The sequence below is a fragment of the Phyllobates terribilis genome, unplaced genomic scaffold (assembly GCF_046119375.1).
Source record: "Phyllobates terribilis strain yellow unplaced genomic scaffold, ASM4611937v1 Scaffold_11__3_contigs__length_659146591, whole genome shotgun sequence".
NCBI classification, from domain to species: domain Eukaryota; kingdom Metazoa; phylum Chordata; class Amphibia; order Anura; family Dendrobatidae; genus Phyllobates; species Phyllobates terribilis.
Window position 1 is genome coordinate 439,954,179 of NW_027362771.1, and position 576,716 is coordinate 440,530,894.

The following is a 576,716-nucleotide window of genomic DNA, read 5'->3' on the forward strand; positions in this document are numbered from 1 at the left end:
AGAGAGGAAGAACTCTTGCCTAGGACGACCGCTCTGAGCGGTCCTAGACACTGGAGTTTCCCGGTCTCACAGGGCAGGAATGGATCAGATGCTCTATACTGCCACAGTAGAAGCAACTCCCTCAGCGCGGCATGTCTCCTGGCGAGACTTGACTATCTTGGCTTGGTCAATTTGCATTGGCTCTGGCGAAGATACCCGGGGATTGCTGGTTGCGAGACAAGCCTTTGGAAGGTTGGAGCGAGACGCGGAGGTCTTCTCTCCCGGGTCGTCTCCTTAGCACGTTCCAGAAAGCGGATGTCGATCCGGGTAGCTAAAGACACCAGGTCATCCAGGGTAGGAGGTATGTCTCGGCCGGCTAGCTCATCCTTGATCCATCCGGAAAGGCCCTCCCAAAAGGTGGACACCAGTGCCTCATTATTCCAGGCCAGTTCAGATGCGAGGGTGCGGAAATGCAATGCATACTGTCCCACAGAGTGACTCCCTTGACGGAGTCGGAGAAGTGAGGAGGCAGTAGAAGATCTTCGTCCAGGTTCATGGAACACCTTCCGGAAAGCCAAGAGGAAAGCCTGGAGATCGGACACCAGAGGATCCCCTCTCTCCCACAGAGGGTTAAGCCACGCCAACACCTCTCCGGTGAGGTGAGACATGTTGAATGCCACCTTGGCCCGGTCGGAGATGAACTGGTGTGCCAGAAGTTCAAAGTGCAGCGTGCACTGATTTATGAAGCCCCGACATAGGACTGGGTCACCATCGAAACATGGAGGCTCAGAAAGCCGGGCTCCAAAGCCGGGTGCCACAGCGCCACTGGGTTGAGGTACCGCCGGAGTGGGTGCAGCTTGATTAGAGACAGATACAGACGGAGTGGACAGCGTGTCCAGGTGGGAGTTGACTGTCCGCAAATAGGACAGAATAGTCTACTGTTGGGATTTCTGACGAGAGACCTCCTGGTACAAGCCAGAGAGCGAAGGAGCCTGGGAGCCACCGGATTCCATGGCCGTGCAAACTGTTACGGGTCCAGGTGGTGGAACCTCTGTGATTTTGTGGCGCCCCTGAGGGTTCGACCGCCACAGGGATGCTGCACTTCTCTAATGAAGTGTAGTGTTCCTCCTCTGAGGTAAGAACAGTGTGATAGTCGTGACCCAACCTTTGCATCCAACACCACATTTCTCCACCAGAGGGGGCTAGTATGCACTAGGTGCTGCTCCCCTGGTTACAGGGAGACTGGGGAACCAAGAGTTAGGGGAACCAGTTAGTGGGTGAGGGTGGAGGACTTACAAGTTAGTTACACTTTAAATTTCATATTTAATAAAAAGCCATCTTAGGTTTTGGTTCTTTGACTGCCTTCAATCGCTCTTTGACTGTCTCTATGCTGTCAATTGCTGAGTGGACTGTGATCTCCCACCCTAACGCGGATCCTGTGTGAGCCCGCATCGGATGGAGACACAGCCCTCGTGCCCCGGCCTTGGGACGAGGGGTAGGTTGTAGACAAGGAATGTCTCGACCCGGTCAAGGACCAGGACCAAGAAGGCCCGGAGCTTAAGAGTGTGGCTCCATAGCAAATGGATCCCAGGCAGGATGCAGACGGAGCGGTGTACGCCACCTGTCCTCGCCATGCTGATATATTCAGAGGGAGTCCGGCTGCAAGAGGAGTATCGGCCCCCGACACCTGACATTGCTACTCCATGTCCTGGTCGGGAAAGCCCGGTAGGCCCTGAGGATCCCACCGGGTATCGGACGGAGCGGAGCTGCCACCCGTGCCCTTGTTCTGAGAGGAGCTCAGAGCGAGACCCGGCCTATTCGCACACACACGGACAGGAAAGGATTCGGTCTGTAGTTCAGGAACACTCTAGTGTAGGGTCCCGATGGAACGCTGGACTTACTCGGAGGTTGTCGGACCCCCGTCCCTGGTGACCGCAGGACTCCACGGGGAGCAGGGAGTCGCCTTCTTTCTGCCATCTCTAAAGTGAGTAAAGCCTTGGAAGTTCACCCCTATGGCCTCCGGACTGTTTATTCTGCGCTACACCGCATGACGCGGCGCCCGTCTCCCTCTACTACTACCCCCTCCATCCTGTCCCTCTGCCCTGAGGCCTTGCTCCACCTGTGGGGAGTGGTAATAACTCTGGCTGCCATAACAGCATGCCTCAGCGGACTGCGGCGGCGCTGGTGGCCTTCACCAGGTGCCACAGGTGGCGTAGTCGTAAATCAGCCACTCAACCCGGATAAGCCCACACCATCCTTTTAATGTGACGGCCCTGAGCACGGGTCGGGTCCGGGCTACGGCTGCACCCCATCTCTCCATCACAGGACCCAACTCCGAGTCCCTCATCTCCCAGGGTAAAGAAAAGGGCTTTTCGAGTAGAGGCGTCACACTTTGATGCAAGGAGGGACCAGAGGGGCGTAACTAAGTGCCTACTCGGACTGACTCAGGTCACACGGCGGCTTAGTCGACTCCGTGAACCAAGACGGATCGGGCAGGTGAACCAGGTGCCACTCTTGGACCGACCTTGTGTGAGAGCAGGTGACTCCCACGGGTTAGATGACAGGAGCTGACCGGTACAGCGGATGAGCACGGCTGGTAGGCTGGCAGGTGATTCGGGTAGACAAGCAGGCGGGTACGGCGGATAGCCAGACTGGTACTCCGGGTAACCGAGCAGGCGGACATGGCCGGTAACTTGGCAGGTGCTCCGGGTAGGCAGGTAGGTGGGCACGGCAGGTAACTTGGCAGGTGCTCCGGGTTGGCAGGCTGGCGGGCACGGCTGGTAATCTGGCAGGTGCTCCGGGTAGGCAGGCTGGTGGACACGGCAGATAGGCAGACTGGCGGGCATGGCTGATAGACAGACTGGCGGGCAGGACTGTGAAGCAATGGCTGCCCAAAATTTGGAGGCACTCCAATGCTCTTGCAAGAGACGTAGAGGTCAGAGAGCCTCCTAAAAACAATGTTCCCATTATTAGGAAGTGGGTCTCCCATAGTGTTTGCCTATGCAGTGAAGGAACTGCTGCTAAAAATTTGGAGGAACTGCAATACCCCTTGCAAGAGACATAGAGGTCAGAGAGCCTTCTAAAAACAATGTTCCCATTATTAGGAAGTGGGTCTCCCATAGTGTTTGCCTATGCAGTGAAGCAACGGCTGCCAAAAATTTGGAAGAACTCCAATGCCCCTTGCAAGAGACGTAGATATGTTGACATGGTACATATGGTGGTGATATGGTGGTGGAGGATGAGGATGCGGAGAAGGAGGAGGTCAGGAGCAAACATACAAAATCAGGAAACCTATACCCATGTCTGGGTGTGAAGACAGAGGTGCATGGGAATAAAGTTTGACCTCCCAAAAAAAGACACTATATTTAAGTTTATGTTACGCTGCTATCAATCGGTGGTGTTGAGAAGTCTGGCCCAACTCAGCCCTTGTTCATTTTTATAAGAGTCAGCCTGTCAGCATTTTCAGTTGACAGGCGGATGCCCCTATCGGTTATAATTCCACCGGTGGCACTAAAAACCCACTCTGACAAAACGCTAACGACAGGGCAGGCCAGGACCTCTAAGGCATAGAGAGCCAGTACATGCCACGTGTCCAGGTTGGATACCCAATAATTATAAGGCACAGAGGAATCACGGAGGAAGGTACTCCCTCACCACCCTCCAAAACATTGCACTCCTTGTGAGAGTACCCCCCGCCTCAGGACCTGTGCAATGGGAGGGTCTGAGAAAACTGTCCCAGAACTTTGACAGTGTTCCCCTGCCTCTCCTGGATTGCATTTGTGGCTCTCTCGCCTCTAGTCCTTGGTTGTCCAACAAACTATGACCTCTGTAACCAGCGTTTTCAGAAGGGAATTTTTTCACTAATTCTGCAACAAGGGCCTTCTCGTACTGCCCCATTTTATTAGGCCTGTCCTGCAAAGGAATAAAGACATAAAGTTCTCCCTGTAGCGTGAGTCTAGAAGCATCACCAACCAGTAATGACTGTCACCCAAAATTTGGACAACACGAGGGTCACGGGAAAGGCAGCGTAACATAAACTCAGCCATGTGTGCCAGACTGCAAAGAGGCAAGACTTCCGTGTCCTCACCAAAAGGACTACTGACTATGCTCTCTTCCTCCTCCTCCTCCTCTTCCTCCTCCTCCCTGTCCTCAGGCCATCCATGCTGAACAGGCAGTATGGCAGTTGTGCAGGTAGTACCTTCTATAGCGCAGGAAACTAGCTCCTGTTTTTTGTCCTCCTCCTCTTCCTCATTGTCACCCAATCCACGTTTGGATGAGATGAGGCTGGGCATTGTGTAATCACCCTGTATGGTTCCTTGCTCCATCTCATCGTGCTCCGCCTGCAATGCATCCTCTTTAATTGAGAGCAGAAAGCATTTCAGAAGACAGAGAAGCGGGATGGTGATGCTAATTATGGCGTCATCGCCGCTCACCATCTTGGTGGAGTCCTCAAAATTTTGGAGGATAGTACATATGTCTGACATCCATGTCCACTCCTGAGGTTTTATGTGTGGAGTCTGACCTGAATACCGACGCCATTGTTGATGCTGGTAATCAACAACTGCACTCTTCTGCTCACAAATCCTTCCCAACATCTGCAATGTAGAGCTCCAATGTGTGGGGACATCTCAGATCAGTGGGTGAGCTGGAAGCGGCAAACGCTGCTGAAGCACGGCAAGAGCGGCGGAAGCTGTAGCTGACTTTCTAACATGGGCACACAGGCGGCGTACTTTGACAAGCAGATCCGACAGATGAGGGTAGGTTTTGAGAAACCGCTGAACAACGAGGTTAAGCACATGGGCCAGGCATGGTACGTCTGTGAGCTCGCCTCGCCTCAGAGTGATCTGCTTGATGATACTAGGCCTCCAATATTATGCTGGCATCATGGCTGGTCAATATGATCAAGACCACATGCTCATGGGTAATTGGGTCTATAGTAAGCCAAACTAGCTTATCTTTCAAAAAACAGCTGTCTCCTATGTTTCCCAAGTTTGATTTATTCAGGATACGCTCTTCTGTGCTGGTCGCTATTGAGTTCTTTCCTTTATCAAAAGTTTCTCAACACTTTACTATCTCTCTGAATCTGAGCCCAGTGAACTTTATCTGTCTGCAGGTTTAGCTCTGATTGTGCAGTTGGAGATATGATATCTCTTCTGGTTGTGAGAGCATTTTGGCTGGTGGCACACGAGTAGAAAGCAGGCATTTCCACTTCTTGCCAGTTGTGCTCTGTTCTGATAGTTTCGTCTTCAGGATGTAGTAGACACAGTGCAACTGCATTTGTGTTATATTTTCCAGTTCGGTACTTGATCATGAATTGGAAGTTAGCCAGATGGGATGCCCATCTTTGTTCCAGGGCACCCAACCTTGCAGTATTCAGATGAGCCAGTGGGTTATTGTTGGTAAAGACCACAAAGGAAGTAGCTGCCAGATAATCTTCAAATTTTTCAGTGACAGCCCACATCATATCTAGGAATTCCAGCTTGAGGGAACTGTAATTCTTGTCATTTCTCTCTGTTGGTTGGAGTGCTTGACTTGCATAGGCAATTACTTTTCCATCCTATAGTTGAGCAAGCACTGCTCCAAGTCTTATTAGGCTGGTATCAGTATAAAGAAAGGACTGTTGTAGTTGGGGTAGCCTAAAACTGGTGCTTCAGTCAGCATTAGTGATGAGCGAGCATGCTCGCTACTGCTCGATGTTCGCCCGAGCATCTCACTGCTCGAGATGCTCGGCGCTCGCCGAGTATTTCCGGGTTTGCTCGGCGGGTGCTCGGGTCTCCTCCCTGCATGTTTGGCACTCTTTACAGAGCCAATGAACATGCAGGGATTGCCTGCCACTCACTGTAATGCCGTAGCCATGGTGGTTGTGGCATTACTGTGATTGGCTGGCTGCATAGGGTCATCGGGTCTATATCAGACCTGGCGCCGCCATGCTCGTCACAGTCACTCTGGAATCAGACAGTGTAGGGAGAAGTGCTGCTGCGTCAGGGAGAGATTTGCTTGTGTATTAGGTAGTGTAGGGAGAAAAAACGTACATTACACATATCCATCTTAACAAACAGTCCTTTTGAGGACTAAGTATTCCATCTGCAGAGATATCTGGCAGGCAGTGTATATAGGCAGGCAGGCAGGGTATATAGCAGACTGCAGTGCATATAGCACAATAGGCTCCATTCCAATTCTGCCTTCTGCTGCTGTTAGATATTTCTATACAAAGGCCCAGGTCTCAGGGGCCAGGAATACTTTTCTTTGGATCTTAATCCTCATTATTTGCTTAAAAATCAATCCAGAAAACACAGTTTTTCTGTGCCATTTGCTTGTTGGCACTGCAGAATTCAGCCAGGTCCTTTTCATATTACAGCGCTAGAAATCCAGCTATTTAAAACGGTGTTTTCTCCGTCACACGGATCACATATACGTTGTCAGAAAATACTGCCATTTCTGGCCTCCATTAAAAATTTCCTTTAGTGTGTCAGTGAAGCAATTCAGAGCAGTTTGCTGGTCAAACTACTTATCTACAGGCCAGGTATTTAAAAATCTGTTTTCTCCATCACACGGATCACATATACGTTGTCAGAAAATACTGCCATTTCTGGCCTCCATTAAAAATTTCTTTCAGTATGTCAGTGAAGCAATTCGCAGCAGTTTGCTGTTCAAACTACTTACCTACAGGCCATCTATTTGAAACTCTGTTTTCTCCATCACACGGATCACATATAAGTTCGCTCCAAACTCAGTCACTTGTAGTGAGCGTGGAAGATACTGTCCTCCATTTAAAAAGGGCAAGGCACGTGGCAAGGGACGGGGAACTGGACGTGATGGTAATGGTGCATGCAGAGGCCGATGACAAGGCCGTGGGCAAGCTGAAATTGTGCCACAACAAACACCCACATCTTCTCGCCTGGCCTTCCTGTCCCAATTTCTAGGGGACCGCAGCACACCACTATTGAACCCAGAGCAGTGTCAAAAGGTTGTTGGTTGGATAGCGGATAATGCTTCCAGTCACTTAGCCACCACCACCACCACCCTGTCTTCCACTCGGGCAAGTCTCAGTAGCCGTGTGTTTGGACCACATATTCCTCACCCTGATCCTCCTTCCTCCCACCATGCCGAGTACCCAGAGACAACTGATCCCACACTTGGACACTCTGAAGAGCTGTTTACTTTTCCATTTATAGATTCGGGCCTCTCGCCTGGTCCACTTGAAGCGGGGCAAGAGGAGATCACGTTTAGCAATGCCCAATTATTTGAGCAGCCACGGTCACACGAAGGCGACGGTGGGAAAGTGTCACAAGAGGTGGACGATGATGAGACACAATTGACAGAAAGTCAGGAGGAGGACCAGGGTGCGGAAGTGGAAGACAAGGTAGTGGATGATATAGTAACTGACCCAACCTGGCAGGAGGACATGCAGAGCGAGGACAGCAGCACACAGGGGGAGGGAGGCAGAGCACCCCAACAGGCAGGAAGAAGCAGTGTGGTGGCCGCAGACGTAAGGCAGGCAACCGTTCCCCTAACACCAACACGAAGGAAGTTGCCAGTACAGCTGTTAGGTCTTCCCGAGTCTGGTTGTTTTTTAAAGACTCTGTCAATAACCCCAAAAAGGCCATTTGCACCACCTGCCAGGCTAGCATCAGCAGGGGTGGCAAAACTACCAGCCTGACCACCACCAGCATGATCAGGCACATGGCAGCAAAGCACCCGACTTAGTGGGCCGAACCCCAGGGTCCAGGATCAGTGTCTGCAGGTGGCACCATTGCTTCTTCCGCTGTTGTGCATGCAAGCCAATCCCCTGTCCATGGTGCATGCGAAGATGCCTCCTGCGTTGCACCTGTCATTGCACACTCTCAAGTAGCAGCATCAGGAAGCACATCCATGTCCTTGTCCCAGCGCAGTGTTCAGTTGTCCATACCCCAGTCCTTGGAACGCAAGCGCAAATATTCAGCCAACGCCCCACAGGCCACACTACTAAGTTCTCACATTTCACGACTGCTTGCACTCGAAATGTTGCCTTTTAGGCTCGTGGAGACGGAAGTATTCCGCAACCTGATGGCGGTGGCCATCCCATGGTACTCAGTCCCCAGCCGCCACTCTTTCTCCCGGTGTGCCGTCCCTGCATTACACAAGCACGTGTCCCAAAACATTAGCCATGCCCTCAACAATGCAGTTACCAGGAAAGTCCACCTAACCACGGACACGTGGACAAGTGCTTGTGGGCAGGGATAGTACATCTCGCTGACGGCACACTGGATTAACATAGTGGAAGCCGGGACCCAGTCGGACCTTGGGACGGAACACGTCCTCCCGACGCCAAGGATTGCGGGCCCTAGGTCAATCAGGGTTGCCCCCACAGTCTACAGCTCCTGCACCTCATCCTGCTCCTCCTCATCAGCCTCCATCTCCGAAATGACCACATCAGTCGCAAGCTGGAAGCACTGCTGCACTGCCTCGGCCAAGCGGCAACAGGCTGTGCTGAAGCTAATATGCTTAGGTGACAAACCAAACAATACTGAAGAATTGTGGACAGCTCTGAAAGAGCAGGCAGATCTGTGGCTCACACCGCTGAGCCTACAGCCGGGCATGGTCATGTGTGACAATGGCCGGAACCTGGTGGCGGCTCTGAAGCAAGGCGAGCTCACACACGTACCATGCCTGGCCCATGTGCTTAACCTCGTGGTTTAGCGGTTTCTCAAATCTTACCCGGAGCTTCCGGATCTGCTTGTTAAAGTACGTCGCCTGTGTGCCTATTTTAGAAAGTCAACTACAGCTTCCGCCGCCCTTGCTGTGTTTCAGCAGCGTTTGCAGCTTCCGGCTCACAGACCGGTGTGAGATGTCCCCACGCATTGGAACTCTACACTGCAGATGTTGGGAAGCATTTGTGAGCAGAAGAGGGCAGTTGTTGAGTACCAGCATCAACAATGCCATCGGTATTCAGTTCAGACTCCACACATAAGACCTCAGGAGTGGACATGGATGTCAGACATATGTACCATCCTCCAAAACTTTGAGGACTCCACCAAGATGGTGAGCGGCGATGACGCCATAATTAGGAAGAGGAGGAGGAGGAGGAAGGACAGGAGCTAGTTTCATGCACTATAGACGGTACTACCTGCACAGCTGTCATACCGTCTGTTCAGCGTGGATGGCCAGAGGACAGAGAGACTAGGAGGAGAGCATGGTCAGTCATCCTCTTGGTGAGGACACGGAAGTCTTGCCTGTTAGTAGTCTGGCACGCATGGCTGAGTTTATGTTACGATGCCTTTCCCATGACCGTCGCGTTCTCAAAATTTTGGGTGACTGTCATTACTGGTAGGTGACACTTCTAGACCCACACTACAAGGAGAACTTTATATCTCTTATTCCTGAGGCGGACAGGTCTACAAAAACGGGGCTGTACCAGAAGGCCCTTGTTGCGGAACTATTAAAAAAATTCCCATCTGAAAACGCTGGCAGCAGAGGGCACACTTCGTTGGACAACCAAGGAGTACAGGCGAGAGAGACACAACTTCAATCCAGCAGAGGCAGGGGAACACTGTCAAAGTTCTGGGAGAGTTTTCTCAGACCCTCCCATCGCAAAGGCCCTGAGGCGCGGGGTACTCTCACAAGGAGTGCAAAGTTTTGGAAGATGCTGAGGGATTACCTTGCCGACCGTACCAACGTCCACCGTGATACCTCTGTGCCTTATAATTATTGGGTATCCAAGCTGGATACGTAGAATGAACAGGCTCGCTATGCCTTCGAGGTCCTGGCCTGCCTGGCCATCAGCGTTTTATCAGAGCAAGTTTTTAGTGCCGCTGGTGGAATTATAACTGATAAGCGCATCCACCTGTCAACTGAAAATGCTGACAGGCAAACTCTTATATAAATGAACAAGGGCTGGATAGGGCCAGACTTCTCAACACCACCGAATGATAGCAGCGTAACATAAACTCAAATCCAGTGTCTTTTCTTGGGAGGTGTATTCCCATGCACCTTTTCACACCCACACATGGGTATACGCTTCCTGATTTTGGCTATTTGCTCTTGTCCTCCTCCTTCTCCTCATCCTCCACCACCATATCACAAGGGTGACCGTGGTCCGTGATGCAACTCCCACATAATTTTTTTAAAGGGTGTTTATGGTGCCAGTAAAAAAATTTTTTTATACAGAATGTTCATGTATACCCCCCAGGGGTAAATGTTTGTCAGCCTATACACTTGTGCATGGGCATTACAAGTATAGGAGGCCCGCTCCTTTCTAATGGTAACATTTTTTTATGAGGCCCTCCTCCACGTCTCTTCCAATGGTCATTGAAGTGCCTCCAAATTTTTGGCAGCCCTTGCATTCACTGCATAAGCCAACACTATGGGAGACTCTCTCCTTTCTAATGGGAATTTGTTGTTACTGTGGCCCTGCTCTATGTCTCTTTAAATTCTTAGTGGGGCTTTTCCTAAAATTGTTCAGCCGTTGGACTCACTGCACACCCTATAGCTGTATAGCAGACCCTCTCCTTTCTAATGGGAACATGTCGTACTTGTTACTGTGGCCCTGCTCTTTGTGTCTTTAAATTCTTAGTGGGGTTTTTCCTAAAATTGGTCAGCAGTTGGACTCACTGCATACCCTATAACTGTATAGCAAACTCTCCTTTCTAATGGGAATTTGTCACTACTGTGGCCCTGCTCTATGTGTCTTTAAATTCTTAGTGGGGTTTTTCCTAAAATTGGTCAGCCGTTGGACTCACTGCATACCCTATAACTGTATAGCAGACTCTCTCCTTTCTAATGGGAATTTGTCGTTACTGTGGCCCTGCTCTATGTGTCTTTAAATTCTTAGTGGGGTTTTTCTCAAATTTTGGCAGCCCTTGCAATCACAGCATGGGCATTATCACTATAGGAGACCCTTATATAATGGGAACATTTTTTTTCTGAGACCCTCCTCTATGTCTCTTCAAAGGGGTATTGGGTTGCGTCCAAATTTTTGGCAGCCCTTGCAGTCACTGGATACGCGATAACAGTATAGGAGACCCACTTGTTAATAATTGGAACAACAAAGCATAGCCGGCTGATGGCTCTCTAACAATAGCGAGGGCCGACTGCTGGCCTTTTTTAAAGAATAGTAAGGGCCATCAGATGGCCCTATAAAAATAGGCTTTATGACTTTCAGAGTCCCTCCATCATAAATAAAATAGGATGTGTCTGATGATATGTCATATACCACATTGGCAGATAAGGTTGTAAAATGTTAAAATGACATTTCCCAGTGAATGCATTTGTCTTAAAAAATAAATAAAAAAACAAAGAAAACAATAGGATCTTTCTTTAATATAAAAAACAGCGTCACCAATTTAACCTCAATGTAATCACATTGTTCAGCACCTGCACCTCCTCCTCCGTCTCCAAAATGACCACATCAGTCACAAGCTGACAGCACTGCAGCACTGCCTTGGCCAAGCGGCAACAGGCTGTGCTGAAGATAACATGCTTAATGCTTAATTGACAAACCGCCCAGCGCTGCAGAGTTGTTGAAAGCTGTAACACAGCAGCCTGATCTGTGGCTCTCACCGCTGAACATACAGCCAGGCATGGTCGTGTGTGACAATGGGCGGAACCTGGTGATGGAGAAATGACACCCAGGGTTGATACGGTTTCCCTCTATGCAAGTCCTTTCACCGAGCTAAATAGAGCTCTCATCAAAAAAAGCTGTGGACTGGCTCTGTACCGTCCCTGGCCACATTCACCTGTCCACGTGTTTGTGGTTAGGCAGTCCTTCCCCGTAAGTGCACTGGGGAGGGCACGGGTAATGTTGTGGGACCCGTGCTTGTGGAAGGCGGAGATGACACCGGGAGAAACAGTGGCGGCTAGGGACCGAGTATGGACACCTGGCCGCCGCCGGCATGAGGTTGTGAAAAGCTTCCGCCTCCACGAGCCTAAAAGGCCATATTTCAAGTGCAAGCAGCTGCCCACAAATCTGGCAGTTTAGTGTTGCGGCCTGTGGGTGGGTGGCTGGCTGGCTGCATACTTGCGCTTGCATTCCAAGTAACAGAAAACTAAGCAGATAGTGGCCTCTATCATCATCATGGCCTCACCTCGGCACTATGAACTCTCCTGAAGGAGAAGCCAGGGCCCACCGAAGGAGTCTCCGGTTCTCTGGTGGGCCCTTCCAACCCTGCCGAGAAGCAGCCATGGCTAAGAAAAGTGTGGGGGAAGGTTCCCAGACACTCTATGGCTGCTTTTTTAATGTGGATCGGACATGCTTATGCATGTTATTTCTTAAACCGCATTGCAGATCAGGCCATTGTCCAACTCTGTATTCATGAAATTAAATGCGCAAAGAAAGATGTTTGTGTGTCAAAGCACCACCAACAAGTGCGAGTTGATGTTGGACAGGCTGCCATTGCTTCTGCAACAAGCTGCATTAGAGGACTTCGTTGGAGAAATGACATCCAGGGTAGATACAGTTTCCTTCTGTGCCAGTCCTTTCACCGAGCAAAATACAACTCTCATCAAAAAAAGCTGTGGACTGGCTCGGTACCGTCCCTGGCCACATTCACCTGTCCACGTGTTTGTGGTTAGGCGGTCCTTCCCAGTAAGTGCACTGGGGAGGGCACAGGTAATGTTGTGGGACCCGTGCTTGTGGAAGGTGGAGACGATACCGGGAGAAATAGTGGCGGCTGGGGACCAAGTATGGACACCCGGCCGTGGCCGGCATGAGGTTATGAAAAGCTTCCACCTCCACAAGCCTAAAAGGCCACATTTCAAGTGCAAGCAGCTGTCAAAAAATTGGCAGTATAGTATTGCAGCCTGTGGGTGGGTGGGTGGCTGGCTGCATACTTGCGCTTGCATTCCAAGGAATGGGGTAGGGACAACTGAACGCTGCACTGGGACAAGGACGTGGACGGTGATTGTTGCAAGTCTGCAACGACAGGTGCATGGCGGGAGGCATCTTCACATTCGCCAAGGATCACTTATGATGGACACACTTTTAGGCAGTGACCTGGGAGTCAGAAATGCTTCCAGAGGTCTTCCCCATGCTGTTCCCATGTCTTTTCAGCACTGTATGCGTGTGTCTGATGATGTATCACACACCACATGGTCAGATAAGGTTGTAAAATGTTAAAATGACATTTCCCAGTGAATGCATTTGTCTTTGTTGAAAGCAATGCAAAAGTGCACAAACGCATCAAAAAGGCTATATGTGAACATAGCCCAAGGTGTGGAGGAGTATTTTTGGTTTTGGTTATTTATTTTGCCTTATATTCAAGTCATTACCCTGGAAAGGATGTTCCTTAATATATTTCCCAGAAAAATCCATTTTGGTTTTGTTTTTGTATGTTTTATTGTGAGTCCGTAAAAGTGGAGTAATACTCTGACAACGTTGTTGCCAGCAGTGACCTGGGAGTCAGAAATGCTTCCAGGGGTCTTCCCCATGCCGTTCCCATATCATTTGAGCACTGTTCCCATCGATTTGGGCAATTTTTAGGCCCTCTGCAGACCGCCGGGGGGAGCAGCCTGAAAAATGCTCGAGTTTCTCATAAACTTACATTGGGCTCGTTGCTCGGGTCGAGCACCCGAGTATTCCAATTTGCTCGACTCAAGCAACGAGTACCCGAGCAATTTAGTGCTCGCTCATCACTAGTCAGCATCTTCTTCAATTGAGTGAATGCAGCATCATGGGTCTCACTCCAGTAGATGGGTACATTCTTGGGTGATTTGCGACAAGGTTGACTCTGTAGTAACTCCTGTATAGGTGCTGCAATTTTGTCAAAGTCTTTAATGAAGCAGCGATAATATCACGCAAATCCAAGGAATCTTCACACTTACCAGATTGTAGTTGGAACTGGCCAATCCTTAACCACAGATACTTTTTTGGGATCAGGTATGATACCTTCAGCGCTTACCACATGACCGAGGTGCCGAGCTCTTGGCTTGATTGACATTTTGAGAGCTTTATCTTAAGACCATGTTTAATGAGGACGTCGAGTACTTCTCCCAGCTGTTTTAGGTGTTCTTTGTAGGTCTTGGAATAGATAATTATAATTAAATCGCTGTACTCCCGTGATATGGTGCTCAAGAAGGGACCGGGCCCTGAATCTAGTAAGAATAACCTTGGCACTCGAAAGTATGTTCAAATAGTGAAAATTTATTACAGTCCATTATATACAAAACGTTTCGGTCACTTTTGACTTTCTTCAGTTGACTGCAGAGAATGTAAAATACTGTGAGTAATTCATATAACAAAAATTTAACAAAAAAATTAACACAAAATAAACCAAAAATTCACAAAGCTGCAAATCAATTTGACAAAGGGGTCTAAAAGTGACCCTGGGAACTATAGACCAGTCAGCTTAACATCTGTTGTGGGTAAATTGTTTGAAGGATTTCTTAGAGATGCTATTGTAGAATATCTTAATGATAATAACTGTCTAACTCCATATCAACATGGATTCATGAGGGATCGCTCCTGCCAAACAAACCTGATCGCCTTCTACGAGGAGGTGAGCTCACAGCTGGACCGGGGAGAGTCAGTGGATGTTGTATACCTTGACTTCTCCAAAGCGTTTGATACTGTGCCACACAAAAGGTTGGTATATAAAATGAGAATGCTTGGTCTGGGGGATAATGTGTGCAAGTGGGTAAATAGCTGGCTGAGTGATAGAAAGTAGAGGGTGGTTATCAATGGAGTAAGCTCAGGGTGTGTCAGGGTTACTAGCGGGGTGCCTCAAGGGTCTGTCTTGGGCCCTATATTATTTAATATATTTATTAATGATCTAGTGGAAGGGTTGCATAGTAAAATAGCAATATTTGCCGATGATACTAAACTTTGTAAAGTAGTTAATACAGATGAGGATAGGGCACAGCTACAGGAGGATTTAGATAAATTGGGGAGTTGGGCCAAAAAATGGCAAATGGGGTTCAATGCCGATAAATGTAAGGTCATGCACATGGGAAAGAAAAACAGCAGTCACCCATACATATTAAATGGGAAACCATTGGGGAAATCTGACATGGAGAAGGACCTGGGCGTCTTGGTTAATAGCAAATTAAATTGGAGTGCCCAGTGTCAGGCAGCAGCTGCGAAGGCAAATAGAGTCATGGCATGCATCAGAAGAGGAATAGGGGCATATGATGAGAACATTGTTCTTCCTCTGTATAAAGCGCTGGTAAGGCCGCACTTAGAATATTGTGCACAGTTCTGGGCTCCGGTGCTCAGGAAAGACATATTGGAGCTAGAGAGGGTACAAAGGAGGGCGACTAAGGTAATAAAGGGAATGGAGGGACTAGAATACCCAGAGAGGTTGTCAAAATTAGGCCTATTTACATTGGAAAAGAGAAGGCTTAGGGGACACCTCATAAACATGTATAAATACATCAGGGGGCAGTACAGAGATCTCTCCCATGACCTGTTTATACCAAGGATGGTGACAAAGACGAGGGGGCACACTATGCGTCTGGAGGAAAGGAGGTTCCAGCACCAGCATAGAAGGGGATTCTTTACGGTCAGAGCCGTGAGACTCTGGAACTCTCTGGGAGAGGAAGTGGTGATGTCCAACTCACTTAATGAGTTCAAGAGAGGCCTGGACGCCTTTCTTGAGAACAATAAAATTACATCATATGCTTAGTTAATTAATCCAGGGATTTAATCTGACTGCCAGATTGGTGTCGGGAAGTGAATTTTTCCTCAATAATGAAAATTGGTCTATTCCGCATGGTATAGGAATAGCGGAATAGCTGCAGTGCACAAGAAATAGGCTGAACTGGATGGACGCTTGTCTTTTTTCGGCCTTATAAACTATGTAACTTATAAACTATGTATGTAACATAATGTCATTGTACATTTATGCAACATCTTTCATCAATGGGGTAACAGGAGCAAGGGAAGAGGACAAGGACATGAGGAATTTCATAATGTGAATAAAACTGTCTCTACCTATATGTGGGTATCAGGAGAAAAGTACCTACCAGTATATAGACTGGAGTAGGAATAGTGGAAAAAAGTAGGTATCTTAAGTGGGTCCATAAAGGACTGCCTGGGAGTAAGATAAGATAAGTATATGAGATTAGGCAGTGAAATATCCTATGTAATCAAAAGGTTCATTTACCTGATTGAAGTGTGATAGACAGTGACGGCGTCACAACGCGGTATCCACCGCAGGTTGTACAGGCTATCTGTCTAAGGGAGGGACCTTAAATAGGGGAAGTGATGGTTGGATAAGCCAATCATCGCTAGAATGCTTACAGCCCGGCCGTGCGAAAAACCGGAAGTGATGTACTGACGTCACCGGAAGTGACGTTTCCGGATCGCGTGTGCGTTCCAAGTGAGGGGAGCTTGCGTTCCAAGGTGCAGGAAGTGTCTGCGTTGGCTCTGTAACTAAGAGTGACGCTTCTTGGAGGTACATCTCCTGACTGTTTTTCTCTTTTGCTTCCAGATCTTTCCCATCACTTTGGTCCTTCCCCAAGTCCTCCGTTAGGGTCACAGAGCCACTGAGTGCATGAACCATTTTGAGGGATTCACTGCTGGCAGGGAATTCACAATCCCTTTCCACAAACATTCTGGTAGAGACTTTGCACACTGAATTTTCACACTTGCAAATTTATCTATCTCATTAAGGAGTACTGTACCTTTAACTGCTGTTCAGACCTGATGTTCTTTCTGCCAAGGCAATATTTCCTTTCTCTGTGATCCTGTAAGTTGCTTGCTGTGCTGGAGAGACAGGACTTCCCCTTCTTTGACACTGTGCTATGATCAGTTACAGAACGATGAAGAAGGTTGGGTTTCCTTCCGGGGCTGCACTCGATCTCACTGAGGCCATAAACACATTATACATGCACTTATATGGTTCAATAAAGTTCATCAGGCTCTACAGTCACTATTGGCTGGGATTTCTAGTTCACCTTTACTTCAGCATGATCCTGTTTGTGGCGCCAAAGTATAACATGTTGTGTACGGAAGTTACCACTGCCTCTGCTTCTTGGTAGTGTGATGTGATGTGGTGCACTCCAAATAGTCCAGAAAACAGAGTGAACACAGGGTCAATTGCAATTTCCATACAATTGCCGCAAACACAGTTCCTGTGAAGTGAGATGGCAGTTCTCAGGCAAGGTCCTACTGCAATTATATGTATCATAGGTGCACAGATTCCTTAGCTGTTCTTATCTGCATAAACTCTATGATCCTGGTCCATGCTGACTGCAGCTGAGACCTTGGTGCTTTATATAGAGGAGTTGTAGTCATGGCCAAACGTGTTGGCACCCTTGAAATTGTTCCAGAAAATGAAGTATTTCTCCCAGAAATTTATCCCAGTTTTGACACAGAATAGTCTGGATTGTTGATAAGCAGCCGCAATCAAGTTCCAAAGAAATTCAAGCTGTCCTGCAGGTGTCAAATTATGCCCAATTTGCCTTTTTTCTGTTTTTTTTTGTGTTGTTCCAATACATACAAAGGAAATTAACATGTATAATTACAATAATTTTCTGGGAGCAATACTTACTTTTCTGGAACAATTTCAAGGGTGTCAACACTTTTGGCCATGACTGTGTGTATGTATATATATATAGAGAGAGAGAGAGTACAGACCAAAAGTTTGGACACACCTTCTCATTTAAAGATTTTTCTGTATTTTCATGACTATGAAAATTGTACATTCACACTGAAGGCATCAAAACTATGAATTAACACATGTGGAATTATATACTTAACAAAAAAGTGTGAAACAACTGAAAATATGTCTTATATTCTAGGTTCTTCAAAGTAGCCACCTTTTGCTTTGATGACTGCTTTGCACACTCTTGGCATTCTCTTAATGAGCTTCAAGAGGTAGTCACCGGAAATGGTCTTCCCACAATCTTGAAGGAGTTCCCAGAGATGCTTAGCACTTGTTGGCCCTTTTGCCTTCACTCTGCGGTCCAGCTCACCCCAAACCATCTCGATTGGGTACAGGTCTGGTGACTGTGGAGGCCAGGTCATCTGGCGTAGCATCCCATCACTCACCTTCTTGGTTAAATAGCCCTTACACAGCCTGGAGGTGTGTTTGGCGTCATTGTCCTGTTGAAAAATAAATGATGGTCCAACTAAACGCAAACCGGATGGAATAGCATGCTGCTGCAAGATGCTGTGGTAGCCATGCTGGTTCAGTATGCCTTCAATTTTGAATAAATCCCCAACAGTGTCACCAGCAAAGCACCCCCACACCATCACACCTCCTCCTCCATGCTTCACGGTGGGAACCAGGCATGTAGAGTCCATCCGTTCACCTTTTCTGCGTCGCACAAAGACACGGTGGTTGGAACCAAAGATCTCAAATTTGGACTCATCAGACCAAAGCACACATTTCCACTGGTCTAATGTCCATTCCTTGTGTTCTTTAGCCCAAACAAGTCTCTTCTTCTTGTTGCCTTTCCTTAGCAGTGGTTTCCTAGCAGCTATTTTACCATGAAGGCCTGCTGCACAAAGTCTCCTCTTAACAGTTGTTGAAGAGATGTGTCTGCTGCTAGAACTCTGTGTGGCATTGACCTGGTCTCTAATCTGAGCTGCTGTTACCCTGCGATTTCTGACGCTGGTGACTCGGATAAACTTATCCTCAGAAGCAGAGGTGACTCTTGGTCTTCCTTTCCTGGGGCGGTCCTCATGTGAGCCAGTTTCTTTGTAGCGCTTGATTGTTTTTGCAACTGCACTTGGGGACACTTTCAAAATTTTCCCAATTTTTCGCACTGACTGACCTTCATTTCTTAAAGTAATGATGGCCACTCGTTTTTCTTTACTTAGCTGCTTTTTTCTTGCCATAATACAAATTCTAACAGTCTATTCAGTAGGACTATCGGCTGTGTATCCATCTGACTTCTGCACAACACAACTGATTGTCCCAACCCCATTTATAAGGCAAGGAATCCCACTTGTTAAACCTGACTGGGCACACCTGTGAAGTGAAAACCATTTCCGGTAACTACCTCTTGAAGCTCATCAAGAGAATGCCAAGAGTGTGCAAAGCAGTCATCAAAGCAAAAGGTGGCTACTTTGAAGAACCTAGAATATAAGACATATTTTCAGTTGTTTCACACTTTTTTGTTAAATATATAATTCCACGTGTTAATTCATAGTTTTGATGCCTTCAGTGTGAATGTACAATTTTCATAGTCATGAAAATACAGAAAAATCTTTAAATGAGAAGGTGTGTCCAAACTTTTGGTCTGTACTGTATATATCAGTGTTTGTGTGTGTTAGTGTGTATAAATATCAGTTTTATTGTGTATCAGTTTTTCTGTGTAATATAGGATGAGTATGCGTGCGCAAATATATTTGGGAATCAATATGTTTTGGTTGCATGTACAGTCGCTTGAAAGGAGTTTTCTTTTTTTCAGATATACCAATCCTTCCACTGGTCTAATGTTGCCTCTCATTACAGCTCCATTCTTAGCTGACAGGCTGCATCCATAATATTATGACTACAGCACACGTGACTGCTGCAGGTGATTACTAGACTAATAATTATATTGTATCATCATCTTTTTTACCAATATAGTGGTATCTAGATATCAATATGGAGGAGAATCTAGATGTAATACTTAGAACATGACACTGGAGTAATATCAAATATATTTATTCATGCTCTTGTGATACAGATGAATACATTCAAAAACTATCATTTCTTGCCAAGCACCATCTCTGGAGTGGAGACAGTTGTCACTGGGTGGTTGCTTTGTGATACGTTCAGGATGGAGCTGAACAACAGTAACTTTAGTCTGGACATTGATATGTTGTCACTAGAAAGAATATTGCACATTTATTCCTTGATAGGTGGCAGCATTGAGTAGAGGACCTTATATTTCATCAGGTGACAAAAAAATCTGCATGTAGATGAGTGTTAGTGGTATTGCAATATGTGCATTTATAAATCAGAAATCCTAAGAGTTAATGTGTAAGCTGATTTTACAAACTTTAGCCCTGCTTTCTATCTCAGCATTTATAGGTGCGTATTATTGACTAACGCTCCATTCACATGGGGCTCTGAGCTTCTCGGGATTGGTGGAGGTCCAAGCTGTCATACCCCCAGCAATTGAGAAGTTATCTCCATCACATGGATAGGGGATCATTTCCAAACTTCAGAACATCCCTTTAAATGAGTTATCCAATTTCAGGAAAAAATAACAAGAGCTGTAGATGTTATAAAATAAAAAAAATAACACTACATATTCCTCCCATTCCGCACTAGTGCAGGAAAGATGCCACAGTGGTCCCTACCAGAATGTGACCACTGCAGTCAACAGTAGCCTCAGTGGTCGCAGATGGCACTACTGGCTTCACCGTTCAGTGCTGGGTCATGATGACAGTAAGTACAGCTTGGCTGAGGCCAATTGGCTGCAGTGGTCATATGACTGACAGAAACCACCAAAGTATCTGCACTGGATTGTTAAGGGATTGAAGCAGTGAGGGTTTTTTATGATTTTATAACATTTGAAGCTCTTTCCAAAAATTTTAGAAAAGCTGGATAACTAATTTAACTTTGTAGCAATCTGCTACCAATTTCTTTGATACCCAAACACAGCAAACCTTTCACTACCCAAAAATATTGTGTTTTACTGTAGAAAACAGCTTTGTGTTGATTATGTTGGCTCCAATCCCATGCATTTGTATAGGTATAGATGACATTACAAGCCTCACTTTTCTTCTGTGAAAAAAAGTTAAAGTGGTTTACATACAAAATACATAAATCACCCATCCACAGGATTAAATGTCTGCCTGCTCTCCCTCCTCATTACCAGAATGTGAGTCCCAAATCAGATTGATCCTCACTGTGGTCATATAGAAATGGCGCATCCTGGTCGCACTTTTGTTTCATTCTTGTCTAGTGTCTACAAAGGTAGCTGGGTACAGCATTCCATTATATCAATGAGTGCCATAGATATCATATTGCTCCATTCAATTTAACCACAGTGAAAAGCATCAAGACCCCCAATCTAGTGATTGTCAGGGGTCCTAGAGGTGGGGTCTTAAATGATCATTTATCACATATTCTGTGGATATGTAAAAATGTGTTTCATGGTTACACCCTTTTAATGTCAGAAAATCAGGAGCAGACCCGCCGCCTTACAAATACATCACATTTAAACTTGACATTGCATCATAGACTTTTCGCATGTACCACTAGTTTACAATAACACTCTTTTACAAAATATCAACAATTGTAATTTACCTGTTACAGTCCATCTACCGTATTTAGTGTGTTACTACTTATAAAGTGTAGCAGGGACAGGCATATCATTGGTAAAACCTGAGTAGGGGCCATTTACATCTCCAAAGCAGGTGAAACATTGCATTATAAGGACCTGTAAAGGGCCCCTATAATGTTCTTGCACAGGGGCCCTCCTCTGTCTGTTTTTACCCGTGACGTGAAGGAATAGATATCATTTTCAAACGTCTGTATTTCAAGTAGAAAAATTAAATTATTACAAACCAGGTGTGATCACTCCTAGATTGCTTGTCTTTATACTATAGAAATGGGCACCAGTTTTAGTTTTATTGTGTTGTATATTTGGAAAAATACTTGTATGACATACTAAATAAAGACAGTGGTCTGATAAGTTGTAATTTCACTAATAGATATTTACTTTCAAATCCTTTTTTTTTAAACTTTTCTATTAATAAACACACTAAAATGCTATACCGTGTAATACCGTGCAGATGGCACAGATCTCTTCAGTCACACTGATATGAAGCTCACTATTTACCTTTTCACTTATTCATTTAGCAATTGTTTTCTTATTTTTTTTCTCATTTCCTCTTGTTTGCCATTTTGTTTTCTTCTTCCTCTCTGATAGGTTTCCCCTAATACAGACTACATTTCCCATGATGCCTGTGGCTTTGTAAAGGCGGTCTTATCACATTGCAGTTGCTCCTATTTTATGGCTAAGTGACATCGAATCGCTATCCTCTCTAGAGTCAAAAGAATTCATTAAACTGTCTAAGGCCAAGTGCACACGGCTTCTTTCAGACGGTGGGGCAGCCGGCAAGTTTTTCTTTGAAGTTATTAACCTGAAGTTACTTTGCGGGCGGTTTTGCCTTCATGCTTGCGGCAGCTCTGCCGCTGACGTCTTTTGACCTCTACTGTGAAGTATAGAGAACAAGTGGTTTCTTAGCGGAAACCGCCCAAAGAATGAATATGTTACTACTTTTAACCACTTCAGTGTTTACATACCCTGAAGTTGTTAAAAGGTGTGGCATAAGATGGAACATGTGCACAGCAATGTCGTTTTGACACTTTTTGCAGTGTTTTAGTCTGTGTTCACACAGTGCGTTTGCTTGTGTTTTTTTTTATTCTTTTTGCCATAATCATGAATAAAACTGCAATGATTTTGCAATGGTTTTTGAAAATTGTGGCAAAGTAATGAGTTTGAACGTGTACACAGAGCCTTAGTATATTGTATGTTTTGGAGCTTCAGAGTCCTCTGCCACCTGCTGAGGATAGGTTTCTGCCTGACAGCTGGTATGCATACAGGGGAACACGGAGGGTAAAGCTGCTTGGAGAGACGTCTGAAAGTTGCCAGTAGGCATTTAGTTGGTGATTATGTCATCCTGTATTTTAAAGGAATTCAGAGATTGACTTTCTGACTGCATTAGTACATGAACTAGACTAGTTATCAGACTGCAGATCACATGAAACAGTTGCCTATAATGCATATAATGCAGGGGGAAATGTATGAATGTAACTAAGCTGGGATTAAACAAATTACCAAGCTAGAACATTAAGAGTAAGCTTTATATGTGTAAAAAAGTTTTTTTGGGGTGCTACTTTAAAGGAAACCTGGTATGAGATGTATAGTCCACAGCTGGATTTTTAAGGTATGTTATTTCTCACAATATACCTTCTCTCTCTAAGGCCTCATTCAGACGATCTTTTGCACATACCTGTTCTATCTGTGTTGTTCATGGATAGAACATGCATCCATTACAATCTATGGTGCTATTCACATTTTGTTTCATCAATTGTGTGCTGGTGCCAAACTCACAGAGACATGCCCATTTTTTCCAGTATCACGTAGAACAAGTGCCAATATAAGTCTATGGGTCTGTGAAAAACAGGTACAGAACATGGATGGCGTCAGTGAACAGTATGTCATTCGTGTGTTGTCTGTATTTAACATTGTAATATGTAGGAGAAGCTAGGCAATTTATTTATTTATCCATCCATGAAAAACACTAATGACATACTGAAGGTAAAAATGGCCAAACAGACCAAACACCGATGAAACACTGATCCAAAACACTGATGACACCGGTACCATTTTTTTTGCATATGTGAAAAACACTGACGTCTGAATGAGACCTAAAGCAAACACAGATGCAATAATGCAGCCAGTGTCTGATTCAAGTAATGCGGGCAGCAAGAATCTTATGACAGGTTAATTTTAACTGAAGCAACTCATCCATCTTCAGAAACAACAATAATTAGACACACTAATGCGAAGTCCAACTTGGTCTGCAGAATTCACAAGATTTTACCAACAGTATATTGAAGGGGTGAAATCTGTGTTGAAAATAAATGACATTTTATCTACAGATTGCGCATGTTGCAGATTTAAACATTTACAGCATGCTTGTGTTTCTGTTACATATGGATGGCGCACGTAAAATGCTATTCATGTGTTAACTTCAATTTTCTGTGGATTTGTGGTGTGAAATGTACTCCACAAAATTACAGCAAATCCACCATGTTTGGACTAACCATAACAAAATCTATAACGATCAACTGCAAAAAAACTTGGTACAAAAACAAGGCACGGTTTGCATGATATGCTACTCCAGGATATTGACAAATGCATCAGTTTTCTTTGATTTCCCTCAGTTGTTCAGGTATATGAGTGACATAATGTTTGGTTACATCCAAGTCTTCATCTTCTTCTCCAGGAACCTATGGAGATAGAACAATAAAAATAATACTGAATCCCTAATTTAGTAACGTACTTGTCACAGGATTATGTGCAGTATCTAAAACCAGTGACTTAAAATTGAATTGATTGGTCTCATGAATAAATATTTATATTGTAAATGATAAAAAATGTGATCCCTTTTTTTTAGAATCATTACAAAAAATGTTCCTGTGTCTAGTAGATATTGCAGTTCTTTACGTATTTGTTTTCATTGTTTTATTTATTGAAGAAATAGACACAACAGATAAATAACATACACACATTTTTCAATCAGAATCAAATCGTATAAAGAAAAGTGTACAGCAAATTTTAAATATTTGAAATGTAGGTACACGGATTTGTCATGAAGATTGCAGCAAAACATAGTAATACAGATGATGCAATTTGAATATATGATCAATGTATAACATAAAAGAGAGACGTAATTGCCTCTATATATAAGTAATGACAATATAAGAAAAACAAGGATAAGGATGCGTAAAAAAGAAATAAGAGAATGAAAAAATCAACTGGGTAATGAGGAGAGAGAAAACTTGGATATAAAAGGGGGAACAGACAAGGTAAGAGGAAGAGAATGAGAGGGGAAAGTGAAGAGGGGGGAGGGGCGGGGGAAGGTCCAGTCACTGTATGAAGAGGTGTTAAAAATAAAAATAGCATATATTAAAATGTTGAGACGGTTTATGTGATAGAGGATAGGTAGGAGGTGGAGTTTCTAAATTTCTGCCAAGGAGTCCAAACCCAAGGAAAGGAGGTGAGATTTTGCATTGACAAGGCTGCCAGTTGTTCAGTTTGGAATAATTGGTCGATTTTAAGAAGCAATTGCTTCTTGCTTGGTAAATCAGGTGTACGCCAAAGAGGTGGTATGAGCAGCTTACCCGCCGATAGAACAAAAGAGACAAATTTAGATGGAAACTTTTTGTCCGATTTAATTGGGAGGTTTAAGAATGTGTTCAGAGGTTAAGGTCAGGCGTATGTGTAGTAATTCAAATAGGGTTTGAGCTATCATTTTCCAGAATCTTTGAATAACCGGGCAATTCCACCATAAGTGTAAGTATGATCCTTTATCTTTTTCACACCTCCAACAAAGGTCTGGGGTAGTAGAAAACCATTTATGTCTTTCTGCATTAAGTGATTTGGGTTTTCCTAAGCTTGGGGTGAGGAAGTCCAATGCTCGAGATAATGGAGATAGGAGGGGAGCTAAAGAGTCAGTGACTGTTAACCAACGTTTGACTGTCGTGTGGGTTAGTTAGTTGGTTGTGAAATGTAATTTTATGTGTTAAAATAAGGTTAGACAGTATTATTGAACACAGTGTTATAGGTGATATATGTTCTTCTATGGAGAGCCATAGCTTCTCCCCCGGTTTTCTGATCCAGTCCGTAGTTCTGGAGAGTATGGCGGCTTGGTAGTATTTATGGATATTGGGTACTCCCATACCGCCCGATCTCTTGGGGAGCGATAAACTTAGAGAGTTCAATCTTGGTCGGTGTTTGTTCCAAATGTAATCAAAAAAGAGTGAGTTAATTTTGGATAAGTATGTTTTGGACAGAGAAATGGGAAGCATTTGAAAAAGGTAAATGAATTTGGGTAAAATAACGCTTTTAATTAGGTTTTTTCTACAAAACCAAGAGAGATAAGGAGCCCTCCATTTCTTTATGTAGTCTGGGACTGTAACAAGAAGAGGTTTATAGTTAAGTTTAAATATTATTATTCTTTCTAAGATGCACTAATCTTGATGCCCAAATAAGTGATGTGACTTTCTGGCCATCTGAACCGGATTTGGGTTTTAAAGTGGTTTATGGTGTGTATTGGTATGTTTTTTCCCAGTGCTTTAGATTTGGAAAGATTTATTTTGAAGTTGGACAAGGAACCATATTTGTCTAGAATCTGCATAAGGGCCGGGATCCCTTTGTGGGGTTGTGTCATTGAGATGAGAAGGTCACCAGCGAAGGCCATGGTTTTATCGTGGATGCCATCGATATTGACCCCTACTATGTCCTCACATAAATTAATGCATTTAATCAAGGGTTCCATCACCATAATAAATAAAAGTGGTGAAAGGGGGCAAACTTGCCTTGCTCCATTATGAATGGTGAAAGGATTAGAGAGGGAATTGTTGATTTTAATTTTAGCTGAGGGATGAGAGTACATTTGGAGTATTGGCGATGTCACAACAGAAGGAAAATTAAAGCTATTAAGTGTCTCTTGTAAGAAGGTCCAGTCTACCCTGTCAAAAGCTTTCTCTGCATCGGTGCCTAAGAGCACCAGTGGAAGTTTATGGTGGATAGAGTACTGCCGCAAGTGGAGAACTCACCAGGCATTGTCCTTACCCTCCCTTCCCTTAATAAAACCAGTTTGATCTGGTGATATCAATTTTGGCAAAAATTCCGCTATACGTTTTGCCAGCATACTAGCATAAGTTTTGAAATCCACGTTTAATAAAGAAATCGGTCTGTAGTTACTACAACATTCCGGATCTTTACCTTCTTTATGTATGAGAGAGATGTGGGCTTCAAGCGTTTGGGGAGGAAAGGATTCACCCTGGAGTACTCCATTGCACATATTGAGAAGATGGGGTTCAAGTATCGAGGAGAAGGTCTTATAATATGTAATAGGGAGACCATCAGGGCCCGGGGCCTTCTCTTTGGGGCTATTTGACAGGATAGCCCTAACCTCCTTTATATCAAATGGCCTAGAAAGTGCTACTTGTTGGTCCTTAGTAATTTTTGGTAGTTTGAGTTTTGTTAAGAAGGATGGTATGTCTAAACGTTTCCTAGTTTTTTCTTGAGCAGATTTGTCAGCAAAAAGGTTATATAGATTTGAATAGTATTTTAAGAATTGTGATGTAATAATGTTGTGATCTGTTGTACGGTGGCCGCTGGAGGTTTTCAGAGTATGAATATAAGTTCGGGCTTGCCTAATTTTAATTAAGGACATCATCAATTTAGAAGCCTTATCACCATGTACAAACATCCGATTTTTCCAATTAAGGTATTGTTTAGCAGATTGCTTATTTGATAAGTCTTGTTGGCGTTTAGCTGTAATTGCTTCCAAAGTTTGATGTATCAGAGTTCTTTTGTGTTGTGTTTCTAGATCTGCTATTTACTTGTAAAGGGTTTGTGTATGTTTTTTGCGTTGTTTGTTTATGTAGGACGCCATGGAAATCAATTCTTCTCGGATCACTGATATCTGGACTTCCCATACGGTTGAGAATTTGATTTCTAGTGTTGCATTGATTTCGAAGAAATTGGTTAGGGTGGTTTGGATGCGCTTTTTATTGACGTCAGACAGTAAGATTGATTCGTTCAGTCTCCATGTGCGGTGGATAGAATGGGGTTTAGAGAGCGAGAAGCAAACCGAGACTACTGAATGGTCAGAATGAACCGAAGGAAGTATTTCTGATTTAAGGTTGGTGAAAGGAGAGACTTGGGTAGGAAAACATAGTCTATCCTATGATAGGAATTTTGAGAGAAAAAAGAATAGTCTGGCTCAGTGGGATGACAAAATCTCCATATGTCAATGAGTGAGAGTGTATGTAGTGATTTTTTTATCTTAGCTAGGTCCCTGAGGGAGATATGACTTTTTTTTGAAGAGGAGTCCAGAGAAGGCTCCAGAGGAGTGTTAAGGTCCCCTCCAATAATTGGAGTGCCTTCAATGAAGGCCCGAAATTTGTTTAATTTGGATAATATCTAGTGATGAGCGAGCATTAAAATGCTCGGGTACTCGTTGCTCGGCTTGAGCACATTGGAATACTCGGGTGCTCGACCCGAGCAACGAGCCCAATGTAAGTCTATGGGAAACTCGAGCATTTTTCAGGCGGCTCTCCCCGGCGGTCTGCAGAGGGCCTAAAAATTGCCCATATCAATGGGAACAGTGCTCAAATGACATGGGAACAGCATGGGGAAGACCCCTGGAAGCACCTCTGACTCCCAGATCACTGCTGTCAACAACGTTGTCAGAGTATTACGCCACTTTTACGGACTCACAATAAAACATACAAAAACGAAACCAAAATCGATTTTCCTGGGAAATATATTAAGGAACATCCTTTCCAGGGTAATGACTTGTATATAAGGCAAAATAAATAACCAAAAACAAAAATACTCCTCCACAAATTTTTGACAGCTGCTTGCACTTGAAATGTGGCCTTTTAGGCTCATGGAGGCGGAAGCTGTCCACAATCTTATGGCGGCGGTGACCGAGTATCCATACTCAGTCCCCAGCCACCACTATTTGTCCCGGTGTCGTCTCCGCCTTCCACAAGCACGGGTCCCACAACATTACCCGTGCCCTCCACAGTGCACTTACTGGGAAGGACCGCCTAGCAACAAACACGTGGACAGGTGAATGTGGCCAGGGACAGTACGGAGCCAGTCCACAGCTTTTTTTGCTGAGTTGTATTTCACCACAGCCATATTCTTTAGCTTGGTGATAGGACTTGGGAAACCATATCTACCCAGTTGTGATTTCTCCCAGGAAGTCTTCTAAACCTGCTTTCACTTGAAATGTGGCCTTTTAAGCTCGTGGAGGCAGAAGCTTTTCATAGCCTCATGCCGGCGGCGGCCGGGTGTCCATACTCGGTCCTCAGCTGCCACTGTTTCTCCCGGTGTTGTCTCCACCTTCCACAAGCACGGGTCCCACAACATTACCCGTGCCCTCCCCAGTGCACTTACTAGGAAGGACTACCTAACCACAAATACGTGGACAGGTGAATGTGGCCAGGGACGGTACGGAGCCAGTCCACAGCTTTTTTTGCTGAGAGTTCTCTTTCACCACAGCCATATTCTTTAGCTCGGTGAAAGAACTGGCACAGAGGGAAACCGTATCTTCTCTGGGTGTCATTTCTCCCAGGAAGTCCTCTAAAGCAGCTTGTTGCAGAAGCAATGGCAGCCCATCCAACATCAACTTGCACTTCTCGGTTGGGCAATGGCCTGATCTGCAATCCGGTTTGAGAAATAACATGCATAAGCACGTCTGATCCACATTAAAAAAACAGCCATAGAGTGTCCGAGAACCTTCCCCCACACTTTTCTTAGCCAGGGCTGCTTCTCGGCAGGGTTGGACGGACCCACCAGAAAACCGGAGACTCCTCCGGTGGGCCCTGGCTTCTCCTTCAGGAGAGTACATAGTGCCGAGGTGAGGCCATGATGATGATAGAGGCCACCATCTGCTTAGTTTTCTGTTACTTGGAATGCAAGCGCAAGTATGCAGCCAGCCACCTACCCACAGGCTGCAATACTAAACTGCCAGACTTCTGGGCAGCTGCTTGCACTTGCAATGTGGCCTTTTAGGCTCATGGAGGCGGAAGCTTTTCACAACTTCATGCCTCATGCGTGTCCATACTCTGTCACCAGCCGTCACTATTTCTTCCGGTGTTGTCTCCGCCTTCTACAAGCGCGGGTCCCTGAACACTACTGCTGGTACTTTTCTGTGGGAATTTGCTTGCCTCCTACCAGCCTCGAATATTTCCAGTAAACTATGGTACGACGCCGTGGAATTAGCACTGCAACCAGTAACAGTAGCGAAGCCACCCCCAATTTCCTTGTCAAGAATTTTATTTGGTAGACTGAGTGGCTGCCCAAACACATTAGTTTCTCACAAAGGAGCTGAAGGTAGAGTGGCAGTAGGTGCAAGTTTCTCCAGCCTGTTAGATATTAGAGGGTGAACGTCAGCACATTGGATCAGTAGTTAGCACTGAAACCTTGCAGCGCTAGGATCCTGGGTTCAAATCCCAGCAAGGACAACATCTGAAAGGACTTTGCATGTTCTCCCCATGTTTGCATGGGTTTCCACCTCAGTAAAAAAGCAGCCATAGAGTGTATGGGAATCTTCCCACACACTTTTCTTAGCCAGGACTGCTTCTCGGCAGGGTTGGACGGTCCCACCAGAGAATCACTGGCTTCTACATCAGGAGAGTTCATGATAGCGCTAACTTTGCAGCTGCTATGGGGCTCTTGAGCGGGGGAGAAAGGTGAGCCCTCAGAATCAAATCCTCTGGTGGGCACAATGTTTTTCAATCTGAAACAGCTTCACAGTGGGAGTTGTATTTCACCACAGCCATATTCTTTAGCTCGGTGAAAGGACTGGCATAGAGGGAAACCGTATCTACTCCGGCTGTCATTTCTCTGTCACCAGGTTCCACCCATTGTCACACACAACCATGCCTGGCTGTATGTTCAGCGGTGAGAGCCACAGATCATGCTGCTGTGTTACAGCTTTCAACAACTCTGCAGCTCTGGGCGGTTTGTCAATTAAGCATGTTATCTTCAGCACAGCCTGTTGCCGCTTGGCCAAGGCAGTGCTGCAGTGATTTCAGCTTGTAACTGATGGGGTCATTTCAGAGTGGAGGAGGAGGTGCATGAGCGGAACAATTTGATTACATTGTGGTTACATTGGCGACTCTGTTTTTATACTAAAGAAAGATCCTACTGTTTGTTTTTTTTTACGTTATTTTTTAAGGCAAATGCATTCACCGGGAAATGTAATTTTAACATTTTACAACCTTATCTGGCAATGTGGTGTGTGACACATCATTAGACACATCCTGTTTCATTGACGATGGAGGGACTCTGAAAGAGCAGGGCCACAGTAATGAGTACGACATGTTCCCATTAGAAAGGAGAGAGTCTGCTATACAGTTATAGGGTATGCAGTGAGTCCAACGGCTGACAAAATTTAGGAAAAAGCCCACTAAGAATTTAAAGGCACATAGAGCAGGGCCACAGTAACAAGTACGACATGTTCCCATTAGAAAGGAGAGGGTCTGCTATACAGTTATAGGGTATGCAGTGAGTCCAACGGCTGGCCAAATTTAGGAAAAAACCCACTAACAATTTAAAGAGACATAGAGCAGGGCCACAGTAACGACAAATTCCCATTAGAAAGGAGAGATTCTGCTATACAGTTATAGGGTATGCAGTGAGTCCAACGGCTGACCAAATTTAGGAAAAACTCCACTAAGAATTTAAAGAGACATAGAGCAGGGCCACAGTAACGACAAATTCCCATTAGAAAGGAGAGATTCTGCTATACAGTTATAGGGTATGCAGTGAGTCCAACGGCTGAGCAAATTTAGGAAAAACCCCACTAAGAATTTAAAGAGACATAGAGCAGGGCCACAGTAACGACAAATTCCCATTAGAAAGGAGAGAGTCTCCCATAGTGTTGGCCTATGCAGTGAATGCAAGGGCTGCCAAAAATTTGGAGGCACTTCAATGCCTCTTGGAAGAGACATGGAGGTCAGAGGGCCTCCTCAAAACAATGTTCCCATTATTAGGAAGTGGGCCTCCCATAGTGTTGGCCTATGCAGTGAATGCAAGGGTTGCCAAAAATTTGGATGCACTCCAATGACCCTTGGAAGAGACGTGGAGGAGGGCCTCATAAAAAAATGTTCCGATTAGAAAGGAGCGGGCCTCCTATACTTGTAATGCCCATGCACTAAGTGTATGGGCTGACAAACATTTACCTCTGGGGGGTATACATGAACATACTGTATACATTTTTTTTTTTTTACTGGCATCATAAACACCCTTTAAAAAAATTATGTGGGTGTTGCATCATGGACCACGGTCACCCTGGTGATATGGTGGTGGAGGATGAGGAGAAGGAGGAGGACAAGAGCAAATAGCCAAAATCAGGGAGCGTATACCCATGTCTGGGTGTGAAAAGATGCTTGGGAATACACCTCCCAAGAAAAGACACTGGATTTGAGTTTATGTTACGCTGCTATCATTCGGCGGTGTTGAGAAGTCGGTCCCAATCCAGCCCTTGTTCATTTTTATAAGAGTCAGCCTGTCAGCATTTTCAGTTGACAGGCGAATGCGCTTATCAGTTATAATTCCACCAGCGGCACTAAAAACCCGCTCTGATAAAACGCTGGTGGCAGGGGAGGCCAGGATCTCCAAGGCATAGAGAGCCTGTTCATTCTACGTATCCAGCTTGGATACCCAATAATTATAAGGCACAGAGGAATCACGGAGGACGTTGGTACGGTCGGCAATGTACTCCCTCAGCATCTTCCCAAACTTTGCACTCCTTGTGAGAGTACCCCGCGCCTCAGGGCCTGTGCGATGGGAGGGGCTGAGAAAACTCTCCCAGAACTTTGACAGTGTTCCCCTGCCTCTGCAGGATTGAAGTTGGGTCTCTCTCACCTGTACTCCTTGGTTGTCCAATGAAGTGTGCCCTCTGCCGCCAGCGTTTTCAGATGGGAATTTTTTTAATAGTTCCACAACAAGGGCCTTCTGGTACAGCCCCATTTTTATAGACCTGTCCGCCTCAGGAATAAGAGATATAAAGTTCTCCTTGTAGCGTGGGTCTAGAAGTGTCCACAACCAGTAATGACTGTTACCCAAAATTTTGAGAACGCGAGGGTCATGGGAAAGGCAGCGTAACTGCTAACAGGCAAGACTTCCGTGTCCTCACCAAGAGGATGACTGACCATGCTCTCTTCCTCCTCTCTGTCCTCTGGCCATCCACGCTGAACAGACGATATGACAGCTGTGCAGGTAGTACCGTCTATAGTGCATGAAACTAGCTCCTGTCCTTCCTCCGCCTCCTCCTCTTCCTCATTGTCACCCAATCCACGTTGGGATGAGATGAGGCTGGGCTGTGTGTAATCACCCTGTATGGTTCCTAGCTCCATCTCATCATGCTCTGCCTGCAATACATCCTCTTTGATTGTGAGCAGAGAGTGTTTCAGAAGACAGAGAAGCAGGATGGTGATGCTAATTATGGCGTCATCGCCGCTCACCATCTTGGTGGAGTCCTCAAAGTTTTGGAGGATGGCACATATGTCTGACATCAATGTCAGCCTCATAGTAGACACATCGCACAGGAAGTGGGAGGAGGCCTGACAGGAAGTGGTGGAGGCGGAGCCTGCCGCGTGCGGCAAGAGTTGTGCTGTGTGTGGAGAGAGCTCCTGGGAAGGGAGGAGAGCCAGGCGGAGGTGACCGAGCGGACCGGGAGGACCAGTAGGAGGCGACCGGAGGGACGAGCGCAAGAGAGCGCTGTGGCAGCGTGCAGTGCCGGCCAGCGGAGGGTGCCAGGTGGTGGTGACCAGGAGGTGATCAGGAGGACCGGTAAGAGGCGACCGGAGGGACAAGCGCGCTGTGATAGCGTGCAGCGTCCCTAGAGGAGGTGAGTGAGGGGCAGGAGGCCGCGATAAGCGGCCCTACTGAACCCAAGTGTGTACTGTACTGTATTGTATTTGTATCTGTATTGTAATTGTATTGTATTCCCTAGTCCATATTTAATTGATTTCCCCCCCATCCATATTTAATTGATCACCCCCGTCCATATTTAAATTGATTCCCCTGAACACCCCCATCCATATTTAACTGATCCCTCTGACCACATTAAATTGACCCCCCCGTCCTCATTTAATTGATCCCCGACCACCCCCCGTCCATATTAAAGTGATCCCCCTGACCACATTTAAATGATTGATCCCCCCAGCCCATAATTGATTGATCCCCCTTGTCCTATTTAATAGATTCCCCTTGTCCACTTTTACTCATCCCCAGTCCCTATCTATTTGCCTTATCCCCCACATTTAATTAACCCCTGTCCATAACTAATTGATTGATTCCCCAGACCACAATTAATTATTTCCCCAGTCCATATTTATTGATATTATTGATACTTATTGATCCCCAGTCCTTAGTTAATTGACCCACCGTCCATACCTATTTATTTGCTTTACCCCCCATCCTATTTAATTAAACCCCCTGTCCATAATTAATTGATTGATTCCCTAGTCCACAATTAATTATTTCCCCAGTCCATACTTATTGATCCCAGTCCATAGTTAATTGACACACCGTCCATACTTAATTAATCCACCTGACCCACTCAGCTGATCCCCCGTCCATACTTAATTGATACTTAATTGATCCACCGCCGATATCTAATCGATACACTTGCACATCCCTAATTGATCCCCGTCCATACACCTATATATAAATAATTGTGTTTTGTACTTGTATATATATACTGACTGTATCCCCATATTTAGAATGGCGTCCATGTTGGCCGGAGCCGTGCAGTGTACATCTTGCGCAATGTATGCATTCCCTGAGCTACCGCTCAGGGATCCATACTGCTGCGAGAGATGTGAGCATATCGTGCACTTGGAAGCCCAAATCCTGGATCTAAGTGCTCAGATAGCGGTACTGAGGAGCATCGACAACATGGAACGGAGTTTGCTGCTCACCGAGCAGACACTCAATGGGTCAACACTGGGGGTGGAGCTTAGTGGGGAAGCGCAGGCTGAACAGGCAGGGAGCTGGGTAACAGTTAGAAGGGATAGAGGGAAGAAGTATAGGAAGGCTGGTTCAGAACCGGCATTATTGGAGCACGACAGATCCTCTGACCGCCGGGGGAGTGTATGCTCCAGTAATGAGGGGGAGGGGGGAAGTGTAGGGCAGGCTAGACAGGTCCTGGTAGTGGGTGACTCTATTATTAGGGGGACAGACAGGGCAATCTGTCACAAAGACCGGGATCGCCGAACGGTGTGCTGCCTCCCTGGCGCTCGAGTCCGGCACATCGCGGATCGGGTTGACAGGTTACTGGGTGGGGCTGGCGAAGACCCAGCGGTCATGGTCCACATTGGCACCAATGACAAAGTGAGTGGTAGATAGAGGGTCCTTAAAAATGATTTCAGGGATCTAGGTAGGAAGCTTAGGGCAAGGACCTCCAAGGTAGTTTTCTCAGAAATACTACCAATCCCGCGAGCCACACAGGAGCGCCAACGGGAGGTTAGGGAGGTGAATAAGTGGCTAAAGAGTTGGTGCAAGGCAGAAGGGTTTGGGTTCATGGAGAACTGGGCCGACTTCGCTGTCGGCTGCAGGCTCTACCGTAGGGACGGGCTGCACCTCAATGGGGAGGGTGCAGCGGTGCTGGGGAAGAAGATGGCTAATAGGTTGGAGGAGTTTTTAAACTAGAGACGGGGGGGGGAACCAAGGAAATAGGTGGGATGTGAGGCAAGCAAGGGGGAAGGGGAGAAGTGAATATAATGAGGGTGGAGAGGGGGGTGGGGATAGTACAGTTAGATCGTTAGAGAAGAATAGGATGCTAAATAACCCCAAAGTTTTATCTTGCATGCTGACCAACGCAAGAAGCCTGACCAATAAGGCGGATGAGCTGCGGGCGCTTATATCGGAGGAGAGGTATGACATCGTAGGTATAACAGAGACTTGGCTAGACGATAGCTACGACTGGGCGGTAAATTTAACAGATTATAGTTTATTTAGAAGGGACCGGAAACAGGGGAAGGGCGGAGGAGTCTGCTTATATGTAAGGTCACGTCTAAAGCCCAGACTAAGGGAAGATATAGGAGAGAGAGAAGAGGGGGTCGAGTCCATGTGGGTAGAGATAGAGGGGGCAAAAAATAATAATAAAATATTACTGGGGGTCTGCTATAAGCCACCTAATATAACAGAGGAGAATGAGAAACTGCTATTAGGACAAATAGACAAAGTAGCAAAACATAATGAGGTGATTGTAATGGGGGACTTCAACTACCCGGATATTGACTGGGAAACAGAAACCTGTAGATCGCAGAAAGGAAAAAGGTTCTTGACAAATATCAAGGATAATTATCTCTCCCAACTAGTGCAGGAACCAACGAGAGGGAAGGCAGTGTTGGACTTAATATTGACTAATAGGCCTGATAGAATAACTGAGGTACAGATAGGGGGGCACCTAGGTAATAGCGATCATAATATTATCAATTTCAAAATGCCCTTCAGTAGGGTTATCAATAAGGGAACAACAAAAACATTAAACTTTAGGAGGGCGAAGTTTGATCAGCTGAAAGAAAACCTTCAACTTATAGACTGGGACAAAGTTCTTAATCAAGGAAATACGAATAGTAAATGGGAAACCTTCAAAAGAATTCTGAATACTCAGTGCGAGAGGTATATACCGTATGGGAATAAAAGGGCCAGAAATAAGAGGAAACCAATATGGTTGAATAAGAACGTAAAAGGGGCGTTAAATAGCAAAAAAGAGGCATTCAAGAGATTAAAACATGAAAACAGCAAGGAGGCACTAATGTGTTACAAGGAAAAAACGAGAACCTGCAAAAAACAAATAAAAATAGCAAAGGAGGAAACAGAGAGACGTATTGCTAGGGAAAGTAGATCAAATCCCAAACTGTTCTTTACGTATATAAATAGTAAAAGGATTAAATCGGATAATATTGGACCGATAAAAAGTGAGGAAGGCAAAATCATAGAGAAAGATGAGGATAAAGCTAATCTATTAAATAAATTTTTTTCGTCAACTTTCACAAAGGAAAAAGAACTAACAGGCGAAATGAGAAGTGACAAACTTAATCCTCCACTAAGTATGACAAATCTAACCCAAGCTGGGGTACAGAAATGCCTCAGTAACATTAAAATAAACAAATCACCAGGACCTGATGGCATACACCCACGGGTACTAAGGGAACTAAGTAATGTGATAGACAGACCGTTATATCCTATATTTAAGGACTCTGTTGAGACTGGGTCTGTACCACTTGATTGGCGACAGGCGAATGTAGTGCCAATATTCAAAAAGGGAGCAAAAAGTAACACCGGAAACTATCGGCCGGTGAGTCTGACGTCCGTTGTGGGCAAAATTTTTGAAGGCTTTATTAATGAGGCAATCATGGAGCATCTTGATGCTAATAATCTATTAACCCCGAACCAACATGGATTCATGAGGAATCGCTCCTGCCAAACAAACCTGATTGACTTCTACGAGGAGGTTAGCTCTCGAGTAGATCAGGGGGAACCAGTGGATGTCGTGTATCTCGACTTCTCAAAAGCGTTCGATAGCGTGCCACATAATAGGTTGGTATACAAAATGAGAATGATGGGGCTGGGGGAAAATGTCTGCAAGTGGGTAGCTAACTGGCTAAAGGATAGAAGGCAGAGGGTGGTTATAAATGGAATATACTCAGATTGGGTAAGCGTCACTAGTGGGGTACCACAGGGGTCTGTACTAGGCCCAATGTTATTTAATATCTTTATTAACGACATAGTCAACGGGATAAATAGTAAAATATCAATATTTGCAGATGACACAAAGTTATGTAAAACAATTAATACAAAAGAGGATAGTGAAGACCTACAGAGGGATTTGGATAAGCTGGGTAGGTGGAGCATTAAATGGCAAATGAGGTTTAACGAGGAGAAATGTAAGGTCATACATATGGGAAGGAAAAATGGAAGTCACCAGTACTCACTGAATGGGAAACCATTGGGGAATTCAGAGATGGAGAAGGACTTGGGCATCTTGATTGATAGCAAACTAAATTGGAGTGCCCAAAGTCAGGCCGCTGCTGTAAGGGCAAACAGGGTAATGGGATGTATCAGAAGAGGTATAGCTGCAAAGGATGAGAACATTGTTCTTCCACTGTACAAAGCACTGGTCAGACCACACTTGGAATACTGTGCTCAGTTATGGGCCCCAATATATAGAAAGGATATAAATGAGCTTGAAAAGGTACAAAGGAGGGCAACAAAATTAATAAAGGGAATGGAGGGACTGCAATACCCAGAGAGGTTGGCAAAACTAGGACTATTCAGCCTGGAAAAGAGAAGGTTGAGGGGGGACATAATAAATGTGTACAAATATGTTAGGGGACAGTATAGAGACCTTGCCCGGGATTTGTTCAAAAGGAGGGATATTACGGTAACAAGAGGGCACTCACTAAGACTGGAAGAGAAAAGGTTTCAGCACCAGCATAGGAAGGGGTTCTTTACGGTAAGAGCAGTGAGAATATGGAATTCACTGAGTGAGGAGACGGTAATGTCGGATTCACTAAACCAGTTCAAGCGGGGACTGGATGCATTTCTAGATACCAGGCAGATTTCAGCATATACTTAAAAATAGAATAAAATAGTAGGTTGATACAGGGATTTATTCTGACTACTGGTTTCAGAGTCGGGAGGGAATTTTTCCTCAGGTGAAGATTGGCTAAATCATTTGGGGTTTTTGCCCTCCTCTGGATCAACTTTAGCAATTACAGAACTAACAGGTCGAACTTGATGGACGCAAGTCTTTATTCGGCTTTACTAACTATGTAACTATGTAATGTCCACTCCCTAAGTCTTATGTGTGGAGTCTGAACTGAATACCGACAGCCTTGTTGATACTGGTACTCAACAACTGCCCTCTTCTGCTCACAAATCCTTCCCAACATCTGCAGTGTCGAGTTCCAATGCGTGGGGACATCACACATCAGTCTGAGAGCCGGAAGCTGCAAACGCTGCTGAAACACGGCAAGGGCGGCGGAAGCTGTAGCTGACTTTCTAAAATGGGCACACAGGCGGCGTACTTTAACAAGCAGATCCGGCAGCTCCGGGTAGGATTTGAGAAACCGCTGAACCACGAGGTTAAGCACATGGGCCAGGCATGGTACGTGTGTGCGCTTGCCTCGCCTCAGAGCCACCACCAGGTTCCGGCCATTGTCACACACGACCATGCCTGGCTGTAGGTTCAGCGGTGTGAGCCACAAATCTGCCTGCTCTTTCAGAGCTGTTCACAACTCTTCAGCACTGTGCGGTTTGTCACCTAAGCATATTAGCTTCAGCACAGCATGTTGTCGCTTGGCTGAGGCAGTGCTGCAGTGCTTCCAGCTTGTGACTGATGTGGTTATTTCGGAGATGGAGGCTGAAGAGGAGGAGGAGGCTGAGGAGGATGAGGTGAAGGTGCTGTAGACAGTGGGTGCAACCCTGATTGACCTAGGGCCCGCAATCCTAGCTCAACAAGAGAATGCCAAGAGTGTGCAAAGCAGTCATCAAAGCAAAAGGTGGCTACATTGAAGAACCTAGAATATAAGACATATTTTCAGTTGTTTCACACTTTTTTGTTAAGTATATAATTCCACATGTGTTAATTCATAGTTTTGATGCCTTCAGTGTGAATGTACAATTTTCAAAGTCAAGAAAATACAGAAAAATCTTTAAATGAGAAGGTGTGTCCAAAAGTTTGGTCTGTACTGTATATGTGATCCGTGTGACGGAGAAAACAGAGTTTTAAATACGTGGCCTGTAGGTAACTAGTTTGAACAGCAAACTGGTGTGAATTGCTTCACTGACACACTGAAAGAAATTTTTAATGGAGGCCAGAAATGGCAGTATTTTCTGACAACGTATATATGATCCGTGTGACGGAGAAAACAGAGTTTTAAATACCTGACCTGTAGGTAACTAGTTTGAACAGTAAACCGGTGTCAAAAACATCACTGACACAGTGAAAAAAAATTGGAATGGAGGCCAAAAATGGCAGTATTTTCTGAAAATGTATATGTGATCCGTGTGACAGAGAAAACACAGTTTTAAATAGCTGGATTTCTAGCGCTGTAATATAGAAAGGACCTGGCTGTATTCTGCAGTACCAACAAGCAAATGGCGCAGAAAAACTGTGTTCTCTGGATTGCTTTTTAAGCAAATAATGAGGATTAACATCCAAAAAACAGTATTCCTGGCCCCTGAGACCTGGGCCTTTGTATAGAAATATCTAACAGCAGCAGAAGGCAGAATTGGAATGGAGCCTCTTGTGCTATATGCACTGCAGTCTGCTATATATACTGCCTGCCTATATACCCAGCCTGCCTGATATCTCTGCAGATGGATTAGCTAGTCCTCAAAAGGACTGTTTGTTAAGATGGATATGTGTAATGTACGTTTTTTCTTCCTACACTACCTAATACACAAGCAAATCTCTCCCTAGCTCAGCAGCACCTCTCCCTACTCTGCCTGATTCCGGAGTGACTGTGACGAGCATGGCGGCCCAGGTCTGATATAGACCTGATGACGCTGTGCGGCAATCCAATCACTGTAATGCCACAACCACCATGGCTGCGGCATTACATTGAGTGGCAGGCAATCCCTGCATGTTGATTGGTGCTCTAAAGAGCGCCAAACATGCAAGCAGGGGACCCGAGCTCCCGCCGAGCAACCCCAGAAATACTCAGCGAGCACCGAGTATCTCGAGCAGTGAGATGCTCGGGCGAGCAGTAGCGAGCATGCTCGCTCATCACTAATAATATCTATCTGATCTGCTTCTTGTTTAGGGGCGTATAAATTACCAATCGTAACCAAAGATCCTGCTAAGAGGCCCTTCACAAATATAAAGCGTCCCTCAGGGTCAATTAATGATTTGCTTAGTAGAAAAGGCGTATCTTTTGCAAAAGCTATCGAAACACCCCTAGAACCTTTCTGGGGTGAAGTAGCATGGTGCCATTGGTTGAAATGAGCTTTTTCAAAGGAGGGTAGTTTCCCTGTTTGGAAATGGGTTTCTTGAAAGAAGAAGTATGTCAAAATTTTCTTTTCTGAACCTAGCTAATGTTTGGGATCTTGGAATAGGTGAGTTGAAACCATGTGTGTTGAAATTTGCTAATTTGAATGCTTCTTGTTCAGCTACCATGGTTAAAGGGGATGTGATGGAGAACAAATATACTTGTCAGTTGAGTTGGACCAAGGAGTGGGTTGAGTCATTGGGAGAAAGAGGAGGGGAAAAAAAGACAGTCATTAGAACAATGGGATTAGTGATAGAACAAAAAACAGTTGTAGTTACGTGTAACAGCAGCGTTAACCAGTAAAGCTAGAGGGGGAAAAAGGAGGTTTTAAGCATAAAGGGGAACATGATGGTGCCCCAGAGGTATGCTCTGTAGATCTTATGAAAAATCCGAGTCTCATTTGGGACTAACCGCACCACATCTCTTCAACGTGAAGGTAGCTATGGTGGTAACAAAAAGAGTCCCACAGGTGAGAGAGGTCTAATTAGTATGCTGAATTACAGAGTTAGGAATCGAACTAGGCAAATTACAAATAATTCAATATTTGTATCATAAAGTACAGTCTCAGAAACCCTTTCTGTTTGAATGGGTAAGAGAAAAAGAACAAATAGACAACAAATTTTTAGGTTAATACCAACAATTTTTTGAAAAAAGGTTGTAATACTAAAGGCATTTTAAATGATAGTAAAAGACCAGATCTGAAAAACCTTGGATCAGCCATATTCACCATCTTTAGGAGCAGACAGATGTTTAGCTGATTTGCGCCTCTGGAGCTGTGATTTAGAAGTTGGAATAGCGTTCCATGGTGGAGGAGGGGAAATGTGCTTTAGAGGAGCTGTATATTGGGATGCTTCTAAATCTGGATATTTTTCCAGAGTGATTCCCAGTTCGTTGCAGGCCTCCTTGATTTCTGTTGAAGATCTGACTTGGATACGTTTGTCTTTATTGGTAATTGCTATGCCAAAAGGATACAACCAGCGGTATTGGTATTGGTTTTGGCTATTTAAAGTTGAGGAGGCCAAGTCCTGAAAAATCTAAATAGATGAGTCTTCAAAAGATATATCAGTTGCTTCTCTTGTTCTTTTTAAAATTAAGTCTTTGGTGCGAAAATCCAAGAAACGGCAAATGACATCACGTGGGGGGGCCATTCGTTTTAGGTCTGGGTCTTAGTGCTCTATGGGCTCTCACTATTTCAATTTGTGGGGTATCTTCTGAATTCAGGATTTTGGAGAAGATCTCGAGAAGTGTTGGAGTGATTATTTCTGATGCTACACTCTCCGGGAGACCCTTTATGCGCAGATTGTTCCGTCTTTCTCTGTTTTCATGGTCCTCCAGGAAGGAATATATTTGGTTGATTTGGCTTCCATGAGACTGAGCACAGGTTACCATGGCATTAGTTTGTTGGATCATAGAGGACTGTGTGGATTCTAGAGAGTCAACTCTTTGGTCTATTTGTGATATTTCTTTTTTAATATCAGTCTTCTAAATCACTTTTCACGTCAGAGTCTGTCATGTGTTGAGAAGTGGTCTGTGGGTGGGGGTAATGTAGACTTTGATGTAGATTTTTATTCTGTTGTTTTTTAAGAAATTTGCCCATGTCTATTTGTGTGAGAGATGTAGACGATTTTAAAGTGGCCCTCAATTCTTTGTTGCCGATTTTGACCATTGTGAAGAAAAAAAAATTAGAATTGCCTTGAGTATATTGAAGTAGCACCTGTCACATTCCCCAAAACATGTTAGAGGTGGTAGAGGATTAATACATGTTCAAGATTTGTATTGCCACTCAATTACATCAGGAGAAAATTGTAAGTATGAAGAAACTATTGAATGGTCATGAAATACAGTTCTTTCCTTTTTCCACTAGATGGCAGCCACAGCCTAGTTATGAGATTTATCTCTCTTTGCTGTTTCACTTTAACTTGTAGTAGTGATCAGTATGTAGTTTTACACTGGTATCAAAGCTATTGGGATGAGGGGCGTGGGGGGTAGGTGCTGATGTTAGTTATCACCTTGCTTTGAGGATTGTATAAAAAATAAAGTGATATTGGTATCAAATGCTGAGCACCCTCATCATCCCACAGTCTCAAGGGTCTGGGTGGCTTAAATGTGTCTATGAATTCCCTTTACAAATAATAGGAGGGGGGAAGGGGGGAGTTGTAGCTGTAAGGAACTGGAGAGAGGAGCAAGTATTTCACTATGATGGAAGGGGATGGGGGGTACACACCAGGTCTCTTCGGGTGTCCCGCCGTCACACCCCACAGTCCCAGCTCCGCAACCATGCGTGGAGGGCCCCGGGAGCGTCCAAAAAATGGTCGTCACGTCCTCAGACCCAATCTCCCTGCCTTGCAGTGTCAGGGTCCACCGCCACTCACCGTGGTCCTGGAGGGTCTGCAGTCACACCACGTTTCCAGGGCAAGACAGTCTCTGGACTCCCCTTTCTCTCGCCGTCTCCAAGAGTCCAGCGGTCAGCAGTCCGGTGTGTGAGAGAGGCAGCGCAGCATGCAGCGCGAGGCCTTCAGGGAATTCTCGAATACCAGCATCAGCCGGCGCGTGAGGGAGAAGACCGCAGGAACCGGACCTCACCTCTCTGTTTTCTCCTCTCCGGTGACCCGGGACAAGCGATGCAGCGGCTCCGGCGGGCGGGTCCTGCAGTGCAAGGCTCCAGCTCAGGTGGGCGCTGTGTGGCGTTGGTCCGGTGTTCCGGTTTGCAGGATTTTCAAGACCGAGATGCTCCGGGTACGTTCTCAGGGCCCGGGTGGTCTCCGTGGCAAGATCCCTGCACTGGAAGGGCCGGGTGTGCGGTGGAGAAAAAATCTAGACCAAGGCTTCGGGCCTACATGTAGGCCCCGATTAGGCCTTGAGCTCAAATGAGACAAATTGGCTCCAGGGGAGAAAGTCTCAGAGTCATACAGTCTAGAAGATCCTTTTAAAAGGATATAGGATGCTGGATGATGAGTAAAACCCCATGATTTGGAGGGATTTTAAGCAGCAAGGTAGAGAGCTCACAGATATGTGTCTTGCTCCTTCAGTGCCTAGACACAGCCCCCCCGCAGTACCTCACTTATTAAGACGCCTTTTAAAACATTAACAAAGAAGACATTTTTATTAAATAGATACTCCTAGAATATTTAATTATTCAATTTAATTCATTAAATCCTGTTTAAAAATATGTTATGATTAGTGTTGAGCATTCCGATACTGAAATATCGGGTATCGGCCGATATTCGCGGTATCGGAATTCCGATACTTTTACAATATCGAATACTGGAATCGGAAGTTCCCATAATGCCTGCGCTCTGCCGTTTCTCTGAAGGGTGACAAGCTGGATGGCAGCGCTCAGTTGCGATCCAGCCTGTCATCAGAATGCCATCCCAGCGTGGGAGAATTCTCCTGATTGTTTAAAAGCCGGCGCGCGGTAAAAAGCCGCCGGCTTTTAAACAATCACACAACCCCATACTGCTTCCCCGCAGCCTCCCACCCCGATCCTCCGCTCCCCTCGCCACCTCCCATCCCGATCGTAAGTTAGGACCGGGCGGGGAGCGCAGCACCAAGGAGCGGGGAGCGAAGGACCCGGGCGGGGAAGCCGGCAGTGAAAAGACTTCACCGCCGGCTTTCCCGTTCTGTGCTGCGCTTTCCCGCCGGTTATTTCAAATGAACAGCTGCGGTATCAGGTGATGCCGATCAGCTGTTCATTTGAAGTCGCCGCGGTGCCCTCAGAGGGTTCATGTGAGTTCATGCTTGACTGCATTGCATGAACACACATGAACTTTCCCACGGTCGCACAGGTCAGCCTCACCTCCCAGACCCGTCATGATTGGTGTGTGTGGGTGTCTGTGCGGGTGTGTGCGGTGTCTGTGCGGTGTCTGCGGGTGTGTGCGGTGTCTGTGTGATGTGTGCGGGTGTGCGCGGTGTCTGTGTGATGTGTGCGGGTGTGCGCGGTGTCTGTGTGATGTGTGCGGGTGTGCGCGGTGTCTGTGTGATGTGTGCGGGTGTGTGCGTGCAGGCAGACATAGGCCGATGTGACACTACTACTCCCATCGGCCTATGTCTGTCCCCCGTCCACTCGTGCCAGCAGGATCAGCTCAATGGGAGCAGTAGTTCCCATCAGCCTGATCCTGCTATTTAAATTGCCCTACTGTGTCCCCAATAAATGTTAAATACATGTCATTGGTGGCCAGTGGTTACCTACAATAAATTAGTTCATACATTACCTGTCCCCGCCAATCGCCACCTAAAATAAAGTAAAACATAAAAAACTACACCTATACTCACCTAGACACCTAATTCCCCGAAGCCATCGATCTCCTGTAATAAAATATAAAATAAAAAACCACAACCTTATCCTTACCCCTCCGTAGTAGTCCACGAGTGTCCCACGAAGATCTCCAGTTCAGAGCAGCCACATAGAATGTGACCGCTCTGAACCGCTGCCGCCGCTAGAATGACGGGGCCGTGAAGCAGCCCCGTCATTGCATAAGCGGGTTCACCGGAGTTCAGGCAGCGCTGCTCCGGTCAACTCCTTTACGGCCCTGCTGTATCGTGAGAAATTCCCACGGTACAGCAGTGCCGTAAAGGAGGTCTCCGGAGCTGCGCTGCCTGAATGCACTCCGGTGACCTCAGTCAGTGGCTCCCGCTGCCGGGAGCGGACGTGTTCCCGGCAGCGTGAGCTTACAGCAGCCATGCACAGCTGTCACCATCTCCAGATGTGACAGCTGTGCATGGGAGATCAGCGCAGGAACGTGGACAGGTAACTATTTTTTTTTAGTAAACTAAGAATTTAATAAAATTGTGTGTTTTATTTCAAATAAATTATTTTTTTCTGGGTGTAGTGTGTTTTTCTTTTTAACACTTTGTAGGTTAGTAAAGGGGGTGTCTTATAGACGCCCATCATTACTAACCTGGGCTTCATAGCATCTGGCGCTGACATGAACCCCAACCCTATTACCCCCTGCCACCGCACCAGGGCAGTGTGGAAGAGCGAGGCTATGTGCCAGAATTGGCGCATCCTATGGATGCGCCATTTCTGGGGCGGCTGACGGCTGGTGTTTCTAGCCTGGGAGGGGGCCAATATTTATGGCACCCTTCCTGGGCTATTAATATCAGCCCCCAGCTGTCTGCCTAGCCTTTGCTAGCTATTAAAATAGGGGGGACCCCACGTCATTTTTTTGGGGGGGTTCCCCATTTTAATAGCTAGTAAAGGCTAGGTATTCAGCTGGGGGCTGATATTAGTAGTCTGGGAAGCTCCGTGGGTATTACCCCCTTCCCAGGCTTCAAACATCTTCCCCAGCCGTCTGCTTAACCTCCGCTAGAGACTAAAATTATGGGGGATCCCACGCCAATTTTTTTTTAAAATAAATCCTTTATTTTAACACTAAATGACATTTGAGGAGTTAATAAAGATGCAGTCCCTAAATTATTATTTATTTTTTAATTAATTTTTCCAAAAAATTGGACGTGGGCTTTGCTATATTTTTGTATGCCAGCCAGGTACAGCATCCAGCTTCTATGAACGCGCCATTTTCCGGGGTGGCTGCGGACTGCAATTTGCAGCGGGGGGGGGGGGGGGGGGGCAGAAATCTTGGGTCTCCCTGCGCTGCAGATTCCAGCCCCCAGCTGCCTAGTTGTACCTGGCTGGACACAAAAATAGGGCGAAGCTCCACGTATTTTTTTTTTAATTATTTCATGAAATTCATGAAATAATAAAGAAAAAAGGGCTTCCCTATATTGTTGTGTCCGGCCAGGTACAAATAGGCAGCTGGTGGTTGGGGGCAGCCCGTTCCTGCCTGCTGTACCTGGCTGGACACAAATATAGTGCAAAGCCCCACGTCAATTTTTTTTTAATTACTTGAGGAAATTCATGAAATAATTAAAAAAAAATTGATGTGGGGCTGCGTCCTATATTTGTGTCCAGCCAGGTACAGCAGGCAGGAACGGGCTGCCCCCAACCACCAGCTGCCTATTTGTACCTGGCCGGACACAACAATATAGGGAAGCCCTTTTTTTTAAAAATTATTTCATGAAATAATTAAAAAAAAATTGATGTGGCGCTTCGCACTATATTTGGGTCCAGCCAGGTACAGCAGGCAGGAACGGGCTGCCCCCAACCACGAGCTGCCTATTTGTACCTGGCCGGACACAACAATATAGGGAAGCCCTTTTTTTCTTAATTATTTCATGAATTTCATGAAATAATTAAAAAAAAAAAATACGTGGGGCTTCGCCCTATTTTTGTGTCCAGCCAGGTACAGCAGGCAGGAACGGGCTGCCCCCAACCACCAGCTGCCTATTTGTACCTGGCCGGACACAACAATATAGGGAAGCCCTTTTTTTCTTAATTATTTCATGAATTTCATGAAATAATTAAAAAAAAAAATACGTGGGGCTTCGCCCTATTTTTGTGTCCAGCCAGGTACAACTAGACAGCTGGGGGCTGGAATCTGCAGCGCAGGGAGGCCCAAGCTTTCTGGGCCCCACCCGCTGCAAATTGCAGTCCGCAGCCGCCCCGGAAAATGGCGCGTTCATAGAAGCGCCATCTTCTGGCGCTGTACCCAACTCATCCAGAGCCCTGGTGCGGTGGCTCACTGGGTAATAAAGGGGTTAAGGCCAGCTTGGCATTATCAGCTGGCCCTAAGCCCGAAATTCATGGGGTCACGCCAATATTAGACATGACCACCATGAATTTCTAGTAAAGTATTTAAAAAAAACACAACACCCAGAATAAAGTCCTTTAATTGAAATAAAGACACAATTCTTTATTGTTCTAAATTAAACTCTACTTACCATCACGCCCATTCCAGCTGAAGCCAACGATCTCCTGCAATAAAAGAAAAATAATAAACCAACCTCATCCTTACCTTCCCATGGATCCCACGACAGCTTCAGCTCTGCTACATCGAGATGACAGGCTGGACCGCAGCAGAACGCTGCCATCCAGCCTGTTATCCCGCAGACACTGAGAAGCGCAGGCATGCTTGCGCTCCTCAGTGTCTCTCTGTGACGGCATAAAGATGAGCCGAGTTCATGTCCAATGAACTCAGCTCACCTCATGCACGTCACTGACAGCGTGGGAAAATTCTCCTGCACTCAGCGCTTCAGCGTGAGAATTCTCCCACGCTGTCAGTGACGTACATGAAGTGAGCTGAGTTCATTGGACATGAGCTCACCTCATGCACGTCACTGACAGCGTGGGGAAATTCTCACGCTGAAGCGCTGAGTGCAGGAGAATTTTCCCACGCTGTCAGTGACGTGCATGAGGTGAGGTCATGTCCAATGAACTCGGCTCACCTCATGCACGTCACTGACAGCGTGGGAAAATTCTCCTGCACTCAGCGCTTCAGCGTGAGAATTCTCCCACGCTGTCAGTGACGTGCATGAGGTGAGCCGAGTTCATTGTCGGCTCATCTGGATGCCGTCACAGAGAGACACTGAGGAGCGCAAGCATGCCTGCGCTTCTCAGTGTCTGCGGGATGACAGGCTGGATGGCAGCGTTCTGCTGCGGTCCAGCCTGTCATCTCGATGTAGCAGAGCTGAAGCTGTCGTGGGATCCATGGGAAGGTAAGGATGAGGTTGCTTTATTATTTTTCTTTTATTGCAGGAGATCGTTGGCTTCAGCTGGAATGGGCGTGACGGTAAGTATGGTTTAATTTAGAACAATAAAGAATTGTGTGTTTATTTCAATTAAAGGACTTTATTCTGGGTGTTGTGTTTTTTTTTTAACTTTCACTATGGGGTTAGTAATGGGGGTGTCTTATAGACGCCTCTCCATTACTAACCTGGGCTTGATGTCAGCTGGCATTATAAGCTGACATCAACCCCAGCCCTATTACCCCACTGCCACCGCTACAGGGCAGTGGGAAGAGCGAGGCTAAGTGCCAGAATTGGCGCATCCTATGGATGCGCCATTTCTGGGGCGGCTGACGGCTGGTGTTTCTAGCCTGGGAGGGGGCCAATATTCATGGCTCCCTTCCTGGGCTATTATTATCAGCCCCCAGCTGTCTGCCTAGCCTTTGCTAGCTATTAAAATAGGGGGGACCCCACGTCATTTTTTTGGGGGGGTCCCCCATTTTAATAGCTAGTAAAGGCTAGGTATTCAGCTGGGGGCTGATATTAGCAGCCTGGGGAGCTCCGTGGGTATTACCCCCTTCCCAGGCTTCAAACATCTGCCCCAGCTGTCCGCTTAACCTCCGCTAGAGACTAAAATTAAGGGAAACCCCACGCCAATTTTTTTTAAATAAATCCTTTATTTTAACACTAAATGACAAGTACAGTAATCAACACTGTCACTGTACTTCATATATATGTGACTGACATGTTTCTATCTATCTAATCTATGTATGATTCTCTATTCCTTCTATTCTAAATTGTCGGGTACAGATGCTGAATTGCCGGCCGGCTTTCTTAAAGAGACGGTGCATGAAAACACTATTATTTTTTTATATAAATCCTTTACACTAAATGACAAGTACAGTAACCAACACTGTCACTGTACTTCATATATATGTGACTGACATGTTTCTATCTATCTAATCTATGTATGATGCTCTATTCTTTCTGTTATAAATTGTCGGATACCGCTGCTGAATTGCCGGCCGGCTTTTTTAAAGAGACGGTGCATGAAAACACTATTATTTTTTTAAATAAATCCTTTACACTAAATGACAAGTACAGTAAGCAACACTGTCACTGTACTTCATATATATGTGACTGACATGTTTCTATCTATCTAATCTATGTGTGAAGCTCTATTCTTTCTGTTGTAAATTGTCGGGTACCGGTGTATGCGCTGATGAATTGCCGGCTTTTCGCGTAATACATTCTACATTATTCTTAGTTGTTTTACTTCATGTAGAATTAACCTACAAGGAAAGAAAGGGTTTATTTTCATTCCGATATTAGTGTCCCATTGACTTGCATTGGTTTCCGGTATCGGAATCGGCGATATCCGATACTTTTTGAGTATCGGTCCGATCCAATCCGATACGATATTTCCTGATATCGGAAGGTATCGCTCAACACTAGTTATGATTTGTCTGATTTTATGGAGTAAATTAATAGTTATTTGTGGGGACTCTGCTTGGGTGGAAAGTTATAAATCCTCATATGAGGTAGAGGGATGTTTTCGATAACCCTTAGGTGCGAGTGTAACCTTTGTTCCCTCTATAGCTGCACCTCTGATTCCAACATGTGGACAGGTATTCATATTAGTCAGAAAAAAAAAATATATATATATATATATATATATATATATTTTTTTTTTTTTATCTCATAGTAAAGATATGTTAAAGGGAACTTGTCATCAGAAAATGACTTATTGCTTAAATCAGGACTCTGTTAAATGTATTTTTGTGCTATATAGATGTCTATATACAGTACAGACCAAAAGTTTGGACACACCTTCTCATTTAAAGATTTTTCTGTATTTTCATGACTTTTTGCTTTGATGACTGCTTTGCACACTCTTGGCATTCTCTTGATGAGCTTCAAGAGGTAGTCACCGGAAATGGTCTTCCAACAATCTTGAAGGAGTTCCCAGAGATGCTTAGCACTTGTTGGCCCTTTTGCCTTCACTCTGCGGTCCAGCTCACCCCAAACCATCTCGATTGGGTACAGGTCTGGTGACTGTGGAGGCCAGGTCATCAAGCATAGCACCCCATCACTCTCCTTCTCGGTTAAATAGCCCTTACACAGCCTGGAAGTGTGTTGGGGGTCATTGTCCTGTTGAAAAATAAATGATGGTCCAACTAAACGCAAACCAGATGGAATAGCATGCCGCTGCAAGATGCTGTGGTAGCCATGCTGATTCAGTATGCCTTCAATTTTGAATAAATCCCCAACAGTGTCACCAGCAAAGCACCCCCACAGCATCACACCTCCATGCTTCACGGTGGGAACCAGGCATGTAGAGTACATCTGTTCACCTTTTCTCCGTCGCACAAAGACACAGTGGTTGGAACCAAAGATCTCAAATTTGGACTCATCAGACCAAAACACAGATTTCCACTGGTCTAAGGTCCATTCCTTCTGTTCTTTAGCCCAAACAAGTCTCTTCTGCTTGTTGCCTGTCCTTAGCAGTGGTTTCCTAGCAGCTATTTTACCATGAAGGCCTGCTGCACAAAGTCTCCTCTTAACAGTTGTTGAAGAGATGTGTCTGCTGTTAGAACTCTGTGTGGTATTGACCTGGTCTCTAATCTGAGCTGCTGTTAACCTGCGATTTCTGAGGCTGGTGACTCAGATAAACTTATCCTCAGAAGCAGAGATGACTCTTGGTCTTCCTTTCCTGGGGCGGTCCTCATGTGAGCCAGTTTCTTTGTAGCGCTTGATGGTTTTTGCAACTGCACTTGGGGACACTTTCAAAGTTTGCCCAATTTTTCGGACTGACTGACCTTCATTTCTTAAAGTAATGATGGCCACTCGTTTTTCTTTACTTAGCTGCTTTTTTCTTGTAATAATACAAATTCTAACAGTCTATTCAGTATGACTTTGAGCTGTGTATCTACCTGACTTCTGCACAACACAACTGATGGTCCCAACCCCATTTATAAGGCAAGAAATCCCACTTATTAAACCTGACAGGCACACCTGTGAAGTGAAAACCATTTCCGGTGACTACCTCTTGAAGCTCATCAAGAGAATGCCAAGAGTGTGCAAAGCAGTCATCAAAGCAAAAGGTGGCTACTTTGAAGAACCTAGAATATAAGACATATTTTCAGTTGTTTCACACTTTTTTGTTAAGTATATAATTCCACATGTGTTAATTCATAGTTTTGATGCCTTCAGTGTGAATGTACAATTTTCATAGTCATGAAAATACAGAAAAATCTTTAAATGAGAAGGTGTGTCCAAACTTTTGGTCTGTTTTGTATATATCTCTTGCAATTTCAACACTGGCCCCTGGGGCATTTTTAGACTTTAACCTCTAATTGTTTCAGGAAACAACACATGTACTTAGCCACAACGGTTGGTTCCTGACCCTATATTTTGTATTGATGTATCAAATGAGCCTGTGCAAAAGTCATTGTGAAGGGTGGGGGAGCAGGGTCAGCTGTGACATCACCTACTGTGATTGGTGGTCCTGTGTTATCAGCTGTGTATAGAGGTGTTACCTGTCATCCTGCCTCTGATATAGAGCCTAGCTGTAAACTCTTCCTGAAGGAACAGGAAGTATGAGTCTACAAAAGCCCCATTGGCCAATGTGAAAATTGCAGGATTACTATTTTTCTTTTTAATAAAGATTGTGTTATGAAAAAAACTATTGCAAATTTAAATTAAATTAAAAAAATGCAACACAAAGATCTGATTCAAACAAGGTCATTTTCTGATTATACACTCCCTTTAAATCAAAGCAAGTTGTCTATTGCAACTTTTTTAGCTGTAACTAACCAACACGTTTTCCTTTTATTATTTGCATTTTTGGGTACACAATTATAATTTTCTAGAATTGATGGAAAATTAAAATCTTTAAATTCCATTATAACAATGGGTGGCAACAAATATCGATGCAAATACAGAATTGCAAACCATATTTCTACATAAATACAGAATTATAAGACTTATTTCCAGAATTTCTGTGATATTAATCACCGGGATATTAACATCAGTTTGTTTTGGTTTTCCTAAATTGCTTAAGTATATAGATGACATATAGATTATCTGTTGTTGCTGAATTTTAAAACTTATGCCATCAGATTAATATTATCATATTTATTTTTACAATGGTATTTGAAAATTATAGAGTGACAGTAAGCTTACCTCCCAGTACACAACATCATCAAAGCAGTTTTCATCTGATGGTTCCCCCCAAAATGGCAACTTCAAGAAGAATCCTACATGAGTTGAAAAAAGTAACAGTGATTAGATACATTTGTTGATTATGTGTGTCACTGAGCTACAGAGATTACTACCCATAGCACATCTTCAGTATTCATAGCTGACACAGACAGAAGAGTATATGGAGGGGTGGACACAGACAGAAGAGTATATAGAGGGGTGGACACAGGCAGAAGAGGATATGTAGGGGTGGACACAGAAGAGTATATGGAGGGATGGACACAGACGGAAGAGTATATGTTGGGGTGGACACAGACAGAAGAGTATAAGTAGGGGTGGACACTGACAGTACAGTATATGTAAGAGTGGACACAGACAGAAGAGTATATGGAGGGGTGGACACAGACAGAAGAGAATATGGAGGGGTGGACACAGCAGAAGAGTATATAGAGGGGCGGACACAGACAGAAGAGAATATGTAGGGGTGGACACAGACAGAAGAGTTTATGCAGGGGTGGAAACAGAAAGAATAGTATATGTAGGGGTGGACAGAGACAGAAGTGTATATTTACGAGTGGACACAGACAGGAGAGTGTATGTAGGGGTGGACATAGGCAGAAGAGTATATGTAGGGGTGGACACAGACAGAAGAGTATATATAGAGGTGGACACAGACAGAAGAGTATATGTAAGGGTGGACACAGACAGTACAGTATATCTAGGGGTGGACACTGACAGTACAGTATATGTAGGGGTAGACACAGAAGAGGATATGTAGGGGTGGACACTGAAAGTACAGTATATGTAGGGGTTGACACAGACAGAAGAGGATATGTAGGGGTGGACACAGACAGAAGAGTATATATAGAGATGGACACAGACAGAAGAGTATATGTAGGAGTGGACAAAGACAGTATAGTATATGTAGGGGTGGACACAGACAGAAGAGGACATGTAGGGGTGGACACTAACAGTACAGTATAAGTAGGGGTGGACACTCACAGTACAGTATATGTAGTGGTGGACACTGACAGTACAGTATATGTAGGGGGGGACACAGACAGAAGAGGGTATGTAGGGGTGGACACAAACAGAAGAGTCTATATAGAGGAGGACACAGACAGAAGAGTATATGTAGGGGTGGACACAGTACAGTATATGTAGGGGTGGACACAGGCAGAAGAGGGTATGTAAGGGTTGTGGACACAGACAGAAGAGTATATATAGAGGTGGACACAAACAGAAGAGTATATGTAGGGGTGGACACAGATAGAAGAGTTTATGCAGAGGTGGACACAGACAGAAGAGTATATGTAGGGGTGAACACAGACAGAAGAGTATATGTAGGGGTGGACACAGACAGAAGAGTATAAGTATGGGTGAACACAGACAAAAGTGTAAATGTAGGGGTCGACACAGACAGAAGAGGTTATGCTGGGGTGGACACAGACAGAAGAGGATATGTAGGGGTGGACACAGACAGAAGAGTATATGTAGGGGTGGACACAGACAGAAGAGTGTATGTAGAGGTGGCCACAGACAGAAGAGGATATGTAGGGGTGGACACAGACAGAAGAGGATATGTAGGGGTGGACACAGACAGTACAATACAAGTAGGGGTGCACACAGACAGAAGAGGAGGATATGTAGGGGTGGACACAGACAGAAGAGTATATGTAGAGGTGGACACAGACAGAAGACTATATGTAGAGGTGGACACAGACAGAAGAGAATATGTAGGGGTGGACACAGACCGAAGTGTATATGTAGAGGTGAATACAGAAAGAAGTGTATATGTAGAAGTTGACATAGAAAGAAGAGTATATGTAGGGGAGGACACAGACAGAAGAGGTTATGCAGGGGTGGACACAGACAGAAGAGGAGGATATGTATGGGTGGACACAGACAGAAGAGTATATATAGAGGTGGATACAGAAAGAAGTGTATATGTACAAGTTGACATAGAAAGAAGAGTATATGTAGCGGTGGACACAGACAGAAGAGTATATGTACGGGTGGACACAGACAGAAGAGTATATGTAGAGGTGGATACAGAAGGAAGTGTATATGTAGAAGTTGACATAGAAAGAAGAGTATATGTAAGTGTGGATACAGACAAAAGAGTATATGTAGGGGTGGACACAGACAGAAGAGTATATGTATGGGTGAACACAGACAGAAGAGTATATGTAGAGGTGGACACAGACGGTAGAGTATATGTAGAGGAGGAAATAGACAGAAGAGTATATGTAGGGGTGGACAAAGACAGAAGAGTGTATGTATGGGTGGACAAAGACAGAAGCGTATATATAGAGTTGGCTACAGACAGAAGTGTATATGTAGAGGTGGACACAGACAGTACAGTATATGTAGGGGTGGACACAGACAGAAGAGGAGGATATGTAGGGGTGGAAACAGACAGAAGAGTGTATGTATGGGTGAACAAAGACAGAAGTGTAAATGTAGCGGTGAACACAGACAGAAGAGGATATGCAGGGGTGGACACAGACAGAAGTGTATATGTAGGGTTGGACACAGACAGAAGAGTATATGTAGGGGTGGACACAGACAGAAGAGTATATGTAGAGGTGGACACAGAGAGAAGAGGATATGTAGGGGTGGACACAGACAGAAGAGGATATGCAGAGGTGGACACAGAGAGAAGAGGATATGTAGGGGTGGACACAGACAAAAGAGGATATGCAGAGGTGGACACACACAGAAGAGCATACGTAGAGGTGGACAAAGACAGAAGTCTATATGTAGGGGTGGACACAAACAGTATAGCATATGCAGAGGTGGACACAGACAAATGTATATGTAAGGGTGGACACAGACAGAAGAGGATATGTAGGGGTGGACACAGAAGAGTATGCATAGAGGTGGACACAGACAGAAGAGGATATGTAGGGGTGGACACAGACAGTACAGTATATGTAAGGGTGGACACAGACAGAAGAGGATATGTAAAGGTGGACACAGACAGAAGAGTATATATAGAGGTGGACACAGACAGAAGACTATATGTAGCAGTGGACACAGACAGTGTAGTATATGTAGGGATGGACATAGACAAAAGAGTATATGTAGGGGTGGACACTGACAGTACAGTATATGGAGGGGTGGACACAGACGGAAGAGTATATGGAGGGGTGAACACAGACAGAAGAGTATATGTAGCGGTGAACACAGACAGTATAGTATATGGAGGGGTGGACACAGACGGAAGAGTATATGGAGGGGTGGACACAGACTGAAGTGTATATGTAGAGGTGGACACAGACAGAAGAGTGTACGTATGGGTGGACACAGGCAGAAGAGTATATATAGAGGTGGCTACAGACAGAAGTGTATATTTAGAGGTGGACACAGACAGTACAGTATATATAGGGATGGAAACAGACAGAAGAGTATATGTATGAGTGAACACAGACAGAAGTGTAAATGTAGTGGTGGACACAGACAGAACAGTTTATGCAGGGGTGGACACAGACAGAAGAGGATATGCAGGGGTGGACACAGACAGAAGTGTATATGTAGGGGTGGACACAGACAGAAGAGTTTATGTAGGGGTGGAAACAGACAGAAGAGTATATGTAGAGGTGGACACAGAGAGAAGAGGATATGTAGGGGTGGACACAGACAGAAGAGGATATGCAGAGGTGGACACACACAGAACAGTATAGGTAGAGGTGGACACAGACAGAAGTGTATATGTAGGGGTGGACACAAACAGTAGAGTATATGCAGAGGTGGACACAGACAAGTGTATATATAGGGGTGGACCCAGACAGAAGAGGATATGTAGGGGTGGACACAGAAGAGTATGTATACAGGTTAACACAGACAGAAGAGGATATGTAGGGATGGACACAGACAGTACAGTATATGTAAGGGTGGACAAAGACAGAAGAGGATATGTAGGGCTGGACACAGACAGAAGAGTATATATAGAGGTGGACACAGGCAGAAGATTATATGTAGCGGTGGACACAGACAGGGTAGTATATGTAGGGGTGGACACAGACAGAAGAGTATATGTAGGTGTGGACACTGACAGTACAGTATATGGAGGGGTGGACACAGACGGAAGAGTATATGGAGGGGTGGACACAGACAGAAGAGTATATGTAGGGGTGGACACAGACAGTACAGTATATGGAGGGGTTGACACAGACAGAAGAGTATATGTAGGGTGGACACAGACAGAAAAGTATATGTAGAGCTGGACACAGACAGAAGAGTATATGTAGGGGTGGACACATACAGTACAGTATATGTAGGGGTGGACACAGACAAAAGAGTATATGTAGAGGTGGACACAGACAGTAGAGTATATGTAGAGGAGGACACAGACAGAAGAGTATATGTAGGGTTGGACACAGACAGAAGAGTGTATGTATGGGTGGACAAAGACAGAAGAGTATATATAGAGGTGGACACAGAGAGAAGAGGATATGTAGGGGTGGACACAGACAGAAGAGGATATGCAGAGGTGGACACAGAGAGAAGAGGATATGTAGGGGTGGACACAGACAAAAGAGGATATGCAGAGGTAGACATACACAGAAGAGTATAAGTAGAGGTGGACACAGACAGAAGTGTATATGTAGGGGTGGACACAAACAGTAGAGTATATGCAGAGGTGGACACAGACAAATGTATATGTAGGGGTGGACACAGACAGAAGAGGATATGTAGGGGTGGACACAGAAGAGTATGAATAGAGATGGACACAGACAGAAGAGGATATGTAGGGGTGGACACAGACAGTACAGTATATGTAAGGGTGGACACAGACAGAAGAGGATATGTAGGGGTGGACACAGACAGAAGAGTATATATAGAGGTGGACACAGACAGAAGAGTATATGTAGCAGTGGACACAGACACTGTAGTATATGTAGGGGTGGACATAGACAAAAGAGTATATGTAGGGGTGGACACTGACAGTACAGCATATGGAGGGGTGGACACAGATGGAAGAGTATATGGAGGGGTGAACACAGACAGAAGAGTATATGTAGGGGTGGACACAGACAGTATAGTATATGGAGGGGTGGACACAGACGGAAGAGTATATGGAGGGGTGGACACAGACAGAAGAGTATATGTAGGGGTGGACACAGACAGTACAGTATATGGAGGGGTTGACACAGACAGAAGAGTATATGTAGGGGTGGACACTGACAGTACAGTACATGAAGGGGTGGACACAGACAGAAGAGTACATGTAGGGGTGGACACAGACAGAAGAGTTTATGCAGAGCTGGACACAGACAGAAGAGTATATGTAGGGATGGACACAGACAGTACAGTATATATAGGGGTGGACGCAGACAGAAGAGGCGGATATGCAGGGGTGGACACAGAAGAGTATATATAGAGGTGGATACAGACAGAAGTGTATATGTAGAGGTGGACATAGAAAGAAGAGTATATGTAGAGGTGGAAACAGACAGAAGAGTATATGTAGGGGTGGACACTGACAAGTACAGTACATGAAGGGGTGGACACAGACAGAAGAGTATGTGTAGAGGTGGACACAGACAGAAGAGGATATGTAGGGGTGGACACAAACAGAAGTGTAAATGTAAGGGTGGACACAGACAGAAGAGGATATGTAGGGGTGGACACAGACAGAAGAGGATATGTAGGGGTGGACACTGACAGCACAGTATATGTAGGGGTGGACACAGACAGAAGAGTATATGTAGGGGTAGACACTGACAGTACAGTATATGTAGGGGCGAACACAGACAGGAGAGTAAATGTAGGGGTGGACACAGACTGAAGAGGATATGTAGGGGTGGACACAGACAGAAGAGTTTATGCAGGGGTGGACACAGACAGTAGAGTATATGCAGGGATGGACACACACAGTATAGTATATGGAGGGGTGGACACAGATAGAAGAGTTTATGCAGAGGTGGACACAGACAAAAGAGTATATGTAGGGGTGGACACAGACAGTACAGTATATGTAGGGGTGGACACAGACAGAAGAGTATATGGAGGGGTGGACACAGACAGAAGAGTATATGTAGGGGTGGACACAGACAGTACAGTATATGTAGGGGTGGACACAGACAGAAGAGTATATATAGAGGTGGATACAGAAAGAAGTGAATATGTAGAAGTTGACATAGAAAGAAGAGTATATGTAGGGGTGGACACAGACTGAAGAGTATATGTAGAGGTGGAGACAGAAAGAAGTGTATATGTAGAAGTTGACATAGAAAGAAGAGTATATGTAGGGGTGGACACAGACAGAAGAGTAGATGAAGGGGTGGACACAGACAGAAGAGTATATGTACGGGTGAACACCGACAGAAGAGTATATGTAGAGTTGGACACAGACAGAAGAGTATATGTAGGGGTGGACACAGACTGAAGTGTATATGTAGAGGTGGACACAGACAGAAGAGTGTATGTATGGGTGGACACAGACAGAAGAGTATATATAGTAGTGGATACAGACAGAAGTGTATATGTAGAGGTGGACACAGACAGTACAGTATATGTAGGGGTGGACAAAGACAGAAGAGGAGGATATGTAGGGGTAGAAACAGACAGAAGAGTATATGTATGGGTGAACACAGACCGAAGTGTAAATGTAGGGGTGGACACAGACGGAACAGTTTATGCAGGGGTGGACACAGACAGAAGAGGATATGCAAATGTGGACACAGACTGAAGAGTATATGTAGGGGTGGACACAGACAGAAGTGTATTTGTAGGGGTGGACACAGACAGAAGAGGATATGCAGAGGTGGACACAGACAGAAGAGTTTATGCAGGGGTGGACACAGACAGTAGAGTATATGCAGGGATGGACACAGACAGTATAGTATATGGAGGGGTGGACACAGATAGAAGAGTTTATGCAGAGGTGGACACAGACAAAAGAGTATACTTAGGGGTGGACACAGACAGTACAGTATATGTAGGGGTGGACACAGACAAAAGAGTATATATAGAGGTGGATACAGAAGGAAGTGTATATGTAGAAGTTGACATAGAAAGAAGAGTATATGTAGGGGTGCACACAGACAAAAGAGTATATGTAAGGGTGAACACAGACTGAAGAGTATATGTAGAGGTGGACACAGACAGAAGAGTATATGTAGAGGTGGACACAGACAGAAGAGTATATGTAGGGGTGGACACAGACAGAAGTGTATATGTAGAGGTGGATACAGAAAGAAGTGTATATGTAGAAGTTGACATAGAAAGAAGAGTATATGATATGTAGGGGTGGACACAGACAAGTGTATATGTAGGGGTGGACCCAGACAGAAGAGGATATGTAGGGGTGGACACAGAAGAGTATGTATAGAGGTGAACACAGACAGAAGAGTATATGTAGGGGTGGACACAGACAGAAGAGTATATATAGAGGTGGACACAGACAGAAGATTATATGTAGAGGTGGACACAGACAGGGTAGTATATGTAGGGGTGGACACAGACAGAAGAGTACATGTAGGTGTGGACACTGACAGTACAGTATATGGAGGAGTGGACACAGACGGAAGAGTATATGGAGGGGTGGACACAGACAGAAGAGTATATGTAGGGGTGGACACAGACAGTACAGTATATGGTGGGTTTGACACAGACAGAAGAGTATATGTAGGGGTGGACAGAGACAGAAAAGTATATGTAGAGCTGGACACACACAGAAGAGTATATGTAGGGGTGGACATAGACAGTACAGTATATGTAGGGGTGGACACAGACAGAAGTGTAAATGTAGGGGTGGACACAGACAGAAGAGGATATGTAGGGGTGGACACAGACAGAAGAGGATATGTAGGGGTGGACACTGACAGTACAGTATATGTAGGGGTGGACACAGACCGAAGAGTATATGTAGGGGTGGACACTGACAGTAAAGTATATGTAGGGGTGGACACAGACAGGAGAGTAAATGTAGGGGTGGACACAGACAGAAGAGGATATGCAGATGTGGACACAGACTGAAGAGTATATGTAGGGGTGGACACAGACAGAAGAGTATATGTAGGGGTGTACACAGACAGAAGAGTTAATGTAGGAGTGGACACAGACAGAAGAGGATATGCAGAGGTGGACACAGACAGAAGAGTTTATGCAGGGGTGGACAAAGACAGAAGAGTGTATGCAGGGATGAAGACAGACAGTATAGTATATGGAGGGGTGGATGCAGATAGAAGAGTTTATGCAGAGGTGGACACAGACAAAAGAGTATAAGTAGGGGTGGACATAGACAGTACAGTATATGTAGGGGTGGACACAGACAGAAGAGTATATATAGAGGTGGATACAGAAAGAAGTGTATATGTAGAAGTTGACATAGAAAGAAGAGTATATGTAGGGGTGGACACAGAAAGAAGAGTATATCTAAGGGTGAACACAGACTGAAGAGTATATGTAGAGGTGGACACAGACAGAAGAGTATATGTAGAGGTGGACACAGACAGAAGAGTATATATAGGGATGGACACAGACAGAAGTGTATATGTAGAAGTGGATACAGAAAGAAGTGTATATGTAGAAGTTGATATAGATAGAAGAGTATATGTACGGGTGAACAACGACAGAAGAGTATATGTAGAGGTGGACACAGACAGAAGAGTATATGTAGAGGTGGACACAGACAGAAGAGTATATGTAGAGGTGGACAAAGACAGAAGAGTATATGTAGGGGTGGACACAGACTGAAGTGTTTATGTAGAGGTGGACACAGAAAGAAGAGTATATATAGAGGTGAATACAGACAGAAGTGTATATGTAGAGGTGGACACAGACAGTACAGTATATGCAGGGGTGGACACAGACAGAAGAGGAGGATATGTAGGGGTGGAAACAGACAGAAGAGTATATGTATGGGTGAACACAGACAGAAGTGTAAATATAGGGGTGGACACAGACAGAACTGTCTGTGTCCACCCCTGCATAAACTGTTCTGTCTGTGTCCACCCCTGCATAAACTGAAGAGGATATGCAGGGGTGGACACAGAAAGAAGTGTATATGTAGGGGTGGAGAAAGACAGAAGAGTATATGTAGGGGTCGACACAGAAGAGTATGTATAGAGGTGGACACAGACAGAAGAGGATATGTAGGGGTGGACACAGACAGTACAGTATATGTAAGGGTGGACACAGACAGAAGAGGATATGTAGGGGTGGACACAGACAGAAAAGTATATATAGAGGTGGACACAGACAGAAGAGTATATGTAGGGGTGGACACTGTCAGTACATTATATGGAGAGGTGGACACAGACGCAAGAGTATATGGAGGGGTGGACACAGACAGAAGAGTACATGTAGCGGTGGACAAAGACAGTACAGTATATGGAGGGGTGGACACATACGGAGGAGTATATGGAGCGGTGGACACAGATAGAAGAGTATATGTAGGGGTGGACACAGACAGTACAGTATTTGTAGGGGTGGACACAGACAGAAGAGGAGGATATGCAGGGGTGGACACAGAAGAGTATATATAGAGGTGGATACAGAGAGAAGTGTTTATGTAGAGGTGGACATAGAAAGAAGAGTATATGGAGGGGTGGACACAGACAGAAGAGTATATGTAGGGGTGGACACTGACAGTACAGTATATGTAGGGGCGGACACAGACAGAAGAGTATATGTAGGTGTGGACACAGACAGAAGTGTATATGTAGAGGTGGATACAGAAAGAAGTGTATATGTAGAAGTTGACATAGAAAGAAGAGTATATATAGGGGTGGACACAGACAGAAGAGTAGATGAAGGAGTGGACACAGACAGAAGAGTATATGTACGGGTGAACACTGACAGAAGAGTATATGTGGAGGTGGACACAGACAGAAGAGTATATGTAGAGGTGGACACAGACAGAAAAGTATATGTAGAGGTGGACACAGACAGAAGAGTATATGCAGAGGAGGACACAGACAGAAGAGTATATGTATGGGTGGACACAGACAGAAAAGCATATATAGAGGTGGATACAGACAGAAGAGTATATGTAGAGGTGGACAAAGACAGAAGAGTATATGTAGGGGTGGACACAGACTGAAGTGTTTATGTAGAGGTGGACACAGAAAGAAGAGTGCATGTATGGGTGGACACAGACAGAAGAGTATATATAGAGGTTAATACAGACAGAAGTGTATATGTAGAGGTGGACACAGACAGAAGAGTATATGTAGAGGTAGACACAGACAGAAGAGTATATGTAGAGGTGGACAAAGACAGAAGAGTATATGTAGAGGTGGACAAAGACAGAAGAGTATATATAGAGGTGGATACAGACAGAAGTGTATATGTAGAGGTGGACATAGAAAGAAGAGTATATGTAGAGGTGTACACAGACAGAAGAGTATATGTAGAGGTGGACACAGACAGAAGAGTATATGTAGAGGTGGACACAGACAGAAGAGTATATGCAGAGGAGGACACAGACAGAAGAGTATATGTATGGGTGGACACAGACAAAAGCATATATAGAGGTGGATACAGACAGAAGAGTATATGTAGAGGTGGACAAAGACAGAAGAGTATATGTAGGGGTGGACACAGACTGAAGTGTTTATGTAGAGGTGGACACAGAAAGAAGAGTGCATGTATGGGTGGACACAGACAGAAGAATATATATAGAGGTGAACACAGACAGAAGTGTATATGTAGAGGTGGACACAGACAGTACAGCATATGCAGGGGTGGACACAGACAGAAGAGGAGGATATGTAGGGGTGGAAACAGACAGAAGAGTATATGTATGGGTGAACACAGACAGAAGTGTAAATATAGGGGTGGACACAGACAGAACAGTTTATGCTGGGGTGGACACAGACAGAAGAGGATATGCAGGGGTGGACACAGAAAGAAGTGTATATGACGCGCCCCCTTGGCCAGTGCTGTAGTGCGGCGCACGTGTGCGCGGGGGAATACCCGGAGCCGGATCCGATGGGGGTAGTAGTCTCCGAGTGGCGGGGACCCGGTCCGTGCCCAGGGTGGTCAAACTAAGTGTGTGGCAGTCTTTGTAGATGTTGTTTAAGTGTCGACTACGCCACCCGTTGATTTGCGGTCGCAAGGCCGCCGCTGCAGAACAGTCCGCTGAGGCCGGTGGTATGTGTGCAGCAATGGTGGTATAACCCCCAACGGGAGAGGTATGGCCTCAGGGCAGCTGGTGCGGGTGAAGGGAGTGATAGAAAGGGCGTCCCGGTACCTTTAGTGCTGGTAGTGCGATGGAACACAGACTGATTGCAGTTTTCAATGCTTTACTCACAGATGTTATCAGTGTCAGTCCTGCAGGTGATGACGACCCGAGCCGTGCTGCGTCCACCAGGTACGGGGCTCGACCAACCCCCAGGCAGTTCCAGAGTGTGACCTTGAACTCCTTTCTCCGTTCCTTTCTCTGGCCGTCCCCACTAGGGACCCACCCATGTCCAGCTTTCTCGGGCCTTCTGGTGGCGAAACCTATCTCCGGTTTCCCTGACCCTATGTGGCGTGCCTTCGTGGTGAGTGTAGTGAGTGGTCGCGCCAAGACGTGGCCACGACCTCCGGTTCCTGGCTGAGGATAAGTGGCCTCCACCAGTTCGGGATCCGGTACCCTGATCTGCCAACCCTTCACCCGCTGACTCCTAGCGTGTTCGGGTTCCCTCTTCCTTCATGTCTCTGGGCCTTTCTCCAGGTTCCATTCCTTCCTTGTTCCTTTCCTCTTGTCTTTCTCTCTCTTGCTCCCTTCAGGAGCAGCACCCAGACAGGGCTGCTGCTCCCTGTCACCACTCTTCTCCTTTTTTTCTGTCTGACTGAACTCCTAAGATGGTGCCCACCTTTTATACTCCCTCTGACACCCGAGCCCAGGTGACTAGCACCCAATGGGCTCCTTCCTATGCCCAGAGTCCCTCCCCTCTCTGCTCCTGCACCACTGGGATATTCCTCCCCCCCTCCCACTCCAGCCAGGGACAGACGCTGTCGTACCTGCACATCTATCTGGTGGGAGTACCGTTGATCTGTCCCCCGGAAATGGGATGTATGTGGTGCATGCAGCTAACTGAGTTCTAGTCCACACTCCATCCTTACCCGGGAGTGGAATACCACACCTCTGGTTCGAGGTGCAATACCCCTGTAGCAGCCGAGCCCTCGGGGTGCTACATATATGTAGGGGTGGAGAAAGACAGAAGAGTATATGTAGGGGTGGACACAGAAGAGTATGTATAGAGGTGGACACAGACAGAAGAGGATATGTAGGGGTGGACACAGACAGTACAGTATATGTAAGGGTGGACACAGACAGAAGAGGATATGTAGGGGTGGACACAGACAGAAAAGTATATATAGAGGTGGACACAGAAGAGTATATGTAGCGGTGGACACAGACAGTGTAGTATATGTAGGGGTGGACACAGACAGAAGAGTATATGTAGGGGTGGACACTGACAGTACAGTATATGAAGAGGTGGACACAGACGCAAGAGTATATGTAGGGGTGGACAAAGACAGTACAGTATATGGAGGGGTGGACACATACGGAGGAGTATATGGAGCGGTGGACATAGACAGAAGAGTATATGTAGGGGTGGACACAGACAGTACAGTATATGTAGGGGTGGACGCAGACAGAAGAGGAGGATATGCAGGGGTGGACACAGAAGAGTATATATAGAGGTGGATACAGAGAGAAGTGTTTAAGTAGAGGTGGACATAGAAAGAAGAGTATATGTAGGGGTGGACACAGACAGAAGAGGATATGGAGGGGTGGACACAGACAGAAGAGGATATGTAGGGGTGAACACTGACAGTACAGTATATGTAGGGGTGGACAAAGACAGAAGAGTATATGTAGGGGTGGACACTGACAGTACAGTATATGTAGGGGCGGACACAGACAGGAGAGTAAATGTAGGGGTGGACACAGACAGAAGAGGTTATGCAGATGTGGACACAAACTGAAGAGTATATGTAGCGATGGACACAGACAGAAGAGTATATATATGGGTGGACACAGACAGAAGAGTTAATGTAGGAGTGGACACAGACAGAAAAGGATATGCAGAGGTGGACACAGACAGTAGAGTATATGCAGGGATGGACACAGACAGTATAGTATATGGAGGGGTGGACACAGATAGAAGAGTTTATGCAGAGGTGGACACAGACAAAAGAGTATATGTAGGGGTGGACACAGACAGTACAGTATATGTAGGGTTGGACACAGACAGAAGAATATATGTATGTGTGAACACAGACAAAAGTGTAAATGTAGGGATGGACACAGACAGAAGAGGTTATGCAGGGGTGGACACAGACAGAAGTGTATATGAAGGGGTGGATAAAGACAGTGCAGTACATGGAGGGGTGGACACACACGGAAGAGTATATGTAGGGGTGGACACTGACAGTACAGTATATGAAGGGGTGGACACAGACAGAAGAGTATATGTAGGGGTGGACACAGACAGTACAGTATATGGAGGGGTGAACACAGACAGAAAAGTATATGTAGGGGTGGACACTGACAGTACAGTATATGAAGGGGTGGACACAGACAGAAGAGTATATGTAGGGGTGGACACAGACAGTACAGTATATGTAGGGGTGGACGCAGACAGAAGAGGAGGATATGTAGGGGTGGACACAGAAGAGTATATATAGAGGTGGATACAAACAGAAGTGTATATGTAGAGGTGGACACAGACAGTACAGTATATGGAGGGGTGAACACAGACAGAAGAGTATATGTAGGGGTGGACACAAACAGAAGAGTATATGTATGGGTGAACACAGACAGAAGTGTAAATGTAGGGGTGGACACAGATAGAAGAGGATATGTAGGGGTGGACACAGACAGAAGAGGATATGTAGGGGTGGACACTGACAGTACAGTATATGTAGGTGTGGACACAGACCGAAGAGTATATGTAGGGCTGGACACTGACAGTACAGTATATGTAAGGGCAGACACAGACAGTAGAGTAAATGTAGGGGTGGAAACAGACTGAAGACTATATGTAGGGGTGGACACAGACAGAAGAGTATATGTAGGTGTGGACACAGACAGAAGAGGATATGCAGAGGTGGAGACAGACAGAAGAGGTTATGCAGGGGTGGACACAGACGGAAGTGTATATGTAGGGGTGGACACAGACAGAAGAGTTAATGAAGGATTGGACACAGACAGAAGATAATATGCAGAGGTGGACACAGACAGAAGAGTATATGTAGGGATGGACACAGACAGCAGAGTATATGCAGGGATTGACACAGACAGTATAGTATATGGAGGGGTGGATACAGATAGAAGAGTTTATGCAGAGGTGGACACAAACAAAAGAGTATATGTAGGGGTGGACACAGACAGTACAGTATATGTAGGGGTGGACACAGACAGTACAGTATATGTAGGGGTGAACACAGACAGAAGAGGTTGTGCAGGGGTGGACACAGACAGAAGTGTATATGTAGTGGTGGACACAGACAGAAGAGTATATGTAGAAGAGGACACAGACAGAAGAGTATATGTAGGGGTGGACACAGACTGAAGTGTATATGTAGAGGTGGACACAGACAGAAGAGTGTATGTATGGGTGGACACAGACAGAAGAGTATATATAGAGGTGGATACAGACAGAAGTGTATATGTAGAGGTGGACACAGACAGTACAGTATATGTAGGGGTGGACACAGACAGAAGAGGAGGATATGTGGGGGTGGAAATAGACAGAAGAGTATATGAATGGGTGAACACAGACAGAAGTGTAAATGTAGGGGGGGACTCAGACAGAACAGTTTATGCAGGGGTGGACAAAGACAGAAGAGGATATGCAGGGGTGGACACAGACAGAAGTGTTTATGTAGGAGTGGACAAAGACAGAAGAGTATATGTAGGGGTGGACACAGAGAGTAGAGGATATGTAGGGGTGGACACAGACAGAAGAGGATATGCAGAGGTGGACACAGACAGTACAATATATATAGGGGTGGACACAGACAGAAGAGTATATGTAGGGGTGGACACAGACAGAAGAGTATATGGAGGGGTGGGCACAGACAGAAGAATATTTGTAGGGGTGAACACAGACAGAAGAGGATATGTAGGGGTGGACAGACAGAAGAGTATATGTAGGGGTGGACACAGACAAAAGAGTATATGTAGTGGTGGACACAGACAGTACAGTATATGTAGGGGTGGACACAGACAGAAGAGTATATGTATGGGTGAACACAGACAGAAGTGTAGATGTAGGCGTGGACACAGACAGAAGAGGTTATGCAGGGGTGGACACAGACAGAAGTGTATATGTAGGGGTGGACACGGACAGAAGAGTATATGTAGGGGTGGACACAGACAGAAATGTATATGTAGAGGTGGATACAGAAAGAAGTGTATATGTAGAAGTTGACATAGAAAGAAGGCTATATGTAGGGGTGGACACAGACAGTACAGTATATGTAGGGGTGGACACAGACAGAAGAGGAGGATATGTAGGGGTCGACACAGCCAGAATAGTATATATAGAGGTGGATACCAAAAGAAGTGTATATGTAGAAGTTGACATAGAAAGAAGGCTATATCTGTGGACACAGAGGGAAGAGTATATGGAGGGGTGGACACAGACAGAAGAGTATATGTAGGGGTGGACACAGACAGAAGAGTACATGTAGGGGTGGACACTGACAGTACAGTATATGAAGGGGTGGACACAGACAGAAGAGTACATGTAGGGGTGGACACTGACAGTACAGTATATGAAGGGGTGGACACAGACAGAAGAGTATATGAAGGGGTGGTGTCATGGTACATAGTTTTCACTGTCCTGCATTTCTGTATAAAATGTCATGATGTGATGTAAATACCCATGCTCTTTCCCAGATCTTTGTTCCTCAACCATAATTTAACTTGGGCTTGTGTCAACACTGCTAGAGGACTCCCCATTATTCTCTTAAGCAGGGGGAGAACTCACAGTACACATCTTTATAGACACATCGGAGCCATGCCATGGACTAAACAATCGACTAAGAGGGGAGAAACCTCTCCTCCCCTACCCTTGGGCTGTTCCCGGTAGCCCAAGACAATGGACTTATGCGTGACAAGTGTTGTGTTGGGAGATCTCTGGAGGAAGAAGTGTGGGGGCTCTTAGCTGCGGCAAGACCTCACGCCCGTCAGTGATTGTGGACTTATTATGAACCTTAGGAATAACATGGATTTTTGATTTAGTATGCTGCCTGCCTTAATAAATCCCGTTGGATCGTTCTTAGTCTGGTGGTCTCTTCTTGCTCTGCCACATACCCCGTCACAGGAGGACACAGACAGAAGAGTTTATGCAGATGTGGACACAGACAGAAGAGTATATGTAGGGGTGGACACAGACAGTACAGTATATGTAGGGGTGGACGCAGACAGAAGAGGAGGATATGTAGGGGTAGACACAGACAGAAGAGTATATATAGAGGTGGATACAGAAAGAAGTGTTTATGTAGAAGTTGACATAGGAAGAAGAGTATATGTAGGGGTCGACAAAGACAGAAGAGTATATGTAGGGGTGGACACAGATAGAAGAATATATATAAAGGTGGACACAGACAGAAGAGTATATGTGACGGTGGACACAGACAGTATAGTATATGTAGGGGTGGACACAGAAAGAAGAGTATATGTAAGGGTGGACACTGACAGTAAAGTATATGTAGGGGTGGACACAGACGGAAGAGTATATGGAGAGGTGGACACAAAGAGAAGAGTATATGTAGGGGTGGGCACTGACAGTACAGTATATGAAGGGGTGGACACAGACAAGAGTATATGTGGCGGTGGACACAGACAGTATAGTATATGTAGGGGTGGACACAGAAAGAAGAGTATATGTAAGGGTGGACACTGACAGTAAAGTATATGTAGGGGTGGTCACAGACAGAAGTGTATATGTAGAGGTGGACATAGAAAGAAGAGTATATGTAGGGGTGGACACAGACAGAAGAGTATATGTATGGGTGAACACAGACAGAAGTGTAAATGTAGGGGTGGACACAGACAGAAGTTTATATGTAGGGGTGGACACAGACAGATGTGTATATGTAGAAGTGGACACAGACAGAAGAGGATATGTAGGGGTGGACACAGACAGAAGAGGATATGTAGGGGAGGACACAGACAGAAGTGTATATGTAGGGGTGGACACAGACAGAAGAGGAGGATATGTATGGGTGAACACAGACAGAAGTGTAGATGTAGGGGTGGACACAGACAGAAGAGGTTATGCAGGGGTGGACACAGACAGTAGTGTATATGTAGGGGTGGACACAGACAGAAGAGTATATGTAGAGGTGGACACAGACAGAAGAGGATGTGTAGGAGTGGACACAGACAGAAGAGGATAAGTAGGGGTGGACACAGACAGTACAGTATATGTAGGGGTGGACACAGACAGAAAAGGAGGATATGTAGGGGTGGACACAGCCAGAAGAGTATATATAGAGGTGGATACAGAAAGAAGTGTATATGTAGAAGTTGACATAGAAAGAAGGCTATATGTAGGGGTGGACACAGACAGAAGTTATGTAGGGGTGGACACAGACAGAACAGTATATATATGGGTGAACACAGACAGAAGTGTATATGTAGAGGTGGACACAGACAGAAGAGTAAATGTAGAGGTGGACACAGACGAAGTGTATATGTAGAGGTGGATACAGAAAGAAGTGTATATGTAAAAGTTGACATAGACAGAAGAGTATATGTAGGGGTGGACACAGACAAAAGAGTATATGTAGGGGTGGACACAGACAGAAGAGTTTATGCAGGGGTGGACGCAGACAGAAGAGGAGGATATGTAGGGGTGGACACAGACAGAAGAGTGTATGTAGGGGTGGACACGGACAGTACAGTATATGGAGGGGTGGACACAGACGGAAGAGTATATGGAGGGGTGGACACAGACAGTACAGTATATGGAGGGATGGACACAGACAAAAGAGTATATGTAGGGGTGGACACTGACAGTACAGTATATGAAGGGGTGGACACAGACAGAAGAGTATATATAGGGGTGGACACAGACAGAAGAGTTTATGCAGATGTGGACACAGACAGAAGAGTATATGTAGGGGTGGAAACAGATAGAAGAGTATATGTAGGGGTGTTTACTGACAGTGCAGTATATATAGGGGTGGACACAGACAGGAGAGTAAATGTAGGGGTGCACACAGACAGAAGAGGATATGCAGATATGGACACAGACAGAAGAGTATTAGTAGGGGTGAACACAGACAGAAGAGGATATGTAGGGGTGGACACAGACAGAAAAGTATATGTAGGGGTGGACACAGACAGAAGAGTATATGTAGTGGTGGACACAGACAGTACAGTATATGTAGGGGTGAACACAGACAGAAGAGGATATGTAGGGGTGGACACAGACAGAAAAGTATATGTAGGGGTGGACACAGACAGAAGAGTATATGTAGGGGTGGACACAAACAGAAAAGTATATGTAGAGGTGGACACAGACAGAAGAGGATATGTAGGGGTGGACACAGACAGAAGAGGATATGTAGGGGTGGACACAGACAGTACAGTATATGTAGGGGTGGACACAGACAGAAGAGGAGGATATGTAGGGGTGGACACAGCCAGAAGAGTATATATAGAGGTGGATACAGAAAGAAGTGTATATGTAGAAGTTGACATAGAAGAAGGCTATATGTAGGGGTGGACATTGACAGAAGAGTTTATGTAGGGGTGGACACAGACAGAACAGTATAAATATGGGTGAACACAGACAGAAGAGTATATGTAGAGGTGGACACAGACAGAAGACTATATGTAGAGGTGGACACAGACAGAAGTGTATATGTAGAGGTGGATACAGAAAGAAGTGTATATGTAGAAGTTGACATAGAAAGAAGAGTATATGTAGGGGTGGACACAGACAGAAGAGTATATGTAGGGGTGGACACAGACAGAAGAGTTTATGCAGGGGTGGACACAGACAGAAGAGGAGGATATGTAGGGGTGGACACAGACAGAAGAGTATACATAGAGGTGGATATAGAAAGAAGTGTATATGTAGAAGTTGACACAGACAGAAGAGTATATGTAGGGGTGGACACAGACAGAAGAGGATATATAGAGGTGGACACAGACAGAAGAGTATATGTAGCGGTGGACACAGACAGTATAGTATATGTAGGGGTGGACACAGAAAGAAGAGTATATGTAGGGGTGGACACTGACAGTATAGTATATGGACGGGTGGACACAGACAGAAGAGTATATGCAGGGGTGGACACAGACAGTACAGTATATGGAGGGGTGGACACAGACGGAAGAGTATATGGAGGGGTGGACACAGACAGAAGAGTATATGTAGGGGTGGACACAGACAGTACAGTATATGGAGGGATGGACACAGACAGGAGAGTAAATGTAGGGGTGGACACAGACAGAAGAGGATATGCAGATGTGGACACAGACTGAAGAGTATATGTAGGGGTGGACACAGACAGAAGAGTTAATGTAGGAGTGGACACAGACAGAAGAGGATATGCAGGGGTGGACACAGACAGAAGTGTATATGTAGGGGTGGACACAGACAGTAAAGTATATGCAGGGATGGACACAGACAGTACAGTATTTATAGGGGTGGACACAGACAGAAGAGTTTATGTAGCGGTGGACACATACAGAAGAGTATATGGAGGGGTGGACACAGACAGAAGAGTATTAGTAGGAGTGAACACAGACAGAAGAGGATATGTAGGGGTGGAAACAGACAGAAGAGTTTATGTAGGGGTGGAAACAGACAGAAGAGTTTATGTAGGGGTGGACACAGACAGAAGAGTATATGTAGGGGTGGACACAGACAGAAGAGTTTATGTAGGGGTGGACACAGACAGAAGAGTATATGTTGGGGTGGACACAGACAGAAGAGGATATGCAGAGGTAGACACAGACAGAAGAGTAAATGTGGGAGTGGACACAGACAGAAGAGTATATGTAGGGGTGGACACAGACAGAAGAGTTTATGCAGGGGTGGACACAGACAGAAGTGTATATGTAGGGGTGGACACAGACAGAAGAGGATATGTAGGGGTGGACACAGACAGAAGAGTTTATGTAGGGGTGGACACAGACAGAAGAGTATATGTAGGGGTGGACACAGACAGAAGAGGATATGCAGAGGAAGACACAGACAGAAGAGTAAATGTGGGAGTGGACACAGACAGAAGAGTATATGTAGGGGTGGACACAGACAGAAGAGTTTATGCAGGGGTGGACACAGACAGAAGTGTAAATGTAGGGGTGGACACAGACAGAAGAGGATATGTAGGGGTGGACACAGACAGAAGGGTTTATGTAGGGGTGGACACAGACAGAAGAGTATATGTAGGGGTGGACACAGACAGAAGAGTTTATGTAGGGGGGACACAGACAGAAGAGGATATGCAGAGGTAGACACAGACAGAAGAGTAAATGTGGGAGTGGACACAGACAGAAGAGTGTATGTAGGGGTGGACACAGACAGAAGAGTATATGCAGGGGTAGACACAGACAGAAGAGTTTATGCAGGGGTGGACACAGACAGTACAGTATATGTAGAGGTGGACACAGACAGAAGAGTATATGTAGGGATCGACACAGACAGAAGAGTATATGTAGGGGTGGAGTAAATCATACAATATACACTGCTCAAAAAAATAAAGGAAACACTTAAACAACAGAATATAACTCCAAGTATATCAAACTTCTGTAAAATCAAACTGTCCACTTAGGAAGCAACACTGATTGACAATCAATTTCACATGCTGTTGTGCAAATGGAATAGACAATAGATGGAAATTATTGGCAATTATCAAGGCACCCTCAATAAAGGAGTGGTTCTGCAGGTGGGGACCACAGACCACATCTCAGTACCAATGCTTTGTGGCTGATGTTTTGCTTACTTTTGAATGTTGGTTGTGCTTTCACACTTGTGGTAGCATGAGACGGACTTTACAACCCACAGAAGTTGCTCAGGTAGTGCAGCTCATCCGGGATGGCAGATCAATGCGAGCTGTGGCAAGAAGGTTTGCTGTGTCTGCCAGTGTAGTGTCCAGAGACTGGAGGCGCTACCAGGAGACAGGCTGGTACACTGGCAGACGAGGAGGGGGATGTAGGAGGGCAACAATCCAGCAGCAGGACCACTACCTTCTCCTTTGTGCAAGGAGGAACAGGAGGAGCACTGCCAGAGCCCTGCAAAATGACCTCCCAGAAGCCACAAATGTGCATGTGTCTGCACAAACAGTTAGAAACCGACTCCATGAGGGTGGTATGAGGGCCCAACATCCACAGATGGGGGTTGTGCTCACAGCCCAACACCGTGCAGGACTCTTGGCATTTGCCACAGAACACCAGGATTGGCAAAGTCGCCACTGGCACCCTGTGCTCTTCACAGATGAAAGCAGGTTCACACTGAGCACATGTGACAGACGTGACAGAGTCTGGAGATGCTGTGGAGAGCGATCTGCTGCCTGCAACATCCTTCAGCATGACCGGTTTGGCATTGGGTCAGTAATGGTGTGGGGTGGCATTTCTTTGGAGGGCCACACAGCCCTCCATGTGCTTGCCAGCGGTAGCCTGACTGCCATTAGGTACCGAGATGAGATCCTCAGACCCCTTGTGAGACCATATGCTGGTGCGGTTGGCCCTGGGTTCCTCCTAATGCAGGACAATGCCAGACCTCATGTGGCTGGAGTGTGTTAGCAGTTCCTGCTAGATGAAGGCATTGAAGCTATGGACTGGCCCGCCCGTTCCCCAGACCTGAATCCGATTGAGCACATCTGGGACATCATGTCTCGCTCCATCCACCAACGTCACATTGCACCACAGACTGTCCAGGGGTTGGCGGATGCTTTAGTCCAAGTCTGGGAGGAGATCCCACAGGACACCATCCGCAACCTCATCAGGAGCATGCCCAGGCATTGTTGGGAGGTCATACAGGCACATGGAGGCCACACACAATATTGAGCCTCATTTTGACTTGTTTTAGGACGTTACATCAAAGTTGGATCAGCCTGTAGTGTGTTTTTCCACTTTAATTTTGGGGGTGACTCCAAATCCAGGCCTCCATTGGTTAATAAATTTGATTTCCATTGATGATTTTTGTGTGATTTTGTTGTCAGCACATTCAACTTTGTACAGAACAAAGTATTCAATGAGAAGATTTAATTCATTCAGATCTAGGATGTGTTATTTGACTGTTCCCTTTACTTTTTTGAGCAGTGTATTTCTCCACAGAAAGGAATAATAATAATATTTTCCAAGTGCAGATCGACTACGAAAAATGTTCAAAACCTTACGAACACAGCAGGAAATACTTCCTATACGAGAGTGAACTTTTCCTTACCTACTAAAGTACCTCCCACAAAGGCAAATGCCAGGGACACGGCGATACCGGCAGCCTGATACCCGCCTTGTATGCTGGGAGTTCTAGATTCATATTCTCCTTTAAATCCAAACATCTCTTTCAAACTAAAGGAAAAAATAGTTTCATTATATTGTGACCTTGTTGCACTATTGAGACAATCCCAATCGAAATAAAATGATACAATGTCATGCACATACCTTGACATACAACCTGTGCACACAACTCTGCACACAACTCTGCACACAGGTCATGCAGACTCTGCACTTGTGCATACACTCCAGCACCCACTCAAGTCACACACAGCGCACATATGTGCACACTCTAATAACACACATTCTGTACACCTGGACAGACACAAGCTGAACAAATGCAAAGCCTCTCGGTATTTGCTCACAATCATCATTTGTGCACCAACAGCACTTAAGAGTCATACATACATAACACAGTCACACAGTCATTGTGTGCAGAAAGTAAGATGGAGGGGCATCTGTAAGAAGGCGACAAGGGAGGGTTATACTCAAAAGACTGTGCATTATTTGTGACCAGCCACATCCTGATTTTCTGTGCACAGGGAAGCATCTAGTATACAAATGTATAGACAGAGCAGTATTCGTATTGGACACATGCTCTACAGCCACTGATCGCTTCTCTGTAGAGCAGGGGAAGCACTCACTAGACTGCATAGTATAACCCGCCGCTCACATTTAGGAGAATGCAGCATCTGCATGATCTATGAGTGTTAGTCAGCCTCAACACATGTGAGGATTCCCTAACAAACAAGCAATCCCTGCATGTGTTGAGGCTGACTAACAGCCATAAATTATGCAGACGCAGGGACTCGAACTTAATATATGAGCATGCCGAAGATACTCGGAATGCACCCGAGCATGCTCGGTGAAAGGGTTAAACGATCACTACTAGCTACCATAATGAAGACAGTAGCCCAGCAGAAGGAAAAAGTTCTCAGAACACAGCAGCTCATTTCTATCGTGGCCACGAACCAGTACTGCAAATTCAATGCTCTTTCAAATGAATAGGAGGTGGATCTGCATGAGCTGCTGTGTTCCAACAACATTTGAGAGCTCTGATCCAATGCCTGTAACAGCTGAGTAGTGGGTGTGTGACACCCGGTACCTCCGTCGATCGGCTGTTACTGACATCAGCAGCAGCTAGAAGTTCATCAAATGATTTGCGCCTTTTTCTCAAGTTGTCGTTTCTTGTTTAGTTTGTTTTTTTATTTTTACGCCATTGTAACTTTTCCAGATGTTTTAGACTGATTCATCAATTGTGACTTTTTAAAAAAGTCACAAAATTTGATACAACTCTACTACAGTCTCCCACGGAGTGATCTTCTGTACGCCAGTTATTTTGGCACTTTTTTTGACATTTTGTGAAACGTGTTACTTTTTTATAAAATATCTCTTTGAATTTGTTTTTCACTTTCTTGGGTTTCATGTAAAAAAAACTAATACTTACTGAACAGGAGTACTAAACATTAAAAATAACCTTCATCTATTTAATCCTCATCTATAATATCTTTCCAATAGAAAAAAAAAATTCTAATAAGAAAAAAAAAGGAACCAAACTGCAGTTTAAAGCGAGTCTGTCACACTCCCAAATGTAAATTCAGCTACTTAAAGATTTATATAGGTGACTTAGCCCCTATAAAAATTATACCAGTAATATGAATGACTTTCGGGGCACCTTTGGCACAGCCAATGGCTCAATGCACCGTTGTGCCCTCCGATTTGCATATCCAGAACTGTCCCTCATCTTGATTGACGGCTCTCGCTTTGTCACAGTGAGCGCTCACTAAACTAAAATCCCTGTTCCCTCATGTGCGCACCTACACTGGAGGAGCCAACGGTGAGCTTGTAGTGTCAGGGTGAGCATGCACTCAGTGTGGGTAAGGGCACCCTCTTATCTCAAGCTCCTTCCACCCTATGGCCACCGCTCGCTACACCCATCTTCAGAATGGAGCCAGGGAGCAGAGAATGGAGCAAGACAAGATTAGGACACTGAATTTACAATTATGTGGGCAACTTTTCCTAAAAATTGGGGTTGCTAGAAATCAGCATAGAATGACAAACACAGAGCTGTAATTAGTTCCTAGCCATAAATCCTGTTGTCAGGTCTCCTGTAAGAATTAAAAGATGACTGCTCAATAATATCTTCTTTATTCAAATTTATAACATGTCTCACCCTTCGGGGGTATAGACACTGGCACTAGCCGCCGCCGCTGTTACTGCTCCTACAATTCCTCCAATTATTCCTGGCATTCCATGGAGATTGTGTATTCCGCAGGTGTCATGGAGGTAAAGTTTGGATGACAAGAGGGGCTACAGAAGATGAGAAAAAAAAACTTTATTTTCCATGTTGCAAAATGTTAACACCAAAGAACAGTACTATCAATTCTTATAATAATGTCAGAGGTATCTCTGACCGCTGCTTACTCTCCTCTCCCCGTTCAGAACACAAAGTGTGCATAAGAAAGGGCAGGAATTAGGAGAAACTCCGGTCAGCCAGACGAGTGTTCAACAGGTGTATATAATGTGTGTAACCGCCTATGGTCGAATTCAGGCATCCGTGATATATGGTCCAAATACAAACCATGATGTCTGGACTTGCCAATGGTCTACAGACCCCAAATCAACAGCCTCATATATGCCCACAGCTGGTCCAGACATCATGGTCCATATTTTGCCCATGTTTCACCGATATCTGAATTCGGCCTAAGACTTAGAAAAACATTGTTTTCGTCCATAATGTAGACGCTGTTCTTATATCCAAACTCAAAGTGCCAAATCGTATATACTTACTGAAAGGTAGACATATCCAAGGGTGGAAACTATTCCACAAATAAATCCAACTATCAGAGATCCGTATGTTGTCAGAACCATTTCTGCTGCTGTTCCAACGGCTACCCCTCCGGCCAAGGTTGCATTCTGAATATGCACCTGTAAGGAAAGCATTTTAGTGCAATGTAATATATTGATACAAGAGATACTGTACAGAAGCATTCCATACAAACTGACAGAACTGCATAAAGATAGTACATCATCGGTGGCAATGCTGACTATAAAATAATACATTTCCTCCGGAAAAAATGGCATAGCCTAACAATGAGGATAATCACTCAACGGGTAATACTTACTCTTACTACTAGACACAGCTAAAACAATACCTACAGCAGCAACTAGGAGGAGCTCATTGCATGGAGGTTTCCACAGATTACATTGGATTCGATAGTAGTTGTATAAAGCTACATGCACAGAGCTCCTCCTAGTGGTTGGTGCAGGTGGCCAGAATTCTTTTATGTATTGTGTAAAGAAAAAGAGGGCATTTAAAGGGTTATTATCAATGCTGTTCTTCAGGAGCTCACTGATTCCGTGAGCCTACTTCCAGATTGCTCCTCTTTGATTGACAGTTCAGGCCAGCAGCATCATTACACCCATCATTAACCCTCACCCTGTCTTGTCTGAGTAGTATTATGCCAGAGTGTAAACAGTGTGGTAATACTTTATTGAACCAACAAACAGACAATGACATAGAGAACAGTCCCAGCAAATACCCAAGATGGTGCAAAATTACAGTCTCACCCTTTCGCTGGCCCACCAGGAATTGACCAACTGTGACCTTGGGACTTCCAGGGCCAACTACCTCAACTAGTGGCCCCCCACTTTAGGCGGGCACCCACAGAGAGGAGGTAGCGGCAATCTTAGGAAGCTGACAGTCCATTGAGGTATGTGGCCAGGAGACCCGAAGATCCCACCCTGGCTTTCTCTGAACATCTCCATGGATCCAGATCCAGATGACTGGATGATCCCAACCTGGATTTCTCCGGGTGTATCCATGGGTTCCAAGTGACCAGATGGTCCCAACCTGGCAACCTCAAACAACATATCCATGGGGCCAGGTAACCTCATCGTCCCAACCTGGTTTCCCCAAATGTATCCATGGGTTCTCTGATGGTCATTGGAGCAGATCTGAATCCTTCCAGTCAGGGCCATGTACCCTTAGGCTGGAATCCTGTAGAATCCAAATCTGTGCCTATCTGGATGGTGCCATGCTACCAATCTGCTGTCTTGAAGAGTCTCTCTGAATCTCCTAGCAGCACTATAGAAATCCCTATACCACACAAGGTGGTTTGCATGTTAATGACCAGGCCAATTTTTACAATTCTAACCACTGTCACTTTATGAGGTAATAACTCTGGAACGCTTCAACAAATCCCACTGATTCTGAGACTGTTTTTTTTGTGACATAAATTTTGAATTTTCATGCCCTTAAATCAGAGATATATGTCACAAAAAGAGTTAATAAATAACATTTCCCACATGTCTACTTTACATCAGCACAATTTTGGAACCAATTTTTTTTTTGTCAGGGAGTTATAAGGGTTAAAAGTTGACCAGCGATTTCTCATTTTTACAACAAAATTTACAAAACCATTTTTTTAGGGACCACATCACATTTGAAGTTACTTTGAAAATACCCAAAAGTGACACCATTATAAAAACGGCACCCCTCAAGGTGCTCAAAACCACATTCAATAAGAATTTTAACCCTTCAGGTGCTTCACAGGAATTTTTGGAATGTGGAAGAAAAAAATGAATATTTAACTTTTTTCACAAAAATGTTACTTTAGACCCCAATTTTTTTATTTTCGCAAGGGTATCAGGAAACAATGGACCCCAAAGTTTGTTATGCTATTCCTCCTGAGCACACCAATACCCCATGTGTGGGGGAAAAAAACTGTTTGGGCACACGGCAAAGTTCGGAAGGGAAGGAGCGCCATTTGACTTTTTGAATGTAAAATTTGCTTAAATAATTAGCGGACGCCATGTTGCGTTTGGAGAGCCCCTGATGAGCCTAAACAGTGGAAACCCCCCACAAGTGACCCCATTTTGTAAACTAGACCCCTTAGGGAACTTATCTAGATGTGTGATGAGCACACTGAAACCCCAGGTACTTCACAAAAGTTTATAATATTGAGCCGTAAAAATAAAATTTTCACATTTTTCCCACAAAAATGTTTTTTAGCCTCCAATTTTGCATTTTCATAAAGGTAACAGGAGAAATTGCACCATGCAATTTATTGTACAATTTCTCCTGAGTAAGCAGATACCACATATGTGGGGGAAAACCACTGTTTCAGCACACAGCAGGGTTCGGAAGGGAAGGAGCACCATTTGACTTTTTGAATGTAAAATTTGCTTGAATAATTAGCGTACGCCATGTAGCGTTTGGGGAGCCCCTGATGTGCCTAAACAGTGGAAGCCCCCCACAAGTGACTCCATTTTGGAAAATACACCCCTCAAGGATTTTATCAAGGGGTATAGTGAACATTTTGAACCCAGAGGTACGACACAGAATTTGATAACATTAGGTCATCATATTGAATAAGTTGTCATTAGTTTTGAGTGCAAGTGCTCGCTACTTGAGTTTGCATTGGGTACTCGGGTATGCACAAAGTATCGCGGGTGCTCTAGTGACATGCTCAAGTTCCCGCCCGCATATTTCACGGTTGTTAGACAGCCAAAAAAAAACATGCGGGGATCGCTCATGCATGGAAGGCAATCCCTGCGAGGTTTTCTTGGCTGTATAACAGCTGCAAAACATATGGGGCGAAGACTCGAACATGTCACTCGAGCACCCACGATACTTTGTGCATACCCGAATACCCGATGCAAACTCAATTAGCGAGCACTTGCGCTCAACACTAATTGCCATATCGTCATCATTTTTTTTTCTTTACCTGTGAAAAAATCCCAACCTCAACACAACCCTAACCCCAACCCTAACCCTAGCCCAACCCTAACCCTAGCCCAACCCTAACCCCAACCCTAGAACAACCCAAATCCTAGCACAACCCTAACCCTAGAGTTTATTTTTTACGCCATTCCTCCTGCGGTATAAGTGATTAGACCGCTTTATTCTTTGGGTCAGTGTGATTACAGTGATACCAGATTGATATTGGGCTTTTATGATTGACAGCTGTCAAACACTAAACAAAAACTTTTTTTTGCAAAGATTAGTTTGTGCATCACCATATTTTGAGAGCTATAATTTTTCCATATTTTGGCCGACAGAGTCATATGATGGCTTGTTTTTTGCGGGACAAGTTGATGTTTTTATTGGGACCAATTTCGGGCATGTGACATTTTTTTGATCGCTTTCTATTCTGATTTTTGGGAGGCAGAATAAATTCAGGAATTGTTTTTTTTTATGCCGTTCCGCGTGTGGTAAAATTGATAAGGCAGCTTTATTCTTCGGGTCAGTACGTTTACAGCGGTACCACATTTATATTTTTTTTTTATGTTTTGGCGCTTTTACACAATAAAAACTATTTTATATAAAATGAATTGTTTTTGCATCGCTTTATTCTGAGAGCTATAACTATTTTATCTTTCGGCCGTTGGAGCTGTATGGCAGCTTGTTTTTTGTGGGGCAAGATGACGTTTTCAGCGGTACCATTTTTATTTACATTCGTCTTTTTGGTTGTGTTTTATTCCATTTTTTGTTAGGCGATATGATGATAAAGCATTGTTTTTTGCTTCTTTTTTTTACCGTATTCACTAAAGGGCTTAACTAGTGGGATAGTTTTATAGGTCAGGTCATTTATGGGTACAGTATATTTTTATTTTTGGGGGATTATTTTTTCATTTTTTTAAAAATATTTCTGACACTTTTCTTATGTTTACACATTGTCCCACTATGGGACTTTCACTTGTTACATTCTGATCGGTTGCATAGCATAGAAATGCAGCACCATCCCTGTGCTATACAGCCTGTCAGTGCTGCACAGGGAGAAGTTACTTTGGTCGCGCACTGCGCATGACCAAAGTAACTTCTTGCCTCCTGGTGACTCGGATGTCACCATGACAACATCCGGTACCCGGCACAGACTCCACGGGACTCCGGAGAGGAGGTAAGTATTGGCGCAATGCTGCGATCGAAGTCAGGGGTTAATGTGCAGGGAGTGGTGCGGGACCGCTACTTGCACATAGTACTGGGTGTCAGCTGTTACAATCAGTCTCTGTGCAGGCGAAAATTGCCGGGGCGTACTAATACGTATCTGGCCCATAAGGCCCAAGGCACAGATACATATTAGTATGCCTTGGGCCAGAAAGGGGTTAATATATATCCATCTGTGGTTCAGGTCATTATTCACAGGTCAGGGGGTAAGGTCCAGGGCTCAGGTCTCATTGTTTGAGCATTTAATCATTTTGCATAGTTTGTATCCCCCTGCTCTTTAAATCAATAACTAGCTGACTTAGCACAATATGTAATTAGCATATTAACAAAAATCATTGTTCCCCAACACTAAATCGCTGCTCTCCATACAATAAGTTGCAGTAAATATCAACCCAAATGTCAACATTCAGGTTTTTACAAATACTAGTCTGTCCTTCTTGACCCACCAAAGAAACACAGACAAATTCTAAAGTCAAAACAAACACAATAGTGTATTTCTCCTGGCCTAACAAATCTAGCTAATTAAAATTAGAAGCTGTGTCGTCACACCTGGCCAGAACTTTGTGCGCACAGATGCCACTACATGATGCAGCTTTATCTGCCTCTGCACCATCGGAAAAGATAGTAAGCATGCTTGTCACTATACCTCCGGTAATGCATATACCTACTGTAAAGGCCCTGACAATGGCTTAGCAGGCGACAGCCCAGGGAATGAAGTGAGGGTAAGCACAAGAGTTTGGCAGCCAGCGTCAGCCTCAGCTGACTGACCGGGCCTGAGGGTGGCACCAATGGTGGCGGGTTGTAAGAAACCTGGCAAGGTGATCAGCAAGCTGACAATGTCCAGGGCAGCTCTACAGAAGTGAATGTGCAGGGGAGAGGTGGCCAGGGTCAGGATCCTAATACTCCTGAGATCCTGCCTGGCCTCAGTGTAAATGTATAGTACTAACTGATAGTACTCAAACTCTAAGACAGCAATGGTGGCCGGTCCTCTTGAGTCTTGACAGCGAGCTGAAAACAATAAAACTGAAAAAATCACAAAGCAGGAGAACTGTGTAAGAAAGAAAAGGCAAGTGACCTGCAAGCCTGCTTATTTTACCACTACCTGTCAACTCCTGTATTAAAACATAGGAATAACCCTTTAAATATTTATGGGGTAGAGTTATTATTGAGTTAGCTACATTTAAATATATGGTCTTCAGTGTAAGTACACACATATGAAGCAGTCAGACACTTTTTCCAGCGTGAATGTATCCGTTTACTGGCAAAGTGTCAAAGTTGATTCTCATTTGAAAAAATATTTCTTTCATTTTATTGCATAAAAAATGCTACAAAACTATGCAAGAACCAGTCTGACATTGGTTTTAGCCTACACCAGGTTTCTCAATAGAACATGGGCACCGGTGATGAAGGGAGCATAGTGGGGGAGAGTTATTTATTCAGGGGCACAGCATAGAACTTATTTAGGGTCCAGTATGGGCAAATAAGGTCACCGGTGATGAATCTGCTGCACAGTTCACATGGTATGTCAATATTAAAGGTGTTGGCCACTTTGCAATGAAATCTCAAAAATGGTCTAAACTGGTGGGTTCCAAAATAATGGTATGAGAGGACACAACCTGGGAGGTTTTCACGTGAGTAAATCACATGGTCAACAGCATCTTAGTAGTAAATTACATAGTGGACACCTTCCAGTTGCCATGGTTTGCCACTGGAGCATTAAATTCTGTTTGATTATTGTATCAGCATCAGTGTGATATTTTATCAAGTAGCAGAAAAGTTGCAGTGTTGTCTTGTATGTTCACTGCAGCTTCCACTTTGGCCACTAGATGTCATTGTTGCAGCAGAAACTTGAAGAGCAGGCTGCACAAGGCTGCTGTGTGGCACAATGTTACTATATTATTAGGTGGGCAGAGAAGAGTCTGTATAATACTGTAGGAGGTTTGGCACCATTTGCACTTCCATGTGTAGGTTCACTGCATAAGGAACTGGAATAGAGGGAATTAAGATTGATTATTGTTAGAGCGGTACCTTGGTCACCTGGAGGAGCAAGCTTGTTTTCTATTGTTGTGAAGGAGCTGAAGCAGTGTTTAGGAGACGTGGTGAAAAAGCTTGTGAGCAGAAGTGAAAAGAGGTCTACTATTGAAATATGACAAGAACTTTCTCATGGGGTCAGAGGGGCATTAATCAGCAGATTATACTGCTGACGTCACTGTAGCACGATGAGGTCATCAACTCACACTGCTGACATCACTCCACTGCGCAGATGCTGTGAAGATGCAGGAGCTGGGAGAAGTTAAGCTTCCCGTAGGAGCTGAAGATACATGAGACTGTTACTATGGAAGTGTCAATGTGTGAGCACATTATGAGGGGCAGTATATAGAGGGAGATCACAGTATGGAAAGGGGTAGTATACAATAGGAGGCATAGTGTAAGGGCAAAGTATGGAGGGGCAGAATAAAGGAGGGACAGTGAGAGACCACAATATGGGAGGCAATATACAGAAGTGGGCATAGTTTATTTTTAAAGGATTTCCAATAAAGATTTTGTGAATTTTCAATTACTCCGGTGTGTTGAGCTGGTTCCAACTCTAATTTCCTCAAATAGTTTTAGAGTACAGTATGGAAAAGCAGTATACAGGAAGAAAAGTGTGAGGGCACAATATGGGGGGAAATACACAGAAGGAGGGATAATGTGACAGCAAATTATGGAGGGGGCAGTAAACAGAAGGAGAAATGGTGTGAGTGCACAGTATGGAATAGAAACAGCATGGGGGACAGTCTGAAGGAGGAAACAATATGTAGAAGGAGTAGCATGGGGGCACTGAAGATAGGGACAGGGTGAAATGGGGACAGTAATGAAGCCACTGTTCATAATGCAGGAACTGTATGGAGGCGGGAGAGTGGTGGTTATAAATTCATAATGGATGACAGGGTGCTGGTCATAGTTCATACAAGAGGATTGTGTGGTGTGTATAATTCATAAAGTGGGGCAATGGGGTGGGTATAATTCACAAGAGGAGCAGTGTAGAGGTTATACTTAATGAGGAAGGGTGACTTTTGAGAGATTTTAATATGTTTTAGGTCTTTTAATTCTGAGCAGATCAGAAGGGGTCTGTATCCTAGCCATCGCCCAAAAAGACCTCTTAGAACTGTGCAACTCAGTAGACAGGAGTGGTGGAATACGATGCAGTAGAAAGTTTTAGCCTCCTGTCTTCTAAACTGCACATTTTTAAGAGGTCTTTTAAGTGATCACTGGTGGTTTAAGGACCTGGTTCTCCTCCGATCTGCTCAGAATTAAAGAGCCTAAAACATTTAAAATATTTCCCAAAAGTTAAGCTACTCAATATTTAATAGTGTTTCTGCTTGCATTAAATCGATACTGTGGTTCCTGCAGAGTCCCCAGCATGATGATGGCAGCTAGTAACAAAAACTTAACATAAACTTTTGGGAGATATAAGTTAATGCGATACAATTGTATATGCCGGGGACTGACCTGACATTAAAATTGATTGTTATACTAAGCTTGGTGTTGTATTCATATAATGATGATAGTTCTGGTGCTATAATCCTGTACAGATTTTTTTTTTGGTGCTGTATTCCAGTACTGATGACAATTCTGGTGTTGTATTCATATACTGATAGTAGTTCTTTTGCTGTTTTCATGTACTCATGATGGTTCTAGTGCTGTATTCATGTACTAATTAAGGTTCTGGTGCAATATTCATGTACTGATTCTGTTTCTGGTGCTGAATTCATATACTCATGATGATTCTGGTGACCAAGTACTGATGATGGTTCTAATACTGTATTCTTGTACTGCTGGTGGTTCTGGCGCTGTATTCCTGTACTGATGATGGTTCTTGTGCTGTATTTATGTAATGATTGAAGTTTTGGGTATGTATTCAAATGCTGATTGTGATTCTGGTTCTGTAGCCATGTACTGATGTTGGTTGTGGTGCTGTATTCATGTACTGATGGTGGTTTTAAAGCATGCACTGATGAAAGCTTTGGTACAATATTCATATACTGATGATTGATGATAGTTCTGGTGCTGTATTAATGTACTGATGGTGGTTCCGGTGCTGTATTCATGTACTGATAGTGGTTCTGGTGCTCTATTTATGTGTTGATCCTGGTTCTTGTGCTATACTCATGTACTCATGGTAGTTGTGGTGCTGTATTCATGTACTGATAATGGTTTTGGTGCTGTATAGATGTACTTATGGTGGCTCTGATGCTGCGGTAGACATAGTAATCCTTAATTTGTCAGACTTGATAATAAATCATTATATGGTCAGTGTGCTGTCCATTACAAGAAGAGAGATGTTTCTTCCTGTTTTAAACAATGAGAAGGCTGCAACCGATCAGTGGCTGCTGATATTCTACAGCAGTCATGTGATGCACCTGCCAGATTATGTCGGGGACACATTACAGAGTGCAGTGCAGTGATGCCAGTCCAAGAGGTGAGTATAGGTTTTCTTTTCATTTCTTACAACACCAGGCCCATTAAGTTTAACTTTCAAAGTAGGGACGACCCCCGCAGACTAACAGAAATCATTGCATTTCAGTGATCTGATATTTTCTTTATTCAGCTTTCACATAATTTGTCCACATTTTGCCTGGGTCTATAATTATTTATGAGAAATCCAATAGTACTAAACAACATGTAACATAAAGTCTGTAGAAATTTGACACTGCTCCCCAAAACTAGATTCCAATTTGCTCAATTTCAATATAATCTCCTTTAAGTTAGAAGCTAATTTAGTATTCCTATCACTTTAACATTCATAAAAGTTGTTTGTGCTGTTGTTAAGTAATGAAAAAGTTGTCACTGAACCCTTCGAACCTGAAGTAAAGTAAATCAAAGTCTGTGTTAGCACAATATAATTAATTACAGGAGCAATGGGTGCAGTACAGCACAGCATCATAAACTATATTAATGACTCAAAACTTATGTCCCACCTTGCAGACTGGTATATTTCCTAACTTTAATTACAAGTTTATTGGGTTTTTTTCTTTTATTTATTTTAGTTTGTTTTTGTATTTTTCAGGATCATGTTTTTGCTTTTAATTTATCTTTATTAAACATTCTAGCTTTTTTATTACTTCTTACATTCCTTAGGCACATGGCTGCCTTTCTCCAATCAGAGCACCATACAATAGACATGTGACCTTGTGCTCTTGATTAGGAATGGATTCAATGAAATTTCGACAAATTCTTGATGCAAACATAAGACCATCAGTAAAAAAGCTGAAGTTTAAAAGAGGATGGCTTCTACAAATGGATAATGATCGTAAACACACATAAAAATCCACAATAGACTACCTCAAAAGGCACAAGCTGAAGGTTTTACAATGGCCCCCATAGTCCCCTGATCTGAACATCATTGAAAATCTTTGGCTAGACCTCAAAATATCAGTGCATGCAAGACAACCCAGGAATCTCACAGAACTGGAAGAATTTTCCAAGGAAGAATGGATGAAAATCCCTCAAACAAGAAAGACTCTTGGCTGGCTACAAAAAGCGTTCTAACCATACAGGGTGCTCAAACTTTTGCATCGGCCCCTTTTCCTTTTCGTAATTTTTAAAATGTAAAAGATTAAAACGTATATAATTTTTTTTGTCTGAAATACAAAGGAAATGTGTCATCTTTAACTTTAGGCCTTTTAGAGATCATTTCTTCTTCAACTAGCTTATCTGTTCACAATGACAGTACTTTTGACCAGGGGTGGCCAAACTTTTACATGTCACTTGTGGTGCAGCGGCATTGCTATAATGATCTAGTATGTCTGTTTATGCTATTTCCTCCCTCCTCAGCTGACTGGTCACATGACTGTGACATCACACAGGTCCTTTTGCACAACGGAAGGTCTGGACACGTGACTGTGAGATAAGCACAGGTCCTGTGGCTGTTTCTATAGGATATAAAAACCCTGGTAATTTGGGACAGAGGTGTGCAGTGGTGCAAGGGGGTGATAGGCATGAGGCCCCGTGTGTGTGGCACCGTGTGAGGCCTGGTGAGGCCTGATGAAGCTTGGTGGACTCCTGGAGGGTGAAGCCTGGGTCTTGTGTCTAGACGCCAGTAAGCCTTGGAGGGCCAGAAGCTTGGTGGACTCCTGGAGGGTGAAGCCTGGGTCTTGTGTCTAGACGCCAGTAAGCCTTGGAGGGCCAGAGTCTAGAGACCCCCATCTGGGAACCAAAAGGCCTGAAGCAGCCATAAGCCGGCAAAAGGTAAAAACACTGCTGATATGGACATTGCTTTATTGTTACCTTGCTGAAGGCTGGACCTGGAACCAAGTGTGCCTGTCTGCCACTTGGGGCTCGTTTGACATTATGCGTGTAATATGCCAGTGAGCACTAAGATGGACTGTGTGATCAGCAGTTTATGATGAGACAATAAACTGTTGGACTGTGAAACACCGCAAAGTCGTGGCTGGTGTGCTTTTGTTGATGCGCTGCAGCGAGTATCCCCCAGGATGATGACTAGCGCTGCCTTACACACTGTGTATGTCTAAAAGAAACCTGATTTCATATAATAGAGAAGACTTACCATTTCTAATTTACCCTTTTTGTTTACGACACTGGAAATTGCAACAGTTGTCAGAACACAGGCAGCCAAAGAACAGTAGGTATTAATGGCAGCCCTGTGCTGGGCATCTCCATGATTCGATAGTGCTGAATTAAAACTAGGCCAAAACATCCAAAGAAACAGCGTTCCTGTAATAACACAAAACATAAAAGTCATCACAAGATATTCTAGGATTATTTTATCTGTCTTGAAATGATACCAATACTCTCTGTTGTCTTCTAACATAAGATCAAGAATGGAATAACCTGAAACCTATCATAGTCTAGCTGTAATGGAAGAAGTCCCAAGTACAATCACAGGGCATTAGAAAGCGGAACTCACACTTTACTTCTTAAACTTCTTAACTTGACTAACTAAACTAGTAACTACTTAAAGGGAACCTGTCACATCCTAGTTGCTATGTACACTGCCCCATAGCGTTGTTAGTGATGCAATGTGCATCACTAACAAGCTCTTTTCATGAAAATCGGTGGTAGTATAATGATGTTATAACATTTTATATACTTTGTCTTACCTGATCGTATTCAGTCATAGAGGAGTAATTCTCAGATTCAGTTATGGTCCGTCGCCACGTTCAATTAGTGCTGGAGCCGCCCATGACATTTGAAAACTGCTCCCAGCAAGTGCTAGGTTTGAGGGTCGCATGCGCATTTGAACACGTTGGGCCGCTGGTCCAGCGCGTGCGCACTGAGGGTGTGTGATTACCAGCTTCAGTGCGCATGCGCTGTGATCTGCGGCTCCCTCGTGTGCCCAGTCAATGTATCTTGTGGTGACCGCATGCGCAGTGACACTGCAGTGGTGACCGCACGATACATTGACCGCACATGCGCCGGGAGCCACATGTCACAGCGCGTGCGCACTGAAACTAGTAATCACACAGCCTCAGTGTGCATGCACCGGACCAGCGACCCGACGTGTTCAAATACGCATGCGCCCCTCAAACCTAGCGCTTGCCGGGAGAAGTTTTCTAATGTCATGGGCGGCGCCAGCACTGACTGAACGCGGCGACCGCCCATGACTGAATCTGAGAATCACACCCCTATGACTGAATATGAGTGTAACATCCCTGGCGGCGTGCTTGCATAGTGCACCACCTCCCACTATGCAAGACCGCAATCTTACCTGTCAGTCCAGCCTGCAAACCGTGCTCCAGTTCATGCTGTGTGCATGTCTCTTGACTGTCTGCTTATGGCGGCGGCCCGGTTACTTCCTGATTCTTATAGCTGCTGTGGGCGCACCCCTAATGCGTCTCCAGCCTATTGCTGTGAGTCACTGGATATTTAAACCCCCTCCACCCAGTAGGAGGTGCCTGAGCAACACTATCATTCAGTGTGCTCCTTGACTCTGAAGTTGCCAGGTCCAGTTCTGCTTCTTGTCTGTTTCCGCCATCTCTGGGGGCTGCATACCCAGGCCTGTTACCTCTGACTTCTAGTCTGTCCCGCCTCTCTGGGGGCTGTATACCCAGGCTCGTTCTTGTATCTCATTGCAGTAGCAGTTCCTGTCTGAACTGTATTTTAGCCTGTTACCTGTTTGTCTCTATGTCCGTACCTTCCTTTTTCCTGCAGTATCTGAACCTTCACCTAACTCCAACTCGTTGTCTCTGTACTTCTGTTTGTGAGTTTTGTGTCCACTCGTTACTTCTTAGGAAGTACCTTGTGTGTATCTGGTTCTGCTTGTCCCTTTTCCCTTCCTCCGTATCGTCCTGTATTTTCCAGTCTGTTCTATGTGAACAGAGCCCTGTCCTCTCTGCCTTGTCCACCGCACCAGCGGTTTCGCTCTGCTCTGACTTGCCCACCGCTCCGGCGGTTTCTCTCTACTCTGACTTGCCCACCGCTCCGTCAGTTTCCCTCTGCTCTGTCTTACCCACCGCTCCGGCGGTTTCGCTCTGCTCTGACTTGCCCACCGCTCCGGCGGCTTCTCTCTGCTCTGACTTGTCCACCGCTCCGGCGGCTTCTCTCTGCTCTGCCTTGCCCACCGCCCCTGCGGTTGTCGCTCCACTCTGCTTGCTCACCGCACCAGCAGTTCCTCTCTGCTCTGCCTTGTCCTCCACTCCAGCGGTTTCGGTTTACTTTGCTTGTCTACTGCATCTGCGGCTCTGTACCTGTCTCCCAGTCTGTACTGGACCCTATCCAGCCTGCGCTCCAACCTGCTAGTACCTCCCTGTCTGCATACCAGCCATTCTTGCCAGTGCCCACCTGTCTGCATACCAGCCCTGCTTGCCAGTGCCCACCTGTCTGCATACCAGCCGAGCTTGCCAGTGCCCACCTGTCTGCATACCAGCCGTACTTGCCAGTACCCACCTGTCTGCATTCCAGCTGTGCCTGCCAATACCCACCTGTCTGTATGTCAGCCTAACCTGCCTGTTCCTGCATTCCCAGTTGTGGGTCAACAGCTGTGACCGGGGTCTGACCTGGAGTAGCACCTGGTCCCTCTGCTCGGTTCCTCCTTGGTTCATGGAGTCGTTAGCCGCCGTGTGACCTTGGTCGGATCGGGTAGATACTTAGTTACGCCCCTCCAGGCACTCCTCGGTTCATGGTACAGTGGGATCACAAATCACGCTCACGCCAGTCAGTCTGGGCGCGAGCGTAACAGTTTGCTCAGGCCATGGTTCCCGTTGAGCCCCTTGGCCTCTCGCTCTCAGAGACATTTTGAATCCTTGTCTGGCGAATACGTGCACCAAGAAAAAAATTTTTCTCAAGCTATGGCCCAGGTGATTTATGCACCAGCCCAAATGGATTTATCAGCACTCGTTCCTGCGGATCCACCACGGTACTATGGGGATCCAAAATGAAGCCGTGCATTTGTGGAGCAATGCATGCTGCATTTCAAGTTCTATGCTCACTATTTTCCTACTGATCAGGTTAAAGTAGCATTCATGAGGTCCTACCTAGCGGGCGATGCCTTGAAATGGATCACCCCCCTATGGGAAGCATGGGATCCTATCATCTTTGACCTGCAGGCCTTCCTGGTGGCCTTTCTAATGGTCTTCGATGACCCTAACCCTGAAGCCTCTGCTAAAGCTTCCCTTCCAAATATCCTGGAGCAGCCCCGATGGGCAATGTGTGTAGGTAGCCTACCAGTCCTCCAGCCCGAAGAGATTGCTGCCCACCCAGAATCCACACAGGATGACTATGCTCCACAGAATACTTCTCTTCCCAACATCAAGAGGCAGTCCAGACGTGCAAGGTGTAGAGGTAAACCGTAACGCCAGGTTCTGTCCTCCCAAAGATCTACTGTTCCCCAGCATGTAGAGGCAGCTTTCCGCACAGAATCCATGAAGGATGACTATGTTCGTCAGGCAAATCAGAAGCCAGAACTTAGTCACAAAATCGGATTGCGGTCCCGCTGCGGTGGTCTGGGACCCCCTGACAGTCTTTGTCCAGCGAAGGTTGGAAAATCCCAAGACATTAGGCCTGTAGGAGAGGCTGCCCTTGGCGTTAGTGTTTCCTCTCCACAGATGACCATGACTGTCTCCGTGGCAAGTGAAGGCCTCGGATTAACCGGAAGTTTCGGGCTTAAAGCCTTGAAGAGTCGGTGTCTGATTCCCGTCCGACAACTCCAGAAGCGGGTTTGGGCATTGTCAGCCGAAGGACGAGCCCTACTCAGAAACAGTCAAAATATGTCTGTACAAATTAAGCTCCAGATTGGAGCATTACACATGAAGAAGTTCACATTCCAGGTGCTGACTGGCTTACCCACAGGTCGTCCATAGCCAAGAGATCTAGTGCCCGCTCAGGTCTGGAGATCCTGCATGGGGTATCCTGGGGGGCTGCTAAGGTACAAGGGGTGTCCAGTCCCCATATCTTCAGGACAGTCAGCAGTTTCTTCTTCTTCTTCACCAGATCTGCTAGTCGCTGACTCGCTGTGCGCTAAAGTCTCCGAAGGAAGAGAAGCGGAGGCGATGTCCCCACACAGTCTCGACGATTGTACCAATGATCTGGCTTCAGGTACCGTCCCGCCTTACAGACATGTCATCTCTGAAACCAGTCTGAAGATGGTCCTAAAGCAAGGACCCTCCGTCTCTAATAAATCAGGTCTTACGTCCATCAAGGCGGTGTTTATCCCCAAGTCTCTGCACCCCTCCAACCAGGCGGAGGACCTCCAGTTGTCTCCTGAATCCTCCGGGGTGCTACCTGATAACAAAGGGAGAGAGACTTTCCTACACCCTGTACCTGGTACTTCGCCCACTTCATCCTGTAAGCCTGGCAAAGTGTACTTCGAAGCAGTGATTACCCCCGAATCTCTGCACACCTCCAACCAGGCGGAGGACCTCCAGTTGTCTCCTGAATTCCCCGGGGTGTTACCTGATAACAAATGGAGAGAGACTTTCCTACACCCGGTACCTGGTACGCCGCCCACTTCATCCAGTAAGCTTGGCAAAATGTACGTCAAGGCGGTGGTTACCCCCGAGTCTCTGCACCCCTCCAACCAGGCGGAGGACCTCCAGTTGTCTCCTGAATCCACCAGGGTGCTACCTGATAACAAACGGAGAGAGACTTTTCTGTGTGCTGTTCCTGGTACTTCACCCACTTCATCTGTTGCTGAGGATGGCTTGATAGGAGGAAGCATCCTAGTCACCAAGATGATGAGATCAGTTTAGTTTCCTCTAATGTACAGAAGAGGTAATCCTCTTGAAGAGAAGGATTGGCCTCCAAATTCTCTGCAGAAGTCCCTTGCAGGCTTGAAGAAGAGGGGGCGTAAAGGCGGGGGGGGGGTACTGTAACATCCCTGGCGGCGTGCTTTTGTGGCACCCCAGGGGTCTGGTTTCCACAGTAATGCAATGTTATGTCTGAGAGCAGGTGGGAGGTCTCTTGGTCAGGAATCCTATGCATGCCACACCTCCTGCCCAGTCCTGGGAGGGGAAGGACTTCCCCTATATAAACCTGGGGCTGAGGCAGGGTTGGGGAGTTCAAAGGGAGAGTTCAGCCAGGAGGGCTGACAGGGAGCTGTGGCTCCGGCTGGGCCCAGCTCCTGGGCCATGCCAGAAGTAGAGACAGAGAAGAGAAGCAGCTATGGGAAAAGAACAACAGGAGCTCTGTGGGAGCAGTGTTACAAGGAGTCAGGGGCTGGCAGCTGCAGAGCTCGCCCTGACTGAGAAGTTATCACCGGACCCGGCGTCCGAGGCTGTGGGGACTAATCTTACCCAGCAGCAGAAACCGACCGGCAGGGGATTGCAGGTCCTCTGGCCCAGAAACCCGAAGGCACGGTCACACGCGTGGGACCAGCACCGCCGTCGTGGAGCGGAAGCTACTAGAAGGCCCCGAGTCACCGGCCATACGGGTGAGCACCACACGGTACACTCAGGGACGTGGGCTACTTATACCCGTCTCTAGCAAGGTAGCCAGAAGAGTACAGTCAGTTTGGGAGGCCTACAACTCTGCCTGGCCAGGGGAGATCCCATCTGCTCAAGGACTGACCAGGCCCCAATCGCTAGCCAGTACTCCGGGAGGGTCTATCTTTGTCACCAGTAAAGACCCTGAACTACACCGTACCGTCTCCGAGTGGTTCCTGCTACCCCCATCGTCCACGTCGGCTGCCCTGAGGCCATACCCCTCCCGTTGGGGGTTATGCTATCACGCTGCACAATCCTACCACCGGCCTCAGCGGTCTGCCCTGCAGCAGCAGCTCCTTAGCTGTACTCAACGGGTGGCGTAGTCGTCCAACATCTACCGCTGATACAGCGCCACTTAGTCTGACTCCCTGGGCACGGACCGGATCACCGCCACGAGACTACAACCCTCAAGAGATCCGGCTCCGGGTAAGCTCCCGCGTGCGCAACGCAGCGCGACACAGGCCCAGGGGCGCGTCAACTTTTGGCGTAGTCGGCAGGATTTCGTGCCCGCAACCACCGGGTACTGCGTGCCTGAAAAAGAGACTTTTAAAACTTACCTGTGGTGAAGATTCCCGCCATCCGGCGCCATCTTCAGCCTTCTTCCCGCCATCGGTGAAGATTCCCGCCATCCGGCGCCATCTTCAGCCTTCTTCCCGCCATCCGTGAAGTTTTCCCGCCATCCGGCGCCATCTTCAGCCTTCTTCCCGCCATCCGTGGAGTTTTCCCGCCGTTGGACGCCATCTTGGGGACGCCGCGCGGGAAGAAGAGGGGCGTGGACTCCGAAGGCGCGCGAGAACTGAAGCCCCGCCTCACGTCCGGACGTTGCGTAAGGTCCTGGAAGGAGCCCAGCAGACGCCGACGTCACAGGAGCGCGACGGAAGGTCCTCAACCCTGACGATCCACTGCGGAGCCGCGGCCTACGGAAGAGGATCATCGCAAGGTAGGCCACGGTCCACTAGGGGGGAGGAAGATGTCGGATACGGAGGAGAGCTTCACTGCCTCAACCCCCGCCAGCGCCAGCACTGCTGCAGTCATGCCTTTCACCATGCCCTATATCCCGGGAGCAGCCTGGCTACCCCAGTACTCAGGGGAGTCACATACCCTGCATGACTTTAGAGAAAAGCTGGATAGCCTCTTCCAGGTGTACCCCCTCACAGAAGAGCAAAAAGTGAGCATCCTGGTGGCCCAACTAACTGGGGCAGCCCAAAGGGAGGTAAAGTCCTGGCCACCTGGGAGGAGGACTGTCGCAGAGATACTAACCCGGCTAACCGAGGAGGAGCTGCAGTACTACCAATACGAGGAAAGCCAAGAGGACCCGGACGGGTCTGAGGACTACCCTCAGGAGGGAGCACAAAGAGGACATAGCTACTGAAGGGAAGTAGCGTGAATAAAGAGCTGTACATAGTTACCCGTTAGGGTACAAGGACTGCTGCTAATTAAAATATGGTCCCCGTTGGGATTAGTGAATTGTTCCCCGTGTGTCCCTATCCCTTACCAGGCTGAGGACTGTGAGCAGCCATCCCCTATCCCTTACCAGGCTGAGGACTGTGAGCAGCCAATCCTTATCCCCACTGGCCGAGGACTGAGAGCGGCCATATCCTGTAAATAATTATGTGTTTCTAGTAATTTATAGGAGTCCTTGGTGGATTTACCGGGAATCCTTTGTACAGTTAGTGGAGCGTAACCCAGGATGGACTAAAAGACTGTTAAGGACTCGGGGCAGGACAGACCCCTACCTGGTTACGTCTCCCTGTTTTGGTGAAATGGACACCTTTGTTTCCTTCAAAGACTGCACCCGGTTGCGGACATGCCGTGACCACCTTTATGTGTTTTTCTTATTGTATTATTATTGTTATACCCTGTTATGTTTACAAAAGTATGTTTAGTCCCGGAGTACTAAATTTCACTAGGGGGGAATGTGGCACCCCAGGGGTCTGGTTTCCACAGTAATGCAATGTTATGTCTGAGAGCAGGTGGGAGGTCTCTTGGTCAGGAATCCTATGCATGCCACACCTCCTGCCCAGTCCTGGGAGGGGAAGGACTTCCCCTATATAAACCTGGGGCTGAGGCAGGGTTGGGGAGTTCAAAGGGAGAGTTCAGCCAGGAGGGCTGACAGGGAGCTGTGGCTCCGGCTGGGCCCAGCTCCTGGGCCATGCCAGAAGTAGAGACAGAGAAGAGAAGCAGCTATGGGAAAAGAACAACAGGAGCTCTGTGGGAGCAGTGTTACAAGGAGTCAGGGGCTGGCAGCTGCAGAGCTCGCCCTGACTGAGAAGTTATCACCGGACCCAGCGTCCGAGGCTGTGGGGACTAATCTTACCCAGCAGCAGAAACCGACCGGCAGGGGATTGCAGGTCCTCTGGCCCAGAAACCCGAAGGCATGGTCACACGCGTGGGACCAGCACCGCCGTCGTGGAGCGGAAGCTACTAGAAGGCCCCGAGTCACCGGCCATACGGGTGAGCACCACACGGTACACTCAGGGACGTGGGCTACTTATACCCGCCTCTAGCAAGGTAGCCAGAAGAGTACAGTCAGTTTGGGAGGCCTACAACTCTGCCTGGCCAGGGGAGATCCCATCTGCTCAAGGACTGACCAGGCCCCAATCGCTAGCCAGTACTCCGGGAGGGTCTATCTTTGTCACCAGTAAAGACCCTGAACTACACCGTACCGTCTCCGAGTGGTTCCTGCTACCCCCATCGTCCACGTCGGCTGCCCTGAGGCCATACCCCTCCCGTTGGGGGTTATGCTATCACGCTGCACAATCCTACCACCGGCCTCAGCGGTCTGCCCTGCAGCAGCAGCTCCTTAGCTGTACTCAACGGGTGGCGTAGTCGTCCAACATCTACCGCTGATACAGCGCCACTTAGTCTGACTCCCTGGGCACGGACCGGATCACCGCCACGAGACTACAACCCTCAAGAGATCCGGCTCCGGGTAAGCTCCCGTGTGCGCAACGCAGCGCGACACAGGCCCAGGGGCGCGTCACTTGCATAGTGCACCACTTCCCACTATGCAAGACCGCAATCTTACCTGTCAGTCCAGCCTGCAAACCGTGCTCCAGTTAATGCTGTGTGCATGTCTCTTGACTGACTGCTTAGGGCGGCGGCCCGGTTACTTCCTGATTCTTATAGCTGCTGTGGGCGCACCCCTAATGCGTCTCCAGCCTATTGCTGTGAGTCACTGGATATTTAAACCCCCTCCACCCAGTAGGAGGTGCCTGAGCAACACTATCATTCAGTGTGCTCCTTGACTCTGAAGTTGCCAGGTCCAGTTCTGCTTCTTGTCTGTTTCCGCCATCTCTGGGGGCTGCATACCCAGACCTGTTATCTGTGACTTCTTGTCCATTTCCGCCTTCTCTGGGGGCTGTATACCCAGGCCTGTTATCTCTGCCTTCTAGTCTGTCCCGCCACTCTGGGGGCTGTATACCCAGGCTCGTTCTTGTATCTCATTGCAGTAGCAGTTCCTGTCTGAACTGTATGTTAGCCTGTTACCTGTTTGTCTCTATGTCCGTACCTTCCCTTTTCCTGCAGTATCTGAACCTTCACCTAACTCCAACTCGTTGTCTCTGTACTTCTGTTTGTGAGTTTTGTGTCCACTCGCTACTTCATAGGAAGTACCTTGTGTGTATCTGGTTCTGCTTGTCCCTTTTCCCTTCCTCCGTATCTTCCTGTATTTTCCAGTCTGTTCCATGTGAACAGAGCCCTGTCCTCTCTGCCTTGTCCACCGCACCTGCGGTTTCGCTCTGCTCTGACTTGCCCACCGCTCCGGCGGTTTCTCTCTGCACTGACTTGCCCACCGCTCCGGCGTTTTCTCTCTGCTCTGACTTGCCCACCGCTCCGGCTAATTCCCTCTGCTCTGCCTTGCCCACCGCACCTGCGGTTGTCGCTCCGCTCTGCTTGCTCACCGCACCAGCAGTTCCTCTCTGCTCTGCCTTGTCCTCTGCTCCGGCGGTTTCACTTTACTCTGCTTGTCTACCGCATCTGCGGCTCTGTACCTGTCTCCCAGTCTCTACTGGACCCTATCCAGCCTGCGCTCCAACCTGCTAGTACCTCCCTGTCTGCATACCAGCCGTGCTTGCCAGTGCCCACCTGTCTGCATACCAGCCGAGCTTGCCAGTGCCCACCTGTCTGCATACCAGCCGTACTTGCCAGTACCCACCTGTCTGCATTCCAGCCGTGCCTGCCAATACGCATCTGTCTGTATGTCAGCCTAACCTGCCTGTTCCTGCATTCCCCAGTGTGGGTCAACAGCTGTGACCGGGGTCTGACCTGGAGTAGCACCTGATCCCTCTGCTCGGTTCCTCCTTGGTTCATGGAGTCGTTAGCCGCCGTGCGACCTTGGTCGGATTGGGTAGATACTTAGTTACGCCCCTCCAGGCACTCCTCGGTTCATGGTACAGTGGGATCACTAATCACGCTCACGCCAGTCAGTCCGGGCGCGAGCGTAACAATGAGCAGGTAAGACAAAATATATCAAACGTTATTATGACATCATTATACTACCACTGATTTTCATGAAAACAGCTTGTTAGTGATGCACATTGCATCACTAATAAAGCAATGGGGCAGTGTACATAGCAACTAGGACATGACAGGTTCCTTTTAACTAAGTGTAGGCATCATCTAACTCCAGCTGCTCCACCCTACATCTGACTATATTCAATAGCGGGTGTGAGGAGAACTGCTCTTACACTTAGCAGAAGTGCTTATTGATTAGAGCAGAGCTTTTATCTCCTATCTATAGTATAGGTAATAATGATAATTGTATGATCACTGGGGTCCGAGTTCTGGGTCTCTAACTGATCCCTAGAACAGAGGTCCTAAAGTTCTCTGCTTGAACACGCAGTGGTGCAGAAGAGTGATCACCGCTTCATTCACTTCTATGGAACTGATGCGGTTCAGTGGTCAAGCTTGCACATTATTGCTTATTCACACAGGAAACTTGGAAACCCCATTCTCAGAATCAGTGAGCGTCTAAGCTGTAGGATCCAACAGTGATCAGACCCCACAGCGATCATGCAATAAATGTTGTTAGTGGGAAACCCCTGCAGTGGACAGTATAAAACTACTACTAATACTACAGGACTTTGAAAGATTCCAAATTACAACGAAGCCTGTAAGTCACCATATCCTAACTCCTGGACAGCTTCATTAGGGCATGTGGGAGAAGACTGATACGGCTGCCCCCTAAAAGCATAACAATGTCGTATAATGCTGAATAACTACATGTGGCATATATTAACTACAGAAATATTTTAAACTTTTCTCCTTAAAGAGAATCACTTGTCACTTTCCATAAATATGTTATGTATTATCTGGCATAAATGCTGCTGTTCTCCTGAATCTGACGTTTTTTCTTTTCATGTCTGAGCTTCTCCATTCCTGAGATATCTCTTTCTCCTCCCTTTATGTAAATCTAGTCTTTTTGGCAAGTAGGCGTGGTCATCAACTCTTCTTTACTGGAGGCTTCTTGGGGACCATGCCCACTTAGTTAAAAGACTAGATTTATATACATGGAATGGGTGGTGGGGGCATATTTCAAAAACAAAAAAATAAACAACGCCAGATTCGAGGGGACAGTAGCATTTACACCAGATAAAAAAATACTTATTTAGGCCAAAGTGACAGGTCGTCTTTAAAAAATATCTGATGATGTTGTACAGTATGTAACAAAGCAACTCACCAATCATAGCAAATATATCGGAGACATACTCTGATCCTTCATTTTTGTTATTTTGATTAAGTTTAGGACGCTTCAAGATCCAAGCGACTGTCAGTCCAAAATAGGCCCCAAATGTGTGGATTGTCATGGAGCCACCAGCATCAATGACCTGTGGGGAGATATAGAACTAACATATTAACTTTACATGTGTCAGATATAATGAGACTATAGAAATAAAAGTATTATTTGCTTCAGGTTGTGAAACCTTGCTTATACTTGTAATCTTAGTAAAAGAGTAAATGGAGGGTCTTTATCACACTTTAAAATATTTTTTTTGACAATACAAAAGATGTTTGAATTGGACATATTGCCACAGTTGTTCTGATTTTTTGGTAATAAATAAGAGCTGGTTAAAAAACACAATTACAGAGTGTACTAATAACTGTACATCTGTCTTAGGAGTGTCCAGAGTGGTTACATAGCGCTTCAGCTGCCAATTATAAAAAGGGTGCATTGAGGGTCTGTCGGACAAGGCATATGGCCACTACCAATATTAATATAAATTATATTTTTGGTATTTTTTAGACATTATATGTAGTGTTCAGCGAGTTTGTTTCATTAGCCCTTTCCGGCGAGCACTCTCGGGTGCTCGCCGAGTATTTTGGCATGCTCGGCATTTCCTTTACTGTTGCCGCGGCTGCAAGTGTCACTGCTGTTAGACAATTGTGACACATGCATAGATTGCCTGTCGAACAGTCAATCAATGCATGAGTCACAGCTGTCTAACAGCTGTGACACTTGCAGCAGCGGCGATAGTAAAAGAAATGCCGAGCACGCCAAAATACTCAGCGAGCAGCTGAGCGTGTTCGCCGGAAAGGGTTAATGAAACATACTCGCTCAACAATAACTATATGGCTTTTAATAGATTATTTTTTAAGTTTAGCTGTTATTTGGACACTCCGTGTTGGTATTATTTTTATTGTATGGTGGTATTTACTATAGCATTGTGTGACACAGTATAGCAAATTATTTTTATAGCGTATTTGCTGTAAAGGTTGTTATTGTATAAGTTATATTTGGCCAGTGTACGGCACTGTCATTTAGGCACCACCTTGCACAACGCTGATAAGCATTGAATAGTATAGTTTTTATTTACCCTGTATGACATTACACCATATGGAGGTGCCAACAGAGGATCATACACATGGCACGGCCTAAACTACAGCTCGCATAGCTACTGCATGATTCACAAATTTCCTTTATTCTCACTGCTCCTCAATTGGGGGAAACATTACCCATAATTGAGACTCTCTTAAAATCCATGCAAAGAAAATCTAAAAATGAATTACATTTCTGCTTTTCTCAGATTTTTCCCAGTTTGTTTTTGTATATATTTACTTGAAACATGAATTTGAGGAGAATCCATCTTGGTATTATATAAAAAAATATAGTTAAAGGGAAATTACCATCTCCAAGATCCTATCTCAATATGTAGTAAGTGTAATAATAATAATATTAGCAAATACCTCCAATTAGAAATGTAGTATAATTTTTCTAATTCACTATGTCTCTTACCCCATTTGCTGGGCATTAAAGTCGCTTATGTATCCTATAGTTATTTATAACCACTCATATAGTGATAGTTAGTTGTTAGTAGTCGTAACCATGGATATTTAAGCTAGTGCAATGCCCTTCACGTGGGGTAAGAGACATAGCTAATCAGAAGAACTATATTACAGTGGGTATGGAAAGTATTCAGACCCCTTTAAATTTTTCACTCTTTGTTTCATTGCAGCCATTTGGTAAATTCTAAAAAGTTCATTTTTTTTCTCATTAAAGTACACTCTGCACTCCATCTTGATTGAAAAAAAACAGAAAGGTAGACATTTTTGCAAATTTATTAAAAAAGAAAAACTGAAATATCACATGGTCATAAGTATTCAGACCCTTTGCTCAGTATTGAGTAGAAGCACCCTTTTGAGCTAGTACAGCCATGAGTCTTCTTGGGAATGAGGCAACAAGTTTTTCACACCTGGATTTGGGGATCCTCTGCCATTCTTCCTTGCTAATCCTCTCCAGTACTGTCAGGTTGGATGGTGAACGTTGGTGGACAGCCATTTTCAGGTCTCTCCTGAGATGCTCAATTGGGTTTAGGTCAGTGCTTTGGCTGGGCCAGTCAAGAATGGTCACCGAGTTGTTCTGAAGCCACTCCTTTGTTATTTTAGCTGTGTGCGTAGGGTCATTGTCTTGTTTGAAAATGAACCTTCGGCCAAGTCTGAGGTCCAGAGCACTCTGGAAGAGGTTTTTATCCAGTATATCTCTGTACTTGGCCGCATTCATGTTTCCTTCAATTGCAACCTGTCATCCTGTCCCTGCAGCTGAAAAACACCCCCATAGCATGATGCTGCCACCACCATGTTTCACTGTTGGGTTTGTATTGGGCATGTGATGAGCAGTGCCTGGTTTTCTCCACACATACTGCTTAGAATTATCATCGAAAAGTTCTATCTTTGTCTCATCAGAGCAGAGAATCTTATTTCTCATAGTCTGGGAGTCCTTCATGTGTTTTTGAGCAAACTCTATGCGGGCTTTCATATGTCTTGCACTGAGGAGAGGCTTCCATCAGGCCACTCTGCCAAAGAGGCCTGACTGGTGGAGTGCTGCAGTGATAGTTGACTTTGTGAAACTTTCTCCCATCTCCCTACTGCATCTCTGGAGCTCAGCCACAGTGATCTTGGGTTCTTCTTTATCTCTCTCACCAAGGCTCTTCTCCCTCGATTGCTCAGTTTGGCTCCACGGCCAGGTCTAGGAAGACTTCTGGTGGTCCCAAACTTCTTCCATTTAAGGATTATGTAGGCCACTGTGCTCTGAGGAACCTTGAGTAATGCAGAAATTCTTTTGTATCCATGGCCAGATCTGTGTCTTGCCACAATTCTGTCTCTGAGCTCCTTGGGCAGTTCCTTTGAGCTCATGATTCTCATTTGGTCTGACATGCACTGTGAGCTGTGAGGTCTTATATAGACAGGTGTGTGCCTTTCCAAATCAAGTCCTATCAGTTTAATTAAACACAGCTGGACTCCAATGAAGGAGTAGAACCATCTCAAGGAGGATCACAAGGAAATGGACAGCATGTGACTTAAATATGAGTGTCTGAGCAAAGGGTCTGAGTACTTATGACCATGTGATATTTCAGTTTTTCTTTTTTAATACATTTTCAAAAAATTCTACATTTCTGGTTTATTTCAGTCAAGAGTGTACTTTAATGAGAAAAATTAACTTTTTTGAATTTACCAAATGTCTGCAATGAAACAAAGATTGAAAAATTTAAAGGGGTCTGAATACTTTCTGTACCCTCTGTACATTTCTAATTGGAGGTATTTGCTAATATTTTTATTATTACACCTACTACATATTGGGATAGGATCTTGGAGACATGAATACTCCTTTAACTGTTAAAGTGAATCTGTCAGCAGGTTTTTGCGATATAATCTGATAGCAGCATAACATAGATCAAGGAAGTCTGATTCCAGGGATGTATCACTTACTGGACTACTTGGTGTCGTTTGGATATACAATCCTTGTTTGTCAGACGTAGATGTAGCAGAGCTAAGACGTCTGGGCTGCATATAACACGGCTCACACCACTGATTGGCAGCTTACTGTGTACACTATGAATTGTCAACAAGCTGCCAATCAGTGATGTGGGCTGGGTTACCCATGTCTGCACAAGACATGTAGTCAAGCAGTGATAATATCCTGCAGGTAAAATACTGATTGTGTGTATTAAAACAACACACAGCCTATTAAGTAACACATTCCTGTAATCTGGCTTCTGTGCCCTATATTAGGCTGGTCTCAGATTTCATATAAAAAATCAGCTGAAAGATTCCTTTTGATATGTTGAAAAAAGACGCATGGCCATGAAGTTCAACTGATGGATGGGAAATGATAAAGGGGATGAGTTATATGTTCAACCACAATGCATGATCCCATCTTCCCTAAAAGAGCTAATCTTTCCCGACTGATCCCTGATGTTGATCTACTGGACGAAACGTTCAGAAAACAACTTTACACATTTATAAAAGCATTGATATTATTTTCTTCCAAAAAAGAATATAAGCCCTTTTTGAAACTATGCACGGTTCCCGCTGTGACCAGCTCCTGAGGTTGATTATTCCACAGATTAATAGTTCTCGTCTCCTCTGGAGATTGTCCAAAACCTTTCATTCATTTTCAGGTGTGAAAATTGATTGGATTTTTTTAGGCTATTGTTAAAGGTAATAAATAAAAACTATTACAGGTCATGGATGACAAGGTGTCAAGAATATTTATTTGTACATGAACAACTCCCTTTCTTAGAAAAATAATTGACATCATATCTGCAGCAATCCAGGTAACATAATAAGTCTTCAGTTTAGCAATTATTTTTAGGGAGTGGATTATGCTTAAATGACTTATGAGGAACAGAAAGTCATCTGCTGAAATTGCTCTTGTAAACTGACCCATCATGCCGGCCAAATTGTAAAGGTGGCCATACACTTTAATATCTTTGGTCTGAAGGTAAATTAATTAATGTTTCCAATAGGTAGAAGGGAGTAAGGCAGACATCTCTGGCAGAAGCTTATCTCATGGTCAAACAAAAAGATTGGGTGCTTAAAGGGAACCTGTCATGTCCCCAAATACTATTAACCTTGTTAACCTACAGATATAGAGTTAGTCTGCAGGTTAACAGTGCCACACTGGTGTCCACAGACCTTACTGAAAGTGCAGCACTTGGGAGAAAATTAACTTTATTCCTCCTGGAAGCTGCCGGCTTTCAGTCATAGAGGCGTGCCCAAAGCAGCTACAGTCACAGTTAAGTATATTCCCCTGCAGTTTGATTGACAGTTTGCTCTGCACATATGAGTTGTCAATGAAAGCACCTTGGAATGATTATAGCTGCAACTCTCTGTGCACTGAGAGGTGACTGAAGCGGCTCCGGGCACACCTCTATGACTGAAAGCCAGCGGCTCCCGGGTGGAATAGAGTTAATTTCCTCCTGGTAGCTGTGTTTTCAGTGAGTCAACCGGACAGCATTGGAGTGCTAATAATCTGGAGAATCACCCCATATATGTATGTTAATAGCATTTGGGGACATGACAAATTCTCTTTAAATGTAAAATTTCTGATCCTTCCCTCCCCAACATCATAGTATTTGTTAGGGAAAAGTTGGGAGACATAAGTCAGTACACATCAGATAGTCGGTGCTGCTACATGATGACACATAAAATATGCAGTGTTATATCAAACGCCTGTGGAAGCATGTGATATGCAAAACAGCTGTCACCTCGATTTGGGCACCAGCTCCCTCCCCTGCTAGGAATACATGCTGCGATTAAATATAATATTAAAACTATTTGGTGAGTGCTGGGTTTTCTGTGAAATCTGCTGTATAGAAACTGAGCACCACCATGTCATCTGTTAAGTCACCACCCCCAGAAATATGAATGCATGGGTGAAAAAGTCTGATTAACTGGTTATACGCAACAGTGCCGGTGAATTAAAACTTTTACTGTTTTTGTTTGATCGGTGGAGTGGTGGGCTACACAGACTTGTGGTAGTGCCGTAGGGAAATTGAACACCTGCTGCCAGGTTCCCCAACAAACTACAGCTGATAAATTTGAGCCTTTTTAGCATATTATAGTGCTTTAATCAACATTTCATAACATTTCAGATACCTTTTATTGCACCAAGTTTTTTCCACAACATCTGGCTCCCTCTTTTCAACAGCCTCACTCTGTCAGTTCAGTGGCGTGTTCTCTTCTTTTTCAAAATGGCACCTGCAGACGCATTGGGAGCTAGAAAGCCTAAACCATACCTCCTTCCCCTGCCTTTCCATTGGTGTCAGATAGATGAGCATCAACAATGACGGTTCTATGTCCATCAGAGAAAAAGCAGGGATATGCATGGTTCAGGCTTTCCACAGTTCTCAGTCCTTGTGCCTCTGCAGGGCCCTTTTGAAGAAACAAAATGAAATAGGGAGACAGCAGCTGCAGAATGAAGGGCTCCAGGGATTGTGACTATACTCGGAAATTGTATAGTCACATATTAGGGAGGACGGTCACATTAAATATCTCCGAATGAGTTTAAGGGCAACCAAAAGAATTATGAAATTAGCTATCGCTATAAATTAAGAAGATATCATGTATCAGTGCAAAATCAGTAAAGTATTTGAAGTTAAGGGGTTTACGTTAAATCAATTTATGACAGTTACTTCAGGTTCACATACTTAAAAAAAAGGAAATTTGACATGTATCTTACATGAAGCTTGTTTAGGAGAATATATTCATTCACAGAGAAGAGCGTCACTTGAAAGAGAGTCATCAACATCACTTGTACGGGGCTAACCTTTCCCAGGACTCCTCCAAAAGCAATACACACAGACCCCACACAGAAGTCAGCATTGATTAAGCTGGAAGAAAACACATAAAAAATTTCCAATTTACCAATACACATCTAGATCCCATTACTGTTTATTTACAAGCACACAGTATATATATATATATATATATATATATATGTATATGTATATACATATATACATACAGTGGTGGCCAAAAGTATTGGCACCCCTGCAATTCTGTCAGATAATGCTCAGTTTCTTCCTGAAAATGAATGCAATCACAAATTCTTTGGTATTATTCTCTTCATTTAATTTGTCTTCAATGAAAAAACACAAAAAGAATTGTCCTAAAGCCAAATTGGATATAATTCCACACCAAACCTAAAAAAGGGGGTGGACAAAAGTATTGGCACTGTTTGAAAAATCATGTGATGCTTCTCTAATTCGTGTAATTAACAGCACCGGTAACTTACCTGTGGCACCTAACAGGTGTTGGCAATAACTAAATCACACTTGCAGCCAGCTAACATGGATTAAAGTTGACTCAACCTCTGTCCTGTGTCCTTGTGTGTACCACATTGAGCATGGAGAAAAGAAAGAAGACCAAAGAACTGTCTGAGGACTTGAGAAACCAAAGTGTGAGGAAGCATGAGCAATCTCAAGGCTACAAGTCCATCTCCAAAGAATGTTCCTGAATGTTCCTGTGTCTTCCGTGCGCAGTGTCATCAAGAAGTTTAAAGCCCATGGCACTGTGGCTAACCTCCCTAGATGTGGACGGAAAAGAAAAATTGACGAGAGATTTCAACGCAAGATTTTGCGGATGGTGGATAAAGAACCTCGACTAACATCCAAACAAGTTCAAGCTGCCCTGCAGTCTGAGGGTACAACAGTGTCAACCCGTACTATTCGTTGGCGTCTGAATGAAAAGGGACTGTATGGTAGGATACCCAGGAAGACCAGACTTCTTACCCCGAGACATAAAAAAGCCAGGCTGGAGTTTGCCAAAACTTACCTGAGAAAGACTAAAACGTTTTGGAAGAATGTTCTCTGGTCAGATGAGACAAAAGTAGAGCTTTTTGGGAAAAAGCATCAACATAGAGTGTACAGGAAAAAAAAAGAGGCATTCAAAGAAAAGAACACGGTCCCTACAGTCAAACATGGCGGAGGTTCCCTGATGTTTTGGGGTTGCTTTGCTGCCTCTGGCACTGGACTGCTTGGTCGTGGGCATGGCATTATGAAGTCTGAAGACTACCAACAAATTTTGCAGCATAATGTAGGGCCCAGTGTGAGAAAGCTGGGTCTCCCTCAGAGGTCATGGGTCTTCCAGCAGGACAATGACCCAAAACACACTTCCAAAAGCACTATAAAATGGTTTGAGAGAAAGCACTGGAGACTTCTAAGGTGGCCAGCAATGAGTCCAGACCTGAATCCCATAGAACACCTGTGGAGAGATCTCAAAATGGCAGTTTGGAGAAGTCACCCTTCAAATATCAGGGACCTGGAGCAGTTGCCAAAGAAAAATGGTCTACAATTCCAGCAGAGCATTGTAAGAAACTCATTGATGGTTACCGGAAGCGGTTGTTCACAGTTATTTTGGCTAAAGGATGTGCATCAAAGTATTAGGCTGAGGGTGCCAATACATTTGTCTGGCCCATTTTTGGAGTTTTGTGTGAAATGATCAATGATTTGATGTTTGCTTCATTCTCTTTTGTGTTTTTTCCTTGAAAGCAAATTAAATGAAGAGAATAATACCAAAGAATTTGTGATTGCAATCATTTTCAGGAAGAAACTGAGTATTATCTGACAGAATTGCAGGGGTGCCAATACTTTTGGCCACCACTGTATATATATATATACAGTTATATGAAAAAGTTTGGGCAGCCCTATTAATCTTAAGCTTAATGTTTTATAAAAATTGGTGTTTTTGCAAGAGCTATTTCAGTTTGATATATGTATTAACTGTTGGACACAGTAATGTTTCTGCCTTGAAATGAGGTTTATTGTACTAACAGAAAATGTGCAATCTGCATTCAAACAAAATTTGACAGGTGCATAAGTATGGGCACCTCACCAGAAAAGTGACATTAATATTTAGTAGATCCTCCTTTTGCAAAAAATAACAGCCTCTAGTCGCTTCCTGTAGCTTTTAATGATTTCCTGGATCCTGGATGAAGGTATTTTTGACCATTCCTCTTTACAAAACAATTCCAGTTCAGTTAAGTTTGATGGTCGCCGAGCATGGACAGCCCTCTTCAAATGATCCAACAGATGTTCAATGATATTCAGGTCTGGGGACTGGGATGGCCATTCCAGAACATTGTAATTGTTCCTCTGCATGAATGCCTGAGTAGATTTGGAGCGGTGTTTTGGATCATTGTCTTGCTGAAAGATCCATCCCCTGCGTAACTTTAACTTTGTCACTGATTCTTGAACATTATTGTCAAGAATCTGCTGATACTGAGTGGAATCCATGCGTCCCTCAAATTTAACAAGATTCCGGTGCCGGCATTGACCACACAGCCCCAAAGCATGATGGAACCTCCACCAAATTTTACTGTGGGTAGCAAGTGTTTTTCTTGGAATGCTGTGTTTTTTTGCCGCCATGCTTAACGCCTTTTTGTATGACCAAACAACTCAATCTTGGTTTCATCAGTCCACAGGACCTTCTTCCAAAAAGAAATTGGCTTCTCCAAATGTGCTTTTGCATACCTCAGCCGACTCTGTTTGTGGCATGCTTGCAGAAACGGCTTCTTTCGCATCACTCTCCCATACAGCTTCTCCTTGTGCAAAGTGCGTTGTATAGTTGACCGATGCACAGTGACACCTTCTGGAGCAAGTTGATGCTGCAGCTCTCTGGAGGTGGTCTGAGGATTGTCCTTGACTGATCTCACCATTCTTCTTCTCTGCCTTTCTGATGTTTTTCTTGGCCTGCCACTTCTGGCCTTAACAAGAACTGTCTCTGTGTTCTTCCATTTCCTTACTATGTTCCTCACAGTGGAAACTGACAGGTTAAATCTCTGAGACAGCTTTTTGTATCCTTCCCCTGAACAACTATGTTGAATAATCTTTGCTTTCAGATCATTTGACAGTTGCTTTGAGGAGCCCATGATGCCACTCTTCAGAGGAGATTCAAACAGGAGAACAACTTGCAAGTGGCCACTTTAAGTAGCTTTTCTCATGATTGCGTACACCTGGCTATGAAGTTCAAAGCTCAATGAGGTTACAAAACCAAAAAAAAGTGCTTTAGCAAGTCAGTAAAAAGTAAGTAGGAGTATTTAAAACAAGAAAATGATAAGGGTGCCCATACTTATGCACGTGTCAAATTTTGTTTGAATGCAGATTGCACATTTTCTGTTAGTACAATAAACCTCATTTCAAGGCAGAAACATTACTGTGTCCAACAGTTATTACATATATCAAACTGAAATAGCTGTTGCAAAAACACCAATTTTTATAAAACATTAAGCTTAAGATTAATAGGGGTGCCCAAACTTTTTCATATAACTGTATATATATATATATATATATACATATATATATATATATATATATATATATATATATATATATATATATATATATATATATATACACAGTATATATATATGTTCTATTTAAGACTGAGCACAATAGGAGCCAATTTGGACAAGCCGACCGCAGCTGTTAAATGACCACTACTCGGTTATATACAAGCTGATCAGCAGTCGTTTAATGGCCTGTGCAATTTGTGCACAGAACGATCGTTAATATGATCATATAGAACAACATGAATATTAGCAGCACATCACCTGTTAGACAAGACAATGTGCTGCCACATCTCCTGCTGAACATTGAGTGTCTAATGAATGCTCATTCCTAATAATCAGCTCTGTTCAATAAGCCTTAAGACTTATTAGGTTGCTTGCTGCAGTTACAATAAAAGTCCTCCTCTGCCCCCCCCACCACTGATTGTCAGCTTTCTGCAGACAGTGTGCACAGAAATATTCCAATCAGTGGTGTGGGTCGAGTTACACAGAGCTCAGCATTCAGAGCTCTGCTAGATCTGCAGCAGAGAAAACAGGGATTATATAAAAATGACAGCACAGCATGCAGACCGGTAAGTGACACATTACTGCAAACAGGGTCTCTACCCCTTCATTAGGCTGCACTCAGATTGCACAGCAAATACCTGGTGACAGATATTGCTGCCGCTATTCTCTATTATCTGCTGCTCGTTCAAGGTTTATGCTACACAGACAAGAATCATACTGCAAAACTGTTTAAATGGAATATATAATCAGAAAATGACATTGTTTAAATCAGTTTTTTTGTGCTAAAATTTACAATGACAGGTAACGCCTCTATACACAGGAGATAACACAGATCCAACATTTAGAACAGACAATGTCGCTGCTGACCCTGGTCTCCCTCCTTTCTCATTGGCCTTTCCAGACGCTCATTACAAGCTTCAATTAAAAATTATAGGGTCTGAATCAGTCTCTTTGGATTTTCTAAAGTAGTATTAGTCTAAAATAACCCCAGTGTAAGGTGTGAAAATTGCAAGATTTGAAAAACTAAACTGCCAAAATTAAAAAAAAAATTATAATTATCATAAAAGCCTGAAAATAGGTCGTTTTTTTATTACACATTCACTAAAACAAATTACTTTAGTTATTGTATATAGATGTGGTAAATGAAAATCACATCGAAATCATTGGCCATACAGTAAAAAAAACGCACTGGAAAGTGACAGTCATTTGCGATTAAACCACATGAACAATTGCCGTACAGTTCTTGGTCACACATTACACTTCCATTACATACCGTATGCAGGATACAATTCAGTACATGTATAACTGTAAATAAATAATAATTATAAAAATTCATAAAAATGTATAAGAAATGATAAATAAATCGATTCTGTTTTCTTATTACCTTAAAACTATGATATCCTGAAAACTATTTTGTCAATATGATAAAGTCCTGCCTAGGGTGGTAACATTTAATCTCCAATATACAACATAGAATTACTTTACACTTGGCATAGCAATCATTAAATTCTCTGAGTCTGCAGGTTAACACTAAACATTAAGGAGATATTTCAAAATGATCATCCAGGTATGTTGTGTAATTTTAAATATATGAGATGAATAGGCGTATGCTAATAAGCACAGTCTTAAATTTCTTCAATTGTGTAATATAATCCCGCTTAATCCTGTTCTGTTCATCTTCTGGGTCACACAGGCTGCAAAATCTTTAGTGCAAAAACAAACTACCGATTTATTTGTAAACTATAAGTGAAAATGTCCTGGGGGAAAAAATGACCAGTCAAGATGTTACTGGTGACCTGGGGTCAGATGGCAGAAGCACGCTCTTCCGAACACATTAAAGGTGTCAAAGGTCTAGGTTTTCACAAGCTATAGGGGAATTATTGTACAACAAAAACTCTTTGAAAGAGTCGATGACTGTAAATATGTTTACATTATATAGTCAGCAATTTTCACTTCTCTGTTCACAAGAAAAGAAATGGCAGAATTATTTTACCTCCTGCCACCATCATCCTGCAGAATATAGCACTTGTATACATCAAATGGCTAATTTATTAGAATTTAGAGAAATCGTCCCCTTTACAATGTGTAATGGTAATGGTAACTAACCTACCTAAACCTGATATTTCCACTTCTATATGTGTTTCTAACATAACCCCAAGCAGCACACCTACTGTTTTGGGGTAATATTTGACTCAGACCTTCCCTCCATTCCTAATATCCCTCACTCGCTCATGTCACCTCCAACTCAAAAACATCTAGACTCTGTTCTTTTCTCACATTTGAAACCCTGTTGGTTTTATTCATTCTCATCTGTACTACTGCAACTCTCTACTAATTTGTCTACTTCTAAGTAATCTTTCCCCTCCCTAATAGATCTTGAATGTAACAGTCAGACTCATATTTCTGTCCAGCCTCAACACAGATGCTTCCACCCTGTGCCAGTCATTGCACTGGTTGCCCATCCAATGTAGTATACAACATACACTCATCACTCTTACACACAAAGCTCTCCACAGTTCTATACCTCCTACATCTCTGTCTACCATCCTACCCTGTGCTCTCTGTTCTGCTAATGATCTAAGACTAGCATCCTCCATAATCTGAACCTCCCACTCCTGTCTGCAAGACTTTTCTTGTCCTGATTCCATCCTCTCAAAACTACTATCCCAGACAATAAAGTTAATTTCTAACATCAACAATTTAAAACAAGCCCTTAAAACACATCTGTTTAGACAGTCCTATCATATCACCTCACTGCTCTCTGTTCTCCTTTCCTATATTTTCCTCAGAATCTGGTCCTTTCTATTATCTGTTCCCACAACCTCCATGCACACAGTAGCACTTTGTATCTGTACATTGATACTGGCTGGTGAAGCTTGATTTTATACCCACATGTATTATCATGATGGTTGGACCATACACTACAAGCACTTTTACCTTGTCTCTCCCCTACTTTCTTAAAAATTATAAGCTTGTTTCATTGTACCTATAGTGAAACATTGTGGTGGTAGTGTCCATATGTGGGGCTGTGTGAGTGCTGTTGGTGTTGGGGAGCTACATTTCATTGATGATAACATGAATACCAAGATCTGCTGCTCTATATTGAAAAAAAAGATACTACCATCACTCTGTGCCCTTGATAGATGTGCAATTTTCCAACATGACAATGATCCAAAACACAAATCTGTTTCATTTCAGAAGAACAGGGTGAAAGTGAGTCAGTAGCTAAGTATGTCTCCTGATCTGACCCCAACTGAAACACCTATGGGGAATTCTGAAGAGACAAACTGAGCGTCACTCTCCATCCAGAATCCAGACTCTAAGAGAGGTTGTTCTTGAAGAATGGAAAAAGATAGATGTTGCAATATGTCACTAATGTGTTCATTCCATGACTAGAAGACTTAGTGCTGTCCTTAAAAATCATGGATGACATACAAAATACTAGATGTAGTAGTTTTTGATGGAGGGGGTGTATTCATTTTTGCATCAACTAATTGGAGTACAACTGAAGATTTTGTAATGAAAGTTATATTATTAACCTTACTTTCAAATAAGGGTTAAAAATGTTCCATGAAACTCAGTCTTGTCAAAATTTTGGAAATTGTTCTTGTAGTCAGTGAGATATTGTTGATTAAAGGGAATCTATGAGTCGGATTAACCCTGCTAAGCCATCTATATGCGCACGTAGATCATAGGAAGTTGAATAAAAGGATACCTTGATATGCTATCCAATGTCTTATTCCAGAGAAATCCACGCTTCCTTATATAAAGGAGCTGTTCAGGACTATGGGACGGTCACAAATCTGCATGAGAAACTGCCTTCAGTGCTTATTTTAAATAAAAGAGTGTTAAACATGTAACTAACACAGAACAGTAGAAATTAACTTTGTCTCATAACAAGCATTTAGCAGCTGCAGCTCTTACAGCTCTGCTGTATTGCAACAATATTGCAACCCTAGCTGCTTTTGAGATGGAAGCTGAGTCAGTTATAATCACACACAGCTCTGCATTGAGATCACGCGAGCAGAAAACGACCATTACACATCACACTGTCATGCCTTCTTTTATTTATCCAGGGCCTATTATTATTAAAAGGCGGCATTACCAGGGTGAGACATGTAACTAACACAGAATAGTAGAAATGAACATTGTATTCTTTCAAACACGTTTGCAGCAGCTCTCTGAGCTCTGCTGCAATGTCCCCCCCTTACACTGTCTGCCTGTGAGATAGAAGCTGAAGCAATGAGAGGAGCCTGCATATATGTCAGTTATAATCACACACAGCTCTGCAGTGAAACCAGGATATTTAAAATAATCTCTGGAGGTAGATTTTCATGCAGATCAGTGACCAGCCCATTGATCATAACAGATCATTTGATATAAGAAAAATGTGCATTTCTATGGAATAAGACATTGGATCGCAGATATCAAAGTATCATTTTATTAAGCATCCCATGACTTGTATGTCCAATTAGACAGTTTAGGAGGGTTGATTCTACGGACAGATTTCCTTTCAAATCTTACTTTTCAAAGGAGGTGTACTCATTTATGCTGAGCACTGTATGTACAATATATATACAAAAGTGAGTATAACCCTGAGTGAAAATGGCCAAATTGTGCCTAATTAGCCATTTTCTCTCCCCGATGTCATGTGACTAATTAGTATTACAAGGTCTCAGATGTGAAAGGGGAGCAGGTGTGTTAAATTTGGTGTAATCACTCTAACACTCTCTGATACTGGTCACTGGAAGTTCAACATGGGACCTCATAGCGAAGAACTCTCTGAGGATCTGAAAAAAAAAAAGAATTGTTGCTCTACATAAAGATGGCCTAGGCTATAAGAAAATTGCCAATACCATGAAACTGAGCTGCAGAACAGTGGTCAAGACCATACAGGGGTTTAACAAGACAGGTTTCACTCAGAACTGGTCTAGCCATGGTCGACCAGGTTGTCTTTTCAAACTAGACGTAAGAGAGCTGCCACCATTGCTGCCTAGTGTGTCTTGCCTACAGTCAAGCATGGTGGTGGGAGTGTCATAGTTTGGGTCTGCATGAGTGCTGCTGACTGTGGGGAACTACAGTTTATTGAGGGAACCATGCCAACATGTATTGTGATATACTGAAACAGAGCATGATCCCCTCCCATCAGAAACTGGGTCACAGGGCAGTATTCCAACATGATAATGACCCCAAACACACCTCCAAGACAACCACTGCCTTGCTAAAGAAACTGAGGGTAAATATGATGGACTGGCCGAGCATGCCTTCAGACCTAAACACTATTAAGCATCTGTGAGGCATCCTTAAACGGAAGGTGGAGAAGTGCAAGCTCTCTAACATCCACCAGCTCCGTGATGTCGTCATGGAGGAGTGGAAGAGGATTCCACTGGCAACCTGTGAGGCTCTAGTGAATTCCATGCCCAAGAGAGTTAAGGCAGTTCTTGCAAATAATTGTGGCCACACAAAATATTTACACTTTGGGCACAATGTGGCCATTTTAACTTAGGGGTGTACTCACTTTTTTTGCTAGCGAATTAGACATTAATGTTAATGGCTATGTGTTGAGTTATTTAGCGGGCACGTCAAATTTACACTGTTATACAAGCTGTGGACTGACTACTGTACATTGTATCAAAGTGTCATATCTTCAGTGTTGTCTCATGAAAAGATATAATATTAAACAAAAATGTGAGGGGTGTACTCACTTTGGTGATATACTGTATATATATATAATATATATATATATATATATATATATATATATATATACACTGCTCAAAAAAATAAAGGGAACACTCAAATAACACATCCTAGATCTGAATGAATGAAATATTCTCATTGAATACGTTGTTCTGTACAAAGTTGAATGTGCTGACAACAAAATCACACAAAAATCATCAATGGAAATCAAATTTATTAATCAATGGAGGTCTAGATTTGGAGTCACCCCCAAAATTAAAGTGGAAAAACACACTACAGGCTGATCCAACTTTGATGTAATGTCCTTAATAGTGATGAGCGAGTATACTCGGGCGAGCACCGAGTATTTATAGCGTGCTCGGTGATATGTTTGAATCACTCCCGTGTGCATGATTTGCGACTTTTTGACAACTTTGATACATGTGAGGAATGTCTGCTTCTTACACATTCCTAATATAGTACAGACCAAAAGTTTGGACACACCTTCTCATTTAAAGATTTTTCTGTATTTTCATGACTATGAAAATTGTACATTCACACTGAAGGCATCAAAACTATGAATTAACACATGTGGAATTATATACTTAACAAAAAAGTGTGAAATAACTGAAAATATGTCTTATATTCTAGGTTCTTCAAAGTAGCCACCTTTTGCTTTGATGACTGCTTTGCACACTCTTGGCATTCTCTTGATGAGCTTCAAGAGGTAGTCACCGGAAATGATTTTCACTTCACAGGTGTGCCGTGTCAGGTTTAATAAGTGGGATTTCTTGCCTTATAAATTGAGTTGGGACCATCAGTTGTGTTGTGCAGAAGTCAGGTGGATATACAGCTGATAGTCCTACTGAATAGACTGTTAGAATTTGTATTATGGCAAGAAAAAAGCAGCTAAGTAAAGAAAAACGAGTGGTCATCATTACTTTAAGAAATTAAGGTCAGTCAGTCTGAAAAATTGGGCAAACTTTGAAAGTGTCCCCAAGTGCAGTTGCAAAAACCATCAAGTGCTACAAAGAAACTGGCTCACATGAGGACCGCCCCAGGAAAGGAAGACCAAGAGTCACCTCTGCTTCTGAGGATAAATTTATCTAAGTCACCAGCCTCAGAAATCGCAGGTTAACAGCAGTTCAGATTAGAGATCAGGTCAATGCCACACAGAGTTCTAGCAGCAGACACATCTCTACAACAACTGTTAAGAGGAGACTTTGTGCAGCGGGCCTTCATGGTAAAATAGCTGCTAGGAAACCACTGCTAAGGACAGGCAACAAGCAGAAGAGACTTGTTTGGGCTAAAGAACACAAGGAATGGACATTAGACCAGTGAAAATCTGTGCTTTGGTCTGATGAGTCCAAATTTGAGATCTTTGGTTCCAACCACCGTGTCTTTGTGCGACGCAGCAAAGGTGAACGGATGGACTCTACATGCCTGGTTCCCACCATGAAGCATGGAGGAGGAGGTGTGATGATGTGGGGGTGCTTTGCTGGTGACACTGTTGGGGATTTATTCAAAATTGAAGGCATACTGAACCAGCATGGCTACCACAGCATCTTGCAGCGGCATGCTATTCCATCCGATTTGCGTTTAGTTGGACCATCATTTATTTTTCAACAGGACAATGACCCCAAACACACTTCCAGGCTGTGTAAGGGCTATTTGACCAAGAGGGAGAGTGATGGGGTGCAACGCCAGATGACCTGGCCTCCACAGTCACCAGACCTGAACCCAATTGAGATGGTTTGGGGTGAGCTGGACCGCAGAGTGAAGGCAAAAATGCTAAGCATCTCTGGGAACTCCTTCAAGATTGTTGGAAGACCATTTCCGGTGACTACTTCTTGAAGCTCATCAAGAGAATGCCAAGAGTGTGCAAAGCAGTCATCAAAGCAAAAGGTGGCTACTTTGAGGAACCTAGAATATAAGACATATTTTCAGTTGTTTCACTTTTTTGTTAAGAATATAATTCCACATGTGTTAATTCATAGTTTTGATGCCTTCAGTGTGAATGTACAATTTTCGTGGTCATGAAAATACAGAAAAATCTTTAAATGAGAAGGTGTGTCCAAACTTTTGGTCTGTACTGTATATATATATATATATATATATATATACAGTTGTGCTCAAAAGTTTACATACCCCGGCAGAATTTTTCCTTTCTTGGTCTTGTTTCAGAGAATATGAATGATAACAAAAAAACTTTTTCTCCACTCATGGTTATTGGTTGGGTGAAGCCATTTATTGTCAAACTACTGTGTTTACTCTTTTTAATTCTTAATGACATCCAAAAACATCCAAATGACCCTGATCAAAAGTTCACATACTCTGGAGATTATGGCCTGATAACATGCACAGAATTTGACACAAATGGGTTTGAATGGCTACTAAAGGTAACATCCTCACCTGTGACCTGTTTGATTGAAATCAGTGTGTGTGCATAAAAGCTGAGTGAGTTTCTGGGATCCAAACAGACTCTGGCATTTTTCATCCAGCCACTGGCGTTTCTGGATTGTGAGTCATGGGGAAAGCAAAAGAATTGTCAACGGATCTATGGGAAAAGGTAGTTGAACTGTATAACACAGGAAAGGGATACAAAAAAATATCCAAGAAATTGATAATGACAGTCATCAGCATTCAAATTGTGATTAATAAATGGAAAATCAGGGGCTCTGTAAAAACCAAACCACAGTCAGGTAGACCAACAAAAAGTTCGGCCACAACTGCCAGGAAAATTGTTCGGGATGCAAAGAAAAACCCACAAATAACATCAGCTGAAATTCAAGACTCTCTGAAAACTAGCAGTGTGGCTGTTTCAAGATGCACAATAAGGAGGGACCTGAAGAAAAATGGGCTGCATGGTCGAGTCGCCAGAAGAAAGCCATTACTGCACAAATACCACAAAGTATCTCGCCTACAATATGCCAAACAGCATAGAGATAATCTTCAAAACTTCTGGAACATGGTAATTTGGAGTTATGAGACCAAAATTGAACTTTCTGGCCACAACCATAAAAGTTACATTTGGAAAGAGGTCAACAAGGCCTATGATGAAAGGAACACCATTCCTGGAAGTGGATCGCTTATGTTTTGGGGATGTGTGAGCTACAAAGTCACAGGAAACTTGGTTAAAGTTGAAGGAAAGATGAATGCAGCACGTTATCAGCAAATACTGGAGGCAAATTTGCACTCATCAGCCCAGAAGCTGCACATGGGACGTACTTGGACGTTCCAAGATGACAACGATCCAACACACAAGGCCAAGTTGACCTGTCATTGGCTACAGCAGAACAAAGTGAAGGTTCTGGAGTGGCGATCTCAGTCTCCTGACCTTAATATCATTGAGCAACTCTGGGGAAATCTCAAGCGCGCAGACAGCCCAGGAATTTACAGGAATTGGAGGCTTTTTGCCAAGAAGAATGGGCAGCTTTACCATCTGCAAAATTAACCGGTTCCCGACCGCCCACTGTAGATAAACGTCGGCGCTTGCTGGGCTCTGTGCAGCGCCGACGTTTAAAAACGGTGGGTGGTCTCGCAGCGCTCAGGACCCCCAGGGTACTGCAAGCGCTGCGATTCCGGTGCAAAGCGTTAGCTCTGACAGGGGACATCATCGGGACCTGATTGGATCAGGTCCCAGTGATGTTAACCCTTTGCTATGTTCTATATGCCGCAATCTATACTGATCGCGGCATATAGAAGATAGACAGAGGAGAGGGGGTCGTCTTACTTACCTCTCCGACGACCCCTGATACCTTCCAGGACCTGGGGTTGCTATGGCAGCTGGAGGTCACATGACCGCCTCCAGATCTGCCATATATGGTGTCCTGCCTGGCTCAGCCTGCAGCTGAAGCCTGGCAGGAGACTCTGACTTTGAAACAGTCAGCGAAGATCTCATGTAATGTAATACATGTCTATTACATTACATGAGATCAGTGATCAGAAAAATAAAAATTAATGTCCCATACAGGGACTACGTAAAAATGTAAAAAAAAGTAAAAAAAAATGTTTTTAAACTGTTAAAAAAAAAATCACAAAATAAATAAAAATAAATAAATAAAATATTAAACCATAAATCCATATATTTTTACAAAACCAAAAAAAGTACACATATTTGGTATCGCCACGTCCGAAACAACCCGAGCTATAAAACTGTCACACTAATTAACTCCTTCTGTGCACACAGTAATAAAAATAAATAAAAAACGGAGCAAAAAAATATACTTTTTCATCATATTGCCAAACAAAAAGTGGAAAAAAATGCGATCAAAAAGCAAAATAGAAATAAAAATGGTACCACTGAAAACGTCATCTTGTTCGCAAAAAAAAAGCTGCCATACAGCTCCATCAGCCGAAAAATAAAAAAGTTATAGCGCTCAGAATAAAGCAATGCAAAAAAAATATTTTTTTAATAAAATTGTTTTATTGTGTAAAAGTGCCAAAACATAAAAAAAATACAGTAAGTGTAGTATCACTGTAAACGTACTGACCTGAAGAATAATGCTGCCTGATCACTTTTACCACACGCAGAACGGCATAAAAAAAACCCTCAAAAAACAATTCCTGAATTGTTGGTTTTTGTTAATTTTACCACCCAAAAAACGGAATAGAAAGCGATCAAAAAATGTCACGTACCCAAAAATTGTACTAATAAAAATGTCAACTCGTCCCGCAAAAAACAAGCTGTCAGATGACTCTGTCGGCCGAAATATGGAAAAATTATAGCTCTCAAAATATGGTGATGCAAAAACTAGATTTTGCAAAAAAAAGCGTCTTTTAGTGTGTGACAGCTGTCAGTTATAAAAACCCGATATAAATCTGGTATCTCTGTAATCGCACCGACCCGAAGAATAAAGTAATCTAATCAGTTATATCACACTAGGAACGGCGTAAAAAATAAATAAAACCAATTCTTCACCTGCTACTGATTTGTTTATTGTCTCCCAAAGATCGCAGTAAGGCTCTGCCCACATTGATCCTGCGCTCTGCGCTGAGCGCTTACATCAGAGTTTCCGTGTAAATCTCTGAAATACGTGATTCAGCGAGAACACATGATGGAAGATTCCCTGTAATGAGGCAGATATAGACCACTGTGGACGCCGTCTAGCCTGGGATCCCACGGTGTCATTTGTTTTAGGCGTGCATAAAAGTGCGGTTGGCCACAGTTTTGTGCACTTCTGAAAAAAAGGACACCACTAAACAGAGGCCTGACGGAGTCCAGAGTAACTCTGCTGCCTCATTACAGTGAATGGATCCCGCAGGGGTTTCATCTGAATTATATCACTTGGAAATTTAGATGGAAACCCCGATGTAAGTGCTCAGCCTAGAGCTCCGGATAAATGTTACGTAAAATGTTCCCAATAAAAGCTTCAACTCAGTCCTCAAAAAAAGCTAGTCCCCACTCAGGTCCGTCATCTGTTAAAAATATAAGGGACTTCCAAGTTACTGGTAGCAGAAAGGCTCTGGAAAGCGAAATGACCCTTGCCCCCCAAAAGAAATTCAGAAAATGTTGTGCTCCCAAATCCAAATGCCTATTCTACAATAATTTGTTCTCCAATTGTCAAATAGCACTCCGTCCCCCCCAGATCTCGCCGTATGGCTGAGCGGTACAATACAGCCACATATGGGGTATTGCCACTTTTAGAAGAAATTGTGTGACACATTTCTGCACCATTTTTACCCATTGCCCTGTGTGAAAACGTAAAATCTGAGGGTAAAAATTTTTTTGTGGTAAAAATATAATTATGCTTTTTTCACTGCCCAATGGTATAAATTTAAAAATTAAAAAATACTCACTACTTCCCGAGATGAATTCCTTGAGAGGTGTAGTTTACAAAATGGGGTCACTTGTGGGGGTTTCTGCTGTTTCGGCATGTCAGCGACTCTTCAAATGTGACATGGTGTCTGCCACCTATCCCAGCCAACATAGCGCTCCTTTCTCTTCCGAACCCTGCCGTACACCAAAGCAGTGGTTTTCCCCCACATATGGGATATCGGCATACTCAGGAGAAGTTGCACAACAAACTTCATGGTGCAATTTATCCTGTTACCCTTATGATAATACAAAATTAGGGAATGAAAAACATTTTTTGTGGGAAAAATGAGAAAATTTTATTTTTACGGCTCAATATTATAAACTTCTGTGAAGCACCTTGGGGTTCAAGGTGCTCACCACACATCTAGATAAGTTCCCTAAGGGGTCTAGTTTCCAAAATGGTGGCACTTGTGGGGGGTTTCCACTGTTTAGGCACATCAGGGGCTCCCCAAATGCGACATGGCGTCCGCTAATTATTCAAACAAATTTTACATTCAAAAAGTCAAATGGCGCTCCTTCCCTTTCAAACCCTGCCATGCGCCCAAACAGTAATTTGCCTCCACATATGGGGTATCGGCGTGTTCAGGAGAAATTGCACAACAAATTTCATGGTGCAATTTATCCTATTACCCTTATCATAATGCAAAATTAAGGGATGAAAAACGGTTTTGTGGGAAAAATTTGAAAATTTTATTTTTACAGCTCAATATTATAATCTTCTGTGAAGCACCTTGGGGTTCAAGGTGCTCACCACACATCTAGATAAGTTCCCTAAGGGGTCTAGTTTCCAAAATGGTGTCACTTGTGTGGGGTTTCCACTGTTTAGGCACATCAGTGGCTCCTCAAATGCAACATGGCGTCCGCTAATTATTCAAACAAATTTTACATTCAAAAAGTCAAATGGTGCTCTTTCCCTTTCAAACCCTGCCATGCGCCCAAACAGTGGTTTGCCTCCACATATGGGGTATCGGCGTGTTCAGGAGAAATTGCACAACATATTTCATGGTGCAATTTTTCCTGTTACCCTTATGATAATGCAAAATTAAGGGATGAAAAACGTTTTTGTGGGAAAAATGTGAAAATTTTATTTTTACAGCTCAATATTATAAACTTCTGTGAAGCACCTTGGGGTTCAATGTGCTCACCACACATCTAGATAAGTTCCCTAAGGGGTCTAGTTTCCAAAATGGTGTCACTTGTGGGGTGTTTCCACTGTTTAGGCACATCAGGGGCTCCCCAAATGCAACATGGCATCCGCTAATTATTCAGACAAATTTTACATTCAAAAAGTCTAATGGCGCTCCTTCCCTTCCGAACCCTGCAGTGTGCCCAAACAGTGGTTTTCCCTCACATATGGGGTATCAGCACGCTCAAGAGAAATTGCACAAAGAAATTTGGGGTCCATTTTTTCCTGTTACCCCTGTGAAAATAAAAAAAATTGGGTCTAAAGTAACATTTTTGTGAAAAAAGTTAAATATTCATTTTTTTCTTCCACATTCCAAAAATTCCTGTGAAGCACCTGAAGGGTTAATAAAGTTCTTGAATGTGGTTTTGAGCACCTTGAGGGGTGCAGTTTTTAGAATGGTGTCACTTTTGGGTATTTTCTGTCATAAAGACCCCTCAAAGTGACTTCAAATATGATGTGGTCCCTAAAAAAATGTTTTTGTAAATTTTGTTGGAAAAATGAGAAATCGCTGGTCAACTTTTAACCCTTATAGCTCCCTAACAAAAAAATGTTGGTTCCAAAATTGTGCTGATGTAAAGTAGACATGTGGGAAATGTTATTTATTAACTATTTTTGTGACATATCTCTCTGATTTAAGGGCATGAAAATTCAAAATTTGAAAATTGCAAAATTTTCAACATTTTCACCAAATTTCCGATTTTTTCGCAAAGAAACGCAAGTTATATCGAAGAAATTTTACCACAATCATGAAGAACAATATGTCATGAAAAAACAATCTCAGAATCAGGGGAATACGTTGAAGCATTCCAAAGTAATTACCTCATAAAGTAACAGTGGTCAGAATTGAAATAATTGGCCCGGTCACGAAGGCAAAAACAGGCTCTGGTGCGAAGTGGTTAAAGAACCTCATCCACAACTACCACAAAAGACTTCAAGCTGTCATTGATGTTAGAGGGAGCTATACATGGTATTAAGCACTGGAGTATGTGAACTTTTGATCAGGGTCATTTGGATGTTTTTGGTTGTCATTAAGATTTAAAAAGAGAAAACACAGTAGTTTAACAATAAATGGCTTCACCCAACGAATAACCATGAGTGGAGAAAAAGTTTTTTGTTATCATTCATATTCTCTGAAACAAGGCCAAGAAAGGAAAAATTCTGCTGGGGTATGTAAACTTTTGAGCACAACTGTATATACTTTTTAATTCATATAAATAGAAGCAAATTTTTACATATTTGTCATTTTTTTGTCCATGCACATTTTATATTCCTTGGTTTGTGCTGATTAGTTGTGTTTTGGGACGCCTTACTTTATTTTGTATTACAATTTTTGCTTTTGTATTAAGGACCCCGTAATTTTACCTGCAATCATAAAAGCCTGTAATATGCTACACAACACTGTTAGGCTCTGTTTACATCTGCATTTGGGTCTTCCATTTTACTGCATGTGAATCCTGATACAAACTTTCATTGGAGCCCAAAACAAGTTCAGAACTGGAATTGTTCAGCAAGGGAAAGAATTTTAGTGGGGTGTGAGTCAATAGAAAAGCTAAGGTTAACATTAACCAACAGGTTTCTTTTCGTAATACAGTTGTGATAAGATGTTGCAGATATGTACAAAAGCAAACTGAAATAGTGCAGAAATGACTTGTGGACATGAGGGCATTGCAAGGATCATGATAATTGGGTTTTACTGTCTCAACATTGGCACAAAGACGTTGATGTAATCAGATTGTACTAATACACGTAGTCCTGTGTATTTATATATAGATATGAAACACCAACTGAAAACACGACTTTGTGCCCCAGGGAAAATGTCTACGTGTTACACTGCGCCTCCAGCAGAAGATAGAAATCAACATCATTAGCAGATAATATTTTAATATGAATGGAACTGACTTTTGCTTCTGATGTGGATGAAGAGTTTAAAGGACCTCAGAACAAGGTATTACCTGTAAACCTGAACATCTCAATCTGCTGTGCCTTATATCAAGGCCTAACTAAAATTACATCCCTCCTATGTATAAGCGCTGTCAGACCATTGGCATGCTACAGATGCAAAATTCACTGTACCATGTGTATCCTACAGTTGTCTGTTAATGCTTCTCAGTAGGTTTTAAAGAAGTTTCCACCACGTTTTCTAAGCCTGATAGAGGGATGGGATTATTACAAAATAAATCAGTGTTACTTAACTATCAGAACCCCCACAACTCCATTGTCAATGCACCAGTGGCCTTTAAAGGGAACCTGTAACCATGAAAATACAGGCACCATGTTCTAGAGCAGGGGAAACTGAGTAGTTTGATACATAGTTTTGTCCTGAAAAGATTTAGCACAATGTGTGTTTTACTCATTTACACCTCTGCTCTTTCTGGGCTTTTAGTCCAGTGGGCGGTCCTATCAGTGACTGACCGTTATCTTTTTATAAGTGGGTATAGAGAGAAAGCTGTCAGTCACTGATAGGATAGTCCACTGGACTAAAAATCCCAAAGAGATCAGAGGTGTAAATGATTAATACAGAGGTTATACTCAATCTTTTCTTACAAAACTATATAACAATCTGCTCAGCTCCCCATGCTCAATAACATGGTGCCTGCAGATAAAACTGCATTTTCATGGTGACAGGTTCTCTTTAAATGATGGCATCCTGTTCATTCAGTCACTTATCAGCCAAGGCCACTGATTGGCTGTAAGGTGAGGTGCGGGGTGAGTGATGGCATCTTTTTAGCCACCTGACCCTGAAGCCAATCAATGGTCCGACCAATCAAATAACCAGATAGATGAGACATCATCATTTCTGATTCAGCATAGACCTCTATAGTGGCAGCAAAAGTGGGGAGAGGGGGTTCTGTTTGATAAGAAACGCCTATTTATTTATTTTTATTTTAAAATGATCCCTTCACCCTGAACAGTTTTGAAAAAAAAACTGTAAGCCTAGAATTGTGGCGGGATATATGTTGTTTTACAATAGCAGATATATGCTACTTTGTGCCCTGAAGTGCTATAAGTTAAGCATGTGTGTCAGGTGTACAAAGCAAGCATGGTGTGAACACTAGCTAACGCATAATTTATTGACGTAAAGAAACGCTAACACAATTTTTTATTTCTAAACCTGTCTAATTGGATGTAATATAGTGAAAGTTCATAAATATACTCACTGTTCAGCGTCTTCCTTGGTTTCCAATGCCGCTCACTTCGATCCTCTTTTGGGTCACATGACTAAAATTTTTACTCACTGAGTCACACTGGGGTTTGTGTGTGAACTTACAATGTAAGGCCACGATCACACATCCAGTATTTGGTCGATTTTTTACATCAGTATTTGTAAGACAAAACCAGGAGTGGGTGAAAACTACATAAGTGGTGCAAGTGTTTCTATTATACTTTTCCTCTTATTGTTTCACTCCTGGTTTTGGCTTACAAATACTGATGTAAAATACTGACCAAATACTGAACGTGTGAACGTGGCCTCAGGCTATGGACGGTCAGAACAGGGTTCCATAGACTTACATTGTGGCACATAAACTCCAGTGTGATCAGGTGAGTCGGAATTTGAATCACGTGAGTGAAAATAGGACCGGAGAGGCACTGGAAACTGAAGGAGATGGCAAACAATGAATGTATTAACATACTTAACTATATTACACATACAGTGGTGGCCAAAAGTATTGGCACCCCTGAAATTCTGTCAGATAATACTCAGTTTCTTCCTGAAAATGATTGCAATCACAAATTCTTTGGTAATTATTATCTTAATTTAATTTGCTTGCAAGGAAAAAACACAAAAGAGAATGAAGCAAAAATCAAATCATTGATCATTTCACACAAAACTCCAAAAATGGGCCAGACAAAAGTATTGGCACCCTCAGCCTAATACTTGGTTGCACAACCTTTAGCCAAAATAACTGCGAACAACCGCTTCCGGTAACCATCAATGAGTTTCTTACAATGCTCGGCTGGAATTGTAGACCATTCTTCTTTGGCAAACTGCTCCAGGTCCCTGATATTTGAAGGGTGACTTCTCCAAACTGCCATTTTGAGATCTCTCCACAGGTGTTCTATGGGATTCAGGTCTGGACTCATTGCTGGCCACCTTAGAAGTCTCCAGTGCTTTCTCTCAAACCATTTTATAGTGCTTTTGGAAGTGTGTTTTGGGTCATTGTCCTGCTGGAAGACCCATGACCTCTGAGGGAGACCCAGCTTTCTCACACTGGGCCCTACATTATGCTGCAAAATTTGTTGGTAGTCTTCAGACTTCATAATGCCATGCACACGGTCAAGCAGTCCAGTGCCAGAGGCAGCAAAGTAACCCCAAAACATCAGGGAAACTCCGCCATGTTTGACTGTAGGGACCGTGTTCTTTTCTTTGAATGCCTCTTTTTTTTTCCTGTACACTCTATGTTGATGATTTTTCCCAGAAAGCTCTACTTTTGTCTCATCTGACCAGAGAACATTCTTCCAAAATGTTTTAGGCTTTCTCAGGCAAGTTTTGGCAAACTCCAGCCTGGCTTTTTTATGTCTCGGGGTAAGAAGTGGGGTCTTCCTGGGTATCCTACCATACAGTCCCTTTTCATTCAGACGCCGACAGATAGTACGGGTTGACACTGTTGTACCCTCGGACTGCAGGGCAGCTTGAACTTGTTTGGATGTTAGTCGAGGTTCTTTATCCACCATCCGCACAATCTTGCGTTGAAATCTCTCGTCAATTTTTCTTTTCTGTCCACATCTAGGGAGGTTAGCCACAGTGCCATGGGCTTTAAACTTCTTGATGACACTGCACACGGAAGACACAGGAACATTCAGGTCTTTGGAGATGGACTTGTAGCCTTGAGATTGCTCAAGCATCCTCACAATTTGGTTTCTCAAGTCCTCAGACTGTTCTTTGGTCTTCTTTCTTTTCTCCATGCTCAATGTGGTACACACAAGGACACAGGACAGAGGTTGAGTCAACTTTAATCCATGTTAACTGGCTGCAAGTGTGATTTAGTTATTGCCAACACCTGTTAGGTGCCACAGGTAAGTTACAGGTGCTGTTAATTACACGAATTAGAGAAGCATCACATGATTTTTCAAACAGTGCCAATACTTTTGTCCACCCCCTTTTTTAGGTTTGGTGTGGAATTATATCCAATTTGGCTTTAGGACAATTCTTTTTGTGTTTTTTCATTGAAGACAAATTAAATGAAGATAATAAGACCAAAGAATTTGTGATTGCAATCATTTTCAGGAAGAAACTGAGTATTATCTGACAGAATTGCAGGGGTGCCAATACTTTTGGCCACCACTGTACATTTAGACAATTTTGTGGTGCTTCTTTAAACCCCCACTACCTCAGGATCTGAGTCCAGAGAGTGTTCTGACTCAATGGTTGGCTGCCTTGCTTGTTGTGTCAAATACCAAATATGATCCCCTCTCTGGACTCATAAGCCAAGAATGCGGAGAAAGTAAAATCACTACATTACAAATGATGCTGACCCCGATTTTCAGTGGACGAAGGTATTTGTTGGCAATTCCTTTTTCTCAAAAAATGGAACAGACAGACATTAGAGGGGCTGTCACCATTCAATAAACTTTGCTCACATTGAAAGAGGACATCTGTCGAGTTAGAAATCCCTGCTGATGTGGTCAGCGTGAGCCGCTGAGCTTAGTTATTGGCTGCAGAACTACAGAGACGGGCAAAGACAGAGGTCACTGGATTTTGAGGGGGTAAATTAAGCTACGTTTGGTTTTTTAAATGTTACTGAGCCTGGGAGCAAAAGTTTGTTAAAAAGGACAACCCTTTTAAGTTTAAAGGGACAATATATATTTTTTTTAATTGGGTCGGGACTAAATGACAACTTTTGATTTCCTACTATACACAATAAATCAACAATAAGCTACAACTGTTGCAATTTCAACAAACTTAAAATGATGACAAGTAGCCACTCTGCTCTGATCAAGTTAGTTAAATACAGGTTTCGAGTAGCAATCTGAATCTGCGTCGGATGCAGGAGTGCCTAACTATGATTTTGAAACATCACAAATAGCGTTGCCCAATGGGAAACTCATTTCTGCTGTATTTTATCAGTCCCTCTGAACTTAAAGCGGTATGATCAAGGCTACATAATTTGCATCATAATTGATCAAATGAAAACCAAGAATCAAAATAAAACCTAGCATTTTTAGTTTGTGTTTATACAAGACATGTCATATACCTGGCTGTTTGTTCTGCCTGCTGAAAATACACTGCTCAAAAAAATAAAGGGAACACTTAAACAACAGAATATAACTCCAAGTAAATCAAACTTCTGTGAAATCAAACTGTCCACTTAGGAAGCAACACTGATTGACAATCAATTTCACAAGCTGTTGTGCAAATGGAATAGACAATAGATGGAAATTATTGGCAATTATCAAGACACCCTCAATAAAGGAGTGGTTCTGCAGGTGGGGACCACAGACCATATCTCAGTACCAATGCTTTCTGGCTGATGTTTTGGTCACTTTTGAATGTTGGTTGTGCTTTCACACTCGTGGTAGCATGAGACGGACTCTATAACCCACAGAAGTTGCTCAGGTAGTGCAGCTCATCCAGGATGGCACATCAATGCGAGCTGTGGCAAGAAGGTTTGATGTGTCTGTCAGCGTAATGTCCAGAGGCTGGAGGCGCTACCAGGAGACAGGTCAGTACACCAGGAGACATGGATGGGGCCGTAGGAGGGCAACAACCCAGCAGCAGGACCGCTACTTCCGCCTTTGTGCAAGGAGGAACACTGCCAGAGCCCTGCAAAATGACCTCCAGCATTCCACAAATGTGCATGTGTCTGCACAAATAGTTAGAAACCGACTCCATGAGGGTGGTATGAGGGCCCGACATCCACAGATGGGGGTTGTGCTCACAGCCCAACACCGTGCAGGACACTTGGTATTTGCCACAGAACACCAGGATTGGCAAAGTCGCCACTGGCGCCCTGTGCTCTTCACAGATGAAAGCAGGTTCACACTGAGCACATGTGACACACGTGACAGAGTCTGGAGACGCCATGGAGAGCAATCTGCTGCCTGCAACATCCCTTAGCATGACCGGTTTGGCAGTGGGTCAGTAATGGTGTGGGGTGGCATTTCTTTGGAGGGCCGCACAGCCCTCCATGTGCTCGCAAGTGGTAGCCTGACTGCCATTAGGTACCGAGATGAGATCCTCAGACCCCTTGTGAGATCATATGCTGGTGTGGTTGGCCCTGGGTTCCTCCTAATGCAGGACAATGCCAGACCTCATGTGGCTGGAGTGTGTCAGTAGTTCCTGCAAGACGAAGGCATTGAAGCTATGGACTGGCCCGTTCGTTCCTCTGACCTGAATCCGATTGAGCACATCTGAGACATCATGTCTCGCTCTATCCACCAATGTCACGTTGCACCACAGACTGTCCAGGAGTTGGCGGATGCTTTAGTCCAGGTCTGGGAGGAGATCCCACAGGAGACGATCTGCAACCTCATCAGGAGCATGCCCAGGCATGGTAGGGAGGTCATACAGGCACGTGGAGGCCACACACAATACTGAGCCTCATTTTGACTTGTTTTAAGGACATTACATCAAATTTGGATCAGCCTGTAGTGTGTTTTTCCACTTTAATTTTGGGGGTGACTCCAAATCCAGGCCTCCATTGGTTAATAAATTTGATTTCCATTGATGATTTTTGTGTGATTTTGTTGTCAGCACATTCAACTTTATACAGAACAAAGTATTCAATGAGAATATTTCATTCATTCAGATCTAGGATGTGTTATTTGAGTGTTCCCTTTATTTTTTGGAGCAGTGTAATTAACTGAATGTAATGAAAACCGAGCTTACACACAAGAAGTCAATGTCAAAAAGGCATGAATTATAAAAATGTTTTTGTTTCTGTAAAACAAGCCAGGTTACACTAAGAATTCTTGTTAAAGGTATTGATTAATCCAGGCGACCCCTGCAAGCAGATCACATTGTTTTTGTATCACACATTGTGCAATGCCAGCAAAGTTTATAGTTGTCTACGGTTTTTACAAAGTGAAATGTGCAATTAGGCAATGATTTCAATGGGTTTAGCTCTTGTGTAGACAACACCAGAAAGTCGTGAGAAATTCCTGCACACTAGCACTAGAGAGGAATTTCTGAAAGCTTTCTCACTGCACTTATAGTTTCCACCATTATATAAAGGCCACGACCCCACTATCAGTATTTGGTCAGTATTTTTTCTCAGGAGTGGGAGCCAAAACCAGGAGTGGGTGATAAATGAAGAATAGGTGACTTATTTATATTATACCTTTTCTCTGATTGTTCCTGTTAGGAGGGCGGTTGCAAACAACTTTAATAAATGGAACGCAACCGACCCCGGGGTCCGCAATGCAGCCTGGTGGACTGCTGCCGAACACTTTCCGGGTGGAAAGGAAAGCAACAAACTTAAATGTTAATCCCTTCCGTGTTTCTGCACACAGGAACGGGTATAGCGGTTCGCTCTATCTCTGTTAACTGCACGGGAGAAGAGCGTCCGGGATAGCACCTACTTAACTGATAAACCACTCCGTGTTAAAGCACACGGAGCGGATTTCAGCGGTTTACACAATCTCCAAGAACCGCAGGGAGACGTGCGACCGTGAGAAAAGCAGTAGCCCTGTCTTCGATACAGGCACTACGCAGTAGGAGTTGGCGCTAAGATGCGTGTGTGACTCACACCGACGGGTACGTGCTCTCTGCCGGCATGCTACCGGACAGAGGAGTATTTCTCCACGTGGTCCAAAGGTGTCTACAGGGAGTAGGACGTCTGCAGGCTGCTCGGGATGTAAGGCGACCCCCTCTGACAGAGCCAGATTGCAAGGTGAAGCTACCTGCCTACTTTCACTAGACCTGCCTGAGGAAACTACACGTGGAGCACAGTCGTCCACACAACAGCATCATGCTCAATGATCCGAGCGCGCCGCCATGTTTGTGGGCGGGGCTTTTAAAGACTAAGCCCTGCCCACCGACGCGCCATTGGTGACGTTACCTGTGGACTAATCAGGCGGTGCCAGGTCACCGGGTCAGGTGGGTGCCAAACAACCAATCACGATCCGCCAGGTCACGGGCATGCTCAGTATGGCGAATCCTGGACAAACTCCAAGCACCCTGTCTCCCTCTGCAACCTATGCTTAACCTTGCTAGGTGCCAATACATAGGAGACAATCCGTATGTCTTGTGGACCAGTTAGGCATTGGGGCTGATGACGATGCTGAGCAGCATCAGCCCCAGCTGGACTGAAATGGGAGACCACAGAAGGTCCTGGACCCATTTCAAATCCATAACCAGACTGACACCTAACATTATCCCCCCCTCTAACATCCCCCTCCACTTGATGCTCATTTTCCTCCATGAGTGGGGGAAAGGATGTGGTCCATCGGGTCACAGAGAAGATTCACGAAACTGTGACCCCTCCGGTGTACAGGATACACTTTTTTAGGGCGGGAAGCAGGATGGCAAGAAGTGACAACTGGTTCTCTATGTGTGGGATCCTTCACGGGTGACAGAGGGAAAGGACCCGCCGGTCTCCGGCGGAAAGATTTATCTCTCGCACAGACGGGACATGCGAGAACAAAGTCCTTGACGTCCTGGCGCCACTGGGGCCACCAATAGGACAGTTGAAGGGACTTAGTGGTACGTTTGACCCCCAGGTGAGCTCCGGTTTTAGGGGCATGAGCCCAGGAGAGCACCATACTCCGTAGATTAGGGGAAACAAACGTCCTCCCCGACGGAACCGGGTTGGAGGACACCGCAGCCACCCTCTCTTCCTGAGAGTTCTTTGCGACATAATCTGACAAGACCCGGGTCCTGGAAACAGACAAGGAATCTGTACCGGATGTTGCAATGATAGGAGGATCAGAGACTACCCTCCGGGAGACTTTGACCAAACACTGAGATGCACAATTCTCACTCCAGGAAGAAATTCTCCCCGTATTCCAGTCAATGTGTGGAGTATGACAACATAGCCAGGGGAGACCCAATAACACCTCGTCTAATCCATCGGGAATAATAAGAAAAGAGATAACCTCCCGGTGGCCCTGAGGAGATGACAAGGTGAGAGGGATCGACTGATGGGTGATTTGCACATCCAGGAGTGAACCATTGGCAGCACTAATGTTCATTGGACTAGAGAGTAGCTCAATAGGGATGGCATGCCTCTGGACAAATGTAGATGATAAAAAATTGCCCTCAGCACCAGAGTCCACCCACGCCTTGGCAGAAACTGCAGATTTACCAAAGGACAATGTCACATTATATGATAACTTGGAGGAAGAAGTCCCGGAATTTAATATACCTCCAACAACGGTGGTAAGACCTACTCATTTTACCGACTGCTTGGAACCCTTATTTATGGGGTGCTCCAAGAGATGTGCAGGTAGGGAACGAGAGGGACTAGACTCAGTCCGGGATATATCCATAGCCTCAGGCTCCGGGTCGAGAGTCTTGGGTTTGGATCTAAAGACGCCTGGTGCCAACAGATACTGAGGTCTGCCAACCTCTAGCTCTAACTTGTGTTCTGCATGACGCAAGTCTATACGGTCAGCGAGAGATATTAACACCCCCAGAGAGGTTGGAATCTCTCTGGTAGATAAAGCATCTTTAATATGCCCGGCCAGACCCTTCCAGAACACCGGGATAAGCGCCCGCTCAGACCAATCCAGTTCAGCCGCTAAGGTTCTGAACTGGACGGCATAGTGACTGGCGGTGGCCGAACCCTGGGTCAACGCAAGGAGCTTAAGAGCCGTATCATGCGTGACCTGAGGACCCAGGAAAACACTTTTTAGGGTCTTAAGGAAAAGACCCGCATTTACTACAACCGGGTCATTCCGCTCCCATAGAGGAGTAGCCCACTCCAGAGCCCTGTGAGAAAGCAATGAGATGATATATCCCACTTTGGCTCTTTCGGAGGGGAACCGTGCCTCCATAATCTCCAAATGAATGGAGCATACATTAATAAAACCCCTGCAGAGTTTACTATCCCCAGAAAATTTCTCCGGGAGAGCAAACCGGGGTAATGGGGCACTTGCAATGGTTGCAGTATTCACCGCAGCCGAGTTAATAATATTGGCTGCTAGAGTAGCCGCCTGGGAAGCTACTGCAGTGATATCAGTGACCGGAGCAGTTTGTTCCGGAGTTCTAAGTCTGGTCTCCAGTTGCTGTATATAACGCTGCAGTTGTTGATTGTCAGCCATGTTCGGCAAGACCATGGCGCTCGGATACTGTTAGGAGGGCGGTTGCAAACAACTTTAATAAATGGAACACAACCGACCCCGGGGTCCGCAATGCAGCCTGGTGGACTGCTGCCGAACACTTTCCGGGTGGAAAGGAAAGCGACAAACTTAAATGTTAAACCCTTCCATGTTTCTGAACACAGGAACGGGTATAGCGGTTCGCTCTATCTCCGTTAACTGCACGGGAGAAGAGCGTCAGGGATAGCACCTACTTAACTGATATACCACTCCGTGTTAAAGCACACGGAGCGGATTTCAGCGGTTCACACAATCTCCAAGAACCGCAGGGAGACGTGCGACCGAGGGAAAAGCAGTAGCCCTGTCTTCGATACAGGCGCTATGCAGTAGGAGTTGGCGCTAAGATGCGTGTGTGACTCACACCGACGGGTACGTGCTCTCTGCCGGCGTGCTACCAGACAGAGGAGTATTTCTCCACGTGGTCCACAGGTGTCTACAGGGAGTAGGACATCTGCAGGCTGCTCGGGGTGTAAGGCGACCCCCTCTGACAGAGCCAGACTACAAGGCAAAGCTACCTGCCTACTTTCACTAGCCTGCCTACTTTCACTAGACCTGCCTGAGGAAACTACATGTGGAGCACAGTCGTCCACACAACAGCATCATGCTCAATGATCCGAGCGCGCCGCCATGTTTGTGGGCGGGCCTTTTAAAGACTAAGCCATGCCCACCGACGCCCCATTGGTGACGTTACCCGTGGACCAATCAGGCGGTGGCAGGTCACCGGGTCAGGTGGGTGTCAAACCACCAATCACGATCCGCCAGGTCACGGGCATGCTCAGTATGGCGAATCCTGGACTTAAACTCCAAGCACCCTGTCTCTCTCTGCAACCTATGCTTAACCTTGCTAGGTGCCAATACATGGGAGACAATCTGTATGTCTCGTGGACCAGCTAGGCATTGGGGCTGATGATGATGCTGAGCAGCATCAGCCCTGGCTGGACTGAAATGGGAGACCACAGAAGGTCCTGGACCCATTTCGAATCCAGAACCAGACCGACGCCTAACAGTTTCTCATCTGGTTTTGGCTTCTACTCCTGAGAAAAAATACTGATAGTGGGACCATTGCCAAACTGTCCAAAAACAGAATTGCCAAGACCTTTATCCCCATATTGACAAAGCATGAAAAAACATTACTGATCAGACAATTTCTTTAGTTTTTCCCTCTCTTCATTTTAGCAGGCATAACTAACTAATTTTTTTACTGATATGGCTGTATAAGACGTTGCTTTATACTGGAAAAATAGTTTTATTTTTTACTGCTTTTGGGGAGTTCAAAAATGTTAATTTAGAACCCCAATTCCCAAACAGGATATAAAGAGAACAAGAGTGCAATGATTAGGAAATCTCTTACAGCCATATTTCATTCTCAAGAGAACATAGAACTCAGATCAGAAGTTGAACGCTGAGATATTTTTCCATTTCATTTGAAAAAAAACAACTCATTTAGAAATTGATGGCAGCAACAAATCTCAAAAATGTTGGGACATGGCCATGTCTACCATTGTGTAGCATCACTTCTTCCATTTACAGCGGTCTGTAAATGTCTGGGAAGTGACGAGACCAATTCCTGGAGTTTTGGGAGAGGAATGTCCCATTCTTGTCTGATCACAGAAGTAAATCCAGGTCACCACCTGCAGTTCCACACTTCTGGAGCACGGATAGCACCTGGGCAGGGCGCAGCATCCAACATAGAAAGCAGAAAAATCCAGCTCACAAAGTCCAAAAAAGTGCATTTTATTGTCAAGATGACAAAGAGCGCTTGCCGCTTGAAACGTGTCGAAAGATGCTTGCATTCTCTTTTTTTGTGAACACACAATTTTAATCTTTGCTTCATGTACCTTGGAAAATAAAATGCACTTTTTGGACTTTATCTGTGAGCTGGATTTTTCTGCTTTCTCTATTCTTGTCTGATATAGGATTAGTGGCTTGATAGCCGTGAGTCTTTGCCAGACTTTTTGTTTCATAATGCGTCAAATGTTTTCTATTGGTGAAAGGTCTGGACTGCAGACGGTTCATTACCTGAACTCTTCTGTGAAGCCATGATATTATGGTGGATGCAGTATGTGGCTTATCATTGTCTTCTGAAATATACAAGACCTTCCCTGAAATAGACATTATCTGGATGGGAGCATATGTTCTAAAACCTCTATATAATGCTCAGCATTGATGGTACCTTTCAAGATGTGTAAGATTCCCATGCCATAGGCATGAATGCAGCCCCAACCATGAGAGATGCAGCTACTGTGCGCTGATAACAAGCTGGATGGTCCCTTTACTCTTTAATCTGCAGAACACGGCATCAGTGGTTTCCGTAAAGAACTTAAAATTTTGATTTATCTGACCAAAGCATAGTTTTCCATTTTGCCTCAGTCCATTTTAAATGAGCTTTATCCCAGAGAAGAAGGCAAAGTTTTGGAATTACAGTATGTCAATATATGGTCTCTTCTTTGCATTATAGAGCTTTAACTTGCATTTGTGAATTACAGATGAAATGAGAAAATGATTGCTGGAAGTATTACTGGTTTTTATGTAAAAAGTGATTGTCCGAGAGGAAAAAATTTTTTTAATGGATTTATTAAAAATAATAAACATAATTACATATGCTTTTCAGCGCCCCAGTGAAACAGCGCAAGCTGATCCAGAGATCTGCACTGGTTCCGGCGGTGGTGTCTGCCTCATTCAGAAGTCACAGCACCGCTTCAGGTGACTAGAAGAGCTAGTCATCGGAGAAACAGTTAAGCACCCTGCGCTGGATCCGCAGGTAAGTATGCCTCCGCTTATTATTTTTAGTCAATCCTTGAAAAAAAGATGTTACCGTTTGACAACCCCTTTAACTTTTTTTGTGATGGGAATGAAAATATTTTGAAGATTTTTTTAACTAAAATTTTTCAGGTTAATATGATCAGCTAACTGCACCCTGCTGTGGCACAATTGACTGCCACAGCTAGTCCGTGTCTGCTAAGACCAAGCAGCTCTGCTATACCCAGCAGACACCTTGCAATGATGTGACCACTGAGTCCAATAGAAGCATCATAGCCCTAATTGCAGCCATGTGATCTAAAGCAGGGAAGCCAGAAGCAGTGAAAAAATGCTTTTGTCTGCTCCCCAGAATATTAGTGAACTGGAGGCCATTTCCTAAGAGGAATGAGCTAAGCTTCCTCAGGAATGTTGCTACAAGCTAATGTCTGGCTATAAATCACATTTATAGCAGGTCATAACAGCCAAAGATGCTTTACTAAGAGCTAATGAAGCTTGTAATGAAGGATGGAATAATTCTGAGACTGTAACAGTCATTAAATGTGCCATTTTGTGTTGACTTTGGAGAAACCACTTGTTATATTAGTTTTTTGAGCTTACCATACTTTTCGGACTATAGAACACACCTTATTATTAAACCCAGGTTTAGACAACAGAAAATGGAAAATACATATTTCCTACTAATTGAAACTTCCCTGGTGGTGTAAAGAAGTGGAGTGGTCAATGTCACTTAATTTAACCCATTCATCCCTGGGCCATTTTCCGTTTTGGAATTTTCGTTTTTTGTTCCGCTTCTTCCCAGAGCCATAACTTTTTTATTTTTAGGCCAATATGGCCATGTGAGGGCTTATTTTTTGTGAGACAAGTTTTAATTTTGAACGACACCATTGAATTTACCATATCGTGTACTGGAAAACGTGAAAAAAATTTCAAGTACGGTGAAATTGCAAAAAAAGTGCAATTCCTGAGTTGTTGTTTTTTTACCATGTTCAATAAATGCTAAAACTGACCTGCCATTAAGATTCTCCAGGACATTACGAGTTTGTATATAAAAAACAGGTATAGGTTGTTTTTTATTTAAGCGGTGAAAAAAATGCAAAGTTTGTTAAAAAAAAACAGTTACCATTTTCCAAGACCCGTAGCGTCTCCATTTTTCAGAATAAGGGGTTCGGGTGAGGGCATATTTTTTGTGCACTGAGCTGATGTTTTTATTGATACTATTTTGGAGTAGATAAGATGTTTTGATCGCCTGTTAATGCATTTTATTGCAATGTTGCGGCAACCCAAAAACTGTAATTCTGACATTTTGATTTTTTTCTCATTACGTGTTTATTGTTCAAATTAATTATTTTTATATATTGATAGATCGGGCGATTCCGAACTCTGCGATACCAAATATGTGTATTTTTTATTTTTTTTTGTTTTATTTTGAATGGGGCAAAAGGGGGGTGATTTAAACATTTATATTTTTTTAATATTTTTAAAAACATTTTTCTTTACATGCTTCAATAGTCTCCGTCGGAGGCTAGAAGCTGCGATCATCTGATCGCTTGTGTGTAGCAGAAATACTCATTTGCTGGGCGCCACTCATACCATCCTGGCAGACCCCGGGTTGTCATGCCAACCCATCGGCGACCCGTGGTCATGTGACACGGACGCCGATGGGCTGGACTAGTGATGTCCTTCCGCCACGGCATGTTAAATGCCGGTGTCAGAGATTGACAGCGACATTTAACATGTTAACAGCCGCAAGTGGATCACGTTTCCACCAGCGGCTGTGAAGGGCACATGACAACTGATCAGATCAGCTGTCATGTCCCCGGAAAGGTGGGGGCTCATCGCCGGAGCCCGCACCAATGGGAGAGACACGACATGTGCCATACATGTATGGCACATGTTATGAAGGGGTTAATGCACCAGGGTAGAATAAGGAGGCAAAAAATCTATTGTTAGTGTTTCTCTGAAGCACGTGCATCATACACATATAGCATTATACAGTAGAACGCACATGAGGCCCAATTCATCAAAGCTTTCATGCCAGAACTCAGATGTAAAAGCCTTGAAAAGTCACAAAATTTAGGTGCAACTTGGAGATCCTCCTAAATTTTTCAACTTCACCCAAAATGGGTGAAGATGAGGTCGGACAGGGGCGTGAAACCACAGCTCGTCTATTTCAGAATGAGCGTGGGTTCCATACTCCGGAAATCTCATCAGACAATTCAGATTCATGAAGAAGCGTGCATCTCTTTATGAATCAGGAGCATTTGACTCAAGCAAGACTCTTCAAGATTGACATGAACAACGCCAGTCTGGATGAATCGGACCCATTCTGTGCAGCACACACATAGGCAGTGCTCATCATAAATGAGTACATCCCCTTTGAAGAGTCAAAGTTTAATATCTTATGAACAAAAGAACAATTTGTAAAATTTTGACGAGACTGAGATTCATAGACCATTTTTTTATCCATAACATGAAAGTAAGGTTAATAATTTAATTTTCATTTACAAGATCTCCATGATTTTTAAGGACAGCACCAAGTCTTCTAGGCATGAAATGGACAAGTTGATGACATATTGAACATCTATCTTTAAGATTTTATAATGAAAGTGATATTATTAGCCTTAAATTCACGTTAAGGGTTAAAAAATGTTCTATGAAACTCAATCTTGTTGAAATTTTGGAAATTGTTCTTGTGTTCAGTGAGATATTGATTCAAATCTTACTTTTTAAAGGGGGCATACTGATTTTTGCTGAGCACTATACATACCACTGCTGCCTGCACAATAAATGCAAACTCAGCTGTAGTATATACACACAGCTCTGCTACATGCACACACACACACACACACACACATCTCTTCTACATACAAACGTTACTTTGCTACATGAGCACACAGCTCTCCTACATACACACACAGTTCTGCTATGCATACAGCTCTTCTACATATGCACATGATTCTGCTACATCAACATAACAGCTCAGTTACAGCCCACACACATCTCAGCTACATTAACTCACACAGCTCAGGTAGATAAACACACACACATCTCAGCTAGATCATCAAAACACACTCAACTTTGTTGCAACCTACATTCTGTGTATACACTACCACATTTTGAAGTTCATTCCACACTTCATCTCGCCAGGATCTGCTGCATCCATGCAGCTTTAGCAAAGTGCAGCTCCTGGTAGTTGTCACGGGTGTGTCGCCACGAAGATCGTCACGATTACACAGCCTGACTTCTCGCAGCTGACTTTTTGGTGCTTTGTGTTTTCGGCAGTGAGGGAGTTAATTCTCTCTCTCTCTGTGCTAGACGAGGTCCAGCCTCGCCCAGCTGCAATCAATGTTGATGTAGTGAGACTCCTTCAAATGCCTGCTGGTCTGTTTGGGAAGTGTCGGTGAAAGCATTTCATACAGACTAACAGAGCGGATCGTGGTATTTGGAGTTTCTGAGATAAGTGTATTTGGAGTGTTTTTTCCCTTCCTCGCTTTATCATTTATCTCCTTTCCCGTTGGTGTTCCCTCTGTTGTAGTTGTGTAGTTTTTGTATGCAAGGTGGTTTTGGTTTTTCCCTTGTACTGTCTCGTTCGTCTAAGTACTGTGTGTGGGCATATTATTACTTGTCCCCTTTTGTTGTGATCGGGGTCCTTCTCAGGACTAGATTACTTAGGTACAGGGATCCTCAGGAGGTAGGGGTTACGCTGGCGGCCTGGACCTCTGTACCTTTAACAGTACCTCCAGGTTGAGGGATTAGTCAGGGCCCCAGCTTAGGGTCAGCTTAGGCCCCCCTACCTCCAGTATACTGAGACAGCGTGACATTTTCACCGACCGCGGGACAAGTTTTTTGTTTTCCGGGAGGCATGCAAATTGTACTTTCGGCTGCGGCCTCGGTCATCGGGGAGTGAAGAACAAAGGGTGGGAATTGTCATCTCGCTCCTACAAGGGGACCCACAATCTTGGGCGTTCTCTCTTCCCCCGGGCTCCCCGGCTCTCCAGTCAGTGGATAGGTTTTTCGCTGCTCTGGGACTCGTATATGATGACCCAGATCGGATCTCCCTTGCTGAGTCTAAGTTACGTAGGATCCAGCAGGGAGATCGTCCGGCGGAGGAATTCTGTTCGGAGTTCCGTAGGTGGGCCACGGACACCCAGTGGAATGACCCGGCTCTTAGGAGCCAGTTTTGTCAAGGTTTATCCGACAAATTACAGGATGTGTTGGCACAGTATGACTCTCCTGCGTCACTGGAAGCCGCTATGGCCCTGGCTATTCGCGTTGACAGACGGCTTCGGGAGAGGTGCGGGATAACTCGACCCCCTGTGATGACTCCACCTCCTACAAGGTCCCCTCATATGGTGGTTCCCCTGGTCAGTCCAGAGGAGCCTATGCAATTAGGAGGGACATCATTTCGGGGGAGGGGACCGGTGGTGCGCCATAAGACAGGAAGGTGTTTCTTCTGCGGGAGAAAGGGACATTTTATTGGGGGGTGTCCATCCCGTCCCTTGCAGAGTGAAGAGTCGTCGGAAAACTGTTGATCCCAGGTTGTGTGGTGGACGGCAATCTGGGAGTAGGTATTTCGTCCCTAGGTTCGTCTCAGTTTCTCGTACCGGCGGAGGTGGTGGTGGGTACGAGAACTGAGAGGATATCTGTTCTTCTGGATAGTGGGGCTGGGGCTAATCTGGTTGATGCTTGGTTTGCCCGGGTTCAAGGTATGCGATTGAGTGAGTTGGCTAAAACCATCCCCATATTCTCGATCGATGCCAGGCCTCTCGGTCAGGGAAGTTTTTTGCAAGCTGTGCATGACGTAAAACTTCAAGTGGGGGCGATACATAAAGAACTGTTGTCTTGCTACGTGTTGGAGGGTCTTCCCACTCCTATAGTGTTGGGCCTTCCTTGGTTAACTAAGCATAACCCGGTTATTAATTGGCAAACCAGAGAGATAAGCCAATGGAGTAAATTCTGTAATAAAAACTGCATGAACACGGTCATCGGTGCGGTTACTCCTTGGGTCTTACCTCCATTTCTGGCGGACTTTGAGGATGTATTCTCGGAGAAAGGGTGTCAGGAACTACCTCCTCATCGCGAGTATGACTGTTCTGTAAAACTGCTCCCTGAGGCCAAGTTACCTAAAGCTAGGTTGTATAACCTTTCTGGTCCTGAGAGGCAGGCCATGAAGGATTATATTTCAGAAAGTCTGGCTAAGGGGCATATTAGACCTTCATCTTCACCGGTGGCTGCGGGGTTCTTCTTTGTTAAGAAGAAAGATGGAGGCCTACGCCCTTGCCTGGATTTCCGTGAACTTAATCGGATTACGGTCCGAGATCCGTATCCACTCCCACTTATTCCCGATCTCTTTAATCAGATCGTGGGCGCCAAATGGTTCTCTAAGTTGGATCTCAGGGGGGCGTACAATCTGATTAGGATGAAGGAGGGGGATGAGTGGAAGACGGCGTTTAACACTCCGGAGGGGCATTATGAGAACCTTGTCATGCCATTCGGTCTGACTAATGCCCCGGCGGTGTTCCAACACTTTGTTAATGACATTTTTCGCCGCCTGGTGGGACAGTTTGTTGTCATATATCTGGATGATATCTTAATTTACTCGCCGGATCTGGTGTCTCATCAGGAGCACGTTAGGCAGGTGTTACAGATCTTGCGGGATAATAAACTGTATGCCAAATGGGAAAAGTGTGTGTTCGCCGTACAGGAACTCCAGTTTTTAGGCTTCCTGGTTTCAGCGTCCGGTTTTCGTATGGACCCTGGGAAAGTGCGGGCAGTTCTTGAGTGGGATCGGCCAGAGAATCTTAAGGCACTACAACGTTTCCTGGGGTTTGCTAACTATTACCGGAAGTTCATTCGTAATTTCTCGTCCATGGTTAAGCCTCTCACAGACATGACTAAAAAGGGGACGGATTTTTCTAGGTGGTCTGACAAGGCTTGTCAAGCATTCTCCTCCTTGAAAAAATGTTTTGCCTCGGCACCCATACTCATTCAACCTGATGCGTCACAGCCATTCATTGTAGAGGTAGATGCTTCCGAGGTAGGGGTGGGAGCAGTATTGTCACAGGGTTTGTCCCCTGGTAAGTGGCATCCGTGCGCCTTTTTCTCTAAAAAATTGTCGTCCGCTGAGAGGAATTACGATGTCGGCAATAGGGAACTCTTGGCCATTAAGTTAGCTTTTGAGGAGTGGCGCCATTTTTTGGAGGGGGCAGTCCATCCGGTCACCGTCATCACCGATCACAAGAACCTGCTATATCTGGAGTCCGCGAAACGTCTGAATCCCAGACAAGCTAGGTGGTCATTGTTTTTTACCAGGTTTAATTTTGTCGTTACATATCGTCCTGGGTCAAAAAATGTAAAGGCGGATGCCTTATCTCGTAGTTTCCCTGGGGCCGGGAATACGGACGACCCGATTCCTATCCTTCAGGAGGGGGTGGTGGTTTCGGCAGTATGCTCTGAGCTGGAGGAGGAGGTATTGGAGGCTCAGGGGGACGCCCCTGTTGGACCTCCGGGGAGACTGTTTGTTCCAGATCAGTTGCGACAAAAGGTGATCGAGGCACACCATAACTCAGTTTTGGCAGGACACCCGGGGAGTAAAGCAACTGTGGATCTCCTCTCGCGTCGGTTTTGGTGGCCTAACTTACATAAGGAGGTGGTAACTTTTGTCGCGTCCTGTGGGGTTTGTGCGCGCTCTAAGACCTCACATACCCGTCCGTCTGGGGCCCTCTTACCTTTGAAGATCCCGGAGCGTCCTTGGACTCATCTGTCTATGGACTTTATTACGGACCTCCCTCCGTCTTCGGGTAAAACGGTCATACTCGTTGTAGTGGACAGGTTCAGCAAGATGGCACATTTTATCGCTCTTCCGGCTCTCCCTAATGCTAAAACTCTTGCGCAGGTGTTCATTGGGGAGATTGTGAGGCTTCACGGGGTACCCTCCGATGTGGTGTCTGATCGGGGGTCTCAGTTTGTGTCCAAGTTTTGGAAGGCGTTTTGTGCACGGCGGGGGATGCATTTGTCATTCTCATCGGCTTTTCACCCTCAGACCAATGGTCAGACGGAACGTATGAACCAGAGCTTGGAGACATATCTCCGGTGTTTTGTGTCAGAGAACCAGGAGGACTGGGCTTCTTTCTTACCTCTGGCAGAGTTTGCTCTTAATAATAGGCGGAGCGAGTCCACTGGTAAGTCCCCGTTTTTTGGGGCATATGGTTTTCACCCCCAGTTTTGTACTTTCAGTAGGGGGGGCTCTTCGGGGGTTCCTGAGGAGGAACGATTTTCCTCATCACTCGCTTCAGTATGGAGAGGGGTGCTTAAGAATCTGAATACTATGGGGAACCGATACAAACGTATGGCTGATAGGAGGAGAGTGTCTGGTCCGGACCTAAGTGTGAACGATCGGGTATGGTTGTCTACCAGGAATATTAAACTTAAGGTTCCCTCCTGGAAACTGGGTCCCAGGTTCATCGGGCCGTACAGAATCAGTTCTATTATTAATCCGGTGGCATTCCGTCTTGACCTCCCCCCTACGTTTAAAATTCACAACGTGTTCCACAGATCGTTGCTTAAGAGGTATGTGGCGCCGGTGGTACCGTCACCTTTACCTCCCCCTCCAGTGGTGGTCAATGGTAACTTGGAGTTCCAGGTATCAAGGGTCATCGATTCACGTTTTAATCGCCGGTCCCTTCAGTACCTGGTTCATTGGAAAGGGTATGGTCCTGAGGAGAGGATGTGGGTTCCTGCGTCGGATATTAACGCAGACCGATTAGTTCGGGCCTTCCACACGACTCACCCGGATAAACCTGGCCCTGAGGGTCCGGAGGCCTCTCGTAGAAGGGGGGGTACTGTCACGGGTGTGTCGCCACGAAGATCGTCACGATTACACAGCCTGACTTCTCGCAGCTGACTTTTTGGTGCTTTGTGTTTTCGGCAGTGAGGGAGTTAATTCTCTCTCTCTCTGTGCTAGACGAGGTCCAGCCTCGCCCAGCTGCAATCAATGTTGATGTAGTGAGACTCCTTCAAATGCCTGCTGGTCTGTTTGGGAAGTGTCGGTGAAAGCATTTCATACAGACTAACAGAGCGGATCGTGGTATTTGGAGTTTCTGAGATAAGTGTATTTGGAGTGTTTTTTCCCTTCCTCGCTTTATCATTTATCTCCTTTCCCGTTGGTGTTCCCTCTGTTGTAGTTGTGTAGTTTTTGTATGCAAGGTGGTTTTGGTTTTTCCCTTGTACTGTCTCGTTCGTCTAAGTACTGTGTGTGGGCATATTATTACTTGTCCCCTTTTGTTGTGATCGGGGTCCTTCTCAGGACTAGATTACTTAGGTACAGGGATCCTCAGGAGGTAGGGGTTACGCTGGCGGCCTGGACCTCTGTACCTTTAACAGTACCTCCAGGTTGAGGGATTAGTCAGGGCCCCAGCTTAGGGTCAGCTTAGGCCCCCCTACCTCCAGTATACTGAGACAGCGTGACATTAGTGTCCTCTCCTGCCCTGCACTAAACAAAGTGATCAGTGTTGGGTTAGAAGAGGGAGAGCAGTTTATGATATAGAAAGAAGGACGTTTTGTCAGCTTTCTCCTCGATTATAGGAAGCTGGCTTTTGACTATAAGGTGCATGCATTTTTAAGTAAGATTTTTTTCTTGTTAAAAAGTTTGTTTTATAGTCCAAGACATACAACAAATTGTTATTTTTTGATCATTGCAAATCGCAGAAAGTTTGTAAATTTTACTAATAAACCTAAGTTTCAATGGAGATGAATAATTTTATTGCTACTGTATGAATAGATATACTAATATACTTTCACTAATCATGTATTAAGATCACAATGCTGTCATGTTTGTACAAAACCTAAAATTAATCAGACTCCTGACCAAATCCGTTAGTCAGACACCTAACAAAAATATTAAATAAAGTAATACCCCAGCCCAGATTTTTTAATTTATTAGACCTCAGATCAGACTCCTCCAAAATAAAGTCAGTTCCTAGACTAGACTCCAAAATAAAGTCCAATTTTATACTAGACAACTAAATAAAACCATACCCACAGATCAGACCTGTAAATTAATAAGACCTCAGACCAAAAAAAAACAAAACACACCTGTGTATATTCTCTCATTCCTAGTCCACTTTAGTAGGTGTGAGCGAACCCAAACTGTAAAATTCGTGCTTCGTACCGGACACCTAGTGACCACTACCGAATCCCAAACACAAATATTTACCGGAAATGTAATTTTTGGGTTCGGATGCCTAATAAAGTTTGTTGAAAGGCTGCAATGCAGCCTCTGTGTGTACTCTGCACTCCCGCCTGTGGGAGTACTGTGTCATGTAGCCTCTATGTATACTCTGCACCCCTGCTTGTGGGAGTACTATGCACCCCTGCTTGTGGGAGTGGGAGTACTGTGCCTTTAAGACTATGTGTGTACTCTGTACCCCTGCCTGTGGAGGTACAGTGCCAAAAAGTCTGTGTACTCTGCACCCCTGCTTGTGGGAGTACTGTGCCAAAAAGCCTCTGTGTACTCTGCAGCTGTGTCTGTGCGAGCTGTGGCCGTGCCTGGAAAAATAATTATACTCTGCAGCCTTCTGTATGCGAGTAGTATGTATAAAAAATAATTATACTGTGCCGCTGTATCTGTACGAGTTGTGGGCCTTAAAAAATTTTATATTCTGAAGCCATGTGTGTACACGAGTAGTGTGCCTAAAATACACTTTAAAAAATGAATAGATCATTAACTGGGGATGGTCGTGGTGGTGCTGGTGTAGCTTTTGCTGGTGGTGGACCTGCTGCGGGGATAGGACATGGTAGTTCTGTTCCTGATACGTGCAAGTCATGCAGCAGTCACTTCTGCTTTTTAATAACTTTGCTGGCTGTGGTTATGTGGGCCATCCATCTGGCCCTGCCCCACAAGTGGAAGATATTGCGTGCACTGATGACCAAGAATTTGTTCAGTTCGAGGATGAGTAAATGGGAGGGCTAGTGCATACGGTCAGCGGAACCCATTACTGGCTTTTGAAATGCTGCCAGTCCAGCTGGTGGAGACATCAGACACCAGAATGAATAAAAAGACATTTCCCACCAACAAGATCTCTTATATAAGGCATACTGGTAGGTATAGATTTACATTTCTATCACCTGTATGCCAATATTAGAGGTCAGATAAGTGCCAGGGGGTAACAGATTCCCTTTAAAAAACTGATGGCGGTGGCTGTCCCGAAGCATGTGCTTCTTAGCCGCCACTACTTTTCCAGGCGGACCATCCCTGCCTGCACACACATGTTGCGGACCAAATCAGGTATGCACTGTGCAATGCCATCAGTGTCAAGGTTCACACAATGACCAGTAAGCACGGCCAGGGATGTTACATCTTAAAATGTGGAAAATCTTTCTCAGCATGCCACAACATCCGGCACCACCATCTGACACAGTCCATATTAGCAGGAGGTACTGTTACAACAACATAATGGAGAGTACCTGTCCACAGATCTCCACATACTAACTGATGGGTCTACCTCATTTAACTTCTGGGTCTCCAAATTAGACACATGGCCTACTAAGCTTGCCCTTTATGCCTTGGAGGTGCTGGCCTGCCCTATGGCAAGTGTACTGTCGGAACGTGCGTTTAGCACAGCAGGGGTTGTGATCACAGACAGGTGCATCTGCCTGTCCACAGCCAACATGGGAAAGCTAACATTTATTAAAATGAACCAGGTGTGGATCCCCCAGGACTTGTCAGACCTTTGGCTGACTAGACAATTATACCAGCTGCACCAGCCATTGTTCAGTTCAATTTGCCATTTGTGTAATTTTGGAGCCTCACCAAATTAACAAAAAAAAAAAACTGTGTTGGCTACCTCCTCCTCTGCCTGTTCCACCTACACCACCACGTTCACCTCCCACACCTACTCCTCCATTTGGATCTCCACTTCCTGGTTCCAGTTATTTTTTGTTTGGTTAATTTTATATTCTTTTAAGTCAGTTCCATAAAAAAAAAAACATGAAATAAAGGAAAAAAAAACACAACAACAGTGATGGCTACCTCCTTCTCCCTTGCCTCTTCCACCTACACCGCCACCTCCACCTCCACCTCCTCCTCCACATAGACCTCTCCGCCTGGTTCAAGATTATTATTTTTTCTTTTTTTTTATTCTGTTACTTTAAGTCATTTCCCTATCCATATTTGTTTGCAGGGTAATTGTCCTGCTCTTACCTCCATTTAGCTTCCATTTTCCGCCACCTAACCCTTACTATGACCATTTTACAGACATTTTAAAGCACCAAAGTTTGGGTCCCCATTGACTTCTATTAGGTTCAGGTATGGGGTCAAGTTCGGGGTCACATTCGCATACTAAAGTAAACTTTGAACTAAAGTTCGGCTGACAAACTGGTCCACTCATCCCTACTAAGGTTCCCTTAGTCACAGGTTCCTAATGCCAACCAGGAGCAAGTTTGTTTTTTGAGGGCAAAAGGAGGGAGAAAATTTTTTTTTCCTAGATTTGACACCTACCTATGGCATACCAGGGATAGCCGACGAGCACGGGCGCCACAATCGATATCTTAGGGTGCCAACCTCCGCATTTGGCACCTTAGGTAAGTGTCAAATCTAGGATAAAAATTACACTAAACGGGACTAATCGGACCACTCTCTATTGGACATCTTTCTTCCTCTCTGTATATTTATAGTGACATTGAAGGAAGGTGGCTTATATATATTCTTTTGTTTTATCCTATATATTATTTGTGTCATTTTTGGTGTGTTGTTACTATATACGTGATTTTAATTATACCAATAAAAGTGATTTTAGGGGAAAATATCTTAATAGTTTTGATACCCTCACAGAAAATTGTAATTGAAAGACATTGAGTGCTTTTCTCCTCATTCATCATTCAGATTTATGGAAGTGCTCAGAGGTTCATTAGCACTACCATCAGCTTTAGTAGGAGTAATTTATTCGTCAGTAAATTCTTCTGCTGGATAAGAAGATATTAAGCATGTCTAAGCCTCATTTTCAGTAAAAATATACACCCCCATAATAGTGTCCTATGCTGAAGCTTACCTCGCTTAATACTCCTCCCAAGCCTGTTTGACACCAAGAATTTAGCTGCAGAAACTTAAGATACGGGGTGGGGCTACCATTGGTCAGACATGTTTTTCTACCACATCCCACGTATGTTCAATTATATTAAGATTAGGGGATTTTAGAGTCAACATTTTAAATTCTTTGTCATGTTGTTTAAATAATTTGTAAATAATTTTCCATACATTAACCTGCTAAAAGAGGCCACTATCAGGAAATACTGTTCACATGTAGGGTCGCACATGCGCCTCACATCCACATAAGGTAAAAAAAAAGCATGGTCCATAAGATCAGGTTACCTTGTTCAATTACTCTATAGTCCAGTTCTGAAATATGCCCATTGTACAGTAGGTGCTTTCAGATGTGGAAATTGTCTAATAGTCCACCATTGCTAGTAAAATTGTGTTTTTAGACAGGTTTAAAACACCCGTGTAAACATGGATCAAGCTTGGATCGGAAGACCTGGCCTAATTGTAAGGTCTCTTTGCCTGAGCTAATTGCTTTACAAATGGCAATAAAGCAATTGACCCAATGCTCAGGACTGGTCTTCCAATCCGAGCATGGTCCATGTTTCACAGGTGTGTGAAATCGGCCTAAAGCTGATTAAAACATGTTTCATACGAATCTCAATGGATTATGGTAATGCGTGTTTACCTGTTTGAAATATTAAAGGGTTAGTTCGAAACTAATGAGAAATTGACACGCTGAGGATTTCAGTTTATGCTGAGTAAAAAAAAAAAGCACAGGGAGCATTAGATTTTCAGAAATCCTATCCACTTTGCTGGAACTGTAAGACGCTATGTTTTTTGCGCAGCAAAAATACACAACATCAAAAACTCATCCTGGGAACTTAACCTGAGTTTTGGTCTTGGACCTTTGCCCCACTTTGACTCCAGGGCCTGGGTGCAACTCCAACCCACTATAGTTATGCCTTTGGCTTTGCATATGTTAAAACAACCATTTTTTCATACAAATAAATTATATTATTCCCATAGTTTAGACTAGTTACAAATCTAATGCCCCAAAAGGCAAAAAAAAAATCAGCAATCCCTCTGGTTTTCTTAAAAAATGCTTGAAGGCACACCTAAAATGTTGTCCTGTTTCTGGTATGTCTAAGCACTTTGTAGAAAAAAACGCAGGGGGGTGATCAGTCGTTTTTGCATAATAAAGTGTGCAGGCCTATGCGTGGAGGTAACGGCGCAAGGCAAGTGCTGACTGTTATGTCATTTCTTGTTTAAATTCACAATTTTCTAGCCATCACTACATTTTTGGCAAACAAGAGTGTACAGCAGTGGCGTACCGCCAATGGCGGCAGGCCACGCGACTGCTATGGGGCCCGTGAGCCGTGGGGGGCCTCATAGCAGTCCAGGGACGGACATACTGCCGCTGGTGCAGCTGCGCTGGGGGGCCTGCCGTGCAGCTTCTCCCTGCTCTCAGCGGCAGGTTGCCATCCCTGCAGCTCTGCTGCTGACAGGAGAGAATGGCAGCGGAGCTGCAGAGATCTGTCCTCTGCTTCCTGCCCGCCGCTTCCTCCCTCACACAGGCACACGCTGCTTGATGACTGTGTGAGGGAGGAAGTTGCAGACAACAAGGATGCTGCGGCCTGTGGGGGAAAGGGCAGAGAGGTAGGTGTTTATTTTTTATTTTTACTGAAACGCTGAGGAGGTGAGGTGGGGGAGAGCAATAATGGGGCTGATGGGGCTGGGGAGAGCAATGATGGGGCCGGGGAGAGCAATGATGGGGCTGGGGAGAGCAATGATGGGACTGGGGAGAGGAATAATGGGGCTGGGGAGAGCAATGGTGGGGCTAGGGATAGCAATGGTGGGGCTGGGGAGAGTAATAATGGGGCTGGGGAGATCAATAATGGGGCTGGGGAGAGCAATGATGGGGCTGGGGAGAGAAATGATGGGGCTGGGGAGAGCAATGATGGGGCTTATGGGGCTGGGGAAAGCAATGGTGGTGCTGGTGGGGATGGGGAGAGCAATGATGGGGCTTATGGGGCTGGGGAAAGCAATGGTGGTGCTGGTGGGGATGGGGAGAGCAATGATGGGGATGGTTGGGCTGGTGAGAGCAATGATAGTGATTGTGGCGATGGGGACAGCAATGACAGGTTGCTGGGAGAGAGCAATGACGAGGGTGCTGGGAGAGAGCAATGACGAGGGTGCTGGGAGAGAGCAATGATGGGGGTGCTGGGAGAGAGCAATGACGGGGGTGCTGGGAGAGTGCAATGACGGGGGTGCTGGGAAAGAGCAATGATGGGGGTTTCACTTTGCTTTTACTGTAAAGCCTTGTATATTTTCTGTGTGCACATAGCCTTACAGTTAATTGGGGAGAGTCACAGAGACTGAATAATTTATATTATTGGGGGGAGGAGATTATAGCTAATGGGGGGCACAATGCTGCTTATCACTTTATATTTTTATTACTAAGTGGCTAATAGTATATTAATGGGGGGTTACAGATCTGTATTCAGGGCCGCAGTGCGGGGGAGACACTTGTATATATACAATATATGTGACTGTGTTATTTTCTAGGCTGGAGATCATCGTGACAAGACGAGTTATGGCTGGGAGATGTCGACATGAAGGTCGGACCAGATGGAGAAGAAGCTGCAGAAACCGACTCTGATCAGATGAGACATCAGCGATAGTGTTGAGCGAATTTGTTCGGCGAATGTTTGAAAGTTTCAAATTCGGCACGAATATGGCACATTCGGATTCATGATCGCAAAGGCGAGCAAATTTTCTTACAATTGGAAAAGTTTTACGAATTTGTGTAGGACCGCGAATACAGGCAAACCACGGCATTTTGAACAGTTTTGTTAGCATAGTGCAAGTGTATGATGAGCAGTGACATGTGCCAGGGGAGTGGGGGGCTGTGGAGAGCTTAGAACAGGTCAGATCAGCGGCGCACTGTTTTTTGTTTTGTTTTTTCCTGTGGGCAGTAACTTGAACTGAGGAAAGCGCAGCTAGCCAATCATAGCGCAGGAAGCATCTACACTGTCCAGACATAAGGGCTTCTGCAATTGGCTGCAGAAATCACATGTCCTCTCAATATAAAAAGCGGCCATGTTTCCTCAGTGCCATTATATCCATGTCACTGCTGGAGACAGACGCAGCTCAGTGTTCTCCTGTGTAATGAGAAATATTAGCTAGATAGATGGGCACTTGTGTGGTAGTCAGAGAGTATAGATAATTCCTGGCCTGTGTACCTCTGCAACCTCTGGTGCAACACATTTTTGGTGTTCTTGTGCAAGTACTGAGATTCTGACAGAAACAGAGGGCCCATGCCATACAATAGTGCTGTGCACCGCTGGTATAGAGCTCCATGTCTCAGTATACCTTGAATCTTTTGCTAATGTAATCAAGCAAGCACAGTGCACCTTTTCATTAAGGCTATGTGCGCACGATACAGAAATGAAGCAGAAAATTTCTGCAGCATTTCTGCATCTCCCTGGCAGAAAAAACACATGCGGAATACATGCGGATTCACATGCGTTTCCGCATGCAGATTGACAAGCGCTTTCCAGGCGATTAGCATCACTTGGAAAGTGCTTGACAACTAGGTCACACTGTATAAATCCATGCAAACAGCATGGATTTATACAGTGTGAACCGTAAAAATTAAAACAAATAAAGCTATACTCACCCCCGAGGCCCCGGCGTGTGCTGCAGCGCTCGTTCCTGTCTGGTTCCCGGCTGCCGGCATATCGCGAGACACAGCGGTGAAGGGCCTGCGGTCACATGACTGTGACGTCACCGTAGGTCCTTCAGCGCTGCCGGCATGCCGAGAGAAGCCGTTGGACAGGTGAATATAAACTTTATTTTTTATTTTATTCTTTTTTTACAGGTACAATGGTACCCAGGTCTGGATAAGAGTCTTCTCTCCTCCAGACCTGGGTAACATCCGCACATAGAGACGCATAGAATCCGTTTGTACAAATGTACAGACGCGCATTCTATGCGTCTCAATGCAAGTCAATGGCGGCGCTTCCGCAAAATTAATGAACATGCTGCGGATTTATGAGCGCTGCAGAAACGCTGCGGAAAAATCCACAGCATGTGCATTGACATTGCGGAATGCCATTGGGGACCATGGGGTGCGGATTACCATGCGTTTTTGATGCGTTTCCGCTGCGGAAATTCCGCAGCATAAACGCATGAAAAACGCATCGTGTGCACGCAGCCTTAGTGGGGTTGAAATTTTGCTCTGCACAGTCTGCAGAGCTTCTTATTGCAGAGCACAAAATATGTTTTTTTTTTTTTCTGTTGCTATTGTGATATTGAAAGCTGTGTGCACTAAAGTTTTTTTTAGTGTCAGATACTATTTTAGTGGAGTTGAACTTCAGGTGGTTTCAAAGTAAAAAAATACATTTTTTCTCTTGCTACGCCCAGTCCAAAAAATATTTTTTCCTGTTCCAAAAGTCATACAGTGCTATAAGCCAGCTACTATGTTAGTGGCGGTCAAATTCAGCTTGTATGCACAGTCAAACCTATATATATTTTTGGTTGGCAGGCAGAGACCACCAAAGGTTTTTTACTGTGGCAAAGTTGATCCAGTCTGCTAAAAGGCAGATCCTATTTTAGTGGCGTTGAACTTGTCCTGGTTTCACAGTAAAAAAAAAAGAACTTCTCTTACTAGGCCCAGTCCAAAAAGTATTTTTTCCTGTGCCAAAAGTCATACAGTGCTATAAGCCAGCTACTACGCTAGTGGCGGTCAAATACCGCTTGTACGCACAGTCAAACCTATATATATTTTTGGTTGGCAGGAAGAGACCACCAAAGGTTTTTTACTGTGGTAAAGTTGATCCAGTCTACTAAAAGGCAGATCCTATTTTAGTGGCGTTGACCTTGTCATGGTTTCACAGTAAAAAAAAAAAAAAAACTAGGCCCAATCCAAAAAATATTTTTTCCTGTGCCAAAAGTCATAAAGTGCTATAAGCCATCTATTACATCAGTGGCGGTCAAAGTCAGCTGGACATAGAGCTTATGCAGAGTAATCCAAAAACATTTTTTGCTCTGAGTAAAGTGATACAGCTGGCTAGATCTGAGTTTGAAATATATTGGAGCATATATTCTATGTCATAATGGCCTCATTCACATTAAAAAAAAACATTTTCTTCTGTTACTAAAGTAATACAGAAGGGGACATCTCAGTTTGAAATTGTTTGGAGAATATCTCGTAGGTTTTATCGGCCTCATGCACACTAACAAATTTATTTTGTCTGTTAGTAACGTTATACGGCAGGCCATATCTTACCTTATCATTTAGTGTCGCTGAAATTCAGGTGTGTGCTGAGCTATTGCACAGGAAAAAAACGTAATTTTCTTTGGTTAATTGCGTGCTCCTATCACTGTGTCTGACCAACATGAGTGGGAAAAAGAGAGGGCGTGGTGGAAGGGGGAAAAGGCTTGGTGTTTAAGGTGTACGTGGGGTACGTGGTAATATTAGTGAAAGCACTAGTGAACCAACATAAACAGGTCCTATCCAAAGACAACTGATAACTTATGTTAGTGGACTGCCTACTGCACTCCCGTCCTTTGGCAGCCGCACTGCAATACGCCTTGTTGATAAGGCCCAGAAAGAGCAGGTGCTCCAGTGGATGGCAAGCTCTGCTTCTAGTGGCCTCTCCTATTCTTCCTCCACCTCAACATCACATGCAGTACAGTCCACAGAGGAGGCACCCCAATTACCCATGCTTCCCCCTGCATCAAAACTGGCCAACTGCCCAACTGACAGGAGCCAACCACAGATGGGCGAGTCTGTAGAACTCTTCACCCATTCTACACCATGGGCATCAGAAGTGTACACCAAACAGTCACAGAGTCAAGCACCGATGCCCAAAATTTTTTTAGCTTGGATTTGAGGCAGGACGAAGTAGGGTCCAAGCAGGTTCCTGACCCTCGTCACCAGACATTAACTGCAGGAGAGGGCGGTGATCCCGATGAGACTCAGATACCTGAGGCCCATGCGGACTGTACTGTGCTGTCACGGCAACAAGAGGAGAGGGGTCACTCTGAGGGCGAGGAATGGGATAACACATTGGATGATGACGAGGTTGAAGATCCTACTTGGTGTGAACCCAGAGTCACACAGCCGAGTAGCTCATCTGAGGAGGTGGAGGAGGAAGGCGAGGAGATTACATTTCGCCCTATGGCACAGACACAGAGTGATGCAAGAACGAGGAGCACTGCATCCTTAGCCACAACCGTGGCTGTGGCCAGCAGCGGTCACGGGTCTGCAGCTCGCATGGGCAGCAAGGGATGCCTAGCATGGGCCTTTTTTGTCACTGCAAAGGATGAGGCAACTCACGTTATCTTCAAACTGTGTGATAAAAAACTTAGTAGAGGGAAAAACTGCAATAATTTGACTACTACATGCATGAACGTTCACATGCTCAAACAACATTCTTTACGCTGGGAATCTTACCGCGCTGAAATGCGGACCAGCGCACCTCAACAACCATCAGCTGCCCCATCAAACGCTGCTTCTTCCTCCTCCTCTGTTACCGTGCCAAGTATTGTCACGCAGGTCTCCCATAACAGAAACTCTTTACCCTCTCCAGTCAGGCTGAGTGAGAGCCCATCAGCTGTAACGGAAGCGGATACGCCTGCTGTGTTTGTTTCACCGAGCACAACGCATGTTTCTCAATACACCGTAACATCTGCACCTCACTCACACTCCACCAGTTTTTCCGGTTCACCTCTCTCAGCACCTTAGCCAGCCCTTGGTCCCGCAGTTGTGGTCACATAAAAGATTGTTTCATCCTACGCATGACAAAGCTAAGAGGTTGAACTTCACCATCTCCAATCTGTTGGCCACGGAAATGCAGCCTTTTCGCCTGGTAGATACAGACGGTTTCCGAAAACTGATGGCCGTTGCAGTCCCCCAGTACCAGTTGCCATTACTTCTCTATGAAAGCTGTGCCTGCGCTACACCAGCATGCCGCAGACAACATCACCCGTTCCTTGTCTAAATCTACGTGTGCCAGGGTACATTTCACCACAGACACCTGGACGAGCATGGCCAAGGACGTTACATCTCGCTGAATGGGCGCTGGGTGACTCTGGTGGCTGTGGGGGCAGGCGGGGAAGGGGGTGCTCCACAAATCTTGGAATACCCAAGGCTTGCAGAAGAAACCTCTGTATTTCCCACTTCCTCCGCTTATTCTGCATCCTCCACCTCCTCTAGGACCTTAACCTGCGCACTCAACCTCTGCCTTAACGAGACACGCGTTCCAAGGGTGTGGAGCGAATACACAACACCTCCGTACTGCGCAGTCAGGGCTCACCGTAATCAGGCAGTCTTCAAATTAATATGCCTTGGAGATCGCAGTCATACAGGTGAAGAGTTGTGGGCAGCTCTCTAGGCTCAGTTTGAGCAATGCCTGTCTGAAGCAAGAGCCAGGGAAGGCCATGTGCGATGACGGTGTGAACCTGTTAGCGGCCCTAGGCTGAGGCAAGCTCGCACACGTGCCTTGCATGGCTCACGTCCTCAACCTGGTGGTACAGCGATTTCTCCGCCACCATCCTGGCCTGGATGAGCTGCTTCACAAAGTACAGAAGCTGTGAGCTCACTTCCGCCGTTCGCACCCCTCATGTCATCGACTTGCATCGATACAGAGGTCTTTGTCCGTGCCAGTTAACAGGTTGATCTGCGACGTGCCGACGAGGTGGAATTCCACTCTGCACATGTTGCAGCGACTGTGCCAGCAGCAACGAGCTCTGATGCAGTTTGTCATGACGTATAGCTTGGGGCAACGCAGTACGGACTTGGGGCATATCATGTTTGCGGAGTGGGAACAGTTTAAGGACATCTGCACCCTTCTGCACGGTTTTGAAATTGCTGCTAAACTAGTTAGGACTGTTGATGCCGTAATCAGCATCACTATTCCGGTCATATACATGCTGGAGCAAACTTTGAATAACCTACGGCAGGAGGTGGTGGCCCCAGAAGAAGAGGAGGATGCGGAAGGGATACCAATGTCTCAAATTTCCAGACTGTCGTCACACAGGCGGATGCCAAGTGAAGGTGGATTACAGTGATCGAGGGGTTTGGTGATACCAGGCAAACTGTTAGTGAAGGTGCAAGAGCATAGGAACTAATGGAGGAGGAAGAAGTGATGGACGAGCAGCTGTCAGAGGATGAAGAGGATAATTATCCTCTCTCGTTTGAACGTGGTTGGCAGGAGGGGACGGAGGAAACAAGCATCAGTGTTAAGCAGCCCACAATACAGCCTGGTTTTGGACCTCCTGGAAGAGCCCGACATATGAGTGCCTTCTTGATGCACTATCTGCAATCTATCTGATCCCCGTATAGTTAGGATTCAAAATAATGCTGACTACTGGTTTGCCACTCTGTTAGATCCACGTTATAAGAGTCAATTTTGCCAGATGCTTCCCACCCTGGAAAGGGACCCGCTTATGTTGGAGTATCGAAACAAGCTTTGAAGCAACCTTAATAGAGGTTTTCCCCAAGATAACAGTGAGGCACACAGTGTTCAACGCAGCTGTAGTCTTTCAACCTCTGGCATGTCAGCTCGTCAATGCCAAAACATTAGCAGCAGCAGAGTAAGTGGCAGAAGCCATTTCTGGGAGTCCTTTCACACATTTTTTGCACCAGCTCGTGCACTAGCACAACAGCCAGCGTTCTCTCTGAACGTGTCTTCAGCGCTGCTGGTAGTGTCTTGACAGATAAGCGCATCCGGCTGTCCCCTGAAAGTGTAGACCGCCTAACTTTCATCAAGATGAACAAGTCATGGATCTCCAAGGACTTTTGAACCCCAACTGCAGACTGTACAGAGTAGGCGATGTTGTCGTTTTGAGTGTGCTGCATTGATCTATTGAAATTGCACACTGTGATATGGCTTCTGTGCCTGCTCTGGCTGTTGCTGCAGGTTTTAGACCCTAATTTTGGGAAATGTGGAGAATTCTGATTGTGTCTCCATCCATTGGGTTGGCTGTAGTGGGACAGGTTTGGGTCTGCATTAAACTACTTGCAGTCTGATGACATTGATGCCACTTCGGTGGTGTTAGTCCCTCATTTAGGGCAATGTGAACACTCCTGGATAGGTCTCCATCTCCTGGGTTGGCTGTACTGGAAGAGGTGTGGGTCTTATTTACACTATTTCTACTGTAGTGAAATTGATGCCACTTTGCTGGTGTCTGCCACTATTTTTTTGAAATATGGAGAATCCTGATTGGGTCTCCATCTATTGGGTTGGCTGTAGTGGAACTGGTTTAGGTCTCCATGCATTTCTATAGTTATACTGTAGTGAAACTGAGCATTTGGTGCAGATATTGTTCTCCCCAAACGTGATAAACTCTAAATTGATTTTCAATAAACAACCATCAGCCGCACCATCAAACAGCTCTGCTGCTTCTTCCTCCTCCTCTGGAACCGTGCCAAGTTGTGTCACGCAGGTGTCCGACAGAACCAGCAGTATACCCGCTGCAGTTATGGTGAGTGACAGCCCGTCAGCTATAAGTGAAGCGGACATGCCTGCTGTGTTTGTATCTCTGAGCACACCCACGTTTCTCAATCCACCGTAACATCTCCCCCTGCACCTCACTCTCAGTCTCTCTGTTTGTCCGATTCACCATACTCTGCCCCTCTCAGCACTGCTGCCAGCCCTCAATCCCGCTGTTGTGGTCACATAAAAGATTGTTTCATCCCACACATGACAAAGCTAAGAGGTTAAACTCCACCATCTCCAATCTGTTGGCCATGGAAATGGTGGTCTTAGGCCCTATTTTTTTTTTAATGTAAACACTTCCGATTGAGTCTGCATCTCCTGGGTTGGCAGTAGTGGGACAGGTATGGGTCTGCGTTAAACTACTTGTAGTCTGATTACATTGATGCCACCTCGGTGGTGTTAGGCCCTCATTTAGGGCAACGTGAACACTCCTGGTTAGGTCTCCATCTCCTGGGTTGGCTGTACTGGAAGAGGTGTGGGTCTTAAGGTGTGGGTCTTATTTGCACTATTTCTACAGTAGTGAAATTGATGCCACTTTGCTGGCGTCTGCTACTAATTTTTTTAAATGTGGGGAATCCTGATTGGGTCTCCATCTATTGGTTTGGCTGTAGTGGAACCTTCCTATTCTGCAGTCTAAATTGTGTAAGGTTGCGTACCAGTCCTGGATGCACTCCTGATACAGACTCTGCCTGCTGCACTGTGATACAGACTCCACCTGCTGCACTCTGATACAGACTCCGCCTGCTGCACTCTGATACAGACTCTGCCTGCTGCACTCTGATACAGACTCTGCCTGCTGCACTCTGATACAGACTCTGCCTTCTGCACTTCTGATACAGACTCTGCCTGCTGCACTCTGATACAGACTCTGCCTTCTGCACTCCTGATACAGACTCTGCCTGCTGCACTCTGATACAGACTCTGCCTTCTGCACTCCTGATACAGACTCTGCCTGCTGCACTCCTGATACAGACTCTGCCTTCTGCACTCCTGATACAGACGTGGCCTGCTGCACTCTGATACAGACTCTGCCTTCTGCACTCCTGATACAGACTCTGCCTGCTTCACTCTGATACAGACTCTGCCAGCTGCACTCCTGATACCGACTCTGCCTGCTGCACCATCTAGTCTGTCCTACTGGGTCCAGCTGCTGTGCGTCCATTGGTCTGTCCTGGAGTGGCACCTGGCGTTCAGCGGGAACCAAGTCTAACCTCACCATCAGAGGCTCTTGTGAACAGTCCGGTGCTCGCTTAGTCACGCCCCTCCAGGCTCTCCGGGGTCCGTGGCACACAGGTTCCACAAACCACGTCCATGACAGTGCGCCCTCACAGGCAGGGTCCTCTCTCCTGTTGTACCAGTCGGTGACCCCTTTTGACATGTAAGGCGCAACTAAACAAATGTCGCTGTCACACTAATAATAATTATAGTACTTGTACTCTGGATCAATTGATGGCACTTCCCTGGTGTCTACACCTAATTTGATATGTTTTGGCAGCTTTTGGTCCTGTTTCTAGGTGTTGTCTATTCATTTTTTTTTGGTCCCCCCCATTGACTCCTATGGGATTCGGAAATGTTCGACGAACATTCGGAGAATAAATTCGGTGAATATCAATTTGTTTGACAAACTTTTCCGAACCGAACACTGAAATGTTCGCTCATGCCTAGTCAGTGGTAAGTGCCTGGATGTAAATATTATTCTGCATCTGCCTTGTGTGACTTGGAGTGATAATGTTATCTGTAAAATCCCTTTGGCTGCATTCTCACATTTGTGTGAAATGTCTGTGTGCTGCCAGATTTTTATATCGGACAGCACACGGACTCGTAGAGTTTTATAGATCCATTCACACGACGATCCATTCACATCCATGAAAATCACGGATCTGAGAATGAGAACCATGAGGGTCAGAGAATGTCCTGTTCTGATCCAATTTTGAGGATTAGAATAGGACATGCTCAATGCATCTGTTAAAGAGGGCAGCACACCGACACTGCACACAGATGCAGGAATGTGGCCGTATTATGTATAGCATACTCACTTAGTATATAGTGTAGTCACTTACTGTATTATGTATAACCCCGTCCTTAGTTATAAACACTGCTCAAAAAAATAAAGGGAACACTCAAATAACACATCCTAGATCTGAATTAATGAAATATTCTCATTGAATACTTTGTTCTGTACAAAGTTGAATGTGCTGACAACAAAATCATTCAAAAATCATCAATGGAGGCCTGGATTTGGAGTCACCCCCAAAATTAAAGTGGAAAAACACACTACAGGCTGATCCAACTTTGTTGTAATGTCCTTAAAACAAGTCAAAATGAGGCTCAGTATTGTGTGTGGCCTCCACATGCCTGTATGACCTCCCTACAACGCCTGGGCATGCTCCTGATGAGGTTGCGGGTGGTCTCCTGTGGGATCTTCTCCCAGACCTGGACTAAAGCATCCGCCAACTCATGGACAGTCTGTGGTGTAACGAGACGTTGGTGGACGGAGCGAGACATGATGTCCCAGATGTGCTCAATTGGATTCAGGTCTGGAGAATGGGCGGGCCAGTCCATAGCTTCATTGCCTTCATCTTGCAGGAAATGCTGGCACACTCCAGCCACATGAGGTCTGGCATTGTCCTGCATTAGCAGGAACCCAGGGCCAACCGTACCAGCATATGGTCTCACAAGGGGTCTGAGGATCTCATCTCGGTACTTAATGGCAGTCAGGCTACCTCTGGCGAGCACATGGAGGGCTGTGCGGCCCGCCAAAGAAATGCCACCCGACACCATTACTGACCCACTGCCAAACCGGTCATGCTGAAAGATGTTGCAGGCAGCAGATCGCTCTCCACGGCGTCTCCAGACTCTGCCACGTCTGTCACATGTACTCAGTGTGAATCTGCTTTCATCTGTGAAGAGCACAGCGCACCAGTGGCGACTTTGCCAATCCTGGTGTTCTGTGGCAAATGCAAAGCGTCCTGCACGGTGTTGAGCTGTGAGCACAACCCCCATCTGTGGATGTCGGGCCCTCATACCACCCTCATGGAGTCGGTTTCTAACCATTTGTGCAGACACATGCACATTTGTGGCCTGCTGGAGGTCAATTTGCAGGGCTCTGGCAGTGCTCCTCCTGTTCCTCCTTGCACAAAGGTGGAGGTAGCGGTCCTGCTGCTGGGTTGTTGCCCTCCTCCTGCCCCTCCATGTCTCTTGGTGTACTGGCCTGTCTCCTGGTAGCGTCTCCAACCTCTGGGCACTACGCTAACAGACACAGCAAACCTTCTTGCCACAGCTCACATTGATGTGCCATTCTGGATGAGCTGCACTACCTGACCAACTTCTGTGGGTTATAGAGTCCATCTCATGCTACCCGAGTGTGAAAGCACAACCAACATTCAAAAGTGACCAAAACATCAGCCAGAAAGCATTGGTACTGAGATGTGGTCTGTGGTCCCCACCTGCAGAACCACTCCTTTATTGAGGGTGTCTTGATAATTGCCAATAATTTCCATCCATTGTCTATTCCATTTGCACAACAGTATGTGAAATTGATTGTCAATCAGTGTTGCTTCCTAAGTAGACAGTTTGATTTCACAGAAGTTTGATTTACTTGGAGTTATATTCTGTTTAAGTGTTCCCTTTATTTTTTTGAGCAGTGCAGTTTCATCTTTTATTATGCATAACACCCTCCCTTATTACCTACTATCCTCTCTAGCTCTAGGGCTTACAGTTGGGGGATCATACTGTGTTGGGTCAGCATACTTTGCCCTGGGAGTTGAGGTGGGGTACAGTAGAGTCATTATACTGCGCATAGGAGATAGGAGAACCTGACGAAGGACACTGCAGTCCGAAACGCGCGTCGGGGCTCCTCCTGTGATCCCTCCATCACTCTCCACAAACAGGTATGTTAGTCCCTGGGTTTTCTGCTAAATACTGTGTACATCAATTGGTCAACTATACATACCACTATATTTGGCTATCGGTATTTTTTCATCTTTCATTACAGCAGTAATCCCATCCCCAGCACAGTCACATTGATATATGAATTATTTATTTCCTCTTATACAAAAAAATGCTCTTTTTATGCTGGGGTATTTTCTGGCTCTGACATTCTTATGAATCCTATTTTGCTTATTGTGGACTTCTAATACATCTTGTCCATGCAATTGTTTTATCTATTGTGACATTACTTTCCACAATGTTGCATTGTATATTTTATATTTTGTGATATGGTGGGTTCTCAAGTGTTTGTAGCACAACTTTGACCATTTTCAATAAAGGTCTTTTTATATTTATATTGGTTTATGTCTCTTGTATTTTGGACTGGACATTCGGTGGTTCTCCTATCTCCTGTGTTCTCAGCCGAATGGTCTGCCATTTATTCCGTCCACACAGTATAGACAATCTATTAATTGCTGCTGGGCTGTTCATATTGACCCACGTGTCTCTATGACATATTCACATTTTTTTGATGTGGATGCTCCTAAGTGTACTATTGTGCTAATTATACCGCGCATGTGGAGGAATTCACCATGGGGGTATCATACTGTGTTTGGGGGACACTTTTGCTGGCATCATACTTTATGGGGCAATGAAAGAGGGACCAAGGACGTCAGCAGGAGGAAAATTACTATGTAAAGGCTGGAAAGTTGTGAGATCTGCTCTTCTGTGATCCTGACAATTATTTACATTTTTTTTTTTTGGGGGGGGGCCCAATTAGAACTTTTGCTATGGGGCCCCATGATTCCTATGTACGCCCTGGTGTATAGAGGTAATTCAAAGATCAAAGGCAAATAAGCGCCACATTTTCATGTTTCCAGTACTTAGTGGATGTAACGGTTTTACCAATCACAAGAAAATGGGCTTTTTTTGTAATTTTTGCCATGGAGGCCCCACACATGTAGGAAACTATTTAAGTAGACATAACAGATTGAGTTTAGAAATATTAAGAGAAAATAGGTCTTTCCGGCCTGATCACCTTGTTACGCTGACATGAATCTTGCCACCTTCAAATGTGTGAAACCATCCCTGCATCAGAATAGCCCATTGTATTCCAAACGCTGCCAGCAAGAAGTTGAACGCAACACTGCCAAAGCCATATTTCTTCAGGAAGGTCATAAGAAAGCCAAAGCCAACAAAGATCATGACATGGACATCCTGGAAACCTGCAAAGAAAGCAGAACAGTATGAATTATTTTCCTTTATATAGGTAGACATTATCTCATTAAGTTGAGATATCTTTATAAATGTCTTAAAGGGGCTAAGATATTGATGACGTATCCTCTGGTCATCAATGTAAGTTCCGCAAGGGTCTGACACACAGCACCGTCACTTATCAGATGTTTTCATGTCCTACAGTTGCTTGAAGTTCACAGTGTATAGCGCCAGGACACCACAGAGCCATATACTGTGTAGTGGCCGTTATCGGGTACTGTGGCTAAGATCACTTTCATAAGGAATTGAGCTGCAATACCCAAGAACCACCACTACATAATGGAAGAAGCTGTAATGTTTTGGCTCCATGCACTTTGAACTTCCATTAGTCATGGCTCCAGGTTTGAACTGAACAGTGGGAATACCAGTGTTGGACCCTTACCAATCTGATACTGATGACCTTTTTTAGGGACAGGTCATTCATACTTTAGTTGTGGACAACTCTGTCAGTAGAAATCCTTCAGATGTAGATTATTTGTGTATCAGGTAGAGCGCAAGCACTGTATTTTTGGAGAGGCTATTACTGCTTTTGCACAAGGTATATACTTCTTAACAATTTGCATTTACAACTATATTATTTTGTTATGTAAGAATTTATTCAGATCACGCACATGCATATTAAGGTCATTGTATTGGGCTAAAAAGATTCACTTAGCTGCTGAATCCACTGGAGAATGCTTTATTTAACCCTTTACCGATATTCGCCGTACATGTGCGGCACAAGTCGGTAGTGGGTACATGGAGTGAGCTCGCCCCATACCCAGCAGGTAATGACTGTTTGCTACAGCCAGGAACAATCGCAGATGGTGTAAAGTGCCGCCCGTGATTGTTAACCTGTATAATGCCGCTGTCAAACTTTGACACCAGCATTAACAAAGCGCCAGCAAGGGGGGGGGGCGCATTCAATGCAACCATCTGCCCACCCGTGATGTGATCGCAGAGCGCCGATGGGTTGCTATGACAGCAGGGGGTCTGTTGAAGACCTCCACGCTTGCCATTACAGAACTCCTTTGAAACCCTGCCTGTGGCCGAGCTTCATAGGAGAACGTGATTTTCACTATATGCAGAAATGCTGTGGCATCACTGTACACAGCACAAGTGATCAGAGGATCACAGGTTAAACTCCCCTAAGGGCACTAACAAGTACAGTGAAAAGTAAAAAAAAATGTTTTAAAAAATATAAAAATAAAATTAGAAAACATAACAGTTGAAATGATCCCCCTTTTCTCCCAGTAAAACTAACGATAATAAAAATACACGTATGTGGAAGCACCACATTCAGAAAAGTCTGATCTATCAAAATATAAAAATAATTAACCTGATCGGTAAACAGAGAAAAATTTAAGAACGCCAAAATTATGGGGTTTTTTTTAGTCGCTGCAATACCACAAAAAATGTTGGAACAAGTGATCAAAATGTCATATCCATCCCAAAATTGTATCAATAAACCCATTGTCTGACCCACAAAATATAAGCCCCCACACAGCTCCATCTACTGAAAAAATGAAAAAGTTTAGGGGCTCGGAAAATGGCGACACAACTCAATATATATTTTTTTTAACTTTATTTATTTTATTCACTTACATAGCGCCATTAATTCCATAGCGCTTTACAGACATTATGGGCCTTTACAGACATTATGGGCACTGTCCCCATTGGGGCTCACAATCTAGGTTCCCTATCAGTATGTCTTTGGAGTGTTGGAGGAAACCCACGCAAACACGGGGAGAACATACAAACCCCTTGCAGATGTTGTCCTTGGTGCGATTCTGATTTTTGTTTCACAAATAAAATAAAAACAACGAAAAATGGAAATTAGTAGCATCGGGAAGGGGTTAATTCACAAGTCAGATTCTAGATAAGCATGTTTCTTCTGGACTTTGTTCTAAAATGGATATTTTCTAATCTGTTTCCACCATGAACAATTAAATACCTGTTAAAATTCCAATTGTGGGACAGAAAAAAAGGGCGTAGTGTTTCTCCTTCATGTTGTCCAGTTAGTGTATGTAAACCTGTAAATGTACTCAAGCGACAAATTACCTGCAAGGTTAACTGAAGGTGACAATGGAACATAATGGTTTATCACTCTAATTTCTGATAATAATCAAGCATATTTGGGTTAAGCACAACATAAGTAGTTAGATATTAAATCATTAAATCCAATTCAATTACACCTCTGACCCTTTACACGGAATAACAGGTCATTCCCAGTTAAAAAGTGGCACAAAAGTTGAATGAATGAAAAAAAAGAATTTAGGACACATTATAAAAGCTTGTTTATCATTATTATTCTTTGAAATCAAAGAATATAATAGTTTAGTGGGTAGAGCAAACTATTCTACTAAGATGGATCTATAGGTGCGAGAAAAATCTCACAGAAATACAAATTTGGCTTAGATTAGAAGTAGTAACTACAATTTTTTTTCCCCCATAAATCAACAGGAAAAGTGAAAATAAGAAACTTTGTAATATATTGTATTTGAGAAAAATTGTTTTTTCACCCCACCTATCAGTCACTTTTTGTGCACTGGTTATTAGCAATCAAAAACTGCTCAAAGCTTTGTACCAATCTGTCTGCAGAGAGGTGGGAGAAACTAGAGGGACACAAAAGTAGAAAGGTACAAACAGAAACTGCTGAGACTTCGAGTGCAGTGAAAAAAAGATATTAGATGCAAGTCAGATGATAACCAGAATTTGTGTTATTCCTCATGTACACACACACAACAGCATTCTAAAAGTCTCCGGAAGTGCATTTAGAATTAAGTCGATTGCAGCTAAAAGCAGTTTGTTTGCCAATGGCCAAGCATGCAGTGTACTGAGGTTTACCTGGATAACCATGGATAGTCATTAGAAATCAAATAGCTTTTAGTTGCACTCAACTTGAAAATAGTTTTGGCCGCAATGTGTTAACCCAGGCCTAAAAGGGTTTCTGGGATAAAAATCTTTATGGCCTTTCTTTTGAATACCGAATCAATATCAGATCAGTGAGACCCCAAATACAGGTACCCCCAGCAGTTTGATGTGGCCACGATTTTTGCGTGAGTGCTGCAGCATTATTAAAGGTTACATTGATACATCTTAGCGATGATTGGATCTTTTGAAATTTGTATTAGTTGATTTGGCTTAATTTTCCCCCAAAAAATCTGATTTACGATTAATACATTTGCGTGAATCTCAATACTGGAAAACTTGTAATTGCCTGTAAAATACATGTGGGAGAGAGGAGAGAGTGAGAACCTCGCTGATCATAAGAGCCTACACTCTACAGGAGAGAGAGGACCCCTCTAACTGTAAAAGCTTACACTCTACATTAGAGAGAGGACCCTGTGACCATAAGAGCCTACACTCTACAGGAGAGAGAGGATCCTGCTGACCATAAGAGCTTACACTCTACATTAGAGAGAGGACCTGCTGACTATAAGAGCTTACACTCTACAGGAGAGAGAGGACCATGCTGACCATAAGAGCCTACACTCTACAGGAGAGAGAGGACCATGCTGACCTTAAGAGCCTACACTCTACAGGAGAGAGAGGATCCTGCTGACCATAAGAGCTTACACTCTACAGGAGAGAGAGAACCATGCTGACTATAAGAGCCTATACTCTACAGGAGAGAGAGGATCCAGCTGACCCTAAGAGCTTAAACTCTACAGGAGAGAGAGGACCATGCTGACCATAAGAGCCTACACTCTACAAGAGAGAGAGGACCATGCTGACCATAAGAGCTTAAACTCTACAGGAGAGAGAGGATCATGCTGACCATAAGAGCCTACACTCTACAGGAGAGAGAGGATCCTGCTGACCATAAGAGCTTACACTCTACAGGAGAGGGAGGACCATGCTGACCATAAGAGCTTATACTCTACAGAAGAAGCAGAGAACCCTGCTGACCATAAGAGCTTAAACTCTACAGGAGAGAGAGGACCATGCTGACCATAAGAGCCTCCACTCTGCAGGAGAGAGAGGACCCCGCTAACTATAAGAGCTTACACTCTACATTAGAGAGAGGATCCTGCTGACCATAAGAGCTTACACTCTACAGGAGAGGGAGGACCATGCTGACCATAAGAGCTTATACTCTTCAGAAGAAGGAGAGAACTCTGCTGACCATAAGAGCTTAAACTCTACAGGAGAGAGAGGACCATGCTGACCATAAGAGCCTCCACTCTGCAGGAGAGAGAGGACCCCGCTAAGTATACACTAAGTATACACTCTACATTAGAGAGAGGATTCTGCTGACCATAAGAGCTTACACTCTACAGGAGAGAGAGGACCATGCTGACCATAAGAGCTAACACTCTACAGGAGAGAGAGGATCCTGCTGTCCATAAGAGCTTATACTCTACAGGAGAGAGAGGACCACGCTGACCAAAAGTTGTCTAGGGGCAGCGTCAGACTTGTCTTTTCTCTGACTATGGTCCCCAGACGGATCTTCTAACTGTATTCTCTCTAAAATACAGCAGCATTTCAGGGAAAAATATATCTGCCCTAGCAGCAATTGTGCAGTCAGGCACTGATTCATGATGTCCATCATCTGGGTAGCATGAATCAGTTGACAGGCTCCCTTTAATTTAAAAGATGAAATCTCACCATAAAATTCAGGATTGAAACTGTTCAGAAAAACAAATGTAGAGTTCAAGTTATGTAAGAGTTAATATTGTTTAAGGAGAAATAATTGGGGTGCGGCTCTGGAGAGGTAAGCTTAAATTTAGTAATACTGCCTTAAGGGGAGGGTGGGTGTTTCTAGTCATTGGGCTTGTTTTATGAGGGCTATCTACAGAAAAACAAGTATCCAATAATCCAATATATCCATTTTGACATATTCCCCTTTCATAGACATTGCCACCTTTCAACTACTTTATTATTGAAAAAAAATAGTTTTACAGAAAAAGGGACAATGCAACTTTTCTTTTGCCCCTATTTTCTAGAGTAAAAAGGATTCTAATAGTGAGTTTTTATTTGTGGCTTATTCGTTATTTCATTTGCACATATTCTTGGGTTCCTTACTTTGCATTTATGTTTTTGTTTTTTTTGTTCGTCATTATGTGTGTGGTTTTGCTTATCCAGATGGTTAAGCATAATTTATCATTTGCTACATTTCAAAATGTTGTAAAAGTGTTGCTCAATTGTACTCCAGGGTCCTAAAAATCTGTCTATTTTTTTAATATGAATTGTTGAAGACTAGTATGCAATACTTTGAAGCTAATTTAAACGGTCATGCGACAAAAAGTGCAAATAAAGCAAGAGAGCAAAAAACAATCTTTGCATTTGCACAAAATTCATCCTGATGAATTTGCCATAAAATTTGATAATTCAAAAAGAAACACGTCAAAAATATGATTTAAAATATGCAAAAGGATAGTTTGGGGCTTTAAAGGGAATCTGTCAGTAGGAAATACCCTAATTAGCTGTCTATATGGACATGCAGGTCATAGAAAGTTGAGTAATTTTTCTTAATATGTAAATGAGCTGTTAAGATCTATAGCTCAGAAATAGATCTCCCTTATAATCTGCCTCATTTTAAATGAAAGGGAGCATTACTAATATGAGACATGCAATGACTGACAGTCTGCTCTCCTGATATACATGTCTCACACTGGTAACTCCCCTTTTCAATTAAAATAAGCTCTGGAGCCAGATTCTCATGCAGATCAGTGTCCATCCCATAGGCCTCGGCAGTTCATTTACATATTAAGAAAAAAGAAAAATGTGGATTTCTCTGGAAAGAGAGCATTGAACAGACTAAGAGATTTTCAACACTGATCCGGATTTTGAAAGGAGAGAAAAAGAACTGCAATTCAACATTGACAAATTTACTTCATTTATCAAGGGGAGGAAACATCATCAATTCCTTAGAGATCTGGCCGATTTTAAAGAAAATAGGGTTTACGATCTCCAGAATCTAACGTTTGGAGAAATAACTAATACCTCCTAGGACTATGATACTTCAAAAATGAGAGACCTCCAAAGGGGCGGAGAAGGCGAGGAAGAGGTAAACGTAGGAATAGAGGTAAGGGAAGGGGAATAGATATAAGTGGAGAAAGAATTTTGAGCTCCTCTAGGGTTTTACGCAAAGAGACATGTACTCCCCTAATCGCAAATACATCTTCTCAGGGGATAAATCATCCATCCCCAGCAGCCACTTCATCATCATTTTCCTCTTCCTCTTTTTTATCTCAAGGACCGCCCATCACGCACTATATGCTTCAAGAGGGAAAGGAATAAGAAAGGAACATCAAATATTTGGTTCTAAACGGATACAAGATTCAAACTAACGGAATCGAACCCTAATTATGATAGGTATCCACGCACATCAGAGAGATCGACTTGTGGTCAACTGCCATCTAGAAATAGTGAATTGTCCTCTGGTAGTTCTGGAGTGGAGAGTTAGAGGGATTCAGGGGATGATCTCAAGGTTATCAATTTATCCAATAAGACACTAACCTAACATGACATAAGATTGTTATCAAGAGGTTTGTCCTTTGTGCCAACAGCAAGGTTTGAGACCTCTGAATGGGCAAAGGTCTTAGCCCTTTTTATAAGAAAACTACGCTGGGCTAAATTTATAAAGCAGATGGATCACAATAAATGTAGAAATTTAGGGATTGATGAGACCAACCTAATGTGTGAAGAATTATGATCAGTGGTTCAATGTGAGATTGGCGAAGGACCATTCACCAAATTAAAAGCCAAAAGTAAAATTACCCCGCCGATATGTGATACCAGTCACACTGACATCGTTGATTGAATTTAAGTATATTAGAAAATAGTTTTCATTATAGCATTAAACAGATAGTTATTTTAGGAAGAAAATTACTTTAGACTTCGGACCACCCCTTTAATTAATAATTACACACATATATTGCCAATATCACAACTCAAAATGTTTGACGTGAATAATTTTGAGTAAATTATAAAGTGGGACTTGCATCATACAGTAGATTAATCTGTGAGAGTTATTTTTCATTGAATTCTCTTACATTGCTCAACACTTTTTATGATTTGGGGAGTTTCCTTCTGACTAATTCTTCTTGTCTAATTTTAATTCTGCACTTTGATGATCATGTACCTGGCTCCACTCCATCCTGAAAGATTAATCTACTTTTCACATGGAAATATAAAGTGGTCAGAGCCAAATTAGAACAAGTATGCATTTATTCAATGGCGTTTTGCTATGATCTCTAATAAGGGATTATTAAAGTAAATAGGTCATTGGTATGCTCAACATAAAATGTATTCATTTATTAATAAAGGGTTTTTCTACATTACTGGAGCGATTATAAACTTTAAATAAACTGCTAAATTGGTTCCATTGCAAAGATATTTGGGAACCCTCAAATGCAATAATACCTTTCAGCCTGTGTATTGTCAACTAGTCTGCAATGTAAAATTCAGTTTGCATGTATTCTGTATGGGGAGAAGGGAGTAAGTTTCTGCCAGCCAGCACTAGGAACTGGATAACACACAAGTCAGGTATGTTGAAATTCCACTACTCAATCCGCCTCTCTCCCGACTGAAAGATGCTACTGCGCATGCATGGGAGGCGGCCATTTTGGGGCATGTAAATTTCACATTGGCACAGAAATTACAAAGGCAGTATTTAAAATAGTAAGCAGGTCACTGAAAGTACAGTGACCAGTCAGAAGGCAGAGATACAAATACATAATGAGAGAATCAGTTACAGCCCCTCCCCGAAGGCCGCCCCGAAGCACAGCATATCATTATGGCAGAAATGAAAATAAAGATTATAAAAGAACCACTGGAAGGATTTCATCAAGCAAGGTATTATTTCACTCAGTGTAATGGCGCCCACCTGACAGTGCATGTGGTTTACTAAGCACAATCCTGCTGATAGGTGTGCTTTAAACAAAAATGGTGGATAACTATATAATCATTTATGAACATAGGTATAGTATGTGGTGTTCTGTGGCTCAATCATCCTTACGAACTTTCAAACACTTTCTGCCATGTTCAGATAGATATTGCCAGGTACATATAGATTATCACATAACGTTTAATCCCTTAGTGACTGAGCCAATTTTGACCTTCATGACCAAGCCAAATTTTACAATTCTGACCACTGTCACTTTATGAGGTAATAACTCTAACGCTTTAACAGATCCCACTGATTCTGAGATTTTTTTCGTGACATATTGTACTTCATGATAGTGGTAAAATGTATTCGATATGATTTGCATTTTATTGTGAAAAAAATGGAAATTTTGCAAATGTTTTAAAATTTTGCAATTTTCAAACTTTGAATTCTTATGCCCTTTAATCAGAGAGTTATGACACACAAAATAGTTAATAAATAACAATTCCACATGTCTACTTTACATCAGCACAATTTTTGAAACAATTTTTTTTGTTAGGAAGTTATAAGGGTTAAAAGTTGATCAGCATTTTCAAATTTTTCCAACAAAATTTATATAACCATTTTTTTAGGGACTGCATCACATTTAAAGTGACTTTGAGGGATCTATATTACAGAAAGTACCCAAAAGTGACATCAGTCTAAAAACTGCACCCCTCAAGGTGCTCAAAACCACATTCAAGAAGTTTATTAGCCTTTCAGGTGCTTCATGGGAACTGAAGCAACATGGTTGGAAAAAAATTAACATTTATCTTTTTTTCACAAAAATTTTACTTCAGACCCAAATTTTTTTATTTCCACAAAGGTAACCAGAGAAAATAGACCATAAAATTTGATGTTCAATTTCTCCTGAGCATATGTGGGGGAAAACCACTGTTTGGGCGCACGGCAGGGCTCAGAAGGGAAGGAGCACTGTGTGACTTTTGAATGTAAAATTGATTGGAATCGAGAAAGTTCGATCATGTACATCTCTGCCCCATTCAAAATGAAACACTGACTAGCCCTGTTCTTGAGATTACTTAGGGGTCCCAGTGGTTAGATAGATACTTAGCTATCTCCTATCCTGTAGATAGGAAATAACCTATCTTGAGAATAACCCTTTAAAAAACATCTCTCTGCATAGCTTAAAGCCCCCGTCTCACATAGCGAGATCGCTAGCGAGATCGCTGCTGTGTCACGGTTTTGGTGACGCAACAGCGACCTCACCAGCGATGTCGCTATGTGTGATCAGGCCCCTGCTGTGAGGTCGCTGATCGCTGCAAAGTGTCCTGGACCATTTTTTGGTCGTTGCCCTCCCGCTGGTCAGCACACATCGCTGTGTGTGACCAGCGGGAGCAGCGATCAAGCTGGTAATCATGATAAACATCGGGTTACTAGGGGCACACGCGCACCTAGTAACCCGTTGTTTATCATGGTTACGAGCCTGCTAAAGTGAGCGGTAACCTCCCGCTCACTGTAGCAGGCTGGTAACCATGATAAACAACGGGTTACTAGGTGCGCGTGTGCCCCTAGTAACTCGATGTTTACCATGGTTACCAGCCTGCTCCTGCTTCAGCAGCAGGCTGGTAACCAGGAGCAGGACATTGTGGAAAGATTCTTTCCACGATGTCGCTGCTCCCCTGATCGTTGGTGAGCCTGCCTGTTTGACAGCTCACCAGCGACCACATAGCGACGCAGCAACGATCCCTGACAGGTCGTATCGTTGTCGGGATCGTTGCAGCGTCGCTAAGTGTGATGGGGCCTTAAGACTTGTGCTTAGATAAATAAAAGTACAACCCTTTACTTTATAGCAATGATTTAGCTGCTTAGTAACTAATGGTTGTGTTACCTTAAACATCAATAAGGTATTATGATTTCAGCAAACAAGGGTTATTCTTTGTACAAGGTAAGTCACACAATTCCCCAATATACATTGCGTACCAATTCTCTATCGTTTTGAAGATCTGTGCTTGCCATCATTAGTTAGGAGCCTTCATTGTATGGTTACTGAGCCTATAAATCAGTTCCGATCATGTGATAGGCACAGGTACAGGACTAATTACAGGTATTAGGGCAATGTCTTATAACGAGCTGAACACCCGTGCGTTCATCACATGACCATGGACAGATTTCTATTTGCGGGAAGTAAAAAACAATTGAATGGAGAAAGCATCTAGGATCTGCTTTCATATACTATTACTGAAAATCCAAGTGTCCACATATTGCCGTAGATGATGTATCAATCATCTTACAATTACTAGGAGTTGTCAAGTTCAAGTTAGATTTCAGCCAATGTTGCTTAATGGTGCAGACATGACAAAGAACTTTTAGAAAGCACAGTGTTGGGGATATCTTAATTCGTCTTTTTTTTTTTTGTAAAACTAAGTAAAAGTTTTCTACATTATTCTACAGTGCTCAGATCTAAAAAAAAAAAAAAAAAAATTACATTGGAAATGTACTTACTTGAGTACCTAAAATAATAGTCATTTTCAATGTCACTGGAGATGCCATTAAGAGCCATGTATTCTTTCCAGTGGGGATCAGCGGCAAAATCATAACGTACAAACACTCCAAACAAGACTATCATAGCAATCTCAAACAAGAAGCAGATGAGTGGCAGTTTCCATCTCATGCTGGTGTTTCTTATCATAGTGGAGCTTTAGTGAATAACTTCCTTCTCGTAGTTATCTGTGGAGTCGTATTACAGCTCGCAGTTTTTGTAAAGGATCTCTTTTATATAGGGTGCGTCTCTAGGGGTGTAACTGCTATACATTTTTGTCACCAAGTTCACGCAACTTATTACGAATAGGGAGGAGAGTGGAGAATGCATAATACGTTTGGTACAATGTGTAGATATTCGACAGGTCAATTAAGTAAATAAGGGAGTTGAAGAACACTTTGTGCAAGGATGCAACAAATACATATCGAGCTGCCAAAACTTCAGCAATGTGTGTCCCCATAGTTGTTACAGATTTTTTTCCAACTATATAAGCACATAAATTAATGAGCTTACCAATGAAAAATATTTCATACAGGGGCATGAGCAATAAACCAAAACCTAGGATAAAACAGTCAGCATATAAGAAGGTGTTGGAAGATCAGATCATCTAGGGACCATCTGCTGGAATTACTTATGATTGGGGAAATTTGCTGTATTAATGAAAGGGAAATCCAGTATTTCACAGCACAACACCTCTATGTAAGGCCACGGCCCCACTATCAGTTTTTGGTCAGTATTAGAGATGAGCGTTGTTCTACTCGAACTGTTCGCCAATCTCAAATTCGAGCTGTTTTGGGCGGTGTTCGAGCCGTTCGGCGAACACGAACAATTTGAGAAAAATTCGGCTGTTCGAGGTTATGTTCGATAACTGTTCGTGCACCAAAATCATAACTGGATTTTTTCTCAGTAATGATGAAAATTAATGTTAATACGCAGTTTGAGTGTACAGCGGGGTGGGGGGAGGGGCAGGGGATGGATCTCTGCAGGAACAATGAAGATCTCCATTTTTTTTTCTCTTTCCCGCATTTACAGTGGGGAGGTGCAATCTGTCAGCCTATCAGCAGCGCACACACGGAGCGAAGTGTTTTTTTTCACACAAGCAAGGGCATGTGTCATTGGCAGTGTATGTCACATGTCCTTGCCCTATAAGACCAAGCCATTTTCCCCGTCGCCACCATTTTCTCACTGCTGCAGCTGCGTGTTAGACGGCACCGCTGTTGCTGTGTGCGCTATACCTTGTTAATTTCAAGCCAATTTTCGCACAAATATACAGATAGCTTGGGAGTAGGGAATAGTTGTGATTGCAGTCCTTTTAAGGACTAGGTTACAGCATTTCCTACGACTTTTATCAGGCAGGTCTGTGCTCTTAAATAGATAGGTTGTGGGAGTAAAGACTAATTGTAATTGGAGTCCTTTTCAGGACTAGGTTACATCAGTTCCTATCAGTTTTTGCCAGGCAGGTCTGTGCCAGTGCTGTGCAAGTTTTTTTCACAGCATTTGGCTGAATCTAGCAAAGCTAATCCTTTTTGGCCTATTGCAGAGTGTGTTAGTCAGTGGAGTAGCCTATCTGTGTTGCAAGATATACCACCTGTGTATAGAATACCAATTTTTTTACTGCACCTAGTGAAGTAAAATCTTTTGGGCATAGCATCATTCTATTAGTCCATCTATACTGACCTCCATCAGGTTGCAAACTGAATCTAATTTTTTTCTGCATCTAGCTCTGAAAAAATATTGGGCTTCTAGCTGTGTGTGGGTCTTGTTCTATTAATCCATCTATACTGACCTCCATCAGGTTGCAAACTGAATATAATTTTTTTCTGCATCTAGCTCTGAAAAAATATTGGGCTTCTAGCTGTGTGTGGGTCTTGTTCTATTAATCCATCTATACTGACCTCCATCAGGTTGCAAACTGAATATAATTTTTTTCTGCATCTAGCTCTGAAAAAATATTGGGCTTCTAGCTGTGTGTGGGTCTTGTTCTATTAATCCATCTATACTGACCTCCATCAGGTTGCAAACTGAATATAATTTTTTTCTGCATCTAGCTCTGAAAAAATATTTGGCCTTCTAGCAGTGTGTGGGACTTGTTCTCTTAGTCCACCTATACTGACCTCCATCAGGTTGCAAACTGAATATATTTTTTTCTGCATCTACCTCTGAAAAAATATTGGGCTTCTAGCTGTGTGTGGGACTTGTTGTATTAGTCCATCTATACTGACCTCCATCAGGTTGCAAACTGAATATATTTTTTTCTGCATCTACCTCTGAAAAAATATTGGGCTTCTAGCTGTGTGTGGGTCTTGTTCTATTAATCCATCTATACTGACCTCCATCAGGTTGCAAACTGAATATAATTTTTTTCTGCATCTAGCTCTGAAAAAATATTGGGCTTCTAGCTGTGTGTGGGTCTTGTTCTATTAATCCATCTATACTGACCTCCATCAGGTTGCAAACTGAATATAATTTTTTTCTGCATCTAGCTCTGAAAAAATATTGGGCTTCTAGCTGTGTGTGGGTCTTGTTCTATTAATCCATCTATACTGACCTCCATCAGGTTGCAAACTGAATATAATTTTTTTCTGCATCTAGCTCTGAAAAAATATTTGGCCTTCTAGCAGTGTGTGGGACTTGTTCTATTAGTCCACCTATACTGACCTCCATCAGGTTGCAAACTGAATATATTTTTTTCTGTATCTACCTCTGAAAAAATATTGGGCTTCTAGCTGTGTGTGGGACTTGTTGTATTAGTCCATCTATACTGACCTCCATCAGGTTGCAAACTGAATATATTTTTTTCTGCATCAACCTCTGAAAAAATATTGGGCTTCTAGCTGTGTATGGGTCTTGTTCTATTAATCCATCTATACTGACCTCCATCAGGTTGCAAACTGAATATAATTTTTTTCTGCATCTAGCTCTGAAAAAATATTGGGCTTCTAGCTGTGTGTGGGTCTTGTTCTATTAATCCATCTATACTGACCTCCATCAGGTTGCAAACTGAATATAATTTTTTTCTGCATCTAGCTCTGAAAAAATATTGGGCTTCTAGCTGTGTGTGGGTCTTGTTCTATTAATCCATCTATACTGACCTCCATCAGGTTGCAAACTGAATATATTTTTTTCTGCATCTACCTCTGAAAAAATATTGGGCTTCTAGCTGTGTGTGGGTCTTGTTCTATTAATCCATCTATACTGACCTCCATCAGGTTGCAAACTGAATATAATTTTTTTCTGCATCTAGCTCTGAAAAAATATTTGGCCTTCTAGCAGTGTGTGGGACTTGTTCTATTAGTCCACCTATACTTACCTCCATCAGGTTGCAAACTGAATATATTTTTTTCTGCATCTACCTCTGAAAAAATATTGGGCTTCTAGCTGTGTGTGGGACTTGTTCTATTAATCCATCTATACTGACCTCCATCAGGTTGCAAATTGAATATAATTTTTTTCTGCATCTAGCTCTGAAAAAATATTGGGCTTCTAGCTGTGTGTGGGTCTTGTTCTATTAATCCATCTATACTGACCTCCATCAGGTTGCAAACTGAATATAATTTTTTTCTGCATATAGCTCTGAAAAAATATTGGGCTTCTAGCTGTGTGTGGGTCTTGTTCTATTAATCCATCTATACTAACCTCCATCAGGTTGCAAACTGAATATAATTTTTTTCTGCATCTAGCTCTGAAAAAATATTGGGCTTCTAGCTGTGTGTGGGTCTTGTTCTATTAATCCATCTATACTGACCTCCATCAGGTTGCAAACTGAATATAATTTTTTTCTGCATCTAGCTCTGAAAAAATATTTGGCCTTCTAGCAGTGTGTGGGACTTGTTCTATTAGTCCACCTATACTGACCTCCATCAGGTTGCAAACTGAATATATTTTTTTCTGCATCTACCTCTGAAAAAATATTGGGCTTCTAGCTGTGTGTGGGACTTGTTGTATTAGTCCATCTATACTGACCTCCATCAGGTTGCAAACTGAATATATTTTTTTCTGCATCTACCTCTGAAAAAATATTGGGCTTCTAGCTGTGTGTGGGTCTTGTTCTATTAATCCATCTATACTGACCTCCATCAGGTTGCAAACTGAATATAATTTTTTTCTGCATCTAGCTCTGAAAAAATATTTGGCCTTCTAGCAGTGTGTGGGACTTGTTCTATTAGTCCACCTATACTGACCTCCATCAGGTTGCAAACTGAATATATTTTTTTCTGCATCTACCTCTGAAAAAATATTGGGCTTCTAGCTGTGTGTGGGTCTTGTTCTATTAATCCATCTATACTGACCTCCATCAGGTTGCAAACTGAATATAATTTTTTTCTGCATCTAGCTCTGAAAAAATATTGGGCTTCTAGCTGTGTGTGGGTCTTGTTCTATTAATCCATCTATACTGACCTCCATCAGGTTGCAAACTGAATATAATTCTTTTCTGCATCTAGCTCTGAAAAAATATTTGGCCTTCGAGCAGTGTGGGGGACTTGTTCTATTAGTCCACCTATACTGACCTCCATCAGGTTGCAAACTGAATATATTTTTTTCTGCATCTACCTCTGAAAAAATATTGGGCTTCTAGCTGTGTGTGGGACTTGTTGTATTAGTCCATCTATACTGACCTCCATCAGGTTGCAAACTGAATATATTTTTTTCTGCATCTACCTCTGAAAAAATATTGGGCTTCTAGCTGTGTGTGGGTCTTGTTCTATTAATCCATCTATACTGACCTCCATCAGGTTGCAAACTGAATATAATTTTTTTCTGCATCTAGCTCTGAAAAAATATTTGGCCTTCTAGCAGTGTGTGGGACTTGTTCTATTAGTCCACCTATACTGACCTCCATCAGGTTGCAAACTGAATATATATTTTTCTGCATCTACCTCTGAAAAAATATTGGGCTTCTAGCTGTGTGTGGGACTTGTTGTATTAGTCCATCTATACTGACCTCCATCAGGTTGCAAATTGAATATAATTTTTTTCTGCATCTAACCCAGCCAATAGTTTTGGCCTAATACCACAGTTTGGCCACTCAGCTCTGCTCGGTTACCATCCATTGTTTTTTTGTGCAAACAACTCCAGAGTTGTGAATTAGTTAACCACCAAAATGAGTGGAAAAAGGCCTGCTGCTGGTGGAAAGGGGAATAGGCGTGTTGGGAAGGGGAAAAAAGGTTGTGTCCGTGGGGTAGGTGTTAAAGCAACAGTAACATCTGCAGAAGAAAGACCATCTTCCAGCCAAACTAAAATGTCTACTTCTTTTAGCGGACAATGTGATAAGATCCCTTTCTTACGGCCACGCCAATCGCTACAAATTCCAGATGAGGCACAAAAACAGCAGGTGCTTCAACGGATATCAAGTGCTCCTTTAAATGGGCTCTCCTCCACATCAACTTCAACATCACAAATACTCCAGTCCTCAAAGGTGTCACCCAAATCGCACTTGCTTCCTCACAGCTCCCAAATCTCCAGCTGCCCATCTGAGTATGAGGTAGAACAGATGGTTGAGTCTGCAGAGCTGTTTACTCATACTATAGCCTGGGAATCAGAGGTCGACTCCAGCGCTTCTGTGAATCCAGACGAGGAAATGATCTGCACTGATGCCCAGAATCTTTATGAGTCGGATCCAGGACCAGACGCAGAAGGTTCTGACCATAATGTAGACCCTCATTCCCAAACTGTAACTCCTGTTGGTGGAGACAATGAGGAAGACGATGATAAGACTCAAATACCTGATTGGAGCGACAACTTTAGTTTTTTGTCAGGGCAGGAACAGGTTGGCTCTGAGGACGACGGGTGTGATAACACACAGGGTGATGATGATGAGGTTGGAGATCCCACTTACTGTCAACCCACAGTCAGCCAAGAGATGAGGTCAGCAGAGGAGGTGGAGGAAGATGCTAGTGACGACGAGGTCAGGTTGCGCCTTCCTGGACAGAGACGTAGTACTGAAAGCACGTCAACAACTGCATCCTCAAACACAACTCTGCCTCTCACCACAAGTCGTGGTGGCTCTTCAGGTCGCATGGGTGCTAAGCCTTGCATAGCCTGGGCATTTTTTCAGATCGATAAAGATGACCCAACTCGTGTTATCTGTAACATTTGTCAGCAAAAGCTAAGTAGAGGCCAAAAAATACATAGTTTGAGTACTTCATGCATGAACCGGCACATGGACATGAAGCATAAGTTGCAGTGGGAAGCTCAGTGTGCTACAATGCGGCCTAGCCGGCCGGGCCAACCACCAACTGCCATATCTTGTGCATCCGCGGCCTCTTCATCCTCTGTGACTGGGGGGACAGCAGTCACACCTGTTTTGGGGCGCAGACCTGCCACCTCTTTACCCGCAACAGCCAGCGTGATTGGCAGGTCATCATTTTCTTTGGAGGTGGGAACACCAGCTGGTGTTGAGCGCTGTCCGACATTGATAGCACCACCTTTGGATCAAGGCAACCTAACATGTCCGCCTGCATCTTCCTCACAGACCGGCAGTTTGCCGGGGACACCCTTATCAACCCCGTCTAAGCACAATAGCCAGCCCTCGGTCCCTCAGATGTGGACAAGTAAAAGAACATTTCCTCCTAGCCATGAGAAAGCTAAGAGGTTGAATTTCACCATCTGCAAGCTCTTGGCTACAGAAATGCTGCCTTTCCGCCTGGTGGACACAGAGGATTTTCGAGACCTTATGTCCGTCGCAGTGCCCCAGTACCAGATGCCCAGTCGGCACTACTTCTCAAAGAAAGGTGTGCCTGCGCTCCACCAGCATGTCGCACACAACATCACCGCTTCTTTGAGAAACTCTGTGTGTGACTGGGTGCATTTCACCACAGACACTTGGACGAGTAGGCATGGACAGGGGCGTTACATGTCGCTGACTGGGCACTGGGTAACTATGGTGACAGCAGAACAAGGGGCTGCTGTCCAAGTCTTGCCATCCCCACGAGTTGTGCGTCAATCCTCTTTATGTCAAAGTTCCTCCACTGCTTCTGCCTCCTCAACCTCCTCTCGGTCTTCCACCTGCACCCAAAGCCTGTCTGGTCATGCCACAAGCTTTCTAACTGCGCAGAAGGGATCCTGCACACCTCCTTACTATGCTGGCAGTAGGGCTCAACGTCATCAGGCGGTTTTTACTTTGAAATGTCTGGGAAATGTGAGTCACACAGCTGAGGAGTTGTGGTCAGCTCTGGAGAACCAATTTTATGAATGGTTGTCTCCACTGGACCTGAAACCAGGGAAGGCCGTGTGCGACAATGCTGCAAACCTGGGTGTGGCCCTTCGCCGGGGCAATGTCACACACGTGCCTTGTATGGCTCACGTGTTGAACCTGGTTGTCCAGCAATTTTTAGCCCACTATCCCAGACTAGATGGCCTTCTGCAGAGGGCACGGTCGCTGTGTGCTCACTTCCGCCATTCGCATCCCGCAGCTCAGCGACTTACATCTCTACAGAAGTCGTTGGGCCTGCCACTTCACCGGCTAAAATGCGATGTGCCTACCCGGTGGAATTCAACTCTGCACATGTTATAGCGACTGTGGCAGCACCGACAAGCCCTGGTGCAATACGTTCTGACGTATAGCCTGGGCCAACGAGATCCAGAGGTGGGGCAAATCACGCTGGAGGAGTGGTCTCAGATCAGGGACCTATGCACCCTTCTGCACAGTTTTGAAATGGCGACGAAGATGTTTAGTGCTGACGATGCCATTATCAGCATGACTATTCCGGTGATTTACATGCTGGAGCACATGTTAAACAGAATTCGGAGTCAGGTGGTGGCACAAGAGGAGGTGGAGGAAGTAGAGGAGGAGGAGTTGTATGCGGAAGGGCTAACATCTGCAAGGTCCAGACGGTCGGCAGCACCAAGGCGGCAGGCATGTGAGGGTGGGGGAGATGGTTTTACCAGGGCGCATGGTAGCAGCCAAACTAGTGAGGAAGGTGCAGGAGCCCAGGAAGAAGTGGAGGACGAACTGATGGAAGACTCATCAGATGAGGGAGACCTTGATCACATTTCTGTTGTGCAAGGTTGGGGGGAGAGGACAGAGGAAGGAAGCATGATTGTTACCTCGCCACCAACACAACAGGGACTTGGTGCTCCTGGATGCGCAACACACATGAGTGCCTTCTTGCTGCACTGCCTGCAACATGACCCTCGAATTGTGAGAATTAGAAATAATCCTGACTACTGGGTTGCCACACTGTTAGATCCCCGGTACAAAAGTAAATTTGCAGATATTATTCCTGTCATAGAAAGAGATGCACGTATGCAGGAGTATCAGCAGAGACTGTTGCAGAATCTTACATGTGCTTTTCCACAAAACACCAGTGGTGCACGTAGTGAATCTCACAGTTCCAACTTGCCAACCGTGGGACCGTCAAGTGTTCAGCACTAGAGATGAGCGGTGTTCAACTAGAACTGTTCGCCAATCTCAAATTCGAGCTGTTTTGGGCGGTGTTCGAGTTGTTCGACGAACCCGAACGATTTGCAAAAAATTCGGCTGTTCGAGGTTATGTTCGATAACTGTTCGTGCACCAAAAGCGTGTCCTGCATGTCTGGTGCTATTTAGAGCACCAATCATGCAGTGATTGTCTGCCACTCACTGTAATGCCACAGCCATGGTGGTTGTGGCATTACAGTGATTGCCCAAATCGATGGGAACTGTGCTCACAGTGAAACACGAAAAGCGGCAATTCAGCAGCGGCATACACCGGTACCCGACAATTTAGAACCGAAAGAATAGAGCATCACACATAGATTAGATAGATATAAACATGTCAGCCACATATATACGAAGTACAGTGAAAGTGCTGCTTACTGTACTTGTCATTTAGCGTAAAGGATTTATCAAAAAAAATAATAGTGTTTTCATGCACCCGTCTCTTTAAAAAAGCCGGCCGGCAATTCAGCAGCGGTACCCGATAATTTAGAATAGAAGGAATAGAGAATCACACATAGATTAGATAGATAGAAACATGTCAGTCACATATATATGAAGTACAGTGACAGTGTTGATTACTGTACTTGTCATTTAGTGTAAAGGATTTATCAAAAAAAATAATAGTGTTTTCATGCACCGTCTCTTTAAAAAAGCCGGCCGGCAATTCAGCATCTGTACCCAACAATTTAGAATAGAAGGAATAGAGAATCACACATAGATTAGATAGATAGAAACATGTCAGTCACATATATATGAAGCACAGTGACAGTGTTGCTTACTGTACTTGTCATTTAGTGTAAAGGATTTATTAAAAAAAATAATAGTGTTTTCATGCACCGTCTCTTTAAGAAAGCCAGCCGGCAATTCAGCATCTGTACCTGACAATTTATAACAGACAGAATAGAGCTTCACACATAGATTAGATAGATAGAAACATGTCAGTCACATATATATGAAGTACAGTGATAGTGTTGGTTACTGTACTTGTCATTTAGTATTAAAATAAAGGATTTATTATTAAAAAAATTGGCGTGGGGTTCCCCTTAATTTTAGTCTCTAGCGGAGGTTAAGCAGACAGCTGGGGCAGATGTTTGAAGCCTGGGAAGGGGGTAATACCCACGGAGCTTCCCAGGCTACTAATATCAGCCCCCAGCTGAATACATAGCCTTTACTAGCTATTAAAATGGGGGACCCCCCCAAAAAAATGACGTGGGGTCCCCCCTAATTTAATAGCTAGCAAAGGCTAGGCAGACAGCTGGGGGCTGATATTAATAGCCCAGGAAGGGAGCCATGAATATTGGCCCCCTCCCAGGCTAGAAACACCAGCCGTCAGCCGCCCCAGAAATGGCGCATTCATAGGATGCGCCAATTCTGGCACTTAGCCTCGCTCTTACACGCTGCCCTGGTGCGGTGGCAGGGGGTAATAGGGCTGGGGTTGATGTCAGCTTATAATGCCAGCTGACATCAAGCCCAGGTTAGTAATGGAGAGGCGTCTATAAGACACCCCCATTACTAACCCCATAGTCAAAGTTAAAAAAAACACAAACACCCAGAATAAAGTCCTTTAATTGAAATAAAGACACAATCCTTTATTGTTCTAAATTAAACCATACTTACCGTCACGCCCATTCCAGCTGAAGCCAACGATCTCCTGTAATAAAAATAAAATAATAAAGCAACCTCATCCTTACCTTTCCATGGTTCCCACGACAGCTTCAGCTCTGCTACATCGAGATGACAGGCTGGACCGCAGCAGAATGCCGCCATCCAGCCTGTCATCCCGCAGACACTGAGAAGCGCAGGCATGCTTGCGCTCCACATTGTCTCTCTGTGACGGCATAAAGATGAGCCGAGGTCATGTCCAATGAACTCGGCTCACCTCATGCACGTCACTTACAGCGTGGGAGAATTCTCACGCTGAAGCGCTGAGTGCAGGAGAATTTTCCCACGCTGTCAGTGAGGTGCATGAGGTGAGCTGAGTTCATTGGACATGAGCTCACCTCATGCACGTCACTGACAGCGTGGGAGAATTCTCCTGCACTCAGCACTTCAGCGTGAGAATTTTCCCACGCTGTCAGTGACGTGCATGAGGTGAGCCGAGTTCATTGGACATGACCTCGGCTCATCTGGATGCCGTCACAGCGAGACACTGAGGAGCGCAAGCATGCCTGCTCTTCTCAGTGTCTGCGGCATGACAGGCTGGATGGCAGCGTTCTGCTGCGGTCCAGCCTGTCATCTCGATGTAGCAGAGCTGAAGCTGTCGTGGGAACCATGGAAAGGTAAGGATGAGGTTGGTTTACTATTTTTCTTTTATTGCAGGAGATCGTTGGCTTTAGCTGGAATGGGCGTGATGGTAAGTATAGTTTAATTTAGAACAATAAAGAATTGTGTGTTTATTTCAATTAAAGGACTTTATTCTGGGTGTTGTGTTTTTTTTAAATACTTTACTAGAAATTCATGGCGGTCATGTCTAATACTGGCGTGACCCCATGAATTTTGGGCTTGGGGCCAGCTGATAATACCAAGCTGGCCCTAACCCCTTTATTACCCAGTGAGCCACCGCACCAGGGCCCTGGATGAGTTGGGTACAGCGCCAGAAGATGGCGCTTGTATGAACGCGCCATTTTCCGGGGTGGCTGCGGACTGCAATTTGCAGCGGGGGGGGGCCAGAAAGCTTGGGCCTCCCTGCGCTGCAGATTCCAGCCCCCAGCTGCCTAGTTGTACCTGGCTGGACACAAAAATAGGGCGAAGCCCCACGTATTTTTTTTTTTAATTATTTCATGAAATTCATGAAATAATTAAGAAAAAAAGGCCTTCCCTATATTGTTGTGTCCGGCCAGGTACAAATAGTCAGCTGGTGGTTGGGGGCAGCCCGTTCCTGCCTGCTGTACCTGGCTGGACACAAATATAGTGCGAAGCCCCACTTCAATTTTTTTTAATTATTTCAGGAAATTCATGAAATAATTAAAAAAAAAATTGACGTGGGCCTTCGCACTATATTTGTGTCCAGTCAGGTGCAGCAGGCAGGAACGGGCTGCCCCCAACCACCAGCTGCCTATTTGTACCTGGCCGGACACAACAATATAGGGAAGCCCTTTTTTTCTTAATTATTTCATGAAATAATTTAAAGAAAATTGACGTGGGGCTTCGCCCTGTTTTTGTGTCCAGCCAGGTACAACTATGCAGCTGGGGGCTGGAATCCGCAGCGCAGGGAGGCCCAAGCTTTCTGGGCCACCCCCGCTGCAAATTGCAGTCCGCAGCCACCCCGGAAAATGGCGCGTTCATAGAAGCGCCATCTTCTGGCGCTGTACCCAACTCATCCAGGGCCCTGATGCGGTGGCTCACTGGGTAATAAAGGGGTTAGGGCCAGCTTGGCATTATCAGCTGGCCCTAAGCCCAAAATTCATGGGGTCACGCCAATATTAGACATGACCACCATGAATTTCTAGTAAAGTATTTAAAAAAAACACAACACCCAGAAAAAAGTCCTTTAATTGAAATAAACACACAATTCTTTATTGTTCTAAATTAAACCATACTTACCGTCACGCCCATTCCAGCTGAAGCCAACGATCTCCTGAAATAAAAGAAAAATAATAAAGCAACATCATCCTTACCTTTCCATGGTTCCCATGACTAGTGTTGAGCCACCCCCGTAGTGTTCGAGTTCGGTTCGGTTCGTCGAACACCCGTGTGTTCGCCGAACTGTTCGTCGAACTGTTCGTCGAACACCTTCGAACACCGTTAAAACCAATGGCAGGCAAACAAAAACACATAGAAACACATAGAAAACACCTTCAAAGGTGTCCAAAAGCAGACAAACTGCTCAGAAGACACAACTAACACATGGAAAAGTGACAAGTACATATAGTCATGCGAAAATAAAAGAGGTGGAGGAGTAAAAGGAGGGGGAGACACAGATATAGGCATGTCATGCCCTTCTAAAATCCAAAAAGTGAGAAGCCGACACGGCCAGTCCGCTCCTGCCCGTGCCACCTCTGTGTCGCCGGGTTTGTGCCAGAGCCGCGGTGAACCCTGATGGCCAGCCCCCCTCTCCCAATACTGGTGCCTGTCCGCTGGTGGGTCGAGCGAGCCCCCCTGTGGTGGAGGCAGCTCTAAGCTTTTTAATTTAAATTGTCTCTCTAATTTGAATGAATACACTTTAAATCCATTTACAAGGATCTATTGGAGGGCAAGTCTCATGCCAGCAGCCGCGTAATTCCAGCTCCAGTAGCGTCCACTAAAGCTGCTGCAGTTAAAAAGCTTTTATAAGGATCGAGCTCGGCTGTCCACCGCAAGGCATCCTACTGCCAGTCCCAGCCCCTATGCCTTGGGGTGCCTCCTGATGCTCTTCACTGAGTATCCCATGGTCCCGAAGCATTTCCTTTGAAAAAATTAAGTGTCTAAACTACAGGTGGTGTAGCTTGCTTAACAGCCGGGATAATCCGCTGACTAGCAGACACTGCTACTAGGCACAAAGTATTTCCTGGGCTAGATGCAGTTAAAAATTTGTAATTAGATACTCTCGTTGGATGCTGAGAAAGCATTCCATAGAGTCTCCTGGCACGCCATATATGATTCTCTTAAAAAGCTTGGGGTAGGGGTCTAGGGGACCCTTTTATAGCCAAAATCACGGCCCTGTATCGCAATACGTCACCTAGGCTGAAGATAAATGGAACTGTAGCACCCTGAGGGCTCGGTTGCTACAGATGTATTGCACCTCACCCAGAGGTGTGATATCTCACTCTCAGGTAAGGATGGAGTGTGGATCAGGACCCGACACCTGCATGCATTACACCACATTGCCGTGGGGCAGGGCGACCAATATGCCCCTGAGATGGGCACGACAGTCCCTGTCCCTGGCTGGAGTGGGGGGAGGGAACACTGAGGAAGGGGAACCCTGTAGTGCAGGAGCAGGGAGGAAGCAGTTCCTGGGTGCATTGAGAAGGGAGTATAAAAGGTGGGCACCATCTTAGTTCAGTGCAGAGAAGTCTGAGCAGAAGTGGCAGGGAGCAGGGGCTCTGCATGAGCTCTGCTCCGGAGGCGGGCCTAGTAACAGAGGCCCAGGCCTGGAAGAGGGAGAAGGAAGGAAGAGGAGCGGAGAAGGCTCCAGGAACAAGGAATGAAGGGATCCCAGGGGTGCGGACGGGCGAGTCGCCACCGCACGCCCGAATCCACCTGCGTGGAGGGGTCAGGCCAAAGGGGGAGACCGGTCCCCGAACTAGTGGAGGCAGGAAACGACCCTCAGCTAGAAACTGGAGGCTCTGACATTTTATGCGGCGCAGCCCCTCGCTACACCCGCTAGGAAGGCACCACATAGGGTCAGGGAAACTGGCGCCAAGTTTACCAAAAGGAGGCCCGAGGCAGCCGGACAGAAGTGTTGGTAAGAAAGGCCAGACAAAGGACACACAAAGGGGGTCCTGTGAAGTGCTCCAAAGTTATCTGGGAGTTGTCTGAGCCCCTCACCTGGTGAGCACAGTACGACGTGGGCAGCCGTTACCTGCAGACGTGGTCTGGATAACAAGAACTGTGAGTAAAGGCCCTGGACTGCATCACTGACTCCGTGTCGTTACTGCTGCTGCCCTGCACCATCACCCCCATCCTCCGCATACACTGCCCTGAGGCTATACTCCTCCCGTGGGGAGTTATGCTACGCTCTGCTGCACCCACAACACCAGCCTTAGCGGTCTGCCCTGTAGCGGCGGTTCACTCTGACCGCAATCCACGGGTGGCGTAGTCGGACATTTAAACATCAAAACCACATAAATAGTTCCGCCACTGGTTTGACCGCCCTGAGCCACGGAACCGGGTCGCCGCGACGAAGACTACAACCACCAGCATCCACCAAAAAGGGTCCGGCTCCGGGTGTCCCAAGGCCCAGGGGGTGCGTCAGAACATTTTCATCACCTTTCACAATCACCAATGGGACAAGGCAGGGATGTCCTCTGTCCCCTCTCTTATACATCCTAGTGACGGAGCACCTGCTCTCATCAATTCGCCATAACCCCAATATTAGGTGGATTGAGGTGGGAGGCACCGAGTACAAGTGCTCTCTATTTGCTGATGATGTCCTAGTATATATCACTCAATCACATATATCCATCCATGCTGTTATGGCTGAAATAGATCACTTTGTTACATGGTAAAATTTTAAAATCAATGCAGTGAAGTCTGAGGCCCTCGATGTCTCCCTCCCCAAATCCATATAGGATTCCATCCAGTCCAACTTTCCCTTTGCCTGGCCCTCACAGGGTATCAAATACTTAGGAATTCCTATTCATAGAGACCTCTCCCATCTATGTTATCTTAATTTTGGGCCCTTTATTGAACAATTCCATACAGACCACGGTTGGCAAGTTAGAACTGTAAGATTCACTACGTGAACCGCTGGTGTTTTGTCGAATAGCACATGTATACCGCGTTCCAAATTATTATGCAAAAAGTGTTTAGGAGTGATAAGGGAAGAATTTGTTTGTTTGTCAGTTAAACTCATTGATGGTGATGTGTGTCAGGGCTCTTTATATCACTGTAAGCAATTGCAGACACCTGTGCTAATTAGTTTGGCAGGTGTGTCCAATGAAAGGCAAGACTACTTAAGAAGGCTCTCTCACGTTATTAAGCAGCCTACATTTTCTGCCAAAATGGGAAAGAAAAAGGATGTGTCGGCTGCTGAGAAGCAACAAATTGTGGAGTGTTTAGGTCAAGGCATGACTACAATCAACATTGTGCGATGATCAGGATGAAGTGTCTTGGCAATCAAGAAGTATGTAGCTGATTCACGGTACACACGTGTGCGTGCTGATAAGGGCAAATTGAGGACTCTTTCCTACAGGCAATTACGTCAGGTTGAAAGAGCAGCGGCAAAAAAGCCTTGTCATAGCAGCAGACAAGTTTTTGAAGCTGCTTGTGCCTCCAACGTCCCCCGAACAACAAGATGCAGGGTCCTTCAGAGGTTTGCAGCTGTGCATACGCCATCCTGTCGACCTCCTCTATCCACTTCACACAAGCAGAAACGGCTCCAGTGGGCCAAACATTACATGAAGACTGATTTCAAAACTGTTTTGTTCACGGATGAGTGCCGTGCAGCGCTCGATGGTCCAGATGGATGGAGTGGAGGATGGCTGGTTGATGGACACCCCACGCAAACACGGCTACAGCGCCAACAAGGAGGAGGTGGAGTAATGTTTTGGGCTGGAATCATGGGGAGAGAGATTGTCGGCCCCTTTAGGATCCCTGAAGGCGCTAAAGATGAACTCCATAATGTATGTGGATTTTCTCAAACAGCACTTCCTGCCATGGTTCAAGAAGAAGAACCGTGTATTTCACAGCAAGATCATTTTTCTGCATGATAATGCACCATCTCATGCTGCACATAAAACATCTGCATCTCTGGCTGATATGGGCATAAAAGGGGACAAACTTATGGTGTGACCCCCATGCTCCCCTGACCTCTACCCCATTCAGAACCTTTGGAGCATCATTAAAAGGAGTGTCTATGATGGCGGGAGGCAGTTCACATCTAAGCAACAGCTCTGGGAGGGTATTCTGTCCTCATGCAAAACAATTGAAGCAGAAACCATCCAAAACCTGACAAATTCAATGGACGAGAGAGTTCAGAAGCTCCTTTCGAACAAGGGGTCCTATGTGAAAATGTAACATCACCTAGAATAAAGTTTTGAGTTGAAAACTGTTTGATTTCAGTTTCTAACAACCTGCTAATGCTTATAATTTCAAAAATGACCATTTTTTTGGTCTTTATTAAAATGAAAAGGTTGATCGAAAAGTTTGGGGGATCTAAGAGTGTGGCAACCCAGTAGTCATGATTACTTCGAATTCTGACAATATGAGGGTCATGCTGCAGGTAGTGCAGCAAGAAGGCACTTATGTGTCTTGCGCATCTCGGAGCCCCAAAATTATTTTCCGGGCTAGATGCAGCTAAAAATTATTTTTAATTTTAAATCTGGTGGAGCTTATTATAGATGGCCTAATAGGATCAGTGCTGCACACTGCTACAAAGCCCAAATTATTTTCCAGTCAAGATACACATAAACATGATTAGTAATTTGAAAGCTTAAAACGTTTGGTAGGGTGATTTTAACCAATCATCAAGCTTTTACTCTCCCCAGGATGACACAGGGGTAGAAAAGTCGTTTCGGATCCATGATTTGTTCATCTTTATGAACGTGAGTCTGTCTACATTATCAGTGGAGAGCCGCGTGCGCTTATCTGTCAGCACACCACCAGCAGCGCTGAACACACGTTCAGACAGAACGCTGGCTGCAGGGCATGACAAGATCTCCAAGGCGTAAGTGGCTAGCTCCGGCCATTTATCCAGATTGGAAGCCCAAAAAGAGCAAGGGTCCAATGACACAGTCGTGGCTTCAATGTTTACTTGGAGATACTCCTGTACCATCGTCTCTAGGCGTTGACTATGTGTCAGACTTCTTGTCTCCTGTGGCCTTGCAAAGGATGGGCTAAAAAAGTGGTGAAATGATTCCGCAAAATTGATGTTACCAGCAGATACTGTGGTTCTGTTACGGTTTGAGTGCTGAACACTTGACGGTCCCACGGTTGGCAAGTTGGAACTGTGAGATTCACTACGTGCACCACTGGTATTTTGTGGAAAAGCACATGTAAGATTCTGCAACAGTCTCTGCTGATACTCCTGCATGCGTGCATCCCTTTCTATGGCAGGAATAATTTCTGCAAATTTACTTTTGTACCGGGGATCTAACAGTGTGGCAACCCAGTAGTCAGGATTATTTCTAATTCTCACAATTCGAGGGTCATGTTGCAGGTAGTGCAGCAAGAAGGCACTCATGTGTGTTGCGCATCCAGGAGCACCAAGTCCCTGTTGTGTTGGTGGCGAGGTAACAATCATGCTTCCTTCCTCTGTCCTCTCCCCCCAACCTCGCACAACAGAAATGTGATCAAGGTCTCCCTCATCTGATGAGTCTTCCATCAGTTCGTCCTCCACTTCTTCCTGGGCTCCTGCACCTTCCTCACTAGTTTGGCTGCTACCATGCGCCCTGGTAAAACCATCTCCCCCACCCTCACATGCCTGCCGCCTTGGTGCTGCCGACCTTCTGGACCTTGCAGATGTTAGCCCTTCCGCATACAACTCCTCCTCCTCTACTTCCTCCACCTCCTCTTGTGCCACCACCTGACTCCGAATTCTGTTTAACATGTGCTCCAGCATGTAAATCACCGGAATAGTCATGCTGATAATGGCATCGTCAGCACTAAACATCTTCGTCGCCATTTCAAAACTGTGCAGAAGGGTGCATAGGTCCCTGATCTGAGACCACTCCTCCAGCGTGATTTGCCCCACCTCTGAATCTCGTTGGCCCAGGCTATACGTCAGAACGTATTGCACCAGGGCTTGTCGGTGCTGCCACAGTCGCTGCAACATGTGCAGAGTTGAATTCCACCGGGTAGGCACATCGCATTTTAGCCGGTGAAGTGGCAGGCCCAACGACTTCTGTAGAGATGTAAGTCGCTGAGCTGCGGGATGCGAACGGCGGAAGTGAGCACACAGCGACCATGCCCTCTGCAGAAGGCCATCTAGTCTGGGATAGTGGGCTAAAAATTGCTGGACAACCAGGTTCAACACGTGAGCCATACAAGGCACGTGTGTGACATTGCCCCGGCGAAGGGCCGCACCCAGGTTTGCAGCATTGTCGCACACGGCCTTCCCTGGTTTCAGGTCCAGTGGAGACAACCATTCATGAAATTGGTTCTCCAGAGCTGACCACAACTCCTCAGCTGTGTGACTCACATTTCCCAGACATTTCAATGTAAAAACCGCCTGATGACGTTGAGCCCTACTGCCAGCATAGTAAGGAGGTGTGCAGGATCCCTTCTGCGCAGTTAGAAAGCTTGTGGCATGACCAGACAGGCTTTGGGTGCAGGTGGAAGACCGAGAGGAGGTTGAGGAGGCAGAAGCAGTGGAGGAACTTTGACATAAAGAGGATTGACGCACAACTCGTGGGGACGGCAAGACTTGGACAGCAGCCCCTTGTCCTGCTGTCACCATAGTTACCCAGTGCCCAGTCAGCGACATGTAACGCCCCTGTCCATGCCTACTCGTCCAAGTGTCTGTGGTGAAATGCACCCTGTCACACACAGAGTTTCTCAAAGAAGCGGTGATGTTGTGTGCGACATGCTGGTGGAGCGCAGGCACACCTTTCTTTGAGAAGTAGTGCCGACTGGGCATCTGGTACTGGGGCACTGCGACGGACATAAGGTCTCGAAAATCCTCTGTGTCCACCAGGTGGAAAGGCAGCATTTCTGTAGCCAAGAGCTTGCAGATGGTGAAATTCAACCTCTTAGCTTTCTCATGGCTAGGAGGAAATGGTCTTTTACTTGTCCACATCTGAGGGACCGAGGGCTGGCTATTGTGCTTAGACGGGGTTGATAAGGGTGTCCCCGGCAAACTGCCGGTCTGTGAGGAAGATGCAGGCGGACATGTTAGGTTGCCTTGATCCAAAGGTGGTGCTATCGATGTCGGACAGCGCTCAACACCAGCTGGTGTTACCACCTCCAAAGAAAATGATGACCTGCCAATCACGCTGGCTGTTGCGGGTAAAGAGGTGGCAGGTCTGCGCCCCAAAACAGGTGTGACTGCTGTCCCCCCAGTCACAGAGGATGAAGAGGCCGCGGATGCACAAGATATGGCAGACGGTGGTTGGCCCGGCCGGCTAGGCCGCATTGTAGCACACTGAGCTTCCCACTGCAACTTATGCTTCATGTCCATGTGCCGGTTCATGCATGAAGTACTCAAACTATGTATTTTTTGGCCTCTACTTAGCTTTTGCTGACAAATGTTACAGATAACACGAGTTGGGTCATCTTTATCGATCTGAAAAAATGCCCAGGCTATGCAAGGCTTAGCACCCATGTGACCTGAAGAGCCACCACGACTTGTGGTGAGAGGCAGAGTTGTGTTTGAGGATGCAGTTGTTGACGTGCTTCCAGTACTACGTCTCTGTCCAGGAAGGCGCAACCTGACCTCGTCGTCACTAGCATCTTCCTCCACCTCCTCTGCTGACCTCATCTCTTGGCTGACTGTGTGTTGACAGTAAGTGGGATCTCCGACCTCATCATCATCACCCTGTGCGTTATCACACCCGTCGTCCTCAGAGCCAACCTGTTCCTGCCCTGACAAAAAACTAAAGTTGTCGCTCCAATCAGGTATTTGAGTCTTATCATCGTCTTCCTCATTGTCTCCACCAACAGGAGTTACAGTTTGGGAATGAGGGTCTACATTATGGTCAGAACCTTCTGCGTCTGGTCCTGGATCCGACTCATAAAGATTCTGGGCATCAGTGCAGATCATTTCCTCGTCTGGATTCACAGAAGCGCTGGAGTCGACCTCTGATTCCCAGGCTATAGTATGAGTAAACAGCTCTGCAGACTCAACCATCTGTTCTACCTCATACTCAGACGGGCAGCTGGAGATTTGGGAGCTGTGAGGAAGCAAGTGCGATTTGGGTGACACCTTTGAGGACTGGAGTATTTGTGATGTTGAAGTTGATGTGGAGGAGAGCCCACTTAAAGGAGCACTTGATATCCGTTGAAGCACCTGCTGTTTTTGTGCCTCATCTGGAATTTGTAGCGATTGGCGTGGCCGTAAGAAAGGGATCTTATCACATTGTCCGCTAAAAGAAGTAGACATTTTAGTTTGGCTGGAAGATGGTCTTTCTTCTGCAGATGTTACTGTTGCTTTAACACCTACCCCACGGACACAACCTTTTTTCCCCTTCCCAACACGCCTATTCCCCTTTCCACCAGCAGCAGGCCTTTTTCCACTCATTTTGGTGGTTAACTAATTCACAACTCTGGAGTTGTTTGCACAAAAAAACAATGGATGGTAACCGAGCAGAGCTGAGTGGCCAAACTGTGGTATTAGGCCAAAACTATTGGCTGGGTTAGATGCAGAAAAAAATTATTTTGAATTTGCAACCTGATGGAGGTCAGTATAGATGGACTAATAGAGAAAGTCCGACACACTACTAGAAGGCCAAATATTTTTTCAGAGGTAGATGCAGAAAAAACTATATTCAGTTTGCAACCTGATGGAGGTCAGTATAGATGGACTAATAGAACAAGTCCCACACACTGCTAGAAGCCCAAATATTTTTTCAGAGGTACTGTAGATGCAGATAAAAATTAGTTTTAATTTGCAACCTGATGGAGGTCAGTATAGATGGACTAATAGAGAAAGTCCGACACACTACTAGAACGCCAAATATTTTTTCAGAGCTAGATGCAGAAAAAAATTATATTCAGTTTGCAACCTGATGGAGGTCAGTATAGATGGACTAATAGAGAAAGTCCGACACACTACTAGAAGGCCAAATATTTTTTCAGAGGTAGATGCAGAAAAAAATATATTCAGTTTGCAACCTGATGGAGGTCAGTATAGATGGATTAATAGAACAAGACCCACACACAGCTAGAAGCCCAATATTTTTTCAGAGGTAGATGCAGAAAAAACTATATTCAGTTTGCAACCTGATGGAGGTCAGTATAGATGGACTAATAGAACAAGTCCCACACACTGCTAGAAGCCCAAATATTTTTTCAGAGGTACTGTAGATGCAGATAAAAATTAGTTTTAATTTGCAACCTGATGGAGGTCAGAATAGATGGACTAATAGAGAAAGTCCGACACACTACTAGAAGGCCAAATATTTTTTCAGAGGTAGATGCAGAAAAAAATATATTCAGTTTGCAACCTGATGGAGGTCAGTATAGATGGATTAATAGAACAAGACCCACACACAGCTAGAAGCCCAATATTTTTTCAGAGGTAGATGCAGAAAAAAATATATTCAGTTTGCAACCTGATGGAGGTCAGTATAGATGGACTAATAGAACAAGTCCCACACACTGCTAGAAGCCCAAATATTTTTTCAGAGGTACTGTAGATGCAGATAAAAATTAGTTTTAATTTGCAACCTGATGGAGGTCAGTATAGATGGACTAATAGAGAAAGTCCGACACACTACTAGAAGGCCAAATATTTTTTCAGAGGTAGATGCAGAAAAAAATATATTCAGTTTGCAACCTGATGGAGGTCAGTATAGATGGATTAATAGAACAAGACCCACACACAGCTAGAAGCCCAATATTTTTTCAGAGGTAGATGCAGAAAAAAATATATTTAGTTTGCAACCTGATGGAAGTCAGTATAGATGGACTAATAGAACAAGTCCCACACACTGCTAGAAGCCCAAATATTTTTTCAGAGGTACTGTAGATGCAGATAAAAATTAGTTTTAATTTGCAACCTGATGGAGGTCAGTATAGATGGACTAATAGAATGATGCTATGCCCAAAAGATTTTACTTCACTAGGTGCAGTAAAAAAATTGGTATTCTATACACAGGTGGTATATCTTGCAACACAGATAGGCTACTCCACTGACTAACACACTCTGCAATAGGCCAAAAAGGATTAGCTTTGCTAGATTCAGCCAAATGCTGTGAAAAAAACTTGCACAGCACTGGCACAGACCTGCCTGGCAAAAACTGATAGGAACTCATGTAACCTAGTCCTGAAAAGGACTGCAATTACAATTAGTCTTTACTCCCACAACCGATCTATTTAAGAGCACAGACCTCCCTGATAAAAGTCGTAGGAAATGCTGTAACCTAGTCCTTAAAAGGACTGCAATCACAACTATTCCCTACTCCCAAGCTATCTGTATATTTGTGCGAAAATTGGCTTGAAATTAACAAGGTATAGCGCACACAGCAACAGCGGTGCCGTCTAACACGCAGCTGCAGCAGTGAGAAAATGGTGGCGACGGGGAAAATGGCTTGGTCTTATAGGGCAAGGACATGTGACATACACTGCCAATGACACATGCCCTTGCTTGTGTGAAAAAAAGCACTTCGCTCCGTGTGTGCGCTGCTGATAGGCTGACAGATTGCACCTCACCACTGTAAATGCGGGAAAGAGAAAAAAAAATGGAGATCTTCATTGTTCCTGCAGAGATCCATCCCCTGCCCCTCCCCCCACCCCGCTGTACACTCAAACTGCGTATTAACATTAATTTTCATCATTACTGAGAAAAAATCCAGTTATGATTTTGGTGCACGAACAGTTATCGAACATAACCTCGAACAGCCGAATTTTTCTCAAATTGTTCGTGTTCGCCGAACGGCTCGAACACCGCCCAAAACAGCTCGAATTTGAGATTGGCGAACAGTTCGAGTAGAACAACGCTCATCTCTACCCATGACAGCTTCAGCTCTGCTACATCGAGATGACAGGCTGGACCGCAGCAGAACGCTGCCATCCAGCCTGTCATCCCGCAGACACTGAGAAGCGCAGGCTTGCTTGCGCTCCACAGTGTCTCTCTGTGAGGGCATCCAGATGAGCCGAGTTAATGTCCAATGAACTCGGCTCACCTCATGCACGTCACTGACAGCGTGGGAAAATTCTCCTGCACTCAGCGCTTCAGCGTGGGAGAATTCTCACGCTGAAGCGCTGAGTGCAGGAGAACTCTCCCACGCTGTCAGTGACGTGCAGGAGGTGAGCTGAGTTCATTGGACATGAGCTCACCTTATGCACGTCACTGACAGCGTGGTAAAATTCTCCTGCACTCAGCGCTTCAGCGTGGGAGAATTCTCACGCTGAAGCGCTGAGTGCAGGAGAATTCTCCCACGCTGTCAGTGACGTGCAGGAGGTGAGCTGAGTTCATTGGACATGAGCTCACCTTATGCACGTCACTGACAGCGTGGGAGAATTCTCCTGCACTCAGCGCTTCAGCGTGAGAATTTTCTCACGCTGTCAGTGACGTGCATGAGGTGCGCCGAGTTCATTGGACATGAACTCGTCTCATCTTTATGCCGTCACAGCCAGACACTGCAGAGCGCAAGCATGCCTGCGCTTCTCAGTGTCTGCGGGATGACAGGCTGGATGGCAGCGTTCTGCTGCGGTCCAGCCTGTCATCTCGATGTAGCAGAGCTGAAGCTGTCGTGGGAACCATGGAAAGGTAAGCATGATGTTGCTTTATTATTTTTCTTTTATTGCAGGAGATCGTTGGCTTCAGCTGGAATGGGCGTGATGGTAAGTATGGTTTAATTTAGAACAATAAAGGATTGCGTCTTTATTTCAATTAAAGGACTTTATTCTGGGTGTTTGTGTTTTCTTTTAACTTTGACTATGGGGTTAGTAATGGGGGTGTCTTATAGACGCCTCTCCATTACTAACCTGGGCTTGATGTCAGCTGGCATTATAAGCTGACATCAACCCCAGCCCTATTACCCCCTGCCACCGCTACAGGGCAGCGTGGAAGAGCGAGGCTAAGTGCCAGAATTGGCGCATCCTATGAATGCGCCATTTCTGGGGCGGCTGACGGCTGGTGTTTCTAGCCTGGGAGGGGGCCAATATTCATGGCTCCCTTCCTGGGCTATTAATATCAGCCCCCAGCTGTCTGCCTAGCCTTTGCTAGCTATTAAATTAGGGGGGACCCCACGTCATTTTTTTGGGGGGTCCCCCATTTTAATAGCTAGTAAAGGCTATGTATTCAGCTGGGGGCTCATATTAGTAGCCTGGGAAGCTCCGTGGGTATTACCCCCTTCCCAGGCTTCAAACATCTGCCCCAGCTGTCTGCTTAACCTCCGCTAGAGACTAAAATTAAGGGGAACCCCACGCCAATTTTTTTTAATAATAAATCCTTTATTTTAATACTAAATGACAAGTACAGTAACCAACACTATCACTGTACTTCATATATATGTGACTGACATGTTTCTATCTATCTAATCTATGTGTGAAGCTCTATTCTGTCTGTTATAAATTGTCGGGTACAGATGCTGAATTGCCGGCCGGCTTTTTTAAAGAGACGGTGCATGAAAACACTATTATTTTTTTTAATAAATCCTTTACACTAAATGACAAGTACAGTAAGCAACATTGTCACTGTACTTCGTATATATGTGACTGACATGTTTCTATCTATCTAATCTATGTGTGAAGCTCTATTCTGTCTGTTATAAATTGTCGGGTACAGATGCTGAATTGCCGGCCGGCTTTTTTAAAGAGACAGTGCATGAAAACACTATTATATTTTTTAATAAATCCTTTACACTAAATGACAATTACAGTAAGCAACACTGTCACTGTACTTCATATATATGTGACTGACATGTTTCTATCTATCTAATCTATGTGTGAGGCTCTATTCCTTCTTGTCTAAATTGTCGGGTACCGGTGTATGCCGCTGCTGAATTGCCGGTCGGCTTTTTTAAAGAAAGCGTCTTCTGAGCAGTTTGTCAGCTTTTGGACACCTTTGAAGGTGTTTTCTATGTGTTTCTATGTGTTTTTGTTTGCCTGCCATTGGTTTTAACGGTGTTCGACGGTGTTCTAAGGTGTTCGACGAACAGTTCGACGAACAGTTCCTCGAACATCCCGGTGTTCGACGAACCGAACCGAACCCGAACACTACGGGGGTGGCTCAACACTATTCAGCACTCAAACCGTAACAGAACCACAGTATCTGCTGGTAACATCAATTTTGCGGAATCATTTCACCACTTTTTTAGCCCATCCTTTGCAAGGCCACAGGAGACAAGAAGTCTGACACATAGTCAATGCCTAGAGACGATGGTACAGGAGTATCTCCAAGTAAACATTGAAGCCACGACTGTGTCACTGGACCCTTGCTCTTTTTGGGCTTCCAATCTGGATAAATGGCCGGAGCTAGCCACTTACGCCTTGGAGATCGTCATGCCCCGCAGCCAGCGTTCTGTCTGAACGTGTGTTCAGCGCTGCTGGTGGTGTGCTGACAGATAAGCGCACGCGGCTCTCCACTGATAATGTAGACAGACTCACGTTCATAAAGATGAACAAATCATGGATCCGAAACGACTTTTCTACCCCTGTGTCATCCTGGGTAGAGTAAAAGCTTGATGATTGGTTAAAATCACCCTACCAACCGTTTTAAGCTTTCAAATTACTAATCATGTTTATCTGTATCTTGGCTGGAAAATAATTTGGGCTTTGTAGCAGTGTGCAGCACTGATTCTATTAGGCCATCTATAATAACCTCCACCAGATTTAAAATTACTAATCATGTTTATCTGTATCTTGACTGGAAAATAATTTGGGCTTTGTAGCAGTGTGCAGCACTGATCCTATTAGGCCATCTATACTAAGCTCCACCAGATTTAAAATTAATAATAATTTTTAGCTGTATCTAGCCCGGAAAATAATTTTGGGGCTCCGAGATGCGCAAGACACATAAGTGCCTTCTTGCTGCACTACCTGCAACATGACCCTCATATTGTCAGAATTCAAAGTAATCATGACTACTGGGTTGCCACACTCTTAGATCCCCCAAACTTTTCGATCAACCTTTTCATTTTAATAAAGACCAAAAAAATGGTCATTTTTGAAATTATAAGCATTAGCAGGTTATTAGAAACTTAAATCAAACAGTTTTCAACTCAAAACTTTATTCTAGGTGATGTTACATTTTCACATAGGACCCCTTGTTCGAAAGGAGCTTCTGAACTCTCTCGTCCATTGAATTTGTCAGGTTTTGGATGGTTTTGGATGCTTCAATTGTTTTGCATGAGGACAGAATACCCTCCCAGAGCTGTTGCTTAGATGTGAACTGCCTCCCGCCATCATAGACACTCCTTTTGATGATGCTCCAGAGGTTCTGAATGGGGTAGAGGTCAGGGGAGCATGGGGGTCACACCATAAGTTTGTCCCTTTTTATGCCCATATCAGCCAGAGATGCAGATGTTTTATGTGCAGCATGAGATGGTGCATTATCATGCAAAAAAATGATCTTGCTGTGAAATACACGGTTCTTCTTCTTGAACCATGGCAGGAAGTGCTGTTTGAGAAAATCCACATACATTATGGAGTTCATCTTTAGCGCCTTCAGGGATCCTAAAGGGGCCGACAATCTCTCTCCCCATGATTCCAGCCCAAAACATTACTCCACCTCCTCCTTGTTGGCGCTGTAGCCGTGTTTGCGTGGGGTGTCCATCAACCAGCCATCCTCCACTCCATCCATCTGGACCATCGAGCGCTGCACGGCACTCATCCGTGAACAAAACAGTTTTGAAATCAGTCTTCATGTAATGTTTGGCCCACTGGAGCCGTTTCTGCTTGTGTGAAGTGGATAGAGGAGGTTGACAGGATGGCGTATGCACAGCTGCAAACCTCTGAAGGACCCTGCATCTTGTTGTTCGGGGGACGTTGGAGGCACCAGCAGCTTCAAAAACTTGTCTGCTGCTATGACAAAGCTTTTTTGCCGCTGCTCTTTTAACCTGACGTAATTGCCTGTAGGAAAGAGTCCTCAATTTGCCCTTATCAGCACGCACACGTGTGTACTGTGAATCAGCTACATACTTCTTGATTGCCAAGACACTTCATCCTGATCATCGCACAATGTTGATTGTAGTCATGCCTTGACCTAAACACTCCACAATTTGTTGCTTCTCAGCAGCCGACACATCCTTTTTCTTTCCCATTTTGGCAGAAAATGTAGGCTGCTTAATAATGTGAGACAGCCTTCTTAAGTAGTCTTGCCTTTCATTGGACACACCTGCCAAACTAATTAGCACAGGTGTCTGCAATTGCTTACAGTGATATAAAGAGCCCTGACACACATCACCATCAATGAGTTTAACTGACAAACAAACAAATTCTTCCCTTATCACTCCTAAACACTTTTTGCATAATAATTTGGAACACAGTGTACATGTGCTTTTCCACAAAACACCAGTGGTTCACGTAGTGAATCTTACAGTTCTAACTTGCCAACCGTGGTCTGTATGGAGTTGTTCAATAAAGGGCCCAAAATTAAGATAACATAGATGGGAGAGGTCTCTATGAATAGGAATTCCTAAGTATTTGATACTCTGTGAGGGCCAGGCAAAGGGAAAGTTGGACTGGATGGAATCCTATATGGATTTGGGGAGAGAGACATCGAGGGCCTCAGACTTCGCTGCATTGATTTTAAAATTTGACCATGTAACAAAGTGATCTATTTCAGCCATAACAGCATGGATGGATATATGTGATTGAGTGATATATACTAGGACATCATCAGCAAATAGAGAGCACTTGTACTCGGTGCCTCCCACCTCAATCCACCTAATATTGGGGTTATGGCGAATTGATGAGAGCAGGTGCTCCGTCACTAGGATGTATAAGAGAGGGGACAGAGGACATTCCTGCCTTGTCCCATTGGTGATTGTGAAAGGTGATGAAAATGTTCTGATGCACCCCCTGGGCCTTGGGACACCCGGAGCCGGACCCGTTTTGGTGGATGCTGGTGGTTGTAGTCTTCGTGGCGGCGACCCGGTTCCGTGGCTCAGGGTGGTCAAACCAGTGGCGGAACTATTTATGTGGTTTTGATGTTTAAATGTCCAACTACGCCACCCGTGGATTACGGTCAGAGTGAACCGCAGCTGCAGGGCAGACCGCTGAGGCTGGTGTTGTGGGTGCAGCAGAGCGTAGCATAACTCCCCATGGGAGGAGTATAGCCTCAGGGCAGTGTATGCGGAGGATGGGGGTGATGGTGCAGGGCAGCAGCAGTAACGACACGGAGTCAGTGATGCAGTCCAGGGCCTTTACTCACAGTTCTTATTATCCAGACCACGTCTGCAGGTAACGGCTGCCCACGTCGTACTGTGCTCACCAGGTGAGGGGCTCAGACAACTCCCAGATAACATTGGAGCGCTTCACAGGACCCCCTTTGTGTGTCCTTTGTCTGGCCTTTCTTACCAACCCTTCTGTCCGGCTGCCTCGGGCCTCCTCTTGGTAAACTTGGCGCCAGTTTCCCTGACCCTATGTGGTGCCTTCCTAGCGGGTGTAGCGAGGGGCTGCGCCACATAAAATGTCACAGCCTCCGGTTTCTAGCTGAGGGTCGTTTCCTGCCTCCACTAGTTTCGGGGACCGGTCTCCCCCTTTGGCCTGACCCCTCCACGCAGGTGGATTCGGGCGTGCGGTGGCGACTCGCCCGTCCGCACCCCTGGGATCCCTTCATTCCTTGTTCCTGGGGCCTTCTCCGCTCCTCTTCCTTCCTTCTCCCTCTTCCAGGCCTGGGCCTCTGTTACTAGGCCCGCCTCCGGAGCAGAGCTCATGCAGAGCCCCTGCTCCCTGCCACTTCTGCTCAGACTTCTCTGCACTGAACTAAGATGGTGCCCACCTTTTATACTCCCTTCTCAATACACCCAGGAACTGTTTCCTCCCTGCTCCTGCACTACAGGGTTCCCCTTCCTCAGTGTTCCCTCCCCCCACTCCAGCCAGGGACAGGGACTGTCATGCCCTTCTCAGAGGCATATTGGTCGCCCTGCCCCACGGCAATGTGGTGTAATGCATGCAGGTGTCGGGTCCTGATCCACACTCCATCCTTACCTGAGAGTGAGATATCACACCTCTGGGTGAGGTGCAATACCTCTGTAGCAACCGAGCCCTCAGGGTGCTACAGTTCCATTTATCTTCAGCCTAGGTGACGTATTGTGATACAGGGCAGTGATTTTGGCTATAAAAGGGTCCCCTAGACCCCTACCCCAAGCTTTTTAAGAGAATCATATATGGCGTGCCAGGAGACTCTATGGAATGGTTTCATCAGCATCCAACGAGAGTATCTAATTACAAATTTTTAACTGCATCTAGCCCAGGAAATACTTTGTGCCTAGTAGCAGTGTCTGCTAGTCAGCGGATTATCCCGGCTGTTAAGCAAGCTACACCACCTGTAGTTTGGACACTTAATTTTTTCAAAGGAAATGCTTCGGGACCACGGGATACTCAGTGAAGAGCATCAGGAGGCACCCCAAGGCATAGGGGCTGGGACTGGCAGTAGGATGCCTTGCGGTGGACAGCCGAGCTCGATCCTTATAAAAGCTTTTTAACTGCAGCAGCTTTAGTGGACGCTACTGGAGCTGGAATTACGCGGCTGCTGGCATGAGACTTGCCCTCCAATAGATCCTTGTAAATGGATTTAAAGTGTATTCATTCAAATTAGAGAGACAATTTAAATTAAAAAGCTTAGAGCTGCCTCCACCACAGGGGGGCTCGCTCGACCCACCAGCGGACAGGCACCAGTATTGGGAGAGGGGGGCTGGCCGTCAGGGTTCACCGCGGCTCTGGCACAAACCCGGCGACACGGAGGTGGCACGGGCAGGAGCGGACTGAACGTTTCGGCTTCTCACTTTTTGGATTTTAGAAGGGCATGACATGCCTATATCTGTGTCTCCCCCTCCTTTTACTCCTCCACCTCTTTTCTTTTCGCATGACTATATGTACTTGTCACTTTTCCATGTGTTAGTTGTGTCTTCTGAGCAGTTTGTCAGCTTTTGGACACCTTTGAAGGTGTTTTCTATGTGTTTCTATGTGTTTTTGTTTGCCTGCCATTGGTTTTAACGGTGTTCGAAGGTGTTCGACGAACAGTTCGGCGAACACACGGGTGTTCGACGAACCGAACTCGAACACTATGGGGGTGGCTCAACACTAATTAGGATGTTTGTCCAGCTATTAAACGATCAGTCTAATGTGTTGTGTGACAGATTCCGAAATACTAGTGGTCTCCATTACTAATGCAAGTATCTGTTATCAGTAGTATTTCAGTATTTTTTTATGCCCAAAAATATTTTAGTTTGTAATATCAAAACACTGATAGAAACAGAAAAAACTCTATTATAAGTCAGTAGGGCCAGCAAGGATTCGCAGGAGTTCAAATAAGAAGTCATGATTTAAGAGGGTCAGAACAGAATCTTTGGTACATAATATCATGCACATCTGGATGTACTGAATTTACATGATTGTTAGGTACTAGGGATAGAGAAAATAGCTGCCATCGGAACATTTGGCTGACAGCTACCTTGTGTGGATGAGCAAAGTTAGTACTGAGTATAGGTTGTGAATACAATGCTTTAATCGTTCATTTTAAATAATATTATGTAAAAATGATTATTTCTTTGGGTGAATAAAAACTGAGGAGAGAGATTTCCTTCTGTGATTCTACACTATGAAACTGGTTATTCTGGATATTCCTGTTCCCCCTCTGATATTCTCTGCTATTTACATTACACCTGACAATCGCACATCCTCCAATAAAGTGAAACTGTACAGTACAGTATGCTTTTGTTAACCATCTGTGTGCCTTTGAGAAGCATACTATATATTTTATATTTTAGAAATATATTATTAGTCAATACCAAAGCTTTTATTTAATTACTAGAAGCAAAAAAAAGTTACTGGTGAATTTAACATCTTTTATTTTGTGCTACCTGGGTAAAGGAAATGTAAGTGGAATAAAGCATTGATATCTGTTCTAATCATAATTATCTTACCATATACTGTGTGTAAGAAAGGCACAAAATCAATCACATTGACTAAATGATTTGTATGTACAGTACAGACCAAAAGTTTGGACACACCTTCTCATTTAAAGATTTTTCTGTATTTTCATGACTATGAAAATTGTACATTCACACTGAAGGCATCAAAACTATGAATTAACACATGTGGAATTATATACTTAACAAAAAAGTATGAAACAGCTGAAAATATGTCATATTCTAGGTTCTTCAAAGTAGCCACCTTTTGCTTTGATGACTGCTTTGCACAGTCTTGGCATTCTCTTGATGAGCTTCAAGAGGTAGTCACCGGAAATGGTTTTCACTTCACAGGTGTGCCCTGTCAGGTTTAATAAGTGGTATTTCTTGCCTTATAAATGGGGTTGGGACCATCAGTTGTGTTGTGCAGAAGTCTGGTGGATACACAGCAGATAGTCCTACTGAATAGACTGTTAGAATTTGTATTATGGCAAGAAAAAAGCAGCTAAGTAAAGAAAAACGAGTTGCCATCATTGCTTTAAGAAATGAAGGTCAGTCAGTCCGAAAGATTGGGAAAACTTTGAAAGTGTCCCCAAGTGCAGTTGCAAAAACCATCAAGCGCTACAAAGAAACTGGCTCACATGAGGACCGCCCCAGGAAAGGAAGACCAAGAGTCACCTCTGCTTCTGATGATAAGTTTATCTGAGTCACCAGCCTCAGAAATCTCAGATTAGAGACCAGGTCAATGTCACTCAGAGTTCTAGCAGCAGACACAACTCTACAACAACTGTTAAGAGGAGACTTTGTACAGCAGGCCTTCATGGTAAAATAACTGCTAGGAAAGCACTGCTAAGGACAGGCAACAAGCAGAAGAGACATGTTTGGGCTAAAGAACACAAGGAATGGACATTAGACCAGTGGAAATCTGTGCTTTGGTCTGATGAGTCCAAATTTGAGATCTTTGGTTCCAACCACTGTCTTTGTGCGACGCAGAAAAGGTGAACGGATGGACTCTACATGCCTGGTTCCCACCGTGAAGCATGGAGGAGGAGGTGTGATGGTGTGGGGGTGCTTTGCTGGTGACACTGTTGGGGATTTATTCAAAATTGAAGGCATACTGAACCAGCATGGCTACCACAGCATCTTGCAGCGGCATGCTATTCCATCCGGTTTGCGTTTAGTTGGACCATCATTTAATTTTCAACAGGACAATGACCCCAAACACACCTCCAGGCTGTGTAATGGCTATTTGACCAAGAAGGAGAGTGATGGGGTGCTACGCCAGATGACCTGGCCTCCACAGTCACCAGACCTGAACCCAATCGAGATGGTTTGGGGTGAGCTGGACCGCAGAGTGAAGGCAAAAGGGCCAACAAGTGCTAAGCATCTCTGGGAACTCCTTCAAGATTGTTGGAAGACCATTTCCGGTGACTACCTCTTGAAGCTCATCAAGAGAATGCCAAGAGTGTGCAAAGCAGTCAGCAAAGCAAAAGGTGGCTACTTTGAAGAACCTAGAATATAAGACATATTTTCAGCTGTTTCACACTTTTTTGTTAAGTATATAATTCCACATGTGTTAATTCATAGTTTTGATGCCTTCAGTGTGAATGTACAATTTTCATAGTCAAGAAAATACAGAAAAATCCTTAAATGAGAAGGTGTGTCCAAACTTTTGGTCTGTACTGTATATGGTACCATTAAATAGATGTTGCTTAAAAAATAGATCAGCTTGTCTATTGGCTATGGTTGGTATTGCATGGAATAGAGCTGCCATACTAAATACGGCCCTGAAATAGAGTGGCGCTGTATTTGAAAATTAAAAGCAGAGATTTTACATGGAGAAATTTATTTAAATTTTTATTCTGCATTCTATATAATTTCTGGTAGAGAAATACTTTGTGTTGGCCAAATTGTGATACAATACTGTTGCTTTTTTTGCCATCTTTACTTTAGTATACTACTCCAAATAAAATAACATCTATGAAGGTCAGTAATAGCAGAATCTGTCCCTTTCCTTTACAGTAAGGAACAATTTAATAATAAGCTTTTAGGGATTCATAAAAATTAAAAGCAACATCTGTAGAATCCAGGTGCTATATAAAGCATGGCGTCTCATAGGGGCTGTCCTGACTGCTGTTGGTGCATACATGTAACAGCCCAGAGTAAAACATTTATAAGTTAGATTCTTATAAAGAGCACCACAGAAGTGACATGGAGTATCATACATATATACACTGCTCAAAAAAATAAAGGGAACAGTCAAATAACACATCCTAGATCGGAATGAATGAAATATTCTCATTGAATACTTTGTTCTGTACAAAATTGAATGTGCTGACAACAAAATCACACAAAAATCATCAATGGAAATCAAATTTATTAACCAATGGAGACCTGGATTTGGAGTCACCCCCAAAATTAAAGTGGAAAAACACACTACAGGCTGATCCAACTTTCATGTAATGTCCTTAAAACAAGTCAAAATGAGGCTCAGTATTGTGTGTGGCCTCCATGTGCCTGTATGACCTCCCTACAATGCCTGGGCATGCTCCTGATGAGGTTGCGGATGGTCTCCTGTGGGATCTCCTCCCAGACCTGGACTAAAGCATCCGCCAACTCCTGGACAGTCTGTGGTGCAACGTGACGTTGGTGGATGGAGCGAGACATGATGTCTCAGATGTTCTCAATCGGATTCATGTCTGAGGAACGGGCGGGCCAGTCCATAGCTTCAATGCCTTCATCTTGCAGGAATTGCTGACAAACTCCAGCCACATGAGGTCTGGCATTGTTCTGTATTAGGAGGAACCCAGGGCCAACCGCACCAGCATATGGTCTCACAAGGGGTCTGAGGATCTCATCTCGGTACCTAATGGCAGTCAGGCTACCTCTGGCGAGCACATGGAAGTCTGTGTGGCCCTCCAAAGAAATGCCACCCCACACCATTACTGACCCACCGCCGAACCGGTCATGTTGAAGGATGTCGCAGGCCGCAGATCGCTCTTCACGGCGTCTCCAGACTCTGTCACATCTGTCACATGTGCTCAGTGTGAACCTGCTTTCATCTGTGAAGAGCACAGGGCGCCTGTGGCGACTTTGCCAATCCTGGTGTTCTGTGGCAAATGCCAAGCGTCCTGCACGGTGTTGGGCTGTGAGCACAACCCCCATCTGTGGACGCCGGGCCCTTATACCACCCTCATGGAGTCGGTTTCTAACCGTTTGTGCAGACACATGCACATTTGTGGCCAGCTGGAGGTCATTTTGCAGGGCTCTGGCAGTGCTCCTCCTGTTCCTCCTTGCACAAAGGCGGAGGTAGCGGTCCTTCTGCTGGGTTGTTGCCCTCCTACAGCCCCCTCCACGTCTCCTGGTGTACTGGCCTGTCTCCTGGTAGCGCCTCCAGCCTCTGGACACTACGCTGACAGACACAGCAAACCTTCTTACCACAGCTCGCATTGATGTGCCATACTGGATGAGCTGCATTACCTGAGCAACTTCTGGGGGTTGTAGAGTCCATCTCATGCTACCACGAGTGTGAAACCACAACCAACATTCAAAAGTGACCAAAACATCAGCCAGAACGCATTGGTACTGAGATGTGGTCTGTGGTCCCCACCTGCAGAACCTCTACTTTATTGAGGGTGTCTTGATAAATGCCAATAATTTCCATCTATTGTCTATTCCATTTGCACAACAGCATGTGAAATTGATTGTCAATCAGTGTTGCTTCCTAAGTGGACAGTTTGATTTCACAGAAGTTTGATTTACTTGGAGTTATATTCTTTTGTTTAAGTGCTCCCTTTATTTTTTTGAGCAGTATAGTTAACATGACTTTATAGTAGAGATTCCCCACTAAACCAGGGCTGAGTGGTGACGTGAAGATTCTCATGGATTTAGATCAAATAATCCTCATAGCATAATGCCCATTTTGTTTTTTTTTTTGTTTTTTTGCGTATTTGAAAAATGGACCAATTTTCAATAGTGTTTTGGATCAGATTTTCATGTGTTTGGTTAGTGTGTCCGTTTTTACCATCAGTGATTGATAATTTTTTCTAGTATGCAAAAGAAGAAAAAGATAGAGCTTTCCCAAGTATCTAGTCAGTCAGTGAAAGATGGACAGGGATAGGATGTGGCTAGGAAGTCATCCGTGTGCTGTCTGAGCTTTTCACTAACCCATAGACTTGCAGGGGTAATTTTCATCTATTACTAGAATGAAATTCAGTCATGTGTCCATTTTTCTTTCACTTTTTAAGACTCTCAGACATGTCAACATCCCTATAGACCAGAGGTTCCCAACCTTTCTGACTTTGAGAGCCACAGGTTGAACTTGATGGACCTAGGTCTTTTTTCAATGTATGTAACTATTAAGCTATGAAAGAGGGTCGCGAGCCACATTCAACTCTGAGAGAAGGTTGTGAGCCACATCCAGCTCCTGCCCCACTCACATTAGTGATACCCAGTGCCTCCTGTTGTCAGTATAATGACATGGAAAGCTTTTCCACTGAAATTACACCAAGGCAGTATGCCAGGCTCCAGGGTTTCCTATCTTACCCCCATTCAGATCTGCTCTTCTGAGCAAGGCTACACACAAAAGTCACCATCTAGAGATTTGCTCTTAATAGCTGTTTTCTGCACTTGGTGCTAATGCACTAAGCTGGCAGACAGCCACGAGCCATATATCACATGTGGCTCTCGAGCTACAGGTTGGAGACCCCTGCTATAGACTATAATGGGTTTGTGATCTATCCATGAACACGTACAAGAAAGTTGGAAGTGTAAATGGGGCTTTACAAGAATTACAACTGTGTTTGGCATATATGTCTTAGGGCCCAGAAACACAAATTTTGTCTGTTTAATGACCAGTGTGAACATGCTCCTATTTTCCATGCATATCAACTTATACTCCAGGTAATTTTTTTGGGTTTAGTTTCAGGTTTCTGCACTCAGTGCAGGTAAGGGTATGTGCCCACGATGCAGAAATGAAGCAGAAAGTTTCTGCATGTTCTTGGCAGTAGAAACACTTGCGGATTTTACACACGTTTTGACGCGTTTTTGCAGCATTTTTACATGCGGATTTGACTTGCGTTTTTCAAATGCATTGGGACCTCAAATCCGCATGCAGAAACGCACAAATAATGGACATGCTGTGGATTTTTCCGCAAGGAAAATTCGCTGTGGAAAATTCTGCAGCATGGGCACAGAACATGCAGATTTTCATTGGGGATCATGGGGCACGGATTACCAAGCGTTTTGCAAGCGTTTACGCTGAGGAACTTCCACATGAAAAAAAAGCTTGAAAAACGCATAGTGGGCACACAGCCTAAGGGTATGGCCTGCCTTTCTTTGAGCTGGACATTACTTTTATATAGCTTCCCTTTTGCTGTGTTTCCATATTCAGGACCAGGTCCTTCTCAGCCGTTATTCACATTGATGTCACTTTGACACATGGTAAGGTTTTAATACTAGAGGTTAGGACCATCCCGACTTGGGTACACCTTGACACTGGTGGGATGGCTTATGCTTTTTTTTTTTTATCAAAAATGTGGTTGACAAAGTACCCTATGTTACTTATATGCACTATTGCTTTTATATACAGTACTTATACAGCAGGGTATATGTTAATTTTGTTTCTGCTTTAGGTTATGTCTCCATGTTTGTTAAGCTTTTTAAGACTCTTAGACATGTCAACACCCCTATAGACTATAATGGGTTTGTGATCTATCCATGAAAAACACAGAACGTACAAAAAAATTGTACGTGTAAATGGGGCCTTACAAAAATTACAACTGTGTTTGGCATACAACCCCTGGCAAAAGTTATGGAATCACCGGGCTCGGAGGATGTTCATTCAGTTGTTTAATTTGGTTGAAAAAAAGGAGATCACAGACATGGCACAAAACTAAAGTCATTTCAAATGGCAACTTTATGGCTTTAAGAAACACTAAAAGAAATCAAGATAAAATATGTGGTACTCAGAAAGGGTAATTTTTTTGAGACCAAGCAGAGGGAAAAAATTATGGAATAACTCAATTCTGAGGAAAAAATTATGGAATCATGAAAAACAAACACACAAAAGAACACTCCAATACATTACTAGTAGGGGCTGCAGTACGGCGACGTGGTTACCTTAGTCCCCATGGGTGAGTCCCTGACTTTGATCTGGTTTTCTGTTTTGGTCATTTGATCTCTCATTCTGAGCATTGGTTACCCTTTAGATCTGACTGTATTTCTCCCATTCAGATTTTGAGCTTGCACACATGCTCTATAGCTGTGTACATTGTGCATATACTATTCTATTTGCTCTATGAACTACTAATCTATTGATGGAATTTTTTTATCTTTTCCCGGAGGACCCACTAATAAACTGCCTTATCTGCTGTTTGTGTATTCCTACCCTGTATGACCTTTTCTATAATTGCTATACATATATATATATTTTTTAATGTTTCTACTAAATAAAAGTGTTTTTTAAACATACCATCCTTGTCCTATATCTGACTTGTAGGGTGTCCTACTTAATTTTTTCTAGGCTCTATGTATCACTAGTATTTTGTTGCACCACCTCTGGCTTTAATAACAGCTTGCAGTCTCTGAGGCATGGACTTAATGAGTGACAAACAGTACTCTTCATCAATCTGGCTCTAACTTTCTCTGATTGCTGTTGCCAGATCAACTTTGCAGGTTGGAGCCTTGTCATGGACCATTTTCTTCAACTTCCACCAAAGATTTTCAATTGGATTGAGATCCGGACTATTTGCAGGCCATGACATTGACCTTATGTGTCTTCTTTCAAGGAATGTTTTCACAGTTTTTGCTCTATGGCATGATGTATTATCATCTTGAAAAATGATGTCATTATCCCCAAACATCCTTTCAATTGATGGGATAAGAAAACTGTCCAAAATATCAATGTAAACTTGGTCATTTATTGAAGATGTAATGACAGCCATCTCCCCAGTGCCTTTACCTGACATGCAGCCCCATATCATCAATGACTGTGGAAATTTGCATGTTCTCTTCATGCAGTCATCTTTATCAATCTCATTGGAACGGTACCAAACAAAAGTTCCAGCATCATCACCTTGCCCAATGCAGATTCGCGATTCATCACTGAATATGACTTTCATCCAGTCATCCACAGTCCACGATTGCTTTTCCTTAGCCCATTGTAACCTTGTTTTTTTCTGTCTCGGTGTTAATGATGGCTTTTGTTTAGCTTTTCTGTATGTAAATCCCATTTCCTTTAGGCGGTTTCTTACAGTTCGGTCACAGACATTGACTCCAGTTTCCTCCCATTCGTTCCTCATTCGTTTTGTTGTGCATTTCCTGTTTTGGAGACATATTGCTTTAAGTTTCCGGTCTTGACGCTTTGATGTCGTCCTTGGTCTACCAGTATGTTTGCCTAACAACCTTCCCATGTTGTTTGTATTTGGTTCAGATTTTAGACACAGCTGACTGTGAACAACCAACATCTTTTGCAACATTAATCCTCTCCTTTGTTTCAATTGACATCTCTCGTGTTGGAGCCATGATTCATGTCAGTCCACTTGGTGCAACAGCTGTACAAGGTGTGATCACTCCTTTTTAGATGCAGACTAACGAGCTGATCTAATTTGATGTAGGTTTTAGTTTTGGAAAGGAAAATTTAGAGGGTGATTCCATAATTTTTTCCTCAGAATTGAGTGATTCCATAATTTTTTCCCTCTGCTTGGTCTGAAAAAAATTACCCTTACTGAGTACCACATTTTTTATCTTGATTTCTTTTAGTGTTTCTTAAAGCCCTAAAGTTGCCATTTGAAATTACTTTAGTTTTGTGCCATGTCTGTGATCTGCTTTTTTTCAACAACATTAAACAACTGAATGAACATCCTCCGAGCCCGGTGATTCCATAATTTTTGCCAGGGGTTGTATATGTCTTAGGGATCAGAAACATAAATTATGTCTTCATGCTGCATGAATCAGTAATACAGATCCTATCTATATATTACTATGGATCAATATGGAATCCATGACAACAACAAAACTGCCATTTTCCATTACATTGTATTTTAGAGAGGTAGACTTCACTAAAAGCATTGCTGTGAACTTTTAAATGGCTATTATTTTAGATGACTTCTGGCAGAGGGTCTGACTCTATGGGGGCATGAGTAGTCTGGCAAAAGCCATGTGAACTTATGATAGCTATAGTATCAAGAAGAACTGCAAGGCCACATATCATACATGGTAGGTATAAATGTACAAACAAAAATTCCCATACTAATCTTTTATAGGGAATCTGTCGGCAGGTTTTTGCTACCTCATCTGAGAGCAGCATAATGTAGGAAAAGAGACTGATTCCAGCGATGTATCACTTAGTTTACTGGGTGCAGCAGTTTTGACATAATCAGAATTTTTAGATGTAGCATGTAGCAGAGGTCAGAAGGCTAACCATGCCCACACCACAGCTTTTGTGTACATTTTATACTGACAGTGAGCTGCTTATCAGAAGAGGGGGTGTGGTCGGACCAGGGTTCACATGCTCTGTAGTCCAGGCAGTGATAATCTCCTGGTAATAAAACATTCATTGTATTGAAACATCAGCACACTGCATAATAAGTGACACATCCCCGAATCAGTGTCTCAGCCCCTACCTCATACTGTCCTCAGATTACATAAAACCTGCTGACAGATTCCCTTTAAAATTCACATCCTTCCACTGCTGATGATCCTGTGGTCATTGACTGCAGCAGTAAATTGATCCACATACTGGCTCATCACGTCACACGTTAGTATTGTAGCGCCCCGAGGGTTCGGCCGCTACAGGGGTATTGCACCTCAACCAGAGGTGTGGTATTCCACTCCCGGGTAAGGATGGAGTATGGACCAGGGCTCAGTTAGCTGCACACATATACACTCCTCATTTCCGGGGGACAGCTCTACGGTGCTCCCATTAGTATGCAGGCACGACTGACTTTGTCCCTGGCTGGAGTGGGGAGGGGGGAACCCTAGTGATGTGGGAGCAGATAGGGGCTGGTTTCTGGGCATAGGAAGGAGCTGAATGGATGCAGGTCACCTGAGCTCAGACACGGAGGAGGAGGTATAAAAGGTGGGCACCATCTTAGAACAGTGTTCAGTCTGTGAGGAGAAAGTGAGAGTGGAGTAGAAGGGGAGCAGAGGCTCCGCTGGAGTTCTGCTCCAGAGCCAGGCCTAGGACACGGGCAGAGCGAGAGGGAGAAAAGAGAAAGGAACAGAACAGAAAGAGAAGGAACCAAAAGAATAGAAAGGCCCAGGAACACGAAGGTAGAAGGGACCCTAAGGACCCAGGAGATTACGGGTGACGGGTCAGGCAAGAAAAGGGTACCGGATCCCAAGTTGGTGGAGGCAAATAATCCTCAGCCAAGAACCAGAGGTCGTGATCATTTATTGGTGCGACCCCTCGCTAAACCTACTAGGAAGGCACCGCATAGGGCCAGGGAAGCTGGCGCCAAGTTCTCCCAGAGAAGGCCCGAGGCAGCCGGACAGAAGTTTGGTCACTGGTGGGGCACGGCCAGAGGAAGGATAGAAGGGAGTTCTGTGCCATACTCCTGAATTGCCTGGGGGGTTGACCGAGCCCCTCACCTGGTGGACGCAGCACGTCTTGGGCAGTCACTACCTGTACAGAAGTGGCTTGGAGTATACGAACTATGAGTAAAAGACCCTGGACTGCAACACGTTGTCGTTGTGTTCCTTACCACGCCAGCACTAACAGTACTAGGACGCCCTGCACTACAATCCCCACCATCCACCTACATTGCCCTGAGGCTACACTCTTCCTGTGGGGAGTTATCCTATCCCTGTGCTGCACACCAACATCAGCCTCAGCGGTCTGCCTTGCAGCGGCGGTCATCCCTGACCGCAATCCACGGGTGGCGTAGTCGGACATTGCAAAACATATAGAAGACTGCCACTGGTCTGTCCACCCTGAGCCACGGACCGGGTTGCCACTACTACCCCCATTATTGCCCTGTTGCCCGGATCCGAGTGTCCCACGGCCCAGGGGGCGAGTCAGTATGACCAGTTATTACTGTTACTATGTAGGCAGAAGTGAATTGTCAATGTGACTATCATGCTAGAATGATGAAGGGTTTATCAACTAAAATACTAGGTAGTTTGGTTACAAGTAAGTTAAGTAGCAATACTCAATGTCAAGCAGCAGATTTTAGGGTGCATAAAAAGAGAAACAAAATCCTGTGATCCAAATGTTTTATTACCCCTCTATAAATCACTTGTAAGGCCACATCTTGAATATGAGATTCAGTTTTAAACTACACATTTTAACCCCTTTTTACCCCCCCCCCCCCCCCCAAGGTGGTTTGCACGTTAATGACCAGGCCAATTTTTACAATTCTGACCACTGTCACTTTATGAGTAGTGTTGAGCCACCCCCGTAGTGTTCGGGTTCGGTTCGGTTCGTCGAACACCGGGATGTTCGAGGAACTGTTCGTCGAACTGTTCGTCGAACACCGTCGAACACCGTCGAACACCGTTAAAACCAAAGGCAGGCAAACAAAAACACATAGAAACACATAGAAAACACCTTCAAAGGTGTCCAAAAGCTGACAAACTGCTCAGAAGACGCTCTCTTTAAAAAAGCCGGCTGGCAATTCAGCAGCGGCATACACCGGTACCCGACAATTTAGACAAGAAGGAATAGAGCTTCACACATAGATAGATATAAACATGCCAATCACATATATAATAAGTACAGTGACAGTGTTGATTACTGTACTTGTCATTTAGTGTAAAGGATTTATTTAAAAAAATAATAGTGTTTTCATGCACCGTCTCTTTAAAAAAGCCGGCCGGCAATTCAGCAGCGGTACCCGACAATTTATAACAGAAAGAATAGAGCATCACACATAGATTAGATAGATAGAAGCATGTCAGTCACATATATAAGAAGTACAGTGACAGTGTTGATTACTGTACTTGTCATTTAGTGTTAAAATAAAGGATTTATTAAAAAAAGAATTGGCGTGGGGGTCCCCGTAATTTTAGTCTCTAGCGGAGGTTAAGCAGACGGCTGGGGCAGATGTTTGAAGCCTGGGAAGGGGGTAATACCCACGGAGCTTCCCAGGCTACTAATATCAGCCCCCAGGTGAATACCTAGCCTTTACTAGCTATTAAAATGGGGGACCCCCCAAAAAATGACGTGGGGTCCCCCCTATTTTAATAGCTAGCAAAGGCTAGGCAGACAGCTGGGGGCTGATATTAATAGCCCAGGAAGGGTACCATGAATATTGGCCCCCTCCCAGGCTAGAAACACCAGCCGTCAGCCGCCCCAGAAATGGCGCATCCATAGGATGCACCAATTCTGGCACTTATCCTCGCTCTTCCCACTGCCCTGTAGCGGTGGCAGTGGGGTAATAGGGCTGGGGTTGATGTCAGCTTATAATGCCAGCTGACATCAAGCCCAGGTTAGTAATGGAGAGGCGTCTATAAGACACCCCCATTACTAACCCCATAGTCAAAGTTAAAAAAAAAACACAAACACCCAGAATAAAGTCCTTTAATTGAAATAAACACACAATTCTTTATTGTTCTAAATTAAACCATACTTACCATCACGCCCATTCCAGCTGAAGCCAACGATCTCCTGCAATAAAAGAAAAATAATAAAGCAACATCATCCTTACCTTCCCATGGTTCCCACGACAGCTTCAGCTCTGCTACATCGAGATGACAGGCTGGACCGCAGCAGAACGCTGCCATCCAGCCTGTCATCCCGCAGACACTGAGAAGCGCAGGCATGCTTCCGCTCCTCAGTGTCTCTATGTGACGGCATAAAGATGAGCCGAGGTCATGTCCAATGAACTCGGCTCACCTTATGCACGTCACTGACAGCGTGGGAAAATTCTCCTGCACTCAGCGCTTCAGCGTGAGAATTTTCCCACGCTGTCAGTGACGTGCATGAGGTGAGCTCATGTCCAATGAACTCAGCTCACCTCATGTACGTCACTGACAGCGTGGGAGAATTCTCACGCTGAAGCGTTGAGTGCAGGAGAATTTTCCCACGCTGTCAGTGACGTGCATGAGGCTGATATTTAAATTTGGCGCACAAATCGGCGATTGGTCGCGGGCAGCGTTCTGCTGCGGTCCAGCCTGTCATCTCAATGTAGCAGAGCTGAAGCTGTCCTGGGAACCATGGAAAGGTAAGGATGAGGTTGCTTTATTATTTTACTTTTATTGCAGGAGATCGTTGGCTTCAGCTGGAATGGGCGTGGTGGTAAGTATGGTTTAACTTAGAACAATAAAGGATTGTGTCTTTATTTCAATTAAAGGACTTTATTCTGGGTGTTTGTGTTTTCTTTTAACTTTGACTATGGGGTTAGTAATGGGGGTGTCTTATAGACGCCTCTCCATTACTAACCTGGGCTTGATGTCAGCTGGCATTATAAGCTGACATCAACCCCAGCCCTATTACCCCACTGCCAGCGCTACAGGGCAGTGGGAAGAGCGAGGCTAAGTGCCAGAATTGGAGCATCCTACGGATGCGCCATTTCTGGGGCGGCTGACGGCTGGTGTTTCTAGCCTGGGAGGGGGCCAATATTCATGGCACCCTTCCTGGGCTATTAATATCAGCCCCCAGCTGTCTGCCTAGCCTTTGCTAGCTATTAAAATAGGGGGGACCCCCACGTAATTTTTTTGGGGGGGTCCCCCATTTTAATAGCTAGTAAAGGCTAGGTATTCCGCAGGGGGCTGATATTAGTAGCCTGGGAAGCTCCGTGGGTATTACCCCCTTCCCAGGCTTCAAACATCTGCCCCAGCCGTCTGCTTAACCTCCGCTAGAGACTAAAATTACGGGGAACCCCACGCCAATTTTTTTTTAAATAAATCCTTTATTTTAACACTAAATGACAAGTACAGTAATCAACACTATCACTGTACTTATTATATATGTGACTGACATGTTTCTATCTATCTAATCTATGTGTGATGCTCTATTCCTTCTATTCTAAATTGTCGGGTACAGATGCTGAAATGCCGGCCGGCTTTTTTAAAGAGACAGTGCATGAAAACACTATTATTTTTTTTAATAAATCCTTTACACTAAATGACAAGTACAGTAAGCAACACTGTCACTGTACTTCATATATATGTGACTGACATGTTTCTATCTATCTAATCTATGTGTGATGCTCTATTCTTTCTGTTATAAATTGTCGGGTACAGATGCTGAATTGCCGGCCGGCTTTTTTAAAGAGACAGTGCATGAAAACACTATTATTTTTTTTTAATAAATCCTTTACACTAAATGACAAGTACAGTAAGCAACACTGTCACTGTACTTCATATATATGTGACTGACATGTTTCTATCTATCTAATCTATGTGTGAAGCTCTATTCTGTCTGTTATAAATTGTCGGGTACAGATGCTGAATTGCCGGCCGGCTTTTTTAAAGAGACGGTGCATGAAAACACTATTATTTTTTTTGATAAATCCTTTACACTAAATGACAAGTACAGTAAGCAACACTGTCACTGTACTTCATATATATGTGACTGACATGTTTCTATCTATCTAATCTATGTGTGAAGCTCTATTCTTTCGGTTCTAAATTGTCGGGTACCGGTGTATGCCGCTGCTGAATTGCCGGCTTTTCATGTTTCACTGTTGGCACTGTTCCCATCGATTTGGGCAATCACTGTAATGCAACAACCACCATGGCTGTGGCATTACAGTGAGTGGCAGACAATCCCTGCATGATTGGTGCTCTAAATAGCGCCAGACATGCAGGACAAGCTTTTGGTGCACGAACAGTTATCGAACATAACCTCGAACAGCCGAATTTTTTGCAAATCGTTCGGGTTCGTCGAACAACTCGAACACCGCCCAAAACAGCTCGAATTTGAGATTGGCGAACAGTTCTAGTCGAACACCGCTCATCTCTATTTATGAGGTAATTAATTACTCTGGAACGCTTCAACGGATCCCCCTGATTCTGAGACTGTTTTTTCGTGACATATTGTACTTCATGATTGTGGTAAAATTTCTTTGATATCACTTGCGTTTGTGAAAAAAACGGAAATTTGGCGAAAATTTTGCAATTTTTAAAATTTGGATTTTTATGCCTTTAAATCAGAGAGATATGTCACACAAAATAGTTAATAAATAACATTTCCCAATATGTCTACTTTACATCAGCACAATTTTGGAACCAACATTTTTTTTTATTAGGGAGCTATAAGTTGACCAGCAATTTCTCATTTTTTCAACAAAATTTACAAAACCATTTTTTTAGGGACCACATCACATTTGAAGTCACTTTGGGGGATCTTTATGATAGAAAATATCCAAAAGTGACACCATTCTAAAAACTGCACCCCTCAAAGTGCTCAAAACCACATTCAAGAACTTTATAACCCTTCAGGTGCTTCACAGGAATTTTTGGAATGTGGAAGAAAAAAATTAACATTTAACAAAAATGTTACTTTAGACCCAATTTTTTTATTTTCGCAGGGGTAACAGGAAAAAATGGACCCCAAAATTTGTTGTGCAATTTCCCCTGAGCACGCAGATACCCCATATGCGGGGAAAAAACACTGTTTGGGCGCATGGCAGGGTTCGAAAGGGAAGGAGCGCCATTTGACTTTTTGAATGTAAAATTTTCTTGAATAATTAGAGGACGCCATGTTGCGTTTGAGGAGCCCCCGATGTGCCTAAACAGTGGAAACCCCCACACAAGTGACACCATTTTGGAAACTAGAACCCTCAGGAACTTATCTAGATGTGTGGTAAGCACCTTGAACCCCCAGGTGCTTCACAGAACTTTATAACATTGAGCCGTAAAAATAAAATTTTCACATTTTAGCAACAAAAAATGTTTTTCAGCCTCCAATGTTGCATTTTCATGTGGGTAACATGAGAAATTGCACCATGCAACTTGTTGTGCAATCTCTCCTGAGTAAGCCGATACCCCATATGTGGGGGAAAACCACTGCTTGGGCATGCGGCAGGGTTTGGAAGGGAAGGAGCACCATTTGACATTTTGAATGTAAAATTTGCTTGAATAATTAGTGGATGTGCCCCTGATGTGCCTAAACAGTGGAAACCCCCCACAAATGATATCATTTTGGAAAATAGACCCCTCAGGGAACTTATCTAGATGTGTGGTGAGCACCCTGAGCCCCCAAGTGCTTTACAGAAGTTTATAACATGGAGCCGTGAAAAAAAAACAATTTAACTTTTTCCACAAAAATTATGTTTTAGCCCCAATTTTTTTATTTTCACAAGGGTAAGAGGAGAAAATGGACCCCAAAAAAAACTTTTGTGCAATTTCTCCTGAGTACGCCAATACCCCATTTGTGGGGAAAATACAGTGTTTGGGCGCACGGCAGAGTTCAGAAGGGAAGGAGCACTGTGTAACTTTTTGAACACAAAATTGGATGGAATTGAGAGCGAACGCCATGTCGTGTTTGGAAATCCCCTGATGTGCCTAAATAGTGGAAACCCCCCACAAGTGACCCCATTTTGCAAGGAAACTACACCCCCTCAAGAATTTTATCAAGGGGTATAGTGAACATTTTGAAACCAGAGGTACGACACAGAATTTGATAATATTAGGTCATCATCATATTGAATAAGTTGTCATTAGTCTTGAGCGCAAGTGCTCGCTACTTGAGTTTGCATCGGGTACTCAGGTATGCACGATGTATCTCGCGTGTTCGAGTGACATGCTTGAGTCCCCGCCCGCATGTTTCACTGTCATTAGACACCCAAAAAAAAAACATACGGGGATCGCTCATGCATGGCAGGCAATCCCCACGAGTTATTTTTGGCCCCTAATCATATGGGGCGGAGACTCGAGCATGTCACTCGAGCACCCGCGATTCTCAGTGCATACCCAAGCACCTGATGCAAACTCAAGTAGCGAGCACTTGCGCTCAACACTAGTCGCCATATAGTCATCTTTTTTTTTTTACTTTGGAAAAAAATCCAAACCCTAACCCTCACCCAACCCTACCCTATCCCCAACCCTAACCCAACCCCAACCCTAGCCCAACACTAACCCCAACCCTAACCCTAGCCCAACCCTATCCCTAGAGTTTATTTTTTACGCCGTTCCTCGTGCGGTATAAGTGATTAGACAACTTTATTCTTCGAGTCGGTGTGATTACTGCGATACCAGATTCATATGGGGTTTTTATGATTGACAGCTGTCACACACTAAAAAACATATTTTTTTGTAAAATCTAGTTTTTGCATCGCCATATTTTGAGAGCTTTAATTTTTCCATATTTTGGCCAACAGAGTCATGTGATGGCTTGTTTTTTGCGGGATGAGTTGACGTTTTTATTGGTGCCATTTTCAGGCACATGACATTTTTTGATCGCTTTCTATCCAGATTTTTGGGAGGCAGAATAAACAAAAACCAACAATTCAGGAATTGTTTTTTTTGTTACATTTTTTAATTCTGTTCTGCGTGTGGTAAAATTGATAAGGTAGCTTTATTCTTCGGGTCAGTACGTTTACAGCGGTACCACATTTATATCGTTGTTTTGGTGCTTTTACACAATAAAAGATATTTTATAGAAAAAAATATTTTTTTGCATCACTTTATTCTGAGAGCTATAACATTTTTATTTTCGGCTGATGGAGCTGTATGGCGGCTTGTTTTTTTGCAGGACAAGATGACGTTTGCAGCGGTACAATTTTTATGTATATTCGTCTTTTTGATCGCGTGTTATTCCATTTTTTGTTTGGCGGTATGATGATAAAGCATTGTTTTTTGCTTCGTTTTTTTTTTACCGTGTTCACTAAAGGGGTTAACTAGTGGAACAGTTTTATAGGTCAGGTCGTTCTAGACGTGGCGATACCAAATATGTGTAATTTTATTGTTTTTTTTGTTTTTTTTCATAGTAATATTTATTGATTGGTACATTATATTTTTATTTTTGGTGGATTATTTTTTTAAATATTTTTATAATTTTTATTTCCATTTTTTAACACTTTTTTTTTCTTTTATTCTTTGTCCCGCTATGGGACTTTCACTCTTTTTTATTCTGATTGCCTGTATAGCATAGGGATGGAGCACCATCCCTGTGCTATGCAGGCTGTCAGCGCTGCAGATGCAGAAGATACTTTGGTCATGCACTGCGCATGACCAAAGTATCTTCCTGCTGTCTGATGACCCGGATGTTGTCAAGACGACATCGGGTCGACATGGCAACATCCGGGAAGCAGCGGAAGACAGCGTTGGATGCCGGCAGGAGAGGTGAGTTCGATCGACTTCGATCACAGCATTGCGGGGGTTAATGTGCCGGGAGAGGTGCGGGACCACTCCCTGCACATAGCACCTGGTGTCAGCTGTGACAATCAGCTGAAACCCGGCGGCGATCACGCACACACAGCCTGTGTGTGGGCATAATCGCCATGACGTACTATTCCGTACCTGGCTCTTAAGTCCCAGGGTGCAGGTACGTATTAGTACGTCATGGGCTTTTAAGGGGTTAAAAAGGATATTCGGAAGTTAGAGTCAGTTTAAAGGTGGGATGGAAGTTAGAAAAGTTGGGATCGTTCAGCTTAAAAAAAAAGACGCCTCAGAGAAGCTCTCATTTATATGTATAAATACAGGATAACAAAAATGGCTGGCACAATATTTTATTTCTTTCAATGACCAAGGACCAGGGAACATTCACTATGTGTGGAAGAAAGGCAATTCCAGCAGGAAAGGGTTCTTCGCAGTTAGAGCAGTCAGACTGTGGAATGCTGACAACAAGAGGTAGTAATGGCAAATACGTATTATAACAGCATTTAACAAAGGGCTGAATCTTTACTCACAACAAATGGCATTGTGGGATATAAATAATCCAGCGTTAGAGAATGTATAAATGGTGGAAAAAGACTGAATTTGATGGATCTATGTCTTTTTTACACCTATGTAACTATAGTATGTAACAATAGGGACCTTTTAGTTAATTTACCTCGTAGCGGCGAGGGTTAACCCCTTCATTGAATAGTACAGACTATATTATTAATTACAATTATAGAGCAAAAGGCCACTAAAATCAAAAGTGACCTTTTACTCTCTGGGTACTCAATTTGTATAAAATAACCAAAATAAATATGAAATGCAAATTTCCCCCGAAGTCACATATTGATGGAAATGTAAATCACTCACAGACGAGTTTTTATTCTGCATGCAAAAACTGTATAAATCAAATACTCTGTCTAGAGCAGCGAAATTCATAGGAACACCATAGAGGTGTTGCGATAATATACAATTCGTATATTAGGGATACAGGTAATAGTATACTATTTATGTACAGTGCCAATACACCAATATTACTGTAGTATGCTGTGTATTTATATATATTTTGCAATAGAAATGAGAGAACAAAACGTATAGCATGAAGAACGTTTTCTTCAATTCTAAAAACTGTCCCAATATGGAACCTAGAAGGACCCCATAAAAATTGTGTCCTTCTGCTTTCATTCGTATGAGTAATCGAAAGGATCTGTTTTACACATGTATTACACTTGTCTACTCCTCTAAATGGAACAGACAAATGAACGTGCAAACAAACTGTGAACTTATAGTCTTTTTGCATTAGAGATACCTATCACCTATCCATAGGATTGGTAACAAATGTCTGATCAATGGGGTCTCACCAATAACGAGAAAGAATATCCCACTCTCCCATTCTTGCTCACTTCTTTTGGGATTGCACGCAGCATATGACTGCAGCTGATCTAATCATGCCTGTAAAAGGGACTGCCGTCATGTATAACCCTGATTCTCCATTCAAACTTGACTGGAGGGTATAACATGGAAGAGGAGCCCTATTGCCTTTATCTGTAGGGGTCAAAATGGTGACACATCCAATAATCAGACACTCATCACCAATCCTGTGATCAGAAGATAAATGTCTTTTGTTGGAAAAACATTCAGTTGCATTTGACATAGGCATTACAGATGCAATATTCACAGATCATGGGTACCGGACCCTTGTTAGCATATAGATTCTGATAATGAAGCTTTGGGGAGTAGATGATGTCACTGGTGAACATAGTGTGGTTAGCACTGTTGCTTTGCAGCCCTGGGGCCTTGGATTCAAATCCCCCAAGGACAACATCTGCAAGGAGTTTGTATGTTCTCCCCGTGTTTGCGTGGGTTTCCACTGGGTTCTCCAGTTTCCTCCAACACTCCAAAAACATACTGATATAAAATCTAAATTGTGAGCCCCAATGTGGGCAGTGATGTCAATGAATATTAAGTGCTGCTGAATATGATGGCACTATATAAGCAAAAAATAATAATGAAATCTGAATCAAAATAACACATTCACAGTTCTTAAATCGCCATGCTTTTCAGTACCTTGGAGAGTGAGAAAGAAGATACACTGTCATAAACCACTGTAAAAATAATATAACCCAACATGGAAAATGGCAGAAACTATATTGCAATAAATAAAAAAAAATCTGCTAGTAAGAAGTGGATTTTGTCAATGTGATCTAAATTATAGAATCAGTAGCTTAGCTACTGGGGGGCAGAGGGTGTGGTCACCCCGGGCTCAGCACTCAGATGGGCCCACCTGGAGCTACTCTACCCTTAAATGTATTCGCACGCCGATACAGTTAAGCTCTGCAGTAGAGCAGGGAAATACAATCTGCTCGCTCTCCATTCTGTAGACCGCAAGTCGCTTTAAGCCTGTGATCTATAGAACGGCCAAGGTGCTGACGCACGCGCAGGCCATCAAAGTCCGACACGATAGACGTCATTGCGCTGCATCGGGACTCTGACTCCCAGTGCGTGCGTTGTCGCTATGACAGCACATTGATCCACACGATCCTTGCCAGTGAAATTGGTAGGATCCTAGATTTTGTGAAAATGTTTTTTTATTTTAAATAAAACTTGTGAGAGCATAATAAGCAATGGGGGACCCTGAAACAGTGGAGTGCCCTCATACATTATAGGGAGTAATGTGGGGGCCTTTATAAAATGTGGGGCTCATTATACAGTTTGGGGGCGGCTAATGTGGGGCCCATCATACAGCATAGGAGCTAAAGTGGGGGCCATAATACAGGTTGGTGGCTAATGTGGTGCCCACTATAGAGTATAGGAGCTAATGTGGGCGCCATAATACAGGTTGGTGGCTAATTTGGGGCTCATTATACAGTATAGTAGCTAATGTGGTGGCTATTATACCATATAGGAACTAATGTGGTGGCTATTATACAGTTTGGGGCTTACTATGGGGGCCATTATACATTGTGGGAGCTAATTCTGGGGTTATTATACAGCTTGGAGCTTACTGTGTGACCCATTATATAGTTTGAGGGCTAATGTAGGGCCCATTATACAGTATATGAGCTAATGTGGGGCCCATTATACAGTTTGGGAGCTAATTCGGTGGTCATTATACAGTTTGGGGCTTACTGTGGATGGCCATTATACAGTGTGAGAGCTAATGCCGGGCCCATTATACAGTTTGGAGACTAACGTGAGGGCCACTATACAGTTTGGGGGCTTATGTGGGCCCATTATACAGTTTGGGGGTTAATGTGGGGACCATTGTACAGTTTGGAGGTTAATGCAGTGGCCAATATACCATTTGGGGGCTAATGTGGTAGCAGTTATACAGTTTGGGGGCAAATGCAGAAGCAATTATACAGTTTGGGGCTAATGTGAGGGCCATTATACAGTTTGTGGCTTACTGGGGGGGGGGGCATTTTACAGTGTAGGACATAATGCGGGGGCCATTGTACAGTTTGAGGGCTAGTGTGGGTTCTACTGTGGGGGAAATTATGCAGTGTGGGGCTTTTGTGGAGGTCATTATACTGTGTTTTGATGAAGCAGTGGGGACATCATATTATGTATAGAAGAGCTGTGGGGTATCATACTGTACATAGCAAAGCTGTGGGCCCACCATACTGTGTATAAAGGAGCTGTACATTGGTGGACTCAGTGGACATTATTAAATATTAAGTGGCACTTAAGAAGCATTATTGTTATAGGGGCACTCAAGAGTATTGTGGCCGTCAAAGAGGCAAAATGTGGATACTGTTCTCTAGGGCATTTGTAAAGGGCATTAATATTTTAAAAAAGGAAATGTTACCATCTAGAGGGCATGAAGGAGGCATTATTACTATGTAAGGGGCAAAGTGGTGGACATAACTATGTGGGACACTAAGACGAGCGCTGTTATTGTGCTGCATTATTGTGTCCCTATTACAGTTGGTGCACTAATAGGGACACATACAGCAGCAGTGGCTCAGTATTGGGCTATCAGCTGGATGAGACATTTGTGTATTTAGAGAATAGATGGGGACAGTGCTGGAAATGTGAAAAGTCAAAGGTGTCTTTGTGGTTAAATGCAAGTAAAGTTCAGAAACCAGCACTATGCATAAAGCTCCTACCTCTTTCAGGAGTCTTGGAGTGTGAATCAGCTGCACGGCTTCCTCAGGTCACAGGTGCAGCACTACCAAAGCAATGGTCCTCATGAGTGAAGCAACATAGAGATGAACAGGTGGCACACTGTGTGAGGTAAAATTCTTCTGCTTTATTCACGCAATCTTTAAAACAAGGATGTGGGGGAGCGGGTCATGGATCAGACGTTAGGACAACGGCCGTTTCGCGTGACAAGCACGCTTCCACGGGTCCAGGTATAAAGGTGCCTTTGTTGTAATCTTTGCAGACGAGTCGTGGAAGAAGTTGCGATGTTGGTCTGGGCCAGGTGGAAAAGACGTGACAAATTAACTATCCCACCAGAAAGACCATCAGCTGTAAGTTACCATATATAGCTGTACTGTAATCACTTGTATGTTCTGCAGGACTGGTATCCACCACTATACAGTGGGTACGGAAAGTATTCAGACCCCTTTAAATTTTTCACTCTTTGTTTCATTGCAGCCATTTGGTAAATTCTAAAAAGTTCATTTTTTTTCTCAATAAAGTACACTCTGCACCCCATCTTGACTGAAAAAAAAACAGAAATGTAGAAATTTTGCAAATTTATTAAAAAAGAATAACTGAAATATCATAAGATATACTGATCATAAGTATTCAGACCCTTTGCTCAGACACTCATATTTAAGTCACATGCTGTCCATTTCCTTGTGATCCTCCTTTAGATGATTCTACTCCTTCATTGGAGTCCTGCTGTGTTTAATTAAACTCATAGGACTTGATTTGGAAAGGCCCAAACCTGTCTATATAAGACCTCACAGCTCACAGTGCATGTCAGACCAAATGAGAATCATGAGCTCAAAGGAACTGCCCAAGGAGCTCAGAGACAGAATTGTGGCAAGGCACAGATCTGGCCAAGGTTACAAAAGAATTTCTGCATTACTCAAGGTTCGTAAGAGCACAGTGGCATCCATAATCCTTAAATGGAAGAAGTTTGGGACCACCGGAAGTCTTCCTAGACCTGGCTCTCCAGCAAAACTGAGCAATCATGGGAGCCTTGGTGAGAGAGGTAAAGAAGAACCCCAATATCACTGTGGCTGAGCTCCAGAGATGCAGTAGGGAGATGAAAGAAAGTTTCACAAAGTCAACTATCACTGCAGCCCTCCACCAGTCAGGCCTTTATGGCAGAGTGGCCCGACGGAAGTCTCTCCTCAGGGCAAGACATATGAAAGCCCGCATAGGGTTTGCTCAAAAACACATGAAGGACTCCCAGACTATGAGAAATAAGATTCTCTGGTCTGATGAGATGAAGATAGAACTTTTTGGTGATAATTCTAAGTAGTATGTGTGGAGAAAACCAGGCACTGCTCATCACCTGTCCAATACAATCCCAACAGTGAAACATGGTGGTAGCAGCATCATGCTATGGGATATCCTGGATGAAAACCTCTTCCAGAGTGCCCTGGACCTGAGACTTGGCCGAAGGTTCACCTTCCAACAAGACAATGACCCTAAGCACACAACTAAAATAACAAAGGAATGGCTTCAGAACAACTCTGTGACCACTCTTGACTGGCCCAGCCAGAACCCTGACCTAAACTCTGGAGAGACCTGAAAATGGCTGTCCACCAACGTTCACCATCCAACCTGACAGTACTGGAGAGGATCTGCAAGGAAGAATGGCAGAGGATCCCCAAATCCAGGTGTGCAAAAAACTTGTTGCATTATTCTCAAGTAGACTCATGGCTGTACTAGCTCAAAAGGGTGCTTCTACTCAATACTGAGCAAAGGGCCTGAATACGTATAACCAGGTGATATTTCAGTTTTTCTTTTTTAATAAATTTGCAAAAATGTCTACATTTCTGTTTTTTTCACTCAAGATGGGGTGCAGAGTGTACTTTAATGACAAAAAAAGGAACTTTTTATGGCTGCAATGAAACAGAGTGAAAAATTTAAAGGGGTCTGAATACTTTCCATACCCATTGTGTTAGGCATCGGTCTGGTGCTGCGTTCGAAATGACCTTCTGTGGTCTCCCACTTTGGTCCAGCCAGGGCTGATGCTGCTCAGCATCACCATCAGCCTCAACACCTAGCTGGTCCACGAGCCATACAGATTGTCTCCCAGGTAATTGTGCCTAGCAATGTTAAGCCTGGGTTGCAGAGGGAGACAGGGCTTGTGGAGTCTAAGTCCAGGATTCGCGACTGTGCTCCACGTGTAGTTTCCTCAGGCAGGTCTAGTGAAAGTAGGCAGGGCTAGTGAAAGTAGGCAGGCTAGTGAAAGTAGGCAGGCTAGTGAAAGTAGGCAGGTAGCTTCGCCTTGCAGTCTGGCTCTGTCAGAGGGGGTCGCCTTACACCCCGAGCAGCCTGCAGACGTCCTACTCCCTGTAGACACCTGTGGACCACGTGGAGAAATACTCCTCTGTCCGGTAGCACGCCGGCAGAGGGCACGTACCCGTCCGCGTGAGTCACACACGCATCTTAGCGCCAACTCCTACTGCGTAGCGCCTGTATCGAAGACAGGGCTACTGCTTTTCCCCCGGTCGCACGTCTCCCTGCGGTTCTTGGAGATTGTGTGAACCGCTGAAATCTGCTCAGTGTGGTTTAACACGGAGTGGTTTATCAGTTAAGTAGGTGCTATCCCGGACGCTCTTCTCCCATGCAGTTAACGGAGATAGAGCGAACCGCTATACCCGTTCCTGTGTGCAGAAACACGGAAGGGTTTAACATTTAAGTTTGTCGCTTTCCTTTCCACCCGGAAAGTGTTCGGCAGCAGTCCACCAGGCTGCATTGTGGACCCCGGGGTCGGTTGCATTCCATTTATTAAAGTTGTTTGCAACCGCCCTCCTAACAGTATCCGAGCGCCAGGGTCTTGCCGAACATGGCCGACAATAAACAACTACAGCGTTATATGCAGCAACTGGAGACCAGACTTAGAACTCTGGAACAAACTGCTCCGGTCGCTGATATCTCTGCAGTAGCTTCCCAGGCGGCTACTCTAGCAGCCAATATTATTAACTCGGCTGCGGTGAATACTGCAACCACTGCAAGTGCCCCATTACCCCGGTTTGCTCTTCCGGAGAAATTTTCTGGGGATAGTAAACTCTGCAGGGGTTTTATTAATGTATGCTCCATTCATTTGGAGATGATGGAGGCATGGTTTTCCTCCGAAAGAGCCAAAGTGGGATATATCATCTCATTGCTTTCTCACAGGGCTCTGGAGTGGGCTACTCCTCTATGGGAGCGGAACGACCCGGTTGTAGTAAATGCGGGTCTTTTCCTTAAGACCCTAAAAAGTGTTTTCCTGGGTCCTCAGGTCACGCATGATACGGCTCTTAAGCTCCTTGCGTTGGTCCAGAGTTCGGCCACCGCCAGTCACTATGCCGTCCAGTTCAGAACCTTAGCGGCTGAACTGGATTGGTCTGAGCGGTCGCTTATCCCGGTCTTCTGGAAGGGTCTGGCTGGGCATATTAAAGATGCTTTATCTACCAGAGAGATTCCAACCTCTCTGGAGGAGTTAATATCTCTCGCTGACCGTATAGACTTGTGTCATGCAGAACACAAGTTAGAGCTAGAGGTTGGCAGACCTCAGTATCTGTTGGCACCAGGCGTCTTTAGATCCAAACCCAAGACTCTCGACCCGGAGCCTGAGGCTATGGATATATCCCGGACTGAGTCTAGTCCCTCTCGTTCCCGACCTGCACATCTCTTGGAGCACCCCGTAAATAAGGGTTCCAAGCAGTCGGTAAAACGAGTAGGTCTTACCACCGTTGGTGGAGGTATATTAATTTCCGGGACTTCTTCCTCCAAGTTATCATATAATGTGACATTGTCCTTTGGTAAATCTGCAGTTACTGCCAAGGCGTGGGTGGACTCTGGTGCTGAGTCCAATTTTTTATCATCTACGTTTGCCAACAGGCATGCCATCCCTATTGAGCTACTCTCTAGTCCAATGAACATTAGTGTTGCCAATGGTTCACTCCTAGATGTGCAAATCACCCATCAGTCGATCCCTCTCACCATGTCATTTCCTCAGGGCCACCGGGAGGTTATCTCTTTTCTTATTATTCCCGGTGGATTAGGCGAGATGTTATTGGGTCTTCCCTGGTTACGTTGTCATACTCCACACATTAACTGGAATACGGGGAGAATTTCTTCCTGGAGTGAGAATTGTGCATCTCAGTGTTTGGTCAAAGTCACCCGGAGGGTAGTCTCTGATCCTCCTATCTTTGCGACATCCGGTACAGATTCCTTGTCTGTTTCCAGGATCCGGGTCTTGTCAGATTATGTCGCAAAGAACTTTCAGGAAGAGAGGGTGGCTGCAGTGTCTTCCAACCAGGTTCCATCGGGGAGGACGTTTGTTTCCCCTAATCTACGGAGTAGGGTGCTCTCCTGGGCTCATGCCCCTAAAACCGGAGCTCACCTGGGGGTCAAACGTACCACTAAGTCCCTTCAACGGTCCTATTGGTGGCCCCAGTGGCGCCAGGACGTCAAGGACTTTGTTCTCGCGTGTCCCGTCTGTGCGAGAGATAAATCTTTCCGCCAGAGACCGGCGGGTCCTTTCCCTCTGTCACCCGTGAAAGATCCCACACATAGAGAACCAGTTGTCACTTCTTGCCATCCTGCTTCGCGCCCTAAAAAAGGGTAGCCTGTACACCGGAGGGGTCACAGTTTTGTGAATCCTCTCTGTGACCCGATGGACCACATCCTTGCCCCCCGACTAATGCAGGAAAATGAGCGTCAAGTGGAGGGGGATGTTAGAGATCGGTCTGGTGCTGGATTTGAAAAGGGTCCAGGACCTTCTGTGGTCTCCCACTTTGGTCCAGCCAGGGCTGATGCTGCTCAGCATCACCATCAGCCTCAACGCCTAGCTGGTCCACAAGCCGTACAGATTGTCTCCCAGGTAGTTGTCCCTAGCAATGTTAAGCCTGGGTTGCAGAGGGAGACAGGGCTTGTGGAGTCTAAGTCCAGGATTCCCCACACTGAGCATATCCGTGACCTGGCAGATCATGATTGGTGGTTTGGCAACCGCCTGATCCTGTGACCTGGCACCATCTGATTGGTCCACGGGTGGCGTCACCAATGGCACATCGGTGGGCAGGGCTTAGTCTTTAAAAGGCCCGCCCACAAACATGGCGGCGCGCTCGGATCATTGAGCATGATGCTGTTGTGTGGACGACTGTGCTCCACGTGTAGTTTCCTCAGGCAGGTCTAGAGAAAGTAGGCAGGCTAGTGAAAGTAGGCAGGTAGCTTCGCCTTGCAGTCTGGCTCTGTCAGAGGGGGTCGCCTTACACCCCGAGCAGCCTGCAGACGTCCTACTCCCTGTAGACACCTGTGGACCACGTGGAGAAATACTCCTCTGTCCGGTAGCATCCGGCAGAGGGCACGTACCCGTCGGCGTGAGTCACACACGCATCTTAGCGTAAACTCCTACTGCGTAGCGCCTGTATCGAAGACAGGGCTACTGCTTTTCCCCCGGTCGCACATCTCCCTGCGGTTCTTGGAGATTGTATGAACTGCTGAAATCCGCTCCGTGTGGTTTAACACGGAGTGGTTTATCAGTTAAGTAGGTGCTATCCCGGACGCTCTTCTCCCGTGCAGTTAACGGAGATAGAGCGAACCGCTATACCCGTTCCTGTGTGCAGAAACACGGAAAAGTTTAACATTTAAGTTTGTCGCTTTCCTTTCCACCCGGAAAGTGTTCGGCAGCAGTCCACCAGGCTGCATTGCGGACCCCGGGGTCGGTTGCGTTCCATTTATTAAAGTTGTTTGCAACCGCCCTCCTAACACACTGTATGTCACCATATGGCGGTTATATCAGTGTGCCACCATAGTTGTAATCAGAGTTCCCAATTGAAGGCCCACTCAAATGTTTCGCTCCCCCCAAGCTGGAACCCTATCTATGCATCTGCATAGAACCATAGAACACATTACACCTTTATGTTCAGCCATATAGTTTGATCTGGGAAAGAACCAAGTACATAAATATGGTAAAATAGGGTTAAATATTATTAAGAGCCAACTTGAAAAAAACCTTAAAAAATAACTTTTATTGTAATTCACTAAAAAGTATATATTAATTATAGGAAACCTTAAAAAGGGGAACATTAATACCAGGAAAAAATAGTACACACAGGCTAGCAGTCTCTAGTAGGCCCTATAGAGCTGTTCATCTACCCAACCACAGAGGTTGATACCCTAAACAATTGACATGGCACCCCCGCTCAACGTCAGCAGTCCCTGATAACCTTGGTGTCCCCTATACTATACTGAACAAACACAATATCACAATGATAAATACACACAAAAAAACTAAATGACTAAATATGTACTCCTGGGACTGATAGCAAGAAAAATTGCAAAATTTGTGGGTGTATAATAATTGCCAAGCTTACCTTTCGGTAAGCTAGTTATACTGACTAAAAATATCTCACGGCATAACCTTACATGTATTAATTACTAATATAGAGATTCAAAGTGCACTTGTGCATGTATCTATAATATAACTGGGGATACGTGTCTCTGTCTGAAGCCTTTATAGACTGCGCATGCGCGACGCGCAGTCTGGCTCCAGACAGAAGCACACATCCAGCCGTTACAGGTAAGAGGAGTGTATGGCGCCGGAGATCGAGGTATGCGTAGGCACTGAACGCATACCGCGATCTCCGGCGCCATACTTAGATACTTACCTGACTGTGAGGAGCGTTGCCGCGGCACCTCTCTTCGCCGGAGACTGGGGCAGGAGTGAGGCCTCGGATCGGCGCATGCGCATAGCGCTATCTGGTGCCATTTTACTGAAGACACATTTGCAGTGTGTCTTCAGCAAAATGGCGCCGGACAGCGCGGTGCTCCGGTGCCGCACTCCTCCCCCGGCCTCTAGGAAAATAGGACACCGCAGCGCTGGAGCACAGTGAAGAAAGTTGAGTATAAGTGTTCATTTTTTGTATGTGTGTACAGCATGAAAGGGATGAGGGGGCCACACATACCAGGATTGTGGGATGAGGGGTGCCACACATACCAGGATTGGGGGGTGAGGGGTACCATGCATACCAGGATTGGGGGGTGAGGGGACCATGCATACCAGGATTGGGGGTGGGGGGACCATGCATGCCAGGATTGGGGATGAGGGGTGCCATGCATACCAGGATTGGGGATGAGGGGCCATGCATACCAGGATTCGGATGAGGAGTGCCATGCATACCAGGATTCGGATGAGGAGTGCCATGCATACCAGGATTGGGGATGAGGGATACCAGGATTGGGGATGAGGGGTGCCATGCATACCAGGATTCGGATGAGGGGCCATGCATAACAGGATTCTGATGAGGAGTGCCATGCATACCAGGATTCGGATGAGGAGTGCCATGCATACCAGGATTCGGATGAGGAGTGCCATGTATACCAGGATTGGGGGGTGAGGGGACCATGCATACCAGGATTGGGGGTTGAGGGGACCATGCATACCAGGATTGGGGGGTGAGGGGTGCCATGCATACCAGAATAGGGATGAGGAATACCATACATACCAGGATAGGGATGGGGTACCACGCATACCAGGATTGGGGATGAGGGGTGCCACGCATACCAGGATTGGGGGTGAGGGATGCCATGCATACCAGGATTGGGGGTGAGGGGTGCCATGCATAAAAGGATTGGGGGTGAGAGGTGCCATTCATACCAGGATTGGGGGTGAGGGGTGCTATGCATACCAGGATAGGGATGAGGGGTGCCATGCATACCAGGATGGGAATGAGGGGTGTCATGCATACCAGGATTGGGGGTTGAGGGGACCATGCATACCAGGATTGGGGGGTGAGGGGTGCCATGCATACCAGAATAGGGATGAAGAATACCATACATACCAGGATAGGGATGGGGTACCACGCATACTAGGATTGGGGATGAGGGGTGCCACGCATACCAGGATTGGGGGTGAGGGATGCCATGCATACCAGGATTTTGGGTGAGGGGTGCCATGCATAAAAGGATTGGGGGTGAGAGGTGCCATTCATACCAGGATTGGGGGTGAGGGGTGCTATGCATACCAGGATAGGGATGAGGGGTGCCATGCATACCAGGATGAGAATGAGGGGTGTCATGCATACCAGGATAGGATGGTGGGGACAGGATGGGGGCAGCACAAATACCACGGGGGGGCAGCACATACCAGCATGGGAGACCATATACCAATAAAAATGCTCGCCACCCGGGCGTAGAACGGGTTCAATAGCTAGTATTCTATAACCGTGGGAGGTTCCTCACATTGATAAAACATAAATCCAGGAGATCACTTATCTGGATCTTAACGGTCGTCTGTCGATCCCTTTGTCTTAACACATTTTACCCCTTGGTTTTGGGGTCCATCATGGTACCATGTCTTGAAAAGAGACCTTAATAGATCAAAGGGGCCAAGTAATTTCCAGCTCCGTTCTTCCCAGGGAATAATATCTGCGCCAGTCTGATTTACTATAGTGAAGTGCCATGTAAACATGTATCATTAAAGGAGTTACAGTCATGGCCAAAAGTGTTGGCACCCTGACAATTGTTCCAGAAACTGAAGTATTTTTCCCAGAAAATTATTACAATTACATATGTTTTGTTAGACACGTTTATATCCCTTGTGAGTATTGGAACAACACACAAAAAAAACGCAGAAAAAAAGGCAAATTGGACATAGTTTTACACAAAACCCCAAAAACGGGCCAGACAAAATTGTTAGCACCCTCAACTTAATATTTTATGCATACCCTTTAATAATTGCAGTCAATCGCTTCCTATAACCATCAGCAAGCTTCTTACACCTCTCAACTGGAATTTTGGACCACTCTTCTTTTGTAAACTGCCCATATGTGTTAAGCTGGCCTCAGTAAAATGTTTGGTCATGTATGCTAGTTATCTTACAGAGGACTTCCTGGACTGATTACAATGTAAGCAAATTCTAAGCTGTAAATTTCAGTGCTGTACAAGTTTTCAGTCTTAAGATGTATACAAGAATGTTCAATTTACTAACAGCAAACAGAGATCTTAAACATGGTACATTATAATACAGCAATAACGGCTCTATCACTGATCTCCTAGATATATATGAGTCATATTAAAATGTGGGCATTACCAGTGCTAGTGGTGCCACTACATGTCCTTAGTCCAACAAGGCATAAAACAACATACAACAGAAAACGTAATATATAGTACCAATCATCCTAGGTTGCCCTGGGTTATTCTAAAGGACTTCTAGCAGAACAGGTAAGTCCTCTGTTAAGCTTGACTTTCTTTATGAGGGCACTGTTACTGTTGTTATAAGTAGTGTTGAGCGAATTTGTTCGGCATTTCAACAAATTCGCTCAACACTAGTTATGAGGTCTGGTCAAAGAATTTGGGTTAACAGTATCTTTTATAAGAACACAGTAGCTTTTGTAAGGGCAAAGTTGTTCTTTAGTTTTAAAACGATCAGTCTACCTGTCAATATGAGGGGGGCTATGTAAGAAGGTGGGAATAAAACATTAAGCTCCTTTTTTTTACCCTTGAACATTCCTCCAAAGTCCACTATATTGACTGGCAGTGGGGATAATTTCTTTGGTACAATGTAGACCAGAAGGTGTCTGACACTAGAGACAGGGGCTTGTTATGGCCTTGGTATCCTGTCAGGTGTAGTGTTTTTGGTGTTCAAATAGACACTGATTGCTAGCTAGGCTGTGACTGCACAATAACTGGTGAGTGAACCCATGAGTTAGGATAGTGTGGCTATGACCCATTTTCCTGCCTTGGTATTACCGGATTTGATAGACAGTTGCAGGCCAGCCGTGCGCATTCGCCTCTGTCAAACTCCTTATTTGCTGCTATCACTGTTGACAGAGGCATTATGAGGCGTTAAATTAGGTAGCTTAATGTTTTCACTGATCCTTGCAGTTACAGCAGGAGCCAGGATGTCTATGAGCTCGTACAGCTGATCCAGCGGATACACAGGCAGTACCAGGTGTCAGGCAAATGGTGGATCAACTAAATGTATTTATCCATCATGGAGCATTAACTTATCTACACTCATTATGGATATACACATAATTTAGAGTTAAAGGGGTTTTCCCACGAACAAAAGTTAATTTTAATCAATGACTGTGTCTGACTCTGTACAAAACATGGTCTGATCATACCACATCTCCTGGGCAGGGGAGGAAACAAGAGTATACAAACATTACAGCACGGGATTGCAGGTGATTCTTTCCTTGAAGTAAAACATTGTTTAAAAACAGGCAGTGAAATGTTTTCCCTTACAAAAAGAATCAGCTGTGATCCCCTGCTGTAATGTCTGCATTGTCTTTTGCTTCCTCCCCTGCCCAGGAGCTGTGGTATGATCAGACATGGTCAGACACGGCCATTACACAGGGGAACATTTATAAGATTATCTCAGTGCAGGAACATTTTATTTAAATACTTCCAATTTTGGAACTTATTATTATTCCAAGATCTATAGATTAAAAACAACTTTCATTTGTGGGAAAACCTCTATAAGGGGTTAAAACCACTGGCTGGTGAATAACATTAATTATCTTGTGACAGGACCTAAGTGATATTAACAAGTTTCAAATTGTGACGGATGGACAACTGGTAAAGAACACCTTCAAAACAGCATATTTTATAGGGTGTTCTCTATATACCCTAACACAGTACCTACTAAAAGTGGTCTAAGGACAGTAAATGAAGGAGTGACAGGGTAATTGCTCCCCCACCCCCACCCTATCAGGCTAATTGATGAGTGAATGCTTGACCATTTGGTCCAGTACCATAGAATATGTTACACACATTGCTGATAAAGTTAATACCTCTCATCATGGCAACGGTATTCCCTAATGGCAGCAGCCTCCTTCAGCAGGATTGTCACGGGTTTACGGCGACAGAGAGGAGTCAGAAGACTATAGCGTCTGAGTATGTCTCGTACAGCCTGGTGAGGAGTGGAGGATTCGGTGTTCTGTAGAGGCGTTTAAGGAGAGTTGTTCTGTGACTGTTGCTTGGAGTTTTGGTTGTGTGCATAGTCGCATCCTCTTCTATTTTCGTTTACCTTCCTCATCCCTTCGGTGTTTCCCACAGTTGTCTGTGAGTGCATATGTTGGGTGTTTGGTATTTTTTTTTGTCCCTGTACATCCTCACTTGTTTGTCTGGTTGGTGTATTTACATACGCTATTCCTCCCCACTTCCCTGGGTGGGGGAGGAGATAGATAAGGGCTGATTCAGAAGAGCTGTAAGGTACATGACCCCGGCATCTTCGCCATATGAAGTAACCTAGGGAACAGGGATAGATAGGGCATCCCTAGTGTTAGGGACAGGGTAGGAGCCCCTGGTCCCGAGTTGTCGGACAACAGCATCATGACAAGGAAAATGTGCCCTTCCATGCTGTAAAAATTGTTCAGGAGTGGTTTGATGTACATGACAAAGGAATCAACCTGTTGAGTTGTCTGCAAAATTCCTCAGATTTCAACATGGCTGAGCATCTGAGGGATAAGCTGGAAAAACAAGTCTGATCCACTGATCACAAATGGCAATGTACAAAATTTGCTGAAAACATTTTGGTGCCAGATCCTGGAGTCCCTGTGGAGTCCATGAATCAAGAGGTCAAAACATTAGCCAAGTGGTTTTATTGTTATAGTTGAGTGGTAGAGGTGTCTCCCTAGGCAAGAATGACTCCTGTCTTACCACCTAAAGCATAGGTTATGATTACTCTTATAGATGTGAGAAACTTCCAAAATACATTTTCACTTGTCTCTCAACAGGGATCAGCATTTCTATGTCAGGTGTCTGCTAGCTCCTACTGTCCATAGTAAACTGGTTAACATTGTTGCAATCATTAATTACTTAAAATACACCTGTCAGCAGGATTGGGCTCAGTAAACCACATATACTGTTAGGTGGGCGCCATTACACTGATTAAAACGATACCTTTGTTGATGAAATCTGTGCTGTGGTTCTTTTTTAATCTTTATTTTCATTCCTGAGATAAGAATATGCTCGTGCTTCGGGGTGGCCTTTGTGGAGGGGCTTTATCTTGTGCTCTGCTTATGTATTCCACTGTATGGCTTCTGACAGGTCACTGTGCCTTCAGTGACCTGCCTCCTATTTTAAATACTGCCTGTGTAATTGTGGTAGAAATCAAGAAATTTACATGTGGCAAAATAGCCCCGCCACCCGCTCATGCGCAGTAGCATCTCTCGATGGCCGAGAGATGCTACTGCGCAAGCGCGGCCGGCAGAACCATATTGCTGCAGGCAAATTTATCCTCCAGCAAAATAGCGCCGCTTGCACAGTAGCATCTATCGCCAAGCGATAGATGCTACTGCGCACCATTTTGCTGGAGGAAAAAAAAATTGACTGCAGCAATATGGTGCCGTAGGTCGCTCATGCGCAGTAGCATCTCTCGGCAACCGAGAGTTGCTACTGCGCATGCGCAGCCATTTTGCTACATGTAAATTTCTAGATTTCTACCATAATTACACAGGCAGTATTTAAAATAGTAGGCAGGTCACTGAAGGCACAGTGACCTGTCAGAAGCCATACAGTGGAATACATAAGCAGAGTACCAGACTAAAGCCCCTCCCCAAAGGCTGCCCCGAAGCACGAGCATATCATTATCTCAGGAATGAAAATAAAGATTAAAAAAGAACCACAGGACGGATTTCATTAACAAAGGTATAATTTTAATTTGTGTAACCCACCTGACAGTGTACGTGGTTTACTGAGCACAATCCTGCTGACAGGTGTGCTTAAAGCAGATACATCAAATAATGCTTATATCATTACTAACTTAAGCAGATTAACCATGTATGTTTCTAGAAAAGCAGGATGACAACCCTGATGGAAACTTTAAGACTATAGTCACACTTTTTAAGTATGTTGCAGAAATTTCTACAACTATCCCACTCAATCTAGTATTATAGCCATGGTCTCAGTCACCCAGTTTTCTTGGACACAGATAAAAGTTAGAAATAAATTCATAGTGTTGTTTACAACTTTATCCACAAGGAAAGAAGTTATATTTAATTGGGAGCTTATTAGTGTTGAGCGAGTATGTTCTGTTCCGAGTATGCTCGGGCCGAGCTCCGAGTATTTACAGCTGCTCGGTGATATGGTTGAATCGCTCCCGTGTCCATGATTTGCAACTGTCTGACAGCTTTATTACATGTGAGGAATATGTAAGAAATAGACATTCCTCACATGTAATAAAACTGTCAAACAGTCACAAATCATGCACACGGGAGCGATTCAAACATATCACCGAGCAGCTGTTAATACTTGGAGCTCGGCCCGAGCATACTCGGCGAAAGGGTTAATAGAACATACTCATTCAACACTAGAGCTTATTAAATTAATTCTACGGGGAGATTTCATTGTATTTACAAGTGAGAATGAGAATTAGGAGTATGGTCCATCATGTTATATTTAAAGTAGTTGTCCCCTACTTTAAAAGTTAAACTTAAAGGGAACCCGACAGCTGACAACCCAACACGCTGCTCGATATACAGGCATGTAACAGACACTGGCTGTCTGATCTCAACCAGGCATGCTTGACTGAAAAACTGCAGTGTTTCAGAGAAAAACATACGTTAAAATCCACACGAAAGACTACTCAGTCAGACAGGTCTCTGGCTCCTTCTTCCCATCCACTGCGTTGAAGTGACAGGTCTCTCCCTATAAATGCATGCAGGGAAATACCTGTCACTCAAAGGGAATGGGTGGGGAGAAGCAGCTGGGGACTGAGACGCTTGGGAGACTAGTCGGACAGTTGGTCCAGACCCAGTGTTTCAGACTCACACCTAGAGGAAATCGTGCAGCCAATGTCTGATACATGCTGCCTGTGGCTCGTGTAGTATGTATCAGCTGTCAAGTTCCCTCTAATAGACCCAGAATGTTGGAAGAAATTCTAAAAACAACCTATACTTAACTCCTGAACCAGCGCCACTCCTATGTACTATGTGCATCACTGGTCTCCTTGAATCCATATCTGGTGGGGGAACATCATTTGACCATTAAAGTCAACCTCTGGCCCATAGGCTATTTGTGGCCTGTGATGACCTTTAATTTGGCCCCCAGGCAGATTCTTGGGAACTGCAGTGCTCGGGTTGGCGGCCACCGGCCCTTTAATTTTTTCTTGCACTGCATCTATTGTGATGTCTCTGACCCTGCCCTAGTATCTCATGCTCCAGCCCAATGTTTCCTGTGATGTATATGCTCTATCCCCACTGTCTCCTGTGATGTATATACTCAAGCCCCAATGTCTCCTGTGATGTATATAATCCTGCCCCAGTGTTTCCTGTGATATCTCTGCCTCAGTATCTGCTGTGATGTATATACTTCAGCCCCAGTGTCTCCTATTGTATATACTCCAGCCCTAATATTTCCTATGTGCTGTATTTGCTCCTGCCCCAGTGTCTCCTATGGGATGCATAGGCACCAGCACCAGCATCTCCTATGGGATGTATATGCTTCAGCCCCAGCATTTCCTATGTGATGCATATGCTCCAGCCCCAGTGTATCCTATGCGATGTATATGCTCCAGCCCCAGTGTGTCTTATGTGATGTATATATTTCAGCCTCAGTGTCTCCTATGTGATATATATGCTCCAGCTCCTGTGTATGCTATGTGATGTGTACATATAGCAACCCTTGTGTATCCTTACAGCAGTGAGCCGTTCTTTGCAAAACATATAATCACAGAGAGTGGATTGCGATCCAGGCTGACACACACCTGGAAAAGCAGTTGTGAGTAGCAACATGATCAATATCACTTAACATCATGAGTCCCACCAAAGAGAAGCAGTTCCAGCCATCCCATTAGAGGAGAGTTAATTATTTGACCAAATATAGCAGGATAATTTTGAGCGGCCCCCGAATGATGGTATAAATGTCCAAATGGCCCATTGCAGAAAAAGATTCCCCCACCCCTGTGTTAATGTGCCAAACAGTATAAAAGGATTGTTAGGCAGGAATATAAGAACCCTGTGATTTGGTGGTCATGGGGGACCTATCAGGTTCCCTTTAATACCAGGACATTGGCTGAGGATACAGTACAGAGGAGTATCACCGGTTCAAGTGATTATAGTTTGTTTTTTATTTCTTATGCCTCCTCTTGTTTATTAAAAGTAATGTGACAGTAGATTCATGCTGCCAAAACCACGGGCAGAATGAATGTATGTTTTACTCCTATACGCTGCGGTTTTTCAGAGAAAACTTACTTTGAAAAGTTGGCTAGGGACTTGCTTCGGACTAGTTATCTGGGTCATATTCTACCTGCTTCGCTCCCCTAGACTCTCCTATGTGTGTATAGGGGGAGACCTGTCAGTCTAGTGGTGTGAGGTGGGGAGTATCTGCCAGGGACAGGCCTCTAGGATTAGTCATCTGAGACACAAGGTCACTGCCCGGTTTTTCAAAGTATGTTTTTCATAGAACGCTGCAGAATTTCAGAGTAAAACATGTTGCCTGGGGATCGAGCAGAAATAATCTCCTGTCAGGTTTCTCTTTAAGGTAAACTTTTAAAATAGAGGACAACTCCTTTAATAGAAAAACTTGCTAGAACTAGTATTTATCCAGAAAAGCTGCAGAATTCGCTGACCCACTCCTCCCTTTACTGAGGAATGATAGCATAGCTCTTGAGAGAAAGCAAACATTAAGTCACAGACCTTTTTCAAAGCTATGGTTGGCTGAGATGGTAATCTGTGAGTTTCTTCCTGCTCGCTCACTGATGAGTGAGGCAGCACCGGCTACAGGTGTGCGAGAACTGCTGCCTCTTCACAAGGTACAAAAGCTGCTTAGTCAGGACTGAAGATCGGCCATTTAGCTGGACACAAAGTTTACAACTTCAGAACTTTAGAACAATTACCACTTTTATTAATTACAATGGTAAATGCAGTCTCATGCAAGGAGTATTATACAGTAGGATTTAAAGACTTTTTTCTCCATATATTATACCCGCTTTATGTGATATGTTAAGACCAGCATGAGCAATACGTATCCAGAAGACTTGGGCACAATAAAAGAGAATTTGAGTAAGGGGCATACAAGTTATTGATACTAGTTTCTTATATAGAAGGCTGTAGGGATGACATATGTATGCCTACTAGTAATGCTTTCCAGGATCTATGAGGCTGCAGTTGGGTCCCCCAATTGGGCTCTGTTACATCCGTATTTTTGGCACTATTTATTTTCATACATTTGTTTTTTGAGTGCTAATAATGCTTTTAAATATGATTTGAATTATCTTTTTTTTCATATTCTCTCATTGCTAGATCTGAAATGAACAGAACTGTGTAAAAAATTCTAAAAATATATAATATTTGCGGAACTTGAATCTCATGGGCTCGAATGTAAAATTTTCACTAGAGACCCCAATTATCATGGCTCTTTAATGGTAGTATATCTCATATGAGCCAAAGGGAGTCTGGGCGATTGCAGTCCTTGCACCCACTATAGTTACACCCCAGATCTGTGGCATAATGATTGAGTAACTACCAGTTTAATTTGGCAAACCTTGAGCACACTGACCAAATAGGAAAGAGGGCGAATGTTTTGTATAAATATTGTACATTTGTAGATGGTAATTAATGACACACAGTAGAAAATTTATGGTATTGAGTCAATGACTGATTGGGCTCAGGCTCGTGCTCCTAATACTCAATTAGCATAAGAAATAAGGGAAAGTTACACCACTGAATATAATAGGTGAATACAGAATTATGCATTAATAATAATTATAACATATAATAATTATAGGAGTAGTAGATATTATAAATTATCTTATTCTACTATAGTTGGGAAGAGGGTACCTATGCAAAAATACATCTAATATTTTTGCTATGAAATAGATACACTCTTTTATGATATCAATATTTAATGCCTAAAAAATGTAATATGAATTTAAAACACAAGCTGCATAATGAAGGGGAGAACTTGAGGGTGCACTGACTGCAAGCATTTTGGCCACTGACCAGAGGGGTCCTAGATCCTCAGTTAAATGCAGCACAAACACAAAACTAATGCAATTGATATTAAAGCTCAGATTCAAAGTGGTGACAGTGGATTACAAGAAGCCTATGACATGTATTGTCTTCTCTCTTTCACATCTGTATATGGTGAGCAAATAAACAGATGATTTTATTGTGATCCCTTTCTGAAAATCACCAATATGAGAGCTTTATTCATAGCAATGGAGGCTTAAATAGAGATCCATACTTGAGATTTTTAGCCTCGAGTGTTTTGCATATAAATAGATTCTAAAATGTATGGACCTTCCTCTGGTATTGCACTTTGGATAGGCTTGTATCCAACAGTATAAAAGAAAATGGTGCAAGATAGGGAAAACTACACATAAGCAATTGTTTTACATCAGTAAGTAGCCTAGAAATGACCTCTGACATGTACAGTACTTACTTGGATACCTGTAGTAGAAATCATTTTCAATATCACTGCTGATATTTTTATTTTTTTTCTCCTCGTTCCAACTGGGATCTGCAGTAATGTCATAACGGACAAAGACTCCAAACAGCACTATCATAGCAATCTCCCAGATGAAGCAAATTATGGGCAGTTTGAATCTCATAATGGTGTTCCTTTTCATTTTGGATGCCTGGTATAATATATTACTGACCAAAGCTTGGAGATGACAGAGGCTCAAAGGTAGGTAGTCAGCGATCTATATAGGGGAATTTAGGGGTGTGAAAATAGTGTTTTAAAACAACATACCTCTCCTGAGATAAAGGTGGAGCTACTGTGATTTATGTGGCAGCTCTCATAGAAATCGTATTTGTCAGCTTCTTTATTGAATGAAAGCTGCTTAAGGAAGGAGACAAGTGAAAGGCTGCAGTCAGTTACTTAGTGCCTTGTTAAACTGACAATTTATTGCTTCAAAACAAAAAATCTAATCACCATGTACCCTGAATAAAAGTCATATAAATACATCACAGTTACTTGTGATCTTAATTGACTGAGGACAATCTATTGTCCGTGCGAATCCATTTTGTCTTTACTTAATTGACTGAGGTCACCAAACATTAATTGTGGAAAAACGTAGCAATATTATGTGGAAATATTATTTCTTCAGGTTGGGGCCACACGGCGACTTTGGCTATGACACAGGTTGTAGCGCCAAAGACGGCATGTACTGCTGCTACATTGCAGCATACTTGTAATGTGACTGACAAGAAAAAGTACAGATACATATTGTATCGGGCTGGGAACATATTTCATTAGTATGATGTTCCCACACAGTAAATGATAATATTACCGGTGAAGTACTACTGTATATTCATTGAAACAAACCTTTTCCACTTGCTTCCCCTCCTATTTATACATTTTCACTACTTTGTCCCCTTTTCAGTATAACAGGGTCCATATATGTCTCATTGTACCACATTTATCTTTTGTCCCCTTCTATGCGCTTCAATAAAATGGCTGCCGTGGTGCGCATGCGCACTTAGCCGCTCCCTGACTGCTTCCTATGGCCTGTCACATGCCCACACCTATGACGTCAGGGAGAATACTTTTCCCTCAGCGTAGTCACATGATAGGAGTACCGGAGATGACGATCGAATGTTGGGGGAGTGGCGTTCTCCCAATGCGGCCTACAGAACAGCACACACATTCAGCAAGGCACAATAAAAGGTGCTCCTTTACAGCACTATATATCTCCTCATAAAAGCAAGAGGCGAAACGCGCGTCGGGTTCCGGCTGGTAATCCCTCTCTTTATTCCTCTATGGGTAAGTGATCCACTGGATCTATGTGTTTCATATAGATACTCTCATATGACAATCTTCTACTTTTCATAATAGTATTGGTAAGTTGACCCTTTGTTGAGACTAGTTCTGGTAGTCTGCACTAACATTTTTGTTGACAGTCTTATATTAGCACTTTACCTTATGGTACTTCTGCACCTGTCACTTTGGTTTTTCTATATTATGGTGGTGTTTGTACAACCATTTTGCATATACACAATCCATTATCTTTGAACTAGTAACAGCATTTTTCTGTGCATTAACCTTTAGATCCATTTAGACTATTCATGCACTTGTCACTTTGATCTATATTCTTTATGTTGGACAATCTGTATAATCATTTTTGCATATACCTGATTTATTGCTTTCCAACTGTTAACAGCAGGTTTAATATATTTTCATCTATATGGGTCTTCTCTAGTCACACTGTGAATGTACTCATGCTGTATTTAATATACATTTTTCTATTTACACATTGCTGTGTATTAGTATCTGAAGCACAGTGATTATTGTTTTCCCATACAAATATTTTCTTGTGGATCACTCCGCTCTTGATTTCTACTTGTGTTATCATTTGTTTTGATCTCCTTATAGTACTATACTGTACCAAATGTTTTTAGATTTATTAATAAAGTTTTATAATTTTTAATACACTGCTCAAAAAATAAAGGGAACACAACAGAATATAACTCCAAGTAAATCAAACTTTTGTGAAATCAAACAGTCCACTTAGGAAGCAACACTGGTTGACAATCATTTTCACATGCTGTTATGCAAATGGAATAGACAATAGATGGAAATTATTGGCAATTATCAAGACACCCTCAATAAAGGAGTGGTTCTGCAGGTGGGGACAACAGACCACATCTCAGTACCAATGCTTTCTGGCTGATGTTTTGATTACTTTTGAATGTTGGTTGTGCTTTCACACTCGTAGTAGCATGAAACGGACTCTACAACCCACAGAAGTTGCTCAGGTAGTGCAACTCATCCAGGATGGCACATCAATGTGAGCTGTGGCAAGAAGGTTTGCTGTGTCTGTCAGCGTAGTGTCCAGAGGCTGGAGGCGCTACCAGGAGAAAGGCCAGTACACCAGGAGACGTGGTGGGGGCCGTAGGAGGGCAACAACCCAGCAGCAGGACCGCTACCTCCGCCTTTGTGCAAGGAGGAACAGGAGGAGCACTGCAAAATGACCTCCAGCAGGCCACAAATGTGCATGTGTCTGCACAAACGGTTGGAAACCGACTCCATGAGGGTGGTATGAGGGCCCGACATCCACAGATGAGGGTTGTGCTCACAGGCCAACACCGTGCAGGATGCTTGGCATTTGCCACAGAACACCAGGATTGGCACTGGCGCCCTGTGCTCTTCACAGATGAAAGCAGGTTCACACTGAGCACATGTGACAGATGTGACAGTCTGGAGATGCCGTGGAGAGAGATCTGCTGCCAGCAACATCTTTCAGAATGACCGTTTTGGTAGTGGGTCAGTAATGGTGTGGGGTGGCATTTCTTTGGAGGTCCGCACAGCCCTCCATGTGCTCGCCAGAGGTAGCCTGACTGCCATTAGGTACCGAGGGGAGATCCTCAGACCCCTTGTGAGACCATATGCTGGTGCAGTTGACTCTGGGTTCCTCCTAATGCAGGACAATGCCAGACCTCATGTGGCTGGAGTGTGTCAGCAGTTCCTGCAAGATGAAGGCATTGAAGCTATAGACTGGCCCACGCGTTCCCCAGACCTGAATCCGATTGAGCACATCTGGGACATCATGTCTCGCTCCATCCACCAATGTCACGTTGCACCACAGACTGTCCAGGAGTTGGCAGATACTTTAGTTCAGGTCTGGGAGGAGATCCCACAGGAGACCATCCGCAACCTCATCAGGAGCATGCCCAGGTGTTGTAGGGAGGTCATATAGGCACGTGGAGGCCACACACAATACTGAGCCTCATTTTGACTTGTTTTAAGGACATTACATCAAAGTTGGATCAGCCTGTAGTGTGTTTTTCCACTTTAATTTTGGGGGTGACTCCAAATCCAGGCCTCCATTGGTTAATAAATTTGATTTCCTTTGATTTTTGTGTGATTTTGTTGTCAGCACATTCAACTTTGTACAGAACAAAGTATTCAATGAGAATATTTCATTCATTCAGATCTAGGATGTGTTATTTGAGTGTTCTCCTTTTTTTTTGAGCAGTGTATATTGGCATATTACTTTTTGGGCGTTTTCAGTTTACTTAAATTCTTTCCCGTTTGTTTCATACTTGTAACTTGGGACGGGGCGGTTGAAGTGGACGAGGCACTCGTCTCTTGCACCTCGACATTTTACATGAAGGTGGAGGTCGTGGCTGGGTGTGTAGACTTCTGCTGTCGGGGCGCTACGTCCTTGCAGGCCACAGGTAACCGATGACTTTGGTTTGCCAGGACCAGATGTTTCATAGTTCAATAAGGGAGACCACCCGTCAAAAATAACCTTTTTACTCAACGAAAACTTGGGAGGTATTATATACAGTAAATAGCGAGCACACAACTTGCTGGATAATTCCTTTACAATATGGAGCATTTTCCAAACACACTTTCAATTCCTTCCCCTTTACTCGTTTGTACTCTACTTCAACATTCCTTTCTACTTCACTAAAGTCCAGTTAGCAAGAGTCCTATTCTCTACCCGCGGTTCCACGTCTTCTTTCCCCTCTAGGGAACTATATTGCCAGTATGGCCAGTACTTATCTTCTCTGTCTCTGACACTCTGAAAATCCCACCCAGGGCACTCTCTTAGTCTTACTTACTCTGTCCCATCTAGGCCCATTACCTCTGTGAGTTATAATCTCTGGGCCGTGCTGCTAAGCGTCCTGACCCAGGACCCGTCTCCGATTAATCACTCTGTACTTTGTCACTTCTCTCTCGTTCTCTCTGCTAGGATCTTGCTATCTTTCGTCTCTGTCTCCTCTCTCGTTAGGGACACACACGTGATGCGACACTGCTCACATCAGACTGTAGGTCCTTTTTCTACACACTCTCAGCTCTTTCTGACAGGAAACTCCCTCTCTCCCTTCAGCTTAGTCCCTCCCACTCTGGGCTAGTCCCAACCATTAATTATTACCTTCCCTACTGTCAAACAACACACACCATTAACACATTTCACAATTCACATTATACATCAAAATACATTACAACAATACACAGGTTCTTCAAGAGGGAAACGCAGGCAATATGTCCATCTCCTTACATACTACAGGTGAATATTGTTTGGGATTATTTTTCAGGGGTTAGCCTAGGCCTGTTAGTTCCAGTGATGAGAAATCCTACTGGTTCAGCATATCAAGACATTTTGGACAATTCTATGCTTCCAACTTTGTGGGAAGTTCCTTTTGTGTTCCTGCATGACTGCTTCAGAGCACTAACCAAAATCTATAAAAGTATGGTTGAATGAAATTGGTGTGGAAAAATATGACTGACTTCAATATCATTGAACATATTTGGGATGAACTAGAATGGAGATTGTGAGTGCGGTCTTCTCATCCAAAATTAGTGTATAACCTTACAAATGCTTTTCTGAATAAATGAACGAAAATTTAAATAAACACACTCCAAAATCTTCTAAAATGCTTTCCTAGGAGAGTGGAAGCTGTTATAGCTGCAAAATGGGGACCATCTCCATATTAATGCCTATGGATTTAGAATGGGATGTCATATCAGCTCATGTAGGTGGCATGTGTACCAATATTTTTTCCATGTAGTATATTACATTACCTCTTCTTAGGACTGAACTGTTTTTCAGAATTTTTTTACTTAGAAAGTATTAGAAGTCTTAATGAGTCTAAGGACTGGAGCTTTAGCGATGGCTTTGACCAATTAATTGTCACAGAGAACTGAATGACAGGCTGATCTAAGCTGGTTGTGGAAGAACTCTGTATTCTACAAAAAAACCTCTAATCAATAGTTAAAAGATTCCATTTTGAATAAGATAAGATGTTTAATGTTATCAGAACCACCAGCAGCAAGAAATCCCGACAGTGTTCATTATTACAGAGAGCTATGTTTTACTGCAGAGTTTTACTGCTGCATTTCATTTTACGCATGTAAATTGGTGTATAAAATTTGCAAATATTTGTGCACATGTATCTGTGCAAATTTTTTGTGACTTTTGACATTTTTATGCCAGCTCTGATACTTAAAAGTGGGTGTCTATGGACGGGTATGGCCATTTATGGCCCACCAGACTCCAGCACATAGTTGGGGTGGATTTTTGATTGTGGTACATGGTCAATCTAAAGATGTGTCAATTTTATCAAGAGGCATGCATAATGTTGATGAATTGCCTATAACTTTAAGGCCACCTTCACATTTTCAGTATTTGGTCAGTAATTTACATCAGTATGTGTAAGCCAAAACCAGGAGTGGGTGATAAATACAGAAGTGGTGACGTGTTTCTATTATACTTTTCCTCTGATTTTTCCACACCTGGTTTTGGCTTACAAATACTGATGTCAAATACTGACCAAATACTGAAAGTGCGAACATGGCCGAAAAGTGAGCACAGGGAAAATTGTCTGCTGGGTGGCTCTCCTCTGCCTTTTCATCTTGGCTTGATTGACAGGATTCTCCCTAAGGTTACATTCCCACATGAGGTTTTGGTGAGGTTTTTGATGTTGCAGATCTTCTGCACAATTTCTGCACCTATTAAGTAAATGAGGTTACTTGTGTTTTTTCCTCACATTTTTATCATGTTTTTGACACTGTGGTTTTGTTTTTTTTTGTTGATATGTTTTGCTTTAAATAAACCTGCCTTATTTTTTATCATTTCTGGTATTTGGCTTTGACAAAACTTTACTGATACAGGTGTTTTTCGTGCGCTGGGCTACAATTTCCCTCTGTTTCTTGTAATTACTGTGATCTGAGTAGAGTTGTCATCATTGCAGTTGAGTTGTCCAGTTCTGGTGAGCACTCACCTATAATTACTGTGATCTGAGCACTGCAGCTACAGTGACATGACGGCTCCGCTTAGATCACAGTAATTGTCCGCTGAGTTGCGTATTTAATCCTATCATGTGTGATACAGTCCTCTGAGCCATGTATCGAATTGTATTATGTGTGATACAGTCCGCAAAGCCGTGTATCTAATCTTATCATTTATGATACTGAATGCTGATCTGTGATCTGAACTCTGCAATTGCAATGATATGATTGCTCCCCTCATCACAATGCCGACCAACTACTACCTCCCTAATGCCCCCTTCTGTTACAGCAGTTGAATATTCTAGTATTTATTCCTGAGACCAGCATTCTCAATTACATTGCTTTCCCAAAAATAGATACAACTAACAAATATTTATAAAAAATACACATATGTGGCATCGCGGCACTCAAAAAAGCCCTCTCTATCAAAATGTAATATTAATTCTCTCCTATGGAAATGCACTAAACCGAAACCCCACCCTCCCTAAAGAAATGCAATAAAAAACAATCAAAACATTGCATGTACCCCAAATAAACATGTCAGCTCTCCACACAAAAAAACAAAGCTCTCACTCAGAAAAACAAGAGAAAAATGAAAATCTACAACTCTCAGAAAAGTGAGACATACTTTATTTTTTGCAAACTTCTAATTTACAAGTTTGGCATCACCGACATCATACTGACCTGGAGAATCGCGTTACTAGCTCATTTTCGCAATACAATGAGCACTGTAAAAACAACAATGGAGAAATTGTGCTTATTTACTGCTTTGTTTATTGCACCGTGGGGAAGGGGGCTCTATTTCAATTTTCACCTCAGCAGAAAAGCTAGAATCAGAGCTGCCGGCCGTCCTTCATCACGCTATCCACATGTCAGTATCACTTTGCAGTCACCAACAAAATGTCTCCGCACTGTGATCCTATCCTAAACTTGATCCTCCCTTATACTTTTGCAAAGGCCCAGAAAGGGAGGGGAAAAGTGACGTCTGACACATGCGAGTGACGCACCCCCTGGGCCACGTGGGGAACCCGGAACCGGGCCTTTTTATAGATGCTGGGGTTGTAGTCTCCACGTGGCGGTGACCTGGTCCGTGGCTCAGGGTGGTCAAACCAAATGGCAGTCTATGAGCTGAATGTCCAACTACGCCACCCGTGGATTGCGGTCAGGGTGAACCGCCGCTGCAGGGCAGACCGCTGAGGCTGGTGTTGTGGGTGCAGCTGAGCTTAGTATAACTCCCCACGGGAGGAGTATAGCCTCAGGGCAGTAAATGGGGAGGTTGGTGGTGATGGTGCGCGGGAGCAGCAGTAACCACACGGAGTCTGTCATGCAATTCAGGGTCTTTACTGTTGGTGGTATTAAGGGACCCGTCCAGAATACAGGTTAACAATGGACGCCTGGTCAGTCTGAGAGCTACTGGGAAATCCCGCTGGTCAGGGGGAGTTTGTAGGCCTACCGTGCTGACTTTACTCTTTCTTGGCTATCCTGCTGTAGTGTAGTGGTAGCCCACATCTCTAAATGTACCGTGTTGTTCTCACCCGTATGACTGGCGACTCGGGCCTTCCGTACTTCTCACCCCTCCGGGGCAGTAGTGGTCCCTCTCATGTGGCTGAGCCTCCGGGCTTCCTTGGGCCAGAGGACTTGAAGTCCCCTGCGTGGTGGTTTTCTGCTGCTGAGCTTATAACCCTCACAGCCTCGGACTCCAGTGTCCGGCTTTGCAAGTCTCTAGCCAGGATGAGCTCTGCTGGCTCCCCTCCTGGCCTCGTGTTCCTCCTCTGCCTACAGGGACTCCTCAGCCTGCTGCTGACCTGTCCCTATCTGCAACTTCACTGGAACTTCTCTCTGGCTCGACTCTCTAACCCCGCCCCAGATCCAGTTTATAAAGGGCAGGTTTCTCCCCTCCCTGGACTGAGGCAGGAGGTGCTGCATGCTAATTGTCCCCAACCAGGGAACCTCCCACCTGCTCTCAGACATGACATTGGTGCCACTGTGGCGACCAGACCTGGGGTGCCACATTCCCCCCTAGTGAAATTTAGTACTCCGGACTAAACAATTTTTTGGGGGAAAAACACAACATAACAGAGAATAAGCAATAACATAACCATATATATAAACATTTTTAATTCTTGAGGGTCACAGCTTATCTGCAACCGGGTGGGGGTGGTAAGGCATTGTCCTTATCTTCTTGCAGCCATACAGGTTGCAGAATTCCTGGAAGACTTCAGCCTCGAACGCTGGACCTTGATCAGTCAACACTTGCTCTGGATACCCGTGTGGACGGCAGAAATGCTGCTGAAAGGCTCTGGCGCCGTCTGAGCTGTTAAGTCTTTGACAGGGACCACCACTAGGAACCGGGAGTAGTGATCTACGATTGTGAGGGAGTAGACGTATCCCGATCTGCTTGGAGCCAGCTTTACGTGGTCCAGGGCCACCAGTTCAAGGGGCTGCTTTGTGATGATGGGCTGCAGGGGAGTCTTCAGGCTGGCGCGGTCCTTCCTCCTTAGGTTGCACGGGCCACAGTCTCTGCACCATCTCTCTATAGCCCCTCTCATGCCTACCCAGAAGAACCGCTCCCGCAACAGGAACTCCAGCTTCTTCCATCCAAAGTGCCCTGCTCCATCATGGTATGCCTCTAGGACCATAGCCGCATCCCGCCTTGGGACCACTACTTGCCAGATCAGCTCGTGCGTTCGAGAGTTGACGGTCCTGCGGCACAGCCTCCCCTCATAGAGAAACAGCTTGCTCCTCTCCTTCCACAGATGTTTGGTCTCTTCTGGAGCATCCGGATCAAGGTGGGCATCGGCCTGGGTCAGCATTTCTTTCACCAGGTGGACTGCGGGGTCACTATCTTGTGTCTCTGCCCAGCCGTGGTGGGGTAAGGGATTGAACGTAGTGGCGGCAGAGCACTTCTCCTTTATGCAGTGGGAACACTGGGTGACCCCATGACAGTGGAATGCAGGGAGTTCAATTTCCTCCAGTTCTTCTGGATCCTCTCCCCTGTCCTGCAAGTGAGGCATTCTGGACAATGCATCTGTGTTGGCATTTGCGCGCCCTGTCCGGTATTTGATAGTAAATTCATAATTGGACAGCCGGGCCATCCATCTCTGCTCTAGGGCACCAAGTCTTGCAGTGTCCAGGTGTGTCAATGGGTTGTTGTCCGTGTACACAGTGAACTTAGAAGCAGCCAGGTAATGCTTGAAGCGTTCGGTGATTGCCCACACCACTTCCAGGAACTCTAGCTTGAAGGAGCTATAATTCTCAGGGCTTCTCTCTGTGGGTCTCAGCTTTCTGCTAGCATAAGCAATTACCTGTTCTCTGCCCTGCTGGATCTGGGACAGTACGGCTTCTAGCCCCACGTTACTGGCGTCGGTGTGGAGGATAAAAGGCTGGCCGTAATCAGGGTAGGCCAGGATCTCATCCCCTGTGAGGGCCATCTTCAGCTGGCGGAAAGACTCCTCCTCCAGCTTGTCCCACTTAAAAGGCAGCTTCTGACTTTTAGTCTTTGACTGACCTAACAGGAGGTCCTGCATAGGGGCTGCCATTTTGGTGAACCCGGAGATGAACCTTCGGTAGTAGCCTACCAACCCGAGGAACTGCCGCACTTCCTTTATGCTGGAGGGTCGTGGCCAGTCCTTAATCACCGTGACCTTGTTAGGGTCTGGGGCTACTCCGTCAGCACTCACCACGTGTCCCAGGTACTGTACTTTTGGCTTCAGTAGATGACACTTGGAGGGTTTCACCCTTAGGCCGAAGCCTGCCAGGGCATTGAACACCTCTGCCAGGTGCTTTAGATGGTCCTCATAAGTCTTGGAATACACAATGACATCGTCCAGGTAGAGTAGGAACGTCTCAAAATTTCTGTGTCCCAGACAGCACTCCATCAGCCTCTGGAAGGTCCCTGCTGCGTTGCAGAGTTCGAACGGCATACAGTTGAATTCACTGAGACCCATCGGGGTGGTGAAGGCGGTCTTCTCCTTGTCCGACTCTGCTACAGGAACCTGCCAGTACCCACTAGTGAGGTCCAAAGTAGAGAAGAAGTTAGCAGATTTTAATGCAGCCAAAGACTCCTTTATCCTAGGTAACGGGTACGCATCTTTGTGTGTTATTCTGTTGACCTTTCTATAATCTACACACATCCTCATCGTGCCATCTTTCTTTTTTACAAGAACTAGAGGAGCTGCCCAGGAGCTACAGCTATCCCTGATCACCCCAGCCTCCTTCATTTCTCGCAACATACCCTTGGCATTCTGATAGTATGCAGGGGGTACAGGCCGGTATCTCTCTTTTATTGGGGGATGGTCTCCTGTGGGGATTTGGTGTTCTATCCCCTTTACTTGCCCAAAGTCTAGCGGGAGTTTGCTAAAGACTCTTTCGTACTCCTGAATCACCCGGTAGATTCCCTGTTTGTGGTGTGAGGGAGTGGAGTCGGTGCCCACATGCAGTTTCTGACACCAGTCCTCCATTGGTTTCTTGGAGCCGTTACCTTCCTCTGGTTGAGATGGAGGCAAGGGTTCCACGGCCTTAACAGAGTTTTGGTTAATGGTGAACAATTTGGCTAGAGTGGCATACCGGGGCAAGTGTACTTCTCATTCCCCAATATTTAGGATGCGGACGGGTACCCTCCCATGGCGGACATCAACCACCCCCCGTGCTGTCAAAATGGTGGGCCTACTGTCTGAGTAAACGGGTTCTACCATAGCTTGGTAGTCTCTACCTCTTAACTCGATTGCAGTCCGGCACCAGATCATCATTTTGCTTTTTGGGGGCATGGCGATAGGGAATGGGTCACTCATCCTAACGCTACCAATCTCACCACCAGACAGTTCTACCTGTTGCCTCTTTTTGTAAGACATGCCGCTGGCTGGTGCTGGCATTCATTGCAACCTGCTGTAATATAACAATTATCTCTGAAAGACAATTTTCAATAACGTTAGTACCCAAGGTTATTTTAGGGTGACTTTCACGACGGTCAATGTCCACAATAATCAGTCCTTGCGCCGGTAGTTCAACTTTACCAATTTTGATGGTCACCTCCTTGAACCCCACAAGCGGCACGGGCTGACCATTGCTGGCGATGATGCTCAAGTCATTATCTGGGTAGCGGGTAATATCCGTGTCATTCCAGTACCGCTTGAAAAGTACATAGGGGATGGTGGTTACCTGTGACCCGGTGTCCAACAGTGCACTCATGGGAATGCCATCCAGTACCACAGGCAAGACCGGTCGTCCCCCCACATACTTGTCATGCCATCCTGCCGACTACGCCAAAAGTTGACGCGCCCCCTGGGCCGCGTGGGGAACCCAGAACCGGGCCTTTTTGTAGATGCTGGGGTTGTAGTCTCCGCGTGGCGGTGACCCGGTCCGTGGCTCAGGGTGGTCAAACCAAATGGCAGTCTATGAGCTGAATGTCCGACTACGCCACCCGTGGATTGCGGTCAGAGTGAACCGCCGCTGCAGGGCAGACCGCTGAGGCTGGTGTTGTGGGTGCAGCTGAGCGTAGTATAACTCCCCACGGGAGGAGTATAGCCTCATGGCAGTAAATGGGGATGTTGGTAGTGATGGTGCGCGGGAGCAGCAGTAACCACACAGAGTCTGTCATGCAATTCAGGGTCTTTACTGTTGGTGGTATTAAGGGACCCGTCCGGAATACAGGTTAACAATGGAGGCCTGGTCAGTCTGAGAGCAACTGGGAAATCCCGCTGGTCAGGGGGAGTTTGTAGGCCTACCGTGCTGACTTCACTCTTTCTTGGCTATCCTGCTGTAGTGTAGTGGTAGCCCACGTCTCTGAATGTACCGTGTTGTTCTCACCCGTATGACTGGCGACTCGGGCCTTCCGTACTTCTCACCCCTCCGGGCAGTAATGGTTCCTCTCGTGTGGCTGAGCCTCCGGGCTTCCTTGGGCCAGAGGACTTGAAGTCCCCTGCGTGGTGGTTTTCTGCTGCAGGGCTTATAACCCTCACAGCCTCGGACTCCAGTGTCCGGCTTTGCAAGTCTCTAGCCAGGATGAGCTCTGCTGGCTCCCCTGCTGGCCTCGTGTTCCTCCTCTGCCTACAGGGACTCCTCAGCCTGCTGCTGACCTGTCCCTATCTGCAACTTCACTGGAACTTCTCTCTGACTCGACTCTCTAACCCCGCCCCAGATCCAGTTTATAAAGGGCAGGTTTCTCCCCTCCCTGGACTGAGGCAGGAGGTGCTGCATGCTAATTGTCCCCAACCAGGGAACCTCCCACCTGCTCTCAGACATGACATTGCTGCCACTGTGGCGACCAGACCTGGGGTGCCACACGAGCAGATCCTGGCCATATTTGCTAGTCGAAATGCAAGCTAACACTACATAGATTTTCGTCATGGATGTCAGCAGATGCTCCCTCTAGTGTTTAAAAGTAAAAAATATATATTGTGTTTATTATTTTTCATATTTTATACTAAAAAAATAGAAGATTAAAAAAAAATTATAATTTAATTTTTTTTCAATTGTTGATTTTTTTTTTACATTTCCTTTAAGAAATGTTATTTTATGTGGGTCGTGACATATAAGTCATAAGGACTAGTTGTACCTAAAATGTGACTTTAACTGTTAAATAACCTGTCATGCAGAACTGATAAATCTTCATGTTTTGGGGTGCTTGCAAAAGCAAACGGGCAGTGGATTCTCTAGTTTTTGCTCCTGCACAGGCACACTCTAAAATCTTCTGGAAATTCTTTCTAGGCTGGGGACTTTAAGTCGTAAAAGGGGATCTGACTCCATATTATCAGCCATGGTATTGGAATAAGATGCCTAAAAAGTTAATGAGAGTTTTACATCTAATGTACTAATAGTGATAATGCTGCAAGAGTTGTGTGTGTAATGTTCATTTTGGGTACTGTTCCTTTTAATTGACTGCTATATTGTGCATGTATTTACAGGTGCTTCTCACAAAATTAGAATATCATCAAAAAGATAATTTATTTCAGTTCTTCAATACAAAAAGTGAAACTTATATTATATAGAGTCATTACAAACAGAGTGATCTATTTCAAGTGTTTATTTCTGTTAATATTGATGATTATGGCTTACAGCCAATGAAAACACAAAAGTCATTATCTCAGTAAATTAAAATACTTTATAACAAGTAAAAATTTGAAAAATAATTTTAAAATCCGAAATGTTAGCCTACTGAAATGTATGTTCAGTAAATGCGCTCAATACTTGGTCGGGGCTCCTTTTGCATCAATTGCTGCATCAATGTGGCGTGGCATGGAGGTGATCAGCCTGTGGCACTGCTGAGGTGTTATGGAAGCCCAGGTTGCTTTGATAGCAGCCTTCAGCTCATCTGCATTGTTGGGTCTGGTGTCTCTCATCTTCCTCTTGACAATACCCCACAGATTCTCTATGGGGTTAAGGTCAGGCGAGTTTGCTGGCCAATCAAGCACAGTGATACTGTTGTGTGTAAACCAGGTATTTGTACTTTTGGCAGTGTGGACAGGTGCCAAGTCCTGCTGGGGAATGAAATTTCCATCTCCAAAATGCTTGTCGGCAGAGGGAAGCGTGACTTTGGTCTTGATAAAACACAGTGGACCTACACCAGCAGATGACATGGCTCCCCAAACCATCACTGATTGTGAAAACTTCACACTGTATTTGATCTTGTCTGAGTTTAGAATGTGTGACTATTGATGGGGGTGAAACTTCTGAGAATGTGTGGGGAAGAATTTTTTTAACTATTGTTTGGTCTAAACTGTAAATAAACTTGAGAAAAAGGAATGTTATTCAGTATGGATGACTGAAACAGGTGATAGATGAATTATATAGAATAGCATACCGTATTGTAGAATTTATGTGTTTTCCAAGACTTTGATAATGATGGCCTATCTTTTCACAGTGAACAACATGAAGTCCATGGTGCTTACTACGGGAGCTTCATCTTTAAAAACCATAGATGCCAATGTGATTGATAGAGATGAGAGAATCTGATCAAATTAGAATTCAGCAGTTTACTTGAATTTGGCCATGAAAACTGATACTCATCGGATCCATTTGAATGTGCCTTATCTCTCCCAGAGCATAATAATTGTAGGAAATAAAAAATGGTATACTTGTCTGACAGCTCACCAGTCCCACTGTCACATGTCCTTGCCCAGTCCTCTGTTCACTCCCTACAGCTCCAGTCTCTTCTGGTATTCAAGGCAGGCGAAAGCCTCTTCCGTATCTTCCTTCACTTGGTGTCAGCCCTTACTGCTCTTACTGGGCCTTGGGCGACATATGTCATCCTGAAATTATGTTATCATGACGTGCATCGACCAAAGTCTACTCAGCGCAGGAAGTGGCGGCACAGATTGGAGAAAGACACAAAAGTGGACATCAGCTGTCATGAAGACTAGAAAAGAACGAAGGCGGGAAGGAGCCAGCAGAAGACAGGGCTGGCCATGTATAACTGCATGACTTGTGGGTGTCAAGGAGAGTATATTATTTATTTATTTTTAAACCCCTTTCCTGGCCCTCCACAAGCCAGCAAAACGGCAGCCGCCCACCATTTTTCTGAATTCGCACAGAGAAAATGACAGAAAATTTGAAATCAGGTGAATCTGAATTTTAAGTAAGATTCAAGGTGAGTTTTAATTGTCTTGAACGGATTCGCTCATCTTTAGTGATTGGCTGTTATGGACAACCGCTCCATTTTATTCTGTGCACTAAAGTTCTTTAATCTCTAACAGAGCAGAAAAATGTTAATACTGGTCATTAAAGGGGACTGCAATCATGTTCTTACAGTTTATTACAATAGACTTTATACAGGTGTTACATGTTACTGTATACTGCCTGTGATTATAATAAGATTACTGATGAAAAGTGATCACTACTAGTGAACAGGAAGTGACAGGATCACTGGACTCAATGAAAACTGGTAGATTTTTGGACTTGAATTTCAATTTAGATACACATGAAAAACTGGAAATGAACACAGGACACTTGATTTAATCCTTCATTTTCTGGTGACATATTTCCTTTAAGGAACAGGATTCAGTCTGTTGTTTTTTTTAATTTTGTACAACAGAAATCAATGGCGACAGGATACGATTGAAGAGTTTTCCTATTGCATCTTATCTTAGGCACATTTATCATTGTAAAAGATAGTAAAACAAAATCTATATATACATGCACGTAGCATGGACTTCATGTCTGATCTTATCTTTACCTTAAAACTAAGTTGCTAACTGGTCCAAAATATTGTACAATCAATGTTAAAAAAAACAATAAAGCAAAATATTTGCAAAGTTATTTAATTTGTTCGGTAGATTGAATTGATAGATTTTTTTTCAAAATGTTGTCATGCCATGTGAAGATAGGTATCAGAGAGCTTCCGAATTAAAGGGAATCTCTCAGTAGGATCAACCCTCCTAAGCTGTCTATATGGGCATGTAGGTCATAGGAAGCTGAATAAAATGATAACTTGATATCTGCGGTCCGATGTCTTGGAGAAATCCACATTTTTCTTATATGTAAATGATCTCTTCCAGGCTATGGGCCGGACACTGATCTGCATGAAAAACTGCCTCCAGAGATTATTTTACATAAAGGAGGCGTTACCAGTGTGATATGTAATGGCCGCTCTCTGCTCTCCTGATCTCACTGCAGAGCTGTGTGTGATTATACCTGACACATCTGCAGGTTCCTCTCAGCTTCAGCTTCCATCTCACAGGCAGACAGGGTTACAATATTGTTACAATACAGCCGAGCTCAGAGAGCTGCAAAAATGTGTTTGCAAGAAGACAAAGTTCAGTTCTACTGTTCTGTGTTAGTTACTTGTCTCACACTGGTAACTCCCCCCTTTTATTAAAAAGGGGACCCCACATATGACATAATCATACGTCATTTGTCAGGGAGGGGTTAAAAATTATATGCATGTTCTTTCACTCTTTTATCCAAGTCTCACTTTGCGCGCCATATCATTTTTGGCACTGACATGTTATACAATAAACTACCTCCCTAGCATAGCAGATAATATGATCCTTTATAGCAATTTTTCCTTACTGAATTATTGAAGCAGATGATAAACTGGAATCATTCATTTTTTAAATAAAAAAGAAAACTTGTGGTGCCAAAGAAACTAAACTTTCTATCTCCATTTTGTACAGTGTTTTCTTATTAATGTGAGGGGCACATAATTTGGTATATTTTTAGCCCTTTTAAATACAAAACTAGGATAATCTGGGATTAGATCTCCCCTCACTTTATCTTTCTGTAGAATTGGCCAGTGCTTTTTAATTATTCATTTAAAAAGCAGAAATACATGCACTTAGACACCTTGGTACGCTATCAATGAGCTTATTAATGATTGTCTGAGGAACGTTCAGCCACACAGAATGAACTTGGTCAAATCATCAAAACCACTGCTGCCAACTCCTTATGTAATTGACAACCAATGATGTTCCAGATGTGCTGGAAGGAAGAAAATTCCAGAGATGCTGCATGCCGTGGTAGCACATGTAGGCCACATAGACTCTTAACACTAGCACAAGAAACATGCCACCTAGTGCTGTCGTGTTGAAAAATGGTTCTTGGAACACTTTGGAGAAATGGACATTTCACTAGCTCCATAACCAAATGAATGTAAATACCGAGGTGTTTGTGTACCTGGAATAAAACTAGAGGGGTCCAACTACTGTATATTATGCCATCACATGCCACAATCCTGGGAGTAGAACAGGTGAAATGTTCCTTCATGAAGGCCCCTTCAAGGCATTGCCCACATGTTCTGAATGGAGACCGGAAGCTGGAATGAAGCAATGGGAGTTGGAATTGAGGTCTAACCTCTTCAGAGATGAGTCTTGCTTTTGTCTTGGGAGCATATGGGCAACATCATGAAGAGGCCTTCACAAGAGAACATTCCATTAGTCCTACTCCTGGGATTTTGGTGTGAGGTGGCATAATATACAGCAGCCAGACTCCTCTATTAAATAAAAGGGTAGCACCAGATAGCTAATGGGCATTCTTAAAATATAAGAGATAGGACCAAGTGATTTAGATGTAAAGGCATTATTGTAACATATCCCCATGGGATGGGGAAATAAAGTTTGCCCCTACTATGTAACATTGAATATGGTGATTGGTTTCAGCACTCACAAAAGTATTCAGGTAGTACCCCATTTGGGACAGAGCTATGTGCAAAGCTAAAATGCTTGTTTTTTACCTTCCTTATCTCAGAATATTGGCATCAGCACCACCATTTTGGATGTTTACATGCTCATCTTCCTGTGCATCTTCATAGCCAAATCCATGATGCTTTGCACTGGCCTCACAGAAAGTGCAAGCCCTGACCTGTCTTTGCTCCTGTCCTCCTTCCTACCCGCTCACTCCAAGTAGTCTGCTAGTTACACAGAATCCCCTGCACTAGATCTGGTGTAAGGGTGTGACAGAGACTGTCGTATACCTGCTCCTGAAGACAACAATTGTAGTGTGAATATTGACTTGAGTTTTAGTGTGTTTTATTGTATGATGTGAAATGTGTAAAATGCATAGAATGTTATAGGTACTGATGCTGTGGTGGTACTGTATTGGTAATGCCTAAAATAACCTTGTACACTCAGCTCAGGGGTAGGGAAAGTAAAGAACATAGCTTAGTGTTTAGTTAGTGATAGATAGGAACATTAGGGAAGATAGGCAGTGGTGGGCTTATTAGTGTATAAGATATAGGGAAAGTATAGGATACAGTTTAATGCTTAGGTTAGAGATAGTTAGTGACTTTAGGTGCATGAGGATATAAGGCAAAGTATGATAAGCATTGTAAGTGTAATATGCTTAGTGCATACTGTTAGAAGATAGCGACTGAAGTTAAATAGTGATGTTAGAATGTAGGTGAAAGGTTAGTTGCCCAGTAACAAACTGCAGGAACAGATACAGTTAAATGTTTTGGAGCAGCCCAGCATGGGAGGGAATATGACTAGCAAGAAGGGGAATCATTTCCTGGTTTAGTCAGCTGGTTTAGTGACAGAATAGTGTGTAGTTCAGTTTCAGTGTGCACAGGGCTGGAGGCTCAGGGAGTACATATCTTTCTAACAGCACGAGGTCATACCAAATTTCTTGTGAACCTTCCTGTAACGTCTGGGTCCTACAGCACGAAATAGGCACTGAGAAGTGTGCCTTAATCCCTTCCATACAGAGAAAGCCAGACGGGGAACCACATGAGGGAAACGTAGCAAATCTCGGGAGTACTGTAGGGCCGGATGAGAAACCCCTGGGGCTGACAGGAGGATCAAGCTGAGCTGAACATAAGCAGAGGCTTGAAATGTACTGTATTGATGAAACTGGAACTGGAGGGTGAAGACTGTTATATCTGAACTGTCCAGTAAAGATGAACTTGTTATAATGAACAGAGTGTCCCTTGATGTGTGTGCGGCCTATCCTTGACCAAATGATGTGGATGCAGAAGAGATCTTCAGCCTGAAAGTGAGTACACAGCATTGTACACAGCACAACATTGATGGCCTGGGACACGGTTTATTTGTGCGGTGCCAGGGTGTGGAGAAGCAGTAATTCGCCCATGGCTACATCCCTGGGCATCTTACACTGGCAGCCCCCTCCTGTCAATTAACATGACATGCTAGTGCAGAAGATAAGGAAAGGCTCAGTCGATAGGGCATCACAGAATGTTGTGAAGTCACAATGTGAAGTGTTCTTATGATTTATAATTCCAGTGGATCGACGCAAATTTCCTTTGTCTTGGTAGTGTAAACTATACACAAATTGTAGAATATTCCTGGAAAACCCATGTAAGCTATAAGTATTTGAAGCATTATATATACAGCTCTGGCAAAAATGAAGAGACCACTGAACAGTTTTCTATTGGAAAGCTTGGAAAGACTGGTGGAAAGCATGCCAAGACGCATGAAAGCTGTGATTAACCCCTTAAGCCCCGCGGGTGGTTTGCACGTTAATGACCGGGCCAATTTTAACAATTCTGACCACTGTCATTTTATGAGGTAATTACTCTGGAACGCTTCAACGGATCCCCCTGATTCTGAGATTGTTTTTTCATGACATACTGTACTTCATGATCGTGGAAAAATTTCTTCAATATCACTTGCGTTTATTTGTGAAAAAAATGGAAATTTGGCGAAAATTTTGAAACTTTTGCAATTTTCAAAATTTGAATTTTTAAGCCCTGAAATCAGAGCGATATGTCACACAAAAGAGTTAATAAATAACATTTCCCACATGTCTACTTTACATCAGCACAATTTTGGAACCAAAATTTTTTTTTGTTAGGGAGCTATAAGGGTTAAAAGTTGACCAGCGATTTCTCATTTTTCCAACAAAATTTACAAAACCATTTTTTTAGGGACCACATCACATTTGAAGTCACTTGGAGAGGTCTTTTTGACAGAAAATACCCAAAAGTGACACCATTCTAAAAACTGCACCCCTCAAGGTGCTTAAAACCACATTCAAGAACTTTATTAACCCTTCAGGTGCTTCACAGGAATTTTTTGAATGTGGAAGAAAAAAATGAACATTTAACTTTTTTCACAAAAATGTTACTTTAGACCCAATTTTTTTTATTTTCACAGGGGTAACAAGAAAAAATGGACCCCAAAGTTTGTTGTGCAATTTCCCCTGGGCACGCAGATACCCAATATATGGGGAAAAAACACTGTTTGGGCGCACGGCAGGGCTCGGAAGGGAAGGAGCGCCATTTGACTTTTTGATTGTAAAATTTGCTTGAATAATTAGCGGACGCCATGTTGTGTTTGGAGAGCCCCTGTGAGCCCAAACTTTGGAGCTCCCCCACAAGTGACCCCATTTTGGAAACTAGACCCCCCAAGGCACCTTTCTAGATGCATAGTGAGCACTTGGAACCCCCAGGTGCTTCACAAATTGATTCGTAAAAATGAAAAAGTGAAAAAAAAACACTTTTTCATTTTTACGAATCAATTTGTGAAGCACCTAGGGGTTCCAAGTGGTCACTATGCATCTAGATAGGTGCCTTGGGGGGTCTAGTTTCCAAAATGGGGTGACTTGTGGGGGAGCTCCAATGTTTGGGCACACAGGGACTCTCTAAATGCAACATGGTATCCGCTAACAAATTGAATGGAAAATCGGCTCAAATTGTTAGCGGACACCACATTGCGTTTGGAGAGCCCCTCTGTGCCCAAACTTTGGAGCTCCCCCACAAGTGACCCCATTTTGGAAACTAGACCCCCCAAGGCACCTTTCTAGATGCATAGTGAGCACTTGGAACCCCCAGGTGCTTCACAAATTGATTCGTAAAAATGAAAAAGTGAAAAAAAAACACTTTTTCATTTGTACGAATCAATTTGTGAAGCACCTAGGGGTTCCAAGTGCTCACTATGCATCTAGATAGGTGCCTTGGGGGGTCTAGTTTCCAAAATGGGGTCACTTGTGGGGGAGCTCCAATGTTTGGGCACACAGGGACTCTCCAAATGCAACATGATATCTGCTAACAAATTGAGCCGACACCATGTCGCGTTTGGAGAGCCCGTGATGTGCCTAAACAGTGGAGCTCCCCCACAAGTGTCCCCATTTTGGAAACTATACCCCTCAAGGATTTTATTAAGGTGTATAGTGAACATTTTGAACCCAGAGGTACGGCACAGAATTTGTTTACATTAGGTCATCATATTGAATAAGTTGTCATTATTCTTGAGCGCAAGTGCTCGCTACTTGAGTTTGCATCGGGTACTCAGGTATGCACCATGTACAGCGTGTGCTCGAGTGACATGCTCGAGTCCCTGCTCCGCATGTTTCACGGTTATTAGACACCCAAAAAAAAACATGCGGGGATCGCTCGTGCATGGCAGGCAATCCCCGTAAAGTTTTTTGGCCGCGAAGCATATGGGGCAGAGACTCGAGCATGTCACTCAAATACCCACGATACTCAATGCATACCAGAGCACCCGATGCAAACTCAAGTAGCGAGCACTTGCTCTCAACACTAGTCGCCATATCGTCATCTTTTTTTCTTACTTTTGAAAAAAATCCCAACCCCAGCCCTAACCCTAGCACAACCCTAGCCCTAGCACAACCCTAGCCCTAGCACAACCCTAGCCCTAGCACAACCCTAGCCCCAGCACAAACCTAGCCCCAGCACAACCCTAGCCCCAGCACAACCCTAGCCCCAGCACAACCCTAGCCCCAAACCCAGCCCTAACCCTAGCCCAATCCTAACCCAAGAGTTTATTTTTGACGCCGTTCCTTGTGCGGTATAAGTGATTAGACGACTTTATTCTTCGGGTCGGTGTGATTACAGCAATGCCAGAATCATATGGGGTTTTTATGACTGACAGCTGTCACACACTAAAAGACGCATTTTTTGTAAAATCTAGTTTTTGCATCGCCATATTTTGAGAGCTATAATTTTTCCAGATTTTGGCAGACAGTCATGTGACGGCTCGTTTTTTGCGGGATGACTTGACGTTGTTATTGGTGCCATTTTCAGGCACGTGACATTTTTTGATCGCTTTCTATTCCGATTTTTGGGAGGCAGAATAAACAAAAATCAACAATTCCGGAATTGTTTTTTTTTTTTTTTTATTATTCTGTTCCGCGTGTGGTAAAATTTATGAGGTAGCTTTATTCTTCGGGTCAGTACGTTTACAGCGGTACCACATTTGTATCATTTTTCTATGTTTTGGTGCTTATACACAATAAAAGCTATTTTATAGAAAAAAATATTTTTTAGCATCGCTTTATTCTGAGAGCTATAACTTTTTTATTTTTCGGCTGATGGAGCTGTATGGTGGCTTGTTTTTTGCGGGACGAGATGACGTTTTCAGCGGTATCATTTTTATTTATATGCGTCTTTTTGATCGCGTGTTATTCCACTTTTTGTTCGGCGGTATGGAGATAAAGCATTGCTTTTTGCTTCGTTTTTTTTTTTTTACCGTGTTCACTGAAGGGGTTAACTAGTGGGACAGTTTTATAGGTCAGGTTGTTCCGGACGCGGCGATACCAAATATGTGTACTTATATTGTTTTTTTTTTATTTTTTTATAATAATATTTATTGATGGGTACATTATATTTTTATTTTTGGTGTATTATTTTTTTTATTTTTTTATAATATTTTTGCACTTTTTTTTTTTTTTTTTTTTTTTTTCCACTTTCACACAGTTTATACACTTTATTACTTTGTCCCACTCTGGGACTTTCACTTTTTTTTTTCTGATCGCCTGCATGGCACAGGAATGAAGCACCATCCCTATGCCATGAAGGCTGTCAGAAGTGCACAGTGTGAAGATTGCTTGGAGATGCACTGCGCATGCCCAAGCAACCTTCCTGCTCTCTGGTGACCCGGATGTTGTCATGACGACATCGGGTCGTCATGGCAACACCCGGGAAGCCTTTGCAGACTGCGCTGGAAGCCGGAAGAGGAGGTGAGTATCGCCGATCACCTCCCCTTGCCCCCGCAATGCCGTGATCGACTTCGATCGCAGCATCGCGGGGCTTAATGTGCTGGGAGCGGTTCAGGACCGCTCCCTGCACATAGTACCGGGTGTCAGCTGTGACAATCAGCTGACACCCGGCGGCGATCGCGCCCGCACAGCCTGTGTGCGCGCGCGATCGCCATGACGTACTAATACGGGTCTGGCTCTTAAGTCCCAGGGCACAGACGCGTATTAGTTCATCAAATGTTATTAAGGGGCTAAAAATCATGGTTAGTCCACCAAATATTGATTTCTGAACTGTTCCTGAGTTAAAACATGAGTAATTTGAGGTCTGAAAGCACTGTTTCTTTTTTAGTATTTTGACGCTTTATCATTAGCTGCAAATAAATACAAAATTTTTAGCTTTGAATTTCGGAGACATGTTGTCAGTAGTTTATAGACTAAAACAACAATGTACATTTTGCTCAAAAATATACCTATAAAGAGAAAAATCAGAGAAAATGAAAATTTTGCAGTGGTCTCTTAATTTTTGCCAGAGCTGTATATATCACATATATATATATATATCACATATATATATATGTGTGTATATAGTAGCAATGCCAGGTAGGCTAGGGTTAAATCCTAGCTCTGAAATAAAAACAAAATGCCAAAGGCAAAATAACAGCAGCTGGGGTATACTCAGGAGCAGACAACTAGGACAAAAAAATCCAATATAAAATTTAACTTTTAATATATATCTTAAAAGACCAAAACAGGCAATATGTAGATGGACAAAAACCATTAAAAAGTGTCAGTGCAAATGGGATAGATACAAGGTACGCCACTCAAATTGGCCCTAGATATACCGAAAGCCTACCTGACAGTGGATGTTTAGCACCCTAGCAAGTCAGTTTGGTGTCCCCGCTCTACTTCGGCTTTCCCTAAATCACCCTGTTACACCCTTAAAATAGAAAATAAACAAATATTTCAGAAGCCCAAGCCCAAATCTGGTATTAAAACCTGTCAGGTAATGAATATGGTATAGACCATATAGTAATGATGATACCACAGATAAAAAACTTTCACACCTTAGTTATATTGCAGTTTGTGCATACAACTCAGGAACAATTTTCTGGTCATACCTGACATACAGATGTATAAAGATGCCAAAGGACTTCACACAATGGAGACAGTCACTTAAACCTTTATCTTTACGATTAGCTTAAGGCACACAGAGAGCTTAAATAATGCAATAAGAAAAATCAATGGATTTATCTGCGGTTGATGATGGGATGCTTCCAGATAGCAGAAATCCCCATATTTGCTCTGTGAGTTGTACCAGTGTAAAAGCAAAAATTCTGTGGCACCATAAGTGCCAGCTATCCCAACGCGTTTCGCCCCCTCCTCATTCGGGGCTCATCAGGGGACAAATCAGGAGACAAGCCATTGGTATGATCTGCTACAAGAACTAAGGAAACATAGGAAATCTGTCCCTACAATAGGACTAAGCTGATTCCCTACGATGCAGCGGGCAACCTGTTCCTTGTGAACAGACCCGCCTTCGTCCTCGGCTAGTCTGAACGCAGACCTATAGATATAAGGAAGGGATCCCTACAAGAACTAAGGACTGGGATTAGTTTGGACACCTCCTAGCAGAAGTTGTAGCAGAACAAAAGACAAAGAGACAAAAGTACTTAGAAGTCCAAGGACCAAGCAAAATATAGAGAAAGGTACCAAAGCACCTGGCTAGATTAAGAGTCAAGTAACACTGAAGTCCCGTAAAGCCAGAAGGGTGGAGCTGGAATAAATAGGCAGATAGTCATGTGACCACAAAATAGAAAAAACTAACAGGAGGGTTCTAACAGTACCCCCTCTTCTATGAGGATCCTCCAGATCCTCCAGGCCCAGGCCTATCAGGAAACCTCCTGTGAAAAGCTCTGATAAGTCTAGGAGCAGAGACATCATCCGCCCTTACCCAGGAGTTATCCTCGGGACCGAAACCTTTCCAAGTGACGAGATACTGCAATCTCCCTCTATGCCTTCTGGAATTCAGAATGCGAGAAATTTCATATTCACCGTCCTCCACCACTGGGGGAACTGTGACTGTGGCGTCCCTATCCGATACATCAGCTTTTTTCAATAGGGAAACATGAAACACAGGATTAATCTTCCAGGAGGTGGGAACCTCCAACCTAACAGCAGACTGGTTAACTACCTGAAGCACCTTAAATGGCCCTACAAACTTCGGACCCAATTTCTTAGAAGGAATCCTCAACCGCAGATTCTTTGAGGATAACCAAACCATGTCACCAACCGTAAATAAAACCTCTTGACGTTTCCTATTAAAATACTTCTTGGACTTTTTGTTAGCCTCTTGAAGGTTACGACGTACATCAGTCTAAACTCTCTCCAAATCATCGGAAAAATTCTCCTCCTCCGGCACAGCCGACACCAATTTGGAGAACGAACCAAACGACGGATGTCTCCCAGTACAACAAAAAAATGGAGAACACCCAGCAGAAGAGGATGTATGGTTGTTAAGAGCAAATTCAGCAAGTGGCAGGAACTCAGACCACCCGTCTTGATTGTCTGCCACAAAACAACGCAAAAACTGTTCAACATCCTGGTTCTTCCTTTCTGTCTGTCCATTAGACTCAGGATGATACCCAGATGAAAATGACAAATGGACTCCCAACCTGTCACAAAAGGCACGCCAAAAGCGAGCCACAAACTGGGGTCCCCTATCAGAAACAATGTCGGTGGGAACGCCATGGAGTCTGACAATTTCCTTAACAAAAGTGTCTTAGCGCAGGGCAGTTTAATGAAAGGAACCAAGTGACACATCTTGCTAAAACGGTCCACGACCACCCAGATGACAGTGAAACCCTCAGACACCGGAAGGTCAGTAATAAAATCCATTGCAAGATGCGTCCATGGTGCACTAGGAACCTCCAGAGGGCAAAGCAACCAGGCAGCAGGAGCATGTGAAGCCATTGATCTAGCACACACCGTACATTGACGCACCCACTTAATGACTTCCTTCTGCCACCCAGGCCACCAAAAACTGCGACTTACAAGTCTCTTGGTCTCAGAAATTCCTGGATGACCTGCCAACCGAGACTCATAACACTCCACAAGCAAATCTCTCCTAAAGGTCCTAGGCACAAACAACCTCCCATGGGGAGTGTTAGATGGGGCATCCTCCTGGGCTTTCAGAATCACATCTTCCAAAACGGAGTCCAATGCTACTATCACAACTCTTCCTGTAAAATGCTCTCCTCCTCCTCGGTACCAACCATGGGAGAAAAGCTGCGAGATAAAGCATCAGCTTTAACATTCTTAGTACCCGGGATGTAAGTAACAGAAAACATAAACCGCGAAAAAAAAGTGCCCACCTAGCCTGACGGGCATTCAAGCGCTTGGCAGCATGTAGATAGATCAGATTCTTATGATCAATGAAAACCTGAATGGGAAATTTAGCACCTTCCAAGAAATGACGCAAATGTTCAAATGCGAGTTTAATAGCCAGCAATTCCCGATTACCAACATCGTAATTAAGTTGGGTTTCAGAAATTTTTTTTGAAAAAAAGGCACAGGGATGAACCCCATCCTTGTTCTTCTGAGACAAAACCGCACTGACCCCCACCGAAGAAGCATCAACCTCTACCAAAAAAGGCTTGGTCTCGTCAGGCTGCATAAGGATGGGGGCCGAACTGAACCTCTCCTTGAGATACACAAAAGCTTCAATGGCCTCAGTAGTCCACTGGACCGTATTCGCACCTTTCCTGGTGAGATCGGTCAGTGGATTAACAATTATAGAAAAATTCTTAATGAATTTTCTGTAATAATTGGCGAAACCCAAAAATCTCTGTATCGATTTCAAACCAATAGGCCTAGGCCATTCCTGCACAGCCTGAACCTTCACCGGGTCCTTCTCAAAGCCCTCGCTGGAGATAATGTAGCCCAAAAAACTAATTCTCTGTACAGCGAACTCACATTTCTCCAGCTTAGCAAAAAGTGAATTGTCACTCAACAACTGCAACACCTCACGTACGCTCCGCCAATGGGACTCCAGATCTGGCGAATAAATCAAAATGTCATCCAAATACACAACCACATTCTTACCAATCAAAGGTCTCAGGATGTCATTAATAAGGTTCTGAAAAAACGCTGGTGCATTGGCAAGACCAAAAGGCATAACCAGATTCTCAAAATGACCTACCGGAGTGTTAAAAGCAGTTTTCCATTCATCACTAGTGTTGAGGCACCACCGTAGTGTTCGAGTTCGGTTCGGTTCGTCGAACACCCGTATGCTCGACGAAATGTTCGTCGAACTGTTCGACGAACACCTTCGAACACCGTTAAAACCAATGGCAGGCAAACAAAAACACATAGCAACACATAGAAAACACATAGAAAACACTTCAAAGGTGTCCAAAAGCTGACAAACTGCTCAGAAGACACAACTAACACATGGAAAAGTGACAAGTACATATAGTCTTGCGAAAAGAAAAGAGGTGGAGGAATAAAAGGAGGGGGAGACACAGATATAGGCATGTCATGCCCTTCTAAAACCAAAAAAGTGCGAAGCCAACACGGCCAGTCCGTTCCTGCCCGTGCGACCTCCGTGTCGCCAGGTTTGTGCCAGAGCTGCGGTGGACCCTGACGGCAAGCCCCCCTCTCCCAATACTGGTACCTGTCCGCTGGTGGGTCGAGCGAGCCCCCCTGCGGTGGAGGCAGGTCTAAGCTTTTTCATTTAAATTGTCTCTCTAATTTGAATGAGTACACTTTAAATCCTTTTACAAGGATCTATTGTAGGGCAAGTCTGATGCCAGCAGCTGCGGGAATTCCAGCTCCAGTAGCGTCCACTAAAGCGGCTGCAGTTAAAAAGCTTTTATAAGGATCGAGCTTGGCGGTCCACCGCAAGGCGTCCTACCGAGAGTCCCAGCCCCTGTGCCTAGGGGTGCCTCCCGATGCTCTTCACTGAGTATCCCGGGGGCCCGAAGCATTTCCTTTGAAAAAATTAAGTGTCCAAACTACAGGTGGTGTAGCTTGCTTAACAGCTGGGATAATCTGCTGACTAGCAGACACTGCTACTAGGCACAAACTATTTCCTGGGCTAGATGCAGTTAAAAATTTGTAATTAGATACTCTCGTTGGATGCTGAGAAAGCATTCCATAGAGTCTCCTGGCACGCCATATATTGTTCTCTTAAAAAGCTAAGGGTAGGGATCTAGGGGACCCTTTTATAGCCAAAATCACTGCCCTGTATCGCAATACGTCACCTAGGCTGAAGATAAATGGAACTGTAGCACCCCGAGGGCTCGGTTGCTACAGAGGTATTGCACCTCACCCAGAGGTGTGATATCTCACTCTCAGGTAAGGATGGAGTGTGGATCAGGACCCCGACACCTGCATGCATTACACCACATTGCCGTGGGGCAGGGCGACCAATATGCCCCTGAGATGGGCACAACAGTCCCTGTCCCTGGCTGGAGTGGGGGGGGGGAACACCGAGGAAGGGGAACCCTGTAGTGCAGGAGCAGGGAGGAAGCAGTTCCTGGGTGCATTGAGAAGGGTGTATAAAAGGTGGGCACCATCTTAGTTCAGTGCAGAGAAGTCTGAGCAGAAGTGACAGGGAGCAGGGGCTCTGCATGAGCTCTGCTCCGGAGGCGGGCCTAGTAACAGAGGCCCAGGCCTGGAAGAGGGAGAAGGAAGGAAGAGGAGCGGAGAAGGCTCCAGGAACGAGGAACGAAGGGATCCCAGGGGTGCGGACGGGCAAGTCGCCACCGCACGCCCGAATCCACCTGCGTGGAGGGGTCAGGCCAAAGGGGGAGACCGGTCCCCGAAACTAGTGGAGGCGGGAAACGACCCTCAGCTAGAAACCGGAGGCTGTGACATTTTATGTGGCGCAGCCCCTCGCTACACCCGCTAGGAAGGCACCACATAGGGTCAGGGAAACTGGCGCCAAGTTTACCAAGAGGAGGCTCGAGGCAGCCGGACAGAAGCGTGGTCACTGGTGGTTTAAGAAAGACCAGAGAAAGGACACACAAAGGGGGTCCTGTGAAGCGCTCCAAAGTTATCTGGGAGTTGGCCGAGCCCCTCACCTGGTGAGCACAGTACGACCTGGGCAGCCGTTACCTGCAGAAGTGGTCTGGATAATAAGAACTGTGAGTAAAGGCCCTGGACTGCATCACTGACTCCGTGTTGTTACTGCTGCTGCCCTGCACCATCACTCCCATCCTCCGCATACACTGCCCTGAGGCTATACTCCTCCCGTGGGGAGTTATACTACGCTCTGCTGCACCCACAACACCAGCCTCAGCGGTCTGCCCTGCAGCGGCGGTTCACTCTGACAGCAATCCACGGGTGGCGTAGTCGGACATTTAACCCCTTAAGCCCCGAGGGTAGTTTGCACGTTAATGACCAGGCCAATTTTTACAATTCTGACCACTGTCACTTTATGAGGTAATTACTCTGGAACGCTTCAACGGATCCCCCTGATTCTGAGATTGTTTTTTCGGGACATATTGTACTTCATGATTGTGGTAAAATTTCTTCGATATCGCTTGCGTTTATTTGTGAAAAAAACGGAAATTTGGTGAAAATTTTGCAATTTTCAAAATTTGAAATTTGATGCCCTTAAATCAGAGAGATATGTCACAGAAAAGAGTTAATAAATAACATTTCCCACATGTCTACTTTACAAGAGCACAATTTTGGAACCAAAATTTTTTTTTGTTAGGGAGCTATAAGGGTTAAATTTGACAAGCGATTTCTCATTTTTCCAACAAAATTTACAAAACCATTTTTTTAGGGACCACATCACATTTCAAGTAACTTTGAGAGGTCTTTATGACAGAAAATACCCAAAAGTGACACCATTCTAAAAACTGCACCCTCAAGGTTCTTAAAACCACATTCAAGAACTTTATTAACCCTTCAGGTGCTTCACAGGAATTTTTTGAATGTGGAAGAAAAAAATGAACATTTAACTTTTTTCACAAAAATGTTACTTTAGACCCAATTTTTTTTATTTTCACAGGGGTAACAAGAAAAAATTGACCCCAAAATTTGTTGTGCAATTTCCCCTGGGCACGCAGATACCCAAAATTTGGGGAAAAAACACTGTTTGGGCGCACGGCAGGGCTCGGAAGGGAAGGAGCGCCATTTGACGTTTTGATTGTAAAATTTGCTTGAATAATTAGCGGATGCCATGTTGTGTTTGGAGAGCCCCTGTGTGCCCAAACATTGGAGCTCCCCCACAAATGACCCCATTTTGGAAACTAGACCCCCCAATGCACCTATCTAGATGCATAGTGAGCACTTGGAACCCCTAGGTGCTTCACAAATTGATTCGTAAAAATGAAAAAGTGTTTTTTTTTTCACTTTTTCATTTTTACGAATCAATTTGTGAAGCACCTGGGGTTCCAAGTGCTCACTATGCATCTAGATAGGTGCCTTGGGGGGACTAGTTTCCAAAATTGGGTCACTTGTGGGGGAGCTCCAATGTTTGGGCACACAGGGACTCTCCAAATGCAACATGGTATCCGCTAACAAATTGAATGGAAAATCGGCTCAAATTGTTAGCGGACACCATGTTGCGTTTGGAGAGCCCCTGTGTGCCCAAACATTGGAGCTCCCCCACAAGTGACCCCATTTTGGAAACTAGACCCCCCAAGGCACCTATCTAGATGCATAGTGAGCACTTGGAACCCCCAGGTGCTTCACAAATTGATTTGTAAAAATGAAAAAGTGAAAAAAAACACTTTTTCATTTTTATGAATCAATTTGTGAAGCACCTGGGGATTCCAAGTGCTCACTATGCATCTAGATAGGTGCCTTGGGGGGTCTAGTTTCCAAAATGGGGTCACTTGTGGGGGAGCTCCAATGTTTGGGCACACAGGGACTCTCCAAATGCAACATGATATCCGCTAACAAATTGTCGGCTCACATTGTTAGCGGACACCATGTTCCGTTTGGAAAGCCCCTGTGTGCCCAAACATTGGAGCTCCCCCACAAGTGACCCCATTTTGAAAACGAGACCCCCCAAGGCACCTATCTAGATGCATAGTGAGCACTTGGAACCCCCTAGGTGCTTCACAAATTGATTCGTAAAAATGAAAAAGTGTTTTTTTTTTTCATTTTTTCATTTTTACGAATCAATTTGTGAAGCACCTTAGGTTCCAAGTGCTCACTATGCATCTAGATAGGTGCCTTGGGGGGTCTAGTTTCCAAAATGGGGTCACTTGTGGGGGAGCTCCAATGTTTGGGCACACAGGGACTCTCCAAATGCAACATGGTATCCGCTAACAAATTGAATGGAAAATCGGCTCAAATTGTTAGCGGACACCATGTTGCGTTTGGAGAGCCGCTGTGTGCCCAAACTTTGGCGCTCCCCCACAAGTGACCCCATTTTGGAAACTAGACATCCCAAGGCACCTATCTAGATGCATAGTGAGCACTTGGAACCCCCAGGTGCTTCACAAATTGATTCGTAAAAATGAAAAAGTGAAAAAAAAACACTGTTTTTTGCTTCTTTTTTTTTTTTTTTTTACTGAAGGGGTTAACTAGTGGGACAGTTTTATAGGTCAGGTTGTTCCGGACGCGGCGATACCTAATATGTGTACTTTTATTGTTTTTTTTGTTTTTTTTTTATAATAAGATTTATTGATGGGTACATTATATTTTTATTTTTGGTGGATTATATTTTTTATTTTATTTTTTATATTTTTGCAATTTTTTTTTTTTTTCACTTTCTGGAAGCTTATATAGTTTATTACTTTGTCCCAGTCTTGGACTTTCACTTTTTTTTCTCTGATCGCCTGCATGGCACAGGAATGCAGCACCATCCCTGTGCCATGCAGGCTGTCAGCGCCGGACAGGGAGAAGATTGTTTGGAGATGCACTGCGCATGTCCAAACAATCTTCCTGCTGTCTGGTGACCCGGATGTTGTCATGACGACATCGGGTCGTCATGGCAACACCCGGGAAGCCTTTGCAGACAGCGCTGGAAGCCGGAAGAGGAGGTGAGTATCTGCGATCACCTCCACTTGCCCCCGCAATGCTGCGATCGACTTCGATCGACTTCGATCACAGCATCGCAGGGGTTAATGTGCTGGGAGTGGTGCAGGACCGCTCCCTGCACATAGTATCGGGTGTCAGCTGTGACAATCAGCTGACACCCGGCGGCGATCGCGCCCGCACAGCCTGTGTGCGCGCGATCGCCATGACGTACTAATATGGGTCTGGCTCTTAAGTCCCATGGCACAGACGTGTATTAGTACGTCAGATGTTGTTAAGGGGTTAAACCTCAAAACCACATAAATAGTTCCGCCACTGGTTTGACCGCCCTGAGCCACGGAACCGGGTCGCCGCCACGGAGACTACAACCCCCAGCATTCACCAAAAAGGGTCTGGCTCTGGGTGTCCCAAGGCCCAGGGGGCGCGTCAGAACATTTTCATCACCTTTCATAATCACCAATGGGACAAGGCAGGGATGTCCTCTGTCCCCTCTCTTACACATCCTAGTGACGGAGCACCTGCTCTCATCAATTCGCCATAACCCCAATATTAGGTGGATTGAGGTGGGAGGCACCGAGTACAAGTGCTCTGCATTTGCTGATGATGTCCTAGTATATATCACTCAATCACATATATCCATCTCTGCTGTTATGGCTGAAATAGATCACTTTGTTACATGGTCAAATTTTAAAATCAATGCAGCGAAGTCTGAGGCCCTCGATGTCTCCCTCCCCAAATCCATACAGGATTCCATCCAGTCCAATTTTCCCTTTGCCTGGCCCTCACAGGGTATCAAATACTTAGGAATTCCTATTCATAGAGACTTCTCCCGTCTATGTTATCTTAATTTTGGGCCCTTTATTGAACAACTCCATACAGACCACGGTTGGCAAGTTAGAACTGTAAGATTCACTACGTAAACCACTGGTGTTTTGTGGAAAAGCACATGTACACTGTGTTCCAAATTATTATGCAAAAAGTGTTTAGGAGTGATAAGGTAAGAATTTTTTTGTTTATCAGTTAAACTCATTGATGGTGATGTGTGTCATAGCTCTTTATATCACTGTAAGCAATTGCAGACACCTGTGCTAATTAGTTTGGCAGGTGTGTCCAATGAAAGGCAAGACTACTTAAGAAGGCTGTCCCACATTATTAAGCAGCCTACATTTTCTGCCAAAATGGGAAAGAAAAAGGATGTGTCGGCTGCTGAGAAGCAACAAATTGTGGAGTGTTTAGGTCAAGGCATGACTACAATCAACACTGCCAAGACACTTCATCGTGATCATCGCACAATCAAGAAGTATGTAGCTGATTCACAGTACACACGTGTGCGTGCTGATAAGGGAAAATTGAGGACTCTTTCCTATAGGCAATTACGTCAGGTTAAAAGAGCAGTGGCAAAAAAGCCTTGTCATAGCAGCAGACAAGTTTTTGAAGCTGCTGGTGCCTCCAACGTCCCCCGAACAACAAGATGCAGGGTCCTTCAGAGGTTTGCAGCTGTGCGTAAGCCATCCTGTCGACCTCCTCTATCCACTGTACACAAGCAGAAACGGCTCCAGTGTGCCAAACAATACATGAAGACTGACTTCAAAACTGTTTTGTTCACCGATGAGTGCCGTGCAACGCTCGATTGTCCAGATGGATGGAGTGGAGGATGGCTGGTTGATGGACACCCAATGCCAACACGGCTACGGCGCCAACAAGGAGGAGGTGGAGTAATGTTTTGGGCTGGAATCATGGGGAGAGAGATTGTCGGCCCCTTTAGGATCCCTGAAGGGGTAAAGATGAACTCCATAATGTATGTGGAGTTTCTCAAACAGCACTTCCTGCCATGGTTCAAGAAGAAGAACCATGTATTCCGCAGCAAGATCATTTTCATGCATGATAATGCACAGTCTCATGCTGCACATAACACATCTGCATCTCTGGCTGATATGGGCATAAAAGGGGACAAACTTATGGTGTGACCCCCATGCTCCCCTGACCTCAACCCCATTGAGAACCTCTGTAGCATCATCAAAAGGAGTGTCTATGATGGCGGGAGGCAGTTCCCATCTAAGCAACAGCTCTGGGAGGGTATTCTGTCCTCATGCAAAACAATTGAAGCAGAAACCATCCAAAACCTGACAAATTCAATGGACGAGAGAGTTCAGAAGCTCCTTTCGAACAAAGGGTCCTATGTGCAAATGTAACATCACCTAGAATAAAGTTTTGAGTTGAAAACTGTTTGATTTCAGTTTCTAATAACCTGCTAATGCTTATAATTTCAAAAATGACCATTTTTTTGTTCTTTATTAAAATGAAAAGGTTGATCGAAGAGTGTGGGGGATCTAAGAGTGTGGCAACCCAGTAGTCAGGATTATTTCGAATTCTGACAATCTGAGGGTCATGTTGCAGGTAGTGCAGCAAGAAGGCACTCATGTGTCTTGCGCATCTAGGAGCCCCAAAATTATTTACCAGGCTAGATGCAGCTAAAAATTATTATTAATTTGAAAGCTGGTGGAGCTTAGTATAGATGGCCTAATAGAATCAGTACTGCAAACTGCTACAAGGCCAAAATTATTTTCCAGCCAAGATACAGAAAAACATGATTAGTAATTTTAAATCTGGTGGAGTTTAGTATAGATGGCCTAATAGAATCAGTACTGCAAACTGCTACAAGGCCCAAATTATTTTCCAGCCAAGATACAGATAAACATGATTAGTAATTTTAAATCTGGTGGAGTTTAGTATATATAGCCTAATAGAATCAGTACTGCAAACTGCTACAAGGCCCAAATTATTTTCCAGCCAAGATACAGATAAACATGATTAGTAATTTTAAATCTGGTGGAGTTTAGTATAGATGGCCTAATAGAATCAGTACTGCAAACTGCTACAAGGCCCAAATTATTTTCCAGCCAAGATACAGATAAACATGATTAGTAATTTGAAAGGTTAAAACGGTTGGTAAGGTGATTTTAACAAATCATCAAGATTTTACTCTCCCCAGGATGACACAGGGGTATAAAAGTCCTTTCGGATCCATGATTTGTTCATCTTTATGAACGTGAGTCTGTCTACATTATCAGTGGAGAGCCGCGTGCGCTTATCTGTCAGCACACCACCAACAGCGCTTAACACACGTTCAGACAGAACGCTGGCTGCGGGGCATGACAAGATTTCCGATGAGTAAGTGGCGAGCTCCGGCCATTTATCCAGATTGGAAGCCCAAAAAGAGCAAGGGTCCAGTGACACAGTCATGGCTTCACTGTTTACTTGGAGATACTCCTGTACCATCGTCTCTAGGCGCTGACTATGTGTCAGACTTCTTGTCTCCTGTGGCCTTGCAAAGGATGGGCTAAAAAAGTAGTGAAATGATTCCGCAAAATTGATGTTACCAGCAGATACTGTGTTTCTGTTACGTTTTGAGTGCTGAACACTTGACGGTCCCACGGTTGGCAAGTTGGAACTCTGAGATTCACTACGTGCACCACTAGTGTTTTGTGGAAAAGCACATGTAAGATTCTGCAACAGTCTCTGCTGATTCTCCTGCATGCGTGCATCTTTTTCTATGGCAGGAATAATTTCTGCAAATTTACTTTTGTTCCGGGGATCTAAGAGTGTCGCAACCCAGTAGTCAGGATTATTTCTAATTCTCACAATTCGAGGGTCATGTTGCAGGTAGTGCAGCAAGAAGACACTCATGTATCTTGCGCATCCAGGAGCACCAAGTCCCTGTTGTGTTGGTGGCGAGGTAACAATCATGCTTCCTTCCTCTGCCCTCTCCCCCCAACCTCGCACTCCCTCATCTGAGGAGTCTTCCATCAGTTCGTCCTCCACTTCTTTCTGGGCTCCTGCACCTTCCTCACTAGTTTGGCTGCTACCATCTCCCCCACCCTCACATGCCTGCCGCCTTGGTGCTGCCGACCGTCTGGACCTTGCAGATGTTAGCCCTTCCGCATACAACTCCTCCTCCTCTACTTCCTCCACCTCCTCTTGTGCCACCACCTGACTCCGAATTCTGTTTAACATGTGCTCCAGCATGTAAATCACCAGAATAGTCATGCTGTTAATGGCATCGTCAGCACTAAACATCTTAGTCGCCATTTGAAAACTGTGCAGAAGGGTGCATAGGTCCCTGATCTGAGACCACTCCTCCAGCATGATTTGCCCCACCTCTGGATCTAGTTGGCCCAGGCTATACGTCAGAACGTATTGCACCAGGGCTTGTCGGTGCTGCCACAGTCGCTGCAACATGTGCAGAGTTGAATTTCATCGGGTAGGCACATGGCATTTTAGCCGGTGAAGTGGCAGGCCCAACGACTTCTGTAGAGATGTAAGTCGCTGAGCTGCGGGATGCGAACGGCGGAAGTGAGCACACAGCGACCGTGCCCTCTGCAGAAGGCCATCTAGTCAGGGATAGTGGGCTAAAAATTGCTGGACAACCAGGTTCAACACGTGAGCCATACAAGGCACATGTGTGACATTGCCCCGGCGAAGGGCCGCACCCAGGTTTGCAGCATTGTCGCACACGGCCTTCCCTGGTTTCAGGTCCAGTGGAGACAACCATTCATGAAACTGGGTCTCCAGAGCTGACCACAACTCCTCAGCTGTGTGACTCACATTTCCCAGACATTTCAAAGTAAAAACTGCCTGATGACGTTGAGCCCTGCTGCCAGCATAGTAAGGAGGTGTGCAGGATCCCTTTTGCGCAGTTAGAAAGCTTGTGGCATGACCAGACAGGCTTTGGGTGGAGGTGGAGGACCGAGAGGAGGTTGAGGAGGCAGAAGCAGTGGAGGAACTTCAAGATAAAGAGGATTGACGCACAACTCGTGGGGACGGCAAGACTTGGACAGCAGCCCCTTGTCCTGCTGTCACCATAGTTACCCAGTGCCCAGTCAGCGACATGTAACGCCCCTGTCCATGCCTACTTGTCCAAGTGTCTGTGGTGAAATTCACCCTGTCACACACAGAGTTTCTCAAAGAAGCGGTGATGTTGACATGCTGGTGGAGCGCAGGCACACCTTTGTTTGAGAAGTAGTGCCGACTGGGCTTCTGGTACTGGGGCACTGCGACGGACATAAGGTCTCGAAAATCCTCTGTGTCCACCAGGCGGAAAGGCAGCATTTCTGTAGCCAAGAGCTTGCAGATGGTGAAATTCAACCTCTTAGCTTTCTCATGGCTAGGAGGAAATGGTCTTTTACTTGTCCACATCTGAGGGACCGAGGGCTGGCTGTTGTGCTTAGATGGGGTTGAGAAGGGTGTCCCCGGCAAACTGCCGGTCTGTGAGGAAGATGCAGGCGGACATGTTAGGTTGCCTTGATCCAAAGGTGGTGCTATCGATGTCGGACAGTGCTGAACACCAGCTGGTGTTTCCACCTCCAAAGAAAATGATGACCTGCCAATCACGCTGGCTGTTACGGGTAAAGAGGTGGCAGGTCTGCGTCCCAAAACAGGTGTGACTGCTGTCCCCCCAGTCACAGAGGATAAAGAGGCCGCGGATGCACAAGATGTGGCAGACGGTGGTTGGCCCGGCCGGCTAGGCCGCATTGTAGCACAGTGAGCTTCCCACTGCAACTTATGCTTCATATCCATGTGCCGGTTCATGCATGAAGTACTCAAACTATGTAGTTTTTGCCCTCTACTTAGCTTTTGCTGACAAATGTTACAAATAACACGAGTTGGGTCATCTTTATCGATCTGAAAAAATTCCCAGGCTATGCATGGCTTAGCACCCATGCGACCTGAAGTGCCACCACGGCTTATGGTCAGAGGCAGAGTTGTGTTTGAGGATGCAGTTGTTGACGTGCTTCCAGTACTATGTCTCTGTCCAGGAAGGCGCAACCTGACCTCGTCGCCACTAGCATCCTCCTCCACCTCCCCTGCTGACCTCATCGACTGGCTGACTGTGGGTTGACAGTAAGTGGGGTCTCCAACCTCGTCATCATCACCCTGTGTGTTGTCACACCCGTCGTCCTCAGAGCTAACCTCTTCCTGCCCTGCCAAAAAACTAAAGTTGTCGCTCCAATCAGGTATTTGAGTCTCATCAACGTCTTCCTCATTGTCTCCACCAATAGGAGTTACAGTTTGGGAACTTGGGTCGACATTATGGTCAGAACCTTCTGCGTCTGGTCCTGGATCCGACTCATAAAGATTCTGGGCATCAGTGCAGATCATTTCCTCGTCTGGATTCACAGAAGCTTTGGAGCCGACCTCTGATTCCCAGGCTATAGTATGAGTAAACAGCTCTGCAGACTCAACCTTCTGTTCTACCCCATACTCAGACGGGCAGCTGGAGACTTGGGAGCTGTGAGGAAGCAAGTGCGATTGGGGTGACACCTCTGAGGACTGGAGTATTTGTGATGTTGAAGTTGAGGTGGAGGAGAGCCCACTTAAAGGAGCACTTGATATCCGTTGAAGCACCTGCTGTTTTTGTGCCTCTTCTGGAATTTGCATTGGCGTGGCCGTAAGAAAGGGATCTTATCACATTGTCCGCTAAAAGAAGTAGACATCTTAGTTTGGCTGGAAGATGGTCTTTCTTCTGCAGATGTTACTGTTGCTTTAACACCTACCCCACGGACACAACCTTTTTTTCCCTTCCCAACACGCCTATTCCCCTTTCCACCAGCAGCAAGCCTTTTTCCACTCATTTTGGTGGTTAACTAATTCACAACTCTGGAGTTGTTTGCACAAAAAACAATGGATGGGAACCGAGCATAGCTGAGTGGCCAAACTGTGGTATTAGTCCAAAAGTATTGGCTGGGTTAGATGCAGATAAAAATTATTTTGAATTTGCAACCTGGTGGAGGTTAGTATAGATGGACTAATAGAACAAGTCCCACACACTGCTACAAGCCGAAATATTTTTTCAGAGCTAGATGCTGAAAAAAATTATATTGAATTTGCAACCTGGTGGAGGTTAGTATAGATGGACTAATAGAACAAGTCCCACACACTGCTACAAGCCGAAATATTTTTTCAGAGCTAGATGCAGAAAAAAATTACATTGAATTTGCAACCTGGTGGAGGTTAGTATAGATTGACTAATAGAACAAGTCCCACACACTGCTACAAGCCGAAGCCCAAATATTTTTTCAGAGCTAGATGCAGATAAAATTATATTGAATTTGCAACCTGGTGGAGGTTAGTATAGATGGACTAATAGAACAAGTCCCACACACTGCTACAAGCCGAAATATTTTTTCAGAGCTAGATGCAGAAAAAAATTATATTGAATTTGCAACCTGGTGGAGGTTAGTATAGATGGACTAATAGAACAAGTCCCAAACACTGCTACAAGCCGAAGCCCAAATATTTTTTCAGAGCTAGAAGCAGATAAAAATTATATTGAATTTGCAACCTGGTGGAGGTTAGTATAGATGGACTAATAGAACAAGTCCCACACACTGCTACAAGCCGAAATATTTTTTCAGAGCTAGATGCAGATAAAAATTATATTGAATTTGCAACCTGGTGGAGGTTAGTATAGATGGACTAATAGAATGATGCTATGCCCAAAAGGTTTTACTTCACTAGGTGCAGTAAAAAAATTGGTATTCTATACACAGGTGGTGTAGCTTGCAACACAGATAGGCTACTCCACTGACTAACACACACTGCAAGAGGCAAAAAAGGATTTGCTTTGCTAGATTTAGCCAAATGCTGTGAAAAAAACTTGCACAGCACTAAAACAGACCTGCCTGGCAAAAAGTGATAGGAACTGATGTAACCTAGCCCTCAAAAGGACTGCAATTACAATTAGTCTTTACTCCCAACCTATCTATTTAAGAGCACAGACCTGCCTGATAAAAGTGATAGGAACTGATATAACCTAGCCCTGAAAAGGACTGCAATTACAATTAGTCTTTACTCCCAACCTATCTATTTAAGAGCACAGACCTGCCTGATAAAAGTCGTAGGAAATGATGTAACCTAGTCCTTAAAAGGACTGCAATCACAACTATTCCCTACTCCCAAGCTATCTGTAGATTTGTGCGAAAATTGCCTTGAAATTAACAAAGTATAGCGCACACAGCAACAGTGGTGCCGTCTAACAAACAGCTGCAGCAGTGAGAAAATGGTGGCGACGGGGAAAATGGCTGGGTCTTATAGGGCAAGGACATGTGACATACACTGCCAATGACACATGCCCTTGCTTGTGCGAAAAAAAGCAGTTCGCTCCGTGTGTGCACTGCTGATAGGCTGACAGATTGCACCTCCCCACTGTAAATGCGGGAAAGAGAAAAAAAAATGGAGATCTTCATTATTTATGAAGAGATCCATCCCCTGCCCCTCCCCCCGCCCCACTGTACACTCAAACTGCGTATTAACATTAATTTTCAGCATTACTGAGAAAAAATCCTGTTATGATTTTGGTGCACGAACAGTTATCGAACATAACCTCGAACAGCCAAATTTTTTTCAAATCGTTCGTGTTCGCCGAACGGCTCGAACACCGCCCAAAACCGCTCGAATTTGAGATTGGCAAACAGTTCGATTCGAACACCGCTCATCTCTATTCATCACCCTCCTTCATTCGCAACAAATTGTATGCCCCCCGGAGATCAATTTTAGAGAACCACTTGGCCGCCACTACCTGGTTAAACAAGTCAGGAATTAATGGCAGTGGGTAGGAATTGCGTACGGTAATTTTATTAATTTCGCAGAAGTCCAGACATAGATGTAAACCGCCGTCTTTTTTTTTACAAAAAAAAATCCAACAGCCACAGGTGACTTAGAAGGTCTAATGTGACCAGCAGCCAAGCTCGTCTGTATGTATTCTTCCAAGGCCTTTCTTTCAGGGATAGTCAGATTAAATAAGCGACTCTTGGGAAGAGTAGCTCCAGGAACAAACTCAATGGTGCAATCATAGTCCCTATGTGGAGGTAAAATTTGTGACTCCTCAGAAAAAAAACTTCCAAAAATCCTGAATAGGTACAGGTAATTCCCCTTTTTCCACAGCCACAATGCGACCGTAACAATATTTATCATAGCACTTAGGACTCCAAGACTTAATTTAATTAGTAGACCAGTCCAGTAAAGGATTGTACAGTTTTAACCAAGGCAACCCCAAAACCACTGGAGAAGGCAAATTATTTAATACCGCCAAATCCAAATTCTCATGGTGAATACCATTAATAGTGAGGGGAAATTCAAAAACCTTGTGAGTAATACATTTCAAAGGAGAGTTATCCACAGCAACCACAGAAATAGGAGATAACAAAGGTTTGGATTCCAATTTAAGTTTTTCCAAAAATCCCTTATCAATCACATTAAGTGTTGAACCACTATCCACAAATACCCGAAATTCAATCAAATCCTCCTGCAATGAGGTACTCCCTGACAGAAATACTCCCTTAGAGTTTAAACAAGCTATACGGGCATAACTGACCTTTTATTTTTATTTATTTAAACGAAGCTCACAGTTCTTAATAAAATGATCAGATTTACCACAATAAAAACACAATCCCTTGGAAAATGTGCGTTTTTTTTCCTGACAGCGGAGTGACATTGCCCCAATCTCCATCGGTTCCCTGCCGTCCGAGCAGACCCTCTGATGACCAGGAGCTGCCATAGCAGGAGTTTTCTCCTCATTAACCCTGGCACGCAGTCTCCTGTCCACCCGTATAGCTAATTGTATGGCTTCTTGCAAGGTTCCAGGTGCAGGGAAAGCAATCAGCAGATCCTTAACCCTTTCACTTAGACCAGCAAGAAACAAACATTTTAACGCCGAATCATTCCATTCCACTTCAGAAGACCACCTTCTGAAGTGTGTACAATAATTTTCAACATCACCTGATCCCTGCTTCAAATGTCTCAGTTCTGTCTCAGCAGATGAGACTCGATCAGGATCGTCATACAACAACCCCATAGCAGAAAAAAAATCCTCCACTGATCTAAAACATGGATCATTAGGTTTGAGAGAAAAGGCCCATCCCTGTGGTTCCTTGCGCAAAAGTGTCATGATAAACCCAATGCGCTGTGATTCATTCCCAGAGGACCTGAGTCTTAAACGAAAATATAATAAACAAGCATTTTTAAAGGAAAAAAAATCTTGTGGTTTACCATAAAAAAAATCAGGCAGTCCTACCTTCTGTTCAACAAAATGCGCTCCAGGACTGCTACTCACGTGTTGCTGGAGCTCGGCCACCTCCAGAGACAATCCCTGCAGGCATTGAGCCAATTCCTGAACTGACACCATGCTAATCACCGGATTTCTTTCCTTAGAGATTATTTTTGTTTTTGGGCTAGACTTACTGTTATGATCTGCTACAAGAACTAAGGAAAGATAGGAAATCTGTCCCTACAATAGGACTAAGCTGATTCCCTACGATGCAGCGGGCAACCTGTTCCTTGTGAACAGACCCGCCTTCGTCCTCGGCTAGTCTGAACGCAGACCTATAGATATAAGGAAGGGATCCCTACAAGAACTAAGGACTGGGATTAGATTGGACACCTCCTAGCAGAAGTTGTAGCAGAACAAAAGATAAAGAGACAAAAGTACTTAGAGGTCCAAGGACCAAGCAAACTATAGAGAAAGGTACAAAAGCACCTGGCTAGATTAAGAGTCAAGTAACACTGAAGTCCAGCAAAGCCAGAAGGGCGGAGCTGGAATAAATAGGCAGATAGTCATGTGACCACAAAATAGAAAAAACTAACAGGAGGGTTCTAACAGCCATAATAGGAAAATGGGCAGTAATGATGTATTTGCCGCGGACCATCAGAGTCAATGCCCAAGTCGCCATTAAGGAGGTAATCCCTGTTTATATAGCCACAATTTGCACGCCAAATGATTCCCACCGATCACATCCTGGCACATGCACACCGAGTCAGGGAGGGGGGATACGCAAAACTCGTGCATGTTAATTTGTGCCCCCAATAGTGTCATTTTGCATATTTTCTGCTGTGTCCCAGTGGAGCACATCTGCGTTTCAATGACGTCACTTCCTGTCACATGGGGATCGACTACTCTGCCCCAGAGTAACGTCATTTCCGCTGTGTCCCGGTGGAGTACATCTGCATTTTAATGACGTCACTTCTCGTCACATGGGGATCGACTACTCCGTCATTTCCTCCCCCAGATGCTCGTGACAAAAAGCCATGGGAATGGAATGCAGAGTGCGTTCCATCCATACCAAAGGTCCTGGAAGGGTGCTGCACGAACATCGCAGGTCCTTGCAGGTTGCTGCCAAGAAGATAATGCAGCGCAATATAATATCCAACCTTAAACAATTGTAATTAGGCGCTAAAATAAGAGACAATGATAAATGGGGGTGAGAGAGGCAGCATACGTATATGTGGCAAAATATTGACAAGTACAAAACAGCCTATAAATATGAAAACAATAGTCCTATTGTCAAAATAGATGATATCCATACCCGACACCCCAGGTTAGATGTCCAGGGGGGTCAAACAGTATTTAAAAGTAAATACTGATCCAGCAAAGGGCCTAAATGGATTTGGTGTCGTGTGGACAGCTTAACGATTAGGTTCAATGAAGCTAGAGAAGTTTAATAGTTCATTTAAGCCCAGGGGGGGGCCATTGATTCCATCAAAAAAATCCATCTACACTCGCGCTGTAGGATTTTTCTATCCCAATCTCCTGACGGATAGAGGGGGGGACAATCTCGATAGTTCAAAACGAGATTGGATGGTGGATGGAATTTATATGTTTAGCTAACGGTGTGTCTCTCCCGTTTCTGATGTCGCCAAGGTGTTCTCCAACGCGGACACGCAGTTGCCTTTTCGTTTTGCCAATATAATCCTTGGGGTATGTGCAAGTGCACATATAAATAACCCCCACAGTCTTGCAGTTGGCAAATGATAAGTTTTTATACGTCCTCTTAGTGGTTGCACTAGCAAAGGTGTCGGAGGGTGTGATATGTTGGCAAAAACCGCAGTGTCCGCATCTGAACGTACCAAGAGATCTCCTTTCAAGCCAAGTCCCTTCCAGGGGAGGTGGAGTTTAGTACCTATGCACGATATGGTCCCTTATCGATTTACCCTGTCTATAGGTGACTGACAGGTATGGGGAGATCCAATTCGTTTTTAGGATTCCCCAGTATTTCCTTAGGATTCCCGTGACTTTAGTTTGTTGGTCATCAAAGGTACCAATAAGTCTCGTCACTTGATTCGTGTCACCCTTTGGTCGAGGTATTAGGAGTGTGGACCGTTCATGTCCCAGTGCATTATTATACGCTTGATTGACCACAATTTTAGGGTAACCACTAGTGTTGAGCGAGCACTAAAATGCTCGGGTGCTCGAAGCTCGGGCCGAGCTCACCGTGATACTCGGGTGCTCGACCCGAGCAACGAGCCCAATGTTAGTCTATGGGAGACCCGAGCATTTTTGCGGCGGCACCCCTGGCAGTCTGTAGAAAGCCTAAAAAGTGCCCAAAACGATAGTGACAGTGCTCAAATAACATGGGGACAGCATGGGGATCGCCCCAGGAAGCATTTCTGACCCCCAGGTCACTGCTGTCAACAACGTGGTCAGAGGTATTAAGCCACTTTTACGGGCTCAAAATAAAACATTCAAAAACTAAACTGAAAGTGCTTTCCTGTGAAATATGTTAAGGAACATCCTTTCCAGGGTAAAGACTTGTGTATAAGGTAAAATAAATAACCAAAAACAAAAAAACTCCTCCACACCTTGGGCTATGTTCACAAGTAGCATTTTTTAGGCGTTTTTTGCACTTTTGTATTGCTTTCAACCGTGACAAATACATTCACCGGGAAATGTCATTTTAACATTTTACAATCTTATCTGGCCATGTGCTGTGTGACACATGCATACTGTACTGAAAAGAGATGGGAACAGCATGGGGAAGACCCCTGGAAGCATCTCTGACACCCAGGTCACTGCCTAAAAGTGTGCCCATCAGAAGTGATCCTTGCCGCATCAGAAGATGCAGACTTGCAACTATCCCCGTGCAAGTCCTTGTCCCAGGGCAGTGTTCAATTGTACCTCCCCCATTCCTTGCAATGCAAGCGCAAGTATGCAGCCTGCCACCCACCCACCCCCAGGCTGCAATACCATACTGCTAGCTTGCTTGCACTTGAAATGAGGCCTTTTAGGCTTGTGGAGGCAGACGCCGGCCACCACGTCATGGCTGCGTCGGCGGCCTGGTATCCATACTCAGTTCCCAGACGCCCGGCGGCCGGGTGTCCACGCTTGGTCCCCAGCAAGCCAGGGGGCGGCCGGGTGTCCATAGTCGGTCCCCAGCCACCCCGCGGCCGGGTGTCCACACACGGTCCCCAGCCGCCAGGGGACGGCCGGGTGTCCATACTCGGTCCCCAGCCGCCCCTATTTGTCCCGGTAACCTTTCCCACACTTTTCTTAGCCTGGCCTGCTTTAGGGCAGCATTGGCCGAGCCCACCAGATAACCAGACTCCTCCGGTGGGCCCTGGCTTCTCCATCAGGGAAGTTGAAAGTGCCAAGGTGAGGCGCATGATGATGATGATAGAAGTTAGTATCTGCTTTGTTTTCTTGGAATACAAGCGTAAGTGTGCAGCCTGCCACCCACCCACCCCCAGGCTGCAATACCATACTGCTAGCTTGCTTGTACTTGAAATGAGGCCTTTTAGGCTTGTGGAGGCAGACGCCGGCCACCAAGTCATGGCTGCCTCGGCGGCCTTGTATCCATACTCAGTCCCCAGCTGCCCGGCGGCCGGGTGTCCACCCTTGGTCCCCAGCCGCCAGGGGGCGGCCGGGTGTCCATACTCGGTCCCCAGCCGCCCCGCGGCCGGGTGTCCATACTCGGTCCCCAGCCGCCCCGCGGCAGGGTGCCCACACACGGTCCCCAGCCGCCTGGGGGCGGCCGGGTGTCCATAAACGGTCCCCAGCCGCCCCTATTTGAAGGACAGCCTAACCTCAAACACGTGGACAAGTGAATGTGGCCAGGCATGGTCCATCTCACTGACGCCTTTGTGGCGCCCCTGAGGGTTCAGTCGCCGCAGGGGTACTGCACCTCATTGAGAGGTGTGGTATCTCCTCTTCCGGGTAAAGATGGAGCATCACCCAGGACCCCACTTCACACTCAACACTACACCACTCCTGTCCTGCAGGGGGCCTAAATGCACCAGGGTGCTGTCCCGTTCCAGGATAGAGGAGATGGGGGGGGACCAAAGATAGGGGGAACCTAGTAGTGGGTGAGGGTGGAGGAAACACTTAACGGAGCACTTATAGAATCATATATAATATATGGACATCTTTAGTTCAAGGTCCTTTGATTGTGGTCTTCTGTCAGGGTCCAGCAAGAGTCTGTAGCTGGCTGAGGATTCACGGTCCTCGTTCTCAGGCCTTGAGACGAGGAGCAGGTCAGAGTTAACCAGTGTCTCTGCCCGGTCAGGGTCCCGTTCTAAGAAGGCCTTGGAGGGGAGCAGAGGAGATAGGCTCCACAGGCAAAAGGATCCCAGGGGGATACGGACGGAGCGGAGTCGCCACCTATATTCTTCACTCTGGCCTAGCCAGAGGGATTCCTGCTGCAAGAGGGGTGACCGGCCCCCGATATCTGACTTTGTACTTCACGTCACTGTTGGAAAAGCCCGGCGGCTTAGTGGATCCCGGGGGGGGGACACAAGCGGGAAGAGAAGGAGAAGAAGAAGGAGAGGAACACACCAAAGGGGTCTTGACAGGTGCTCCTGATATACCTGGGAAGTGCTGAACCCCCTTCCTGGTGGCCGCAGCGCGCCACGAGAAGCAGAGAGAAGCTTTGCAGCTGCTACTTCACAAAAGTGAGTAAAGCTTGGATGACTTCACTTACTGCCTCCGTTTGTTCATTCCTTCGCGGCACTGCACCCACCACTACTCTCCGGATCTAACAACTGCCCTGAGGCCTACTTCGCCTGTGGGGAGTAGTACCAACCAAGCTGCCGGAACACCGGCCTCGGAGGACTGTTGTGGCGCTGGTGGCCTTCACCAGAAACCACAGGTGGCGTAGTCGAACAACCACTCAACCAAAAGCCCATTTTTTTTCTTATGTGACAGCCCTGGGCACGGACCGGGTCACGGCCACGCCGACATCCCACACCACCACCATACATTGGCCCGGCACCGAGTAAAACCCCAACGCTCAGGGAGGGCATCACACCTTCACACTGGGTTAATATTGTGGAAGCCGGGACACAGTTGGACACTGGGATGCAACACGTCCTCCAGACATAGAGGATTGCGGGTCCTGGGTCAATCAGGCTTCAACACAAAGTTCAGAAGGTAGACAGCAGCAGCGGTCGAAAACCCTACACAACGAGTAAATTATTCATGATCATGAGGCCATCCATCTCCTTAGCTTTCTGTTCCTTGGAATGCAAGCGCATGTATGTAGTAGTGGCTAGGCCTGAGGTGGTCAGCGTTTTGGCGCATATCCTACCTCCTCCGAGGATTGCTGGATGTTTTCCTGCTATTATCCCAGTTCTATAACTCCCGTTAAAACAAAGCTTCAGGTGATGAATGATGGAGGAGGTGGTGGCAAATGAGAGAGAGCAGGAGGAACAGGGACCATTCACATCAATATCAGGCCAGTCAACACACATGTCTTGTAGGATATGTTTCTGTACCAAAAGGAGCGGTTCGGCTACACAGTTATAGGGCATACAGTGAGTGCAATGCCTACCAAAAATTTCGAGGCACTCCAATGCCCCTTGCAAGTGACATGGAGGTCAGAGGGCCTTAACTAAACCGTTTTTTCCATTTATAGCAAGTGGGTCTCCTGTACACTGTTGGCCTAAGCAGTCAATGGAAGGCTTTCCAAAAATTATGAGGAACTGCAATGCCCTTTGAAACAAACGTGGATTACAGCGTACTAAAAAGCTTCTACTTCTACCAATTATTGGGAGTGGGTCTCCCTTAGTGTTCGCCTATGCATTGAAAAGCAAAAGCTGACTAAAATTAGGAGGAAATGCAATGCCTGTTGGAAGAGTCGTGGAGGTTAGAGTTAATTAAAAACAACATTTCAATGCCCCTTGGAAGAGCTGTGGAGTTCAGAGTGGTTTACCAAGATGGTTTTAATGCCCCTTGGAAGAGACGTGGAGGTCATAGTAGCTTAACAAGACGGTTTTAATGCCCCTTGGAAGAGACATGGAGGTCACAGTAGCTTAACAATACGGTTTAAATGCCCCTTGGAAGATACGTGGAGGTCACAGTGGAATAAAAAGACCATATCAATGCCCCTTGGAAGAGTGGTGGGGGTCGCAGTAGCTTAACAAGACGGTTTTAATGCCCCTTGGAAGAATGGTGGAGGTCACAGTGGAATAAAAAGACAATATCAATGCCCCTTGGAAGAGTGGTGGAGGTCACAGTAGCTTAACAAGATGGTTTTAATGCCCCTTGGAAGAGACGTGGAGGTCACAGTAGCTTAACAAGACGGTTTAAATGCCCCTTGGAAGAGACGTGGAGGTCACAGTGGAATAAAAAGATAATATCAATGCCCCTTGGAAGAGTGGTGGAGGTCGCAGTAGCTTAACAAGACGGTTTTAATGCAACTTGGAAGAGTGGTGGAGGTCACAGTGGAATAAAAAGACAATATCAATGCCCCTTGGAAGAGACGTGGAGGTCACAGTAGCTTAACAAGACGATTTAAATGCCCCTTGGAAGAGACGTGGAGGTAACAGTAGCTTAACAAGATGGTTTTAATGCCCCTTGGAAGAGTGGTGGAGGTCGCAGTGGAATAAAAAGACAATGTCAATGCCCCTTGGAAGAGTGGTGGAGGTCGCAGTAGCTTAACAAGACGATTTTAATGCTCCTTGGAAGAGTGGTGGAGGTCACAGTGGAATAAAAAGACAATAACAATGCCCAGTGGAAGAGACGTGGAGGTCACAGTAGCTTAACAAGACGATTTTAATGCCCCTTACAAGAGCCATGCAGTACAGCATATTAAAAACATTATTTCCATTATTGGGGAGTGGGTCTCCCATAGTCTTTGCCTATGCCTTCTAAGCAAAAGCTGCCAAAAATTAGGACGGAGGAACTTGCAATGCTGGCAACACGGACCACGGTCACCTTGGTGGTATAGTAGCGGTGTAGGCTGAGGATAATGAGAAGAGCAAAAAACAGCAGAAATGAGGAAGCGTATACCCATGTGTGGGTGTGAAGAGGTGCATGGGAATACACCTCCCGAAACAACACAGTGGATTTGACTTTATGTTACTCTGCTGTCATTTGGTGGTGATGGGTGTCTGAACAGTCAGCGACATACTCAATTTTTTGGGGGGACTGGGGAAATACCAAAAGGTTAATAAGACGGGTATTTGTACAGTCTGACTGAGGAAAAACAAAACAAAACAGGATTTAGATGAAAAAAAAAGGATTTTTCCTGGCACCTGAGACCTGGGGCTAAGTCTAGAAATTTGACCAGCAGGAGCACACAGGACTGTAATGTAATTTGTTGGTATAACCACTGCATTTCCTATACAGCCTTCCTGCCTGCCTGATATCTGGGATGGATATTAGTCCTGAGAAGGACTGTTTGTTTGATTTGGCAGGCTTTAGAGACCCTATACTAACTATTTTGCAGTATAAATCTCTCCCTAGCTCTGCAGCACTGACCCTACACTGTCTGATCCGGAGCGACTGTGTCCAAGATGGCGGCGCCCGGTTTTATATACTCGAGGTGACGCTGTGCGACCAGCCAATCACTGTAATGCCCACAACCAACATGGCTGCGGCATTACAGTGACTGGCTGGCAATCCCTGCATGTTCATTGGCTCTGTAAAGAGCACCAAACGTGCAGGGCAGAGGCCCGAGCTCCCGCCCGAGTAACCCGGAAATGCTCGGTGCTCGCCGAACATCCCGACTAGTGAGATGCTCGGGCGAGTAACAAGCAGTATCGAGGATGCTCGCTCAACACTAGTAACTACGGTCATATAATCTCTTCTTCAGATTATAGGCCTTTTTACGAAAATCAAGAGGGGAGGAGCTGTTTCTCCTTAGTCTTAGAAATTGGCCTTTAGGGATACCCCGTCGCAGAGGGGCCGGATTATGGCTTTCCCGTCATAGTAAGCTATTTGCCGCAGTGGGTTTCCTATAAATTGACATCCTTAAGGAGTCATCCTCGCCAATGCTAATCATAACGTCCAAGAATGCCAATCTGTCCCCCCCTATTTCGTACGTAAATTTTAGACTAAGTCCGTTGACATTCAGATGGTCAATGAACGTCACGAAGGAGGCGGAATCACCAGACCAGAGGATGAGGATGTCGTCGATGTAGCGCCCCCAGAACTGAATGTGGGGGACACCGACGACATCCCTGTCCCCAAAGACTATCCTATCCTCCCACCAACCCAGGCATAGGTGGGGGCACAAGGGCTCCCTATTGCTGTACCCCTGAGGTGGTGGTAAAACTTTCCATTGTGTCGTAACATATACTCAAGCAATTGTAGTATAAATTTATTATGAGGGATAAGATGTACTCCCCTAAAGCTAAGGAAAAACTTGACTGCTGTCAGACCAGCCTCATGATATATACAGGAGTACAATGCCTCGACATCAATAGAAACTAGAATAGTGCCTGGGTCTAACATGATACCGTCAAGTCTAGTTATAAGATCCGTGTTATTCCTCGGGTATGAGGGCAAGGCAACAGCAAAGGGTCTCAATATTTTATCCAGGTAGACGTTACAGTTCTGACTCAGAGAGTCCACCCCCGACACAATAGGTCTCCCTTTGAGGGGAGGATACCCCTTATGCACTTTCGGGAGTGCATAAAATGTGACGATGACAGGATATTTAGGAAGCAGATAACTCAGCGCATCAGTAGAAATGAGACCGATCGATTTAGCCTGTCGCAAAATATTCCAGAGGGTTTTAAGATAATTTGTAGTGGGATCATATCGAGCACTTGATAGGTAGATAAAATAAAATAATCAGACACATTTCAACATATTGTTCTCTGTCGAGGAGTACTGTAATACCCCCCTTATCTGATGGTTTTATGACAAGGGAGGTATCCAGACTTAAATTTTTTAGAGCCATGCGTTCCTCATAAGAGAGATTGGGTGGTGTAACACCAGTCTTGGGATTGATTTTCTTAATCTCCTCACTAACCAGCTTGGAGAAAATATCCACACTACTAATTTCGCCAACCGGTGGCATTTTTACGCTTTTAATTCTAAAATTAGAGAAGGGACCCTCCCCAGGTGATCTCGCACGCTTTTAAGCCAAATCTGTTAATATTTGAACATCCAGGAGTTCCTCTAAATCAATTCCCAGCTGCTGACATTTAAATTTGTCATTGCAAGCAAAGAATTTTCTCCATCTCAGTTTCCTGAGAAAGAGATTGATGTCCTTGATCCAGACAAAAGGGTCAAAACAGGTACAGGTACAAAGGAGAGACCTTATCCAAGAACCCTTCGTTCATTGTCAAAGCACGTGAGGATAAATTGATGAATTGATACGATTATTTTGGTCCTGTTGTTCATGTTCATTAATTTATTACTCTGTAATTCTCTAACATATTTGAGGGTCTAGCCATTATCTCTTGGAGCTTTATCTTGGGATTTGCATGCCTCATAAATTTGAGGTTTATTCCATCTTTCCCCAGACTGATCTTAGCTGTACTGCTCTGCTCCCTTATCCATGTGCACTGTTTGTATTATATATGATATTTAATATTTTTTAAATAAACTTGAATTTATCTTTGAATCCTTTTGGTTATCGGGTCTCTTCAGTAATTAATACATATAAGATATCTGTATCTACCACCTCTTTACTTATTAGAAGATACCCATCTTTGGTTATGTTGGTTGTTTGAGGATTGCATCTCACATTTAGTGGTTTGATTTACAGGTTAATAATTAAGGTCTGAAACCTTGGTCACAGTTATCTGAGCACACAAATCTTCAATGGTGCCAAAACTTTTGCATCAGCCCATTTTCCCTTTTGCAACTTTTAAATTGAAAAAATATTTTTTTTTTCCTAAAATACAAAGGAAATGTGTAATCTTTAACTTTAGGCCTTTTAGACACCATTTTGTCTTCAACTTGCTTAACTGTAAATTTGACCAGTGGTGCCCAAACCTTTTACATGACACTGTATACACTAACGCAAATATACATCTGTTTCCATAGAATATTTAATATTTTATGAATTGGAGAAAACTATTTAGACACTAGAATGACAAGTATTCTGTAAGACAAACATTATCTATCTTCAACCTTGCTGATAGATGAAGTGTCTAACAAAGTACAATATAAATCTTGTTACGAGTTTCGGGAGAGATAAGAACTTTTTCTGGTTTAGAGACCTCAGTCAACCCAGTTGTCAAATAGCTGACTGCTAGTCAGATGGTTAAAGACATAAAAATTCAAACATTCATTCTGCTCCTTGATTACTGACAGCAAACAACAATCTCACTAATATTTTAACCCCTTTACAACTCAAGGTGGTTTGCACATTAATGACCAGGCCAATTTTTACAATTCTGACCACTGTCACTTTATGAGGTAATTACTCTGGAACGCTTCAACGGATCCCCCTGATTCTGAGACTGTTTTTTCGTGACATATTGTACTTCATGATTGTGGTAAAATTTATTCGATATCACTTGTGTTTATTTGTGAAAAAAATGGAAATTTGGCAAAAATTTAGCAATTTTCAAAATTTGAATTTTTATGCCCTTAAATCAGAGAGATATGTCACACAAAATACTTAATAAATAACATTTCCCACATGTCTACTTTACATCAGCACAATTTTGGAACCAAAATGTTTTTTTATTGGGGAGCTATAAGCGTTAAAAGTTGACCAGCGATTTCTCATTTTTCCAACAAAATTTACAAAACCATTTTTTTAGGGACCACATCATATTTAAAGTCACTTTGAGGGGTCTTTATGACAGAAAATACCCAAAAGTGACACCATTCTAAAAACTGCACCCCTCAAGGTGCTCAAAACCACATTCAAGAACTTTATTAACCCTTCAGGTTCTTCACAGGAATTTTTGGAATGTGGAAGAAAAAAATTAACATTTAATTTTTTTCACAAAAATGTTACTTTAGGCCCAATTTTTTTTATTTTCGCAGGGGTAACAGGAAAAAATGGACACCAAAATTTGTTGTGCAATTTCTCCTGAGTAAGCAGATACCCCATATGTGGGGGAAAACCACTGTTTGGGCGCACGACAGGGTTCGAAAGGGAAGGAGCGCCATTTGACTTTTTGAATGTAAAATTTGCTTTAATAATTAGCGGACGCCATGTTGCATTTGGGGAGCCCCTGATGTGCCTAAACAGTGGAAACCCCCCACAAGTGACACCATTTTGGAAACTAGACCCCTCAGGGAACTTATCTAGATGTGTGGTGAGCACCTTGAACCCCCAGGTGCTTCACAGAAGTTTATAACATTGAGCCGTAAAAATAAAATTTTCACATTTTTCCCACAAAAATGTTTTTCAGCCCCCACTTTTGCATTTTCATAAGGAAAACAGGAGAAATTGCACCATGCAGTTTGTTTTCCAATTTCTCCTGAGTAAGCAGATACCCCATATGTTGGGGAAAACCACTGTTTGGGCGCACGGCAGGGTTCGGAAGGGAAGGAGTGCCATTTGACTTTTTGAATGTAAAATTTGCTTTAATAATTAGCGGACGCCATGTTGCTTTTGGGGAGCCCCTGATGTGCCTAAACAGTGGAAACCCCCCACAAGTGACACCATTTTGTAAACTAGACCTCTTAGGGAACTTATCTAGATGTGTGGTGAGCACCTTGAACCCCCAGGTGCTTCACAGAAGTTTATAACATTGAGCCGTAAAAATAAAATTTTCACGTTTTTCCCACAAAAATGTTTTTCAGCCCCCACTTTTACATTTTTATAAGGGTAACAGAAGAAATTGCACTATGCAGTTTGTTGTGCAATTTCTCCTGAGTTAGCCGATACCCCACATGTGGGGGAAAACCACTGTTTGGGCGCGCGGCAGGGTTCGGAAGGGAAGGAGCGCCATTTGACTTTTTGATTAGAAAATTTGCTTGAATAATTAGCAGATGTGCCCCTGATGTGCCTAAACAGTGGAAACCCCCCACAAGTGACACCATTTTGGAAACTAGACCCCTCAGGGAACTTATCTAGATGTGTGGTGAGCATCTTGAACCCCCAAGTCCTTTACAGAAGTTTATAACATGGAGCAGTGAAAATAAAAAAATCAAACTTTTTCCACAAAAATGATGTTTAGGCCCCAATTTTTTTATTTTCACAAGGGTAAGAGGAGAAAATGGACCCCAAAAACTTTTGTGCAATTTCTCCTGAGTACGCCAATACCCCATATGTGGGGAAAATACAGTGTTTGGGCGCACGGCAAAGTTCAGAAGGGAAGGAGCGCTGTGTGACTTTTTGAACGCAAAATCGGCTGGAATCGAGAGCGGACGCCATGTCGCGTTTGGAGAGCCCCTGATGTGCCTAAATAGTTGAAACCCCCCACAGTGACCCCATTTTGGAAACTACACCCCTCAAGGATTTTATCAAGGGGCATAGTGAACATTTTTTAACCCAGAGGTACGACACAGAATTTGATGACCTTAGGTCATCATATTGAATAAGTTGTCATTAGTCTTGAGCGCAAGTGCTCGCTACTTGAGTTTGCATCGGGTTCTCAGGTATGCACCATGTATCACGGGTGCTCAAGTGAAATGCTCGAGTCCCCGCCCGCATGTTTCACGGTTATTAGACACCCCAAAAAAAACATGCGGGGATCGGTCGTGCATGGCAGGCAATCCCCGCGAGGTTTTTTTGGCCGCGAAGCATATGGGGCGGAGACTCGAGCACCCGCGATACTCATTGCATACCCGAGCACCCGATGCAAACTCAAGTAGCGAGCACTTGCATTCAACACTAGTTACCATATCGTCATCTTTTTTTTTTTTTTACTTTTGAAAAAAAAAAAACCATAACCCCAACCCTAACCCTACCCTAGCCCAACCCTAACCCCAACCCTAACCCTACCCTAGCCCAACCCTAACCCCAACCCTAACATTAGCACAACCCTAACCCCAACTCCAGCCCTAGCGTTTATTTTTTACGCCGTTCCTAGTGCAGTATAAGTGATTAGACAACCTTATTTTTCGGGTCGATGCGACTACAGAGATACCAGAATGATATCGGGTTTTTATGATTGACAGCTGACACACACTAAAAGACACATATTTTGTAAAATCTAGTTTTTGCATCGCCATATTTTGAGAGCTATAATTTTTCCATATTTTGGCTGACAGAGTCATGTGATGGCTTGTTTTTTGCGGGATGAGTTGACGTTTTTATTGGTGCCATTTTCGGGCACGTGACATTTTTTGATCGCTTTCTATTCCAGCTTTTGGGAGGCAGAATAAACAAAAACCAACAATTTAGGAATTGTTTTTTTTTTAAATTTTTGTATTCTACTCCGCGTGTGGTAAAATTGATAAGGTATCTTTATTCTTCAGGTGAGTATGTTTACAGCGGTACCACATTTATATAGTTTTTCTATGTTTTGGCGCTTTTACACAATAAAAGCTATTTTAAAGAAAAAAATATTTTTTTGCATCGCTTTATTCTGAGAGCTATAACTTTTTGATTTTTCGGATGATGGAGCTGTTTTGCAGCTTGTTTTTTGCAGGATGACGTGACGTTTTCAACGGTACTATTTTTATTTATATTCGTCTTTTTGATTGCGTGTTATTCCATTTTTTGTTTGGCGGTATGATGATAAAGCATTGTTTTTTGCTTCGATTTTTATTTATTTTTTTTACCGTGTTCACTGAAGTGGTTAGCTAGTGGGACAATTTTATAGGTCAGGTCGTTCCGGACGCGGCAATACCAAATATGTGTACTTTTATTGTTTTTTTTTTTTTTTTTTCATAATAATATTTATTGATGGGTACATTATATTTTTATTTTTGGTGGATTATTTTTTTTATTTATTTTTTAATATTTTTACAATTTTTTACTTCACTTTCTGAGAGTTTTTTAACTTTTTTACTTTGTCCCACTATGGGACTTTCACTTTTTTTATTCTGATCGCCTGCATAGCATAGGGATGGAGCACCATCCCTGTGCTATGCAGGCAGTCAGCGCTGCACAGTGAGAAGATTGTTTGGTCATGCACTGCGCATGACAAAAAAATCTTCCTGCTTCTCTGGTGACCCGGGTGTTGTCATGACGACATCGGGTCGTCATGGCAACACCCGGTAAGCCGCGGCAGACAGCGCTGGAGGCTGGAAGAGGAGGTGAGTATACCGATCACCTCCCCTTAGCCACCACAATGGTGCGATCGACGTCGATCGCAGCATTGTGGGGGTTAATGTGCCGGGAGCGGTGCGGGACCGCTCCCTGCACATAGTACCGGGTGTCAGCTGTGACAATCAGCTGACACCCAGCGGCGATCGAGCCCGCACAACCTGTGTGCGCGCGCGATGACGTACTAATACGGGTCAGGCTCTTAAGTCTCAGGGCACAGACGCGTATTAGTACGTCATGAGCTTTAAAGGGGTTAATGGCCCAAATCAAAACTTTTAGATCGCACCCAAGGACTGCCCAAAAAAAGCTTCCATCCACACAGGTAAGCTCACTTCTGTGTAGGTTTTGTGTGAACTGTCCATTTTTGCGTTTTAATTTAAAGCATTGTCTGGACAAATTCAGGACAGTTGGCAAGTATAAAAAAATGTTAACTACAATGTGTTGTCCAGGACTTATAAAGTTATGAGCTATCCTTAGAATAGGTCATTAAAGAGGTCCTGTCACCAGTTTCAAACATGGCCACTTTTTGCTATCATTTTATTCACACATCTCCCCCCGAGTATTCCATTTAAAAAAAAAAAAAAAAAATCTGCCATACAATCCCAGAGACTTATTTAGTGCTAATATGTATGATCTTTATCAAGGGGGGGAATTGCTCTCAGGGTAATAATGTACAGTACAGCAGCCTAATGGCATGCCCCAAGAGAATCCTGTGAGCAATGCCCTCTTGGTAAAAAAACATAAAAATTAGCACAAAATAAAAAGGTCCATATCTCTGGAACAGTATGGTGGATTTAAAAAGAAAACAAAAACCAGATTAACAACAAGAAAGGAATTTACTTTATAGTAATGGACATATTCCTGTAGTCAGCATTGGACTGGAGTGGTTTGGGCCCACAAGAGAAAATCATTCTTGGGGCCCACCATGCTTAAGGCTATGTGCCCACGATCAGGAGCAGCTGCGGGTTTGAACCTGTGTGTTTATTCAGTGTCAGACCCACAGCGTCCAGATGCTAGAGCATAGTGGATGGGATTTCTAGAAATTCCATGTCCACTATGCGTTTCTGTGCACCTGTGGGTCACCCTCGGAAACTGACATGCGGCGCGTCTTTCAGACCCGCAGCATGTCAATTTCTCTTGCGGATCCGCATGTGGACTTTCCCCATAGACTAACATTCATGAGGAAAGTCCGCAATTTGAAAAAAAAAAAATTGTGCCACTCATTTGCATAAATGTGGGCAGAAGCCACGCAACTGTTGTGCAGCGTAAGGGACCACAGGCAGCTCCGGATCGTGGAACTGTACCCTAAGGGCTACTAGCTGCAGAGTCTTCCTTTAGCTCCCATCTAGTCAAGCTGATAATCGGGGAATTATTTCCAACTATCGACCTGTCCAAACAATCACCGACAAATCAGCAAAACGCTCATTTGTCGGGTGCAATGATTTTTACGCTTGATTTAAAAACATCGTTCTCACATGACACATACACACCAGTCACAAACTAGACACATACACACAAGTCACCCACTAGTCACACACTAGACAGATACACACCAGTCACACACTAGACAGATACACACCAGTCACACACTAGATACATGCCACATACACACCAGTCACACACTAGACACATGACACATACACACCAGTCACACACTAGACACATGACACATACACACCAGTCACACACTAGACACATGATACATACACACCAGTCACACGCTAGACACATACACTCCAGTCACACACTAGACACATGCCACATACACACCAGTGATTGTCCGCCACAAAGCAACGCAAAAACTGTTCAACATCCTGGTTCTTTCTTTCAGTCTGTCCATTAGACTCAGGATGATAACCAGACGAAAATGACAAATGGACTCACAAAAAGCACGCCAAAAGTGAGCCACAAACTGAGGTCCTCTATCAGAAACAATATCCGTGGGAACGCCATGGAGCTTGACAATCTCCTTAACAAACGCCTTAGCGAGTGTCTTGGCACAGGGCAACTTAATGAATGGAACCAAATGACACATCTTACTAAAAAGGTCCACGACCACCCAGATGACAGTAAAACCCTCAGACACAGGAAGATCAGTAATAAAATCCATAGTGAGATGCGTCCAAGGCGCACTAGGAACCTCCAGAGGGCAAAGCAACCCCGCAGCAGGAGTATGTGAAGCCTTTGACCTAGCACACACAGTACACTGATGCACCCACTTGATAACTTCCTTCTGCCATCCAGGCCACCAAAAACTGCGACTGATAAGTCTCTTAGTCTCCGAAATTCCTGGATGACCTGCCAACCCAGACTCATGACACTCCACAAACAAATCTCTCCTAAAGGCTCTAGGCACGAACAACCTCCCATGGGGAGTGTTAGATGGAGCATCATCTTGAGCTTTCAGAATCCCATTCTCCAAAACGGAGTCTAAAGCCGCCACCACAACTCCTTTTTGTAAAATGCTCTCCTCCTCCTCGGCACCGACCGTAGGAGAGAAGCTGCGAGATAAAGGATCGGATTTAACATTCTTAGTACCAGGGATATAGGTAACAGAAAAATGAAACCGAGAAAAAAAAAGTGCCCACCTAGCTTGACGGGCATTCAAGCGCTTGGCAGCATCCAGATAGATCAAATTCTTATGATCTGTGAAAACCTGAATAGGAAATCTAGCACCTTCCAAAAAATGACGCCAATGTTCAAACGCAAGTTTAATAGCCAGCAACTCCCGATTTCCAACATCAAAATTCAGTTCGGTTTCCGAAATTTTTTTCGAAAAGAAGGCACAAGGATGTACTCCACCCTTGTTCTCCTGAGACAAAACTGCTCCGACCCCCACCGATGAAGCATCGACCTCGACCAAAAAAGGCTTGGTCTCATCAGGCTGCATAAGGATAGGGGCAGAACTGAACCTCTCTTTGAGATACTCAAACGTTTCAATGGCCTCAGTAGTCCACTGGGCCGTATTTTCACCTTTCCTGGTGAGATCGGTTAGAGGTTTAACAATTACAGAAAAATTCTTAATGAATTTCCTGTAATAATTGGCAAAACCCAAAAATCTCTGTATAGATTTCAAACCAATAGGCCTAGGCCATTCCTGCACAGCCTGAACCTTCACAGGGTCCATCTCAAAGCCCTCGCTGGAGACAATGTAGCTCAAAAAACTAATTTTCTGCACAGCGAACTCACATTTCTCCAGCTTAGCAAAGAGTGAATTATCACTCAATAACTGCAAAACTTCACGTGCACTCTGCCAATGGGACTCTAGATCTGGTTAATAAATCAAAATGTCATCCAAATACACAACCACATTCTTACCAATCAAAGGTCTCAAGATGTCATTAATAAGGTTCTGAAAAAATGCAGGTGCATTGGTAAGACTAAAAGGCATCACCAGATTCTGAAAATGACCTACTGGAGTGTTAAAAGCAGTTTTCCATTCATCACCCTCCTTCACACGTAATAAATTGTATGCCCCCCGGAGATCAATTTTGGAGAACTACTTGGCTCCCACTAACTGGTTAAACAAGTCAGGAATTAACGGTAATGGGTAGGAATTGCGTACGGTAATCTTATTAATTTCACGAAAATCCAGACATGGATGTAAACCGCCGTCCTTTTTTTTAACAAAGAAGAATCCAACTGCTACAGGCGACTTAGAAGGTCTAATGTGACCAGCATCCAGGCTAGTCTGTATGTACTCCTCCAAGGCCTTTCTTTCAGGGATAGTCAGATTAAACAAGCGACTTTTGGGAAGAGTAGCACCCGGAACAAACTCAATAGCGCAATCATAATCCCTATGAGGAGGTAAAACTTGTGACTCCTCCTCAAAAAAAACCCTCCAAAAATCTTGAATAGGTACCGGTAATTCCCCTTTTTCCACAGCCGTAATGCGACCATTACAACATTTATCATAGCACTTCGGACTCCAAGACTTAATCACATTAGTAGACCAGTCCAATAAAGGATTGTGCAGTCTTAACCAAGGCAATCCTAGAACAACTGGAGAGGGCAAATTATCCAAAACAACCAAGTCCAAAATTTCTTGGTGAACTCCATTGATAGTGAGAGGAAATGCAGCAGTCTTGTGAGTAATACATTTCAAAGGAGTGTTATCAATTGCAACCACAGAAATAGGTGATGACAAAGGTTTGGATTTCAATTTAAGGTTTTCCAAAAACCCTTTATCAATCACATTAAGTGTTGAACCACAATCCACAAATACCTGAAATTCAATCAAATCTCCCTGCAGAGTAGTACTCCCAGAAGGAAACACTCCTGCAGAGCGTAAACAGGCTATACAGGCGTAACTGACCTTTTTTTTTTCTTTACTTAAACGACGCTCACAATACTTAATACAATGGTCAGCTTTACCACAATAAAGACAGAATCCCTCGGCGAATCTCCGGTCTCTTTCCTGAGAGCGGAGTGACATCCCCCCAACCTCCATCGGTTCCCCACCGTCAGAGCAGATTTTCTGGGGACTGGGACCTGACATTACAGGAGTCTTTACCTCATTGAGCCTGCACCTCAGTCTCCTGTCAATACGAACAGCTAACTGCATAGCTTCCGGGAGAGTCTCAGGTGCAGGGAAAGCAATTAGCAAATCCTTAACCCTTTCACTCAGACCAGCAAGTAATAAACATCTCAGCGCCGGATCATTCCACTTAACTTCTGAAGCCCATCTCCTGAAGTGTGTGCAATAATTTTCCACATCATCTGACCCCTGATTCAAATGTCTAAGTTCTGATTCAGCAGATGAGATTCGATCAGGATCGTCATATAATAGCCCTATAGCAGAAAAAAATTCTTCAACAGACTTTAAACACGGATCATTAGGCTGGAGAGAAAAGGCCCACCCCTGTGGTTCATTGCGCAAAAGTGACATAATAAAACCAATGCGCTGTGATTCATTCCCAGAGAACCTTGGTCTCAAACGAAAATATAACAAACAAGCATTTGTAAAGGAAAAAAAATCTTGCTGTTTACAATAAAACACATCTGGCAGTCCTACCTTGGGTTCAACAAAATGCGCTCCAGGACAGCTACTCACGTGTTGCTCAAGATCGGCCACCTCCAGAGACAATCCCTGTAGGCGTTGAGCCAAATCCTAGAAGGAAACCATACTGATCCCCAAATTTCTTTCCTTTTAGTTTTTTTGGGCTGGACTTACTGTTATGATCTGCAACATGTACTAAGGAAAGATAGGGGAAAGCTGTCCCTACAGTAAGACTAAGCTGAATCCCTACGATGTAGCGGGCTGCCTGTTCCTAGTGAACAGACCCGCCTTAGTCCTCGGCTAATCTGAACGAAGACCTATAGAATTAAGGGAGGGGTCCCTAAAAGAACTAAGGACTGGGACAAAAAAAGGGGACACCTCCTAAACAGAAGTTGTTGCAGAACACAAAAAGACAAACTGACAAAAAGTACTAGAGGTCCCAGAGGACCAAGCGAACTTGACAGAGAAAGGCACAGAAGCACCAGGCTAGAGAAACAGTAAAACACTGAAGTCCAGCACAGCCAGAAAAGCGGAGCTGGAATATAAAGGCAGATGGTCACGTGACCGCAAACCACAAGATAGAAAAAACACACAGGAGGGTTCTAACAGGATGCCCTTTTTGCAATTTGCATCTAACTTCGAAATCTGTAAAAATTGGCCACATAATCATCAAGTTCAGGATTGCATTTCATTCAAGACCCGGTTTATTGTATATGTTATTTTTTGCCTGTGTAATCGGTTTTATATAGGTAAAACGATAAGGCCCTTATATGTGGGGTTTAGGGAACATTACAAATCTATCTCCTCTAGTAATGATGCAGGCATTTTAATCCAGCACATCCGTGAGGTACATAATGCAGATCCAAATGTAATGCAGTTTGCAGGTATAGAAAAGGTGTCCTGCCCCCCACGAGGTGGTAATCATTACAAACTACTTCTGATGAAAGAATCCAAATGGATTATACATACCTATGCGCAGGTTCCAATAGGATTTAACAAAAAGTTTGATATGTCTGTGTTTTTATAAAACCTCATCTATCAGAGGTTCCATGCAATTGATATGGTGTGGTGGTTGTTTTGTGTTTCTGTGGAGATTTGATTGCACAGGGGTGGAGGAGAGGGCTTAACATATATTAGTGTGCTCCTTACGTGTATCTCAGGACCCGTTGAAGCGCACACCAGCGCGAAATGACCATCGTCCTCCTTGGTGCTTTCTCCCTCCTTGCTGACGATTTTTAAAAGCTGTAAATAAAGATGTTGGATTTTAAAGGACCGGTGAGTGACACTTTTCTTCTTTTCCAAAAAACATTAAAATGTTGCAAGTCCTTCTGGATCCATAGGTTGGACACCCTTGAAAGAGGTTGAATAGAGATTATGAGATTATACGTTTCATTTGATCACTTTATTAATATACCTTTTCTTGTGTTTATCTACAGACATGCTGTTAGGCGTCAGTCTGTTACTGGATTTGAAATAGGTCCAGAGCCTTCTGTGGTCTACCTATTTTGGTCCAGCCATGGCTGATGCTGCTCAGCATTGTTGTCAGCCCCAACGCCTAGCTGGTCCACGAGATGTACAGATTGTCTCCCGGGTATTTGTGCCTAGCAACGTTAAGCATAGGTTGCGGAGGGAGACAGGGCTTTTGGAGTCTAAGTCCTCGATTCGCCGCACTGAGCATGCTCGTGACCTGGCGGATCGTGATTGGTGGTTTGGCACCCACCTGACCCGGTGACCTGACACCGCCTGATTGGTCCACGGGTGGCGTCACCAATGGCGGGTCGGTGGGCAGGGCTTAGTCTTTAAAAGGCCCGCCCACAAACATGGCGGCGCGCTCTGATCATTGAGCAGTTATGCTGATGTGTGGACGACTGTGTTCCACGTAGCTTCCATAGGCAGGTGTAGTGGAAATAGGCAGGTAGCTCCGTCTTGCAGTCTGGCTCTGCCATAGGGGTCACCTAACACCCCGACCGGCTGGAGGCACGTGTACCCGTCGGCGTAGTCACACATGCATCCTAGCACTGCCATTGTAGTCCCTGTGCTGTAACAGGACTACAGATAGTTTTTCTCCACCTATCTCTCATGTTGCTAACGGAGATAGTGCGTATTGCTATACCCGTTCCAGTGTGCAGTAACACGGAAGGGTTTATCATTTAAGTTGGTTGCTTTCCTTTTCACCCGGAAAGTGTTCGGCAGCAGTCCACCAGGCTGCATCGCGGACCCCGGGGTCGGTTGCGTTCCATTATAATAAAGTTGTCTGCAACCGCCCTCCTAACACACGCATAGGCTGATTTCCTCTCTTCACCATGTGAACAGGTATGGTGGCACATTATTATATCTTTTTCATTTTCTACCTTTCTATGGTTGGGAGTTTATTTTAGTTTGTTCATTTCATTGAAATATTGTAGTCACTTCTTCCCTTTGTTTATTTATTTTTAAATTTATATTTTTCATAATTTATTTTTCCTTTTTTTCTCTTCTCTTTTTCTAGAAGTCTAGACACCCCATTTAATAAGTCTAGTCATTCCCTGTTTTCTAGTACACACTGTACTGCTTTTCTATTATCCCTCATTCTCTTTCATCTTTCGTATATGCGGCGGTCCACTATATAAGACGCTCATCATCCCAGATATTTAGCGCCACTGCTCTAGCACGGTAGTGCATTTCTCCAGCGTCATATTCTGGGCTTTGGACCATCATATTCTCCTTTAAAGGAGTTGCCTGGTCTTTCTGTATAATTTGTCCTAGAAAGCACACCTAGTCATGTGAGCAGCTATCTCCTGATTCTGTAGGAACTGCTCATTCTCCGACTAGAGTTTTCCTGTCTGGCATAGACTGGTCGGTGATGTCACAACAGACACCACCCCCAGTCTCAGCCAGACCCTCCCCCTACCTCCTGTTCAAGCCTCTGTGCAGCTCACAGTGGATGCAGAAGGGGAGTGAACTCCGCTGATTGGATGAATTAGGAAGGAAAAGGCTTCTACATAGGTGAGTATAATGTGCTGTGTACATCCATCCCTTCCTCATCCTTCCATCCCTCATCCATCCATCCATCCCTCTCATTCATCCATCCATCCCTCATCCATCTACAAACAGATCACTATAGACTGAGGTCCTGCAGGAGCTGATGTGTATTATGTGGTATACAGTTGAAACTAGAAGTTTACATACACTATATAAAAAGACACATATGCATGTTTTTCTAAATATCTGACATGAAATCAGAACAAACCTCTCCCTTTTTAGGTCAATAAGGATTACCATAATTTTTAATATTTGCCAAATGGCAGAATAATGAGAGAGAGAGAATGTTTTAAAGAAGTAGTCCACTAATTTATATGAACCCCCCAATGTATCCCAACGGGGCACAGAAGTGTTTTTGTAAATACTTTGCGGTGCCTTTTCTGCCTCTGAGCGGCGCTATCGCTGGCCACTCAGAGGCATCACGTGACCCGTCACTGATGTCAAGTGAGACGTGACATCAGTGACGCACTCCCCGCATCCACCGCATGCTTTCCCAGTGAATGAGGAGAGGGAGAGTGCGCGGTGGATGCCGGGTATGACGTGCTGGGTAACCCTGCCCACAGCCCAGTGTCCACCGTGGATCGCAGAAGTGAGTAGCCCCTGCTGCAGCCGGAACTTGACGTGACATCAGCGGATGTGCACAGCACATGCGGATTATCATTGGCGAACATGGCAGGCCTTCTACCATGCGCTTTTTAAGCATTTCTGCAGCGTCTTTGCCGCTGCGGAAACACTTAAAAAACGCTTCGTGGGCACACAGCCTTATAGTTCAGTGGTATAGGTGCAGGTGGCAAGAAAAAAAAATGCATGTGAAGGATGGAGTGTCATTTCACAGTCTCCTTAGGCAAGAATGACTCCTGTCTTACCACCTAAAGCATAGGCTATGATTATTCTTATACAGTTGAATCAGAAGTTTACATACACTATATAAGAAGACACAAGGTATGCATGTTTTTCTCAATATCTGATATGAAATCAGAATAAACCTATCCCGTTTTAGGTCAATTAAAATTACCATAATTGTAATATTAGCCAAATGCCAGAATAATGAGAGAGAATGTTTTAAGGCATTTTTATTACTTATTGCAAAGTCGAAAGTTTACATACATTTCATTAGTATTTGGTACCATTGCCCTTAAACTGAATGACTTGGGTCAAACGTTTGGGATATCCTTCCACAAGCTTCTCACAATAGCTGGTCGGAATTTGGACCCATTCCTCCTGAGAAAACTGGTGTAACTGATCCAGGTTTGTAGGTCGCCTTGCTCTCACCTGCCTTTTCAACTTTGTCCATAAATTTTCAATAGGATTGAGATCAGGGCTTTGTGATGGCCACTCCAAAACATTCACTTTGTTATGCTTAAGCCACTTTGTTACCATTTTTGCAGTATGCTTCAGGCCATTGTCCATTTGGTAGACCCATTTCCGCCCAAGCTTTAACTTCCTGGCTGATGTCTTGGGATGTTGCTTCAGTATTGCCATATAATCTTCTTTTCTCATGATGCCATTTATTTTGTGAAGTGCACTAGTCCCTCCTGCAGCAAAACAACCCCACATCATGATGCTGCCACCCCCGTGTTTCAGTTGGGATGGTGTTTTTAGGCTTCCAAGCTTCTCCTTTTTTCCTCCAAACGTAAGGAGGTCATTATGCCCAAAAAGTTAAATTTTAGTTTCATCAGACCACAGGACATATCTTCAAAAATTAAGGTCTTTGTTCCTGTGTGTATTTACAATTATTAATCTGGCTTTTTTATGTTTCTTTTGGAGTAATGGCTTCTTCCGGGCAGAGTGGCCTTTTAGCCAATGTTGATACAGTACTCATTTCACTGTAGATATTGACACAATCTTACCAGCTTCCGCCATCATCTTCACAAGGTCTTTAGCTTTTGTCCTTGGGTTGATATGCACATGTCGTACCAAAGCACGTTCATCTCTGGGACACAGAACCCGCCTCCTTCCTGAGCGGTATGATGGCTAGATATTCCCATCTTGTTTATACTTGCGTATAATTGTTTGTACAGATAAACGAGGCACCTTCAGGTATCTTGAAATTATACCCAAGGATGGGCCAGATTTGTGCAAGTCCACAATTCTCTTCCTGATATCTTGGCTGATTTCTTTAGACTTTCCCATGATAATACACAAAGAAGCAGTATGTTTCAGGTGTGCATTAAAATACATCCACAGGTGTGTCTCTAATTAACTCAGATGTTGCCAAAAAACCTATCAGAAGCTTTCAAACAGATGACATCATCATATAGGCAGTCCAGAATTGTTTAAAGGCATAGTAATCTTAGTGTATGTAAACTTTTGACTTTGCAGTAAGTAATAAAAATGCCTTAAAACAATCTCTCTCTCATTATTATGGCAATTAGCAAATATTAAAAATGATAGTAATCCTAATTAACCTAAAAGGGAAAAGTTTGATTTCATGTCAGATATTGAGAAAAACAAGCATATGTGTCTTTTTATATAGTGTATGTAAACTTCTGGTTTCAACTGTATATGTATACACATCACTATAGACTGATGTTCTGCAGCAGCTGAAGTGTATTATGTGGTATATATGTGTATATTTGGAGTGCAGTGATTGTGCGGCTTTCCACAAATGAGTACACTGCTCTGTTATTTCCAATACTGGAGTGAGTGTGCAGTGGGCGGGCAGTGGGCACTGCTGGACAGTGAGGCCAGGCGGTGCCAGCTCTGGCTGTGAGGTTAAATAATATAGCATAGGTAGCGGTCAAGTTTGATAGGGCTGCAGGTAAACAAACTGGGTGCATCGAATGAAGTTAAATTCAGGAGGAAAGAAAGGCAGAAATAAAAAACAAAATTTAATGGGGTGTTGTATGTTACAATACAGCACAGATTAGCTTAAAAAAAAATTGGATTTCGTGGTCGGACAACTTCTTTAAGGTACCCTCGGTAAACAACTGTTTCATTTTATGAAGGTTAGTTCATAATGGTTTAGTATCATGCCCTCCAATAGGAGTTTCATAATACATAGTATTTAATTATTTTTTCAGCCTCCACAGCCATATTCTCTCTACTGAGCAGTAAACTGGTAAAACCAGCTTCTCTTCTCTTTTTTGTTTCTTTCTTTATTTGCATTACCATATGATTATCCGGCTGCTCCAGCCCCGTGAAATGTATTCAATTTACCTGTTGTACATTATGTCTGTTTTGATGGAGTGATATTCATTAATCTGCACTAGGCTAATACTTCATGATATATTTGACGTCAATTTTTCTAAATCCTCTGACAAATATATCTATTTGTTTGTTTGATATTTTAGTTAATTGCTTATTTGTCTGTATTTGATCCATGTACTTTGCAAAATGAACTTGGACATTTTTTCTTTCTTTGTGTAATTTACATTTTCTGTTGGTTATTATATCCATAGTTATGAAGGCCATAATCGGCCAAAACATCAAAAATTGCAAATAGTGGATAATCTGTATAATAAAAATCTATCATTTTTGCATCAACCTTGGAGTGCCAAATTCATCTCTTTACTTGTTTCTGGAAAACATCCAAAAAGTCAAAATCATCATTACACCAGTAGATGAACTCCCAGAGGCGTATAATTTCAAAATTGGGGTCAACTGAAGGAGGTTTCTGCTTTTCTGGGAGCTCTACAAGTGGAGTCTGCAAACTCTTCTAGAAAAATCTGTGTTCTAAAAGTCAAATAGTGCTCCTTCCCTCCTGAGTCTTGCTGTGTGGCCAAACAGTACTGTACAGCCACATATGGGGTATTGCCAGGTTCATGAGAAATTGTGCAACAAATGATGAGGTCATTTTTACCTATTTCCCCTTAATGTACAAGTATATTGAATATTAATTATTTATGTATTAATTTATATATATATTTCTCATTTTCTTTTGTTATTTATGTATGCTTATTTTCTCATTTATGTAGTTACCTGCGATGGCGTTTGATCTTGAGGCCAAGGAAGCATCTTGGAGGAATCAGGCCTCCTCATTTTTTTCAAACCTCTATTTCGATTGTTCCAAATGATGATTTCCAGACTATCTCAGAGGAACTTCTTAAGTTACATGAATCTTATATTCGGGTGTGGTGGAACGTTAATAGCTTAGAAGAATACTCAAAATTATCCATTATCCATAGAGGTTTACGTGTTCAAATTTTTCCTGCCTGGGAAGTGGATCAACAATTTAAAATGACTTGGGAAACAGGTCTAGCACAATGTTCTCAAATGATCTTAAAAATGTTTATAGAACATGATATGGCACTACTGATACAAATAAAGGAACAGATCAGAAAGTGTGAGTTTAGACTGAACTCATTTGATAAAACATCTTTAATACAGCCTTTCCTTACTAAACTCAAAGATACTGTGAAGATCTGAGGTTGTGGGTTGGAATAATCACCTAGGCAGGTTAACAATGTAACTATTTTGATTCCTTACGTCCACGGTCTTACAGTAGTTCCGGGTAGATGGTCACAATGCAATGTCCTCAGTACACAAGATCCCATCCTGGGGCCGATAGTTCCACTGCCCCCTACCAGACGATGTCCACTGTCTCCCAACTTTTGGTTGGCCCATAGCTTTTGTATCTCCTGCCGGTATAGTCAGCAGTCATAGCACATGCTCCTCCAGATGACAGATACCACAACCGTAGCACATGTATCCATCTCTAGTCAACAACAACCCCTCCATTTCCTCGTCAGTGTCCTAAATGCTCCAAGCCGCTCCTCTGGAATTGAGCCTGGCCCTAGGGAAACACTCCCTAAAGCTAACTGTGCATTGGTGGAGGTACTTTTCTCAGGCCGAGCCCAATCACTTGGAACTGCATGTGAGACCCCCTGTGGTGACGGCTCTACTGCGTTTAATATCCCCATTCACATAATGGGACTAGTGACTGGGAGAACAATGGCTTGAGGCCCCTGAAAAACTAACGAGAGTAATGGAATGATTGCTTTACCTGATTACCAATCTTGTTTCTGGCCTTATGTATGCATATGATCCAGCCTGCACGTCTTCCTCTGCTTACTACTGTAAGGCAGCGCTAGTCATCATGCTGGGGGACACTCGCTTCACCGGGTCATTTAAAGCACACATGCAATGCCTTTCCGGTATTTCACAATCCAGCAGTTTATTATTTATCATAAACCGCTCATAACCGAGTCCATCTCAGTGGCTCGCCGACATATTACACATATAATGTCCAAGAGCCTTTCCAGTGACAGATATGTCCACTTGGCTCCAGATACAGCCTTCAGCAAGGTAACAATATAAATGTCCACATCAAGCAGTGTTTTACCTTTGCCGGGTTTTAGCTGCTGCAGATTTGTTCTGCCACCGCTATGGCTTTACGGCTTTCCAGATGGGGGTCTCCAGCCCTCGTACCATCTAAAGCTACTGGCATCTCTTGCACACACAGGATCCAGCCTGTAACATCCCTGGCGGCGTGCTTGCATAGTGCACCACCTCCCACTATGCAAGACTGCAATCTTACCTGTCAGTCCAGCCTGCAAATCTTGCTCCAGTTCCTGCTGTGTGCATGTCTCTTGACTGACTGTTTAGGGCGGCGGCCCGGTTACTTCCTGATTCTTATAGCTGCTGTAGGTGCACCCCTAATGCATCTCCAGCCTATTGCTGTGAGTCACTGGATATTTAAACCCCCTCCACCCAGTAGGAGGTGCCTGAGCAACACTAACATTCAGTGTGCTCCTTGAATCTGAAGTTGCCAGGTCCAGTTCTGTGTCTTCTTGTCTGTTTCCGCCTTCTCTGGGGGCTGCATACCCAGACCTGTTATCTGTGCCTTCTTGTCCGTTTCCGCCATCTCTGGGGGCTGTATGCCCAGGCCTGTTCTTGTGTCTCCTTGCAGTAGAAGTTCCTGTCTGAACTGTGTCCTAGCCTGTTGTCTGTTTGTCTTTATGTCCGTACCTTCCCTTTTCCTGCAGTGTCTGAACCTGCATCTAACTCCTACTTGTTGTCTCTGTGCTTCTGGTTGTGAGTTTTGAGTCCACTCGCTACTTCATAGTAAGTACCTTGTGTGTATCTGGTTCTGCTTGTCCCTTTTCCCTTCCTCCGTATCTTCCTGTATTTTCCAGTCTGTTCCATGTGAACAGAGCCCTGTTCTCTCTGCCTTGTCCACCGCACCTGCGGTTTTGCTCCGCTCTGTCTTGCCCACCGCTCTGGCGGTTTCTCTCTGCTCTGACTTGCCCACCGCTCCAGCGGTCTCCCTCTGCTCTGCCTTACCCACCGCTCCGGCGGTTTCTCTCTGCTCTGACTTGCCCACCGCTCCGGCGGCTTCCCTCACTCTGCCTTACCCACCGCTCCGGCGGGTTCTCTCTGCTCTGACTTGCCCACCGCTCAGGCGGCTTCTCTCTGCTCTGCCTTGCTCACCGCACCAGCGGTTTCTCTCTGCTCTGACTTGCCCACCGCTCCAGCGGCTTCTCTCTGCTCTGCCTTGCCCACCGCTCCGGCGGCTTCTCTCTGCTCTGCCTTGCCCACTGCTCCGGTGGCTTCTCTCTGCTCTGCCTTGCCCACCGCTCCGGCGGTTCCGCTCTGCTCTGCCTTGTCCACCGCACCTGCAGTTTCTCTCTGCTCTGCCTTGTCCACCGCTTTGGCGGTTCTGCTCTGCTCTGCCTTGCCCACCGCACCTGCCATTTTCGCTCCGCTCTGCTTGCTCACCGCACCAGCAGTTCCTCTCTGCTCTGCCTTGTCCTCCACTCCGGCGGTTTCGCTTTACTCTGCTTGTCTACCGCATCTGCGGCTCTGTACCTGTCTCCCAGTCTGTACTGGAGCCTATCCAGCCTGCGCTCCAACCTGCTAGTATCTCCCGGTCTGCACTCCAGCCGTGCTTGCCAGTATCTCCCTGTCTGCATACCAGCCATGCGTGCCAGTGCCCACCTGTCTGCATACCAGCCGTGCTTGCCAGTGCCCACCTGTCTGCATACCAGCCGTGCTTGCCAGTATCCACCTGTCTGCATACCAGCCGTACTTGCCAATACCCACCTGCCTGTATGCCAGTCTAACCTGCCTGTTCCTGCATTCCCCAGTGTGGGTCAACAACTGTGACCAGGGTCTGACCTGGAGTCGCACCTGGTCCCTCTGCTCGGTTCCTCCTTGGTCCACGGAGTCGACTAGCCGCCGTGCGACGTTGGTCGGATCGGGTTGATACTTAGTTACGCCCCTCCAGGCACTCCTCGGTTCATGGTACAGTAGGATCACTAATCACGCTCACGCCAGTCAGTCCGGGTGCGAGCGTAACACAGCCTCTGCCTTTCAGGACTCTTGTCTTTCAAGCCTCTTGCCCTCCAAGGCTACTGGCATCGCTTACACATAAGGATCCAGCCTCTGCCTTTCAGGCTTCATCAGGCTTCACTAGGCCTCACTAGGCCTCACACTCTAACGGTGTCCCACATAGGGAACAGGCCTCACGTCTTTCACACTGTCTCAAAACTACCAGGGTTTATATATCCTCCAGTGCACACACAGGACCTGTGCTGATATCACAGTCATGTGATCAGACCTTCTGTGTGCACAGGATCTGTTCTGATGCCACAGTCATGTGATCAGACACCTGAGGGGGAGGTACATGGTCAGCCAAAACACACCCTGGACCATTACAGTAATGCCGCAAGCCGCTGCATTACACTATGGAAACATTGATTCCTGAAGCTGAACACTTTCCATGAGAGATTTGTGTCCTTAAACTGACGTGCAAGCAAATCTCTAATAAAACACAGCAAGCAAAACTCTAATAAAACACAACAATAAGATCAACGTACTGGAAAAAGTCTGCATCCTTTAGAGTTGTGGATTCCGCTCTATGTCCATTGGTCCTGCAGTCTTTAGTCAGTGGTCAGCTCCTCACAGATACTATTGACCATTACAAAACATCTACTGTACAATTTAACATTTTTTTAGTTTTAATTATGTTTAGAATTACCAATTAGTTCTTACTATATTTGGTCTATATGTAGAGCAAGGCGTCCCGGTTATTTGTCCTGTGTTATTGGACATAATGTATATTGCTTCTTTCCCTGCATCCCACCACGATGTGCTTTGCTGCTCTACTCTGTCTCCGCTGACAGCATATCATGCAACATTATTTCCTGTTATGCGCTTCAGAGTAACACTCATGCCATCTTGCCCTTTGACACACTGGGTAAGCAACATCACGTGCGTACCTACGTCATTTCCAGCGGTGCGGTCAACCTTAACACGCACGCCGCCGGTGCACTACCATATTCCATGACCTCCTTGACTGCATACCTTGTACTCACGTCATCCTGACAGGTAATTATTAGGGTTGAGCGAGTATGTTCTGTCCGAATATGCTCGGGCCGAGCTCCGAGTATTTACAGCTGCTCGGTGATAAGGTTGAATCGCTCACGTCTGCATGATTTGCTACTGTTTGACAGCTTTATTACATGTGAGGAATGTGTAAGAAATAGACATTCCTCACATATAGTAAAACTGTCAAACAGTCGCAAATCATGCACAAAGGAGCGATTTAACCTTATCACCGAGCAGCTATAAATACTCGGAGCTCGGCCCGAGCATACTCGGCGAAAGGGTTAATAGAACATACTCGCTCAACACTAGTAATTATCTCTTAAGCATATATGTCCAGGACACCTTCTATTTATATCAATCCTTCACAATGCACTGGCACTTTACCCCTGAGTAAGCTACACTATTGTGGCGTAACACGTGGAGTCCATGACTCTCTCCCTCCCTCTATTCTATATTGTGGGTTGCATACCCTGTGGTTCATATGAATGATTTATCTTGATAAGATATTTATATTATAACCTTTTTTCTTCAACACTCCACTAAGGTTTACATTATTACAGGCACTTTTGTGTATTTCACACTTGATCTAAATGGTATAGTTGTTTAGCTGAGCCTTGGGTAACCCCTGCTTATTATATTGAATCTCTTGCATGTATTTTTTCTGCTTTGGCAGTCACTCTTTTCTACCCTGTTTATTATGACATGGTGATCGTGCTTTGTCTTAAAAGGTATCCCCCAACTTTTATGTCTGTTTTTAATTGTTTTTATATTTATTCTTGTATTTGTTTTTGGTATCAATAAAGTATCTTTTCATTTTTTGGACATTTGGCTTGTGTTATTTTGGGTTTTTGGTGCCTGATATACACCCACCCTCTCTCTACTCAGTATAGGCTCTCCAAATGCGATATGGCCTCCGCAATCTATTCCAGACAATTTTGCACTCCAAAAATTGAATATCGCTCCTTCCCTTCTGAGCCCTGCCGTGTTCCCAAACAAGAGTTTCTGACCACATATGGGGTATCGGCGTACTCAGGAGAAATTGCATAACAAATTGTATGGTCCATATTCTCCTGTTACCTTTGTGAAAATGAAAGATTTGGGGCTAAAACAACTGCTGGCTCGTTACTTCTGATTATAGCCAATGAGAGAGCGCACTGTCATTGTGCACATCGCACAGTGACAAGAATCTACTGAACATTCATCGAAATTAACATCTGACACCTGCTCAGTAGAGTAGGGACTAGCCCAGACCCTGAAACGAAGGTCACTAAAGTTTTGTTTCCAGGAGGGGGCATATGCTGTGGCAGTGACTGCAGCCTCTGTCCCCTGATGACGCTTTACTTGAGTATCCCAGCATACACTGATGATTCTCAACTGAGCATCATCAAAAGGAAGTGGAAAAAATAAATAAATCAGTTAGATAGTGTAGTTAGGGAAGGATAGGGACTTTTTAATTAACGTATATTATAAAATAGATTAGATTATAGCAGAGGTCCCCAACCGCCGGTCCGCGGACCAGGACCGGGCCGTTGGGGTTTTTCAGCCGGTCCGCGGCGCCGCTGACAGCTAGCTCCGCGGCCCTGCGCCTGGTCAGAGCTCGCTCTGTGTGGATTTATAATGTTTTCTGCCATAGCCGTGACAGCTCGCAGCTCCCGGCAGAGAACATTATGCAGGACGGGGTGGGGCGCCGGGCGGGTCTTAGTGACGCAGCCCTCTACAGCACAGCATGGTACCTGTTGTACGTCACGGGGCGGGTCTTAGTGACGCGGCCCTCCTGCACAGCATGGTGTGTTCCTGACGGGGTGGGGCGGCAGGCTCTCCTCACTGACACGCCCCCGGCAGAACATGTTATGTGGGGCGTGCTGGGGCAGCAGACTGGCTTCAGTGACGCGGCTCCCGGTACCGGTGTTCAGTGTGTAGCGCTGCTAAGCAGCAGCGCTGTATACACTGACGCTCAATGTACAATGCTGCTACTTAGCAGCGCTGTACACCGAGGTCCCGCCAGCATCCTCCCCATACAGCGCTGTCTGGTGCATATAGCAGTGCTAGTAGCAGTGCTGTACACTGAGGCTATGTGCCCACGTTGCATTTATGAAGCAGAAAATTTCTGCTTCATTTCTGCAAGTCCTCTCCCGGAAAAATGCATGCGGAATTCCGCACGCGTTTATCGCGCATTTTTCGCGCGTTTATCACGCGTTTTCCACATGCGGAATTGCCTTGCGTTTTTTATGCATTGAACAAAGGCAATTCTGCTTGCGGAAACGCAAAATTAAATGACATGCTGCGGATTTTTGAACGCAGCATAAACGCTGCGGAAAAATCCGCAGCATGTGCATAGAACTTGCGGAATCCCATTGGGGACCATGGGGTGCGTGTTACCAAGCGTTTTACAAGCGTTTCCGCTGCGGAAATTCCGCATCAAAAACGCTTGAAAAATGCTACGTGGGCACACAGCCTGAAACTCAATGTACAGTGCTGCTACTCGCAGAATGTGCTCAGGCAGGAGCAGGGACAAGCAGGTCATGTGTGTCCAGCGCTCCTTCCCCTCCTGCTAGCTGCGAGTTGGAGGGGGAGGGGCTCTGGATGCTAATGGGCAGCTAGATATGACGTCAGGTGTCCCACCCTTATGACTCCTGTAGCTGTGTTCTGGTGTCGTGCGGCCCAGCAGCAGATTTTCTGGTTAAAGTGAAAAAAGCAAATAACAGTGAAAATTCATAGCAGCAGTGGCTGTGTCCAGTAGCAGCAGTAGTGGTCATCATCATCAGTGCCCGTCTCCAGTAGCAGCAGTAGTGGTGGTCATCATCATCAGTGCCCGTCTCCAGTAGCAATAGCCATCTTTCTGTGTTAGGGGCCCACTACGCCTTCACCTCTAACCCTTGTAAAATGAGTAAAAAACAAACATCACTGAAGAGCTTCTTTGAAAAGGAAGAAAGACCCAATGAGACAGATGAAGACTCCATGACTGCTAAAAAAAAGAAAGCTGCATTTAAAAGAAAATACAATGAGTCCTACTTAAATTATGGGTTCATCGCAACTGGCGATTCACATGCCCCAAGCCCACTCTGTCTGATATGTGGCGACCGGCTATCCAACGAGGCCATGAAGCCTTCAAAACTGGTTCGCCACTTACAGACCAAGCACCCTGCATCAAAAGACAAGCCTTTGGAGTTTTTTGAAAGAAAAAAACGCGAACACGAAGGACAGAAGCAATTATTAAAGGCCACCACATCAACAAATGTGTCTGCTCTGAGAGCATCATTCTTAGTGGCTAACCGCATTGCCAAGGCTAAGAAGCCCTTCACTATTGGTGAAGAGTTGATCCTGCCTGCCGCTAAGGACATTTGCCAGGAACTTTTAGGAGAGGCTGCGGTTAAAAAAGTGGCACAGGTTCCTCTTTCAGCGAGCACTGTCAGTAGACGAATTAATGAAATAGCAGAAGACATCGAGGTACAATTGTTGGAGAGGATTAATGCGTCACCATGGTACGCAATCCAGGTTGACGAGTCTACTGACGTTGACAACAAGGCAATGATGCTGGTTTATGTGCGATATATTTTTCAGGAGGATGTGCATGAGGATATGTTATGTGCATTATTGTTGCCAGCCAACACCACAGGTGCAGAACTATTCAAGTCTTTGGATGATTACATATCAGGAAACCTAAACTGGTCATTTTGTGTCGGTATATGCACAGACGGAGCAGCTGCCATGACTGGACGGCTTTCTGGTTTAACTACCCGGGTCAAAGAGGTTGCGTCTGAATGCGACTCTACGCACTGTGTCATCCATAGAGAAATGCTGGCAAGCCGAAAAATGTCACCTGAACTTAACAGCGTTTTGCAAGATGTGATTAAAGTTATTAATCACATAAAAGCACATGCCCTTAACTCACGTCTGTTCGAGCAGCTCTGTGAGGAGATGGACGCGGAGCACAAACGTCTTTTCCTACACACAGAAGTCAGATGGCTTTCTAAAGGTAGAGCACTGGCCAGAGTTTTTGAGTTACGAGACCCGCTTTATAGATTTCTTTTAGAAAAAGAATCGCCACTTGCAGCACATTTCAGTAGTAAGGAATGGGTCACAAAACTTGCTTACTTATGTGACATATTCAACTTTTTGAACGAACTTAATCTGTCACTTCAGGGGAGAATGACAACTGCCTTCAAGTTGGCAGATAAAGTTGCTGCATTTAAAGCCAAACTGGAAGTGTGGGGACGGCGAGTGAGAACAGGGATATTTGACATGTTTCAAACATTAGCAGGAATTTTGGAAGAGACCGAGCCTGAGCCTTCATTCTCCCAGCTGGTGCATGATCACCTATCTCAGCTTTCAGAAGAGTTTGAGCGCTATTTTCCGACCACAAAAGACCCACGAACTAGGAAGGAATGGATTCGCAACCCATTTGTGAACAAGCCAGGTGAATCGACCTTGTCCGTGCTTGAAGAAGACCAACTGCTTGAGATTGCAAATGATGGTAGCCTTAAAAGTATGTTTGAGACTTCAAATCTCCCAACATTCTGGATTAAAGTCCAGGCTGAATATCCTGGGATCGCCACCAAAGCACTGAAAACTCTGCTTCCTTTTCCAACATCCTATCTTTGTGAAACTGGGTTTTCTGCCATGACAACAGCAAAAACGAGATTACGGAGTAGACTGGACATAAGGAACACACTTCGGGTTTCACTGTCTCCCATCACCCCTAGATGGGACCGTCTTGTTGCAGGAAAACAAGCCCAGTGCTCCCACTGATCCAGGGAAACAAGCCTGGTGCTCCCACTCATTCTGAACCTATGGTAAGTTGAATCACATTCTCATTATAAATGTCATAATTATATGATAAGTATGCACTAAGCTCCACCCCTCCATAACCCCACCCCCATATGACCAAAGCCCCGCCCCCACCCCCACCGGGCCATGGAAAACTGGTCTTGCATAAAGCCGGTCCCTGGTGCAAAAAAGGTTGGGGACCTCTGGATTATAGGATTAAATAGATATTCATTTAGAATGAAAATTAATTTGTTTCAGACCACTCCTTTAAAAGTAGGAAATCAGAAATAGAGATGAGCGTTGTTCTACTCGAACTGTTCGCCAATCTCAAATTCGAGCTGTTTTGGGCGGTGTTCGAGCCGGTCGGCGAACACGAACAATTTGAGAAAAATTCGGCTGTTCGAGGTTATGTTCGATAACTGTTCGTGCACCAAAATCATAACTGGATTTTTTCTCAGTAATGATGAAAATTAATGTTAATACGCAGTTTGAGTGTACAGCGGGGCGGGGGGAGGGGCAGGGGATGGATCTCTGCAGGAACAATGAAGATCTCCATTTTTTTTTCTCTTTCCCGCATTTGCAGTGGGGAGGTGCAATCTGTCAGCCTATCAGCAGCGCACACACGGAGCGAAGTGCTTTTTTTCACACAAGCAAGGGCATGTGTGATTGGCAGTGTATGTCACATGTCCTTGCCCTATAAGACCAAGCCATTTTCCCCGTCGCCACCATTTTCTCACTGCTGCAGCTGCGTGTTAGACGGCACCGCTGTTGCTGTGTGCGCTATACCTTGTTAATTTCAAGCCAATTTTCGCACAAATATACAGATAGCTTGGGAGTAGGGAATAGTTGTGATTGCAGTCCTTTTAAGGACTAGGTTACAGCATTTCCTACGACTTTTATCAGGCAGGTCTGTGCTCTTAAATAGATAGATTGTGGGAGTAAAGACTAATTGTAATTGGAGTCCTTTTCAGGACTAGGTTACATCAGTTCCTATCAGTTTTTGCCAGGCAGGTCTGTGCCAGTGCTGTGCAAGTTTTTTTCACAGCATTTGGCTGAATCTAGCAAAGCTAATCCTTTTTGGCCTATTGCAGAGTGTGTTAGTCAGTGGAGTAGCCTATCTGTGTTGCAAGATATACCACCTGTGTATAGAATACCAATTTTTTTACTGCACCTAGTGAAGTAAAATCTTTTGGGCATAGCATCATTCTATTAGTCCATCTATACTGACCTCCATCAGGTTGCAAATTAAAAATAATTTTTTTCTGCATCTAGCTCTGAAAAAATATTTGGGCTTCTAGCAGTGTGTGGGACTTGGTCTATTAGTCCATCTATACTGACCTCCATCAGGTTGCAAATTAAAAATAATTTTTTTCTGCATCTAGCTCTGAAAAAATATTTGGGCTTCTAGCAGTGTGTGGGACTTGGTCTATTAGTCCATCTATACTGACCTCCATCAGGTTGCAAATTGAATAAAAAAATTTTCTGCATCTCGCTCTGAAAAAATATTTGGGCTTCTAGCGGTGTGTGGGACTTGGTCTATTAGTCCATCTATACTGACCTCCATCAGGTTGCAAATTAAAAATAATTTTTTTCTGCATCTAACCCAGCCAATAGTTTTGGCCTAATACCACAGTTTGGCCACTCAGCTCTGCTCGGTTACCATCCATTGTTTTTTTGTGCAAACAACTCCAGAGTTGTGAATTAGTTAACCACCAAAATGAGTGGAAAAAGGCCTGCTGCTGGTGGAAAGGGGAATAGGCGTGTTGGGAAGGGGAAAAAAGGTTGTGTCCGTGGGGTAGGTGCAGAAGAAAGACCATCTTCCAGCCAAACTAAAATGTCTACTTCTTTTAGCGGACAATGTGATAAGATCCCTTTCTTACGGCCACGCCAATCGCTACAAATTCCAGATGAGGCACAAAAACAGCAGGTGCTTCAACGGATATCAAGTGCTCCTTTAAGTGGGCTCTCCTCCACATCAACTTCAACATCACAAATACTCCAGTCCTCAAAGGTGTCACCCAAATCGCACTTGCTTCCTCACAGCTCCCAAATCTCCAGCTGCCCGTCTGAGTATGAGGTAGAACAGATGGTTGAGTCTGCAGAGCTGTTTACTCATACTATAGCCTGGGAATCAGAGGTCGACTCCAGCGCTTCTGTGAATCCAGACGAGGAAATGATCTGCACTGATGCCCAGAATCTTTATGAGTCGGATCCAGGACCAGACGCAGAAGGTTCTGACCATAATGTAGACCCTCATTCCCAAACTGTAACTCCTGTTGGTGGAGACAATGAGGAAGACGATGATAAGACTCAAATACCTGATTGGAGCGACAACTTTAGTTTTTTGTCAGGGCAGGAACAGGTTGGCTCTGAGGACGACGGGTGTGATAACGCACAGGGTGATGATGATGAGGTCGGAGATCCCACTTACTGTCAACCCACAGTCAGCCAAGAGATGAGGTCAGCAGAGGAGGTGGAGGAAGATGCTAGTGACGACGAGGTCAGGTTGCGCCTTCCTGGACAGAGACGTAGTACTGGAAGCACGTCAACAACTGCATCCTCAAACACAACTCTGCCTCTCACCACAAGTCGTGGTGGCTCTTCAGGTCGCATGGGTGCTAAGCCTTGCATAGCCTGGGCATTTTTTCAGATCGATAAAGATGACCCAACTCGTGTTATCTGTAACATTTGTCAGCAAAAGCTAAGTAGAGGCCAAAAAATACATAGTTTGAGTACTTCATGCATGAACCGGCACATGGACATGAAGCATAAGTTGCAGTGGGAAGCTCAGTGTGCTACAATGCGGTCTAGCCGGCCGGGCCAACCACCGTCTGCCATATCTTGTGCATCCGCGGCCTCTTCATCCTCTGTGACTGGGGGGACAGCAGTCACACCTGTTTTGGGGCGCAGACCTGCCACCTCTTTACCCGCAACAGCCAGCGTGATTGGCAGGTCATCATTTTCTTTGGAGGTGGTAACACCAGCTGGTCTTGAGCGCTGTCCGACATCGATAGCACCACCTTTGGATCAAGGCAACCTAACATGTCCGCCTGCATCTTCCTCACAGACCGGCAGTTTGCCGGGGACACCCTTATCAACCCCGTCTAAGCACAATAGCCAGCCCTCGGTCCCTCAGATGTGGACAAGTAAAAGACCATTTCCTCCTAGCCATGAGAAAGCTAAGAGGTTGAATTTCACCATCTGCAAGCTCTTGGCTACAGAAATGCTGCCTTTCCGCCTGGTGGACACAGAGGATTTTCGAGACCTTATGTCCGTCGCAGTGCCCCAGTACCAGATGCCCAGTCGGCACTACTTCTCAAAGAAAGGTGTGCCTGCGCTCCACCAGCATGTCGCACACAACATCACCGCTTCTTTGAGAAACTCTGTGTGTGACAGGGTGCATTTCACCACAGACACTTGGACGAGTAGGCATGGACAGGGGCGTTACATGTCGCTGACTGGGCACTGGGTAACTATGGTGACAGCAGGACAAGGGGCTGCTGTCCAAGTCTTGCCGTCCCCACGAGTTGTGCGTCAATCCTCTTTATGTCATTTTTCCTCCACTGCTTCTGCCTCCTCAACCTCCTCTCGGTCTTCCACCTGCACCCAAAGCCTGTCTGGTCATGCCACAAGCTTTCTAACTGCGCAGAAGGGATCCTGCACACCTCCTTACTATGCTGGCAGTAGGGCTCAACGTCATCAGGCGGTTTTTACATTGAAATGTCTGGGAAATGTGAGTCACACAGCTGAGGAGTTGTGGTCAGCTCTGGAGAACCAATTTCATGAATGGTTGTCTCCACTGGACCTGAAACCAGGGAAGGCCGTGTGCGACAATGCTGCAAACCTGGGTGCGGCCCTTCGCCGGGGCAATGTCACACACGTGCCTTGTATGGCTCACGTGTTGAACCTGGTTGTCCAGCAATTTTTAGCCCACTATCCCAGACTAGATGGCCTTCTGCAGAGGGCACGGTCGCTGTGTGCTCACTTCCGCCGTTCGCATCCCGCAGCTCAGCGACTTACATCTCTACAGAAGTCGTTGGGCCTGCCACTTCACCGGCTAAAATGCCATGTGCCTACCCGGTGGAATTCAACTCTGCACATGTTGCAGCGACTGTGGCAGCACCGACAAGCCCTGGTGCAATACGTTCTGACGTATATCCTGGGCCAACGAGATTCAGAGGTGGGGCAAATCACGCTGGAGGAGTGGTCTCAGATCAGGGACCTATGCACCCTTCTGCACAGTTTTGAAATGGCGACGAAGATGTTTAGTGCTGACGATGCCATTATCAGCATGACTATTCCGGTGATTTACATGCTGGAGCACATGTTAAACAGAATTCGGAGTCAGGTGGTGGCACAAGAGGAGGTGGAGGAAGTAGAGGAGGAGGAGTTGTATGCGGAAGGGCTAACATCTGCAAGGTCCAGACGGTCGGCAGCACCAAGGCGGCAGGCATGTGAGGGTGGGGGAGATGATTTTACCAGGGCGCATGGTAGCAGCCAAACTAGTGAGGAAGGTGCAGGAGCCCAGGAAGAAGTGGAGGACGAACTGATGGAAGACTCATCAGATGAGGGAGACCTTGATCACATTTCTGTTGTGCGAGGTTGGGGGGAGAGGACAGAGGAAGGAAGCATGATTGCTACCTCGCCACCAACACAACAGGGACTTGGTGCTCCTGGATGCGCAACACACATGAGTGCCTTCTTGCTGCACTACCTGCAACATGACCCTCGAATTGTGAGAATTAGAAATAATCCTGACTACTGGGTTGCCACACTGTTAGATCCCCGGTACAAAAGTAAATTTGCAGAAATTATTCCTGCCATAGAAAGGGATGCACGCATGCAGGAGTATCAGCAGAGACTGTTGCAGAATCTTACATGTGCTTTTCCACAAAATACCAGTGGTGCACGTAGTGAATCTCACAGTTCCAACTTGCCAACCGTGGGACCGTCAAGTGTTCAGCACTCAAACCATAACAGAACCACAGTATCTGCTGGTAACATCAATTTTGCGGAATCATTTCACCACTTTTTTAGCCCATCCTTTGCAAGGCCACAGGAGACAAGAAGTCTGACACATAGTCAACGCCTAGAGACGATGGTACAGGAGTATCTCCAAGTAAACATTGAAGCCACGACTGTGTCACTGGACCCTTGCTCTTTTTGGGCTTCCAATCTGGATAAATGGCCGGAGCTAGCCACTTACGCCTTGGAGATCTTGTCATGCCCCGCAGCCAGCGTTCTGTCTGAACGTGTGTTCAGCGCTGCTGGTGGTGTGCTGACAGATAAGCGCACGCGGCTCTCCACTGATAATGTAGACAGACTCACGTTCATAAAGATGAACAAATCATGGATCCGAAACGACTTTTCTACCCCTGTGTCATCCTGGGGAGAGTAAAAGCTTGATGATTGGTTAAAATCACCCTACCAACCGTTTTAAGCTTTCAAATTACTAATCATGTTTATCTGTATCTTGACTGGAAAATAATTTGGGCTTTGTAGCAGTGTGCAGCACTGATCCTATTAGGCCATCTATAATAAGCTTCACCAGATTTAAAATTAAAAATAATTTTTAGCTGCATCTAGCCCGGAAAATAATTTTGGGGCTCCGAGATGCGCAAGACACATAAGTGCCTTCTTGCTGCACTACCTGCAGCATGACCCTCATATTGTCAGAATTCGAAGTAATCATGACTACTGGGTTGCCACACTCTTAGATCCCCCAAACTTTTCGATCAACCTTTTCATTTTAATAAAGACCAAAAAAATGGTCATTTTTGAAATTATAAGCATTAGCAGGTTGTTAGAAACTGAAATCAAACAGTTTTCAACTCAAAACTTTATTCTAGGTGATGTTACATTTTCACATAGGACCCCTTGTTCGAAAGGAGCTTCTGAACTCTCTCGTCCATTGAATTTGTCAGGTTTTGGATGGTTTCTGCTTCAATTGTTTTGCATGAGGACAGAATACCCTCCCAGAGCTGTTGCTTAGATGTGAACTGCCTCCCGCCATCATAGACACTCCTTTTAATGATGCTCCAAAGGTTCTGAATGGGGTAGAGGTCAGGGGAGCATGGGGGTCACACCATAAGTTTGTCCCCTTTTATGCCCATATCAGCCAGAGATGCAGATGTTTTATGTGCAGCATGAGATGGTGCATTATCATGCAGAAAAATGATCTTGCTGTGAAATACACGGTTCTTCTTCTTGAACCATGGCAGGAAGTGCTGTTTGAGAAAATCCACATACATTATGGAGTTCATCTTTAGCGCCTTCAGGGATCCTAAAGGGGCCGACAATCTCTCTCCCCATGATTCCAGCCCAAAACATTACTCCACCTCCTCCTTCTTGGCGCTGTAGCCGTGTTTGCGTGGGGTGTCCATCAACCAGCCATCCTCCACTCCATTCATCTGGACCATCGAGCGCTGCACGGCACTCATCCGTGAACAAAACAGTTTTGAAATCAGTCTTCATGTAATGTTTGGCCCACTGGAGCTGTTTCTGCTTGTGTGAAGTGGATAGAGGAGGTCGACAGGATGGCATATGCACAGCTGCAAACCTCTGAAGGACCCTGCATCTTGTTGTTCGGGGGACGTTGGAGGCACAAGCAGCTTCAAAAACTTGTCTGCTGCTATGACAAGGCTTTTTTGCCGCTGCTGTTTCAACCTGACGTAATTGCCTGTAGGAAAGAGTCCTCAATTTGCCCTTATCAGCACGCACACGTGTGTACTGTGAATCAGCTACATACTTCTTGATTGCCAAGACACTTCATCCTGATCATCGCACAATGTTGATTGTAGTCATGCCTTGACCTAAACACTCCACAATTTGTTGCTTCTCAGCAGCCGACACATCCTTTTTCTTTCCCATTTTGGCAGAAAATGTAGGCTGCTTAATAATGTGAGAGAGCCTTCTTAAGTAGTCTTGCCTTTCATTGGACACACCTGCCAAACTAATTAGCACAGGTGTCTGCAATTGCTTACAGTGATATAAAGAGCCCTGACACACATCACCATCAATGAGTTTAACTGACAAACAAACAAATTCTTCCCTTATCACTCCTAAACACTTTTTGCATAATAATTTGGAACGCGGTGTACATGTGCTTTTCCACAAAACACCAGTGGTTCACGTAGTGAATCTTACAGTTCTAACTTGCCAACCGTGGTCTGTATGGAATTGTTCAATAAAGGGCCCAAAATTAAGATAACATAGATGGGAGAGGTCTCTATGAATAGGAATTCCTAAGTATTTGATACCCTGTGAGGGCCAGGCAAAGGGAAAGTTGGACTGGATGGAATCCTATATGGATTTAGGGAGGGAGACATCGAGGGCCTCAGACTTCGCTGCATTGATTTTAAAATTTTACCATGTAACAAAGTGATCTATTTCAGCCATAACAGCAGGGATGGATATATGTGATTGAGTGATATATACTAGGACATCATCAGCAAATAGAGAGCACTTGTACTCGGTGCCTCCCACCTCAATCCACCTAATATTGGGGTTATGGCGAATTGATGAGAGCAGGTGCTCCGTCACTAGGATGTATAAGAGAGGGGACAGAGGACATCCCTGCCTTGTCCCATTGGTGATTGTGAAAGGTGATGAAAATGTTCTGACGCACCCCCTGGGCCTTGGGACACCCGGAGCCGGACCCTTTTTGGTGGATGCTGGTGGTTGTAGTCTTCGTGGCGGCGATCCGGTTCCGTGGCTCAGGGCGGTCAAACCAGTGGCGGAACTATTTATGTGGTTTTGATGTTTAAATGTCCGACTACGCCACCCGTGGATTGCGGTCAGAGTGAACCGCCGCTACAGGGCAGACCGCTAAGGCTGGTGTTGTGGGTGCAGCAGAGCGTAGCATAACTCCCCACGGGAGTATAGCCTCAGGGCAGTGTATGCGGAGGATGGGGGTGATGGTGCAGGGCAGCAGCAGTAACGACACGGAGTCAGTGATGCAGTTCAGGGCCTTTACTCACAGTTCTTATTATCCAGACCACGTCTGCAGGTAACGGCTGCCCACGTCGTACTGTGCTCACCAGGTGAGGGGCTCAGACAACTCCCAGATAACTTTGGAGCGCTTCACAGGACCCCCTTTGTGTGTCCTTTGTCTGGCCTTTCTTACCAACACTTCTGTCCGGCTGCCTCGGGCCTCCTCTTGGTAAACTTGGCGCCAGTTTCCCTGACCCTATGTGGTGCCTTCCTAGCGGGTGGAGCAAGGGGCTGCGCCACATAAAATGTCAGAGCCTCCGGTTTCTAGCTGAGGGTCGTTTCCTGCCTCCACTAGTTCGGGGACCGGTCTCCCCCTTTGGCCTGACCCCTCCACGCAGGTGGATTCGGACGTGCGGTGGCGACTCGCCCGTCCGCACCCCTGGGATCCCTTCATTCCTCGTTCCTGGAGCCTTCTCCGCTCCTCTTCCTTCCTTCTCCCTCTTGCAGGCCTGGGCCTCTGTTACTAGGCCCGCCTCCGGAGCAGAGCTCATGCAGAGCCCCTGCTCCCTGCCACTTCTGCTCAGACTTCTCTGCACTGAACTAAGATGGTGCCCACCTTTTATACTCCCTTCTCAATGCACCCAGGAACTGCTTCCTCCCTGCTCCTGCACTGCAGGGTTCCCCTTCCTCAGTGTTCCCTCCCCCCACTCCAGCCAGGGACAGGGACTGTCGTGCCCATCTCAGGGGCATATTGGTCGCCCTGCCCCACGGCAATGTGGTGTAATGCATGCAGGTGTCGGGTCCTGATCCACACTCCATCCTTATCTGAGAGTGAGATATCACACCTCTGGGTGAGGTGCAATACGTCTGTAGCAACCGAGCCCTCGGTGCTACAGTTCCATTTATCTTCAGCCTAGGTGACGTATTGTGATACAGGGCCGTGATTTTGGCTATGAAAGGGTCCCCTAGACCCCTACCCCAAGCTTTTTAAGAGAATCATATATGGCGTGCCAGGAGACTCTATGGAATGCTTTCTCAGCATCCAACGAGAGTATCTACTTACAAATTTTTAACTGCATCTAGCCCAGGAAATACTTTGTGCCTAGTAGCAGTGTCTGCTAGTCAGCGGATTATCCCGGCTGTTAAGCAAGCTACACCACCTGTAGTTTGGACACTTAATTTTTTCAAAGGAAATGCTTCGGGACCACGGGATACTTAGTGAAGAGCATCAGGAGGCACCCCAAGGCATAGGGGCTGGGACTGGCACTAGGATGCCTTGCGGTGGACAGCCGAGCTCGATCCTTATAAAAGCTTTTTAACTGCAGCAGCTTTAGTGGACGCTACTGGAGCTGGAATTACGCGGCTGCTGGCATGAGACTTGCCCTCCAATAGATCCTTGTAAATGGATTTAAAGTGTATTCATTCAAATTAGAGGGACAATTTAAATTAAAAAGCTTAGAGCTGCCTCCACCACAGGGGGGCTCTCTCGACCCACCAGCGGACAGGCACCAGTATTGGGAGAGGGGGGCTGGCCGTCAGGGTTCACCGCGGCTCTGGCACAAACCCGGCGACACGGAGGTGGCACGGGCAGGAGCGGACTGGCCGTCTCGGCTTCTCACTTTTTGGATTTTAGAAGGGCATGACATGCCTATATCTGTGTCTCCCCCTCCTTTTACTCCTCCACCTCTTTTCTTTTCGCATGACTATATGTACTTGTCACTTTTCCATGTGTTAGTTGTGTCTTCTGAGCAGTTTGTCAGCTTTTGGACACCTTTGAAGGTGTTTTCTATGTGTTTCTATGTGTTTTTGTTTGCCTGCCATTGGTTTTAACGGTGTTCGAAGGTGTTCGACGAACAGTTCGACGAACAGTTCGGCGAACACACGGGTGTTCGACGAACCGAACCGAACTCGAACACTACGGGGGTGGCTCAACACTAATCAGAAAGTCTATGGGATATGGACACTTCTAGAGTGCATTTTTTTTACTTAAAAGCATGTATTTTTGTATTCAAACCTACTTTCTGCATAAGAGAATCATTAAAAAATTTCAACCGCTTAGTTTCCACAGCTTCTGCGTATCACAGTACATAGCAGATTGCAGGGAGAATTAGCAGTCAAATCCATCAGTCAGCATGCCTGTTGGCAGAGTAATTCATGATTTAATTGGGCAGTAACAGATTCAAGGAGTCTTCTTGATAACTCTGATAATATTTCAGGGTCATTTGGGAAAAGACAGCAACTCCATGCATTTTAGTATCTGAATACAGCTCCTCTGACAGGGGGAAACAGATACAGTGGTGTGAAAAAGTGTTTGCCCACTTTCTGATTTTTTATTATTTTCCATGTTTTTCACACTTAAACGTTTCATATCACAAAACATAACACAAGTAAACACAAAAGGCAATTTTTAAATGAAGATCTTTATTATTAAAACAAATACAAACCTTCTGGGCCTTGTGTGAAAAAGTGATTGCCCGATAAACCTAATAACTGGTTGGGCCACCCTTAGCAGCAACAACTGCAACCAAGCGTTTGCGATAAGTGGCAATGAGTCTTTTACAACGCTCTGGAGGAATTTTGGCCCACTCATCTTTGCAAAATTGTTGTAATTCAGCCACATTGGAGGGTTTCCGAGCGTGAACCGCCTTTTTAAGGTTATGTCACAGCATCTCAATCAGATTAAGGTCAGGATTTTTACTAGGCCACTCCAAAGTCTTAATTTTGCTTTTTAAGTGTGGCAAACATGCAAAAGAATAAGAAATCAGGAAGGAGGCAAACACTTTTTCACACCACTCTATTTAAAGCAGTTAGAATATGTAACAGTATTATGGCAAATCTTGACATCAAAATCTGGAGTTTAATATAAAATAACTTTGATATGTGAAAGTAATTTGGTGACTTTGAGAACTAAAGAAGTCTTTAAAGTACCACTATAGCGCTTTCTTTTATTTCAGCGCTAGAGTGGTGCTTTCAATCTAAGGCTCCTGCATCTAGTCTTATACTTACCATATGCCATCTTCAATCCCGTTGGTCTCCAGCAGTTTGTGACCTGACGGATAACTCCAGTGTTTTCTGGAGCAAGTTGAAGGTCACTTTTCAATGCAAGTCTATGAGAACCTCGTTCTGGCTGTCATAGACTTACATATTAACATAGTTTACATAGTAACATAGTTTATAAGGCCGAAAAAAGACAAGCGTCCATCCAGTTCAGCCTATTTCTTGTGCACTGCAGCTATTCCGCAGCGTTGATCCAGGGGAAGGCAAAAAAAAAACCCATGCGGTATAGGCCAATTTACATCATTGAGGAAAAATTCACTTCCCGACTCCAATCTGGCAGTCAGATTAAATCCCTGGATTAATTAACTATCACTAAGCATAAGATGTAATTTTATTGTTCTCAAGAAAGGCGTCCAGGCCTCTCTTGAACTCATTAAGTGAGTTGGACATCACCACTTCCTCTCCCAGAGAGTTCCAGAGTCTCACGGCTCTGACCGTAAAGAATCCCCTTCTATGCTGGTGCAGGAACCTCCTTTCCTCCAGACGCATAGTGTGCCCCCTCGTCTTTGTCACCATCCTTGGTATAAACAGGTCATGGGAGAGATCTCTGTACTGCCCCCTGATGTATTTATACATGTTTATGAGGTCTCCCCTAAGCCTTCTCTTTTCCAACGTAAATAGGCCTAATTTTGACAACCTCTCTGGGTATTCTAGTCCCTCCATTCCCTTTATTACCTTAGTCGCCCTCCTTTGTACCCTCTCTAGCTCCAATATGTCTTTCCTGAGCACCGGAGCCCAGAACTGTGCACAATATTCTAAGTGCGGCCTTACCAGCACTTTATACAGAGGAAGAACCATGTTCTCATCATATGCCCCTATTCCTCTTCTGATGCATGCCATGACTCTATTTGCCTTCTCAGCTGCTGTCTGACACTGGGCACTCCAATTTAATTTGCTGTTAACCAAGACGCCCAGGTCCTTCTCCATGTCAGATTTCCCCAACGGTTTCCCATTTAATATGTATGGGTGACTGCTGTTTTTCTTTCCCATGTGCATGACCTTACATTTATCGGCATTGAACCCCATTTGCCATTTTTGGCCCAACTCCCCAATTTATCTAAATCCTCCTGTAGCTGTGCCCTATCCTCATCTGTATTAACTACTTTACAAAGTTTAGTATCATCTGCAAATATTGCTATTTTACTATGCAACCCTTCCACTAGATCATTAATAAATATATTAAATAATATAGGGCCCAAGACAGACCCTTGAGGCACCCCGCTAGTAACCCTGACACACCCTGAGCTTACTCCATTGATAACCACTAGAGATGAGCGTTGTTCGACTAGAACTGTTCGCCAATCTCAAATTCGAGCTGTTTTGGGCGGTGTTCGAGTTGTTCGACGAACCCGAACGATTTGCAAAAAATTCGGCTGTTCGAGGTTATGTTCGATAACTGTTCGTGCACCAAAAGCGTGTCCTGCATGTCTGGCGCTATTTAGAGCACCAATCATGCAGGGATTGTCTGCCACTCACTGTAATGCCACAGCCATGGTGGTTGTGGCATTACAGTGATTGCCCAAATCGATGGGAACAGTGCCAACAGTGAAACATGAAAAGCCGGCAATTCAGCAGCGGCATACACCGGTACCCGACAATTTAGAACCGAAAGAATAGAGCTTCACACATAGATTAGATAGATATAAACATGTCAGCCACATATATACGAAGTACAGTGAAAGTGCTGCTTACTGTACTTGTCATTTAGCGTAAAGGATTTATCAAAAAAAATAATAGTGTTTTCATGCACCATCTCTTTAAGAAAGCCGGCCGGCAATTCAGCAGCGGTACCCGACAATTTATAACAGACAGAATAGAGCTTCACACATAGATTAGATAGATAGAAACATGTCAGTCACATATATATGAAGTACAGTGACAGTGTTGATTACTGTACTTGTCATTTAGTGTAAAGGATTTATCAAAAAAAATATTAGTGTTTTCATGCACCGTCTCTTTAACCCCTTCCCGACCCGTGTCACACCGTTTGTGACATGGAAAACAGTTCGTTCCCGACCCATGTCACAGCGTCTGTGACATGGAGGGAAAGACCCCCTGCAGCGCCTGCGAGCGGGGTCGCTCAGGTGTCACAGTTGCTACTGCAACTGGACATCCTGAAGTCGACCCCCCGGGGGGTGGATTAACCCCCCCGTGCCTGGGACCCCTCCGATTGGCTGTTTCATTTTCACTTTTAATGAAACTGCCAATCGGTATGAATTAAATATTTCACCAATGAAAATTGGTGTAATATTTAAATCTGGGCATGGCCTGATGCTTACAGCATCAGCCATTGGCTGGGGGGAGTGTCACCTCTGTCCCCCCCTCCCCCCAGATCTGATTGGGGGGCTAGCGTCACATGGATACTAGCCCCAATCAGATGTGGAGGGAGTTTTTAATGATGGCCGCAACTGCCCGTCCATGGATCGGGTGCCGGCCGTTGTGGACCCTCTGCTGCTGCCTCCTGTGGACCCTCTGCTGCTGCCCCCCCGTGGACCCTCTGCAGCTGCCCCCCCGTGGATCGCCTGCTGCCGCCGCTGATCGCCTGCTGCCGCCGCTGATCTGCATCAGGTAGTATTGCCCCCGCTCCCCCCCGACCCCCCCTCCACCCCACCCTGCCCCCCCTCCACCCCCGACCCCCCCTCCACTTTCATACCTGCACCCCGACCTCCGCTCCCTCTGCTCCCTCTCCCACGTCTTCATCCACCGGCTGCTGCTCTCCTTCTGACAGCCGGTGGACTGTGATCACAGCAGCAGCAGGCTCAGTGTAAATGCCCTGCTCCTGTGATCAAACCCACCATCCCCCAGTCCCAGTGATATCACCCCCCACCTCCCAATAATCACCCCTCCCCCAGTGTTCACCCCCCCTGTCCCCAGTGTTCACCCCCCTGTCCCCAGTGTTCACCCCCCTGTCCCCAGTGTTCACCCCCCCTGACCCCAGTGTTCACCCCCCCAGTGTTCACCCCCCCTGTCCCCAGTGTTCACCCCCCCTGTCTCCAGTGTTCACTCCCCATCCCCAGTGTGCACCCCCCCATCCCAGTGATCATCCCCCCCCCCCCGCAAACCCAGTGATCACCCCCCTTGCTGCTGCCGGCTCCTGCCCCAGTGATCACCCCCCTTGCTGCTGCCGGCTCCTGCCCCAGTGATCACCCCCCTTGCTGCAGCTGCTGGCTCCTCCATCTCTTCAGCCCCCCCCTACGCCTGACAGCCCCGTACGCCTGACAGCCCCCGTACACCTGACAGCCCCCCTACGCCTGACAGCCCCCCTACGCCTGACAGCCCCCTACGCCTGACAGCCCCCTACGCCTGACAGCCCCCACACGTGACTGCAGAAGGTTACACCAAGCACACACACACACACACGTACACTCACACTATAATAAAGTTTCGATTTTTTTTTTTTTTTTTTTTTTTTTTTACACACGCACACAGCACACAAAATGTCCCGCCCGTCCCACTCATCCCAGTCTAGGGCGTACTCAGCTTAGTAGGCTATGTCAGGTTGGTGTGTGTGTTGTAGTGTGTGTGTGTGTGTGTGGTGTATACACTACAATATACCACACCGCACACCAACCTGACATACACTACACAATGGTGTCCACTAACAAATTGGAACCATGTTGCGTTTGGAGAGTCCCTGTGTGCCCAAACATTGGAGCTCCCCAACAAGTGACCCCATTTTGGAAACTAGACCCCCCAAGGCACCTATCTAGATGCATAGTGAGCACTTGAAACCCCCATGTGCTTCACAAATTGATTCATAAAAATGAAAAAGTGGAAAAAAAAACACTTTTTTATTTTTACGGATTAATTTGTGAAGGACCTGGGGGTTCCAAGTGCTCACTATGCATCTAGATAGGTGCCTTGGGGGGTCTAGTTTCCAAAATGGGGTCACTTGTGGGGGAGCTCCAATGTTTGGCCACACAGCGGCTCTCCAAACGCAACATGGTGTCTTCTAACAATTTGAGCCGACAATTTGTTAGCGGACACCATGTTGCTTTTGGAGAGCCGCTGTGTGCCCAAACATTGGAGCTCCCCAACAAGTGACCCCATTTTGGAAACTAGACCCCCCAAGGCACCTATCTAGATGCATAGTGAGCACTTGGAACCCCCAGGTGCTTCACAAATTGATTCATAAAAATGAAAAAGTGGAAAAAAAAAAATTTTTTATTTTTACGGATTAATTTGTGAAGGACCTGGGGGTTCCAAGTGCTCACTATGCATCTAGATAGGTGCCTTGGGGGGTCTAGTTTCCAAAATGGGGTCACTTGTGGGGGAGCTCCAATGTTTGGCCACACAGCGGCTCTCCAAACGCAACATGGTGTCTTCTAACAATTTGAGCCGACAATTTGTTAGCGGACACCATGTTGCTTTTGGAGAGCCGCTGTGTGCCCAAACATTGGAGCTCCCCCACAAGTGACCCCATTTTGGAAACTAGACCCCCCAAGGCACCTATCTAGATGCATAGTGAGCACTTGGAACCCCCAGGTGCTTCACAAATTGATTCATAAAAATGAAAAAGTGGAAAAAAAAACACTTTTTTATTTTTACGGATTAATTTGTGAATGACCTGGGGGTTCCAAGTGCTCACTGTGCATCTAGATAGGTGCCTTGGGGGGTCTAGTTTCCAAAATGGGGTCACTTGTGGGGGAGCTCCAATGTTTGGCCACACAGCGGCTCTCCAAACGCGACATGGTGTCCGCTAACAAATTGAATGGAAAATCGGCTCAAATTGTTAGCGGACACCATGTTGCGTTTGGAGAGCCCCTAATGTGCCTAAACAGTGGAGCTCCCCCACAAGTGACCCCACTTTGGAAACTAGACCCCCCAAGGCACCTATCTAGATGCATAGTGAGCACTTGGAACCCCCAGGTGCTTCACAAAATGATCTGTGAAAACAAAAAAGTACTTTTTTTTTCACAAAAATTTTCTTTTAGCCTAAATTTTTTAATTTTCACATGGGTAACAGGATAAAATGCATCCTAAAATGTATTGGTCAATTTCTCCTGAGTACACTGATACCTCATATGTGGTCGTAAACCACTGTTTGGGCACATGACAGGGCTCAGAAGAGAAGGAGCGCAATTTGACTTTTGGAGCTAATTTTCCATTCAAAAAGTAAAATGGCGCTCCTTCCCTTCTGAGCCCTGCCGTGTGCCCAAACAGTGGTTTATGACCACATATGAGGTATCAGTGTACTAAGGAGAAATTGACCAACAAATTTTAGGATGCATTTTATCCTGTTACCCATGTGAAAATTAAAAAATTTAGGCTAAAAGAAAATTTTTGTTAGAAAAATAAAAATGTTAATTTTTTTCTTCCATGTGGCTTTAGTTCCTGTGATGCACCTGAAGGGTTAATAATCTTCTTGAATGTAGTTTTGAGTAGCTTGAGGGGTGCAGTTTTTGGAATGGTGTCACTTTTGGGTGTTTTCTGTCATGTACACCCCTCAAAGGGACTTCAAATGTGATGTGGTCACTAAAAAAAATGGCTTTGCAAATTTTGCTGGAAAAAAGAAAATTTGCTGATGAACTTTGAACCCTTCTAACTTCCTACCAAAAATTTTTTTTTTTTCAAAAATTGTGCTGATGTAAAGTAGACATGTGGGAAATGTTATTTATTAACTATTTTGTGTCACATCACTCTCTAGTTTAGCAGAATAAAAATTCAAAATTTGAAAATTGCAAAATTTTCAAAATTTTTCCCATATTTTTGATTTTTTCACAAATAAACGCAAATATTATCGACCTAAATTTAATACTAACATGAAGCCCAATATGTCACGAAAAAACAATCTCAGAATCGCTAGGATACGTTGAAGTGTTCCAGAGTTTTTACTTCGTAAAGGGACACTGGTCAGAATTGACAAAAATGCCAAGGTCTTTAGGGTCAAAATAGGCTGGGTCCTGAAGGGGTTAAAAAAGCCGGCCGGCAATTCAGCATCTGTACCCGACAATTTAGAATAGAAGGAATAGAGAATCACACATAGATTAGATAGATAGAAACATGTCAGTCACATATATATGAAGTACAGTGACAGTGTTGCTTACTGTACTTGTCATTTAGTGTAAAGGATTTATTAAAAAAAATAATAGTGTTTTCATGCACCGTCTCTTTAAGAAAGCCGGCCGGCAATTCAGCTTCTGTACCCGACAATTTATAACAGACAGAATAGAGCTTCACACATAGATTAGATAGATAGAAACATGTCAGTCACATATATATGAAGTACAGTGATAGTGTTGGTTACTGTACTTGTCATTTAGTATTAAAATAAAGGATTTATTATTAAAAAAATTGGCGTGGGGTTCCCCTGAATTTTAGGCTCTAGCGGAGGTTAAGCAGACATCTGGTGCAGATGTTTGAAGCCTGGGAAGGGGGTAATACCCACGGAGCTTCCCAGGCTACTAATATCAGCCCCCAGCTGAATACATAGCCTTTACTAGCTATTAAAATGGGGGACCCCCCCCCAAAAAATGACGTGTGGTCCCCCCTAATTTAATAGCTAGCAAAGGCTAGGCAGACAGCTGGGGGCTGATATTAATAGCCCAGGAAGGGAGCCATGAATATTGGCCCCCTCCCAGGCTAGAAACACCAGCCGTCAGCCGCCCCAGAAATGGCGCATTCATAGGATGCGCCAATTCTGGCACTTAGCCTCGCTCTTCCACGCTGCCCTGGTGCGGTGGCAGGGGGTAATAGGGCTGGGGTTGATGTCAGCTTATAATGCCAGCTGACATCAAGCCCAGGTTAGTAATGGAGAGGCGTCTATAAGACACCCCCATTACTAACCCCATAGTCAAAGTTACAAAAAAACACAAACACCCAGAATAAAGTCCTTTAATTGAAATAAAGACACAATTCTTTATTGTTCTAAATTAAACCATACTTACCGTCACGCACATTCCAGCTGAAGCCAACGATCTCCTGTAATAAAAATAAAATAATAAACCAACCTCATCCTTACCTTTCCATGGTTCCCACGACAGCTTCAGCTCTGCTACATCGAGATGACAGGCTGGACCGCAGCAGAACGCCGCCATCCAGCCTGTCATCCCGCAGACACTGAGAAGAGCAGGCTTGCTTGCGCTCCACATTGTCTCTCTGTGACGGCATAAAGATGAGCTGAGGTCATGTCCAATGAACTCGGCTCACCTCATGCACGTCACTTACAGCGTGGGAGAATTCTCACGCTGAAGCGCTGAGTGCAGGAGAATTTTCCCACGCTGTCAGTGAGGTGCATGAGGTGAGCTGAGTTCATTGGACATGAGCTCACCTCATGCACGTCACTGAAAGCGTGGGAGAATTCTCCTGCACTCAGCACTTCAGCGTGAGAATTTTCCCACGCTGTCAGTGACGTGCATGAGGTGAGCCGAGTTCATTGGACATGACCTCGGCTCATCTTTATGCCGTCACAGCGAGACACTGAGGAGCGCAAGCATGCCTGCTCTTCTCAGTGTCTGCGGCATGACAGGCTGGATGGCAGCGTTCTGCTGCGGTCCAGCCTGTCATCTCGATGTAGCAGAGCTGAAGCTGTCGTGGGAACCATGGAAAGGTAAGGATGAGGTTGGTTTATTATTTTTCTTTTATTGCAGGAGATCGTTGGCTTCAGCTGGAATGGGCGTGATGGTAAGTATAGTTTAATTTAGAACAATAAAGAATTGTGTGTTTATTTCAATTAAAGGACTTTATTCTGGGTGTTGTGTTTTTTTTAAATACTTTACTAGAAATTCATGGCGGTCATGTCTAATACTGGCGTGACCCCATGAATTTTGGGCTTGGGGCCAGCTGATAATACCAAGCTGGCCCTAACCCCTTTATTACCCAGTGAGCCACCGCACCAGGGCCCTGGATGAGTTGGGTACAGCGCCAGAAGATGGCGCTTCTATGAACGCGCCATTTTCCGGGGTGGCTGCGGACTGCAATTTGCAGCGGGGGGGGCCCAGAAAGCTTGGGCCTCCCTGCGCTGCAGATTCCAGCCCCCAGCTGCCTAGTTGTACCTGGCTGGACACAAAAATAGGGCGAAGCCCCACGTATTTTTTTTTTAATTATTTCATGAAATTCATGAAATAATTAAGAAAAAAAGGCCTTCCCTATATTGTTGTGTCCGGCCAGGTACAAATAGTCAGCTGGTGGTTGGGGGCAGCCCGTTCCTGCCTGCTGTACCTGGCTGGACACAAATATAGTGCGAAGCCCTACTTCAATTTGTTTTAATTATTTCATGAAATTCATGAAATAATTAAGAAAAAAAGGCCTTCCCTATATTGTTGTGTCCGGCCAGGTACAAATAGGCAGCTGGTGGTTGGGGGCAGCCCATTCCTGCCTGCTGTACCTGGCTGGACACAAATATAGTGCGAAGCCCCACTTCAATTTTTTTAAATTATTTCAGGAAATTCATGAAATAATTAAAAAAAAATTGACGTGGGGCTTCGCACTATATTTGTGTCCAGTCAGGTGCAGCAGGCAGGAACGGGCTGCCCCCAACCACCAGCTGCCTATTTGTACCTGGCCGGACACAACAATATAGGGAAGCCCTTTTTTTCTTAATTATTTCATGAAATAATTTAAAGAAAATTGACGTGGGGCTTCGCCCTGTTTTTGTGTCCAGCCAGGTACAACTATGCAGCTGGGGGCTGGAATCCGCAGCGCAGGGAGGCCCAAGCTTTCTGGGCCACCCCCGCTGCAAATTGCAGTCCGCAGCCACCCCGGAAAATGGCGCGTTCATAGAAGCGCCATCTTCTGGCGCTGTACCCAACTCATCCAGGGCCCTGATGCGGTGGCTCACTGGGTAATAAAGGGGTTAGGGCCAGCTTGGCATTATCAGCTGACCCTAAGCCCAAAATTCATGGGGTCACGCCAATATTAGACATGACCACCATGAATTTCTAGTAAAGTATTTAAAAAAAACACAACACCCAGAAAAAAGTCCTTTAATTGAAATAAACACACAATTCTTTATTGTTCTAAATTAAACCATACTTACCGTCACGCCCATTCCAGCTGAAGCCAACGATCTCCTGAAATAAAAGAAAAATAATAAAGCAACATCATCCTTACCTTTCCATGGTTCCCATGACAGCTTCAGCTCTGCTACATCGAGATGACAGGCTGGACCGCAGCAGAACGCTGCCATCCAGCCTGTCATCCCGCAGACACTGAGAAGCGCAGGCTTGCTTGCGCTCCACAGTGTCTATCTGTGAGGGCATCCAGATGAGCCGAGTTAATGTCCAATGAACTCGGCTCACCTCATGCACGTCACTGACAGCGTGGGAAAATTCTCCTGCACTCAGCACTTCAGCGTGGGAGAATTCTCACGCTGAAGCGCTGAGTGCAGGAGAATTCTCCCACGCTGTCAGTGACGTGCAGGAGGTGAGCTGAGTTCATTGGACATGAGCTCACCTTATGCACGTCACTGACAGCGTGGGAGAATTCTCCTGCACTCAGCGCTTCAGCATGAGAATTTTCCCACGCTGTCAGTGACGTGCATGAGGTGCGCCGAGTTCATTGGACATGAACTCGTCTCATCTTTATGCCGTCACAGCCAGACACTGCAGAGCGCAAGCAAGCCTGCGCTTCTCAGTGTCTGCGGGATGACAGGCTGGATGGCAGCTTTCTGCTGCGGTCCAGCCTGTCATCTCGATGTAGCAGAGCTGAAGCTGTCGTGGGAACCATGGAAAGGTAAGGATGAGGTTGCTTTATTATTTTTCTTTTATTGCAGGAGATCGTTGGCTTCAGCTGGAATGGGCGTGACGGTAAGTATGGTTTAATTTAGAACAATAAAGGATTGTGTCTTTATTTCAATTAAAGGACTTTATTCTGGGTGTTTGTGTTTTCTTTTAACTTTGACTATGGGGTTAGTAATGGGGGTGTCTTATAGACGCCTCTCCATTACTAACCTGGGCTTGATGTCAGCTGGCATTATAAGTAGTGTTGAGCCACCCCCGTAGTGTTCGAGTTCGGTTCGGTTCGTCGAACACCCGTGTGTTCGCCGAACTGTTCGTCGAACTGTTCGTCGAACACCTTCGAACACCGTTAAAACCAATGGCAGGCAAACAAAAACACATAGAAACACATAGAAAACACCTTCAAAGGTGTCCAAAAGCTGACAAACTGCTCAGAAGACACAACTAAGACATGGAAAAGTGACAAGTACATATAGTCATGCGAAAAGAAAAGAGGTGGAGGAGTAAAAGGAGGGGGAGACACAGATATAGGCATGTCATGCCCTTCTAAAATCCAAAAAGTGAGAAGCCGAGACGGCCAGTCCGCTCCTGCCCGTGCCACCTCCGTGTCGCCGGGTTTGTGCCAGAGCCGCGGTGAACCCTGACGGCCAGCCCCCCTCTCCCAATACTGGTGCCTGTCCGCTGGTGGGTCGAGAGAGCCCCCCTGTGGTGGAGGCAGCTCTAAGCTTTTTAATTTAAATTGTCCCTCTAATTTGAATGAATACACTTTAAATCCATTTACAAGGATCTATTGGAGGGCAAGTCTCATGCCAGCAGCCGCGTAATTCCAGCTCCAGTAGCGTCCACTAAAGCTGCTGCAGTTAAAAAGCTTTTATAAGGATCGAGCTCGGCTGTCCACCGCAAGGCATCCTAGTGCCAGTCCCAGCCCCTATGCCTTGGGGTGCCTCCTGATGCTCTTCACTAAGTATCCCGTGGTCCCGAAGCATTTCCTTTGAAAAAATTAAGTGTCCAAACTACAGGTGGTGTAGCTTGCTTAACAGCCGGGATAATCCGCTGACTAGCAGACACTGCTACTAGGCACAAAGTATTTCCTGGGCTAGATGCAGTTAAAAATTTGTAAGTAGATACTCTCGTTGGATGCTGAGAAAGCATTCCATAGAGTCTCCTGGCACGCCATATATGATTCTCTTAAAAAGCTTGGGGTAGGGGTCTAGGGGACCCTTTTATAGCCAAAATCACGGCCCTGTATCACAATACGTCACCTAGGCTGAAGATAAATGGAACTGTAGCACCGAGGGCTCGGTTGCTACAGACGTATTGCACCTCACCCAGAGGTGTGATATCTCACTCTCAGATAAGGATGGAGTGTGGATCAGGACCCGACACCTGCATGCATTACACCACATTGCCGTGGGGCAGGGCGACCAATATGCCCCTGAGATGGGCACGACAGTCCCTGTCCCTGGCTGGAGTGGGGGGAGGGAACACTGAGGAAGGGGAACCCTGCAGTGCAGGAGCAGGGAGGAAGCAGTTCCTGGGTGCATTGAGAAGGGACTATAAAAGGTGGGCACCATCTTAGTTCAGTGCAGAGAAGTCTGAGCAGAAGTGGCAGGGAGCAGGGGCTCTGCATGAGCTCTGCTCCGGAGGCGGGCCTAGTAACAGAGGCCCAGGCCTGCAAGAGGGAGAAGGAAGGAAGAGGAGCGGAGAAGGCTCCAGGAACGAGGAATGAAGGGATCCCAGGGGTGCGGACGGGCGAGTCGCCACCGCACGCCCGAATCCACCTGCGTGGAGGGGTCAGGCCAAAGGGGGAGACCGGTCCCCGAACTAGTGGAGGCAGGAAACGACCCTCAGCTAGAAACCGGAGGCTCTGACATTTTATGTGGCGCAGCCCCTTGCTCCACCCGCTAGGAAGGCACCACATAGGGTCAGGGAAACTGGCGCCAAGTTTACCAAGAGGAGGCCCGAGGCAGCCGGACAGAAGTGTTGGTAAGAAAGGCCAGACAAAGGACACACAAAGGGGATCCTGTGAAGCGCTCCAAAGTTATCTGGGAGTTGTCTGAGCCCCTCACCTGGTGAGCACAGTACGACGTGGGCAGCCGTTACCTGCAGACGTGGTCTGGATAATAAGAACTGTGAGTAAAGGCCCTGAACTGCATCACTGACTCCGTGTCGTTACTGCTGCTGCCCTGCACCATCACCCCCATCGTCCGCATACACTGCCCTGAGGCTATACTCCTCCCGTGGGGAGTTATGCTACGCTCTGCTGCACCCACAACACCAGCCTTAGCGGTCTGCCCTGTAGCGGCGGTTCACTCTGACCGCAATCCACGGGTGGCGTAGTCGGACATTTAAACATCAAAACCACATAAATAGTTCCGCCACTGGTTTGACCGCCCTGAGCCACGGAACCGGATCGCCGCTACGAAGACTACAACCACCAGCATCCACCAAAAAGGGTCCGGCTCCGGGTGTCCCAAGGCCCAGGGGGTGCGTCAGAACATTTTCATCACCTTTCACAATCACCAATGGGACAAGGCAGGGATGTCCTCTGTCCCCTCTCTTATACATCCTAGTGACGGAGCACCTGCTCTCATCAATTCGCCATAACCCCAATATTAGGTGGATTGAGGTGGGAGGCACCGAGTACAAGTGCTCTCTATTTGCTGATGATGTCCTAGTATATATCACTCAATCACATATATCCATCCCTGCTGTTATGGCTGAAATAGATCACTTTGTTACATGGTAAAATTTTAAAATCAATGCAGCGAAGTCTGAGGCCCTCGATGTCTCCCTCCCTAAATCCATATAGGATTCCATCCAGTCCAACTTTCCCTTTGCCTGGCCCTCACAGGGTATCAAATACTTAGGAATTCCTATTCATAGAGACCTCTCCCATCTATGTTATCTTAATTTTGGGCCCTTTATTGAACAATTCCATACAGACCACGGTTGGCAAGTTAGAACTGTAAGATTCACTACGTGAACCACTGGTGTTTTGTGGAAAAGCACATGTACACCGCGTTCCAAATTATTATGCAAAAAGTGTTTAGGAGTGATAAGGGAAGAATTTGTTTGTTTGTCAGTTAAACTCATTGATGGTGATGTGTGTCAGGGCTCTTTATATCACTGTAAGCAATTGCAGACACCTGTGCTAATTAGTTTGGCAGGTGTGTCCAATGAAAGGCAAGACTACTTAAGAAGGCTCTCTCACATTATTAAGCAGCCTACATTTTCTGCCAAAATGGGAAAGAAAAAGGATGTGTCGGCTGCTGAGAAGCAACAAATTGTGGAGTGTTTAGGTCAAGGCATGACTACAATCAACATTGTGCGATGATCAGGATGAAGTGTCTTGGCAATCAAGAAGTATGTAGCTGATTCACAGTACACACGTGTGCGTGCTGATAAGGGCAAATTGAGGACTCTTTCCTACAGGCAATTACGTCAGGTTGAAACAGCAGCGGCAAAAAAGCCTTGTCATAGCAGCAGACAAGTTTTTGAAGCTGCTTGTGCCTCCAACGTCCCCCGAACAACAAGATGCAGGGTCCTTCAGAGGTTTGCAGCTGTGCATATGCCATCCTGTCGACCTCCTCTATCCACTTCACACAAGCAGAAACGGCTCCAGTGGGCCAAACATTACATGAAGACTGATTTCAAAACTGTTTTGTTCACGGATGAGTGCCGTGCAGCGCTCGATGGTCCAGATGAATGGAGTGGAGGATGGCTGGTTGATGGACACCCCACGCAAACACGGCTACAGCGCCAACAAGGAGGAGGTGGAGTAATGTTTTGGGCTGGAATCATGGGGAGAGAGATTGTCGGCCCCTTTAGGATCCCTGAAGGCGCTAAAGATGAACTCCATAATGTATGTGGATTTTCTCAAACAGCACTTCCTGCCATGGTTCAAGAAGAAGAACCGTGTATTTCACAGCAAGATCATTTTTCTGCATGATAATGCACCATCTCATGCTGCACATAAAACATCTGCATCTCTGGCTGATATGGGCATAAAAGGGGACAAACTTATGGTGTGACCCCCATGCTCCCCTGACCTCTACCCCATTCAGAACCTTTGGAGCATCATTAAAAGGAGTGTCTATGATGGCGGGAGGCAGTTCACATCTAAGCAACAGCTCTGGGAGGGTATTCTGTCCTCATGCAAAACAATTGAAGCAGAAACCATCCAAAACCTGACAAATTCAATGGACGAGAGAGTTCAGAAGCTCCTTTCGAACAAGGGGACCTATGTGAAAATGTAACATCACCTAGAATAAAGTTTTGAGTTGAAAACTGTTTGATTTCAGTTTCTAACAACCTGCTAATGCTTATAATTTCAAAAATGACCATTTTTTTGGTCTTTATTAAAATGAAAAGGTTGATCGAAAAGTTTGGGGGATCTAAGAGTGTGGCAACCCAGTAGTCATGATTACTTCGAATTCTGACAATATGAGGGTCATGCTGCAGGTAGTGCAGCAAGAAGGCACTTATGTGTCTTGCGCATCTCGGAGCCCCAAAATTATTTTCCGGGCTAGATGCAGCTAAAAATTATTTTTAATTTTAAATCTGGTGAAGCTTATTATAGATGGCCTAATAGGATCAGTGCTGCACACTGCTACAAAGCCCAAATTATTTTCCAGTCAAGATACAGATAAACATGATTAGTAATTTGAAAGCTTAAAACGGTTGGTAGGGTGATTTTAACCAATCATCAAGCTTTTACTCTCCCCAGGATGACACAGGGGTAGAAAAGTCGTTTCGGATCCATGATTTGTTCATCTTTATGAACGTGAGTCTGTCTACATTATCAGTGGAGAGCCGCGTGCGCTTATCTGTCAGCACACCACCAGCAGCGCTGAACACACGTTCAGACAGAACGCTGGCTGCGGGGCATGACAAGATCTCTAAGGCGTAAGTGGCTAGCTCCGGCCATTTATCCAGATTGGAAGCCCAAAAAGAGCAAGGGTTCAGTGACACAGTCGTGCCTTCAATGTTTACTTGGAGATACTCCTGTACCATCGTCTCTAGGCGTTGACTATGTGTCAGACTTCTTGTCTCCTGTGGCCTTGCAAAGGATGGGCTAAAAAAGTGGTGAAATGATTCCGCAAAATTGATGTTACCAGCAGATACTGTGGTTCTGTTACGGTTTGAGTGCTGAACACTTGACGGTCCCACGGTTGGCAAGTTGGAACTGTGAGATTCACTACGTGCACCACTGGTATTTTGTGGAAAAGCACATGTAAGATTCTGCAACAGTCTCTGCTGATACTCCTGCATGCGTGCATCCCTTTCTATGGCAGGAATAATTTCTGCAAATTTACTTTTGTACCGGGGATCTAACAGTGTGGCAACCCAGTAGTCAGGATTATTTCTAATTCTCACAATTCGAGGGTCATGTTGCAGGTAGTGCAGCAAGAAGGCACTCATGTGTGTTGCGCATCCAGGAGCACCAAGTCCCTGTTGTGTTGGTGGCGAGGTAGCAATCATGCTTCCTTCCTCTGTCCTCTCCCCCCAACCTCGCACAACAGAAATGTGATCAAGGTCTCCCTCATCTGATGAGTCTTCCATCAGTTCGTCCTCCACTTCTTCCTGGGCTCCTGCACCTTCCTCACTAGTTTGGCTGCTACCATGCGCCCTGGTAAAATCATCTCCCCCACCCTCACATGCCTGCCGCCTTGGTGCTGCCGACCGTCTGGACCTTGCAGATGTTAGCCCTTCCGCATACAACTCCTCCTCCTCTACTTCCTCCACCTCCTCTTGTGCCACCACCTGACTCCGAATTCTGTTTAACATGTGCTCCAGCATGTAAATCACCGGAATAGTCATGCTGATAATGGCATCGTCAGCACTAAACATCTTCGTCGCCATTTCAAAACTGTGCAGAAGGGTGCATAGGTCCCTGATCTGAGACCACTCCTCCAGCGTGATTTGCCCCACCTCTGAATCTCGTTGGCCCAGGCTATACGTCAGAACGTATTGCACCAGGGCTTGTCGGTGCTGCCACAGTCGCTGCAACATGTGCAGAGTTGAATTCCACCGGGTAGGCACATGGCATTTTAGCCGGTGAAGTGGCAGGCCCAACGACTTCTGTAGAGATGTAAGTCGCTGAGCTGCGGGATGCGAACGGCGGAAGTGAGCACACAGCGACCGTGCCCTCTGCAGAAGGCCATCTAGTCTGGGATAGTGGGCTAAAAATTGCTGGACAACCAGGTTCAACACGTGAGCCATACAAGGCACGTGTGTGACATTGCCCCGGCGAAGGGCCGCACCCAGGTTTGCAGCATTGTCGCACACGGCCTTCTCTGGTTTCAGGTCCAGTGGAGACAACCATTCATGAAATTGGTTCTCCAGAGCTGACCACAACTCCTCAGCTGTGTGACTCACATTTCCCAGACATTTCAATGTAAAAACCGCCTGATGACGTTGAGCCCTACTGCCAGCATAGTAAGGAGGTGTGCAGGATCCCTTCTGCGCAGTTAGAAAGCTTGTGGCATGACCAGACAGGCTTTGGGTGCAGGTGGAAGACCGAGAGGAGGTTGAGGAGGCAGAAGCAGTGGAGGAAAAATGACATAAAGAGGATTGACGCACAACTCGTGGGGACGGCAAGACTTGGACAGCAGCCCCTTGTCCTGCTGTCACCATAGTTACCCAGTGCCCAGTCAGCGACATGTAACGCCCCTGTCCATGCCTACTCGTCCAAGTGTCTGTGGTGAAATGCACCCTGTCACACACAGAGTTTCTCAAAGAAGCGGTGATGTTGTGTGCGACATGCTGGTGGAGCGCAGGCACACCTTTCTTTGAGAAGTAGTGCCGACTGGGCATCTGGTACTGGGGCACTGCGACGGACATAAGGTCTCGAAAATCCTCTGTGTCCACCAGGCGGAAAGGCAGCATTTCTGTAGCCAAGAGCTTGCAGATGGTGAAATTCAACCTCTTAGCTTTCTCATGGCTAGGAGGAAATGGTCTTTTACTTGTCCACATCTGAGGGACCGAGGGCTGGCTATTGTGCTTAGACGGGGTTGATAAGGGTGTCCCCGGCAAACTGCCGGTCTGTGAGGAAGATGCAGGCGGACATGTTAGGTTGCCTTGATCCAAAGGTGGTGCTATCGATGTCGGACAGCGCTCAAGACCAGCTGGTGTTACCACCTCCAAAGAAAATGATGACCTGCCAATCACGCTGGCTGTTGCGGGTAAAGAGGTGGCAGGTCTGCGCCCCAAAACAGGTGTGACTGCTGTCCCCCCAGTCACAGAGGATGAAGAGGCCGCGGATGCACAAGATATGGCAGACGGTGGTTGGCCCGGCCGGCTAGACCGCATTGTAGCACACTGAGCTTCCCACTGCAACTTATGCTTCATGTCCATGTGCCGGTTCATGCATGAAGTACTCAAACTATGTATTTTTTGGCCTCTACTTAGCTTTTGCTGACAAATGTTACAGATAACACGAGTTGGGTCATCTTTATCGATCTGAAAAAATGCCCAGGCTATGCAAGGCTTAGCACCCATGCGACCTGAAGAGCCACCACGACTTGTGGTGAGAGGCAGAGTTGTGTTTGAGGATGCAGTTGTTGACGTGCTTCCAGTACTACGTCTCTGTCCAGGAAGGCGCAACCTGACCTCGTCGTCACTAGCATCTTCCTCCACCTCCTCTGCTGACCTCATCTCTTGGCTGACTGTGGGTTGACAGTAAGTGGGATCTCCGACCTCATCATCATCACCCTGTGCGTTATCACACCCGTCGTCCTCAGAGCCAACCTGTTCCTGCCCTGACAAAAAACTAAAGTTGTCGCTCCAATCAGGTATTTGAGTCTTATCATCGTCTTCCTCATTGTCTCCACCAACAGGAGTTACAGTTTGGGAATGAGGGTCTACATTATGGTCAGAACCTTCTGCGTCTGGTCCTGGATCCGACTCATAAAGATTCTGGGCATCAGTGCAGATCATTTCCTCGTCTGGATTCACAGAAGCGCTGGAGTCGACCTCTGAATCCCAGGCTATAGTATGAGTAAACAGCTCTGCAGACTCAACCATCTGTTCTACCTCATACTCAGACGGGCAGCTGGAGATTTGGGAGCTGTGAGGAAGCAAGTGCGATTTGGGTGACACCTTTGAGGACTGGAGTATTTGTGATGTTGAAGTTGATGTGGAGGAGAGCCCACTTAAAGGAGCACTTGATATCCGTTGAAGCACCTGCTGTTTTTGTGCCTCATCTGGAATTTGTAGCGATTGGCGTGGCCGTAAGAAAGGGATCTTATCACATTGTCCGCTAAAAGAAGTAGACATTTTAGTTTGGCTGGAAGATGGTCTTTCTTCTGCACCTACCCCACGGACACAACCTTTTTTCCCCTTCCCAACACGCCTATTCCCCTTTCCACCAGCAGCAGGCCTTTTTCCACTCATTTTGGTGGTTAACTAATTCACAACTCTGGAGTTGTTTGCACAAAAAAACAATGGATGGTAACCGAGCAGAGCTGAGTGGCCAAACTGTGGTATTAGGCCAAAACTATTGGCTGGGTTAGATGCAGAAAAAAATTATTTTTAATTTGCAACCTGATGGAGGTCAGTATAGATGGACTAATAGACCAAGTCCCACACACCGCTAGAAGCCCAAATATTTTTTCAGAGCTAGATGCAGAAAATTTTTTTATTCAATTTGCAACCTGATGGAGGTCAGTATAGATGGACTAATAGACCAAGTCCCACACACTGCTAGAAGCCCAAATATTTTTTCAGAGCTAGATGCAGAAAAAAATTATTTTTAATTTGCAACCTGATGGAGGTCAGTATAGATGGACTAATAGACCAAGTCCCACACACTGCTAGAAGCCCAAATATTTTTTCAGAGCTAGATGCAGAAAAAAATTATTTTTAATTTGCAACCTGATGGAGGTCAGTATAGATGGACTAATAGACCAAGTCCCACACACCGCTAGAAGCCCAAATATTTTTTCAGAGCTAGATGCAGAAAAAAATTATATTCAATTTGCAACCTGCTGGACGTCAGTATAGAAGGACTAATAGAACAAGTCCCACACACTGCTAGAAGCCCAAATATTTTTTCAGAGCTAAATGAAGAAAAAAATTATTTTTAATTTGCAACCTGATGGAGGTCAGTATAGATGGACTAATAGACCAAGTCCCACACACTGCTAGAAGCCCAAATATTTTTTCAGAGCTAGATGCAGAAAAAAATTATTTTTAATTTGCAACCTGATGGAGGTCAGTATAGATGGACTAATAGACCAAGTCCCACACACCGCTAGAAGCCCAAATATTTTTTCAGAGCTAGATGCAGAAATTTTTTTTATTCAATTTGCAACCTGATGGAGGTCAGTATAGATGGACTAATAGACCAAGTCCCACACACTGCTAGAAGCCCAAATATTTTTTCAGAGCTAGATGCAGAAAAAAATTATTTTTAATTTGCAACCTGATGGAGGTCAGTATAGATGGACTAATAGACCAAGTCCCACACACTGCTAGAAGCCCAAATATTTTTTCAGAGCTAGATGCAGAAAAAAATTATTTTTAATTTGCAACCTGATGGAGGTCAGTATAGATGGACTAATAGAACAAGTCCCACACGCTGCTAGAAGCCCAAATATTTTTTCAGAGATAAATGAAGAAAAAAATTATTTTTAATTTGCAACCTGATGGAGGTCAGTATAGATGGACTAATAGACCAAGTCCCACACACTGCTAGAAGCCCAAATATTTTTTCAGAGCTAGATGCAGAAAAAAATTATTTTTAATTTGCAACCTGATGGAGGTCAGTATAGATGGACTAATAGACCAAGTCCCACACACCGCTAGAAGCCCAAATATTTTTTCAGAGCTAGATGCAGAAAAAAATTATATTCAATTTGCAACCTGCTGGAGGTCAGTATAGAAGGACTAATACAACAAGTCCCACACACTGCTAGAAGCCCAAATATTTTTTCAGAGCTAGATGCAGAAAAAAATTATATTCAGTTTGCAACCTGATGGAGGTCAGTATAGATGGACTAATAGAATGATGCTATGCCCAAAAGATTTTACTTCACTAGGTGCAGTAAAAAAATTGGTATTCTATACACAGGTGGTATATCTTGCAACACAGATAGGCTACTCCACTGACTAACACACTCTGCAATAGGCCAAAAAGGATTAGCTTTGCTAGATTCAGCCAAATGCTGTGAAAAAAACTTGCACAGCACTGGCACAGACCTGCCTGGCAAAAACTGATAGGAACTGATGTAACCTAGTCCTGAAAAGGACTCCAATTACAATTAGTCTTTACTCCCACAATCTATTTAAGAGCACAGACCTGCCTGATAAAAGTCGTAGGAAATGCTGTAACCTAGTCCTTAAAAGGACTGCAATCACAACTATTCCCTACTCCCAAGCTATCTGTATATTTGTGCGAAAATTGGCTTGAAATTAACAAGGTATAGCGCACACAGCAACAGCGGTGCCGTCTAACACGCAGCTGCAGCAGTGAGAAAATGGTGGCGACGGGGAAAATGGCTTGGTCTTATAGGGCAAGGACATGTGACATACACTGCCAATCACACATGCCCTTGCTTGTGTGAAAAAAAGCACTTCGCTCCGTGTGTGCGCTGCTGATAGGCTGACAGATTGCACCTCCCCACTGCAAATGCGGGAAAGAGAAAAAAAAATGGAGATCTTCATTGTTCCTGCAGAGATCCATCCCCTGCCCCTCCCCCCGCCCCGCTGTACACTCAAACTGCGTATTAACATTAATTTTCATCATTACTGAGAAAAAATCCAGTTATGATTTTGGTGCACGAACAGTTATCGAACATAACCTCGAACAGCCGAATTTTTCTCAAATTGTTCGTGTTCGCCGACCGGCTCGAACACCGCCCAAAACAGCTCGAATTTGAGATTGGCGAACAGTTCGAGTAGAACAACGCTCATCTCTAATTATAAGCTGACATCAACCCCAGCCCTATTACCCCCTGCCACCGCTACAAGGCAGCGTGGAAGAGCGAGGCTAAGTGCCAGAATTGGCGCATCCTATGAATGCGCCATTTCTGGGGCGGCTGATGGCTGGTGTTTCTAGCCTGGGAGGGGGCCAATATTCATGGCACCCTTCCTGGGCTATTAATATCAGCCCCCAGCTGTCTGCCTAGCCTTTGCTAGCTATTAAATTAGGGGGGACCCCACGTCATTTTTTTGGGGGGGTCCCCATTTTAATAGCTAGTAAAGGCTATATATTCAGCTGGGGGCTCATATTAGTAGCCTGGGAAGCTCCATGGGTATTACCCCCTTCCCAGGCTTCAAACATCTGCCCCAGCTGTCTGCTTAACCTCCGCTAGAGACTAAAATTAAGGGGAACCCCACGCCAATTTTTTTTAATAATAAATCCTTTATTTTAATACTAAATGACAAGTACAGTAACCAACACTATCACTGTACTTCATATATATGTGACTGACATGTTTCTATCTATCTAATCTATGCGTGAAGCTCTATTCTGTCTGTTATAAATTGTCGGGTACAGTTGCTGAATTGCCGGCCGGCTTTTTTAAAGAGACGGTGCATGAAAACACTATTATATTTTTTAATAAATCCTTTACACTAAATGACAAGTACAGTAAGCAACACTGTCACTGTACTTCATATATATGTGACTGACATGTTTCTATCTATCTAATCTATGTGTGAGGCTCTATTCCTTCTTGTCTAAATTGTCGGGTACCGGTGTATGCCGCTGCTGAATTGCCGGCCGGCTTTTTTAAAGAAAGCGTCTTCTGAGCAGTTTGTCAGCTTTTGGACACCTTTGAAGGTGTTTTCTATGTGTTTCTATGTGTTTTTGTTTGCCTGCCATTGGTTTTAACGGTGTTCGACGGTGTTCTAAGGTGTTCAACGAACAGTTCGACGAACAGTTCCTCGAACATCCCGGTGTTCGACGAACCGAACCCGAACACTACGGGGGTGGCTCAACACTAATAACCACCCTCTGCTTTCTATCACTCAGCCAGCTATTTACGCACTTGCACACATTATCCCCCAGACCAAGCATTCTCATTTTATATACCAACCTTTTGTGTGGCACGGTATCAAAAGCTTTGGAGAAGTCAAGGTATACAACATCCACTGACTCTCCCCGGTCCAGCTGTGAGCTCGCCTCCTCATAGAAGGCGATCAGGTTTGTTTGGCAGGAGCGATCCCTCATGAATCCATGCTGATATGGAGTTAGACAGTTATTATCATTAAGATATTCTACAATAGCATCTCTAAGAAATCCTTCAAACAATTTACCCACAACAGACGTTAAGCTTACTGGTCTATAGTTCCCAGGGTCACTTTTAGACCCCTTTTTGAATATTGGTACCACATTTGCTTGGCGCCAGTCTAGTGGGACAGTCCCTGTCCATAAAGAGTGCTTGAATATAAGATACAGCGGCCTGTCTATCACATTACTTAATTCTTTTAGTACCCGGGGGTGTATGCCATCTGGGCCTGGTGACTTGTCTATTTTGATATTATTTAGGCGTTTCTGAACTTCCTCCTGGGTTAGGTGGGTGATATTTAGTGGAGGGTTTACTTTATCACTCTGCATTTCCTCCGATAAATTGTTTTTTTTTGTGAAAACAGTGGAGAAGAAGCTATTGAGTAGGTTTGCTTTACCCTCATCGCCCTCTATGATTTTACTGTTTATATAGTTAAAGAACAGTTTGGGATTCATTTTACTTTCCTTGGCAATTAGTCTCTCTGTCTCCTCTTTTGCTATTCTTATTTGTTTCTTACAGATTTTGCTTTTTTCCCTATAAGATATTAGCGCTTCCTCGCTGCCTTCTTGTTTAAGTTTACCGAAAGCCCTTTTTTTGTTTTTCATTGCCCTCTTGACTTCCTTATTTAGCCACATTGGCTTCCTCCTATTCCTAGCCCTTTTATTCCCATAAGGTATGTACCTTCTACAGTGACTATGTAGGACTGTTTTGAAAATTTCCCATTTTCTATCCGTGCTCCTATTACTAAAGATACTATCCCAGTCTATAAGGTGAAGGGCATCTCTTAGCTGATCAAACTTTGCCCTCCTGAAGTTCAGTGTTTTTGTGACTCCCTTGCTGGGCACCCTACTGAAGCACATGTGGAATTGTATAATGTTGTGGTCACTATTTCCCAGGTGCCCCCCCGACCTGCACCTCAGTTATTCTGTCTGGCCTGTTAGTTAATATTAAGTCTAAAAGGGCCGTCCCTCTAGTTGGTTCCTGCACAAGTTGTGACAAATAATTGTCTTTGATAATTGACAGAAACCTGTTTCCTTTCTGAGATCTACAGCTTTCGGTTTCCCAGTCTATATCGGGGTAGTTGAAGTCCCCCCATAATAATCACCTCGTTATTTTTTGCTACTTCGTCTATTTGTCTCATTAATAGACTTTCCGTGTCTTCTGCTATATTTGGTGGTTTATAACAGACTCCTATGATAATTTTATTATTGTTTTTTGCCCCATGTATCTCCACCCATAAGGACTCGACCTCCTCATTTCCCTCCCATACATCCTCCCGTATTGTAGGCTTTAGACACGTCTTTACATATAGACAGACTCCACCCCCTTTCCAATTTCTTCGATCCCTTCTAAACAGACTGTAACCCTGTAAGTTAACTGCCCAGTCATAGCTTTAATCTAACCATGTCTCGGCTATTCCCACTATGTCATAGTTACCTGTAGATATTTCTGCTTCCAGTTCATCCATCTTGTTTGTCAGGCTTCTGGCATTTGCTAGCATGCAGTTTACACGATTTTGTTTTGTTCCAATCTTCTCCCTGTGGATTGTATTAGAAATTTTCTTACCTCCCTTCCAAGTATCTTGTCTTGGACCTTCTTTGTCGCACTTCATATCTTTCATTAGTATGTTCTCTGGTTTCATGTTCGTGTCCGGCGTTTTTCTTCCCATCCCCTCTTCTTCTAGTTTAACGCCCTCCTGATGAGTGTTGCGAGTCTCCTGGCGAATGTGTGTTTCCCGGGTTTGTTGAGGTGTAGTTCGTCTCTGGTAAGGAGTCCGTCATAGAGGTAATTCACACTGTGGTCCAGGAATCCAAATCCTTGTTGTCTGCACCATCGTCTCAGCCAGTTGTTCACATCAAGGATCCTGTTCCATCTCCTGACTCCATGCCCGTCTACTGGAAGGATAGAAGAAAAAACTACCTGCGCATCCAGTTCTTTTACTTTCTTCCCCAATGCTTCAAAGTCCTTGCAGATTGTCGGTAGGTCCTTCCTTGCCGTGTCATTGGTGCCAACATGTATCAGAAGAAATGGGTGGACATGCTTGGAACTGATGAGCTTCGGTATCCTATCGGTAACATCCTTGATCTTCGCACCTGGGAGGCAGCATACTTCTCTTGCGGTTATGTCCGGTCTGCAGATAGCTGCTTCTGTTCCTCTCAGTAGTGAGTCTCCCACCACCACCACTCTTCTTCCCTTCTTGGCTGTCCTTTTTCTTGTCGCTTCTGGGTGTTTCTGGGTGCTCTTTTCTTCTTTGCTTGCTGGTAGTGCCCCATCCTTAGGTGTGCCATCTTCATCCTCCACAAGTCCTTGGAATCTGTTTGTCAGTTGTGTGGTTGGTGGTGTCTCCATGGTCTTCTTGATTCTTTTGGTCACTTGCCTCCACTTGTCTGCCTCTGGAGGTTCTCTGACGCTTCCTTCACTTTCCGTGACCAGTAGTGACGCTTCAGTTCTGTCCAGGAAGTCTTCATTTTCCTTGATGAGTTTTAATGTCGCAATTCTTTCTTCCAGTCCCCGCACCTTTTCTTCTAAAAGAACCAGTAGTCTACACTTCTCGCAGGTGAAGTAGGTTTCATCTTCTGGTCGATCTGTGAACATGTAGCACATGTTGCAGCTCACCATGTAGGTTGTCACATCTGCCATGCTGCTCCTTGTCCCTGCTGACTTGATGTCTGTCTTCTTTCTTGTGATATCCTAGGATAAACAAATTTGCACGCCGTCAGCTTTCCAAGCAGCTGGTCCCGGCTGTACCCAACAATCTTCTAGCTGAGGGAGACTCTTCGCTTTTCCCAGAAGGCACCTGGAATATGCAAATTGTCCTCTTCAAGCTTCAGTCCCTGGTTTGGCGATGCTTTCCAATCAGCTGGTCCTGTCTTTACCCAATGATCTTCTAGCTGAGGAAGACTCTTTGCTTTTCCCAGAAGGCACCTGGAATATGCAAATTGTCCTCTTCAAGCTTCAATTCCTGGTTTGGCGATGCTTTCCAAGCAGCTGGCCCTGGCTGTACCCAACGATCTTCTAGCTGAGGGAGACTCTTTGCTTTTCCCAGAAGGCATCTGGAATATGCAAATTGTCCTCTTCAAGCTTCAATCCCTGGTTTGGCAATGCTTTCCAAGCAGCTTGTCCTGGCTGTACCCAACGATCTTCTAGCTGAGGGAGACTCTTCGCTTTTCCCAGAAGGCACCTGGAATATGCAAATTGTCCTCTTCAAGCTTCAATCCCTGGTTTGGCAATGCTTTCCAAGCAGCTGGTCCCGGCTGTACCCAACGAACTTCTAGCTGAGGGAGACTCTTCGCTTTTCCCAGAAGGCACCTGGAATATGCAAATTGTCCTCTTCAAGCTTCAATCCCTGGTTTGGCAATGCTTTCCATGCAGCTTGTCCCGGCTGTACCCAACGATCTTCTAGCTGAGGGAGACTCTTCGCTTTTCCCAGAAGGCACCTGGAATATGCAAATTGTCCTCTTCAAGCTTCAGTCCCTGGTTTGGCGATGCTTTCCAATCAGCTGGTCCTGTCTTTACCCAATGATCTTCTAGCTGAGGAAGACTCTTTGCTTTTCCCAGAAGGCACCTGGAATATGCAAATTGTCCTCTTCAAGCTTCAATCCCTGGTTTGGCGATGCTTTCCAAGCAGCTGGTCCCGGCTGTACCCAACGATCTTCTAGCTGAGGGAGACTCTTTGCTTTTCCCAGAAGGCATCTGGAATATGCAAATTGTCCTCTTCAAGCTTCAATCCCTGGTTTGGCAATGCTTTCCAAGCAGCTTGTCCTGACTGTACCCAACGATCTTCTAGCTGAGGGAGACTCTTCGCTTTTCCCAGAAGGCACCTGGAATATGCAAATTGTCCTCTTCAAGCTTCAATCCCTGGTTTGGCGATGCTTTCCAAGCAGCTGGTCCCGGCTGCACCCAACGATCTTCTAGCTGAGGGAGACTCTTCGCTTTTCCCAGAAGGCACCTGGAATATGCAAATTGTCCTCTTCAAGCTTCAATCCCTGGTTTGGCGATGCTCTCCAAGCAGCTGGTCCCGGCTGTACCCAACGATCTTCTAGCTGAGAGAGACTCTTTGCTTTTCCCAGAATGCACCTGGAATATGCAAATTGTCCTCTTAAAGCTTCAATCCCGGGTTTGGCGATGCTTTCCAAGCAGCTGGTCCCGGCTGTACCCAACGATCTTCTAGTTGAGGGAGACTCTTCGCTTTTCCCAGAAGGCACCTGGAATATGCAAATTGTCCTCTTCAAGCTTCAATCCCTGGTTTGGCGATGCTTTCCAAGCAGCTGGTCCCGGCTGTACCCAACTTGCATTGAGAGCTTGTGACTGTTACCTCTGACTTACGATCAGTCAGACATTGTGGTCACAAATGGTGGCGTGAGATCAGAGGAGTGCTGATAAAAGGTGAAGAAGGAAGTGGGTAAGTCTAAGACTACGGTCAGGGATATTAGATTAGAAGCACCAAATCAGTGCTTAATAAAAACAAAATGCTGGAGTGTGCTTTAAATATTTTCCTTAACCCTTCTAATTATGTATGTAGTGCAAGTGCATGAAAATACTTTCCGATTGCCCTGTTCCCCAGTTTCAAGCGCCACTATGGTCCTTTTTTGCCTCATGTGACAGTTATTCAACTGTGCTGGCTCAGTCTATGTTGGACGGTGCTTCTTTTCCAATGTAAGTCTACAATGGCCTGTACTGAGGAAGGAGTTAGATGCATCCTTTGCCTGGACAGTTAGGAATCAAAGTTGGGATTGGGTAATCTCATACAGTACAGACCAAAAGTTTGGACACACCTTCTCATTTAAAGATTTTTCTGTATTTTCATGAGTTTGAAAATTGTACATTCACACTGAAGGCATCAAAACTATGAATTAACACATGTGGAATTATATACTTAACAAAAAAGTGTGAAACAACTGAAAATTTGTCTTATATTCTAGGTTCTTCAAAGTAGCCACCTTTTGCTTTGATGACGGCTTTGCACACTCTTGGCATTCTCTTGATGAGCTTCAAGAGGTAGTCACCGGACATGGTTTTCACTTCACAGGTGTGCCCTGTCAGGTTTAATAAGTGGGATTTCTTGCCTTATAAATGGGGTTGGGACCATCAGTTGTGTTGTGCAGAAGTCAAGTGGATGCACAGCTGATAGTCCTACTGAATAAACTGTTAGAATTTGTATTATGGCAAGAAAAAAGCAGCTAAGTAAAGAAAAACGAGTGGCCATCATTACTTTAATAATTGAAGGTCAGTCAGTGCGAAAAATTGGGCAAACTTTGAATGTGTCCCCAAGTACAGTTGCAAAAACCATCAAGCGCTACAAAGAAACTGGCTCACATGAGGACTGCCCCAGGATAGGAAGACCAAGAGTCACCTCTGCTTCTGAGGATAAGTTTATCCGAGTCACCAGCCTCAGAAATCGCAGGATAACAGCAGCTCAGATTAGAGACCAGGTCAATGCCACCCAGAGTTCTAGCAGCAGACACATCTCTACAACAACTGTTAAGAGGAGACTTTGTGCAGCAGGCCTTCATGGTAAAATAGCTGCTAGGAAACCACTGCTAAGGACAGGCAACAAGCAGAAGAGACTTGTTTGGGCTAAAGAACACAAGGAATGGACATTAGACCAGTGGAAATCTGTGCTTTGGTCTGATGAGTCCAAATTTTAGATCTTTGGTTCCAACCACCGTGTCTTTGTGCGATGCATAAAAGGTGAACGGATGGATTCTACATGCCTGATTCCCACCGTGAAGCATGGAGGAGGAGGTGTGATGGTGTAGGGGTGCTTTGCTGGTGACACTGTTGAGGATTTATTCAAAACTGAAGGCATACTGAACCAGCATGGCTACCACAGCATCTTGCAGTGGCATGCTATTCCATCCGGTTTGCGTTTAGTTGGACCATCATTTATTTTTCAACAGGACAATGACACTAAACACACCTCCAGGCTGTGTAAGGGCTATTTGACCAAGACGGAGAGTGATGGCATGCTACGCCAGATGACCTGGCCTCCACAGTCATCAGACCTGAACCCAATCGAGATGGTTTGGGGTGAGCTGGACCGCAGAGTGAAAGCAAAAGGGCCAACAAGTGCTAAGCATCTCTGGGAACTCCTTCAAGATTGTTGGAAGACCATTTCCGGTGACTACCTCTTGAAGCTCATCAAGAGAATGCCAAGAGTGTGCAAAGCAGTCATCAAAGCAAAAGGTGGCTTCTTTGAAGAATCTAGAATATAAGACATATTTTCAATTGTTTCACACTTTTTTGTTAAGTATATAATTCCACATGTGTTAATTCATAGCTTTGATGCCTTTAGTGTGAATGTACAATTTTCAAACTCATGAAAATACAGAAAAATCTTTAAATGAGAAGGTGTGTCCAAACTTTTGGTCTGTACTGTACATAAGAAAGAAGGAGGAATCTTTGATGTTGTCTCTATCATTAGGGTATGTGCACACGTTGAGTATTTGCAACAGATTTTTCTGCAACTTGCAGTTTTGTAGCATTTTTGCCTGTGTTTTTGATGAGTGTTTTCCTCCCCCCATTCATTTGAATGGGTGAAAAACATTCCAAAAAGCTGAAAGAATTGACTTTCTGCAGATTTGGAAAAACGCTTTAAGGCCATGTGCACACATTGCATTTTTGCTGCGTTTTTTTCCCGCATGCATTTGTTAGCAAAACCGGATTCCAGCAAAATGAATGAGAAACCTGAAGTGTCATGCACACGTTGAGCATTGTTGACTTGCAAATTTGGTGCAGAAAATAATCTGCAGCATGTCAATTCTCTGTGTGCGTTTTTACCTGCATTTTTCACCCATTGAATGCACTGAAAAAAAGCAGTCAAAAACACAACGCTTTTTAGGCTGCGATTTCATGCCAAGAGATGCAGAAATGGTGCAGAAATTTATGCACACAAAATAATCAATGTGTGCACATATCCTAATGGTTCAAATCGCAAGTAAAAAGTAAGCAGCATGTGCATGGGATTTTAGAAATCTCATTCATTTTGTTGGTACTGTAAAACACTGCGTTAGACTATGTGCGCATGTTCAGGAATTGCTTGAAGAATTTTCTGCAGCGTTTCTGCACCTCTTGGCAGCAAAAACGCTGCAGAAACACTTGGAAAAAAAGGTGGCAAAAAAGCAGCAAGTGAACAAGCCCTTAGTGGGCCTGAACTTATTATAGTTAATAAAAGTCTTAATAGTAGTAAAACCGCTGGTTCCAACTGACTTGCAATCAAAATCATTAAAAATGTCTTGATATCTAATCTTCATAGAGAATATTATGATATTTATGTGAATTTGGGATAAACGCATACCATGAGAGAAGTGGGTATTATACTGATCCATAAGCCAGATAAAGATGCACTGAATTCTTGTGCACATCGGCCAATTTTGCTTTTTACTATGTATACAAATAAGCTAAATACTGACGGAAAGGCCATTTAGAGATATCCAGTATATCGTTATTAAAGGAGTGGTCCACTAGTAAGACAACCCCTTCTTTAGCTAAATGTTCAGCCCCTATAAAATAAAAAACCTATACTCACCTCCCGTGCTATCTCCGTTGTCAGCACTCGCGGTCCCGGGGTGGAATGACACATTATGCCCGGCGCCTAATCAGAGCTGGCATCACTGTCCCCGCCTTCGTACGAACTGAACATGAAGAAGAAGTCTGGGCTACAGCTGATCTCTGACCTCCTCTTCATGTTCATTTTGACAGGAGGTGGAGACAGTGACGCCAGCGCTGATTGGGCGCCGGGTATCATGTGTCATTCCACTGCATCACAGCCCCGGGACCGCGAGTGCTGACACCGCTGGAATGGAGCCAGCACCGGAGATGAGTATAGTTTTTTTTCATTTTATCGGGGTCGAACATTTAGTTCAAGAAGGGGTTGTCCTAGTAGTGGGACAACCCCTTTAATGATCACTCTGGGTTTATGTACCACAAAATATTCCATAAATATTTGATAGATGTTGGTCCTGTGAATATGCCTTAAATGTCTGAGGTGGAAATAACCCTTTAAGCTAAATCCTTTAGATTTTCAGTCTTAATTGTCTTCAGATATGTATTGACTTCACAGCTTATTTATATTAACTCCTTCCCGACGTGGTCAATTTCCTTTTCCGCATTTTTGTTTTTTCTTCCCCTTCTTTTAAGAGTCATATAATTCTTAATTTCTGTCCACACAGATGGATGAGGGCTTGATTTTTGCGGGATGAGTTGAACTTTTGATTGACATCATTCATTTTAGCATATAGTGTATTGGAAACAGGAAAAACGGCAATTCTAACATTGTTTTTCAGGAATTCTTTTTACAGTGTACATTGTGTGGTAAAAGTGATCTCACAATATGATTCTCCCCATCAGTATGAAAATGGCGATACTAAATTTGTCCCCCCCCCCCCCCATTTTTTTTTTTTTTATAGTGTTGACATTTTACCAGACCCATAACATTTTCATTTGTCGGTAAATAGTGCTGAGCGAGAGCTTATTTTATTGTTTTCATCTCCATTATAAGTACATACATGCCTCTATGATCACCAAAACATCCTGATTATGAAATAAACATACAAGGCTAATACAAGGGGCTAGAGGGCAGTTTAGTACTACGACAATCCGAGTATATATAGACTCTTTGGCTGTTAGAGTAACTTACGAACATACTCACCATAAAACATGTTATGGTGTTATGAGACTAAGATTGAACTTTTTGGCCACCTAGCCTTACCAAAAGAGCATCATATCTACAGTGAAGCATGCTGGTGGCAGCATTGTGCTTTGGGGTTGTTTTTTGACAACTGGAACTGAGGCTTTAATCAAGGTGGTAATAATTCTGAACAGTTCCAAATATCAGTCAATTTTGCATTAAAATATTCAGGCCTCTGCTAGAAAGCTAAAGATGAATTTCACGATTCAGCAAGACAATGACACTAAACATACCACCAAACCAACAAAAGAATGGCTTTGCCAGAAGAAGATCAAAGTTTTGGAATGGTCGAGACAGAGCCCAGACCTGAATCCAATTGAAAATCTGTGAATTGACCTGAAGAGGGTGCTGTATACAGGAGCTATCCTCGCAATATGACTAGGAAGAGTGAGCAAAGATTGCCAGTTCTAGATGTGACAGGCTGATATACTCCAAAAAGACTGAATGCTGTTACAAATTCAAAAGGGACTTCAACACACTGTTAGTTTAAGGGTGTGCATATTCATGCAACCACATTATTTTTGTTGTTTATTCTTCTTTTTCCAACCGAAAAGATTTTCGTTTGTTTTTCATTTGAATTGAACAGATTATGGATGACATTAAAAGTGGAAAAAGTTCTGAAATTAATATTCCTGGTATTATTTTTTTTTTTGCATGACAAAAAACTGTCATTTTAACAGGGATGTGTAGACTTTTTCTATCCACTCTACAAAGGTCCCACAGTATCCAGTTATCCATATCCTAATCATTTGCAGATCATTATCTGTCTTATTAGCATAAGGAAGACTCCTGGGCCATATCATTAGCTGCCTGATAAAGTGAACATTGTTCTCTTATCAATCTGTGAGATCACTAAAAAATTAATTCAAGTGCCTTAATACTGCTATTTTATTGCACTGTATCATAAGATAAATTCCTAGAACCTAATGAACCCGCTTGTTATTGATTGAATGGCACACATTTTAGCCAAAAACAAACATTACAGTACTGTGTGTATAAAAGCCACAAATGAGTTTCTGTTTTCTATCACTGCGAGGGACCTCTGGAAGTTCTTGCTACTCAGGACAAATTTTCACTAAAACAAATCTTAATTGTAGGTAACAACCTTCAATGATGAAACCAGAAATGCAAGAATAATCTTGCTAGACAGACTCAATTAAACAGTAATTTAATGTCCTAGGAAAAAAGAACACAGCTACAGTAGTAAAAAGGGCAAGGGAGAGTATATAATAATGATCAGTTTTAGATAAAGAAAATTATCACGATGAGAGAATAATCTGAAATTCTAATTTATCAGCTTTCCCAAGTTTGGCCAGTAAATTGCATTCACAGTATGTTAATCAAAAGTACTCTAAGGCTATGTGCCCACGATGCAGAAATGCTCCAGATTTTTCCTGAGCATTTCTGCATCTCCCCTGGCAGAAAAAACGCATGCGGATTGTACATGTGGATTGTACATGCGGATTGTACATGCGGATTGTACATGCATTTTTCCTGCCAGGGACATGCGGAAGTGAAGCGTTCTTCACATGCATTTCCGCATGCGGGTTGACAAGCGCTTTCCAAGCGATTTTAGCATCACTTGGAAAGTGCTTGTCAACTTGGTCACACTGCATAAATCCATGCAAACAACATGGATTTATATAGTGTGACCTTAAGAATGGTAAAAAATAAAAAAATTAAATCTATACTTACCTTCCGATGGCCCTCGCAGTCTTGCTTCGCTCCGTCCCGGCTGCCGGCAGATCGCGGTACACTGAAGGACCTGCCGACGTCAGCATCGTGTGACCCGTCACATGACTATGACGTCCTTCAGTCCACCACGATCTGCCGGCATGGGAGGACGAGCTCAGCGGGGGCCGTCAGAAGGTAAATATAACATTTATTTTTTATTTTATTCTTTTTTTCACAGGTTCTATGGTACCCGGGTCCGGAGGAGAGTCTCCTGTCCTCCACACCCGAGTACCATCCGTACATTAGAACGCATGGAATGCGCATCTACATATACAGTGATGCGGAATCCATGCGTTCCAATGCGAGTCAATGGCGGCGAAAACGCAGCGCTTCCGCAAAATAATTGGTAGTGCTGCGTTTTTTTCCGCAATGATAATCCGCAGCGGAAATTTCCGCAGCATGTGCACAGTACATGCGGATTATCATTGGGGAACATTGCAGGCCTTCTACCAAGCGTTTTTTAAGCGTTTCTGCAGCGTTTTTGCCGCTGCGGAAACGCTTAAAAAACGCATCGTGAGCAAACAGCCTAAAGCCTCCAATTGCACTGAAAAGATCTGCATAAAAGTCTGAGGTCAGCAACCCGTTTCAAGCTCTTTAATGTAAACACAGCTTTGATCGTGTAAAATTGTCCTCAATATACTGTAAATGGCTATAGTAATGGTAGCTGCAGGTAATAACCATCCTGTCTAATAACACACTGCCCTGAAGTACTTTTGATGCTTTTTAAAATTAAAAGAACTGTTCAAAATATGATCCAATTTTGGGGTACGTGCCTGCAAGTGTTCATACACATACAGTGGTATTGGAATTCAGAAGAATGCATATAACTAGACAAGGGATAAAGCTGCTTCCAAATAGAAGTGTAAGTGCAATTGTATGGAGTTCAGGCCACTGTAAATGAAAAGTAACATACTTAGCTGCTGTCTGGATACAGCATACATGTTAGGCGCCGGGCGCTTGCTGAATCAGAAATGGGTTCTGAGTCATCAGTGGATTCGGTGGTCTCTCCATTCTGGTCCAGCCAGGGCTGATGCTGCACAGCATCGCCGTCGGTCCCAGCGCCTAGCCAATGCATGAGAGGTACAAGTGGTATCTCATGTATTTGTGCCTAGCAACATGAAGCACAGGTTGCGGAGAGAGACTAGGCTACTGCAGCCTAAGTCCAAGATGCATCGCACTGAGCATGCCCGTGACATGGCAGACCGTGATTGGTGGTTCAGGAACCAGCTGACCCGGTATCCTGGCACCGCCTGATTGGTCACAGGTGACGTCACCAATGGTACGACAGTGGGGCAGGGCTTAGTCTATAAGAGGCCCGCCCACAAATCATTTGAGCTGGTTGTTTGGTGTGTGCACGCTTCTCTCTGGAGCTCCTCTAAGAGCCATATTGAGCGGGTCTGCTCAGTCCGGTAGCACGCCGGCTGAGTGCACGAATACCTGGCGGGAATCACACACGCACACTAGCGCCTACTCCTATAGCGTAGCGCCTGTATCGAAGACAGGGCTACTGCTTCTTCTCCGGTCACAAATCTCCCTGCGGTTCTTGGAGATTGTGTGAACCGCTTTAGCGCCATTCCTCATAGCGTAGCGCCTGTATCGAAGACAGGGCTACTGCTTCTCCCCGGTCACACGTCTCCCTGCGGTTCTTGGAGATTGTGTGAACCGTTTTTCCCTTTCCATGTGCAGTAACACGGAGAGGTTAGGCAGTTTGTAGGTGCGTCGCCGGACGCTCTTCTTCCGTGCACCTATAGGAGATAGAGCGTACCGCTATACCCGGTCCTGTGTGAAGTTAACACGGAAGGGTTATCTTTTAGTTGGTTTCTTCCCTTCTCACCCGGGAGGTGTTCGGCAGCAGTCCACCAGGCTGCATCGCGGACCCCGGGGTCGGTTGCGTTCCTATTTAATAAAGTTGTTTGCTACCGTCCCCCTAACAATACCTACACGCGTTACGCCCTGGTTTGTCAGGGGGCATGTTTACCGAGGAGGGAAGCACCCATATATAAAGTAAGAACGTCTAATTAATGTTATAGCAGTTAAGAGAAAAATAACAACAAATACACATAAGCCAATTAGATTAGCAACATGCCACCCTGAAAATGCCGATACTGTTAACAGTGTCTCAATCGATGCGGCACACAGCTGGACCGAACCATCTGGCATTTGTCAGATTTATCCGATGACCAGTCTAGCTCGGTACACACGTCTCAGCAGGTTATAATGTAATCTGCACCCCTAACCTCAGGTGCAGAAATGAGCAGCACCATGATTCCATTTTTAAAGTGGTTGTCCACTACTACACAACCTTTGTAAATAGCCACACAGTACAGTTATACTTTCAGACCCCCAATGTTCCTCGGATCCCATCCCTTGTTCCCTGACAATATTCAGCAATAAACAATGTCATGTGACCACTGCTCTGATGGAATAGTGACAGGTGCAGCAAATCAGCAGCCATGTGTCATTGTTAGTATACCGGCAGTGGAATGGCTTTGGTCTGGGAGCGAAGTGTTTTTTATTTTAAATTACCCCTTTAACTCTATATTTATGCTTGGAGTATTGTTATATAATAAAGTTACGTTTACATGCATAAATAGCGAGGTCTTAGTATTACGCATACAAATGAACTATAAATTTGAGTTACTGCAAATTACGTATTCTTCTTTGGCTAAAAATAGTCCACAAAATTGCTAAGAGGAGAATTTTTACCCCTTTGTGAAAAACGTATTACGACCTCTGCTCTAGAGACATACACCGGACAGAATAAGGTAGTGACAGATTTGCTGATCCCAGATTTCTGCCTTTCTGTGAAGTTTTAGATAAATTTACAGTTTAATATGGCCATTGGCTCTTCTGTAGAGATATTATATAGGTCAAAGTGGTTTGCCACAGTAGGATTAATATAAAATTTTTTAAAGTTTAATAAAAAAATATGCGAATCCTTACTAATACACATGATTATGTTTATAAGCCACGCTCCTTCACTTGAAAAGCCTTCTGTACCGTCCATACCGCACACGCTCATCCATAGAAAAGATGGAGGGGCATGTAACCAGGTACGTCGCTTTACTTTCTCCTTTGAAACATACATCTTCCCATTGTGCTCATGCTGTCAATAATCTAGTGCGGGAAAGGCATTACTATGCATCTGTTAACATGAACTTCCATCTGCCACCATGGACAAAAGTGCCACTCATATGGTACAGAAGGCTTTCCAACTGAGGAGTGTGGCATAAAAATGGCACATAACTACACATACCCGTTTATTAGGCAATCCCCACATGTGTTGCGTCTGTCTACCGATGCAAAACATGCAACCGCACGAAATCGAACATATTAGCAGAGCACGCCCAAGATACTCACATAACACATGAGACTGCTCAGATAACACCTTATCTGAGCACGCTCGCTCATCACTAGTGTAAGGTCATGTTATTAAATTGATTTAGTTAGTTAGTTATTTAGTATGAAAATAAGCAAATTTGGAATTTAATTGCTTTTTCTATCTGCTGTTATTCTCTTGCTGTGAGAGCATTTATCTTACATGGTATGCAGACTGGAGCCTAGTCGAATATGTGCAGTATTTACATTTTAGGAGGAGTTAACTTTTAAGATCGTAGTCAGCTCTCATTAGTCCACCAAATCATATACAGCAGTTAGCTGCCTCATTCTCCCTGTCAGCTCCTGACCATGCTACTCTTGTCACTCCTGCATAATCACATCCTTTGTCCCCCAGCATCTGCAGTTTCCAGAACAAATGCATTTTACATAATGCATCTAGTGCAGGGCTAGGTAAAATAGGAGGCAGGTCAGTGAAGGCACAGTGAGCTGTCATAAGAGCATACAGATGAATATATAAGTAGGGCACCAGATAGAGCGCCCCCCCCCACAGGCCGCCCTGAAGCATAGGCATATAATTATCTCCAAACTGAAAATAAAGATTACACAGGAACCATAGGATGGATTTCTTCAACCAAGGTATCATATTAATCATTGTAATGTTGCCCACCTGACAGTGTATGTGGTTTACTGAGCACAATCCTGCTGACAGGTGCACTTTGAAAGGCACGCTATGTTTGGGATAGCAAACATATTCTTAATATTATGAATAATATGACATGGTCAAAAGAGTATTTCTGGATAACATGTGATGTGAATTCATTATCTACTGCCATTCCACATGATCTAGCGCTGTCTGCATTGTATGACCAGATATCCAAGTACACCAATTATTCTGATAACCTAAAAGAATATTTACTTCAGGTCACACAATTTTTAAATTACCCATAATTATTTTTCTTTTCTTGGGGAATTTTTTTTGCAATGCCAGGGTTGTTCAATGGGATCCAAATTCTCACCATCTCTGGCCAACCTCTTTATGAACTGGTGGGAGGAAAAATTAATTTAAAATGTGTATAATCCCTTTTTGTCTGATATATTATGGTATGGAAGTTTCATAAATGACGTCCTTGTCACATGGCGTGGCTGTGAGACATCAATATCTGGATTCATAGAATATATCAATGAGAACTCAAATTTTCTTGTAATGTACATAATTCACAAATTGCATTACTTGATGTTTTACTTTGTGGTGATCCACTCAATTCCAATGTTAAGGCTGCGTGCCCACTATGTGTTTTTCAAGCGTTTTTGCGGCGGAATTTCCGCTGCGAAAACGCTTAAAAAACGCTTGGTAATACGTGCCCCATGGTCCCCAATGATAATCCGCATGTGCACATGCTGTGGAAATTTCCACTGCGGATTATCATTGCGGAAAAATATGCAGCATGTCCATTAATTTTGCGGACACGCATCGTAATTGCCGCCATTGACTTGCATTGAAACGCTTAATATCCGTGTCAGCACATTTGCACACACGGATATTAAGCGATTCTATGTGCGGATGGTGCCCAGGTCTGGAGAAGAGAAGACTGTCCTCCAGACTCGGGTACAATAGTACCGGTTAAAAAAAGAATTTAAAATAAAAAATAAAGATTATACTTACCTTCCGATGTCCCCCGGTGTTTTCTCCGCTTCGTCTGGTCTGTTGTATCGGTCGCTGTGGTGTGAAGAACCTGCCATGATGTCATTGAGTCATGTGACAGGTCACGCGACCGCTGACGTCGGCGGTTGCGTGACCTGTCACATGACGTCATCGCAGGTCCTTCACACCACCGCGAACGATACAACACACCGGATGCAGTGAAGAAAACACCGGGGGGACATCGGAAGGTGAGTATAATCTTTATTTTTTACCATTTTTATTCTTTTTTTTAACTATTACTTGGTCACACTATATAAATCCATGCCGGTTGCATGGATTTATATAGTGTGACCAAGTTATCAAGCACTTTTCCAAGTGATGCTAAAACAGCTTGGAAAAGCGCTTGATAACCCTCATGCAGAAATGCATGCAAAGACGCTTGACAAACGCTTCTACCTGGCAGGAAAAACGCATGTAAAATCCGCATGCGTTCTTCCTGCCAGGGAGAAGCGGAAAAAATATGCAGAATTTCTGCATCGTGGCCACTTAGCCTTAATGTGAACTTTATAGGAAACCCACTGCTGGGAACTCTTTCGTTTGCTACCAGTTGTCATCCAAGACATATTATTCACAACCTACCACTTGGTGAATATGTTAGAGCAAAAAGGTGTTGCACGTTTGAAAGCAAATATATGACAGAATGCTCAAATATTGATTCATGTTTCCGCAAACGCGGTTATTTTGCTCATATTTTAAACAGAGCTAAAAAAATTGCTAATCAAAAGACAAGAGATTATTTATCTCAAAAAAGTAATAATAATAATACAACCTATATGGTTGACAAACCAATAATTTTTCCTACTCGATACAGTACTAATTATTATCAGATTGTGAACATTATAAAGAGAATTTTACTTATTTTACATATGGATGAAGCACTCAAAAATATTTTGCAGAAAAGGTGTAAATTTTCGCTAAACGTAGTACAACCATTGTTAATTACGTTTCCCCTAGTGACCTCACGAATAAAGGTAAAAAAAATGGTGCAAACGGGAGAAATTGGTGATCCACCACTGGGTCCTATATATGTGGACAAAAATCTTGCGAATTGTGAATGTAAATGTTTAATACTAAAACTAGCGTATCCTCTGCTGATGGTAAAGAGTATAAAATTGATTATTTTATCAATTGTGGCAGCACCTACATAGTATATGCCATTACATGCACTAAGTGCAACATGCAATATGTTGGTTGTACAACAAGAGCGTTACAGAGATGCATCTCCGAACATATTTATGATGCCCAGAACAAAAAACCCGCAGCTTGTCAGATGCTTCCCAACACTTTGTAAATCACCACGAGGGTGATGTCAGCACTCTTAGATTTAATGCTTTTGAGAAAGTCCCTCCACCCAAAAGGGGAGATGATAGAACTCGGATCCTACATCAAAAAGAAGCTATGTTGATTTTTAAGTTAGACTCTAGAATACCAAAGGGTATGAATATTAAAACAGACCTCATGTATATATACTAGGGTTTATTGAATATTTTACCTTTTCTTCTTTCTTTCCATCCCTTTCCCCTTTTTTTTCCCATCTTTGGTATGTAATTTCCCCCCCCATTTTTTTTTACTATTTAAGACATTTTCTTGTAACATGGAAACATGCCAGACTATGAATAAGAAATACCTAGTTTGAAACGTGTCAGATCTAATGGAGTAACTAAGTACAGTCCCCAGGGACAGTCACACATTTTTTTCTCTTTTTTGCCTTTCAATGAATTCATAATAAAAAAATTTTGTTTTTAGCCCCTTTCTGACATGAGGCGTAATAATACGTCTCTGGGCCTTAATGACCAAGTACATATTATTACGTCTCACTGATCACGCCCGCACAGAGGCGGTGCGGGCACGATCGCCGTTGGGTGTCAGCTGATTTTGACAGCTGACACCCGCCACTCAGTGCCTGGAGTGGTGCCCGCACCACTCCTGGCACTTTAACCCCATAAATGCTGCGATCGCAGCATTTAGCGAGCGAGCAGAGGGACGACATCCGGGTCACCATGCACTAGCAAGCTAGTTTGATCATGTCCAGTACAAGATCAAACATACTTGCTTGCAGTGCAGCACTAACAGCCCGCATAGCATGGTGAAGCTCCTGCATCCCTATACTGTACAACCGATCAGTCTGCAAAAAAATGAAAGTCCCATAGTGGGACAAAGTAAAAAAGTGAAAAAAAATTTGTAAAAATATAAAATATAAAAAAAATAATCCAAAAAAATATATATATTGTACCCATAAATAAATAGAATACAAACACATGGGCCATGCACACAGTGAACAAGTCTGTAGGACAGTGTTCACACCACCAAAAGACTGAAACACACAAGGACACAGTGAAACAAACATATAAAAATTGCAAGATTAGGGAGGTCTCCACCCCTCCCTTGTGGGCCATGCACATAAAATGCCGTCCTCTGCAGCGTGTCCACATGGACATTACCTACTAGATCTTCTCATATAGGTACCATACACATGATCAGTGTATGGTACCTATATGAGAAGATCTAGTAGGTAATGGCAGATAGGGACTGCTCTGATCTGGGTTACCTTGACGTTGGTAGAGCGGCTTAGTATACATTTTTTGCAAAAAACGTGTCAACTAAATACCCTGTTTTTTATCACCTTTTACTAGCACTTGCAGTTTACTGTTACTTTTTTACAACAGAGTATTTTTATACGTTTGTTTTACTGTGTCCTTGTGTGTTTCACCCATAAATAAATATTCTGAAAAAATAAAACAAAAAAAACGACCTGACCTATAAAACTGTTCCACTAGTTAACCCCTTTAGTGAACACGGTAAAAAAATAACAAAAAAAACGAAGGCATCATACCGAACAATAAGTGGAATAAAAGGTTATCAAAAAACAAATGTAAATAAAAATGGTACCACTGAAAACGTCATCTTGTCCTGCAAAAAACATGCTGCCATACAGCTCCATTAGTTGAAAAATAAAAAAGTTATAACTTTCAGAATAAATCAATGCAAAAATTTTTTTTTTCCGATAAAAGTTTATATTGTGTAAAAGTGCCAAAACATAAAAAGATATAAATGTAGTACCGCTGTAAACGTACTGACCTGAATAATAAAGCTGCCTTATCAATTTTGCCACACACGGAATGGCATAAAAAAAAAAAAAAAAAAAAACAATTCCTGAATTGTTGTTTCTTGTTTATTCTGCCTTCCAAAAATTGAAATAGAAAGCGATCAAAAAATATCACGTGCCTGAATACCAATAAAAACGTTAATTTTTCCCACAAGTAGGCTAACGGGCAGGAGGCTGACAGGAGCAGGAGGAGGCTTTCAGGGGAAGGAGAAGGCTGACAGGGGCAGGAGGAGGCTGGCAGAAGGAGGCTGGCAGGAGCAGGAGGCTGACAGGAGGAGGCTGGCAGGAGCAGGAAGAGGCTGACAGGAGGAGGCTGGAAGGAGCAGGAGGAGGCTGACAGGAGGAGGCTGGCAGGAGCAGGAGGAGGCTGACAGGAGCAGGAGGAGGCTGACAGGAGCAGGAGGAGACTGACAGGAGCAGGAGGAGGATGATAGGGGGCAGGAAGAGGCTGACAGGGGCAGGAGGAGGAGGTTGATAGGGGCAGGCCAATGGGCAAGAGGAAGCTGACAGGAGGAGGCTGGCCAGGGGAGGAGGAGGCTGGCAGGGGGAGTTTGGCAGTAGCAGGAGGAGGCTGACAGGGGCAGGAAGAGGCTGACAGGGGCAGGAAGAGGCTGACAGGGGCAGGTGGCTGACAGGGGGAGGCTGTCTGACTGAAGGAGGCTGACAGAGGCAGATGGAGGCTGACGGGCAGCAGAAGGCTGGCAGGGGCAAGGGGAGGCTGGCAGGGGAAAGAGGAGGCAGGCAGGGGAAAGAGGAGGCTGACAGGGGCAGGGGTAGACTGACAGGAGGCGGATAACATGGGCAGGAGGAGGTGGACAGGAGGAGGCTGGCAGAAACAGGAGGAGGCTGACAGGAACAGGAGGAGGCTAACAGGAACGGGAGGAGGATGACGGGCAGGGGCAGGAGGAGGCTGGCATGTGGAGGCTGACTGAAGGAGGCTGACAGGGGCTGAAGGAGGCTGGCAAGGGCAGGAGGAGACTGACAGCAGGAGGCTGACATGGGCAGGAGGAGGTTGACAGGAGGAGGCTGACATGGGCAGGAGGAGGTTGACAGGAGGAGGCTCAGGAGCAGCACAGCACACACAGGTGGACACAGGAGAACTTATCTGGCAGCTCAGCTGGGTAGGTGCAGGTGTCTCTCCCTCCCCTTCCCCCTCAGGCTCTTGCAGGAGGACAGGAGCACTGGCCAATGAGCGCTTCTATCCCTCAGATGGGGGAGGTTAAGTGGCTGATGCTCCTGTCTCAGGAAAGGTCTTGAAGCTCTTCAGACTACAAGGCCTAGAGTGACGTCATGGTTACATGATCGTGATGTCACGGTTACATGATCGTGATGTCACTACAGGTCCTCAACCAGTCTCTACATCGGAAGTTTCACTGATAATGCTATTATCAGTGAAGCTCTTGTTGTAGCAGCTGGGGGCCCCCAAGGGAGTGGGGGCCCTAGGCAGATGCCTAGTCTGCCCTGCCCTAATGCCGGCCCTGCGGCGCATACACGATGACATAATCGAGTACGGCCGTCATATACTAGCTCAGAAGTAGAACTGCAGGGGATCGTATGAGATGTAAGTATGTAAACTTTTTTTTTGTAACAGAATTAAATTGTCTTGGGGGGGTGGGGAGAGCACATGATGAACTAGGGGTGGGGAGAGCACATGGTGAACTGGGAGAGCACATGATGAACTGCAAGTGGGGGGTGGGGAGAGCACATGATGAATTAGGAGTGAGGGGTGGGGAGTAGTGATGAGCGAGCATGTTCGCTACTGCTCGGTGCTCGCCCGAGCATCTCACTGCTCGAGATGCTCGGCGCTCGCCGAGTATTTCCGGGGTTGCTCGGCGGGAGCTCGGGTCTCCTCCCTGCATGTTTGGCGCTCTTTAGAGCGCCAATGAACATGCAGGGATTGCCTGCCACTCACTGTAATGCCGTAGCCATGTTGGCTGAGGCATTACAGTGATTGGCTGGCAGCACAGCATCATAAGGTCTATATCAACAACATGCTCGTCACAGTTACTCAGGAATCAGACAGTGTAGGGAGAGGTGCTGCTGAGCTAGGGAGAGATTTGCTTGTTTCTAGTTAGTGTAGGTGTACCAAACTATATTAGAGACACATATCCATCTCAACAAACAGTACTTCTGAGGACTAATCCATCTGCAGAGATATCAGGCAGGCAGTGTATAAAGGCAGGCAGGCAGTGTATATAGCAGAGTGCAGTGCACATATCACAAGAGGCTCCATTCCAGTTTTGTCTGCTGCTGCTGTTAGATATTTCTAGAAATAGGTCCAGGTCTCAGAGGCCAGGAATAATTTTTTTTGGATCTTAATCCTCATTATTTGCTCAAAAAGCAATCCAGAGAACACCATTTTTCTGCGCCATTTGCTTGTTGGCACTGCAGAATACAGCCAGGTCCTTTCCATATTACAGTGCTAAAAGTCCAGCTATTTAAAACTTTTCTTCGTCACACGGATCACATATACGTTTTCAGAAAATACTGCCATTTCTGACCTCTATTAAAAATTTGTTTGTGTGTCAGTGGAACAATTGACACCAGTTTGCTGTTCAAAATAGTTACCTACAGGCCAGGTATTTAAAACTGTGGTTTGTCCGTCACACGGATCACATATAAGTTCGCTCCAAATTCAGTCATTTGTTGTGAGCGTGGAAGATATTGTCCTCCATTTAAAATGGGCAAGGCACGTGGCAAGGGACGGGGAACTGGACGTGATGGTGATGATGGTGCATGCAGAGGCCAAGGCCATGGCCAACACCCACATCTTCTCACTCGACCTTCCTGTCCCAATTAATAGGGGACCGCAGAACAGCACTATTGCACACAAAGCAGTGTGAAAAGGTTATTGGTCAAGTCTCAGTAGCTGTAAGTCTGGACCGCATATTCCTCACCCTGAACCTTCCACCCACCATGCCGAGTGCCCAGAGACAACTGATCCCACACTTGGACACTCCGAAGAGCGGTTCACTTTCCCATTTATAGATTCGGGCCTCTCGCACGGTCCACTTGAAACGGGGCAAGAGGAGATCACATGTAGCAATGCCCAAATATTTGAGCAGCCACGGTCACATGAAGGAGACGGTGGGAAAGTGTCACAAGAGGTGGACAATGATGAGATACAATTGCCAGAAAGTCAGGAGGAGGACCAGAGTGCAGAGGTGGAAGATGAGGTGGTGGATGATATAGTAACTGACCCAACCTGGCAGGAGGACATGCAGAGCGAGGACAGCAGCACACAGGGGGAGGGAGGCAGAGCACTCAAACAGGCAGGAAAAAGCAGTGTGGTGGCTGCAGAAAGAAGGCAGGCAACCGTTCCCCGTAACACCAACACGAAGGAAGTTGTCAGTACAACTGTTAGGTCTTCCCGAGTCTGGTTGTTTTTTAAAGACTCTGCCGATAACCCCAAAAAGGCCATTTGCACCACCTGCCAGGCAAGCATCAGCAGGGGTGATAAAACGACCAGCCTGACCACCACCAGCATGATCAGGCACATGGCAGCAAAGCACCCGACTTTGTGGGCCGAACCCCAGGGTCCAGGAACAGTGTCTGCGGGTGGCACCATTGCTTCTTCCGCTGTTGTGTATGCATGCAAGCCAATCCCCTGTCCATGGTGCATGTGAAGACGCCTCCTGCCCTGCACCTGTTGTTGCACACTCTCAAGTAGCAGCATCAGGAAGCATGTCCACGTCCTTGTTCCAGCGCAGCGTTCAGTTGTCCATACCCCAGACCTTGGAGCGCAAGCGCAAATACGCAGCCAACGCCCCACAGGTCACATTACTAAATTCCCACATTTCACGACTGCTTGCGCTCAAAATGTTACCTTTTAGGCTCGTGGAGACGGAAGCATTCCACAACCTGATGGCGGCGGCCGTCCCTCGGTACTTGGTCCCCAGCCGCCACTATTTCTCCCGGTGTGCCGTCCCCGCATTACACAAGCACGTGTCCCAAAATATTAGCCGTGCCCTCAGCAACGCAGTTACCGGGAAAGTCCACCTAACTACGGACATGTGGACAAGTGCTTGTGAGCAGGGACAGTACATCTCGCTGACGGCACACTGAGTTAACATAGTGGAAGCAGGGACCCAGTTGGACCGTGGGACGGAACACGTCCTCCAGACGCCAAGGATTGCGGGCCCTAGGTCAATCAATGTTGCCCCCACAGTTTAAAGCTCCTGCACCTCATTCTCCTCAGCCTCCTCCTCCTCTTCAGCCTCCATCTCCGAAATGACCACATCAGTCACAAGCTGGAAGCACTGCCTCGGCCAAGCGGCAACAGGCTGTGCTGAAGCTAATATGCTTAGTTGACAAACCGCACAATGCTGAAGAGTTTTGGACAGCTCTGAAAGAGCAAGCAGATCTGTGGCTCACAACGCTGAACCTACAGCCAGGCATGGTCATGTGTGACAATGGCCGGAACCTGGTGGCGGCTCTGAGGCGAGGCCAGCTCACACACGTACTATGCCTGGCCCATGTGCTTAACCTTGTGGTTCAGAGGTTTCTCAAATCATACCCGGAGCTGCCGGATCTGCTTGTTAAAGTACACCGCTTGTGTGCCCATTTTAGAAAGTCAGCTACAGCTTCCACCGCTCCTCTATGTCTCTTCAAAGGGGTATTGGGTTGCGTCCAAATTTTTGGCAGCCCTTGCAGTCACTGCATATGCAATAACAGTATAGGAGACCCACTTGTTAATAATGGGAACAACAAAATATAGTCGGCTGATGGCTCTCTAACAATAGTGAGGGCCGACTGCTGGCCTTTTAAGAATAGTAAGGGTTGTCTGATGGCCCTATAAAAATAGGCTTTATGACTTTCAGAGTCCCTCCATCATAAATGAAACCGGATGTGTCTGATGATGTGTCACACACCACACTGCCAGATCAGGTTGTAAAATGTTAAAATGACATTCCCTGGTGAAAGCATTTGTCTTAAAAAATAACGTAAAAGAACCCAAAACAATAGGATCTTTCTTTAGTATAAAAAACAGCATCGCCAATTTAACCTCAATGTAATCACATTGTTCAGCTCCTGCACCTCCTCCTCCATCTCCGAAATGACATCAGTCACAAGCTGACAGTACTACAGTACTGCAGCACTGCCTTGGCCAAGCGGCAACAGGCTGTGCTGAAGATAACATGCTTAATGCTTAGGTGACAAACCGCCCAGCGCTGCAGTTGTTCAGCTCTCACCGCTGAACATGCAGCCAGGCATGGTGGTGTGTGACAATGGGCGGAACCAGGTGACGGAGAAATGACAGCCGGAGTAGATACGGTTCCCCTCTATGCCAGTCCTTTCACCGAGCTAAAGAATATGGCTGTGGTGAAATACATCTCAGCAAAAAAAGCTGTGGACTGGCGCAGTACCGTCCCTGGCCACGTTCACCTGTCCACGTGTTTGTGGTTAGGCGGTCTTTCCCAGTGAGTGCACTGGGGAGGGCACGGGAAATGTTGTGGGACCCGTGCTTGTGGAAGGTGGAGACAATAACGGGAAAAATAGTGGCGGCTGGGTACCGGGTATGGATACCCGGTCGTCGCCGCCATAAGATTGTGGACAGCTTCTGCCTCCACGAGCCTAAAAGGCCACATTTCAAGTGCAAGCAGCGGCCCAGAAATCTGGCAGTTTAGTATTGCGGCCTGTGGGTGGGTGGCTGACTGCATACTTGTGCTTGCATTCCAAATAACAGAAAACTAAGCAGATGGTGGTCTCTATCATCATCATGGCCTCACCTCGGCACTATGAACTCTCCTGAAGGAGAAGCCAGGGCCCACCGGAGGAGTCTCTGGTTTTCTGGTGGGTCCGTCCATTCCTGCCGAGAAGCATCCCTGGCTAAGAAAAGTGTGGGGGAACGTTCCCGGACACTCTATGGATGCATTCCTAATGTGGATCGGACGTGCTTATGCATGTTATTTCTCAAACCGCATTGCAGATCAGGCCATTGCCCAACTCTGTAGTCATGAAATTAAATGAGCAAAGAAAGATGTTTGCGTGTCAAAGCACCACCAACAAGTGCGAGTTGATGTTGGACGGGCTGCCATTGCTTCTGCAACAAGCTGCAAATACAACTCTCAGCAAAAAAAGTTGTGGACTGGCTCCATACCTTTCCTGGCCACATTCACCTGTCCACGTGTTTGTGGTTAGGCGGTCCTTCCTAGTAAGTGCACTGGGGAGAGCACGGGTAATTTTTGTGGGACCCATGCTTGTGGAAGGCAGAGACGATACCGGGAGAAATAGTGGTGGCTGGACCAAGTATGGACACCTAACCGCCGCCGGCATGAGGTTATGAAAAGCTTCCACCTCCACGAGCCTAAGAGGCCACATTTCAAGTGAAAGCAGTTTTAGACGACTTCCTGGGAGAAATGACAGCTGGGTAGATATGGTTTCCCAAGTCCTTTCGCCAAGCTAAAGAATATGGCTGTGGTGAAATACAACTCAGCAAAAAAAGGTGTGGACTGGCTCCGTACCGTCCCTGGCCACATTCACCTGTCCACGTATTTGTGGTTATGCGGTCCTTCTCAGTAAGTGTACTGGGGAGGGAACAGGTAATGTTGTGGGACCCGTGCTTGTGGAAGGCGGAGACGATACTGGGAAAAATAGTGGCGGCTGGGGACCGAGTACAGATACTCGGTCGCCGCCATAAGATTGTGGATAGTTTCCGCCTCCACGAGCCTAAAAGGCCACATTTCAAGTGCAAGCAGCTGTCAAAAATTTGTCAGTATAGTATTGCAGCCTGTGGGTGGGTGGCTGGCTGCATACTTGCACTTGCATTCCAAGGAATGGGGTAGAGACAACTGAACGCTGCACTGGGACAAGGACGTGGACGGTGATTGTTTCAAGTCTGCAACGACAGGTGCATGGCGGGAGGCATCTTCGCATGCGCCAAGGATCACGTATGATGGGCACACTTTTAGGCAGTGACCTGGGAGTCAGAAATGCTTCCAGAGGTCTTCTCCATGCTGTTCCCATGTCTTTTCAGGACTGTATGCATGTGTCTGATGATGTGTCACACACCACATGGCCAGATAAGGTTGTAAAATATTAAAATGACATTTCCCAGTGAATGCATTTGTCTTGGTTGAAAGCAATGCAAAAGTGCAAAACGCATCAAAAATGCTACGTGTGAACATAGCCCAAGGTGTGGAGGAGTAGTTTTGGTTTTGGTTATTTATTTTGCCTTATAAACAAGTCATTACCCTGGAAAGGATGTTTCTTAACATATTTCTCAGGAAAATCCATTTTGGTTTCGTTTTTGTATGTTTTATTGTGAGTCCGTAAAACGTTGTTGACAGCAGTGACCTGGGAGTCAGAAATGTTTCCAGGGGTCTTCCCCATGCTGTTCCCATGTCATTTGAGCACTGTTCCCGTCGATTTGGGCAATTTTTAGGCCCTCTGCAGACCGCCGGGGGGAGCCGCCTGAAAAATACTAGTTTCCCATAGACTTACATTGGGCTCGTTGCTCGGGTCGAGCACCCGAGTATTCCAATTTGCTCAACCCGAGCAACGAGTACCCGAGGGTTTTAGTGCTCGCTCATCACTAGTGGGGAGAGCACATGATGAACTGGGAGTGGGGGGTGGGGAGAGCGCATGATGAACTGGGAGTGGGGGGTGGGGAGAGCACATGGTGAACTGGGAGAGCACATGATGAACTGTAAGTGGGGTGTGTGGAGAGCGCATGATGAACGGTAAGTGGGGGGTGGATAGAACGCACGATGAATGGTAAGTGGGGGTGGGGAGAGCGCATGTTGAACTGTAAGTGGGGGGGTGGGGAGAGCACATGAATTGGAAGCGAGGGGTGGGGAGAGCACATGATGAACTGGGAGTGGGGAGAGCACATGATGAACTGGGAGTGGGGAGAGCACATGATGAACTAGGAGTGGGGGGTGGGGAGAGACATGATGAACTGGGAGTGGGAAGAGCACATAAATTGGCAGTGGTGGAGCAAATGATGAATGGGGAGTGGAGGTGGGGAGAGCCCATGATGAATGGAGAGTGGGGGTGGGGACAGCACATGATGAATGGGGAGTGGGGGTGGGGAGAGCACATGATGAATGGAGAGTGGGGGTGGGGACAGCACATGATGAATTGGGAGTGGGGAGAACAAATGATGAATTGGGAGTGAGGGGGAGCAAATGATGATGAATACAGTGTGGGGGTGGGGGAGAGAAAGGACATGACATAATGAATTGGGGCGGAGGGGGCATGTAAATATAATGAATCAGGTGAGAGCGAGGTACAGAGTGGGGGGCGTTGAGGATGACGGAGTGTGACTGGTAATGAATTGGGGGAAAGAGTACAGGTTCTAATTCATTTATATATTTATTAGGTGGGGAAAGTGTCTATTTAAAGTTAGTGGGGATGCAGTGGTGCAGTACAATTTATACTTGGAATGGTGGGTTACATATTAACTAATTATTAGTGTTGAGCGAGCACTAAAATGCTCGGGTGCTCGAAGCTCGGGCCGAGCTCACCGTGATACTCGGGTGCTCGAAGCGAGCAACGAGCCCAATGTTAGTCTATGGGAGACCCGAGCATTTTTGCGGCGGCACCCCCGGCAGTCTGTAGAAAGCCTAAAAAGTGCCCAAAACGATAGTGACAGTGCTCAAAAGACATGGGGACAGCATGGGCATTGCCCCAGGAAGCATTTCTGACCCCCAGGTCACTGCTGTCAACAACGTGGTCTGAGGTATTAAGCCACTTTTACGGGCTCACAATAAAACGTTCAAAAACGAAACTGAAACGGTTTAACTGTGAAATATGTTAAGGAACTTCCTTTCCAGGGTAAAGACTTGTGTATAAGGTAAAATAAATAACCAAAAATACTCCTCCACACCTTGGGCTATGTTCACAAGTAGCATTTTTTATGCGTTTTTGCACTTTTGTATTGCTTTCAACCGTGACAAATGCATTCACCGGGAAATGTCATTTTAACATTTTACAATCTTATCTGGCCATGTGCTGTGTGACACATGCATACAGTGCTGAAAATACATGGGAACAGCATGGGGAAGACCCCTGGAAGTATCTCTGACACCCAGGTCACTGCCTAAAAGTGTGCACATCAGAAGTGATCCTTGCCGCATCAGAAGATGCAGACTTGCAACTATCCCCGTGCAAGTCCTTGTCCCAGGGCAGTGTTCAATTGTACCTCCCCCATTCTTTGCAATGCAAGCGCAAGTATGCAGCATGCCACCCTACTGCTAGCTTGCACTTGAAATGGGGCCTTTTAGTTTGGAGGAGGCCGAAGCTGGCCACTACCTCATGGCTGCTTTGGCAGCGAGGTATCCATACTCAGTCCCCAGCCGCCCAGTGGCCGGGTGTCCACGCTCGGTCCCCAGCAGCCCCACGGCCGGGTGTCCACACAAGGTCCCCAGCCGCCTGGGGGCCGGGTGCCCACACACGGTCCCCAGCCGCCTGGGGGCGGCCGGGTGTCCATAAACGGTCCCCAGCCGCCCCTATTTATCCTTGGAACTTCCCCCCACACTTTTCTTAGCCTGGCCTGCTTTAGGGCAGCATTGGAAGAGCCCACCAGAGAACCAGACTCCTCCGGTGGGCCCTGGCTTCTCCATCAGGTGAGTTGAGAGTGCCAAGGTGAGGAGCATGATGTTGATAGAAGTTAGCATCTGCTTTGTTTTCTTGGAATGCAAGCGTAAGTGTGCAACCTGCCACCCACCCACCCCCAGGCTGCAATACCATACTGCTAGCTTGCTTGCACTTGAAATTGGGCCTTTTAGGCATGTGGAGGCAGACGCCGGCCACCATGTCATGGCTGTGTCGGCGGCCTGGTATCCATACTCAGTCCCCAACCGCCCAGCGGCCGGGTGTCCATACTCGGTCCCCAGCCGCCCCGCGGCAGGGTGCCCACACACGGTCCCCAGCCGTCTGGGGGCGGCCGGGTGTCCATAAACGGTCCCCAGACGCCCCTATTTATCCTTGGAACATCCCCCCCACACTTTTCTTAACCTGGCCTGCTTTAGGGCAGCATTAGACGAGCCAACCAGAGAACCAGACTCCTCCGGTGGGCCCTGGCTTCTCCTTCAGGGGAGTTGAGAGTGCCATGGTGAGGAGCATGATGATGATGATAGAAGTTAGCATCTGCTTTGTTTTCTTGGAATGCAAGCGCATGTATGTAGTAGCGGCTAGGCCTGAGGTGGTCAGCGTTTTGGTGCATATCCTACCTCCTCCAAGTATTGCTGGATGTTTTCCTGCTACTATCCCAGTTCTATGACTCCCGTTAAAACAAAGCTTCAGGTGATGAATGATGGAGGAGGTGGTGGCAAAGGAGAAAGAGCAGGAGGAACAGGGACCATTCACATCAATATCAGGCCAGTCAACCACACATGTCTTGTAGGATATGTTTCTGTAACAAAAGTAGCAGTTCGGCTACACAGTTATAGGGCATGCAGTGAGTGCAATGCCTACCAAAAATTTCGAGCCACTCCAATGCCCCTTGGAAGTGACATGGAGGTCAGAGGGCCTTAACTAAACCGTTTTTTCCATTTATAGCGACTGGGTCTCCTGTGCACTGTTGGCCTAAGCAGTGAATGGAAGGCTTTCCAAAAATTATGAGGAACTGCAATGCCCCTTGAAACAGATGGGGATTACAGCATATTAAAAACCTTCTACCCATTATTGGGGAGTGGGTCTCCCTTAGTGTTCGCCTATGCATTGAAAAGGAAAAGCTGACTAAAATTAGGAAGAAATGCAATACCCGTTGGAAGAATGGTGGAGTTCGCAGTGGAATAAAAAGACAATATCAATGCCCCTGGGAAAAGTGGTGGAGGTCGCAGTAGCTTAACAAGACGGTTTTAATACCCCTTGGAAGAATGGTGGAGGTCGCAGTAGCTTAATAAGACGATTTTAATACCCCTTGGAAGAATGGTGGAGGTCGCAGTAGCTTAATAAGACGGTTTTAATGCCTCTTGGAAGAATGGTGGAGGTCACAGTAGCTTAACAAGACGGTTTTAATGCCCCTTGGAAGAATGGTCGAGGTCGCAGTAGCTTAACAAGACGGTTTTAATGCCCCTGGAAAAAGTGGTGGAGGTCGCAGTGGAATAAAAAGACAATATTAATGCCCCTTGAAAAAGTGGTGGAGGTCGCAGTAGCTTAACAAGACGGTTTTAATGCCCCTGGGGAAAGTGGTGGAGGTCGCAGTAGCTTTACAAGACGGTTTTAATGCCCCTTGGAAGAGACGTGGAGGTCGCAGTGGAATAAAAAGACAATATCAAAGCCCCTGGTAAAAGTGGTGGAGGTTGCAGTGGAATAAAAAGACAATATCAATGCCCATGGGAAAAGTGGTGGAGGTCGCAGTAGCTTAACAAGACGGTTTTCATGCCCCTTGGAAGAGACGTGGAGGTCGCAGTAGTTTAGCAAGATGGTTTTAATGCCCCTTGGAAGAACGGTGGAGGTCGCAGTAGCTGAATAAGACGGTTTTAATGCCCCTGGGAAAAGTGGTGGAGGTCGCAGTAGCTTAACAAGACGGTTTTAATGCCCCTGGGAAAGTGGTGGAGGTCGCAGTGGAATAAAAAGACAATATCAATGCCCCTTGAAAAAGTGGTGGAGGTCGCAGTAGCTTAACAAGACTGTTTTAATACCCCTTGGAAAAGTGGTGGAGGTTGCAGTAGCTTAACAAGACAGTTATAATGCCCCTTGGAAGAGACGTGGAGGTCGCAGTAGCTTAACAAGACGGTTTTAATGCCCCTTGGAAGAGACGTGGAGGTCGCAGTAGCTTAACAAGACGGTTTGAATGCCCCTTGGAAGAATGGTGGAGGTCGCAGTAGCTTAACAAGACGGTATTAATGCCCCTTGGAAGAATGGTGTAGGTCGCAGTAGCTTAACAAGACGGTTTTAATGCCCCTGGGAAAAGTGGTGGGGGTAGCAGTAGCTTAACAAGACGGTTTTAATGCCCCATGGAAGAGACGTGGAGGTCGCAGTGGAATAAAAAGACAATATCAATGCCCCTGGGAAAAGTGGTGGAGATCGCAGTAGCTTAACAAGACGGTTTTAATGCCCCTTGGAAGAGACGTGGAGGTCGCAGTAGCTTAATAAGATGGTTTTGTTGCCCCTTGGAAGAATGGTGGAGGTCGCAGTAGCTTAACAAGACGGTTTTAATGCCCCTGGGAAAAGTGGTGGAGGTCGCAGTAGCTTAAGACGGTTTTCATGCCCCTTAGAAGAGACGTGGAGGTTGCAGTAGCTTAACAAGAAGGTGTTAATGCCCCTTGGAAGAGACGTGGAGGTCGCAGTAGCTTAATAAGACGGTTTTAATGCCCCTTGGAAGAATGGTGGAGGTCGCAGTAGCTTCACAAGACGGTTTTAATGCCCCTGGGAAAAGTGGTGGAGGTCGCAGTAGCTTAACAAGACGGTTTTAATGCCCCTTGTAAGAATGGTGGAGGTCGCAGTAGCTTAACAAGACGGTATTAATGCCCCTTGGAAGAATGGTGCAGGTCGTAGTAGCTTAACAAGACGGTTTTAATGCCCCTGGGAAAAGTGGTGGAGGTAGCAGTAGCTTAACAAGACGGTATTAATGCCACATTGAAGAGACGTGGAGGTTGCAGTGGAATAAAAAGATAATATCAATGCCCCTGGGAAAAGTGGTGGAGATCGCAGTAGCTTAACAAGACGGTTTTAATGCCCCTTGGAAGAGACGTGGAGGTCGCAGTTAGTGTTGAGCCACCCCCGTAGTGTTCGAGTTCGGTTCGGTTCGTCGAACACCCGTGTGTTCGCCGAACTGTTCGTCGAACTGTTCGTCGAACACCTTCGAACACCGTTAAAACCAATGGCAGGCAAACAAAAACACATAGAAACACATAGAAAACACCTTCAAAGGTGTCCAAAAGCTGACAAACTGCTCAGAAGACACAACTAACACATGGAAAAGTGACAAGTACATATAGTCATGCGAAAAGAAAAGAGGTGGAGGAGTAAAAGGAGGGGGAGACACAGATATAGGCATGTCATGCCCTTCTAAAATCCAAAAAGTGAGAAGCCGAGACGGCCAGTCCGCTCCTGCCCGTGCCACCTCCGTGTCGCCGGGTTTGTGCCAGAGCCGCGGTGAACCCTGACGGCCAGCCCCCCTCTCCCAATACTGGTGCCTGTCCGCTGGTGGGTCGAGAGAGCCCCCCTGTGGTGGAGGCAGCTCTAAGCTTTTTAATTTAAATTGTCCTTCTAATTTGAATGAATACACTTTAAATCCATTTACAAGGATCTATTGGAGGGCAAGTCTCATGCCAGCAGCCGCGTAATTCCAGCTCCAGTAGCGTCCACTAAAGCTGCTGCAGTTAAAAAGCTTTTATAAGGATCGAGCTCGGCTGTCCACCGCAAGGCATCCTAGTGCCAGTCCCAGCCCCTATGCCTTGGGGTGCCTCCTGATGCTCTTCACTAAGTATCCCGTGGTCCCGAAGCATTTCCTTTGAAAAAATTAAGTGTCCAAACTACAGGTGGTGTAGCTTGCTTAACAGCCGGGATAATCCGCTGACTAGCAGACACTGCTACTAGGCACAAAGTATTTCCTGGGCTAGATGCAGTTAAAAATTTGTAAGTAGATACTCTCGTTGGATGCTGAGAAAGCATTCCATAGAGTCTCCTGGCACGCCATATATGATTCTCTTAAAAAGCTTGGGGTAGGGGTCTAGGGGACCCTTTTATAGCCAAAATCACGGCCCTGTATCACAATACGTCACCTAGGCTGAAGATAAATGGAACTGTAGCACCGAGGGCTCGGTTGCTACAGACGTATTGCACCTCACCCAGAGGTGTGATATCTCACTCTCAGATAAGGATGGAGTGTGGATCAGGACCCGACACCTGCATGCATTACACCACATTGCCGTGGGGCAGGGCGACCAATATGCCCCTGAGATGGGCACGACAGTCCCTGTCCCTGGCTGGAGTGGGGGGAGGGAACACTGAGGAAGGGGAACCCTGCAGTGCAGGAGCAGGGAGGAAGCAGTTCCTGGGTGCATTGAGAAGGGAGTATAAAAGGTGGGCACCATCTTAGTTCAGTGCAGAGAAGTCTGAGCAGAAGTGGCAGGGAGCAGGGGCTCTGCATGAGCTCTGCTCCGGAGGCGGGCCTAGTAACAGAGGCCCAGGCCTGCAAGAGGGAGAAGGAAGGAAGAGGAGCGGAGAAGGCTCCAGGAACGAGGAATGAAGGGATACCAGGGGTGCGGACGGGCGAGTCGCCACCGCACGCCCGAATCCACCTGCGTGGAGGGGTCAGGCCAAAGGGGGAGACCGGTCCCCGAACTAGTGGAGGCAGGAAACGACCCTCAGCTAGAAACCGGAGGCTCTGACATTTTATGTGGCGCAGCCCCTTGCTCCACCCGCTAGGAAGGCACCACATAGGGTCAGGGAAACTGGCGCCAAGTTTACCAAGAGGAGGCCCGAGGCAGCCGGACAGAAGTGTTGGTAAGAAAGGCCAGACAAAGGACACACAAAGGGGATCCTGTGAAGCGCTCCAAAGTTATCTGGGAGTTGTCTGAGCCCCTCACCTGGTGAGCACAGTACGACGTGGGCAGCCGTTACCTGCAGACGTGGTCTGGATAATAAGAACTGTGAGTAAAGGCCCTGAACTGCATCACTGACTCCGTGTCGTTACTGCTGCTGCCCTGCACCATCACCCCCATCCTCCGCATACACTGCCCTGAGGCTATACTCCTCCCGTGGGGAGTTATGCTACGCTCTGCTGCACCCACAACACCAGCCTTAGCGGTCTGCCCTGTAGCGGCGGTTCACTCTGACCGCAATCCACGGGTGGCGTAGTCGGACATTTAAACATCAAAACCACATAAATAGTTCCGCCACTGGTTTGACCGCCCTGAGCCACGGAACCGGATCGCCGCCACGAAGACTACAACCACCAGCATCCACCAAAAAGGGTCCGGCTCCGGGTGTCCCAAGGCCCAGGGGGTGCGTCAGAACATTTTCATCACCTTTCACAATCACCAATGGGACAAGGCAGGGATGTCCTCTGTCCCCTCTCTTATACATCCTAGTGACGGAGCACCTGCTCTCATCAATTCGCCATAACCCCAATATTAGGTGGATTGAGGTGGGAGGCACCGAGTACAAGTGCTTTCTATTTGCTGATGATGTCCTAGTATATATCACTCAATCACATATATCCATCCCTGCTGTTATGGCTGAAATAGATCACTTTGTTACATGGTAAAATTTTAAAATCAATGCAGCGAAGTCTGAGGCCCTCAATGTCTCCCTCCCTAAATCCATATAGGATTCCATCCAGTCCAACTTTCCCTTTGCCTGGCCCTCACAGGGTATCAAATACTTAGGAATTCCTATTCATAGAGACCTCTCCCATCTATGTTATCTTAATTTTGGGCCCTTTATTGAACAATTCCATACAGACCACGGTTGGCAAGTTGGAACTGTGAGATTCACTACGTGCACCACTGGTATTTTGTGGAAAAGCACATGTAAGATTCTGCAACAGTCTCTGCTGATACTCCTGCATGCGTGCATCCCTTTCTATGGCAGGAATAATTTCTGCAAATTTACTTTTGTACCGGGGATCTAACAGTGTGGCAACCCAGTAGTCAGGATTATTTCTAATTCTCACAATTCGAGGGTCATGTTGCAGGTAGTGCAGCAAGAAGGCACTCATGTGTGTTGCGCATCCAGGAGCACCAAGTCCCTGTTGTGTTGGTGGCGAGGTAACAATCATGCTTCCTTCCTCTGTCCTCTCCCCCCAACCTCGCACAACAGAAATGTGATCAAGGTCTCCCTCATCTGATGAGTCTTCCATCAGTTCGTCCTCCACTTCTTCCTGGGCTCCTGCACCTTCCTCACTAGTTTGGCTGCTACCATGCGCCCTGGTAAAATCATCTCCCCCACCCTCACATGCCTGCCGCCCTGGTGCTGCCGACCGTCTGGACCTTGCAGATGTTAGCCCTTCCGCATACAACTCCTCCTCCTCTACTTCCTCCACCTCCTCTTGTGCCACCACCTGACTCCGAATTCTGTTTAACATGTGCTCCAGCATGTAAATCACCGGAATAGTCATGCTGATAATGGCATCGTCAGCACTAAACATCTTCGTCGCCATTTCAAAACTGTGCAGAAGGGTGCATAGGTCCCTGATCTGAGACCACTCCTCCAGCGTGATTTGCCCCACCTCTGAATCTCGTTGGCCCAGGCTATACGTCAGAACGTATTGCACCAGGGCTTGTCGGTGCTGCCACAGTCGCTGCAACATGTGCAGAGTTGAATTCCACCGGGTAGGCACATCGCATTTTAGCCGGTGAAGTGGCAGGCCCAACGACTTCTGTAGAGATGTAAGTCGCTGAGCTGCGGGATGCGAACGGCGGAAGTGAGCACACAGCGACCGTGCCCTCTGCAGAAGGCCATCTAGTCTGGGATAGTGGGCTAAAAATTGCTGGACAACCAGGTTCAACACGTGAGCCATACAAGGCACGTGTGTGACATTGCCCCGGCGAAGGGCCGCACCCAGGTTTGCAGCATTGTCGCACACGGCCTTCCCTGGTTTCAGGTCCAGTGGAGACAACCATTCATGAAATTGGTTCTCCAGAGCTGACCACAACTCCTCAGCTGTGTGACTCACATTTCCCAGACATTTCAATGTAAAAACCGCCTGATGACGTTGAGCCCTACTGCCAGCATAGTAAGGAGGTGTGCAGGATCCCTTCTGCGCAGTTAGAAAGCTTGTGGCATGACCAGACAGGCTTTGGGTGCAGGTGGAAGACCGAGAGGAGGTTGAGGAGGCAGAAGCAGTGGAGGAAAAATGACATAAAGAGGATTGACGCACAACTCGTGGGGACGGCAAGACTTGGACAGCAGCCCCTTGTCCTGCTGTCACCATAGTTACCCAGTGCCCAGTCAGCGACATGTAACGCCCCTGTCCATGCCTACTCGTCCAAGTGTCTGTGGTGAAATGCACCCTGTCACACACAGAGTTTCTCAAAGAAGCGGTGATGTTGTGTGCGACATGCTGGTGGAGCGCAGGCACACCTTTCTTTGAGAAGTAGTGCCGACTGGGCATCTGGTACTGGGGCACTGCGACGGACATAAGGTCTCGAAAATCCTCTGTGTCCACCAGGCGGAAAGGCAGCATTTCTGTAGCCAAGAGCTTGCAGATGGTGAAATTCAACCTCTTAGCTTTCTCATGGCTAGGAGGAAATGGTCTTTTACTTGTCCACATCTGAGGGACCGAGGGCTGGCTATTGTGCTTAGACGGGGTTGATAAGGGTGTCCCCGGCAAACTGCCGGTCTGTGAGGAAGATGCAGGCGGACATGTTAGGTTGCCTTGATCCAAAGGTGGTGCTATCGATGTCGGACAGCGCTCAAGACCAGCTGGTGTTACCACCTCCAAAGAAAATGATGACCTGCCAATCACGCTGGCTGTTGCGGGTAAAGAGGTGGCAGGTCTGCGCCCCAAAACAGGTGTGACTGCTGTCCCCCCAGTCACAGAGGATGAAGAGGCCGCGGATGCACAAGATATGGCAGACGGTGGTTGGCCCGGCCGGCTAGACCGCATTGTAGCACACTGAGCTTCCCACTGCAACTTATGCTTCATGTCCATGTGCCGGTTCATGCATGAAGTACTCAAACTATGTATTTTTTGGCCTCTACTTAGCTTTTGCTGACAAATGTTACAGATAACACGAGTTGGGTCATCTTTATCGATCTGAAAAAATGCCCAGGCTATGCAAGGCTTAGCACCCATGCGACCTGAAGAGCCACCACGACTTGTGGTGAGAGGCAGAGTTGTGTTTGAGGATGCAGTTGTTGACGTGCTTCCAGTACTACGTCTCTGTCCAGGAAGGCGCAACCTGACCTCGTCGTCACTAGCATCTTCCTCCACCTCCTCTGCTGACCTCATCTCTTGGCTGACTGTGGGTTGACAGTAAGTGGGATCTCCGACCTCATCATCATCACCCTGTGCGTTATCACACCCGTCGTCCTCAGAGCCAACCTGTTCCTGCCCTGACAAAAAACTAAAGTTGTCGCTCCAATCAGGTATTTGAGTCTTATCATCGTCTTCCTCATTGTCTCCACCAACAGGAGTTACAGTTTGGGAATGAGGGTCTACATTATGGTCAGAACCTTCTGCGTCTGGTCCTGGATCCGACTCATAAAGATTCTGGGCATCAGTGCAGATCATTTCCTCGTCTGGATTCACAGAAGCGCTGGAGTCGACCTCTGATTCCCAGGCTATAGTATGAGTAAACAGCTCTGCAGACTCAACCATCTGTTCTACCTCATACTCAGACGGGCAGCTGGAGATTTGGGAGCTGTGAGGAAGCAAGTGCGATTTGGGTGACACCTTTGAGGACTGGAGTATTTGTGATGTTGAAGTTGATGTGGAGGAGAGCCCACTTAAAGGAGCACTTGATATCCGTTGAAGCACCTGCTGTTTTTGTGCCTCATCTGGAATTTGTAGCGATTGGCGTGGCCGTAAGAAAGGGATCTTATCACATTGTCCGCTAAAAGAAGTAGACATTTTAGTTTGGCTGGAAGATGGTCTTTCTTCTGCACCTACCCCACGGACACAACCTTTTTTCCCCTTCCCAACACGCCTATTCCCCTTTCCACCAGCAGCAGGCCTTTTTCCACTCATTTTGGTGGTTAACTAATTCACAACTCTGGAGTTGTTTGCACAAAAAAACAATGGATGGTAACCGAGCAGAGCTGAGTGGCCAAACTGTGGTATTAGGCCAAAACTATTGGCTGGGCTAGATGCAGAAAAAAATTATTTTTAATTTGCAACCTGATGGAGGTCAGTATAGATGGACTAATAGACCAAGTCCCACACACCGCTAGAAGCCCAAATATTTTTTCAGAGCTAGATGCAGAAAAAAATTATATTCAATTTGCAACCTGCTGGAGGTCAGTATAGAAGGACTAATATAACAAGTCCCACACACTGCTAGAAGCCCAAATATTTTTTCAGAGCTAAATGAAGAAAAAAATTATTTTTAATTTGCAACCTGATGGAGGTCAGTATAGATGGACTAATAGACCAAGTCCCACACACTGCTAGAAGCCCAAATATTTTTTCAGAGCTAGATGCAGAAAAAAATTATTTTTAATTTGCAACCTGATGGAGGTCAGTATAGATGGACTAATAGACCAAGTCCCACACACCGCTAGAAGCCCAAATATTTTTTCAGAGCTAGATGCAGAAAATTTTTTTATTCAATTTGCAACCTGATGGAGGTCAGTATAGATGGACTAATAGACCAAGTCCCACACACTGCTAGAAGCCCAAATATTTTTTCAGAGCTAGATGCAGAAAAAAATTATTTTTAATTTGCAACCTGATGGAGGTCAGTATAGATGGACTAATAGACCAAGTCCCACACACTGCTAGAAGCCCAAATATTTTTTCAGAGCTAGATGCAGAAAAAAATTATTTTTAATTTGCAACCTGATGGAGGTCAGTATAGATGGACTAATAGAACAAGTCCCACACGCTGCTAGAAGCCCAAATATTTTTTCAGAGATAAATGAAGAAAAAAATTATTTTTAATTTGCAACCTGATGGAGGTCAGTATAGATGGACTAATAGACCAAGTCCCACACACTGCTAGAAGCCCAAATATTTTTTCAGAGCTAGATGCAGAAAAAAATTATTTTTAATTTGCAACCTGATGGAGGTCAGTATAGATGGACTAATAGACCAAGTCCCACACACCGCTAGAAGCCCAAATATTTTTTCAGAGCTAGATGCAGAAATTTTTTTTATTCAATTTGCAACCTGATGGAGGTCAGTATAGATGGACTAATAGACCAAGTCCCACACACTGCTAGAAGCCCAAATATTTTTTCAGAGCTAGATGCAGAAAAAAAATATTTTTAATTTGCAACTTGATGGAGGTCAGTATAGATGGACTAATAGACCAAGTCCCACACACTGCTAGAAGCCCAAATATTTTTTCAGAGCTAGATGCAGAAAAAAATTATTTTTAATTTGCAACCTGATGGAGGTCAGTATAGATGGACTAATAGAACAAGTCCCACACGCTGCTAGAAGCCCAAATATTTTTTCAGAGATAAATGAAGAAAAAAAATATTTTTAATTTGCAACCTGATGGAGGTCAGTATAGATGGACTAATAGACCAAGTCCCACACACTGCTAGAAGCCCAAATATTTTTTCAGAGCTAGATGCAGAAAAAAATTATTTTTAATTTGCAACCTGATGGAGGTCAGTATAGATGGACTAATAGACCAAGTCCCACACACCGCTAGAAGCCCAAATATTTTTTCAGAGCTAGATGCAGAAAAAAATTATTTTTAATTTGCAACCTGATGGAGGTCAGTATAGATGGACTAATAGACCAAGTCCCACACACTGCTAGAAGCCCAAATATTTTTTCAGAGCTAGATGCAGAAAAAAATTATATTCAGTTTGCAACCTGATGGAGGTCAGTATAGATGGACTAATAGAATGATGCTATGCCCAAAAGATTTTACTTCACTAGGTGCAGTAAAAAAATTGGTATTCTATACACAGGTGGTAAATCTTGCAACACAGATAGGCTACTCCACTGACTAACACACTCTGCAATAGGCCAAAAAGGATTAGCTTTGCTAGATTCAGCCAAATGCTGTGAAAAAAACTTGCACAGCACTGGCACAGACCTGCCTGGCAAAAACTGATAGGAACTGATGTAACCTAGTCCTGAAAAGGACTCCAATTACAATTAGTCTTTACTCCCACAATCTATCTATTTAAGAGCACAGACCTGCCTGATAAAAGTCGTAGGAAATGCTGTAACCTAGTCCTTAAAAGGACTGCAATCACAACTATTCCCTACTCCCAAGCTATCTGTATATTTGTGCGAAAATTGGCTTGAAATTAACAAGGTATAGCGCACACAGCAACAGCGGTGCCGTCTAACACGCAGCTGCAGCAGTGAGAAAATGGTGGCGACGGGGAAAATGGCTTGGTCTTATAGGGCAAGGACATGTGACATACACTGCCAATCACACATGCCCTTGCTTGTGTGAAAAAAAGCACTTCGCTCCGTGTGTGCGCTGCTGATAGGCTGACAGATTGCACCTCCCCACTGCAAATGCGGGAAAGAGAAAAAAAAATGGAGATCTTCATTGTTCCTGCAGAGATCCATCCCCTGCCCCTCCCCCCGCCCCGCTGTACACTCAAACTGCGTATTAACATTAATTTTCATCATTACTGAGAAAAAATCCAGTTATGATTTTGGTGCACGAACAGTTATCGAACATAACCTCGAACAGCCGAATTTTTCTCAAATTGTTCGTGTTCGCCGACCGGCTCGAACACCGCCCAAAACAGCTCGAATTTGAGATTGGCGAACAGTTCGAGTAGAACAACGCTCATCTCTAGTCGCAGTAGCTTAATAAGATGGTTTTAATGCCCCTTGGAAGAATGGTGGAGGTCGCAGTAGCTTAACAAGACGGTTTTAATGCCACTGGGAAAAGTGGTGGAGGTCGCAGTAGCTTAAGACGGTTTTCATGCCCCTTAGAAGAGACGTGGAGGTCGCAGTCGCTTAACAAGACGATTTTAATGGCCCTTGGAAGAATGGTGGATATCGCAGTAGCTTAACAAGACGGTTTAAATGCCCCTGGGAAAAGTGGTGGAGGTCGCAGTAGCTTAACAAGACGGTTTTAATGCCCCTGGGAAAAGTGGTGGAGGTCGCAGTAGCTTAACAAGACGGTTTTAATGCCCCTTGGCAGAGATGTGGAGGTCGCAGTGCAAAAAAAAGACAATATCAATGCCCCTTGAAAAAGTGGTGGAGGTCGCAGTAGCATAACAAGACGGTTTTAATGCCCCTTGAAAGAGACGTGGAGGTCGCAGTAGCTTAATAAGACGGTTTTAATGCCCCTTGGAAGAATGGTGGAGATCGCAGTAGCTTAACAAGATGGTTTTAATGCCCCTGGGAAAAGTGGTGGAGGTCGCAGTAGCTTAACAAGACGGTTTTAATGCCCCTTGGAAGAGACGTGGAGGTCGCAGTGGAATAAAAAGACAATATCAATGCCCCTGGGAAAAGTGGTGGAGGTCACAGTAGCTTAACAATATGGTTTTAATGCCCCTTGGAAGAGACGTGGAGGTCGCAGTAGCTTAACAAGACGGTTTTAATGGCCCTTGGAAGAGACGTGGAGGTCGCAGTAGCTTAACAAGATGGTTTTAATGCCCCTTGGAAGAATGGTGGAGATCGCAGTAGCTTAACAAGATGGTTTTAATGCCCCTCGGAAAAGTGGTGGAGGTCGCAGTAGCTTAATAAGATGGTTTTAATGCCCCTGGGAAAAGTGGTGGAGGTCGCAGTAGCTTAACAAGACGGTTTTAATGCCCCTTGGAAGAGACGTGGAGGTCGCAGTAGCTTAACAAGACGGTTTTAATGGCCCTTGGAAGAGACGTGGAGGTCGCAGTAGCTTAACAAGATGGTTTTAATGCCCCTTGGAAGAATGGTGGAGATCGCAGTAGCTTAACAAGACGGTTTTAATGCCCCTCGGAAAAGTGGTGGCGGTCGCAGTAGCTTAATAAGATGGTTTTAATGCCCCTGGGAAAAGTGGTGGAGGTCGCAGTAGCTTAACAAGACGGTTTTAATGCCCCTTGGAAGAGACGTGGAGGTCGCAGTAGCTTAAAAGATGGTTTTAATGCCCCTTGGAAGAGACGTGGAGGTCGCAGTGGAAAAAAAAGACAATATCAATGCCCCTTGAAAAAGTGATGGAGGTCGCATTAGCGTAACAAGACGGTTTTAATGCCCCTTGGAAAAGACGTGGAGGTTGCAGTGGAATAAAAAGACAATATCAATGCCCCTGGGAAAAGTGGTGGAGGTCGCAGTAGCTTAACAAGACGGTTTTCATGCCCCTTACAAGAGCCATGTAGTACAGCATATTAAAAATATTATTCCCATTATTGGGGAGTGGGTCTCCCATAGTCTTTGCCTATGCCTTCCAAGCAAAAGCTGCCAAAAATTAGGACGGAGGAACTTCCAATGCTAGCAACACGGACCACGGTCACCCTGGTGGTATAGTGGTGGTGGAGGCTGAGGATAAGGAGAAGAGCAAAAAAAAGCCTAATTGAGGAAGCGTATACCCATGTGTGGGTGTGAAGCGGTGCATGGGAATACACCTCCCGAAATAACACAGTGGATTTGACTTTATGTTACTCTGCTGTCATTTGGTGGTGATGAGAAGTCTGGCCCAATCCAGCCCTTGTTCATTTTGATAAGGGTCAGCTTGTCAGCATTGTCAGTTGACAGGCAAGTGCTCTTATCAGTTATAATTTCCCCAGCGGCACTAAAAACACGCTCCGATAACACGCTAGCGGCAGGACAGGACCTCCAAGGCGTACAGAGCGAGTTCATTCCAAGTGTCCAGCTTGGATACCCAATAATTAAAAGGCACAGAGGAATCACGGAGGACGCTGGTCCGGTCGGCAAGGTACTCCCTCACCATCTTTTGAAACTTTCCACTCCTTGTGAGAGTACCCCATGCCTCAGGGCCTGTAAGCTGGGCGGGTCTCAGAAAACTGTCCCAGAATGTTGACAGTGTTCCCCTGTCTCTGCTGGATTGGAGTTGCGTCTTTCTCGCCTGTACGCCTTGGTTGGTCAATGAACTGTGACCTCTGCCGCTAGCGTGTTCAGATGGGAATTTTTTTAACAGTTCTGCAGCAAGGGCCTTCTGGTACTGCCCCATTTTTGTAGACCTCTCCACCTCAGGAATAAGAGAGTGAAAGTTCTCCTTGTAGCGGGGGTCTAAAAGTGTCACCAACCAGTAATGACAGTCACCCAACATTTTGACAACGTGAGGGTCACGGTTAAGGCAGCGTAACATAAAGTCAGCCATGCGTGCCAGACTGGTAACGGGCAAGACTTCCGTGTCCTCACCAAGATGACGACTGACCATGCTCTCCTCCTCCTCCTCCCCCCTGTCCTCCACCCACGCTGAAAAGACTGTACGACAGTTGTACAGGTACTACCATCTACAGTGCATGATACCAGCTCCTGTTCTTCCTCCTCCTCCTCCTCTCCCTCATTGTCCCCCAATGCACGTTGGGATGAGATGAGGCTGGGCTGTGTGTAATCGCCTATTAAGGGTTCTTGATCCATCTCATCATACTCTGGCTGCAATGCCTCCTCTTTAATTCTCTGCAGAGAGCGTTGCAAAAGACAGGCAAGTGGGATGCTGACGCTAATGATGGCGTCATCGCCACTCACCATCTTGGTGGACTCCTCAAAGTGTGTCAGGATGGTACATATGTCAGACATCCAGGTCCACTCCTGAGGTCTTATGTGTGGAGTCTGACCTGAATATCGACGGCCTTGTTGCAGCTGGTACTCCACAACTGCTCTCTTCTGCTCACAAATCCTTTGCAACATGTGGAGGGTAGAGTCCAACGTGTGGGGACATCACACACCAGTCGGTGTGTCGGAAGCTGCAAACGCTGCTGCAACACAGCAAGGGCTGCGGAAGCTGTAGCCGACTTCCAAAAATGAGCTGACAGGCGGCATACTCTGACGAGCAGATCTGGCAACTTGGGGTACGATTTAAGAAACCGCTGAACCACGAGGTTAAGCACATGAACCAGGCATGGTACGTGTGTGATCTCGCCTCGCCTCAGCCGCCAACAGGTTACGGCCATTGTCACACATGACCATGCCTGGATGTAGGTTCAGCGGTCTCAGCCACAGATCTGCCTGCTCTTTCACAGCTGTCCACAACTCACAAGCAGTGTGAGGTTTATCACCTAAGCTTATGAGTTTCAGCATAGCCTGTTGCCTTTTGGCTGAGGCAGTACTGTAGTGCTTCCAGCTTGTAACTGATGTGATATCTGAGATGGAGGCTGAACATGAGGAGGAGGAGGAGGAGGATGCGCAGGAGCTGTACACTGTGGGGGCAACTATGACTGACATAGGTCCCGCAATCCTCGGTGTGGGGAGGATGTGTTATGTCCCAAGGTCCGACTGGGTCCCGGCTTCCACTATGTTTACCCAGTGTACCGTCCCTGGCCACGAGCACTTGTCCACGTGTCCGTTGTCAGGTGGACTCTCCCAGTAACTGCGTTGTTGAGGGCACGGCAGATGTTTTGGGACACGTGCTTGTGTACTGCGGGGATGGCACACCAGGCAAAATAGTGTCGGCTGGGGACCGAGTACCGAGGGACGGCCACCGCCATAAGGTTGCGGAAGGATTCCGTCTCCACCAGTCTAAAAGGCAGCATTTCCAATGCAAGCAGTCATGAAATGTGCGAATTTAGGACTGAGGCCTGTGGGGCGTTGGCTGCGAATTTGCGCTTTCATTCAAAGCTCTGGGATATGGACAATTGAACGCTGCGGTGGGACGTGGACGTTGATGCTGTTTCTTGATAAACTGCCATAACAAGTGAAGACTGAGAGGAGGGGTCATCTTTGCATGCAGTATGGACAGGGGATTGCCTTACACGCACAACAGGGGGTTCTATTACACGCACAACAGCGGAAGAAGCAGTGGTGACACCCGCTGACACTGGTCGTGGACCCTGGGGTTTGCCCCATAAAGTCGGGTGCTTTACTGCCATGTGCCTGATCATGCTGGTGGTGGTCAGGCTGGTAGTTTTGTCACCCCTGCTGATGCTGGCATGGCAGGTGGTACAAATGGCCTTTTTGGGGTTACCAGCAGAGTCTTTAAAAAAATTCCAGACTCTGGAACACCTACCGGTTGTACTGGTAACGTCCCTCGTGTTGGTGTTACGGGGAACTGTTGCCCGCCTTCTGTGTGCGGCCACCACACTGCTTCATCCTGCCTGTTGGGTACTCTGCCTCCCTACCCCTGTGTGCTGCTGGCCTCGCTCTGTGTGTCCTCCTGCCACGTTGGGTCAGTTACTAGATCATCCACCACCTCCTCCTCTTCCACTTGTGCACCACGATCCTCCTCCTCACTTCGTGGCAATTGTGTCTCGTCATCGTCCACCTCTTGTGACAAATTGCCAGCGTCGACTTCCTGTGGCCGTGGCTGTTCAAATATTTGGACATCGCTACATGGGATCTCCTCTTCCATCACTTCAAGCGGAGCAGGCGAGGGGCACAAATATGGAAATGGACCAGTGAACAGCTCTTCAGAGTGTCCAAGTGTGGGATCAGTTGCTGTCTGACGACACTCGGCATGGTGGGAGGAAGGAGCATCAGGGTGAGGAGGAGTATGTGGTCGAGACTCACGGCTACTAAAACTTGACCGTGTGGAAGACAGACCGGAGGTGGTGTTGCCCAGGTAACTGGAAGTATTATCTGCTATCAAATTAATAACATGTTCACACTGATCAGTTCGCAATACTGGTGTTGTAGCGTGCTTCCCTAGTAATTCGGTCAAGAAGTGGGAGCGAGAAGATGTGGCTGTTGGTTGTGGCACATTTTCACCTTGACCACGGCCCCGTCCTCTACACGCACCATCACCAGAACGTCCAGTTCCATGTCCCTTGCCACGCGAATTGCCCATTGTAAATGAAGTAAAATAGCTTACACGCGCACTATCAATGGAAAAAGGGTAATAAAAAGGAGATTAGAACCGTGGAAGAGGAAAACCACAGTTCTATTCCTCTGGCCTACACCAGACTCTTTTAAACAGATATATTGGTGTCTGACCAGTCAGGGAGACACTATTACAGTTTTTTTTACGGCAAAAAATGCCAAAAGCAGGATAATACAGAAATTTCACCCTTGGAACTGTAAAACCACAGTTCTATTTCTCTGGCCTTCACCAGACAATTTAAACAGATATATTGATGTCTGACCAGTCAGGGAGACACTATTACAGGTTTTTTTTATGGCAAAAAATGCCAAAAGCAGGATAATACAGAGATTTGACCCGTGGAACTGCAAAACCACAGTTCTATTTGTCTGGCCTACACCAGACTCTTTTAAACAGATATATTGGTGTCTGACCAGTCAGGGAGACACTATTACAGTTTTTTTTACAACAAAAAATGCCCAAAACAGGATAATACAGAGATTTGACCCGTGCAACTGCAAAACCACAGTTATAGTTATGTGGCGTACACGAGACTCTTTTAAACAGATATATTGGTGTCTGACCAGTCAGGGAGACACTATTACAGTTTTTTTTTACGACAAAAAATGCCAAAAGCAGGATAATACAGAGATTTGACCCATGGAACTGCAAAACCACAGTTATACTTATGTGGCGTACACCAGACTCTTTTAAACAGATATATTGGTGTCTGACTAGTCAGGGAGAAACTATTACAGTTTTTTAACGGCAAAAACTGCCAAAAACAGGATAATACAGAGATTTGACCAGTGGGACTGCAAAACCACAGTTCTATTTCTATGGCCTACACCAGACTCTTTTAAACAGATATATTGGTGTCTGACCAGTCAGGGAGACACTATTACAGTTTTTTTTAACAGCAAAAAATGCCAAAAGCAGGTTAATACAGAGATTTGACCCGTGGAACTGCAAAACCACAGTTATAGTTATGTGGCGTACACCAGAATCTTTTAAACAGATATATTGGTATCTGAACAGTCAGGGAGACACTATAACTGTTTTTTTACGGCAAAAAATGCCAAAAGCAGGATAATACAGAGATTTGACCCGTGGAACTGCAAAACCACAGTTATAGTTATGTGGTGTACACCAGACTCTTTTAACCAGATATATTTGTGTCTGAACAGTCAGGGAGACACTATTACTGTGTTTTTTTTTCGGCAAAAAATGCCAAAAGCAGGATAATACAGAGATTTGACCCGTGGAACTGCAAAACCACAATTCTATTTCTCTGGCCTACACCAGACTCATTTAAACAGATATATTGGTGTCTGACCAGTCAAGGAGACACTATTACAGTTTTTTTTAATGGCAAAAAGTGCCAAAAGCAGGATAATACAGAGATTTGACCCATGGAACTGCAAAACCACAGTTATAATTATGTGGCATACAACAGAATCTTTTAAACAGATATATTGGTGTCTGACCAGTCAGGGAGACACTATTACAGTTTTTTTTATGGCAAAAAATGCCAAAAGCAGGATAATACAAAGATTTGACCCGTGGAACTGCAAAACCACAGTTCTATTTTTCTGGCCTATACCAGACTCTTTTAAACAGATATATTGGTGTCTGACCAGTCAGGGAGACACTATTACAGTTTTTTTTACGGCAAAAAATGCCAAAAGCAGGATAATACAGAGATTTGACCCGTGGAACTGCAAAACCATAGTTATAGTTATGTGGCGTACACCAAAATCTTTTAAACAGATATATTGGTATCTGGACAGTCAGGGAGACACTATAACTGTTTTTTTAACAGCAAAAAATGCCAAAAGCAGGATAATACAGAGATTTGACCTGTGGAACTGCAAAACCACAGTTATAGTTATGTGGCGTACACCAGACTCTTTTAAACAGATATATTGGTGTCTGAACAGTCAGGGAGATACTATTACAGTTTTTTTTTACGGCAAAAAATGCCAAAAGCAGTATAATACAGAGATTTGACCCGTGGAACTGAAAAACCACAGTTCTATTTCTCTGGCCTACAACAGACTCTTTTAAACAGATATATTGGTGTCTGACCAGTCAGGTAGACACTATTACAGGTTTTTTTTACAGCAAAAAATGCCAAAAACAGGATAATACAGACATTTGACCCGTGGAACTGCAAAACCACAGTTATAGTTATGTGGCGTACACCAGAATCTTTTAAACAGATATATTGGTATCTGAACAGTCAGGGAGACACTATAACTGTTTATTTTTATGGCAAAAAATGCCAAAAGCAGGATAATACAGAGATTTGACCCGTTGAACTGCAAAACCACAGGTATAGTTATGTGGCGTACACCAGAATCTTTTAAACAGATATATTGGTGTCTGACCAGTCAGGGAGACACTATTACAGTTTTTTTTTATGGCAAAAAATGCCCAAAGCAGGATAATACAGAGATTTGACCCGTGGAACTGCAAAACCACAGTTCTATTTTTCTGGCCTACACCAGACTTTTTGAAACAGATATATTGGTGTCTGACCAGTGAGGGAGACACTATTATAGTTTTTTTTTATGGCGAAAAATGCCAAAAGCAGGATAATACAGAGATTTGACTCGTGGAACTGCAAAACCACAGTTATAGTTAGGTGGCGTACACCAGACTCTTTTAAACAGATATATTTGTGTCTGAACCGTCAGGTACACACTATTACTGTTTTTTTTTACGGCAAAAAATGCCAATAACAGGATAATAGAGATTTGACCGGTGGAACTGCAAAACCACAGTTCTATTTCTCTGGCCTAAAACAGACTCTTTTAAACAGATATATTGGTGTCTGACCAGTCAGGTAGACACTATTACAGGTTTTTTTTACAGCAAAAAATGCCAAAAACAGGATAATACAGACATTTGACCCGTGGAACTGCAAAACCACAGTTATAGTTATGTGGCGTACACCAGAATCTTTTAAACAGATATATTGGTGTGTGACCAGTCAGGAAGACACTATTACAGTTTTTTTTACGGCAAAACATGCCAAAAGCAGGATAATACAAAGATTTGACCCGTGGAACTGCAAAACCACAGTTTTATTTTTCTGGCCTATACCAGACTCTTTTAAACAGATATATTGGTGTCTGACCAGTCAGGGAGACACTATTACAGTTTTTTTTATGGCAAAAAATGCCAAAAGCAGGATAATACAGAGATTTGACCCGTGGAACTGCAAAACCACAGTTATAGTTATGTGGCATACACGAGACTCTTTTAAACAGATATATTGGTGTCTGACCAGTCAGGGGGACACTATTACAGTTTTTTTTACAACAAAAAATGCCAAAAGCAGGATATTACAGAGATTTGACCCGTGGAACTGCAAAACCACAGTTATACTTATGTGGCGTACACCAGACTCTTTTAAACAGATATATTGGTGTCTGACTAGTCAGGGAGACACTATTACAGTTTTTTAACGGCAAAAGCTGCCAAAAACAGGATAATACAGAGATTTGACCAGTGGAACTGCAAAACCACAGTTCCATTTCTCTGGCATACAACAGACTCTTTTAAACAGATATATTGGTGTCTGACTAGTCAGGGAGACACTATTACAGTTTTTTTTAACAGCAAAAATTGCCAAAAGCAGGTTAATACAGAGATTTGACCCGTGGAACTGCAAAACCACAGTTATAGTTATGTGGCGTAAACCAGAATCTTTTAAACAGATATATTGGTATCTGAACAGTCAGGGAGACACTATAACTGTTTTTTTACGGCAAAAAATGCCAAAAGCAGGATAATACAGAGATTTGACCCGTGGAACTGCAAAACCACAGTTATAGTTATGTGGCGTACACCAAAATCTTTTAAACAGATATATTGGTATCTGGACAGTCAGGGAGACACTATAACTGTTTTTTTAACAGCAAAAAATGCCAAAAGCAGGATAATACAGAGATTTGACCCGTGGAACTGAAAAACCACAGTTCTATTTCTCTGGCCTACAACAGACTCTTTTAAACAGATATATTGGTGTCTGACCAGTCAGGTAGACACTATTACAGGTTTTTTTTACAGCAAAAAATGCCAAAAACAGGATAATACAGACATTTGACCCGTGGAACTGCAAAACCACAGTTATAGTTATGTGGCGTACACCAGAATCTTTTAAACAGATATATTGGTATCTGAACAGTCAGGGAGACACTATAACTGTTTATTTTTATGGCAAAAAATGCCAAAAGCAGGATAATACAGAGATTTGACCCGTTGAACTGCAAAACCACAGGTATAGTTATGTGGCGTACACCAGAATCTTTTAAACAGATATATTGGTGTCTGACCAGTCAGGGAGACACTATTACAGTTTTTTTTTATGGCAAAAAATGCCCAAAGCAGGATAATACAGAGATTTGACCCGTGGAACTGCAAAACCACAGTTCTATTTTTCTGGCCTACACCAGACTTTTTGAAACAGATATATTGGTGTCTGACCAGTGAGGGAGACACTATTACAGTTTTTTTTTATGGCGAAAAATGCCAAAAGCAGGATAATACAGAGATTTGACTCGTGGAACTGCAAAACCACAGTTATAGTTATGTGGCGTACACCAGACTCTTTTAAACAGATATATTTGTGTCTGAACCGTCAGGTACACACTATTACTGTTTTTTTTTACGGCAAAAAATGCCAAAAACAGGATAATAGAGATTTGACCGGTGGAACTGCAAAACCACAGTTCTATTTCTCTGGCCTAAAACAGACTCTTTTAAACAGATATATTGGTGTCTGACCAGTCAGGTAGACACTATTACAGGTTTTTTTTACAGCAAAAAATGCCAAAAACAGGATAATACAGACATTTGACCCGTGGAACTGCAAAACCACAGTTATAGTTATGTGGCGTACACCAGAATCTTTTAAACAGATATATTGGTGTGTGACCAGTCAGGAAGACACTATTACAATTTTTTTTACGGCAAAACATGCCAAAAGCAGGATAATACAAAGATTTGACCCGTGGAACTGCAAAACCACAGTTTTATTTTTCTGGCCTATACCAGACTCTTTTAAACAGATATATTGGTGTCTGACCAGTCAGGGAGACACTATTACAGTTTTTTTTATGGCAAAAAATGCCAAAAGCAGGATAATACAGAGATTTGACCCGTGGAACTGCAAAACCACAGTTATAGTTATGTGGCATACACGAGACTCTTTTAAACAGATATATTGGTGTCTGACCAGTCAGGGGGACACTATTACAGTTTTTTTTACAACAAAAAATGCCAAAAGCAGGATATTACAGAGATTTGACCCGTGGAACTGCAAAACCACAGTTATACTTATGTGGCGTACACCAGACTCTTTTAAACAGATATATTGGTGTCTGACGAGTCAGGGAGACACTATTACAGTTTTTTTTACGGCAAAAAATGCCCAAAACAGGATAATACAGATATTTGAAACCGTGGAACTGCAAACCACAGTTCTATTTCTCTGGCCTATGCCAGACTCTTTTAAACAGATATATTGGTGTCTGACCAGTCAGGGAGACACTATTACAGTTTTTTTTGCGGCAAAAAATGCCATAAGCAGGATAATACAGAGATTTGACCCGTGGAACTGCAAAACCACAGTTATAGTTATATGGTGTACACCAGAATCTTTTAAACAGATATATTGCTATCTGAACAGTCAGTGAGACACGATAACTGTTTTTTTTTATGGCAAAAAATGCCAAAAGCAGGATAATACAGAGATTTGCCCCGTGGAACTGCAAAACCACAGTTATATTTATGTGGTGTATACCAGACTCTTTTAAACAGATATATTGGTGTCTGACCAGTCAGGGAGACACTTACAGGGTTTTTTTTTACGGCAAAAAATGCCAAAAGCAGGATAATACAGAGATTTGACCCGTGGAACTGCAAAACCACAGTTATAGTTATGTGGCGTACACCAGACTATTTTAAACAGATATATTTGTGTCTGAACAGTCAGGGAGACACTATTACTGTTTTTTTTTACGGCAAAAAATGCCAAAAACAGGATAATACAGAGATTTGACCGGTGGAACTGCAAAGCCACAGTTCTATTTCTCTGGCCTACAACAGACTCTTTTAAACAGATATATTGGTGTCTGACCAGTCATGGAGACACTATTACAGGTTTTTTTTACAGCAAAAAATGCCAAAAACAGGATAATACAGACATTTGACCCGTGGAACTGCAAAACCACAGTTCTATTTTTCTGGCCTACAGCAGACTCTCTTAAACAGATATATTGGTGTCTGACCAGTCAGGGAGACACTATTACAATTTTTTTTTAAGCAAAAAATGCCAAAAGCAGGATAATACAGAGATTTGACCCGTCGAACTGCAAAACCACAGTTCTGTTTTTCTGGCCTACACCAGACTCTTTTAAACAGATATATGGGTGTCTGACCAGTCAGGGAGACACTATTACAGTTTTATTTACGGCAAAAAATGCCAAAAACAGGATAATACAGAGATTTGACCCGTGGAACTGCAAAACCATAGTTATAGTTATGTGGTGTACACCAGAATCTTTTAAACAGCTATATTGGTGTCTGACCAGTCAGGGAGACACTATTACAGTTTTTTTATGGCAAAAAATGCCAAAAGCAGGATAATACAGAAATTTGACCAGTGGAACTGCAAAACCACAATTATAGTTATGTGGCGTATACCAGACTCTTTTAAACAGATATATTGGTGTCTGACCAGTCAGGGAGACACTTACAGTTTTTTTTTTTACAGCAAAAAATGCCAAAAGCAGGATAATATAGAGATTGGACCCGTGGAACTGCTAAACCACAGTTCTATTCCTCTGGCCTACACCAGACTCTATTAAACAGATATATTGGTGTATGCCGAGTCAGGGAGACACTATTCCAGTTTTTTTTACGGCAAAAAATGACCAAAACAGGATAATACAGATATTTGACCCGTGGAACTGCAAACCACAGTTCTATTTCTCTGGCCTACGCCAGACTCTTTTAAACAGATATATTGGTGTCTGACCAGTCAGGGAGACACTATTACAGTTTTTTTTGCGGCAAAAAATGCTATAAGAAGGATAATACAGAGATTTGACCCGTGGAACTGCAAAACCACAGTTATAGTTATGTGGTGTACACCAGAATCTTTTAAACAGATATATTGCTATCTGAACAGTCAGTGAGACACGATAACTGTTTTTTTTTAACGGCAAAAAATGCCAAAAGCAGTATAGTACAGAGATTTGACCCGTGGAACTGCAAAACCACAGTTATAGTTATGTGGTGTACACCAGACTCTTTTAAACAGATATATTTCTGTCTGAACAGTCAGGGAGACACTATTACTTTTTTTTTTTCCGGCAAAAAATGCCAAAAGCAGGATGATACAGAGATTTGACCCATGGAATTGCAAAACCACAGTTCTATTTCTCTGGCCTACACCAGACTCTTTTAAACAGATATATTGGTGTCTGACGAGTCAGGGAGACACTATTACAGGTTTTTTTTTAAGCAAAAAATGGCAAAAGCAGGATAATACAGAGATTTGACCCATGGAACTGCAAAACCACAGTTCGATTTTTCTGGCCTACACCAGAATCTTTTAAACAGATATATTGGTATCTGAATAGTCAGGGAGACACTATAACTGTTTTTTTTTTCAGCAAAAAATGCCAAAAGCAGGATAATACAGAGATTTGACCTGTGGAACTGCAAAACCACAGTTATAGTTATGTGGTGTACACCAGACTCTTTTAAACAGATATATTTGTGTCTGAACAGTCAGGGAGACACTATTACTGTTTTTTTTTCCGGCAAAATATGCCAAAAGCAGGATGATACAGAGATTTGACCCGTGGAACTGCAAAACCACAGTTCTCTTTCTCTGGCCTACACCAGACTCTTTTACACAGATATATTGGAGTCTGACCAGTCAGGGAGACACTATTACAGTTTTTTTAATGGCAAAAAATGCCAAAAGCAGGAAAATACAGAGATTTGACCCATGGAATTGCAAAACCACAGTTATAGTTATGTGGTGTACACCAGAATCTTTTAAACAGATATATTGGTGTCTGACCAGTCAGGGAGACACTATTACAGTTTTTTTACGGCAAAAAATGCCAAAAGCAGGATAATACAAAGATTTGACCCGTGGAACTGCCAAACCACAGTTCTATTTTTCTGGCCTATACCAGACTCTTTTAAACAGATATATTGGTGTCTGACCAGTCAGGGAGACACTATTACAGTTTTTTTTACGGCAAAAAATGCCAAAAGCAGGATAATACAGAGATTTGACCCGTGGAACTGCAAAACCACAGTTATAGTTATGTGGCGTACACCAGACTCTTTTAAACAGATATATTGGTGTCCGAACAGTCAGGGAGATACTATTACAGTTTTTTTTTTACGGCAAAAAATGCCAAAAGAAGTATAATACAGAGATTTGACCCGTGGAACTGCAAAACCACAGTTCTATTTCTCTGGCCTACACCAGACTCTTTTAAACATATATATTGGTGTCTGACGAGTCAGGGAGACACTTTTACAGTTTTTTTTACGGCAAAAAATGCCAAAAGCAGGATAATACAGAGATTTGACCCGTGGAACTGCAAAACCACAGTTCTATTTCTCTGGCCTACACCAGACTCTTTTAAACAGATATATTGATGTCTGACCAGTCATGGAAACACTATTATAGCTTTTTTTTACGGCAAAAAATTCCAAAAGCAGGATAATACAGAGATTTGACCCGTGGAACTGCAAAACCACAGTTATAGTTATGTGGCATACACCAGAATCTTTTAAACAGATATATTGGTATCTGAACAGTCAGGGAGACACTATAACTGTTTTTTTATGGCAAAAAATGCCAAAAGCAGGATAATACAGAGATTTGACCCGTTGAACTGCAAAACCACAGTTATAGTTATGTGGCGTACACCGGAATCTTTTAAACAGATATATTGGTGTCTGACCAGTCAGGGAGACACTATTACATTTTTTTTTACGGCAAAAAATGCCCAAAGCAGGATAATACAGAGATTTGACCCGTGGAACTGCAAAACCACAGTTCTATTTTTCTGGCCTACACCAGACTCTTTTAAACAGATATATTGGCGTCTGACCAGTCAGGGAGACACTATTACAGTTTTTTTTATGGTAAAAAATGCCAAAAGCAGGATAATACAGAGATTTGACCAGTGGAACTGCAAAACCACAGTTCTATTTTTCTGGCCTACACCAGACTCTTTTAAACAGATATATTGGTGTCTGACCAGTCACGGAGACACTATTACAGTTTTTTTTTATGGCAAAAAATGCCAAAAGCAGGATAATACAGAGATTTGCCCTGTGGAACTGCAAAACCACAGTTATATTTATGTGGTGTATACCAGACTCTTTTAAACAGATATATTGGTGTCTGACCAGTCAGGGAGACACTTACAGGTTTTTTTTTTACGGCAAAAAATGCCAAAAGCAGGATAATACAGAGATTTGACCCGTGGAACTGCAAAACCACAGTTATAGTTATGTGGCGTACACCAGACTCTTTTAAACAGATATATTTGTGTCTGAACAGTCAGGGAGACACTATTATTGATTTTTTTTACGGCAAAAAATGCCAAAAACAGGATAATACAGAGATTTGACCGGTGGAACTGCAAAGCCACAGTTCTATTTCTCTGGCCTACAACAGACTCTTTTAAACAGATATATTGGTGTCTGACCAGTCAGGGAGACACTATTACAATTTTTTTTTAAGCAAAAAATGCCAAAAGCAGGATAATACAGAGATTTGACCCGTGGAACGGCAAAACCACAGTTCTGTTTTTCTGGCCTACACCAGACTCTTTTAAACAGATATATTGGTGTCTGACCAGTCAGGGAGACACTATTACAGTTTTATTTACGGCAAAAAATGCCAAAAACAGGATAATACAGAGATTTGACCCGTGGAACTGCAAAACCACAGTTATAGTTATGTGGTGTACACCAGAATCTTTTAAACAGCTATATTGGTGTCTGACCAGTCAGGGAGACACTATTACAGTTTTTTTATGGCAAAAAATGCCAAAAGCAGGATAATACAGAAATTTGAACCAGTGGAACTGCAAAACCACAATTATAGTTATTTGGCGTATACCAGACTCTTTTAAACAGATATATTGGTGTCTGACCAGTCAGAGAGACACTTAGTTTTTTTTTTTACAGCAAAAGATGCCAAAAGCAGGATAATATAGAGATTGGACCCGTGGAACTGCAAAACCACAGTTCTATTTCTCTGGCCTACACCAGACTCTATTAAACAGATATATTGGTGTCTGACGAGTCAGGGAGACACTATTCCAGTTTTTTTACGGCAAAAAATGACCAAAACAGGATAATACAGATATTTGACCCGTGGAACTGCAAACCACAGTTCTATTTCTCTGGCCTACGCCAGACTCTTTTAAACAGATATATTGGTGTCTGACCAGTCAGGGAGACACTATTAAAGTTTTTTTTGCGGCAAAAAATGCCATAAGAAGGATAATACAGAGATTTGACCCGTGGAACTGCAAAACCACAGTTATAGTAATGTGGTGTACACCAGAATCTTTTAAACAGATATATTGCTATCTGAACAGTCAGTGAGACACGATAACTGTTTTTTTTTTTAACGGCAAAAAATGCCAAAAGCAGGATAGTACAGAGAATTGACCCGTGGAACTGCAAAACCACAGTTATAGTTATGTGGTGTACACCAGACTCTTTTAAACAGATATATTTCTGTCTGAACAGTCAGGGAGACACTATTACTTTTTTTTTTCCGGCAAAAAATGCCAAAAGCAGGATGATACAGAGATTTGACCTGTGGAACTGCAAAACCACAGTTATAGTTATGCGGTGTACACCAGAATCTTTTAAACAGATATATTTGTGTCTGAACAGTCAGGGAGACACTATTACTGTTTTTTTTTCCGGCAAAATATGCCAAAAGCAGGATAATACAGAGATTTGACATGTGGAACTGCAAAACCACAGTTATAGTTATTTGGCGTACACCAGAATCTTTTAAACAGATATATTGGTATCTGAACAGTCAGGGAGACACTATAACTGTTTTTTTTTACGGCAAAAAATGCCAAAAGCAGGATAATACAGAGATTTGACCCGTGGAACTGCAAAACCACAGTTATAGTTATGTGGTGTACACCAGACTCTTTTAAACAGATATATTTGTGTCTGAACAGTCAGGGAGACACTATTACTGTTTTTTTATCAGGCAAAAAATGCCAAAAGCAGGATAATACAGAGATTTGACCCGTGGAACTGCAAAACCACAGTCCTCTTTCTCTGGCCTACACCAGACTCTTTTAAACAGATATATTGGTGTCTGACCAGTCAGGGAGACACTATTACAGTTTTTTTTAATGGCAAAAAATGCCAAAAGCTTGATAATACAGAGATTTGACCCATGGAATTGCAAAACCACAGTTATAGTTATGTGGCGTACACCAGAATTTTTTAAACAGATATATTGGGGTCTGACCAGTCAGGGAGACACTATTACAGTTTTTTTACGGCAAAAAATGCCAAAAGCAGGATAATACAAAGATTTGACCCGTGGAACTGCAAAACCACAGTTCTAATTTTCTGTCCTATACCAGACTCTTTTAAACAGATATATTGGTGTCTGACCAGTCAGGGAGACACTATTACAGGTTTTTTTACGGCAAAAAATGCCAAAAGCAGGGTAATACAGAGATTTGACCCGTGGAACTGCAAAACCACAGTTATAGTTATGTGGCGTTCACCAGACCCTTTTAAACAGATATATTTGTGTCTGAACCGTCAGGGAGACACTATTACTGTTTTTTTTTACGGCAAAAAATGCCAAAAACAGGATAATACAGAGATTTGACCGGTGGAACTGCAAAACCACAGTTCTATTTTTCTGGCCTACACCAGACTCTTTTAAACAGAAATATTGGCGTCTGACCAGTCAGGGAGACACTATTACAGTTTTTTTTTATGGTAAAAAATGCCAAAAGCAGGATAATACAGAGATTTGACCAGTGGAACTGCAAAACCACAGTTCTATTTTTCTGGCCTACACCAGACTCTCTTAAACAGATATTTTGATGTCTGACCAGTCAGGGAGACACTATTACAATTTTTTTTAAGCAAAAAATGCCAAAAGCAGGATAATACAGAGATTTGACCCGTGGAACGGCAAAACCACAGTTCTGTTTTTCTGGCCTACACCATACTCTTTTAAACAGATATATTGGTGTCTGACCAGTCAGGGAGACACTATTACAGTTTTATTTACGGCAAAAAATGCCAAAAACAGGATAATACAGAGATTTGACCCGTGGAACTGCAAAACCACAGTTATAGTTATGTGGTGTACACCAGAATCTTTTAAACAGCTATATTGGTGTCTGACCAGTCAGGGAGACACTATTACAGTTTTTTTATGGCAAAAAATGCCAAAAGCAGGATAATACAGAGATTTGACCCATGGAATTGCAAAACCACAGTTATAGTTATATGGCGTACACCAGAATCTTTTAAACAGATATATTAGGGACTGACCAGTCAGGGAGACACTATTACAGTTTTTTTACGGCAAAAAATGCCAAAAGCAGGATAATACAAAGATTTGACCCGTGGAACTGCAAAACCACAGTTCTAATTTTCTGGCCTATACTAGACTCTTTTAAACAGATATATTGGTGTCTGACCAGTCAGGGAGACACTATTACAGGTTTTTTTACGGAAAAAAATGCCAAAAGCAGGATAATACAGAGATTTGACCCGTGGAACTGCAAAACCACAGTTATAGTTATGTGGTGTATACCAGACTCTTTTAAACAGATTTATTGGTGTCTGACCAGTCAGGGAGACACTTAAAGGTTTTTTTTTTACGGCAAAAAATGCCAAAAGCAGGATAATACAGAGATTTGACCCTTGGAACTGCAAAACCACAGTTATAGTTATGTGGCGTAAACCAGACCCTTTTAAACAGATATATTTGTGTCTGAACCGTCAGGGAGACACTATTACTGTTTTTTTTTACGGCAAAAAATGCCAAAAACAGGATAATACAGAGATTTGACCGGTGGAACTGCAAAACCACAGTTCTATTTCTCTGGCCTACAACAGACTCTTTTAAACAGATATATTGGTGTCTGACCAGTGAGGGAGACACTATTACAGGTTTTTTTTAAGCAAAAAATGCCAAAAGCAGGATAATACAGAGATTTGACCCGTGGAACTGCAAAACCACAGTTCTTTTTTTCTGGCCTACACCAGACTCTTTTAAACAGATATATTGGTGTCTGACCAGTCAGGGAGACACTATTACAGTTTTTTTTACGGCAAAAAATGCCAAAAACAGGATAATACAGAGATTTGACCTGTGGAACTGCAAAACCACAGTTATAGTTATGTGGTGTACACCAGAATCTTATAAACAGCTATATTGGTGTCTGACCAGTCAGGGAGACACAATTACAGTTTTTTTATGGCAAAAAATGCCAAAAGCAGGATAATAGAGAAATTTGACCCATGGAACTGCAAAACCACAATTATAGTTATGTGGCATATACCAGACCCTTTTAAACAGATATATTGGTGTCTGACCAGTCAGGGAGACACTTAGTTTTTTTTTTACAGAAAAAAATGCCAAAAGCAGGATAATATAGAGATTGGACCCGCGGAACTGCAAAACCACAGTTATAGTTATGTGGAGTTTACCAGACTCTTTTAAACAGATATATTTGTGTCTGAACAGTCAGGGAGACACTATTACAGTTTTTTTAGTGCAAAAAATGGCAAAAGCAGGATAATACAAAGATTTGAACCGTGGAACTGCAAAACCACAGTTATAGTTATGTGGTGTACACCAGACTCTTTTAAACAGATATATTTGTGTCTGAACAGTCAGGGAGACACTATTACTGTTTTTTTATCAGGCAAAAAATGCCAAAAGCAGGATGATACAGAGATTTGACCCGTGGAACTGCAAAACCACAGTCCTCTTTCTCTGGCCTACACCAGACTCTTTTAAACAGATATATTGGTGTCTGACCAGTCAGGGAGACACTATTACAGTTTTTTTTAATGGCAAAAAATGCCAAAAGCTTGATAATACAGAGATTTGACCCATGGAATTGCAAAACCACAGTTATAGTTATGTGGCGTACACCAGAATTTTTTAAACAGATATATTGGGGTCTGACCAGTCAGGGAGACACTATTACAGTTTTTTTACGGCAAAAAATGCCAAAAGCAGGATAATACAAAGATTTGACCCGTGGAACTGCAAAACCACAGTTCTAATTTTCTGTCCTATACCAGACTCTTTTAAACAGATATATTGGTGTCTGACCAGTCAGGGAGACACTATTACAGGTTTTTTTACGGCAAAAAATGCCAAAAGCAGGGTAATACAGAGATTTGACCCGTGGAACTGCAAAACCACAGTTATAGTTATGTGGCGTTCACCAGACCCTTTTAAACAGATATATTTGTGTCTGAACCGTCAGGGAGACACTATTACTGTTTTTTTTTACGGCAAAAAATGCCAAAAACAGGATAATACAGAGATTTGACCGGTGGAACTGCAAAACCACAGTTCTATTTTTCTGGCCTACACCAGACTCTTTTAAACAGAAATATTGGCGTCTGACCAGTCAGGGAGACACTATTACAGTTTTTTTTTATGGTAAAAAATGCCAAAAGCAGGATAATACAGAGATTTGACCAGTGGAACTGCAAAACCACAGTTCTATTTTTCTGGCCTACACCAGACTCTCTTAAACAGATATTTTGATGTCTGACCAGTCAGGGAGACACTATTACAATTTTTTTTAAGCAAAAAATGCCAAAAGCAGGATAATACAGAGATTTGACCCGTGGAACGGCAAAACCACAGTTCTGTTTTTCTGGCCTACACCATACTCTTTTAAACAGATATATTGGTGTCTGACCAGTCAGGGAGACACTATTACAGTTTTATTTACGGCAAAAAATGCCAAAAACAGGATAATACAGAGATTTGACCCGTGGAACTGCAAAACCACAGTTATAGTTATGTGGTGTACACCAGAATCTTTTAAACAGCTATATTGGTGTCTGACCAGTCAGGGAGACACTATTACAGTTTTTTTATGGCAAAAAATGCCAAAAGCAGGATAATACAGAGATTTGACCCATGGAATTGCAAAACCACAGTTATAGTTATATGGCGTACACCAGAATCTTTTAAACAGATATATTAGGGACTGACCAGTCAGGGAGACACTATTACAGTTTTTTTACGGCAAAAAATGCCAAAAGCAGGATAATACAAAGATTTGACCCGTGGACCTGCAAAACCACAGTTCTAATTTTCTGGCCTATACTAGACTCTTTTAAACAGATATATTGGTGTCTGACCAGTCAGGGAGACACTATTACAGGTTTTTTTACGGAAAAAAATGCCAAAAGCAGGATAATACAGAGATTTGACCCGTGGAACTGCAAAACCACAGTTATAGTTATGTGGTGTATACCAGACTCTTTTAAACAGATTTATTGGTGTCTGACCAGTCAGGGAGACACTTACAGGTTTTTTTTTTACGGCAAAAAATGCCAAAAGCAGGATAATACAGAGATTTGACCCGTGGAACTGCAAAACCACAGTTATAGTTATGTGGCGTAAACCAGACCCTTTTAAACAGATATATTTGTGTCTGAACCGTCAGGGAGACACTATTACTGTTTTTTTTTACGGCAAAAAATGCCAAAAACAGGATAATACAGAGATTTGACCGGTGGAACTGCAAAACCACAGTTCTATTTCTCTGGCCTACAACAGACTCTTTTAAACAGATATATTGGTGTCTGACCAGTGAGGGAGACACTATTACAGGTTTTTTTTAAGCAAAAAATGCCAAAAGCAGGATAATACAGAGATTTGACCCGTGGAACTGCAAAACCACAGTTCTTTTTTTCTGGCCTACACCAGACTCTTTTAAACAGATATATTGGTGTCTGACCAGTCAGGGAGACACTATTACAGTTTTTTTTACGGCAAAAAATGCCAAAAACAGGATAATACAGAGATTTGACCTGTGGAACTGCAAAACCACAGTTATAGTTATGTGGTGTACACCAGAATCTTATAAACAGCTATATTGGTGTCTGACCAGTCAGGGAGACACAATTACAGTTTTTTTATGGCAAAAAATGCCAAAAGCAGGATAATAGAGAAATTTGACCCGTGGAACTGCAAAACCACAATTATAGTTATGTGGCGTTTACCAGACCCTTTTAAACAGATATATTGGTGTCTGACCAGTCAGGGAGACACTTAGTTTTTTTTTTACAGAAAAAAATGCCAAAAGCAGGATAATATAGAGATTGGACCCGCGGAACTGCAAAACCACAGTTATAGTTATGTGGAGTTTACCAGACTCTTTTAAACAGATATATTTGTGTCTGAACAGTCAGGGAGACACTATTACAGTTTTTTTAGTGCAAAAAATGGCAAAAGCAGGATAATACAAAGATTTGAACCGTGGAACTGCAAAACCACAGTTTTATTTTTCTGGCTTATACAAGACTCTTTTAAACAGATATATTGGTGTCTGACCAGTCAGGGAGACACTATTACAGTTTTTTTTACGGCAAAAAATGCCAAAAGCAGGATAATACAGAGATTTGACCCGTGGAACTGCAAAACCACAGTTATAGTTATGTGGTGTACACCGAATCTTTTAAACAGATATATTGGTGTCTGACCAGTCAGGGAGACACTATTACAGTTTTTTTTTTACAGCAAAAAATGCCAAAAGCAGAATAATACAGAGATTTGACCCGAGGAACTGCAAAACCACAGTTCTATTTCTCTGGCCTACACCAGACTCTATTAAACAGATATATTGGTGTCTGACGAGTCAGGGAGACACTATTACAGTTTTTTTTACGGCAAAAAATGCCCAAAACAGGATAATACAGATATTAGACCCGTGGAACTGCAAACCATAGTTCTATTTCTCTGGCCTACACCAGACTCTTTTAAACAGATATATTGGTGTCTGACCAGTCAGGGAGACACTATTACAGTTTTTTTTAAGCAAAAAATGCCAAAAGCAGGATAATAGAGATTTGACCCGTGGAACTGCAAAACCACAGTTATAGTTATGTGGCGTACACCAGAATCTTTTAAACAGATATATTGGTATCTGAACAGTCAGGGAGACACTATAACTGTTTTTTTTTTACGGCAAAAAATGCCAAAAGCAGGATAATACAGAGATTTGACCCGTGGAACTGCAAAACCACAATTATAGTTATGTGGTGTACACCAGAGTCTTTTAAACAGATAAATTTGTGTCTGAACAGTCAGGGAGACACTATAACTGCTTTTTTTTCAGGCAAGAAATGCCAAAAGCAGGATGATACAGAGATTTGACCCGTGGAACTGCAAAACCACAGTTCTCTTTCTCTGGCCTACACCAGACTCTTTTAAACAGATATATTGGTGTCTGACCAGTCAGGGAGACACTATTACAGTTTTTTTTAATGGCAAAAAATGCCAAAAGCAGGATAATACAGAGATTTGACCCATGGAATTGCAAAACCACAGTTATAGTTATGTGGCGTACACCAGAATCTTTTAAACAGATATATTGGTGTCTGACCAGTCAGGGAGACACTATTACAGTTTTTTTACGGCAAAAAATGCCAAAAGCAGGATAATACAAAGATTTGACCCGTGGAACTGCAAAACCACAGTTCTATTTTTCTGGCCTATACCAGACTCTTTTAAACAGATATATTGGTGTCTGACCAGTCAGGGAGATACTATTACAGTTTTTTTTACGGCAAAAAATGCCAAAAGCAGTATAATACAGAGATTTGACCCGTGGTACTGCAAAACCACAGTTATAGTTATGTGGCATACACCAGACTCTTTTAAACAGATATATTGGTGTCCGAACAGTCAGGGAGATACTATTACAGTTTTTTTTACGGCAAAAAATGCCAAAAGCAGTATAATACAGAGATTTGACCCGTGGTACTGCAAAACCACAGTTCTATTTCTCTGGCCTACACCAGACTCTTTTAAACATATATATTGGTGTCCGAACAGTCAGGGAGATACTATTACAGTTTTTTTTACGGCAAAAAATGCCAAAAGCAGTATAATACAGAGATTTGACCCGTGGTACTGCAAAACCACAGTTCTATTTCTCTGGCCTACACCAGACTCTTTTAAACATATATATTGGTGTCTGACGAGTCAAGGAGACACTATTCCAGCTTTTTCTATGGCAAAAAATGCCAAAAACAGGATAATACAGAGATTTGACCCGTGGAACTGCAAAACCACAGTTCGTTTTCTCTGGCCTACACCAGACTCTTTAAAACAGATAAATTGGTGTCTGACCAGTCAGGGAAACACTATTACAGTTTTTTTTTTACGGCAAAAAATGCCAAAAGAAGGATAATACAGAGATTTGACCCGTGGAACTGCAAAACCACAGTTATAGTTATGTGGCGTACACCAGAATCATTTAAACAGATATACTGGTATCTGAACAGTCAGGGCGACACTACAACTGTTTTTTTTATGGCGAAAAATGCCAAAAGCAGGATAATACAGAGATTTGACCTGTTGAACTGCAAAACCACAGTTATAGTTATGTGGCGTACACCAGAATCTTTTAAACAGATATATTGGTGTCTGACCAGTCAGGGAGACACTATTACAGTTTTTTTACGGCAAAAAATGCCAAAAGCAGGATAATACAAAGATTTGACCCGTGGAACTGCAAAACCACAGTTCTATTTTTCTGGCCTATACCAGACTCTTTTAAACAGATATAATGGTGTCTGACCAGTCAGGGAGACACTATTACAGTTTTTTTTACGGAAAAAAATGCCAAAAGCAGGATAATACAGAGATTTGACCCGTGGAACTGCAAAACCACAGTTATAGTTATGTGGTGTACACCGAATCTTTTAAACAGATATATTGGTGTCTGACCAGTCAGGGAGACACTATTACAGTTTTTTTTTACAGCAAAAAATGCCAAAAGCAGAATAATACAGAGATTTGACCCGTGGAACTGCAAAACCACAGTTCTATTTCTCTGGCCTACACCAGACTCTATTAAACAGATATATTGGTGTCTGACGAGTCAGGGAGACACTATTACAGTTTTTTTTACGGCAAAAAATGCCCAAAACAGGATAATACAGATATTTGACCCGTGGAACTGCAAACCACAGTTCTATTTCTCTGGCCTACACCAGACTCTTTTAAACAGATATATTGGTGTCTGACGAGTCAGGGAGACACTATTACAGTTTTTTTTACGGCAAAAAATGCCAAAAGCAGGATAATACAGAGATTTGACCCGTGGAACTGCAAAACCACAGTTCTATTTTTCTGGCCTACACCAGACTCTTTTAAACAGATATATTGGTGTCTGACCAGTCAGGGAGACACTATTACAGTTTTTTTTAAGCAAAAAATGCCAAAAGCAGGATAATAGAGATTTGACCCGTGGAACTGCAAAACCACAGTTATAGTTATGTGGTGTACACCAGACTCTTTTAAACAGATATATTTGTGTCTGAACAGTCAGGGAGACACTATAACTGTTTTTTTTTTACGGCAAAAAATGCCAAAAGCAGGATGATACAGATATTTGACCCGTGGAACTGCAAAACCACAGTTCTCTTTCTCTGGCCTACACCAGACTCTTTTAAACAGATATATTGGTGTCTGACCAGTCAGGGAGACACTATTACAGTTTTTTTTAATGGCAAAAAATGCCAAAAGCAGGATAATACAGAGATTTGACCCATGGAATTGCAAAACCACAGTTATAGTTATGTGGCGTACACCAGAATCTTTTAAACAGATATATTGGTGTCTGACTAGTCAGGGAGACACTATTACAGTTTTTTTACGGCAAAAAATGCCAAAAGCAGGATAATACAGAGATTTGACCCGTGGAACTGCAAAACCACAATTATAGTTATGTGGTGTACACCAGACTCTTTTAAACAGATATATTTGTGTCTGAACAGTCAGGGAGACACTATAACTGTTTTTTTTTCAGGCAAGAAATGCCAAAAGCAGGATGATACAGAGATTTGACCCGTGGAACTGCAAAACCACAGTTCTCTTTCCCTGGCCTACACCAGACTCTTTTAAACAGATATATTGGTGTCTGACCAGTCAGGGAGACACTATTACAGTTTTTTTACGGCAAAAAATGCCAAAAGCAGGATAATACAAAGATTTGACCCGTGGAACTGCAAAACCACAGTTCTATTTTTCTGGCCTATACCAGACTCTTTTAAACAGATATATTGGTGTCTGACCAGTCAGGGAGACACTATTACAGTTTTTTTTACGGAAAAAAATGCCAAAAGCAGGATAATACAGAGATTTGAACCGTGGAACTGCAAAACCACAGTTATAGTTATGTGGCATACACCAGACTCTTTTAAACAGATATATTGGTGTCCGAACAGTCAGGGAGATACTATTACAGTTTTTTTTTACGGCAAAAAATGCCAAAAGCAGTATAATACAGAGATTTGACCCGTGGAACTGCAAAACCACAGTTCTATTTCTCTGGCCTACACCAGACTCTTTTAAACATATATATTGGTGTCTGACGAGTCAAGGAGACACTATTCCAGCTTTTTCTACGGCAAAAAATGCCAAAAACCGGATAATACAGAGATTTGACCTGTGGAACTGCAAAACCACAGTTCTTTTTCTCTGGCCTACACCAGACTCTTTAAAACAGATAAATTGGTGTCTGAGCAGTCAGGCAAACACTATTAAAGTTTTTTTTTTACGGAAAAAAATGCCAAAAGCAGGATAATACAGAGATTTGACCCGTGGAACTGCAAAACCACAGTTATAGTTATGTGGCATACAACAGAATCATTTAAACAGATATACTAGTATCTGAACAGTCAGGCCGACACTACAACTGTTTTTTTTATGGCGAAAAATGCCAAAAGCAGGATAATACAGAGATTTGACCTGTTAAACTGCAAAACCACAGTTATAGTTATGTGGCGTACACCAGAATCTTTTAAACAGATATATTGGTGTCTGACCAGTCAGGGAGACACTGTTACAGTTTTTTTACGGCAAACAATGCCAAAAGCAGGATAATACAAAGATTTGACCCGTGGAACTGCAAAACCACAGTTCTATTTTTCTGGCCTAAACCAGACTCTTTTAAACAGATATATTGGTGTCTGACCAGTCAGGGAGACACTATTACAGTTTTTTTACGGAAAAAAATGCCAAAAGCAGGATAATACAGAGATTTGACCCGTGGAACTGCAAAATCACAGTTATAGTTATGTGGTGTACACCGAATCTTTTAAACAGATATATTGGTGTCTGACCAGTCAGGGAGACACTATTACAGTTTTTTTTACAGCAAAAAATGCCAAAAGCAGAATAATACAGAGATTTGACCCGTGGAACTGCAAAACCACAGTTCTATTTCTCTGGCCTACACCAGACTCTATTAAACAGATATATTGGTGTCTGACGAGTCAGGGAGACACTATTACAGTTTTTTTTACGGCAAAAAATGCCCAAAACAGGATAATACAGATATTTGACCCGTGGAACTGCAAACCACAGTTCTATTTCTCTGGCCTACACCAGACTCTTTTAAACAGATATATTGGTGTCTGACGAGTCAGGGAGACACTATTAGTTTTTTTTACGGCAAAAAATGCCAAAAGCAGGATAATACAGAGATTTGACCCGTGGAACTGCAAAACCACAGTTCTATTTTTCTGGCCTACACCAGACTCTTTTAAACAGATATATTGGTGTCTGACCAGTCAGGGAGACACTATTACAGTTTTTTTTAAGCAAAAAATGCCAAAAGCAGGATAATAGAGATTTGACCCGTGGAACTGCAAAACCACAGTTATAGTTATGTGGCGTACACCAGAATCTTTTAAACAGATATATTGGTATCTGAACAGTCAGGGAGACACTATAACTGTTTTTTTTTTACGGCAAAAAATGCCAAAAGCAGGATAATACAGAGATTTGACCCGTGGAACTGCAAAACCACAATTATAGTTATGTGGTGTACACCAGAGTCTTTTAAACAGATATATTTGTGTCTGAACAGTCAGGGAGACACTATAACTGTTTTTTTTTCAGGCAAGAAATGCCAAAAGCAGGATGATACAGAGATTTGACCTGTGGAACTGCAAAACCACAGTTCTCTTTCTCTGGCCTACACCAGACTCTTTTAAACAGATATATTGGTGTCTGAGCAGTCAGGGAGACACTATTACAGTTTTTTTTAATGGCAAAAAATGCCAAAAGCAGGATAATACAGAGATTTGACCCATGGAATTGCAAAACCACAGTTATAGTTATGTGGCGTACACCAGAATCTTTTAAACAGATATATTGGTGTCTGACCAGTCAGGGAGACACTATTACAGTTTTTTTACGGCAAAAAATGCCAAAAGCAGGATAATACAAAGATTTGACCCGTGGAACTGCAAAACCACAGTTCTATTTTTCTGGCCTATACCAGACTCTTTTAAACAGATATATTGGTGTCTGACCAGTCAGGGAGATACTATTACAGTTTTTTTTACGGCAAAAAATGCCAAAAGCAGTATAATACAGAGATTTGACCCGTGGTACTGCAAAACCACAGTTATAGTTATGTGGCATACACCAGACTCTTTTAAACAGATATATTGGTGTCCGAACAGTCAGGAAGATACTATTACAGTTTTTTTTACGGCAAAAAATGCCAAAAGCAGTATAATACAGAGATTTGACCCGTGGTACTGCAAAACCACAGTTCTATTTCTCTGGCCTACACCAGACTCTTTTAAACAGATATATTGGTGTCTGACCAGTCAGGGAGACACTATTACAGTTTTTTTTAATGGCAAAAAATGCCAAAAGCAGGATAATACAGAGATTTGACCCATGGAATTGCAAAACCACAGTTATAGTTATGTGGCGTACACCAGAATCTTTTAAACAGATATATTGGTGTCTGACTAGTCAGGGAGACACTATTACAGTTTTTTTACGGCAAAAAATGCCAAAAGCAGGATAATACAGAGATTTGACCCGTGGAACTGCAAAACCACAATTATAGTTATGTGGTGTACACCAGACTCTTTTAAACAGATATATTTGTGTCTGAACAGTCAGGGAGACACTATAACTGTTTTTTTTTCAGGCAAGAAATGCCAAAAGCAGGATGATACAGAGATTTGACCCGTGGAACTGCAAAACCACAGTTCTCTTTCCCTGGCCTACACCAGACTCTTTTAAACAGATATATTGGTGTCTGACCAGTCAGGGAGACACTATTACAGTTTTTTTACGGCAAAAAATGCCAAAAGCAGGATAATACAAAGATTTGACCCGTGGAACTGCAAAACCACAGTTCTATTTTTCTGGCCTATACCAGACTCTTTTAAACAGATATATTGGTGTCTGACCAGTCAGGGAGACACTATTACAGTTTTTTTTACGGAAAAAAATGCCAAAAGCAGGATAATACAGAGATTTGAACCGAGGAACTGCAAAACCACAGTTATAGTTATGTGGCATACACCAGACTCTTTTAAACAGATATATTGGTGTCCGAACAGTCAGGGAGATACTATTACAGTTTTTTTTTACGGCAAAAAATGCCAAAAGCAGTATAATACAGAGATTTGACCCGTGGAACTGCAAAACCACAGTTCTATTTCTCTGGCCTACACCAGACTCGTTTAAACATATATATTGGTGTCTGACGAGTCAAGGAGACACTATTCCAGCTTTTTCTACGGCAAAAAATGCCAAAAACCGGATAATACAGAGATTTGACCTGTGGAACTGCAAAACCACAGTTCTTTTTCTCTGGCCTACACCAGACTCTTTAAAACAGATAAATTGGTGTCTGAGCAGTCAGGCAAACACTATTAAAGTTTTTTTTTTACGGAAAAAAATGCCAAAAGCAGGATAATACAGAGATTTGACCCGTGGAACTGCAAAACCACAGTTATAGTTATGTGGCATACAACAGAATCATTTAAACAGATATACTAGTATCTGAACAGTCAGGCCGACACTACAACTGTTTTTTTTATGGCGAAAAATGCCAAAAGCAGGATAATACAGAGATTTGACCTGTTAAACTGCAAAACCACAGTTATAGTTATGTGGCGTACACCAGAATCTTTTAAACAGATATATTGGTGTCTGACCAGTCAGGGAGACACTGTTACAGTTTTTTTACGGCAAACAATGCCAAAAGCAGGATAATACAAAGAATTGACCCGTGGAACTGCAAAACCACAGTTCTATTTTTCTGGCCTAAACCAGACTCTTTTAAACAGATATATTGGTGTCTGACCAGTCAGGGAGACACTATTACAGTTTTTTTACGGAAAAAAATGCCAAAAGCAGGATAATACAGAGATTTGACCCGTGGAACTGCAAAATCACAGTTATAGTTATGTGGTGTACACCGAATCTTTTAAACAGATATATTGGTGTCTGACCAGTCAGGGAGACACTATTACAGTTTTTTTTACAGCAAAAAATGTCAAAAGCAGAATAATACAGAGATTTGACCCGTGGAACTGCAAAACCACAGTTCTATTTCTCTGGCCTACACCAGACTCTATTAAACAGATATATTGGTGTCTGACGAGTCAGGGAGACACTATTACAGTTTTTTTTACGGCAAAAAATGCCCAAAACAGGATAATACAGATATTTGACCCGTGGAACTGCAAACCACAGTTCTATTTCTCTGGCCTACACCAGACTCTTTTAAACAGATATATTGGTGTCTGACGAGTCAGGGAGACACTATTAGTTTTTTTTACGGCAAAAAATGCCAAAAGCAGGATAATACAGAGATTTGACCCGTGGAACTGCAAAACCACAGTTCTATTTTTCTGGCCTACACCAGACTCTTTTAAACAGATATATTGGTGTCTGACCAGTCAGGGAGACACTATTACAGTTTTTTTTAAGCAAAAAATGCCAAAAGCAGGATAATAGAGATTTGACCCGTGGAACTGCAAAACCACAGTTATAGTTATGTGGCGTACACCAGAATCTTTTAAACAGATATATTGGTATCTGAACAGTCAGGGAGACACTATAACTGTTTTTTTTTTACGGCAAAAAATGCCAAAAGCAGGATAATACAGAGATTTGACCCGTGGAACTGCAAAACCACAATTATAGTTATGTGGTGTACACCAGAGTCTTTTAAACAGATATATTTGTGTCTGAACAGTCAGGGAGACACTATAACTGTTTTTTTTTCAGGCAAGAAATGCCAAAAGCAGGATGATACAGAGATTTGACCTGTGGAACTGCAAAACCACAGTTCTCTTTCTCTGGCCTACACCAGACTCTTTTAAACAGATATATTGGTGTCTGAGCAGTCAGGGAGACACTATTACAGTTTTTTTTAATGGCAAAAAATGCCAAAAGCAGGATAATACAGAGATTTGACCCATGGAATTGCAAAACCACAGTTATAGTTATGTGGCGTACACCAGAATCTTTTAAACAGATATATTGGTGTCTGACCAGTCAGGGAGACACTATTACAGTTTTTTTACGGCAAAAAATGCCAAAAGCAGGATAATACAAAGATTTGACCCGTGGAACTGCAAAACCACAGTTCTATTTTTCTGGCCTATACCAGACTCTTTTAAACAGATATATTGGTGTCTGACCAGTCAGGGAGATACTATTACAGTTTTTTTTACGGCAAAAAATGCCAAAAGCAGTATAATACAGAGATTTGACCCGTGGTACTGCAAAACCACAGTTATAGTTATGTGGCATACACCAGACTCTTTTAAACAGATATATTGGTGTCCGAACAGTCAGGAAGATACTATTACAGTTTTTTTTACGGCAAAAAATGCCAAAAGCAGTATAATACAGAGATTTGACCCGTGGTACTGCAAAACCACAGTTCTATTTCTCTGGCCTACACCAGACTCTTTTAAACATATATATTGGTGTCCGAACAGTCAGGGAGATACTATTACAGTTTTTTTTACGGCAAAAAATGCCAAAAGCAGTATAATACAGAGATTTGACCCGTGGTACTGCAAAACCACAGTTCTATTTCTCTGGCCTACACCAGACTCTTTTAAACATATATATTGGTGTCTGACGAGTCAAGGAGACACTATTCCAGCTTTTTCTATGGCAAAAAATGCCAAAAACAGGATAATACAGAGATTTGACCCGTGGAACTGCAAAACCACAGTTCGTTTTCTCTGGCCTACACCAGACTCTTTAAAACAGATAAATTGGTGTCTGACCAGTCAGGGAAACACTATTACAGTTTTTTTTTTACGGCAAAAAATGCCAAAAGAAGGATAATACAGAGATTTGACCCGTGGAACTGCAAAACCACAGTTATAGTTATGTGGCGTACACCAGAATCATTTAAACAGATATACTGGTATCTGAACAGTCAGGGCGACACTACAACTGTTTTTTTTATGGCGAAAAATGCCAAAAGCAGGATAATACAGAGATTTGACCTGTTGAACTGCAAAACCACAGTTATAGTTATGTGGCGTACACTAGAATCTTTTAAACAGATATATTGGTGTCTGACCAGTCAGGGAGACACTATTACAGTTTTTTTACGGCAAAAAATGCCAAAAGCAGGATAATACAAAGATTTGACCCGTGGAACTGCAAAACCACAGTTCTATTTTTCTGGCCTATACCAGACTCTTTTAAACAGATATAATGGTGTCTGACCAGTCAGGGAGACACTATTACAGTTTTTTTTACGGAAAAAAATGCCAAAAGCAGGATAATACAGAGATTTGACCCGTGGAACTGCAAAACCACAGTTATAGTTATGTGGTGTACACCGAATCTTTTAAACAGATATATTGGTGTCTGACCAGTCAAGGAGACACTATTACAGTTTTTTTTTACAGCAAAAAATGCCAAAAGCAGAATAATACAGAGATTTGACCCGTGGAACTGCAAAACCACAGGTCTATTTCTCTGGCCTACACCAGACTCTATTAAACAGATATATTGGTGTCTGACGAGTCAGGGAGACACTATTACAGTTTTTTTTACGGCAAAAAATGCCAAAAGCAGGATAATACAGAGATTTGACCCGTGGAACTGCAAAACCACAGTTCTATTTTTCTGGCCTACACCAGACTCTTTTAAACAGATATATTGGTGTCTGACCAGTCAGGGAGACACTATTACAGTTTTTTTTAAGCAAAAAATGCCAAAAGCAGGATAATAGAGATTTGACCCGTGGAACTGCAAAACCACAGTTATAGTTATGTGGTGTACACCAGACTCTTTTAAACAGATATATTTGTGTCTGAACAGTCAGGGAGACACTATAACTGTTTTTTTTTTACGGCAAAAAATGCCAAAAGCAGGATGATACAGATATTTGACCCGTGGAACTGCAAAACCACAGTTCTCTTTCTCTGGCCTACACCAGACTCTTTTAAACAGATATATTGGTGTCTGACCAGTCAGGGAGACACTATTACAGTTTTTTTTAATGGCAAAAAATGCCAAAAGCAGGATAATACAGAGATTTGACCCATGGAATTGCAAAACCACAGTTATAGTTATGTGGCGTACACCAGAATCTTTTAAACAGATATATTGGTGTCTGACTAGTCAGGGAGACACTATTACAGTTTTTTTACGGCAAAAAATGCCAAAAGCAGGATAATACAGAGATTTGACCCGTGGAACTGCAAAACCACAGTTCTCTTTCTCTGGCCTACACCAGACTCTTTTAAACAGATATATTGGTGTCTGACCAGTCAGGGAGACACTATTACAGTTTTTTTACGGCAAAAAATGCCAAAAGCAGGATAATACAAAGATTTGACCCGTGGAACTGCAAAACCACAGTTCTATTTTTCTGGCCTATACCAGACTCTTTTAAACAGATATATTGGTGTCTGACCAGTCAGGGAGACACTATTACAGTTTTTTTTACGGAAAAAAATGCCAAAAGCAGGATAATACAGAGATTTGACCCGTGGAACTGCAAAACCACAGTTCTATTTTTCTGGCCTATACCAGACTCTTTTAAACAGATATAATGGTGTCTGACCAGTCAGGGAGACACTATTACAGTTTTTTTTACGGAAAAAAATGCCAAAAGCAGGATAATACAGAGATTTGACCCGTGGAACTGCAAAACCACAGTTATAGTTATGTGGTGTACACCGAATCTTTTAAACAGATATATTGGTGTCTGACCAGTCAAGGAGACACTATTACAGTTTTTTTTTACAGCAAAAAATGCCAAAAGCAGAATAATACAGAGATTTGACCCGTGGAACTGCAAAACCACAGGTCTATTTCTCTGGCCTACACCAGACTCTATTAAACAGATATATTGGTGTCTGACGAGTCAGGGAGACACTATTACAGTTTTTTTTACGGCAAAAAATGCCAAAAGCAGGATAATACAGAGATTTGACCCGTGGAACTGCAAAACCACAGTTCTATTTTTCTGGCCTACACCAGACTCTTTTAAACAGATATATTGGTGTCTGACCAGTCAGGGAGACACTATTACAGTTTTTTTTAAGCAAAAAATGCCAAAAGCAGGATAATAGAGATTTGACCCGTGGAACTGCAAAACCACAGTTATAGTTATGTGGTGTACACCAGACTCTTTTAAACAGATATATTTGTGTCTGAACAGTCAGGGAGACACTATAACTGTTTTTTTTTTACGGCAAAAAATGCCAAAAGCAGGATGATACAGATATTTGACCCGTGGAACTGCAAAACCACAGTTCTCTTTCTCTGGCCTACACCAGACTCTTTTAAACAGATATATTGGTGTCTGACCAGTCAGGGAGACACTATTACAGTTTTTTTTAATGGCAAAAAATGCCAAAAGCAGGATAATACAGAGATTTGACCCATGGAATTGCAAAACCACAGTTATAGTTATGTGGCGTACACCAGAATCTTTTAAACAGATATATTGGTGTCTGACTAGTCAGGGAGACACTATTACAGTTTTTTTACGGCAAAAAATGCCAAAAGCAGGATAATACAGAGATTTGACCCGTGGAACTGCAAAACCACAGTTCTCTTTCTCTGGCCTACACCAGACTCTTTTAAACAGATATATTGGTGTCTGACCAGTCAGGGAGACACTATTACAGTTTTTTTACGGCAAAAAATGCCAAAAGCAGGATAATACAAAGATTTGACCCGTGGAACTGCAAAACCACAGTTCTATTTTTCTGGCCTATACCAGACTCTTTTAAACAGATATATTGGTGTCTGACCAGTCAGGGAGACACTATTACAGTTTTTTTTACGGAAAAAAATGCCAAAAGCAGGATAATACAGAGATTTGACCCGTGGAACTGCAAAACCACAGTTATAGTTATGTGGCATACACCAGACTCTTTTAAACAGATATATTGGTGTCCGAACAGTCAGGGAGATACTATTACAGTTTTTTTTTACGGCAAAAAATGCCAAAAGCAGTATAATACAGAGATTTGACCCGTGGAACTGCAAAACCACAGTTCTATTTCTCTGGCCTACACCAGACTCTTTTAAACATATATATTGGTGTCTGACGAGTCAAGGAGACACTATTCCAGCTTTTTCTACGGCAAAAAATGCCAAAAACAGGATAATACAGAGATTTGACCTGTGGAACTGCAAAACCACAGTTCTTTTTCTCTGGCCTACACCAGACTCTTTAAAACAGATAAATTGGTGTCTGACCAGTCAGGCAAACACTATTAAAGTTTTTTTTTTACGGCAAAAAATGCCAAAAGCAGGATAATACAAAGATTTGACCCGTGGAACTGCAAAACCACAGTTCTATTTTTCTGGCCTATACAAGACTCTTTTAAACAGATATATTGGTGTCTGACCAGTCAGGGAGACACTATTACAGTTTTTTTTACGGAAAAAAATGCCAAAAGCAGGATAATACAGAGATTTGACCTGTTGAACTGCAAAACCACAGTTATAGTTATGTGGCGTACACCAGAATCTTTTAAACAGATATATTGGTGTCTGACCAGTCAGGGAGACACTGTTACAGTTTTTTTACGGCAAAAAATGCCAAAAGCAGGATAATACAAAGATTTGACCCGTGGAACTGCAAAACCACAGTTCTATTTCTCTGGCCTACACCAGACTCTTTTAAACAGATATATTGGTGTCTGACCAGTCAGGGAGACACTATTACAGTTTTTTACGGAAAAAAATGCCAAAAGCAGGATAATACAGAGATTTGACCCGTGGAACTGCAAAATCACAGTTATAGTTATGTGGTGTACACCGAATCTTTTAAACAGATATATTGGTGTCTGACCAGTCAGGTAGACACTATTACAGTTTTTTTTTACAGCAAAAAATGCCAAAAGCAGAATAATACAGAGATTTGACCCGTGGAACTGCAAAACCACAGTTCTATTTCTCTGGCCTACACCAGACTCTATTAAACAGATATATTGGTGTCTGACGAGTCAGGGAGACACTATTACAGTTTTTTTTACGGCAAAAAATGCCCAAAACAGGATAATACAGATATTTGACCCGTGGAACTGCAAACCACAGTTCTATTTCTCTGGCCTACACCAGACTCTTTTAAACAGATATATTGGTGTTTGACGAGTCAGGGAGACACTATTACAGTTTTTTTTACGGCAAAAAATGCCAAAAGCAGGATAATACAGAGATTTGACCCGTGGAACTGCAAAACCACAGTTCTATTTTTCTGGCCTACACCAGACTCTTTTAAACAGATATATTGGTGTCTGACCAGTCAGGGAGACACTATTACAGTTTTTTTTAAGCAAAAAATGCCAAAAGCAGGATAATAGAGATTTGACCCGTGGAACTGCAAAACCACAGTAATAGTTATGTGGCGTACACCAGAATCATTTAAACAGATATACTGGTATCTGAACAGTCAGGGCGACACTACAACTGTTTTTTTTATGGCGAAAAATGCCAAAAGCAGGATAATACAGAGATTTGACCTGTTGAACTGCAAAACCACAGTTATAGTTATGTGGTGTACACCAGACTCTTTTAAACAGATATATTTGTGTCTGAACAGTCAGGGAGACACTATAACTGTTTTTTTTTCAGGCAAGAAATGCCAAAAGCAGGATGATACAGAGATTTGACCCGTGGAACTGCAAAACCACAGTTCTCTTTCTCTGGCCTACACCAGACTCTTTTAAACAGATATATTGGTGTCTGACCAGTCAGGGAGACACTATTACAGTTTTTTTTACGGAAAAAAATGCCAAAAGCAGGATAATACAGAGATTTGACCCGTGGAACTGCAAAACCACAGTTATAGTTATGTGGCATACACCAGACTCTTTTAAACAGATATATTGGTGTCCGAACAGTCAGGGAGATACTATTACAGTTTTTTTTTACGGCAAAAAATGCCAAAAGCAGTATAATACAGAGATTTGACCCGTGGAACTGCAAAACCACAGTTCTATTTCTCTGGCCTACACCAGACACTTTTAAACATATATATTGGTGTCTGACGAGTCAAGGAGACACTATTCCAGCTTTTTCTACGGCAAAAAATGCCAAAAACAGGATAATACAGAGATTTGACCCAAGGAACTGCAAAACCACAGTTCTTTTTCTCTGGCCTACACCAGACTCTTTAAAACAGATAAATTGGTGTCTGACCAGTCAGGGAAACACTATTACAGTTTTTTTTTTACGACAAAAAATGCCAAAAGCAGGATAATACAGAGATTTGACCCATGGAACTGCAAAACCACAGTTATAGTTATGTGGCGTACACCAGAATCATTTAAACAGATATACTGGTATCTGAACAGTCAGGGTGACACTACAACTGTTTTTTTATGGCGAAAAATGCCAAAAGCAGGATAATACAAAGATTTGACCCGTGGAACTGCAAAACCACAGTTCTATTTTTCTGGCCTATACCTGACTCTTTTAAACAGATATATTGGTGTCTGACCAGTCAGGGAGACACTATTACAGTTTTTTTTACGGAAAAAAATGCCAAAAGCAGGATAATACAGAGATTTGACCCGTGGAACTGCAAAACCACAGTTATAGTTATGTGGTGTACACCGAATCTTTTAAACAGATATATTGGTGTCTGACCAGTCAGGGAGACACTATTACAGTTTTTTTTTACAGCAAAAAATGCCAAAAGCAGAATAATACAGAGATTTGACCCGTGGAACTGCAAAACCACAGTTCTATTTCTCTGGCCTACACCAGACTCTATTAAACAGATATATTGGTGTCTGACGAGTCAGGGAGACACTATTACAGTTTTTTTTACGGCAAAAAATGCCCAAAACAGGATAATACAGATATTTGACCCGTGGAACTGCAAACCACAGTTCTATTTCTCTGGCCTTCACCAGACTCTTTTAAACAGATATATTTGTGTCTGAACAGTCAGGGAGACACTATAACTGTTTTTTTTTCAGGCAAGAAATGCCAAAAGCAGGATGATACAGAGATTTGACCCGTGGAACTGCAAAACCACAGTTCTCTTTCTCTGGCCTACACCAGACTCTTTTAAACAGATATATTGGTGTCTGACCAGTCAGGGAGACACTATTACAGTTTTTTTTAATGGCAAAAAATGCCAAAAGCAGGATAATACAGAGATTTGACCCATGGAATTGCAAAACCACATTTATAGTTATGTGGCGTACACCAGAATCTTTTAAACAGATATATTGGTGTCTGACCAGTCAGGGAGAAACTATTACAGTTTTTTTACGGCAAAAAATGCCAAAAGCAGGATAATACAGAGATTTGACCCGTGGAACTGCAAAACCACAGTTATAGTTATGTGGCATACACCAGACTCTTTTAAACAGATATATTGGTGTCCGAACAGTCAGGGAGATACTATTACAGTTTTTTTTCACGGCAAAAAATGCCAAAAGCAGTACAATACAGAGATTTGACCCGTGGAACTGCAAAACCACAGTTCTATTTCTCTGGCCTACACCAGACTCTTTAAAACAGATAAATTGGTGTCTGACCAGTCAGGGAAACACTATTACAGTTTTTTTTTTACGGCAAAAAATGCCAAAAGCAGGATAATACAGAGATTTGACCCGTGGAACTGCAAAACCACAGTTATAGTTATGTGGCGTACACCAGAATCATTTAAACAGATATACTGGTATCTGAACAGTCAGGACGACACTACAACTGTTTTTTTTATGGCGAAAAATGCCAAAAGCAGGATAATACAGAGATTTGACCTGTTGAACTGCAAAACCACAGTTATAGTTATGTGGCGTACACCAGAATCTTTTAAACAGATATATTGGTGTCTGACCAGTCAGGGAGACACTATTACAGTTTTTTTTACGGAAAAAAATGCCAAAAGCAGGATAATACAGAGATTTGACCCGTGGAACTGCAAAACCACAGTTATAGTTATGTGGCATACACCAGACTCTTTTAAACAGATATATTGGTGTCCGAACAGTCAGGGAGATACTATTACAGGTTTTTTTTACGGCAAAAAATGCCAAAAGCAGTATAATACAGAGATTTGACCCGTGGAACTGCAAAACCACAGTTCTATTTCTCTGGCCTACACCAGACTCTTTTAAACATATATATTCGTGTCTGACGAGTCAAGGAGACACTATTCCAGCTTTTTCTACAGCAAAAAATGCCAAAAACAGGATAATACAGAGATTTGACCCGTGGAACTGCAAAACCACAGTTCTTTTTCTCTGGCCTACACCAGACTCTTTAAAACAGATAAATTGGTGTCTGACCAGTCAGGGAAACACTATTACAGTTTTTTTTTTACGGCAAAAAATGCCAAAAGCAGGATAATACAGAGATTTGACCCGTGGAACTGCAAAACCACAGTTATAGTTATGTGGCGTACACCAGAATCATTTAAACAGATATACTGGTATCTGAACAGTCAGGGCGACACTACAACTGTTTTTTTTATGGCGAAAAATGCCAAAAGCAGGATAATACAGAGATTTGACCTGTTGAACTGCAAAACCACAGTTATAGTTATGTGGCGTACACCAGAATCTTTTAAACAGATATATTGGTGTCTGACCAGTCAGGGAGACACTATTACATTTTTTTTTACGGCAAAAAATGCCCAAAGCAGGATAATAGAGAGATTTCACCCGTGGAACTGCAAAACCACAGTTCTATTTTTCTGGCCTACACCAGACTCTTTTAAACAGATATATTGGTGTCTGACCAGTCAGGGAGACACTATTACAGTTTTTTTTATGGTAAAAAATGCCAAAAGCAGGATAATACAGAGATTTGACCCGTGGAACTGCAAAACCACAGTTCTACTTTTCTGGCCTACACCAGACTTTTTTAAACAGATATATTGGTGTCTGACCAGTCAGGTAGACACTATTACAGTTTTTTTTTATGGCAAAAAAAGCCAAAAGCAGGATAATACAGAGATTTGACCCGTGGAACTGCAAAACCACAGTTATAGTTATGTGGCATACACCAGACTCTTTTAAACAGATATATTGGTGTCCGAACAGTCAGGGAGATACTATTACAGTTTTTTTTCACGGCAAAAAATGCCAAAAGCAGTACAATACAGAGATTTGACCCGTGGAACTGCAAAATCACAGTTCTATTTCTCTGGCCTACACCAGACTCTTTAAAACAGATAAATTGGTGTCTGACCAGTCAGGGAAACACTATTACAGGTTTTTTTTTACGGCAAAAAATGCCAAAAGCAGGATAATACAGAGATTTGACCCGTGGAACTGCAAAACCACAGTTATAGTTATGTGGCGTACACCAGAATCATTTAAACAGATATACTGGTTTCTGAACAGTCAGGGCGACACTACAACTGTTTTTTTTATGGCGAAAAATGCCAAAAGCAGGATAATACAGAGATTTGACCTGTTGAACTGCAAAACCACAGTTATAGTTATGTGGCGTACACCAGAATCTTTTAAACAGATATATTGGTGTCTGACCAGTCAGGGAGACACTATTACAGTTTTTTTTACGGAAAAAAATGCCAAAAGCAGGATAATACAGAGATTTGACCCGTGGAACTGCAAAACCACAGTTATAGTTATGTGGCATACACCAGACTCTTTTAAACAGATATATTGGTGTCCGAACAGTCAGGGAGATACTATTACAGTTTTTTTTTACGGCAAAAAATGCCAAAAGCAGTATAATACAGAGATTTGACCCGTGGAACTGCAAAACCACAGTTCTATTTCTCTGGCCTACACCAGACTCTTTTAAACATATATATTCGTGTCTGACGAGTCAAGGAGACACTATTCCAGCTTTTTCTACAGCAAAAAATGCCAAAAACAGGATAATACAGAGATTTGACCCGTGGAACTGCAAAACCACAGTTATTTTTCTCTGGCCTACACCAGACTCTTTAGAACAGATAAATTGGTGTCTGACCAGTCAGGGAAACACTATTACAGTTTTTTTTTTTACGGCAAAAAATGGCAAAAGCAGGATAATACAGAGATTTGACCCGTGGAACTGCAAAACCACAGTTATAGTTATGTGGCGTACACCAGAATCATTTAAACAGATATACTGGTATCTGAACAGTCAGGGCGACACTACAACTGTTTTTTTTATGGCGAAAAATGCCAAAAGCAGGATAATACAGAGATTTGACCTGTTGAACTGCAAAACCACAGTTATAGTTATGTGGCGTACACCAGAATCTTTTAAACAGATATATTGGTGTCTGACCAGTCAGGGAGACACTATTACATTTTTTTTACGGCAAAAAATGCCCAAAGCATGATAATAGAGAGATTTCACCCGTGGAACTGCAAAACCACAGTTCTATTTTTCTGGCCTACACCAGACTCTTTTAAACAGATATATTGGTGTCTGACCAGTCAGGGAGACACTATTACAGTTTTTTTTATGGTAAAAAATGCCAAAAGCAGGATAATACAGAGATTTGACCCGTGGAACTGCAAAACCACAGTTCTACTTTTCTGGCCTACACCAGACTTTTTTAAACAGATATATTGGTGTCTGACCAGTCAGGTAGACACTATTACAGTTTTTTTTACGGCAAAAAATGCCAAAAACAGGATAATACAGAGATTTGACCGGTGGAACTGCAAAACCACAGTTCTATTTCTCTGGCCTACAACAGACTCTTTTAAACAGATATATTGGTGTCTGACCAGTCAGGGAGACACTATTACAGATTTTTTTTACAGCAAAAAATGCCAAAAACAGGATAATACAGACATTTGACCCGTGAAACTGCAAAACCACAGTTCTATTTTTCTGGCCTACACCAGACTCTCTTAAACAGATATATTGGTGTCTGACCAGTCAGGGAGACACTATTACAGTTTTTTTTTAACCACTTCGCACCAGAGCCTCTTTTTGCCTTCGTGACAGGGCCAATTTTTTCAATTCTGACCACTGTCACTTTATGAACCAATTACTCTGGCATGCTTCAACGGATCCCCCTGATTCTGAGATTTTTTTTCGTGACATATTGTACTTCATGATAGTGGTAAAATTTCTTTGATATCACATGCGTTTATTTGTGAAAAAATCGGAAATTTGGCGAAAATTTTGAAAATTTTGCAATTTTCAAACTTTGAATTTTCATGCCCTTAAATCAGAGAGATATGTCACACAAAATACTTAATAAATAACATTTCCCACATGTCTACTTTACATCAGCACAATTTTGGAACCAAAATTTTTTTTTGTTAGGGAGCTATAAGGGTTAAAATTTGACCAGCGATTTCTCATTTTTCTAACAAAATTTACAAAAACATTTTTTTAGGGACCACATCATATTTGAAGTCACTTTGAGGGGTCTTTATGACAGAAAATACCCAAAAGTGACACCGTTCTAAAAACTGCACCCCTCAAGGTGCTCAAAACCACATTGAAGAACTTTATTAACCCCATATGTGGAGGCAAACCACTGTTTGGGCGCATGGCAGGGCTCGGAAGGGAAGAAGCGCCATTTGACTTTTTGAATGTAAAATTTGTTTGAATAATTAGCGGATGCCATGTTGCACTTGGGGAGCCCCTGATGTGCCTAAACAATGGAAACCCCCCATAAATGACACCATTTTGGAAACTAGACCCCTTAGGGAACTTATCTAGATGTGTGGTGAGCACCTTGAACCCCAAGGTGCTTCACAGAAGTTTATAATAATCAGCTGTAAAAATAAAATTTTCACATTTTTCCCGCAAAAACGTTTTTCATCCCTTAATTTTGCATTATCATAAGGGTAATGGGATAAATTGCACCATGAAATTTGTTGTGCAATTTCTCCTGAACACGCCGATACCCCATATGTGGAGGCAAACCACTGTTTGGGCGCACGGCAGGGCTCGGAAGGGAAGGAGCGCCATTTCACTTTTTGAATGTAAAATTTGTTTGAATAATTAGCGGACGCCATGTTGCATTTGGGGAGCCCCTGATGTGCCTAAACAGTGGAAACCCCCCACAAGTGACACCATTTTGGAAACTAGACCCCTTAGGGAACTTATCTAGATATGTGGTGAGCACCTTGCACCCCCAGCTGCTTCACAGAAGTTTATAATATTGAGCCATAAAAATAAAATTTTCACATTTTTCCCACAAAAAAATGTTTTACTTTCCCTAATTTTGCATTATCATAAGGGTAACAGGATAAATTGCACCATGAAATTTGTTGCTCAATTTCTCCTGAACACGCCGATACCCCATATGTGGGGGAAAACCACTGCTTTGGTGTACGGCAGGGTTCGGAAGAGAAAGGAGCGCTATGTTGGCTGGGATAGGCAGCAGACACCATGTCACATTTGAAGAGTCGCTGACATGCCGAAACAGCAGAAACCCCCACAAGTGACCCCATTTTGTAAACTACACCTCTCAAGGAATTCATCTAGGGAAGTAGTGAGTATTTTTTAATTTTTAAATTTATACCATTGGGCAGTGAAAAAAGCATAATTATATTTTTACCACAAAAAAATGTTTTACCCTCAGATTTTACATTTTCACACAGGGCAATGGGTAAAAATGGTGCCGAAATGTGTCACACAATTTCTTCTAAAAGTGGCAATACCCCATATGTGGCTGTATTGTACCGCTCAGCCGTATGGCGAGATCTGGGGGGGACAGAGTGCTATTTGACAATTGGAGAACAAATTATTGTAGAATAGGCATTTGGATTTGGGAGCACAAAATTTTTTGAATTTCTTTTGGGGGGCAAGGGCCATTTCGCTTTTCCAGAGCCTTTCTGCTACCAGTAACTTGGAAGTCCCTTATATTTTTAACAGATGACGGACCTGAGTGGGGACTAGCTTTTTTTGAGGACTGAGTTGAAGCTTTTATTGGGAACATTTTACGTAACATTTATCCGGCGCTCTAGGCTGAGCACTTACATCGGGGTTTCCATCTAAATTTCCAAGTGATGTAATTCAGATGAAACCCCTGCGGGATCCGTTCACTGTAATGAGGCAGCAGAGTTACTCAGTTACTTAGTTACTTAGCAGTGTCCTTTTTTTCAGAAGTGCACAAAACTGTGGCCAACCGCACTTTTATGCACGTCTAAAAAAACTGACACCGTGGGATCAAAGGCCAGACGCCGTCCACAGTGGCCTATATCTGCTTCATTACAGGGAATCTTCCGTCATGGGTTCCGGCTGAATCACATATTTCAGAGATTTACATGGAAACTCTGGCGTAAGTGCTCAGCGCAGAGCGCAGGATAAATGTGTGCCGAGCCATACTGCGATCTTTGGGAGACATAATAAACAAATCAGTAGCAGGTGAAGAATTGGTTTTATTTATTTTTTACGCCGTTCCTAGTGTGATATAACTGATTAGATTACTTTATTCTTCGGGTCGGTGGGATTACAGAGATACCAGATTTATATCGGGTTTTTATGACTGACAGCTGTCACACACTAAGAGACGCTTTTTTTTTGCAAAATCTAGTTTTTGCATCGCCATATTTTGAGAGCTATAATTTTTCCATATTTCGGCCGACAGAGTCATGTGATGGCTTGTTTTTTGCGGGACGAGTTGACTTTTTATTGGTATCATTTGTGGGTACGTGACATTTTTTGATCGCTTTCTATTCCATTTTTTGGGAGGTAAAATTAACAAAAACCAACAATTCAGGAATTGTTTTATGAGGTTTTTTTATGCCGCTCTGCGTATGGTAAAAGTGATCAGGCAGCGTTATTCTTCGGGTCAGTACGTTTACAGCGATACTACACTTACTGTATTTTTTTTTATGTTTTGGCGCTTTTACACAATAAAACAATTTTATAGAAAAAATATTTTTTTTGCATTTATTTATTCTGAGAGGTATAACTTTTTTAATTTTTGGCTGATGGAGCTGTATAGCGGCTTGATTTTTGCGGAACAAGACGCCGTTTTCAGCGGTACCATTTCTATTTCCATTTTGCTTTTTGATCGCATATTTTTCCACTTTTTGTTTGGCGATATGAGGAAAAAGCATAGTTTTTTGCTCCGTTTTTTATTTATTTTTATTACGGTGTACACATAAGGAGTTAATTAGTGTGACAGTTTTATAGCTCGGGTTGTTTCGGACGCGGCAATACCAAATATGTGTACTTTTTTTATTTTTGCATAAATATATGGATTTATCGGTTTAATATTTTATTTATTTATTTTTATTTATTTTGTATTTTTTTTTTTAACAGTTTCAAAACATTTTTTTTTACTTTTTTTTACATTTTTACGTAGTCCCTGTATGGGACATTAATTTTTATTTTTCTGATCTCTGGTAATGTAATAGACATGTATTACATTATATGAGATCTTCACTGACTGTTTCACAGTCTCCTGTCTGGCATCAGCTACAGGCTGAAGCCAGACAGGAAAAACACCATATATGGCAGAGCTGGAGGCGGTCATGTGACCTCCAGATGCCATAGCAATGCCAGGTCCTGAAAGCAATCAAGGGGTCGTCGGAGAGGTAAGTGGACGACCCCCTCTCCTCCTGCTGTCTTCTATATGCCGCGATCACTATAGATCGCGGCATATAGAAGACAGCAAAGGGTTAACATCACTGGGACCTGATCTAATCAGGTCCCGATGATGTTCCCTGTCAGAGCTAACGCTCTGCACCGCTCTCACAGCGCTTGCAGGACCCTGGGGGTCCTGAGCACTGCGAGACCACCCACCGTTTTTAAACGTCCGCGCTGCACAGAGCCCAGGCAGCGCGGACGTTTATCTACAGTGGGCGGTCGGGAAGCGGTTAAGCAAAAAATGCCAAAAGCAGAATAATACAGAGATTTGACCCGTGGAACTGCAAAACCACAGTTCTATTTTTCTGGCCTACACCAGACTCTTTTAAACAGATATATTGGTGTCTGACCAGTCAGGGAGACACTATTACAGTTTTTTTATGGCAAAAAATGCCAAAAGCAGGATAATACAGAAATTTGACCCATGGAACTGCAAAACCACAATTATAGTTATGTGTCGTATACCAGACTCTTTTAAACAGATATATTGGTGCCTGACCAGTAAGGGAGACACTTACAGTTTTTTTTTTTTACAGCAAAAAATGCCAAAAGCAGGATAATATAGAGATTTGACCCGTGGAACTGCAAAACCACAGTTATAGTTATATGGAGTTTACCAGACTCTTTTAAACAGATATATTTATGTCTGAACAGTCAGGGAGACACTATTACTGTTTTTTTTTAAGGCAAAAAATGCCAAAAACAGGATAATACAGATTTGACCCATGGAACTGCAAAACCACAGGTCTATTTTTCTGGCCTACACCAGACTCTTTTAAACAGATATATTGGTGTCTGACCAGTCAGGGAGACACTATTACAGTTTTTTTTATGGTAAAAAATGCCAAAAGCAGGATAATACAGAGATTTGACCGGTGGAACTGAAAAACCACAGTTCTATTTCTCTGGCCTACAACAGACTCTTTTAAACAGATATATTGGTGTCTGACCAGTCTGGGAGACACTATTACAATTTTTTTATGGCAAAAAATGCCAAAAGCAGGATAATACAGAAATTTGACCCGTGGAACTGCAAAACCACAATTATAGTTATGTGGCGTATACCAGACTCTTTTAAACAGATATATTGGTGTCTGACCAGTCAGGGAGACACTTACAGTTTTTTTTTTTACAGCAAAAAATGCCAAAAGCAGGATAATATAGAGATTTGACCCGTGGAACTACAAAACCACAGTTATAGTTATGTGGAGTTTACCAGACTCTTTTAAACAGATATATTGGTGTCTGACCAGTCAGGGAGACACTATTACAGTTTTTTTTACGGCAAAAAATGCCAAAAGCAGGATAATACAGAGATTTGACCCGTGGAACTGCAAAACCACAGTTTTATTTTTCTGGCCTATACCAGACTCTTTTAAACAGATATATTGGTGTCTGACCAGTCAGGGAGACACTATTACAGTTTTTTTTATGGCAAAAAATGCCAAAAGCAGGATAATACAGAGATTTGACCCGTGGAATTGCAAAACCACAGTTATAGTTATGTGGTGTATACCAGACTCTTTTAAACAGATATATTGGTGTCTGATAAGTCAGGGAGACACTTACAGTTTTTTTTTTACGGCAAAAAATGCCAAAAGCAGGATAATACAGAAATTTGACCCGTGGAACTGCAAAACCACAATTATAGTTATATGGCGTATACCAGACTCTTTTAAACAGATATATTGGTGTCTGACCAGTCAGGGAGACACTTACAGTTTTTTTTTTTTACAGCAAAAAATGCCAAAAGCAGGATAGTATAGAGATTTGACCCGTGGAACTGCAAAACCACAGTTATAGTTATGTGGAGTTTACCAGACTCTTTTAAACAGATATATTTGTGTCTGAACAGTCAATGAGACACTATTACTGTTTTTTTTTATGGCAAAAAATGCCAAAAACAGGATAATACAGAGATTTGACCCGTGGAACTGAAAAACCACAGTTCTATTTCTCTGGACTACACCAGACTCTTTTAAACATATATATTGGTGTCTGACCAGTCAGGGAGACACTATTACAGTTTTTTTTATGGCAAAAAATGCCAAAAGCAGGGTAATACAGAGATTTGACCCGTGGAATTGCAAAACCACAGTTATAGTTATGTGGCGTACACCAGAATCTTTTAAACAGATACAGTTATATGAAAAAGTTTGGGCACCCCTATTAATCTTAAGCTTAATGTTTTATAAATATTGGTGTTTTTGCAACAACTATTTCAGTTTGATATATGTAATAACTGTTGGACACAGTAATGTTTCTGCCTTGAAATGAGGTTTATTGTACTAACAGAAAATGTGCAATCTGCATTCAAACAAAATTTGACAGGTGCATAAGTATGGGCACCTCACAAGAAAAGTGACATTAATATTTAGTAGATCCTCCTTTTGCAAAAATAACAGCCTCTAGTCGCTTCCTGTAGCTTTTAATGATTTCCAGGATCCTGGATGAAGGTATTTTTGACCATTCCTCTTTACAAAACAATTCCAGTTCAGTTAAGTTTGATGGTCGCCGAGCATGGACAGCCCTCTTCAAATGATCCCACAGATGTTCAATGATATTCAGGTCTGGGGACTGGGATGGCCATTCCAGTACATTGTAATTGTTCCTCTGCATGAATGCCTGAGTAGATTTGGAGCAGTGTTTTGGATCATTGTCTTGCTGAAAGATCCATCCCCTGCGTAACTTCAACTTTGTCACTGATTCTTGAACATTATTGTCAAGAATCTGCTGATACTGAGTGGAATCCATGCGTCCCTCAACTTTAACAAGATTCCCAGTGCCGGCATTGGCCACACAGCCCCAAAGCATGATGGAACCTCCACCAAATTTTACTGTGGGTAGCAAGTGTTTTTCTTGTAATGCTGTGTTTTTTTGCCGCCATGCATAACGCCTTTTTGTATGACCAAACAACTCAATCTTGGTTTCATCAGTCCACAGGACCTTCTTCCAAAAAGAAATTGGCTTCTCCAAATGTGCTTTTGCATACCTCAGCCGACTCTGTTTGTGGCGTGCTTGCAGAAACGGCTTCTTTCTCATCACTGTCCCATACAGCTTCTCCTTGTGCAAAGTGCGTTGTATAGTTGACCGATGCACAGTGACACCATCTGCAGCAAGTTGATGCTGCAGCTCTCTGGAGGTGGTCTGAGGATTGTCCATGACTGATCTCACCATTCTTCTTCTCTGCCTTTCTGATGTTTTTCTTGGCCTGCCACTTCTGGCCTTAACAAGAACTGTCCCTGTGTTCTTCCATTTCCTTACTATGTTCCTCACAGTGGAAACTGACAGGTTAAATCTCTGAGACAGGTTTTTGTATCCTTCCCCTGAACAACTATGTTGAATAATCTTTGTTTAAAGATCACTTGACAGTTGTTTTGAGGAGCCCATGATGCCACTCTTCAGAGGAGATTCAAACAGGAGAACAACTTGCAAGTGGCCACTTTAAGTAGCTTTTCTCATGATTGCATACACCTGGCTATGAAGTTCAAAGCTCAATGAGGTTACAAAACCAAAAAAGGGGCTTTAGTAATTCAGTAAAAAGTAGGTAGGAGTATTTAAAACAAGAAAATGATAAGGGTTCCCATACTTATGCACCTGTCAAATTTTGTTTGAATGCAGATTGCACATTTTCTGTTAGTACAATAAACCTCATTTCAAGGCAGAAACATTACAGAGATTTTACCAGTGGAACTGCAAAACCACAGTTATAGTTATGTGGCATACACCAGACTCTTTTAAACAGATATATTGGTGTCTGACCAGTCAGGGAGACACTATTACAGTTTTTTTATGGCAAAAAAATTCCAAAAGCAGGATAATATACAGATTTGACCCGTGGAACTGCAAAACCACAGTTCTATTTTTCTGGCCTATAACAGACTCTTTTAAACAGATATATTGGTGTCTGACCAGTCAGGGAGACACTATTACAGTTTTTTTTTACGGCAAAAAATTCCAAAAGCAGGATAATATAGAGATTTGACCCGTGGAACTGCAAAACCACAGTTATAGTTATGTGGCGTACACCAGACTCTTTTAAACAGATATATTGGTGTCTGAACAGTCACAGACACACTCAATTTTTTTTGGGGGGGGGGGGAATACCAAAAGGTTAATAAGATGCATATTTGTACTGTCTGACTGAGGAAAAAATAAAATACATGATTTAGATAAAAAAAAATAATAATTTTCCTGGCCCCTGAGACCAGGATGATAAGTCTAGCAATTTGACCAAGAGGAGCACACAGGACTGTAATGCAGCGTTTGCTGGTATAACCACTGCGTCTCTTATACAGCCTACCTGATATCTGGGATGGATATTAGTCCTGAGAAGGACTGTTTGTTTGATTTGGCAGGCTTTAGAGACCCTACACTACCTATTTCGCACTATATATCTCTCCCTAACTCAGCAGCACTCTCCCTACACTGTCTGATCCAGAGCGACTGTGTCCAAGATGGCAGCGCCCAGTTTTAAATACTCAAGGTGACGCTGTGCGGCCAGCCAACCACTGAAATGCCCACAAACAACATGGCTGCGACATTACAGTGACTGGCTGGCAATCCCTGCATGTTCATTGTCTCTGTAAAGAGCACCAAACGTGCAGGGCAGAGACCTGAGCTCCTGCCCGAGTAACCCAGAAATGCTCGGTGATCGCTGAACATCCTGAGTAGTGAGATGCTCGGGCGAGTAAAGAGCCATGTCAAGCATGCTCGCTCAACACTACTAATTATATATTAATGGTGGGTATGTTAGGCATCAGGCTGCTGCTGAATTCGAAATGGGTCCAAAACCTTCTGTGGTCTCCCATTCCAGTCCAGCCAGGGCTGATGCTGCTCAGCATCGTCATCAGCCCCAATGCCTAGCTGGTCCACAAGATGTACAGATTGTCTCTGTGGTATTTTAAGCGTAGGTTGCGGAGAGAGACAGGACTGCTGGAGCCTAAGTCCAGGATTCTCCGCACTAAGCATGTCCGTGACCTGGCGGACCGTGATTGGTGGTTTGGCAACCACCTGATCCGGTGACCTGGCACCGCCTGATTGGTCGCGGGTGACGCCACCAATAGTGCGAAGGTGGGCAGTCTTTAAAAGACCCACCCACAAACATGGCGGCGCGCTCTGATCTTTGAGCAAGTGATGCTGTTGTGTGGACGACTGTGTTCCACTTAGTTTCCTTAGGCAGGTGTAGTGGAAATAGGCATGCTAGTGGAAATAGGCATGTAGCTCCGTCTTGCAGTCTGGCTCTGCCAAAGGGGTCGCCTAACACCCCGAGCAGCCTCCAGACGTCCTGTCCACGGCTATCGCCTGTCAGCCACGTGGAGTAATACCCTTCAGTCCGGTAGCACGTTGGCGTAGTCACACACGCATCCTAGCGCCGCCAGTGTAGTCCCTGTGTAGTTAACAGGACTACAGCTACTTCCCCGGTCGCGCATCTCTCGTGCAGTTAACAGAGATAGAGCGAACGGCTATACCCGTTCCTGTGTGCAGTAACACGGAAGGGTTTATCATTTAAGTTGGTTACTTTCCTTTTCACTTGGAAAGTGTTCGGCAGCATCGTGGACCCCGGGGTCGGTTGCATTCCATTATAATAAAGTTGTCTGCAACCGCCCTCCTAACAGTATCAGAGTGCCAGGGTCTTGCCGAACATGGCCGACAACCAGCAACTGCTGCACTATATACAGTGAATTGAGGCCAGACTTAATTCTCTGGAACGAGCTGTCCCGGTCGCTGATATCACTGCAGTAGCTACCCAGGTGGCTTCTTTAGCAGCCAATATTATTAACTCGACTGCGGTGAATACTGCAACCACTGCAAGTGCGCCTTTACCCCGTTTTGCTCTCCTGGAAAAATTTTCTGGGGACAGTAAATTTTACAGGGGTTTTATTAATTTATGATCCATTCACTTGGACATGATGGAGGCACGGTTCCCCTCCGAAAGAGCCAAAGTGGGTTATGTCATCTCATTACTCTCCCACAGGGCTCTGGAGTGGGCTACTCCTCTATGGGAGCAGAATGATCCGGTTGTAGCAAATGCGGGTCTTTTCCTTAAGACACTAAAAAGTATATTCCTTGGTCCTCAGGTCACGCATGATACGACTCTTAAGCTTTTTGCGTTGATCCAGGGTTCGGCCACCGCCAGCCACTATGCCATCCAGTTTAGAACCCTAGCGGCTGAACTGGATTGGTCTGAGCGGTCGCTTATCCCGGTGTTCTAGAAGGGTCTGGCTGGTCATGTTAAAAATGCTCTATCTACCAAAGAGATTCCAACCTCTCCAGAGGATTTAATATCTCTCGCAAACCGTATTGATTTGCATCATGCAGAACACAGGTTAGAGCTGGAGGTTGCCAAACCTCAGTATCGATTGGCCCCATCCTTCTCTAGACCCATTTCCGAACTCGCGACTCCTGACCCGGAGCCTGAGGCTATGGATATATCCCGGACTGAGTCTAGTCCCTCTCGTTCCCGACCTGCACATCTCTTGGAGCACCCCGTAAATAAGGGTTCCAATCAGTCGGGAGAATGAGTAGGTCTTACCACCGTTGGAGGAGGTGTATTAGATTCTGCGACTTCTTCCTAGAAATTATTATATAATGTGACATTGTCCTTTGGTACATCTGCAGTTACTGCCAAGGCGTGGGTGGACTCTGGTGCTGATGGCAATTTTTTGTCATCTACGTTTGCCCAGAGGCATGCCATCCCTATAGAGTTACTGTCAAGACCAATGAACATTAGTGTTGTCAATGGTTCACTCCTGGACACGCAAATCACCTACCAGTCGATTCCCCTCACCATGTCATTTCCTCAGGGCCACCGGGAGGTCATCTCCTTTCTTATTATTCCCGGTGGATTAGACGAGGTGTTATTGGGTCTCCCCTGGCTACGTTGTCATACTCCACACATTGACTGGAATACGGGGAGAATTTCTTCCTGGAGTGAGAATTGTGTGTCTCAGTGTATGGTCACAGTCACCAGGAGGGTAGTCTCTGATCCCTCTATCGTTGTGGCTTCCGGTACATATTCTTTATCTGTCCCCAGGACCCGGGTCTTGTCAGACTATGTCAAAAAGAACTCTCAGGTAGAGAGGGTGGCTGCAGTGTCCTCTAACCAGGTTCCGTCGGGGAGGACGTTTGTTTCCCCTAATCTACAAAATATGGTGCTCTCCTGGGCTCATGCCCCTAAGATTTTGGGGTCAAATGTAACACAAGGTTTCTTCAACGGTCCTATTGGTGGCCCCGGTGGCACCAGGACGTCAAGGAATATGTTTTTGCGTGTGCCATCTGTGCGAGAGGTAAATCATCCCGTCAAAGTCCGGCTGGTCTTCTCCACCTGTTAACCGTGGCGGACTCCACAGGTCTGACTCCGCTTCTTCTGAATAATGGCCAACATTCGCGCGTTCCGGTTCCTATGCCAGTTCTCCATATGGAACCATCATCTGGGGATCAAACGTACTACTAAGTCCCTTCAACGGTCCTATTGGTGGCCCCGGTGGCGCCAGGACGTCAAGGACTTTGTTCTCGCGTGTCCCATATGTGCTAGAGATAAATCTTTCCGTCAAAGTCCGGCTGGTCTTCACCATCTGTCACCCGTGACGGACTCCACACATAGAGAGTCGGTTGTCACTTCTCGTCGTCCCGCCCCCGTATTCTATCTTGGTGACAGAGTATGGTTCACGGCTCACAATACTACAGTACGCGGGGAGTTTGCTAAGTTTGCCCCCCGCTTTAAAAAAGGGTACCCTGTACACCGGAGGGGTCACGGTTCTGAAGATCTTATCACATTTTTCCCACAAAAACGTTTTTCATCCCTTAATTTTGCATTATCATAAGGGTAATAGGATAAATTGCACCATGAAATTTGTTGTGCAATTTCTCCTGAACACGCTGATACCCCATATGTGGAGGCAAACCACTGTTTGGGCGCACGGCAGGGTTTGAAAGGGAAGGAGCGCCATTTGACTTTTTGAATGTAAAATTTGTTTGAATAATTAGCGGACGCCATGTTGCATTTGGGGAGCCCCTGATGTGCCTAAACAGTGGAAACCCCTCACAAGTGACACCATTTTGGAAACTAGACCCCTTAGGGAACTTATCTAGATGTGTGGTTAGCACTTTGAACCCCAAGGTGCTTCACAGAAGTTTATAATATTGAGCTGTGAAAATAAAATTTTCACATTTTTCCCACAAAAACGTTTTTCATCCCTTAATTTTGCATTATCATAAGGGTAATAGGATAAATTGCACCATGAAATTTGTTGTGCAATTTCTCCTGAACACGCCGATACCCCATATGTGGAGGCAAACCACTGTTTGGGCGCACGGCAGGGTTTGAAAGGGAAGGAGCGCCATTTGACTTTTTGAATGTAAAATTTGTTTGAATAATTAGCGGACGCCATGTTGCATTTGGGGAGCCCCTGATGTGCCTAAACAGTGGAAACCCCCCACAAGTGACACCATTTTGGAAACTAGACCCCTTAGGGAACTTATCTAGATGTGTGGTTAGCACCTTGAACCCCAAGGTGCTTCACAGAAGTTTATAATATTGAGCTGTAAAAATAAAATTTTCACATTTTTCCCACAAAAACGTTTTTCATCCCTTAATTTTGCATTATCATAAGGGTAATAGTATAAATTACACCATGAAATTTGTTGTGCAATTTCTCCTGAACACGCCGATACCCCATATGTGGAGGAAAACCACTGTTTGGGCGCACGGCAGGGTTTGAAAGGGAAGGAGCGCCATTTGACTTTTTGAATGTAAAATTTGCTTGAATAATTAGCGGACGCCATGTTGCATTTGAGGAGCTCCTGATGTGACTAAACAGTGGAAACCCCCCACAAATGACACCATTTTGGAAACTAGACCCCTTAGGGAACTTATCTAGATGTGTGGTGAGCACCTTGAACACCAAGTTGCTTCACAGAAGTTTATAATATTGAGCTGTAAAAATAAAATTTTCACATTTTTCCCACAAAAACGTTTTTCATCCCTTAATTTTGCATTATCATAAGGGTAATAGGATAAATTGCACCATGAAATTTGTTGTGCAATTTCTCCTGGTCACGCCGATACCCCATATGTGGAGGCAAACCACTGTTTGGGCACACAGCCGTGTTTGAAAGGGAAGGAGCGCCATTTGACTTTTTGAATGTAAAATTTGCTTGAATAATTAGCGGACGTCATGTTGCATTTGAGGAGCTCCTGATGTGCCTAAGCAGTGGAAACCCCACACAAGTGACACCATTTTGGAAACTAGACCCCTTAGGGAACTTAACTAGATGTGTGGTGAGCACCTTGCACCCCCAGGTGCTTCACAGAAGTTTATAATATTGAGCCGTAAAAATAAAATTTTCACATTTTTCCCACAAAAAAATGTTTTTCATTCCCTAATTTTGCATCATCATAAGGGTAACAGGAGAAATTGCACCATGAAATTTGTTGTGCAATTTCTCCCGAGTACGGCGATACCCCATATCTGGGGGAAAACCACTGCTTTGGTGTACAGCAGGGTTCGGAAGAGAAAGGAGCGCTATGTTGGCTGGGATAGGTTGCAGACACCATGTCACATTTGAAGAGTCGCTGACATGCAGAAACCCCCACAAGTGACCCCATTTTGTAAACTACACGAATTCATCTAGGGAAGTAGTGAGTATTTTTTAACTTTTAAATGTATACCATTGGGCAGTGAAAAAAGCATAATTATATTTTTACCACAAAAAAATGTTTTACCCTCAGATTTTACATTTTCACACAGGGCAATGGGTAAAAATGGTGCCAAAATGTGTCACACAATTTCTTCTAAAAGTGGCAATACCCCCTATGTGGCTGTATCGTACCGCTTAGCCATACGGCGAGATCTGGGGGGGACGGAGCGCTATTTGACAATTGGAGAACAAATTATTGTAGAATAGGCAAATTATTGTAGAATAGGCATTTGGATTTGGGAGCACAAAATTTTCTGAATTTCTTTTGGGGGGCAAGGGCCATTTCGCTTTTACAGTGCCTTTCTGCTACCAGTAACTTGGAAGTCCCTTATATTTTTAACAGATGACGGACCTGAGTGGGGACTAGCTTTTTTTGAGGACTGAGTTGAAGCTTTTATTGGGAACATTTTACGTAACATTTATCCGGCGCTCTAGGCTGAGCACTTACATCGGGGTTTCCATCTAAATTTCCAAGTGATGTAATTCAGATGAAACCCCTGCGGGATCCATTCACTGTAATGAGGCAGCAGAGTTACTCTGGACTCCGTCTGGCCTCTGTTTAGCGGTGTCCTTTTTTTCAGAAGTGCACAAAACTGTGGCCAACTGCACTTTTATGCACGCCTAAAACAAATGACACTGTGGGATCACAGGCCAGATGGCATCCACAGTGGCCTATATCTGCCTCATTACAGGGAATCTTCCGTCATGGGTTCTGTCTGAATCACGTATTTCAGAGATTTACACGGAAACTCTGGTGCAAGTGCTCAGCGCAGAGCGCAGGATAAATGTGAGCAGAGCCTTACTGCGATCTTTGGGAGACATAATAAACAAATCAGTAGCAAGTGAAGAATTGGTTTTATTTATTTTTTACGCCGTTCCTCGTGTGATATAACTGATTAGATTACTTTATTCTTCGGGTCGGTGCGATTACAGCTATACCAGATTTATATCGGGTTTTTATGACTGACAGCTGTCACACACTAAGAGACGCTTTTTTTTGCAAAATCTAGTTTTTGCATCGCCATATTTTGAGAGCTATAATTTTTCCAAATTTCGGCCGACAGTCATGTGACGGCTTGTTTTTTGCGGGACGAGTTGACATTTTTATTGGTACCATTTTTGGTTACGTGACATTTTTTGATCGCTTTCTATTCCGTTTTTTGGGAGGTAAAATTAACAAAAACCAACAATTCAGGAATTGTTTTTTGAGGTTTTTTTTTATGCCGTTCTGCGTGTGGTAAAAGTGATCAGGCAGCATTATTCTTCGGGTCAGTACGTTTACAGCGATACTACACTTACTGTAAATTTTTTTATGTTTTGGCGCTTTTACACAATAAAACAATTTTATAGAAAAAAAAAATTTTTTGCATCGCTTTATTCTGAGCGCTATAACTTTTTTATTTTTCGGCTGATGGAGCTGTTTGGCAGCTTGTTTTTTGCGGAACAAGATGACCTTTTCAGTGGTACCATTTTTATTTCCATTTTGCTTTTAGATCGCATTTTTTCCCCTTTTTGTTTGGCAATATGATGAAAAAGCATAGTTTTTTGCTCTGTTTTTTATTTATTTTTATTATGGTGTGCACAGAAGGAGTTAATTAGTGTGACAGTTTTATAGATCGGGTTGTTTCGGATGCGGCGATACCAAATATGTGTACTTTTTTGTTTTTGCATAAATATACGGATTTATTGGTTTAATATTTTATTTATTTATTTTTATTTATTTTGTGATTTTTTTAACAGTTTGAAAACATTTTTTTTACTTAGTCCCTGTATGGGACATTAATTTTTATTTTTCTAATCAATGATGTCATGCAATGTAATAGACATGTATTACATTACATGACATCTTTGCTGACTGTTTCACAGTCAGTGTGTCCTGCCAGGCTTCAGCTGGCAGATCTGGAGGCGGTCATGTGACCTCCAGCTGCCATAACAACGGAAGGTCCTGGAAGCTATCAGGGGGCCGTTGGAGAGGTAAGTTGACGACCCCCTCTCCTCTCACTATCTTCTATATGCCGCGATCACTATAGATCGCGGAATATAGAAGATAGCAATGGGTTAACATCATTGGGACCTGATCCAATCAGGTCCCAATGATGTCCCCTGTCAGAGCTATCGCTCTGCACCGGAACCGCAGCGCTTGCAGGACCCTGGGGGTCCTGAGCGCTGCGGGACCACCCACCCACCGATTTAAAACGTCGGCGCTGCACAGAGCCCAGGCAGCACCGACATTTATGTACAGTGGGCGGTCGGGAACCAGTTAAATATTACCCTTACTAATGTTGGTTGACATTTTTAGTTACAATCATATAGAGATACCATGTATGCGCTCAAAAAATGTATAATAGGTCAAGGCACATCAGGGGCCCTCCAAACGCAGCATGGTGTCCGCTAACAATTTGAGCCGACAATTTGTTAGCGGATACCATGTTGCATTTGGAGAGTCCCTGTGTGCCCAAACATTGGAGCTCCCCCACAAGTGACCCCATTTTGGAAACTAGACCCCCCAAGGCACCTATCTAGATGCATAGTGAGCACTTGGAACCCCCAGGTGCTTCACAAATTGATTCATAAAAATGAAAAAGTGTTTTTTTTTTCACTTTTTCATTTTACGAATCAATTTGTGAAGCACCTGGGGGTTCCAAGTGCTCACTATGCATCTAGATAGGTGCCTTGGGGGGTCTAGTTTCCAAAATGGGGTCACTTGTGGGGGAGCTCCAAAGTTTGGGCACACAGGGGCTCTCCAAACGCAACATGGTGTCCGCTAACAATTTGAGCCGACAATTTGTTAGTGGATACCATGTTGCATTTGGAGAGTCCCTGTGTGCCCAAACATTGGAGCTCCCCCACAAGTGACCCCATTTTGGAAACTAGACCCCCCAAGGCACCTATCTAGATGCATAGTGAGCACTTGGAACCCCCAGGTGTTCACAAATTGATTCATAAAAATGAAAAAGTGTTTTTTCACTTTTTCATTTTTACGAATCAATTTGTGAAGCACCTGGGGGTTCCAAGTGCTCACTATGCATCTAGATAGGTGCCTTGGGGGTCTAGTTTGCAAAATGGGGTCACTTGTGGGGGAGCTCCAAAGTTTGGGCACACAGGGGCTCTCCAAACGCAACATGGTGTCCGCTAACAATTTGAGCCGACAATTTGTTAGCGGATACCATGTTGCATTTGGAGAGTCCCTGTGTGTCCAAACATTGGAGCTCCTCCACAAGTGACCCCATTTTGGAAACTAGACCCCCCAAGGCACCTATCTAGATGCATAGTGAGCACTTGGAACCCCCAGGTGCTTCACAAATTGATTCATAAAAATGAAAAAGTGTTTTTTTTTTCACTTTTCATTTTTACGAATCAATTTGTGAAGCACCTGGGGGTTCCAAGTGCTCACTATGCATCTAGATAGGTGCCTTGGGGGGTCTAGTTTCCAAAATGGGGTCACTTGTGGGGGAGCTCCAATGTTTGGGCACACAGGGGCTCTCCAAACACAACATGGCGTCCGCTAATTATTCAAGCAAATTTTACAATCAAAAAGTCAAATGGCGCTCCTTCCCTTCCGAGCCCTGCCGTGCGCCCAAACAGTGTTTTTTCCCCAGATATTGGGTATCTGCGTGCCCAGGGGAAATTGCACAACAAATTTTGGGGTCCATTTTTTCTTGTTACCCCTGTGAAAATAAAAAAAAATGGGTCTAAAATAACATTTTTGCGAAAAAAGTTAAATGTTCATTTTTTTCTTCCACATTCCAAAAATTCCTGAGAAGCACCTGAAGGGTTAATAAAGTTCTTGAATGTGGTTTTGAGCACCTTGAGGGGTGCAGTTTTTAGAATGGTGTCACTTTTGGGTATTTTCTGTCATAAAGACCTCTCAAAGTGACTTCAAATGTGATGTGGTCCCTAAAAAAATGGTTTTGTAAATTTTGTTGGAAAAATGAGAAATCGCTGGTCAACTTTTAACCCTTATAGCTCCCTAACAAAAAAAAATTTGGGTTCAAAAATTGTGCTGATGTAAAGTAGACATGTGGGAAATGTTATTTATTAACTCTTTTGTGTGACATATGTCTCTGATTTAAGGGCATAAAAATAAAAATTTTGAAAATTGCAAAATTTTCAAAATTTTCGACAAATTTCTGTTTTTTTCACAAATAAACGCAAGTGATATCGAAGAAATTTTACCACAATCATGAAGTACAATATGTCACGAAAAAACAGTCTCAGAATCAGGGGGATCCGTTGAAGCGTTCCAGAGTAATTACCTCATAAAGTGACAGTGGTCAGAATTGTAAAAATTGGCCTGGTCATTAACGTGCAAACCACCCTCGGGGCTTAAGGGGTTAAAGGCCCCCTTTCTATACTGGACACTAGTACTTTGCATACAGGTGCTTTTCCCATTACTGGTCATACATGTGACAGAGCCACAGCAGAGAAAGCCTCGGGGAGGCAGGAAAGGCTCTTTGTCAAGTAGTATAGATATCTTGTAAATTGTACAGACTGTGAGGAAGGAGGAGTATGCATGTGCTTGAATGCCAATGATATATCAGTGGGAAACAAGGAAGGGAAGGAAGGAGGGTATATTTTAGCTTTTTTATTCCTGGGCAGTTATTCCTTGAACAACGTCAGTGTTTCTGCTCTGTTTCCGAGAAGTGGTTGTTGTAGGGAAAATATGGTATTATATGGTACTCATATAAATTTAAAAAAGATGATGCAATGCATGGTAGCATTAATTCCACTACAGCAGGACTCATTCTTAGCAGTGGCTCTGGGTCAAGCGTATTAACTAATAGAGCATAATGAACTGGTTTGTTCAGATGACCTAATTACTTGAAATTCATTGTATGAAGCAGAAGCAAGCAATGACCTTGCAATTGCATAAGCTCTCACTGTTGCAGATAGCAGCTCATATTAAAACACACTTGTGGAATCTCTGTTGACTGCACCCTATGTAGGTATTTTTATATCTGCATAATGACTATGGTGGTGACAAGAAAATGTTATAGATATACCTGCATAGAACATAGAATCATTCCGGTTTACAGCTGGAATTTCTAGAAAGTTCCTTAAATGTTATCACTTTTGCATAAATATTTTACTACTAGAGATCACTGTAATGAAAACACTTAGATTAGTAATATTGTACTAAACCAAAGGTTAAAAAAAATCCAAGTACTTTTCGTCTTAATCTCTTCCTGTACTTTGATCCCAATTCATGAAAACTGAGAAATTTAGCGCGGAGTCCATGTGACCCAGTCAAGTTGAGAAAAAAAGGTGACTTCATAAAACTTCACTTTTAATGTTTCCCATTCAGAGATATTGGATATAAAACCACAAATATATATGAAACACCCCTTTAAGCAGCCTCTGGGGGCAGAGTGTTCGGTAGTTCTCACCTCAATATGGTGCAGTGCCTCCACCCAAATCTTGCTGGGAGCTGTAGTGGGATGCAGGAGGGTCTTCCTCTTCTGCCAGGGATCAACTCGGGAAACCTCTGTCCATGCTCTGTACGCACTCAAAAGAGATGAGGTTTAAACAATTACCAGGTTTATTTACAGAGGAATAAATGGTGTTAAATAGAGATGAGCAAACTTGTTTGGAAAACATTTGTCAATCTCAAATTCGATGCAAACATTGCACAATCGGACTCGTGTTCGTACCCCCAAGCATTTTTACTCAAAATCAGCAAAATTCACCCAAAGTGCGGTAAATGATCATGTTCTAGTGTTTTTTTTAGGACTTTGGATAGGATAGTGGTGTTGTATGATGAGTGGGGGTGGTGTGCTTGATGAGGGGAGGGGGTGGAGTGAGTTCAGAGGAGCGGCGGACTGTTATTCTTAATTTTTTTTTCTTAACTTAATGTGTGGAGATTCCGGCAGCCATAGCTATAGCTCAACATGCACCCGATGAAGGCTCCTTGAGAGCAGAAACGCGTTGTGTCATTTAATGCTTTTATATGTCAACCACTCATCCCTTGAGTGGTTTTAAATTCCAAATAAATTTTTATATCTTGAACCTATGCGCTTTTGAGCAGTCACTTGCGAGCCTATTGGAATGTTTCCACTAAACATACAGTGGAGTCTCTATCATTATCCACGGGAGCGCCTCCGGTAATCCCTTTCCATATAAAGAGCGGACATGTTGTTTTGGCACCATTTTGTCAGTGTAACAGCACAGAGAGGCTGCTCCTGCTACTGGATAGTGAGATAAAAAAAACACAATCTGAGCTTGGTTTAAGATGGTATACATGCAGCACACAAATGCATGTTTCACAATGGCCATGAATCAGAAAAACCTACAAGAAGCAAAATAGGTTGTAGATTGCGAGCCCTCGCGGGCAAGGTCCTCTCTCCTCCTGTACCAGTCACCAACTTATTTTTGTTCAAGATTACTAATTGTTTTTGCAATGTATTCCCCTTTTTCACATGTAAGGCGCCATGGATTAAATTGTGCTACTCTAGGTCAATTGATGCCACTTTTCCTGGTGTCTGCCCCTAATTTGAGCTGTTTGGACAGCTTTAGGGCCCCTTTGAACGTAATTTGGACATGTTCGACAAACTGTACGATGAACTGTTTGGCAAACAGCGGGAAATTTATCGAATGGAACTGAATCAAACTATGAAAGGTTAGCTCATCCCTAGTAGTGACGTCATCGAGCCCTCTGTGCTAAGACGTCAGATTCACAGGGAAAATAGTGGAGGACGGAGCTGGTTTGCCTGTTTTAGCGGTACGTCACTTTTTCTACCCATCCAAAAAATATAAAAAGTTTTGGGGATTAATATTTTCTTTTTTTCCCTTTTTTTGTTAGATCAGTTCTCTCAAAGTATTATCAGTGGTTAAACTTGACATGTCTGGTATGTGCAATGTAATTATGTATTTAAGAACTATAAATTCTTGGTCGACAAAGATCTTTTATTTTATTTTTAATACAAGCTTCATTGTTATTTGTTATATATTCAATAGGTAGTTTGCTTAATTGCTCTGATGTTTAAATCTTTTTTAAGGATTTATTATTATTAGGTGTCAAGTACTGTATTTTGCGGGTTATAAAACGTACCGGATTATAAAATGTAAAAATAGAAGTTCCAGCGGAGATCCAAAAGTAAAAGAAGATTAAGTTTATTCACAAAGTAGTTAAAATACACGGCAGCAACACGACCAGCTAGTGTGAATACCAACGCGTTTTGACCACCTAAGGGGACTAACTCATGGCTGTTTTCCCCCTTAGGTGGTCGAAACGCATTGGTATTCAGACTAGCTGGTCGTGTTGTTGCCATGTATTTTAACTACTTTGTGAATAAACTTAATCTTCTTTTACTTTTGGATCTCCACTAAAACTTCTATTTTTAATTTGCTGTTCAGCCTGGTCGTGGATCTCTGCAGCTGTGTCCTGGATACTACTCACTGGTGAGCTGATCTTCCATTCCCCCTCCTCCCTGCATATATCAGTACTTGAGATTATAAAGTGCACCAGAAATATTGGGGTGGAAAATAGGAAAAAATATTTTTTTAAATAAAATGGTGCGCCTTACAATCTGTTTTACCTGGGAAAGGGCGGTGGTGGGGCGGGGTCACAGGAACCAGGGTCACTGCTTCAAGAGGTCGGCGGCAGCTGCGGCAGGAATGGGGCGATGCTGCTGGTCCTGTCCTCTCAGAAGGGTTGCTGATTCAGGAGGACTGGGGCAGTGGCGGGAGTGGGGCGATGCTGTGGGCCCTTGTCCTCAGAGAAGTCGGCGGTGGGCTTTGGGAAAATGGTGGCCAGAAGGGGCGCATGAGTAGATCAAGATCTTGAGAGACGACTTCTTCACAGAGGACGGGGCCCGCAGCATCGCCCCACTCCTGCCGCAGCCAACTGTTACCTGTTATCCTGCTCCACAGACGGCAACCCCTGGTAAAATGCTGTACCTTTACATTAAAAGACTCATCCCCTTTTTCCTCCTAATTTTAGGGGGAAAAGAGCATCTTATAATCCAAAAGATATGGTATATAAGGGGAAAGAAATTAGATATATTAAGGATTAGGTTATGTTTTTTATTTTTTTTTGCTAAAGTCTTAGTGTTGTTTTTATACAATAATTTGTTCTTTCACAGTATTAAATCTATTATGGGGTGTTAACCATAAGGAATGGTTTACATTTTCTTTGAGTGAGTTAATATGTATATCTACTCATAGTTTACTGTGTGGAAAGGTATGCCATTCCATGACTCTGGCTAAGTGGGTGGAGAGTGTGTAGTTTTCAAAGTCCAGGAGACCGACGCCTCCCATGTTTTAAGGTTTTATTAGTATTAAATGTTTAATATAGCAAAACAAAGAACATAGAATTAACTTTGAGATCATGTTTTTAAGTTTTTGTAAGAATGTTTGTGGGATTTCTATTGGTAAAACTTGTACTAGGTATAATATCTTCCTTCCCCAGGTTCCACTGCCCTCTGTTGTGCTCCATGTTGGGTTTTACAAGTTGCCCGGTGAGGATCAATGACATTGTTGGGTGTGCTCCACTTTCCATGCATACTGTGCTTTAACTTGCTTTCATCCATGCTGGGTTCCACTTCATCAGTCCTGCTGCTCCTAAGATTACTGAGTATGCCAAGTCATCGCTTCCTACATGCCTTCCTGCTTGCTGTATCAACACTGTGCCCACCTGGACTTAAGTCTTAGAGGACTCACCTCACCAGATGAGTGTAACAGAACCAAGAGATGGGGAATAATTCTTTGGGGAAATATCAGTTTCTATTTTGTTGAGTAATGGTTTAAAATTTAAATTGTATATAACGGATAGTGAGTTACTAATTTTAGACCCCATGTATGTTATTCAGGAGCAATTGCCTTTAAAGGGAGAGATTTGGGTTGTATGTTGCAAATTTTCTGCAACCATATTGATATTTTAACAGATCAGATTATGCAACTGCAAAGGCCTCTGTTTTATGCTCTATCTGTCCACTTTCAAATCATTAATGTCAAGGTTTTGCTTTTTTTTTTTGTATAATAAAAAAACTTCATATGATTTTATATAATAAACAAAAAATACCTTTCTGCATAAATAAAATACAAAATAGAGCTAAATACTTGCTTTATCCTAGATGAAATAAAAGCCATCTTAAAAAAACACACATTTACATTCAACATCAATAAAGTATTAAGAACTCAATGATATCATCTCTAGATGGTGAAAAACTCCAGATATCTTAAACAAAATCGACAATTCTGACGCTATGTTCACGCATCACAACCAAAAAGAAGTATTGGAGAAAGAAGTTATACGTCAAAAGGGGAACCTCTATATATTTTAAGTTGTAAATTCCTCAATACACATATAAGTTATCTCCAAAACAACACAAAACGGGATTTAATCATATAAATATACTTAATTGAAAAACTTATTTTTCACAAGAATTACTCAAATATAAATATTGGGGGAGAAATTCGGGGGAGGAACAGCTAAAGGAAGAAAGGGCAGGGTAAGGTAGAAAAACCCTGCAAAGAGACTTACATCCCCTATATGACGCTCAATGAATGATGAGTGTTGACATATTCTACCAGCCAAATAGTATGAAGAGAATAAAGAAAGGCCAAGATTTGTGTATGTGTATATCTCATGACATCTCTATTATACAGATATCCAGACACAAGCCTGGCCAAGGAGCACCCAATCAATGGACCATAGAAAAATATTCCATGTGACAGCTCTCCATGTGAGGGATATATAGCCTGGTAATGGGAGTTCAATTATGCTGTAATAGACTATTGTCTGAATAGGTACACTATAGAAGTTGATCAATTAAACTAGAGGTTGTTAGTGCAGTGGGGGCACTTATACACCGCCCCATCAGTTCAATGCTAATAGTATTAAATCTCCATTACCTTGAGTCATGCTGGAAAGATATGTGGCGGCGTGAGAAGAAATGCTGTAAAGAGAAGCCATAGACTGCAAGCACACTGATTCACCCAAGGGTGCACTTACAAGCCTAACTGTATATCAGTTAAAGCCGTATTTTGGTGCAGCAGAGGACGCCGTAATAGGCATCTTTCATAATGTTTTATACTGCCCTTTCCCGCAGTACCTCTGCTGGAACACAAGTTGTGTTACTTTCAGGTTACTTTTCAAATACATTTTCAGAAAAAGTGAAATCTTGAGTCTTCATAAGGTTTATTTGTTGCATGCCTTTGTAATTGTCCCACATTATGCACACATTCCATCTGTCAGGTGTGTTACATTTAGAACATGCTGGAATGGCTGTTGTGTGGTATGCCTACATTTATTCATGCTTGAAAATCCCTGATGACACATATGGATTACTTTTGAAAAGTATGAATGTACTTTACTATTTACATAACTGACTTGTTTCTTCGAAAATGCAATCAGTTAAAACAAAGGTTTGTAAACATACACTCCTCAACATTGAAACTGCAACACCAAGAAGGAAAAGTAATGGAATTATGGCAGTTACATACATGGAATGATATGCAAATGATGAAGAAACAGAATTTTTTTTTTAAGATATCTTAATTTATTAGTACGGCCATTTATCCAAAGTGACCCAGGAACTGTTTGTCAACATGTAATTGCCAGGCGGCATTTTGCTCGTGTTAATGTGAGCAGTCTGCATGGCCAAAATGTGCTACCATGAGCGCGTTTCTGGACTTGTGTCCCATTAAGAAGATGTGGGACATCATTAAATAGCTATTGCAAAGGCAGCTCTACATTAACCATTTACATGCTGCAAGTCCTGGATGGCATATACTTCAGTTCATGTGACTATTCAGACTCCTAGCTCTGTGTCTTCTGATGTATTTTGCTCTGCGTCTCTACATGCTATTGTACATACAAAGCTGTTCTGGACTTTGCTGTTCCATGTGCCATCTGACAAGTCCTGCCTGCTGTGCCATCATATGGTCCATGTAACTCACCCTGACCAACAGCTTACAGAATCCACCTTACTGTGTAAGCCCATAACATATATATTTTCCAACTGTTGCCTCCACTTACATTTAAAAGCTTCTATGTCAAAAGGTACAACCATTGATCATGTTACTTTTAAAGATATTTACTAATGAACACGTCACCAATTTTCTAAATAAATATATTTCTAAAGGTGCTATTGACATGAACTTCCACCAAATTTTGTTAACCACCCATCCAATCGACACAGGCAAAGAAATCAGACCATATACAGTTATGCTCCAAACTTTACATACCCTGACAGAATTTTTGCTTTCTTGGCCTTGTTTCAGAGAATATGAATGATAACAAAAAACTTTTTCTCCACTCATGGTTATTGGTTGGGTGAAGCCATTTATTGTCAAACTACTGTGTTTTCTCTTTTTAAATCTTAATGACAACCAAAAACATCCAAATGAACCTGATAAAAAGTTCACATACCCTGGTGATTTTGGCCTGATAATCAGGGGCTCTGTAAAAACCAAACCACAGTCAGATAGACCAACAAAAATTTCGGCCACAACTGCCAGGAAAATTGTTCGGGATGCAAAGAAAAACCCACAAATAACATCAGCTGAAATTCAGGACTGTCTGAAAACTAGCGGAGTGGCTGTTTCAAGGTGCACAATAAGGAGACACTTGATGAAAAATGGGCTGCATGGTCGAGTCACCAGAAGAAAGCCATTATTGCGCAAATGCCACAAAGTATCTCGCCTAGAATACGCCAAATGGCACAGAGAAAACGTTTTTTTGTTATCACTGATGTTCTCTGAAACAAAGCCATAAAAGCAAAAATTCTGCTGGGGTATGTAAGCTTTTGAGCACAACTGTATGTCCATAAATTAAGTTATGTGTAATAATTTGAAATGACACAGGGAAAATAGAGGTGCAAAAAGCCACAGAAAGTCATGACACCACCTGAAATCAATCAGTAAATAGAAAGCAATCCTGCCATTTATTATTTTTCACTATTAGCTAATTCAACTGATGTCTCATTACCAAGTTGCCACACAAGAAACATCTCATAATGGGTAAAACCAGTGAGTTGTCTCAAGACCTTTTACAACCTTATTGTAATGAAACACACTGATGACATCGGTTACAGAAGAATAGCTAAACTAGTAGAGGTTCCAGTTAGCGCTGTTGGGGGCATAATCAAGAAGTGGAAAGAACATTATTTCACCTTAAACAGGCCACGACTAGGTGCTCCCTGCAAGGTTTCAGAAAGATGAGTGAAAAGAATTATCAGAAGAGTTGTCCAAGAGCCAAGGACCACCTGTGGAGAACTACAGAAATACTTGGAATCAGCAGGCACAACTGTTTCAAAGAAAACTATAAGCAATGCACTTAACTTCCATGGCCTGCATGCACGCTCACAATGGAAGACTCCATTGCTGAACAAAAATCATGTTCAAGTGCATTTAAAATTTCCTCAGCAACATTTAAACAAGCCTTTAGAATACAGGGAAATATATAGTCTGGTCAAATGAGACCAAAATTGAACTCTTTAGATGCCATAATACACTCTATGTTTGGAGGCCAAAAGGCACTGCATGTCACCCTCTAAACACCATACCAATAGTGAAGTTTTAAGGTGGGAATATCATAGTGTCAGGCTGTTTTTCAGCATATGGCACCGGCAAACTTTATATAATAGGAAGGATGGACAAATGTACAGAGACATTCTTGATAAAAATCGGCTGCCATCTACCAGGAAGATGAAGATGAAATGAGGGTGCACATTTCAGCAAGACAATGATCCCAAACACACAGCCAAGGAAACTCTCAATTGGTTTCAGAGAAATAAAATAAAGCTGCTAGAATGGCCCAGCCAATCACCTGACCTGAATCTTATAGAAAATTTATGGAAAGGTCTAAAGCTCAGAGTTCATAGAAGGAGCCCATAGAACCTTCAGGATTTGAAGAGTGTTTGTATGGAAGAATGGGCCAAAATCACACATGAGCAATGCATGCGACTAGTTTCTTCATACAGGAGACATCTGGAAACTGTCATTATTTAAAAAGGCTTTTGTACGAAGTATTAAATAAATTTCAGTAAACGTGGTCAATCCTTATTTCACCAGCTTTATGTATACACTGCTCAAAAAAATAAAGGGAACACTTAAACAACAGAATATAATTCCAAGTGAATCAAACTTCTGTGAAATTAAACTGTCCACTTAGGAAGCAACACTGATTGACAATCAATTTCACATGCTGTTGTGCAAATGGAATAGACAATAGATGGAAATTATTGGCAATTATCAAGACTAGTGTTGAGCCACCCCCGTAGTGTTCGAGTTCGGTTCGGTTCGTCGAACACCCGTGTGTTCGCCGAACTGTTCGTCGAACTGTTCGTCGAACACCTTCGAACACCGTTAAAACCAATGGCAGGCAAACAAAAACACATAGAAACACATAGAAAACACCTTCAAAGGTGTCCAAAAGCTGACAAACTGCTCAGAAGACATAACTAACACATGGAAAAGTGACAAGTACATATAGTCATGCGAAAATAAAAGAGGTGGAGGAGTAAAAGGAGGGGGAGACACAGATATAGGCATGTCATGCCCTTCTAAAATCCAAAAAGTGAGAAGCCGACACGGCCAGTCCGTTCCTGCCCGTGCCACCTCCGTGTCGCCGGGTTTGTGCCAGAGCCGCGGTGGACCCTGACGGCCAGCCCCCCTCTCCTAATACTGGTGCCTGTCCGCTGGTGGGTCGAGCCCCCCGCGGTGGGGGGGGAGTACCATCTGCAGAAGAAAGACCATCTTCCAGCCAAACTAACATGTCGACTTCTTTTCGTGGACAATGTGATATGATCCCTTTGTTACGGACACGCCCATCGCTACAAATTCCAGATGAGGCACAAAAACAGCAGGTGCTTCAGCGGATATCAAGTGCTCCTTCAAGTGGGCTCTCCTCCACCTCAACTTCAACATCACAAATACTCCAGTCCTCAGAGGTGTCACCCCAATCGCACTTGCTTCCTCACAGCTCCCAAGTCTCCAGCTGCCCGTCTGAGTATGGGGTAACACAGATTTTTGAGTCTGCACAGCTGTTTACTCATACTATAGCCTGGGAAACGGAGGTCTGCTCCAGAGCTTCTGTTAATCCAGACAAGGAAATGATCTGCACTGATGCCCAGAATCTTTATAAGTCGGATCCAGGACCAGATTAAGAAGGTTCTGAGCATAATGTAGACCCTCGTTCCCAAACTGTAACTCCTGTTGGTGGAGACAATGATGAAGACGATGATGAGACTCAAATACCTGATTGGAGCGACAACTTGACTTTTCGGTCAGGGCAGGAAGAGGTTGGCTTTGAGGACGACGGGTGTGATAACACACAGGGTGATGATGACAAGGTTGGAGATCCCACTTACTGTCAACCCACAGTCAGCCAGTCGATGAGGTCACCCGGGCCTTTGCCTGGCCTTTGGGATGTCGCGGTGGTCGGCTCCCTGGCCCGTACCCTGGGGTCACTCTTTAAAAGGGTGGATAATTGTTAATTTTATAAGAGTTTGTGACACCACCTGTGGTATCTGGTGAGAAGCACCAGCGCTGCAGCAGTCCACTGAGGCCCGTGATAAGGCAGCTCGATGGTAAAGCTCCCCACAGGTGGAGCTAGGTCTCAGGGCAGCGTATGCAGGGGGAATGCAGGACAGGCGAGACCCAGCTGGGTCAGAGCAAGAACGGAAACGGACACGGTAGTCACTTCAGTACCTTTTACTGGAGGAAATTCAGGCACATCCTGGAGCACTGTAGGGTGAAGGGTGCATATCAGGATCCTCTCCAATGAGCGGGTGTAGGGCCTCCTGTTTCTTGCCTCTGCGCAGTAAGTTTCTGACCTGCCTGGAGCTAGGCCTAACTTTGTCTCTGTCCTGCGCTGGCTGACCTTGTGGTAGGGCCTTCTCTTGAAGTTCACGCTCCCAGTATGCGGGGCCTAAGCGTCTCCTGGCTCTGTTACGTATCAGCACCTTAGCGATCCTGGGACTTGTAGTTCTCCAGGGATTCCGGTTATGCCTTACTGGGTCATAGAGATCCCGGTAAGCTCGGATCCGGTGTCCGGTAAATGCTTCGGGGTGAGCTGGTTAAGCTCCTCTGCCCCTTATGTACTAACTCGCCACTCGCCTTCGGCCTACTCGGGCCCTCAATAGGCTATACACACTAACGGCAGCTTGCCGCGCTTCACCGATCTTATGACGCCGGCACACCTTAAGCTCTATCTGGGCTCCCTGAATCTAGCTAGCAGGAGCCTCGTGCTCCACTGCTGAACTATTAACTGAGTTCTCTAGACTAGACTGAGCTCCACTGCAGACTGACCTCTCTTAGGCTTCTCTACTGCAGGAACTCTTCAGAGGAACTGAACTGCCTAGCTCCACCTTCCCTATTTATATCCCTAACGGGCTCCCTCTGCTGGTCTGAGGTGGAAGGTGGAGATGTGTGAATGTTTATGGGGGCCTCTTGTGGAGGATTCCATCAATACACTCTTCTAGGATCTGTGATACCAAGCGCAGCGGGGCGTCACAGATGCTATTGACGACGAGGTTAGGTTGCGCCTTCCTGGACAGAGACGGAGTACTGGAAGCACGTCAACAACTGCATCCTCAACCACAACTCCGCCACTGACCACAAGTCGTAGTGGCTCTTCAGGTCGCATGGGCTCTAAGCCTTGCATAGCCTGGGCATTTATTCAGATCGATAAGGATGACCCAACTCGTGTTATCTGTAATATTTGTCACCAAAAGCTAAGTAGAGGCCAAAAAATCCATAGTTTGAGTACTTCATGCATGTACCGTCACATGGATATGAAGCATAAGTTGCAGTGGGAAGCTCACTGTGCTACAATGCGGCCTAGCAGGCTGGGCCAACCACCGTCTGCCCCATATTGTGCATCCGCGGCCTCTTCATCCTCTGTGACTGGGGGGACAGCAGTCACACATGTTTTTGGACGCAGACCTGCCACCTCTTTACCTGCAACAGCCAGTGTGATTGGCAGGTCGTCAGTTCATTGGGAAGTGGAAACACCTGCTGGTGTTGAGAGCTCTCTGACATCGAGAGCACCACCTTTGGATCAAGGCAACCTAACATGTCCGCCTGCATCTTCCTCACAGACCGGCAGTTTGCCAGGGACACCCTACTCAACCCCGTCAAAGCACAACAGCCAGCCCTCGGTCCCTCAGATGTGGACAAGTAAAAGACTATTTCCTCCTAGCCATGAGAAAGCTAAGAGGTTGAATTTCACCATCTGCAAGCTGTTGGCTACAGAAATGCTGCCTTTCCGCCTGGAGGACACAGTGGATTTTTGAGACCTTATGTCCGTCGCAGTGCCCCGGTACCAGATGCCCAGTCGGCACTACTTCTCAAAGAAAGGTGTGCCTGCGCTCCACCAGCATGTCGCACACAACATCACCGCTTCTTTGAGAAACTCTGTGTGTGACAGGGTGCATTTCACCACAGACACTTGGACGAGTAGGCATGGACAGGGGCGTTACATGTCGCTGACAGGGCACTGGGTAACTATGGTGACAGCAGGACAAGGGGCTGCTGTCCAAGTCTTGCCGTCCCCGCGAGCTGTACGTCAATCCTCTTTATCTAGAAGTTCCTCCACTGCTTCTGCCTCCTCAACCTCCTCTCGGTCCTCCACCTGCACCCAAAGCCTGTCTGGTAATGCCACCTGCTTTCTAACTGCGCACCTCCTTACTATGCTGGCAGCAGGGCTCAACGGCATCAGTGTTTACTTTGAAATGTCTGGGAAATGTGAGTCACACAGCTGAGGACTTGTGGTCAGCTCTGGAGACCCAGTTTCATGAATGGTTGTCTCCACTGGACCTGCAACCAGGGAAGGCCGTGTGCGACAATGCTGCAAACCTGGGTGCGGCCCTTCGCCGGGGCAATGTTACACACGTGCCTTGCATGGCTCACGTGTTGAACCTGGTTGTCCATAAATTTTTAGCCCACTATCCCGGACTAGATGGCCTTCTGCAGAGGGCACGGTCGCTGTGTGCTCACTTCCGCCGTTCGCATCCCGCAGCTCAACGACTTACACCTCTACAGAAGTCTTTGGGCCTGCCAGTTCACCGGCTGAAATGCGATGTGCCGACACGATGGAATTCAACTCTGCACATGTTGCAGCGACTGTGGCAGCACCGACAAGCCCTGGTGCAATAGTTTCTGATGTATAGCCTGGGCCAACGAGATCCAGAGGTGGGGCAAATCACACAGCAGGAGTGGTCTCAGATCAGGGACCTATGAAGTTGATGCGTCCCCTGGGCCGTGGGGTACCCGGAGCCGGGCCGGTAGACGCTGGGGGTTGTAGTCACTGTGGCGGTGACCCGGTCCGTGACCCAGGGCGGTCAATCCAACGGTAATTTGTATATATGGATTTTATAATCTCCGACTACACCACCTGTGGAGTGCGGCCAAAGGGGCCGCCACTGCGGAACAGTCCTCTGAAGCTGGTGGTTTTGCTGCAATGGTATTATTACTCACCACAGGAAGAGTGTAGCTTCAGGGCAGTGTGGGTGGATGATGGTGGTTGTAGTGCAGGGAGTCAGTAATGAACACAGAGTCCGTGTGATGCAGTCCCAAGATCTTTACTCACAGTTGTTGCAGTCCAGATTACAGGTACCACAGCTATCTCACCCGTCGTGCTGTGCGTACTCAGTGAGGGGCTCAGTCCACCCCCAGATAGCTCCGGAGTACTTAGCAGGACCCCCTTCTGTGTGTCCTTTCTCTGGCCTTCTCCCTGCACCTCACACCCAGTGACACTTCTATCCGGTATCCTCGGGCCTTGGCGGGCGACTTGTGTTCCGTCCCCTGGGTCCTATGTGGCTACCTTCTTAGTGAGACTGGTGTGGACTTTTGCCTGCAGTACATGAAATGCTGCAGCCTCCGGTTTCTAGTTGAGCCTTGCTGTTTCTCCTCTAGTTGAGGGACCGGTTCCCCTTATCTGGCCTGACCCCTCTACCTCCTGGTAGCAGCGGGAGTACAGGTGGCCTTCTGCACGGCCCGTAGCCCTAGGGTCCCTTCGGTTCCTGGAGCCTTCCTGCTCCCACTCCTCTCTTCTCTCCTTCAGTCCTGGGCCTCCCAGGCTAGGCCCGCCTCCGGAGCAGAGCTCATGCCGAGCCTCTGTTCCTGTCACTTTTCCTCCTCTGACTGGCTTGCTCTTTCTAAGATGGCTTCCTATTTATACTCTCCCTGTCATGTGCTCCCCTAAGCTGCTCCCCTAAGCACCCACTACATAGGATCCTCCCACCAGCTAGGGACCTGGGACTGTGCTCTCCCTTAGGAGCAATCTCGCCCTAACCCCACTGCGGGTATGTGTTGGATGCAGGTGTTAGGGTCCCGAGCCATACGCCTTCCTTACCTGAGGGTGAGATACCACACCTCTGGCTGAGATGCAGTAACTCTGTGGTGACTGCACCCTCAGGGGCGCCACACACCTTTCTGCACAGTTTTGAAATGGCGACGAAGATGTTTAGTGCTGATGACGATGCCATTATCAGCATAACTATTCTGGTGATTTACATGCTGGAGCACACATTAAACAGAATTCAGAGTCAGGTGGTCGGACAAGAGGAGGTGGAGGAAGTAGAGGAGGAGTCGTATGCGGAAGGGATAACATCTCCAAGGTCCAGACGGTTGGCAGCACCAAGGAGGCAGGCATGGGAGGGTGGGGGAGAGGGATTAAACAGGGCGCATGGTAGCAGCCAAGCTGTTGAGGAAGGTGCAGGAGCCGAGGAAGAAGTGGAGGATGAACTGGCGATGGGCATGGAAGACTCATGAGATGAGGGAGACCTTGATCACATTTCTGTTGTGCGAGGTTGGGGGGAGAGGGCAGATTCTTACCTCGCTACCAACACAACAAGGACTTGGTCCTCCTGGATGCGCAAGACACATGAGTGCCTTCTTGCTGCACTACCTGCAACATGACCCTCAGATTGCAGAATTCGAAGTAATCTCGACTACTGGGTTGCCACACTCTTAGATCCCCGGTACAAAAGTAAATTTGCCGAAATAATTCCTGCCATAAAAAGGGATTGACGCATGCAGGAGTATCTGCAGACGCTGTTGCAGAATCTTACATGTGCTTTTCCACAAAACACCAGTGGTGCACGAAGTGAATCTCACAGTTCTAACTTGCCAACCGCGGGACTGTCGAGTCTTCATCACTCAAACCGTAACAGTAACACAGTATCTGCTGGTAACAGCAATTTTGTGAAATCGTTTCACCACTTTTTTAGACCATCCTTTGCAAGGCCACAGGAGACAAGAAGTCTGACACATAGTCAATGCCTAGAGAGGATGGTGCAGGAGTATCTCCAAGTGAACATCGAAGCCATGACTGTGTCACTGGACCCTTGCTCATTTTGGTATTCCAATCTGGAAAAATGGCCGGAGCTCGCCACTCACGCCTTGGAGATCTTGTCATGCCCTGCAGCCAGTGTTCTCTCTGAACGTGTGTTCAGCGCTGCTGGTGGTGTGCTGACAGATAAGCGCACGCGGCTGTCCACTGAGAATGTAGACAGACTCACGTTCATAAAGATGAACAAATCATGGATTCGCAAGGACTTTTCTAATCCTGTGTTATCCTTGGGAGGCTAAAAGCTTGAGGATTTGGTAATATCACCTCACCAACCGTTTTAAGCAACTGTGGGGCAATTGATGCCACTTAACCCTAGAACGCATGACCATAAAAATCTACACTTTCATATACCTGGGGCCTTTTAGGCCCGTGTGCAAATAACATTGAATAACTCAAACTCAAATGACAAACAACTATATACATGAAGAATACCTAGAGTTTCAAAATTCTAACTAAAGTAATCTTGCAGAAAATAGAAAACAATTAACAGGGCGGGACTGCGAGGCCCCAGGTATGCGTTCTAGGGTTAAGTGGTGTCTGTGCCACAATTTTGGGAAAAAATGGAAACTCTTTTTGGAGTCCCCTTGCTGTGTCTTACGTGACGTTGGCATCGTCAATTCCAGGTGGTTTGGGTCGCTCCCCCCCCCCTTTTAACTGTAAGAAACTACATACACTATGGCTTGGGGTAACACAGATGATTGAGTCTGAAGAGCTGTTTACTCAGAGGTCTGCTCCAAATCTTCAGTGTCTACTAGTCAGCGTAGAATTTTTAACTGCATCTAGCCTAGGCAATACTTTGGGCGTAGTAGCCCAGCTGCGAAGCAAGCTGCACCGCCTGTGTATCTAATAAGAATTTTTAAATGCATCTAGCCTAGGCAGACTGTGGGGACCCCCAACCAAACCCAGACGCTCAGCCCCCCTACCGCCCCCCTTTCCTTGACAATAGAATAATGTAACTCTTACAACTGGATGGGTGAGGATCGGTCACAGCTTTATTAACTCTTTATACTCATTCCATTAGAAAGACATTTTATTTCTAAAATAATTCAGCTTATTGCAGCATGCCCTGGGTCTCCACTCCGGCAACTTGGCCAACAAGTGTAACTCTCCAACATGTCCTTTCTATTTCCAGGCCACGGAGGATCCTGCGAACTCGTATGCAGGACTCTGACCCCCACCCATCACTCTTAATGCTTGTTCCACTCCGTCCTAGAGTCCTGACAGGAATATGTCCAGTCCAATATCCCTTAAGTGAACACCGTCGGGCCGTATGAGGCCTGCTTTATCTCCTTCCAGTTGTCGGTGTCGTACCACTACACCGCCTCTGTCTCTTCTAAATTTTGCCATCCGAATATTTATTACCCGCCTTGTCCGTTCGATGGCCGTGATGTCTCGCGCACCTTGCCATACCGCTATCGGCACAATCTCTGACCATACTATAGCTAGTTTTGTGAAAAATTCTCTGAAGCGCTCAGTGTCTAGTTTCATTATTGCCATTAGTTATGCGCTCTTGTGATGACCTAGGTTGTTTCCCCCGGCCTGTATAACTAAGATGACCAGACATCTTGCCTCTCTCCCTACCTTGATTACCTCCATTAGTACCTGTGGCCATAGCAGGCCTCTAATACCTCTCCAGTTGAAATATGTGTTATGAAACTCTAATTTCCTCCCGCCTGGGCGGACTTTCGCCCTTTAATCTGCCCAATATATATACGAGTGGCCTATCACCCACACTGTTGGCTTAGCGTCACCTGTAAAAGAAACAAACCACGTTAGGATAACAAGTCCGGTCTTATGTATCTTGCCAAACACGTGGATCACCATCTCTCTATCCTCTGAACTTCCGTTTCTGACAGTCCTGCTCTTGCTGCTTCTGTGGCCGCGCCTATGCGGAATGAGTGTGTCCCGTAATCTTTGGGGTGGTTCCCTGCCGATGTTATGCATTTATTAAATATAGCTTGGAACTGGTATCTTGATAATGGCGTCCCATCAATGTGTGATAGGAACAAATTACTTTGTGATCTGATGGTTAGATATGGTTTTACTATTGTTACCCGACTCAGTGTACCGTTTGTGGGTTGTAGAAGTACCCAAGTGCCCCTGCCCGCTGGAACCATTTTCGATTTGTGTATGCGTAGACGTATTGCATTATTGCCTATGACTACGTCCTGGTGTAATAAGCCTCCACTGGTGCTAATTTTGGATTGAGGGACTAATTCGCTTATGCATAGCGCCCCGAAGAAGGCGATCACAAATGCAGTAGACAGTAGTGTTGCTTCAAATTGTGAGTGTCATGTTAATGGTGTTAGGGATATGATGTGAGAAATCAGTTTTAGTGACACGGGACGGGACGTCTACACTCCTGACTTGGCTGACCCCTTTTCCACCCTTTTATGGATTGTCTGATGATGAATCTTTGTCACATCTCCCCAATTCAGTAGTTGGAAGTGAAATGCTACTCCGGTCAGACACCGCTGCGCTGACGCCCCTGATATGCCCCTCATCATTAGCTGGTGGAGAAATTCTATGGTGACTTGTGATCTGGCTTGTTCACATTGGTCAACCCGTCTGCCTGCTACTAGTCGTGTCCACTCTTCCCATGCCTTACCGTATGCTTGCCACGTCGACGGGGCAACTGACGCTCTGATTAATGGCATCAACTATTCGCCACTAGATCCCATAGGGAAGGTGGGCAACTGTTGTCCCGATGGGTGGGCATTGTGGAAGAGCTCTGTGAAAATCTGCCAATTGAATTGTTATAAAGCGTTAGCAGCAGCTTTAGACCCCTCAGCATAGTGGCTAGCGCGGACCCATACATTGTGTTTTACGCACAGGAATGCTAGCCTGGGTAGTAGGCCTAGCACTGGGAGAGACGATGATGCCATCTTATTAATGCAGTGCGCTAAGCTGGTGTTTTTTGTTATGAAGCGTATATTTTTGTAAGCCAGGAGCGCGCCCCATATTTCTATTGCTATCACTATTGGGAAGAAAAATTATTTTCAGGGCTAGATGCAGCGAAAAATTATTATTAATTGAAAAGCTGGTGGAGCTTGGTATAGATGGCCTAATACAATGAGACCCACACACTGCTAGAAGGCCAAATATTTTTTCAGAGTTAGATGCAGAAAAAAATTATATTCAGTTTGCAACCTGATGGAGATCAGTATAGATGGACTAATAGAACAAGTCCCACACACTGCTAGAAGGCCAAATATTTTTTCAGAGGTAGATGCAGACAAAAAATTATTTTGAATTTGCAACCTGATGGAGGTCAGTATAGATGACTAATAGAACAAGTCCCACACACTGCTAGAAGGCCAAATATTTTTTCAGTGCTAGATGCAGAAAAAAATTATATTCAGTTTGCAACCTTATGGAGGTCAGTATAGATGGACTAATAGAACAAGTCCCACACACAGCTAGAAGGCCAAATATTTTTTCAGTGGTAGATGCAGAAAAAATTATATTCAGTTTGCAACCTTATGGAGGTCAGTATAGATGGACTAATAGAACAAGTCCCACACACAGCTAGAAGCCCAAATATTTTTTCAGAGGTAGATGCAGAAAAAAATTATATTCAGTTTGCAACCTGATGGAGGTCAGTATAGATGGACTAATAGAACAAGTCCCACACACTGATAGAAGGCCAAATATTTTTTCAGAGGTAGATGCAGACAAAAAATTATTTTGAATTTGCAACCTGATGGAGGTCAGTATAGATGGACTAATAGAACAAGTCCCACACACTGCTAGAAGGCCAAACATTTTTTCAGAGCTAGATGCAGAAAAAAATTATATTCAATTTGCAACCTGATGGAGGTCAGTATAGATGGACTAATAGAACAAGTCCCACACACAGCTAGAAGGCCAAATATTTTTTCAGAGGTAGATGCAGAAAAAAATTATACTCAGTTTGCAACCTTATGGAGGTCAGTATAGATGGACTAATAGAACAAGTCCCACACACAGCTAGAAGCCCAAATATTTTTTCAGAGGTAGATGCAGAAAAAAATTATATTCAGTTTGCAACCTGATGGAGGTCAGTAGAGATGGACTAATAGAACAAGTCCCACACACTGCTAGAAGGCCAAATATTTTTTCAGAGGTAGATGCAGACAAAAAATTATTTTGAATTTGCAACCTGATGGAGGTCAGTATAGATGGACTAATAGAACAAGTCCCACACACTGCTAGAAGGCCAAACATTTTTTCAGAGCTAGATGCAGAAAAAAATTATATTCAATTTGCAACCTGATGGAGGTCAGTATAGATGGACTAATAGAACAAGTCCCACACACAGATAGAAGGCCAAATATTTTTTTAGAGCTAGATGCAGACAAAAATATATTCAGTTTGCAACCTGATGGAGGTCTGTATAGATGGATTAATAGAACAAGTCCCACACACAGCTAGAAGCCCAATATTTTTTCAGAGGTAGATGCAGAAAAAAATATATTCAGTTTGCAACCTGATGGAGGTCTGTATAGATGGATTAATAGAACAAGTCCCACACACAGCTAGAAGCCCAATATTTTTTCAGAGGTAGATGCAGAAAAAAATATATTCAGTTTGCAACCTGATGGAGGTCTGTATAGATGGATTAATAGAACAAGTCCCACACACAGCTAGAAGCCCAATATTTTTTCAGAGGTAGATGCAGAAAAAAATATATTCAGTTTGCAACCTGATGGAGGTCAGTATAGATGGACTAATACAACAAGTCCCACACACAGCTAGAAGCCCAATATTTTTTCAGAGGTAGATGCAGAAAAAAATATATTCAGTTTGCAACCTGATGGAGGTCTGTATAGATGGATTAATAGAACAAGTCCCACACACAGCTAGAAGCCCAATATTTTTTCAGAGGTAGATGCAGAAAAAAATATATTCAGTTTGCAACCTGATGGAGGTCTGTATAGATGGATTAATAGAACAAGTCACACACACAGCTAGAAGCCCAATATTTTTTCAGAGGTAGATGCAGAAAAAAATATATTCAGTTTGCAACCTGATGGAGGTCAGTATAGATGGACTAATACAACAAGTCCCACACACAGCTAGAAGCCCAATATTTTTTCAGAGGTAGATGCAGAAAAAAATATATTCAGTTTGCAACCTGATGGAGGTCTGTATAGATGGATTAATAGAACAAGTCCCACACACAGCTAGAAGCCCAATATTTTTTCAGAGGTAGATGCAGAAAAAAATATATTCAGTTTGCAACCTGATGGAGGTCTGTATAGATGGATTAATAGAACAAGTCCCACACACAGCTAGAAGCCCAATATTTTTTCAGAGGTAGATGCAGAAAAAAATATATTCAGTTTGCAACCTGATGGAGGTCAGTATAGATGGACTAATACAACAAGTCCCACACACAACTAGAAGCCCAATATTTTTTCAGAGGTAGATGCAGAAAAAAATATATTCAGTTTGCAACCTGATGGAGGTCTGTATAGATGGATTAATAGAACAAGTCCCACACACAGCTAGAAGCCCAATATTTTTTCAGAGGTAGATGCAGAAAAAAATATATTCAGTTTGTAACCTGATGGAGGTCTGTATAGATGGATTAATAGAACAAGTCCCACTCACAGCTAGAAGCCCAATATTTTTTCAGAGGTAGATGCAGAAAAAAATATATTCAGTTTGCAACCTGATGGAGGTCTGTCTAGATGGATTAATAGAACAAGTCCCACACACAGCTAGAAGCCCAATATTTTTTCAGAGCTAGATGCAGAAAAAAATTATATTCAATTTGCAACCTGATGGAGGTCAGTATAGATGGACTAATAGAATGATGCTATGCCCAAAAGATTTTACTTCACTAGGTGCAGTAAAAAAATTGGTATTCTATACACAGGTGGTATATCTTGCAACACAGATAGGCTACTCCACTGACTAACACACTCTGCAATAGGCCAAAAAGGATTAGCTTTGCTAGATTCAGCCAAATGCTGTGAAAAAAACTTGCACAGCACTGGCACAGACCTGCCTGGCAAAAACTGATAGGAACTGATGTAACCTAGTCCTGAAAAGGACTGCAATTACAATTAGTCTTTACTCCCACAATCTATCTATTTAAGAGCACAGACCTGCCTGATAAAAGTCGTAGGAAATGCTGTAACCTAGTCCTTAAAAGGACTGCAATCACAACTATTCCCTACTCCCAAGCTATCTGTAGATTTGTGCGAAAATTGGCTTGAAATTAACAAGGTATAGCGCACACAGCAACAGCGGTGCCGTCTAACACGCAGCTGCAGCAGTGAGAAAATGGTGGCGACGGGGAATATGGCTTGGTCTTATAGGGCAAAGACATGTGACATATACTGCCAATGACACATGCCCTTGCTTGTGTGAAAAAAAGCACTTCGCTCCGTGTGTGCGCTGCTGATAGGCTGACAGATTGCACCTCCCCACTGCAAATGCGGGAAAGAGAAAAAAAAATGGAGATCTTCATTGTTCCTGCAGAGATCCATCCCCTGCCCCTCCCCCCACCCCGCTGTACACTCAAACTGCGTATTAACATTAATTTTCATCATTACTGAGAAAAAATCCAGTTATGATTTTGGTGCACGAACAGTTATCGAACATAACCTCGAACAGCCGAATTTTTCTCAAATTGTTTGTGTTCGCCGAACGGCTCGAACACCGCCCAAAACAGCTCGAATTTGAGATTGGCGAACAGTTCGAGTAGAACAACGCTCATCTCTAGTAGATACCCATCGCTTCACCTGAATATACATATATCCAGGAAATCGATGGAGATCTGGCTGTATGAACAGTACAATTTGATATTTAAATTGTTAGTATTCAGAATCTTCACAAATGATAAAAGTTCCACTTCCGTCCCCTGCCAAATCATCAGCACGTCATCAATGAATCTTGACCATGATATTACCTTCTCAATATATGGGATGGGGTTGGTGAAGAAATGCTTTCTTTCCCATGCTCCCATTAACAGGTTAGCATATGAGGGTGCAAAGGCAGCCCCCATAGTGGTACCTCGTTTCTGCAAGTATATGGTATCTTTAAATATGAAATAGTTATGTTTAAGGGCGTAATCCAATAGATTCAAAAGCAGCTGTACCAAATCCCTACTGTAATCAGTCATAGATAAAAATGTTCTCACTGCCTTAATCCCCTCCTCATGCATTATGGATGTGTATAAGGATTCAACGTCCATGGTGACAAGCCACATGTCTGTATCCATGGGAATCCCATCAATTTTCCTCAAAACATCCCCAGTATCTTTTAGATGAGAGGGTAGATCCTGAACCAAAGGTTTCAGATGGAAATCAAGGAATTTACTTATTCCCTCACATAGATTACCATTCCCAGAAACAATAGGTCTCCCCGGAGGTACGTTGGGGTCTTTGTGAATTTTATGGAGGAAGTAAATACAGGCCATTTTTGGATATTCAGGGACTAAATTTTCCTTCAATTCCTTTGTAATAGTTCCCACTTCAAAGGCTTCATCTAAAATTTCAATAAGTTCATCCCTAAAGGTTATCGTGGGATTAAAGGTAAGTTTTTTTTATAAAAAATGGGATCCCTCAATTGTCTGAATGCTTCCTTTTCCTACTTGAGAACTGGCGATATCACTATATTTCCTCCTTTATCCGCTGACTTTATCACAATCTCTTTATTATGTTTCAACTCTAATAGAGCTGCTCTCTGTTGAGGAGATAAATTGTCATTAGGTACTCTGGTAGATATCTTTTCAAATTCACTGGTAACTAGTTTCACAAATAGTTCTATGTCAGGATATAAATTCATCTAGGGAAATTTTTTTGGGGTTGCAATTTTAAACTTACCCTGAACATCTGATTGAACATTTTCACCACCCAACTCTTCCAAAATGGACACAGCCTCACGTTCTTTTTCTGTCCACATCATACACTTATCCGTCTTGTCATGTAACTTCTTTAACACAAGTTTTCGGGCAAAAAGATGCAGATCCTTTACCACTGTAAATAAATCAAAAGGGGCGGTGGGGGAAAAAGTAAGACCAAGAATCAGTACCTCATTTGGAGATTCAGTTAACTCTACATCAGAAAGGTTTATCACCCTTAATTTAGAGGATGTGGCAGCATTCTCATTGAATCCTCTGGTCGTCCTATATTTAAATTGGGAATAATTTCTATGACTATTCCTTCTCAAGTTATAAAACCGGTTATAACTGGTATTATCCCTCTCTTTTTCTTCTTCTCGTGATGAGGCTGATGAAATAGAGGAACTCCTGATTATGGAGTTTCCTCTCTTGTTCGTGGTCTGCCAGTTATAGACCTTTCCACTTTTAAAATCCTGTAGGTCCCTCTGGAATTTCTTTGATTTAGTACTTTTTACTTCTTTCTCCCATATTGCAAACTGAGCTTCAATCTCCTTATTGAGCCCTTCCATTTCGGGTCCAGATAGGGAATTCAGTCAATTTACCACGTGTCATCTCAATATCTTGATCAAGTTTTTCCAGACTTTTTTTGTTATTGTCTATCAGTAGTTCCATAAAGGACCGTGAACACTTATTGCAAGATTCTTCCCATCCTGTTTTGAAGGAAATGTCATCAATTGGAAAAGAGGGCAAAATTTTTACACGTAATCCTCTAGGGATTAAATCTTTAGTTAAATAACACTCAAGCGAGGCTTTGTTCCACCAAGTCCTTGTTCTTTTTTTAAGTAGAAACTTCATGGAATTTTTCAAATAAAGTTTAGACCCACTTTCATCCACTCCGGTCTGGCTAGTTTCCCCACAAAAAACATCATCAATACAGGATTGCCAGGATAAATCCTTAGTTTTGATATCCATATTTGGCTAAATTATCTGTAAACACAGTACAGTTTTATATTAGAATAAATAATCCCCAAAATTTTTTTAGCCCAAACATTTCAAGAGCACTTCCATATAAAGCATTATAAACCTATAAACGACTTGGAAGATTAGCGCCAGTATAATAAAACATGGAGTTTATTGACATATACTGACTGTTGGGGAATAATCAGTGTACCACACTAAGATGCTCTCATAACCTAGCGGCGTCCTCATTTACAAATCAGTTTTTTACTGATTGAAGACAAATTACAGATAGGAAACTATTTTTTATGCAATTTCCTATGACAGAATTACGTAAAATGTTACATTTTTTTTGGCAAAGTTGAAAGAAACCAAGAAAGGAATTTTGCGATTCTCTGGGTGCCTCAACTACTAATATGTACTTATCAGTTCTGATTTGATGTTTTCCTGTTGCAGTGTCATGTAATATTTGTTGTGAATTATTTTGCAGAATTGTTCTGTGATATAAAAATTGGTGTCTCTGACCTCCATACACACCTTTCTTCATATCCTGGATCTGGATTTGTTCGGGCCAAAAATACGAATAGACAAAGTATTCTTGCTAACAATTTGAGATCCAGAGGAGGGAAGTCTTCAGAAAACCTATGCCCCAGATTTCTAACATTTAATAGTAACTGGATAGACATTGAAAAAATGTTGACTAGACATTGGCCAGTTCTAATGACCGATAAAGATCTTAGATGTCAACTTCCCAAACGACCAGCCATGACATGGTGGAAATCTAATACATGAAGTGATTTGTTAACAAACAGTCACTATATTCCAGCAAAAAGTTCATATTTATTTGGGAGCAGAGGTCCCCACTGGGGTAGTTACTCATGTGGTAAATGTTCGGTGTGCAAATATTTTTCAAGAGCGTCCCACTTCTGTAACTCCAATGGAGAGAAATCCTTTCGGATTGTCCACCATATCACGTGTGATACTGAAGCAGTTATCTACCATCTCACCTGTCCATGCGGACTAATTTATATAGGAATGACCACCAGATCCTTGAAAATATACATACAAGAATATATCAGGGATATTAACAACGCTTCCACCAGCACCGATTTTCAAACCCTCAAAACTATACCAAAACACTTTTTAGAAAATCAAGGAGGCAATCCGCGAGGCCTTATAGTCCGCGGTATTGATCACATATACACTGCTCAAAAAAGTAAAGGGAACACTCAAATAACATCCTAGATCTGAATGAATGAAATATTCTCCTTGAATACTTTGCTCTGTACAAAGTTGAATGTGCTGACAACAAAATTACACAAAAGTCATCAATGGAAATCAAATTTATTAACTAATGGAGGCCTGGATTTGGAGTCACCCCCAAAATTAAAGTGGAAAAACACACTACAGGCTGATCCAACTTTGATGTAATGTCCTTAAAACAAGTCAAAATGAGGCTCAGTATTGTGTGTGGCCTCCACGTGCCTGTATGACCTCCCTACAACGCCTGGGCATGCTCCTGATGAGGTTGCAGATGGTCTCCTGTGGGATCTCCTTCCAGACCTGGACTAAAGCATCTGCCAACTCCTGGACAGTCTGTGGTGCAACGTGACGTTGGTGGATGGAGCGAGACATGTCCCAGATGTGCTCAATCGCATTCAGGTCTGGGGAACGGGCGGGTCAGTCCATAGCTTCAATGCCTTCATCTTGCAGGAACTGCTGACACACTCCAGCCACATGAGGTCTGGCATTGTCCTGCATTAGGAGGAACCCAGGGCCAACCGCACCAGCATATGGTCTCACAAGGGGTCTCATCTCGGTACCTAATGGCAATCAGGCTACCTCTGGTGAGCACATGGAGGACTGTACGGCCCCCCAAAGAAATGTCACCCCACACCATTACTGACCCACTTCCAAACCGGTCATGCTGAAGGATGTTGCAGGCAGCAGATCGCTCTCCACAGCGTCTCCAGACTCTGTCACGTCTGTCACATGTGCTCAGTGTGAACCTGCTTTCATCTGTGAAGACCACAGGGCGCCAGTGGCGACTTTGCCAAGGGCTCTGGCAGTGCTCCTCCTGTTCTTCCTTGCACAAAGGTGGAGGTAGCGGTCCTGCTGCTGGGTTGTTGCCCTCCTACGGCCCCCTCCACATCTCCTGGTGTACTGGCCTGTCTCCTGGTAGCGCCTCCAGCCTCTGGACACTACGCTGACAGACACAGCAAACCTTCTTGCCACTGCTCGCATTGATGTGCCATCCTGGATGAGCTTAACTACCTGAACAACTTCTGTGGGTTGTAGAGTCCCTCTCATGCTACCACGAGTGTGAAAGCACAACCAACATTCAAAAGTGACCAAAACATCAGCCAGAAAGCATTGGTACTGAGATGTGGTCTGTGGTCCCCACCTGCAGAACCACTCCTTTATTGAGGGTGTCTTGATAATTGCCAATAATTTCCATCTATTGTCTATTCCATTTGCACAACAGCATGTGAAATTGATTGTCAATCAGTGTTGCTTCCTAACTGGACAGTTTGATTTCACAAAAGTTTGATTTACTTGGAGTTATATTCTGTTGTTTAAGTGTTCCCTTTATTTTTTTGAGCAGTGTATATGGGCATTAGAGGTGGTAACCTTAAAAAGAAACTGCTTCGTGTTCCCTTTACTTTTTCGGCAGTGTATATGGGCATTAGAGGTGGTAACCCTAAAAAGAAACTGCTTCAGAAAGAAACACGGTGGATCGTGTTATTAGACACGGCCTCCCCAAAAGGGTTGAATGATATGATCAGTTTCAAGTCTTTTTTGTAAAGAAATTGTTGCGCTATTTTATCTCTTTTTTAACTATTTTTAAATGTGTTCGCGTTTTTTGATCTGCTATACCTCTGTTGCGTAAAAGTTCAGGTGGGATCATTTGAAAGAATCTATGCATACATGAAATTGATAGGAGAGATGTTCCATTGATGACCTCAGAGAATACTAAAACCGTAGGAATACCCCCTGGATGATGACCTCGGTGATTACAATGGTGGAATAAACATCTTCCTAATGACGCCTTAAAGACTACTATGACAGAAGAAATACCTCCCGGATGATGATGTTCAAGATCACTATGATATCTCCGGGAGGACTAATATGTACAGTCGGCAGTCAGGACTACTATTGGCAAGCAAGCAATTACAACTTATTAAGAGATATGTTGGGACACTTACTCCTATTCACTGCAGGTCATTTTAAATAGTCCCTACTGCGATCCAAAAATCTTGTTGATTCTGACATATTTTATCTAATTATTTAATAATGATGGTACTAATCTGTATTGTAATGTTTATATACTATGGTTTTTGGTCTAAATATCTTATATGATGTCATTATATATGGAATAGAGGGCGGCATACTTAATCTTTCCATCTATAATGTTTTTATGCTGCCCCTGTAGTGTATGCGAATATACGGACTGTTGCAGCGCAGTGAAGTGGCCATTCTATGTGCCTGCACAGCACCGCCTACTTCGCAACACCTTGCTATTCTCACTGAAACTTTTTACCTACCTAGACTTGCTCCCGCGCATGCGTGCTCTTGCTCCAGCGGCGTCCTGGACTCGCTGCGTTGCCGCGGTGACAGATTGGATAACACGCCCCTCCTTCCCGTCACGTGCGGGCCTGCGTCATTGCCGGGGCGGAGCGCCATGACGTTGGAAGTTCTGATTGGCACACTCCCATACATAAGGTGTCCCCTTCCTTAAGACAGCCACGCCTCCTGACGAAGCCGTTCCCGGCAAAACGCACATTGAGGCTGTTACACATCCCCAGCATTTCTTCTCACGCCGCCACATATCTTTCCAGCATGACTCAAGGTAATGGAGATTTAATACTATTAGCATTGAACTGATGGGGCGGTGTATAAGTGCCCCCACTGCACTAACAACCTATAGTCTAATTGATCAACTTCTATAGTGTACCTATTCAGACAATAGTCTATTACAGCATAATTGAACTCCCATTACCAGGCTATATATCCCTCACATGGAGAGCTGTCACATGGAATATTTTTCTATGGTCCATAGATTGAGTGCTCCTTGGCCGGGCTTGTGTCTGGATATCTGTATAATAGGTCATGAAATATACAAATACACAAATCTCGGCCTTTCATTATTCTCTTCATACTATTTAGCTGGTAGAATATGTCAACACTTACATGTGTATTGAGGAATTTACAACTTAAAATATATAGAGGTTCCCCTTTTGACGTATAACTTCTTTCTCCAATACTTATTTTTGGTTGTGTTGTCTTCATAGGGATTACGGACCATATATTGTATGGTCGGGTTATAGGTTTTCATGCTATGCTCACACACGTTGTGTTTTGCTGCATATTTTGCTGCAGATTTTTGTGAAAATTTTCAGCTGCGTCTAGCAGTACCCGCAGTACCAGCAAAGTCTATGACATACCAGAATTTTCTGTTCACACATGTTGCTTTTTGCTTGCTGCGTATTTACTGCCTTGCTTGCGTATTTCTTTCAGCATTTCTGCAGCAGAAAATGCACCTGCGTTTTTGCTGCATTTTTTCACCAATAGAAAGTAATCGGTGGTCAAAAATACGCAGCAAAATACGCAGCCAGAGAAAAATTTAGCCGCAGATTTGCAGCAGAAAAAAACACAACTTGTGTGAACATAGCCTGACTCTTAAAAATGTTGAAGATGTAACCAAGATCTAGGAAACCCTTCACACATTTGGTTCCTTTGTCCCAAGTCAAGCCATTATGGAATAAAATAAATCATTACAAAGAAGTGATCTTTAAAATCAAAATAGACATCATCTTTAGTTTAACCTTACTTAACCTAGATACTCAACAACAACTCATAGATAAAAGATCAATAATTCCTCATTTTATAAACGCCATCAAAGTCACTATTGCAAGACACTGAAAGGATACAGATTCCCCAACCTTACTAGAGTGGTCCAAAGAGCTGAACCATATATACACATTAGAAAACATATGATTGGCTCGGACCAGAAATAATAAAAACCTCTTGAACAATGGAACAAATGGTTCATATGTCAAAACTCATCCTCTTTTGAATCAACATTAGAATTTAATATTGTAAATACGTTAGTTTTAAATTTCAATGAACAAGGAAAATAACACACTTATACCTATACACGCATATATACCTATTAGATGCACCCTTAAAATACAAATATTGCCAACATTCAAGAAATAAGGACTCCCTAAACTTAATTTTCTCCAGTCTAATCTTTTTATAATTCGATGATAACATTTTACTCTTTACTCAAAAATAAAGAATATATATAAAAAAAAGGCTTGGTTTTTAGAGGGAGCTGAATCTTTGGGTTAAAGGTGACAAAATTTTCATTTTAAAACAGAGTACACAACCTGAGTGGTGGGAGCCACATGCGGCCTACAATGCCATTTTGTGTGGCCCCCAAACATCTCAATATTTAAATGCTGCCAGTGTGTGACTGCTCACATGTAGGTTTCCATTTTACGGAAAAGTGGCACATACCTCAAGAACAAGAAAGTGCAAGTTATAACGCGGCACTGTGTAAGGCTCTGTTATGCAGCAGAGTCTCTGTCACCACTGTCAATCAAGAAGGAAGGTAGGCAGCATTGGTGAGAAGTAAAGAGAAGCCATAGACTGCAAGCACACTGATTCACCCAAGGGTGCACTTACAAGCCTAACTGTATATCAGTTAAAGCCGTATTTTGGTGCAGCAGAGGACGCCGTAATAGGCATCTTTCATAATGTTTTATACTGCCCTTTCCCGCAGTACCTCTGCTGGAACACAAGTTGTGTTACTTTCAGGTTACTTTTCAAATACATTTTCAGAAAAAGTGAAATCTTGAGTCTTCATAAGGTTTATTTGTTGCATGCCTTTGTAATTGTCCCACATTATGCACACATTCCATCTGTCAGGTGTGTTACATTTAGAACATGCTGGAATGGCTGTTGTGTGGTATGCCTACATTTATTCATGCTTGAAAATCCCTGATGACACATATGGATTACTTTTGAAAAGTATGAATGTACTTTACTATTTACTTAACTGACTTGTTTCTTCGAAAATGCAATCAGTTAAAACAAAGGTTTGTAAACATACACTCCTCAACATTGAAACTGCAACACCAAGAAGGAAAAGTAATGGAATTACGGCAGTTACAGACATGGAATGATATGCAAATGATGAAGAAACAGAATTTTTTTTTTAAGATATCTTAATTTATTAGTACGGCCATTTATCCAAAGTGACCCAGGAACTGTTTGTCAACATGTAATTGCCAGGCGGCATTTTGCTCGTGTTAATGTGAGCAGTCTGCATGGCCAAAATGTGCTACCATGAGCGCGTTTCTGGACTTGTGTCCCATTAAGAAGATGTGGGACATCATTAAATAGCTATTGCAAAGGCAGCTCTACATTAACCATTTACATGCTGCAAGTCCTGGATGGCATATACTTCAGTTCATGTAACTATTCAGACTCCTAGCTCTGTGTCTTCTGATGTATTTTGCTCTGCGTCTCTACATGCTATTGTACATACAAAGCTGTTCTGGACTTTGCTGATCCATGTGCCATCTGACAAGTCCTGCCTGCTGTGCCATCATATGGTCCATGTAACTCACCCTGACCAACAGCTTACAGAATCCACCTTACTGTGTAAGCCCATAACATATATATTTTCCAACTGTTGCCTCCACTTACATTTAAAAGCTTCTATGTCAAAAGGTACAACCATTGATCATGTTACTTTTAAAGATATTTACTAATGAACACGTCACCAATTTTCTAAATAAATATATTTCTAAAGGTGCTATTGACATGAACTTCCACCAAATTTTGTTAACCACCCATCCAATCGACACAGGCAAAGAAATCAGACCATATACAGTTATGCTCCAAACTTTACATACCCTGACAGAATTTTTGCTTTCTTGGCCTTGTTTCAGAGAATATGAATGATAACAAAAAACTTTTTCTCCACTCATGGTTATTGGTTGGGTGAAGCCATTTATTGTCAAACTACTGTGTTTTCTCTTTTTAAATCTTAATGACAACCAAAAACATCCAAATGACCCTGATAAAAAGTTCACATACCCTGGTGATTTTGGCCTGATAATCAGGGGCTCTGTAAAAACCAAACCACAGTCAGATAGACCAACAAAAATTTCGGCCACAACTGCCAGGAAAATTGTTCGGGATGCAAAGAAAAACCCACAAATAACATCAGCTGAAATTCAGGACTGTCTGAAAACTAGCGGAGTGGCTGTTTCAAGGTGCACAATAAGGAGACACTTGATGAAAAATGGGCTGCATGGTCGAGTCACCAGAAGAAAGCCATTATTGCGCAAATGCCACAAAGTATCTCGCCTAGAATACGCCAAATGGCACAGAGAAAACGTTTTTTTGTTATCACTGATGTTCTCTGAAACAAAGCCATAAAAGCAAAAATTCTGCTGGGGTATGTAAGCTTTTGAGCACAACTGTATGTCCATAAATTAAGTTATGTGTAATAATTTGAAATGACACAGGGAAAATAGAGGTGCAAAAAGCCACAGAAAGTCATGACACCACCTGAAATCAATCAGTAAATAGAAAGCAATCCTGCCATTTATTATTTTTCACTATTAGCTAATTCAACTGATGTCTCATTACCAAGTTGCCACACAAGAAACATCTCATAATGGGTAAAACCAGTGAGTTGTCTCAAGACCTTTTACAACCTTATTGTAATGAAACACACTGATGACATCGGTTACAGAAGAATAGCTAAACTAGTAGAGGTTCCAGTTAGCGCTGTTGGGGGCATAATCAAGAAGTGGAAAGAACATTATTTCACCTTAAACAGGCCACGACTAGGTGCTCCCTGCAAGGTTTCAGAAAGATGAGTGAAAAGAATTATCAGAAGAGTTGTCCAAGAGCCAAGGACCACCTGTGGAGAACTACAGAAATACTTGGAATCAGCAGGCACAACTGTTTCAAAGAAAACTATAAGCAATGCACTTAACTTCCATGGCCTGCATGCACGCTCACAATGGAAGACTCCATTGCTGAACAAAAATCATGTTCAAGTGCATTTAAAATTTCCTCAGCAACATTTAAACAAGCCTTTAGAATACAGGGAAATATATAGTCTGGTCAAATGAGACCAAAATTGAACTCTTTAGATGCCATAATACACTCTATGTTTGGAGGCCAAAAGGCACTGCATGTCACCCTCTAAACACCATACCAATAGTGAAGTTTTAAGGTGGGAATATCATAGTGTCAGGCTGTTTTTCAGCATATGGCACCGGCAAACTTTATATAATAGGAAGGATGGACAAATGTACAGAGACATTCTTGATAAAAATCGGCTGCCATCTACCAGGAAGATGAAGATGAAATGAGGGTGCACATTTCAGCAAGACAATGATCCCAAACACACAGCCAAGGAAACTCTCAATTGGTTTCAGAGAAATAAAATAAAGCTGCTAGAATGGCCCAGCCAATCACCTGACCTGAATCTTATAGAAAATTTATGGAAAGGTCTAAAGCTCAGAGTTCATAGAAGGAGCCCATAGAACCTTCAGGATTTGAAGAGTGTTTGTATGGAAGAATGGGCCAAAATCACACATGAGCAATGCATGCGACTAGTTTCTTCATACAGGAGACATCTGGAAACTGTCATTATTTAAAAAGGCTTTTGTACGAAATATTAAATAAATTTCAGTAAACGTGGTCAATCCTTATTTCACCAGCTTTATGTATACACTGCTCAAAAAAATAAAGGGAACACTTAAACAACAGAATATAATTCCAAGTGAATCAAACTTCTGTGAAATTAAACTGTCCACTTAGGAAGCAACACTGATTGACAATCAATTTCACATGCTGTTGTGCAAATGGAATAGACAATAGATGGAAATTATTGGCAATTATCAAGACTAGTGTTGAGCCACCCCCGTAGTGTTCGAGTTCGGTTCGGTTCGTCGAACACCCGTGTGTTCGCCGAACTGTTCGTCGAACTGTTCGTCGAACACCTTCGAACACCGTTAAAACCAATGGCAGGCAAACAAAAACACATAGAAACACATAGAAAACACCTTCAAAGGTGTCCAAAAGCTGACAAACTGCTCAGAAGACATAACTAACACATGGAAAAGTGACAAGTACATATAGTCATGCGAAAATAAAAGAGGTGGAGGAGTAAAAGGAGGGGGAGACACAGATATAGGCATGTCATGCCCTTCTAAAATCCAAAAAGTGAGAAGCCGACACGGCCAGTCCGTTCCTGCCCGAGGCACCTCCGTGTCGCCGGGTTTGTGCCAGAGCCGCGGTGGACCCTGACGGCCAGCCCCCCTCTCCTAATACTGGTGCCTGTCCGCTGGTGGGTCGAGCCCCCTGCGGTGGGGGGGGAGTAACATCTGCAGAAGAAAGACCATCTTCCAGCCAAACTAACATGTCGACTTCTTTTCGTGGACAATGTGATATGATCCCTTTGTTACGGACACGCCCATCGCTACAAATTCCAGATGAGGCACAAAAACAGCAGGTGCTTCAGCGGATATCAAGTGCTCCTTCAAGTGGGCTCTCCTCCACCTCAACTTCAACATCACAAATACTCCAGTCCTCAGAGGTGTCACCCCAATCGCACTTGCTTCCTCACAGCTCCCAAGTCAACAGCTGCCCGTCTGAGTATGGGGTAACACAGATTTTTGAGTCTGCACAGCTGTTTACTCATACTATAGCCTGGGAAACGGAGGTCTGCTCCAGAGCTTCTGTTAATCCAGACGAGGAAATGATCTGCACTGATGCCCAGAATCTTTATAAGTCGGATCCAGGACCAGATTAAGAAAGTTCTGAGCATAATGTAGACCCTCGTTCCCAAACTGTAACTCCTGTTGGTGGAGACAATGATGAAGACGATGATGAGACTCAAATACCTGATTGGAGCGACAACTTGACTTTTCGGTCAGGGCAGGAAGAGGTTGGCTTTGAGGACGACGGGTGTGATAACACACAGGGTGATGATGACAAGGTTGGAGATCCCACTTACTGTCAACCCACAGTCAGCCAGTCGATGAGGTCACCCGGGCCTTTGCCTGGCCTTTGGGATGTCGCGGTGGTCGGCTCCCTGGCCCGTACCCTGGGGTCACTCTTTAAAAGGGTGGATAATTGTTAATTTTATAAGAGTTTGTGACACCACCTGTGGTATCTGGTGAGAAGCACCAGCGCTGCAGCAGTCCACTGAGGCCCGTGATAAGGCAGCTCGATGGTAAAGCTCCCCACAGGTGGAGCTAGGTCTCAGGGCAGCGTATGCAGGGGGAATGCAGGACAGGCGAGACCCAGCTGGGTCAGAGCAAGAACGGAAACGGACACGGTAGTCACTTCAGTACCTTTTACTGGAGGAAATTCAGGCACATCCTGGAGCACTGTAGGGTGAAGGGTGCATATCAGGATCCTCCCCAATGAGCGGGTGTAGGGCCTCCTGTTTCTTGCCTCTGCGCAGTAAGTTTCTGACCTGCCTGGAGCTAGGCCTAACTTTGTCTCTGTCCTGCGCTGGCTGACCTTGTGGTAGGGCCTTCTCTTGAAGTTCACGCTCCCAGTATGCGGGGCCTAAGCGTCTCCTGGCTCTGTTACGTATCAGCACCTTAGCGATCCTGGGACTTGTAGTTCTCCAGGGATTCCGGTTATGCCTTACTGGGTCATAGAGATCCCGGTAAGCTCGGATCCGGTGTCCGGTAAATGCTTCGGGGTGAGCTGGTTAAGCTCCTCTGCCCCTTATGTACTAACTCGCCACTCGCCTTCGGCCTACTCGGGCCCTCAATAGGCTATACACACTAACGGCAGCTTGCCGCGCTTCACCGATCTTATGACGCCGGCACACCTTAAGCTCTATCTGGGCTCCCTGAATCTAGCTAGCAGGAGCCTCGTGCTCCACTGCTGAACTATTAACTGAGTTCTCTAGACTAGACTGAGCTCCACTGCAGACTGACCTCTCTTAGGCTTCTCTACTGCAGGAACTCTTCAGAGGAACTGAACTGCCTAGCTCCACCTTCCCTATTTATATCCCTAACGGGCTCCCTCTGCTGGTCTGAGGTGGAAGGTGGAGATGTGTGAATGTTTATGGGGGCCTCTTGTGGAGGATTCCATCAATACACTCTTCTAGGATCTGTGATACCAAGCGCAGCGGGGCGTCACAGATGCTATTGATGACGAGGTTAGGTTGCGCCTTCCTGGACAGAGACAGAGTACTGGAAGCACGTCAACAACTGCATCCTCAACCACAACTCCGCCACTGACCACAAGTCGTAGTGGCTCTTCAGGTCGCATGGGCTCTAAGCCTTGCATAGCCTGGGCATTTATTCAGATCGATAAGGATGACCCAACTCGTGTTATCTGTAATATTTGTCACCAAAAGCTAAGTAGAGGCCAAAAAATCCATAGTTTGAGTACTTCATGCATGTACCGTCACATGGATATGAAGCATAAGTTGCAGTGGGAAGCTCACTGTGCTACAATGCGGCCTAGCAGGCTGGGCCAACCACCGTCTGCCCCATATTGTGCATCCGCGGCCTCTTCATCCTCTGTGACTGGGGGGACAGCAGTCACACATGTTTTTGGACGCAGACCTGCCACCTCTTTACCTGCAACAGCCAGTGTGATTGGCAGGTCGTCAGTTCATTGGGAAGTGGAAACACCTGCTGGTGTTGAGAGCTCTCTGACATCGAGAGCACCACCTTTGGATCAAGGCAACCTAACATGTCCGCCTGCATCTTCCTCACAGACCGGCAGTTTGCCAGGGACACCCTACTCAACCCCGTCAAAGCACAACAGCCAGCCCTCGGTCCCTCAGATGTGGACAAGTAAAAGACCATTTCCTCCTAGCCATGAGAAAGCTAAGAGGTTGAATTTCACCATCTGCAAGCTGTTGGCTACAGAAATGCTGCCTTTCCGCCTGGAGGACACAGTGGATTTTTGAGACCTTATGTCCGTCGCAGTGCCCCAGTACCAGATGCCCAGTCGGCACTACTTCTCAAAGAAAGGTGTGCCTGCGCTCCACCAGCATGTCGCACACAACATCACCGCTTCTTTGAGAAACTCTGTGTGTGACAGGGTGCATTTCACCACAGACACTTGGACGAGTAGGCATGGACAGGGGCGTTACATGTCGCTGACAGGGCACTGGGTAACTATGGTGACAGCAGGACAAGGGGCTGCTGTCCAAGTCTTGCCGTCCCCGCGAGTTGTACGTCAATCCTCTTTATCTAGAAGTTCCTCCACTGCTTCTGCCTCCTCAACCTCCTCTCGGTCCTCCACCTGCACCCAAAACCTGTCTGGTAATGCCACCTGCTTTCTAACTGCGCACCTCCTTACTATGCTGGCAGCAGGGCTCAACGGCATCAGTGTTTACTTTGAAATGTCTGGGAAATGTGAGTCACACAGCTGAGGACTTGTGGTCAGCTCTGGAGACCCAGTTTCATGAATGGTTGTCTCCACTGGACCTGCAACCAGGGAAGGCCGTGTGCGACAATGCTGCAAACCTGGGTGCGGCCCTTCGCCGGGGCAATGTTACACACGTGCCTTGCATGGCTCACGTGTTGAACCTGGTTGTCCATAAATTTTTAGCCCACTATCCCGGACTAGATGGCCTTCTGCAGAGGGCACGGTCGCTGTGTGCTCACTTCCGCCGTTCGCATCCTGCAGCTCAACGACTTACATCTCTACAGAAGTCGTTGGGCCTGCCAGTTCACCGGCTGAAATGCGATGTGCCGACACGGTGGAATTCAACTCTGCACATGTTGCAGCGACTGTGGCAGCACCGACAAGCCCTGGTGCAATAGTTTCTGATGTATAGCCTGGGCCAACGAGATCCAGAGGTGGGGCAAATCACACAGCAGGAGTGGTCTCAGATCAGGGACCTATGAAGTTGATGCGTCCCCTGGGCCGTGGGGTACCCGGAGCCGGGCCGGTAGACGCTGGGGGTTGTAGTCACTGTGGCGGTGACCCGGTCCGTGACCCAGGGCGGTCAATCCAACGGTAATTTGTATATATGGATTTTATAATCTCCGACTACGCCACCTGTGGAGTGAGGCCAAAGGGGCCGCCGCTGCGGAACAGTCCTCTGAAGCTGGTGGTTTTGCTGCAATGGTATTATTACTCACCACAGGAAGAGTGTAGCTTCAGGGCAGTGTGGGTGGATGATGGTGGTTGTAGTGCAGGGAGTCAGTAATGAACACAGAGTCCGTGTGATGCAGTCCCAAGATCTTTACTCACAGTTGTTGCAGTCCAGATTACAGGTACCACAGCTATCTCACCCGTCGTGCTGTGCGTACTCAGTGAGGGGCTCAGTCCACCCCCAGATAGCTCCGGAGTACTTAGCAGGACCCCCTTCTGTGTGTCCTTTCTCTGGCCTTCTCCCTGCACCTCACACCCAGTGACACTTCTATCCGGTATCCTCGGGCCGTGGCGGGCGACTTGTGTTCCGTCCCCTGGGTCCTATGTGGCTACCTTCTTAGTGAGACTGGTGTGGACTTTTGCCTGCAGTACATGAAATGCTGCAGCCTCCGGTTTCTAGTTGAGCCTTGCTGTTTCTCCTCTAGTTGAGGGACCGGTTCCCCTTATCTGGCCTGACCCCTCTACCTCCTGGTAGCAGCGGGAGTACAGGTGGCCTTCTGCACGGCCCGTAGCCCTAGGGTCCCTTCGGTTCCTGGAGCCTTCCTGCTCCCACTCCTCTCTTCTCTCCTTCAGTCCTGGGCCTCCCAGGCTAGGCCCGCCTCCGGAGCAGAGCTCATGCCGAGCCTCTGCTCCTGTCACTTTTCCTCCTCTGACTGGCTTGCTCTTTCTAAGATGGCTTCCTATTTATACTCTCCCTGTCATGTGCTCCCCTAAGCTGCTCCCCTAAGCACCCACTACATAGGATCCTCCCACCAGCTAGGGACCTGGGACTGTGCTTTCCCTTAGGAGCAATCTCGCCCTAACCCCACTGCGGGTATGTGTTGGATGCAGGTGTTAGGGTCCCGAGCCATACGCCTTCCTTACCTGAGGGTGAGATACCACACCTCTGGGTGAGATGCAGTAACTCTGTGGTGACTGCACCCTCAGGGGCGCCACACACCTTTCTGCACAGTTTTGAAATGGCGACGAAGATGTTTAGTGCTGACGACGATGCCATTATCAGCATAACTATTCCGGTGATTAACATGCTGGAGCACACATTAAACAGAATTCAGAGTCAGGTGGTCGGACAAGAGGAGGTGGAGGAAGTAGAGGAGGAGTCGTATGCAGAAGGGATAACATCTCCAAGGTCCAGACGGTTGGCAGCACCAAGGAGGCAGGCATGGGAGGGTGGGGGAGAGGGATTAAACAGGGCGCATGGTAGCAGCCAAACTGTTGAGGAAGGTGCAGGAGCCGAGGAAGAAGTGGAGGATGAACTGGCGATGGGCATGGAAGACTCATCAGATGAGGGAGACCTTGATCACATTTCTGTTGTGCGAGGTTGGGGGGAGAGGGCAGAGGAAAGAAGCATGATTCTTACCTCGCTACCAACACAACAAGGACTTGGTCCTCCTGGATACGCAAGACACATAAGTGCCTTCTTGCTGCACTACCTGCAACATGACCCTCAGATTGCAGAATTCGAAGTAATCTCGACTACTGGGTTGCCACACTCTTAGATCCCCGGTACAAAAGTAAATTTGCCGAAATAATTCCTGCCATAAAAAGGGATTGACGCATGCAGGAGTATCTGCAGACGCTGTTGCAGAATCTTACATGTGCTTTTCCACAAAACACCAGTGGTGCACGAAGTGAATCTCACAGTTCTAACTTGCCAACCGCGGGACTGTCGAGCCTTCATCACTCAAACCGTAACAGTAACACAGTATCTGCTGGTAACAGCAATTTTGTGAAATCGTTTCACCACTTTTTTAGACCATCCTTTGCAAGGCCACAGGAGACAAGAAGTCTGACACATAGTCAATGCCTAGAGAGGATGGTGCAGGAGTATCTCCAAGTGAACATCGAAGCCATGACTGTGTCACTGGACCCTTGCTCATTTTGGTATTCCAATCTGGAAAAATGGCCAGAGCTCGCCACTCACGCCTTGGAGATCTTGTCATGCCCTGCAGCCAGTGTTCTCTCTGAACGTGTGTTCAGCGCTGCTGGTGGTGTGCTGACAGATAAGCGCACGCGGCTGTCCACTGAGAATGTAGACAGACTCACGTTCATAAAGATGAACAAATCATGGATTCGCAAGGACTTTTCTAATCCTGTGTTATCCTTGGGAGGCTAAAAGCTTGAGGATTTGGTAATATCACCTCACCAACCGTTTTAAGCAACTGTGGGGCAATTGATGCCACTTAACCCTAGAACGCATGACCATAAAAATCTACACTTTCATATACCTGGGGCCTTTTAGGCCCGTGTGCAAATAACATTGAATAACTCAAACTCAAATGACAAACAACTATATACATGAAGAATACCTAGAGTTTCAAAATTCTAACTAAAGTAATCTTGCAGAAAATAGAAAACAATTAACAGGGCGGGACTGCGAGGCCCCAGGTATGCGTTCTAGGGTTAAGTGGTGTCTGTGCCACAATTTTGGGAAAAAATGGAAACTCTTTTTGGAGTCCCCTTGCTGTGTCTTACGTGACATTGGCATCGTCAATTCCAGGTGGTTTGTGTCGCTCACCCCCCCCTTTTAACTGTAAGAAACTACATACACTATGGCTTGGGGTAACACAGATGATTGAGTCTGAAGAGCTGTTTACTCAGAGGTCTGCTCCAAATCTTCAGTGTCTGCTAGTCAGCGTAGAATTTTTAACTGCATCTAGCCTAGGCAATACTTTGGGCGTAGTAGCCCAGCTGCGAAGCAAGCTGCACCGCCTGTGTATCTAATAAGAATTTTTAAATGCATCTAGCCTAGGCAGACTGTTGGGACCCCCAACCAAACCCAGACGCTCAGCCCCCCTACCGCCCCCCTTTCCTTGACAATACAATAATGTAACTCTTACAACTGGATGGGTGAGGATCGGTCACAGCTTTATTAACTCTTTATACTCATTCCATTAGAAAGACATTTTATTTCTAAAATAATTCAGCTTGTTGCAGCATGCCCTGGGTCTCCACTCCGGCAACTTGGCCAACAAGTGTAACTCTCCAACATGTCCTTTCTATTTCCAGGCCACGGAGGATCCTGCGTACTCGTATGCAGGACTCTGACCCCCACCCATCACTCTTAACGCTTGTTCCACTCCGTCCTGGAGTCCTGACAGGAATATGTCCAGTCCAATATCCATTAAGTGAACACCGTCGGGCCGTATGAGGCCTGCTTTATCTCCTTCCAGTTGTCGGTGTCGTACCACTACACCGCCTCTGTCTCTTCTAAATTTTGCCATCCGAATATTTATTACCCGCCTTGTCCGTTCGATGGCCGTGATGTCTCGCGCACCTTGCCATACCGCTATCGGCACAATCTCTGACCATACTATAGCTAGTTTTGTGAAAAATTCTCTGAAGCGCTCAGTGTCTAGTTTCATTATTGCCATTAGTTATGCGCTCTTGTGATGACCTAGGTTGTTTCCCCCGGCCTGTATAACTAAGATGACCAGACATCTTGCCTCTCTCCCTACCTTGATTACCTCCATTAGTACCTGTGGCCATAGCAGGCCTCTAATACCTCTCCAGTTGAAATATGTGTTATGAAACTCTAATTTCCTCCCGCCTGGGCGGACTTTCGCCCTTTAATCTGCCCAATATATATACGAGTGGCCTATCACCCACACTGTTGGCTTAGCGTCACTTGTAAAAGAAACAAACCACGTTAGGATAACAAGTCCGGTCTTATGTATCTTGCCAAACACGTGGATCACCATCTCTCTATCCTCTGAACTTCCGTTTCTGACAGTCCTGCTCTTGCTGCTTCTGTGGCCGCGCCTATGCGGAATGAGTGTGTCCCGTAATCTTTGGGGTGGTTCCCTGCCGATGTTATGCATTTATTAAATATAGCTTGGAACTGGTATCTTGATAATGGCGTCCCATCAATGTGTGATAGGAACAAATTACTTTGTGATCTGATGGTTAGATATGGTTTTACTATTGTTACCCGACTCAGTGTACCGTTTGTGGGTTGTAGAAGTACCCAAGTGCCCCTGCCCGCTGGAACCATTTTCGATTTGTGTATGCGTAGACGTATTGCATTATTGCCTATGACTACGTCCTGGTGTAATAAGCCTCCACTGGTGCTAATTTTGGATTGAGGGACTAATTCGCTTATGCATAGCGCCCCGAAGAAGGCGATCACAAATGCAGTAGACAGTAGTGTTGCTTCAAATTGTGAGTGTCATGTTAATGGTGTTAGGGATTAGAGATGAGCGTTGTTCTACTCGAACTGTTCGCCAATCTCAAATTCGAGCTGTTTTGGGCGGTGTTCGAGCCGTTCGGCGAACACGAACAATTTGAGAAAAATTCGGCTGTTCGAGGTTATGTTCGATAACTGTTCGTGCACCAAAATCATAACTGGATTTTTTCTCAGTAATGATGAAAATTAATGTTAATACGCAGTTTGAGTGTACAGCGGGGTGGGGGGAGGGGCAGAGGATGGATCTCTGCAGGAACAATGAAGATCTCCATTTTTTTTTCTCTTTCCCGCATTTACAGTGGGGAGGTGCAATCTGTCAGCCTATCAGCAGCGCACACACGGAGCGAAGTGCTTTTTTTCACACAAGCAAGGGCATGTGTCATTGGCAGTGTATGTCACATGTCCTTGCCCTATAAGACCAAGCCATTTTCCCCGTCGCCACCATTTTCTCACTGCTGCAGCTGCGTGTTAGACGGCACCGCTGTTGCTGTGTGCGCTATACCTTGTTAATTTCAAGCCAATTTTCGCACAAATATACAGATAGCTTGGGAGTAGGGAATAGTTGTGATTGCAGTCCTTTTAAGGACTAGGTTACAGCATTTCCTACGACTTTTATCAGGGAGGTCTGTGCTCTTAAATAGATCGGTTGTGGGAGTAAAGACTAATTGTAATTGCAGTCCTTTTCAGGACTAGGTTACATGAGTTCCTATCAGTTTTTGCCAGGCAGGTCTGTGCTAGTGCTGTGCAAGTTTTTTTCACAGCATTTGGCTGAATCTAGCAAAGCTAATCCTTTTTGGCCTATTGCAGAGTGTGTTAGTCAGTGGAGTAGCCTATCTGTGTTGCAAGATATACCACCTGTGTATAGAATACCAATTTTTTTACTGCACCTAGTGAAGTAAAATCTTTTGGGCATAGCATCATTCTATTAGTCCATCTATACTGACCTCCATCAGGTTGCAAATTAAAACTAATTTTTATCTGCATCTACAGTACCTCTGAAAAAATATTTGGGCTTCTAGCAGTGTGTGGGACTTGTTCTATTAGTCCATCTATACTGACCTCCATCAGGTTGCAAACTGAATATAGTTTTTTCTGCATCTACCTCTGAAAAAATATTGGGCTTCTAGCTGTGTGTGGGTCTTGTTCTATTAATCCATCTATACTGACCTCCATCAGGTAGCAAACTGAATATATTTTTTTCTGCATCTACCTCTGAAAAAATATTTGGCCTTCTAGTAGTGTGTCGGACTTTCTCTATTAGTCCATCTATACTGACCTCCATCAGGTTGCAAATTAAAACTAATTTTTATCTGCATCTACAGTACCTCTGAAAAAATATTTGGGCTTCTAGCAGTGTGTGGGACTTGTTCTATTAGTCCATCTATACTGACCTCCATCAGGTTGCAAACTGAATATATTTTTTTCTGCATCTACCTCTGAAAAAATATTGGGCTTCTAGCTGTGTGTGGGTCTTGTTCTATTAATCCATCTATACTGACCTCCATCAGGTTGCAAACTGAATATATTTTTTTCTGCATCTACCTCTGAAAAAATATTTGGCCTTCTAGTAGTGTGTCGGACTTTCTCTATTAGTCCATCTATACTGACCTCCATCAGGTTGCAAATTAAAACTAATTTTTATCTGCATCTACAGTACCTCTGAAAAAATATTTGGGCTTCTAGCAGTGTGTGGGACTTGTTCTATTAGTCCATCTATACTGACCTCCATCACCATCAGGTTGCAAACTGAATATAGTTTTTTCTGCATCTACCTCTGAAAAAATATTGGGCTTCTAGCTGTGTGTGGGTCTTGTTCTATTAATCCATCTATACTGACCTCCATCAGGTTGCAAACTGAATATATTTTTTTCTGCATCTACCTCTGAAAAAATATTTGGCCTTCTAGTAGTGTGTCGGACTTTCTCTATTAGTCCATCTATACTGACCTCCATCAGGTTGCAAATTAAAACTAATTTTTATCTGCATCTACAGTACCTCTGAAAAAATATTTGGGCTTCTAGCAGTGTGTGGGACTTGTTCTATTAGTCCATCTATACTGACCTCCATCAGGTTGCAAACTGAATATATTTTTTTCTGCATCTACCTCTGAAAAAATATTGGGCTTCTAGCTGTGTGTGGGTCTTGTTCTATTAATCCATCTATACTGACCTCCATCAGGTTGCAAACTGAATATATTTTTTTCTGCATCTACCTCTGAAAAAATATTTGGCCTTCTAGTAGTGTGTCGGACTTTCTCTATTAGTCCATCTATACTGACATCCATCAGGTTGCAAATTAAAACTAATTTTTATCTGCATCTACAGTACCTCTGAAAAAATATTTGGGCTTCTAGCAGTGTGTGGGACTTGTTCTATTAGTCCATCTATACTGACCTCCATCACCATCAGGTTGCAAACTGAATATAGTTTTTTCTGCATCTACCTCTGAAAAAATATTGGGCTTCTAGCTGTGTGTGGGTCTTGTTCTATTAATCCATCTATACTGACCTCCATCAGGTTGCAAACTGAATATATTTTTTTCTGCATCTACCTCTGAAAAAATATTTGGCCTTCTAGTAGTGTGTCGGACTTTCTCTATTAGTCCATCTATACTGACCTCCATCAGGTTGCAAATTAAAACTAATTTTTATCTGCATTTACAGTACCTCTGAAAAAATATTTGGGCTTCTAGCAGTGTGTGGGACTTGTTCTATTAGTCCATCTATACTGACCTCCATCAGGTTGCAAACTGAATATATTTTTTTCTGCATCTACCTCTGAAAAAATATTGGGCTTCTAGCTGTGTGTGGGTCTTGTTCTATTAATCCATCTATACTGACCTCCATCAGGTTGCAAACTGAATATATTTTTTTCTGCATCTACCTCTGAAAAAATATTTGGCCTTCTAGTAGTGTGTCGGACTTTCTCTATTAGTCCATCTATACTGACCTCCATCAGGTTGCAAACTGAATATAATTTTTTTCTGCATCTAGCTCTGAAAAAATATTTGACCTTCTAGTAGTGTGTCGGACTTTCTCTATTAGTCCATCTATACTGACCTCCATCAGGTTGCAAATTAAAAATAATTTTTTTCTGCATCTAACCCAGCCAATAGTTTTGGCCTAATACCACAGTTTGGCCACTCAGCTCTGCTCGGTTACCATCCATTGTTTTTTTGTGCAAACAACTCCAGAGTTGTGAATTAGTTAACCACCAAAATGAGTGGAAAAAGGCCTGCTGCTGGTGGAAAGGGGAATAGGCGTGTTGGGAAGGGGAAAAAAGGTTGTGTCCGTGGGGTAGGTGTTAAAGCAACAGTAACATCTGCAGAAGAAAGACCATCTTCCAGCCAAACTAAAATGTCTACTTCTTTTAGCGGACAATGTGATAAGATCCCTTTCTTACGGCCACGCCAATCGCTACAAATTCCAGATGAGGCACAAAAACAGCAGGTGCTTCAACGGATATCAAGTGCTCCTTTAAGTGGGCTCTCCTCCACATCAACTTCAACATCACAAATACTCCAGTCCTCAAAGGTGTCACCCAAATCGCACTTGCTTCCTCACAGCTCCCAAATCTCCAGCTGCCCGTCTGAGTATGAGGTAGAACAGATGGTTGAGTCTGCAGAGCTGTTTACTCATACTATAGCCTGGGAATCAGAGGTCGACTCCAGCGCTTCTGTGAATCCAGACGAGGAAATGATCTGCACTGATGCCCAGAATCTTTATGAGTCGGATCCAGGACCAGACGTAGAAGGTTCTGACCATAATGTAGACCCTCATTCCCAAACTGTAACTCCTGTTGGTGGAGACAATGAGGAAGACGATGATAAGACTCAAATACCTGATTGGAGCGACAACTTTAGTTTTTTGTCAGGGCAGGAACAGGTTGGCTCTGAGGACGACGGGTGTGATAACGCACAGGGTGATGATGATGAGGTCGGAGATCCCACTTACTGTCAACCCACAGTCAGCCAAGAGATGAGGTCAGCAGAGGAGGTGGAGGAAGATGCTAGTGACAACGAGGTCAGGTTGCGCCTTCCTGGACAGAGACGTAGTACTGGAAGCACGTCAACAACTGCATCCTCAAACACAACTCTGCCTCTCACCACAAGTCGTGGTGGCTCTTCAGGTCGCATGGGTGCTAAGCCTTGCATAGCCTGGGCATTTTTTCAGATCGATAAAGATGACCCAACTCGTGTTATCTGTAACATTTGTCAGCAAAAGCTAAGTAGAGGCCAAAAAATACATAGTTTGAGTACTTCATGCATGAACCGGCACATGGACATGAAGCATAAGTTGCAGTGGGAAGCTCAGTGTGCTACAATGTGGCCTAGCCGGCCGGGCCAACCACCGTCTGCCATATCTTGTGCATCCGCGGCCTCTTCATCCTCTGTGACTGGGGGGACAGCAGTCACACCTGTTTTGGGGCGCAGACCTGCCACCTCTTTACCCGCAACAGCCAGCGTGATTGGCAGGTCATCATTTTCTTTGGAGGTGGTAACACCATTTGGTGTTGAGCGCTGTCCGACATCGATAGCACCACCTTTGGATCAAGGCAACCTAACATGTCCGCCTGCATCTTCCTCACACACCGGCAGTTTGCCGGGGACACCCTTATCAACCCCGTCTAAGCACAATAGCCAGCCCTCGGTCCCTCAGATGTGGACAAGTAAAAGACCATTTCCTCCTAGCCATGAGAAAGCTAAGAGGTTGAATTTCACCATCTGCAAGCTCTTGGCTACAGAAATGCTGCCTTTCCGCCTGGTGGACACAGAGGATTTTCGAGACCTTATGTCCGTCGCAGTGCCCCAGTACCAGATGCCCAGTCGGCACTACTTCTCAAAGAAAGGTGTGCCTGCGCTCCACCAGCATGTCGCACACAACATCACCGCTTCTTTGAGAAACTCTGTGTGTGACAGGGTGCATTTCACCACAGACACTTGGACGAGTAGGCATGGACAGGGGCGTTACATGTCGCTGACTGGGCACTGGGTAACTATGGTGACAGCAGGACAAGGGGCTGCTGTCCAAGTCTTGCCGTCCCCACGAGTTGTGCGTCAATCCTCTTTATGTCAAAGTTCCTCCACTGCTTCCGCCTCCTCAACCTCCTCTCGGTCTTCCACCTGCACCCAAAGCCTGTCTGGTCATGCCACAAGCTTTCTAACTGCGCAGAAGGGATCCTGCACACCTCCTTACTATGCTGGCAGTAGGGCTCAACGTCATCAGGCGGTTTTTACATTGAAATGTCTGGGAAATGTGAGTCACACAGCTGAGGAGTTGTGGTCAGCTCTGGAGAACCAATTTCATGAATGGTTGTCTCCACTGGACCTGAAACCAGGGAAGGCCGTGTGTGACAATGCTGCAAACCTGGGTGCGGCCCTTCGCCGGGGCAATGTCACACACGTGCCTTGTATGGCTCACGTGTTGAACCTGGTTGTCCAGCAATTTTTAGCCCACTATCCCAGACTAGATGGCCTTCTGCAGAGGGCACGGTCGCTGTGTGCTCACTTCCGCCGTTCGCATCCCGCAGCTCAGCGACTTACATCTCTACAGAAGTCGTTGGGCCTGCCACTTCACCGGCTAAAATGCGATGTGCCTACCCGGTGGAATTCAACTCTGCACATGTTGCAGCGACTGTGGCAGCACCGACAAGCCCTGGTGCAATACGTTCTGACGTATAGCCTGGGCCAACGAGATTCAGAGGTGGGGCAAATCATGCTGGAGGAGTGGTCTCAGATCAGGGACCTATGCACCCTTCTGCACAGTTTTGAAATGGCGATGAAGATGTTTAGTGCTGACGATGCCATTATCAGCATGACTATTCCGGTGATTTACATGCTGGAGCACATGTTAAACAGAATTCGGAGTCAGGTGGTGGCACAAGAGGAGGTGGAGGAAGTAGAGGAGGAGGAGTTGTATGCGGAAGGGCTAACATCTGCAAGGTCCTGAAGGTCGGCAGCACCAAGGCGGCAGGCATGTGAGGGTGGGGGAGATGGTTTTACCAGGGCGCATGGTAGCAGCCAAACTAGTGAGGAAGGTGCAGGAGCCCAGGAAGAAGTGGAGGACGAACTGATGGAAGACTCATCAGATGAGGGAGACCTTGATCACATTTCTGTTGTGCGAGGTTGGGGGGAGAGGACAGAGGAAGGAAGTATGATTGTTACCTCGCCACCAACACAACAGGGACTTGGTGCTCCTGGATGCGCAACACACATGAGTGCCTTCTTGCTGCACTACCTGCAACATGACCCTCGAATTGTGAGAATTAGAAATAATCCTGACTACTGGGTTGCCACACTGTTAGATCCCCGGTACAAAAGTAAATTTGCAGAAATTATTCCTGCCATAGAAAGGGATGCACGCATGCAGGAGTATCAGCAGAGACTGTTGCAGAATCTTACATGTGCTTTTCCACAAAATACCAGTGGTGCACGTAGTGAATCTCACAGTTCCAACTTGCCAACCGTGGGACCGTCAAGTGTTCAGCACTCAAACCGTAACAGAACCACAGTATCTGCTGGTAACATCAATTTTGCGGAATCATTTCACCACTTTTTTAGCCCATCCTTTGCAAGGCCACAGGAGACAAGAAGTCTGACACATAGTCAACGCCTAGAGACGATGGTACAGGAGTATCTCCAAGTAAACATTGAAGCCACGACTGTGTCACTGGACCCTGGCTCTTTTTGGGCTTCCAATCTGGATAAATGGCCGGAGCTAGCCACTTACGCCTTGGAGATCTTGTCATGCCCCGCAGCCAGCGTTCTGTCTCAACGTGTGTTCAGCGCTGCTGGTGGTGTGCTGACAGATAAGCGCACGCGGCTCTCCACTGATAATGTAGACAGACTCACGTTCATAAAGATGAACAAATCATGGATCCGAAACGACTTTTCTACCCCTGTGTCATCCTGGGGAGAGTAAAAGCTTGATGATTGGTTAAAATCACCCTACCAAACGTTTTAAGCTTTCAAATTACTAATCATGTTTATCTGTATCTTGACTGGAAAATAATTTGGGCTTTGTAGCAGTGTGCAGCACTGATCCTATTAGGCCATCTATAATAAGCTCCACCAGATTTAAAATTAAAAATAATTTTTAGCTGCATCTAGCCCGGAAAATAATTTTGGGGCTCTGAGATGCGCAAGACACATAAGTGCCTTCTTGCTGCACTACCTGCAGCATGACCCTCATATTGTCAGAATTCGAAGTAATCATGACTACTGGGTTGCCACACTCTTAGATCCCCCAAACTTTTCGATCAACCTTTTCATTTTAATAAAGACCAAAAAAATGGTCATTTTTGAAATTATAAGCATTAGCAGGTTGTTAGAAACTGAAATCAAACAGTTTTCAACTCAAAACTTTATTCTAGGTGATGTTACATTTTTACATAGGACCCCTTGTTCGAAAGGAGCTTCTGAACTCTCTCGTCCATTGAATTTGTCAGGTTTTGGATGGTTTCTGCTTCAATTGTTTTGCATGAGGACAGAATACCCTCCCAGAGCTGTTGCTTAGATGTGAACTGCCTCCCGCCATCATAGACACTCCTTTTAATGATGCTCCAAAGGTTCTGAATGGGGTAGAGGTCAGGGGAGCATGGGGGTCACACCATAAGTTTGTCCCCTTTTATGCCCATATCAGCCAGAGATGCAGATGTTTTATGTGCAGCATGAGATGGTGCATTATCATGCAGAAAAATGATCTTGCTGTGAAATACACGGTTCTTCTTCTTGAACCATGGCAGGAAGTGCTGTTTGAGAAAATCCACATACATTATGGAGTTCATCTTTAGCGCCTTCAGGGATCCTAAAGGGGCCGACAATCTCTCTCCCCATGATTCCAGCCCAAAACATTACTCCACCTCCTCCTTGTTGGCGCTGTAGCCGTGTTTGCGTGGGGTGTCCATCAACCAGCCATCCTCCACTCCATCCATCTGGACCATCGAGCGCTGCACGGCACTCATCCGTGAACAAAACAGTTTTGAAATCAGTCTTCATGTAATGTTTGGCCCACTGGAGCCGTTTCCGTTTCTGCTTGTGTGAAGTGGATAGAGGAGGTCGACAGGATGGCGTATGCACAGCTGCAAACCTCTGAAGGACCCTGCATCTTGTTGTTCGGGGGACGTTGGAGGCACAAGCAGCTTCAAAAACTTGTCTGCTGCTATGACAAGGCTTTTTTGCCGCTGCTCTTTCAACCTGACGTAATTGCCTGTAGGAAAGAGTCCTCAATTTGTCCTTATCAGCACGCACACGTGTGTACTGTGAATTAGCTACATACTTCTTGATTGCCAAGACACTTCATCCTGATCATCGCACAATGTTGATTGTAGTCATGCCTTGACCTAAACACTCCACAATTTGTTGCTTCTCAGCAGCCGACACATCCTTTTTCTTTCCCATTTTGGCAGAAAATGTAGGCTGCTTAATAATGTGAGAGAGCCTTCTTAAGTAGTCTTGCCTTTCATTGGACACACCTGCCAAACTAATTAGCACAGGTGTCTGCAATTGCTTACAGTGATATAAAGAGCCCTGACACACATCACCATCAATGAGTTTAACTGACAAACAAACAAATTCTTCCCTTATCACTCCTAAACACTTTTTGCATAATAATTTGGAACGCGGTGTACATGTGCTTTTCCACAAAACACCAGCGGTTCACGTAGTGAATCTTACAGTTCTAACTTGCCAACCGTGGCCTGTATGGAATTGTTCAATAAAGGGCCCAAAATTAAGATAACATAGATGGGAGAGGTCTCTATGAATAGGAATTCCTAAGTATTTGATACCCTGTGAGGGCCAGGCAAAGGGAAAGTTGGACTGGATGGAATCCTATATGGATTTGGGGAGGGAGACATCGAGGGCCTCAGACTTCGCTGCATTGATTTTAAAATTTTACCATGTAACAAAGTGATCTATTTCAGCCATAACAGCATGGATGGATATATGTGATTGAGTGATATATACTAGGACATCATCAGCAAATAGAGAGCACTTGTACTCGGTGCCTCCCACCTCAATCCACCTAATATTGGGGTTATGGCAAATTGATGAGAGCAGGTGCTCCGTCACTAGGATGTATAAGAGAGGGGACAGAGGACATCCCTGCCTTGTCCCATTGGTGATTGTGAAAGGTGATTAAAATGTTCTGACGCACCCCCTGGGCCTTGGGACACCCGGAGCCGGACCCTTTTTGGTGGATGCTGGTGGTTGTAGTCTTCGTGGCGGCGACCCGGTTCCGTGGCTCAGGGCGGTCAAACCAGTGGCGGAACTATTTATGTGGTTTTGATGTTTAAATGTCCGACTACGCCACCCGTGGATTGCGGTCAGAGTGAACCGCCGCTACAGGGCAGACCGCTGAGGCTGGTGTTGTGGGTGCAGCAGAGCGTAGCATAACTCCCCACGGGAGGAGTATAGCCTCAGGGCAGTGTATGCGGAGGATGGGGGTGATGGTGCAGGGCAGCAGCAGTAACGACACGGAGTCAGTGATGCAGTCCAGGGCCTTTACTCACAGTTCTTATTATCCAGACCACGTCTGCAGGTAACGGCTGCCCACGTCGTACTGTGCTCACCAGGTGAGGGGCTCAGACAACTCCCAGATAACTTTGCAGCACTTCACAGGACCCCCTTTGTGTGTCCTTTGTCTGGCCTTTCTTACCAACACTTCTGTCCGGCTGCCTCGGGCCTCCTCTTGGTAAACTTGGCGCCAGTTTCCCTGACCCTATGTGGTGCCTTCCTAGCGGGTGTAGCGAGGGGCTGCGCCACATAAAATGTCAGAGCCTCCGGTTTCTAGCTGAGGGTCGTTTCCTGCCTCCACTAGTTCGGGGACCGGTCTCCCCCTTTGGCCTGACCCCTCCACGCAGGTGGATTCGGGCGTGCGGTGGCGACTCGCCCGTCCGCACCCCTGGGATCCCTTCATTCCTCGTTCCTGGAGCCTTCTCCGCTTCTCTTCCTTCCTTCTCCCTCTTCCAGGCCTGGGCCTCTGTTACTAGGCCCGCCTCCGGAGCAGAGCTCATGCAGAGCCCCTGCTCCCTGCCACTTCTGCTCAGACTTCTCTGCACTGAACTAAGATGGTGCCCACCTTTTATACTCCCTTCTCAATGCACCCAGGAACTGCTTCCTCCCTGCTCCTGCACTACAGGGTTCCCCTTCCTCAGTGTTCCCCCCCCCCACTCCAGCCAGGGACAGGGACTGTCGTGCCCATCTCAGGGGCATATTGGTCGCCCTGCCCCACGGCAATGTGGTGTAATGCATGCAGGTGTCGGGTCCTGATCCACACTCCATCCTTACCTGAGAGTGAGATATCACACCTCTGGGTGAGGTGCAATACGTCTGTAGCAACCGAGCCCTCAGGGTGCTACAGTTCCATTTATCTTCAGCCTAGGTGACGTATTGCGATACAGGGCCGTGATTTTGGCTATAAAAGGGTCCCCTAGACCCCTACCCCAAGCTTTTTAAGAGAATCATATATGGCGTGCCAGGAGACTCTATGGAATGCTTTCTCAGCATCCAACGAGAGTATCTAATTACAAATTTTTAACTGCATCTAGCCCAGGAAATACTTTGTGCCTAGTAGCAGTGTCTGCTAGTCAGCGGATTATCCCGGCTGTTAAGCAAGCTACACCACCTGTAGTTTAGACACTTAATTTTTTCAAAGGAAATGATTCGGGACCATGGGATACTCAGTGAAGAGCATCAGGAGGCACCCCAAGGCATAGGGGCTGGGACTGGCAGTAGGATGCCTTGCGGTGGACAGCCGAGCTCGATCCTTATAAAAGCTTTTTAACTGCAGCAGCTTTAGTGGACGCTACTGGAGCTGGAATTACGCGGCTGCTGGCATGAGACTTGCCCTCCAATAGATCCTTGTAAATGGATTTAAAGTGTATTCATTCAAATTAGAGAGACAATTTAAATTAAAAAGCTTAGAGCTGCCTCCACCACAGGGGGGCTCGCTCGACCCACCAGCGGACAGGCACCAGTATTGGGAGAGGGGGGCTGGCCATCAGGGTTCACCGCGGCTCTGGCACAAACCCGGCGACACGGAGGTGGCACGGGCAGGAGCGGACTGGCCGTGTCGGATTCTCACTTTTTGGATTTTAGAAGGGCATGACATGCCTACATCTGTGTCTCCCCCTCCTTTTACTCCTCCACCTCTTTTATTTTCGCATGACTATATGTACTTGTCACTTTTCCATGTGTTAGTTGTGTCTTCTGAGCAGTTTGTCAGCTTTTGGACACCTTTGAAGGTGTTTTCTATGTGTTTCTATGTGTTTTTGTTTGCCTGCCATTGGTTTTAACGGTGTTCGAAGGTGTTCGACGAACAGTTCGACGAACAGTTCGACGAACAGTTCGGCGAACACACGGGTGTTCGACGAACCGAACCGAACTCGAACACTACGGGGGTGGCTCAACACTAGTAACTAGTTTCACAAATAGTTCTATGTCAGGATATAAATTCAGCGGGGGAAAATTTTTTGGGGTTGCGATTTTAAACTTACCCTGAACATCTGATTGAACATTTTCACCGCCCAACTCTTCCAAAATGGACACAGCCTCACATTCTTTTTCTTTACACATCATACCCTTATCCGCCTTGTCATGTAACTTCTTTAACACAAGTTTTCGGGCAAAAAGATGTAGATCCTTTACCGCTGTAAATAAATCAAAAGGGGCGGTGGGGGAAAAAGTAAGACCAAGACTCAGTACCACATTTTGAGATTTAGTTAACTCTACATCAGAAAGGTTTATCACCTTTAATTTAGAGCAGGGGTCCTCAAACTTTTTAAACAGGGGGCCAGTTCACCGTCCCTCAGACCATTGGAGTGCCGGAATATAGTTTTTAAAAAAAAACTATGAACAAATTCATATGCACACTGCACATATCTTATTTTGTAGTAAAAAAACCAATACAGGAACAAATACAATATTTAAAATGAAGAACAAGTAAAGATAAATCAACCGGTATTTCAATAGGTAGGTAACTGTACCCAACAGGCAGCTAAATGTACCCAATAGGCAGCATAGTTCCCCAATAGGCAGCATAGGTCCTCAATAGGCAGGTAAATGTCCCCAATAGGCAGCATAGGTCCTCAATGGGCAGGTAAATTTCCCCAATAGGCAGCATAGGTCCCCAATAGGCAGCATAGGTCCCCAATAGGCATGTAAATGTCCCCAATAGGCAGGTAAATATCCCCAAGAGGCAGCATAGGTCCTCAATGGGCAGGTAAATGTTGCCAATAGGCAGGCTGTTTCCCCCTTATAATGCTATATGCAGGCTGTTCCACCCCTTATAATACCCCATGCAGGCTGTTCCACCCCTTATAATACCCCATGCAGGCTGTTCCACCCCTTATAATGCCCCATGCAGGCTGTTCCCCCCTTATAATGCCCCATGCTGGATGCTAACCCGCATATAATGCCCCATGCCGCATGTCACCCCCCCATATAATGCCCCATGCAGCATGTCACCCCCCCATATTATGCCTCATGCAGCATGTCACCCCCCCATATTATGCAGCATGTCACCCCCCATATTATGCCCCATGCAGCATGTCACCCACCCCATATTATGCCCCATGCAGGATGTCCCTTTCCCCCCCTATAATGCCCCATGCAGGATGTCCCTTTCCCCCCCATATAATGCCCCATGCAGGATGTCCCTATCCACCCCATATAATGCCCCATGCAAGATGTCACCCCCCATATAATGCCCCATGCAGGATGTCACCCCCCCATATAATGCCCCATGCAGGATGTCACCCCCCCATATAATGCCCCATGCAGGATATCACACCCCTGTCTTTATAATGCAGCATGTCACCCCCCCATATAATGCCCCATGCAGCATGTCACCCCCCATATAATGCCCCATGCAGCATGTCACCGCCCCATATAATGCCCCATGCAGCATGTCACCCCCCATATAATGCCCCATGCAGCATGTCACCCCCCCATATAATGCCCTATGCAGCATGTCACCCCCCCATATAATGCCCTATGCAGCATGTCACCCCCCATATGCTGCATAGGGCATTATGTCACCACCCCATATAATGCCACATGCAGCATGTCCCCCCCATATAATGCCCCATGCAGGATGTCACCCCCCATATCATGCCCCATGCAGGATGTCACCCCCCCATATTATACCCCTTGCAGGATGTCACCCCCCCATATAATGACCTATGCCTCCATACATTAAAAAAAAATAAAAAATCCAATACTCATCTCACTTCTCACTTGCTGCCGCTGCTCTACTCTGGTCTGGACTACAGTGTCGCGGCGTCGTCGTCCCGCTCTGCGCTGCCTGTGACGGCACTTGGGAGGGCGCGGTGTAAAGGCGTCACCGCACCCTCTGACCTGAGACGTCACAGGAAGCGCAGAGCAGGAAGACAGCGGATCTGCAGAGGCACGGGGAGAGGTAAGTATCCGCCTGCCGGGCCCTGTGCAAGCGGGGGAGAAGGGCGGGTGCTGACACCGCTCTCCTCTCCTCCGCCCATAGCCCGGCGGGCCGGATAAAAGTCCTCAGCGGCCCGTAGTTTGAGGACCCCTGATTTAGAGAATGTTGCAGCATTCTCATTGAATCCTCTGGTCCTCCTATATTTAAATTGGGAATCCTTACTATGACTATTCCTTCTCAAGGTATAAAACCGGTTATCACCGGTATTATCCCTCTCCTTTTCTTCTTCTCGTGATGAGGCTGATGATATAGAGGAACTCCTGATTATGGAGTTTCCTCTCTTGTTCGTGGTCTGCCAGTTATAGACCTTTCCACTTTTAAAATCCTGTAGGTCCCTCTGGAATTTCTTTGATTTAGTACTTTTTACTTCTTTATCCCATATTACAAACTGAGATTTAATCTCCCTATCGAGCCCTTCCATTTCGGGTCCAGATAGGGATTCAGTCAATTTACCACTTGTCATCTCAATATCTTGATCACGTTTTTCCAGACTTTTTTTGTTATTGTCTATCAGTAGTTCCATAAAGGACTGTGAAAACTTATTGCAAAATTCTTCCCATCGTGTTTTGAAGGAAATGTCATCAATTGGAAAAGAGGGCAAAATTTTTACACGTAATCCTTTAGGGATTAAATCTTTAGTTAAATAACTCTCAAGCGAGGCTTTGTTCCACCAAGTCCTTATTCTTTTTTTAAGTAGAAACTTCATGGAATTTTTCAAATCAAGTTTAGACCCACTTTCATCCACTCCGGTCTGGCTAGTTTCCCCACAAAAAACATCATCAATACAGGATTGCCAGGATAAATCCCTAGTTTTAATATCCATATTTGGCTAAATTATCTGTAAACACAGTACAGTTTTATATTAGAATAAATAATCCCCAAAAAATTTTTAGCCCAAAAATTTCAAGAGCACTTCCATATAAAGCATTATAAACACATAAACGACTTCGAAGATTAGCGCCAGTATAATAAAACATGGAGTTTATTGACTGTTGGGGAATAATCAGTGTACCACACTAAGATGCTCTCATAACCTAGCGGCGTCCTCATTTACAAATCAGTTTTTTACTGATTGAAGACAAATTACAGATAGGAAATTGCACAAAAATAGTGTCCTATGACAGAATTAGGTACAATGTTAAATTTTTTTGGGCAAAGTTGAAAGAAACCAAGAAAAGAATTTTGCGATTCCCTTGGTGCCTCAACTACTAATATGTACTTAGCAGTTCTGATTTGATGTTTTCCTGTTGCAGTGTCATGTAATATTTGCTGTGAATTATTTTGCAGAATTGTTCTGTGATATAAAAATTGGTGTCTCTGACCTCCATACACACCTTTCTTCATATCCGGGATCTCTACATTTAAGCTCAATATTCCAATGTGTTGAATCTGTAATCTGGACTCTCAGAATCCTTTTAGGGACACAGTTTATGTAATTTATTTTTGTTGAATTTTCCATCACTGTAGAAGCTAATTTTTGGTCTGCATAGTATTTTCATGCTCTGCAGTCTCAGACGGTTCTATATTATTTTTATTTTGGCTACCGGGTAGCTTGGTAGCCCAGATGAAAAAAAAAGTTATAAGTTCCTGTGTGGCGGCTGTCAGTATTTTTTACCATTGCAGATGCTGTTTCTACAACTTAAAGGGAAGGTGCCATCAATTTTTTTTTTCTTTTTGTGAAAATAAGATTTTAATATTAATTTAAGCTTTGTAATGCAGTGTTTGCATAGATTGCAAACACTGCAACATGCAAAATATCTATAAAAAAAAAAAAGATTACCTTTACTTGCAGCTAGGGGGAGCATCTTCCTGTATAGACCTCAAGCAGCTACAGCAATGCTTACTTGCATTACGTTAGCTGCAGAATTGGGGCAGTGTCCTTGTGACATCAATGTTTCCCTCCCCTTTTAGGTGTTATACTACACGCAAAAGTGGGGGAGGCAGAATAAAGACTAGAGACAATGCACCGCCATTTTCTTGGTGACTGCACTGTGATCTAATCTCAACCAGCTGCTAAACAGGAAGTGGATCTCAGTATATTTACAGAAGAGCAAGCAGAAGGAAGACAACGGACTGTGGATCAACGTGGACCTGGGGAGCAGAGCTGCACGCAGTGGAGAAGAGAGCAGCTGCGAGTCCAGGACCGAGGAGACTAAACAGTGCAGCGGTGAGGGTCCATAGCTTTACTGCACAGGCAGTGGAGAATGGGAGAATGAGAGCAGAGCTGGGGGAGCTTGTGTGTGTGTGTGACCAGAGCCCTGCTGGCATGAGGGGAGTATTGTGTGACCAGAGCCCTGTTGTCATGAGGGGAGTAGTGTGTGTGACCAGAGCCCTGCTGGCAAGAGGGGAGTATTGTGTGTGACCAGAGCCTTGCTGGCATGAGAGGAGTATTGTGTGTGACCAGAGCCCTGCTGGCATGAGGGGAGTATTGTGTGTGACCAGAGCCCTGCTGGCATGAGGGGAGTATTGTGTGTGTGACCAGATCCCTGCTGGCATGAGGGGAGTATTGTGTTTATGTGACTAGAGCCCAGCTGGCATGAGGGGAATATTGTGTGTATGTGACTAGAGCCTAGCTGGCATGAGGGGAGTATTGTGTGTGTGTGAATAGAGCCCAGCTGGCTTGAGGGGAGTACAGTACATGGAAGCAGAGCCATTTTGTATGTAGTAATCTATGCCCTTTATCTTTGTCATTTTTTTATGTATGAGCATGTTAAATATAAATGTTATGTCATGTCATTGTATGATAATAAAAAAATTCTTCACTCTCTTTTCTACCTTATTTCACGTCGTCCATACATCGTTTGAGAATGCTCCTTATCTTGATTGGTCTTCACAAAAAGGCATCTGTCATTTATATATATATATATATATATATATATATATATATATACAGTGTTAGCCTACGTTCACACACGGTATAATTGCTACGTCTTGTGAGGATGCTTTTTTGGTGCAAAATAATCCAAGGAGGGAGCCTCACAGTGTTGTGTGTGTGTGTGTGACCAGAGCCCTGCTGGCATAAGGGGAGTATTATGTGTGACCAGAGCCTTGCTGGCATGAGGGGAGTATTGTGTGTGTGTATGTGACTAGAGCCCTGCTGACATGAGGGGAGTATTGTGTGAGACTAGAGCCCAGCTGGCATGAGGGGAGTATTGTGTGAGACTAGAGCCCAGCTGGCATGAGGGGAGTATTGTGTGAGACCAGAGCCCTGCTGGCATGAGGGGAGTATTGTGTGTGACCAGAGCCCTGCTGGCATGAGGGGAGCATTGTGTGTGACCAGAGCCCTGCTGGCATGAGGGGAGAATTATGTGTGACCAGAGCCCTGCTGGCATGAGGGGAGCATTGTGTGTGACCAGAGCCCTGCTGGCATGAGGGTAGCATTGTGTGTGACCAGAGCCCTGCTGGCATGAGGGTAGCATTGTGTGTGACCAGAGCCCTGCTGGCGCATGCGCACTGCATTCCTATGTTTAACATGGGAACGCATGGTACCTGCGTTTGGCCCCGTTCGGTTGCGGTTATGTTCGGATGTGCATAATTTGTGCACCCTCCGAATGCAGCCTGTTGCATATTTTGTGCGGTGGGGGGAGCTGTTTTTTTTTTTTTTTGCAAGCTCCCGGAAGCAGACAAACAATGCATGGAGCTCAATGGATCCGCAGTGTCTTCCCCATGACAGCGCAGGAGAACGCTACGGATCTCATTGAAATCTCTCCTGGTGGTCGCCGCTGAACTCCGGGACATCACCGGCGGCCACTGGGAGATCAGCCGAAGAGAAACAAAAAGTGCAAACTACAAAAAAGATAAATGATACCATTATCGAAAATCAATGCGGTGTATATAGCTCTCGTATAATATTACTTTGTCAATAAAAAATTCTTGTTACTATATGTTTACAGAAATGCCAGGCTGCATTGTTACCGATTGTGGTAGTCGAACCAATAAAAAGACTTATTCCGAGGGAGTAATTATGAATGTCTTTCCATCTTCTTTGGAAAGAATTAAATTGTGGCTGCAACAGCTAGGCCAATTTAGTAACGTTGACCAAGTTGCGGAAAGGATCAAGGATGGGAAGAGAAATGACCTTTTTCGAATGTGTTCAAAACATTTTCAAGCAGAATGTTATCTTTCCAAATCAGGCAAAAAACAACGTTGCCTGAAGGATTCAGCAGTGCCTACAATTTTTCCAAGGGTTAGTGCACTCCCACCTGCAGTGAAAATACATAGATTGCTAGAAGAGCACAATTATATGAGAAGAAGCGATCCAACTACTTCTCCAACTTCAAATGTAAACTGTGAGCTTGAAAACTCACAATTTGAACAGCAAAGAACATTTTTACCTACATCAATAAATTTGGGATCGGTCAAGCATAACAATATTGGAGTCCACATCACAGTCGCCACAAGGAATGCTGCCACTAATACAGCACCATGTTCGGTTCTGCATCTTGGTACAAATACATCAATAACTCAAACGGAAGCATCAATGAACACAGAGGTTGTTACTCAGGATTTTGGATGTCAGTCTGCAGGCCCAAATGATGTTTTGGAAAACACAGCTGTAATTCAATTGGATCATTTATATCCATTGACATTTTCAAAACCCAGAAAAAGAAAAATGGAAAATTATGCTTGTCGATGCCAAGAAAAGCTTGATTCCTTAGAAATAAGCAAAGTTTCTTTGATGGATGTTACTGGAAACGATCCAGAATACGATCCGAACAGCGACAGTGCCATCTTAGATTCAGGTGCTGATGAAACTGTCACGGATTGCAATGAAGAATGTGTAGTTAGGGAAAACAAATACATAGTATTTGAATCATGCATAGACGCTTTATTTTGCTAAGTTCTCTGTTTCTGTGGCAGAAAACTGTTGAACGCTGAAAAAAAAAAACAAGGAACAAATCTATCAGTACATGCCACATGTACTAATGGACATGATTTTGACTGGCATAGTCAACCTATCTGGAACCGTACACCTGCTGGAAATTTATTGTGTGCATCATCTATATTATTAACTGGGGGTAATTTTTAAAAAATTTCCCAGTTTTTTGCCTCTATTGGATTAAAATTCTTCTCCAAAAGCACATACTTTAGGTATCAAAGACAGTTTCTATTTCCTGCTATAGATGTTCACTGGCAGAAAGAAAAAATGGAAGTAAGACAGTCCATGCATCAGAAACCTATATGTGTAATTGGGGATGGGCAAGGTGATAGTCCTGGTCACAATGCGAAATATTGTGTGTACACATTGATGGATTCAAAGTCACACAAAATTTTGGACTTTGAGACAGTTCAAGTGACCCAAAGTGGTTCTTCAGTTGCCATGGAAAAAATGGCTTTTCAAACCTGTTTAAATAGAGTTCTAGATAATGGTGTCAATGTTCATGTAATTGCAAGTGATCGGCATGTAGGGATCAGAAAACTAATGCGCGAAGAGTATTCGGAAATTGCACATGAGTTTGATGTGTGGCACTATGCGAAGTCGATTCAAAAACAATTAACTGCAGCTAGTAAAAAAGGAAGGTGTTGGGATATAGCTACATGGATATCTGCAATCAAAAATCACTTTTGGTACTGCTGTAGTACTGCTAACGGAAATGTGAATCTGTTGCGGGAAAAGTGGTTGTCAGTGTTATATCATATTCAAAACAAGCATGTTTTTGAAGGTGAATTACTAACTGAATGTGATCACCGAACTTTACATGATGACGAAGGCAATCAACACGTTTTGATGTCATCATCATCAGTAGCTTTTCAAGAGATTGTCAAGATTGTTACCAACCCAAATTTAATAAAGGATTTAAATCATTTGTCCCAGTACTGCCATACAGGAATTTTAGAGGTTTTCCACAGTTTTATTTTAAAATACAGAACTAAACGAATACACTTCAGCTTTGATGGGATGGAGGCGAGAACAAAACTGGCTATTTTAGCACATAATAAAAATCAAGAACGTTCGCAAGCTAAAATTGTAAAAGTGAATCCAAAATCGGATACGCACCGATCATACAGACACAGTTTGTACTATTCGAAGATTAACAAAAAATGGCAAGTTAAAAAAGTCTACACACCAATGTGTTACAAGCATTTGTTTCCTTTGTTCGTAGATGTACTAAAAATTTGTAAAAATAAACTGGTCCACAACTGGAGTTCAAGCTCAAAGATCCTGCCTCAAAACACTGCCAAAGAGCCACGTCCATCCAAAAAAATGGAAGTGCAAGCTCACATTTCTCGTTTCCAAAAAAATATTTTAGTGTAACTGAAAAAAATGTTACAATATATGTATCTTATAGTTTTTGATTTTCAATCCAAATTATTTGATATTTTGTAAAATTAAACTTTTTGGGTTTCATGAATATCATTTCTCGTGTTGAATATTTTACAAAAGCCAAACTAAAGTGCGATACAAATTTATGGAAAGAAACCAAACTTATGTTCCCCATGTTTGACATGTTTTTGAGTTAGCTGTCTGCCATATCGGAGGCACAATAGTCAATTGCTTTTAGAAAGCCCATATAGTTTCCAGAATCTTCAGGGAAAACTTCTCTGGTCCTTTTGACGGCACAGGAAGGAATAGGTCTTTGTCTTTTCGGCCCCAGATAATCGTGCACCCACATTGTAAACATTCTGTAAGCAGCCTTCCTGTAATTCCTAAAGAAAAATGTAGCTGTTAGCATATACATATAAAATAAAATTGAGGGTTTGAAGATTACAGGATACATAACTGTTCTTACCTATTCTCCAGTGGACCCAAAGCATGGTTACCAAAATTTCTGTACTTCTCACACAGTTTTAGCTGAAAACATTTTGTGTTCTGTGATGCATGGCAATGTTGGTTCCTCTTCCATTTTCAAGGTAACATTATGAATATCTTTACAGCAAACACACTCCTCCGCAGTTGGAAATTGAATACATTGTCCACAGCTACACCATTTTTCTACATCTGTAACCACCTCAGCTTCTTTTTGCTGTTCTCCATTTTTTTTCGGCTGCAGAGCTAATATGCGGTTTGGGTCTTGAAATTCTTTGCTCATCTCTCGAAGCTCTCTGTACAATTCTTCTCTCTAAAAGCAATGAATAATAGATTTGTCACTTACATTACTATTGACTAAATATGAAAATCTTGACACAAACACAAGCACATACCTCTTTTGCTCTTTTTGCTTTCTGTTCTTCTGTATATTTTGGCATTATTCGCTTACTTTGACTTTTGGTGGCATCAATACACTTCCTTGGTCTTTTACTTGACATTATATTCTACAAAATACCAAAAAAATAAAAGGCACAGTTCAGATGTGGATATTTGTATTTGTATATACATTGAGCAGTTTTAGTGTAGTGAGCATGCTCAGTACACTAAAATCGGGTCCGAGGAGACATCAGATGTTTCCTCGGACCCTGCTCCATAGGGCCCCATGTTATCTGCCGCGGATCATGTCGGATCCGATTTGGTTTGCTGTGCCCGGAGCAGTCTCCAATTTTGGGCACAGCAAAAAAATCAGACAATCGGATCTGACAAAATCAGATGGCAATAAGGCCAAATCCGATCACATCCGATGCCCATAGGATAACATGGGGTCCGATTCTGATCTGTGGCTGTCCGATTTACAACAAACAGCCACGGATGGGAAAAGAATCGCTATGTGAAAGCAGCCTTAGTGTTTTCAGACAAATACAATCTTTAGCAATTCAAATATCTTTGCTCCCCTTCACCATATGCCCTCACAGAGGTGAGCCCAGAGCTGTGGCTCTACACACATTTACAACACTCCCCTCCCTCAGCTGGCTCTGCTCCATTGTACACTACTCCCCTCATGCCAGCAGGGCTCTGGTCACACACAATACTCCCCTCATGCCAGCAGGGCTCTGGTCACACACAATACTTCCCTCACACACAAAACTCCCCTCATGTCAGCAGGGCTCTGGTCACACACACACACAATGCTCCCCTCATGCCAGCAGGGCTCTGGTCACACACACACACACAATGCTCCCCTCATGCCAGCAGGGCTCTGGTCGCACACACAATACTCCCCTCATGCCAGCAGGGCTCTGGTCACACACAATACCCCCCTCATGCCAGCAGGGCTCTGGTCACACACAATGCTCCCCTCATGCCAGCCGGGCTCTGATCACACACAATGCTCCCCTCATGCCAGCAGGGCTCTGGTCACACACAATGCTCCCCTCATGCCAGCAGGCCTCTGGTCACAAACAATGCTCCACTCATGCCAGCAGGGCTCTGATCACACACACAATACTCCTCTCATGTCAGCAGGGCTCTGGTCACACACAATACTCCCCTCATGTCAGCAGGGCTCTGGTCACACACAATACTCCTCTCATGTCAGCAGGGCTCTGGTCACACACAATACTCCCCTCATGTCAGCAGGGCTCTGGTCACACACAATACTCCTCTCATGTCAGCAGGGCTCTGGTCACACACAATACTCCTCTCATGTCAGCAGGGCTCTGGTCACACACAATACTCCCCTCATGTCAGCAGGGCTCTGGTCACACACAATACTCCCCTCATGTCAGCAGGGCTCTGGTCACACACAATACTCCCCTCATGTCAGCAGGGCTCTGGTCACACACAATACTCCTCTCATGTCAGCAGGGCTCTGGTCACACACAATACTCCCCTCATGTCAGCAGGGCTCTGGTCACACACACAATGTTCCCCTCATGCCAGCAGGGCTCTGGTCACACACACACACAATACTCCCCTCATGTCAGCAGGGCTCTGGTCACACACAATGCTCCCCTCATGCCAGCAGGGCTCTGGTCACACACAATGCTCCCCTCATGCCAGCAGGGCTCTGGTCACACACAATGCTCCCCTCATGCCAGCAGGGCTCTGGTCACACACAATGCTCCCCTCATGCCAGCAGGGCTCTGGTCACACACAATACTCCCCTCATGCCAGCAGGGCTCTGGTCACACACAATATTCCCCTCATGTCAGCAGGGCTCTGGTCACACACACACACAATGCTCCCCTCATGCCAGCAGGCCTTTAGTCACACACACACACAAGCTCTCCCAGCTCATATTCTCCCATCCTCCACTGCCTGTGCAGTAAAGCTATGGACCTTCACCGCTGCACTGTTTAGTCTCCTCGGTCCTGGCTTCGCAGCTGCTCTCTTCTCCTCTGGTGCAGCTCTGCTCCTCAGGTCCACGTTGCTCCAGAATGTGCCTACTGTCGCCCCCACAGGATTTATAATACCGGAAGTAAAAAGCTTCCAATTACATGTCCTTAGTGTGGAAGCTCTGGGCCACAATGAAATAGCACCTAGACACACCTACAGCTGTGAATTGAGCAGCCCACAGAGGCGTGCCCAGTTCACAGCTAATGTGGCTACAATGTTACAGATAGGGTCGGCATCGGATAGTTGAACCCTTTGTCCAGGGCTGCCTATTTGAAGGAGTGTGAGTGTAGTGTAGTAACTCTTACACTCCTGAAAAGCAAGATGGCAGCCCCCTGTAGCTGCAAAACAAATTAATAAAAAATAAACTATAAATACTGGGCACTTGAAAATATGTTATAACATTAAGGAATTTAACATTTTAATTTATTTTACATAATGTAAAAATGCGGCACCTTCCCTTTAAGAATTAAATGGCAATGTCAGACTCTTGCTCTTTAGTGTAGGTCATTTGTGAAATGAGTATATTGTAGATTTTGCAGATTTCACTTAACCTGTAGCTGCTGGGCAGGGGCTATAAACTTTAGGGCTTTATGTAAGTATTTTACTGTATGTAATTAAGTTCCTTTTTTTGGTTTCAACAAGATTAAACATTTTAACTTAGACTTGTATGTGCAAATGATTTTATCTGGGTCTTAATAAAATGTGAATAATGGTTAAAAAAAACAACAACAAAAAAAAACAATTAGTTAGGCTGGAGTAGGAATAGTGTAAGAATACTGTCCCTGACTGGTTTGTCCACTGCACAATGTGTATAGGGTTCCTAAAAATTAGCCCTCTGGGCTGAGTCATGGTTGAAGCAGGAAGCCATCATCACAAGGACCTCCAATCACAAATAGTAGTTAGACTGGAGTAGGAATACTGTCCTGGTTTGTCCACTGCACAATGTGCATAGGATTTCTAAAAATTAGCCCCCTGGGCTGAGTCATTGTTGGCGAAGGAAGGAAGCTTTTTTTATGGGAAGGGGGTGTTTTTAACAGCAGTAGCATGAATCTGCATTTTTGGTGAATTTAGGTTGGCTTACTGTCATCTTGAGGGATTACAAACTGTGAAGATATCCAGTCCTTATTGAATTTAATCAGAGTCAGTCTGTCTGCATTTTCCATGAAGAGGCGTGTACGCCTATCAGTGATGATTGCCCCAGCGGAACTGAAAACACACTCAGACACGACACTAGCAGCCAGGCAGGCCAGCACCTCCAAGGAATATAAGGAGAGGTCGGGCCAAGTGTTCAGCATAGACATCCAATAATTAAAGGGATCTGAAGCGTCATAAAAACGCACGTATGGTCACTTAAGTACCCGACGGTATAGCTATTGGGCTTAATTATGAAATGATACAGTATATAATAACTGAAATAGCTGTGTATCAATTAAAATTTAACTTTTAATCAAAGACATAAAATAAGGTGCAAGTGCTCACAGACTGACATATACACAATAAAAGAGTGATCCACTCACACACTCCTTTTCTCCAGTTGTCACACCCAATAACATCAAGTGTTCACATGACCTTTCACATGTATAAATGGTTACCCCACCTATACTCAAAGCAGGAACATTTACCCAGAAAGATCCTGCTCAGATGCAATAATGGTCATATAACAAACAGCATCTAATGATACACTTCAGTGACCATCTTATTTTAATACTAACTAGATAAGGGTCAATGTAAAAGATATATTGAAAGATGCTTGTTGGATAGGAGAAAATATAAAGATAACATTTATTTACCAATAAAGCAGCAATTTATAGTGTTAGAGTCTTCCCAAAATAAATAACCCTCTTTCATGGTTATGATAGTTAAATTGTACACATACACCAAGGGCCAGGGACAGGACTCGCTTAATTTATAACCTTATACCACATATCCCCAGTTTAAATAGACCTGGGAAAGAGAAAGGGAATATAAGTGGAATGATCTCACCCATAAATCTTAGAGACTTCTATTATTATTCATTCTCATTGAGGTGGGCATCATCATAATACGAACAACGCTGACGTGTTTCTTCAAATTGAGTCTTCAGGGGGAACAGAGGTTCAAAAGTTTCCATTCAGGGGCAAAAGTTTCCTTAGTTTGCGCTGCTACAGAACGTGGGAAGGTCCCTCTTTTAAATATCACGCGCTGCACCTGGATTGGCTGCAGCCTGTCACATGCTGCCATTCCAAACCTTTGCTAAAACCACTTCCTCCTCCGTGGAACGCTGCCTGACACGCACGCGTCACTTCCGGGGGTGTGGCTATGACGCACCTCCAGGTTTTCTATGACGTACTTCCGGGTTTGCGTGGAACGCATATTCGATGCGCTCCAAAGAGTGCTTGTCACATCCAGGTGTGCGGCAATGGGCCCAAAGAAAAACGCTCAGGTCCATAGCCCTAGAACAACCCCTATTGCCAGGGACATAGGCAGTCCCTGCGGACATATGCATTCCCCCGTAGCCTATGCAGGGCATCTTGTGGAACCCTTATGTTAACTCTATAAAGGAGCTCCACATGCCCTTTCTCAGCATGTACAGAGTCAAAAATTACATTATTCTTGTTTTTACTTGACCGAAAGGGACAATACTAGCAGAGGCAATATCTCTGATTAGACAATAAATCCATTAAATGAAGAGAGGTGATAGTCACTGGTATTTTAATGTTTTTCACTTGAGAAATTTAGATCACCACAAGAACATGAGATGAAAGAGTAAGAAGGGGAAAAAATATTAAACACATAACCCGATAATAATTGAGTAGCCAGTTCCTTTTGGTAGTGCGAGACACAAAGGACCTGAGCACATACTAACAGGAGGAAAGAAGGAAAAGGACCAATGGGCAATATCCCTCTTTTTGTCCCTAACTAACTTAATCCCTACCTACGTGGAGGTTGGCACCATACCATCCTACGCCAGTGGCGCCCACACTCAACGTCGGCTGTCCCTGCCTAAGCTGTCCCTCTCCTGACCCTTATGTGTTTATAAAGAGAAAAAAGGATAGTTGTTCAATCAAGCCAAGCGGAGTGCTGGTCCTTAGTTCAAAAATCCACCGTGTTTCTTTTTGCAATATAAGAGCATCCCAATCACCTCCTCTAATTGGTGGGGTAATTTTGTCAATTCCCATAAATGTGATTTTCTTGCGATCCCCCTTATGCATGTTATTGACGTGGCAGGCCAAGGGAGTATCTCGTTTGTTGATAATGTCTCTGAGGTGCTCTCCTATCCTTTCCCGAAACTCTCGCTTAGTTTTCGCTATATATTCAAGTTGACATTCACATGTTGCTTTATATACAATCCCTTTTGTGCGAGAGTTGATAAGGTGTCTAAGCTCATAGACCACACCTGTTACATTTCCTGTAAAGTTTTTCCCTTGTGTGATGAAATCACAAGACTTGCAGCCCCCTCATCGAAAGGAGCCCCTACAACCCCGATCCAACCACGACTGAGTTCTTTTTGGCTGATAGTGACTTTGGACAAGGCGATCTCGTAGAGACCTACCTATTCTATAAGCAATCTGGGGAATTGTTGGTATGAAATTTTTGAGATCACAATCCATGTGTAAGATAGACCAGTGTCTCTGGAGAATCGCCCTGATACCATTAGATTGATTAGAAAAGCGCGTAATAAATCTTACCACCTCATTTTTTTTGTTCTGTTTGGGCTGAGGGTTTAGAAGAGATGCTCTATCTCTATTGAGGGATTCCATAAAAGCTTCTCCCAAAATTTGTTTAGGGTATCTTCTTTCCCTAAATCTCCCCCTCAGATCCCAAGCCTGATTCTTGAAATTCTCAATATACAAGCAATTTCTCCTCATTCTAAGGAATTGTCCCTTAGGGATGCCCCTCTTCAGGGGGACAGGATGACAACTATCCCATCTCAGGAGGGAGTTGGTTGCTGTAGGCTTTCTGTAGGTATCAGTAACAAGTAAGCCATCGCAATTTTTCTTTATGAGGACATCCAGAAAAGCTAGTCTAGATGTATGGGCCTCATAGGTAAATTTAAGGCCGATTTGATTGTCGTTTAGTTCAGTAACAAATTCTCCAAATCTCTCAGGACTCCTCCTCCAAAGAACAAACACATCATCGATGTAGCGAAGCCACATCGAGATGTTATTAACTTGGTCCCTGGGGAGGTCTCCAAATACCAAATTTTCCTCCCACCAGCCCAGAAGCAAATTAGCATAAGAGGGGGCACAGCGGCTCCCCATTGCTGTGCCCCTGAGCTGGTGGAAGTACTTCTGGTCAAACATGAAAATGTTTCTTGTAAGACAAAATTCCAATGCTTTCGTAAGAAACTCATTATGTGCAGCAACTTGTTGTCCCCTAGATTTCAAATAGTATTGAACAGCTTTTAGTCCCCAGACGTGGGGGATCGAGGAGTAAAGGGCCTCCACATCGATGCTACACAGAATTGAGTCTGCATCCACCATAATACCATCAATTTTGCCCAAAATGTCCATTGTGTCTCGCACGTAAGAACTGAGTGACACCACAAATGGTTTCAAAATTTTGTCAATGTTGATACCTAAATTTTGTGTCAGACTGTTTACCCCTGACACAATAGGTCTACCCTTGAGGGGAGTAGTTCCCTTGTGCACTTTGGGCAAACAATAAAATGTTGTCAAAACAGGATGGACCGGATACAGAAAGTCTCTCTCATTACTGTCAATAACTCTTTTTTCAAGGCCATATTCCAAGAGTTTTTTTAGATCCTTTGAGAATTGTTTAGTGGGATTTTCTAATAATCTACAATAACCCATCTCCTCACTTAGTAAGGAAAGGCATAACTCATGATGCTTTACAGTGTCCATTATCACGATGTTCCCACCTTTATCTGAAGGCTTGATCGTTATGTCTTTATCTTGTTCTAGCCTAAGTAAACAATCCATCTGAGTCTTGGAAAGATTAAAACGACAGTCTGATTTGCCCATATCAAGAGCTCTAAGTTCACCAATCACAAGATCAAGAAATACGCCTAATGGACTGATGTCTCCTGTGGAAGGGGGCATCTTCCGACTCCTACTCCTGAGATTGGTGAACGGGCCCATCACATTTACATTTGGATTAATGTCTCCCACATGGAATAAAAATCGGACATCCTGCAAGAGTCCATCATCAATACCCAACTCAAGGCTTTTCTTTTTGTCTTCCCTGATGAAGTGTTTCTCCCATTTTAATTTACGTATAAATAGGTGCAGATCTTTTACTATCTCAAAATTATCACAATCTGTAGTAGGTACAAAAGAGAGTCCTTTACTAAGGACACACATTTCATCTGTAGAAATATTTCTTGAGGAAAGATTAATAACTTTGGAGTCTATATTGGATTGTATCCTGTTAGACGATTCCTGAGAGGGTTAATGGGGTCTAAAAAACCTCCCCTTTCGGGTGACCTTTTTCCCTTACCACGCCCTCGACCCTTCCCTTTTCGTTTTCCCTTTGGATTCCTACCTCGTCCCTCTGAGTCTGAAAAATCTGTTTCGGATGAGGATAGATCTGTTTCTATATTACTACGATTACCTATAGTTGCTACCGAATAGGCTTTGTTCTCTTTAAATTCCTGTAAATCTCAGCTGAAAAAAAGATGTTTTTTCTCCTTCAAATGAAACTGGAACCTTTCAACAGTGTTTTGTAAAGAGAGCTCCTTTTGTGAAAATTCAGACTCAGACATAAATTTCTTTGTTATTTCAATCTATTTAACTTTTCATTAAGTGATGCTAGATTAATTTTTTCTTCCTCCAGAAAAAGTTTCATCAGTCTAATTGCACTCGTATTATGATGATGCTCACCTCAATGAGAATGAATAATAGAAGTCTCTAAGATTTATGGGTGAGATCATTCCATTTATATTCCCTTTCTCTTTCCCAGGTCTATTTAAACTGGGGATATGTGGTATAAGGTTATAAATTAAGCGAGTCCTGTCCCTGGCCCTTGGTGTATGTGTACAATTTAAGTATCATAACCATGAAAGAGGGTTATTTATTTTGGGAAGACTCTAACACTATAAATTGCTGCTTTATGGGTAAATAAATGTTACTTTTATATTTTCTCCTATCCAACAAGCATCTTTCAATATATCTTTTACATTGACCCTTATCTAGTTAGTATTAAAATAAGATGGTCACTGAAGTGTATCATTAGATGCTGTTTGTTATATGACCATTATTGCATCTGAGCAGGATCTTTCTGGGTAAATGTTCCTGCATTGAGTATAGGTGGGGTAACTATTTATACATGTGAAAGGTCATGTGAACACCTGATGTTATTGGGTGTGACAACTGGGGAAAAGGAGTGTGTGAGTGGATCACTCTTTTATTGTGTATATGTCAGTCTGTGAGCACTTGCACCTTATTTTATAAGTCTTTGATTAAAAGTTACATTTTAATTGATACACAGCTATTTCAGTCACTTAAGTACCCCTTGACAATGTCTTGCAACTTATCCCTCCTTGGCATTGTTACAGGCACAGATAGCCCTTGCTGCTGTGCTGGTTTATTGAAAATTGACCAAATTTTGCACATTTTCCCCCCACTTCTGTTGGAGCTGGTGTTCATGTCTCTCCCCATTATCCCTTGGTCTTGAAAAGAGAAGAGTCGGTACCTCTTCCACCAGCATTGTCTGAGGGAGATGTTTTCAGCAACTGATCTACAACGGTCCTCTTAAACGATTCCATTGTAAAACTCTTTGGTGACTCCAAAAGGAGAGAAGGAAATTTCTCCTTGTATCGTGGATCGAGAAAGGTGGCCAATCAGTATAGGTTGTTGGCTAAAATGTGTATCACTCGAGGGTCTTGCCACGGACACTTACACATGAACCGTGCCACGTCGGCCAAGCTGCAAAAATGCAAATGTTCTGTGTCCCCAACAGTAGAAACATTGCCTATCCTCTCCTCACTCTGACTGGCCTCCTCCTCCTCTTCAGCCCATCCAGGCTGGACAGACATGAAGCTTGGGTTGGGTGTCACCTCTAGCATTACGTGTCCCCTCTTTAGCACAGAAAAACAAGTCCTCTCCCTCCTCATCCTCCTCAACTTCCTCTTCATCACCCATTGTTGCCTCAGAATATTGGCTGGGCTGGGTATTAACACCCATTAGGAAATCTGGTTCCATACCGACATGCTGGGCACTTAATGCTTCCTCTTTGAGATTCTGTAGTCATTGTTTCAAGAGACACAGCAGCGGGATGGTTATGCTGATATTAGCCTGATCACCGCTCACGAGGTTGGTGCAGTACTCAAAGTTCTCAAGAAGCTCACAAATGTCAGCGATCCACACACACTCGACAGTTGTTATGTGTGGTGTTATGTGTGGTGGCTGACTTTCAGTCTGACGAGTATGCTGAAGCTGGTATTCAGCTACTGCCCTCTGCTGTTCACTAATCCTCGCCAACATATGATAGGTGGAGTTCCACCGTTTGGGCAGGTAGCAAATGAGTCAGTGACTTGCCAAATTCAAGCGCTTTTGCAGCTCTGTAAGAGCAGCAAAAGCGGTAGAGAAATGGATGAAATGAGACGCACCTTCTCAAGTAGGTACGGCAAGTCACGGTAAGTTTTCAGAAATTTAACTAGGCTCAGCACGTGAGCCATGCATGGCACGTGTACCAGTTTGCCGCCACCAGGTTACGCCCATTATCGCAAATGACTAGACCGGGTTGGAGGTGCTTCAGGGAGAGCCATTGATCGGTCTGTTGTTTTTAAGATTGCCACAGCTCTGCTACAATGTGTGCTTTCTGAACTAAACATATCAGCTTCAGCAGAGCGTTTTGCCACTTTGCCGATGCGCTGCTGCACAGGTCCCAGCTTGGCAGTGATGGGGAGGGTAATTCAGCAGAGGATGAGGAGGGGAGACAGGAAGTGCAATATGAAGAGGCGGAAACCCTGACAGAAGTTGGGCCTGCTATTCTTGGTGTGGGTAGGATGTGTGTTGTTCCCTTTTGCGCCTTTGTCCCACCCTCCACACGGTCAACCAGTGTGCCGTGACAGAAATGTATTGTCCCTGTCCACAACAACTTCTCCCGGTGTCTGTTGTTAGGTGGACCTTCCCGGTTACGGCGTTGGTGAGAGCACGATTCAGATTGTTTAACACGTGCTTGTGTACCGCATGGACGGCACACCGGGCAAAATAGTGGCGGCTGGGAACACTGTTTCATGGGGCAGCCACAGCCAAGAGATCATGGAAAGACTTTGTTCCCACAAGTCTAAATGGCAACAACGCCACAGCTAGCAATTTGACAATCTGCGAGTTTAGTATTTGTCCCTGTGGGTGCGTGGCTGGGTATTTATTCTTTCTTTCCAAGCTCTCAGGCACAGACAATTGGACGCTTTGCTGGGACAAGGAAGTGGATGTGGTTGATGTTTGTTGTGCGTGAGCAACCGCAGCTTGTGGGCAGAAGGTATGAGCGCCTGCTTCCTGAACAGCAGATTCTGAAGGACATAGCCCAGGCGACACGGCATTGGTTTGACCCGCAGACGCAGATTTGGTACCCTGGTGTTCCGCCCACCTACTGGGGTGCTTGGCTGCCATGTGGTTTCGCATACTGGTGGTGCTTAGGTTGCCTTTACCCTGGCCTCTGCTCAACTTGCTATGGCAGATGCTACAGACTACTTCTTCTGACCTGACACAGACTGAATGCCTTCTTGTGCACCACGGACAACACCAAGTCCACGTCCCTTAACAATAGGCTTTTTTGGCATTTTGGGTTTTGTTGACAGAATTTCTGATGTTGATGGCACAAGCCAAGCTAGCTGTCACAGCCAAAATAGTGGTTAAAATGGCCGGGTGCGTGCTTTGTAGCAGGCAGTAGGAAATGTTTGGACTGGAGCTTTGTGCAGGGCAGTCAAATATTTTTTAAGTGAACTAATGCGGACAGAAGGCAGGCTAACACCCCAAAATAGTGGTTAAAATTGCCTGGTGCTTGTTTGTAGCAGGCAGTAGGAAATATTTGGACTACTGCTTTGTGCAGGGCAATCACAGATTTTTTACGTACACTAATATGGACAGAAGGCAGGCTCTGACCACTAAAACAGCAGGGAAAATAGACCAGTGCTAAAAAAGAAAAAAAAAAAGGCAGTACACAATGCTAATTCTGTGTGTGCAGGAAAAATATTGCTTTGCCTCTGACAAGAGCTGTTTTAAGATGGACACTGGAAGAACACTTTAACCTCTCCTTACCTAATACACAATCTCTCTCTCCCTGTACTCTGACTTTGTTGTGAGTCTTCAGCTCTGAAAAGAGCTATTTTGTGGTGGTATTATGGAGCTAGTGAGTGGCTCCTTTAAACACAGAGCTAGTATATGCTGCAGGTAGCCCTTACAAGGGATTGTGTTTGATCAAGAGGCCTAAACCCTCTCCCTAGCAGCTCAGCGATCTCTCCCTATGCTTGTAGATAGCAGGCTCCAGATGCAATGTGCACAAAATGGCAGCTACGGGCTTAAATAGACCCTATGACGTTGGGTGGCCAGCCAATCACAGTAATGCCACAATCAATATGTCTGCAGCATTACTCTGATTGGTTAAGAAGCCCAGCATGTTTAGTGGCTGCAAAGGAGACGCCAAAACTGCAGGGCGGGACATCCCAATATAGCGAGGGGAGTACGCAAATACTCGCAGAATAACGAGTAACCTGAATACCGCACTATACGTGCGAATATTGAATAGTAACGAATACACTCGCTCATCACTAGTGACATTCTTTTTATATTCTTTTGTACTACTTTCCGATGTTGACTTTCATAACCTTTATTAACAAATTTCTAGATCAATGTTTGTGCTTCTGTCTCAAAATCAAGAGGTTGGGTGCAGTTTCGATATAGCCTCATGTATTGGCTTCTAGTGATATTTAGGAGCCAACTGGGCAGATGGCAGCTATCCATAGAAATATAACTATTTGAGTCAGTAGTTTTACTGTATGTCCGTGTGCAGACTGATCCTTCATTTACATAAATATTTAAGTGTAAAAAGTTCATCTCGTTATTTATAGGTAAAATTCACATAAAGTTTGTTTTTAATTATATCAATTAAAAATTTGGATAATGAAGATAGCTTGCCAGACCAAATAAATAAAATTTTGTCTATAAAACAATACCTAAGGACCAGGTTCACGTGCAGCGCCCCACCGGGGAAAATGGTGGATTCTTCTCACTTACCCACGTAGAGGTTTGCGTAACTGGGCGCAAACCTGGTCCCCATGGCAGTCCCCCATTGCTGGGTATAATAGTTCGTACCGTATTTAAAAGAGTTACGTGTTAAAATAAAATACATACATTCTCGGAAGAACTCAATCTGCTTAATGGGGAGCTTATTAGATTTTGTAAGAAAGTATGTAGCCGCTTCACAGCCCTTATCATGTTGAATAACAGAATAAAGGGATGTAATATCTAGTGTACCTAAAATATAATGGTCCTGCCATTTGAGTTGACCTAATAGCTGTAACACATGTTTACTGTCTCTTAATTAAGCAGGAAGTAGTGGAACAAGATCCTGAAGGTGACAGTCTACATATCTTGACAGATTTGATGTTAAGCTTTGGATCCCGGAGATTATAGGGGATCCTAGTGGATTGGTAAGGTTTTTGTGAAATTTGGGGACGTAATAAAATACACTTCTAGGATATAAGATCTTGATATATTCAGATTCAGCTTTATTTAAATACATGCATGTACTCCTTAAGTAATTAAATCTGCCGTTTATTTTTTTAAAGTGTCTGTTGGATCCCTTTTAATAAATTTATATGTGTGGTTGTCGCTTAACAACCTTAAAGGTTCAGAATGGTATTGTTTTTGGTCTAATACCACTATATCAGCAGTACGCCTCTCTTATCAACAGTACGTATCCGATATGCTGATTATCTTGAAGTTATCTAATGACCTTACGTTCATGATACGTCAAATTATATATTTTTTTGAAAGATTCAAAAGAGGGTGAATACTCATTCAAAGTATGAAAGTTAGTTTTTTTGCTTAACTCTGCATGTATATGATCCTGGCCTTGAGGGTTTTGGTTGTTTGGACTCGTACTAGAGCCATTTTTAATAAAGTGTTTCTTATTCGCTAGCTTTCACATAAAGTGCTTTATACCTACAAAGGCCTTAAATTTATCAAACTTGGTGGAGGGGGCATATTTGAGGCCTTTTTTAAGTAATGATATTTCATTCAATGTTAAAGTGTAGGGACTCTTGAATATCTTTTTTAAGATTTTTGGTAGGTTTTTCCATGCTATAATTGAATCAATATTTATACTATAGGCATATTTGGCAGGACTTAGAGATGGGTCCAAGAAGTGAGAAATTAAGGGTACGCTCACATATAAAAGTGGGACGAGTGTAATCCATATGGTATTTCTTATGTAATGCAAATGCAATTAGATTGTGCAATTGTTTTCTTGAATGACATCTGAATGCCATCCATATGACATGCTTGTGAAATCCGTGTGCAATGCGTTTTTTTCAGTTTCTCCATGTATTATAATAATCTATGTAACCGAAGGGCAAATTTGATTGTTAAAAAACGTATAAAAGCACATTTGCAATGGTCTGACGTGAGCATATATATTTTTTTGTGATATCCCCTTATTATATTCTTCTTGCTGCTGATTGGCATTTACCTCTCATCATATATGCTCTAATGCAACCAGACTAAACTTGTTATTTTTTAACTGGGATCTGTCCAGAGAGGTTGTTGTAAGGTACTCAGTCATTGTGGATCTCAGGAAGTGGCGCCAAGAAGGGGTCCATTCTCTCCTCAGGCACATGCCCACAAGAGCCCACTTCCAGCAGCTGTATGGGTACCTACGACGGCATCCACTAGACCCATATGGTGGGCCACTCTAGTCATAAAAAATAATTGCAAATACAACCAATAGATATTATAAATTATGGTAGGTAGGTGGGGTACTAAACTAAGGATCACGATTTGGGGAAGGCCGAGACCTCCTGCTTGATGAATCATGCCTCAGGGGTGCGGCATGTGTAGCATGCTGTATGGCTGCCTTGATGGGCCTGCAAGAGTTCCATGCCCATGTGATGGGATACTCGATTGTCCATACTGAGTAGGTTGGGATAGCTAGGGTGTAGGTAGAGGTAAATGTGGAGGTGGAGCTGAATGAGGCGGAACTGGCATAGATGATGGTAGTGGTTGTTGTCCCCCTGGCTGGTTAACGCAGTGTTGATTTTCATGAGCAAGCTGACACCTTTCCAGAAAATTAAAACCCCTGTGGACTTTTTGGTGCATTGGCCACATCATTAACTATTTTCAAGGCAGCCCTTGTCCGCAACCTTATGGTATGTCCTGCAAGTTCTGCAGATTTTGGCCGATAGCCTCCTCACCATTATCAGGCGCAGTGTGACATACCTGGTGATGGCCGTCTCTATGTCCATGGTGCCAAGTACTGTGGCTGGGGAGGCTCTTCCTTCATCTGGCTCGTCGCAGGATAGGTGCTGTAACAGGAGATGTCCAATGGTACAATCTCTGTCCTGCTACAAGCGTGATCCTCTAGTTCAGTGTTTCTCAACTCCAGTCCTCAGGACCCCACAACCAATCATGTTTTCAGGATCTCCTTAGTATTGCACAGGTGAGAGAACTTCCATCACCTGTGCAATACTAAGAAAATCCTGAAAACATGGCCTGTTGGGGGGTCCTGAGGACTGGAGTTGAGAAACACTGCTCTAGTTGTTCTTGTCTCGCTGATACCGATGGGTCAACTCCTTTCTCCTCTTCCACGTTTCCAACAGGATCCACCACTTTTTTGGAGTCATCCCTGTCTTGTATGTTGGATTCAGATCTGCAAGTGGAAACAGGAGTCTTAATACATTAAATGGAAACACAATTAAATAATACGTGACAACAGGGCAACTAGAGCCATTGTGTGTATCTTTAAGGCCTTTTCTTCTGAATAACAAGCGAAGAAGAAGTATTCATAAGCTATGGCATCACTATATAAATAAATTTTATTAACAAAAATAAATATATGACTCTAAGGACAAAACACAAGGCAATTTAAAAACAAAAGGCCACAAGGGCCCTAAGAAATGCAACGTGTGAGGCTTTAATAATGCTAACACCTGTCCTCATTGACCACAACAGGCAATAACATGCAAGGTATTTATTGTGAGGAGCTGGCCACTTACTAAAGACTATCAGACTTTTCCAGCGCGGAGCTCCGTTTCCATCAATATTATTCTTGTGTTTTATCGATGTTCTACTTGTTTGGCAGTTTATGTGCACTAATTTCACTTGTAAAGTGTCCAGCATTCCAGTAATCGCATCAGTATCTCAGGAGCCTTAAGCCATTTTTCAAACAGCGACTAGGCCCATTGTGTGGGTGGGAATAGTAGATCCAGCGGAGCCATCACCACAGGGAGTGGCACATGCAGTCCCAGGTGATGAATTCGGCTTGAGAAAAAATACCTCCACTAATGCACTTCCAATTAGGTTTGAGGAGGCTGATCCCAGTGAAGGAGAAAAAGAAGCCGCATGTTTAGTGAGGAGTTGGGGCAATGACATCGAAGGTAGAGGATCTAGGCTGAAGACCTAGAGCCATGTATGGATGGCCTATGGAGTGTGGAAAGCGGTTGCCGTAAGGGCTGGACACACGTGATACAATTGTGGGATCTGTCATTTGATGAACTTTCTTAAAAACTATGGCTGCTTGATACATGGGCTACGATCATGTTATCTGTCGTCTAGAGGAGCGTGGACTGTGTCTATAGACTGTACTGGCGGGATATACGAAATCTGTGGGCCAACCAAAAGTTGGGAGACAGTGAGTATCTCCTGGTATGGGAACTGTGGGACTACCGATCCCAGGCTGGGAACTTGTGGACTGAGAGCATTGTGTTTTGGCCATTTTACCTGGAATTGTTAAAAAAACATGGATGTAAGTAATAAAATATTGTTGCATCGTTAACCTGCCTAGGTGATTATTACAACCCACAACCTCATATCTTCACATCTATGAATGAAAATGAAGACATACACAAATGGTAGCTGCAACAATGCACAAAATAATCAATGTATAAACAATGTATAAAACTGTGATAGTAGTAATGTCCAAATTTATCAAAGGTAATGCACAAGAAAATGGGTAAACCACATGCATGCCACTTGTTAAATGCTCTCAGCCAAAGCCATTAAGGATTTTGGAGAAGATACCATACCATAGCATTAAACAAGGTAAAAACCACGAACCCAAAAAGGAACCTGGAATATGACATAGGATGGATGAGGACCAAGGACATCACGCGTATCGCCACACTTTTGGCTTCCTCAGGGGTAAAGGTAAGTATACCTGCCACATGGTGTCTTTTTTATGTGTGTACACATCACGTAAATTAAGGTAACTCAAACAATAATAATTTCCGGAAAAAGAAATCATGGTGAGAGCGGGAGAAAACAGTTCGGATCTGATTAATGCGCATGCGCCAGTGAGATAAAGACCTGCGCTATAGTAGAAGTTACAAATGTTCCCTGCTCATGCATCGGTTCATAAGCATCAATGAATATATTAGACGCCGCTAATGCTGACGAAGGAATAAGGAAGTGCTTATGCTCAGATGTCATGGAGAGTTCCTCCGTAGCACAAGATGCATAGTGCTAGATGCGCAGGCGTCAGTATGGAAACATCACTTATACATGAAGTGATGTAGGCGCTAGCAGTGGATGCAGTGTGCACCAATAGACAATAGATAATGTGCGTACATCAATGCACAGACATGATGCTTAGCAATATACCAATACTGAATAAATTAATATGTGAAAAATATGAAAGACAACTACATATTAGGCAGTTGAAGTAAGTATACTGTACATGTAAAATATGAAATAATTAAAATAATTGTTGCTAGTGGAAGATCCAATGATGTGGACGTGGCAATCCATCCTCCGTAAAGTGATTAATGATTTTGCTTTAGATTACTAATCACTTCAAGGAGGATGGATTGTTACATCCACATCATTGGATCTTCCACTAGCAATAATTATTTTAATTATTTCATATTTGACATGTATACTTACCTTAACTGCCAAATATGTAGTTGTTTTTCATATTTTTCACATATTTTATATATATTTTTTATGATTCTCACATGCTCATAGGTGTCCTTATATGTGTATCCATCACTACTATGGATATCTGTTCTAAATTCCATCAGGTATTTTGTATTAGCAATGTGCATGTCTTTTATAGCACTTTAGATATTTATGCTTATTCAGCTCACGACTTATCTAATTCCAGTTAGATTCTTCTAAGGTGTGTTATCTGAAGCACTTTGAGTACCGGTGCTCATGGTTATTATGATTGCAAAATTAGTTTTTCCTTGTTCTTCTCATTTTATCTGGCACAAATAGCTTATTAAGTTACACGCTATGGTTGCTCTCCTAGTATAAGATTCCGACGAGTCCATCTGTACTGCGTGTTTCCTTATCTTATGTATGTTCTTGGCCCCTATTTGTAGATTTTTTTTCCATACATTTCAGTTTTGAATTGAACACAAACCTTTTTCAAACAGTCTAAAACACTATGCAAAACAGAGTTGAAATACAATTTAGAATTCATCGCAGCAACTTCCCTGCTCATTAACACATTCAGGTGATTTATTGTTATCGTCGCAATGTTTAGATAAAGCATCAGATTCTCAACATTATAAATATAGCTATTCCAGATAAATTCTCATTCATACAGAACAATTCTCATTGCATATAATTTTAAGCCACCTTCACTCGTCCTTTTGTTTCTGGTACTGGAAAAAACAGATATAGCAAAATTTAATACTATGTGAGTCACACTTCAATATCAATACTATAGCAAATATGTGAGAATTTAAAATCAATTTTTATTATTCAACTTTTAAAATATGAAAAAACCTAGACAGACGACAAGTGGGCTAATAGTTACTAGTGGATTTAACTCACCCCTATTAACAGGTTAACAGTATATTTCACTGTCAACCTATTCCCTACAATTAGATCCGTAAAATGGAGCTGTAAACTCCGAAATGAACACCTTCCTTCAAGATTATATGTAAAAGTTCCCTGGGCTATAACAACTGTGAACTTGTCTGTCCTTAAATGATCGTCCTCTTCTAAATGTTATTTGGGGATCCATTTGCAATTTATCACTGATTTCCTCCTCCATTAGTAGGATAATGTTTCTTCAGTCTCTCCCTTACCTTATCTGATCCTTTATCAAATGTGGTAATGATCCTGATAAAGTCATAATTTTTTTGTTGTTGTTTCGGTTTGGGGTCAGCAGAGCTGTCCTATTTTTTTGTCTCACTTCATTATAGGTTTCCCTAAGAATTTTATCTGGGTAGTCTCTGGTTTGAAATCTAGGTCTTAATTCTCTCGCTTGATTTTTAAAGGTTTCATCGTTTGAGCAATTCCTACGTGCCCTTAGGTATTGCCCCTTCAGGATACCTCGTTTTAGGGGGTATCGGTGGTTGCTCTCCCACTGCAGTAGAGAGTTTATGGAAGTTTGCTTTCTATAAATGTCCGTCATTAGTTCACCAATAGAGTTCTTCCTTATGGTTACGTCTAGAAATTCCAGTTGTGAGGCGTGACTCAGCGCTGGGGTCCCCGCGGTGGCTGCTGGGTTGTGGGTGGGGTTACCCCCTGCGTCACATTATGCATCCACCACGCGCTTTCCCAATGAATGGGGAGAGGGAGAGCACGCGATGGATGCCAGGTGTGACTCGCGGGGTAACCTGGCAGGTTTTTAAAATTGATCTCAAATCCATCTATACCTCTGGATCCTCATGGCATCTGTCACTCAAGGTGTGGGAAAGACTAGTGCAACACAAACGGAAGAGGGAAAGGGGAGAGTGGAGACCTCCTAGGCTGATCTAATATCACCCTGTCTCCACTAACGTCCCTGTATTTTCTCTTCACCAATCGCCGCACTTGAACCTTGCCCTGTCTTTCCCTGGCATTGGGCCCTGGCTAGGGAAGGAAGGGGTATGAGTGCTTATCGATCCCCACTGACCACTAAAGACAATGAGGGGGAACAATCATGGGAAGATAGCTTAGCTTTTAGTTGACTTCAGAGAGATTAACACCCGTCATCATAGCTCCAGAGAGGAAGAAGTAATGCACTTGATCCAAACCTTCACAAAGGACAATGTGAGTATCGCCTGCACCTCCCTCTAGCAGACAGCAGGTATTTATAAACCAAGGCCAGGGTGTTAATTAGCCTGAGGAAGGTAGCCGCTGGGTCCTAGAGAGACACCCTCTAAGAAGGTGTCTGCAATGCCAAACATAGAGATCTCCTGCAACCAACTGCAGGGCGACTGTCTGTCATTTCTGACACACCCGTGACTTTATCTGAATGGAAGCGCCTTATAGCCTGGTCCTCTGTTTCTTGCTCTTACATATGAGGGGAGAGCTAACACAAAAGGTGTAAAGACTTCATCTGTGTAGATACCTATGTTTTGACTGAGACTGTTGATTCCTGACACTATAGGTCTACATTTAAGAGGACTACATCCCTTGTGTATTTTTGGAGTACTATACACGTGGCTATCACTGGGTTCGTTGGGAGCATAAAGTCAAACTCTGTTTTATTTATGATTCCTGCCTCCAAGCCTTCTTATAGAATTATTCTTAGTTCACCACAGTATTCCATTGTTGGGTTTGATGATAGTATCTCATGTGTTTCTATCCTTCAGGATTGTATAACACATACTTATAGTGCATTGTGAAAGTATTTGGCCCCCTTGAACTTTTCTACCTTTTGCCACATTTCTGTCTTCAAACATAACAAAATAAAATTCTAATTTTTTTGGGAAGAATCAACAGCAAGTGGGACACAATCGTGAAGTGGAACGAAATTTATAGGATATAGCAGCTACTCTGACGATTCTGACCTCGATAAGGGACGTACTGTGTGACGCTGTCGTCAAACAGGTGTGCATTTGCGTTGCCTTTTCCACGTCCCCTCAGCTCCGATAGGTGGTAGCTACTGCTTTCTGATTGGGCGGCCTTGCCTTAAAAGAAGGCAACATAGTGGCTCTTCAGTCCTTTGAGCTCATTGGGCAGTTCCTTTGAGCTCAGGAACAAAGACAAAATTGTGGCAAGACACAGATCTGGCCAAGGTTACAAAAGAATTTCTGCATTACTCAAGGTTTCTAAGAGCACAGTGGCCTCCATAATCCTTAAATGAAAGAAGTTTGGAACCACCAGAAGTCTTCCTAGAACTGGCCGTCCAGCCAAACTGAGCAATCGTGAGAGAAGAGCCTTGGTGAGAGAGGTAAAGAACCCCAAGATCACTGTGGCTGAGCTCCAGAGATGCAGTAAGGAGATGTGAGAAAGTTCCACAAAGTCAACTATCACTGCAGCCCTCCACCAGTCGGGCCTTTATGGCAGAGTGGCCCGACGGAAGCCTCTCCTCAGTGCAACCCATATGAAAGCCCGCATAGAGTTTGCTCAAAAACACATGACAGACTCCCAGACTATGAGAAATAAGATTCTCTGGACTGATGAGACGAAGATGCAACTTTTTGGTGATCATTCTAAGTGGTATGTGTGGAGAAAACCAGGCACTGCTCATCACCTGCCCAATACAATCCCAACAGTGAAACATGGTGGTGGCAACTGTAGCATCGGCATCTCTGCCTCCTGCCGGGCAGAGACGCCGTTCCCCTCACCGCGCGGTCCTGGTCCAGCGTCTTCCTGCTCCAGCGTCTTCCTGCTCCCCTGCTGCTGTAGCGCGGCTTCCCGGCATTGTGATTAGGGTGTGTGCTCCCTCCCTCTTAAAGGAGCCGTGTGCGCCCCCCTCTTAAAGGGGCCGTGCGCCCCCCTCTTAAAGGGGCCGTGCGCACCCCTCCCTCTTAAAGGGGCCGCGCGCGCCCCTCCCTCTTGAAGGGACCTGCAAGTAACCTGCCGTGCTCGCCAGCCTACCTACCTGAAGCACCTGCCAGTAACCTGCCGTGCCCGCCAGCCTGTCTACCCAGAGCACCTGTCTGGCTATCCACCGTACCCGCCTGCTTGCCTACCCAGAGCATCTGTCTTGCTATCCGCCGTACCCGCCTGCTTGCCTACCCAGAGCACCTGTCTGGCTATCCGCCGTACCCGCCTGCTTGCCTACCCAGAGTACCTGTCTGGCTATCCGCCCTACCTGCCTGCTTGTCTACCCAGAGCAACTGTCTGGCTATCCGCCGTACCCGCCTGCTTGCCTACCTGGACCACCTGTCTAGATATCTGCCGTACCTGCCTGCTGATCTACCTGGACCACCTGTCTGCTGATCTACCTGGACCACCTGTCTGCCTTCCTGCCGTGCTCATCTGCTATACCGGTCAGTTCCTGTCATCGACCCATGGGAGTCACCTGCTCTCTCACAAGGTCGGTCCCAGAGTGGCACCTGGTTCACCTGCCCGGTCCCTCCCTGGTTCATGGAGTCGACTAAGCCGCCGTGTGACCTGGGTCAGGCCAAGTAGGCACTTAGTCACTCCCCTCTGCTCCCTCCTTGCACCGAAGCACAGAGGTTCCACCACCCGGACCTGTAACAGCAGCATCATGCTATGGGGTGTTTTTCAGCTGCAGGGACAAGACGACTTGTTGCAATTGAAGGAAACATGAATGCGGTCAAGTACAGAGGCGTATGGTACTTGTTGAAACCCAAACTATTTCAGGTTGGCCTTCAGGTCTTTGGATGTTTGATGTGGTGTTTTTCCCACCATTCGCACCAATCTTTGATGACATCTCTTGTCAATTTTCCTCTTTTTCCCACATCCAGGGAGGTTATTGAAGATTTCGTGCTTTGCAAACTTCTCAATAACATTGCACACTGTTGAACCTGGGATACCAAGGTCTTTGGAGATGGCCTTATACCCTTTGGAAGTCTTGTGTTTGCTAATAATAGCGATTCTGATGTCCTCAGACAGCTCCTTTGTCTTCACCATTGTGACAAAGGAACAGGGCCTACCATGTGGCTTTTAAAACACTAAAGTCATCATTCATTGGCTAATTCATGTCACATGGGCAACGACAATCAAAGTAGAATCTGTTTTGTGATTTACCACAGGCGAGTTAAAATGTGTTCCCATGCTAAATTAATGTAAAGGGAGCCAATACCAGTGACACAGGAAGCTTTAGGTTTTTCTATTTTTCCCTCCCATTGTTTTTAGTTTAACTTATTGTTTATCATTTGCTCTTTTGTATTTAACATGAGTGCTCTATACAAAAAAACTTTCACTTGATTAATTTCTTTCTGGAGATATCATGGGCAACTTCAACATCCCCATTGACACTCACCTCTCAGCTTGCCTGTAAGCTTCCATCCCTCACTTCCTCCTTCAGCCTTAGTCAATGGTCTTCCACAGTCACACACTCTGGACCTCATCTCCACCCGCCTCTGTTCCCTCTCTAACTCACCTCTCCCTCTTTCCGACCACAACCCACTTACATTCTCTACCCTCTCCTCTCCAGGGCTATGATCCCCACTCCACAAACTTGCACACCCTCGCAGAAATCTTAAACACCTTGACCTACACTCACTCTCTGAATCCCTTCTCCCTCTTACAGACGTTAGTTCCCGCTTTATACAACACCTCAACAGCTGCAGCTCTCTATTCGGTGTCCCCCCTCACACATACCAAAGCTCGCAAAATGAACAGCAGCCCTGGCACACCAGCCTAACTAAAGAACTGTAAAGGGCCTCCTGGGTTGCTGAGTGTAGATAGAAAAGGTTCCAATCCAATGAGCACTTCATCGCATTCAAACAGTCCCTCACTACCTTCAAGTCGACACTCACTGCAGCAAAACAAACATATTTCTCTTATTTTCCCTGTCTCACAACCCTAAACAGCTATTCAACATCTTCAATTCTCTCCTCTGTCCTCCAGCGCCTCCTCCATCTCATCTAAGTGGAAGACTTTGCCTAATTCTTCAAGCAGAAAATTAACACCATCAGACAAAGCTTTTGCCTAAAGTCCCCATAGCCCCTCCTCACATCTACACAATCCTCCTCCAAAACCAGCTTCTCCACCATTACGGAAGATCAACTTTCCTATTTACTTTCCAAGTCACACCTCACCAACAGTGAACTTGACCCAATACCGTCCCACCTCATCCCCAACTTTACCACTATCTTCATCCCAACCCTAACCTACATTTTCAACCTGTCACTAACAACTGGTATCTTCCCCTCATGCTTCAAACATGCCACGATCACACCCATCCTCAAAAAGCCCTCCCTTGACCCATCCTCTCTTACTAGCTATCGCCCCATCTCACTACTCCCCTATGCCTCAAAACTACTGGAACAACACGTCCATTTTGAACTGTCCTCCCACCTCTCCTCATGCTCCCTCTTCGACCGCCTACAATCCGGATTTCGACCGCACCATTCTACTGAAACTGCCCTGACTACACCGCGTGCAGAATAATTAGGCAAATTTTTTATTTTGATCACTTTGATACTTTTTATACATATTGTTCTACTCCAAGCTGCATAGGTTTGAGAGCCAACTACCAATTAAGTAAATCTGGTGATGTGCATCTCTGTAATGAGGAGGGGTGTTGACTAATGACATCAACACCCTATATAAGGTGTGCTTAATTATTAGGCAACTTCCTTTCCTTTGGCAAAATGGGTCAGAAGAGAGATTTGACGGGCTCTGAAAAGTCCAAAATTGTGAGATGTCTTGCAGAGGGATGCAGCAGTCTTGAAATTTCCAAACTTTTGAAGCGTGATCACCGAACAATCAAGCGTTTCATGGCAAATAGCCAACAGGGTCGCAAGAACCGTGTTGGCCAAAAAAGGCGCAAAATAACTGCCCATGAATTGAGGAAAATCAAGCGTGAAGCTGCCAAGATGCCATTCGCCACCAGTTTTGCCATATTTCAGAGCTGCAACGTTACTGGAATATCAAAAAGCACAAGGTGTGCGATACTCAGGGACATTGTTCAAGGTAAGGAAGGCTGAAAAACAACCACCTTTGAACAAGAAACATAAGATAAAACGTCAAGAATGGGACAAGAAATTTCTTAAGACTGATTTTTCAAAGGTTTTATGGACTGATGAAATGAGAGTGACTCTTGATGGGCCAGATGGATGGGCCAGAGGCTGGATCAGTAAAGGGCAGAGAGCTCCACTCCGACTCAGACGCCAGCAAGGTGGATGTGGGGTACTGGTATGGGCTGGTATCATCAAAGATGAACTTGTGGGTCCTTTTCGGGTTGAGGATGGAGTGAAGCTCAACTCCCAGACCTACTGCCAGTTTCTGGATGGAAGACAACTTCTTCAAGCAGTGGTACAGGAAGAAGTCGGTATAGTTCAAGAAAAACATGATTTTCATGCAGGACAATGCTCCATCACATGCATCCAACTACTCCACAGCGTGGCTGGCCAGTAAAGGTCTAAAAGAAGAAAAAATAATGACATGGCCCCCTTGTTCACCTGATCTGAACACCATAGAGAACCAGTGGTCCATCATAAAATGTGAGATCTACAGGGAGGGAAAACAGTACACCTCTCGGAACAGTGTCTGGGAGGCTGTGGTGGCTGCTGCACGCAATGTTGATTGAAAACAGATCAAGCAACTGACAGAATCTATGGATGGAAGGCTATTGAGTGTCATCATAAAGAAAGGTGGCTATATTGATCACTAATTTTTTTGTTTTTTGTTTTTGCACGTCAGAAATGTATATTTCTAAATTTTGTGCACTGATATTGGTTTACCTGGTGAAAATAAACAAGTGAGATGGGATTATATTTGGTTTTTATTAAGTAGCCTAATAATTCTGCACAGTAATAGTTACCTGCACAAATAGATATCCTCCTAAGATAGCCAAATCCAAAAAAAAGCCCACTCCAACTTCCAAAAATATTAAGCTTGGATATTTATGAGTATTTTGGGTTGATTGAAAACATAGTTGTTGATCAATAATAAAAATAATCCTCAAATACAACTTGCCTAATAATTCTGCACACAGTATAAAGTCACCAACGACCTACTAACCGCCAAATCCAAGCGGCACTACTCTGTCCACCTCCTCCTGGACTTGTTATCTGGCTTAGACACAGTAGACAATTCCCCCTTACTACAGACTTTCTCATCTCTCGGCATCATAGACTTGGCCCTATCTTGGATTTCCTCATACCTAACAGAGAGGACATTCAGTGTCTCCCACTCACACACCACCTCCTCATCTCGCCCCCTATCGGTCGGTGTCCCCCAAGGTTCAGAATAATGTATAAAAGAATAACATATCAGAAAAAAGGGGGGGCACCACCTCCAACAAACGCAACCCATAAGAAATAATAATATAAAATAATAATATATAATAATAATAGATAGCAAACTAAATTATGTCTTGATTCTTCATTTTAGATAATTCCAACGATGAAGCATTCTGTGGTGATAGAAGGGCAGCATCATAAGCAAATCCAATGCATATTCATGCATTTCAATACCCCTGACCTTCAGGCCCCGTGGATCAGAATTATGATGGGCTTAAACCCCTTTACCCCCGAGGGTGGTTTGCACGTTAATGACCAGGCCAATTTTTACAATTCTGACCACCGTTACGTTGAGTTAATTACTCTGGAACGCTTCAACGGATCCCCCTGATTCTGAGATTGTTTTTTTGTGACATATTGTACTTCATGATTGTGGTAAAATTTCTTCGATATCACTTGCGTTTATTTGTGAAAAAATCAGAAATTTGTCGAAAATTTTGCAATTTTCAAAATTTTAATTTTTATGCCCTTGAATCAGAGAGATATGTTACACAAAATAGTTAATAAATAACATTTCCCACATGTCTACTTTACATCAGCACAATTTTGGAACCAATTTTTTTTTTTACTAGGGAGCTATAAGGATTAAAAGTTGACCAGCAATTTCTCATTTTTACAACAAAATTTACAAAACAATTTTTTTTAGGGACCACATCACATTTGAAGTGACTTTGAAGGGCCTTTATGACAGAAAATACCCAAAAGTGACACCATTCTAAAAACTGCACCCCTCAAGGTGTTCAAAACCACATTCAAGAAGTTTATTAACCTTTCAGGTTCTTCACAGGAATTTTTGGAATGTGGAAGAAAAAAGTTAACATTTAACTTTTTCACAAAAATGTTAATTTAGACCCAAATTTTTTTATTTTTGCAGGGGTAACAGGAAAAAATGGACCCCAAAATTTGTTGTGCAATTTTTTCCTGAGCACGCAGATACCCCATATGGGAGGAAAAAACACTGTTTGGGCGCACAGCCGGGCTCGGAAGGGAAGGAGCGTCATTTGACTTTTTGAATGTAAAATTTGCTTGAATAATTAGCAGATGCCATGTTACATTTGGGGAGCCCCTGATGTGCCTAAACAGTGGAAACCCCCCGCAAGTGACCCCATTTTGGAAACTAGACCCCTCAGGGAACTTATCTAGATGTGTGGTGAGCAGCCTGAACCCCCAGGTGCTTCACAGAAGTTTATAACATTGAACCGTAAAAATACAATTTTCAAATTTTTTCAACAAAAATGTTTTTCAGCCCCCAATTTTGCATTTTCATAAGGGTAACAGGAGAAATTCCACCATGCAATTTGTTATGCAATTTCTCCTGAGTAAGCTGATACCCCATATGTGCGGGAAAACCACTGTTTGGGCGCACGACAGGGTTCGGAATAGAAGGAGCGCTATTTGACTTTTTGAATGTAAAATTTGCTTGAATAATTAGCGGATTCCATGTTGCATTTGGAGAGCCCCTGATGTTCCTAAACAGTGGAAAACCCCCACAAGTGACCCCATTTTGTAAACTAAACCCCTTAGGGAACTTATCTAGATGTGTGGTGAGCACCCTGAACTCCCAGGTGCTACACAGAAGTTTATAACATTGAGCCGTAAAAATAAAATTTTTACATTTTTCCCACAAAAATGTTTTTCCGCCCCCAATTTTGCATTTTCATAAGGGTAACAGGAGAAATTGCACCATTCAGTTTGTTGTGCAATTTCTCCTGAGTAAGCAGATACCCCATATGTGGGGGAAAACTACTGCTTGGGCATACGGCAGGGTTCGAAAGGGAAGGAGCACCATTTGACTTTTTGAATGTAAAATTTGCTTGAATAATTAGCAGATGTGCCCCTGATGTGTCTAAACAGTAGAAACCCCCCACAAGTGACACCATTTTGGAAACTAGACCCCTCATGGAACTTATCTAGATGCGTGGTGTGCTCCCTGAACCCCCAAGTGTTTTACAGAAGTTTATAACATGGAGCCATGAAAATAAAAAAATCTAATTTTTCCACAAAAATTATCTTTTATCCCCAATTTTTTTATTTTCACAAGGGTAAGACTAGAAAATGGACCCCAAAAACTGTTGTGCAATTTTTCCTGAGTACACCAATACCCCATATGTTGGGAAAATAGTGTTTGGGCGCACGGCAGAGTTCAGAAGGAAGTAGCACTGTGTGACTTTTTGAAAGCAAAATTGGATGGAATCGAGAGCGGATGGCATGTCACCTTTGGAGAGCCCCTGATGTGCCTAAATAGTGGAAACCCCCCACAAGTGACCCCATTTTGGAAACTACACCCCTCAAGGATTTTATCAAGGGGTATAGTGAACATTTTGAACCTAGAGGTACGACACAGAATTTGATAACATTAGGTCATCATATTGAATAAGTTGTCATTAGTCTTGAGTGCAAGTGCTCGCTATTTGAGTTTGCATCGGGTGCTCAGGTATGCACCAAGTATCGCGGGTGCTCGAGTGACATGCTCAAGTCCCTGCCCGCATGTTTCACAGTTATTAGACCCCCAAAAAAAACAATTCGGGGATCGCTCGTGCATGGCAGGCAATCCCCGCAAGGTTTTTTTGGCTGTATAACAGCTGCAAAACATTTGGGGCGGAGACTCGAGCATGTCACTCGAGCACCCACTATACTCGGTGCATACCCGAGCACCCGATGCAAACTCAAGTAGCGAGCACTCGCGCTCAACATTAGTTGCCATATCGTCGTCATTTTTTTTTCTTTACTTCTGAAAAAATCCCAACCCTAACCCTAGCCCAACCCTTGTCCAACTCTAACCTTAGCCTAACCCTAGGCCAACCCTAACCCTAGCCCAATCCTAACTCTAGCCCAACCCAACCCTAGCACAACCCTACCCCAACCCTAACACAACCCAAACCCTAGCACAACCATAACACTAGCACAACCCTAACACTAGCACAACCCTAACCCTAAAGTTTATCTTTTACGCCGTTCCTCGTGCGGTATAAGTGATTAGACAACTTTATTCTTCGGGTTGGTGCGATTTCAGCGATGCCAGATTCATATCGGATTTTTATGATTGACAGCTGTCACACACTAAAAGATGCATTTTTTTGCAGACTAGTTTTTACATCGCCATATATTGAGAGCTATAATTTTTCCATATTTCGGCCGATGGAGTCTTGTTTTTTGCGGGACAAGTTGACGTTTTTATTGGTATCATTTTCGGGCACGTAACATTTTTTGATCGCTTTCTATTCTAATTTTTAGAAGGCAGAATAAACAAAAACCAACAATTCAGGAATTGTTTTTTTGAGGGGTTTTACATGCCGTTCTGGGTGTGGTAAAATTGATAAGGTAGCTTTATTCTTTGGGTCAGTACGTTTATCGAGGTACTACATTTATATATTTTTTTTATATTTTGGCTCTTTTACACAATAAAAACTATTTTATAGAAAAAAGAATTGTTTTTGCATCGCTTTGTTCTGAGAGCTATAACTTTTTTATTTTTCGGCCGTTGGAGCTGCATGGCGGCTTGTTTTTGCGGGACAAGATGACGTTTTCAGTGGTTCCATTTTTATTTACATTCGTCTTTTTGATCGCGTTTTATTCCATTTTTTGTTTGGCGATATGATGATAAAACATAGTTTTATGTTTCGCTTTTTTTTTATTTTTTTTTATCGTGTTTACTAATGGGGTTAACTAGCAGGACAGTTTTATAGGTCAGATCGTTCCGGACGTGGCGATACCAAATATGTGTACTTTTATTGGTTTATTTTTTTTATTTTATTTTTTTTTATATTTTTACTATTTTTTTTTTTTTTTTTAACTTTCTGACATTTTTATTACTTGTTCACATTGTCCCACTATGGGACTTTCACTTTTTGCAGCATGATCGGCTGCATGGCATAGAGAGCAGCAGCTTCCTATGCCATGCAGCCTGTTAGCGCTGCACAGGGAGAAGTTGCTTTGGTCGTGCACTGCGCATGACCAAAGCAACTTCCTGCCTCCTGGTGTCCCGAATGTTGTCATGATGACGTCGGGTCACCATGGGAACATCCGGGACCGGACTCAGACGCCACTGGACGCTGGCAGAGAAGGTAAGTACCTCCTCTTGCCATCGGAATGCTGCGATCGATTTTGATCGCAGCATTTCGGGGGTTAATGTGCTGGGAGTGGTGCGGGACCGCTCCCTGCACATAGTACCGGGTGTCAGTTGTGACAATCAGCGGCGATTTCGCCCGCACACAAGCTGTGCCATAAGGCCTAGGGAACAGATACGTACTAATACGCCCTGGGCCAGAAAGGGGTTAAAGCGTCTGGGTATACTCTTCAGAATGGATGGATCAGAGACATCATTCTCTGCCAGGATGTCACGCACATGTTCACGAGTCCTGCTCTTAAGTTCGCGAGAAGTCAGACCAATGTAAATAAGGGAACGCGGGCAGATGGCATAATAAACCACATATGTGGTATTACATGTAATATAATCCCGGATTAAGAATTCCTTATTTCCATCCGACGAGATAAACCCACTGCACCTCAAAATATTAGGACAGACAACACAATATCCACACGGGTAGCAGCCTTTTCTGGGCCCCCGTGTGTCAAAATATGGCTTCTTTTTTGTCACATAATGGCTTTTAACCAAATGGTCCCATAAATTCAAGCTCCGTCTCGGTATCATTCGTGGAACCGTTGATAGATGGACCGCCAGTAGGTTATCGGTCAATAAGATTTGCCAATGTTTGTTGAGAATTTGGTGAATATGCTCCCATGGACAATTTGAAGTAGAGATAAAGCTTGCTTCAGGATAATCTACTTTGTTTTTTGGGGGGGCTGTCAAAAGATCCTCTCTTTTAGATGTTTTGGCTCGCTTGTACCCATTCTTGATACATCTGCCGCTATACCCCCTGGCCTTAAACCTATCTGCAAGATCAGTGGATTGGTGTTCAAAATATTCCTCAGTTGACCAAACCTGTCTGTTCTTCAAGAATTGGCCAACTGGGATGGCCTTAATAACTGGATATACATGTACCGAAGAGGCATGCAATATTGAGTTAACTAAAGACTCTTTACGGTACAGATCTGTTTGTATCGAGCCATCAGCCTCAACATAAAGTCGTATATCCAGGAAATCAATTTGATGTTGATGCCATTTATTTGTGAACTTTAGATTAAAGGTATTATCATTCAGTCCCTGCATGCATTTAATGAGCTCCGTCACACTACCCTGCCAAATCATTAGAACATCGTCGATATAACGGAACCACCCTAAAACTGGGTCTGAGGCGTATGCTCCCTCGCCCTTGAAAACCTGCCTCTCCCAAAAATCGAGAAACAGGTTTGCATACGAGGGAGCACACGCCGCTCCCATGGCGGTCTCTTTGGTCTTCAGGTAGAATATGTCCTTGAATACAAAGAAATTATGCAGGACAGCGAATTCAAGCAGATCTAGAATAAATTCAGAAAAATGGCCATCCCAGTTGGCATTCTCGAGGAAAAAAAGGTGCTTACCTTAGTCCATCATCATGTCTGATTGATGTGTATAAGGACTCAATATCAATAGTGACATGAATCATATTTGTTTCCAGGTAGAGACCGTTGATCTTATTTAATAGATCAGTAGTGTCTCTGACATAGGAGGGCAATATCTCAACCAAGGGTTTAAGGTAAAAATCAATAAATTTACAGATGTTATCACACAGCCCTCCTATGCCAGAGACAATAGGTCGACCTGGGGGGTTAATAAGGTCCTTATGAACCTTCGGCAGAAGGTAAAATGTAGCATTTTTTGGTGATTTAGGCATTAAACCCCCAAAAATCTTTTTAGGTATAATGCCTGTATCAAGGGCATTCTGAAATTTTTTTTCTAATTTTTGGGAAAAAATAGGAATTGGATTTTGTGGGTGCACTCAATAGGTGTCTTTATTTTTTAATTGGCGATAAGCCTCTATCTCGTATTTGTCAGTTGGCCAGATCTCCACATTTCCCCCCTTGTCCCCCGGTTTAATGTCCACATCCCCCAGAGCTTGAAGCTCTTTTAGGGCCTCCCTTTGTTTGGCCATAAGATTATCCTTGTAGATACCCCGTTGGATCTTCTTTAGATCTTCAACAGCATGTTTACTGAAAATATCTATTTGTGGACAGATGTACAAAGAGGGAAAAGTGAGAGATCTGGGTACGTCTGATTTAGGGAACATACCTGACAAATCTAGTTGTTGCTCTCTAAGGAGATCTTCCAGTGCAGCCAACGCTTGTAGCTCAGCCGCACTGTTCAACTCGGAAATGGATCCAGATTGAATGTGTAATTTCTTCAGGTCAATTTGCGACAAAACAAATGTACATCTTTCATTGCTGTAAAAAAGATGAAACCATTACATGGTGCAAAATTCAAACCAAGTTTCAATTAATCATTTTGTGTGTCTGAAAGAGAATATGATGAAAGGTTGATTACCTCAAGAGCATTGTTCTTAGCCTTTCTCTCATATTCTGGTGGAGAGTTAGGTTTCCTTTTATTATTGGCATTGCGACTCCTTTGTGTTTTGACTTGTCGCCTTCTTTAATTTATCCATCTCCAGTGTTTTGGATCTATCAAGTACAGAACTTGACTCGTCAAGTGATATATATGAGGACATAGATCCAGAACGAGACTGGTAGAAGGGTCGGTCCCTAACCCTCTGATTTTTCCATTTGTAGATTTTATTTTCTTGGAAACCCAAGTATCACGTTAACATTTTTTTAGACTTTACTGCACAGATCTCCTGCTTCCATTTTGTAAAATCATCATCTAGATCTCCATTCAATTTTTTCAAACTATCAGGCGTAAGTTCATTCTTAAGTGTAGTTTGGACGGAGTCAATCTCCACTTCCAAAATCCGTATTTTTTCTTGTCAAACTTAAAAAGCAATTCCATGAAGCACCGGGAAAATTTGGTGGCCACCTCCTCCCAATTGGATCTAAAGTCATCATCGTCTATTGTAAATGCTGGGAACGTATGGATTCTTAAACCCCTCGGGATTAAACCTCCAGTAAGGAACCGCTCCAGAAAGGCCTTGTTCCACCATAATTTCATCCTTCTTTGTAATAAATCTTTTAATTTAATTATTTGATCTCTAGAATCTCTGCAGTTAATATTTAAATTCCCACTAGAGTCCTCCCTAAAAAGCTCATTAAGGCGTAGCAACCAGGATTGATCCCGAGCACGGAAGTCCATGTGTTTAGAATCACAAGCTATGGAAGACACAGAACATAAACAGACTAAAGCAAGATTCATGTAACACAAAAATTGATTCAATTTTGTTAGGAAATTTGATAGGGCATCACGAGATTCCTCCCAAATAAATATGATATTGTCGATAAAAGGATTCCATATTTGCTGTGGGTGTAAATGGCGGACTCCTCCCATTTGCCTACGTATAAATTGGCGTAGCTGGGAGCAAATTTGATCCCCATAACCGTACCCCATGTTTGAACATAGATTTTTTTTATCATATATAAAATAATTATGGGCAAGGATAAACTTAATGCTAAAATATACTGAATCTGCGTATTGGCATATTTAACATTTTTTTGTAGGAAAAACTACACCGCCAGGTATCCTTTCTCCTACTCTATGACCCTATGTAGAGATGTTATGTCAAGCATGCCTAGAATATAATGTGATTGCCACGCTATGTTTTCTAAGATCTGATGTATATGGCATGTATTTTTCATACACTGGCAGCTGAGGTACACATTCTTGTAAATGTTGGTCCACATACTTTGATAAGTTGGCAGTTAGGCCGTTTATGCCCATAATTATGGGTCTGCCCCGTGGATGATTCATTTTTTGTGTGTGTTAGAAAAATGGTATGCTCGTGGTTTTATTTAGTATAAAAAGGGACTCATTTATGTCGAGTATTCCTTTAGATTTACCTTTTTTGACCAGTTCAGTCAAATCATTCATAAAGAAGGTTGTTCGGTCCGTTTTGAGTTGTTTGTAAGCTCTGCTGTCTTTTAGGAGACAAAGAAATTCTCTGACACATGCTTAGTTCCATCATCACAATTCCACCCCCTTTGTCTGCTAGACGGATGATAATCACATTATTATATTGTAAATGAGTAATATCCTGTTGTTCTTTAACAGTTAGGTTGTATCTATGAGGCTTCGTATTTTTAATTTTTATCATTTCCATTTTTAGCTATATTCTCAAATGTAGTAAAAGCATTTGAGTATTCATTAATAGAGTTTAATTTAGATTTATTGGTAAATCTTGTGTGGATAAATTCTGACTTGGCGTATTATATCTCTTTTAAAAGTTTGTTTAATGAAATATTTCTTCAGTTCCAAATAGCAAAGATATTTCTTTAACCCAATAACTAAGTTAAACTAATTGGGTGCTTCTGTTTAGACCTCTTTGAAGAAGTGATTTATTATTATTGGAAAAAGAAATGTGGTCTTCCAGCGGATCTTCGATAAAATTAAGCTTTTATTAGGAACATATAAAAGCAGCCATGTCACAAGGACAATACACGGGATACAAGGACTCAAGACATGATAGTCCCAACGCGTTTCAGCTACGTATTAGCCTTAATCATGGGATAAAATCACTGTGGGACATAATGGTATATATAGCTTTGCATACAAACATGGCTCCACCTAAACACAGATGGTAAATAATTAATTAATTACTAGGTAGGAGTTGAATTAAAAGTGACAAGCCAGTAGAACAAAATACAAAATAAATCCACTATATTTCACTGACACTACAAAAGAAAAACAGTTATACAGAGTATATATATATATATATATATATATATGAATCATGAAACAGTACAATCTGAAAAAAGTGCGAGAGTTACCTTAAATGAATAGAATTATTTAAGAAATCTGGTATTGATTTTCTGCTACAACATTATCGATCCTGATTGAGAATTAGTATGAATAACTTCTCTTTGAAAATAAATATTTCATAAATTTAACTATAAGCATATAAATTTCTTTGTTATAATAGAGTCTCATCTTCATATTAAATTCTCCCCGAGAGATATTAGGAATTGCAGGAAAAAAAATATATATATATATTTTTTTTTTTCTCTCTTTCCTTCCATTTTCCTTCCTCCTCCTCCCCTTTTTCCTTTCTCTATCCTATCCCCTCCACTCCCCTTCCAATTTATGTATATTGTAATATTAAGTCTTGTCTGATGTTCAGACCTTGCGGTATTCTAGTAGCTAATCTAAAGATCCAAAAGGATTCTCTATTGAGAATTTTTCTCTTATATTCTCCTCCTCTAAAAGGTTTATAAACTTTTTCTATGGCTCTAAATTTAAAGCCAGACAAGGTAGATAACATTATCAGTATTACAATTCATGAAAGAATTAATATTATAGGTCTGATTAGTAATGTAAGATTGAAAAGATGTGCTTTTCTGGGATAGCCACAAGAAATGCAACGTGTGTGACCACAGCCATAGAAACCTTTCAGTGTTAGCCAAGTATCGGAGAGAGGATTTTTTTCTGACAAAAAAAGACTGGGAGACAAAATAGTACCTAAAGTGGCTGCTTTTCGAGATACAAATTGAATATTCGAAGTCTCCAAGATTTTACAGAGTGTCTGATCTTGATTTAAGACTGGCAGATATTTTCTCACAATATTAATAATATCCTGATATTTAGGGCTATATTGGGTGCAGAAAACGATTTTATTATCTGAAGTCTGATTTTTTGCCCTAGTTTTTCTAGTGGGATTTTTTAAAAGATCTAATCTATTAATATCTGCTACAATATTATCCGCTCTGGATAAAAATTTATTGGAGTAATCTCTCCTTAAAAGTCGTTTTTTGGTAGATTGAACTGCAGTTGTATAAATCTCTTGATTAGAGGAATGTCTCTTCATCCTGATAAATTTTCCTACTGGGATGTTTTTTATTATATGTTTAGGGTGACAAGATGAAGCTTGCAAAATAGTATTTCCAGCTGTTGCTTTTCTAAAAGGAAATATTGTGATTTTGTTGGTATCATCATCACCAGATAAAACAATGTCTAGGAAATTAATAGTATGTTTTTGAAGGCAAAAAGTAAATTTCAAATTGTAGTCATTCCCATTGAGATAATACACAAACGATGGAACTTTGGAAATGGGTCCCTTCCAGATAAGTAGTAAATCATCTATGTACCTAGCATACCATTCTATATCATTTATAAAGGGATTATACTCAGAGAAAATATAACTTTCTTCCCATACCGACATGACAATATTTGCCAGAGAAGGGGAGAATTTTCCTCCCATACTTTCCTCCTTCCTTTCTGAAAATAAAAATCCCTATCAAAAGAAAAAAATATATTTTTTAATAAAAATTCTGTGGAGAGTAGTATAAAGTCTTGAATACAAGTGGTATATCCACTATATTTATGCAAAAAATATTTAAGACAGTTCAGCTCTATTTCATGAGGTATGGCAGGATACCGACCGACAACATCACATGATAGCCAGTTATATGAGGGAAGCCAAGTGTACGTATCAAAGGTACTGACTACAGTGCTAGTATCCCTTATATAACCTGGGATATTAGGGATGAGTGGCTGGAGGTAATGATCCACCCATGCTCCAAGTTTTTCAACTAAGGAGCCTATGCCAGCAATGATCGGTCTAAGAGGAGGTGGAAAAACATTTTTATGCACTTTCGGTAATGAGTGGAAAATAGGTACTACTGGGTGCTCTATATATAAATGTTCAAATATTTTTTTAGTAATAGCACCCGTATGTAAACCTTCATTCAAAAGGGACAACAAATCTTTTTGCACCTGAGATGTGGGATTGTATGCTACTTTTCTGTATATATCCTGATTGTTTAACATCTCCATATTTAGTTTTTTATAAAGACCAGCATTCATAATAACTATATTGCCGCCTTTATCGGCTTAACGTACTAAAAGATCTTTATTTCTATCTAATTCCTGAAGAGCCTCTCTTTCCTCAAAAGATATATTAGAGGTTCGTATATTAGGTGCTCGATCTAGTTTAGCCAGGTCTTTTTCAATTAGATCTTGGAATAAATCTAAAACCTGTGGTCTAGATTGTATAGGATAGAAGAAAGGATTTTTTAGATATTATTATTATTATTAATTTATATAGTGCCATTGATTCCATGTCGTTGTACATAAGGGGTTACATACCAAATACAGATATCACTTACAGTAAACAAACTAACAAAAGGGAAGAGGGCCCTGCCCTTGTGGGCTTACATTCTACAGGAATGAGGCAGGAGACAGTAGGTTGAGTGGTTGCAGTAGCTCTGGTGTTGGGGGTGGGGTGGCAGAAAGCAAGGTCATGGCAGGCTGTAAGCTTCTTTGAAGAGATGGGTTTTCAGGTTCCGTCTGAAAGACCCAGGTGTGGTGGATAATCGGACGTGTTAAGGCACAGAATTCCATAGGACGTGGGATATTCGGGAGAAATCTTGGAGGCGATTGCGTGAGGAACGAATAAGTGTGGAGGAGAGAAGGAGGTCTTGGGAGGACCGAAGGTTACGTGAGGGAATATATCGGGAGATAAGTTCAGAGATGTACGGAGGAGAGAGGTTATGGATGGCTTTGTAGGTCAGTGTTAATAGTTTGAACTGGATACGCTGGGGAAATGGAAGCCAGTGAAGGGATTTGCAAAGGGGGGTAGCAGAGGAGTAGCGAGGCGAGAGATGAAAAAGTCGTGCAGCAGAGTTGAGGATGGACTGGAGGGGTGCGAGAGTGTTAGCAGGTAGACCACAGAGGAGGATGTTGCAGTAGTCAAGGCGGGAGATGATGAGGGCATGCACAAGCAGTTTAGTAGATTAAGAGTTGAGGAAAGGACGGATTCTGGAAATATTTTTGAGCTGGAGGCGACAAGATGTGGCTGTTATGATCTGCAACATGTACTAAGGAAAGATAGGGGAAGGCTGTCCCTACAGTAAGACTAAGCTGAATCCCTACTATGTAGCGGGCTGCCTGTTCCTAGTGAACAGACCTGCCTTAGTCCTCGGCTAGTCTGAACGAAGGCCTATAGAATTAAGGGAGGGGTCCCTAAAAGAACTAAGGACTGGAACAAAAAAGGGACACCTCCTAAACAGAAGTTGTCGCAGAACACAAAAGACAAACTGACAAAAAGTACTAGAGGTCCCAGAGGACCAAGCGAACTTGACAGAGAAAGGCTCAGAAGCACCTGGCTAGAGAGACAGTCAAACACTGAAGTCCAGCACAGCCAGAAGGGCGGAAAAAGGCAGATGGTCACGTGACTGCAAACACAACATAGAAAAAACAAACAGGAGGGTTCTAACAGTGGCGAGAGCTTGTATGTGGTGTTTGAAGGACAGTGCAGAGTCAAGGGTTACTCCGAGGCAGCGGATTGTCGGTACAGCGGAAAGAGTGATGTCATTTATTGTGATAGAAAGATCAGGTGGGAAAGATATGCGAGATGGGGGAAAGATAATCAGTTCAGTTTTGTCCACATTGAGCTTGAGGTAGCGGGAGGAAAAGAAGGAGGATAGACATGCTGGGATTCTGGACAGCAGAGAGGTGACATCTGAGCCAGAGAGGTAGATCTGGGTATCATCAGCGTACAGATGATACTGGAAGCCATGCGATTTTATGAGCTGTCCCAGGCCAAGGGTATAGATTGAGAAGAGTAGGGGTCCTAGGACAGAGCCTTGAGAGGGGGCGGGGTGAGGAGGTAGTGTGGGAGTGGGAGACGCTAAATGTGCGGTTAGAAAGGTATGAGGAGATCCAAGATAGGGCAAGGTCTTTGACGCCAAAGGAAGAGAGGATCTGTAGTAGGAGGTAGTAGGATTTCTCTTCTTGAGATAATTTGTAACGGCTTAAATTGAATATTTTTTGAGGTTGGGCAAGGCATTTTTCACTTATGTTTTGGGTGAGTTTTCTGCCCCGTGTACCTTTATTTTTCTTGGGTGTACCCTGAAAAATTCCCAATTCAGTTTTTGTTGTAAATTGAAAACTTTTTTGGTTCTTGTTCTTAAATTACTTTTTTTGGTAGTGGTGCTACTTCTATTCGAATTATATAGATTTGAAGATGGTTATGATTTCTGTCCCCCTTGGTGCGTATGTGGAGTTATATTACATGGTTCAGGTGGTGATAATCGACGATTTGAGATCGCCAATTGTGTCTGAAGAGGTTTCCTTTCGGGGCTAGGTGAATGTATTTTTTGTTCTAGTGTGGAGTATTTATTTGCTTTAGTAACCCTCCTTCACGAACTCTGACACAAGATCGGTGGCTCTGTCTGTAGCTTCTTTTATACTTATGTCATATCTTTAGGGCACTAGTGTATATCTATTTATTTGTTTATTATATATTATTTCTTCACAAATATATATTGTTATGTTTAAGAATTGTTTTGTGGTTTTTAATTTAAACCCCCCCCAAAAAACGTAGGCCTAGAACTTGTTGGACATCATACAAGTAATGATTCCATTTTATTTTTCTACATTTTTTATTAACTCGTTTTAATTTCACATAAGTAGATACTTTCAAAGGTCCACCACATCTTTACTAAAAGTTAAAAATAAGTATACGGTAGTACACCTTTATTCAAAGGGACAAGAAAAGATTTGATAAATTAGTGATAGCTTCTAGGTGGAGGATGTCTGCTGTTGGGGCTGCACACCAGTGACACAATAGTATTGCCATGGCACGACACCTTCTGGACTCATAAAATAGCAAAGGTATCTCGCTTCCAGACACCCATATTGGAAGGACAGCCGAAACACCAGTTGATAGCTGTGTTGAACAAAGACAACTGAGACTCATACCTGTTCTTATGTGTACTCACATGCAAAGTTGTGAAGTACACAGCATACCTTAACAACTGCATCAATTGTCTTTTGTTCCATTTGGATGGATGTTTGCAAGACTCTCCACTGACTGTACATGATTCCGAATGTGCATTCCACAAATCTGCGTGCCAGGCTTAGCCGATAATTAAAATCCCTCCACCGGACATAGTCACTTTGTGCGCCCCAGGTTTGGCATCAATGGAAAAACCTCATCCTATACCATCACAAATTGGACTGGATGCGTGGAATCCGGCAGAGGCCTGCTGGCGGGGAGTGTTCCGCAATCTTGGAGAACTTGTCCAATCTGTGAAGTCCCCAACACCTGAGTTTCCCATGTACTTCCATAGTGTCACGGGTGTGTCACAAGTGACAGACAGTCGCCCTGCAGTTGCTTGCAGGAGATTTCTACTTTTGCCATTACAGACATCTTCTTAGAAACTGTCTCTAGGACCCAGCAGCTACCTTCCTCTGGCTAATTTTCTCCCTCGCCTGAGTGAATAAATACCTGGTGTGTTCTAGAGGGAGGTGCTGGCGATATTCATTACTACTTGTGAAGGTTTTAGCAAGAGCAGTACTTTGTCCTTTCTGGAGCTTTAGGAAGTGTGCACATTTCTCTGGAGTCTTCTAAAGCTAAGCAATTTCCCCCTGTTTGTTTTTCCATGTTGTCTATGGTGATTAGTGGAGATTGACTAGTGATTAACGCCTCCATTCTCTAGCTTGAGCCAAACGCCAGGGAAAGACAGGGCGATTGGTGAAGAGCCAATACAAGGACGTTAGGTGGGACAGGGTGACGCTAGATCAACCTAGGAGGTCTCCACTCCCCCCCCCTTTTCCCTAGAGTCTGAGCTCCCTTTCCCTCTTCCCTTTGTGTTGCACCAAATCTTTCCCACACCTTGCATGACATTATCGCCGGGCGAGCACATTTTGAAAAGGGGAAAAAAAAAGACTGACTATTTTTTTTTTCTCTGTGTGTTTTTGGGCATGAACTTTTTTTTTTACTTTCTCCTTTGGTAAGGGTTCAGTTGCAGACCTCGCCGAGCGGCTGCATAGCCTGTCTCTGGAGGTAAATGACCACTGCCGTGTGGTTCAGCAGTAGCATCAGTGGCTACAGGTCGCCAATGTGGGGGTCTCTGCAGGTAGGCCTGTCCAGCCTGAACCCAAGGTTGCCCTCCCAGACAGGTTTTCAGTAGATAGGGACAAGTTTTTTTGTATTCAAGAAGGCATGCAAACTATATTTTAAAATTCATCTTTACTCCTCTGGAAATGAGGAGCAACGGGTTGGAATTGTGATCTGTCTACTGCAGGGGCATGGGCGTCTTCTTTACTGCAGGACTTGGTTTGTCTCCAGTCTGTGGAAGGGTTTTTGGGGGCTCTGGCCCTCATCTATGATGACCCTGACCGAGTCGCCTTGGCTGAGTCTAGGCTACCTCACCTTCAGCAGGGGTATCGGTCAGTGGAAACGTACAGTTCTGAATTCCATAGATGGGCAACGGATTCCAAATGGAATGACTCAGCCCTTAGAAGTCAGTTTTGTGAGGGGCTTACTGAAAGGTTGAAAGATGCCTTGGAAGTATATGAAACCCCTCGGTCCTTGGAGGCTGCCATGTCGTTGGCCCTACGTCTTGATGGACGCCTTCAGGATAGACGAGTGAGACCACCTTCTCTGGGGCCTTCTAATCGGGGTTATGCACCTCTGCCGGGGGAGCGGTCTGGGTTTAAGTCAGTACTGGGGAAGGTGGAGGAACCCATGCAGTTAGGGAGTGTCTCTACATCATACTTCTCCCCGGAGATTCGCAGGAAAAAAAGCGTATTTTTTTATGGAAAAAGGGGACATTTTGTTGGGACCTGTCCTTCAATTCCTAAACAAAAGGAGTCTTGATTAACTCTTGGTAGTCTGGAGTTGGATAAACAAGGGGTGCATTTGTTATCAACCTGCAGTTCCCGGTTTGTCCTGACAGCAGAGGTGGTGCTAGAGAGCAAAACCGAGAAAATTTCTGTTTGTTGACAGTGAAGTCGGAGTCAGCATGGTTGATGCTGAGTTTGTGAAAACTCATGGTCTTGCTTGCTGTGCTTTAGCTGAACCTATTTCCATCTTTGCCATCGACTTGGCGCCACTTCCACAGAAAGCATTTACTCAGATTGTACATAATGTAAAACTTAGGGTGGGGTCAGTTCATTGTGAAATAATCCCTTTCTATGTCCTGAACAACCTACCCATAGTGATTGTTTTGGGTATTCCTTGGCTTGTTAAACATAATCCGTTGGTGGATTGGCAAGCCGGGGAGATTATTGAATGGGTTTTTTTTATGAAAGGGGGTGTCAGGATTTGACTCCTCACCGTGCTTATGACTGTCCTATTAACCTGACCCCCGGAGCTAAACTACCGAAGTCCAGACTGCATAATCTTTATGCCCCTGAGAGACAAGCCATGAAGGATTTCATTGCGGAAAGTCTGGAGAAGGAACATATCAGCCCCTCATCTTCACCCGTGGTGGCAGGGTTCTTCTTTGTGAAGAAAAAAGATGGCATTCTACGTCCGTGTTTAGATTTCCAGGAACTAAATCAAATTACCATCCGTGATCCATACCCTCTTCCTTTGATTCCTGATTTGTTCAGCCGGGTTGTAGGAGCTAAGGTATTCTCCAACTTGGATTTAAGGGGAGCCTACAATCTGGTTAGAATCAGAGAAGAGAACGAATGAAAAACAGCGTTCAATACCCCGGAAGGACATTTCGAGAGTCTGGTTATGCCTTTTGGTTTGACCAATGCACCCGCGGTATTCCAGCATTTCATAAATGATATTTTCCATCATTTAGTGGGGAGGTTTATGGTGGTCTATCTGGATGATATTTTGGTTTACTCACCTGATTTGGAGACACATATGGGGCATGTTAAGCAGGTGCTCCAGATATTAAGGGATAACAGACTTTATGCCAAACTGGAAAAATGTGTTTTCGCTGTTCAGCAGGTGCAGTTTTTGGGGTACTTGTCATTTTCGGATGTATCCGGAGAAGATCCGTGCAGTCCTTGATTGGGAACGTTCTGAAAACCTGAAGGCTCTACAGCGTTTTCTGGGCTTTACTAATTTTTACCGGAAATTCATCCAAAATTACTCTGTGATTGTGAAACCCCTTACTGACATGACTAAGAAGGGGTCTAATTTTTCCAAATGGTCAGATGCTTCCCTCCAGGCTTTTTCTTCCTTAAAGAATCATTTTGCCACTGCACCTATACTCAGTTAACCCGATGTTTCACAACCCGTTCTTGTGGAGGTTGATGCATCGGATGTCGAGGTTGGAGCTGTGTTGTCTCAGGATCCGTCCCCTGGTAAATGGCGTCCATGCGCCTTCTTTTCTAAAAAATTGTCTTCGGCTGGGATAAATTATGATATGGATAATAGAGAACTTTTGGCAATCAAAATGGCGTTCGAAGAATGGCAACATTGTTATTACTTACTATAAGAACCTGTCATATCTCCAGTCAGCTAAACGTATCAACCCTAGGCAAGCTAGAAATTCCCTATTTTTTACTAGGTTGTATTTTGTTGTCACTTTTCGTTAAGGCGTTTAAAATGTCAAGGCTGATGCTTTGTCCCGGAGCTTCCCTGGTGGTGGTGACCATGTGAACCCTGCCCCAATATTACAGAAAGGGGTAGTTATTTGGGCACTGCATCCTGAACTGGAGGGTGAGGTGTTGGAGGCTCAGGGGGACGCCACTGCCTCCTTCCCTTCAGGAAGGTTATTTGTACCATCCAATCTGCGCCGCAAAGTAATTAAGGAACATCATAACTCTGTGCTTGCTGGGCATCCAAATGGTAAGGCAAATGCAGACCTCCTCCCTCATCGTTTTTGGTGCCCGGGGTTGAATCAGGATGTGATTGAACATTTAGCTGCTTGTAGTATTTTTCGCGTTCTAAGATTTCGCATACCCGTCTGTCTGGTACTCAACTTCCGCTACCTATCCCTAGTAGGCCATCGACACACTTTTCCATGGATTTTATTACTGACCTACCAGTTTCTGCAGGCAAAATGGTGATTTAGGTTCAGTAAAATGGTTTACTTAGTCCCATTTCCTGCTCTTCCAAATGCCAAGACACTTGCTCAGGTTTTCATAAATGAGCTTGTGAAGCTTCACTGGGTTCACTCCGATGTGGTGTCAGATTGGGGGACCCAGTTTGTTTACAAGTTCTGGAAGGAATTCTGTTCTCGACTGGGGGTGCAGCTGTCCTTTTTCTCTGCCTTCCACCCTCAGACGAATAGACAGATCGAGCGTGTCAATCAGAATTTGGAGACCTACCTCAGGTGTTTCGTCTCCCCGAAAATAAGGAGGATTGGGCATCCTACTTACTGCTGGCAGAATTTGCCATTAATAATCATTGTCAAGAATCCACTGGCAGGTCACCGTTCTTCGGTGCATACAGTTATCACCCACAGTTTGGTACCTTTAGTGGGGGGGGGGGGTTCAGGAGTTCCTGAGGAGGAACGGTTTGCTTCTTCGCTCTTCTCGGTATGGCAGGGTGTACTGAGTAATTTAAAGATCATGGGAGACAGGTTTAAACGTATGGCTGACAGAAAACGCTTTCCAGGTCCGGACCTGAATGTGAATGACTTTGTGTGGTTGTCTACCAGGAATATAAGATTGAAAGTTCCTTCTTGGAAGCTGGGACTTAAGTTTATTGGTCCCTATAAAATAACTGCCGTCATTAACCCAGCAGCGTTTCGTCTTGAACTTCCTCAGGCCCTTAAGGTCCACAAAGTGTTCCACAGGTCCTTCTCAAAAAGTATGTGGAACCTCTTGAGCCCTCACCTCTACCACCACCCCTAGTAATGGTTGATGGGAATCTGGAGTTCCAAATTTTGAGGATTGTAGATCCCTGGTGTGTTTTAGAGGGAGGTGCCGGCGATATTCATTACTCCTTGTGAAGGCTTTAGCAAGAGCAGTACTTTGTCCTCTCTGTAGCTTTAGACGTGTGAGAATTTGTCTGGAGTCATCTAAAGCTAAGCATTTTCCCCCTGTTTGTCCTTCCTTGTTGTCTATAGTGATTAGTGGAGATTGACTAGTGCTCATCTCCTCCTTTCCCTTGCCTGAGCCAAACGCCAGGGAAAAACAAGGCGAGGTATGCGTGCGGCTAATAGTGAAGAGCCAATACAGGGACGTTAGAGTAGACAGGGTGACGCTAGTTCAACTCCCCCCCCCCCTTTTCCCTAGAGTCTGGGCTCCCTTTCCCTCTTCCCTTTGTATTGCACTGTCTTTCCCACCCCTTGCTTGACACATAGGCACCAATATCAATGGAAACAAAATGGTAATGTACATCAGCCACTGCCATCAGGACCACAGAAAAATACTTCTTGTAATTAAAAAAGTGTGATCTAGATTAAGCAGGCTGTTGCACCCTTATATATTTACCAACCACTGCACCCAGGCAGTTAGGGAAGATAGCCACAATCTGAATGCCTGCTGCAACCTACTGCGAAGTAAGCTCTGATGGGGAAGGCATCATGATGGGCTGCAATCTCTCTTAGATTTCGTTGCTTGTACACTTAACAGTATTGGAAAGTGTGGATTCCCCGACACAAAACTGGAAATGCAGTTATGAAAAGCTTTCTCCCATGGCCAGAAACCAGCAGAAAATGTCACAGGTGTGTCAGGTGTGACAGACATTTGCTCTGGTCCTGACTGTAGAAGGTCACTGCACTTGGCATTGCAGACGCCTTCTTGATTCCCTCATCTCTGTAGTATAGTTTTATCCTTCCTTTAAGACCCAACAGCGACCTCCACCTTCTGCTGATAATTGACACACCCTTGCTGGGTAGTTAAATAGTCTCAATTTCTCCAGAGAGTCTCTGGTGATAGTTCTATGTACCTCTTTGTAGGCTTGGAGCACAAGCAGTCAACTAGTTTCTTCTCTGGTGCCCTTGGAAGACAGTTGGCTTTATCTCTGATGTATACTCAAGCTAAGTGTATCCCCTTTGTTTGTCTATCTTGTTGTCTTTAGTTTGTAGTAGGGCTTGAATAGTGCTCACCCTGTCCCCTCCCTATCTAGGGCCAAGCTTTAGGGACATTCAGGGCTTAAGTTCCTGCTTGGCGATAGGTGTAGAACCTATATAGGGACGATAGGTTAGGCAGGGTGATATTAGATCTGCCTAGGGGTCTCCACTCCCCCTTTCCCTAGTGTTTGGGCTTCCTCCCCCTCTTCACTTCGTGTTGCACTTAGTCTTTCCCTCACCTTGTGTGACATTGACACTCGGACATAGGATGGGGGCAATAGTTTCTGAAATTTTAAAAAAGTCAGCCTCTTTTTTAGTTAGTACACCTATGGATATGCCACCATCAATCAATTTAAAAAGGTTTTCTTTACAAATTGTTGTTGGGTTGCTGAACAACCGTCGATAAATATTAGTATAAGCATATCGGTGATCTATGCAATATTTTCTGTGTTATTCATTATCACAATCTAACCACCTTTGTCTGATTTTTTTATCGTGAATTTGTGATATTAGTTGTTCTTTAGCTCAAATACTGCTTCAAGTAAAGAGGTAGAACGATTGTGACAATGAAAACCACTAGCATTAATATTGACAGACAGCTCTTTGAGATGATATTCCATCTTCTTCTGAAATCTTTCTATAGCCTCATTCCTAGTCTGAACGGGGTAATAATAAGGATTAGGGATACGAAAGTTGATTTTAAAAGGTCTTGGGATGGTTAGAACAGGGACAGGTTGTATAATAAACCACAGCTCTGATGCATGTGATTGTATGCGTGATGTTGAAAACAATACTCTCATCCGAATTCGCAAAGACCTTGGCCCGAATGATGTTTGGGCAGGACACGCATTTGCCGCAAGGAGTACAGCCCCATTATCGTATAGTTGTATCAAGAAAAGAAGTGGGCTCATTTAGGTAATAACTGTCTCTACGGCTGTGTGCCCACGATGCTTTTTTTAATCATTTCCGCTGCAGAAACGCTTAAAAAACGCTTGGTAGAAGGTCTGCCATGTTCCCCAATGATAATCCGCATGTGCTGTGCACATGCTGCAGAAATTGCAGCTGCGGATTATCATTGCGGAAAAATACGCAGCACTACCAATTATTTTGCGGAAGCGCTGCGTTTTTGCCGCCATCAAAAAAAGTCAACGGATTCCCTATCCCATTGATACATGAGATGGATATTGTAATCATTTTGATTTAGAAGTGACATAAATGAATGAAGAGCCTCAGTGGAGTCCTGCCAGATCAAGACTATATCATCAATGTACCGCATCCATAAGAGGATGTGGTCCATTAATGGATATCGATCTGACAGGAATTGGTCCCTCTCCCACAAACCCAAAAATAAATTTGCATAAGTGCAAATGATGCTCCAATGGCTGTGCCCTGGAGTTGCAGATAGAAAGTCCCCTTGAAAGTGAAAAAATTGTGTTACAAAACAAATTATAGTAGTTGAAGGATTGAGTTGGTCATGATAGGAGTGTGACGGATGTTTGTATACAATAGTTTCACATTGTATGTCACTAGTATTATTATTATTAATTTATATAGCGCCATTGATTCCATGGTGCTGTACATAAGGAGGGGTTACATACCAAATACAGATATCACTTACAGTAAACAAACTAACAATGATAGAACGGTACAGAGGGAGGAGGACCCTGCCCTTGCGGGCTTACATTCTACAGGAATGGGGCAGAGACAGTAGGTTGAGGGGTTGCAGTAGCTCCGGTGTTGTTGGTTGAGGTGGCAGCAAGCAAGGTCATGGCAGGCTGTAAGCTTGTTTGAAGAGATGGGTTTTCAGGTTCCGTCTGAAGGATCCAGGTGTGGTGGATAATCTGACGTGTCGAGGCACAGAATTCCATAGGACGGGGGATATTCGGGAGAAATCTTGGAGGCGATTGCGTGAGGAACGAATAAGTGTGGAGAAGAGAAGGAGGTCTTGGGAGGACCGGAGGTTACGTGAGGGAATATATCGGGAGATTAGTTCAGAGATGTACGGAGGAGAGAGGTTATGGATGGCTTTGTAGGTCAGTGTTAGTAGTTTGAACTGGATACACTGGGGAATGGGAGCCCATGAAGGGATTTGTAAAGGGGGGTAGCAGAGGAGTAGCGAGGTGAGAGATGAAAAAGTCGTGCAGCAGAGTTGAGGATGGACTGGAGGGGTGCGAGAGTTTTAGCAGGTAGGCCACATAGAAGGATGTTGCAATAGTCGAGGCTTGAGATGATGAGGGCATGCACAAGCAGTTTAGTAGATTGAGGGTTGAGGAAAGGACGGATTCTGGAAATATTTTTGAGCTGGAGGCGACAGGAGGTGGCGAGAGCTTGGATGTGGGGTTTGAAGGACAGAGCCAAGTCAAGGGTTACTCCGAGGCAGCGGATTGTTTCTACAGGGGAAAGAGTAATGTCATTTATTGTGAAAAAAGATCTGGTGGGAAAGATATGCGAGATGGGGGAAAGATAATGAGTTCAGTTTTGTCCACATTGAGCTTGAGGTAGCGGGAGGAGAAGAAGGAGGATATGGCTGCTAGACATGCTGGGATTCTGGACAGCAGAGAGGTGACATCTGGGTCAGAGAGGTAGATCTGGGTGTCATCAGCGTACAGATGGTACTGGAAGCCATGCGATTTTATGAGCTGTCCCAGGTCAAGGGTATAGATTGAGAAGAGTAGGGATCCTAGGACAGAGCCTTGAGGGACTCCAACAGAGAGGGGGCGGGGTGAGGAGGTAGTGTGGGAGTGGGAGACGATAAATGTGCAGTTAGAAAGGTATAAGGAGATCCAGGATATGGCAAGGTCTTTGACGCCAAAGGAAGAGAGGATCTGTAGTAGGAGGCAATGGTCAACTGTATCGAAAGCAGAGGACAGGTCAAGAAGAAGGAGTCCAGAGAATTGTCTGTTAGCTTTGGCTGTAAGTAAGTCATTGGCGATTTTGATAAGGGCAGTTTCGGTGGAATGGTGGGGACGGAAGCCGGATTGTCGGTTGTCGAAGAGAGAGTTAGATGAAAAGTGGGAGGAAAGTTCAGCTTGAACGTGTTACTCAAGGAGTTTGGAGGCAAATGGGAGCAGCAATATGGGGCGATAGCTGGACAAGGCGGTTGGGTCGAGGAATGGCTTTTTGAGGATGGGCTTGATTGTGGCATGTTTGAAGGCAGCGGGGAAAGTACCAGAAGATAGTGATAGGTTGAAGAGATGGGTTAGGGATGGGATGAGTGTGGGGGTGAGGTTGAGGAGAAGGTGGGATGGGATGGGGTCGAGTGCACATGTGGTGAGGTGTGATTTGGAGAGGAGATGAGTAAGGTCTCTTTCCGTGATGTTGGGAAGGGAGGTTATGGGGGTAGGGAAATGCTGTGGAAAACAAAGGGGTTGTGGTGGTCGGACTGTAAAGACTTGCCGTCTTTGGTCAATCTTGTTTTTGAAGTGTGTGACAAACTCCTCAGCAGAGATGACGGAGGTCGGAGGGGACAGTGGAGGGCGGAGGAGAGAGTTAAAAGTGTTAAATAGCTGTTTGGGGTTGTAGGATAGGGAGGATATGAGGGTTGTGAGGTAGGCCTGTTTAGCAGAGGTGAGTGCTGATTTGAATGCAAGTGTTGCTTGTTTGAATGCAGTGAAGTCATCTTGAGTATGTGTTTTCTTCCAACGCCGCTCCGCAACCCTGGACGCTTGTCGAAGCTGTTTAGTGAGGTTGTTGTGCAAGGGTTGCCTGTTGACTCGTCGCTCTCTGCCATGCACCGAGTCAATAGCTGATGCGAGTGTGGCATTGTAGAAAGCGGTGGCTCTGTCTGTGTCATGGAGTGAGGATATGGATGTCAGTGGTAGAACAGAGTCAGAGAGTGTGTGAGTGTCTAGATGTGCAAGGTTTCTGCGGGGGTGTGCTAGTTGCCGGACATGGGTGACAGGTGGGGAGGACAGGGATGAGAATGTGAGTAGATGGTGGTCAGATAGGGGTAGGGGGGAGGTTGTGAGGTTAAATAGGGAGCAGAGTCGGGTGAAGATCAGGTCTAGTGTGTGTCCGTCTGTGTGGGTGGCTGAGGAGGACCACTGAGTAAGTTACAAGAGTTTGGATGCTGCTGACTGGCGAGTGTCAGTGGGGATGTTGAAATCGCCCATGATGATTGTGGGAATGTCAGCAGAGAGAAAGTAAAGAAGCCAGATGGAGAATTGGTCAGTAAAGGCAGTGATTGGGCCCGGGGGTCGGTATATGACAGCCACTTGGAGGTTGGAGGGAGAATAAATGCGGATGGAGTGGACTTCAAAAGAAGGGAGAATAAGGGAGGGAAGAGGAGGAGTAGGGCTAAAGGTGCAGTTGTTAGAGAGGAGAAGACCCACTCCTCCACCATGTCTGTTTCCAGGGTGAGGAGTGTGGGTGAAGTGGACACAGCGCAGCAGGGAATGCAGTGTCAGAGGGTGTTAGCCATGTCTCTGTGATGCCCAGGAAGGAGAAATGACAAGAGGTAAAGAGGTCGTGGACAAAATGGAGCTTGTTGCAGACAGAGCGTGCATTCCACAGTGCTCCAGAGAGAGGGAGCAGCAGGGTGGGAGTCAGGGGGACCGGTTTTGCGTAAGAGAGGTTGTGGTAGTTTGCAGTTGGTTTGATACGATATGTGGGGGAATTGGTGGAGGGTGCAAGCTGTGGGGGTCAAGGATTGGGAGATATGTCTCCAGCAGTGAGGAGAAGCAGAGAGATGGAGAGCAGGTGGGAGAAGGAGAGTGTCCGGCTTGTTTTATGTTTTGGGAGGATCGATCTGAGGTTGAGGAGCAGGTCTGTAGATGAGGTTAGGTGGGGAGATAGGAGGGAATTAGAGATGATGATTTGGTTAGAGGGTGCTGGGGTTTGGGGATAGCGAAGGAGAGTGAGGATTAGTGGGGCAAAAACAGTAAGGGCACATGTAAGCATGATGAAAGTGTAAGGGAGAATGAGGAAGAGAATCTAAGTACAAATAGTAGATAGTTATCCGTACCTTCTGGTCACTTCTGGCCCATATCTGGCATATTTCATTTTCAGCCCCTTAAAAAGCAACCCTTTAAAAGCCAGACCCGTCTGTGCCAGGCTAGGCTTGCTTGATTTATGGAGCTCTGGCCAGCACATTAGGTGGGTCAGGTGTGCAGGAGGGGAGGAGTCGCAGGGACACTGCTCACAAAAGCATGGGTGGAGGGGGGGGGGGGTAATTAGGACACAGGCTAAATGAATTCAGGAAACAGACAGATAGGGACCAGTGTGTATTGGGATCAAAGGATTGAGGTGATGAACATGCAGATTGGACCAAACATAGCAAGGACAGATAGAACATACCAAGGACAGATAGAATGAAATTAGCAGGGATCAGTGGATACACAGCAGACAATGGATACAGGGAACGTACCGGGAGACGGATAGAAACAGTCTGGAAAGACAGTCAGATATGCAGCATGGGGTTTGCAGGTAGGGTCAGATGACGTACCGGGAGACAGATAGAAACAGTCTGGAAAGACAGTCAGATATGCAGCATGGGGTTTGCAGGTAGGGTCAGCTGGCCAACATGTTCCGATACTACATCACTAAGCCAGAGCGGGACGTGGACATCACCTTAAAGCTCAACCCCAAGGCCAAGAGCTGGACATCACCTTAAAGCTCAACCCCAAGGCCAAGAGCTTCAAACCATGGATGGAGGAGAACAAGGAGGCGATTAAGGACTTGTGAAGTCATTTATGACAAGTGGGGGACAAACTTCAGACAGAAAGGCCCACAAACAAACAGCAACTGAAAACCACCGCAGTGAAGGCCTAGCAGAGCATCAAAAAGGAGGAAACAGCGTCTGGTGATGTCCATGAGTTCAAGACTTCAGGCAGTCATTGCCAACAATGGGATTTCAACCAAGTACTAGAAATGAACATTTTATTTACAATTATTTAATCTGTCCAATTACTTTTGGTCCCTTTATAAACAGGATGGCACATGTTAAGAAGCTGAAACTCCTAAACCCTTCATCCAATTTTAATGTGGATAGCCTCAAATGAAAGCTGAAAGTCTGAACTTCAACTGCATCTGAATTGTTTTGTTTAAAATTCATTGTGGTAATGTCTAGAACCAAAATTAGAAAAATGTTGTCTCTGTCCAAATATATATGGACCTAACTTTATGTAACAGGGTGGTATCCTATCAAAATCCTGACTGACAAGCTGTAAAAATGTTTGATATTTGGGCACAATGACAGTGGGGGGAATTTTTTAGATCAAAGTCTAATTAATGGTTGTATGTTACCCCCCTCTACTGAATTATGTTCCTGTGCGAGTTCCTCCAGTGTTGCTAGTGCCGCTTGTTCTGTCTCCGTCGGAAATAAATTTAGAGTGGTAAATATTGTTTAAAACTTAGAGACCTCACAAAAATGTGTAGGTCCTTAACCGTAGTAAGTATCAAACTTGTCAGTAGGGCACTATGTGAGCTCAGATTATTTACCTTTAAATTAGTTATTTTTCCTTCATGTGAGTAGCCATAGTTTTGTTTATTGGGTAAAAAATGTAAATCACGCTTGCGTTTAGGGGTCACACTGGTTTGAATGGATATGGATAAAGAGGTGTCCGATTGATCACTTAGTGATGGATTAGAAGCCAAATAAATAATTTCATCTCTGGTGCCTGAGTGTTATTTTATTATTGGTTTGTTTCTTTTCCAATTGGTCTTATTGATATATCAAGCAGGCATATGTGCAGGCACTAGTTATAACTCACATTACTGTATATGGGCACTTAGCATATGTCTATACACATATGCTATGTGCTTGTTCCTTATCTCATTTGTGTAAATATCCTAAATAAATTTAATGTTTGAATGACAAAAAAAAAACCCTATACTACACAGTCTTATAGTTTTTGAGAATTAGACTGCTTTGATAAATATGCCTCAATATCTGCTACAGATAAAAGGGAGAAACCACCAGATTCAAAGACATGAATATCTGTATGAGGCTGGGTCCATACAGTGTAAATTGTCTTGCGAATTGTTTGACAATTACTGTCGATCAACACTTCGTAGTATTCAGACATGCGTGTCTGTGAAAACATCTGTGGAATTTCTGTTGCGTGACAGTTTAGCGCTGTGGTTATGCTATAAAAAATGTCCAAATCACAAATTAGTCGCACACAAATTGCAGTCTCATGTTACTTGCATTAATATCAAAGGCAATAAAGTCGAGTGCAACTTGCGACCAGCTAAAGAAAATCCAATTTGGAAACATTTGTGACATTGTGTCGCGGTTGCAGAAGGTCACAATACGACCCATACTACTTGTGATTTCTTTTGAACACTTAAACGATTTCTAACCAAGATTTTGATGTGACATTGGCTATTAGTCTGCACTCATGGACACTTTCTTACGTTGGATGCAATGTACTGTATGTAATGTTACATCCATCTTCTATATCAGGGGTCTCAAAAACGCGGCCCTCGGGCCTCATGCGGCCCCTCCGGCTGATTCTTACGGCCCGCAGGCACAGACCCTGTAACGATCGCGGCTCTCTCCAGCAGCCACCGACATCAGAGCTGTAATGCAGTGTATTCCCGCGCAGAGACCGGCTCTCTACACAGCAATACCAGTGTCTGCTGTCAGCCTATCAGAGGCCAGTAGCTGACATCTGCGTCCCAGCGCAGCGGCTTATGACGTCACTGCCATGCGCAGATGGCAGCTACTGGCCTCTGATACGCCGGCGGCTGACACTGGTATTGCTGTGCAGAGAGCCGGTCTCTGCGTGGCAATACACTGCATTACAGCGCTGATGTCGGTGGCTGCTGGAGAGAGCCGCTATCGTTATGGGGTCTGTGCCTGCGGGCCACAGGTGCAGAAAGGATGCAGAGGGAACGGAGGACAGGTGAGAATTATGTGAAATACAGCACAGGGGACCTCTGCTCAGTATGGGTGGGGGAGCACTGTGCGCAGTATGGGGGACAGGGACCCTGAGCGCTGTATGGGGGGACGGGGACCCTGAGCGCTGTATGGGGGGGACGAGGACCCTGTGCACAGTATTGGGGGGACGAGGACCCTGTGCGCAGTATTAGGGGGACGGGGACCCTGTGCGCAGTATTGGGGGGACGGGGACCCTGTGCGCAGTATTGGGGGGGGGGGACCCTGTGCGCTGTATGGGGGAGACGGGGACCCTGTGTGAAGTATTGGGGGGACAGGGACCCTGTGCGCAGTATTGGGACGGGGACCCTGTGCACAGTATTGGGGGGGCGGGGACCCTGTCCGCATTATTGGGGGGATGGGGACCCTGTGTACAGTATTGGGGGGACGAGGACCCTGTGCGCAGTATTGGGGGGATGGGGTCCCTGTGCGCAGTATTGGGGGGACGGGGACCTGGATGGGGGACATATCTTCAAAATGGGAACCTGGATGGGGGACATGTCTGCAAGATAAGGACCAAGATGGGGGAACACGTCTACAATATGGGGGACCATGTCTGCAATATGGGGGACCAGGATGGGAGACCATGTCTGCAATATGGGGACCATGTCTGCAATATGGGGACCATGTCTGCAATATGGGGACCATGTCTGGAATATGGGGACCATATCTGCAATATGGGGACCATGTCTGCAATATGGGGGACCTGGATGGGAGACCATGTCTGCAATATGGGGGACCATGTCTGCAATATGGGGGACCTGGATGGGAGACCATGTCTGCAATATGGGGGACCTGGATGGGAGACCATGTCTGCAATATGGGGGACCTGGATGGGAGACCATGTCTGCAATATGGGGGACCTGGATGGGAGACCATGTCTGCAATATGGGGGACCTGGATGGGAGACCATGTCTGCAATATGAGGGACCTGGATGGGAGACCATGTCTGCAATATGGGGGACCTGGATGGGAGACCATGTCTGCAAATATGGGGGACCTGGATGGGAGACCATGTCTGCAAATATGGGAGACCATGTCTGCAAATATGGGGGACCTGGATGGGAGACCATATCTGCAACTATGGGGGACCGGATGGGAGACCATGTCTGCAAATATGGGGGACCTGGATGGGAGACCATGTCTGCAAATATGGGGGACCTGGATGGGAGACCATGTCTGCAAATATAGGGGACCTGGATGGGAGACTAAGTCTGCAAATATGGGGGACCTGGATGGGAGACCATGTCTGCAAATATGGGGGACCTGGATGGGAGACCATGTCTGCAAATATGGGGGACCGGATGGGAGATCATGTCTGCAAATATGGGGGACCTGGATGGGAGATCATGTCTGCAAATATAGGGGACCTGGATGGGAGACCATGTCTGCAATGTGGGGGACCTGTAAGGGAGACCATGTCTGCAATATGGGGGACCTGGATGGGAGACCATGTCTGTAATATGGGGACCTGGATGGGAGACCATGTCTGCAATATGGTGGACCTGGATGGGAGACCATGTCTGCAATATGGGGGACCTGGATGGGAGACCATGTCTGCAATATAGGGGACCTGGATGGGAGACCATGTCTGCAAATATGGGGGACCTGGATGGGAGACCATGTCTGCAAATATGGGGGACCTGGATGGGAGACCATGTCTGCAAATATGGGGGACCTGGATGGGAGACCATGTCTGCAAATATGGGGGACCTTGATGGGAGACCATGTCTGCAATATGGGGGACCTGGATGGGAGACCATGTCTGCAATATGGGGGACCTGGAGGGGAGACCATGTCTGCAATATGGGGGACCTGGAGGGGAGATCATGTCTGTAATATGAAAGACCTGGATGGGAGACCATGTCTTTAAGATGAGGACCAATTCAAAAGCTGTATAGAAAATAAAATGGTATCACTAAAAATGTCACTTTGTCATGCAAATAATGCGGCCCCCCAAATTAAATGTTTTTCCGTGTGCGTCCCATATGCCCAGCTGAGTTTGAGACCCCTGTTCTATATCATCTTAATTTTTATATCCTTTGCACATTGTCTATTGACATGCAATTATTAATTTTAGTTGGTAAGGGGATGCTGCCATCATCCAGAATATCAATCTGTTACACGACATAATTCAATAATTTGCTCCTCTTGTGCGTCTCCTTTTCGAGTGTGCCGTAGATCATTTTGCATCTGTGAACAGGTTATAGAGAAAAAAGACTTGGAAGAGACAACGTGCTGAAGAATAATGAGTTTTTCTAGGACTGAGTACACAAGCAAAGAAAAAGTGGATGCACATTTAGGTTTCCTTTTTGTATCCATTTTTTTTCCACTTGTAACTAATCCATTTTTATTAGAAATGTCTTTGATTACCTCTAGTGTTGTGGGTTTGCGCAGTGCCAAAAAGCGATCTATTAGCAAAATACACAGTAGATGACCATCAAAAATGATCCATATGCCAGAGACTTTTTTAATTTAAAAAAAAATGGCTTGCAGTCAAACAGAAAGCATTTTTAGGACATTTCTGTTCCCATTTAAATTAATACATTTTGTACTGGATCTTTTTATTTCCATTTTTGTCATCTGAAAACGGACCAAAAATGGAAATAAAACTGGACATATGAACAGAGGCTTAGAAAATATAAAGATACCGAAATGACAGCCATATTTAGTGCTTACCTCGGCTGCAAATCCCTCGTCTGTGAGTATCAGCTCTTTACCAATATTATTTTCAAGACATACAATTTGAGGTTCACTAGAAACGTTGTTCATCATCATATCTGCCTCACTTATGTCATCTGTATGTTCACTGAGGACATTTTTGCATCCTTTCATTTCTCTTCCCAAAATATATACCAAAATCAATTAAGATCCTCATTCACATAAAATGAATCCACTTACTTGCAATTATTGATTCATTTGTTAAGTTGGTGCTGCTGTCATCTTTTGGAGTGATGGCGAACCTTTTAGAGACCGAGTGCCCAATCTTCAACCCAAAACCCACCTATTTATCGCAACGTGCCAACACGGCAATTTTAACTGTATACTGAGGTTTTCGTTTAATAAAATCTACTCATACATTATCATCTTTTGTCTTAAAAGAAAAATACAATAACAGAACTTTCAATGGTACACAAAAGTTATTGAAAGATAAAAGTTTGCACTTGGCATGCTTTTGATCAATTGTGATTTTTTTTGCTGTTGTATACCTGCTGATAAATTTGTCTAACTTTGGCTCATACTTTGTAAATTTGACAGCAACACATGCAGAACTCAGGTCATCTATTAGTCTGTTTCTGGTGTCAGATGTTAAATAATTCAAAGCTGGAAACTGCTGCTCACAAGCATAAAATGATCCAAACAAAGTAAGGAAAGCAATCTCAAGTGATTTCATTGACTTAAAATTATTTGGTAGAGAATTCCACACTTTAAAGATTTTATTTTAAAACTACCTCTGCAGTCCTTTGTCACCCCTTTCTATCTTCTCAAGTGTTTCACACAGGTCATAGAATTTATTGTTCCACATAGAGCTTTCTTGAAATTCCAATAGCTCCATTTCCAGATTTCCTAAATCTAGGCAGTGTAAGCAGGAATGTTTTTCAAATTTGGATTTATTTGGAGAAGTAAGAAAACACAGAATTGTTTCCATGTTATGGAACTGAAACATTTCCAAGTCTCTGTAACCCCTTTACAACCCAAGGTGGTTTGCACGTTAATGACCAGGCCAATTTTTACAATTCTGACCACTGTCACTTTATGAGGTAATTACTCTGGAACGCTTCAACGGATCCCCCTGATTCTGAGATTGTTTTTTCGTGACATATTGTACTTCATGATTGTGGTAAAATTTCTTTGATATCACTTGCGTTTATTTGTGAAAAAAATGGAAATTTGGCGGAAATTTTGCAATTTTCAAAATTTGAATTTTTATGCTCTTAAATCAGAGATATGTCACACAAAATAGTTAATAAATAACATTTCCCACATGACTACTTTACATCAGCACAATTTTGGAACCAAATTTTTTTTTATTAGGGAGCTATAAGGGTTAAAAGTTGACCAGTGATTTCTTATTTTTCCAACAAATCTTACAAAAACATTTTTTTAGGGACCACATCACATTTGAAGTCACTTGGAGGGGTCTTTATGACAGAAAATACCTAAAAGTGACACCATTCTAAAAACTGCACCCCTCAAGGTGCTCAAAACCACATTCAAGAAGTTTATTAACTCTTCACGTGCTTCACACCAATTAATTGAACATGAAAGGAAAAATGAACATTTAACTTTTTTTCACTAAAATGTTATTTTAGACCCCAATTTTTTAATTTTCACAAGGGACCAGGAGAAATTGGACCCCAAAAGTTGTTGTGCAATTTCTACTGAGTACGCCGATATCTCATATGTGGGGGAAAGCCATTGTTTGGGTGCACAGCAGGGCTCGGAAGGGAAGGAGCGCCAATTGACGTTCTCATGTAAAACTCGCTGGAATTGACAGCGGACCCCATGTCACCTTTGGAGAGCCCCTGATGTGCCTAAACAGTGGAAACCCCCCACAAGTGACCCCATTTTGGAAACTAGACCCCTCAGGGAACTTATTTAGATGTGTGGTGACCACTTTGAACCCCCAAGTGTTTTGCAAAAGTTTATGACGTAGAGTCAAAATCATTTTTTTTCCACAAAAACAATCTTTTAGCAGCAATATTTTCATTTTCACAAGGGTAATAGGAGAAATTGGACTCCAAAAGTTGTTGTGCAATTTCTACTGAGTTCGCCGATACCTCATATGTGGGAGTAAGCCATTGTTTGGGCGCACAGCAGGGCTCGGAAGGGAAGGAGCACCAATTGGCGTTTTCAATGTAAAACTCGCTGGAATTGACAGCGGACCCCATGTCGCGTTTGGAGAGCCCCTGATGTGCCTAAACAGTGGAAGCCCCCCACAAGTGACCCCATTTTGGAAACTAGACCCCTCAGGGAACTTATTTAGATGTGTGGTGAGCACTTTGAACCCCCAAGTGTTTTGCAAAGGTTTATGACGTAGAGCCGTGAAAAAAAAATCATTTTTTTCCACAAAAACGATCTTTTAGCCGCAATATTTTTATTTTCACGAGGGTACTAGGAGAAATTGGACTCCAAAAGTTGTTGTGCAATTTCTCCTGTGTACGCAGATACCCCATGTGTTGGAGAAAACTACTGTTTGGGCGCATGTCAGGTCTCGGAAGGGAAGGAGTGACGCTTTTGAATGCAGACTTTGATGGAATGGTCTGCGGGCGTCATGTCACGTTCTGAGCCCCTGGTGTGCCTAAACAGTGGAAATGCCCAATAAGTGCCCCCTTTTTGGAAACTAGACCCCCCAATGAATTCATCTAGATGTGTGGTGAGCCCATTGAACCCCAAGGTGCTTCACAGAAAATTATAATGTTGACTTGTGAAAATAAAAAAAAAACATTTTTTTCCACGAAAATGCAAAAAAAATATTTTCACAAGGGTACCAGGAGAAATTGCACCCCATAAGTTGTTGTGTAATTTCTCCTGAGTACGCTAATACCCCATGTGTTGGAGAAAACTACTGTTTGGGCGCATGTTAGGGCTCGGAAGGGAAGGAGTGATGCTTTTGAATGCAGACTTTGATGGAATGCTCTCCGGGCGTCATGTCACGTTCTGAGCCCCTGATATGCCTAAACAGTGAAAATGCCCAATAAATGCCCCCTTTTTGGAAACTAGACCCCCAATGAATTTATCTAGATGTGTGGTGAGCTCATTAAACCCCCAGGTGCTTCACAAAAAATTATTATGTTGTAATGTTGACTTGTGAAAATAAAAAAAACAAACATTTTTTCTACAAAAATGAAAAAAAAAAAATTTGTCACAAGGGTATCAGGAGAAATTGCACCCCATAAGTTGTTGTGCAATTTCTCCTGAGTACGCTGATACCCCATGTGTTGGAGAAAACTACTGTTTGGGTGCATGTCAGGGCTCGGAAGGGAAGGAGTGACACTTTTGAATGCAGACTTTGATGGAATGGTCTGCGGGCGTCATGTCACGTTCTGAGCCCCTGATGTGCATGAACAGTGGAAATGCCCAACAAATGCCCCCTTTTTTGGAAGTGGTAGCTGATTTTTGAATTTCATAATGTAGTGTCATACGTCAGTTGTGTAGGACTACCTGACTAACACTACACAACTGACGTATGACAACCTGACGAACACTACATCAGCTGTGTAGTGTTCGTCAGGTTGTCATACGTCAGAAATTTAATAGTCCATGGAAGTATGGTACCTTTTGAAGCATTCTTTCATGCACAGGCCAGGTTTGTCGGGGCAGATGTCACATTGATAAATGGTGTCCTTGCGTATTCCCTTTTTATAGCACACTCTGCACCTCTTTTGTGACTTACCTTTTTTTCCGCTTTTGAATGATCTGCCCCGGGAAATGCTGGCCCGGTACAATTCGAAGTTCTTCAGTTCCGGAAGTACTGGGGACTGCTCTGTCACCGCTGACAAATATCAGGGCCTTGATAACTGTCTCCTGAAAGTGAAGATACGACGCTTAAGTCTGGCCTGCACACTGTGACAGAAGTAAAGAGTTGTGCATTGCCATCTGTACAATGTGCACGGCCAGCTTCTTATACCATACCTTGGTCTTTCTCAAAGCACTGTACGGCTGGAGGACTTGATCAGAGAGATCAACTCCCCCCATGTACTTGTACCCCACTACACAGTCTGGTTTGGCGACCTGTGTAGTGGAACCTCGTACAGTGCTGAGGGTGCTGCCATCACCATGTATGGTGGTCAAGAAAAGGGCATCCCTTTTGTCCTTGTACTTGACCACCAGCATGTGGTCGCTACATTGGGCTCTGCTCTCACCCCTTCTGAGAAGCTGCCCAATTAGCGTCTTTGGGAGGCCTCTCTGATCTTTGCGGACAGTACCGCAGGCTGCGGTACGTCGCTCAGAGAGGGACTTGAAGAGCAGGATACTTGTATAAAAGTTATCCACGTACAGGTGATAACCTTTATCCAGCAGTGGGTGCACCAAGTCCCCCACAATTTTCCCACTCACTCCCAGAACAGGGGGGCATTCAGGGGGTTCAATCCGGGAGTCCTTCCCTTCATAAACTCTAAACTTGTGAGTGTACCCTGAGGTACTCTCACAAAGTTTATACAGCTTGATCCTGTACCTTGCCCTCTTACTGGGCAGATACTGCCCGAATCCAAGCCGCCCCTTAAAAGATATTAAGGACTCATCCACACAGATGTCCCTTTGGGGCACTTACACTTCAGCAAACTTGTTGAAGTGTTCGATGACTGGCCAAACTTGTGGATAGCCTGAAAACGTTTCCAGATCATGACCATTCGGGACACTGGAGTGTTATACAAAACGTCAACACTCCAGTATTGCCGAACTTCTGGCTTCTTCAGGATCCCCATAAGAAGGAGCAGGCCCCAAAACTTCATCATTTCTACTGTGTCTACAGGAGACCAGTTAGAAAATGATGAAGAGGGGTTTTGTTTCAAAAATTGATGAGCGTATAAATTAGTTTGGCCCACCACGAGGTTTACAAAATCCTCAGAGAAAAAGACTTTGAAAAAGTCTAATTCTGTGAGGCCGGTGGTGTCAAACTTGATTCCTGATTCCGCCACGAAATCAGGAATCAGTGGCTCATAATTTTCAGGGGGTGAGGTCCATACGGGGTCAGTAGTGGGGGGCGCTGGATCATCTTCTCTCCTGCGACGACGGCGGGGCGGTCCAGCAGCACCTGAGGAAGAAGAAGAGGATGAGGAGGAAGATGACGAGAAGTCGGAAAAATAAAGAAATGTGGGATCCTCGCTGTCAGTGTCGGAGGCAACAAAAGCGTATGCCTCCTCCGCTTAATAGCGAGTTTGGCATGAGCGGGACATTTTTTGTTATGTATGTGATGCGTGTGTGTCAGTACTTTATTTAGAGGGTGTGTGTGTCAGTACTTTATTTAGAGTGTGTGGAAAAAGGAAATACTGTATGTGGTGCAAACAGCGAGCACGAGTGTGGATTGGTGAACTATGTCACCGATCAACACTCGGCGGCTGCTGGATGTGCGCACGGATGTGTGGGGAGTGGGAAGAGGGGAATTGGAGTGGATGAGGGGAGATCAGAGATGACTTACCAAAGTCTTCTCTGTTCTACCCTCGGAGCAGAAGCCCGGCGCTGCTGACCGGGAGTCCGGCGCTGGTGACTGGTAGCCCGGAGCAGGAGCCCGGCGCTGGTGACTGGAAGCCCAAAGCAGGAGCCTGGCGCTGGTGATCGGGAGCCCGAAAGCGCGGAGCAGGTGGCGGAGACCAGGAGCCCGGAGCAGGAGACCGGTACTGGATCTGGAGATCAGAACCAAGAGAATCAACGGACACTGGGGTGAGGGGGATTGGGGTGGGAAGAGGGGTAAAAAGACAGGGGAGAGGGGGATTGGGGTGAATGAGGGGAGATCAGAAATGGACTTACCAAAGGGTCAGCAGGACTGGAACAGAAGCCCTGGAGCAGGAGACCGGGAGCCCGACACTGGAGACCGGGAGCGGTGCTGGAGACCGAGAGCCCAGAGCAGGAGACCGGTACTGGAGCTGGAGACCGGTACTGGAGCTGGAGACCAGAACCTAGAGAATTAACAGGGACACTGGGGTGAGGGGGATTGGGGTGGGAAGGGGGTTAAAAAGACGGGGGTAAAAAGAGTGGGGAGAGGGGGATTGGCTTGGATGAGGGGAGATCAGAGATGGACTTACCAAACGATCAGCAGCAGGATCCGAACAGAAGACCCAGACAGGAGACAGAGCCTGGGGCTGGTGAACGGGAGCCTGGCGTTGGTGACCAGGAGCCTGGCGCTGGTGACCGGGAGCCCGGCGCTGGTGACCAGGAGCCTGGCGCTGGTGACCGGGAGCCCGGAGCAGGAGACCGCTGCAGGACGCAGAAAAAAAAAATGGTGGTAAAGGGGGTAAAAAGAGGGAGGAGGGGGGATTGGGGTGGATGAGGGGAGAACAGACTTACCAAAGTCTTCTCTGCAGGATCAGCAGCAGGCTCTGGAGCAGGAACCACAGCAGGTCAGGAGCAGGAGACCCAGGACGCTGGAGCAGAAGATCCAGGAGCAGCAGCAGCGACTGGAACAGGTGAGAAGATGGTCTTGTGGTGTCACAGAATATTCTGTGGCACTACAAGGCCCAGCGACAGACAGATCAGATGTGACCGCTCTGCAGAAATCCTCACTTAGTGTGAGGGTCTGCAGGGCGGTCACAGGGGGGTGACAGGTGGAGGTCACCACCCAGTCACCTCCCGGTCAGGTAATCTGATTGGAGCGATGACGACATTGATTGCTCCAATCAGAGTACCTGAATACAGGTGACAGGGCGGTCACAGGGAGGTGCACCAATCAGACATGGCTGGTGACACCTCCCTGTGACCGCCAGGTCACCTGTATTCAGGTACTCTGATTGGAGCGATCGATGATGACATCGATCGCTCCAATCAGCAGTCTGGGGGCTTTGATCACATTACAGGGAGTCATGGGGCGGTGACAGGCAGGTCATGAGCCGGTCACCACCCCATAACCGCACTATCACCGCGCGGTCGCGCTACGATCGGTGCGATCGATGTCATCGGCAATCGCACCGATCATAGCGCTTTGGGTCCAGGGCTGGGGTGTCCTAGCAACAGCCTAGGATCGGTGCTCATAGGAGCACCGATCCTAGGCTGCAGCTCACTGTTTCCGGCAAGTGAAACAAGTGACGATAAGCAGAATTATCAATATGGGAAGAGGAGAAAACAGTTGTGGCAGTAAATATTGGAGCAATTCATAGATAAGGAGTGTGAAAGGTTATTGTCCCCTGATTGCGGTCTTGTCCATGGCTGTGATGCACCCAAAATATTCTTAAGAGCGCATTGCTTAATTGATGTAAAAAGACATATATCCATGAGACACATTCATTCCAGCTCTGAATGTGTCAAAAGTTTGTGCTCCCAGACTCTTCTGTCTCTCTGGGATGTGAAGTTATCTTTCAATACCAGCAATTTCATGTCCATGGTGCCATGATCAGTGCTACAAAATTGTTTGGCCACAGGTGGATCTATTCTTTTTTCTTCTATTGTGTGGAAATGAGAATTCATCCTTGTTCTAAGATTTTGTCCTGTCTTCTTTACATACAGACCCTAGTTGGACATTTAGTATACAGTTGAAACCACAGGTTTACATACACCATATAAAAAGACACATATGCATGTTTTTCTCAATATCTTACATGAAATCAGAATAAACCTTTACTGTTTTAGGTCAATTAGGATTACCATAATTTTTAATATTTGCCAAATGCCAGAATAATGAGAGAGAGAGAATTTTTAAGGCATTTTTATTACTTACTGCAAAGTCAAAAGATTACATGCACTAAGATTACTATGCCTTTAAACAATTTTGGACTGCCTATATGATGATGTCATGTGTTTGGAAGCTTCTGAGGTTTTTTGTCAACATCTGAGTTAATTAGAGTCACATTTGTGGATCTATTTTAATGCACACCTGAAAAACACTGCTTCTTTGTGTAGCACCGTGGGAAAGTCTAAAGAAATCAGCCAAGATATCAGGAAGAGAATTGTGGACTTGCACAAGTCTGGCTCATCCTTCGGTACAATTTCAAGATACCTGAAGGTGCCTCATTCATCTGTACAAACAATTATACGCAAGTACAAACAATTATACGCAAGTACAAACAAGATGGGATTGTCCAGCCATCATAATACTCAGGAAGGAGATGGGTTCTGTGTCACAGAGATGAACATGCTTTGGTCCCACATGTGCTTATCAATCCAAGGACAAATGCAAAGGACCTTGTGAAGATGAGGGCAGAAAATGGTAAGATTTTGTCAATAACCACAGAGGAACAAGTACAGTATCAACATAGGCTTAAAGGCCACTGTGCCACCAATAAGCCATTACTCCAAAAGAAAAAGAAAAAAGCCAGAATAATGTTTGCAGATGCACACAGGAACAAAGACCTTAATT

The 576,716-nt window shown here is 44.2% G+C and overlaps 2 protein-coding genes and 2 long non-coding RNA genes across 5 annotated transcripts; 2 read left to right on the forward strand and 2 right to left on the reverse strand.

Moving 5' to 3' along the window:
• Positions 1–19,814: 19,814 nt before the first annotated feature.
• On the reverse strand, positions 19,815–242,348 carry RHCG (Rh family C glycoprotein). Of its 2 annotated transcripts, none has more exons than XM_073653258.1 (10): positions 242,091–242,348; positions 161,999–162,185; positions 105,176–105,326; positions 98,897–99,044; positions 87,846–88,012; positions 77,137–77,274; positions 76,520–76,656; positions 74,297–74,421; positions 51,915–51,988; positions 19,815–23,858 (listed from the first exon to the last, which is right to left on the reverse strand). In XM_073653258.1, the coding sequence occupies exons 1-10, from the start codon at positions 242,275–242,277 to the stop codon at positions 23,769–23,771; spliced, it is 1,404 nt and encodes a 467-aa protein (XP_073509359.1). In that variant the 5' UTR covers positions 242,278–242,348; the 3' UTR covers positions 19,815–23,768. The 2 variants fall into 2 exon arrangements, with proteins under 2 accessions (XP_073509359.1, XP_073509358.1); XM_073653257.1 differs by lacking the exon at positions 242,091–242,348 and adding an exon at positions 172,550–172,817.
• Positions 240,330–310,239, forward strand: LOC141166516 (uncharacterized). The gene is made up of 3 exons (XR_012251315.1): positions 240,330–240,459; positions 242,175–242,336; positions 309,890–310,239. It is a non-coding gene; the product is annotated as an uncharacterized lncRNA (long non-coding RNA).
• A 6,887-nt stretch (positions 310,240–317,126) lies between these two features.
• On the forward strand, positions 317,127–453,874 carry LOC141167305 (SCAN domain-containing protein 3-like). The gene is made up of 3 exons (XM_073654732.1): positions 317,127–318,920; positions 453,566–453,611; positions 453,762–453,874. The coding sequence occupies exons 1-3, from the start codon at positions 317,127–317,129 to the stop codon at positions 453,872–453,874; spliced, it is 1,953 nt and encodes a 650-aa protein (XP_073510833.1).
• Positions 453,875–511,500: 57,626 nt separating this feature from the next.
• Positions 511,501–514,982, reverse strand: LOC141165231 (uncharacterized). Its single transcript, XR_012251102.1, has 4 exons — positions 514,761–514,982; positions 512,813–512,923; positions 512,401–512,730; positions 511,501–512,317 (listed from the first exon to the last, which is right to left on the reverse strand). It is a non-coding gene; the product is annotated as an uncharacterized lncRNA (long non-coding RNA).
• Positions 514,983–576,716: the final 61,734 nt, after the last annotated feature.

Coding starts and splice junctions, on each gene's coding strand:
- RHCG (XM_073653258.1), bottom strand. CDS start 242,277: ATGAAAAGGAACACCATTATGAGATTCAAACTGCCCATAATTTGCTTC. Junction 88,013..98,896: donor CGATATATTTGCTATGATTG/GTGAGTTGCTTT, acceptor GTGTTATTACAG/GAACGCTGTTTCTTTGGATG. Junction 74,422..76,519: donor AGTGTCTATACCCCCGAAGG/GTGAGACATGTT, acceptor TTTTTCCTTTAG/TTTGAAAGAGATGTTTGGAT.
- LOC141167305 (XM_073654732.1), top strand. CDS start 317,127: ATGAGTAAAAAACAAACATCACTGAAGAGCTTCTTTGAAAAGGAAGAA. Junction 318,921..453,565: donor ACATAAGGAACACACTTCGG/GTTTCACTGTCT, acceptor TTTTTTTGTTAG/ATCAGTTCTCTCAAAGTATT. Junction 453,612..453,761: donor GGTTAAACTTGACATGTCTG/GTATGTGCAATG, acceptor ATCTTTTTTAAG/GATTTATTATTATTAGGTGT.